Below are 576,716 nucleotides of genomic sequence, written 5' to 3'. Positions count from 1 at the left end.
GATCACATTGATGCACATACTCTACACGCATAGCATATTGTGTGTACTCATTATAATAAAGTAATTGTATTTTCATGAGTACTAGTGATAGCAAAATGTCTCACTAATATTACAACAGCCATTATACCTTCTGTTATACTTGTGGTGAGTATAGGCTTCAATCCCAAAGACAGAAGATGACTCCTCTTACTAAGGTCCAGCCTTTTATTAATTCGACTATGTTTCTTGGATTTACTGAGTATGCCCGCAAGAAAACAAATCTCCGGGTTGCTTTTGATGATGCATATGTACTTTGATAATAAATTTACGTTGAACCTTGAATTTGTTCTGTATTTCATTTAAATACTTAATTTTTACTTATTTAAATGATTGTTTGTCTTTTTTATACCTTTTTAACTATTTCCATGAAACTTCGATTAATTGGGGCAGCTGTTTAATTGGACAAACATGTGCTGATCCTAATGTGTCCCAATTAACTGGAATCCAGTATATATGTTAAAAATGTTTGCATGCTCTTACTAAATTCGAGCTTGTGGCTGAAGGGATAGCATGTTCCACAAAATGTGTTATTTGTGAAGAGACTATCTGGAATTCTTATATTAGGCCTCTGCCAATGCCAATCAATAACAATTATAGGCTATTAAAGAACCATACTAATAAATCAGTTCAATTTACTTTGAGTCCACTTGCCACTTTGGGTAGATAATATAAAAAAGGCCAGAGCTCTCACTAATAATGGGCATTAAAGGAGTAATGCCCTGCTCAATCCCAGAGCAAAATGAACCAAGATCACATCTGAAAATGCAAATATTAATAATGCACAAACTAGTAATTCTTCGCAAAATATCATACTAATATTCAAGTCTGCCAATTTCCCACAACATTTATAACAATAATGATGTGTAATGGTGTTGATTATGAGCACTGGATTCAAATTTGGCTTGGCCGTAGACAATGGAAGGGTGTTATTTTGACTAGTGTTCTGGGAGAATCAGTGCTGGGACCTCCTAGTTTGTAATACATGAACAGCTTGGCCAAAAATAAGCTGATCAGGAAGTTTGCAGACAACACAAAAATTGATAGAGTTGTGGATTGTGAGGAAGATTGTCAAAAGACTAATCAGGGTATAGACCAGTTGGAAATGTGGGCATAGAAATGGAGATTGAGTTTAATACAGGTAAGTGTGAAGTGTTGCATTCTGGGAGGTCAAGTCAAGAGGAAAGTACACAGTAAACTGCAGGACACTTAAGAGCATTGCTGTACAAGAGGTCTTGGATTGCAAGTCCATAGATCCCTGAAAGTGGCAACACAAGTAAATAAGCTGGTTGAGAAGGGACACAGCATACTTACCTTCATCATTTGGGATGTTAAGTATAAAAGTAGGGAAGTCATATTGTACTTGAATAAACATTTGGCTGGCCTAGACTTGGAGTATCACATGCAGTTCTGGTTGCCACATTACAGGACTGATTTGAAGGCTCTGGAGAAGGTGCAGAAAAGGTTTGCCAAGATATTGCCTGGATTAGAAAGTATGAGCTGTCAAGAGAGGCAGAACAAATCTGGATTGTTTTTTCCGGAACAGCCGAAGTTGAAGAACAATCTGATAGAAGTATATATAATGATGGGAGGCAGAGGCAGAGACACAGCAAATAGTCATATTCTTTTTTTTCAGAGGGAAAATGTCAAAACTAGAGGGCATAGTTTTAAGCTGAAAAGGGGGAAGTTTAAAGGATATTTACAAAGCAAGTTTTTTTACACAGGAAGTAATAGATGCCTGGAACATGCTATCAGGGGAAGCACTGGAAGCAGATACCATTGTAAGATTTAAGAGGCATTAAAATGCTTGAGTGTAGACAGATGCACAAGCAGCCAGAGAATAGAGGGATATGGACCTGGTGCAGGCTGATAGGATTAGTTAAACTGACATGGTTGGCAAAGACATTATGGTTCAAGAGACCTGTTGCTATGTTTTTACTGTTTTATGTTCCGTGTTCTAATTACTTAGGTTAATAAATTCTGATTTGAAAGGGAAATCACAGCATGGTATTTAAATGATCAAACTCATAATCTGGAGCCCTAGGTCAGTGTACCAACAGCGCGGGTTCATTTCTCCCTGTGACAGTGAGAGAATTTAAATCCAATGAATTAAATAATAAGGACTTCTTAAAATATTTACTGTAAATGTTTTTGCACATATTAAGTGGATAAGAAGCTACTATTCTGTGAAGAATGCTGATAGATTGCACTTGCAAAATGAATGGATGGTCTTCTGCGCCTTCACAATTATGCCTACATTTAGTTCTCTGCAGGTTTGGGAGAAGTGACTGAAGATTCAGTGGGAACTAATGCAAGGGCAGACTGTCCACAATTTTGATAAATGAAGCTGCGACGTAATACAGCTGCGGGCTTTGCACTTGCCCTCCCCCTTCAGCTGGGCCTGTCATGCAGGCCTTCCTGTCAGCAGGCCTAATTAAATACGCAGGCAAATTTCTGGTTCATAAAGGTACTGGTCCTGGCAAAGGATAAAAGGGAAAATTGCTTGCTCGCAGCTGTCAAAAGAGCAGCATGCATAATTGAAGGACACTCTTTAAAGATGAGAATCTAAAGATTGGAACAAAAGTCATGTCATAATTTAAAGAGGTTAAATGGATTATTTCTGCCTTGCATTTTCATATGCATTTCTATACATTTATGAAACTTAATAGCCAATGCAGTAAATGCAGATTATTCAATCTTAAATTCAGCAGAAAAGACTTAAAATGTTAATGCAGCGTTTCTTACAATTTCAGCACATATTTTGTTCAATGTAATAAATGCAGAAGCAGGAGATAGCTTCTGTAGAACACTAAGGGTACCAGAGTGGTGCAGTGACAGAATTACTAAATGCAGCTGCCTAACTTGCTCAGGAAAGGGTTTTCGTGATTGCCATTTACAACATGCTCCAGGGTGTACAACATCATAACTTGAATGCCAGAAGGGTATCACTGAGGACAGACGTATCTGGCAGTGGGTCACAGGCAGTAACACCTATCCCGTGCCACCTTACTGACCTGCGTCTCCAGGACTATCTTCCCATGTTCATTTCCAGCAGGTTGTGGGATAATGTTGGGCAGTATATTTCTAGAACCTACGTCCCACACCAATATTTAATTGAAGCTGCAACTCGCAGTTACTACATTAGGTTCCAAAGTGGTCGCTTTAGCCCAAGTGGGCATAGGTTTGGGAGCATGTGAAGTGACTAGAGTACTGCCAAGCATCTTAGGGACGGGAGACTTGGGAATTTCAATAACATATTCACTAGTTCAGAACAATGCCAGTACTTGAAGCTTTAAGTGAAGGGCCCTGAATTTTCTGAGCATGATGAAAATCAGTGACATGAAGGTGAATGCACAATGGTCGCGGGGAGCAAGTTTTGTAATGTCTGTAGCTGGTAATGCCTGGGTTGATTCTTGGATAAGAGAAGTCCAAACTGTTTCATAGGTTTATAATTTTGTAAAGATTGCTGCTTACTTTCAATCCTTTGGATCAGTTACTCATTGCTGCTCTTTTCAGCTCCTTCTCATTATATTGTGATGTGTACTGGGCATACTTCAATACTGTGGAACACCTGGTCAGCACTGGTAATCTCCCAGAGCCTCAAGAGCAGCAACAGGTGCTCCTCACTTTTCTGCAACTACTCAGGTCAAAGGGATGTATGGATGCTACTCAGTGTCTCTTATTTCCATCTAAGAGTGATGCAGAAGAAGGATTAACCTTTCATGTTCTGATGCCAAGTTTTCAAGAGTAGGCAACCATGTTAGCAAACACACAAGATTCCGCAGATGCTGGAAATCCCAAGTCACAGACAAAATGCTAGAGGAGATTTGCAATCAGTCAGCATTTATGGAGGGGAAAAACAGTGTTAATCAGACCAGTGAAAATCACTGGAGGCTTGTACTTGTGACTCTGCCTGTCGTTTTCTGCAAACAGGCTGTGACTCACTGCACAAGTGTTTCTCTGAAGACCCTCCATATCACTCAAGAATCATAGAGTCATAGACAGCATGGTGTATAGTCTAATGTAACAAGATTCCAAAAAGGTATGAGCTTGGATTGCTGGATTCAAAGTCCGGACACTTTATATTCATTCATCATAAATGTTTTCTATCAATCAGCTTTCAGGGGGTTTGGGGGGGTGGGCTTTGATGCTATTGGCACCATTTTTTGTGAGGGAGGGGTTTGAGGTTTGATGCTATTTTCATTTTTTATGAGGGAGGGGTGGGGGTGTTGGGTTTGGTGCTCCAGCTGCCATTTTCCATTTGTTACGTACCCCGTAACTGGGTGTCTAACCAACAGAGAAAGAAGAATCCAGTGTGGAATAGGTCTTCACAGACTCCTTTCACAGGAGTTATCTTATCACCAATGTTTTCCAAACTAAGTCCATTTGCTGAACTTCCACACAATTCGTTAATTTTAAGCAAGTCATTAATTTTATCTTCAGGATCTTTCATTCTATTTGTTTTCAGTTTAACAGTGGCAGATGATCCCTCTTGGTCAAAGCAACATTTCAAGTTCTACCTCTCCAAATCACATCCTTGAACAACATCACCAAGTTGTTTATCCTTAAATTTCCAAACAAACTGTAATTGATTCACAGGCACCTTGTTAACAAGCCATTGTTCAGTTAACGGTCCCTTCCCTTTCGTCAATCCTTCTAAAACCAATTCAGACTTTAAATTTTCTTTATTCAATTTAGGAACAACACCTTTTCCTTCTCCTTCAATAATATTCACACCACCAGCTTTCATCTCATTATTAACTTTTAACACACCTTCTAACACAAACAACTGAGAATTCTCACTTTCCACTGGTACCAAGGTTAACCCTTTCTTCACTGAACCAAGTCCATCTGACCCAAAAGAACTGAATTCCTTTTCAACTAAATCAGATACCTCAGACTTTTCCTGAGTTTCAATAATAGGTTCAGTACCCTGTGACTCCACATCCTTCACACCCTGAACACATGCAAATGGGACATCTACCTCTTCCAGGCTTTCAATACCAGTCCCCTTTTCAAATTCTAAGTTCCCCTGATCCTCCCAGTTACTCTCTGGGCAACTCCCATCCGGAGTAAACTCAACCAGGATTTCTCTCTGTATATCCACCTTTCTCATTGACAGTTTCACCTCTGGGAGCTCTAATCGTTTCGCAACATTCACCAATTCAGCCTTCCTGGCAACCTCTAATGCCCCCGCAGTCGTGTCTTTTAAAAATTTGACAATGTCCATGTCTGCTGGTTTCCCATCTGGTTAATCTCACAACCAGATCAGATAAGGGACTTTTATCCCGATTCACTGGCCCCCTAATTTGGTAATCAAATCCCAGATGAGCCCCCCAATTTGTTACGTACCCCATAACTGGGAGTCTAAACAGCAGAGAAAGAAGAATCCATTGGAGTCTGGTGGTACCATACTAAAGGTGTTTATTAATAAAAATAAGCAAAACCATATCAATAATGCAAATATACATATAAAACAAGTTAGCAGTAATAAACCTAAAAGTGTAGGAATAATAATAATCAATAATAAACAAGCTCTATCGATGTCTAGGGGTAAATAAATTGTCATAGAAAAGTATAAAGTTCAGTTCAGTTCATGAGTGCTGATGTAGTTATGGTTCTTGTATTGTAATCATTGGAGGGAGAGAGAGAGAACGAGCGAGCGAGATGTAACAGCTACTGCAGCCAAACTTTCCTTTGCTTTCTTAATCCGTCGTATCTTTGTGGTCATTCAGTTATGACCCCTCTGTCCTTCTGCTAGACCGTTCTTCTGAGGTGGACTCATTACTCTGGCATGAGTGGACAAACACACAAGTCCCCACCAGCCCTGCTTTAACACTGTGAGCTTTACTGACCGATCTCCTGGTTCAGTCTCCAAAGCCCCCACCTTTCTTGTGGGTTCCAACACTCAATCAGTGTCCACTGGTGAGTCTGGAGGGTGTCTCTCCAGACCTGTCTTTTATCCCTACTCACGGGGACTCAGCTATCCATCACTCCCGAATGACTGTGTCCATCAAATAAGGCCACTCCTTCAGTCCACTGAGGAATGTTTATGAGCAAAATAATAGAAGATAAATAACCCTTGCAGAAGTCATAATACAGTAACATCAACAGTCTCTCTCCCCTCTCTTACCTGTAGCAAATGTTCTTGCCTGTTTTTTGTCTCTCTCTTATGGTCAGCATAGCAACAGTAATAGTTTGTGGTTCTCGGAGGGGGATGGTTAACTCTTCACCCCATTGTCCATCAGGTCTGTTCATCAATCATAACACATGTAGTTGATCTGTTAGCTTTTGCGAGGGAATGGTGGGGGTTTGGGGTTTCTGAATTTTGTTTCTTTTCCCTTTTCATGCAGGGAGGGGGTGGGTGTCTTATTTCTCTTTTTTGTATTTCATGGCTATCTGGAGAAGACGAATATCAGACTTGTACATGCATACTTTGATAATAAAATTAACTTTTTCAACTGATTATTAGGGATATGCAAGATTACTGAGGAGCAGTTGTGATTTCCTCCTCCTCAACCTCTTTACACCTCAATGTAGACATAAAAGATGGCTACTTCAGAAACCACAGACATATATTTTACTCTGGCCAGTGAGCACTGTGAGGACCCCAAGTCAGGAGTTCCAGGAGAAGAACAGTGAAAGCACAATAAATCACAGCGAGCAGTACATCTGCATGCAGAAGTTGTGCTTCAAATAACTCTAATGACTGGAGGCTCTTTTCAACATGCCAAGTAATAGTCTCCCGAACTGTGATTGTCTGCTGCACTTTCAGCTGCATTCTGCTAGCACTGGGGTTTGGAGACACAAACTTAAGAAGGAGAGAAAGAGGAAGAAGAAAATGCAGGCACTGCCTTGTGAGTAAAATCATCTGGCTACCCACATTGCTGTGAGCTTCATCTGACATTAAAATGGCATCCCTCTTTTATGCCCTCTTCTGCCAACACAAACTGGATACAACTAGGTTGTGCTTGGTTGACCTACCTACTTTAGGTTTATGCCAATCTGTGTGAATTTGCCTTCTTCCATATTAAACAGCCATGTACTGGTTCCCCAGTGGCTAATAATCAGAAACTAATCCTGGTACTAGCAGATTACATCTGAAAGAAGCTACAAACCAAGACTATATAAAAAATCTTGTGGATACCTCCGTGCAAAGAACAACTTTCCGGAACGCTGTGCTGCAGTTGCAATGCCACCAACAAACACAATGACAAGCTGCTTGAATCCCTGCTCTAATAGCTGAGGTGTTTGTTTATGGAGCCAAATTAGGTCATTTGACCCACTGAGTCTGCTTTACCATTCTATCATGGCTGACTTATTATTCCTCTCGGCCCCTCTCCTGACTTCTCTCCATAACCTTTGATGCCCTTTCTAATCAAAAACCTATCGACCTCCGCTTTAAACGACTTGGCCTCCACAACCATCTGTGGCAATGAATTCCATAGATTCATCACCCTCTGGCCAAAGAAATTCCTCCTCATTTCTGTTCTATCCTTCCATTTTGAGGCTTTGTCCTCTGGTCCTAGAATCCCCCCATTGTAGAAAAACATCGTCTACATGTCCACATCCTCTACACATCCACTTGCTCTAGGCCTTTCCCATTGCTTGTTCATGACTAAGGTAGAGCTTCAGTGTGCCACTGAGGAGATCTTGGAGCAACCTGCACTCACATGCTCTCCATTGATGTCCTTGTCACCGTTGTCTGTTCCTTCACCTTGGTCATGTTCCAGAAAACAGATGAAACTTATTCACCTCTCTTATCAGACCCACTAGACACTGAATATTTGAAATGATGCTTAGTCTGCTTAAGACTGAAGACCATGTCGCCAAAGAATCAGTAACTTCCTTTGATGAGGAGTGACTACTACCATCCTGGTGCAGTTCTGGTTAGGCAGAACATAGGACAGTACAAAACAAAAACAGGGCCTTCAGCCTAAGACGTTGCAGTATACTGATTAAACTAGTTACTAAATGCAAAACTAAACAAACCTGCTATACCTACACATTATCTATATTTCTTTGGATGAACGTAAATTGGAACTTTCATACCGCACATGATCATACATCAGCCATTCTCAAGTTCCTGTTCAAATGAACAAAGTTGCATTGTGGCTGGAAGAGAAAGAAAGCAAAGTTGCTGTGTTGTTGAAACAGCTCTTCTACAGACAGTGTGGTAAGGTATTTGAAAGTTTAAAGTTCAAAGTAAATTTATTATCAAAGCATGTATATCACTCTGTTCTTGCAGGCTTTCACAGTAGAACAAGCAAATACAATAGATTCAATGAAAAACTGCTCACACAAAGACTGACAAGTAACCAATGTGCGAAAGAAAACAAAATATAAAAACAAAAAATATAATAATATTATTATTAATAATAATAATAATAAATACATCAATACATAATAGTGACAAGATGAATTGTAAGGTCATTGAATAGTGAGTTCATAGGTTTGGGAATCAATTCAGTGTTGAGGTGAGTAAAGTTATCTATGCTGGTTCAGGAGTCAGCATGGATAACTCCGCTCACCTCATTACTAAATTGATGAAAGGTCTTGGCCCAAAATGTTGACTCTTTATTCTTTTCCATAGATGCTGCCTGGCCTGCTGAGTTCATCCAGCGTTTTGTGTGTGTTGGTTGAGGATCCTAATTGTTGAGTATTAATAACTGTTCCTGAAGATGGTGGTGTGGGACTAGGGCTCTTATACCCCTTTCCTAACAACAGCAGTGAGAAGAGAGCAGGGCCTGGATGGCGGGAGGTCCTTGATGATGGATGCTGTTTTCTGTGACAGTGCTCCTTGTATGGAGAGGAAGGTTTTTCCTGTGATGGACTGTGATCACAACTAATCCCATCTGCCTAGAAAATGCCTATATCACTGGGGATGATGGTAAAGCTCTGTAGGGAATCAATAAACATGAATGAGAATTCTCATACTGCACATGATCTTCAACCTGCTGCCTTTGGTTGCTCCTCTCTCATCCTTTTTCCTGAAAGGGGGACAATAATCGATGACTGAAAACATCGAATTGATGTGAAAGAGAGAGAGGATTGCAGAGAGATGGAAAACAAGGGGGATGGAGAATGGACCCGATGACACCTTCTTTATTATAAAACTGCAGTGTGGATGACAGCATAAGAAATAGGAGCTGGTGTAGGCCAACTGGCCCCTTGAGCCTGCTCCACCATTCAATAAGATCATAGCTGATCTGGCCATGCACTGATCACCACCTACCTGACCTGTTTCCATAACTCTCAATTCCCCTACCATGCAAAACTCCATCCAGCCTTGCCTTAAGTATATTTACTGAGGTAGCTTCCACTGCTTCATTAGGCAGAGAACTCCACAGATTCACCACTCTCTGGGAAAAGCAGTTCCACCTCATCTCTGTGCTAAATCGACTCCCCCGAAGCTTGAAGTTATCTCCCTTAGTTCTAGTCTCACCTACCAGCGGAAACAACTTTTCTGCCTCTATCTTATCTTTCCCTTTCATAATTTTATATGTTTCTATAAGATCTCCTCTCATCCAGCAAGTACAGTCCCAGGCAGCTCAGTCTCTCCTTATAGTCTAACCCCCTCATCTCTGGAATCAACCTGGTGAGCCTTCCCTGCATCGCCTCCAAAGCTAGTATATCCTTCCTCAAGTAAGGCCACCAGAATTGCATGCAGTACTCCAGGCACTACCTCACCAGTACCCTATACAGTTGCAGCATTACCTCCCTTGCTCTTAAAATCAATTCCTCTAGCAATGAAGGCTAACATCCCATTTCCCTTCTTGATAGCCTGCTGCACCTGCAAACCAACCTTTTGTGATTCATGCATAAGCACTCCCAAGTCCTTCTGCAAAGCAGCATGCTGCAATTTTTTACCATTTACAAACATTTGTAAATATTAATCTGATCTTCCATTTTCCCTTCCACAGTGGATGACCTTGTATTTACCAACATTGTACTCCATCTGCCAGACCCTTGTCTATTCACTTAACCTATCAAAATCTCTCTGCAGATTCTCTGTATCTTCTGCACAATTTGCTTTCCACTTAATTTAGTATCATCAGCAAATTTATAACCATTTAGTGAGCAGTAAAGAAAGGGAAGCTAGATTATGAAAATAAACTAGCACAAAATACAAAAACATAGAGTAAAAGCTTTTATAATTATATAATGTAGAAAATGGGTGGCTAAAGTGAATGTAGGTCCCTGGGAGGACAAGAAGGGGGAATCCAAGTAAATAACATACATCTTTTCCCTCTATCCACTGTGCTCATTATATCCTCAAAGAATTCCAGTAACTTTGTCTAACAGGAATTGCCTTTGCGGAATCCATGCTGCGTCTGCCTAACGAATCCCTTTCTTTGCTACTCGCTGAGTGGTTCTTTGTTGGTTTTTAAAGTTTTCCCAATCTTCCAGTTTCCCACTGCACTTGACAACTTTAAATGCACGAGCTTTTAGTTTGATGCCACCTTTTATTTCCTTATTTATCCAAGGTTGGCTCTCCTCACCCTGACTGTTCTTGCTTTTAACTGGAATATACTTTTGTTGAGCACTGTGAAAAATCTCTTTGAAAGTCTTCCACTGTTCCTCACCTGTCCCACCACATAGGCTATGTTCCCAGTCTACACTAGCCAAATCCTCCATCACCCATTTTAGTCTCCATTGTTAAGGCATAACATGGTTTTCGTTTGAACTATTGAACTATTGACTATAAATTCAATCATACTGTGATCACTCTTTCCAAGAGGATCCCTAACTACAAGATCGCTAACTTTACCTGTCTCACTGCACAGGACCAGATCTAAGATAGCACATTCCCTTGTAGGTTCAGTAACATGCTGTTCAAGAAAGCCACCATGGATGCATTCTATGATGTCCTCCTCTTGACTGCCTTGACCAACTTGATTCACCCAATCTATGTGCAAGTTGAAGTCCCCGTGATAACTGCTGTTCCATTCTTACATACCTCAGATATTTCTCTATTTATTGCCTGTGCCACTGTAACGTTATTATTCAGTGGCTGATAGTCAACTCCCACCAGCAACTTTTTCCCTTTGCTATTCCTAATCTCTACCCATATGGATTCAACACTCTGCTTCTTAGATTTTATATTGTCTCTCACTATCGCCCTGATCTCATCCTTAATTAAGAGTGTTACCCCACCTCCCTTACCTTCCTGCCTATTGTTCCTTATTACCCTCTATCCTCGGATATTTAATTCCCAATCCTTGCCACCCTGCAACCACGTTTCTGTAATGGCCACTAAATTTAAGTTTTGCAACAAGTTCACTGACCTTATTTCAAATACTACCAGCACTCACATAAAGTGCCCTTACACTCATTGCGCTTTTATAATCTTGTAATCTTTTTTCTCTTTTGCACTTAATTTTTCTTTACTCCACTCTTACGTTTCTTCTTTTTTACCTTTGCTTTTTCTTTATCTTTATTGACACTTTTCTCTTTTACTTTATCATCCTTCTCGAATCTGTTGAACCCCCCCACCCCCCTTGCTATTTAGTTTAAAGTCCTATCCACAGCTGTAGTTATGGGATTCGCTAGGATCCAGGTCCCATCACAGTTCGGGGGAGCCTATCCCATTGGTACAAGATGGTCCCAAGCCTGGCTGTGAAAGGAGGAGGGCTGGGCGTGGGGGCTAGCAACCCCATTCCATAGAAACGCAGAGCTACAGAAATGCCAACAGAAGCTCCAATGACCTCATCCCTGGGAGAGGAAGGATCTTCACCGGAAGTGAAAGATTGGCCCAGGACAGAGGTTTCTGGCGAGCTGCTGTTGGTGGCCTCTGCCCCTGTAGGGGTGATGGGCTTAAGTAAGTATGGTGTAAGAAATAAGTAATAGTACATGGAAAGGGGTAGGAGTATATTGGTTAAAAAGCAAAGAATATGAACTCTGAATAAAATTGATGAAGACACTGTCCAAATTGGAATTGAACTCTGTGCACTGGGAAGATTACAGATTTCAATCTATGCAGGTTGAATTGAACTAAGGTCAAGAAAACAATCAGTGTCAGCACCACGGCCATGGTAAGTGAACTAGTCAATATTCTAACTTTTGACTGTTCTCAGAATCAGAATCAGGTTTTAATCACCGGCATGTGACTTGAAATTTGTTAACTTAGCGGCAGCAGTTCAGTGTAATACATAATCTAGCAGAGAGGGAAAAATAATAAATAAACTAAAACATAATAATAAATAAACAAGTAAATGTATATTGAATAGATTTTTTAAAATGTGCAAAAACAGAAATACTGTATATTAAAAAAAGTGAGGTAGTGTCCAAAGCTTCATGTCCATTTAGGAATCGGATGGCAGAGGGGAAGAAGCTGTTCCTGAATCACTGAGTGTGTGCCTTCAGGCTTCTGTACCTCCTACAGTGAGAAAAGGGCTGAGTGCTGGAGGTCCTTAATAATGGATGCTGCCTTTCTGAGACACCGCTCCCTAAAGATGTCCTGTGTACTTTGTAGGCTAGTGCCCAAGATGGAGCTGACTAGACTTACAACCTTCTGCAGCTTCTTTCAGTCCTGTGCAGTAGCCCCCTTCATACCAAACAGTGATGCAGCCTGTCAGAATGCTCTCCACAGTACAATTATAGAAGTTTTTGAGTGATTCATTCTGGAAAATGCCAGGACTTGGTTTGTTAGATGCCAAAAGGAACAGATTCTATGATACACTCCCCATTAACAACTGAACTGGTTGGCAACTTATTCATGAGGAATGATCACCTATATAATGTACTGGGGTGCATCTAGCAATTGTAGATCTTAGCCCAGCTGTGGCTGTTGCCTTCAGGCAAATATCACATTAGAAGAAAAAGAGAATAAACAATCTTTGCACTGTAAGTTAGTAACTGTACATTTATTTACAGTATAGTGTAATTTGCAATATTGCAGATTTTTTTTTGATCTATAGAACAGATCAGGTTTGGTTTTGCTATTTTTATCATGATGCTTATTTCCATTTAGAACTATGAAATACCTTTCTGCAAAGCCAGTTGTCACACTCTCACCAAATCATCTTTTTGGCAGAGAGAAACTGTATAACACAGTCAGAGGCAGAGCCTGATTCCTCTGGGGGACCATCAATTCATTTCCTGCTTGCTCTGGTTTCCATGCCACTTGTCCAGGCTTATGTGTTTGACAGCTGTTCTGGTATATGTTTCTTCCAGCTTTAACCTAGCCACAGCCGCGCTTCCAATTACAGTCAGCGGCAATTACTGTCAGCTTTTTCGTAGTTGCTTCAAAGGAGAGAGGAGTAACTGCATAATGCAACACAGCAATATGGAAATTGTAACCCACGGCTACAAATAAGCTATAAAAACATTGTTCAGAAGTAAAAGATGTTCAAATTAACCACTGGGTGAGCAAAGGAAAAAGCAAAAAAAAAAGTAATAATTTGCAGAATGCAACTGAAGCTCAATTGGAATATGTCAGCAGAAGGTCCGAGTGTAATGCGCGTGTTATCCTGCTATTCCTGGGGCTTTTTTACCATTTGATACATTTCCATATTATACATTTATCTTGCACTTAAAACAAGAATGAATTTCAATCAATGGTCACTTAGAGTTTTGTTTTTCATTTCAGTTCATTGCCGTGTATTGTCAGCATATGTTTCTGGTTGAACAAAATCTGTTACCTAAGTCTAAGAGATATATTTAAATTTAAACATTTAGGTAATTTGTTTATTTTGACTTTGAAAACTAATGTATCCTATATTATGCAGCCACAGTGTTTGGGATTCTTTGCTTTATTTATATAAGTTTTAATAAATGCATATAACACATCTAGGGTTGGTTGAAGAGCTGAATTTTCACATAATCTTGATGTTCCTGTTAATTATGGCAGCTAAGAAGAACTTTCATTGTTATATTTGGTGAATGATGTTTGTTCAGTCTTTTTATCTTGAAGTACAATTCTTCCACCTTTCATTCTGATTGATGCTGCCATCTTTAAATTTATGTGAGGAGAGCAGCCATTTTGTTTTTGGTGGGGTTTTTCAGTCAGACTGTGTTGTCCTTCTTTTGTTTGAGCCGTCGTAAATAATCGCTTGTTGGTGTTGGTCCAGCTCATAAAGGAGAACGCTATCTGAACAATTTTTTATGTTAATATTACATTAAAGTTTTTCCCTGATCATCTGTATAGTGTTTGACTAGCCATGGTAATTTAATGAATGCTTACATGGCATTCATGGCATTACATGAAGTTTTGGTTACCCATTTTGTGTATTATACTTGGATATTTTACATGTAAATACAGCTCCGTATATTTCCAACTTCTTATGAATGTGCAATGTAATTGTCCTACGTTTGCTGCATTAAATACTTATGGTAAATTTCTGGTGCATTCTCAGTTTTACTCTGACTTAATTTTATGTGCGCACGCTGCCCGAATAAAGTAGCTGGAGCTTGGACGCTATATCATGACTTCCGTGTTCAGTTGAATAGTTTGGCTTCCTGCTGCTTGTGTACTTCCTACTTCACACACAAGGAGAGCAGTACAGTAGAAAGACAATAATGCAGCTGGCCAGACAGCGTGTGAACAGCTGACAGAAATGAATAACAAGCATTATGGATACAAGGTACTCAAAACGCACAACACCACAGAAAGACGAAGCTCACCAGACAGAGTGTCTGACAGCAGTTCGTTGGGATCATGCAGATCATCAGTTGGTGTTGCAGCAGCACGAGCCAGCATGAAAGCAAAGGCTCACGTGCTACGTTTGCAGAGGGGGAGATTGCCATTGAAACAGACCAAGCTTAGCGGGAAGCTAATTTGGAAGCCCTGCATCTTCGTAAAGAGGCTGCAGCTGCTATCGCCCAGGCAGAGGTATTGGAGGCATCAGCACAGCAAGAGGGTGGGGAGCTGTAAAGCAGAAAAAAACACCCGACAATAGTACAGACAGACATGAAAGTGTGAGTGACTATGCCAGGGGCCAAGCCAAACATCTTAGCCAGCTGTCCAAGTCTGCCTGTTACACGACACAGGATATCGATCATAACAGACCATTCAACTTACCTCCCACATGTCATTTAACCACACTGTAGCCAATAATCAGTCCTCCCCCAACTCCCCCAGGAAGTTGCTTAGAAATACTTAATCTTTCACATATGTTATGCAACTCAAACTTACCTATCCAGCACCAAACAAGGAATTTCCCTTCAGCTAAAACCGAGGAGACAATGCCAAGATTTGACAATAACAATCCTCATCGACAGACAAGGCTTAACATGTTGAAAAGCTGCCACAATTTTTGCAAGAGAAATAGATTTCCCAAGGCTCAAAGTATAATGATGAGAATGGAGTCACATTACCTCTCCCCTTGCCTTTTCTTTCTTCACTGATTTCATCAGCTGTTAAGCTAAAATAAGAAATGAGCCCAGCTTCACTCTTCCCAGCCACAGCTCATCCTGGAGTGAGAAGTCTTCTCTGAAGCCCACAAACATTAAGACTCTAGTATGTGTCCATAAGACCAATGTCTCTTAACGTACAGCTCAGAATAAATCAGTAGAGATGACCCAGCAAAACATTGCCACATCCACAATAAATCTTACCCATTGTGAAAGTGCCTTGGCTTTTAGGTTAAAAACTATTGAGGAACAAAAGTCTTATCTGAAAGAAAAAGGTATTTGCTTCAGATGTTGTTCTTCAACATCACATCTCGCACGTGAATGCAAGGCCACGTTAAAGTGTGATGAATGCAATGTCCACAGTCATGTTACAGCCCTGCATCCTGGTCTTCCTCCATGGTCCTCCAAGGTTTCAGATCATGCTTCAGAGCACGGCTGGGAGGAAGAGGAAGAAGCTGTGAACACTTCTTGCACAGAGCCACTAAATCCTTTTTCAAGATACGCTCCATTAATGTGTATCGCAAAGGGCAACAAGAGAATGCTTTCAAGATGTGCAATATTCTTGATGACTAGAACAACCGGTTCTTAGCCTGATTGGATTTCTTTGATCTGCTGGGCACCCATGGTGATTCATCATCCTACACATTGAAGAGGTGGTGTTAATGTAGTCAGGTCAAAGAGCAACACGTTTTCAGATTGAAGCATAGAGGGGTGGGTTTACTCCTATACTTCCAACACTAATTGAGTGTAATGACATATCAGACAATCACGAGGACATGCCAGCTTCTCAGGCGCTCTCCATCACACCCAGCTCTAGTGCTTGCTGAACAGATACCACCTCTAGACAGTAAAGCACAAATCCTATTTCTGCTTGGGAGAGATATCCTAACAACAAATAAGGTCAGGAGACAAATCAACGGTTCTGGTATTGCACCCTTTGCACAGAAGCTAAACCTAGGATGGGTCCTGGTTGGTGGTACACCCTATCCTTGTTATATGCGTCTTCAGACTATGCAGATTCACAGTTATGTGAGGAACTTATTTCTACCGACGTCTCCTTATATGAGTCCAAAACTCACAGTTATGTAAGGACCCTGTCATGGTCCAGTCCGTGAAATCCACATTCCGGTTCATGGTCGGGTCCATGTTCTGTATTCCAGGTTTTCTGGTTTTCCCCATTTCTGTTGAGGCAACTGATTCTCGTTTGGGCTGGCTTTATAAATAGCTTCAGGATTTAGCCTCTGGCTGCTGGATTGTTCCTGTCCAAACCCCCTGTCTGTATCCCTTCCCTTCACCTTCCTCCTGGAGCCTTGCCTCGCCTGGAGCCGAGCCTTGCCTCGCCTTGGCTCACCTGGAGCCTTGCCTTCACTGCTGTCAAGTTCAACCACCGGAGCAAGATAAGGAACTGTCTTTTGTTGTTTTGAACTGTCTCTGTGTCCATGCCTTCGTTAGGTAAGTCCGGCCATTTGCCGCTACCTAGTGTTGGGAACTGTCTATGTCCACACCTTCGCTCGGTAGGTCTGGCCGTCTGCCGCTACCTTGTGTTTGGAACCGTCTCGTCGTATTCTGCATTCTTTGTATGACTCCCGTCCCTATGTCCTGTACCCAAGGAGGGGTCCCGGCTCTGTGTTCCATGTTCCTGTCTCTTCCTTGGCCAAGTCTAGGTTTCGGGGTCTTGTCTAGTCCTAGCCACGTCCAAGAACCTTGTCCTGTCCCAGTCACAGCTTTGTGTTCTCATCTTATCTATGTGCCTCACCCAGCCCGGGAGTACCTTACCCAGCCCAGTGCTGGGATTCCCTCGTCCTGTGCACGGGTTCCCTTGTCCTGTCCAGGAGTCTCACGTCCAGTCCTGTTGCCTCTCCTCGTCCTGTAGCCACGTCTTGTCCTCGCCTGGTTCTGGAGTCCGAACCCGAGTCAAGACCTAGATTCTGGGTCCTTGCCCGGTCTCTGGCTCGGAGTCCAAGCCCAGGCTCCTAGTTCCCAGTTCCATGTCCTGGTTCCGCTATCCTAGTCAAGTCCTAGCCCAGGCCCGGACTCCTTTTCTCATCCAGGGCCTGTGTCATGTCCACTGTCCTTTCTTCCCCACTTTCCTTGCTTCCTTCTCATGCCTAGTCCTGTTCCTGGTAGTTCAGTGTCTGTGTCTTGCATTGGAGTCTGCTCTTGCACCCCCCATCCCCTATATGACAGACCCCTGCTTTCCCGCCAATACAAGTCAGGTGCATGCGCCTCACAGTCTCACTCCCGCCAGTCTCACATTGGTCTTGGCAAGGTGTGGATATGCGATCTTGCACTCTTAAACTTTTGTTGGTTTTACCTATGGTGCAGTGATTTTGTGCTTGAAATATTTAACTGTGCCTCCTAAGCGTCCAATGTCATGTCCTGGGCCATCAGCCAAGCGGCAGAGAACTGCTTTAACATTTGAAAAAGAGTTGGAAATTATAAACAGCGGCATCAAGTAAAGGTAACACAGCTCTGGGACACTACTGCTGGGAACAGAATCTTGCCTTTAAAGTTCTTTTGTTGCTTGACAATGCGCCAGCCCATCCTGAACATTTGGACAGCATTCATCCTAACATAACAGTGCATTTCCTGCCGCCTAACACAACATCGCTCATTCAGCCACTTGACCAAGGTGTGATCCACATTCAAGGCATATTTTTTATGACGAACTATCTCTCAGATGCCGCAAGCAGCAGACGATTTTGAAAATCCCGGGAGGTTACCAACGGTGAGGGAATGGTGGAAGTCAGAACACTTGGCACAAATGGCGATGGACATGGACCCAAGTTTAGAACGGAGTCAGCATTTTCGTCATTCCCTGCCGTCAACCCTTCTTCCCTACAAGCAAATTTATGGTGAAAAACAAACTGTTGCCAAGCAAACAACCCTCACCACTTTCCTCAAACCAGTGTCATCTCCTGCTGCCGACAGTTCTGAGAGTTCTGTGAGTCTTCCTTCACCCCTTAGTGTGCTTGATATGATCCTGACGACCCACAACCATCCACCTTATCCATGTAAAGCTGCCCGACACCACAACAACCACTCATCTCCCAGAGCGAACACACCTGCCACTGTCGGTGAGCACTGTACACCCTAGTATGTTAACTTTCTATGATTTATTACATTGAATATTACCTTAAATTGATTAAATATAATACGAATGTTGCCTTGTGGTACTGCTTTTGTGTCGTATTGGTATGAAAATGTGAATAAATTACAGATAAAACATATTCAGGAAGCCCTCTGGAACGCATCCCTATTTTCTTCATTTAAAATTTATTCACATTATGTGTTTTCATATTATGCGCTGACTACGAGGAACATATAACGAGGATAGGTGTATGTGTTTAGGGAAATGTACACAGGCCTACTGTTCACAGCCTTAAAACAAATATTCCGGAAAATGGGAGGCCTTCGGTGTTCAGTCAGTTAAGGTTAACCATGTTAACCTTAAAGAAAAGGTAAACTCCAGTTCAGTCTCAACATGGTCTCTCACAAAGCATCAGTATCAACAGCATGTCCCAGGAAAACCTGCTTCCTGATGTAGATGTGGCGGACAATGGACTTAGGAAGAGAAAAGAATTAGCTACTGTAAATGCAGTTTCTCAAGCCAACATTCCATTGACAGGCAAAACCACAGGGCAAATCCAGGGTATGGTGAGAAATCTTGATAGACTAATGGAATTGGTCCCAGAAATGACATCAGGGCAGCCATCAGGATGCAAAAGGCATTTTGAGGAACAACTGTGATCAGATAACAGTGAGTGGAGGGAGTGTCAGCATAGTGTATTGTGTAGAGCTCATGGTTAGACCATAAGATATAGAAGCAGATTTAGGCCATTTGGCCCACCGAGTCTGCTCCACCATTTCATCATGGCCGATCCAATTTTCCTCTCAGCCCCAATTTCCTGCCTTCTCCCCATATCCCTTCATTCCCTGACCGATCAAGAGTTTATCAACCTCTGCCTTTAATATACATAAAGACTTGGCCTCCACAGCTGCCTGTGGTAAATAATTCCACAGATTTACCACTCTCCGGTAAATAACCCAGCAGCTATGTGAAATGCAGTGAAGGGCTCTCAGGATCAGAGGTGTATCAACAGCCAAGCCTGCTATTGGCCACACTCCTCACATATAGGCGACGCATGGGAGCACGTGATTGGAGTGCCAAAGAAAGTCTTTGCATCTATAACTGTTGAAGGCAGGATTTTCCTGCTTGAATCACAGGAGAAGAAATGGTAATTAGCAACTCAAGTCCACTGGTTCCAGTCTCTGTAGGTGCAGACTCACCTTTGATTCTTACTCCTGCAATGCTTCTCACATAGAATCAGTGCATCAGACCCAACTGGGAACATTACAGAAAAGGACGTCTATTAACAGCAATGGTATTAAGTGTAGAATTTAGCTGATCAATTCTGGAGGCAGTAGAGAAAACAATATCAGCAGACACTGCAAGTTTGCCACAAACAGCGAGAGTCATGCTTTAACATTGAAAAAGGTGATATGCTTCTGAAGAACAGCAGAGTCGCCTGAAATGACTGGCCCATGACATTAGTAACACACACCTTTCCAAGTGAAAATGGGGGAGTTCGCAAGCTACAGTTCAAGGTGCAGAGCAAGGGTCAAGCAAGAAGTTCTTCAGGACTGTATCTGAGATTATTCTCTTCCTGAAACAGTAGCACTGATTTTAAAACCTGTTCTATTGTCTGTGACATCTTTATAGATAAAAGGCAGGAAGTGTTCAGGCTTTTACTTTGAAATATTGTAATCTCCCCGTATACTTTTATTCTGATTGCACTGCTGACTTTAAGTCTGATGGCGCTGCCACTTTTAAATTTGAAAGAGAATGTGAGGAGAGGCACCATTTTATTTCAGTGGGGTTTTTTAGTCAGACTAAAGCACATTTACACAATCCTGTGTTGTCTTTCCTTTGTTCGTGCCATATCCTGACTCGCGTGTTCAGCTGACTGAGTTTAGGCTAACTGCTGAATTGTCTACTTCCTACTTCAAGCACAAGTAGTGCAGTATAATGCTTTTTTTTTGTTGTATAATTGCAAGAGGAAAAACTGAAATTGCTATTTTCAGATGCATGTTTGATTTCTGATAAGGTATTCTTGGCACTAAGGGAGATGACAAGATAATTCTTTAGAAGTAACTGTGTAGAAAAAAAATGCATACATACAAAATGATAATGCCAAGATAATTATTTTGTTTTTAAAGTTATGAACACAAATCAAAAATCAACTCATAGCATAAAATCAGTTCCTTTTCAATACTCTGTCATCATATTATTATCTTCTCTATACACTTACATGAAAGATTTAGTAGTTTGGTTGCCTAACAGTTCATTTTTACATGCTGTGTTATGCTATCTATCCCTGGAGTTCTAATGTCCTGACGAAGGTCTCAGGTTGAAACTTAACCTCTCCTCACCAAAAATGGAGCATTCTCAGAGAATCTACAGGCAATTCTGCTATAATAGAGACACGAGGCGTATGTGGCAGGGAATTACAGACTACAGGTGTACCCTGCATGCCAGTGACCAGGATGCCTCACTCCCCGACAGGCTGAAAGTCTTCTAGACCGGTGGTGAGGAATGCACTCCCCCCCCCACCCCCCCAGGGGAGCAGACACTCCATCTGGCTGAAGCTGAGGTGAGGAGGTTTCAAGGCTGATGCACCATCAATAACTCACTCTGAGACGTAAAGGCGAGATATCGGCTTTTATTGACTGGAAGAAGGAACAAGCAGTGGTTGACCACCATACTACATCCTGGAGACAGAGAGGCCGGGCTCAGGCCTCAATCGCCTTTATACCGGGGTCTGTGGGAGGAGCCACAGGAGCAGTCAGCAGGGGTCTGTGGGAGGAGCCACAGGAGCAGTCAGCAGGGGTCTGTGGGAGGAGCCACAGGAGCAGTCAGCGGGGGTCTGTGGGAGGAGCCACAGGAGCTGTCAGCATGGGTCTGTGGGAGGAGCCACAGGAGCAGTCAGCAGGGGTCTATGGGAGGAGCCACAGGAGCAGTCAGCAGGGGTCTATGGGAGGAGCCACAGGAGCAGTCAGCAGGGGTCTATGGGAGGAGCCACAGGAGCAGTCAGCAGGGGTCTGTGGGAGGAGCCACAGGAGCAGTTAACAGGGGTGTGTCCAGACAGGTATATGTAGTTCACCACAAAGGCAACAACTGTCATTCCAGTGCCAAAGAAGTTGACAGTAGCCTGCCTATATGACTATCATCCAGTGGCATTAACATTGACTATTATGAAATGCTTTGAGCAGTCATGAAGCACGTTAAATCTTTTCTCCTGGCTACACTGGACACTTTACAGTTTGCTTACTGCTCGAATTGATCCATTGATTATGCAATAGCCTCTGCTCTTCATTCTGTCCTATCTCACGTGGAAAACGAGTTCTCATACAGCAGGCTGCTGTTTATAGACCAGTTCAATGTTTAACACCATCATACCCCAGAAACTGGAGGGAAACTCTCCTCACTGGGTCTCAATACCTCCCTCTGCAAATGGATCCTGGACTTCTTAACAGAAAGGCCACAGTCAACCCGCTTGGTCAGCAACATGTCTCGCCCAATTACACTGCTGTTCACACCGCTGATGCATGACTGCGTCGCAGGATCCTGATCAAACTGTGTCCTCAAATTTGCGGATCGCACAACAACGTCATCAACAACAGTGATGAGTCGGAGAGCAGAGAGGAAGTGAGCGGCTGGTGTGAAAAGAACAACCTAATTCTGAACATGGAGACAGCCAGGGAAATCATTGTGGACTGTATAGAAAAACCATCCACCTCTCCGAATGCATGGCTTCTCCATAGAAAAAAATTAAGTGCACAGGGTTCCTGGGAGTTCACATCACAGATGACCTCACTCGGTCTCTTAGTATCAACTCCCTGATCAAGAAGGCACAGCAGTGCCTCCACTCCCTACAGAGATTCGGGCAAGCGAGGCTCCCTCCCCATGTTAACTGAATTTTATAGGAGTACTGTTGAGGGGGTCCTGACAAGCTGCACCTCCGTCTGGTATGGGAGCACCGAGCATTGGACCGGGAGTCCCTACAAAGGACTGTGAAAAACATTGAGAGGATCATAAGGGTCTCCCTACCATTCATTGCAGACATACGTAGGGCTCTTAGTATTATTAAGAATCCCACCCATCCATCAAGCATCCTTTTTGACTTTCTACCATCAGGCAGGAGACTCCAATGCATAAAAACAAGATCGGTCAGGATGGGAAACAGTTTCTTCCATCAGGCCATTAAGCTTCTAAACTTTCTGCCACATTCCATTTGAAGTGTCATTGGTTAATCTGTTCTGTACTTTAATTTATGCACTTTACTTTGTTTATCTATGTGTAATTCATTTGTAGATTTTATTCTTACTTTCCTAGTTATTGTACTGCATGTGTGTTATGTGTACCAGTGTGCTTTACGCCCTGGTTCAGAGAAATGTCTCTTTTGATGGCATCCTTGTATTTCATTAATTGACAATAAACTTGACTTGACTTGATTCTCTAATCCTCTCCATAGATGCTGCCTGACCTGCTGAGTTCCTCCAGCATTTTGTTTGTGCTTGCGTTTCTGAGGAGAGTGTTTTGAAAAGAGAAGTAAATTAATCATACGTGTTATAGCTATATGTTGAAAAGTTTCTGCTTATGAAAGAATTTGGTTGCCAGAACTTATGACTCTATTTATATACACAAACTTTATTTTAATTAAAAAATATCAGAGGTCACAATAAAGGTAGAGGAGTTGGTAACTCTTGGGCGCAGGAATGTCTAGGTTATGTCTTTGTATTTTGGAAACTGGCCTCGAAACATAATCATGTCTATGGATCAGTAATGTTTTGGTCCGTTATACTTCAAATACATTGGTCTCCAAGGCAGATGGGAAATCAATGTTGAACCCATTTGGAATGAATGGAACAGCAAAAATGGAATAATAATTGAACAGACGTTTCACCTGACATAATTCACTTTGACTTCATCTTGTTTTGTTTTCTTTGTGTAGCCTGTATACAATAATGAATATCATGTGATCAAACTCTCAATTGGGAATCAGCAAGTTAGCTATTCTGCAATATGTATTTGTGTATTAAAATAGTGTTACTTCTGATCATTATTCACCATATTCTAAGATCATTGAAAATATATGATTAATATTTATGGTGAAAATTTAATCTTTGAAAGTGGGATTAAGATTCACCATTATTCAGAATCAGGGTTATTATCACCGGCAAGTGTCGTGAAATTTGTTAACTTAGCAGCAGCAGTTCAATGCAATACATAATATAGAAGAAGAAAAGAAGAAATAAATAAATAAATTACAGTATATTGAAAAGATTATAAATTGTGCAAAAACAGAAATAATATATATTTAAAAAGTGAGGTAGTGTTCACGGGTTCAATGTCCATTTAGGAATTGGATGACAGACACTGCTTTTAAAATGTTTTTTTAAATGTCAAAGTTCAAAGTAAATTTCAAGTAAAACATTATCAGAGTGCATACGTGTTAGCACATAGAACCCTGAGATTCTTTTTCTATAGAACAGTAACTGTAAACAGGGCCTATACACTGTAAACAAACTGTAAACATCAGGAACTGTAAACAATCTGTGTAAAAGCAGATGTAAATAATTAGCAAGAGATAACAAACATGAAATAATGAGATAAATGAGTCCTTAATTGAGTGTAGTTCTCACATTTTGTTCAAGGGCATGATGGTTGAGGGGTAGTAACTGTTCTTAAACCTGAGTCCTGAAACACTTGTACCTATCTGATGGCAGCAATGAGAAAAGAGCATGGCCTGGGTGGTGAGGATCTTTGATAATGGATGCTGCTTTCCTACTGCAATGTTTCATGTAGATGTGCTTAATGGCCGTGAGGGCTTTTCCTGTGATATGCTGGGCCGAATCCACTACCTTTTGTTGAATGTTCTGCTCAAAGGCATTGGTGTTCGCATATCAGTCCATAACGCAGCCAGACAGCACACTTTCCACCACACATCTATAGAAGTTTGCCAAGGTTTTGAATGACATGCTGAACCTCTGCAGACTCCTGAGGCGCTGTTGTGCTTTCTTTGCAATAATATTTATCTGTGGGTCCAGGACAGGTCCTCTGAGATAATGATACCCAGGAATTTAAAGTCACTGACCCTCTCCATCTTTCATCTTCTGATGAGTACTGGCTCATGCACCTCTGTTTTCCTTCTCCTGAAGTCTACAGCCAGTCCCTTGGTCTTATTGACATTGAGTGAGAGGTTGTTATCATAGCACCACTCAGCTAAATTTTCAATCTCCCTCCAGTATGCTGAATCCCCCTTTGATCCAGTCATGGGAACTTGTGAGAGGATACATCATTAAGCAGATCACAACATAAGAAAATCAAAGCTGCATTTGTTTTTAAGGTTTACATTTGTCAGCAGATCAAAGCAATACAACATTCACTCTAGTTTAATGAAGCCTGTGTATTTAAGATAACTCAAGGTTTTGAATTGTGAAACTACTCAATGATACTCAATAGAGAATATTCAATTGCACAACACTCCTCAAAAATTCTTGGTATAATATATTATAACATGCATCATTTCTCTAATTAATTGATACCGATAAAAATACTGAGAACTAAAAACATTGCAAGAACTGATAATGTATTTCAGGAAGTGTACAGCACCAATTGTCGTTGCAATATTGGTATCCTTGTTTTTGTTGTAAGATCAATATTTCTTTCAAGTATCTATCAAAGAGAAGTACAGAGGTAACTATTGTAATGTATAGGTCTATTTTTTTTAGAGTAATGACCCCCCTCCCCCAGCACTACATATCGATCTGTGGTCTGGGCGTGCTGTTGTCTACACATGCGCATTGTTCTCTCCCTCTCTCATTGCAATATGCCTACACCTGTTAAAGCCATTCCCACGCCCATGCTTTTATTTAATTGATGTGTAGTTATGCACACACAGCAAATTAGTGACAAGTACAAACCAGGATGTCAGAGAATATCACGAACTGCACCGACATTTACAGCACGATTACGGGATGAAACAGCTAGAGTGAAACAGCAACAGAAGGCTAGCAAACACTAACAGACACTAGCAAACTCCTGAGTACAGTGCATAGTACACAGTGAAAGATTCGCTGAATTTAAAGTGAAAATAACATGGCGAGGCTTCATTCATGAAAGTTGATTAAGTTGATAGCACTAATGAAGGCTGGGAGTCGTATATTGAGACAATTGAACTGTATTGTATCGGAAACAACATGGAGGAGCAAAAGGAAGTTCCTGCACTTCCTAGCTTAATGGACCCAAGAACGTGCAGCTTCTTACACAACTTGGTAACCCCTGAGAAGCCAACAAGCAAGACGTTTGATGAAATTATTACAATTTTGCAAAATCACTTGAGCCCTAAACCACTGAATGTAGCTGAGGGATTTATATTTTATGAAAGGAACCAGTCAAAAGATGACAGCCTTTCTGAATACATAGCTGCAAAACCGTATAAACTTTCCCAGTACTGTGATTTGAGAGATGGACTTTCTGATGCATTAAAGGACATGACATGCATAGTCAAAGCACTCAGACGAGGCTATTACCTGAAAGAGACCTAACCTTAGAATGGGCATTGACCATTGCAATATTGTTAGAGTCTGCAGCAAAGGATGCAGCAGAACTACAGAAAAGAAGGTTAGAACGTGAAATGCACAAAGTGTCCCTGAACGGCGCAAAAAGCCAAATATGTTATGAATTTTCCAAATCCTCCCATGATGCAAATGGCCGTTGGTTCAAAGAAAAAGTTTGCAGTAAGTGTCACAGTCAGGGTCACATCCAGAGAGTGTGCAAGTCAGATAAAAAGCTCAACCGAGTGAAAAGTCTCAAACACAAAACTAAGCAAATGTAGAGCAGAATCAGCCAACAAAGGTGAACCGTCATGCCTAGAACCGCAATGTATTACTGAAGCAGATTGCAATACAATGTGGATCACAATGGATGTGTCTGGTGGAAGACTGAAAATGGAGCTGGGTACAGGGTCAGCTTTATTTATAATTCCAGAGGCTGACTACAATGGACTTTTTTCTAAGATACCATTAGAGAAGACCTCAGCGATGTTAAAGACCTGCACAGGCTATAAAATGTCTCCCAAAGGCAAACTGAAGGTAACATATGTAGGCCAAACACAGCAGTTAGAGCTTTTTTGTTTTGATGTGAATAGTGAAGAAAAGTCCAACTAGGCAGGCACTCAATCAAAGTTCTTAGTGTGGCATCAATAGGCAACTGCAGCCCAAATGGTAGCACTGACCAGAAACTGGCGCAGCTGCTTAATGCTAATCAGAAGGTGCTTGAGAAGAGAATAGACAAACAGAGAGAAGACTTGGCCGAAAACTGTTCAGGATGCCAAAAAGTTCAAAGTGCACCCCCACAGACACCGTTACACCCGTGGGAGTGGTCGTCATTACCATGGAAAAGAGTACATATTGACTTTGCTGGGCCATTCATGAACTGCATGTTGCTGATTGCTGTGGATACTCATTTGAAGTGGCCGGAGGTTATACCAACGAAGTCAACCACCTCAGCGAAAACCATCTCCACTCTGAGGACTATCAAACACCTGTAATGCTGTTCATGAGCAGGATTATGATACCTTGCATAGACATTCTGAAACCAGATCTATGGAGGAAAGTGGAGAATGAACAGTTCAGCCAATTGCCAAGTAAAGCAGGATGGAGCTTCGAGATTGGACAGGAAGTCCTAGCAAGTGATCACAGAGAAGATAAGTGGAGACCCAATAGGATAGCTACAAGAACTGGAACACTGATGTACACAGTGGATGTTGGAGATCAGACATGAAGACATCATGTGGACCAGATACTGGATGCTCTGCTGAAGGACACAGCTGGGTCGACTACATCCAACAAGATGGACACATTACAGTCACCAGGCTTACCTCTCAGTGATGATGTAACTAACAACAATGTGACACTGGAAACTGAGAATATGTCTTAGACAAGACACCTACCAAACCTAATGCCACTCTACATGTCCAGAGGCGCTATCCTGAAAGAAGCAGAGTGCTGCCCAAAAGACCAAATCTTTAGTATAGTGAAATTAGTTACAGACTTATTGTGAAAGTACTTTTATTTGGAATACAGGTTTATGAAAGGGAAATTTAATGTTTTATTTATATATATATATATATATATATATATACAGCTTATGTTAGATTAACCTAAAAGTGGAGGTAGTGTAATGTATGGATCTACTTCTTTCTGAGCAATGACACCCCCACCTTAGCACTATGTATTGATCTGCTGTCTGTGCATGTACACTGTTCTACTCTCTCTATCTTGCTACAATGTGAATACACCAGTGAAAGCCATCTCCTGTGTGCGTGCTTTTATTTTATCAATATGCAGATGTGCACTGACACAACTATTATCAATCATGAGAAGAATCTGAGTCAATTATACCCAACCATGCTCCTTATCTAATTGCAATACTTCACCTTCTTTGTATTGTTATGATATACTGTAATAGTACAGAGGATTACACTGAATACTAAACTCTACATAATTAATGAAACTAGCATTAGTCACTCTCCCTACACCATCGCAGCTGCACAAAGGGGGGCTGAGAGAGGACCATAACTGCAAGCTTTGTGGTCAGCAGGGTTCACTGGCACACATATTGTCAGGATGCAAAACATCTTTAACACAAGGACGGTATAGGTGATGCCACGACAAGGTCCTGCTGTCCCTTGGTTACACACTGGAGCGGAAGAGGTGTACAAAGAGACCGGCTGACAGAGAGGCAAACAGGGCAGTAATTTCATTAAGGAGAGGGCCACACCAGTCGTATCAAAGAGGCCTAACTCCAATCTGCAGCAAGCTGCCAGATCATGGGGGGTGTGGGTTGATGTGGGGAGGAGCTGAAGTTCCTGGAGGTGGTGAAAACCACATTTTGACCAGACATCGTATTGTCCACCAAAGACAACAAAATCATCCTGGTGGAGCTCACAGTAACATGGGAGGATGCGAGGAGGCTCACAAGAGGAAGGCCCTGAAGTACCTGTCCTTAGTCCAGGAGTGCAGGGACAAAGGATGGCAGACATGACTAATCCCAGTGGAGATCGGCTGTAGAAGGTTTAAAGCAAGGTCAGCATGGAGGTTGCTGTCTGCATTAGGCCTTGATGAAAAGAGCAAGAACTAAGCAGCTCACAAGATGGGGTAGGAAGTAGAAAGAGCCTCTTGCTGGATATGGAGCAGGCGAGAGGAGTTGAGCTGGAAGTCAGGAGCAGATGGACAGTGGCTTGGCCACAACTGCAGAATAACCAATTGGAGAGTGTGGTGGTTTAGTGTCGAAACACTCTGTGAAGGTTGGGCACCACCTGTCGACATCTGCTCCTGGCCAAAGACTACAGAGACCTCATCAGGAAAATGAAGAGAGCACCCTGGTGTTTGATGCAATGGAACGAACATTAGTCATTGGGAAATGATATGCTTCAATTAGTTTTCATTGAATATAAACTCTGGACCGATGGATATAATTTAATGCTTTCTTGTTATTAAGTCTGTTTTAAAGAAACCAATAATTTAGCTTATTGACAAAATCAACATTAAACTTGTTCTGGATTTTATATGGCTGTTCTCCATAATCTATTCAATCATCATCATCATAAATTCAATCTATTTTAAAAACCTGTAAAATTTTACATCAGGATAAATATGATTTATTTCATTAACTTTCTTTTAATATGATTAATTATTGGGCAGTCTTCAGAAAGAAAAAAAATCATTAAAATCATTGTATTCCAGAAATCATTTCACAACTTTTACCCTTTACAGCTTTTCTCTCACACTAGGAAGCCCAGTCTGTCTTATTTTAACAGGAGTCATTGCTCCTGTTCCCAGAGGATCCATCGTGCTTTCCTTCTCCTGCTCCAGGACAATCATTCATCTGTTTCCATGCATTTCTTCTGATACCACTGCAGACAGGCAAAAGCTGCCAAAGTGATTTTCTTCCGGTGGACTGGCAGTAAACTAATAATGCTTCACTGATTGAGATGGACTATATATTCTTCAGGAGTACATCAGAAATAATTATAAACCTTTAAATATTGTATTAGAACTACTTTGTAGTCTGTCACCAAGCTGAAACTCTAGAAAATTAGAGGGTAACCTAAGGATTCAGATTTAAATGTGTAAGTTTAATTTTTTAATGCTTCTTATAGTTAATATTGAAATGAGCTATTGTGGACATTTTAAAACATAAGTCATTGGTTGATGCATGCTTTGCTTCATATAGAAACTGTAAGGTGTCAAAAAAAAAGAATCTTCAATGAACTCGTCCACTTGTACTCTTGTAATGTTTCTAAGGCTTCACACGTATGTTGCTGCTACACAGAAAAGAAAGGTCTTGAATGTATGAAATCTCATTCCTGGCCTGAGAACATTTCAGAGTTCTTTACAGCCAGTGTGTAGTATTTTTGGATGTTTAGTTACTGGTGTGATAAAGGAAAGCTGCAATCAACATCTGTACAATAAGTTCTCACAAACAACATCATGATACTGGCCAGATAAGACCTTGTTTTGGATCTTTATTAAGGGATAAATGTTGGCCAGAATATGAAGTGCTTCACTTATTTTAGATAGATAGATAGATAGATAGATAGATAGATAGATAGATAGATAGATACTTTATTCATCCCCATGGGGAAATTCAACTTTTTTTCCAATGTCCCATACACTTGTTGTAGCAAAACTAATTACATACAATACTTAACTCAGTAAAAGATATGATATGCATCTAAATCACTATCTCAAAAAGCATTAATAATAGCTTTTAAAAAGTTCTTAAATCCTGGCGGTTGAATTGTAAAGCCTAATGGCATTGGGGAGTATTGACCTCTTCATCCTGTCTGAGGAGCATTGCATTGATAGTAACCTGTCGCTGAAACTGCTTCTCTGTCTCTGGATGGTGCTATGTAGAGGATGTTCAGAGTTTTCCATAATTGACCGTAGCCTACTCAGCGCCCTTCGCTCAGCTACCGATGTTAAACTCTCCAGTACTTTGCCCACGACAGAGCCCGCCTTCCTTACCAGCTTATTAAGACGTGAGGCGTCCCTCTTCTTAATGCTTCCTCCCCAACACGCCACCACAAAGAAGAGGGCGCTCTCCACAACTGACCTATAGAACATCTTCAGCATCTCACTACAGACATTGAATGACGCCAACCTTCTAAGGAAGTACAGTCGACTCTGTGCCTTCCTGCACAAGGCATCTGTGTTGGCAGTCCAGTCTAGCTTCTCGTCTAACTGTACTCCCAGATACTTGTAGGTCTTAACCTGCTCCACACATTCTCCATTAATGATCACTGGCTCCATATGAGGCCTAGATCTCCTATTTTTTGACTATTGCCTTCCACCTTGAGTTGGTATCTATGGAGATTTCAATTTTGGTCTTTTAGCTGCAAAAACAGTGCAGCTGTAGGAAGGCTCCTACCTTTCCAACTATGTGGATTGTTTAATATCTGTGAGTATCTTTGACTCAGTGGTAGGAGTCAGCATTCCTGCTTTTGAATGTTATTAATTAATCTGTCTTGAAAACTGAACTGTGTTTGTCAAAGAGTTATTAGACCAAACTTACTTTGTGATGATTAATCACCTGGTTATACTCATTTTTACTATATTCATGATGAACAGCTACTTGGACAAATCTCTAGATCTGTGAAGTTTTCACAATTTGTAGTAGACAAGTTAAGTTTAAAAACTTAGCACACATCCTTAGGAATGGGGAAAATTTTGGATCTGGTGATTTAGAAGATCCAATATGTAACTCAGTTATAAGAATTTTCAGACTATACACACAAGCAGTAAGTGTTTATATACAAATACAAAGTGGTTTCCAGCTACCAAGGTATTTCAGAGTCATAGGTTTATACAGTACAGATTCAAGCTGTTCAGCCCAATTGGTCCAGACTAACCTTCCTAAGTCAGTCCCATTTGTCTCTAGACCTCTCCTACCTGGACTTCTCCAAATATCTTTTAAAAGTTGAACCTGTACCTGCCTCTGCCACATCCTCTGGCAGCTCATCCCATAGACCCATCATCCTCTGTGTGGAGGAAATTGCCTCTTAGGTTCTATTAAATTTTGCCTTGTTACCTTAAACATGCTTCTCATAATCTTAGACTCCCCTAAGGCAATGATTGTTCCATTTTATTTATGCTCCTAATCTAACAGATTTCTTATAAAGTCACCCAACAGCCTTCTTTGCTCCAGGAAAGCAGTTCCAGCCTATCTATTCTTTCTTTATAACTCAAGGCCAGTATCAGCAACATATCTGTGAACTAGTTTTGCATTCAAAGCAAAGCATTCTCAGTGACATGATGTTGCATAGTGTATTGGCTATTTTTTTGGCACATAGCTAAATCACTTGTATTACTCAAGATACCACCCAAGCCCCAACTGTGGTTGCCAGGTCAAAGATCAATGAAGAGTGGGATCAGCTGCCAGGCATTCAATTGGCTACCAGCTGCTTGGTGGAGAACATCTGCTGATTTCCAGTTCCATTTTTAGCTATTGCCATGAGGGGGTCCTTGTTGCTATGTAATTTAATGAGTAGGATACTCCTACAGAAATATTGTTGAAGCAATCATTAATGAACAAACCAAACCGAACAGATGCTGGTGTATCAAATAGGTAGAAATCCGTTGTAATACTTCTCTCCCCATTTTAACAACAAATGAAAATATTATACTTTATTTTTACATAATATGTTTCTGCATATTGAAAATAACTTGAGAGGAAACATATAGCAATGTTATTACATCATTATGCTATTATTTAAGGTAAAAGGTTGACTTTATTTGAACATTTTTATAGCTTTATTTAAATAAAGGCAGAATGAGGTCCTTTTTTTGACAGCCTTTCAAAGTGACAAGTAAAATAGGTTTTGACAGCTTCATTAAGTTCCCATTGAGATATGTCTGCAACATGACGTTTTCCTGATGTTGATAGTGATTGGCATTATATTCTTTCTATTATCTTTTCTGTCATACTTCGCAAATTACAGTATAACAGGAGGGTTTTGCAAATATCCCGATGGTCCAGAGGGCAGTGAGAATGAGGAGAAGGAAATTTTTCTCTGACATCATCAGCTTTAAGGCTTGGAAAGGAGGTAATAGCTCCTTAAGTTCATGTAGAGTAACTTTGTGATGAATGAACTTTCAAGAGGATAAAATTATTAAGTTGTCAGACCTATCGTTCATAATATTGTAAAACACTTTTATTAAAAATTATGTGAATTATAATTCAATATATTTATATCACAAACAAAACTGGGACTATTTGATATCCTTTAATTGCATGAGATATTTTAGTATATGTCAAATTGTTAAGTTAATTGTATTAACTTTTGATTCATTGTTCATAATTCTATGTGAAATTCTCCCATCGAGCACTGTTTTGCCTTTTGAGAGAATTATTATACTGTGAAAGTATGTCTATTCATTGATTATGGAACAAAGCTGTTAGCAGATGTAGATGAATCAGTTTTGTGGTTTATTTTGGGACCTAGTCTATTTCAGGAGCTCAGACAAAAGTAGGGTCACCGACACAATTAAAGTCAGAGTCTAGGTTTGGAGAAAGACTCAATTCAAGGCCACATATGAAATCAGGGGTACACGTTAGCCACATTCTGGCTGAAGGCAGCAGGATGGGTGTTGGCCTTGGCTTAGTGGTTGCAAAATCACTGCTGTGTTAGCGGTTTATGATTTCCCCTCAGAAGCTTTAACACAGAATCTAGGATGGAAATAATTGAGGGAAATGCTGCATCATTGAAGGTGCCTTCTATTGGATTGAGTGAAGTTAAAATGTGACTCCAACTAATTTAATGTTGGACATAAATAACCCATTAGCAGTATTCAGTGAAGGTCGGGGCATTTTCCCTGGATTTCAGGGCAATATATATCTCAAATAACACCTAAACTGCCAAATATAATCACCTCCTTCTTTGTATGCACATCAGTTTGCTGAATGTGATTGGCTACCTGGTTTACTCATTACATCAATGGCCACATTTAATCTGTTTAATTGTCTGTAAACAACTTTGAGATAAACTGTGCCTCTGAAAGATACTATATAAATGCAGCCTTTATTTTTTTAATGAGTATTTCTTCTGGCAATTTATCCTGATATATTAAAACTAATTGCAGAAAATGAGGCAGATTTGCAAAAGTTAATATCAATATATGATTGTAAGATATTACCCAACAGTTAAAATTACTAGATGGTAAATTGTGTTAAGGCTCTAATAGATGCAATTGGTTGCTAATGGACCAAACTGTACAGTGAAATGTTTGTCTTAATTTATACTTGGGGTGGAGGAGAATTCATCAAATCAATCATTATTTGCAGTTACTTGATTTGTACAAGTGGTATTTGATTTTTGAGTGTAGAGGATAAAAGTTTGAAGCTGGATAACCTGAAATATAACTTGACTTGTTTGTTTTTCTTTGGAAATAGATAAATTGAACATGTGATCAATATAATTACACAATTTATGTTGGCTAACAATAGAGATTGATAAATACCTGGTTCTGAGGTGATTGTTAGTCATAGAATTTAACATATTTATTATGAGTTAGTTATTCAATTATACAATATGGTCATGGTTCTGTGTAGTTGAATTTTACACAACTGTATTTATGGAGGTATCCTGTTTGATAGATTTTGGTTTTTAAGGAGGAGTACAGTTTATTTCCTTCTCAGAAAATTCCATGTAGTTACTGGATTTATCTTTGTTGGGATATTGAATGGATTGGGAAAATCTAATGTTGGTACAAATCAAACAAGGACTTTTAGATGAAGCACCAAATAGTTTTTCTTTCTGGTACTAACTTTTCCTAATGTTCCTATTTTTATGCTTGGCTGAATTTTTACCAAAAATTTCATTTTAAACATTCCACTTTTTGCAAATCATGTCTTATGATGTAATTAAAAGCATGACATTTTTCTACTTTATTTTTCAATATTTGGTTTGTATTTGCAAGTAAAAGTAACAATAGGTTTTGATCACTGATGAGGATAGTGGTGGATTGATAAAGACAGTATCAATCTGTATCATAAACACAGAAATACAATACGAGAACAGCAGATACATGTGCACAAGGAGCAAGTTGAAAGAATATAATAGTATCCATGTGGACTCACCAAGGTGTAAACTGGTTTAATGTCAAGGAAAAATACTAAGACTGCATGACCAATTTACAATTGTATATTTGATAATTTTCTTATACGTTGGATATAGTTCTAATTGTACCTGCTGGGTATATTTTACTGATCTGAAATACTTCATTATATAAACATTTACTTCTGTGAACTTTCTAAGGTTTAGCAAAAAGCTAGCATAATTATTTTTTTCTTAAATGGTACCTTGACAATATTACTTACATAGAAGAAATGTGCTTTTCTATAGCAGAAAAAATTGTGAAGTATAAAATAACAGAATGAAATTGTTTCAGATATCAAGTTATTGTATCGCTGTCTTCAGAGTTGATAACAGGTGAAGCAGCAATGCTTAGAGAAATAATGCTGACAGAAAAAAATACCTAAGTAAAAGATATGAAACCAACTGACAATAATTTTGCTACGGAAAACTATTCATGATTATTTCAAAATATTAAAAATGTAAAGTTTTAACTTCCAAAATCAGCTTATCAAATACACTAGCTTATTTATAATTATGATGTGAACATTTAGTTTGGTTCCACTGAAATTAACAAAACTGAAGACAATTGAGTCAACCTGCATTGGAATTTAGATGTGCAGAAAACTGAAGTTTATGACTTGTAATTCAATCAAACGAATACATGTTTATTCAAAGCTTTCATTAACAGAAAATATTTCCGAAATAAATGCTCAGTCATTTCTGATAAGAAACATTTTTAAAAGAAGTCTTTTCAAAACCTTTATGCCTTTGCAGGATTTCACATTCAAGGAAAACAATTTCATTCATCAGATGAAAAATACTCCAAAGATCAAGCAAGATGTTTGCATGATCAATACATTATAGAGAGTATTGAGGAGAGTTTTCAATGACTCTTTTCTCCTTTTTTCGATTTTTTAAAAATGAAAGTGGAGTTATTTATTATGAATCTATTATGATAGAATATTTCCATAACCCACATTGCCTTTGAGAAGCTGTGGTTTATTAAACTAATAGCACTGGCTGCCAGTTACCAGTGGAGTTCCACAGGGGTTGGTGTTGGGACCGCTGCTTTTTATGATCAATGTCAATGATTTGGACTTTGGGATTAATGGATTTGTGGCTAAATTTGCTGATGATACAAAGATAGGTGGAGGAGCAGGTAGTGTTGAGGAAACAGCGAGCCTGCAGTGAGACTTATATAGTTTAGGGAAATGGGCAAAGAAGTGGTAAAAGAAATACAATGTTGGAAAATATATGGTCATGCACTTTGGTGGAAGAAGTAAACGGACAGACTATTATTTAGATGGGGAGAGAATTCAAAATGTAGAGGTGCAAAGGGAATTGGGAGTCCTTGTGCAGGATACCCTAAAGGTTAACCTCCAAGTTGAGTGGGTGGTGAAGAAGGTGAATGCAATGTTGGCATTCATTTCTAGAGGTGTTGAATATGAGAGCAGGGATGTGATGTTGAGGCTCTATAAGGTATGAGACCACACTTGGAATATTGTGTGCAGTTTTGGGCTCTTTATTTTAGAAAGGATATACTGACATTAGAGAGGGTTCAGATAAGATTCACAAGAATGATTCCAGGAATGGAAGGGTTACCGTATGAGGAACATCTGGCAGCTCTTGGGCTGTCGTCCCTGGAGTTCAGGAGAATGAGGGGGATTCTCATAGAAACATTCCGAATGTTAAAAGGCCTGAAGAGATTAGATATAGTAAAGTTATTTCCCATGGTAGGGGAGTCTAGGACAAGAGGGCATGACTTTAGGATTGAAGGACATCCATTTAGAACAGAGATACGGAGAAATTACTTTAATCAGAGGGTGGCCAATCTGTGGGATTTGTTGCCATGAGTGTCTGTGGAGGCCAAGTTATTGGATGTATTTAAGGCAAAGATAGATAGTTTCTGGATTAGCCAGGGAATCAAAGAGTATGGGGAGAATGCAGGAACGTGGGGATGACTGGAAGAATTGGATCAGCCCTGATTGAATGGCGGAGCAGACTCAATGGACTGAATGGCCTATATCTTATGGTCTCATGGTCTTAACTTTGATTTAAAGCAGCACATTTATATATCACAATCTTTGTGTATTATCATAGTTAACGTGATCATTGTTCATGGGGAAGATTCCAGGATTTAGATTCAGTGATAATGAAGGAAGGGCTATAAATTTCCAGTCCATTTCCAGAGAGCAGGTCATTTATCAGACGAAACTTAGCCTCTTATAGGCACAATATTCAGCTGCTGGTTTGTGGAGTTCTGGTCAATGTTGACCCACATGATGCTGGCGATGGAGTTATTGATGTTGGCAGGCAATGCCATTATATGCCAAGGGTAGGTTATTAGAATCCACTATCTTTAAAATGTTCACTGGTTGGCACTGATGTGAATGCTAATTGCTGCTTATAGCCCATGCCTGAATGTTAACTCAGTTTTATTTTATTTAGGTATAGGCAGCTTCATTTGTTATAGAGGTATTAATGAACAAACATTCTGCAGTTATTCCCAGTTCGGATCCAACTATGAAAGGAAGGTCATTGATGAAGCACCTTAAAATGATTGAGCCTTCTCCATTTTCCTGATGAACTGCAATGATGTCTTGGTGTGAGATGATTGACCTCTAGCGATCATAGCCATTCTCCTTGAGGTTTGTTTTAATTAGGTTCCTTGATGTCATACTTATCAAGTGTCGCTTTGATGTGAATTATTGGTGTTAGTCATTCTAAGGGATTGACCTGTCTTGGCACATTCCAATCTAAGGAAGAATCAGCAGGGTACAATTGAGTAAGTCACTTGACAGCACAGTGATATCACCAAGCACCACTGTGGTGATGATTGAGACTAGGTCAATTTGACAAATGGCAGCAGAGTGATGCAGCTAGGAGTGTTGTTTCGGAGCTGAAACCAGGGGTCACTCATGACTTCAGGTGTGGAGTTTGCATGATCTTCCTGTGATGGCATGGAGTTTCTCCAGGTGCTCTGGTCTCCTCCCAAAAACATGCAGGTTAATTGGCCATGCTGAATTGCAGAAGTGGAAGACTGTCAGAAGTCATGCATCATGGACATGGGCCCTTAGTCCTACCAAGTTCATGCTAATCCTTGTCCGCCCATGCACAGTATCCCAACATTAATCCAATTTGTTTTTATTCTCCCCCCATTCTCATCAAGTTCTACCACACAGCACACTCCACACAGAAACATTCAAAGTCCAGATTGAACCTATGTCTTCAGCACTGTAAGTCTGCAGTTTGAAGAGCACCTTGGAGCAGATGATGAGAAAGTGGGAGAATGAAACATGGGATCAACATAGGATTGGAATAAATGAGTGATTAATGGTGTGACATGAATAGTGGACGTAGTGCCTGTTTCTGTGTTGCAGAAAAGGAGTAACTGGATTTGTTTTGTTCTGTTTTTTAATGAGCAAGACTTGTCTGAGTACATTTTCAGTGACCATGTGACTGACACTGTTCTAACTTCACTGGAATAGTTTGGCTAGAAGTGCATCTAGTTCTCGAGTGCAGGCTTCAGCGCTGGAGGTGAGATATAGAAGTCAGAATTATACTACATGGAAACAGGTCCATCAGCCCAACTGGTTTATGCTGACCAAGAGTCCCATCTAAGCTAGTCCCATTAGCCCATATCCTTCTAAACCAGTGGTTCCAAGGTGGACAATATTGCCCCTCCACCCAGCGGGTGGTGAGAATTTCTAATGGAGCAATAAAGAAAAACAGGGTGGTGCGTGGTGCTTGGTTGCAAGGGGGGAGGCAGCTAAGGGATTGCAGGCTTAATTTAAGAAATACTTATTATAAGCATTTGATCTTCAGTGCCTCATAATTGATTACAATGATTACATAATCACCTCATCTCTTGCAAACCCACTGCTCTCTTAGACTTTGTTCAGCTGTGTTATAGTTGCTGAAAAGCAGGGTGGCACTTCGATATTTGGCATATCATGAAAAATCTGGAGTGAAGAAATTCTGTTATTTCAGGGCCCAACCTGCGCATTATTGCCATTCACTACTGTAGTACAGTGCTACCTCGTTCAATTCCCAAACTAATTACGTAATGACACAATTCCTGTGAATTACGGTATGGTATTCAATAAAGTTCAGAATCTGCCCTTTTAAATGGTCTTGACCACATTTCTCTAGCCCAAAACTGAGATATGATAATGCCATAACTTCCCCCTTTATTGGTTGTAACAGCTGAGATTGAAGTTAAACAATAGGCAACTGCCCGTGGCTGTTAATCCTTTATGAAGCAGATCAAATGAAAAAGAAGCATATACAATATAGTGTGGAGTTTCTGAATTATGGATTTATATTAGCACCAAGCAACCAACAGCAGCCAATGTGTCTGTTGTGTGAAAATGGGTTTTATATGAGGCATTGAAACTGTCTAGGCTCCTTGAACATTTGAAAAGAGTGCACTCTGATAAAGCAAATGAGAACTTAGCTAATTTTTATTCACTTCACGAAAACTTTCAGAAATAGAAAACACTTCAAAATATGCTTGCCAGCACTTCACTACTAAACAGTAATGATTTGCATGCTGCATGCAACCTTTCAATGCTCATTGCTTAATCGGAAAAGCCTAATACAAATGGAGTAGAACAGATTCTGCCAACAGTAAAGGAAGTTCTGAGTATGGTTTTGCAAAAGTCATCAGACCAAATAATTAAAGTGATTCCGCTCAGCGACAACTCTGTTCAAAGACAAATAGATAAAATATCTGAGAATGCGGAAGGCACGTTGTGCAACATACTTAGGACAACAGAATTTGCTCTGCAGTTGGATGAATCAACTTTGCCAGACAACAAATCTTTGGATCTTGGTTTTATTCACTTCATAAAAGATAAAAGCATGGTTCAAGAATTGTTATTTGCAAGGAGACTAGAAACAGATACAGTACAAATGGGGAATCATTATTTTGAATTGCTGAGCACATTTTTAAACAGAAGAACATTCCACTTAGCAACATTCTTTGTCTAACAGATGGAGAACTATCAAATACAGGATGCCATCGTGTAGTTATAATTTTCTTGAAAAAAGCGGTACGTAACATATTCACCATTCACTGTGAAGTTCACAGACACTGTTTTGTCACAGAAAGCTTAACTGACCAAGTGCACAAATCATTCAATGCTGTTATCACGGCAGTAAATAAAATCAATTCTCGGCCATTTTGAGAGCTTTGTATTAAGAATGATGAACAGTTTGAATGCTTGCTGTTGCACACAGAAGTCAGGTGGCTCTCAAAAAGAAACTGCCTAAGATGCTTTTATGTGCTTTTTGAAACTGACAAAATTATTTGAAGACTTGAATGCTTCGTTCAGTAATCAACTGAATAACATTTGGCATGACATTGCTTATTTGTCAGAATTATTTTCAAAATTTAACAAGATCTGTCTTCAATTGCAAGGAAATGATGTGAATGTTATCAAAGTCAAATCAGTCAGCTCCACATTTCTGTCCAAGTTAGTCCTATTGAAGTGCAACATTGGTTGTCACGACATTTTCTAGTTTCTGAGCCTCTCTGAGTTGGAAGAGAAAGAAAGAATACTAGATGATGATCTTCAGGTACACTGTGCCCATTTGGGTGAGCTACATAAAGACATATCAGAGAGATTTCAAGATCTTCCCTTTGATCCAAATTCCAAATTCAGTAATAAATCCATTCCTGAACACTTCTAATGAGGAATTAACAGGAAGAATGGAAGAAGAACTAATCTTGCTACAAAATGACTTTAAGATTCAAAAAAATCCTCTTAAGTCTTTTGGTTGCAGAAGGAAATCTCTGAATGCTATCCTGCAGCGTGGACAAAGATCAAGATGTTATTTATTGCTTTTCCAACACTATATTTAGTGGAACACTGCTTCAGTGCAATTATCCTACTTCTATCAAAGCAATGAAACACACTGCAATTAAGTGAGCACCTGAGCCTGATATTGAGAAGCTGATATCATTGCAAAGCCCATCCATCTCATTGAAAGGTGAGAAAGCAATGAAGTAACGAATTGTTGGACTACTAATGTACACTCCAAAATTGTTGATGAAAATTGTTTTTACTGTAATTAAATAATTTTATTTGTAGCTTTAAACAGATTTGAATATTTTTTTGCCATTATTTGTCACTGCTTTCAATTTGCAGTTCCTATTTTCTTTGGTTGTGCATCATAAATCAAAATGCTTTATACTTTTTAATTAATGACTAGAAAGGGAAAGGGGACACTGGAGATATGGTCTGGGAACCAAGGGGGCAGAAAAATAATGGGAACCACTGTCTAAACTTTTCCTAGCTATGTACCTCTCCAAGTTCCTTTATATGTTGTTAATCTAGAGTAACTGTCTCAAGCACGTCCTCTGGCAGCTCATTCTGACCAGCCTCTGGGTGAAAAAGTTACACTTCAGGTTCTCATTATATCTACCCCACTCATCCTCAACCTATGTTCTCTAAGACTTGATTTCCACAAACCGGTGAAAAAAATTTGTATACATTCACCCTATGATTCCCTCATGATTTCGTACACTATAAGATCACCCTTTACTCTCTTACACTCCAATGATCAACCTTTCTCCAAACCCCAGTCCTTCAAGTTCGGGCAGCATCTTCACATATCACCTCTACATACTTTCCAGCTTAATGCATCTTTCCTCTAGCAGGGCGACCAGAACTGAACATACTGTGTAATTGCATATGTGGCCTCAGCGTTGTCTGGTACAACTAATCCTTCAATGATCTGCATTTCAGTCAAATGTTGAAAAATCTATAAGTAGTAAGAATTCTACATAAAACGCTGTAGCTATTTCAATAACCTATGACAATGATAGAAAGACTATCATTGGTGATTCAGAGATATTATAGGTTAAACTAGATACCTTTAAGAGGGTACACTGACATCCTTTCCAACCATTGCTGTGTCATAAGAATAGCATATTGCCTGGTTCTGTGGGCTTTTCTGCATTCAGGACTCTCAAATTGTTTGCAATGTGATCCATTTAACCTGTTCTTGTCAATGCTTTGCAAGATATCATGAGAATTACTGCACCAAAGGTGGTGTTGGCCTTGGCTCCTTAGGGGTTATTCACCATTGACTGAGCAGCCCATGTTGGGGACAGCATCCAGCTGGCTTTGGAGTGCAGTCAAGGGTAAAAGGATCATCCGATATCTGGTTTTTGAAAGATGCCAACGTTTTTAATGAATAGTATTAACAAAAGTTATAAAAGGGACAACAAGCATTTTCAAATGTAATTTCATCAGGCTATTATAAAATTCACTGCTTTTAAAAAGTTTCAGTTACAGTATTGAGTTAAAAAAAAGTTTCTTTTAAAATGCATTTCAGGCAATTGCATTGGTTCAGCTTACTTTATTTGCAAAGTTTCTCACCTGACCTTACAGAACAAACTTTATTTAAAAGGGATATTGTTGTCAGATTTCGATTCATTCTTGTTGGTTCTGTGCTGAGTTTGCTCTGATTCGTTGGTTTCATTATTTGAAATAGTCAGCGATGTGTATAGTGAAAATCATGATGGACTATTATAGGATACATTATGTGATTTTTAAGGCAATGGATTATAAGCAATATTTTTTTAGTCTGATGCAATTAGAACAAATATCACCTTCAGTGCAAATTCAAGATATTTTTTCTAATATCTTGGTGTTGCAATTTTCTTTTCCCTTACCACTTACATTTTTGTTTTATTTATTTCTTAAAGAATAATATCACTGACAACTTTAGATGATATCCTGCACAGAATGACAAATGTTATGGTTATTTAACTCACACGATTGCTATTATAGTCGTATTGGAACATTTCTAAAAAGAGAAAATCTGCTGATGCTGAAAATCCAAGCAACACACCCAAAATGCTGGAGGAACTCAGCAGGCCAGGCAGCATCTAAGGAAAAGAGTACAGCTGACGTTTTAGGCCAAGACCCTTCATCAGGCCTGTACTCTTTGTCGACTGTACTCTTTTCCATAGATACTGCCCGGCCTGCTGAGTTGCTCCAACATTTTGTGTCTGGTGCTTGGAACAATGCCTATTCTCTTCACTTAAGCTTCTATAAAGTTACTTTCTGTGTTAGTGTTTCTGTTATTGGTTTCCATGTAAAATGAACCTTCAGTTGAGATATATTTATTCATTAGAATTTTGATGTTGGATAATGTATGGATTATGTACGGTCTGGAACTCCATCTTTAATATCAGGTGATGTACTCTGACATGTATACTACTCGATTGTGGCAATTCCATTTCCCAAACCATATCCCTCTCATCTCTCCAAGTGATATGACCTAATCCAGCTCATTCACCAACAGTTATATGTTGTAGGATTCATATTTCTTTAGAAATTGATTGAGATTAATGGATAATATATCAATGTCAATTTATTATCAAACTACATTTATGTCATCACATACAACCCTGAGATTCATTTTCTTGTGGGTGTTCATAGTAGATACAAAGAAACATTATAAAATCAATGAAAAACTGCTCACAAGATGGATAAACAAATTATGTGCAAAAACATCAAACTGTGTAAATATAATAATAATAATAAAGCAATAAACATTGAGAACATGAGATGAAGAGTCCTTGAAAGTGGAGTCCATTGGTTGTGGGAACATATTAGTGTAGTCATGAGTAGCAGCTGGAATAATTTGTGGTTGTGCTGTCTCAGGTCCTCAATGATCCTTCGGGCCCTTTTTACACACCTGTCTTTGTAAATGTCCTGAATAGTGGGAAGTTCACATCTACAGACACACTGGGCTGTCCGCACCACTCTCTGCAGAGTCCTGCGATTCAGGGAAGTACAATTCCCAGACCAGGCAGCGATGCAGCCAGTCAGGATGCTCTCAATTGTGAGAGTTAAGAAAGTTATAGAAAGTTCTCAGGATTCAAGGGTATTGGTGTTTCCCTACTAAGCTGTGATGCAACCAGTCAGTATACTCTTCAGTGTACATCTATAGAAGTTTGTCAAAGTTTTAGATGTCATGCTGAATTTTTGCAAACTTTTAAGAGATATCACTTTCTCTGTGATGGCACTCATGCACTGGGCCCAGGACAGATCCTCTGAAATGATAACACTGAGAGGTTGTTGTTGTGAAACCACTTAGCCATATCTTCAAACTCCACCCTGCATGCTGATTTGTCATCACCTTTGATTCAGCCAATGACAGTGGTGTCATCAGCAAATGTAATTATGGCATTGGAGCTGCACTTAGCCTCACAGTCATAAGCGTAAAGTGAGTAGAGAGGGGGCAGCTCCTGGGGGCAGCAGGGCAGCCTTGTGGTGCAACTGTGCTGATGGTGACTTTGGAGAAGATGTTGTTGCCAATCCGAACTAAATGGGATCTGCAAGTGAGGAAATCAGGGACCCATTTGTACAGGGAGGTATTGAGGCCAGGGTCTTGGTGCTTGTTTATTAGTTTTGAAGGGATGGTAGTATTGAACACTGAGCAGTAGTCAATGAAGGACATCCTGACGTGCGCATCTTTGCTGTCCACATGCTCGAGGGTTGAGCGAAGAGCCAATGAAATAGCAGTTCACCTGTTGTGATGGTCAGCAATCTGCAGCATGTCAAAGTTGCCCCTGAGGTAGGAGTTAGTATGCTTATACACCAACCTTTCAAAGAACTTCATCACAGTGGATGTAAGTGCTACTGGGTGATAGTCTTTGAGGAGCATTTCCATTCTTTTTGGGAACTGGTATAATTGAAGCCTCCTTGAAGCAGGTGGGTGCCTTAGACTGCCAAATCAAGGTTAAAGATATCAGTGATCTCAATGCCACTAACTTGATCCTCAGCAGATTGCGGATCTCTTGGTTTCTCCAGAGCCTCTCATTAGGGAAGATTAAACTACTTTGGGGGTACAAACTGATCCACAACTGACTTTATAGTCTATGACAACCATGGTGAATTCATTCAGATCCTGTGACGAGTCCTTGAACATGGACCAGTCCACTGACTCAAAGCAGTCCCATAGCCACTCAGCTGCCTCCTGTGACCAGTTCTTCATTGTACTTAATTCTGGATTCTTGCTCTTTAGCTTCTTCCTGATGCAGATAGGAGGAGGACAGCCAGATTGAAAAGTGTCAGGGTAGACTATTCCTTGTTAGTGTATCATTGTACTCCATACATAGAATGCCTGTTTAACATTGACTTTAGGTGGTATGTATACTGTGGTCAGGATTACGGAGGAGAACTCTCTTGGTAAGTAGAATGGTCAGCACTTAATCATTAGATATTCCAGGTTGGGGCAACAAGAGTGCAAGAGGACTGGTACATCAATGGACCACAAAGAGTTTATCATGAAATACAAACCCCCATCTTTTGCCTTCTTCAAATCAGCAGTACAAGCCATCTGGTGTATCGAGAAGCCCTCGGGCCTTACTGATGTATCTGGCATGTCTGAGGTCAGACACGTCTCCGTGAAACAGATAACGCAGCAATCATTGATTTCCGTCCAATACAGCAATCTTTTTCCTTAGGTCCTCAGTCTTGTTCTCCAGGCACTGTACATTTGCTAACAAGATACTGGATAGAGGAACATTCACACCCTGACATTTTACTCTGGATTTGAGTCCTCCACTCCTCCCTCTCTTCTGGTCAACATGATGTGCTTAAGGATGCCGTTTCAGCATCCCTGTGAGTCAAGTCTACTGAGTCCTTCACAGATCATAAAATCATTATTTTGCGAGGCCAGTTTAAAAGTGCATTATTTAAAAGAAAAATACAGGCTTCAGTTTGCAGCGCAGAAGAGATAAAGTTTGTAGTTCAGAAGAGATACAGCTAGAAGTTTTGTGTGCAGCGCACAGAACATCACCATGTGTCACCAGTGCCATCTTGGTGGTTGGGTTCATTCAGAATTTCCAACAGTAGAGTGAGGAATTTGAATTTCCTCTGTGTAGTAAGGAAGTCTAGTATTTGAAATAGCTGATCTTACCACGGATTTGTGTCCTGTAGTATAACTTCCAGGATTTTTTGAGTAATATTTGTTTATTTGTTGAGATACAGTGTGGAATCGGCCCTTCCAGCCCTCTGAGCCGCACCACCCAGCTAACTCCCATTTTAACTCTAGCCTAATCACAGGACAATTTACAATTACCAATTAACCTACCAACTGGTATGTCTTTGGACTGTAGGAGGAAATCGGAGTGCCCCGAAGAAACCTATGTAGCCACAGGGAGAATGTACAATTTCCTTACAGGCAGCGGCGGGAATTGAACCTGGGACTGTAAATCATTGTGCTAACCACCATGCCACTATGCTACCCTAACGTATAGGTTATCGTTTGTCTGGAATTAAATATTGTATATTTTTAGTAATTAAAAAAATCAATGCATATTTACAGTATATTCCTTATTATTTCTGAACAAAGAATTAATTCATAGTTTATATTACTAAACTATTCTTTTATATTTTTAATATGTCAGAAGCATTTGTACAAAGCATGCAGATACAATATCATGCACTCCATCATTGAAGCATGACTCTGACTAAATTTGGATGATTCAGAACTTCGTATATATTTGATTGACTGAGATCCAGTTTTAGTTGAAAGAAAATTATGTCTAATAATGCACTAATAATATTAAGATTACCTGCATTTGTATAAATGTAGAATTATAAAAAAATATTTATCAACACGGAGCAGCACAAAGAAGTCCTTGGTGTGAAAATTCAAAATATTTGCAATTTTGGAAGTGCAATATTTTGTTAAATGTTGTTTTTATATTTAGAGTGCATGTATTATTGGTTGTTCAGAAATAACTTGTTCTGTTCTGTGGCTTCTTTGTGGCTTGTAACTAATTGCATTCAGAGTAGCAAATCTTTTGGAAAGAGAGTCAGTGAGGAACCATTAAATAGGTCATTCCTTGTTTTGATTTGCCGTGCTGAATGTAGTTGTAAGCACACTCAACTAAAAGGCTTTGTTGGATGTTAACAATTTGCAGAAAATATACTTTGCACAGTACTTGTGTGACAAACACGAGAAATCTGCAGATGTTGGAAATCCAAGCAACGCACACAAAGTGGTGGAGGAACTGAGCAGGTCAGGCAGCATCTATGGAAAAGAGTAAACTGTTGACGTTTTGGGCCAAGACCCTTCATTGGGACTGGAAAAAAAGATAAGAAGTCAGAATAAGGAAATAGGGGGAGGGCAGTTGTGACAAGATATTTTTTTTGAAGTGTGATTTCAAATGCCGAGGTTTTTCTTTAATACAATCAAACAACAATCTCAGAGTTTATGACATACTTCCTCAGAATATAATATATTTTGTTGTGCCTAAAATTACTATTGTCATTTGTGCTTCTTTCATAGAATTCTTTACAAACTGAAATAATCAAATTTCATTTGTGTCAAAATAAAACACGGGTGTAGATTTTGTAAAGTGCAAGGAATTTTAACAAATGATTTAATAGAGTGTGAGCCACTCGCTGCTTGTTGGCAGTTACAGCAGCAATGAATGTTCAGTGGGCAGATTTACTGCCACATTTTTCTTTTTATATCTGTGTTTTACACCCGGAGTGCCCTTTTTTTCTTATTTAGTGAACTTGCAACCAGTTCAGTGGCTGAATATCATTGAAAAAGCAAAATGCAAACAATCACTTGCACTTCTTCTTCTCAAGTGCCAAAACGAAACTCATATGAAGCTTCAAAGTCAAAAATAAAAAAAAAGAAAGGATTTGTAGCCGTTGACACTAGAGAATTAGGCTAGGGCAGATGTCACACAAGAAACATGTAATTTAGCAGCACTATTAGAGTTCTTTGAAATGTTAATATAAGATGACAGACATGGTTAAAAATTAATGTACCTGACAGAATGAACTAATTTCATTCCTTGCATAACCACATATTTTATCCAACCTAAAGGAAATAGAGGGCAAATGTAACAAAGAATGCTGCTGATTATGTTTGTAAGTATTTGTTTTTCCCTACAACTGATTTTTTAATCTAGATTATTAGGTGATGAAATGACAGAGTTACATTTTCCTTTTGAAAAAATTGTCCAGCTCCCTGCTATGGTCTCTAAAGAGGTTGTGAATATGTTTTGAAGAGCTTTTGTTCACTGTAGCGGTAGATTCAGATAAATTAACACACACAAAATGTTGGAGGGACTCAGCAGGCCAGGCAGCATCTATGGAAAAGAGTACAATCACAGATTCAGGCTGAGACCCTTCAGAGTTCTGCTGAAGGGTCTCGACCTTTAATGTCAACTGTGCTCTTTTCCATAGATGCTGCCTGGCCTGCTGAGTTCCTCCAGCATTTTGTGTGTATTGCTTGGATTTCCAGCATTTGCAGATGTTCTCTTAATTGTGATTCAGATAAATTAGTTTGAATTAAATGTTTTCATTTAAATAAAACCTTTTGAGTGATTAGTTGGCTTAGTAAAACCAGTTAACCTATAGATAGAATGGATTATATCTATTCCAAACCATGTATACTTTTTGAATTTCTAAACAAAAACACTCCTTTCCCTAAAAGGCTAGATCTGATTGTTAGAAATCAATGGGTGACTGGAAAAGATTTGTAGCTCGGGTTGAGGACGTTGGTGAGTGGCTCGCCGAGCTGGCTTGTGAGCTTGCAGCCGTTTCGTTACCCAGCTAGGCAACATCATCAAAACAACTTTGAATGAAATATTGATGACCTACATTGTTCAACTTTTATGTGTCCTTTGATTAATCCGTTGGTATATGTGCCACTTCTATTGGTTACCGATTATGTAAACCGCGATTGGCTCTTTAAAATCAGCATTCCCTTATATCTATACATTGTGACAGCAAGTCACATCAATTCGACTGGACCAATGTCACAACCCTAGGCCAAGCCGGAGAATTCTTAGGGGCTCTGTTCTCCACACAGAATTCTATCAACAAGCACGTTGAAATAAACCCAGTTTACATCCCGCTTCAGTCGTCAGTCCAGAGCCAAGAGCCAATTCACAACTGATTACACACATCGATCAATGAGGTTGACTAACACAGTCTATACCCCCTCCATCCCCCAACACACACACACACACACACACACACACACACACACACACACACACACACACACACACACACACACACACACACACACACACACACACACACACACACACACACACACACACACACACACACACACACACACACACACACACACCTCGAACAATGTGGATCACCCACATTTCATTTGAAGTTGGAATGAAGATGTTGCCTAGCTGGGTAACGAAACATCTGCAAGCTAACAAGCCAGCTCGGCGAGCCACTCAACAACAATAAATGGATGACTTTGTGGTTGGTGAGCTGTCTCTGCTTAGATGCTTTTACTCAACACTGCTAGGTACCGGCTTTATACAATCCGTTAATTGTCAATCGATTATAAAACAATGGAACTCACTGGTGACTTGAAACAAAGTTCCCAGCAGAAACCTATGAATCTCTGTGGTGAAAATTTCCTCTTTTCTAATGTCCTACTTCTAGACATCAATCCCTAGGACCACACAAATTGAATACCTATGATGCCACCAACTTTGCTGATTAACCAAAAAAAGGATTTCTTACATGGAACATTCAGAAATAAAAAATACTGCCCAGTAACTTTTGAACATTTACCAGACGGGGTGCTGATTGTGATGCTAAACCAAGATGCTCGGTTTTATTGACAGTGTGCGCCAGTCTCATTTCACCAGATTAAATTCAAGTGAGATTCTGTGAATCTCGCACCCTGCACTAGAGGCAGTGATAGAAAAGATAATGAGTCAGAGAGAAATTGTGAATTCTGAAGAGTGTGAGCAAAAAGTCACAGAGACCAACCAAGATGCACTGGTGAAGGACACTCCATGCCTCAGATGTAGATAAAGTGGACAGCCAGCACCTCTTCCCCAGGGCACCACTGCTCAGTACAAGAGGACATGGCTTTAAGGTAAGGGGTGGGAAGTTCAAGGGGGATATTAGAGGAAGGTTTTTTACTCAGAGAGTGGTTGGTGCATGGAATGCATTGCCTGAGTCTGTGGTGGAGGCAGATACAATTTAAGGTGAGAAGTTATATGGGAGGCAGGGTTTAAGGGTCAGCACAAAGGCCTGTACTGTGCAGTACTATTCTATGTTCTATTCTGTTGTGAAGGTTGGCTGGAACAGATGTAGGAACTTGGGGAAACTCACAGTCTCACTGGCAGGAGGTGCACCCAGGTACTGGGTCAAGCTATTGGAGCTGAAGTTGAATGTATTTAGGACCATCCAGGTGGCTGAAAACCTCATCAATGAGGCTTTAGCCGAGGTGGTCTCACTTAAGGTACAGGCTTCAGATAGATGGGTGACAACCAGGATAAATGATGGGAGTAATCAGTGTTCCCCTGTCATCATTCCCCTCTTCATCTAGTATCTTTTGGGTACTGCTGGTGGTGGGGGGGGTGTGGAATGACCTGTCAGGAAACAACAGCAGCCAGGTCAGTGCCACTGTGGCTGTCTCTGAGGCTCAGCAGGGATGGGTAAAATCAGGCAGAGCAGTAGTGATAGGAGACTCAATAGCTAAGGGGACAGACAGGAGATTCTCTGGCTGTGAAAGAGATGCCAGGATGGTGTATTGTCTTGTGGGTGCTAGGATCAAGGATGTCTCAGAGGGGCTGCAGAACATCCTCGAGGGAGAGGGTAGCAGCCAGAGATCATGGATGTATATTTGACACCAATGACAAAGGTAGAACGGGGGAAGAGGTCCTGCGTAGTGAGTACAGGGAGCTAGGAAAGAGGTTGAAAATCAGGACCTTGAAGGCAGGTAATTTCTGCATTACTCCCAGTGCTACACGTCAGTCAGGACAGGGATAAAAAGTTCAGAAAGTGGAGGGACTGGGAGGAAGGTAGATGTCATGAAAAATACGAACAGTCATAAACAAGGTAATAGACATAATGGGAGAGATGGATGGAAGTGTGTGCATTTTAATGCCAGGAGTATTATGGATAAGGGTCATCAACCTAGAATCCTGGAACTATGGCCAGAAACAGAATCTTGGTTGACAGAGGATCAGGAAAGGGTGATTAATGTTCTAGGGTTTCTATTTTTTAGAAAAGATGGAGAAGGAGATAAAAGGAGTGGAGCTGAGGGGGGAGTTGTGCTATTAATCAGGAAAAACATCAGAGCTGCGCTTGGAGGGAACACAATGGAGGGTTCAAGCACTGAGAACTCAAAAGTAAGAAAGGTTGAGTTACTCTGAATGGATTTTACTACAACCTCTAATAGCCATTGAACATGAAGGGTCAGATGTGCAGTCGAATTAGGGAAAGTTGAGGAAACAACCGTAGGTGACTTCAATTTTGTGCAAAATTGTGCAAAATACAGAAAAAATATATATTAACGAACTGATGTAGTGTTCAAGGATTCAGTGTTCATTTAGGAATCGGATGGCAGAGGGGAAGAAGCTGTTCCTGAATGGCTGAGTGTGTGCCTTCAGGCTTCTGTACCTCCTACCTGATGGTAACAGTGAGAAAAGGGCATGCCCTGGGTGCTGGGGGTCCTTAATAATGGATGCTGCCTTTCTGAGACACCCCTCCCCAAAGATGTCCTGGGTACTTTATAGGCTAGTGTCCAAGATGGAACCGACTAACTTTACAACGCCCTCAACTTCTTTAGGTCCTGTGTAGTAGCCCCACCCACCCCATACCAGACAGTGATGCAGCCTGTCAGAATGCTCTCCACGGCACATCTATAGAAGTTTTTGAGTGTGTTTGTTGACAGACCAAATCTCTTCAAACTCCCAATGAAGTATTGTCACTGTCTTGCCTTCTTTATAACTGCATCAATATGTTGGGGCCAGGTTAGATCTTCAGAGATCTTGACACCCAGGAACTTGAAACTGCTCACTCTCTCCACTTCTCATTCCTCTATGAGCTTAGTCAGGTCAAAATTTATTAGATGCATCCAGAAGGGTTTTTTAAATCAATGTGTAGATAATTCAACAGATTCTGGATAATTAACGTGTCCAGGTGATTGACCTTTCAGTGGCAGATCAGTTAGAAGTCTGTGATGATAACTATTTAAGATAGGCATAGATAAAGTAAGTATGGAACTTGTGAGAGAATAATAAATAGGAGCAGGGTAAATTATGAGAGTATTAAGCAGGAATTAGGGAGAGTTAATTTGGAAGCCCTGTATTTGGGCAAGTCTACATCTGACATGTGGGGGGTGTTTTAAGAGAGCAGGACAGGATGTACCAGTAAGAAGGAAAGCTGGGTCAGGGAACCTTGCATGTTAAGAGATGTGGTGAATTTAGTCAACAAGAAAAACAAAATGCATGTAAGTTTTAGGAAGCTAAGGTCAAACAGAGCCCTTGAAGTTTGTAAAGAAACCAGAAATGGACTCAAATTAGGAAAGTCAGGAAAAGCCATGAAGCATCCTTGACAAGTAAGATCAAAAAAGAAACCCATGGCATTCTATACACACTTAAAGAACAAATGGATAACTAGGGAACAAGTCGGATCACTGAAAATTATAGGAAGGATCAAGTGCTTGCAGGTGGAGGATGTGGATTAAGCTCTAAGTGAGAAGCTTTCATCTTTATTTACCAAGAAGAAGCAGAGGGAAGATGGGGAGCTCATTGTGGAGTGTACTAATTTCAAGATTAAGAAGGCGGTAGTGCAGGGTCTCTTAAAGAACATTAATGTGAACATGTTCCCAGGACCTGATGGGATATGACCCAGGTTATTGAGCGAGGCCAGAGATGAGATTGCTAGGGCCTTGACCAATCTTTTTGTGTCCTGTCTAGCCACAGGTGAGGTCCTGGAGGGCTGATGAATAGCTAATGTTCCATTATTCCAAAAGGCACACAGGGATAATCCTGGAAGCTACAGACTGTTGAGTGACATCCAAGGCCATGTTAGTTCAAGTATGAGTGAGTAAATTAACCACAAACAGCTAAAACAGAAAGGAACTGCTTAAGTTGTCTGCACTCTTCCTTCTAGTTCTGCTCCTGTATGTTGCACTAATATCAATAGTTATTTATTCATGATGGTGCAATTGTGAACAGCATGTAGATTAGACTACCTTGAGTGATAAATGAGTAATCCCCATATTCTGAAGCTATTGCCTCTGGTTCTAGATTTCCAGATGAGGGGAGACATCCCCTTAGTATCTGCTTAGTCAATCCCCCTCAGAAAACTATTTGTTCCAATAAAATTAACCTTCATTTTTCTAAACTCCACGGATGATAAGGTCAGTCTACTCAATTGTTACTGTTGTGTATTTAATATTTCAGTAACACTTGTGTGATACTGTAAATATATTGTTTGATTAAACATTCTTTTTATTTACATAATTCATTATAGTTACAGTAAAAGTATGTGAATGATATACATCATTACCCCACCACATCATATGTGCGCACCTCACTGAAGTAACACAAAGTAGATTTGCTCATCCTGGCTCCCTTGTTATACTTCCAATTAGTTTTACCTCTTGGAGTTGTGCAACAGTGGCAATGAGTAGGTTTTAAAACAAATCTGAGATGGCCCCAAGCACAGTAAGATGTTTGAGTTTAAAAAAAAAGTGCTGTATGTTTTTTTTCTTCAGAAGGGGAGAAAGAGATGTTCAAATTTTTTAAAAAGAGCATGTTTTTTTTTCTTCAGAAGGGGGAGAGAAAGACAGTAGAGTTAAAACAAAATGGCTGAAAATGGTCAAAATTCATAAAGAATGAGTACCGGGTAATAATAATAGTAAATTTTTAAAAAGAGCAGATATGGCTGACTACATTAGAAAATTAGACACGTCTGAAAGCACAACAGATACAAAATAGCCAATGAGAAGTTTGTGCAACTGGTGGAAAAGCATACTTCTTAGAGTTTAACTGCTCCAACCAAACCAGCTGAAATAAACTTTGCTGATATGATAAAAATAATGCAGGAACATTTAGAATTGAAACAACCGATTAGAAAATCCTTTAGGTTTAATAAGCAGAACCAAAAGGAAGGGGAGTCCATTTCAGAGTACATGGCTGAATTGAAGAGATTGTCTGAACATTGGCATTGGACTGGGTGGCCTTGAGATTTAGATTGTGAAAACTGACAAGAGACAAACAAGATGTCTCAAAACCAGAAGTAAATGGTAAATTAGTTCGAATGGATTTGGACACTGGTTCAGCTGTTTAAGTCATTCCACAAAATGAGTTTGAAAGGTATTTCAAAGATACTAACCTGAAGCCTGCAGCTATCTAACTAAGAACTTATACTGGAAAAAAGATAATTCCTGGGGGAATGACATTAGTAACAGTGAAATACAAGAACCGGCAAGCAACATTGGGTTTGAATGTGGTAAAAAGAAGGAAGGCTAGCATTTTGGGGTTGTGATTAGCTTAGACAACTGCAGTTTGATTGGAGCTTTTTGAGGAGGAGGTGTGGGATGGAGGAGGAGGATTCTGGGCCTAGGCCTATAGACAATTCTGATAAGGTTAATGATGAAGAATTACAATCTTCTGAGTCATTTCACTGCACTAGTGCATCAATGGACACAAGATGTTGGTCTTTTTTACACAACAAGTACACAAAGTACAAACATTAAGTATTTATAAGAAAGTGAATAAATTCAAATGAAAGTATGATTAGTACTGTCTATAAAACAGTCAATTCCCTGGGAGGCCCACTGCTGCTGGAAATCACCCACTGTACCCATTGTGACCGTGTTCTCCCTCTCCGAGGACGGCTGGGTACGAACGTAGTCTCGGAAGAGGGAAAGGTAGTCAGCCCCGGCAGAGCCCTCGACTTTCTACCGTCTCGATCCATGAATGGCCGTCTTGGCCAGGACCAGGAGGTCCTCCTCACCACCTGCCCCCTTCCGTGCTGGGTGCCCGTATATGAGGAGTGCGGGGCTGAAGTGCGACCAGAACCCGAGCAGCAGCCCCTTCAGATACTCAAAACGGGGACTGCAACCTCTCACACTCCATGTCAGCGTGGTACACTGACTCCTCTCAGCCACAGAGTGGACAGGCGGATGGGGCCTCAGTGAATCTGCTTAAAGTCCTGTTGCACGGTACTGCCCTATGAAACAGCTTCCACACCAGGTCCCCAGCGTACAAGGGAAGGACCTCTGCATAAAGAGATTTCCACTGGGGACCTCCTCCGCTGCCAGACGGTAAAACAGACTGCCAAGGCGAGTCTGGTCGGCAGATGAAAGCAAGGAAGTGAAAGGTATGCATGAGCAGCCTGTACAGGAAACACTTTGAAGTGTCACGGTGGGCATCTCTGTGAGACGGCTCACGTTGTGTGGGACCTTCCCCCATTTGGTCTCCTGAGGCCCGTGGCCAACAAGCACTTCTGGCCCATCAGGTGGTTTTGTAGCTGGAACCCCTCCACTTCCCTGAGACCCCTCGACACCTATCGTGAAAGGATGGGGACCAGACCCCTTACAGTTACAGCATTGCCCCCTCACCACTGGTGCAGGAGCACCCTCTCTAGATGAGACTAGACCCCATACCCTCAATAACTCTCAGTGAATGCAAGAGGCAGTTCCCACAAAATGGCATGGCTGATGCTGACTGCTGGAGGGCGGGTGCCCTCCTGCAGGTGGTGTATCGTTAACACGTGCCATCTCAGAGGGTGATCGTTATATAGGTTTTTGTACAGTGTCCTGAGTTGGAGAGCTGCCAGCTGGGTATGCACACAGACCAATGACTGACCGCCCTCCATGATTAGAAGACTCAAGACAGCAGCCAAGACCCAATGCCTCCTATTGCCCCAGAAGAAGTTTACCAGCCTCTTTTGGGTCCTGGAGACAAAAGTAGTGGGTGGGACTAAAGTAATTAGCTGGTAACATATCTTTACAATGAAGGCTACTTATCGAGGGGTTTTACATGGACTGGTGAGCAAAGTTGTCCTATTCCATTGTGCCATTGTGCCAACTTACAAATGCAGCAATGGCTCCAACAAAATTGAAAGGCCACTTAACGACAAATCATTGCCATATAACATGTAAAAGTTCTGATTATTTCACATGACTATTGGAATCTCAAAACAAACAGATTAAAGTTTTTGAAAGTAAAGTCACAGTCAGTAAAAAATTTCAGGAGGTAAATTATTTAGTAGCTTTAAGACCGGTTCACTTGAGAACATTTCAAAAACTGTGTGAAAACCTGAACGATCACCTGCTGCACACAGAAATCTGGTGGCTTAGCAGAGGAAGAATTCTGAACAGGATGTTTGAGCTGAAAGCTGAATTGCAGGAATACTTTCAAGAAAATAGTATTTTAGATTCTGCTAGGTGCTTTGAAGAAGGAGAATGGCTATAGAAACTAGCTTACTTAGCAAACATTTTCAACTTATAAACCAGTTGAACAAGTCTCTGCAAGGCCCTGAAGAAAATGTTTTGACTTCAAGTGACAAGATTCTTGGATTTAAAAGTAAACTGAGTCTCTGAAAAAAAACACGCTGCAAAAGGAAATCTTGGAATGTTTCCATTGCTGCTTGGGCTTGAGAGTGAGGAAGGATTTCACAAAGTCTCAAGTCTTTCTGAAAACCGCCCGGAAGAACTGCAGGAAGCCCCTGGGCTTTACCCCACCATATGGTCCCTACATCCAATGGTGGTTGTCACCCACGTGGTGATTACCAATGTCTTATGGACACTACCACCACTGATTGTTACCCAGTTCCACACATTCAGGACTTTTCGGCATGTTTAGCCAGAAATTATTTTTCTATTTAGGGGCTACCATCAAGTGCTTGTGTGCTCAGAGGATATTCCCAAAATAGCTGTGATAACCCCATTTGGCCTCTTCTAGTTTCTGTACATGCCATTTGGGCTGAAAAATGCAGCAGTGACTTTTCACCAACTGATGGACTCTATTAAAAGACTTAGATTTTCCTTTTTGATTACCCGGATGACATACTTGTTGCCAGCAAAATCAAATTTGAACAAGTAACTCATTTCCACAGACTTCCTGAGCACTTTAGCCAACATGGGTTGATTACTAACCCTGCTAAATGCCATCTTGGGTTGTCAACCATTGACCTACTCAGCCAATGCATCTCCACTGAAGGTGCAAAACCCCTCCCATCAAACGTAGCCGCTATTTCGGATTTCCCACTGCCCCGCACTACTGAGAAACTGCAGGGGCTTTAGGCATGACGAATTTCTATCACCACTTCATTCTGCAAGCTACTGACCATGCTTCCTCCGTATAGCGTGCTTAAAGACAATACCCCTAATTAAATGCTTGACTGGTCAGTGGACTTGACCAGGACGTTTGATGATACCAAATATGCTTTCTCCAATATGACCCTACTGGTACCCCTGCTCCCCAGTGGACCTATAGCCATTACTACTGACTCTCCTAACCATGCTGTGGGTGCTGTGCATGAACAGTTGGTCGGAGGCATGTGGTAGTCATTCACCTTCTTCAGCCGGCAGCTCAGCCCCCTTGAAAGAAGTACAGCACGTTGAGGCCAGACTCATAGAGATTGTCTCTGCCAGCATGGCAGCCGAATAAGCTACTGACCCAGAGGTGCAGGCTTACCAAACAGCCTGTGGTTGGCTGACATTAATTTCAGGGAAGCTGGGGTTTCTCTCCTGTGCGATGTCTCAACTGGTCACCCTCACCCCATAGTGCCCGCAAACTGGAGGCGTACTGTTCTTAATTCCATTCACAGCCTCTCGCATCCAGGCCGGAAGGCCTCACAGAAACTGCTTGCACCAAAGTTTGTGTGGCACAGCCTTAGAAAGGATGTGCATGATTGGAGTGCAGCCTGTGTGGTGTGCTAGCGGGCAAAAATTAACCATCAAGTCCAGGTGCCATTGGCACCTTTTGAGGTCCCTGGGTGACGATTTGACCATGTCAATGTGGGCCTTGTTGGCCTTCTTCTCCCCTCCCTCCTTATCATGGTGGACTGTACTATCATGTGACCAGAGGTCATCCCTCCACAATCGACAATGGCTGCAAATGTGGCTCAGGCATTCATCAGCACCTGGATTGCTTGGTTTGGCACCCTATACGATGTTTCCTCTGACCACGGTCCCAAATTCATATCAGACCTCAGGGCTGCGATGACCCAGAATCTCAACATTAGGCTACATCACACCACGGTATATCACCCACAGTCCAGTGGCCTATGCGAGTGGTTTCACTGCTCCTTAAAGGCTGCTCTGAGGGCTTCCCTGACTGATGAATGTTGGCATGGTCGTCTCCCATGAGTCTGGTTGGGGCACAGAACAGTTGTGCATGGTTGAGTTGCTATACGGACAGCCATTAAGAGTGTCAGGTGATTTCCATAAGACCATAAGACAAAGGAGCAGAAGTCGGCCATTTGACCCATCGAGTCTGCTCTGCCATTTCATCATGAGCTGATCCAAGCTCCTCTCATACTAGATTCCCCCAATTTTCATTCCTGACGCCACGACTGCCTGGTTGGCCTTTCAACAGCGTTCCACCCTCCTCAGTAAATTCAATTCTTTTTTTCTCCTATTCCTACCTCCCATCACACACACACACACACACACACACACACACACACACACACACACACACACACACACACACACACACACACACACACACACACACACACACACACACACAAAGAGCCATTGCCCTGGGGCAGTTCCACTCTCTCAACCTCGGAGGTCCAATTCCATTGGTATGAACAAGCTTGACAAACTGGAGGCTTCCTTGGTTGCAGTAGATGACCATGACATCTTTTGTGGCTTGTCATGCCTCTTGCTCTCCACGGTGCAGTACCACCTTCCTGGCTGTTGGATCTCACTATGGTTCTCGTCTGCCCAGTCCGCTGGAGCTGAGATAGGTACGTCACATATCTCACTGGAGTGTGAGGCAGCCAGCTACTCTCACCTGGCTTAGACTCTGCCTGTTGAAGTGGTGCACTGGGATGTGGTGACTGTTGGATGCAAACGGCTAATTTGAACCACAGGTGAGAGCTAAGTGTCCAATGGAGACCAAAGATGAGTGAGCGCGTCCCCAGACTGGACATGATAAGCCCATTCTCCAGAGGTTCTAAGCCTCTCTGGATATCCCATACACTATATATATATATATATATATATATATATATATATATATATATATTAGATAGATAGATAGATAGATAGATACTTTATTCATCCCCATGGGGAAATTCAACTTTTTTTCCAATGTCCCATACACTTGTTGTAGCAAAACTAATTACATACAATACTTAACTCAGTAAAAAAATATGATATGCATCTAAATCACTATCTCAAAAAGCATTAATAATAGCTTTTAAAAAGTTCTTAAGTCCTGGCGGTTGAATTGTAAAGCCTAATGGCATTGGGGAGTATTGACCTCTTCATCCTGTCTGAGGAGCATTGCATCGATAGTAACCTGTCGCTGAAACTGCTTCTCTGTCTCTGGATGGTGCTATGTAGAGGATGTTCAGAGTTTTCCATAATTGACCGTAGCCTACTCAGCGCCCTTCACTCAGCTACCGATGTTAAACTCTCCAGTACTTTGCCCACGACAGTGCCCGCCTTCCTTACCAGCTTATTAAGACGTGAGGCGTCCCTCTTCTTAATGCTTCCTCCCCAACACGCCACCACGAAGAAGAGGGCGCTCTCCACAACTGACCTATAGAACATCTTCAGCATCTCACTACAGATTGTGTGTGTGTGTGTGTGTGTGTGTGTGTGTGTGTGTGTGTGTGTGTGTGTGTGTGTGTGTGTGTGTGTGTGTGTGTGTGTGTGTGTGTGTGTGTGTGTGTGTGTGTGTGCTAGAGGAACTCTGCAAGTCAGGCAGCATAAACAGAGGGGAATAAACAGTCAACATTTCGGGTGAGCCTTGTGTGTTAAGGAATCCCTTAATTCTTGTGATAACTGCTCTACCCCTTGAAAACTCCCTGTGAATGGAGAAGGTCAGTGATATTCCCTGGCCTGCATGTGAGACGTTGATAGTATTTCCAGCTCTAGCCGGGAAGGAATCCAGCATTTATATATGTATAGGCGCATTTTAACTTCTCAGCAACACGGTTCTTGTCCTGCGATGAAGCTGAAATTGTGGCTGGAGTTCCATTTAGTACCAGAGAAATGTATACAATATATTGTACATCCTGAAATTCTTTTTCCTTCGCAGACATCCACTTAAGCAGAAGTGCCCCGAGGAATGAATGACAGTTAAAACATTAGAACCCCAAAGCTGCCCCTAACTCCCCCCTCCCAGGCACAGGCAGCAGCAAAGCAATGACACTCCCCACCCCCCCACCCACCCACAAAAATGCCTCAGCACTCTCCACCCGCCAAGCAAGCAATTGCAAAGCCCCCAGTTAAGACCATGATCTGTGGTACAAGAGAAGTAGTCGGTCACCCGACAATTCGACATACCATAAGAGATAGAGAAAGATAGAAATAGATAGAGAGGAGAGAGGGGGAGAGGGGGAGAGGGGAAGAGGGAGGGAGAGAGAGAGATGGGGGGAGAGGGAGAGAGGGGGGAGAGGGGGAGAGGGGGAGGGAAAGAGGGAGAGAGGGAGAGAGGGAGGGAGAGAGAGGGGGGAGAGAGGGAGGGGGAGGGAGAGAGGGAGGGAGAGGGAGAGAGAGAGAGCGAGAAAGAAAATGAATGAGAATGAATCTCTCACACATGCTGTTCCTTGTGTGGCACCATCAAATCATTCTTGCACATGGACTAATATCACACTATGTCTGCCCTGCACATTTCCCGGGTGGATATTAGGTAACATTAGGTAACAAGATAGCATTTTTGCTAAGCTGATGGCTGGCCCAATATACATGACAAATTTGTACTGTCATATTTTTTTAAATAGAGTTTCTGTACTGCTGGAGGTCTGGCAAATTCTGTTTATAATAACAGAATACAGGATCTTCAAACACCAAGTGCTAGGAGCTTACTACATGTGCATGTGATTATGTTACTATGTCTTCTGATCACAAGATTTATTTAAATAATGCATCACATTTTTATCCAGGATCAGCATTTGGAATCAGTCGTTGATACTGAAATAATGGGCACGATGTCTTTAAAACCTGTGCCTGCTAGGAGTTATAAATCTTTTGTAAAAGCAAGATGGCCAGAAACCATTCAGAGACAGTCAATGAATCTAAACCAGCCAACAGTAAAACCATTTGTGTGGTGACAGGCACAATCTGTTAAACTACAAAAATATCAACGAGTCTCTCAAGTGTCTGATTCAAGTGACTCACCCATGGTCCAGGTTGTGGAGAACTGGAAGTCTTGTAAACAGAGCCATCTTGTTGAGACATACATCACAATTAATAGTCTATCAAAGGTGTTCATCAATTGTGAATGCAATAGACCCTACCTATGTTCTGCTGACAGCGTGGTGATCAGTATTGATTATTTCTTTCAGTGAGGTGGACTTGATATCTACTGTCATTTATTAGAGTTTATAGCTAACTCATTCCTAAATGACAAATCCATTTGCTAAACAGTCAAACTGTTTTACTTTGGCAAGGACTTCCATCAAACAATCAATATAAATAAGGAGGAACCATTTCCATTTGGAGAATGCATATAAATCTGTATATCTCCTGTCCTTATACACAGCCCACAGAAATACCTACCGAACAAACTCAAAGTGGAACAATTTGAAAAACATAAGAGTATCAGAATGATTATGAATTTTGATAAAATAGATCAAGTAACATAAATGTTCCAATGCTCTGATTCAGATACATTCAGAAATTTAGAGACAACACTGATTCATAAATCAATTCTTTATGAAATATTGATAACAATCATGAAAAACACTTCCCTTTAGAATGTGCAATTGAGTTCGGGTGGAATATTATTTTGTTTATATCCCACATAATATTTTTAAATATTTGACAGTTAGTTTAACTTTTCATATTTTAATTATATTTTCAACAGCTGGAAACATTGAAAATAAAACTTGAGCACTTTGACAGAAGACAAAGGTGTGGGTGAGTCAGAACTCTTCAGGGGAGTTTCATGGAGAGGGCTCACTCTGGCATGCCCATGTGATTCATTTACACAGAAAAGTTCCTGAGATCTTTGGGTAGGGTCTTGTTGCTTAACTTCAGGGCAGAATGAGCCAAAAAATGTACCTTCCCAGAAGCAGAGCACTATAGACATATAGATTATGGACTCTGATTCAGGAGTCTGGTTGGTGGGACCCAGTGAGGAAATCTAGACCTTTGATATCCAAGAGCTTTTGAGGGATAATAATGACATAGAGTCAAAGTTATATAACATGGAAGCATATCCTTAAGCTTAACTCAGCCATGATGAACAATGGGCAGAATAAAGATATAAATATCTTTTATATTTTCTCTCTTTTATATCTTTATAGGAGATACCTAGCATATAAAATAATGTAAATGGACAATGGAGGGAGGATGAAATCTGAAGTAAAAGGAGAAAATTCTGGAACTACACAGCATTTCAGAGAACAGTAGTGGAAAGAGACAATGTTGAAGCTTTGCTTCAGTTCTGTTCCACCTGTTCTATATTTCCAGCATATTTTGCTGTTAACTTCAACAGTCTAGGAAACACCCCGGGATATTTCATCATCTGCTGTGTGAATTAGCACACTTGTATTTCACTGGGAATTGTTAACAGTCCCAATACATAGTAACTGTCTAATCCCACCACGAGTACCTTCCGGATCTTTCTGCATGCATTCACAATTGTAGATATGCCAAGCTTGTTTTCAGGTGTTTGCCAGGGTTTTCTGGCCTATGCTCTTTCACAATTAGAGTTTTTACTGAAAACAATAACAGAAAATACTAGAAACACTCAGTAAGTCAGGCGCTAACTGTGGGAAGAGAAATCGAGTTAATGTTTAAGGTTAAAGGCCCTTTGTCAGGGCGGAACTAAAGGATTATTTGGTAAAGTTGTGGCTTTTCATTGTTTTCCCACCACCGGTCTCACAAAATGAGCCTGAAGTCACATGCAGCCCTCCCATGCTCCAGGACTTTACTGTTGAAGTTTTGGTTGATTTTGTCTGGCAATATGAGTTATGAATGATGTTGTTCCAACCCTAGTCAGATATTAGCAGCGACTGCTGCTGGTTTCTCCTGACTGCAAAATCCCACCCACAGTCTCACTCCCTGCAGAACCTAAAACAAAAGAATACCAAGGGAATCATTTTTATTCTTTTTATTATTCTTATTGAATTTGTTATTATTTTCTTGCCATTTTACACTATTTTCTACCTTGTCACATACTGCAAGTCTGTTGTGTGTTCATTGATTCTCCAGCTGAAGGCTTAAAATGAATTTGATCGATACCTGTAAATTTTTTAATGGATTGCACAACTGGATGTAGAGAAAATATAGATACTTTTATGGGAATCCAAAAGTAGGGGTTATAAATATAGAAGTAAATAATAGATCGAAAGGGAAATAATGACAGTGTGCTTACTCAGGGCAGATGGTGAAAATGTCCCATGACAATGGTTGGGGTAAATACCTCACGTTTTCCAATGGAAACTCGAGGAGTACTCAAGAGAAAGGGGAATAGAAGGGTGTGCTGATGAGATAGATTAAGCTGGAAGAAAATATACTGAGCACCTGCATCAACCAATTGAACCCATTGGAGTATGTCTAACAAGTAGAGTATGTTCTGTATAATGCTTTTCCTAGTATTCAGAGCTGCTCAAAATCCTGTTAAAATCAGTCAAACCTTAAAAATCATTTTTATATATTAAGGTACAAATAGATAAATTGTATAGCTCTGCAATTGGCAAATTGATAGGAAGTAGCTTTCAGCAGTTTTGGATACATGGAACAGCATTTACATGAGGAAGTACTTACTATTCTCAACTCAACTGCATCATTTTCCCATAAAATCCTACCAAGAAGGTGAGATTTTGCAAAGCGCTTGTGTTCATAAGTCTTTGAGCGTGGGCAGACCAAACTGGCGAGGGTAACAGGAGATATTCTCTGCTCTTCATCAGGTAGTCTACTCACTCTCATGCATTCCAATCACCGGCCACGTGTTCCAATGATGCTTCTAATTCATAGGAAACTGTTGAGTTTAACAGTTCATCTGAAAGACTGACCTTTTGAACAATCAAACTGTATGTCGTAAATTTGTGATGTTTCGAAACTTGTATTTCAATGATGTGATTAGCATCTAAAATGTACTTTGTGCAAGTGGTTAATGACTTACAGTTTAATGCTGATGCAGGTAACATACATGCAGATTTCCTCTGGGTGCTCCAGTTTCCTCCCACAGTCCGAAGTTATACTGGTTGGTAGGTTAATTGGTCATTGCAAATGGTCCTGATTAGGCTAGGATTAAATTGGGGAATGCTGGGCGACATGATTCTAAGGGCCATAGGGCCTGTTCCATGCTGTATCTCAATAAATAAACAGACAAACAAACAAATAAATAGATAGATATCAGTTCTTGGTCTCTTAGATTTGAGTGGAGCATTTGATACTATACATCACAGCATTCTCATAAACTGCCTTAGTCAATGGGTAGGTCTTTCTGGTACTGCCCTAAGCTGGTTTCAATTTTATATAACAGGAACATTCTTTGTTAGCTGTGGTGATTGTGCATCCAAAATCCATGATATTGTGCTTGGTGGGCCACAGGATCAATTCTTGACCCATGTTGTTCTCACTACATATGCTTCTATTAGGTCAGATTATTTCAAACTACAAGAAGAATTACCACAGCTAAGCAGATGACACAGTATTACACCAGATAACCCTGAGGTTCTAACCTCTCTGGTCCAGTGTCTTACTTGCATTATAGAACGGATGAGTTCAAATTTTCTTAAACTAAATAAGGGAACACCAGAAATTTCTGTTATTGGTAGCAATAAAGGTAAATTGTGATTCTTAGGAATAAACTTGATCATCTGACCTTACAAATCAGGCCAGAGATAACGAATTTAGATGCTATTATTGATTTATCAAATCATATATTACCTATATTACTAAGACTGCATTCTTTCATTTAAGGAACACTACAAGACTTCGATTTCTTATAATATCCCAAAATGCAGAAAAATTGATATACACTTTCGTTTTTACCCAATTAGACTACTGTAATGCACTCTTTTCAGGGCTGCCTAAGAAAGATATAAATTGTCTGCAGCTTGTTCAAAGTGCAGCAGCAAGAATCTTGACCAGAAAAGGAAAATTTGTGCATATTCCACCGGTTTTGGCATCATAATCGCAATCTTAGATCCATACTGGTTCCTAGAGCCAAGCCATTTTGCTTTTATGCATCAAAAACCTGAATACTCTACTGAGTGAGATATGCCAGGACAGTACTGTGGAACAGTTCAAAATCTTTCCGAAAACCTTATTTTTAATTTAGCTTACTTACAGGATTACTCAATGCCTGGCAATGTTCATTATATTCATATAATTTGGTATATTCAATTACATTTTATTCTATATGTTTGCCTTTACTTATGATTTTTGATTTTGTCTCATTTTTATGACTATATTGATTTATTTTTACAATCTACAGTGGCATGCAAAAGTTTGGGCACCCCTGGTCAAAATTTCTGTTACTGTGAATAGCTAAGCAAGTAAAAGATGACCTGATTTCCGAAAGGCATAAAGTTGAAGATGACACATTTCTTTAATATTTTAAGCAAGATTAGTTTTTATATTTCCATCTTTTACAGTTTCAAAAAGACAAAAAAGGAAAAGGGCCCAAAGCAAAGGTTTGGGCACCCTGCATGTTCAGTACTTAGTAACACCCCCTTTGGCAAGTATCACAGCTTGTAAACATTTTCTGTAGCCAGCTAAGAGTCTTTCAATTCTTGTTTGGGGGATTTTTTTACCCATTCTTCCTTGCAAAAGGCTTCTAGTTCTGTGAGATTCTTGGGCCGTCTTGCATTCACTGCTCTTTTAAGGTCTATCCACATATTCTCGATGATGTTTAGGTCATGGGACTGTGAGGGCCATGGCAAAACCTTCAGCTTGTACCTCTTGAGGTAGTCCATTGTGGATTTTGAGGTTTATTTAGGATCATTATCCTGTTGTAGAAGTTTTTCATCTTCAGCTTTTTTTTTTTACAGATGGTGTGATGTTTGCCTCCAGAATTTGCTGGTATTTAATTGAATTCATTCTCCCCTCTACCAGTGAAACATTCCCTGTGCCACTGGCTGCAACACAAGCCCAAAGCATGATCAATCCACCCCCGTGCTTAACAGTTGGAGAGGTGTTCTTTTCATGAAATTCTGCACCCTTTTTTCTCCAAACATACCTTTGCTCATTGGAACCAAAAAGTTCTATTTTAACTTCATCAGTTCACAGGACTTGTTTCCAAAACGCATCAGGCTTGTTTAGATGTTCCTTTGCAGACTTCTGAGGCTGAATTTTGTGGTGAGGATGCAAGAAATATTTTCTTCTGATGACTCTTCTATGAAGGTCATATTTGTGCAGATGTCGCTGCCCAGTAGAACAGTGCACCACCACTGCAGAATCTGCTAAATCGTCCTGAAGGTCTTTTACAGTCAAACAGGGTTTTGATTTGCCTTTCTAGTAATTCTATGAGCAGTTCTCTCGGAAAGTTTTCTTGGTCTTCCAGACCTCAACTTGACCTCCACTGTTCCTGTTAACTGCCATTTCTTAATTACATTACAAACTGAGGAAACGTCTACCTGAAAACACTTTGCTCTCTTCTCCTGCTTTGTGGGCATCATTTATTTTAATTTTCAGAGTGCTAGGCAGCTGCTTAGAGGAGCCCATGGCTGCTGATTGTTGGGACAAGGTTTAAAGAGTCAGGGTATTTATAAACCTTTGAAATTTGCATCATCTGGCCTTTCCTAATGATGACCGTGAACAAGCCATAGCCCTAACAAGCTAATTAAGGTCTGAGACTTTGGTAAAAGTTATCTGAGAGCTCAAATCTCTTGGGGTGCCCAAACTTTTGTATGGTGCTCCTTTCCTTTTTTTCACTCTAAAATTGTACAAAACAAAAATGATACACTAATCTTGCTTAAAACGTTGAAAAGAACATTTCATCTTTAACTTTATGACTTTTGGAGATCAGTTCATCTTCTACTCACTTAACTATTCACAGTAACAGAAACTTTGACCAGGGATGCCCAAACTTTGCATGCCACTGTATGTATAGCACTTTGATCCTGTACCTTAATGTATGAAAGGTTGTATAAATAAATTTATTATTATCCAAATTACTGTCTGAAAATATTTTAAAATTGCAGGGTGAATTTTTGTAAGGTTGTTTAGATTTGTATGCCTTTATAGGCAGTCCATTTACATCAAATTATTTTTCTGTCAGTTGACAAAACATGCATGTTTTAAAATGGGAGAGGGAATAAAAATAACAAATTTTAAATAACTGGTTAAATTAACCAAATCACATTTCTTCTGTAATTCTTAAACACAAAAATACAATACACAATCTCACCTGCGGAACAAGAAATAGCCAATAAAAATAATTAAATAGGATAATTTGAAATACAAATTTTAGCAAAGCAAGCATAATGTGTGTGACAATGGTTTGGAAGAATGCATGAAGAATTTCTGCGAATTTTATTTGAAAATCTCACAAGTTAAGAAATGCTATTTCACAAAGAATGAAGACCCCAAAAAAATTTAGTTGAGACATTGAAAACAGATTTAGAATAGTGGTATTAAGATATAATTTATAAATCCCGCCAAAAAAATGTTAATCATAGAGCAGAAAGGTCACTTATGGTTGATGTGTGTTTTAGTAATAAATTTGATTCCCATTAATCACAGCTGCCTCACTAATTGTAGACTATTAAATATTAAAAACTCAGCCAGCACGTCTCAATCAGATTTATGAACCTAAACATTTTAGCCAGCAATCATACCCATGTACAGTTTACCCCTTTCAGTACAAAATTTGTGCAAGTTTATAATGCAGAAGTTGTGAAATATATCGAGGAATGAAATGTTCTGTCAGTCCATACATGTTTTGAATTAACATTAAAATGTTTAGTTTGTTCCATGTATTATTTTGGTGATTGCTATTCATACTATTATTTTAATTTTTTTTTAAATTGATATAATTGTAGCCCATCATTATGACAGTAGTTAACTGCTTTTGTCCCAAATACCTTTCTCCTATTACATTAATTAAACTGACAGGAATTTTTGTTTTACTGAGGAATTACAAAATTCATAAATAGAGGGATTAAATGGTTTGGAAAATATATAACATTAAAGCCCTTGAGATAAATTTTAGTTGAAACAAATTGTCAACATTTTCTTATTTATATTTTAGAATGTTCCTCATTTCTTTGTAGGGTTAAAATTACCTTTTCTTAGAAAATTGGAAAATTAGTTCAACCCAAATTCTGCTAAGCAGCAGTTTCCCCATTTGAAATCAAAGTTATTTGCACAACAGAAGTACTTTCCAAGATTAATTGTTTTTGGATGTCCTTCCGTGAGACATGTGATAATGTTAAATTTCTCTGGTTGACTTCTGCTGGCCTCCTCCTATGCGTGCTGCATGTGGAAAATAATTCAAGGGTGGTGATGTGTACCCTTCATGAATTATGCATCTTAAACAAACTTACATGATCGGAAGCAGTCAGCTGTAAGCCTTTTAGCTAGACCTACACCACTGGAGACCTTAGCTGTGGGTTATGAGCTTTGGTTTAAAATAGCTGAAAGTGGTCTGCCCACTCTCTCTCACCAAGGCCCATGGACACACGCACAATCCATTATGCTTCATTTGCTTGCTACAGTTCCACTGAGGCTTTTATTCTCAGTGGGAGTTGATTTTACAGCTTTTCTTTGGTGGTTAGATGTGCAGATGGCTTCAGATTAAAGTTTCTTTTCACTGTTAAATCCTACCAAGGTCAGACTCAGACTTTTCATTAATTACAGTCCAAGGGCCTTGCAGTCAACTCGTTGACAGTTTCAGAAAGGATTTTCTTGAAGGATGAAAAACTTGGCATTCATTTTTAATGTTTAAGCTCAGTGAATATAATTTTAATCCTTCACAATTTAGCCTGAGAACAAGAACCTACATAGTATAGAAAAATAAGGTAATACTCATTGCTTGAGTTTTTCCAGCTGTTGTTATAACAAGGGTTGCACCTGTTTTGACCACGTGAGCTTTGGGTGTACCAGACTAAATATTGCAAAGAAACAACTGAAACCAACATTCTAATTTTAAGAAAACTGAGCCGTACTGTTTATGAATTTTACTTTTGGTGTGGATATCACACTAATTAGTTAATGGAAGATGCCCCTTCTACAGCTGTCTTTGCAATCTAATGCCTTTGCATATCGATTGAGGGAAAACGTCTAATAAGGAAACACAGACAGGAGGCAGAGCACCTGGAAGGAACCCACAGTCATGGGAAGAACGTACAAGTTGCTTACAGACATTGGCGGAATTAAACCTGGTGCTGTAATGGCATCACAATAACCACTACACTGCTGTGCCATCCAGTTTCAAATGATGGACACATTGAAAACAAGATTTGTTCTGTTTCTGCTGAGCAGTCTGCCTGCATTGCGGTTCCTTTTTAATTACAACACTTTATACTGCATTCTGGTATTGCATTGATGTGATGAAATTATCTGTAGCCTTGACATGGAAAACAGACTTTTTCATTGTATTTCTGTACATGAAACAATAATAAACTGACTGACCAAATATAGTAGTCGAAGTTCAATAACCAAGTTGATGTGGTAATGGCTGGAAAATATTGTATATCTTCAAATGCTGTATGCTACCACATACATCTGCACCCCATCAAAGGTTCATTTATTTTCAAAGTGTGCAACTCTGAAATTCCTCAATTCTCTGGGTAGCTATGAAGCCAAGAAAGAAAATGAAAAAGAAAAGAAAGGCAGCACGATCATCAGCCCCCCAAATCCCACTTCCCCGCAAAAAAAAGAACGAAAACATCACAGTAATATTTCCTCCTACACAAAAAAAGTAAACAAAATAGATTAGGCACATCAACCCCCAAATCCTTCTCCCCACACCCCCCCCTCCCACCATGTAAAAAAAAAACTGAGAAGATCAGGCGAAACAACACAGAACATAAAAATTGTAAACTCTATAGCCCAAAGTCCAAATCCAAAATGCAGTAAAGCCTGGACAATACTCTTCAGGCCCGGATGCAGCAGTGGGCCTTTCTCTCTCCGGTACAGAACAACTGATTAAAAGACGGGTAGTCAGTGTTCACCCTCTGCGCTCACATCGATGCCTTAATCGCCCTCAATGCTTTAGTCTGCGAACAATGGGAGCTTTAATCAGCAAAGAAATCCTCTCAGAGACTGCAGAGCGCTGGAACACCAAAACAATCTCCAAACTTCTGCACTGGCCTTGATGTTTCAATCGCTCATGTTTAACTGGCGAACCATAGAAGTTAATATCAGCAAAATGGGATGAAACGTTGGGTCACGACCCATCCTGCAGCCTTCTCGCCATGAGGCTCGCTCATGCTGCCTCGGCCTCCTGGAATTTCGGAGACTGCAGAACGCTGAAACAGCCATACAGCAAAACACAGGCTCTGGCAGTGCTAGAGTCACATTCAAGATGAGAAAATAACATAAAAGAAGAGAAAAAATGGTTTCATGATCTATCCAGAAGTTGTCGAGCAAAGGTGCGTTGTACACAGGTGCCATCTTGACAGGAACTTTGGTCAGAATCAATCAGAATGGGTACAAGAGCTGCTCACAGCACACAACAATGGCTAAGACCAAAAGACAATTGATGAAACCTGACATTCCTTTTCATATTTCTACCTATGGAAAGAATTCCGCCAGCCTATCTGATCTATGCCTCTTATAATTAAAAAAAGATCTATCATGTCTCCACTGCTCTTGGGAGAACAACCCAATTTTGTCCAACTTTTCCTTATAGCTCATGCCCTCTAATGCAGTCAGCTTCCTGGCTCTGCACCTTCTCCATTGTCTCCACATCCTTCCAAAAATGGGGCAACCAGAACTGCATGCAATACTCCTCGTGCAGTCTGACTTAGGTGTTATATAGCTGCAGTATGTCTTCCTTACTCTTGTACTTGATAACCCTACCAATGAAGGTAAGCATGCCACACTCATTTTTACCACTTTGCCCACTTGCCTGGCCACTTACAGTGAGCTATCCCTCAGTACCTCAGTGCTATTAAGGGTCTACCATTAACTCTTTTTGTTTGACCTCCTAACGTGCACTTTGAATACACCTACCAATACACCAGTGTTCATGTAGACAACATCTGCTGCCTTACCGTTATCAAACTCCTTAGTCACCTCCTCAAAAAACTGTCACAGGCTGCCTTGTACAAATCCATGCTGACTGCTGATTGTCTGTAAGCAGACCAGGCCTTTCCAAATGTGCATAAATCCTGTCCTCTGGTGTCCTCTCCAATAACGTGGGCTAACTGGCATATAATTACCTGGACTGTACCTATTTCTTTTCTTGATCAAGATTTGCTCCTCTTCATTTCTCTGGGGTCCCTCTTGTTGCCAGAGAGAGCGCACAAAAATCTTTGTCAGAGCCTCAGCAAACTCTTTCAAGCAGCAGGCCTGCGCCCCAGGGCCCTGTGGCTTGATGCAGGAAAAGAGGCATTCAAGTGGATCTGAAAGTCCTGTGGCATGACGAAGGTCACTGGTGTTAGTACATCCAGGCAGCTAAACAATAAACAAAACCCAGAGAGCCTTCGAAGCCAGCAACATCTCTAGATGCTGCAGAAGCAACGGTTTAGCTCAAAACTGGATCCCGTAATGTCATATTTTTGTACACGGTGTAATATCATTCAGCTAAAAAATACTAACAACTGTATGCGCTCCAAGGTCTTCATGCTTCACCAAACCATACATCATTCCCTAGTAATGATGATCGTGCCTTCAGCTATCTGGGCTCTAGAACATGACATTTCCATTTACTTCACTTTCTTTCACTCTTCTCAGAAAGTCCTCAGAAAATCAATGCAGATGCAACCAGACCTTGTTATTGTCAGTTCAAAATATCTTATGAATTATGGATACAGAGAAACTTACACCGCAGAAACTGGTCCTATGGCTCACCTTTTCCACGCTGATTACGATGGCTCTCTACCCTAATTCCGTTTGCCTGCATTAGGCACACAATCATATCGGATTATTTGTCCAAATGCCTTTTAAATACCACAGTAACATCTATTTGCACTGATTCCTCTAGCAGCTTGTAAAATTATCCACCACCCTCTGAAAGAAAAACTCTTCCCCCTCATGTTAAGCTGTGACCTCTAGTTCGACACTCCACTAATCTAGGGGAAAAGTAAGATCATGAATATCCTATCTATGTGCCTCATAATTTTGTAAACCTCTATACAATTACTCCCTCAGCCACTTATACTTCAGTGAGAATAAACCCAGCCTATACAATTTCCTTACAACTACAAGCAACCTCCTGTGGGATCTTTTCTGTTGTTACGTACCCCGTAACTGGGTGTCTTACCAGCAAAGCTAGAAGTAACCGTTGGAGTCTGGTACTATTTTCAAAACAGTGTTTATTAGTAAAATATACAAATCAATATCAACAATGCAAATATACAGATAATACACGTTAGCAATACTAAACCTGAAAGTGTGGGTATAATAATAATCAATAATAAACAAGCTCTATCGATGTCCAGGGGATAATGAATTGTCATATGTGAATATAAAGTTCAGTTCAGTTCATACAGGCTGAGGTAGTTGTTGGTCGATGTGTTGTAATTGTTGGAGAGAGAGAGAGAGAGAGAGAGAGAGAGAGAGCAAACAGTGACAGCCAGTCAAACCTTCCTTTACGTTCTTGATCCGTCGATGTGTTGTTGTGGCCATTCAGGTATGACCCCTCTGTCCTTTAGCTAGACCGTTCTTCTATGGCAGACTCGTCACCCAGGCAAGGGTGGACACACACACAAGCCACCACCGGCCTCGCTGTAAACACTGTGAGTTAAAATTGACCGATCCTTCGTTTCGTCTCCGATGCCCCCACACCTTCTCGTGGGTTCCAACACTTAAGCAATGCTCACTAGTGTGTCTCCTGGTGCATCTCTTGGTGTGTCTCCTGGTGTGTCTGAGGGGTGTCTCCCTAGACCTCACTTTTATCCCTACTCACGGGGTCTCAGGTGTCAATCAGTTTTGAATGGCTTAGCCCGTCAAACCAGCCCACTCCGGTTGTCCACCGAGGAATTTTAATGAACAAAATGATACCGTAAACAATCCTTATCCGAAGCCATTAGTCTTTCAGGAATCATAATATGGTGGAACAACAAGTCTCTCTTTCCCGGTGTTACCTCTCCCTTATCTGAAGCAAATGTTCCAGTCCCAGTATGTTTTTCCTTTTGACTCTCTTTCTCTCTCATTAGCAGCGTGGCAACAGTAACGGTTTGTAATTCTCCCAGGGGAGGGGACATGGGCACCCTTCTGCCCATCAGAGCTGTTCATCCTTCGTAACACTGTACTCTTTCTAGTGCTGCCACATCCATCCTGAACTGCCCTTACTGCCCTAACTGCAATCAAACCAATGCTTTGTACAACTGCAATTTGAAATCTAAAATTTTATGTTCAAAGCCTTGGCCAATGAAGTCAAACGTACCAAATGGCATTTTCACTAACTTACCTCCCAGTGTTGCTTCTTTCAGAGAGCTCCAGACTTGCCCCACTACCAACCCCTGCAAATTCTCTCAATATATTAATGTGCAAACGGTCTTTGGAATTAACTCTATATGTCCTACCAGAATCTGTCCTTCTTTTACTTCATATATAACTGGCATCATTTCTGTCCGGCTTTCCAGCTGCTCTACGTATGTTCCTTTGACCAACTTTCTTCATTGTCTATGACTTTAGAAAGAACTAGTCAATGCCTTTGATGATGCTGCATCAGTGTTTGTTCATCTGTCATTTATCAATTAGTCTCCATGACAAACATAAGCAAATGAGAAAATGCATAAATATGACTTATTTAAATTAGTACTCCGATTAAGAAAATTACTTAATTATAAATTTAACATGCAGTTTATTTGAAATTTTGCAGTAACTCTCCTTGGAAGTGTCCTATCAAAATACCTTCAGCTCCATACTTGAACTATATGGATGAAATATCATGTGGTTTCATCCATGTTTCAAAATTCATATTGTCAGAATGGGTTGTTTCTAATGATTGAACAATCCTATTTGCAATTCCTCAGGTAATTCCACAATCAGGAAGAACTGGGCAGCATACAGGTGTGGCTGAATAAGTGACAATCGTGTCAATGAAAATAGACCACATTGTAAACGCTCAGCAATCAGGCAGCATCTGTGGAAAGAAGTGCAGAGTTAGCATTTTATGTTGAGGACTCTTCAACCCACCGACGTTTCCTGATCTGCTCCTCCAGTCCACAGACGTCTGCAATTTCTCGCATTTCCTGTTTTTATTTCAGATTTCCAGTACCTGTAGTTTTTCTCTTTGTTCTTGTTTTCAATAACATCAGTAAGGCTGACAAGGGTCTGGACTGGGAGGATGGTGAGAGTGTGGAATGAGGTGCCAGCAGAAGTGATGGATGAAAGGTCGATTTCAGCATTTAAAAGAAGTTTAGATGGGAGGGGTATGGAAGGCTGCGGTGCACATGCATGTTCATGGGACTAGGCAGAATAATAGTTCAGCATGGACTAGATGGGCCGAAGAGCCTATTTTTGTGCTGTACTGCTCTATGTCTCTAAGGATCATCTTCAACAAGAAAGAATCATAGCTTCTCCTCTTAATAATAGCCACATTACCATGAAAATCCTTAACCTTAACATTCAGGGGGTCAGCACTTCCCAGAAGCTTAGCTAATCCAGCTATAGGCATATGTTACTGACATGAACTGACAAGTGACCAGGAGCATTTGTCAGGCATATTGAAATTCCACCACTTGCAAATAATATTTGCTGGTTCAAACCAGCAGCAATTCAAGAGGGTAACTTACAATTACTCTGTCGTGGTAATTTGGGATAGTGTTGGATTTGGCATTGCTAATAATTCATGGAGAGAAACATGTTATGGGGATCTTATCTGATAGATTCATATTTATGATTTCCTTCATGACAGATAATAGGGATTTCACTTTTTAAAAAATTTATTTCAGACCCATTGAATGTGAAAGGATATTACTTGTAGACCATAGTCAGAAGTTACATTATTTTATTAACCTTATGGTTTAAGAAACTCCACAACTTTTTGATTCCTTTCTGTCTTTGATTGCTTTCTGAAGCAGCACTCTAACAACAAGATGGATGATATATCTCTGATCTCTGCTCCTCAATGCTGTTTATTGATTGAATTAACAGTATCTCAGTGAAATCGATGTCAGATTTTCAGTCTTAGAGGAGACATGCAAATGAGGAAATGAAAAATTAAAGCTATGATGAAAGACTTCCTTCCTACTGGGCTGAAGTAACAGACTTTTCAGGCTGGAACGGCTTGAGATTAAGAGTCAGTTGCCTTCAGAGGCTTTCCAAATAAAAGGAATTGTTCTTCCAATAAATGCTTCTTACTGAGTTTCATTGTTTTTTTTATCAAATCTTTCAATCTTATTAAATTAATGGCAAAGTATTTGAGACTTTAGTGATAGCCAGTTGTTAATTCCTTTATAACAATTTTTTATACTTTCCGCAGCTAAACGATATCATATATTTGTTACAATGAAATAGTTGATGGTTAACAGTCCAAAACTTGGTTTGATAAAAACTATGACAGCACCAGAAATAACCATTAGAACAACAATAAGAATTTTATTAATTTCCTTTTCATATGATGATTCTGTTGTAAAAACAGAGATAACACACTGTATGATATTTATTGTATTGACACACTGAGTCATGATATTTATAGAGATACCAGATATCCATTAATAGTAAATTTATAAAAGGGTCTCAAAACATTTATTGTCTATGTGTATTAGTCTTATAAATAACTGTTACAGTGCAAAATTTATAATTATTCATTTTGGATCTATTAGGGTAAACAAGAAAAAATGTAAATTTTTACTAAACATAACAACATAAATAAATAGTCTTTGTAAGAAAATCATGTTAATTTAGTCATTTTAATATATTTCTTCTGTTTATCCTGCAATTATTTAATATTACCTTATTTTAATAGAAGAAATGGAATTTATATAACTTTTCAGTTGTCCCAAATAGATCACCTTTTCAGTTCTCTGCATTGAAGTAAAAACAAGCCATATTTGTGCAACCTGTGCAGATAATTTAATGTTCTCATTCTGGTAAAACTGCATTGTATGCCTCAAAAGATACAATAGCTTTCTTGAGGAAAATTCCTGAATGTTGACTCCATTGGAAATTATTGAAGAAGTTTATACCAATGAGGAACAGCGTACTGTATTTCCTTTTGTATCCTTTCTCTCTTGAGGTAAAAGTCCATCCCATTAGATTTTATAGGTGCATTTGTGCCTGCCTCCTATCTTTCAAAGATTAAGAGCGTAGAACATTATAACACAGTATAGGCACTTTGACTCAATATGTTGTGGTGACCTTTGAACTTACTCTAAGATCAATCTAACCCTTCCCACCTACATAGCCCTTCATTTTTCTAACATCTATGTGCCTAAGAATTTCTTAGATGCCACTAATGCATCTGCCTCTACCACCATCCCTGGCAGATTGTTCCACAGACCGACCACTCTCTGCATAAAAATGTCTACCTTTGGTATCCCCCCCTTGTTTTCTCTCACTCACATTGAAATTATGTCCCCTGGTATTAGCTATTTCTGTCCTAGAAAAATGTCTCTGTTAATCCACTTGATCTATGCCCCTTATCATCTTGTACACCTCTATCAAGTCACCTCTAATCCTTCTTCACTCTAAAAAGAAAAGCCCTAGCCCGCTCAAACTACCTTTATAACATGTGCTCTCTAATCTGGACAGCAACCTGTAAATTTCTTCTGCACCCTCTCTAATGCTTCTACTTCATTCTTATAATGAGGCAGCTAGAGCTAAAAGCAATACTCAAATGCGGTCTTCTTCTTCTTGGGCCCTTAGCTTTCAGTGGACCGTAATGCATCGATGACCTCTGTTTAACACCATTCCAACCACAGACATTAAGGATATACCTCTGTCTTTTTTTACAGTTTCATAGGTCACCTTTCTTTGGAGGCTTGATTATGTGACTTCCCTTCCACTCTTGTGACATCTTTTCTTTGTCCCAGATGTTGCAGAACAAAGTATGTATAGGATATCTGCTGAAAATTTAGGGCCTGCCTTCAGCACCTCTGATCGTACGCTGTTTTTTTCTTGACTTTAGCTTCTTGATTGCCTGCATGATCTCTCTTTTTAACAGCTTGGCACAGTTGACATCCAAGTCTGATGGTGCTTCTGGAATTAAAGGAGAATCCAGAGAAGATGGTCTGTTCAAAACCTTGTTTAAATATTGTGCCCTATGTTGGAGCTGTTTTTCTTTAGTTAGGACATTTCCATTTTTATTCTTCACTTGGGTGTTGACCTGGTTGAATTTGCCAATTAGTTTCTTGATGGTATTGCATAGTTCTTTCATATTCCCATTTGTCAAGGCTTCTTCTTCTTGGGAGACAAGGGTGTTGATGTACAAGAGTACATCCTGTCCCTCTTGATGCTTCTCTTTACTTCCTTGTGCTCTCTGTTATATTCCCTCTGTGCCTCCGCTTTCTCATTCCTAGTTCTGCTTCTATTGCATTTTTCTTGTTGATTGTTCCCATTGTTCCTGGTGTAATCCACTCCTTACACTCAAATGTCCTTTCCCCAGCACTTCCTCCCAAGTTTCATTCATTGCTTCTTTGACAGCGGTCCATTCGTCTTTGATATCAAGGCCCTCAAGTGCTTGGAGCCTGTTTGAAAGTGTGAGGGCAAATCTCCAAGCTGGTTTTTTTTTCTCTCACGTTGTACTTCAGTTACTGATCAGGTGGTGTGTAGTTCCTTTTTCGCTTCATCTGTACTTTGGCAATCAGAAGATGGTGGTCTGATCCTGCATCTGCACCATGTTTTTCTCTTACATCATGGAGTGATCTTCAAAATTTCTTTGAGATGCATATGTGGTTGATCTGGCTCTCTGTTAACTATTTGGTGACATCCATGTTGCCTTGAGTATTTACATGTGTGGGGATAAGCTTTCTCCAATAACTAGCCTGAGGTTAGCACAAGTTTCAACAAATTGTTCCCCAATTTTGTTCATTTCTCTGAGACTGTTTCCCCATCTTCTGTTCTTGTCCTTCTTATTTTAGCATTAAAATCTTCCCTTCCCCCAGCTGACGACTCCACCAAGTGTGTTGTAGAACTTGTCTTTATCTTCTTCTTTAGCAGAATTTCTTGGTGCCTCACAATGGATAACTCGAGCTGTTATCTTCTGCTTGGTTTTAAAGCTAATAGTGATGATTTTAGAACTAATGGCATCCAATGCAAGCATGGCTCTATGAGCTTCTGGTGTCATCATGAATGCTATGACCTCTATATGTGGTGCATTACGGCTCTGATGGCCTGAGGAGATGTTACCTATCCCGTCTGTCAGTCATCTCTCCAGATCACGTCCATCTTGTCTCATTCAGTCCGAGAACTGACAGTTTGTACCTTTTCATTTCATTTCTCTGCTGTACAGGATCCTGATGACATTTCCTGCACTGTGTGTTGTGCTCACTCAATGATGAACCTCTTTTCACAAAGTCGATGGTAGGGCTGGAGTTCATCAATGCTTCTGTAATCTATTGTATCCACCGTGGAGAGAATTGAGAGGTTTCACTAGAGCTCTGTTGGCTAGGCTTACCCATTTCCACCTCTCACTTGTCCACCTTTCAATTAGTTTTCATGTTTTGAGTTACAAAACTTAACAATGGTGATGAGTAAGTTTTTAACAAATGTGAGACGACTACCTACCTAATGAAGCACAGCAAGACATTCAAGTTAAAAAAAATTGCAACATGCGTTCTTCAAAAAGGAAGACACAATTGAGTAAAAAAAGGCAGAAAATGGGCAAATTCACGGATTCATAAACAGTGATAATATTCATAATTTTTTTTAAACCGTAGAAATAGCTGGCTATATCAGAATGATAGATCCATTCAATTGTATGAGAGATAACTGGATATTGAGCAGTTGCAGCAGAATTCCAAAGCAAATGGAATAGCTGATGAGAAACGATTGCAGTGTGCATGCAGATTGCTTAGAAGTTCGACTGCTCCAAACAAACCAGCCAAGATGAGTTTGCTGATATTATGAAAGTAATGTGGGAACATTTAGAACCCAAACCATTTTTTATTGCAAAAAGCTTTAGATTACATAAGCAGAATCAAAGAAATGGGCAGTCAATTTCAGCCCGAATGGCTGAATTGAAGAGATTGTCTGAACATTGTCAGTTCAGTAATGGGCTTAATGATGCACTGAGAGATCATTTAGGTTGTGGAACCCTACAGGAAAGCATTCAAAAATTGCTCCTAATTGAAGCACAATATACATTTAAATGAGCAGCTGAAATTGCTGTATCAATGGAAACCGCGGACGGGGATGCAATTAGGTTGCAGAGAGGAATAAAAGGGAGTGTGAACAAAATTGCAATGTCTAAACGGAAACCAGCCAGAGTGAGCAAATTGTGTTATCATTGTGGCAGGCGCTCACATACACAAGACCAATGTAGATTTAAAGGTGAAACATACAGAAAATGCAACAAAGTAAGACACATACAAAAAGTATGTCAGGCAGACAAAAATAAATGGACTGTAGAAGAGAAGAAGATAAAATGTCAGGATCTGTGGTGATTTTAAGGTCACCATCAACCAGTACCGAAAGTAGATCAATATCCTCTGCCCAGGATAAAGGATATCTTTGCAAACCTTTCTGGAGGAAAACACTTTAGCAAAGTGTGCTTAGCTGAGGCTTACTTACGGATGGAGATGGAAGAGGAGACCAAAATGTTTCTCACATTAAACACTCACAAAAGGGCTTTATCGCTATAATAGGATTATTTTTGGAATATCGTTGGGATCTGCACTCTGGCAGAAAGCTATGGACTGGGTGCTGCAAGGGTCTACAGGGACTCAATGTTACCATTGGCATCATTGTTACCAGTAAGTATGACAAGGAACATCTTCAAAATCTGAAGACAGTGTTAAAAAGATTAGAAGATCATGGGCTCCAAACATGATACAACAAATGTAAATTCTTTAAACAAAGCATCACTTGCTGTGGTCACACTATTGATGCAGAAAGATTCCAGAAGTGTGCTGAGAAAATTCAAGCAGTGGTGGATGTCCCAAGGTCAAAGGACATATCATGTTTGTGGTCCTTTTTAGGATTTGTCAATTACTATAACAGGTTCCTGCCAAACCTGACTACTGTGCTCCACCCCTTGAACTGATTACTAAAGATCAGAAAGAAGTGGCAATGGGCAAAGCAGGGTGAAGTATCTTCCCAAAACGTAAAGGAAATGGTGATGTCAGACACTGTACTCACACGTTATGATCTACTTCATCTGGTAAAGCTTGCCATGCACGATTCGGGATGTCAACAAATCCAGAAGTAAGGGATCCAGAGCTGTCAGAACCACTTCATGCAGTCCCAGAGTCAATTCCTGCAACCACCAAGGAAGAGGCCTGAGATTGTTTCACAGACCAAGACTTTCCTGCCAAGCAGAGTGATCCCTCTAGTCTGGAAAGACATTATCCCACAAGAGTAAGAAATCCTCCACAGTAATTAAATCTTTAGGCTTGAGTGGGACAATTTAAAATGTACTATGCTGTGGATGCTTGTATAGGAGCATTATTTGGTATACTCTATATATACAGTAAATTGAGTTGCATTCTGTATTGAGATGGAGTTTATTGCTAAGCAAAGAGGTGTGCTACATATGAAGTATTTCAGTAATATTGTAAATATATTGTTTGAATGAGCATTCTTTATTTGGTTAAATAAATAGTCTTGACACTACCACATGATACACGCGAGCCTCGCTTAAAGTAAGAATGAACATACACAAAGTATCTCCCAGCTCCTTTCTTTTCCTTTCAATTAGTTTTTATGTTTTGGAGTTACAAAACATAACATTCAGCTTTATTACATTATCCTGAAAATTGTGTAAGTTATTTACATTAGCTTCTAACTTGTTTTACTTCATAATTTTGTTCTTTTTGGTTGTGCTAACAATTCTGTTTTTGCTCTTTACGTACATATATTGATCAGTATTAAATTAAACACTTTGATATATTACAGCTTTTTATTAGCATTTCTGCCCAATTTAAGACTTTCAGTTCATGCTATACTTTAAACTTCCTACTTAAGCTTAAAACTGTCTGTTTTCTCTCCTACATAGAATTATCAAACTTCACTTGAAACGCTGCGTCAACTTACTGCATGGCAATGACTTCTTATCACTTTATTACCACGTAAAAACTAGAATAATGAACCATATTTTGCAATAAGAATATCTATTGATCTCAATTTTAAGAAGAGTTAAATATACTATATCCCATACACATACAGATTTTATTTTAATTTTGTGTGACAAGATGCTAAATAATTAAAAACTTAAAGGATGAGACTAAACTTTGTAAGAATTAATTGTTAGGGCCAGAACATTAACTGACAGTAACTGCCACTTTTTACATTGTTAAACAGATACTTTAGGCTGATCTTTTGCAACTGTATTTGCTTTGGAGGCAGACACAGAATCTACAGATTCAAAGCAATGCAGCAGCAAAGTCATGGACCCTATACAGATTACAGAGGTGGAAGAAGAGGAATTTGCTGTCTTGATGCAAATTGGAGTGGATAAATCCCCAGGGCCTGACAAGGTGTTCCCTCTGACCCTGTGGGAGGCTAATGAAGAAATTATGGCGATATTTAAAATATCCTCAGGCACGGGTGAGGTGCAAGAGGATTGGGGCATATCAGGACATTTTAGGCTGGTGAGTCTGACATTAGTAGTGGGAAAGTTATTGGATGGTATTCGAAGCCACCAGATAATTAAGTATTTGATTCGAGAGGGAGTTTTTTGAGGAAGTTACCAGGGAAGCTGATGAAGGCAAGGTAGTGGATGTTGTCTACATGGACTTTAGTAAGGCCTTTGACAAGGTCCCACATGGGAGGTTGGTTAAGAAGTTTTGGTCGCTTGGCATTCAAGATGAGGTAGTAAATTGGCTCAGACATTGGCTTTGTGGAAAAAGCCAGAGAGTGGTTGTAGATGGTTGTCTCTCTGACTGGAGACCTGTGGCTTGTGGTGTGTTACAGGGCCTAGTGCTGGGTCTGTGGCCATCTGTATCGTTGATCTGGATGTTGAAGTGGTAAAATGGATCAGCAGATTTGTGGATGACACCAAGACTGGACAGCAAGGAAAGCCACAAAAAGCTTGCATTGGGATCTGGACCAGCTGGAAAAATGGGCTGAAAAATGGTAGATAAAACTTAGTTCAGGCAAGTATGATGTGTACACTTGGAGGATAACCCAGGGTGAGTGACAGGACACTGAGGAATGTGGCAGAAGACAGGGATCTGGGAATACAGATCCATAATTCCTTGAAGTTAGCATCACAGGTAGAAAGTTTTTGGCACATTGGCCTTCATAAAGCAATGTATTGAGTACATGAGTGGAGATGTTATATTGAAATTGTATAAGGCATTGGTGAGATGTTATTTGGGGTATTGTGTGCAGTTCTGGTCACTCACCTACAGGAAAAATTAAAAAGTGCAGAAAAAATTTACAAGTATTTTGATGAGACTAGAGGACCTGAGTTATAGGGAAAGGTTGAATAGGTTAAGACTTTATTCCCTCAAATGTAGAAGATTGAGGAGAGATCTGATAGAGATATACAAAATTATGAGAGGTACAGATAGAGTAAATGCAAACACGCTTTTTCTACTGAGGTTGGCTGAGACTACAAATAGAGGTCATAGGTTGAGGGTGAAAGTTGAAATGTTTAGGGGGAATATGAAGGGGGTGCTTCTTCACTCAGAGGGTGAGAGTGTACAATGAGCTGCCAGCACAAGTGGTGGATTCAACATTTAAGAGAAATTTAGTTAAGCACACGGATGAGAGGTGTATGGTTCAGGTGCAGGCCGATGGGACTAGACAGATTAATGATTAAGCACAGACTAGATGGGCTGAATAGTCTGTTTCTGTACTGAAGTGTTCTATGACTCTATGATGCAACAAGCCCTCATTTTCTGTGTTGAGCTTAACTTATGCCTATCAAATGCTGCAAATTTTCAGCTGTCGGTGCATTCCAATTGAAATCCATTTGGATGGTCTGCTCCTTTACATGAAGTTAACTCAGCAAATTCTTGAGCTTGAGTTTAAACAATTAGCTGCTCCTTAATTAAAATTGTTTTATCATTTGGCTCCATTAACCTCAGCATTATTTTTTAAAATATATATGTATATTATCCCTAGCATAGGCAGATTGTAGGCAAATCAGAGGGAGGTGCTGAACATTAATGAAAATATAGGTTACGGGGATGCAAATGGAGGAATGAGATTGATGTAATTGCTTTGAAAGCTTGATAGGCTGAAAGGCTTCTTTCTATACATCTGAAAGTAAGAAATGAAGTATACTGGGACAAGCTAAAGTGGCAGACTAGTAGAACCCATAACAAATTCAGTGCCTGCTGTGATATGTCAGAAAGTTGTCATAACTTTCATGTTCTCTTCTAATATAGGAGGAGGCTATTTGGGCTTTTGTGTCTATTTTGGCCCTTGTAGCAATCTCCTCAATGCCATTCCTCCCATCAACTTCCCTGCAGTCCATTTTTGCTCCCACATGCTAACTAACTCCTTCCCCAACTCTCCATGGCCAACTAAGAAGAATTTACTGTCATCAATAAACCTACCAAACAGCAGACCTTTAAGATATGGAGGAAATTAGAACATTCAAGGGAAACTAACTCAGTTCCAGGGAGAATGTGAAAACTGCTCAGGGTTCCTCCATGCTTGACACTGAACCCTTCTGAAGAGCAATAAATTTGGATTTATCAAACTCAAACATACTTTGTTTCAGCTCTTTACATCTTCAAAATCTTTTTCTTACGATTTGTTTTTTCCAAAACCCATAGTTGCTAATCTTAGGATTTACTCAATACTTCCTTACTATAAAGGTTTCTTGTTTAATGGTCAACAATTAATAACTGGACTACTTCATAAGAACATAAGAAATAGAAGCAAGAGTAGGCCATCTAGCTCATTAAGCCTGCTCTGGTATTCAATAAAATCATGGCTGATCTGGCCATGGACTCATCTCCACCTACCTGCCTTTTCCCTATAACCCTTAATTCTCCTACTATGCAAAAATCTATCCACCCGTGTCTTAAATATGTTTACTGTTTCATTGGGCAGAGAATTCCACAGATTCACTATTATCTGGGAAAAGCATTTCCTCCTCATCTTGCTCCTAAATCTATTGCCCTGAATCTTGAGGTGATGTCCCCCAGTTCTAGTCTCAACTACCAGTGGAAACAACTTTCCTGCCTCCATCTTATCTTTCCCTTTCATAATGTTATATGTTTCTATAAGATCTCCTCTCATTTTTCTGAATTCTAGTGAGTACAGTCCCAGGCGACTCAATCTCTCCTCATATTCTAACCCCCCTCATCTCTGGAATCAACCTGGTGAACCTTCTCTGCACCGCCTCCAAAGCCAATATATCCTTCCTCAAGTAAGGAGACCAGAATTGCATGCAGTACTCCAGGTGCAGACTCACCAGTACCCTGTACAGTTGCAGCATAACCTCTCTGCTCTTAAATTCAATTGTCTAGCAATAAAGGCCAACATTCCATTTGCTTTCTTGATAAGCTGCTGCACCTGCAAACCAACCTTTAGTAATTCATGTGCAATCACTCCCAAGTCTCTCTGCACAGCAGCAGGCCGCAATTTTCTTACCATTTAAGTAATAATCTGCTCTTTCATTTTTCCTTCCAAATTGGGTGACCTCACATTTACCAACTACATCTATACATCTACCAGACCCTTGGCCACTCACTTAACCTATCTATATCTCTCTGCAGACTCACTGTATCTTCTGCACAATTTGCTTTCCCACTCAATTTAGTACCATCAGCAAACTTAGATACATTACACTCGGTCCGTTCTTCCAGATCGTTAAAGTATGTCGTGAACAGTTGTGGGTCCACCAATCCTTGTGGCATACCACTCACCACTGATTGACAACCAGAGTAGCACCCATGCATCCCAACTCTCTGCTTTCTATTAGCGAACCAATCCTCTATCCATGTTAATACATCACCCCCAACTCTATGCATCCTTATCTTATGAATAAGTCTTTTAAGTGGCAGCTTATCGAATGCCTTCTGGAAATCCAAGTAAATAACATCCATCTGTTCCCCTCTATCCACTGCGCTCATTATATCCTCAAAGAACTCCAGTAAGTTTGTCAAACAGGACCAGCCTTTGCTGAATCCATGCTGCATCTGACTGATGGATCCATTTCTTTTCAGATGCCTCGCTATTTCTTCTTTAATGACAGCTTCAAGCATTTTCCCAACTACAGATGTTAAACTAACTGGCCTATGGTTACCTGCCTTTTGCCTACAACCTCTTTTGAACAGTGGTGTGACATCCATTGTCTTCCAATCCACTGGGACCTGTCCAGAATCCAGAGAATTCTGGTAAATCATCACCCAAAGCCTCAACTATAATTTCTGCCATTTCTTTCAGTACCCTGGGATGCATTCCATCAGGACCAAGAGGCTTATCTATTTTCAGTCCCACAAGTTTGCTCAGCACCACCTCTTTAGTGATTGCTATTGTATCGAAGTGCTCACCTCCCATTGCATTCATAACATCTCTGTTTGGCATATTAGATGAGTCCTCCACCATGAGGACCAACACAAAATAGTCATTCAAAGCCTCTACCATTCCCTCACTACCCAATATCAATTCCCCCTTCGCGTCCTCCAAGGGAGCTACGTTCACTTTAGCCACCCTTTTTTCTGCTTTATATAAATTATAAAAACTTTCACTATCTGTTTTTATATTTTGTGCTAGTTTATTTTCATAATCTAGCTTCCTTTTCTTTATTGCTCACTTAGTGGTACTTTGTTGCTTTTTAAAGTTTTCCCAATCTTCCAGTTTCCCACAACTCTTGGCAACTTTGTATGCACAAGCTTTTAGTTTGATGCCTTCCTTTATTTCCTTAGTTATCCAACGCTGGCTCTCCCCACCCTTACTGTCCTTGCTTTTAACTGGAATATACTTTTGTTGAGCACGGTGAAAAATCTCTTTGAAAGTCTTCTACTGTTCCCCAACTGTTCCACCATATAGTCTGTGTTCCCATTCTACACTAGCCAAAACCTCCCCCATCCCATCGTAGTCTCCATTGTTTAGGCATAATACACTAGTTTTAGATTGAACTATTGCACCCACCATTTGTGTGACAAATTCAATCATACTGTGATCACTCTTTCCAAGAGGATCCCTAACTACAAGATCACTAACTTTACCTGTCTCACTGCACAGGACCAGATCTAAGATAACATGTTCCCTTGTAGGTTCAGTAACATGCTGTTGAAGAAAGCAATGAGAGATGCATTTTATGAAGTCCTGACTGCCTCAATCAACTTGATTCACCCAATCTATGTGTAAGTTAAAGCGCCCACGATAACTGCTGTTCAATTTTTACATGCCTCTGATATTTCTCTGTTTATTGGCTGTGCCACTGTAATGTTATTATTCAGTGGCTGATAGACAATTGGCACCAGTGATATTTCTCTTTACTATTCCTAATCTCTACCCAGATGGAATCTACATTCTGCTCCTTAGATCTTATAATGTCTCTCGCTATCGCCCTGATCTCATCTTTAATTAAGAGTCCTACCCCACCTCCCTTACCTTCCTGCCTATCCTTCTGTATCACCTGATACCCTTGGATATTTAATTCCCAATCCTCTCCACCCTGCAACCACGTCTCTGAAATGGCCACTAAATTATACCTCTCTGTATAGATTTGAGCCACAAGTTCACTGACCTTGTTTCAAACACTAAGGGCATTCAAGTTAAGTGCCCTTACACTCATTGTGCTTTTAAAGTCTTGTAATCTTTTAATCTTTTGCACCTGCCTTTACTTCATACCACTCTTAATTTTCTCTTTTTAAATTTTTTTTAAATCTTTATCCGCACTTTTCTTTTTTACTTCATTTATATTTCTCCAACCTGTTGAACCCACCCCCCTACTACTTAGTTTAAAGGCCTATCCACAGCCCTAGTTATGCCATTCGCTAGGATCCAGGTCCCGTCATGGTTCAGGTGGAGCCCGCCCCATTGATACAGCTCCCTCTACCCTAATACTGGTGCCAATTTCCCATGAAGTCAAACCCCTTTCTCCCCCACCAATCCTTGAGCCATGCAATTAATTCTCTAATCTTCTTGACCCAATACCAATTTGCATGTGGCTCAGGTAGTAGTCCAGAGATTACTGCATTTTTGGTTCTGCTTTTTAATTTACTCCTTATCTACTCAAATTCCTTCAGCAGAACCTCTTTCTTCATTCTACCTATGTCGTTGGTACACATATGGACCATGACAACTGGATATTTTTCGTCCCACTGCAAATTCCTCTGCAGGTCAGATAAGACATCCTGACCCCGAGCACCAGACAGACAACACAGCCTTCGGGATACTCTATCCTCGCAACAGAGAACTCTGCCTATTCCCATGACTATACTATCCCTGATTACTACTATATTTCTCTTCTTTTCCCCCTCTCAAATGGCTCCCTGAACTACTGTGCCACAATTAAGTTGCTCATCCTCCCTATACAGCCGCCACAGCCACCCACACAGGGAGCAAAAATCTCAGATCCATTGAACAAGTTCAAGGGCTTCAGCACTATCTCTTGGATCCCACTACCCTCCTCACTCGCAGTCACACCTTCTTGTCCCTGTCCACAGACCGAATTTGAGGCAGCTAATCTAATGGGTGTGACTACCTCCTGAAACAGAGAATCCAGGTAATTCTCTCCCTCCCTGATGTGCTGCGGTGTTTGAGGCTCAGATTCCAGGTCATCAACTTTGAGCCTGAGTTCCTCGAGCAGCCAACACTTGCCGCAGATGTGGTCACCAGGAACCACAGTGGGGTCCACCAGCTCCCACATCATGCAGCTGCAGCACATCACCTGATCCTGCATCATCCTTTTATTTAATTAGCTGTAATTTAGTGACTTTTTATTCAAACACTACAAAAGTGTACTTGCTGCTTTCCTGTGCCTTCTCGCGAAAGCCTTGAGTTCCCATTCCTACACTGGTCCCCTCACACAATAGCCGCTCTGATTTGACCCTGCTTTAGTTTTATTTGCTCCTGCTAATGAATCGCGAATCAATTGGTCCATCGCTAATGCGCCGAGTCCAGCGAAAAGCTCCTGTTTTAAACTTTTCTCCCCGACCTGTCTAAAGTTTGCTCTCTCTGTGAAATGATCGGTCCATCACTAACGTGCCGAGCCCCATGAAATGCTCCTGTTCGAAACTTTTCTCCCCGACCTGTCCAAAGTTCGCTCTCTCTGTGAAATGATTGGTCCATCACTAATGTGCCGAGCCCCATGAAATGCTCCTTCTATAAACTCTTCTTCCCGACGTGTGTGAAGCTCTCGCTCTCCTCGAATCAATTGATCTGCTGCTAATGCCAGTTTCTCTATTTCTACATACTTCAGCTTGAAAGAATCTTCATGCCAGCAGACATATTTTCTATATTACAACCTGATTATATTTCAAAGTACTTCATTGATAGTTCTGTGTTCTGTGCTGTCATGAAAGTCATACATTCTGTATATTCCTCTACTTTTCTGTGGGCCCCTGCCAAATATTTCAACTCAGTTTCAGTCCAGTGGCTGCGTAATGGCTGATGGAGGCCCACTAAACTTCATTAGAGGAGATTACAGTAATCCTTGGAGGATGAACTCAAGCCGTTCTGGGCTCAGAGATCTGGCTCAGAATCAAACCATCTTCTGCAGAGAGTAGTTGTCTTGGCTGACTGGCTGCCATGGGCAGGAAGGTGCAGGTTTGGGAAGGAGGATCTTGCTTCCTGAAAGAGGATAATACTCCATGGGCTGGCTGCACTCCTCCATTGCAGTCTCAGCCATCCTAATTTTCAAACCCATGGCTGGACTGCTTTGATACCCAGGAAATATCTCTGAAGACCAATGCATAAATTTGATGGCAACAACCTCAGCTAGCATGGCAGCTTCTGAATTTGTACTTCAGCATCTAGACATCGGTTACCTGTTGCTTGAGTAGAAAATGGGATATTGGCCTTCAGACCATACTTTATGCTTTATGTATAGGCCCAAGAATGTATTCTGGGATTGACCACCAGTTCTGAAAAGGAAAAGCTGAAAGCTTCGAAGAAAACATTGTGACAAGTAAGAGCTAGACTCATCTGCGCTCCTTAACATCAAATGAAACCTTTCAGCCATGCACCAACAATTTTGTCATAAACAGCCCTCACAATACTATCAAAATCTTAAACTGAATTTTTGGGTTATCCCAGACCTGCAAAACTCACTTACGCCCTTACGCATGCACAAAGTTCAAAGTTCAAAGTAAATTTATGCTCAAAGTACATATATGTCACCAAAATGGACCCTGAGATTCATTTTCTTGCAGGCAACCACAGTAAATACCAGAAACACAGTGGAATCAATGAACGACCACACCCAACAGAACAGACAACAACCTATGTGCAAAAGACAATAAACTGTGCAAATACAAAAATAAATAAATAAATAAATAAATAATCACCATCATATTAATAATAAATAAATAAATAAGCAATAACTATCGAGAACATGAGATGAAGAGCTCTTGAAAGTGAGTCCTTCTGATTTAGAAATAACTTAGTGATGGAGCTAGTGAAGTTGAGTGAAGTTATCCTCTTGGGTTCAAAAGCCTAATGGTTGAGGGGTAATAACTTTTCCTGAACTTGGTAGTGTGCGTCCTGAAGTTCCTGTCCCTTCTTCCTGATGGCAGCAGTGAGAAGTGAGTATGGCCCGGATGGAGGGGGTCCTTAATGATGTATGTTGCTTTCTTGCAACAGTACTCTATGTAGATAGATGTGGGGAGGGCATAATCCATCCTATCTGATTAAAAAGTACATGTCTTACTTTTTCTCCTAAGGTGTTTTTCCTTTATAGCCACACTTGTTTATTTTATCCCCACAATGGCCTAATAACTAGTAATAAACAGTCGACATTTTGGGCTAAGACATTTCATCAGGACTGGTGAAGTGTCTCGGCCTGAAACATTGACTGTTTATTCCTTTCTGTAAATGCTGCCTGAGCAGCTGAACTCCTCCAGTATTTTGTATGTTTTACTCTGGATTTCCTGCATCTGCAGAATCCATTGTGTTAATCCTTTGACGTTTCTTCCCTGACCTCCAACGTCTGCAGAATTAATAAATAGGTGAATATTTATCCGAATTACAAATATGATCTGCTCTGAACAGACCCAGTCATGCCTATGCCCATTTTATTCCCTCTGTGTTTGATCATTATTTCAGGAATGAAACAGACTAATTGTGTTAAATATCATTGATGACCCAAGGGGAAGTCTGCAGAAATATAATGTGAAAACAGACACTTCGGTCAACTGCACTAATCATCAAGAACCCATTTATACTAATTTTATATTATTGTCTCCATACTTTTTCATCAGCTTATCTAGATGTTACCATCCATCTATATTCTAGGGACAAATTACAGTGTCTAATTAACCTACCAGTCTGCATGTTTTTGGGATGTTGGAGGAAACTGTGGTACCCAAAGGAAACCAGTTAGTAAAATACTTTCTTATCTTTCTTCTAATTTGCAATCTGCTGAAGGTATAATCAAGCTACTCTTAACTGTCTCACCTACCTCTTAACAGCTTGGCTTTGGTATCTTTCATCCTTCAGATACACAAGAAATTTTTAAAAATGGACCTAACAATATTTAATTATAAGCAAGGGTAAACAGGACACATCTTCAATGACTTAACACCAGCCTTCTGGTCAAGTAGTGTCTACAATCGTTAACAGCATCTGATGGCTGATATCTCGGAGTGGACGCAAGTAGAAGATTCCTAATGTATTTTCAAAAGACACTAAAGAAGATGGCACACAGAGCAATGAGGCATAAAATAATATTAATATTAAAGGGCAGAAAATGGAGAAGAGAAATAAATGCATAATTTTCAGGTTGGTACTGTCAAAACGTGTGGTTATGGCCCAAGTGCAGAGAGAGAGAGACACTGAAGTGGGTCAACAGTTCACTGACATTAATGGAAATTGTTGCAGCATTTAAAGGAAAAGAAAAACAATAAATACAAGGTGAACAGGGCCATGAACTAAAACTCACAAACTGAAAGTTAAATAGCAACACTGAGGCTGGAAGCATAACCACACCCTAAAAGGATACCGCTCCTTTTACAGCATCTGTCGAAACGGTACTCCTTTTTCCTGGACAAGAACAAGGGTAAGCAGGGAGTGTAAATGTTGCTGTGCTTTTGGTCAAGTCTTGACAAGACTAGAACATAAAAAAGGGAGTTAAATACCACCATAATGAGACAGTAATTAGATGGAACGTGCATACTGACGAGTGCAACTGCTGAACCTGTTTGTCAGCCCGCCTGCGTGGGCACGTAGACACCGCAGTAGAATCTGTGGTTATGACAGGTACAATGTTACTAATTAGGTGTCACAAGGATCAGCATGGGCTTACAGCTATTTAAAGACAGAAAGGTGAGTGTACACATGGTAAGATAAATACTACGAGTTTTCAAAAGGACTGGAACATATTAAGTGGGTGACAGATATGGTACAGTGGCCTGAAATACATAATCTGGAAGCTAGTAGCTCAGAAGGGACACACAAGTGAGGTGTTCCTTATGGATTAATATGTTTCATACATCCACACTTGTGAAATACAGTCCTGAAAATACCCATGAAACTTGCTGCTGGTCAGACTGCCCCTCGTCTCCATGGCAGGACCAGATCATCTGGAGATGAAGACTTGGTACCTGGCCTCTCAACCTTCCAGCTTTACAACATTTATACCCTGGCATATCCAGAACAGTCTCATTTATTTGAAAAACGTTACTTATTTGAGTGTAAAAAGTAGTTCAAGTGAGTTGGCTTTATTCACACTGCATAAAATTAATGTGTTTTTAATCAAATGTATGTATCCATTTTTAAATAAAAAATGTAAGGGAATAGATTTTAAATGTGTCTGACTACCAAAGACATTTGAAAAGAATTAAAAAGGTCTTTGACAGCACAATATCAAAGGGTCATTTGGGTAATCTAGGAATAGGAACTCAGGATCAGGCCCAGCTAGTATTGCCAAACTAGAACAGCCACAATAGTGATGTCTTGAGGGTTTTGAAAGCAGCATGACCCAAAGGATTAGTGTAACAGCAGGAACAGCACAGGGGATGTACTTGAGACACTGACCACATCAAGGGGTGTATTCCTCCACAAACAAGGAAGAAATAAAGATATTCACTAAGATAGGAAAAATAGAAAGTCCAGATGAGGGATCTCAACACAAAATGTTATCTGTCATTTCTTACCACAGATGCCACCTGACTGGCTGAGTTGCTCCAGCGGTTTGTTTTGTGCTCCATAGAGAAGTAAGCATTGGTTTATGGAAGAATTTGCTGATAAGCACAGTCAGGAAAGCATGGTGTGTAATTAGGAAGGATGGTCCAAGTTTCCAGCCAACCTGTTTGCCTAACAGAGCATTTCCCGTCAATCAGTGCAATAGTTCAGCTTAAACAGGTAAGACAAATAAAGCTGATTTGAGTTTACCATCAGATAGTTCTGGTTTACTGGAGTCTCCCATGTTTTTACATTCAATCAGGAAAGCTGAATTCTGTTTGACACTTTGGAATTTCCTATCATCCAAACAGAGCATCACCTTTACAAAGGTCTGTGATTGATGAAATAGTGCAGAACTAACATTCTAAAAGAAAGGCTTCTGAAGTCTTTGGATTGGATGTACTTAATTATTTTATCACTCTTACTTTATCTCACTCTTTCAGTAGTTATTCTATGAGTAAGCATGACTAATACTTGTAGGCTGAGATCATTGGTGAGATTGGAATGCAAATTTATAGCTTTCAAACACATCCGGAGCACTTGATAAAGATTTTACAACTCCATTAAGGTTTAAATGTCAGCTATCCTGCTCACTGGGATTAACAAAGATACATTTTTCAGTTCAATTATCAGCTAATGGAAAACACTTATTGTATTAGCAAAAGACATTTGCTGTGAGTGTCTCAACTCCAACATGTATCAGCACCCTTTGGTATTCTTTGTATTTCTTCTTTTTCCCTATTGATCTTTGGTTGATCTTGAATGAATATTTTAGCTAACTATGTATGAAAGGATAACTACACAGTATCCAGAATCTTTCCTTTAGCTGTCTTTTGGCTTTAGTCCCACATTGAAATCTGAATAAGATGTAAATTTAATATACTGTAAACCAATGGTGATTTATTCACTTTTTTGGGGACTAATGAGGTAAGCAATGTTAGTTGTTCTCTGTCATCATAAATGGCCTTTCTTAAAGTGTTTCTCCTTCCATTAAAACTTCATTAAACTGTTTCTTAGGCTTATTGATTTTTGTCAGGGGCCAAAGTAAGATCCCTGAAAGATGTTCATTAGCTTTCCCCATGCTCAAATAAATCAAGAAGTTTTTTCATCTTTCAAAAAGTAACTCAAAGAGTAAGCATTACAGCATCAACTCTTAACTTTATTGATTTCATTTTCATAAACTCTTTTAGTGCTTTTCAGCATATTGTCCTATATTTCTACTCCTATTAGGGAAAGTCAGAGTGCAACCATTGAAAGACAATTTTAACAAATTCACTATTTTTCTTATTCCTTTTACTCTGTTATTTTACAATAATTCACACTATGAATTTCTTAGGAGTTTTAACACAAGAATCTCTAAAAATATATATCTTGGGGATGAAAATGGTAGTATGAATTACATTACATGAAGGCCCTTTTGTTATGACTGCCACCAAGTTACTGGAGAAACAAGAGAATTTGATGGATATGAAAGGCTTTTATTTATCACAACAAACAGACATTCTCTTGGAGACCAATTAATAGAGTGCCCTGAACTCAAAGTACATCACATTCATAAATAGTCAAAGGTACTGCGGGTGATTCAATAGAATTTTCATAGTTACAATTATATTGCTTACTTTGATCTTCTGTATCTCACAAATGGTACTTTTGAGATACATACATATTAACAGTGGAAGCACATTGTTATTGGTAAGACACCTCTGAGCATTCAAACACATTTGCTGGGACAAACTAATTCACGCAGATGGTCTAAAAGCTTCTGAGGAGAGAGAGCCATATCCATAACAAAAGATTTTACAGATTTTTTCTATAACTGATGTTTTGCTACCTCCCCTAGCTGTTCTATTTTCCCATTATTTATTTGAATAGTTGGGTTATATTTGTTATCTTCTAATCTGTGGTGACTGTTCTAGTATCTAAGAGATGAGATTTAATGTATCTGCTGATGCTTGCTCATAGGTCAATAGGTTTAGTGGATGTACTAGATTTTATTACAGTTAATGTGTCCAATGTCGTTTCTTTACTAATATTAACTTTATTAAATTTAGAAGTTTCACTAAACTCTTGGTTCCACAGTATTTCTAGGACTTATATTTATTTACCCATTGAGATACAGCGTAGAATAGGCCCGTCCAGCCCTTTGATCCGTGCCGCCCAACAACCCCCAATTTAATCTGAATCTAATCACGGGACAATTTAAAGCGACCAATTACCCTGCCAACAAGTATGTCTTTGGATTGTGGGAGGAAACCGGAGCACCTGGAGGATACACATGTATTCACAGTTTGAACGCATAAATTCATTACAGGCAATGGTGGGAAATGAAACCCGGTCACCTGTCCTGTAAAGTTCGTGATAACCACTGCACTACCATACTACTATCTTAACATGAAAGAAGATATGAAGTGTAAGTATGTTTGATGTCTTTTATATTTTCTTTAATTCTAATTTCCTTTAGTGTCTCTCTGAAAACAATTCATAATTTTTAACCATTCCCTTTCTTTTTGCATATTATAGAAGAATTTACAAGTTTTTAAAATATCTTTTGCTAATATATTCCAAAATTCTATTTTTCTTTCTCTTCATCAGTTTATTCTGTCAATCATTGGCAAATTTTAAAAACATCCCAAACCATATACTATTATGATGATTACTCTCCTAACTATATTTCTTTTTTCCAATCCCATTGTTAACTTTTAATCTTGGCCTATTTGACATTGTTCTCTTTGTTTTGTGTTTCTTTAGTTTCTTCAAGGAAGTAGGTTGAGTGAACTTGGCCTTTTCTGCTTGGAGCGACGGAGGATGAGAGATGACCTGATAGGGGTGTATAAGATAATGAGAGGCATTGATCATGTGGATAGTCAGAGGCTTTTTCCCAGGGCTGAAATGGCTAGCACAAGAGGGCAAAGTTTTAAGGTACTTGGAAGTAGGTACAGAGGAGAAGTCAGGGGTAAGTCTTTTACACAGAGAGTGGTGAGTGCGTGGAATGGGCTGCCGGCTGCAGTGGTGGAAGTGGAAACAATAGGATCTTTTAAGAGAGCCCTGGAGAGGTACATGGAGCTTAGAAAAATAGAGGGCTATGGGTAAGCCTAGGTAATTCTAAGGTAAGGACATGTTCAGCACAGCTTTGTGGGCCGAAGGGCCTGTATTGTGCTGTAGGTTTTCTATGCTTTCTATGAAATGTATTTCCATTTCAAATAATTAATGCCCTTTCTGTGTACTATCTTTGAATCTACTTTTCTCTAACTACTCACCTTAATGCTCGTCCCTATGTAGTTTGCTTTACTCGCACCACCTCTCGCTCACGGACATGTAAGACACAGTCTCTTTCTGTCCATGTTTAATCTCTCCATTTTCCGACTTAAAGTTTGAAATTTCAACTTTATTCAGTTGGTTCTTAGAGCAACAGTTATAATTATGGCTACTTTAAGAAGCACCAAACGGAACCCGGACCCAGGCAACAGAAAGTCTAAAAGAGCTGATGAGTTCTCGGAGGAACCCCCTTGGGTGAAGAGATTAGAGTCTCAAATCAGCAGTTTTGTCACTGAAATAACTCAACTAAAAGAGAAATTTGAAGAAAAAATTGGCTCTTTGAGCCTCGATCTTAAAGAAGTTAGTCGAAATGCGGCTGACCTTTCTTCTCGTTTGGAAAAGGCTCAACAACAAATCGTGGATCTGGAAGCTCGGTCGCATCGGAATAATATCCAAATTGTTGGATTAAAAGAGAAATCAGAATCTGCCGACACACTGGGTTATTTTGCTAAAATGTTTCAGTCTTTATTTCCGGAGGTTTTTTCACAACCCCCGGAGATTGAAATGGCTCACAGAACTGGTGCTTTAAAACTTTTGGATCAAGGTAAAAACAGGTGTACTGATGTGCGTTTTCTCCATTTTAGAGACAAAGACCGCATTATTAAGCTTGCAAGAAAAAATAAAGGTTGTTTCAATTTCAGAGTTCGGAGATTCGCTTTTTTTGAAGATTTTCCACGTGAAATTGTTAAGAAGCATTTTGGATTTGCTTTGGCTATGAGATTAGCATATGAATAAAAGCTTTTCCCATCATTACAATATCCAGCTAAATTAAGGCTTTTTGTCAAAAATTCTGGGGCTCGTATTTTTGATGACCCAGCCGAAGCATTGCGTTTTATTAAATCATTGTCTGACGAGTCTGATGATGAGTCTGAAGCCTGAAGTTTGAATGATCTACAACAGTTTGATTGTCTCGTGGCCTAAAGAGTGATGAAATTGGAACATTTGATGGTTATAGAAAGTCTTTACCCTAAAATGTATTTTTTATCTCTGAAAAGGACTAGTTTGGATGGTTTTAACCTCAGGAAACATAACAGGAGAACTGTTGAAAGACTGTTGATAATTTTGAACCATCTAGGATTTTTTATCTGCAGCATTTAAATGAACTAACTGTTTTTTTTGTTCCATATGCTTTTGTAAAGATCTTTTAAGTAATTATTTGAATTTCTTTACGTTTTAAAGATAGATTGGATAATTTAAAGATGGCGATTGTTTTTCTTTTGTGCAAATATTTCAAGAATTGTTTTGGTTGTGTTTTTCTTCCCTTATCTAATATTATGAAGGTTACTTTCAAAATTGAAGGTCATTTTGTTTTTACAAATAAAAACACTGTTCCTTCCAATTTAATTATATTGAGATACATGTTGACTGTAACAAGTTTTATGTTTGGTAGAGGGAGACAGAGATTACATTTTTCATTTTTTTTATTTAGGTAGGTGGAGTTTATAATCGCTTCTATGCTTTCCTTGGGGCTTGTGTTGATTGATATTGACTTATTTCTGGGCTTTGTAGTTTGGGTGTTTTTTTTCTTTTTTTAATCCCCATTATGGAATCCCGGAGCAAATGCAAATTATTATTATTGTTGTTCATCTCCGCCATTTTCGACTATGTTATCCTGACATGCGTCTAACTACTCTTTTTAGATACAAAGTCTCATGATGATATCTAAACAGTTAAATGTTTTAAGTTGGAATGTCCGTGGTTGGAATCATCCTATTAAGCGTAAGAAAACATTTAAAATTATTAGCCGATTCCAACCTGATATAATCTTTGCTCAAGAGATGCATATCGGGTTATGTGATAAAAATCGATTTTTTACATCTTGGAAGGATCCTCAGTTTCATGCAAACTCTTAGAGTAAAATTAGAGGTATTTCTATTTCTATTGATTCCAATATCCCTTTTAATCAGGAGGATATTATAGCCGATATTAATGGTAGATTTTTGATTGGTAAAGGATGAAGTTATAATAGGAAAATGGTTTTGGTTAATATTTATGGACCAAATGTAGATGATCCTTCTTTTTTTAAAGCTGTCTTTGCTCTATTACCTGATTTAAATGAATATATGTCATTAATGGGTGGTGATTTTAATACTTGTTTAAATCCTTTAATGGATAAGTCATCACCAAAACATCAACTCCCTAATTGTTCTGCATCACTTATTAATTCCTTTTTAATTGATTATGGTCTAATTGAAATATGGAGGCATATGCATCCTAGTGATAGAGAATACACTTTTATTCTCACATGTTCATAATATATATTCGAGAATCGACTATTTTATAGTTGACATTCAACTTCTATTTAATGTTCAGAAATGTGAGTATGATGCAATTGTTATCTCTGATCATGCTCCTTTAAACCTAATATTTGAACTGAAAGATGTTGCTTCTACCAGACCATTTTGGCGTTTTCCAGACCACTTGTTACAAAGTTCAGAATTTGTTGAGTTTATTGAAACTCAGATAAAAGAGTTTTTTTTCTCTTTAGTAATACAGGAAACATCTCAAAGTTAGTAATTTGGGATACATTAAAAGCCTATTTACGTGGTCAGATTATTTCATATATAGCTAAACTGAAGAAACAAACAAGAATAGAACTAGATAAAATCTCTAAACAAATTAAAGAATTAGATAACATCAATGCAATCTCTCCAAATGTTGTTTCATTTAAAAGAAGAGTAGAATTACAATCACAATGTAATTTATTATTAACATATCCTATTGAAGTATATTTGCTTAAATTGAAAAGTCAATTTTATATTTTCAGGGATAAAAATAATAAGCTCTTAGCTTCTCAATTAAGAGCAGCTAGAGCTAAAAGACAAATTTTAAAGATTCATAAAAATAATGGAAATATAGCAAGTAACCATGAAGACATTAATAATATTTTTCAAGCTTTTTATTCTGATCTTTATAGATCTCAATTTCCTGCAGATTCCTCCAAAATGAAGGCTTTTTTACATAAGATTAAATTTCCTCAAATTTCTGCTGAAGATCAACAGATGCTTGATGCTCCAATTACCGAGCATGAAATTCAGAAAGCTATTTTATTAATGCAATCAAGTAAAGCTCCTGGACTTGATGGTTATTCAGTAGGATTTTACAAAAAATTTGAAAGATTACTTTCTCCGTATCTTTTGGAAATATTTCATGAATCCTTTAAGAAGGGTAGTTTACCTTCTTCCTTTTATGAAGCATCTATTTCCTTAATACTTAAGATAAAGATCCTACTGAATGTTCAACATATAGACCTATTTCACTATTAAATGTGGATGCAAAAATTCTAAGATAATGGCTAACCGCTTGGAAAATGTTTTAACTAAAATCATCTCTATGGATCAAACGGGCTTTATTAATTCTTTCTCTAGTGTTCGGAGATTGATGAACATTATATATTCACCAATATCTAAGCAACCTCAATGTGTTATCTCTCTCGATGCAGAAAAGACATTTGACAGAGTTGAGTGGCCATATTTGTTTAAAGTATTAGAAGAATTTGGTTTGGGTAATAATTTTAATAGGTGGATTCAAATGATTTATAAGAATCCTATTGCTACGGTTATTACTAATAATTTCAGGTCCGCTCTTTTTCACTTTCTCGTGGTACTAGACAGGGATGTCCATTAAGTCCTTTATTATTTAATCTTGTATTGGAGCCTTTGGCAATAACACTATGTGAAGCTAAAAATATTCATGGTATCTCTATGAATGGAACCATGCATAAGATTTCTCTTTATGCAGATGATCTTTTGGTGTTTATTTCGAATCCTGAGGAATCAATTCCTAATCTTTTGGAAACACTAAAAGATGTTGGTAAATTTTCAGGATATAAACTTAACTTGAATAAAAGTGAATTGTTCCCATTAACTGCCCCTGTTTTTATTTATAATGATATCCCTTTTAGAATTGTTAATACTTTTAAATATTTAGGTATTATAATTACTAAAAAATATAAAGATCTTTATAAAGCTAATATATTTCCTTTAATGGACTCCACGAAACAATTATTTTCTAGATGGAATCCACTTACTCTCTCTTTAATAATTCGTATTGTCGTGGTTTCTTGTGCCCCACAAATGACCAAGAGACGCAGAAGATTCTTCAAGAAAGGTTAAACTTTAATTTGCAAATCAAAGCTGAGACAGTCATTGAGCTAGTCGCTGATTGCCCCTTGATCCCCGGACCCAGCATTTTTTATAGCAATCTCCTGGTCCAGTTGCATTAGCATATGTAATCGATCTATAGTTGCGTATTACACGTACCACACGTACATCATGTCCCTATTGTTTCTACCCATTGACTTAATCATGTTCTAATCTACATCTCTTAGCTACCTTTCATTAACACATTAACACACCATTGTCTTCTACATTTTTAGGATTTCAGTCTCCTACTAAATTGGGTACATGCATAGCAAATAATAGTCCTAGGATTATGTGACTTAATTATGTTCTAATCTACATCTCTTAGCTACCTCTCATTAACACACCATTGTCTTCTACATTTTTAGGATACATGCATAGCAAATAGCAAACTCAGAACTGACCAATGTTCTAATCTACATTTCTTTAGCTACCTCTCATTAACACACCATTGTCTTCTACATTTTTAGGATACATGCATAGCAAATAGCAAGTTTCAAAACTGACTTCATAGTTTTGGTAAATTTATACTTTTATACTCCAATATATCCCCCCTTTGAGACCCAGAGGGTCTCACACAGAGAAAGAAGACCAAGAGTCCATGCACAAAAGCCCCAATAAACTCAAGCACTTATTCCCAAATCTCGGGTTAAACTATAATTTTCTGCGCCAAGACCTCAAAGTATTCTCTCCCTGTTACCCTGGGCCGCTGAGCCAAAAACCTGTCCCTCTGTATCTGAGACAGGGAAAAAGACTCAGCAGCCCTTACAATCTACTCCCACACTGTCGTTTTGCTCTTGTTCATCCTGCAGGTGTTGTAGGCTGTAACGATACATTTTCGGTGTTTCTTTCTCCACTAAGCTTGCTTCAGTAATTGCCACGAGCATTGGAAATTGTTTGGTTGCAGCACGCACTACAAGAGATTTGAGACAAGGAAGAAAACAGCACAGCACAAACGCACAGCTCAACAATATAATACTGACAGTTATTGCTATTTTAGTCAGCCATGCTCCCCATCCTCCGAGTCTACTTTCTAACCAATCAAAGAACTGATGTCCGAACCCTGCGTTCTGCTTGACCTCTGTCCGCAGATTCTTTAACTTATTCATTGCTCTGGTGAAAGACCCTTCTGGGCTAGTATTGTTCGGTATGAAAGTGCAGCATTGTTCTCTAAACATTACACACACACCCCCTTTTTCTGCCAAAAGCCAATCCAGTACCAATCTGTTTTGCCACGTCACCCTGCTAGTTGCATCTAGCTGTTGCCCTAAGGCCTCCAGTGTCTCATTGGTGTAGTTGATGAACCTCTGTTGATTGTAGTATATATAGTTTATCCATTCAACATTTTTGCTTACCCCTATCACAGGTATGATAGCTTCCCAGCCTGCAGCAATCTCATTTCGTGCCTTGAATTCGTTAGGTATACCTCTCGGCTGCCCTATACTGTCAAGCCGGATTGTCGGGTCCGGGTCATATTTTCTCTTCTGCCATAGCAGAGTCCGCTGCTCAGGGAAGTTAGCATTGGACTGTACTTCAGGGGACATTATAACTTCCTGAAGCAGCATGACACGCGTACATGTTCCTGCCCACCTGAGGGGGAGCGTAGATCTCAGACCTCCTTCCTGTCCACACAGCCACCAAGTGTCTGCTAATGGGATAGTCTGAGAGTCCATTGCACCCTCAGGAGGAGGGGAACCCGCCAAGTGTCTTTTACCTGGGGTTACATCCCATATCTGAGTGCAGTTGCCTCGGAAATGGCCAACCGGGTGAGTGCCCACCCGCATGAAACATTCATAATTCAGATGGTCCTGCATTATAAGCTGTTGCAGTGTAGGTGTCTGGCTTCTTTTATTTATAGCCCATGGTCTGCTGTAATTGCATGCAGAGGCAAGCTTGCTTTGATCAAACTGCGAGGAAGCCTGATATAACATACACCAATAGGGGCACATTGGTGCATTGTTCATACAGTTTTGATAACAGGAATCTGCTTTAACGCAAATCCTCATGAAACAAGCCCTAACCGGACCTGGACACTGTAGTTCGCATCGCTCCCTGTGCTCTCTTCGCCACCGCGTGCAGGTGGAGGAGTTATAAGGCATGGGAACTACATGATGAGTGGGGCTTTCCTTTGAGCACAGGTAACAATTATGTCTCTTCATCATTCCTGCCGTGTAAGTTGCCCATTGATACCACTGATTAGTACGTGTCTTTAACCATGGCGAGGAGGTAAGTGTTGTGCTCCTCTTACTTCTTTTCTGCAGGTTACCAGTCCCATTCCATATCTGCCACACTAATGGTTTCCAAGTCTGCACAGGAGTATGTGGGTGCTTTGTTCCCAGGGGCACAACTGGTCGTTCCCAGCTCATCCCCATTATCTGATGAAGCCTTACTATCCACCACCACATCCTGAGGGTCTTGAGGCCCGTCCTCAGAATCAAAAATTTCCCTTACTAATTGATCAAACTCCTGTGGTGCAGTGTCAGCTTCTTGTTCCCCGTCTGTCTCCTGCTAACTACTCATCCGCATCACTTACCTTGGACACTTCACCTGATTGCCCTTGCAGGACTGCCCTCGTGCAATGGTTCAGGTGGTACCAGGTGGAGCGTCCTTCTACCTGAACTGCGGTGGGTGATGCCTTAGTCACCGTAAAGGGTCCCTCCCTTCTTGGCTCATTCCACTTTCTCCGAAAAACTCGCAGGTAAACCTGGTCTCCTGGTTTAATCGGTCCTTCCCCTTGTACGGTCTCTGGCTCTTTCTGTTTTTCCTGGGCATAAATAGACCTATGTATCATAGTTAGCTGCTGCATGTATTGTTTCAATTCTATTTCCAATTGTTCCAAGCTAGGTCCCTTATACGGCCCTCTCCACTGGGGCACTGGCATGGGCCTCCCAGTGAGCATCTCATGCGGTGTCAGGCATGTTATTCGATTAGTTTGCATGGGGTAACTCATCAATGCTAACGGTAAAGCATCGACCCAATTAAGTTTAGTGTCTGCACAAATTTTGTTTAGTTTGGCTTTCAGGGTTCCATTAATTCTCTCTACCATGCCCTGCGACTGAAGGTGGTATACACATCCAAATCTTTGCTTTATCCTCAGCGCCTGTAGTACCAGTTTGACCACTTTCTGGATAAAAGCTGAACCATTGTCTGAGCTAACTTCTGTAGGTATTCCAAACCTTGGGATCACTTCATTTGTCAGAAATTTTACCACTGTCTTTGCCCCTTGATCTCTTGAAGGTACCGCCTCCACCCATCTGCTAAATCGATCAATTACTACCAGCATGTATCTTTTCCCTCTCACTGTCTTTATCATGTCTACGTAATCGATCACTAGATGTTTAAATGGTCCTTCAGGCACAGGAATGTGACCTATTGGGGTTGTAATTCCCTTCCGAACATTATTTTGTGTGCATACCTCGCACAGTGACAAGACAAAGACCACTGAAGCCTGTAAATAAGGTGACCAAAAACCATCCTTCTTTATTTTCCTTATCACTTCCCCCCTTGCACAATGGTCCATCCCATGCGCTTCTGAAATCAGAAACGTCAGTAGAGGGGTGGGTGCTACTAATAAACCGTCTTCCATGCTCCACAAGCCTTCCGGGTTCTGCTTGGCCCCCCCTTTTCTCCACATTGTCTGTTCTGCCAAAGTTGCCTTACCTTGTATTTCAATTATGTCCTCTATGTCAGGTTCTGGAGTTAGGCTTACCTGGGGGGCAATGACAGCTGATGTACACCCAGACGCTTTTCTGGCTGCCTCGTCCGCAGCTTGATTTCCCTTTGTTATTACATCATTTCCCTTTTTGTGTGCCTGGCATTTTACTATAGTCAATGCTTTAGGTTTCATTATGGCTTTTATTAAGTCTAGAATTTGCTGACAATGTTGTATGGGATCTCCATTACCTTTTTTAAAACCTCTCTGCTTCCACACTGCCCCGAACAAATGGCATACTCCATGAGCATATGCCGAATCAGTATAGATATCTACTTTCTCACCTTCCATCATTTCACACGCAGCTGTCAGGGCTTTGATTTCTGCTAGTTGGGCGGAACACAGTTGGGGACAGGACTCCATCCTAATAATCTTATAGCTCGACTGATCCTGCTGCACCACTGAGAACCCTGTGTGATTTCCATCATAATCCCTATAACAAGAGCCATCTACGAACAGAACCTTTTTATCTGTATTCTCTAGTGGTTCTGACCGTAAATCTGCTCTCAATTTGGCAAATGCCATCGTCTTCCGTACACAATCATGAGGTTCTCCTTCATAGTCTAAAGGGACAAAATCGGCTATATTACTGGTAGTGCATCTCTGTATAGTTATATCTGGAAACGTCAATAGCATCTGATACGCTGCTATCCTGGCTGGCGTCAGCACAAATTTCCCTCTTTCCAGCAATTCTGCTACTTTGTGGTGTGTGTACAGAGTCACAGGATAGCCCAGGGTTACAGATGATGCCTTTTCATATGCATAGTACAGCGCCGCCAATCCCTGATAACAGGGTGGGTATCCCTGAGCCACCTCATCTAGTCTCATACTGTAGTATGCTATCGGCTGCTTTGCTTTTCCTGTGCCTGCCTCTTGTGTTAAAACCGCTGTGATATAACCCTCCTGTCGGTTGGATACATACAAATGAAAAACCTTCTCGTAGTCAGGCAAAGCTAATGCTGGTGCTGACTGCAATTCCTGCTTAATAGTATTGAAAGCTATCTCCGCCTCTCCATTCCACTGTAAGCCATTCTTCAAATTTGTATGTCCTGCTTCTTTCATTATCTTTCTCAAAGGTGCCACAATCTCAGCATATTCTCCTATCCAATCTGAGCTGTACCCTGCCATTCCCAAAAACGTCATCATCTGCCCTACAGTCTGGGGTTTGGGGGCCTTAGTTATTGCCTCAATCTGATCTGGTGCTATCGCCTTCACTCCCTTGGATATTACCCTGCCTAAGTATTCCACTTGCTGTGTGCAAAATTGCAGTTTCTTTTTGGATACTTTATGTCCTCCGCGCGCTAGCTTCTCTAACAGAGTTATAGTGTCCTGCTTACACTGTTCCTCGCTGTGGGAGCAAATCAACAGGTCATCCACATACTGTAACAATGTACTTTCCAATGACATGCCTTCTAGGTCTGCCTTCAATACCTGATTAAAAATGTGTGGTGAATGTTTAAATCCTTGCGGCATACTGGTATAGGTATACTGAGCACCTCTGTAAGTAAATGCAAACAAATACTGACACTGATCGGCTAGAGGAATGCTGAAGAAAGCCGAACACAAATCAATCACTGAAAAGTAACTTGCTTCTGGTGGAACATTAGTCAAAAGCGTGTGTGGATTGGGGACTACCTCTGGCCAGTCCTCTACCACATCATTTACCGCTCGCAAATCATGCACCAATCTCCACTTAGATTTATCTGCTTTTAAGACCGGCAGCAACGGGGTATTGTATGGACTGTTTGTTCTTTTAAGCACTCCTATTTCAAGCAACCCCTGCACTGTCGACGCTATTCCCTCTTCTGCTTCTGGTCTTAGAGGGTATTGTGGTCTCCTGGGTGGAATTGCTCCCCTTTTTAGCCTTATTTCCACCAAACTAGCTGTTTTTATTTTCCCTACGTCCATGTCATGCTGTGACCACAGAATAGACGGCAACTCATCTAACCTTTTATCTTTCTGCTGGCCTCTTTCCTTTCCCAGCAAGGGCAAGTGTGGTTGGGGAGTTATTTCGACCTCTCTCACTGTCCCTACCATATCTACACTTACCATTATTTTAATACAATTGTTGTCTTCTGATATCCACACCTCTGGCGTGATTTTCCTCCACACTGTTACAGTTTCAGCACTCTTAACTAAAGGTCCTAAGTCTTTAGACTGATATCCCTTATTTACCAATAACGTTACGTGGGGCGCAGCCTCCGGTATCCTGTACTATTTTTCTAAAAAGGTGTTCCACTTAACGTAAAGCTGCCCCTTGCTTTCCAATTATCACAGCCTCCCCTTCCAGGTGCTGTTGGGTACATACCTCCAGGTGCCATTTCTCCTCTAACTCCCTGTTCTGAGTTTCGTGAAAAATCACTGTACAATGTAGCTCAGATTTGGGCATTACAGCCCTGGGTAATATAGCCTGCACGCCCTTTTTCCATTTTTCCCAGGTTTCCTGAATCTGATCTGCGATGTCTCCTATCCAAAAGACATTAGCCTTCTTGTCTTCTCGCACTATCAATTGAGCCCCTGCTCTTTTCACACTCAGCCCATTTCTGGTGCATTCTAATTTTAATTCCAGTTTCAATAAGGCATCTCTGCCTAACAAATTAATCGGAGTTCCTTTAAATACTAGCACCGGCAAAACAATTTCTTTATTTCCCATTCTCAACTGCACTGGAGCCGTGCACTGTGTCAACTGTGTTTTCCCCGAGAACCCTACCGTCTTAATAAACTTTCCTGACATGGGAAGGTGAAGGGCATACTGTGGCTGTACACAAGTGTACGTGGCTCCAGTATCTATCATCATTGGTGTCAGTTGCCCTCCTAACATAACCTGAACAATGGGTTCCTCATCTGCCTCCCTTGTTATCATTGGGTAATGTCCCTTCTCACTCAAGTTCTCGGGGCACCCCTAATACCTCGCATAGGGGTTCACAGGTCCGCTTGGGCCTGTGGGGGCTGGTCCTTGGCTAAACTTTAGATCCCTTCTTATCGGTTCCTGCTGGTGTGTGACAGGCCATAGTATGAACGGACAATCTCTTCTCATGTGACCTGGCTGATTACATTCCCAGCACAATCTCTCTACCTCTCTTTCCCACTGTTTCCTCACTGGTCCCCTTTGCCCATAGCTCCTCTGTCCCCCTCCTTGGTACTTCCAGTCCTGTCTGGGCTGTTTGTATTTAGTCTGTTCCTGATAGGGCATTTGTGGGAATGCTCCCTCAAAGACAATTATTGGCATGGGGTTTTCCAGCCCTTGTCTTACAGTATGATCGGTCCCTCCATATAGCAGTGCTTTGTCCAGTTCGATGGCTGTACTCGAACCGGTGGTTGCTGGCAGCATCTTTTTGTTTTTCTCTTTTTCCTTCTTTTTGAGTTCTTCGAGCTGCATTTGTATTAACTTTCTTTGCACCTCTTCCTGCTGCTCAGCCAAGCTTCGTTTGTCTTTCAGGTATTTCTCAACCGCATGGACTATGTGGTCTCTAAATTCTTGTGGGGTCATTGACATCAGCCCAACCACTTCCTCCAGTTTGGATTTTACTTGTGGTGGCATTGCATCCAAAATGCTATGTCGGAACAGTGAGGTCATAAATAAGCTATTTTCCACCTCTTGCTCAGTCTCCAGTCTCCACCTTTTCAACTGGTTTTCTACGTAGGCTGCTGGGTTTTCAGTGTCCCCCAGTGGATCCCCTTTTAAGGCTTTGGGGTCCACTTTGGGTGGATAAAGCTTTCTGAGGGCCTGCCATACCCTCTGCTTCACTCTGTCAAACCCATCTCCATCAGTTCTTGGGTCGTTCGAGTTTACTATGCCAGCCATTTCCATTAGTTCGTTAAATTTGGAGGTTACCATCAACCTTATCAACAGTGCCTTCAAATCTCCCATAGCCAATAATCGTCCCGCTGTTTCTTCTTCAAAAGCTCTAATCCATTTCCCTGCTCCTTCATGTAAATTGGGCAGAGTGTTTTTCAGCCCTTCTAGGTCCTGGGATCCCCAAGGGATATACTGCACTTGTCCTGATCCTTTAACAAACAACGACATCATTCTTCCTCCTTCTTCCCACCTGCCCTGGCTCTTCTCCTCACCTGACTCCCCATCTGTCTCAGGGTATGTCTTTACTGCCTCCCACACAAATGTCTCCGGGGTCTTCTTCTTCCCTTGGTCTCCCTGTGGAGTCCTTTCTTTTTGTCTTGATTCAATACTTGGTTGGCCCCTAGAGTATTTTTCGCATCTCTCCTGGCAATCCCCTCTCAGTAACTTATCTAGCTCTCTCTCTACTTCCGCAAGTCACTCCCCTACTGCCTCCTTCTCCTCTTCTAGGTTTCTGCCTCCTACCTCTTCCCCACAAATTCTCTTATCCTCTCTCTTTCCACTTAACTCTTGCTCCTCCAATGAGTCACCTTCTCTTTCTTCCTGTCCTGATGAGCCACTTTCTTTTCTAGTCTGTTTATTTCTATAGTATAACCGATACTCCTCATACTCCTTTACCTCTCTCAAGTATTTCATCCGTTCAATCTCTTCTCCCATTTCTCTCTGTACCTGTTCTATCTTTATCCTTTCTGTCTGTATCTCCTTCCATATCGCCGCTTTTTCCTTCTCATATTGTTTTTTTTCCTCCTCATTATCCCAAATCTGTACTTCTCCCTGCATGTTTACTGTTCCCGTCAGCAGGGGGCACTGCTTAGGGGTTCCTTCCTCATTATAGGGAGGGGGTTTTTCTGTTTCTTTCGCATCCGGGTACGGAGCCGAAGCCAGCTTCTCACCGTACCCTTCTCTCTCTCTAACAGGCTGCTTCTCCAGCACCTTAGTGTCTTCCTCGCTTGTAATCAATATTCTACCTGTCCTCCTCAGCCTTTCCCCCTCCGTTCTGAAGAGTTTTAGCACTTCCATTTCTCGTTCTCTTTTTTGCCCTCTTTTCTTAGATTTATCTTTTGGTTTGTAATTTTTAATTAGTCCCTCCATTTCTTCGCACAAACTTACATCAGACGTTCCTTCTCTTGGCCACTTTGTGACCAGGTTTTTGGTTCTTTTTTCCCATTTTTCTGAAGTTTTTGTGATCTCATTTTTAATTAACGGGAATTTTTTGCTCAGAATCTCTACTGCCGTTCCTTTACCTGTCATGTTATTCTCTCTTTTTAAGGTATTTCAGAGATTCACAGTTTGTTTACTGGATAATATTATTTACTCTAATTCAACGCCTAGTCCTAGTCTAAAACTACGTGGACTTTTTCTTCCTAGTCTAACACCACGTGGACTTTTTCTTAACTAAATTTACTCTAATTCTACGCCTAGTCTATTTTCCTTTCCCTGCCCGTTCAGCCCTTCGTTTCATACGAAGCGGTATCCACAGGGACTTACCAACACCACGTGGACTTTTTCTTAACGTCTTATTAACTTATTTGTACTTACCCTCACTGCAGTGTTCTTGATCAATCCTCTGAGCCTCCTCTGTTAACCCCCAATTCTGCCAGATTCTTTGGACCGGAGAGACCCTTCGGCAGTGGTTCCACACTTCTGAGACTCCAAGACCTCCCCAAAGCCAACAGAATTCTTAGTCCAAATTGTCGCAAAAAGCGCTTACCTTTTGTTTGGGTGCACCCTTAATTCTGTTAGCCTTGTGGGGGTCCCTAGAGGACCGGGAAGCGTCCCCAATCTGCCGTTTCCTTTCCGCGGGTCTCTTTCCGGTCCTGCCGCGGTCACCAATTTTGTCGTGGTTTCTCGTGCCCCACAAATGACCAAGAGACGCAGAAGATTCTTCAAGAAGGGTTAAACTTTAATTTGCAAATCAAGCTGAGACAGTCATTGAGCTAGTCGCTGATTGCCCCTTGATCCCCGGACCCAGCATTTTTTATAGCAATCTCCTGGTCCAGTTGCATTAGCATATGTAATCGAGCTATAGTTGCGTATTACACGTACCACACGTACATCATGTCCCTATTGTTTCTACCCATTGACTTAATCATGTTCTAATCTACATCTCTTAGCTACCTTTCATTGACACATTAACACACCATTGTCTTCTACATTTTTAGGATTTCAGTCTCCTACTAAATTGGGTACATGCATAGCAAGTAATAGTCCTAGGATTATGTGACTTAATTATGTTCTAATCTACATCTCTTAGCTACCTCTCATTAACACACCATTGTCTTCTACATTTTTAGGATACATGCATAGCAAATAGCAAGTTTCAAAACTGACTTGATAGTTTTGGTAAATTTATACTTTTATACTCCAATAGTATCCATGCTGTGAACATGATGATTTTACCTAGATTTTTATATATTTTCCAAAATATACCTATTTTTTTAACTAAAATTTTTTTTGATCAAACTGACTCTCTTATTTCTTCCTTTATTTGGAACAATAAAATACCAAGAATTAATAAGTATCATTTACAAAAATCTAAAAAAAGTTGGTGGACTTGCACTTCCTAATTTAAGACTGTATTTAAGGCTAATTTAAGACTAATTTAAGGCTGTTAATATCAGACAATTATGTTTTTGGCTATATTGGCTCGACAAGAGCCAAAAATCACTATGGGTTGATTTGGAATTAAAAGCTGATAAACAATTTCATTTAACTTCAATATTAGGAGCTCTATTACCTCTACAATTCTCTAAAATTCCAAATTTAAATCTTTACCCTGTTATTAAACAGTCCTTACGGATTTGGTTTCAGTTTCATAACTTTTTCAATTTTAAACAATTTAAGTTGTCTAGTTTTTTATATTGAAACTTTTTATTTAAACCTTCAATAACCAATCCCATTTTTCTCCTATGGAGAAATAAAGGGATCCATTCTTTTACAGATTTATTTTGTGATGGTCAATTGATGACTCTTGAACAGTTAATTAACAAATATTCTCTCGCTCGTACACATTTTCTGCAATATCTTCAGGTTAGACATTTTTTACAACAATATTTATCTATGTTTCCATATTTGCAAGAATCTGATTTGTTGGATACCATTTTGAAGTTGAATCCTTTAGTGAGATGTTCCATTAGCAAAATTTATAATTTACTTTTGTTACATAAAGAGAACCTCTCACTAAAGATTAAACAAGATTGGGAGAGAGAACTTAATATGACCTTTGTTAATGAAGATTGGTTGCAAGTTTTGAAAAACGTAAATTCTTCTTCTATATGTGCCAATCACTGTTTAATTCTGTTTAAAACTGTTCACTGTTATTACTTAACAAAGGAGAGACTATCTAAAATATTTCCTAGTATAGACAACCACTGTGATAGGTGTAAAACTGAAGTAGCTACTTTGTCACATATGTTCTGGTCATGTTCTGCATTAAAACCGTTTTGGAAATCTTTATTTTCTACAATTTCTAAAGCTCTGAAAATTAATTTACAACCTAACAGATTGACTGCTCTATTTGGAATAGTTCCGCATCATATTTAGGGTATTTCATCTTCAGATCAACATATAGAACATAGAACATAGAACATAGAATAGTACAGCACATTACAGGCCCTTCGGCCCACAATATTGTGCCGACCATCAAACCCTGCCTCCCATATAACCCCCCACCTTAAATTCCTCCATATACCTGTCTAGTAGTCTCTTAAACTTCACTAGTGTATCTGCCTCCACCACTGACTCAGGCAGTGCATTCCACACACCAACCACTCTCTGAGTAAAAAACCTTCCTCTAATATCCCCCTTGAACTTCTCTCCCTTTACCTTAAAGCCACGTCCTCTTGTACTGAGCAGTGGTGCCCTGGGGAAGAGGTGCTAGCTATCCACTCTATCTATTCCTCTTAATATCTTGTACACCTCTATCATGTCTCCTCTCATCCTCCTTCTCTCCAAAGAGTAAAGCCCTAGCTCCCTTAATCTCTGATCATAATCCATACTCTCTAAACCAGGCAGCATCCTGGTAAATCTCCTCTGTACCCTTTCTAATGCTTCCCATCCTTCCTATAGTGAGGCAACCAGAACTGGACACAGTACTCCAAGTGTGGCCTAACTAGAGTTTTATAGAGCTGCATCATTACATCGCGACTCTTAAACTCTATCCCTCAACTTATGAAAGTTAACACCTCATAAGCTTTCTTAACTAGCCTATCTACCTGTGAGGCAACTTTCAGGGATCTGTGGACATGTACCCCCAGATCCCTCTGCTCCTCCACACTACCAAGTATCCTGCCATTTACTTTGTACTCTGCCTTGGAGTTTGTCCTTCCAAAGTGTACCACCTCACACTTTTCCGTGTTGAACTCCATCTGCCACTGCTCAGCCCACTTCTGCATTCTATCAATGTCTCTCTGCAATCTTTGACAATCCTCAACACTATCTACAACACCACCAACCTTTGTGTCATTTGCAAACATGCCAACCCAGCCTTCTACCCCCACATCCAGGTTGTTACTAAAAATCACGCAAAGTAGAGGTCCCAGAACAGATCCTTGTGGGACACCACTAGTCACAACCCTCCAATCTGAATGTACTCCCTCCACCACGACCTTCTGCCTTCTGCAGGTAAGCCAATTCTGAATCCACCTGGCCAAATTTCCCTGGATCCCATGCCTTCTGACTTTCTGAATAAGCCTACTGTGGAACCTTGTCAAATGCCTTACTAAAATCCATGTAGATCACATCCACTGCACTACCCTCATCTATATGCCTGGTCACCTCCTCAAAGAACTCTATCAGGCTTGTTAGACGTGATCTGCCCTTCAAAAGCCATGCCGACTGTCCCTGATCAGACCATGATTCTCTAAATGCCCATAGATCCTATCTCTAAGAATCTTTTCCAACAGCTTTCCCACCACAGACTTAAAGCTCACTGGTCTATAATTACACGGACTATCCCTACTACCTTTTTTGAACAAGGGGACAACATTTGCCTCCCTCCAATCCTCCGGTACCATTCCAGTGGACAACGAGGACATAAAGATCCTAGCCAGATGCTCAGAAATCTCTTCCCTTGCCTCGTGGAGCAGCCTGGGGAATGTTCCTTCAGGCCCCAGGGACTTATCCATCCTAATGTATTTTAACAACTTCAACACCTCCTCTCCCTTAACTACAACATGCTCCAGAACATCAACCTCACTCATATTGTCCTCATCATCATCAAGTTCTCTCTCATTGGTGAATACCGAAGAGAAGTATTCACTGAGGACCTCGCTCACTTCCACAGCCTCCAGGCACATCTTCCCACTTTTATCTCTAATCGTTCCTACCTTCACTCCTGTCATCCTTTTGTTCTTCACATAATTGAAGAATGCCTTGGGGTTTTCCTTTACCCTACTCGCCAAGGCCTTCTCATGCCCCTTTCTTGCTCTTCTCAGCCCCTTCTTAAGCTGCTTTCTTGCTACCCTATATTCCTCAATAGACCCATCTGATCCTTGCTTCCTAAACCTCATGTATGCTGCCTTCTTCCACCTGACTAGATTTTCCACCTCACTTGTCACCCATGGTTCCTTCACCCTACCATTCTTTATCTTCCTCACTGGGACGAATTTATCCCTAACATCCTGCAAGAGATCCTTACATGATGACCACATGTCCATAGTACATTTCCCTGCAAAAATATCATCCCAATTCACACCCGCAAGTTCTAGTGTTATAGCCTCATAATTTGACCTTCCCCAATTAAAAAATTTCCTGTCCTCTCTGATTCTATCCTTTTCCATGATAATGCTAAAGGCCAGGGAGCGGTGGTCACTGTCCTCCAGATGCTCACCCACTGAGAGATCTGTGACCTGGCCCGGTTTGTTACCTAATACTAGATCCAGTATGGCATTCCCCCTAGTCGGCCTGTCAACATACTGTGACAGAAATCCATCCTGGACACACTTAACAAACTCTGCCCCATCCAAATCCTTGGAACTAATCAAGTGCCAATCAATATTAGAGAAGTTAAAGTCATCCATGATAACAACCCTGTTATTTTTGCACCTTTCCAAAATCTGCCTCCCAATCTGCTCCTCGGTATCTCTGCTGCTACCAGGGGGCCTATAGAATACCCCCAATAGAGTAACTGCTCCCTTCCTGTTCCTGACTTCCACCCATACTGACTCAGAAGAGGATCCTGCTACATTACCCACCCTTTCTGTAGCTGTAATAGTATCCCTGACCAGTAATGCCACCCCTCCTCCCCTTTGTCCCCCCCTCTATCCCTTTTAAAGCTCTGAAATCCAGGAATATTGAGAATCCACTCCTGCTCTGGTGCCAGCCAGGTCTCCGTAATGGCCACTACATCATAATTCCATGTATGTGTACAAGCTCTCAGTTCATCACCTTTGTTCCTGATGCTTCTTGCATTGAAGTACACACACTTTAGCCCTTCTACCTTACTACCTTTACACCCTTTATTGTGCTTCTCTATCCTCAAAGCCTCTCTATATGTTAGATCTGGCTTTACTCCATGCACTTCTTTCACTGCTCTATCGCTCCAGGTCCCATGCCCCTTGCAAATTAGTTTAAACCCTCCCAGGGTTAGGGTAATTGCATTTGTTATTTTATTGGCAAGATGGGCTATTTTATTAAAATGGAAAGATACCTCTGTCCCTAAATTAATTGAATGTTTTTCTCAAGTAATGTTATGTCTCAGTTTGGAAAAATTAGAAGTAGAACTTTTGATCCCCGATTCGATTTTGAGAGAAGATGGGGCTCTTTTGCCAAATATTATCATTTAATTTGAATTATTTTATATGGTTTCCTTCTAACCTTATTCTATATAAATATGAATTGGTGGTTGATGATTCTTTTTCTTATATATAGAGGATGGTAAGACGTATTGCTCCGGGGGTTGATTCCTAATGGGTTTTTTTCCCCTTTTTTTTGTAGTCAGTGGTTTTTTTTAGTTAGATGGGGTTCTTTTTTTTCCTTACATATATATTTTTTTCATTTTTATAAATTACAATCAGTTTTTATTTTCTTCAGCTTTATTAATTGTATATATATATTAATTTGTTGAAGTTTTGTATTATCTTATAGCTGTTGAAGATTATGTACCAATAAAAAGATTCTAAAAATGAAAATGTAGTTTGCTTTACTCAAAATAATGATCTTTATTTCTCATATTTAACAGAACTATTTCTAGATGCACAGTTCCATATAATAATTATGTTCAACAGGGCATCCTGTGAAAGGTCTGGCAAACGGATTAAATTTCTAAGAGGTATCATTATATTGCTTCATCTACAGTATATTGCTATTACTTCTGACTTGCTGTAATCTGTATAATGACAATTACCCTGAAATGTTTTTGTTTTTGAACTATTACTGAATCACCAACCCTAATTCATACTTGCTTTTGGGTTCATGGAAATCATTGCTACTCTTGTCAATAATTATTTTTTGTTTATTTGCAGTTGAATTTGGTTAAGAATGATGAGGGGAGATGGGTCTTCTGATCATTTTTGCAAATAACAAATAACCTTTTTCCTCAGGGATTCTTCCCTTCCTGGCAAGATGTTCAATCATAATTCTGAAAAGCACAATAGAAAATGAGTGGACAGATAGCAGAGAGGAAAATCTGAATGCTACTCAGTCATGTCAGAGGTGACAGTTAATGTTCTAAGTGTTTCACAATTACACCAGGGTATATAATAGATATTTGTGGGGTTGGGAATACTAGGTGAAAACCTAATTCAAATCAAAATGTAATTTTAGATATAAAATTTTAGATTTTAGATTTATTTCAAAACATCAGCCCTTTCTATCACTTTTGCTTTCTTGAAAGTTAAGCTTGATTATTAAATAGCCATTACTTTTTCTTCAAATTCTCAAGATATGTCTTTTGATTGAATATAGTTGAAAGCATACTATTGTATTACCAGATGCAATACTTTGTACACTGTACTTCCAGTTATTATCAATTAATTCAGCAAACTCTATCTGATTAAAACTTAGGTGGGAATTGGGTTGAAATTTCAGCCAAAAATAAGAATTATCTATAAAATTCTGTTTGTATGATTTTTGGCTATAGTGCACCTTCTGAGGCTGTAAACCAATGTGTAGTGTTTTTACATTGTTGTTCATTTTCCTGTGAGAAGATGTGAAGGGCTTGAAATATCTTGTTTATTTTGGATAGATATGCACAAATTCCCTTAGCACTTTATCCTTCTACAATTCAGCAAAACCCAAATTGTGAGCAGTCTCTTATGAGAGGTCGAATCTGTCATGTAGAATTGTTGCACATGACCGTTATAATTTGTTTTCAAATTGCTTGCTTGAATCACCTTCGGCATCATCTATGAGGAGTACATAATGCTCCAGTCACACTTTCAAGGATTATAATGCATTTGTAATGAAAGGGCTATGACTGAGGTCATTTGACTCCATTTCATTTGCTTTGTTGATGTGGCATCCAAGAAAATGTCTTCAAACTCAAACAGAATGGTATGACTACATGAATGATCATGGAAGATACTAGACTCCTAAAATATATTCTCTGAGGTGTTAGATGTTGATAGACTGGAACGCTCTTGACAAAATATTGTTCACAATTTTCTATTCATCAGAAAGAAAACTCTCCTGACTTTCCTAGTCAAAACATATCCTACAAAAAGAGAAATATGATTAACAGTGATACCCATATCTCAATTTTATTGTAGCATATTATCCATTCCAAGGTAACTTGCTCACCTTTGGTCCCCACCAGACATGCAACTCTCACCTGTGCTTTCAAGTAGGTGTTTGCATCTGACAGTACACCGTTTCAACAAGTGGGCTAAACAAGGTGAAGGCACCCAGCGGCTTTATTCCACGGTGGTACAAGGCCGTGACTGTCCAAGCATGCAAAGTCATCACTGGCTGATTGGGGGGATAAGATCTACAGTGAGATCCAATGGCCAGGAAGGTGGCTCTGCAATGCACTGTGGAGAGTGAAAGGCCTGACAAGGCATAAAAGAAGCCTTGGTCATCCACTGCAACCAAGGAAGATCCTAGCTATGACGCTTGTTCATACCAGTGGATCTGGACCTCCGAGGTTGAGAGAGTGGAGCTGCCCCAGTGTAATAGGTTTTCCACTTTAAAAACTCTCCCGCACAGGTTTCCTGCCATTGTCGGACCCAACAGACATTGTCTCTTAAATTCCTGTGTTTAAATGTTGATGAAAATATAGACATTTATTTCAAGTAATGAAATGTTGCACTTCTGAAGTTTTGTGAAGACACATTCAGGTACAGAGGCAAGATGTCTAGCACCAATTTCTGTGTTTTAGCACATTGTGTTGTTTATGTATTACAAAGCATCTAAAGCACATGAATAGGCCAATTAGCTCAAATTTTCCATGATGATGATGCGTCTGCTCATAAACACTTACTCTGATTCCGTAACTTCCAAACCTATAAATATTTACGTGTGTGTGTGTGTGTGTGTGTGTGTGTGTGTGTGTGTGTGTGTGTGTGTGTGTGTGTGAGTTGATGCTCTATCAAGCAATTGAGATAATAGGGTTAATAATTTTTGTTTTAGTAGCTTATGCTTTTGTATAGTTTTTTAAAAATTATATATTTTCACTATTCTGGTACGCCTTCAGTGACCGTACATCAGGGTCATCCCTCAAGCCGACTGTATTGTAGTCCATATTACACCTTATTGGCCTTGTTGGAAAGATCACATTAAAACCTAATTCCCAAAACAGATGCTTGATTCTATGCCCTGTTGCAGGAAGAGATTATCAGGTAGACGGAGAAAAAAATAACACGGATGTTCTCGAAGTCTTCTTGAAAAATGCATCATTCCAGCTGACACCTAGGAATGTCTGACATACCATCACTCAGCAGGGAGAAGGAGCATGAGAAGGCATTGAGAAACACAAGGCTATGCACTGGGCCCACACTGAGACCCAGCATAAGCAGTGGGCCACCTCGCAAACTACCCACCCACATGTCACATCAGCCAGTGTCTGGCCCATTTGATGGAAGAGTCTATGGTTACCATATTGACTTCATCAGCCACATAGACCCATTAAACAAGAATGGTTAAAGACATCCCAAAGAACTGTCAAATAAGAAAATAAATTATCTTTAATATTCCTCTTGCATTTTATGATTTTTCAATAAGATTATTTCTTGAATAATCTTTTTTTTCTTGAAATAGAAAGGACCTGAGCCTTTAGAAGAGATGACTTGCAAACTGAATGGACAATAAACAGGCTATTGAAGGAATTCAATGGGTCAATACATTGAGGAAAAAATTGTGAGCATTTCATGTGGTGATACTGTACTGGGACTCGTGAGCTTCTTAATTTGCTGAGTTCTTCCATTATTTTGCTTATTGCTGGACATTAAGTCAAGTCAAGTCAAGTCAAGTCAACTTTTATTGTCATTTTGACCATAACTGCTGGTACGGTGCATAGTAAAAATGAGAACGTTTTTCAGGACCATGGTGTTACATGACGCAGTACAAAAATTTAGACTGAACAACGTAATAAAAAAAACAACACAGAGAAAGCTACACTAGACTACAGACCTACACTGGACTGCATAAAGTGCACAAAAACAGTGCAGGCATTACAATAAATAATAAACAGGACAGTAGGGCAAGGTGTCAGTCCAGGCTTTGGGTATCGAGGAATCTGATAGCTTGGGGGAAGAAACTGTTACATAGTCTGGTCCTGAGAGCCCGAATGCTTTGGAGCCTTTTTCCAGATGGCAAGAGGGAGAAGAGATTGTATGAGGGGTGCATGGGATCCTTCATAATGCTGTTTCCTTTGTGGATGCGGCGTGTAGTGTAAGTGTCTGTGATGGCAGGAAGAGAGACCCGATGATCTTCTCAGCTGACCTCACTATCCGCTGCAGGATCTTGCGATCTGAGGCAGTGCAATTTCTGAACCAGGCAGTGATGCAGCTGCTCAGGATGCTCTCAATACAACCCCTGTAGAATGTGATGAGGATGGGGGGTGGGAGATGGACTTTCCTCAGCCTTCGCAGAAAGTAGAGACGCTGCTAGGCTTTCTTTGCTATGGAGCTGGTGTTGAGGGACCAGGTGAAATTCTCCGTCAGGCGAACACCAAGAAATTTGATGCTCTTTACGATCTCTACCGAGGAACCGTCGATGTTCAGCAGGGAGTGGTTGCTCCGTGCCCTCCTGAAATGAACAACCATCTCTTTTGTTTATCTTTGAAGGTTTAATGCATTGTGAAATTCATTTAGGAATTACACCCAATACATCAATTAAACAAAAGAGCTAAAATGTGGGTTAAATGAATATTATGTTCCCTAATGTATTTCTAGCCCTCAATCTTTAAACTGTTTTTCAAAGCCAATTCAAATTATAACTGGAATTGTTTTTTTTATTGTCACGTTTACTGAAGGAAAGTGAAAAGCTTGTCTTGTTGACACAGATCATTTCATTACACAGTGCACTGAGGTAGTACAAGGTAAAACAGTAATAAAGCAGAGTAAAGTACAAAGCTACAGAGAAACTGCAGAGTAGGTAGGCAATAATGTGGTAGATTGGCAATAAGGCAATATGAGGTAGATTGTGAGGTCAAGAGTCTATCTTATCATACTAGGGAAACATTTAATAATCTTATAACAGCCGATAGAAACTATCGTTAAACCTCATGGTGCATGCATTCAGGTATTTGTATCTTCCACCCGATGGGGAGGAGAGAAGAGAGAATTTCTGGCGTGGGTAGGGTCATTGATTGTGCTGGCTGCTTTACTGAGGCAGCAAGAAGAATATTCAGAGTCCATGGAGGGAAGGGTGGTTTCCATGATGTGCTGAGCTGCGTCCACAACTTTCTGCAGTTTCTTTCAGTCACAGACAGAGCAACTACCATACCAAGGTGCGATGGACCGCAATAGGATGCTTTTTATTGTGCATTGATAAAATTGGTAAGGGGTGATGGGAAAATGCCAAATCTCTTTAGCCCCCTGGAATTAGAGGTGCTCGTGGACTTTCCTAGTCATGGTATCTACATGGTTGGACCAGGACAGGCTATCGGTGATGTTCACTCCCAGGAACATGAAGCTCTCAACCCTCTCAACCTCAGCACTGTTGATGAAAGCAGGAACATGTACACTGCCCTCTTTCCTGACATCAACGACCAGCTCTTTTGTTTTGTTGACATTGAGAAAAAGGTTGTTTTCACGACATCATGTTACTATGCTCTCTATCTACTGCCTGGACTACAACTCATCATTATTTGAGTGGTAACAGCTGTAAACTTATAGATGGAGTTAGAGCAGAATTTGGCCACATAGTCTTGAGAGTGCAGGGAATGGAGTAAGGGATTGAGGGCACAACCTTGTGGAGCCCAGTACTGAGAACAATTGAGGTAGAGATGTTGCTGCCTATCCTTACTGATTACGGTCTATTGGTCAGGAGGTTGAGGATCCAGCTGCAGAGGGTGATGTACCCAGGTCTGAGAGTCTGGTGATGAGTTTCCTTGGAATTACAGTATTGAAGACCGAGCTGTATTCAATAAACAATAGCCTAAAGTCCAAGTGCTCCAGAGATGAGTTAATGGGCAGGGAGATGGCATTTACCGTCAATTGTTTTATTTTGTTGAAAATCCTTCAAATTTTTCTCTGCTTGCTGTGTACTTATTGAAAATTCCCTGAATTATGCCAGATTCATAACTCCATTTATGTTAGATTTATGTGTGATTTTTTTCATAACTAAAAGCCAAATATTTTGCATATCATCTATTTATACCAGCTAGTAAAAGGTACTAGTTCAGTAATTTTATTGTAGTTTTATTTGATAATTACCAATGACAAATGAATATTAAAGAGTGCTAGTCCAATCGTAATTTTAACCAAAATAATGACCATTTTCAATAAAGCAGACAAATCTGATTATAATAATTCCAGAGGGTTTTCCTGCTGTCTGCCACATTGCTAGGGTCCCCCTCAACCAACTCTCCCCATTGACTGTGAGACACCACTCTGAACCACAGTGTATATTACATCCTTCTACATGTATAATGAGCACGATCTTCACCACTTCTGAAATTGGCAGGAAATTCTCTATGCCTCACAAAAGCCATGGATTTTATGAAATGTGAGGATAGATGGAGCATCCCTTTTAAATCTGGCTACCAACAGAGGTTTGACCATTTTTACATCTACGACATCATGTCATTCAAATTGTAATCTTAACCAATGGTTCCACAACAGACCCAACCACACTGTGCTCAGGTGTCAAGCAACAATGTATCTTTCCCACTGCTTTCCTTGTTGCAATGAAACTTTCAGAAAGCTTCCTGCTGGAATTGAACTAATCTATATGACAAATGGAAACTGTTGATCAATGGTCTGCCATCTCTTCTTCGGAACCTAAGTTCAGGTAACAACCTGCAGCTTCAGAGTCAGAATCAGAATCAGGTTTGATATCAATGGCATATGCTGTGAAATTTGTTAACTTAGCGGCAGCAGTACATAATAACATAGAAAGAAAAGTAAATTAACTACAGTAATCATATGTATGAATATTAAATAGTTAAATTAAAAATAGTGCAAAAACAGAAATAATAAAAAGGTGCAGTAGTGTTTATGGGTTCAATATGCAGTTAGGAATCAGATGACAGAGTGGAAGAAGCTGTTCCTGATTTGCTGAGTGTGTGCCTTCAGGCTTGTGTACCTCTTTCCTGGCGGTATCAATGAGAATAGAGCATTTCCTGGGTGATGGGGGTCCTTAATAATGGACACTGCCTTTCTGAGGCACTGCTCCTGGAAGATGTCTTGAATACTACCGAGGCCAACACGCAATATGGAGCTGACTAATTTTACAACTGTAGCTTTGTTGATCCTGTGCACCTCCTCATCCCCCCTCCCCCATACCAGACAGTGATGCAGCATGTCAGAATGCTTTCCACGGTACATTTGTAAGTTTTCAAGTGTTTTAGGTGACAAACCAAATTCCTCAACCTCCTAAAGAACTGTAGCCACTGCATAACCTTCTTTATGGCTGCATCGATACGTTGGGGCCAGGTTAGATCTGCAGAGATCTCGACACCCAGGAGAGTGAAATTGCTCACTGTCTGCGTTTCTGATCGGTTTGTGTTTCCTCGTCCTATCCTTTCTGAAGTCCACAATTAGTTCTTTGGTCTTACTGACGGTGAGTGTAAAGTTGTTGCTGTGACACCACTCTACTAGCTGGTATATCTTGCTCCTGATGCCCTCGCCTTTCCATCTGAGATTCTGCCAACAATGTTTGTATCATCAGAAAATTTATAGATGTCATTTGAGCAAAGCCTAGCCACACAGTCAAGTGTATAGAGTATAGCAGTGGGCTATATAGCTATTATAGCTAGTGGGAGATATTATTACCAATCCACACAGATTGTGGTCTTCCAGTTAGGAAGTCGAGGATCCAATTGCAGAAGGACGTATAGAGGCCCAGGTTCTGTAGCTTATCAATCAGGACTGTGGGAATGGTGGTGTTAAACACTGAGCTATAGTCAAAGAACAGCATCCTGACACAGATGTTTGTGTTGTCCAGGGGATCTAAGGCCATGTGAAGAGCTTGCAGATAATGTTCACTGAAGTAAGTATATGAGAGCAATCAGTGTACATCTAACACCCACAAAAGAAAATTCCTCCATAAACCAGTCATTGCTGAACAAAACACTGACAATAAATATGCACAGACGACCCTGGGAAACTTGCTTGACTTGCCATATTCAGGAAGCTACCCCTCAATGGAGAGAGATATAGATGTTGGCAGTCATCATTGACTTCAGGTTGTGGCTGCCAAAGGCAAGGAGTGAAGATGAACTCCTCAATCCTGGCAGAACAGGTCACAAAGCACTGAGCGACAGATTCCCCTATTTTCCTACACTCTCTCATTCAGCACCTCAAAATACTAGAGTGAAACAACCAAAGATTGATCAGCAAAATGCGCCAGAATCACTGGGAAGTTAAATAAGTCAATGCCATGGTCCTTTCCCAGGCTAACATTCTCTGTGTCTCAGAATTTTATCCATCTCAATGAAACCTCTCTTCTGTTCCAAGGAAAACAATTTCAGGCTTCTACATACTTCATTCTACCTAAAAATCTTCCCAGTGTGAACCCAGTTAACCTCTATCCTTCATATTGCACTCAATCCCAGGGATTAGGGTTGTAGAAGTGAATATGAAACCTCATTCTCTTCGGCTGTCAAATGCATTTAAGTGTTTCCAGATTTCAGCAGTTGGTATACGGTTGTTTAGTCAGCAGTCAGTGAGAATAAGGGAAGCAGTGCTACAAGAAACAGCAGTCGCTGGAGAAGAATCAGCTCTTGCAAATCTCAATCAATCATTTCTGCTTTGAGTAGATGTTTGAAAATCCTGGTGCAGCAACAGTCTCCTCCAACTGTGGATGAATATGTGAAAAAAATGGGCTCCTACAGGAGACTGAGAAATTGATAGGTAAGAGCTACAAGGAGGTGGTCATCCCTAGGGTGCAGGGGGCAGGTGCTTGGGTAACTGTCAGGAGAAGGAAGGGGGGCAGCCAAAGAACCCCTGTGGCTGTTCCCCTCAATAATAATTATACCACTTCGGATACAGGTGAGGGGGCCGGGTCTTTGGTACTGAGGAGAAGAGGACTGCAGTGTTGATAGGGGATTCCAAAGTCAGAGGAATACAAACGAGATTCTGCAGACATGATAGGGACACTGGGATGGTGCAGTATATTGCCTCCTAGGTGCCAGGGTCAGAGATATCTTGGATTGTGCCCACAACATTCTAAAGGGAGAAGGAGAACAGCCAGCAGTTCTGGTACATAATGGCAACACTTATATAGGTAGGAAATGGGAGGAGGTCCTGAAGAGAGATTTTAGGAATCTATGTAGAAAGTTAAAAAACTGGACCTCCAGGGTAGTAATCCTTGGATTGCTGCCTGTGCCGCGGACCAGTGAGGGCAAGAAAAGAATGATTTGGCAGACACTGAGGAATGGGATGTCTTGTGGGGAAGGTACAACCTGTACACCTGAACCCCAGAGGGACCAATGACATTGCGGGCAGGTTTGCTAGAGCTGTTTGGGAGGGCTTGGTGGGGTATGGGAACTGGAGTGAGAGTGCTGAGGATGAGGTAATTGGTTTACAAAAGGAAGTAGTATGTAGCGAGACTGCTAGCAAGGACAGGCTGATGATAGGGTGAAATTGTAGTCAATGTGATGAGTTGCAATGTAAAAGGTGGACAAAATCAAGAAGGGTGAATACAGACTGAAGGTATTACATTTGAATGCGTGCAGTATGTGGAATAAGGTGGATAAACTTGCAGTACAGTTACAGACTGGCATGTATGATGTTGTGAGCGTCACTGAATCATGGCTGAAAGAAGATTATAGCTGGGAGCTTAATGTATTGAAAGGACTGGCAGGTAGGCAGAGGGATTGGGATGACTCTGTTGGTGAAAAATGAAATCAAATCATTGGAAGGAGGTGACATAGGATCAGAAACTGTAGAATCATTGTGGATAGAACTAAGAAACTGCAATGGTAAAAATACCCTGACTGGAGTTATATACAAACAACTCCAAACAGTAGTAAAGATTAAAATGGGAGACAGAAAACACATGTCAAAAGGGCAATGTTATGATAGTCATAGTCATGGGAAAATCAGGCTTGTACTGCATCCCAAGAGGAGGGATTTGTAAAACCCTTTTAAATACCAACAGGAGGCAACTAAAAATGTCATAAAGAAGGAAAACATGGAAGACGAATGTTAGCTAGCCAATAACATTAAAGAGGATACCAAAAGTTTCTTCAGACATATAAAGTGTAAAAGAGAGGTGAGAGTGGATATCAGTCCACTGGAAATGATGCTGGAGAGGTAGTAATGGGGGCAATGGAGAAGGGATGAACTGAGTAAGTATTTTGCATCAGTCTTCACTGTGGAAGACACCAGTAGTACGTCAGAAGTTCAAAAATGTTGGGGGCAGAAGAGTGTGAAGTTGCCATTACTAGGGAATCTAGGTTGCTGGGAATCTGTCTGCAGGTAGTTAGGTCGCCTGAAACAGATAGTTCACACCCCAGGGCTCTGAAGTGATAGCTGAAGAGATTGAAGAGGCTTTAGTTACGATGCTGCACACATGAGGCTGCTTAGCAAGTTAAGAGCCCATGGTATTACAGGAAAGATACTAACGTGGATACAGCATTGTCTGATTGGCAGGAGGCAACAAGTGGGAATAAAGGGAACCATTTCTGATTGGCTGCTGGTGACCAGTGATGTTCCACAGGGTTCTGTGTTGAGACCGCTTCTTTTTACTTCACATGTCAATGATTTGGATGACGGGATTGATAGTTTTGTGGCGAAGTTTGCGGAAGACACAAAGATAGGTAGAGGATCAGGTAGTTTTGAGCAAGCAGAGAGGCTACAGATTAGGAGAATGGGCGAAGAAGTGGCTGATGGAATACAGTGTCATGAAGTATATGGTCATGCACTTTGGTAGAAGATATAAAAGCGTAGACTACTTCCTAAATAGAAAATTCAAATATCTGAGGTGCAAAGGGACTCAGAGTCCTTGCTCAGGATTCCCTAAAGGTTAATTTGTAGGTTGAGTTGGTGGTGAGGAAGGCAAATGCGATGTTAGCATTTATTTTGAGAGGACTAGAATATAAAAGCAAGAATGTAATGTTGAGGCTTTATAAAGCACTGGTGAGGCCTCACTTGGAGTATTGTGAGCAGCTTTGGGTTCTTTATCTAAGAACAGATGTGCTGACATTGGAGAGGGATCAAAAGAGGTTCACAAAAATGATTCTGGGATTGAAAGGCTTGTCATATAAGGAGCATTTATTGGTTCTGGGCCTGTACTTACTGCAGTTCAGAAGCATGGGGGAGTGGACCTTATTGAAATATATCAAATGTTGAAAGGCCTTTACAGTGGATGTGGTGATGATGTTTCCTATAGTGGGGGAGTCTAAGACCAGGGGATACAACCTCAAAATAGAAGCATATCCATTTAGAAAGGAGATGAGGAGCATTTGTTTTTTTTAGCCAGAGAATAGTGAATCTGTGTAATTCGTTGTCACAGGTGAATGTGGAGGCCAAGACACTGAGTATATTTACAGCAGAGGTTAATTGATTCTTGGTTAGACAGGACATGAAGGGATATGGGGAGAAGGCAGAGATTAGGGCTGAGAGGGAAATGGATCAGCCATGATGAAATGGCAGAGCAGACTTAATGGGCCAAATGGCCTAATTCTGCTCCCATATCTTATAGTCTTATGGTTTCAATTGCCTGTACTAGAGCAAGAAGCCATGAAGCCATTTGCCGGCACTTACCATGAAGAGATTCCTGCACCTGAGCCAAACATTCTTTCCTTAACGTAAGCAATAGTTAGCAATGGAAACCAATCTTTGGCGAAAAGTTCTGTGATCAATGGTAACATTAATAACTTCTATATGTGACCAAGTAACTCAGCAGAGTCCACGATCAAAGGGCAGACTTGCTTGATCTGGCTGTGTTACACACTGGGCAACGTTCTTAGCCCATGGTCTACTGGGACAGTACAGCCTTGACTTTTTTTAATCAAAACAAAATGTCAACAGTATGTTGGCTGGCACTCTATCTTTCCAAATTAAACCTCAAACAATTCAAATGCTGCTGTACTATTTTCCAATCTTCTAGCTGTCACTGTCTCATCTATTCTGTGAATTCAAGATCAACATGCAGTGATTTCTGTTTATACAGACACTCCAGGTAAGACCTTCAGTAAATTGCTGGCCAGAGTGAAATTCAAATGGCTGTGATTAGAAAAGAAAATGATTATGGTGAAATAATTACCAAACTTCAGTTGGCGATAAAGTAATTTGAATTTGTTACAGATTGAACTACAGATCTATAAAAACTCTGGGGAGAGTGATGCTGCAATTTCAAACTTCACAATGGAATCAAAATGAAATTGTAAACCTGGTGAGTCACAGAGATATATCTGAAAGGGTTTTAGATGGATGACTCCGGAATTAGTTGTGACTCACTAAACAAATGATATCTTTATTCCACATTACATACAATGATTTTGTGCTAAAAAGGTGAGCTGCTTCTTGGCAAGTTGCGTCCCGATAAAAATCTACAAACCCTAACTTAAGGAAAGCATTCTCATTTCAACATTAGACAACATGCAGATAATTTACACATTTTCCTACTTGGTAATGTTAAGGTAAAACTATACATGAGTATAAAAGACTGTAATGTTGATAGTAGCTCTAATGGATTAGCATCTATGGTCAAGACCTGCTTTAACTGTAGCTTAATGAAAATTTGCAAAAAATGTGAATAGCTTATTTAATCTCATTACTGTCTTGTTAAAGGTTATTAATCATGAACCACAATTCTACAGCTCAATAGCCTGAAACTAGACTATTTTCATTTCAGGGTGGATGTGCTGCTATGAAGTATCATGAACAGGAGGGTTTTGAGGCATGGAAAAGACAGAAGTGAGAATTGAACGAAAAACATATAAAGAGGAATATAAAATGGGTTCCTATAATTTTGGTTCCATTTATACTACAAAGTGCAAAATCATTAATCTTCCAAATGTTTTTGTCTTTTATATGCAATGAAATTCTAAGTGTCCATCCGGCACAGGCTTCAGTATTAATATCTGATTGTTAGGGCTGAATGTAATTAGTGATTACTGACTCTTAAAAAGTCTCTCTGGCAAAGACTGAACCTTACAACTCTTTGTTTTCAAACCATACTACTGTTCTTCCTGTGTTGGTTTTCCCTCAGGGAACTGTCTGATATCTCAGTATTCCTCCATTTATAAACTTGTGATCTACTCAGATTATCATCACGCCATTTGCAATGATGTCTTCAGCTGCTAAGGTTTTAAGCTCTGAAATTTCCTTGTAAGCATCTTCACCTTTCTTCATAGATTTACGTTTCCACGTGCTCCAAGCCAATTTCTGTCATCCTCCACTTCTCTTAGAATTCTCTGAAATATGTCTAAACCTCTGATTCTTGGCCCATGCCCATCCCCAGATTTAATTACTTTGCCATCGCTGAAGGAACTAATTAACATCAGCACGTCGGTTACTTTGTGAAGGCCATACACATTGGCTTATGGATTTTTGTAAAGTATACCTGGAATACTGTTCTTAAAGATTTCTCTAAGCCTGAAACACTTCTCCAACATTCTAATCGCCAATCAAATAATTGTGTAAAATGCTGCAGCTGTTGTTGGAAATGCAGAAGTCAGATTGTGCTGATCAAGTGTCTCAAACTACATTATTAAGGCATATATGTTAGACAGAACACTGCAGTGACTTTCTCAGTTTTCTATGACTTAGTAAATTTGCCCCATCACAAAATGTGCAGGCGTTACTATGGATAAACATCCAAAGCCCAACCTACAATAGCATTGTACTCACGTGGCCCCACATTGGAGCATCAGTCGAGGGTTTTTTGCATTCAAATTTCCAGAATCACACTTAAACCCACCCTGAGGTAAAATGGCTGCCTATTGAAGGTGATAGAGTTACTACAATCACAAGCCTGTGTGTCCTGGCTTTACCTTTCAGACAAAATCTTTCATCAGGACAAAATACTGATATACTAGAGAACAATTTCCTATGTATCACCAAAAATCACACCATCATCTAATTACCAAATACCACCTAGATTCATACTGTTTTGATGGCTGAAACAATCTCTCTTTCAGGTGCTGATCAACCCTCTTGTTTCTGCTTGTGATTTTCATCATTCGCATTTGTTTTTCTTTATCTTGTCTTTTTTGTCTCCTACAGTTGTCCCCAAATCACGCACTGTTTTCAATTTTTCTATGCAATTGGAAACAAATCAATTTAAATGCTTTTCAGAAGACTGTGAAACCAGAAACACACAATTCATTAATAAGTTGGGAGGAAATGTTTTGGGGCCTGTAACACCATGAAGTTAAAGTCATTGGAAATGCACATAAATAAAATATTTCATTATATTTGTTTATTGTTCTAAGCCCAAGTGTTCTACTAGAATATAAATCTTTTGACTGAGGATGACCAATCTATAGCTAGCAAACATTAAAATACTCCGGAAAACATGTCAATGCTGTTACCTGCACTAGTATTTCCAGTTTCAGACAAATACCCCAAGGTACAACTGTTCAATTTTACAAGAATCCTATTTGTTGAGTAATGCATTTCATGCTGTTGCATAGCAACATCACAAGTATAACTTAGCCTTCTGAACACATCTTGATATTTGGAGAAGGATATTCTTCATGATTATAAAATGCCTATTGATAAAGATCATACAAAATTTAATTTCACTCTTTTATATATTATTTTTATTCAATATTTGTAGAATGTAGGTTAATTTTGTATTTTCTATCTAAGAAGGCTACGATTTCTGGTTACTCTTAAAACTGAAAGCAGCCATGTAGTGATGATTTGCTTTTATTTTACATTTTTTGTTCATTTGTTATATCCAATTCCACTTGACATTTTTTTCTGAACGTATTTCTGAGACAATTATCTGAACATAATTTGTATAACTTTTGTCTCTACATACTTCTTCCCATTTGTCTCCTATTATAAAAGATTTAAGAACATATAAAACATGAAATACGCTATTAAAAATCAGTTAAGATGCTTTTTGAGACATGTTGGAGTCTTCTCTTGTTACCAAGAACACAGACAAACGTATTTCATTTCACCACCAATTTTACTCTGCATTGTTGCTGCGTTGTGTATGTTTTGTATCTCCATGAATATCTTTTGCAGAGTATAGCTAGGAGATTGAGAAGGCAAATAAAATTGTATGTGATGGTACTATGTTGCTAAGCTATGTAATAAACCTGAATGATCATTGAAGAATGTAAGAATCCTAAGAATGTTAAGATCTTGGTAAACAATAAGTAGGAATGGAAATCTGTGTAGTTAGTTCTGAATGTCAACAGCTTAAGGATAGGATGTAAGTGAAGAATAAAAAGACCGCTGAAATGTATTTATGCACTTAAGGAGAAGCTTACTAGAACAGGTTGTGGTGATATCACGTACAATGATGTGCCAGTACGTGATTGGGCAGAGCACTGAGCATGTGCAGGATTGTTAAAGTGTTCCAGCACGTGGCTGGGTTAAGACGTGTTTGTTTATTACTGTAAATAAAAGTTCTCTAATTCTTCCAGAATATGATTCTTCATTGTTAATCCACGGTACGTTTAAACAGAAGTAACATAGCATGTTGTCAGGAAGTAAAATACAGGAGAATCGAAGATAATCGGGAAAAAAAGAAGAACAAAATTCGAACTGTAAATGGTAAAATGGAAGGTTTGCAACCCCCATCAAAACTTCAGCTGACTGGCAATGTAGCTGAGAATTGGAGGATATTCAAGCAACAGTTTGAACTGTACTTATCGGCGATCGATTATGAAGAAAAATTGGAAAAAACCAAAGCTGTGCTTCTGCTCCATGTATTCGGGAATGACACAGTAGAGGTACAGTATATAATAATTTTGTTTTTGAAGATGGAGATAATGTCAATTTAAAGTCAATAATGGACAGATTTGAAATATTTTGTATACCTAAGTGTAATTTAATGTATGAGCGATATAAGTTATAAGACACATATAAGACATGTGCGCAGAGAGCTGCTGAAACAATAGATCAGTATGTTACTGAGTTAAGAAAGCATACTAGAACATGCGAGTTTAGATTGCTCACAGACTCTCTCATTAAAGATAGACTTGTTTGTGGCATTTGAGATAATGCACTAAGAGAAAGGCTGTTGAGAGAGCAAGATTTAAATGTTGAAAGATCTTTGGTTCTTTGCAAAGCTTCTGAGACCATGACGTTGCAGGCTGAAGAGCTTTTTGTCGAAAACTGCAATGTAAACACTGTAAAAAAGAGTGAATACATCAAGAAGTATAATAATATGTCGACGAAACTGACTGAGAGCAAGACGGCATTGGAAAGAAAAAAGTCATGTGATCGCTGTGCACGGGAACATCGTCCAAATCAGTGTCCTGCATATGGCAAAATTTGCAATGGCTGTGGTAAGATTAATCATTTTTCATGCTGTGTGCTAGAAGATGAACATGAGGAATTTTATATAGATGTGCGTTGTGAAAATACACAAAGTATGAATGACTGGACTATTCTGTTGCAAGTGAATCAAAACAATATTCTGTTTAACCATATAACCATATAACCATATAACAATCACAGCACGGAAACAGGCCATTCCGGCCCTCCTAGTCCGTGCCGAACTATTAATCTCACCTAGTCCCACCTACCCGCACTCAGCCCATAACCCTCCACTCCTTTCCTGTCCATATACCTATCCAATTTTATCTTAAATGACCCAACTATTCTGTCTAAACTTGATACTGGAGTGCAAGTAAATGTTCTTGCAGAATCTGAGTTTAATACTATAAAGCCAAGACCAAAGTTACATCAGACGAATATAAAAGTGACTGGGTATTCAGATGCAGACATTCCAGTTAAAGGAACATGCGTGGCAAAGATATCACACAAAAATATTGTGCATGAGCTTTCATTTGTGGTTGTGCCAAAAAATGTACAGTCAATTCTGGGTTTATCTGCCTGTGAAAGACTTAATTTGGTGAAAAGAACTTTAGACTTGGATAGCGACACAGAGTCAGAATACAGTGACTTGATGAAAGAGTATGAAGACTTGTTTAAAGGGCTTGGTTGTCCTCCAGGAGAGCAAGCGATTAAAATTGACAATACAGAGCAACCCGTTATACATCCATGCAGAAAAGTACCTTTTGCATTACGTCATCAACTGAAAACAGAGCTAGACAGAATGGAAAGCCTAGGAGTCATAAAAAATGTTGATGAACCAACTGAATGAGTTAATTCGCTTGTCATTGTTGATAAGAAAAATGGAAAACTGAGGATTTGATTAAATCCAAGAGACTTGAATCCGGCCATTAAAAGAGAGCATTTCAAATTGCCCACTCGTGAAGAAGTTATGTCACAGTTTGCTAATGCAAAGTACTTTAATAAATTGGATGCATCCTCCAGATTCTGGCCAACTCAGATTAGATGAACCAAGTTCAAACTTGTGTATCTTTAACACTCCTTTTGCCAGATACTGTTTTCTTAGGCTTCCGTTTGGAATTGCATCAGCTCCTGAAGTGCACCATAAAACCATTCACATGTTATATGAGCACATTGAGGGCGTAGATACATCCATGGATGATATTATATTTGGGGATCAACTAAACAAGAGCATGATACCGGACACAGACAAGTCTTTGAGGCAACACACAAGGCAAACCTAAAGTTGAATAAAGACAAATGTCAGCTAGGAGTGACTGAACTTACCTCTGTGGGTGGTATCATCAGCAAAGAGGGTGTGCGTCCTGCTCCTTTGAAGGTTTCTGCTATTGAGAACATGCCAAGACCGCAATGTAGAAAAGATGTTCAGAGGTTTATGGGAATGGTTAACTATATGCGGAAATTTATACCCAATCTCTCAGAACAGCTTGCTTCATTGAGGCAGCTAACAGAAAAGAGAAATGAATGGAGCTGGAACCATGAACAGGAGAAGGCATGGCAAAATCTCAAGAAAATACTCACAAAAGAACCTGTGTTGAAATTTTATGATGCTGAGAGACACATCAAAATCTCATGTGATGCATCTCAAGTGGGCTTAGGAACAGTATTACTCCAAAAACATGATCAGGAATGGCTACCAGTGGCATAAGCATCTCGTTCATTATCCGATCCAGAAACAAGGTATGTCCAAACTGAAAAAGAATTGCTCAGTATTATGTTTGCTTGTGAGAGATTTCATCAGTTTGTGTCAGGGCAATATGTTGATGTTGAAACCAATCATAAGCCATTGATTGCATTGTTTAACAAACCTTTTAAGCGACTGTCCTTTGCAAATTCAGCGAATGATGATCAAATTGCAAAGATATGCATTAAATGTGTCATACACACCTGGGAAATTCATGTACGTGGCTGACACAGTTTCCAGATCTGTGGATCCAACAACAGAAGACAGTCACAGGAACATTATTGATGTTCAGGTATTCATTGATATGGTCATAGAAACTGTACCTGTTGCTCCCAAAAAGTTGGAACTGCTGCATCTTGAGACAGAGAAGGACAAAATTCTCAAACAGGTAATACAAGTGGTGGTGGATGGATGGCCAGATAATAGGCATGACTGTACCTCTACAAGATTATTGGAACCACAGATCAGAACTGTCTGGTGTGGATGGGATATTGTACAAAGATAGTACAATTGTTATAACTAAAAGTCTCCATAAAGAAATGCTTGATAAAATTCATAAAGGCCACCTCGGTATTGAAAAATGTAAGAGAAGGGCATGGGAAGTGATGATTTGGCCCAGGATGAATCAAGAGATTGCAGAATTGGTGTCTTATTGTCAAATATGCCTTAAATACCAACCTAGCAACCCTAAGGAGCCACTGCATCCACATCCAAATCCTCATAGATTTTATCAGAAGGTAGGCATTGATCTTTTTATAACTAACAACAAAGACTATCTATTAATAACAGATTACTACTCATTGTATCCTGAAGTGTGCTGTCAGGGCAGAACGACTGCAGAAAATGACATTACATGCATGAAATCAGTTTTTTCAAGACATGGTGTACCCGATGAAGTTTTTACAGACCACAATTCAGTAGTGAATGCATGAAACATTTTGCTCGTGAATGGGGCTTTGTTCATACAACATCTAGTCCGTTTCCCCCCCAGTCTAATGGATTAGTTGAGAAATCGGTAGGAATTGTCAAGAAACTGATGCACAAAGCAAAAGATAGTGGAAGTGATTTTTATAAAGCCTCGTTAGCCTACCAAAGTACCCCACCTGAATGTGGACTTTCGCCTGCTCAGCTCTTGATGGGACGATGTTTGAGATCTAATCTGCCAATGGATGAGAGCCTTGTGAGAACAGAGGAAAGAGATCAAGTGAAAAGGTGGAAAGATGAACACAAAGCAAAGCAGAAAATATACTTTGATAGACATTCTCGTCCATTACCTGAACTGCACCAGGGAGATGAAGTAAGAATGCATGACAAAATGAACACATGGACACAGAAAGCTACAGTACTTGAAGAAGTACAACCCAGATCATACATGGTCCAAACAGAGGAAGGAGCAGTGGTAAGAAGAAAACACAAAGACCTCAAGAAAGAGCCTACTTCAGGGATTCAGTTAATGGATGAAGACGAGACAAAGCACGTAAATAATAATAAGGAAACACAAGAACTGTGTGAACCACATAGAAGGTCTACTCATGTTCGTAAACTCACAGAGAGACTGATAGAGACTTGTTGAACTATGTGTTTGCTTTGATTAATGTTGTTAATTACTTTTCTTTTAAGGAAAGGAAGATGTGGTGATATCACATGCAATGATGTGCCAGTATGTGATTCGACAGAGCACTGAGCGTGCGCAGGATTGCTAAAGTATTCCAGCACGTGGTTGGGTTAAGACATGTTTGTTTATTACTATAAATAAAAGTTCTCTAATTCTTCCAGAATATGATTCTTCATTGTTAACCCACGGTATGTTTAAACAGAAGTAACGTAACACAGGTCAAAGATACATTTGCCATCATCATAAAAATGAATAAGGACAAAGACTGGAGACAAGAGTGAAGAAAGGGATACCTATCAGAGAATAAACATTTCCATATCCTTTCGCAAAGTGTGGAAGAGCTGCGGGAAGCACCTCCTCAGATAAAATGCTGTATTTGGCATTGAGGTAAAAACTGTCTTGAGGTCTCACAATGTGTAAGAACTTCGCTTTATTAAATCATTTTTAAAGGCTTTTGGATGCATGCAAATTGATGCAATTGTTACTGTTAATTGTCATTAACTTTATCACTACAATAACTTGCTATAAAATTGAAAGATTATGGAAAGCTTCAAAAATGATGAACTGAAAATGAAGTCAACGGATTTGTTTCTAACCAACGATTTAAAATATTATCTTTTGAATACTTCAGTGAACTCTAGAGATTTTGAAATTGAATCATACACACCAGTAAAGAAAAAGTTTATTCAATGTAGCTTTATTAATACAGATGCAACTTATTTATTTATAGATCTCTGTTTCAGAAACTAATGACTGCAGCAGTTTAACAATTTCACAGTCCTAGTGTATTCAGGCTTTTATCCTTAAGGATTTTGATATGATTGACAAGAGAATGGCATATAGAGCAGGACGGGAATAATGGCAAAAATTATTTCAGTACAAACAAAAATAATTTGAACCATTCTACTGCTATTAATGATATATTCACCTTACTGAACCCAGTTTATATCAGCATATTGCATTATATGAATTGGTGAGGTAGCTTGTTTGCATTTTTATGTTTGCCATGTACTATTTGTCAACATAATAAGTCCCTTAGGAAGTGTCAAAAGTACACATAATTGCAGTAGAACCCTTTTATATTGCATGGTATGAAAAACGCAATTAATATTGTAACCTAGTTAACACATGGTACATTTGGCATTATTAGCTTTAATTAAAGAACTTATGGCAGTGAATGTAGGCAGACTATTTTACATAGACATTTTAAAACAGATTAAAACAATTTGTCACTAGAGTTTGAAAATATAGAAATATGGGACTAATTTGCATTAGCTGTTCATATTAAAATTCTGCCCTCTAATCTGACAAGGTGGTATCATTCTTCTGGAACTTAACTGATATGTTTGCAAATATATAATTTGTATTTTAAGTGTAAAAATTGAAAATTTAGTTGGTGTTTTACAGATAACATTTTGGATGTGCAAACTTAAGTCATTTCCAGGTGAATGCATCTGTGATTTTATTAAGTGTGGTATTATTGAGCAGTACAAAGTATTTGAACTCCAAGCAATCCGTGACCAATTACTCATAAAGTGAAATTGGAGGAACAAATTGAGGTGTTCGATGACGGTGTTAATGATTGCAGCAGCCATCCTGGGACTTGCTATATATCCTGGAACATCCCCAGGACACCAGACAATAATGAGTTAATTGATCTCAGCTGACAACAACAGGGATAAGTAATTTGTTCCTGTGTGCCTAAACTGTTGAGCAGAGAAAATTCGGAGATGATTCTTAATGGATAGACACTACTTTATTCATGAAATCATTAGAAGTACATCTAAACACTACTGTGATAAATGGTTACATAGAGTATAACTGAGCAGAAAAGGTGTTTGTTATTTACCAATAAGTTTGCCACAATGAGGCTCAGGGTGAAAATGGATTAGCTTTACTGCAGCTATTTAGTTTCACAGTGTTTTCTCCAAATTTTCTTCTCTTTGTCTTCATCACGCCAGCCCTTCCTGAGTGGTAACTTCTGCAGTTGTTCATGAGAGAGAATCTAATTCCCTGGATTCCCATTCAAGTTTTCACAGCAATGTTAAATGGTGTAGTGTGTTGCTGGACTGGAGAGGGCAAAAATAAACCTTTAATGGCAAAACAAATAAATACCGGACACTTTAAACATTGTCTTATTAGTTAATTTCCCTCTTTTTAAATAAAATCTGTTAAACTTAATACCAAAATTGTAAGTGTACTACCTCCAAGCAGCATATTAATAAAATGACTTTGAATACGACAATATTGACGCAAGGGAGGTATTGTGCCACAGCTTGTGAAGTAGCAGCTAATATATTGCTCCATTAAAAATGCATCAGCAGGGAGTAAAGAAACCTATCTTGCTAGAAGGATTGCGATGAGTAAATAAGTGTATTAAATTAATTGCCAACATTCACCATTGCTTTCATTGCACCAACACAGCATTTTACTGTCTGAGGGGAAAATATATGTTTGAAGATTAAGATCTCAAACCCAGCACATAGCTGAAGGGCATCTGGGCCGCAGTGAGACTTTCCCTTTCGTGTGCATCTGAGAAATGGATTACCTGCAGTAGGGACTTCAAAGAATTGGAATGCCCTCTCCACAAAACCCTCCAAATGCACCAGGAGGATAAGCGAATCGAAATCAGCGCTTCCTCCCAGACCAAAACCCCAGCACCGAGGTACCGCCTCAATGAGTGGCCACATTGTTTAAAATCATGAAACAGACACTGGTGTCTGTCACAGCAGAGAGATTGCCAAGTGGAAGGAGAAAATGATTGCAGAACATACTTAAAGGTTCCTTGACAGTGCTAACAACTTCACCCATGAGTGCTCAGAATGAAAGAAGGAGCATTTGACCCTGAGTCCAACTGACAGGAGAAACGGATGCCCGGCAGAAACTGCGCACACATCCCATACACTATGGGCATGGCAGTCCTAAAAGGAACTGGGTGGGTATTTTCCTCTGGATAGTTTCATTGCTTGCAAAGGGAGGCAAGATTGTGTCTATCCACATTACGATCGAGACTGCCAATTCTAGACCAACCAACAACCTGCTGGAAAAACTCAGCACGTGAAAGGTCAAAGTTCAGAAGTAAATATTTTATTGAAGTACACATATGTCACCATTTTCTACCCTAAGATTCATTTCTTCAGGCATTCACAGTAGAACAAAAGAATATTGCTGAATCAATGAAAAAATAGAAAGAAAAATACTAATACAAGCAACCATTATGCAAAAAAAGGCAAGTTGTGCATAAATACTATAAATAAACACATAAATAGTACTGAGAACATGAGTTTTAGTGTCCTTAAAAGTTGAGTCCCTAAGTTGTGTTCAGCAATGCTAATGGGAAAAGTAAGTAGATAGTAATTGTCGGCATTTGGGTTGAAACCTTGGGAAAGAAATCCACATTGCTATCATTGTATACTTCTGGAACATTGTTCAATTGTCACTGGAGGATCATAGAGAACTTTATAACTTCAATTAGCTGATGGATTTGTGCCTGTTTTCCTTGCTGCGCCATAAAGTTTCATGTGAGTGAGATGGAATTTCATGGAGTGCTCTTATGCTGGTTTTTGTCTTAGAGTCATGTAAAAGTACAGCACAGAAACAGACTCTTTGGCCCATCTAGTCTATGCTGAACCATTTGAAGTCCCTACTGCTATTGACTTGCACCAGGACCATAGCTCTCCATACTCCTACCAACCATGTACCTATCCAAACTTCTCTTGAAATTGAGCTTGAATGCACCACTTGTGCTGGCAGCTCATTCCATGGTCTCACAACCCTCTGAGTAAGAAGTTTCCTCTCATGTTCTCCTTAAACTTTTCACTTTCACTTTTAACCCATGACCTCTGGTTGTAGTCCCACCCAACCTCAGTGGAAAGAGACTGCTTGCATTTGCCCTATCTATATCCCTCATAATTTTGTAAACCTCTCTCAAATCTCCTCTCAATCTTCTACGTTCCAAGGACTAAAGTCATAACCTGTTCAACCTTTCCGTATAACTCAGGTCTTCCAGACCTGGCAGCATCACCATCTTAATTTTGATTTAGGAACATGCACAACTTTCCCTGACCAGTCTAGCAATGTATTATCCCAGTCAGAATTGCTTTTAAGATCTCAGGGATTTGAATCCTTTCTCTTGGATAGCTGGAGGAATTACAGAAGGGAAGATGGGAGATGAGCCAAGGAATAGCGATTTTTGTGCTAAATGTAAATATTCCAGGTATCCCCAACAACAATTAGGAAATCCTTCCTTAAAGTCTAAAATATCCTTATTAGAATCATTATTATTCATATTAATGTTGGGAAATAGTACATGCTCATCATTTAGATGGGAACTACAGATTTTTTTTACATAAGAAACAAACAACTGAGTGAAGCTACATAATTATGCTTTAATGTATCTCATAATAAAAAGAAACATATTCCTGATTTGACCAGCCAGTAATGAACTAGAATACATGGAAATATAACTATAGTAATGACCAATGCAATGGTATCAAACATAGGATTATATCACATTGGTGTATCTTCATAACAAATCCAGACATAAAATATGTATATTAGGCATTATGTTCAGTGTGAAGCAGTTGATGTACAGTATTTTAAACTCCCTTTTTATTATTTTACCCTGTCATATTACTCATTCAGATGATATTTTCTATACCTGACATTATTCATTTCCAGTCTCTGTAGGATATGTATAGATGCAGATGCCAGTGCTTCTGATTTAGGAAGAAAGAAGCCAAATGCAGGTAATGAGGTAAGGATTAAAGGTCTTTCTAAAAACAGTATGAGCAAATCATTAGAATATTACAATGAATCATATTGCTGTCGAAATTGGCAAACGTGCAGTTTCTCCTCATACTTGCAAGGAATATGTTGTGTGTCACTGTCAGTAGTATAACCTGGGAATTGCAGAGGAGGCTGCTACATGCTGAGACAATTTAAAGGGAAATTAAATCACCAACTTAAACGCCTTTTTTTTTATTTGTTGCAGGCTATTTTTACAGCTTGTTTTTTTAATGAGGTCTTTTCTGTAGTTTGGGGCCAAATGCTTTGTCAAACGTATTTTGGGTGTTGCAACTGTAATTTGGATCATGCCAATGATGATCATGGACAAATCACATCTCATCATCTTTCGATTTTAATATGTGGCTGAGGAACCTGAACTGTGATATACCAGTGGGACGGGCCAATTTTACCGGGGAGACAGTGACAAATCTGGTTTATGAAGAAGGATTGGGGGTGGAGTAGTTGGGTGGTGAAAGAGCCTCTTGAAACGTTAAGCCAGAGTGCCATCAGATGGGAGGCAGTTGTCAGGGGGGCAGGGGATTACTTTTGGCACATGTTCAAGGGAATTAAATATGCACATCGAGTCACAGTGGAGCATAAAGTGGGTGGGTTTGGGTAATAGAGTTGGAGACAGTGAGGGGCTTGGGCTGTGAACTGGGGGAAGAAGTTGAGTGGACCAATGCCAGTGCTTCGGAAGAGTTGGAAACAGAGCAATAGGAATGAAGGTGAATGTTTCATTCACTGGCCACCTCTAATTGTCAAGAATGAGTTGAGCCTCAAGGAAAGTTTATCTCTGTGTATAAGAATGACTCTGATTTATAGACTTGATGCAATCAGCTCTGTGTTTCCAAGGTGGGTGTGTGAACCTGGGATGTGATGATTCTGCTGATCATGCTTTTTCCACTCTATATGGTTGCTTTCCGATATGTTGAGATTATTATTTGAGCCTCACTTTATCCAGCGGTGCCCTGAGCGATATCCCCTATGATCTCATGTCAAATGTTATGTTGCATTTGGTGAAAGAAGATCTTTGAAATGCTTCATTGGGTTTCTTGAGGGTGTCCTTAGAGAAATTTGTTTGCTTTGGTGATCACTAGGACAGCATTATAAACATTTGCAGCACAAAAGGGAGATATTTGGCCCATTTTTTTCTCATGCTGGCCTACTATAGATTTCAAGTTATTACCATTTTCCAAATTTTTGTCCATAGTCCTCTAGCTATTGCTCTTTAAGTGTTCACTTATGAACTTTTAAAATAGGATGAGGATTTCTCTCTTTACCATCTTTCCAAACAATGAATCTCAGAGCCCCACCATCCAGGAAAAGGATATTTTCTCAGTTCTCTTCTGTTTCTACTCATCAATGTAATCAGTGCCCCCCTCCCGTGTTTATGAATTCTCTATTAAGTGAATTATAACTCTGTTTCTTTTGTTCAATGAAAACATCCCTCATGAACACCGTCTGTTCTTATAATTTACAGCTCTCCAGTCCTGGCAATAGCCTATAAAGATCCTTCGTACCTCCTACAGTGCTATTACATTTTTCCAGTACTTTGGTGATCAGGACCATGCACATTTCTGATGAAAAGTAATGTTAACTCTGCTTCTTACTTCACAGATGTTTCCTACCTGCTGAATTTTTCTATCATTGTGTTTTTTATCCATGCTACATGATTGCCAATAATCTAGTTAATGCTAACGCAGTTCAACAACGGCCTCCCTGCTCTTGTAATAGAAGCCTCCTATAATAGATATAAGTAACTCTATTGCCTTCTTAACCAGCTTATCTACTGTACATATCCAAAACACGAGAGATTCTGCAAATGCTGGAAATCCAGAACACCTCACATAAAATGCTGAAGGAACTCAGCAGGTCAGGCAGTGCCCATGGAAATAAATAAACAGTCAACGTAGCGGGCCAAGACCCTTCATCGGGACAATAAACCCAGAATAAGAAGGTGGGTGTAGGGGAAGGAGCACAAGCTAGAAGGTGATAGGTGCAGTCAGGGGTGTGAGGGAGGGAGTGAAGTAAGAATCTGCGAAGTGATAGGTGGAAAGGTAAAGGGCTGGAGAAGAAGGAGTCTGATAGGAAAGGAGAGTGGACCATGCAAGAAAGGGAAGGAGGAGGGCACCAGGGCTAGGAGGTGGGCAGGTGAGGAGAAAAGAAGAGGTAAGAGGGTGGCCAGAGTGGGGAATTGAAGAAGAGGGAAGGGGGAGGGGGATCATTTTTCAGAAGCTGGAAAAAACAATGTTCATGCTATCAGATTGGAGGCTACTCAGATGGAATCTAAGGTTTTGCACCTCCAACTGAAACTGGCCTCGGCATTGCAATAGAGGAGGCCATGGACCGACACGTCAGATTAGGAATGTGGATCAGAATTAAAATGTTTGGCCTCTGGGAAATCTGCTTTTTGAGGATGGAGCAAAGGTGCTCACCAAAGCGATTCCCTAATCTATATCGGCGTCTTGCTAATGGAGAGGAGGCTGCTTCCGGAGCTCCAGATACAGTAGACAACCACAACAGATCTGCAGGCAAAGTGCTGCCTCACCTGAAAGGACTGTCTTGGGCTCTGAATGGAGGAGAGTGAGGAGGTGAATGGGCAGATGTAGCACTTCTTCAGCTTGTAGAGATAAGGAGATTAGTGAGAGGGACGAATGGACAAATGGACAGAAGGAGCAATTCCTTTGGCAAGCGGAGAGGGGCGGAAGGTAAAGACATATTCCTGTTGGAGGAGGAATAAATTGCGGAAAATTAAGTGCTGGATGTGGAGGCTGATGGAGTGGTAGATGAGACCTAAAGGAACTTTACTCCTTTTTAAGTTGGCAGGAAGATCATGGAGATGGAGGAGATGCTTGTGAGGACTGCATCAATGGTGGAAGAAAGGAAGACCTGTTTCTGGAAGGAGGAGGAATTCTCTGATGTCCTGAAAAGGCAAGCTGCATCCTGGGAACAGAAGCGGCAAAGACGAAGGAATTGAGAAAAGGGAATGTCATTTTTACAGGAGACAGGGTGGGAAGAGGTATCGTCAAGATAATATCTACAAGATTATCTACATATCCTGAACCTGTGTGGGATCTGTAGACACGCAGTTCACCACAATCTTTCTTTTCCTGTACTATTCTTAGTATCCCAACATTTCTCCTGTATTCCTTCTCTTGTTTGCTTTCCCCAAATACATTGCACTTTTCAAAACTGAGCCCCATTTGTCAGTTTTACATCCACTAGTTTGTTCATTAATTTCTACCTTGACCTTTCTTCCTAACTATCAATCACACTGCCAGTTTTGGTACCATGACAAATTACTTTATTGTACCCTTTGCTTTTTAGTCCAAGTCATTGATATATTTCATGAAGGCAAGGGGACTGGAACTGTGGAAAATTGTCCATCCACAAAATTTCTGCATTTTCTCCCTGTTCATTTTCAACTATAGTGCAAGGAAATGTTGTTGAGTTAAATGATCAGCCATGATCTTTCTGAATAGTCAAACAGGTGCATGCAAATAGAAGGCTGACTTCTGAGTTAACTTCTTATGTTATTTATGAAGTAGAGAATGGGCCAGAATTTGTACTTAAACATAAGGTGAAACTGATCATGAAATTTGCATTTGCTCTTGGATTTTCCATGGGATTGTGCATTGGAACACTCAGAGACTGGAAGTTCAATTTGCAGTACCTTCATGGTTTGGAAACAAAATGAACAGGACAAGTAACTGTATATTACTTTAGCAATTTCTTACTATATTCTCAATTAGGCTGATCAAAGTCTGAATCAAGGAATATTAGATTCAATGCTAAATAAATAAAAGAAACTAACATTAGAAGAGGAATAGTGGAATAATGAGTGAGAGATAAGCAAATTTAATAAGGTAAAAGTTATTTTTTAACTTTCATTTGAACCTAAAAATTAGGTTCATTTCTTAATTCTCAAGGGAATTGTTTGCAGATATTAGACCTTTCACATAACTAAGATTCAAACATTTAAAGTACATTTATGTTTAAAGTATGTATGTAGTATACAAACTTGAAATTTGTTTTCCCACAGATAGCCACGGAACAAACAAACATCATGAAACCCATTCAAAGAAAAGACCCAATGGGCAAGAAAAAGAATAAATCAGGAAAACAGCAAAAAAAAAGACAAGTAAAAAGCACACAGAATATCAAACATTAAACCGAGTCCTTGAAACAGCCTAGGAATGTTTAGTTTAGTTCAGTTCAGCTCAGTTTAGTGCTGTGCCATTTGTTGTCTGCAGGCCACAGAGGTAGTCTTCAAAATTTACTTTCACTGAAGTTGATGTTTCAAAATAAGTTAGCTAGCATCTATCACGTACACAGAACAACAGCGCACATTCCTTGTGCTTCAATAGCAGATCTCTCATCAAGTTACAAGCGGAGCACAGAATTTGTAGGAATTGGGGAACCTGGGGAGTGACTTTGTGATTTCTGCATCTACACTGTAATAACGGTGGGATTTAGTTATCTCACCTTTAAAATATGCACTAAATATAGTCTATTAGGAGATCCCTCAGTGTAAAATTGCAAGCTAAGTTTCTTTTTGAGGTGAAGCTCATACTGAACTACATAGTTCAAACCACAGACATCCCACCTCTCCTGGAAGTTCTGGGAGTCTCCCGCATATTGATAGCGGCTCCCTGACGCCCGCAAATTATATACAATTTCCCCAGAAATCGTTTTTTTTTTAGAGCAAACGAGCAAGAGGGAGGGAGGGAGAGAGAGAGAGAGAGAGGGAGAGAGAGGGAAAGAGGGAGAGGGAGGGGGTGGGTGGAGAGAGAGAGAGAGAGAGAGAGAGAGAGAGAGAGAGAGAGAGAGAGAGAGAGAGAGAGAGAGAGAGAGAATGAATCCTGATTGGTCTCTCTTTGTGCTAAGTAGACCTATCAGTTTTCTCTGTGGGCGGGCTTTACAGTTGTCCTCTCTCTCTCTCTCTCTCTCGTTCATTGTCCATTAGTTCAGTTTAGTGTCCTGCAGCATCATGGCAGAGAGTTCCAAAAACAGAAAATATAAAATGTACTTCACCCCAGACTACACTAAAGTGTACCCCTGCCTAATAGGGGTCAAAAATAGTGACAGTGTTGCTCGCTGCACTGTTTGCATCAGTAACTTTTCTATTGCCCATGGGGGGTTAAACTGTAAAAGACACATTGAGGTGAGTTTAACAGGATTCATTCGTTCATTAGCATAGCTAACATTATTTCAACTAGCTGGCTAGCTGCTAAGGAGCTACTCTATTGATTAGAGTATAATTAGAACTCTACTCTACTCAAATTCTAATTGTGATATAGAAAGGGCATTCAGCATGGTGTGTCACATTAAGGCTACATCCACACTAGACCGGATAATTTTGAAAATGCCGATTTCATGTAAAAACGATAGGCGTCCACACTATGCGTTTTTAAAAATATCTCTGCCCACATTGAAACGGATATTTCGGTGAATCTCCTCCTACTGCGCATGTGCAGGTCACATCTACCAAAAACAAGCAACATGTTTGGGGTTGAATCTCGCTGTGAAACTGCGCTTTTGTGCAGTTACAGACTAGAAAAACTTAAACGACGGACAGCTGTTGGCTGTCGCGCAGGAGAACTTAAAAGTAAAAGAAACAAATACTGGAGCATACGGAGGCAATTGACAGGGAGTTCATGGACAGTATGACCTAGCTGACAACGAACATTGAAAAACTGACTAACTCTGTTGCATTAAAAAGCACCTTGTTAAATGTATAAAACATGTCTGCATCAGTGTTATCTTGTATTTCCATACAACGTTACAGTAGGCTGTTACACATCTATTGTCAGAGAAGTACTTGCATAAATAGGTAAACCACCTTCATACGAGCAAGGACAGAAAACACGGCAAAGTGAGTATACTTATTTATTCAGTAAGTTATTGGTCAAAGTATTTGGTGAGTATATTTCTAACTCTTCTGGCTTCAGTCTCGTTGCCGTCTGTTCTGAAATTGTTAGGTTGTGTTCAAGAAAACAGTGAAATGGCGCGCTGCCGTCTGACAGCATTTTCAGATTTCTCCAGTTACCCCATCCACACTGATCTGCCGAATCAGCATTTTCAAAAATAGACACTTTGGAGAACGTATCTGAAAAGCTCCGGTTTCAAGGGATGAAAACGCCGTTTCAGTGTGGACAGAGGGTAAAAACGAAGAGAAAAAACTTCAGTTACGGATTTATCTGGTGTAGTGTGGATGTAGCCTAAGACAGAATTCAGAAGTCAGCTGTCTCACTAAACACTTGTGAATCTGATGACTTGCAAAATTAACAAATTCATTGACACAGACTGCTATGAGGTTGAGACTTCCGGCAAAATGCTCAAATCTGCCAAGCAAGCCACATCACAGTACAAGAAAATTTGCAAAAGAAATAGAAAAGCTACCTGTATTAGCATTTAGTTATTAGCATTGAGACTGCCAACAAAATACTGAACAAGGAATGTGTGTGTGTGTGTGTGTGTGTGTGTGTGTGTGTGTGTGTGTGTGTGTGTGTGTGTGTATGTGTGTGTGTGTGTGTGTGTGTGTGTGTGTGTGTGTGTGTGTGTGTGTGTGTGTGTGTGTGTGTGTGTGTGTAAATTGTTTCAATATGTGATCAAATAAATTGTTGTGTTCTTTCATAATCAAACGTCCTGTATACATACACCCTTGGAGGTCGACCGGGGGGTGAGGGGATATGGGGTTGCGGGGGACAGGGGTGGTGGTACTACCTCCCTGAAATGAGATTTGCAGGGTGGGATGTCTGAAACCATGAACCTACTTCCCCATGTTATACTTAGCTTTGACTTTTAATAGCTGAGTTGAACTTCCCCGGATTAAAACTTACATCAATTTCCCCTCACTGCACCATCATACTAATGTGAAGCCCCGCTATCTACAATATTTCCTTCTTCTCCAGAAATTATCTGAAGTCTTAGTTCTGGATCTCTTATTTATAATTACTCTATAATCGAAGTCATAATTGCTTGACACATGCTAATGTGCTTTATTAGCTTCTACAGATTTTTCAGGTGACATTAAGAGTAATGCTGAATTGACTGGACTGGTTATGCATTGTAATCAAGCGGTTAATTTATTGGAGCTTCATTTTGTTTCTTCTTGTATCATCAGTTCTAAGATTACCAAGCTATACAGTGCTGAAACTCGCATTATGGAAAGGATGTGCTGTCTTTGGAGGGATTATAATACAATTCACCAGTTTTGATACTGACATTTAGAGATTTAAAATATGAACACGAAAGGGCATTGAGTAATTTGCTTCCTTGTTCTTGCCCTGCCATTCAATAATATCATGGTTTACTTTTTGCCTCATTGATACTTGCCTAGAGTAACCCTGCAAACTTTGAATTCCTTTATCCACAAGAGCAGGGTGCACAAGGATTTGTTGTATTCGCTTCAGTTTTGGTCATTAAGTGGTGATCCAGTTAATAAGGTTAATTTGTTCAAAGGGTTCCAAGCAGATACTGAGAAGTTATCTCCTCTAGTGTGGGATTCCAGAACAAGGGGTCTTAATCACTTGACTGACTAATGGCATGTTCCTCTTAGTTCCCAGTTTTATTGATAAGCCTGAGATGTTTGTATGATCTCATCCAAGACCGTCTACAATGAGAACTACCGCTCTACAAACTTACCATAAACGTAAAAATAAATGGTAACTAATCTTGAATTTGAAATAAGGCTAAATTCACAACTGAACGCTGGTAAATGTGAGTCTTGAACTGATGCTACAATGTAGTTGTTATAGCTGTAATGAATTTTGTCAGTTCTCAAATTGTTCGATGAAGTCCTCTGCAAGCATTCTGTCTCAAGGGAGTGAGGATAGAGATGGCCATCTCACCCGATTACCAACAAGCTTTCTGCTGACTAACAGTGGAATGTTATTGGCAGGTGTTTGTAGCTCATCTGTATTAGCTTGATAATAAGCAATGGTGTTGAAAAACAATTGACCTTAAAGTTGACAGGAGTCCATTTTGAGATTGCTAAACTAACTCTAAATGTTTATCACGTTACAAAGATTTTTTATGGAAAGTGAACAAAGTCTCTGAGAGTTCTGAGGAACAGCCTGAAGCATGTGTATAGCAAATTCATAAGAAACATTGGGCTTTCAGATGAAATAGTAATTCAAAAGCAGAATCCTGAGGATGTGATAAATTTGAAAGCTTCCCCGAGGATTGTCACCTTGTGATGATAGAGAGGCTAGTAGCGTTCTGCAGGGGTCCGTGTTGTGTCCGCTACTTCTCACTGAGGTTTTGGGGTACTTGGATGCCTAAGATAAAATAGGCCAAAGTCAGCATTCCTGACATATCTGTTGGACTTCTTTGAGGAAATAATAGGCAGTATAAACAGTGGATGCTGTTTGCTAGAATTTTTAGAAGGCCTTTGACAAGGTGCTGCACATTAGGCTACTAAACAAGATAAGAACCCATGGTATTGCAGGAATAATACAAGCATGGGCAGAAGTTTGCTTTACTGGCAGAAGGCAAAGAGTTGAAATAAAGGGGACCTTTATTTGGTTGGCTGCCGGTATCCAGTAGTGTTCTGCAGGGGTCCGTGTTGTGTCCGCTACTTGTCACATTATATGTTAATGATCTGGATCACAGAATTGATGGCTTTGTGGCTGATACAAAGATAAGTGGAGGGGCTGATAGTTTTGAGGAAGCAGGGAGTCTGCAGATGGACTTGGACAGATTAGGAGAATGGGTAAAGAAGTAGCAGATGGAATACTGTGTTGGGAAATATATGGTTACGCACTTTGGTAGAAGGAATAAAGACACATTATTTTCTAAGTGTGACTAGATTCAGAAATCTGAAGTGTAAAGAGACTTGGATGTCCTGTGCAGGATTCACTAAAGGTTAACTTGTAGGTTGGGTAGGTAGTAAGGAAGGCAAATGCAATGTTAGCATCCATTTTGAGAGGGCTAGAATATAATTGAGGCCACCTGGTAATGTAGTGCTTAGCAAACAATTTACAGTATAGGTAACCTGGGTTCAATTCCTGTTGCTGCCTGTAAGGAGTTTATACATTCTCCCTGTGATCACATGGGTATTCCTCTAGGTGCTCCGGTTTCCTCCCACAGTCCGAATATATACCTGTTGGCAAGTTAAAAACACAAAATGCTGGCAGAACTCAGCAGGCCAGACAGCATCTATGGGAGGAGATTGTGATGACGTTTGAAAACGTTGTCACTATCTCCTCCCATAGGTGCTGTCTGGCCTGCTGAGTTCTGCCAGCATTTTGTGTTTTTATTTATTTCCAGCATCTGCAGATTCACTCGTGTTGCCTGTTGGTAAGTTAATTGGTCATTGTAAATTGTCCCATGATTAGGCTAGCATTAAACTGGTGGGTTGCTGGGACGTGTGACTCGAAGGGAGGGAAGGGCACTGTAAATCAATAATAAATAGAAGATGTAATGCTGAAGCTTTATAACCCTTTGGTCAGGCAAACTTTGGAGAATCTTGAGCAGTTTTGGACCCCTTATCTCAGAAGAGATGAGTTGGCATTGGAGAGGGTCCAGAGGACCCTAGGAATGAAAGGGTTAATGTATGAGGAGCATTTGTAGGCTCTGAACGTGTACTTGCTGGAGTTTAGGAGAATGGAGGCAAGATCTTATTGAAACCTATTGAATATTGAAAGGCCTAGATATTGTGGACATGGAGAAAAGGCTTCCAATAGTGGGAGAATCTAGGACCAGAGAACACAGCCTCAGAATAGAATGATGTCCCTTTAGAACAGAGATGAGCAGGGACTGCGGATCCTGGGAAGTGGGCCAAAAGACAAATTACAGGAGGATGAAGCAGCATATGTGGAAGCCAAAGGGATATTTACATTTTGGCTTGAAACTCTGCATCAGAGATAATTGGCCATTGAAATCCCCTCACCTGAATATGGACAGTGTCTAACTTGGCCCTCACATCACTAAAGTTCAGCAATCTGAGATGTGACCATTTGTTCTCTGCAGTCTGAATTCATACAGTAACAAATTTAAATTATCAAAATCTTGCAAATAACTACCAAATGTAATGTGGGCTTTAATATGGGTCTTCACCCAAAGGCAGAACAGCAATATTATTGGACTTTGGAACAGCACAGTAACATAATGGTTAGCACACCGTTTTGCAGTATCAGTGACCAGGGTTTAATTCCCACCTTTGCCTGTAAAAAGTTTGTACTTTCTCCCTGTATCTGCATGGGTTTCCTCTGCGTGCTCCAGTTTCCTCCCACAGTCCAAAGATGTAGCACTTGGCAAGTCAATTGGTCATTGTAAATTGTCCCATGATTAGCCTGGGGTTAAATTGAGGGTTGCTAGGCAGCATGATTGAAGGGCTGGAAGGGCCTACTCTGCACTGTATCTCAGTAAAAAAAATAAATGTTTTATTTTTCATTTCGATTATCCCTTGCTTGTTTTATTGCTGGATTAATTACACTCCAAAAAGTGGCATGTCTTTTGAGTTATTTTATTACTGATTACCCTTTAACTTTCACAATGTTACACGGTCAGGATAGCCGAACTGCTGTGTATGACTGCTCCTGCCGTGAGGGAAATTGAATGGCTCCCGTCACTTGCCTTGAGGGCAGATCCTGATTAAATGATTAAATGCACATTTGAAGCTCAACACTTTCGACTTTACTCTCTGAAGACCAGGCACTTACATATCCCCTCCGGGGAAGAAAGACTTTCCTAAAGTCAAACATGAGGCAAACGACCTCTGCTCACTGTAACTGTTAGAGGGCACATTTCTGCTCTGTTTATGGACCACAAAGAACTCTAATACTTTTTTTTGCAGCTGTGATTGTTATTGTTCATATCTTTTCTCTCTCAGAAGGCTTTTTTGCGGTGAACCATTTGTTCTTGGTAGATTTTGTGGGAGGAATGGGAAGGTTAACAAAACAAAATCGGGCAATTTCAGACGCTTGTTTAATAAAATTAACTCATACAAACCATCAACCCATACAAGTATCAAAACTAGCAATGCCTTTAACCATGTCCACAGGGCTTCTTGGAACATAGTAAAGTATAGTACATGAAAAGTCCTTTAGCCCAAGGTGCCTGTGCCAACCAGGATTCAAAATGAATTTAGTCCCATCTGCCTGCAAATGACACATACTCCTCCATCCCTGGCCTGCTCATGTACCTGCTTAAATGTCTCTTAAATGTTGCTAATGTATCTGCTTCAACCACCTGCCCTGGCAGCATGTACCAGGTAGCTATCACTCTCTGTGTATAAAAAACTAGCCTGGTAAATCTGCTTTAAACTTTCCCCAACTCACCTAACTCTATCCCTCGTGTATTTGACATTTCCACCCTGGGAAAAAGACTCTGACTATCTGCCCTATGTGTCTCATAATTTTATAAACTATCTGCCATTGAGGCTCCAGAGCAGACAATCCAAGTTTGCCCAACATGCTCTTCAGAACTAGACAGTCATATAATCCAAATGATAATGCTAATGACTAGTGTGCAGAAATAGGCCCCTGCAGTTCTGGAATCTCTCCAGTTCATGCACATATAAACGCTGACATTTGGATCATAATTGAAATATTGCTCTGTTTAGTGAGAGGGGTGGAACAACAAGCTGATCAAGAGGAAAGATTTCAATGCCGAAGAATTTTTCTCCATTGTACACCTGGTGATAGTATCAAGTACTTTGAGTTCAGATGCCATATCAAATACTATTTATGCCTTGCAACCATGGGCCTGATCCCCTATTGCATTTCTGGATATTGAAGTTATACCAGCCACTCTTTTGACCATTCAAAGTGAGAATGCCAATATAATTCCAAATGGGATGCAACTTGTAATATACAAAGGAAATGAGACTGGTTTCAACAGACTCATAACACAAGATCTTTTATAGCTATCCAACCAGAAAATTTTTTATTCCATCACTTTGAATATTTTTTGAAGCTCAATCACAGTGATGAAACCAATAAAATTCTGATATACACTAAGCTCCTGTTGCATGGAAACTCTCAGAATTTGGTATAAGGACAAACTGATAAACTTTATTTCTACTACAAAGAGAGTTTGAAGTTTGTATTAAATGTCTCAGATTTTTTAAAGTTCAAAGCTCAAAGCAAACTTATTTTGAAAGTACATGTTAATCACCATATACAACCCTGAGATTAATTTTCTTGTGGGCAAACTCAATAAATCAATGATAGAATAATAACCATAATAGAATCAAAGAATGACCACACCAGCCTGGGCTTTCAACCAGTGTGCAAAAGACAACAAACTGTGCAAATACAAAACAAAGTAAATAATAATAATAAATAAGTAAGCAATAAATTTCGAGAATGTGAGATGTAGACTCCTTGAAAGTGAGTCCATAGGCTAGGGAACATTTCAATGATGGGGCAAGTGAAGTTGAGTGAAGTTATTCTCTTTGTTTCAAGAGCCTGATGGTTAAAGAGTAATATCTGTTCCTGAACTTGGTGGTGTGAGTCCTGAGTCTCCTGTACCTTCTTCCTGATGGCAGCAGTGAGAAGAGAGCATGTCTTGAATGGTGGGGATCCCTGATGATGGATGCTGCTTCTTGCAGCATCACTTTGTGTAGATGTCCTCAGAGAGCTTTACCTGTAATTGACTGGGCCATATTCATTACTTTTTGTAGGATGTTCCATTCAATGGCATAAGTGTTTCCATAACAGGATGTCATACTTTCCACTACACATCTATAGAAGTCTGTCAGAGTTTTAGGTGCCATGCTGAATCTTTGAGAACTCCAGAGGAAGTTGAAGTGCTGCTGTGCCTTATTTGTAATTGTACTTAAGTGCTGAGCACAGGACAGGCCCTCCGAAATAATAACACCAAGAACTTAAAGTAGCTGACTCCATCTCAGACACTCCAATGACGACTGGCTCGTGGACCTCTGGTTTCCTCCTCCTGAAGTCAACAATCAGCTCCTTGGTTTTGCTGACATTGAGTGAGAGGTTGTTGTTGTGGCACCACTCAGGCAGTTTTGAATCTCCCTCCTTCATCACCACCTTTGATTCGGCTTATGGCACTGGTGTTATCAGCAAACTTGAATATGGCATTGGAACTGTGCTTAGCCACACAGTCATAAGTGTAAAGCAAGTGAAGCACGGGGCTAAGCATGCAGTCTTTTGGTGCCCCTGAACTTCTAGCTAATTAAGACATAAAGTCCACTTCTGTGATTCTGTAAAGCATACAAGGTGAGAGACATTCATCATGGTTATGAATGCATAGATCAACACACACAAAATGCTGGAGGAACTCAATGGATTAGGTAGCAACCATAGAGAAAAATGAACAGTTAATGTTTTGGGCCAAGACCCTGATAAGGGGTCTCAGCCCGAAATGTCAACTATTTACTTTTCCTCCATAGGATCAGCTAGATGCTCTGAGTTTCTCCTCCAGCATTTGTGTGTGTTGATACAGGTTTCCAGTAGCTTTATTCTCTCTTGTGTCTCCTGGAATGCATAGACTACTTCTTTACGTATTTCAGTTATTTTTTGAATTCAGCTCAAGTATATATTCCTTCTTTAAAAAGTAAATGTTATTTTCCAGTATCATTCTAACAGAACCCAGGTTATCAAGTGAGAAAGGTGGCTCAAACTTAATCACCGCAATAGGTACAAAATGCTGGAGGAACTCTGCAGGTCAGGCAGCACTGGGTTAAGACCGACTGCTTATTTTCCTCCATAGAGGCTGCCTGAACTGCTGAGATCCTCCAGCATTTTGTGCGTGTTGCTTTGGATTACCAGCATCTGCAGAATCTCCTGTGTTTATAGATAATTTGCTTGCATCAGATCAGCTGGTTGTTGTGAATGGTAATCTCTAACTTTTGACATTCTCTCTGTGCAGTCAGTCAAATTATGGCTACCTCAGATGAATTCTATTAAGCATACTATGCACTGAAATCCTACAAAGATTTAGTAACATATGTCACCTTGAATTAATGCAAATAGAATTCCTCTGTAATTGTCCCGTTGGAGACTTCATTTTTGTACTGGCATGAGGAAATATCAGATGGCAACAACTGTTTGTGAACAAATAGAACAACGTTGTTAGCTTATGTACACATGAAATGTATCAAAGGTGATCAACAGGAATTACACAATGACTTAAATGAAACAGCGTTTAATTTCAAAGACTCATCTCACCTCCTCACACTGGATAGTTGCCACATCCAATTCAAATTGTCCTCACAGTTCCAAATAATTATTTTTCCATCATCTTATACAGTAATGAGTAAAGATAAAGTATGGAGCCACAAAATATGTCTCTAAAATATCATCTTGCTTTTAGTGTTCATGTGGTATAATTAGACATAGCCAATAACTGAGAAATGCAATGTTCAATAGCTAGAGTGAAGAAAATTACAAGAATCACATGACAAAGTGAAGAAAAGGGCTAACCTCATAAGTTAATTATAAAGAGCAAGTTGGAACAGCATGGGATGTTATTCAATTTGAACTGCGCTCCTTACATTTAATGAGATTTAAAAATAAAACGGCAATCTTTCTTAAGGCACTGAATATAGAATCTCTTTCTCCATTCCTTCCCGGTTTAAATGAGTAGATGAATTATTTTCTTCATTGGACTTTAACTCTTACTCAGTTAAGTGGTTGGTTTCCACCAGCAACCCTGGGCAGCTTATGTACTTCATTTTTTAACTGAGATAGATCATACCTAATTGGGTCTTTATTGTGGCACAGTTATGCAGTCTCCTTAGGGAAATATACCCATACTCACATTTAATTTATCTTTTTTGTATATATTTCTAATTGGGAGACAAGGTGTTTAGTAAGAAATGCTTCTACAATTCAAGTCAAGCATAACACAATAAAATTATATGTTAGTAACTTTTAAACCTCCTGCTCTGGTAACCCTGTTGTAAGAAACTAGTTGACCAGTTTATTCCAAAATGTTTACCAACACCAGTGTTTTACTCAGTGGATATTTTTAAATAAAATGATGATACTATTCAATAGTGTGGGGCTCCACAATCAAACCAATACCTATCTTCACCCAGTGACCAGGCACATTTCCAAACAACAACTTAGCTTTAAACATGGAGATCAATGGATAAATATAGAATATGGAAAAAATGTATTCATGGGAGCATCTGGTGGAAGATGGGGATTAGCTAAAGAGATAATGGCGCAGAAATTGATTTTAACTAACATCTCCTTATCGCTGACAATCAACGCTGACACACTTCAAGGATGTGTGCTTAGTCCAGTAGTCTAACCTCTCTACACTCACAACTGTACACTCACCTTCTCATACGCCATCTATAAATTTGCCGATGACACAACAATTGTTGGCAAAATTTCTCTCTCTCTCTCTCACTATTCTACATCACTATTACTTCTCTTTTTTCCTCTCTTTTTGCATGAGTTATTTACTTATACTGCTACTGCAAAACAACAAATTTCATGACATATGCCAGTGATGCTAAACATGATTCTGATTCTGAGATTGATTCTAAAGCATAATATTTATATGTGCTATGAGATTCAATTTCAATAAATTATAACTATAAAGGAGAACCATGGGCATTTCACAAAAATCTTGAGCTTGGGTCCTCACTAGTCAGTTGTTGACCACTAACCCAGGTCTAAACCTAGTTTGGATGCCATTCCCATTGTTATTAGTCAATATTTCTTTGGGCTGTGCACAGCAGGTGTGTGTGGAACTGGGAGGGGAAGGTGGTGGCGTGAGTTTCCAGAAAGCTTTCAAAACTCTTAAGGAGGTGTCATTACTGGTTAAAGAAGAGCACCATGAGTAGGTCACTCCTTAATGGACTTTAAGTAAAGCATTTGCCCATTATAAACTAAGTGGCACTAAGAATATCAAGAAGGACATGGTTAACCATGTCTATTGTCCATCAGTCCAAACCCATACCTGGTAACTGATAAAACTAATTGTGAGTCCTAGTCTACCACAGTGACCCTAACCAGCCTCAACATTTCGTTTACTTTATCCATGCATTGGCCCTTTCTCCTTTCCAAGTCACTCTCCTGGATGACACAGCACACTCCTTTCTCCTTGATAATGCAGATGTCTGACTTCTCTGAAAATTTTCCACACTCTGTAATGGCAGTATGAAGGAAAAAAATATTATGGAAAATGCAAGCCTTGTTCTCTAATATGCAAGGCAGCTTGGATTTTGTTGCCACAGGATTTTGTGGTGATAGGTCCCCAAGTGCTTGTTGACTTACTGCACATTTTGTCTTTAAATCACAATTCTAAGCACCATACAGTTCCTAGGCATGTGTATAATCCTATGTAGAAAAGGGGGAAACTTTTCCATTTAATTTTTTTCTGATGAATATGACTCTTTTCTAAGTTATTCTGCTTTATTTTAACTTTGTGTCAATATTTTTCTTTCTCGCGGGTTTCCTTTCTGCATTTTTAAGATCTTGAAGCGTTACTTGTTTTCAACCAATTATATAGAATCATTGGCAAACTCTCACTGAGAAGTTGGAAGATTAGCCAATTTGGAATACTTTGAAAATTCTATAGTTCCTTGGACAAGTTCAGTAACACTGAAGAAACTCTAGATGCTCCAGGAAAAAACAATCACTTGATTAACACCTGATCTGCCATGCTTGATGTTTGTGGCAATAATTTATAAGAATTGAGCTGATTTGATTAAAGAATTGTCTGGGCCAGGTTGGTTAATGAATTGCCTGAGTTGAGTTGGTTGACAGGTTGTCTGGGATGGGTCGGTTAGTGAATTGTTCAAGGGGAGTTTGTTAACAAATTGTCTCACCTCTTCACCACTGCCAGCCATTACCCAAGGGATCAAACATAACAAGCGCATAGGAGCACCATCAACCGTGCATACTTCTCCAAGTGTTAAATTTTCCTGACTTAGAATTATATTGTTATTTCTTCTGGTATAAATCTTGGAATTCCTTACCCAATTGCGTACTGAAAGCATCTTGACCAAAAACATCAAAGCAGTTCAAAAAGGCAACTCACCACCAACTTCTTGGTAACAGAACTGGGGAATGAATGCTGGTCTTGCCAGAAAGGTCCACGCCCCAAAACATACAAAATATATTTGCACTGCAGGAGCTGGCTTCTCCTTCAATCCACAGCGCCAACGGAGTCTGAATCAGGTTCATTATTACTCTTTTATATGACATGAAATGTATTGTTTTGTGGCAGCTGTAGAGTCCAAACAAGTAAAATTAATATAAAATACAAAATAAATAGTGCAAAATAAAAGGAATTGGGAGGTAGAGCACGTGTTCATGGACTGTTCAGAAATCTGATGCCAGCGTTCCCCTCTGGAAGCTGGGTCCTGAGTCACTGAGGACAGGTTTTCAAAATCCTGTACCTCATCCCTGATGGTAGTAGTGAGAAGAGGGCATGCTGTGGATGGTAAGGGTCCTTAATAATGGATGTTGTCTTTTTAAGATACCATCTCTTGAAAATGTCGTATGCTTTTGCCTGCACTTTTGGAGAAATGATGGCTGCTTGCTCCTTCTGTTCCACATGCACTTTTGAAAAATGCGGTGGAGAACCATGAAATGCAAACTTCTCTGCCTCTGGCCATAGTTAAGCAGCCACAGTGTCTGCCAGGACTGGGTGGGTGAGGTTACTGGTCCACAGGAGATCGGCGTAAAACTCGCTTGCATTCTCCCTGAACTGTCCTGATTTAGAAATGTATCTACAAGGAAATGATTCACTCTGAATCTTAAAATCAGTAAGTCACTCTTTGTTTCTTTGGTACTTACCTGCCTCCTTTAAGGATTTTCATTTGCAGCATGGGAAGTTTCCTCTCTGACAGCCACAGTCCCCTTGTGGGAGCAGAGGTTACGGTGGAGCCAATCCCTTGGTTGGCAATGATTCGTATTTAGGAATAATGGATTGAAGTCTCAGTGATGAAAAGAAACTGGATAAAGTCTCGCCTTATCTCTTTCCCCTTTTGCAGGATGAGGAAAAGCCTCACCTTTTTCATACGGAAACCATAAAATGCTGGATAAACCCAGCAGGTGAGGCAGCATCTGTCGATAAAGAATATTTACTGTTCCAGGGTTTGGACCATTCATCAGAACACAGATCTAAAATGATAACTGTTTCTCTTTCCACATACACTACCTAACCTGCTGAACGTTCCTAACAATTTCTATATTTATTTCACTTTCAGCACTTGCATGTTTTCTCATTGTCTGAACGTCATGAACCTTTGGTCTGCTACTGAACACTCAATAAAACATAAATCATGAAAAAAATTACTTGAACCTTTGAGACAGAGCCTGTGATTGACTGTTTCTTCTGCTTTACTGGTGCCTGCCTTGGTTGAATTTACATGATCCTGACGAGACTTCCATGTTTGAGCATTAACACTGACAGATATTTCTTTGATACCACACCATTGTCATTGTCCAGAAGAATTCAAAGAGATTTAAAGAAAATAAACCTGTTCATGTGGTGATTTATAAAAAGCAGACTGGTATGCATTCTGCTCTTAAAATAATGAATATTTCTCTGTAAAATCCATATCTTTCACTAGTGACAACTACCACTAAGTGTCAACTGTTACTGAATATGGATCACCCTAATGTACCAATTGTGCATATTATTTCTGCTTTGCATGCTATTTATTTTCATGGTAGCTAAAGATTTAAAATGCAACTTGTATTGTACACCAGCATGAGGCTTAAATACATCAAATAAGTAATATAGTATCTGACATCCATAATCCAATAAAGTGGCATCCAAACTGTTCAGTAGAATTTCCAATGAGACAAAGTCTACTAAAATCAAATGTCTCCCATCCAACAACAATCAACATCGCAATTCAAGAATGCTTAATCTCAAGATTGTCCTTTCTTTCATCCTATAGAGTGAATACTTGGAGAAACACAAGAGATTCTTAAGATGTTGGAAATATTGAAGAGCACACCAAAGAGCTGGAGGAACTCAGCAAGTCAGACATCATCTTTGAAGGGGAATAAACAGTCAATATTTCAGCTGAAACTCTTCACCAGGTCTTGGCCTAGAATGGCAACTGTTTATTCCCCCTTATACAGTAGGTGCTGCCTGTCTTGCTGAGTTATTCCAGCATTTTTTATGTGCTGCTCAAACATTCAGAACTTTTGATTATCTCCCAAAAATATCAAACATCTCTTCTTATAAGAGATTACCTTCTTCTTTAAACTTCTCCTTTTACAACTGATTATTGATAAATTATTTCAGATAATCAGAATGTGCAAATTGTGGAAATGTAATATCATAACTCATTGGGTTATCATTACTGAAAGACATGCATTGGAGCCTGTAATTCCCCACAAAGTAGGCATGCTAACTCTGTCACATTACTGAGAAGAAATAGGGGTTCTTCCTATATTGGTCACAGTATCAGTATTTTTCAGTCTATACTGACTGTAAATTACAGTAGAAATAGCAGATAAATTATTAGCCCACCTGCCTGCTCATTCAGCTGCAGAAAGACATATAACCCAGGGGAGCTAACACAGAGAACAAAACTATTCCTTCAGCTTTATAAATAAGTGCTTATGGTTTTGCAGTTACACAAAGAGCTCAATTTGTAATTAAACTAATTAATTTATGTAAATGACAGCTCATTCTTTTAATTCAATGACTTCATTACTAATACATAAAGATAAGATTTGTAATTTTTTGAGTTGTGGAGCTAATTTACATATTTCATTTTGACCACATTTGCATAAACTATTAACATGATATCACTAACAGCATAACAAATATGCCCACTGAGAATTGGAACGATAGACATGATTGTCCTTTTGTGTAATTCATAGGAGATGGTCTATCTTTCAAGTTAGTAGTTATGGGATAGTTGTTTGAAGTGGGAAGTTTGAGGGCTCACCACCATTTATTCCAGTTTCCACTTGGGATTGTGATTCTTGGTACAGTTGTGTAGGATGTACTAAATTTCCACCACATTCCTCAAGTGGCTACTTTTTATGGAGAGATGTTATGACAATGACCGCTGAACTAAATTCAGAATCGTCAATGAATAATAGTCACAAGCAGGCATTCTGACCTTTTTCCCTGTATTGAGTCCAGGTGCATTGAAGCCAATTGCATTGCCGCAGTAACTGGAAGTGACAGGGATCAAACCTGGGAACTTTTCATCTCTACAGTCAGACAGCACTGGAAGTCAGCCATAATCTCTTGAGTACTGCACAATTCAAGCTCAATTAAGAAAAAAAAATCAGCAGTAGAGGGAAAATCCTGAACATACTGCAAGTTCAACAAAGTCTGCTGTATTACTGGGATCTCCATGTGCCTTCAGAAATGAATCATGATATTCAAGAGGCTGCTAGACTTTGGGCTACATCTGCAAGGATTGTGGATAGACTGGTGAATATTTTAATCTGATTTCCCTTTCATAAACCCATGTTGGCTTTGTCTAAAGCCCATTCATTATTCCCAAGTGTTCTGCTATCACATCTCCACTAGCTGAACTACTATGCTGCTCCGTGATTTAGTCTTCATTTGCTGAATTTTTAAAATGCTTACTTGTTGCCCTGGCTCTCTCAACCACCCCACTCTACCAATCTCTAGACTATTTGTACTCCTGTCCTTCACTTTCGTGATCTCCAGCCTGAGGTTTCTCCCAACTCTTCTTATGCCATCACTTTCATTTCCACTAATCAGCCACCAAAGCAATATTTCACTGATCTCTGGACTGAAACTCATTGCTGCCCATAAATAAATACCTCATACTCACTTCCCCAATAACACTACCTCCTCTTCAGCTCTTGGTGTCAGTCTCTATCCAGCTCTCTGCAAGTCCAAACTTCTACTTGAAGTAATGATGACCAGCTTTCCCAGTTAACAGCAGTTTATGTTAAAGTGCAGGGTAATTAACAATTCAGTTTAACACATTTGAGCGGATAAATAAAGGACTGATATAAACTAATCAATATGAAAAGTTAACTCTTTTTCATCTGATGTGTATCCACAGCATTCCCAGCATTTTCTGCATTCATACTTTTTTATGACAGAGGAGACTTACTGTAGTTTATACTGTCTTGCAAAGCAATGCCATTTCCCCTGTTTTTCCAATATTTCCTCCCTCAATATACCATTAGAGTATCCATAGGCCTACTTTGTTATTATATTATCTCCAGCAATATGAAAGTTATATAAAAAAAGTGATAGCTTTGTGTAATCTGAATAGGGAAGAATCCTGAATGAGATAAAGAAGAACTACCGGTATTTTAAGTTATACACAAACAAGAGAAAATCAGCAGATGCTGGAAATCCAAGTAATATCCACAAAGTGCTGGAGAAAATCAGCGGCATCTATGGAAAAGAGTAAACAGTCAATGTTTTCAGGCCGAGACCCAGCAGCTGAACATAGAAATTAGGAAGAGCAAGTGACTATTTAGTTCTTTTGGACTGCACCTTACCTTAACTTTATCCATTTGGCCTGTTTCATCAATCCTTAGTTATCTTCACAAAGAAAAATTAGTGGGCTGATTAGTGGTGGAGGGGTGTGGGCAACTGAGGGAAGAGATCCAGATTCCAGTCATGCTTTATATGAAGAAGTACTTTCTGATCTCATTCCTCAATGGACTCAGTTCTCAATACAGTGTTTGCCCCCTTGTCTGAGCGCTATCTATCAGACACAGATTCTTTCGAATTCTACAATCACTCTGAACAAGTTAGTAATATAAACACATGATTTTCAGGGATCGAGAGTATATTGGTTCCTGTAATTTAAGCCACTTAAGCCCAAAAATAATGTTGGTAACCTGTTCATAGGCTTAATGTAGCACACAGATGGAATCCTTGCTCATTCTTTAGATCGCTCAGTTTTTGGGAATCAGTAATTTGAGAGATGTTCAGCAGCTTTTCTGAGTTTTTCTGAGCTAAGGAGAAGGAAGTCAGCACTCCTCATAACAAGAACAAATTGGGAATCTGGCACTTAAGATTCCAGGGTGCCAGCATAGGTCATTTTGCAAGGCTTGTCCTGATGTCTCCAGGCAAGAGGGCAGCTTCACTTATTTCATATCACAATTAATGCCTGATATAGTTAACATGGAATTCCACTCGTGCGTTTAATCTAGCTTTCTTTAGTTTATTCATGAGGCTGTTGTTAATTCGGTCAACATTTATTACCTAACTCATATTTGCCCTTGAGAAAGTGATGGCTATCCACTGCCTTAAATAGATCTGCTCCTTTTGCTGGAGGTATTGTGCCAATGCTGTTAGGAAGTAGTTTCAGCATTAAGACCCAGTGATGGTGAAGGACATATTTCCATCTCAGTTACATATATCATCAACAGGTACAGACTAAAATGTTAACTAAATCTTCCTCTTTAAGTTAGGCTTGCCACCCCATTCAACCTGGTGGCTCGTCAGCCTTGGCTGCTTCGGCTTTCTGCGTTCCAGAGCCACTGCTCGGTTTGGTGGTGAATCAAATGGCAAAAATGAAAGTTAGACATACTGAAAAATGACTATAAGAACTATTGTGCTACAGTGCACAAGCCCAAGTGGAAGACATGTTGAGCAGGGAATAACAGGTGGATGGCAGTTCTGCACAGAATTGTCGCCCACAATGAAGCACAGTCTGAGCTGATATATTTTTTACCCTTCTGAAATCAGTTATCTCCTGAGACTTCCCCCTCCACCTAAGGCCAGATTTTGTAAAAGTACTAATAATTGAATGGTAAGATATTTGGTGCTTTCCAGGATTGTATACCCAGAAGGTGAAAAGTTTAAGGGATAGTTTAATTGAAGTATTCATTAGACTCTGAGATATTAGTGGATATGGAGAAAAGGTATGCATGTGGATTGAATTCGCAGGTTCAAGGTGCTAATTGGCTTATTCCAATTATGGTAGGAAAGCAATACCAATGAGTGGCTTGCTTATTAAGCTATAACATGTTGAGTGACCTTCTTTGGTTTATGATTTCATATACTACATTGCAAAACAATAATGTAGTATGTTGTAGGAAAAGCAGCAACTTCTCCTGTAGCATACAGTGAAGGATTGGCCTGTATCCATTACTTTTTGTAGGCTTTTCTATTCAAGGGCATTGGTGTTTCCACACCAGGCCATGATGCAACCAGTCAGTATATTCTCCACTGCACATCCATAGAAGTTTACCAAGATTTCAGATGACATGCCAAATCTTCACAAACTTCTATAACAAAGTAGAGGCACTGCTGTCTTTTCTTTGTAATGACACCTACATGCTGGACCCAGGACAGATCCTCTGAAATGATAACGCTAAGGAATTTAAAGTTATTGAACTTTTTAATTTCTGATCCCTTAGTAAGGACTGGTTCATGGAACTTCAGTTTCCTCCTCCCGAAATCAACATTCAGCTCCTTGGTTTTGCTGACATTGAGTGAGAGGTTGTTGTCATGGCAACATTCAGAGAGATTTTCATTCTCCTTCCTATTTGCTGGTTTATCACCTCCTTTGATCTGGCCGTTGGTAGTGGTGTTGCCAACGAACCTAAACATGGCATTAGAGCTGTGCTCAGTCACACAACCGTAAGTGTAAAGTGGGAAGAGCAGGGGGCTAAGCACACAACTTTGAAGTACAGCTGTGCTGATGGTGATGTGGAGGAGATGTTGTTGCCAGTCTGAACTGGCTGGATCCACAAGTGAGGAAATCGAGGAAACTGTTGCACAAGGAGGTATCGAGGCCTAAGACGTGGAGCTTATTGTTCAGTTTTGAGTGGATGATATTATTAAATGCAGAGCTGTAGTCAATGAAGAGCATCCTAATTATGTATCTTCACTGTCCGGATGTTTCAGAGTTGAGTGAAGAGCCTATGAAATGGCATCTGCTGATCTGTTGTGACAAATCAGAGCAGAATATATATACGAGATTACTCAAGTAGTACTGAAGCATCAAATCCACAGCATGCAGCACCACGGTACCAACACACTGCTATACTACCATCAGGAATGCCTACCATTTGATCCCTAGACCATATTTCAGGACATCTGACCATCTGGCTGTCCTGCATGCAGGCAGAGGCTGAAGAACAAGGCTTCAGAAGTAAGGACAATGCTGTGGGAGGCAGAGGAGCGGTTATGGGACTGCCTCGAGTCGCTGGACAGGGCCATGTTATCAGGGGACGCCACGGTTGTCATGGACTTTATAAAGTCAGACACATAATGGAATTATAGTTAGGAATGAAAGTATGAACAAAATTGCAGCGTCTAAACAGAAATCAGCCTGGCCAAACAAATTCTGTTACTGTTGTGGCAGGGTAACACATACACTAGATAAATGCAGATTTATCAGTGAATCTTGCAGAAAATACAGCGAAGTAGGAGACATACAAAGAGCATGTCGGGCAGACAAAAATAAATGGTCTGCACAGGGAAGAGATAAAGCTAAAAGTTCAAATTGTGGTTTCAAAAAGAGCACCAATCAGATGAAAAATCTGATAATGATGAGAGAGACGCAGGACTGTATAGTCTTGAAATTTACAGTGTGAAAATTAGCAATAGATAAGCAATATGGCTTACACCATAATTGTACGGCAAATTAAAATGGAATTGTACACTGTTTCAGCTGTTCCATTCATTCCACAAAATGAATTTGAATGACATTTCAAAGATACTAAACTGAAGCCTGTAGATATCCAGCTAAGAACTTACACCTGAGGAAAGATAAGTGGTGTGGGAATGGCATCCATGACAATGAGATAAAACAGCCAACAAGCCTCTTTGAGCTTGTATGTGGCAAAAACAGAAGGACCAGCATTGTTAGGTGTGATTGGCTGAGCCAACTACAACTTGATGGAGGTCCATCCACCATTTGCATGTCACATCCCCTGCAATGAAGCCATCTGAAAGCAAATTCACGAAGGTACTGGATGATGCCACAACTCTCTCTATGCCAAACACCATGAACTGTTACCCAACAAAGGTCAAACAGATGCTGGTGCCAACCTCTGTGCCTCAGGTTGAAAAGCATATTGGACCAAGGAAGGACCATGCTGCTCAGAGAAAGCATGAGACTGACGAAAGCAGTGGTCCGACTGAAACAGTTTTCATAGGCAACCTATCTGGGAAAGCTTCAGATATGTTAATCAAGCAGCTACTTGCGAATTGTGGCCTGGTTTTAAGCTGGAAGAGAATTCAAGAAGCTTCAGGAAAGTTGCAAGCATTCAGCTTTTGTCTATCTAGAATCTACTCTGAATGCATTAAGATTATTGCATGAACTTCAAGTGAGAGACAAAAATCTGCTTGTAAAAGTAGATGCAAAGACCAAAGCCCAGCTGGAGGAATGGAAGGTGAAAACGAAAGGAGTCAATGGAGATACAAAAACAGAGCATTCGTCAGATGATTCTGTGGATGAGGAAACCAAGAGGAGAGATCTGACTGTAAAGGGAGCAATAGAAGGATTATTAACAGAATACTCCTGTGAACTAAAATGCACCTTCCTAAGATTAAGGTGCACGCACTAGCAGAAAAGGAGGGAAAAGATGGAGAGAAAGAATGTGAATGAGAACGTGAAAAGTATGAAAGAGAGGAAGAACGTGAGAAAGAAAGAGAAAGGGATCAAAATAGATCCAGTGAGACAAAAAGAGAAATGAGGTGTCCAGGGTTGTCAGAACCATTCCCTGCAATCTCAACCTACCACCACCAGGCAGAGGCCCCAGAACCTGAGATTGTTTCACAGCCACAAGTCTCACCCGCTAAGCTAAGTGATACCCCTTGTCAGGAAAGATGTTATCCCACAAGAGTAAGAAATACTCCATAGAAATTAAATCTTTAAGTCTAAATGGGACAATTTAAAATTTACTATGCTATGGATGTCGGCATATAGTAGTTGTATTATATAGTATACTGTGTATTAATTATGGGTTATATGTAAAAATACATGTTAGCACGCTACCACGCGATATCTGCACATCTCGCTTGAAGTAAAAGACAAAGTTAAACCCGTATTTTCGGACTCCCTGCATCTTCTTTTGAATTAGATTAATGTTTTGAAGTTACAAAACATAATACTGAAGTTGAAAAGTTGATGATAATTCAGTTGAGATTTCTTCAAGCAAGCCTGACTGAAGTCCCAGGTAATGATTTGAAAGGTGTCGAGGTAGGCTGTTTCTTGCTTACAGGTACATATCACTGCACTTAATACCTTGAATGCATGCTTAACATTTGCCTTTGGCAGTATATAGAATTAACTATGTACAGCTTTAATGAACAATGGCAATAAAAGTATTACCACAGCAAATGCAATCTTAACATTCTCACTTGTTCTGCCTTGCATTTCTCAGTTCTTTGTAGGTCAGAGCTTGGGCAATAATTAGTATGCATGTTCCCAGTTTAACATTGAACTTCCAGCTGCAAAAAGTTTAGCTGTTTTATTTTTTTGTATCTACACTTCAGGTGACATTTTCAGAGGGAAAATCAAATTTAGCTTGAGTATTCAAAGCAACATAAGTGCTTGACAGTAATTGATATCACATTATGACATATCTGCATCTAAAGTTATTTAAGCATTTTAAAGAGAAGAACATTAAAGTTATTGGATTACATTTAATATAACATGCCCTTATAAAATATAGTTACTAATTTTATGAGAAGGCAGATAATGAAAGATGGAAAAAATGCAAATCAATTATATTGCTTAAGTTACCATTGACTGCAGGAGTAATCCACTGCTGGTAAAAAAAAAGTATACATGCACTTCAATGAATTTCTGAATTTTTTTCAGTCTCTGCATTTTCCTTGCTTGTATTGATATCTGATTAGGAAATGTCAGTGGATCTCACACAGCATTGCCTTTTCATTTGTTTAATTTTCTTATTTTCTGATTAGAATCATCATAAGATTTTATAGTACTAGAGAGTTTTCATCCCTTCTTGTCTGATTCAGGTTTGTTCAAATTACTACCTCATATTGTTTGCTGAGCGACTGAACCTTCTTGAACAACCTCCCATGCAGGACCTTGTCAAATGCTTTGTTAAAGTCCACGTAGACAACATCCACTACCTTACCTTCATCAACTTTCCTGGTAACTTCCTCGAAAAACTCCATAAGATTGGTTAGGTATGATCTACCATACGAGAAGCCATGCTGACTATCCTTAATCAGTTCATGTCTATCCAAATACTGATATATGCAGTCCCTTAGAATGCCTTCCAATAACTTTCCCACTATCGATGTCAGGCTCACCAGCTTATAATTTCCTGGTTTATCTTTAGAACCTTTCTTAAACAGTGGAACAATATTGGCTATCCTCCAATTCTTTGGCACCTCACCTTTTGGTAAGAATGATTTAATGTCCCAGCAATTTCTGCACATACATCCTGCAGGGTCCAAGGGAACACCTTGTCAGGCCCTGGGGATTTATCCACCCTAATTTGCTTCAAGATAACAAATACCCCCTCCTCTGTAATCTGTGTAGAGTCCATGAATTTCATGTTGTTTTTCCTTACTTCTATAGACTCTATGTCTGTCTCAGATGCAAAAAAATGCATTTTAAATCTCCTCCATTTCTTTTGCCTCCGCGCATGGATTACCATTCTGATCTTTCAGAGGACCAATTTTGTCCCTTGAAATCCTTTTGTTCTTTGCTCTTAACATATCTGTAGAATCCCTTAAGAATCTACTTCAACTTGTCTGCTAGGGCAACCACATACCTTCTTGTAACCCTCTTGATTTCTTTCTTAAGTGTTCTCTTGCATTTCTTATACTCCACAAGCACCCCATTTGGTCCTACCTGCTTATACCTGCAATGCACCTCCTTTTCTGTTTCTTAACCAGGGCCTCAATATCTCTTGAAAACAAAGGTTCCCTACACCTATTATCTTTACTTTTTATTCTGACAAACTTGTACAAACTTAGTACTCTCAAAATGTTACCTTTGATAGCCTCCCACTTACCAGAAAACAGCCTGTCCCAATCCAAACTTGCCAGATCCTTCATGATACCATCAAAATTGGCCATTGTCCAATTTAGAATCTTAACCCATGGACCAAACATACATTTTGTGCATATTTACTTTGAAACCAATGAGATTGTAATTACTAGATGTAAAGTGTTCTCCTACACAAACTTCTGTCACCTGCTCTGTCTCATTCCCTAATCGCAAATCAAGCATTAGGCACACTTTCATTGGGACTTCGATGTACTGATTAAGAAACCTTTCTAGAACACATTTTAAAAAACTCTTTTCCATCCAGCCCTTTTACAGTATGGGAGTCCCAGTCAATATGGGGAAAGTTAAAATCACCTAATATAACAACCTTATGTTTAATGCAACAGTCTGCGATCTCTCTACAAATCTGATCCTCTAAATCTCTAGGACTGTCAGGTGGCTGGTAGCCCCATTTATGTGGTCATAACTTTCTTATTACACAGCTCCACCAATAACGCTTTACCTTAACAGTGTACTGTTTCCTTGCATTTGCCCTAACAAGATGCAACACCTCACATTTATCTGGTTTAAACTCCATCTGCCATTTCTCTGCCCATATCTGCTACTAATCTATATCACGCTGTATTTTTTTTTTACCAGTCTTCTACACTATGCACAACTCCAGCAATCTTGGTATCATCTTCAAACTTACTAACCCACCCATCTATATTTTCATCCAAGTTATTTACATACATCACAAACAGCAGAGGTCCCAGCACAACCCCTTGCAGAACACCACTAATTACACCCCTCCAGCTCAAATAAGTCCCTTCAACCACTACCTTCTGCCTTATGTGCAAGCCAGTTCTGAATCTAAACAGCCAATTTGCATGGGCCTCATGCATCTTAATCTTCTGGATTAGCCTCCCCTTAGGGACTTTGGCAAATGGTTTACTAAAATTCATGTAGACAACATCCACTGCCCTACCCTCATCAATCTCTCTCATCACCTTGTCAAAAAACTCAATCGAGTTGTTAAGGCACAACATACCATGTACAAAGCCATGTTGGCTCTCACTAAGTAGGCCATGGGTTTCCAAATGTTCACATATTCTATCCCTAAGAATTTTTTCCAGCAATTTCACTACAACTGACGAAAGATTCACCAGCCTATAGTTACTTGGATTTTCCCCTGTTCTTTCTTAAACAAAAGTACAATATTAGCCACTCACCAGTCCTCTGGGACCTCACCTGTGGCTAGAGAGGACACGAAGATACTGATCAAGGGCTCAGCAGTCTCATCTCTTGCCCTTTTCAATAACCTGAGGTAAATCCCATCAGGCCCTGGGGGCTTACCCACCTTAATACTCATTAGGAGGTTCAACATTTCCTCCTCCTTGACCTCTAAACACCCTAATGTCCGAATATATTGTACCGAGCATTCAGTCCATAATGACAGACACGAAGAGCTTATTTATCTCAGCTGACATTTTTATCGCGACAAGCACAATAGCAGAGTGCCAGCGCTCAGTGAGAATGAACTCGGTCACGTACAGATGGGGGAGGTGAATATTGCACACCCCAGTTACAAGCAGGGTGACCCACAAATACACCAGCGAACACTTGTATAACCCAAGCTAACATGTAGCAATAAATAAAATTGAACATCTCATCATAATTCCACGATTGCATTATAAAACAGAATGAGTAGCACTGGTCACTAGGAATGCTGGGGGTGAGCTGTCAACCACCCCCTGAGAATGCCACAATATTTATACACACAGTACTGATTTCCTGGTCCTCCATATCCTTTTGCTTTGTAAATACTGAAGCAATATACACATTATGTACCTCACTTACATTCCCACATCTAAGCAAATGGTTCATCCTTTTTCCTTGGGTGTTCCCACCCTCTCCCTAGTTATCCTTTTGCTTGTGATGTATGTATAGAATGTGTTAGGATTCATCTTAATCCTACTTGCCAAGTGCTTTTCATGGCCGCTCTGGCTTTCCTAATTCCCTTCTTTAGTTCTTTTCTGATTTCTTTATACACTTCCTTAATCTGATTATATATCTGTTCCTTAATGTCCCGACGGCTATCAGGGGGTCTGTAGTACAATCCCATCAGTGTGATAGCATCCTTCCTTTTCCTGAGTTCAAACCAAATGGACTCATCGTCTGACCCCTCAATTACGTCTCCCCAGAGTGCAGTTGTGATTTTGTCCCTGATTTGTATTGCATCTCCCCCCCACCCCCTTTATGCCCTCCTCTATCTTTTCTAAAACTTTGAAAACCCTGGTACATTAATCACCCATTCCTGCCCCTCTGTCAAGCAAGTTTCAGTAATGACTACATCGTAGTTCCATGTACTGATGCATGCTCTAAATTCATCACCCTTAACCATAATACTCCTAGCAATAAAACTATGCCTTGCTACAGGAAGGATGTGGAAACTATAGAAAGGGTGCAGAGGAGAGTTACAAGGATGTTGCCTGGATTGGGGAGCGTGCTCTATGAGAACAGGTTGAGTGAACTTGGCCTTTTCTTCTTGGAGCGACGGAGGATGAGAGGTGACCTGTTAGAGGTGTATAAGATGATGAGAGGCATTGATCATGTTTATAGTCAGAGGCTTTTTTCCCAGGGCTGAAATGGCTAACGCTCAAGGGCACAGTTTTAAGGTGCTTGGAAGTAGGTACAGAGAAGATGTCAGGGGTGAGTTTTTTTATGCAGAGGGTGGTGAGTGTGTGGAATGGGCTGCCGGTGATGGTGGTGGAGGCGGATACAATAGAGTCTTTTAAGAGACTACTGAATAGGTACAAGGAGCTTAGAAAAATAGAGGGCTATGGGTAATCCTAGGTAATTTCTAAAGTAAGTACATGTTCGACACAGCATCGTGGACCGTGGGGCCGGTATTGTGCTGTAGGTTTTCTATATTTCTGTGTTTCTATCCAATCCATCACAACTGTTATTTTGATTTTGCCTTTCAGTACTTTCCATGACATCTACCTTCTTGGCCATTTCTTTCTTTACTGACCTGTGGCTCTGGTTCTCAGCCCCCCGCAAGTGGATCCCAACACCCTACTCCTCTTTGATTTCCTTCAATTGAAAACCTGTAGTAAAGACGAAAGTGTACTTCATCTGGACATTTTAGTCAGCTCCTTATGAAATAGAATACAATTAATTGATCACTGCATGTAACAAAACTCAAAAATGAACTTCGACTTTACTAATGCTGAGTTGTGCTAACATTCACCAGGAAGTCTTGCTCTACAGCAACAGTCATGCATCAAATCATTTTCATGAGGGAACAAGTGCTGCTGTGGTGCAGCTAGGAGAACAACTGTCTCACAACACCAGAGGTATAGGTTCAATCCAGACCTCAGGTTCTATCTGCACTTTCTTCCTGTGGTCATACATGTTTCTCCAAGTACTCAGGTTTCTTCTCACAGACCACGGACATTAGGATTGGTAGATTGATTGACCTCTATATATTGTCCCTAAGTATGTAGGTATGTTGTAGAAAGTCAAGGAAGTTGGTTAGAATGAAAAGAAAAGAAAAATTGGGATTGCCATTGGATTGGTGTAAATAGATAGTTGATGATTTGAACAGACGGTGGGCTGAAGTTTCTATTTTAGTGCTGTCTCTCTCAATGTATCTCTGTCTCTAATAAACCATTTGCACTTGCATACAGTAAAAGTGTTTTTTTAAACCAGATTAGTTTCCCAACTTTATTTGGAAAAAATATCATTATTGGACATTTGTGGAGATTCTGCAGAATTACTTAAGTATATATTTTCAACCTTTTTTTATATATTTTGCTGTTTCAATTTAATTATATTTTTATAATGCAGTAAATTCTGTTAGTGTTAATGAACCAGTCTGGAAAGAGTTACACATCTCAAAAAATTATTCTCATAAACTGCAATTGGTGCCAACGTACCGGGTTAGGAAAGAGTTAATACGGAATGGTTGCTGCCTGTAAAATCAGAACAGGAGGGCAATTGAAATGGGGGGAAATGTAGAACAGGCGATTAAATATTCTCAGTTCCTGATAAATGAATGTACTCTAACCAAGGATGAGTGGTTACATTACATTCAGTACTTCTAACATTTGAAAATGAAGTTTTCTCCCTTTATTACACCATGCAATTTCCTTTCAGCTCAGTAACAATACATTTCATTATAATCTATAGACTTGCCTGTATTCTTCTTTTGAATTTTATGAATAAATTTTATTGACAAAAAATGCTTCTGTTGTTCACCTCCACTAATTAGCACGGTTTCACAGGAACTGCTGGATAGGAACAATACTTTTTATACCTTACATTGATTATTATTTTAAAAAAAGGAATGCATCTATTTAGTTTATACCCTCTCTGTGCATGATCAGTGTATTACATTTCTAAAATTCTGCCAAGGTATCTCAATTCAACTAAAAGTGCTGAATTTGTCAAGTTATGGAGACAGCTTCAGCTGAAGTGTACAATATATTAAAGGAATACAAAGGCTTGTGAATTTCCGATCTTTTGATGATGTTTTCCAAGTTTGCCAAAAAACGTTAAGCCTATTAACTATTTTCATAGAGTAACCGAGGAGAGGGATCAGCCAAATTTTACTTAGAAAACTCTTATAAACAGCAGTCTGATAATAATCTGAGATTTGTTTTTAGCCACACTGAGTCAGCGGCAAGCATTGGCCAGCACACTGGGGGTAGCTTCCTGCTCTTCATCAAGGCGATATCATAGGACCGATGAGTCCTTCGGAGAGAACAGATGGGGCTTTGGTTGTCTCATCTGAAAGAAAACATCTCCAGCATTCTCGCAGTTTCACAACACTGAAGGAGCGTCTTGGCCCAAAACATCATCTGTTTATTTATTTCCACAGATGCTGCCTGCCCTGCTGAGTTCCGCCAGTGTTTTGTGCGTGTTGTTCTCACAGTTTGTTGCTCAAGTTGCGGGAATTACTGAAATTCAGAAACTTCTGATTCAGAAGAGGTGCCAACTGAGTCAAAATCATATATTGCTATAGATAACATTAATCTGTCTTTTCTCTTTACATGTTCTAATACTTCACATCAACCAATCTCACATTAATTCCTTTCAGCTTACGTTGGGGGATTTGTTCTTTGTTGCCGCCTTTTTGCTGAGCTGATATGATTCTTCTAACCCTCTTGATGTCTTTTGTTAAAGTTGCCATTACCAACACCCCAGCAGCACAGTGATTTGAAAAAAAAAGTATTGTGTGAGTTGAAGATAGGAAAGATTCTAAAAAATGTCTTTGAAGGGAAAAAACATACACTTTTGGTGTCAGCAACTTTGGTGTAAAGTATTTCAGACATTCCAATCAGGCAAGATTTTAAGCAGCAGCAAAAATATCTTTTCATGTGATTGACGGTAACTAAACTGATCGTGTATACAATGTCAGTCAGGTCAAGAAGGCTTTAGAGGCAATGTAAGAGGACTATTTGGAGATGACAAGACATTGTAAATCTAGATCAGACATACCTGATTGTGAAGGGAAGTTCAAACAAGTGTCAGAATCACCTTCTTCTATGTTGCAGCTGGAAGAGCATTTCATCAGATTTATAACTTCACTTTCTAATCAATTTAAAAACCGAACAGTTGCAATGTGGTATTGTGTAGCTTTGCATTTATAATAAAACTAAATGTCTGAGATTTAAGGGATTTAATAGGTTAGAGACTGTTCCACTAAAACACTTGAGTAGCTGGTCTTAGCTCTGCTGATACAAATAGAGGCTCTGTCCAGGTTCACTGGCTTAATAATATCCTTCAGCTACTACTCCTTACATACTGCAGGTATATTGACATCTTAAAGAGAAAACATGGGCATACTGTGTATTTGCATAGTTGCAAACCCATTGTAATATTTAAATGTTTTACTATCAGATGTGTGTTATGTGCAAATTCTTTCCTATATTTCAAATTTCAAAAGTACATTATTTATCAAAGTATACAAACTAGAGGTACGCCTTCTTGCAGGGAGCTGCAAAACAATGAAACACCATAGAAACCGTTAAAAAAAGACAAACAAGACCAACAAGTGTGCAAAGAAAAGAACAAATCACACAAACAACAAACAGCAAACAAATAACACACAGAACATGAAACATGAAACCACAGAGTCCCCTAAAGTGATTCCAGAGCCACAAACCGCCAAGGCAATTGAAGGCAGCCCAGGAAGCAATGGCCACCTCCACACCATCAAGTCAATCTACTCAGTACGATGTCGATGGCTGCAGGCCACAGCTGCAGATCCAGTTTTGTGCCAACCGCTTTGATCAAATTGCGCAAATAGTAAAGCGTGTTCAGTGCTGTGACTTTAAACATCAAACCCCAACTGAAAGTGAGTGCACAGCCATGAGCCACCATAATGGTTGAACCTTGCAGTGTGACACCCAAGACTTCTGCGCTTTCCACCGGCAGCAGTGAGAGGGAGACTGCTCAAACACAGGCAGACGGCGCTGAACACTCGTCTGTTTCTCGCTCTCGTCCTCGTCAATTATAATTTTGCACGATGCTTTAATCAGTAATGGAGCTGGCCATGTGGGTTGGTGTCCCACCATTGGAAATCGACACATGGTACACCCTCAGCGATGGCCATAGCTGCACTGCATGCCAAATCGCCCAAGAGATCACAGAAGTACCTTCAGTTCGCCCAGAAGTACATTCTTAAAAGGGAAATGACAGGCTGCAATCAATCACAGTTCAGAAAAAGAAAAAGTATATTGAGAAGGAGAAGAGTTCCAGGTTGTTTAGTTACTTGTTCTCAGCAAGAATACTACTATGGATGACAGACAAGAAAATAACATCCACTTCCTACATACAACCTAGATGGTTTTGTAAGGAGTCTGCTAGATGTCACTGTTGGTCACTGGTGCCATCTTGCCAGAAGCTATCAGGCAGGAACTTGGAAGGATAAATTGGGAACAGATGTTCTCAGGGAAATGTACGGCAGAAATGTGGCAAATGTTCAGGTAATATTTCCATGGTGTTTTGCATAGGTTGTTCCAATTAGACAGTGAAAGATGGTAGGGTTCAGGAACCGTGGTGTACAAAGGCAGTTGAAAATCTAGTCAAGAAGAAAAGAAGAGCTTATGAAAGGTTCAAGAGATCTAGAAAATTATAAGGCTAGCAGGAAGGAGCTTAAGAATGAAATTAGGAGAGCCAGAAGGGGCCATGAGAAGGCCTTAGCGAGCAGGATTTAGGAAAACCCCAAGGCATTCTACAGTATGTGAAGAGCTCTTCACAAGATATGGGAGAATAGGACCAATCAAATGCGACAGTGGAAAAGTGTGCATGGAACTGCAGGAGGTAGAGGAGGTAGCTGTGAAGATCCCTGCTGCACCTAATGAACCTGTGATCCCCATCTCAGAGGCCGATGTTACGCTGTCTTTAAAGAGAGTGAATTGTTGCAAGGCAGAAGGTTCCAATGGAGTACCTGGTAAGGTTCTGAAAACCTGTGCTAACCAACTAGCGGGAGTACTCAAGGACATTTTTAACCTCTCATTGCTATGGGCGGAAGTTCCCACTTGCTTCAAAAAGGCAACAATTACCGGTATACTTGTGCCTAAGAAGAATTAGTTTTAGACCACCTGAACAACACAAACACCTACATCAGGATGCTGTTCATCAACTATAGCTCAGCATTTAACACCATCATTCCCACAATCCTGTTTGAGAACTTGAAGAACCTGGGCCTCTGTACCTCCCTCTGCAATTGGATCTTAGACTTTCTAACATTCCTATGTACCATTTCTTGGTCAATCATACTGAACACAAAGGGCAACAAACACAGAGTTAAGGTAATAATAAACACAAGAGATTCTACAGAATTAATGCACAGATTTAATGTAATTGTTTTGGGTTGCAAGAAAATCACTAAACTCGAGATACAATATTTAAAATAAAATGAACAATGAGCTAGAAAGTTTAAAGCCAATGAAAACACAACTTATGAAGGAGCTATGCAATGGTTGCTTCCAGGACCATGGAGAAATAGTTTTCTAATGCATGTGGTGTAGAAGGTGGAATAAGTTAGCATGAGGAAATACCACATCTTCACCACCTGCACAGTAACTACACTGTGTTTCATTAGTCAAGTGAGTGTCAGATATTTAGCTGTGCCAATAGGAGCTTTTTAAAGCTACGGTTTTCAACAGGAACTCCAGCCTCAAGTAAATGAGGGGAAGTAGATGAATCTTATTATCTAAGTGAGATTAGATGCTTAGAAAATGGAGGGCTATACAGAAGGGAAGTGTTAGATTGATCTTGGATTAAGTTAAAAGGTTGGTACAGCAGTGTGGACCGATTCCCCTACACTGTGCTTTACTGTTCTATGTTCTCTTTGCAGAATAGACACAAAAGTAAGGATCCAACAGCTGCAATGGATAATCACACTTGCCTGCAAGTGACAGCTTTAGCAAGTGTCACGATGAATCACTTGAATCACTTCAGCATAGAGGGTTATCAAGAGGGTTATGAGGTTAATATAGAAGTGTGCCCACTGGTCAGCATGGACAAGTTGGACTGAACAGCCTGCTTACAATCTGTATGATTCTACAGTATATGGAATTGGAGGTGAAAAGATAGAGGAGGCATTGGATCGGTGCCTCCCTCCCTCCAAATAAATCAGAAAATCTTCTCTGGAAAGATTTGAGGCTGTTTGCATTAGCTTAAGAACAGCAGCTTTATCTCAGGATTCAGCAAGCGTTTACCCTCCAGTCAGGATCTTTCTTCTCCCCATATAATGCTTCAGAATTACACCTGCAAAGACAAATATGCTTTACGTATTGATTTACAGTACTGAAACACATAAATAATGTCCACATACGGGCAGACTAAATAGAAACCCACTTTCACATTCTTCATGGCATTTGCATGCAAATATTCTGATCAAAATTACACTTGCAATCAATTGTATTGTGCATTAAAAAAACACTTTCTGTGTCACTGAATTCCTGACCTGCCTCTTATATTGATTCCTTTGTAATTTTTCCCTTTTATTCCTGGTACCAGGGAATCTTCCAATTGTTGCAAATATATTTTTGACTCAGCAGATCACTCACCTCAACTCTGAATTGATTCCACAACCTATGAACTCACTTTCACGAACTCTACAACTCATGTTAGTCTTATTTATGTATTTATTTATTTACTTGTTCTTCTGGTTGTTTATTTATTTGTATTTGCACAGTATCAGGTCATAAGACTGATAAATTCCTGCTGATACAATTGTATTTCTATATAACATTGACTGCTGTACATACTATTTATTATAAATTATTATAATTTGCACATTGTACACTTAGATGGAGACATAGCGTAAAGATTTTTACTCCTCATGTATATGGATGTAAGTAATAAAGTTAACTCAATTCAGTTTATCTTCTTTTGCACATTTGTTGATTGTCATTCTTTTTGCATAGTTTTTCATTGAATCTATTGTACTTCTTTGTTCTACTGTGAATGCCTGCAAGAAAATGTATCTCAGGGTTGTATATGGTGACATATATGCACTTTGATAATAAATTTACTTTGAACTTTGAAATAACAATTTGAAGCAAAGTTATTACCTTACCTGTTGTTCAGAAAACTGAGTAAGTGCTGTTATTTTTCTGATAGGATATATCTGCCAAGATGCTATCAAACATTTCCTATGTTCTGGCAAGGGTCTGCCAATTCCCTGGGTCAGCAGAAAAGTGCATGTGGAGCCATGCCACCTTCTGCACCTGCTGTTGGCATGTGGAAGAATGCTGCCTTGGCAAAGAGCAGTAATCATTAGTCAAAGGCTGAAATTTGGCAGGTATCCTGGAATTGTTGGTCATGTTGTTAAATGACAGATGTGGCAAATCTTTCTCATCATTATCTCAGGTAGTATCACCTTTCTCGTACTCCTGATTGAAAAAAACATCATTTCATCCTGGCTTCTATTTAACACCTTCTGTTTCCCCTCTCCTTTTTAACTCTCTGTACCCTTGGCCTTCGCTAAACTTGAGTGTCCTGCCTCCGGAGTTCTTCTACACCTGTGCCTAAAATAGCGTTATTTAACTCTCAGTGGTAAATATAATACACGGCCGCACCATCAGGAGCAGATAAAGAAACAGCCCTGGATTCCTAGGTAGAGCAGGCAAAACTATAAGCTCACCATTAAGAACAGATGCAGTGGTAGGAGTAAATGGAAAAAAAAACTTGCTCTAAAAAGATCCAATCTATAGATAAGAAAAGATTATCTGAGGACCACAATGCAACATACTTATTCAAAAAAGAGATGAGGCAAACCTAGTAAACTCTACTCCTATTAGCCTAATTTGCACTGTTGGAATTCATTATTAGAATCGATTATTAAGGAAGTAACAGCAGCACAGTTGGAAAACTGTGACCTAATCAAGTATGGCTCAGCTTCATCAAGGTAATATCATATCTGACAAATTTAATCACTTTTCCGAGTAAGTTGTGACCAGAGTAGATACAAGCGAACCAGAAGATGTTTTATATGTATGGGCTTCTAAATGGGATTGACAAGGAGCCTCTCTAAGTATTATCTCAGAAGTTAAGAAACTATCAACCAGACTTGCAACTGAAAAAGCCATTAGTGTGTTGACTATGCTTCAGGTGTTGAGACAGGAATGGTAGGCTCAGAGAATAGGGTATGAATGGAAGCACTTTTCTGATTCTCTACTTCTGATGGCTTTTACAGTGTACACACACATGGTGAACATTAAGTGTATAAGTGACCTGATGAAGGATTTTGGCCCAAAATGCCGACTGTTTACTCTTTTCTATAGATGCAGCCTGGCCTGCTGAGTTCCTCCAGCATTTTGTGTGTGTTATTCTAAAGTTATTGGCTTGATTGTATCAGACAGGGTGCAGCTCTGTCCAGGCCAGGCCTGAGATATAATGTCGCTTCTGCACAATCTGGGCTTCTTCCAATTTGTCTACAAATATTTGCAGTTTGGCCGTGATTATCCAATACAGTGCACATCCTTTACCGCTGCTCTAGAATTTTCCTATTTGTTGATGGTCCCCATCAAGGATGCCTGCCCAGCACCAGCTGAGCAGAACCTGGAGTCTCTTCGATCCTTTGAGTCCAACCCAGACTCGGCACTGCTGTCCTGATTTTTACTTACTTGCAGCTTGTGCCACAGTATAGTAGAAATCCCAGCCATAAACTTCATCAGCTCCTTGGGATTTTGAGCAAAGGAGCTTCCAAAACCCTGCCGATTCCAGAATGGTTCCACAGCTTGGCAAGTAGCAAATGTAACCTCATTATTTAAGTGACAAGAGAGAGGGAGAATCAGGAACTATAAAACAGTAAATCCGACAGCAGTAGGGAAATTGCTATTATTATTATTAGACCATTGCTTAAGATGTTGAAGCAGAATTATGCCATTCAGCCCATTGAGACTTTCGGGAAAATGGCAGCATGTTTGGATACAGCAGCTCTTTGAGGCCAACCAAAGGTGTTGTTGTCTTTTTTAAACATCTTTATTTACGCTTGCAAGACAATGCTGAACATTAAGAACTTCAAGTACTGCAGGTATACCCCAACAGTGAGCTGCTATTTGGCAGAGGGGCTGGAGGAGCTGAACGGTGCAGATTGTGTCACTGCCTGCTACAGAAAGGCATCAGAGTGGGTGCACAAAGGTGGTGTGCAGTCTAATAGCGAGTGATTAGCTTGGACTATCATGGTCCCTTCCGGCAATCCCCCACCTGGCTATTTACCTCAGGAATTGGGCCTCAGTCCCCTTGTTTAGTTTCTAATCATTCCCAGGTTCCACTACACACACCTGCTTTCCATCAGCAAATACAGTATAAAAACCCTGTGATTACAACTAGGAGCTGTCAGTTTGTTGGTTGACTCTGGTATGAGTAACCTTGTTTCGTGGTTCTTAGGACTGTCAGTTCTAAGTCTAGCATTGCTCCTGGATACTGATTCCACGCTTGCTACTTCAAGAACGCCTCCTGACTCTGCCTCCGCGCCTGTATTTTGCACTTGGGTTCGTCCGCTGCCTTGCTCGTGTAACATGGACATTTCTCTTACGATCGCAAGACCCTGTTAGACATTGGTAATGTAAAACACAGCAAGTTCATTTTCCTTCTTTATTGGCAAGACAGATGGAAAGGGAGCAGTGTGTCCTTGGTTGTACTGAGCACAAGGCTTAAAACTGTGGGTTTGCCTGTTGTAGCAGTCCAGCAGATGAGACACTGGAGGCAGTGTGGTGTGAAATCTATGCTGGTTTGGGAGCTGGCCTCTCCTGTTGGTGCTGCTCTCCAGTGTTTGCTTGGTGGAAGTCAAGCTGGAATATTAACACACACCATCAACTCACAGGACATGTCACTCAGGGGCTTGGGCTATATATGTTTTACCTCTACAGTGCACTTGCTATTGTATATGTGCTATATGTACCTTGTGCTGTGTATGAGTGTTGGTGCAGTGTTTTGCACTTTGGCCCTGGAAGAATGCTGTTTCATTTGCTTGTATTCATGTATAGTTGAATGACTATTAAACTTGAAACTTAAGTCTGCTCCTTCATTTGATCATGACTCATTTATTTCCCCACTGAAACCATCTTCCTTCTCCCCATAACGTTTGACACTCTTACTAAGCAAGAACCTATCAAGCACTGATTCAAAAATACTCAATGACTGGGCCTCCACAGCAGTCTGTGGCAAAGATTTCCACAAATTCACCATCTTCTGGTTAGAAGTTTCACCTCACTTCTGTGTCCAATCTATCTAGACCTTTCTATATTTGATAAGCTTCAATAAGAACCACCCTTGTCCTTACAAGTGCCAGCAAGAACTTGTCTGGAACCATCAAATGCTCCTCATACATGAAACCTTTTATTGTGGGATCATACTCAAAAAATTTTGACAGTATTAATATTATTGTTAGGCATTCCCTCTGAATAAAATATGATTTGGTTCCTTTCCAATTGTGAGGTGGCTAATGAAGACAATAAAGGAACAGAAGATCCTCCACACATTGGGCAGATGTCTGCATTTACACAAATGTGCTCTTGGTGCTCCGCCCCATCCGGAGTATTTGCTCTCTTTGAGCAGTCACGGACCAGAATTTCTAGGAGAGAGTTGGGATGTTGCAATTTTGAAAAAAGACTTTGAACACATTCGTGAATCTGTTCCTCTGTCTACTTGGTAAGGTTTTCCTATGAGAGAGATTGAACTAGAGTGTCTGTTTTGAAAGTCTGGTGTCAGGCATGAGAATAATTTGATCTGACTAATGTTGGTTTTATATATTTGCTGATGATACAAAGCTTGTTAGCTATTTGGGTGGTGAGGAGGCTGCAGAGAAGCTTTGAGGGGTGTAGAAGCTGGGTAAATGGGTGACAATGTGGCAGATAGAATATACTTTATTTTGTTTGTATTTATTTAATGATACAGCGCGGCCCTTCAAGCTGCACTGCCCCAGCAACCCCTGACAAACCCGGTTAATCACGTGACAATTTACAATGATAAATTAACCTATTCACATCTTTGGAGTGTGGAGGAAACTGGAGGACCCAGAGAAAACCCGCATATTCCACGGGGATGGCGTACAGAACGGAACGGTACTGGAATTGAACTGCAGACTCTGGAACACCCCGAGCTGTAGTAGTGTTGTGCTACATTACTGTGGTGCTAATGTAAGTTCATCTGCTTCTGTAGACAAAATTTTAAAAAAGCAAAAAAAAAGTTTCTTTTTGCCAGTGGTGAGAAATTGAAATGTGGTTAAAGGTAAAGCTAAGGTGCAGGAATGCAAACAATCAAGAGGGTAAGTGTATAGTCGCCTATTGGTACAGGATTAACACTGTCTTTCTGAAATATTATGGACTGCATCTGATCTTCCTCCCAAAGGAATGAAATTTATGCAAGAAAAGGATTGTAACAATGATTCACTACATTGAATTCTGGGAGGGGGAAGGAAAGGATCTCTTGAACTTTAAAATCAGAGAAATTATCATATTGAGAGCAATAGGACTTAGACCATAGAACATAAGACATAGGAGCACAATTAGGCCATCTGACCCATCGAGTCTGCTCTGCCATTCAATCATGGCTGATCCTTTTTTCTTCTCAAACCCAGTTCCTGGCCTTCTCCCCATAACCTTTAAAGCTACGTCCAATCAAGAACCTAATGATCTCTGCCTTATAATGACCTGACCTCCACAGCTGCATGTAGCAACAAGTTCCACAAATTCCGAGGCAGTGCCCTCTTGTCCTAGACTCTCTCACCATGGGAAACATCCTTTCCACATCTACTCTGTCTAGGCCTTTCAACATTCAAAAGGTTTCAATGTGATCCCCCTTCATCCTTTTGAATTCCAGCGAGTACAGATCCAGAGCCATCAAATGTTCCTCATTTGATAACCCTTTCATTCCTGGAATCATCCTTATGAACGTCCTCTGGACCTTCTTAAATGCCAGCACATCTCTTCTAAGATGTGGAGCCTAAAACTGTACACAATTCTCAAGGTGAGGCCTCACCAGTGCCTTATAAAGCCGCAGCATCACAGCCTTACTTTTATATCCTAGACCTCTGGAAATGAATGCTAACATCGCATTTGCCTTCCTCACCATTGACTCAACCTGCAAGTTAACCTTCAGGGTGTTATGCACAATGATTCCCAAGTCACTTTGGATCTGAGAGTTTTGGATTTTCTCCCCATTTAGAAAATAGTCCACACATTTATTCCTACTACCAAAGTTCCAGACCTTGCATTTTCCAACATTGTATTACATTGCCACTTTCTTGCCCATTCTCCTAATCTGTCTAAGTCCTTCTGCATCCTATCTGTTTCCTCAACACTACCTGCCCCTCCACCAATCTTCATATCATCTGAAAATTTGACAACAAAGCCATCTATTCCATCATCTAAATCAATTATATACAGCATAAAAAGAAGTGGTCTCAACATCAACCCCTGTGGAACACCACTAGTCACTGGCAGCCAACCAGAAAAGGATCCTTTTATTCTCACTTGCTGCTTCCTACCAATCAGTCAGTGCTCTAACCATGTTAGTAACTTTCCTGTAATGCCATGGGCTCTTAACTTAGTTAGCAGCCTCATGGGTGGCACCTCATCAAAGGCTTTCTGGAAGTCCAAATATACAACATCTACTACACCCCCTTTATCTATCCTACTTGTAATCTCCTCAAAAAATACCAGCAGTTTCGTCAGGCAGGATTTTCCCTGAAGGAAATCATGCTGACTTTGTAGTATTTTGTCCTGTGTCACCAAGTACTCCATCACTTCAGCCTTAACAATTGACTTTAACATCTTCCCAGCCACTGAGATCAGGCAAACTGGTCTATAATTTCCTTTCTGCTGCCTTCCTCCTTTCTCAAAGAGTGGAGTGACATTTGCAATTTTCTAGTCCTCTGGCACTATGCTGGAGTCCGATGATTTTTTGAAAGATCATTTTTAATGCCACCAAAATTTCTAACACTATCTCTTTCAAAACTTAGGGTGCAGTTCATCTGGTCCAGGTGTCTTCTGTACCTTTTAGATCTTTCAGCTTTTTGAGCACCTTCTCTCTTGCATTAGTAACTGCACCCCTTGCTTCACACAGTATGGATACAGGGATGCTGTTTCCTCCAACCCATATGTCTGGAAAAAGGGATCATGATCTGAATGTAAGGGGGTCAACTATTAGGGGTAGAGTCGTGAAGAAATTTGTTCACTCACAGGCTTATGAATCTGTGGATATTTTCCCCCTCCCAAGAAGGCTGTGGATACACTGAATACATACAATGCAGAGACAGGAAGGTATTTAGATATTATGTGAATCAAGCAATAAGAGGTATGTGCAAGTAAGTGACACTGAAAGAAAAGATTAAGCATAATCTCTCAGAGTGCCAAGGAGAACCCAAAGGGTTGATGAATCTAGTCTGCTTTTTCTTATTTTGTGCTTGTGTACATGGACACTTTAAGAGTTCACCTTCACAGTGAATGACAGTCTCACCACTACCCCCCCCAAGAATTTAAGTAAATCCTGCTCTATCTTGTGTATGTTCTGTGTGAGAGATTAAAGACATAAATTAGAACTGCCAAGATGAGAAGGATTGAAATAATCATTATGCATATGATTATATTTCACTCGCCCCAGACATCAAGTCATAATTACAGAGTGATCTATGCCATATCAATATCAGGTATGTAATTCTGCTAGTAGGAGATACTTGCGTATGCTGGCCAAGCAAGCCAAGACTTGGCTGGTGTCCAGGGTCTCCCTTTCCACTGGTGTGAGCAGCAGGACATCCAGAGGAGACACCTTCAGGATTCAGTCTGCAAGCAGACGAAGGGTGATGGGTCAGATTGGGGCACATATCGAGAGGATGGACAGTAGCTATGAGGGAAGAGGCAGAGCTGTCCATGAAGATGTAGTTGATTGTCTGTCGTACGTGGTATTTATTAAATAGTCAAGTTAAAATAAGTAGTCCAAAAATAGAAATAAAACAAAAGTAGTGAGGTAGTGTTCATGGGTCCAGTGTGCATTCAGGAATTGGATAGTAGAGGGGAAGAAGCTGTTCCTGAATCACTGAGGGTGTGCCTTCAGGTTTATGTACTTCCTTCCTGAAGGCAACAGTGAGAAAAGGGCATGTGCTGGGTGGTAGGGGTCCTTGATGATGGATGCTTTGGATTGTAGTATCCGTGATGGACACAATCAATTTTACAAGTTTCTGCAGCTTACTTCAATCCTGTGCAGTTGCCTCCCCACCCCCACCCCCAATACCAGCCATTCAGAAGGCTCTCCATGATATCTGTGAAGTTTTGAGTGTTTCAATTGATAAACCATATCTCCTCAAATTCCTAATGAAATATAGCCGCTATCTTGCCTTCTTTATAGCAGCATCAATATGTTGTAGCCAGGTTAGGCCCTCAGAGATACTGACACCCAGGAATTTCAAATTACTCACTCTCCCCACTTCTGATCCTCCTGTGAGGATCAGTTTGTATCCTTTCAACTTGCTCTTTCTGAAGCCCACTATCAGCTCTTTAGTCTTACTAACACTGAGTGCACGGCTGTTGCTGCAACAGCATTCAACTACCCGATATATCACTACTGTGTGCCCTCTCATGGCAACCTGAAATTCTGCCATCAATGGTCGTATCATCAGCAAACTTACAGATGGCTCTTGAGCTGTGCCTAGCCACACAGTCATGGGTGTAGAGTAAGTACAGCACACATCCCTGAGGTGTGCCAGTGTGGATTGTCAGCGGGGTGGAAATGTTATTACCAATCCACACAGATTGTGGTCTTCTAGTTAGGAAGTCAAAGATCCAATTGCAGAGGGAGGTACAGAGACACAGGTTCTGTAGCATCCTGGCACAAATATTTGTATTGTCCGGGAGATCCACGGCCACATGGGGGCCATTTAGATCATGTCCCCTGTAGACCTATTGTGGCAATAGGCAAATTGCAGTGGGTCCAGGTCTTTGCTGAGGTAGATGTTGATTCTGACCATGACCAACCTCTTGAAGCATTTCATCACCTTTAAGGCAGCTCACACTGCCCTTCTTGGGCATTGGTATAGAAACATAGAAAACCTAAAATTGTCGCCCTTCTGAAGCCGCTGGGAGCTTCTGATGGTAGCAGTGAGAGAATGCTGTTTGAGTGTTGCTCATTTTCAGGAGAACCACTGTTGGAAAATCCAATTATTCTGTGAATAAATAAGACTTTTTCTCAGACATTGAGGTTGGAAGCCTGAAGTCAAATGAATTTTACATGTTTCACGATTCATTTGGAGGAGTTTCATACAAGGATCAAGAAGATTTGGCATTGGAAAGGAACAGCTAAGTTATCAGGAGCTGAATTGCCATCCAGAAATACGAAACCTAGAATCATTCACAAAATTCCTCTACTGCAGATTAAGCCAACTTTCAGTTACTCAACAGCAATTTTTTTCTGGACTGCAAACTCTTCCACAGTCACCAGCTCATACTCTTCTCCAGAAATTAAAACCAACTGTTCCCAGACTAGGTGCTGTATTTGACAGTGATGAGCACCAGATGAAGCAAACACTTTAATTGCCGAGAGGTTGTGGCAACACTCAACAAATGCACGGATGAGGATTTCCTTTAATCACGTCATCTTTGCTGTTGGTTTTCACAATTCTACATATCACTGTAAACTTGGTCAGTTAAATACTGCCGCTACATCTGAATATACATGACCCCATTCAGCATTATATAGAACAGTACAACACAGGATCAGGCCCTTCAGCCCACAATATTGGGCTGAATCAGTTAAATTACTAATCAAATAGCTAACTAAACTAACCTCTACTGCCTACACAGTACCCAATCCTTCCCTCCGTTTTCCTCACATTCATGTGCCTATTTAAATATCTCTTGGAAGTCCCTCTGCCACCACCCCAGGCAGTGCATTCTAGGTAGCTGTGTTTTTTTAAAAAATGGTCCCTCTTGTCTCTTTGGAAATTATCCCCCCCTCACCTTAAATGCATGCCCTCTGATATTAGATATCTCAATCCTGGGGAAGTAACACAATGTCTGTCTACTCTATCAATGTCTTTCATAATTTAATAAATCTCTATCAGATCGCCCCGCAGACACTACCACTCCAGAGAACACAACACAGGTCTGTTCAACCACATACCCCTAATTCAGGCAACATCCTGGTAAATCTCATCCCCACCCTTTCCAAAGGCTTGACATCATCTTTATCATGGGGCGACCAGGCTATCTGCAATACTCCAGATGTGGCCTAATGAGAGATTTATAAAACTGCAATATAGCTTCCTGACTTTTGAACTCAATGCTTTGACTAATAAATGCAAGCATGCCCTATGCCTTCTTAAACACCCTATTAACCTGTCTAGACTTTGAGGGAGATATGAACTTGGACCCTACGATCCCTCTGCTCATTAACACTGTTAAGAGTCTTGCCTTTATCTATGTACTGTTTCTTTACATTTGTCCTACCAAGGTGCAACACCTCATATTTGGTGGGGTTAAACTCCATCTGCCATTTCTCTGCCCATATCTGCAACTGATCTGTATCTCACTGCATTTTATGCCAATCTTTGTATCATCTACAAACTTATCAAACCACCCATCTACAGTTTTTAAATCAGATTATATATATACACACACACATCACAAACAGCAGATGTCCCAGTGTACCTCCCTGTAGATCACCACTGATAACAGTCCTCCAGTTAGAATAAGTCCCTTTGACCACTGCCCACCAAACTCTATCTTCTATGGGCAAGCCAGTACTGAATCCCAATGGCCTATTAACCATCAATTCCATGCATCTTAATCTTCACAATGAGCTACCATGAGGGAACTTGTCAAAAGTCTTCCTGAAATCCATGTAGCCAACATCCACAACTACACCTCCATCAATCATCCATCACCTCATCAACAAAACTCAATCAAAGCAGTAGAACTTGCTGTAACAGGGTTGGTTGCCAGGCTGGGTTTGAACCAGGGTTGTTATGGTGAAGCTCTGTATCTTTAACTAGTTACCTCCAGGAGAGATTTAGACCAGGTAAACTCAAGTGCAGAGGAGGCCGGAGACAAGGGTGAAATTGAACAAAAGATCTTCACCTGTGGACTGGTTTGTAGAGAAACCATGTTAGGACTCAAGAATCACCATATGCAGTTAGGTCAGCTCAAGAATGAGCAAAGATGACTTCTTTTTCTACTAGTAATGTTTAATGGAGGTTGGCAGACCAACATAAGGTGCATTACTGCCACCTACTGAGCATCATCCAAACTCACTGGATACTTTCCTTCCAGAAGAGATGGTTCCTTTCCCACATCATCCCTCTCACACCTGTACCACTACAATCCCACAAAGAACTATGAGCATTAAAATCCTATGATCATTAGCTAACAAACTCCTAGCATTTCAACAAAAGAGGAAAAGAGAGAAAACAACATTAACAACCCTTTGAAATCTGAATGTTACTTACCCCTCCTTGTAAAGCACCATTCATAACTTCTAGAGTTAAGTCTTTTATCTCTAGAAGTTTACTCTGCAGCTTTTAATGTAATTTTTTTGTATTGTACAACGTATGACATCTGCTATGAAAGTAAAAAATTAGTTTAACAGCAAATACTTTGAAATAAGATCATGCACTTTACATGCTGACTTTAATCTATCGTACTTTCTGAAGAGCTTCTGCATATGATATGTCTATTTCTACCCACACACCCTGTATCTCCACAGCTTTCTTATATATAGGACATATTCCATAAGTAGAGCTATGTTCCCCTCCACAACTGCTACATTTTGGCCTAATGCCTTCTCCATGTTTACCATAATCATATTCTCCGTCGCATCTATAATATTACTTTTTATCCTGACACACAACTGCTACATAACTAAACCTCTGGCATTGAAAACATCTCAGAGGGTGTGGCACATAGACTTGAATCATGTAACTCATATAGCCTAAATTAACCCTGTCTAGCAACTTTTTTCCATCAAATTTAATTAACACCAATACACTATCTGTTCTTACTCCACCACAAAACACTTCAAACATTTAGCATCTACAACTCCCCCGCCCCCCCCCCCCCCACCCCCCCACTGGACTAAATTATTTTTCACTTGGTCCATGGATGCATCCACAGGCACTCCAGTAATTACTCCACAAAGCCACTGTCATTCAATAAAATTCCTTGGTGTTACTTTCCAGGGATGAGAGACCAAGGGTGAGAATGGTTAGGACCCATATGCTGGAGTATCCAAGACTAAAAATGAGACACGATACGAGACTGAAATAAAGACTGGGTTCTAAACCAGACACTAGAAAAGAATCCAAAGTAGAGCTGACGACTGAGCACCAGACCTCTGTTCAGGTGCACTCTAAATATTAAACTTCTGGTGCCAAAACAAGGCTGCCAATTAGCAGGGCAGCCAAAGTCTTTAATGGGGTCATGCCAGCTATCTATATTCTGGGGAGTCAGAGCATCTAAGCCCCAGAAGCTAGCAGTCTGTGTGTAATGCAACAAAATCCCCTCCCCTACAGCCAACTCCTGATGGCTCTGAATGTTCGGAGAGACAATGTTGGTAGTCATGGATGAGAGCTGGATGTTCCTTACAGGAATCCAGCACCGTTCCTTAGGTTCAAATCCTTCCCAGTCGACGAGGAACTGACAAACAACCCAAACAGTTCATTAATCCAGAATTCTTTTTGTGAAAACCTATTCCACATCAACAAACCAGGGAGCCAGTGGCTGATGGTGATGGAGCTAATAAACTGATACTTACAGGTTTCAATATGGAAATGTGGAAAATGGGATTGACCTTGAAGGTCTTGTGGATCTGCAAGGTGTAAGCCATCAAATTTACTTTCTTGAGCATCTTGAAGGGTCCAATGAACTTAAGCACCAGTTTCCCGAACTGCAACCTGAGCAGACAGCCAGACACCTTGTCCAGGCTGCAAAGCTGGTCACTGTCTTTTCCTGTGGTTGGCATTTAATTCAGCCTTACAGGTAGAGGTCAACAAAATCTCCCTCGCACTAGTCCATTTCTCTCTGCAGCATTGGACAAGATTTTCAGTCGTAGGGACCATAACCTCAGCCTCCTGCTCAGGGAAGAGTAGCGGAGAATACCGAAATTGGCATTCAAACGGGATATCTCATGTGCAGAATGCTATAGAGCTTTGTCGGCGACCTCTACCTACATGAAATGGTCACACAACTCATCTGGTCTTTCTGGGGCCAGGCATCTTAGGGTTTGTTCCATATCCTGGTTCACATGCTCCGTCGGGCCACTGGACTGTGGGTGAAACCCAAAGAAAAAGTTTGCTGTGGCCCCAATCAATGTACAGAATGCCTTCCAAAAACATGACATGAATTGAGGACCGCAATGTGACACAAGGTCACTGGATATCTGTGGATCCCGAAAACTCGATGCAGGACCATCTCTGCCGCTGACTGTAATTTATCCAATGCAGTGAATTTGCAGGCTTTCGAAAAACAATCCACAATTAGCATGATGACAGTCTTTCCCTTGGGAGGTGGAAGACTTGTGACAATGTCCATGGAGATGTGCACCCATGGTCTGTTAGGAACAGGAAGAGGCTGAACGAGCCCTTGAGGCTGGGTGCAGAGCTCCTTGTTCCAAGTGCATTCCTCGCACGCTTACTTGTATTATCTGACTTCTTTAGACATTCCAGGCCACCAGTATCTTCTCTTAATGAAACTTATTCTAGCTAACTCAGGATGAGCTGTCATTCTAGATATGTGTCCCCATTGAAGTACCTTAGATCTGACAGAACTTGGAACGAACAGACCACCTGGAGGAACGTAACTGGGAATCTCCTCTTGCACCTGGGCCTTGAGAACAAGCATATTGATCCCTCAATGAATGAGCGGAATCACCTTAGCTTGGGTGAAAATGGTGGTAGGCTGCTCCTCTCTTTCGGGTTCATCAAACTGATGAGACAAGGCATCCGGATTTTGATTCTTTGACCCCAGTTGATAGGTCAGAATAAATTTGAACCAGTTAAAGAAAAGAGACCACCTGGCCTGCCTGGAATTCAGTCTTTTGGCCTCCTGAATGTACGTCAGGTTTTTGTGGACTGTCCTTACAATAAAAGGGTTTTTGTCCCCCTCAAGCCAATGACACCATTCCTCCAATGCCAACTTGACTGTGAGCAGCTCTCTATATTCAATATCATAGTTCACCTCTGCCAGGCAGTGTCAGCTGGAGAAGAAAGCACATGGGTGAAGTTTATTGTCCATTGAGACAACTCTGCACACATTCCGATGTCCACCGCCATGAAGAAGGGAAGGCCTGGGTTAGTTGAAACCAAAATGGAAGCTGTCATGAATTGCCCATTCCCCTAAACTATCTCCCTGCAAGCTTTCTGTTTCCTCAACACTACTCGCTCCTCCACCTATCCTTGTATCATCGGCAAATTTAACCACAAATCCATTAATACCATAGTCCATATCATTGGCATGTATCATAAAAAGCAGCGGTCCCAACACCGACCCCTGTGGAACTCCACTGGGAACCAGCAGTCAGCCAGAAAAGGATCCCTTTATTCCTCCTCGGTTTTCTGCCGATCAGCCAATGCTCCACACATAGTAACTTCCCTGTAATTCCATGGGCTCTTATCTCACTGAACAGGCTCATATGTGGCACCTTGTCAAAGGCCTTCCAAAAATCCAAGTACACCACATCATCTGCATCTCCTTTGTCTACCCTGAATGTATTTTCCTCAAAAAATTGCAGTAGGTTAGTAAGGCAGGATTTTCCTTTCAGGAAACCATGCTGGCTTTGGCCTATTGTCATGTGCCTCCAGGTATTCTGTAATTTCATCCCTAACAATCAATTCCAACAACTTCCCAACCACTAATGTCAGGCTAACAGGTCTATAGTTTCCTTTCTGCTGCCTTCCACCCTTCTTAAATAGCGGAGTAACATTTGCAATTTTCCAGTCATCCAGTACAATGCTAGAATCTATCGATTCTTGAAAGATCATTGTTAATACCTCTGCCATCTCTCCAGCTACTTCCTTCAGAACCCAAGGATGCATTCCATCAGGACCAGGCGATTTTTCTACCCTTAGACCATCAAGCTTCCTGAGCATCTTCTCAGTCATAATTTTCACTGCACAAACTTCACTTCCCTGACACTCTTGAATGTCCAGCATATACAGATGTCTTCTACTGTGAAGACTGATGCAAAATACGCATTCAGTTCCTCTGCCATCTCTGCGTCTCTCATTACAATATCTCTAGCGACATTTTGTATTGGTCCTATATCTACTCTCAACTCTCTTTTACCCTTTATATACTTAAAAATGCTTTTAGTATCTTCTTTGATATTAGTTGCCAGCTTCCTTTCATAATTCATCTTTTCCTTCCTAATTACCTTCTTAGTTTCCTTCTGCAAGTTTTTAAAAGCTTCCCAATCCTCTATCTTCCTACTAGCTCTGGCTTCCCAAAAGCTGACAAATCCAGGGATCATTAGACTTGTTTCACATCAAATGGTGATGGCCAATCTCTGACTGCCTGTGTCTTAGTAGAATTGCCATTAGAGATGATAAAACCCAAAAATGAAATGGTGGTTACATGAAATACACTTCTCCAGCCTGACATAAAGTCCATGATCAAGAACAACACGTACTTGAAATGAGAAGTCAACGGATGCTGCCCGACCTACTGAGTTCATCCAGCTTTTGTACATGTTGATTTGACCACAGCATCTGCAGTGTACTTTGTGTTTACCATGATCAAGAAGCTTCTTTAGAATATCTCTGAGGCGAGCAATGTGCTCCTCCATGGACTTGGAGTAAATTAGGATGTCATCTAAGTAAACAAAGGTGTACTTATAGAGAACATCCTGGAGCATATCATCTATAAATGCCTGGAAAACTGCTGCTATGTTAGCAAAGCCAAAGGGCAAGACCAGGTGTCCTGTCGGTGTGTTGAATGCAGTCTTCCAATCGTCACCCTCCTCTATTCGGACCAGATTGTACGCACACCGCCAGTCTAGTTTTGAGAGTATTCTCGCCCTTTGGAAGTGGGTAACGATTCTTGGCCATTCAGCGATTCAGCCCTCTATAATCAATGCATGGCCACAGGCTCCTGTCCTTTATCTGTACAAAGAAGCTTGTCCCAGATGGTGAGGTGGAAGGCCAAGTAAATCCCATGGAAAGAGCCTCTTTTACGTACTCCTCCATAGCACTTCTCCTCAGACCTGAGGGAGCATATAATCGACCCTGCAGAGGACAAGTACCAGGCATAGATCTATAATACTGTCATAGGATTGGTACTGAGGTACAGTTGAGGCCTTTCCCTTGCTGAAGATTTTTGCCAAATCCTTATAGACAGAAGGGATTTTGCCAGGCTTAGGTGTTGCAGCAATCCCTGATCATCCCTCCGAGGACGACTGCTGTGGCTTCTTTGGGGGGGGGGGGGGGGTGATTCGACAGACCACATAGTCTCTTCCATAGGTTCACTAGAGTCTTGTTGAAGCAGAGTCCAAATCAGAGTTCATATCCAACTCTAGAGAGTTGACCAAGTTAGTGTCCAAACCTTCATCCATATCCTCTGACGAAGGCAACAAGGCATTACAAATGGTCTTTGTCCTCCTGGGACTAGGCTCCGAGGTCTAAGTTTTGGGGCCTTTCCTTTAGATGGGACCTGGCAACTGGTTCCCTTATGCTTGGCTGCTGGGGCTCCAGAGTTCTTGGGCACTTCCTTGCTAGACTTCTTAGTTTGTACCTGAACTAGAGACTCTCTCTCTCCAGATCCAGTGTACCCCTGACCAGACAGGATTGGGACCCGTATAGTCCTGTTGATGGGAGCCAGTTTGTATGCCCTTGGAGGCAGGACTGGGTCTCTCTTCTGCTTAACCCCAGCAAAATCTGCCTCTTTGTTGGCTGCTGGTCTCAGGGGAGTCTAGAGTTTGGAACATCAAACCAAAAGTATTCCCTCTTGCAAAGACTTGACCATGCACTGATTCCCCCTTCCTCTCAGTTCACGGAAGGGATATGCTTAGACAGCCAAGGGTGCCTGATGATCAGGGGTATGTGAGGAGAAACAATGAAATAGAAACAAATGTCCCCTGCATGTTCCCCTGTCCTCATTCACAAAACTGATGTCGGCTACAGGTTTTGCTCGTACCCTAGAGGGTGACTGTCCAGGGCAGTTCAGTCATCTGCTGGCTCAGTTCTTACAGAGATATGTTGAGCTGACAGGTTGTCCCCAACTCCAGGAAGTTACTAGTTGCCCTGAGTCCATAAAGGCATTCATCTCTCACTGGTTATTTTCCCAGGCCATCTCCAACTTCAGCATGATCCCAGAATCAATAGGGTTTGGAGTAATGGATGCTACTGTCACAGACCTCCCAACACTGGACAGTCTTAGCAGTTTTCCCAAATGCTGCAGCTTTGGATATTCAGCCCACAGGTGACCTGCTTCCCCATGGTAATAGCAGCTGCCTCAGCTCTGACACTGGGACCTCTCATTGGCAGAGAGTCTTGTGAAGCCGATTTGCTTTGGCTCAACAGGATATGATACAAGAGACAGCCCGGTCACTGTCCAAGGTCGGGAAGTGGAACTGTGATGCGTAGAGGCTGGGCTTGGGCTAACCCTTTTCAACCTCCGGAGATAGTCACAACTTACGCTTCACTAGGAGATTGTCAAGGGAGATGGACTGATCGATCAGAGCCTCAAAGTCCTCCACTGGCTCTCCCAAGGCAAGGACATCCTTTAACTCACCTCGGAGACCATGGAGTCTGAGTGTCCAAGGCCCCCTGTCCCAGCCATATTCCTCAGCCAAAGCCTGAAACTCAACAGGGTAGTAGGCTGCTGACTGGCGATCCTGTCGGACCTTCATCAGATGGTCCAAGGCTCTGTTTGCTCCAGTAGGATGATGGAACACCCTCTTCATGGTGTTTATAAATTCTTCCGAATCAGAAAAGATCTCTGACTTCCATTCCCAATGCACGGTGGCCCAGGCGAGTGCTCTCCCGGTCATGAAAGTGATCATGCAGGCCACCTTTCTGTGCTCTGTAGGGAACTGGGGTGGCTGGAGTTTAACCACCAACTATCACTGAGTGAAGAAACTGTGGCAAGAAACCGCCAGATCTCTCCAGGGTCAGAAAATGGACTGACTCTACAAAGCGACCAACAGACTCCCTTGAGCAATTCTGGCTTTATCCTAGTATCAGAAGGCACATAGCAGCTTGGAGGTTTTGTATCTCCGGGCTCGGTCTTGTAATTTTCTCGCTGTGGCTGCCCATAGCTGATGAGAGACTCCGATACTACAACACTTCCATGTTAGGCTCAATCGTACCGTGATGAGACCTAGGCAAGGATGGTTAGGACCCAAGTGCTGCAGTATCCAAGACTAGATTCCAGACATGATATGAGACTGAAACAAAGACAGGGCTCTAAAGTAGACACCAGACGAGGACCCAAAGTAGAGCTGACAATTGAGCACTGAACGCCAGTTATTAAAATATTAATATCCAAATATTAAAATCCTGGCGCCAAAACATGGCCACCAAGGCATGCCTGGTCTTTAAAGAGGCTGCGCCATCTGTCCATATTCCGGAGAGCGGAGCATCTAAACCCGGAAGCTGGCACATTCAGAAGCCTATCATAACAATTTCCTTCCTCCCACAGCTTTTAGCCTCAAAGCTTTCTGACACTATTTACTATCTTTATAAAACACTACAAGCACCCGATCTCTTTAAGGTGTTACACCCACAATATCTCTTAACACTTTTTTCAAATCCTTTGTTAATCTAATCAGATTGATAGCAGAAACCAGTCCAAATTCAAAACTCAGCTATACCTTAAATGTTTCCTTCCTTCCTTTATTTAAATCCTGTCTATTGCCTTCATTACTGGATGATAAATCGCTGCAATCCTCAATTCACCATTTATTTTTCCATTCCATTTTCTAGAAATCTACCGATCACCTTCCTTCTTACAACTTCTTACAACTCCTATCACTCCATCTTCTTTATGATTTCTTGACATCGTTACCCCACAATCCTCAACTCACTGTTGTTGCCTTAAAAAAGAATCTTCACCTATAGCTACACCATTCCTCACCCATTCAGACACCACCAATCAAAGACAAACGAAACAGAGGGAACATACAAAGAGAAATACAAGCAGATGTTCTGATAACTAAAACAAGACACAGGTAAAAATAATCAATTAATAATCAGGGAAGGAGCAGCATCAGAGCCTGGAAGGACATGGGCACACCTTAGTGATCAGACTGAAGCATAACACTTGCCCCACACGAAGCCACGCTGGCTTTCACTAATTAGGTCACGGTTTTCCAAATGCTCATAAATCCTAAACCCATGAATACTCTCCTGTAACTGCCCTACCACTGATGTGAGACTCACCAGTCAATAGTTTGCAGGGTTATTCCTGGTTCTCTTCTTGAATAATAGAATAACAGTAGCAATTCATCAAACCTCCCTAGAACTTGCCTATGGCTAGAGAGAACAAGAAGGTGTTGGTCAAGGCCACAAAAATCTCTATCTCTTGCCTCACTCAATAAACTTAATGCTCTTTAAGAGACACAATGCTAGTTCCTCCATTACTTTGAAATGCCCTAGCTTATCAATATGTTTGGCACAGATCACCCTATCCTCCACATCCTTCTCCTTAGTAAATGCTGATGTAAAGTTCTCATTAAGGACCTCACACACATCCTCTCCTATATATGAGCAACATCTCAGTCTTAACCCTTACGTACTGCTCGGGTCAAATTTGACCTGTTCTGACATTTGGGACCGAAAAGAAAAAAAAAACCCTAGTCAAGAGGAAGGTTATGAAAGTACTCGATAAAAGGTCCCCAGACCTTATGGAACTTTAGATCCGAATTGAGAACTGAATAATGAATTTTTTTGAGGTCCAAGCAGGCCATAATGTCGTTAAGCCATTGAGCATGAGTGGGCGGGGCAACATCTCTCCATCTAAGGAGGATCAAGCGTCTAGCCAGGAGAGAGGCAAAGGATAGTATTCGGCATTTGGTCGGACCCAGACATAAATCTGTCTCGCCCCAAAAACCGAACAGAGCAATTAAGGGGTTTGGTTCTAGGTGCTGATTCAGAATACACGATAACGTAGTGAAGACATTTTTCCAGAATTTCTCCAAGCTAGGACAGAACCAGTACGTATGGATGAGAGAGGCCACGCCCCTCTTGCATTTATCACAGAGCGGACTAATGCTAGGGTAGAATCGAGATAGTTTAGATTTAGACATATGGGCTCTATGAACAATCTTAAACTGTAAAAGGCAATGGCGAGCACAAAGAGAGGTTGAGTTAACCGATTTGAGAACTGAATCCCAGCTCTCCTCAGATAAGGAGATATTTAAATCCTGCTCCCAGGCCATTTTGATTTTATCCACAGGGGCCCGTCGTAAGGCTGCTAGTTTATCTCGGATAATTGATATTAAACCTTTACCTAGTGGATTAATGGAAAGAAATAGGTCCATAGCATTTTTCGCAGGCATTTCAGGAAAGTTAGGAATTATAGGAGCATTAAAGTGTCGGATTTGGAGATACCTGAAAAAATGAGCGTTAGGCAGATTGAACTTAACAGAGAGCTTATGAAAAGAAGCGAAGCGATTATCAATGAAAAGATCTTCAAAATGTCTAATGCCCTTCCTATACCAAACATGGAATGCTGAATCGTACATAGTAGGTAAAAAAAGGTGATTATGTGCGACAGGGCTAGAAACGGAAAACCCCTGGAAACCATAGCATTTCCTGAACTGAGCCCATATACGCAAAGTGTGTCTAACAAGAGGATTAGCTATTGATCTGGGCAGACTACTAGGGAGTGCAGAGCCAAAAAGTGCAGAGATAGATAGTTCTTTAGTGGAGCTCAACTCCATTGCCACCCAGTTAGGGCACTCGGGTTGGCCGTGGAAGAAAGACCAAAAGGTAGCACAACGTATATTAGCTGCCCAATAATATAAATGAAAGTTAGGTAAAGCCATGCCACCCTCTTTTTTAGATTTTTGGAGATGGATTTTATTAATTCTAAAGCGCTTATTCTGCCACAGATATGACAAAATAATAGAGTCTAAGGAATCAAAAAAAGATTTAGGAATAAAAATTGGGATAGATTGAAATAAGTATAAAAATTTGGGGAGAACATACATTTTAACAACATTAATACGACCTACCAAAGACATAGATAGAGGTGACCATTGTACCAGACTCTGTTTTATAGCATATGAAAGATTGGCAAAGTTTTCACGAAAGAGATCTTTAAACTTCCTTGTGACTGTAATTCCAAGATAAGTAAATTGATTATGGAATACTTTAAAAAGGAGATCACGAAATGTTAGTTCTTGTGCTTCTTTATTAATTGGGAAAAGTTCACTCTTATGTAAATTAAGTTTATAGCCAGAGATCTGGCTAAACTGGTCAAGAAGTGAAAACATTAGAGGTAAGGACGTAGACGGATTTGAGAGAAAGAGTAATAAGTCATCAGCATAGAGAGAAACTTTATGCACAACACCCCCTCTCCAAATCCCGGTCAATTCAGGACAGTTTCGAAATGCTATCGCCAGAGGTTCTATAGCCAAATCAAAGAGAAAGGGACTTAAGGGGCATCCCAGACGGGTGCCACGTTTGAGATTAAGTACTTGGGATTTCTGAAAATTAGTTAAAACAGAAGCAGTAGGACACAGGTACAGCAATTGGATCCAAGAGATGAAACTTTGGCTGAGATCAAATTTTTCTAAGACTGCAAAAAGGTAGTTCCACTCTATATGATCAAATGCTTTCTCCGCATTGAGGGAAATAACACATTCAGGAATCCCAGTTGGAGGTGAGTATAAGATATTAAATAAACGCCGAATGTTAAAAAAAGGGAGACGGTTTTTAATAAAGCCTGTTTGGTCATCAGAGATAATGGAGGGAATAACGGTTTCTAATCTATGAGCCAAAACTTTAGCTAAGATCTTTACATCAACATTGAGCAGAGAGATCGGCCTATACGAGGAACACTCTGTTGGGTCTTTGCCCTTTTTTAAAAGAAGAATAATAAATGCCTCATTGAAAGAGGGTGGCAACTTGCCGTAATTAAACGAGTCAGATAATACTGAAAGTAACTGAGGAGAAAGAAGTGAAGAGAATGATTTATAAAATTCTACAGGGAACCCATCAGGTCCAGGAGATTTCCCTGAGGACAGTGCAGAAATTGCAAAAGATATTTCTTCTGATGATATAGGTGCATTGAGTTTGGCTTTGAAATCAGATGAAAGTGAGGGGATATTCAGATTCTGTAAAAATTGATCAACAGAGATATTGTCATTCAGAGATTCAGAGGAATAAAGCCGAGAATAAAAATTTTTAAACGCGTCATTAATTTCTAAATGATCCGATGTAAAGTCTCCGTTCTCCTTCTGGATCTTTGTAATATGTTGTTTGGTTTTGGAACGCCTCAGCTGATTGGCTAGGAATTTACCAGACTTATCCCCATGAATGTAAAAGCAACTCTTGCTTTCAAGAAGTTGGCGTTCGACAGGTTGAGTGGACAGAAGGTTAAATTTAGTTTGGAGTTCAACGCGCTTCTTGTATAATTCAGGGTTCTTAGTTTGGGCATATATTTGATCCAATTCTTTAATCTGGTTAATGAGGTCTAATCGATCTGCATGGGATCTTCTGTTGAGATTTGCTGTGTAAGAGATTATTTGACCCCTCAGATATGCTTTCATGGCATCCCAGACAATCTGGGATGGCACTTCAGGTGATGTATTAGTGTTAAAATAAAAGGCTATCTGATCCTTAATATATTTTTAAAAATCATCATCCGATAATAAAGTTGAATCAAACCGCCAGTGTTTATTCCTCTGAGGGAGACCAGGAAAGTTCAGAGAGAGAGTAATTGGGGCATGGTCAGAAATCAGTATACTCTGATAGTCACAAGAGTGGGCAAATGGAATAAGTTGGTTATCGAGTAAGAAATAGTCAATTCTAGTGAAGGTATGGTGAACATGTGAGAAAAAATAATAATCTCTCTCCATAGGATGAAGGAAACGCCATATATCAGAGATACCAAAATTAGAGAGAAACGATTGGATAGCTAAGGCAGATTTAGTAGGTGATCTGGTAACAGAGGACGATCGATCCAGATTAGGATCCAACCAACAGTTGAAGTCACCACCCAGTATAAGAGAGTATGAGTTTAAGTCTGGTAGTGAGGAAAAAACCATTCAAAAAAGTTAACATTATCAAAGTTGGGGGCATACAGGTTTGCTAGTGCAACTTCAGTGTTTTATAGTTTACCAGAAACAATAATAAAACGGCCATTTGTATCGGATATTTTATTATGGAGTTCAAAAGGAATATTTGAGTTAATAAGAATGGAGACTCCCCTAGCTTTAGCGGCAAAGGATGAATGAAAATGCTGACCCGCCCACCTTGACAGAAGCCGGGAGTTATCAAAACAACGAATATGAGTTTCTTGAAGGAAAGCAATGTCAGCTTTGAGTTGTTTAATATGTGAGAATACCTTCCTCCTTTTAACAGGGTGATTCAATCCCTTTACATTCCAGCTCACGAATTTAAGTGCACTAGCCATTATCAATTACTAATGCATAAAAGGCAGCAGGCATATAAAAAGTCAAGCAGTACAATAACAGTCTGGGAGCAGAGATGTAAACATAGATTCGTAAAATCAAAACATATACATGTCCTGAGCAATAAAGAGAAACAATAAATACAGTGAGTGATGTTGGAACTGGAAAACTCACCCCATCCACACAACCCAAAACTAGACAGCTACCAAAACAAGTAGCTAGCTCTACCAAAAAAATTAACCCAAATACAACTTCCAGATCTGTGTCATTGACAACAGATCCGTATAAATACTATAGCAAATAGTAACTAGTTTATGCAATAGAAAACATAACTACAGATTAGAACACCTTCTGCAGGAATATAAAACTTAATACAGAGAAAATCGGAAGAAAACCAAAACTAACCTACCCGCGAAAAATTATAGAAGAATAAAGTAAGAGAAAGGGGAAAAAAAAGGTTAAAAAAAAGGAGAGGAAGGGGAAAATTATAAATTCAAGATGAGTATTTACAGAGAGGAGAGAAAAGAATTCAGAGATTAGAAAAAAGGGGCGAAGAAAATAAATAAATAAATAAACAAACAAATAAATAAATAAATAAATAAATAAATAAATATTACAAAAAGGAAAAATAAATCAGCAATTAAACTGTGAACCAACAAACAGGGAGGCCTTCACTAAAGACTTCAAACCTCCAAAACAAGTTAGAGTCAGTTGTAGAACTCTGTAGATAAAGTTATACAAGAATAAAAATAGATTACACACACACCAAATCCAGGGAGAGATTGTCAACAGCCCTTAGAGTTTCAATGAATAATGTCTGAGTGATTCAAGTAAAGTCTGAGTCCAGAAAAAGTAATTTTACTACGAGAAGTACTTATCCACCATTTTAGGAGGTCCGATCAGATTCCGAAGATGACTGGATAGCCGGAAAAGTTGCCACAAATGCTTCAGCTTCCTTCACTGATTTGAACCACTTGTATTTTCCAGTGTTAAGCTTGATTCATAGATCGGCAGGAGTACGAAGAGAGGGTTTAAAACCACGATCAAAAAGCACTTTCATTGCACCTTTAAACCTTTAAGGTCTGGGATGCAAAATCTTCCACAAAGCGAATGGTTGTATCCTGGAAAGTAAAAAAACCTCTGCGACGTGCCTCCACAATCAGACTGTGTTTTACCTGGTATTGATGGAAGCACAAGATTACTGGTCGCGGGTGGGAGCCCAGAATTCCGGGGGGAACGTAGACCCTGAGTGCCCGTTCTAGCTCAGGCGGGTTCGGAAGCAAATCTTTCCCGAATATCTCACAGAGAAACTCGGTGAAAAACTTCACTGTTAATCCCTGTTCGGTGGCCTCTGGCAATCCAAGAATTCTAAGATTGCAGCGTCTGCTGCGATTTTCGAGATCCACCATTTTGGAAAGGAGTTTGTTACACTTTCCCTCTAAGCTGGAACAGAGAGTCTCCAAGTATCGAACACGACTTTCTAAATCTTCAGAAGTCGAATCGATGCGAGATAAGTGTTCAGCATGCTTGTCCACTTTATCGTTGATCCGATCCAGTTTGTCTTCCAACTGTTTGAAAGCGGTTTTGAATTCCTTTAAAATTTCGTCTCGGAGCTGTCCGAGCGCAGCCAGGGTCTCGTCTGAGAGAGCCGTAGCTTCCTTTCTCCCGGATTTAGAACTCTTGCTAGACATTGTAAATTAGATGTGTTCACAGGCAGGTAAGAGATACTGAAAAAGTTCCCAACTAAGGTTTAAAAAATGGAGACATTTAGTGCAAAGATAGCGACAGTAATGGAACAAAAGTTCGGAGCAGCTAAGCAATCGCCATCTTACCGGAAGTCCCCAAATGCCATTTTTTTTAACCGAAATTTGATGACATTTCCTAAAGTGACCCAAAATGTGCAAAACTGAAAATATTTAAAAATTTTATACTTTTGTACAGGTGCTACAAATTTTTGTACATTGAGGGTGCTCTGGGTCAAATTTGACCTGTATCCATTGAAATGGATTTTAGATCTCTGAAACATTAATTAAGGATTAATCACCCATTTATTAATGTCAGATAGGCTACTTATACATTCTAAATAGATCTGTGGTTCAAAATTTGGTATAGACACTTGCTATGAGGGGATTCTTGGGCCAGGTCAAAATTGACACGGACCATACTGTGAAGGTATAGAATATGATCAGTGTGTAAGGGTTAGGATTCTCACACTTCTTTTCAAATCCCTTTATCATTTCAGTATCATGTTGCTTTTGCATTTCTTCCCAATACCTCTATCATTACTCCTGTGCAACACTGTTTCAAACCTACTTCTTTGATGAAAATTTTTGTCAACTGTAATGCTGGTCAATTTTGTTCAATAATATTGCCATGCTTTACTACATTAGCATTCTTATAAAGGATTGTTGTTTTTGTAATTTTCAGATCTTTTCCTCTCATGATTCTGTTTAAACTTAAATTGCCCTACTCCATAGAGAAATCATCCACTTACAAATATCTTACATAGATTAATGATTAAGGCACCAAACCTCACCATTCAGTCCAACTGTTGTTTATGCTCCACTTGAGCCTCCTTCTCTCATTCCTCATCTAAATCTATTGATATAACCCTTTTTCCCTTCTCGATTATATGCTCTCCTCTTAAATGTATCTGTGCTAATTGCCTCAATAACTTCTGCGGCAGCCTGTTCCATATTCTCAGTGGTCTCTGCATAAAGAAGCTTCTGCTGAAGTCCCTAATGTATCTCTTGTTGACTATCACATATTGATAGCCTCTGGTTGTGCTATGCTCCACAAATGGAAATACTCTCTTTATCTGCACAATCATTTCTTAAAGATCTCCATAATCACTCACAAAAATACAACTGCAGATGCTATGGATCAAAGAATATGTACACAATGCTGGAAGAACTCAGCAGGTCAGGCAGCATCCGTGAGAAAAGAGTAGCCAACGTTTTGGGCCGAGACCCTTCATCAGGAATGGGGGGAAGAGAGGGCCGAAGCCCAGTAAAAGAGATAGGGGAGGGGGTAGGGCCTAGAGGTGCCAGGTGGAAAACCAAACAGAGGAAAGATAAAGGGGGGGGAGGGGAGGGGATAAGCATGAAAGAACTGTAGAGATAAAGAAGCAGAAAGTTGAAAGGGGAGAGAGGCAGATAGGGACCTGGGATAGGGGAAGGGGGAGGGGGGAGGGATTTACCAGAAATTGGAGAATTCAATGTTCATACCACCCGGCTGGAGGCTACCCAGACGGTAGATGAGGTGTTGCTCCTCCAACCGAGTTTGGCCTCATCCTGGCAATAAAGGAGGCCATGTATGGACATATCTAGATGGGAATGAGAGGCAGAGTTGAAGTGGGTGGCAACCGTGAGGTCCTGTCTATTGTGACGGATGGAGCGGAGGTGCTCAACGAAGCGGTTCCCCGATCTGCATCAGGTCTCGCCGATGTAGAGGAGGCTGCACCGGGAGCACCGGATGCAATAGACAACTCCAGCAGACTCGCAGGTGAAGTGTTGCCTCACCTGGAAGGACTGTCTGGGGCCCAGAATGGTGGTAAGGGGGGAGGTGTGGGGACAGGTGTAGCACTTACGCTTGCAGGGATAAGTACCAGGTGGGAGTTCTGTGGGGAGGGACGTGTGGACCAGGTAGTCGCGGAGGGAATGATCCCTGCGAAAAGCTGAGAGGGGTAGGGAGGGAAAGATGTGCTTGGTGGTGAGGTCCTGTTGAAGGTGGCGGAAGTTGCGGAGGATAATGTGTTGGATCCGGAGGCTGGTGGGGTGGTAGGTGAGGACAAGTGGAACCCTGTCCCTGTTGTGGTGACGGGAGGATGGGTTAAGGGCTGAAGTGCGGGAAGTGGAGGAGATGCGGGTGAGGGCATCTTTGATGACGCCAGAAGGGAAACCATGATCCTGAAAGAAAGAGGACATTTGAGAAGTCCTGGAATGGAAAGCCTCATCCTGGGAGCAGATGTGGCAGAGACGGAGGAACTGGGAATAGGGAATGGCATTTTTGCATTGGGCAGGGTGGGAAGAGGTATAGTCAAGATAGTTATGGGAGTCAGTGGGTTTGTAGAAGATGTCAGTGGATAGTCTGTCTCCAGAGATGGAGACCGAGAGATCAAGAAAGGGGAGAGAAGTGTCCGAGATGGACCAAGTGAATTTAAGGGCTGGGTGAAAGTTAGAAGCAAAATTGATGAAATTGACAACCTCAGCATGGGTGCAGGAAGCCACACCAATGTAGTCGTCAATGTAGCAGAGGAAAAGTTGAGGAGTGGTGCCAGTATAGATTTAGAGCATAGACTGTTCCACATAACCCACAAAGAGGCAGGCATAGCTGGGGCTCATGCGAGTGCCCATGGCTACACCCTTGATCTGGAGAAAGTGGGAAGAACCAAAGGAGAAGTTATTGAGAGTTAGAACAAGCTCCGCCAACTGGAGGAGTGTGGTGGTTCTGGGGAACTGGTGGGGTCTGTTATCCAAAAAGCAGCGGAGGGCTTTCAGGCCTTCTTGATGGGGGATGGAGGTGTATAAGGATTGAACATCCATGGTAAAAATGAAGCAGTCGGGGCCGGGGAATTGGAAGTTATTGAAGAGGTGAAGGGCATGGGATGTATCCTGGATGTAGGTGGGGAGAGACTGAACTATGGGGGATAAAATGGAGTCTAGGTAGGCAGACACAAGTTCGGTGGGGCAGGAGCAGGCTGAAACTATGGGTCTGCTGGGACAGTCAGGCTTGTGGATCTTGGGGAGGAGGTAAAACTGAGCTGTGCAGGGTGTGGGAATTATGAGTTATTTGGCTGAGGGAGGAAGGTGTCCGGAGTTGATGAGGATGGAGATGGTGCGGGAGACGGTGGATTGATGTTTTTTGGTGGGGTCCTGTGGCAGGGGTAAGTACGAGGTGGTGTCGGAGAGCTGCCGTTTGGCCTCAGTGAGGTAGAGGTCCGTCCACCAGACTACTACAGCACCACCTTTGTCTGCAGGTTTGATGGTGAGGTTGGGGTTAGTGCGGAGAGAGTGGAGGGCAGTGCGTTTACTGCCATGATGAGGCCAAACTCAGGTTGGAGGAGCAACACCTCATCTAACGTCTGGGTAGCCTCCAGCCTGGTGGTATGAACATTGAATTCTCCAATTTCTGGTAATCCCCTCCCCCTCCCCCTTCCTCTATCCCAGGTCCCTATCTGCCTCTCTCCCCTTTCAACTTTCTGCTTCTTTATCTCTACAGTTCTTTCATGCTTATCCCCTCCCCTCCCCCCCCCTTTATCTTTCCTCTGTTTGGTTTTCCACCTGGCACCTCTAGGCCCTACCCCCTCCCCTATCTCTATTACTGGGCTTAGGCCCTATCTTCCCCCCCATTCCTGATGAAGGGTCTCGGCCCGAAACGTTGGCTACTCTTTTCTCACGGATGTTGCCTGACCTGCTGAGTTCTTCCAGCGTTGTGTACGTATTCCATAATCACTCGCTACTTATTGTTTCTCAAAACAAAAAAAAAAACTGTTCATCCAATCCTCCTTTTTCTGGCTTCAACATAGCAGTGAGATTGGATATATATAATTTGGAATAACTTTCATCCTTCCAGAAACGAAAACTAGAACTTGATTTGTTTTGGACCTACCAGCCTTAGGAGCAACTTTCAGTGTTAAGTATACTTTAGTACTGATTTTTTTTTTAAAACTCTGACCCTTTAGTTACACCACCTACAGACAGCCATACCTTCCAAGGAATGGGTGAGTTTCCTATTTTTCAATTGCCAATCAGTTCCCATTCTATATTCATCAATGTCTTCTGTAACTTGTCACAGTCTTATTCAGTACTGACTGTCACTGTAGGAGGAGAATTAGGCTATTTGTCTCATCAAGTCTACTCTGCCATTCCATCATGGCTGATTTATTATCCCTCTAAATCCAATTCTGCTACCTTCTCCCTATAATATTTGATGCCGACTAATCAAAAATATATCAACCTCCGTCCTAAATGTACACAATGACTTGGCCTCCACAGCTATCTCTGGTAATGAATTCCACAGATTCACTACTTTCTGGTTCAAGAAGTTCCTCCTCATCTTTGTTTTAAATAGACATCCCTCTATTCTGAGGCTGTACCCTCTAATTCTAGACTCGCCCACTATAGAAAACCCCCTCTCCACATCCACTCTATCTCGTCCTTTCAATATTTGATAGTTTCAGTGAGGTACCCCTCATTCTTCTAAACTCCAGTGAGTACAGGCCCAGAGCCATCAAATTCCCACAATCATTCTTGTGAACCTCCTCTGGATCCTTTCCAATGCCAGCAAAACTTTTCTTAGATAAGGGGCCCAAAATTGCTCACAATACTCCAAGTGCAGCCGGAACAAAGCCTTGAGGCCTCAGAATTATATCCTTGCTTCTATATTCTGGTCCTCCTGAAATGAATGCTAAAATTTAATTCGTCTTCCTTACCACTGAGTCAGCCTGCAAGTTAACCTTTATGGAATCCTGCACAAGGATCCCCAAGTCCCTTTGCACCTCTGATTTCTGAATTTTCTTCCTGTTTAAAAAATAGTCGAAGTTCGAAGTAAAATTTATGATCAGAGTACCTACATGTCACCAAATACAACCCTGAGATTCTTTTTCTGCGGGCATGCTTGGCAAATCTGTAGAACAGTAACTGTAAACTGTAAACATCAGGAACTATAAATTGTAATCAAACTGTGCAAATGCAGATGTAATAAGTAGACATAAATAACGAGTATGAGATAACAACATAACAGTCCTTAAATGAGTGTAGTTATCTCCATTTGTTCAAGAGCCTGATGGTTGAGGGGTAGTAACTGTTCTTGAAGCTAGTGGTGTGAGCACTGAGTCACCTGTACCTTCTATCTGATGGCAGCAGTGAGAATAGAGCATGGCTTGGGTGATGAGGATCTTTGATGATAGACACTGCGCTCTATGGCAATGTTTCATGTGGGTGTGCTCAATGGTTGGGAGGATTTTATCCACGATGAACTGGGCCAAATCCACTACCTTTTGTAGGATTTTCCACTCAATGGTATTGGCGTTCCCATAGCAGGCCGTAATACAGCCAGTCAGCCCACTTTCCACCACACATCTATAGAAGTTTGCCAAGGTTTTCGATGACGTGCTGAATCTCTGTAGACTCCTGAGGAAGTAGAGGTACTGTCATGCTTTCTTTGCAATTATATTTATATGATAGGTCCAGGACAGGTGTTCTGAGATAGTGACACCCAGGAGTTTAAAGTTACTGACCCTCTCTACCTCTGATCTTCCGATTAATACTGGCTCATGGACCTCTGGTTCCCCAAAGACATAAGCAAAGGGGCTGATGAATCAGCATACAGGAGGGAGATTGAAAACTTGGCTGAGTAGGGTAAGAACAACAACCTCTCACTCAATGTCAATAACACCAAAGAACTGATTGTAGACCTCAGGTTTCTATGCTTTTATTCCTTCTATCCAAGTGCATGACCATACACTTCCTTACACTACATTCCTTTAGCCACACCTTTGTACATTCTCCCAATCTGTTTAAGTCCTTCGGCAGACTACCCTGCTTTCTCAACACTAACTGCTTCTCCACTTTTCTTCATATCACCTGCAAACTTGGCCTCAAAACCATCAATTCTGTCATCTAAATCATTCACATATAAAGTGAAAAGAAATGGTCACAATGCTGACTAACTTGTCAAAGGCCTTCTGAAAATCCGAGTGTACCACACCTACTGATACTCCATTGTCTATCCTGCTTATTATTTCTTAAAGAATTCCAACAGATTTGCAAAGCAAGATTTCCCCTGAAGGAAACAATACTGATTTGGCCCATTTTATCATATGCCTTCAAATACCACAAAACCTCACCCTTAATAATGGACTCAACATCTTCGCAACTACTGAAGTCAGTCTAACTGGCCTATCATTTCCTCTCTCCTGCCTCCTTCCCTTTTTAAAGAGTGGTGTGACATTTGCAATATTCCAGTCTTCCGGAACCATTCTAGAATCTAATGATTCTTGAAATATCATAAATAATGCTTCAACAATCTCTTTTGCTGCCTTTTTCAGAACCCTGGGGTGTAGTCCATCTGGCCCAGATTACTCATCTACCTTTAGACATTTCAGCTTCCCAAGCACCTTCTCCTTAGCAATAACAACTACACTGACTTCATCCTCCTGACACACTTGAATTTCTGTAAATACTGGCACAAAATACTAAATAAGTTAATCTGCCATGTCTTTGTCTCCAATTACTACCTCTACAGGGTCATTTTCCAGTGGTCCAGTATTCACGCTCACCTCTGTTTTACTGTTTATATATCTGAGAAAACTTTGAGTATCCTCATTTATATTATCAGCTAGCTAACCATCACATTTTATATTTTCTCTCCTTATGGGTTTTTTGTTGCATTTTGTTGGCTTTTAAAAGTTTCTCAATCCTCTAACATCCTATTAATTTTTGCTATACTTTGTGCCCTCTCTTTTGCTTTTGTGATGTCTTTGACTTCACTTGTCAAGCGCTCTTATATCATCCTCCCTCTAGAATACTTCTTCATCTTTCGGATATACTATCCTGCACCTTCTGAATTGCCCCCAGAAACTCCAGGCACTGCTGATTTGCCACCATCTTTGCTAGTGTCCCCTTTCAATCAACATTGGCCAGCTCCTCTCTCATGCCTCTATAATTCCCTTTACTCCACTGTAATGCCATAGAACATAGAAGAGTACAGCACAGGAACAGGCCATTCAGCCCACAGTGTTGTGCTGAACCAGCTAAAAAGCAAATCAAAAACACCCAACACTAATCCTACCCCCTCTTACCTTCAATGCATGCCCCCTGGTATTAGAGATTTCAACCTTGTGAAACAGATACTCTCTATCCACTCTATCTATGCCTCTTATGAACTTGTAAACCTCTGTCAGATATCCCCCTCATCCTCTGGTGCTCTAGAGAAAACAGCCCAAGTTTATTAAGCCTGTCCTGATAGCACATGCCCTCTAAACCAGGCAGTGTCCAGGTAAACCTCCTCTGCACCCTCTCCAAAACCTCACTATCCATCCTATAGTGGGGCAGCCAGAAATATATGCAATATGTCAGATATGGCCGAGCCAGAGATAGATCTGATTTTAGCATCTTGCTCTCAAACTGCAGGGTGAATTATCTCATATTATAATCATTACTTCCTAAGGGTTCATTTACCTTAAGCTCCCTAATAAAGTCTGTTTCATTACACAACACACAATCCGCACTTGCCTCTCCCCCAGTGAGCCCAAACAAAAGCTGCTCCAAAAAGCCATCTCATAGGCATTCTACAAATTCTGTCTCTTGAGATCCAGCACCTACCTGATTTTCCCAATCTACTTGCACATTGAAATTCCCATGACTATCATAACGTTGCCCTATTTAGATGCCTTGTCTATCTCCCATTGTAATTTTTTACCCCACAACCTGGCTACTATTTAGAGGCCTGTATATAACTCCAATCAGATTCTTCTTACCCTTGCAGTTTCTTAACTCTGCCCACAAGGATTCTATATCTTACAATCCTATGCCACCTCTTTATAAGGAATTGATTTTAATTTGATATAATCTGCACATTCAGAAATGGTGGATTTGATTTCGAAGGCTAAATTGTTAATATTAATTTGGCAAATATTTATTGACAGAGTTTAGAATGATAACGTGCTGAAATTTAACAAGCATTACTGTTAAAGAACTAATCATAAAAGTAATAAGATAATCTAGTGCTCCATTCTAGTTAGTGGCATTAAAAAGTAATACAGTACCATTTTCTATTTGGACTGATGTATTACAGTGAACATTTGGTCCAGGATGACAAACAAGAAAAGCTCATTTATCTCAAGTGGCATCTTTATTGCATCAAGCACAAAAACAGACAGAGTGCTATGACCCAGGGAGAGAACCAACTCAAGCACATACAGACAGGGATGGTGATTATTACACACCCCAGTTACAGTCAGGAGTGCCACAAACACACAAGCAAATAACTGTAAAACCCAAGCCAAATTGTAGCAATAAATGAATCTGAACACCCCACCATAATCCCTTGAAAGCATTTTAAACCAATAAATGGAATACCAATAGGAATACTGGGCTGTCAACCATGCCCTCCACCCCCACGGAATGCCACAACGTAAGTAATAGTAATCAAAAATACAGAAAGTTTTTGATGATTTTTGTGTCCATGGGCTCTAGGAAATATGCTTTAATTTTGGATCCTCCTTAAAAGCCTGTAAGAGTACAAATTATGCTGCTGTAGATTTCCAGCAGTGCTGTGCCCAAAGTTTCTGGATGAAGATACTTTTTTTTAATATGTTGGATGATGTTTGGACAAATGAAGCTGAGGGGAAGCATCACAGCAAACAGTGAGTCCAGGACTAATAAATGGATTGTGGCATAGCAGTGCATATGAAAACAACACTGTATGGGAACTTCAAATTTTATTCAAGAAAGCAGACTTACACAGTAATCTGTAGTAACTACTTAGAACTTCAGGTGTGGCCAGCAAGCTATGAACTTTATCCTGTGTTATATCCTTCCAGGGTGGGAGAGTTCTAAGCTTAATAAATATATATATATAATTAAGTTAAAATAAGTAGTACAAAATCAGAAATAAACTTAAAAACATAGTGAGGGAGTGTTCATGGGTTCAATGCTCGTTTAGAAATGGGATGGCAGAGTAGAAGAAGCTTTTCCTGAATCGCTGAGTGTGTGCCTTCAGGCTTCTGTACCTCTTTCCCAATGGTAACAGTGAGAAAGATAGTTGCTCTTTATAAGATAGGGATTAAAACACCTCTTTAATTTCTTATTTGTGTTTTAAAACAAATGATCACTCATATTACCATGTGTTCAAAGAAGCATTAGCAGTATATTAATCTCAGAATGTTTGCTGATCAGTAAGATGATTCTGAAAATGCATTCTCTTTGGAGATGGAATGGTTCACCAGAATGGTGTGGGAATGTATAGACTGTGAAGTTGGAGAGGCGTGGGATTGAGGGAGAAGATTTAAGGTGGATTTTTACATCGTACAGACCTTGCTTTAAATTAAACTGCAATTAATGGGGTGTTCTATTCCTTCCCAAAAGAGCAATAAGCAGCCAACATGGATTGAGCTTCATAAAATGAATACAGATTCCACCTAATAGTACTCACTGCAAAAGATTACATACAATTAGATACAAATATATTTTCCTTGTTTTCATAAACAAGGGTTAAATGATTGCTACTTATTTCACACACACAGTGGCCACTTTATTAGGTACAGAAGGTATTTAATGAAGTGGCCACTGGGTATATTTTATGAATCATGAGATGAGGTAGTGGTTACCAATGGTGCTCAAGCTTTCTCCATATCAGCAAAGATTTCTAAAAGAAGTTAAAAGAAACAAAGAACAATCAAACTTTTAGCAAAGAACTTCAATCAGGTTATTTCTTAAATGGAGTTGAAACAAATACCAAGGTGGATCTCTAGTGGCTGAAAATTGACACTGCACAAGCAGATGGAAGTTTTCACTTAACAACTGTCATTTAAGTTCAACTGTGACTCAGGAAAGTATGAATACCATCTGGATAATCGTCTGACAGATGGAAAAGTATTAATTGATTTTGTGCTAACATATTTACATTTCAGCTTCTTTTACTTCTCCTGATTAGTTTTCAAAGACTTTGTGCTTTCAGATGGAAGTGAATATCACCTTTCCCTGTATAGAATGTTCAGTTAGACTTAGAACAAGCACACTGATTTAGTTTTCTCTTGAATCCTTTTTTACTGGAGTGGTTCTTAATATTAATTTAGAACTTGGAGGTATAAAGAACTGAAAGAGGCCCTTCAGCCCATACTTGGCCATGCTAACCAAGATATACAGTATATTCAAACCAACCCCATTTCCTAACACTTATGCTCATATCTCTAAGCTCCCACCTTCATGTACCAGTTCACATAGTTTTTAAATGTACCTAACATACCTACCTCAACCACTTCCTCTGGCAGTTGGTCCCACACATACATCTAAAACCCACTCTGTAAATGAAGTTCCCTCTCATGTTCTTATAAAACTTTTCACCTCTAAGCTTAAAACTATGTACTATTACTTTTCAATTCCCCTCCCTAATATACTCTTATGGTTTTATATACTTCTGTGAAATCACCCCTCACTCTCCTATGCTCCAAGGACTAAAGGTCCAGCCTGCCAAAATTCTCCTTGTAGATCAGTCCTAAGTCCTGGCCAGTTACTTGTAAATAGTTTTTTGCAGTTTTCAGTTTACTCATATCCTTCCTATAACAGGGTGGCCAAAACTGGACACAATACTCCAGTGTGGCCTCACCACTAACTTGCACCATTGCAACATAGTCTCCTAACTTCAAAACAAGAATCAGGCTTATTTACAGTGATGTACAGTCAGTGGTCACTTTATTAGGTACACCTGTGACGTTGACTGTGGAATGATTGTTGGTGCCAGATGCGGTGGTTTGAGTATCTCAGAAACTTTTGATCACCTGGGATTTCCACACACAACAGTCTCTAGAGTTTACAGAGAATGGTGCAAAAAACAAACAAACAAAAGAGATCCAGTGAGCAGCAGTTCTGTGGTTGAAAACGCCTTGTTAAACAGAAGACATTGGAGAGGAATGGGCAGACTGGTTCAAGCTGACAGGAAAGTGACAGCTGTCCTGAACTTTGTTGTTTAGTGGCAGCACTGCAGTGCAACATATTAAAATTATGTCTGGCTAAAAAAATTCCTCCTTACTTCTGTTCTAAATTGTTGCCCCTCAATTCTGAGGCTGTGCCCTCTAGTTCTGGGTACCTCCTCCCCCCATAGGAAACATCCTCTCCACATCCACCTTATCTAGTCCTTTCAACATTCGGTAGGTTTCAATGAGATCCACATACATTCTTCTAAATTCCAGTGAGTACAAGCCGAAAGCTGCCAAACACTCCTCGGACGTTAACCCCTTCATTCCTAGAATTATCCTCGTGAACCTCCTCTGGACTCTTTCCAATGACAATACATCCTTTCTGAGATAAGGGGCCCAAAATTGTTGACAATACTCCAAGTGTGGCCTGTCTAGTGTCTTACAAAGTTTCAGCATTATCTCCTTGTTGTTATATTCTATTCCTCTTGAAATAAATGCCAACATTGCATTTGCCTTCTTTACCACAGACTCAACCTGTGAATTAACCTTCTGGGAGTCTTGCACAAGGACTCCTAAGTCCCTCTGCACCTCTGATGTTTGAATTTTCTCCCCATTTAGATAATAGTCTGTACTATTGTTTCTTTTACAAAAATGCATTTTAATACATTTCCCACATTGTATTCCATCTGCCACTTTTTTGCCCATTCTTCCAATTTGTCTAATTCCTGCTGCAATCACATTGCTTCCTTAGCACCAACTACCCCTCCACCTATCTTCAGATCATCTGAAAACTTTGCCACAAAGCCATCAATTCCATTACCTAAATCACTGACAAACAATGTGAAAAGTAGTGGTCCCAATACTGACCCCTGAAAAACACCACTAGTCACTGGCAGCCAACCAGAAAAGGCCCACTTTAATCTCACTCGCTGCCTCTTGCATGTTAGCCATTCCTCTATCCATGCCAGTATCTTTCTTGTAATGCCATAGGATTTTACCTTGTTAAGCAGCCTCATGTGGGGTACCCTATCAAATGCCTTCTGAAAATCCAAGCAAATGACACCCACTGCCTGTACTTAGTCCATCTTGCTTGTTACTTCCTCAAAGAACTCTAACAGATTTGTCAGGCAAGATTTCCATCTACAGAAACCATGCTGACTTTGACTTATTTTATCGTTAGTCTCCAAGTACCCTGAAACCTTATTCTTAATAATAGATCCAACACTTTCCCAACCACTGAGGTTAGGCTAACTGGCCTATAATTTCCTTTATTTTGCCCTCCTCCCTTCTTAAAGACATTTGCAATCCTCTAGTCCTCCTGGACCATGCTAGAATCAAGTGATTCTTGAAAGATCATGACCAATCCATCTGTTAACTCTTCAGCAACCTCTTTCAGGACTCTGGGATGCAGTTCATCTGGTTCAGATGACTTATACACCTTAAGACCTTTCAGATTGCCTAGCATTTTTTTTTCTTTGTACAGTTGGCCCCCCTTATCAGTGGGTTCCACATGCACGGATTCAACCAACCGTGGATCAGGAAAACCCAGAAGTTCTCTCTCCAGCACTTGTTGTTTGAGCATGTACAGACTTTTTTTTCTTGTCATTATTCCCTAAACAATACAGTATAACAACTACTTACATAGCATTTACATTGTATTAGGTATTATAAGTAAGTTGGAACAGGTACATCTGGTACTATTAGTCAGTTAGTCAAATGTTTGTCTTAGTGTATAGTATATATTTTACCTTTCTATGCATATAAAATACTTAATAAACGTATTTATTGCAATAATTAAACTATTGCATTGCTTAGTAATAATTGTATCTTTCATCAGGGCAGGGCCTTTCACATGCTCCATTATTCTCAATTTATCCTTTAAAATTGTTCCGATCATTGACTGCCTGTAGTCAAACGCTTTTCCAATGACCAATGGCGCTTCACTTCTTTCCAATCGCTTTACTTTTTCCACTTTATTTTCAATCATGATCGTTTCTGTCAACGGAACAGAAACACAGCAAATTCAGCAGCAGCCGCAGGTGGCGGGTCCTGAGCTCCCCCGAGTCCTAAAGTCCACCACACTGAGACAGATTAAATAAGGGACTAGAGCATCCGCATTTTTTGGTATCCATGGGGGGTCCCGGAACCAATCCCCCATGGATAAGGAGGGCCGACTGTAATAGCAATGACACTCACTCCTGCTCCCTAACATTCATGGACCTCTGACATACAGCTGGTGTCTTCCACAGTAAAAACTAAAGCAAAGTACTTATTAAGTTTATCTGCCATTTCTTTGTCCCCAATTACTATCTCAACAGCATAATTTTCCAGTGGTCCAATATGAACTCTCACCTCCCTTTTATTCTTTAAAAACTGAAAAAACTTTTAGTACCCTGCTTTATATTATCAGCTATTTTGCACTCATATTTAATCTTTTCCCTTCTTTAGCTTTTTTAGTTGCCTATTGTTGGATTTTAAAAGCTTCTCAATCATCCAACTTCCCACTCACTTTTGCTATCTTATATGCCCTTTCCTTGGCTTTTATTCAGTCCTTAACTGCCCTTATCAGCCATGGTTGCCTAGCCTTGCCATTTGAGAGCAACTTCTACTGTGGGACATATCTATCCTGCACCTTTTGAACTATTCCTAGAAACTTCAGCCACCTCTGTTCTGCCATCATCCCCTCCAGTATCCTCCTCCAGTCTACCTGGGCAAGCTCCTCTCTCATGCCTCTGTAATTCCCTTTATTCCATTGTAATATTGATACATGTGACTTGTGCTTCTCTTCTCAAATTACACTCTTCTATCATCACTGTCTTTTTCCTACCATCAAATCAATTTTACTTCTAGCTTGGTAGCCCCTCTGGAATGCCATGCAATCTAATCTTCCTGAGCGTTCTACTAGATGAAACTCTATCAAAAGCCTTACCATATACCATATATACTACATCAACCATTCTCCCTCATTAACGTTCCTTGTCACTTCATCAAAAAAAAACACAGTCAAATTTGTAAGATATTATCTCCCATGGATGAAGCCTTGATGGCTACTCCAAATCAATCCCTGCCTTTCCAAATGTAAGCATATCTTATTCCTCAGAATATTTTCTGGCATCTTACCGACCATGAATGTTAGGCTAACAGGTCTGGATACTAGGCCTATCCAACAGCTTTACTTAAAGCAAGGCATAATATTTGTTATTGACCCTGACAGAGCACAGCGATGTTGCGAGTATCTCAGTGAGGACTCTTGCAGTTCCCAAGACTTTACTTCATTCTCCATGGTAAAATCAGAGGAGCGATAATAATTAAGAACTGCTCATCTCCAACAGCTCCACACAGATTTCTTGCTTGAAAGGCTGCATTTCTTCTTTGTCAATCTTTTTCTAATTTAATTGACATCTATGTACATGTCCATTAACTTCTTAATAACTAAATTCCTGGGTACATTTGTTCAGACTTTGCATTAAATGTAATGAAAGTAAACAAATGATAATACCATTAGCACTCAGAAATATTAAGCAATTAATCAGGAAAATGACCAGAGATTGCTCCATATCATTTTATCATCATTATAACAGTGTTGTGAAGTGTCCTAATGTTGTTTGTGACAGTAGCAATAAAGGGTGAGAAATTCATTTGGGAGATTCACAGTACTTTATGGTTTCCTTAACAAAGTAGGTTCCAGCACAACGTTCCCTACTGATGTGTCATGAGTTCTCCTGGTTATTAGCATATTGGCCAATAGGTGGATTGCCTGTAAGCAGACCCTTAAAGGCACATAGTATAATATAAGTACCACTCTTACACTATGGGGGAGTGTTTCTGCTAAGTGAATATGTGCTGCAAGACTGGGAAATGCTTTTTGGGAGGACAGGGACAGTGAGACACATGTTGTGCAAGTACTTCAGAGGGCAGAAGTAATGTGGTCAGCCTGCAAGATTCATTCTTTCTGGAGGTAGGCCATGAACGAGATCTTGCTGAGAAGTTGTCAGTGAGCCCAAAAGCGATCCTGTGGCTGTGAAACTGAAAATCACTGTGACCTTTACCTCCGCAGGCTAAGTAGTTACATGCATGTGGCTGTGAAAATGGTGTCACAGCAGGTATGGTGAGGAAGTTGATGTTTGGCGCTCTTCCCTCATCAGTTAGCATATCGAATGTAGGAAATAGATGTCATGCTACAGCTGTACAAGTTATTGCTAAGGCAGTGCAGTGTATAGTTCTGATTGCCCCGCTCTTGGAAGGCTGTCATTAAATTGCTCAGGGCAGGAGAGTCCAAAACTGGAGCGCATAGATATAAGATAGAGGGGAAAGATTGGGAGGGGAGGGGGCAATTTTTGACACAGAGGGTTATGCTTGTGTGGAATGAATGGCCAGAGGAAGTGTGAGAGGCAGATACAATGTGTAGAGGGGTCTCGGTCTAAACATGTGCACATGAGATTAGATCTATTTAGGCAATTTAGTCAGCATGGGCAAGTTAGACCAAAGAGCTCTCAGTGCTTTATGGCTGTATGACTCTATATCATGAGCACAAAGCATCTTTAATTTGCCACCCACTGCAAATTATGACTATGGATTTTACAGTCCCCATGGCTATGGAGAAACCAAGGATGATATGTGCGGATTGGAGCTAGCCTGATTAATCTTCTGCCACCTTCTGCCATTCCCTATGCATCTACCCATTTAAGTTAATAGTAGGGCTCCAATCTTTTAACTCAAGACATGAAAGCACTTCCAAAAAACTTCACGTCATGTTTTATTGAATCTAATCATGCATTGTCTTGTTTTTATATAAGGAATAGATGCAGTGCTGGAAATCTGAAACTAAAGCAGAAAAAAAGTAGAAAATACTCAACTGGTCAGGCACTGAGTGACTTTCAAATTTACAAATTCATTATTAGAATTGGGAATACAGTGGTGAGGGGATACACATTACCTGAAAAGGAACAGAGCAAAAATGAAAAAAAGGAATATATTATATGTTTTCAATATTTCTGTTGTTTCTCAGCTTCCTTGCCACCCTGTTGCAAAGTTGGAATACTTTTCCCCCTTTCAGTGAAAAAAGAATGGGGGGGGGAATGTAACATAATTCATACCTTCAGCGACCTTGTATATCAAAGTAAGAAAGCAACAAAAAGAACAGAGAGGGGGAAAAAACATCAGAAATTGCAAGGGACAGATAAAGCAAATTTGAATAAGTATAGGAAATTAAGATTGAAATTTGAAAAGTATTTAAGAGAATGGAAAGAAATCACAAAAGATACATAAAGAATTGAAAATACTGGTATTGATTTCCACAAGAGTTGGTTAGAATTTCCTTCTGTGCTTCTGCTTTTCCCTATTTCTTCTCTTTTGCAATAGGTATCCTTTGCAAAATGGAATGGGTTAAATATGAACAGGCCCTCAATCGATGAATTCTGTCATCAGTCACTAAGAGGTGTGATCCATGAAAATTGATCCATAGTAATAGCTGGGCTTTTTTACTTCTTTCTATGTACAATAGGCCAGTATACTATTTACTTTGGCAGCAGCAAGTGAGGTTAGAATTGATATGTGGTCAATTAAGGGCATTGACCTTCATCGCATTATTGGGTACTTGGTGTTCAACTGCCACCTTGGGGAATTAAGTATAATTGTCAGTTAGTTAGTTAAGCTCATCACCCATACTGGGGCATTGGCCGCCCAGGTCAGAGGTCATAGAGTCCTCTGACCTGGGCCAGTCATTCAAGTTATCCCCAGATATAGCCTATCTTCTTGGTGTCAGCTTCAACGTCATATTGCCAGATGTTCTTTAGCGGGCCTCTCTTCCACATTCCAGGCGATTTTGATATTTGGCTTGTGCATTGCCTACCCACTTCATCTTCTTTTCTTTAGTTCTTCTTCCGCTGCTAGCTGGTGTGTTTTCTGCCATAGATCAGAGTTGCTGGTGATTTCTGTCCAGCAGATCAGGAGAACGTTTCTCAGACACCCATCAATAAAAATTCTGCACTCTCCTATTGATAGTCTTTGGTGCCCTCCAAGTCTCTGCCCCTGATAGCAGAACTGACTTCACACTGGAGTTGGACAGCCTGATCTTAGTGCACCGTGACAGCTCCTTGGAGCACCAGAAGTTCTTGAGCTGGATGAAGGCTGAACTAGCTTTGAGAGGTTGGTCATGGTTAGAATCAACATCCGTCTCAGGAATGACCTGGACCCACTGAATTTGCCAATCAACACGATAGGTCTACAGCAGATGCGATCTCAATGGTTCTCCACATGGCCTTAGATCACCTGGTCAATGAAAATACCTAAGTCAGGATGCTGTTTATTGATGATAGCTGAGCATTTACCACTATAATTCCTACAGTCCTGATTGAAAAGCTACAGAACATAGGCCTTTGTAACTCTCTCTGTAACTGGATCCTCAACTTCTTAACCAGAAGACAACTGCCAAGCAATACTGGTGCACCACAGGGATATGTGCTTAGCCCATTTCTCTACCTTCTCTACACTCATGACTGCGTGGCTAGGCAGAGCTATCTTGAAATGTGCTGATGATTCAACTATTGTTGGCAGAATTTTAGATGGTGATGAAAGGGTGTACAGGAGCGAGATACACCAACTAGTTGAGTGGTGTCGCAGCAACATCCTTGCATTCAATGTCAGCAAGACAAAAGAGCTGATTGTGGACTTCAAGAAGGGTAAGATGAAGGAACACATGCCAATCCTCATAGAGGGACCAGAAGTGGGGAGAGTGTGCCATTGCAAGTTCCTGGGTGTCATTATCTCTAAGGACCTAACCTTGATGCAACATATTGATGCAGCTATAAAGAAGGCAAGACAGCGGCTATATTTCATTAGGCATTTAAGGAGATTTGGTTTGTCAACTAAGCACTCAAAAACTTCTATAAATGTACTGTGCAGAACATTCTGATTGGCTGCATCACTGTCTGGTATGGGGGGGGGGCACTGCACAAGATCGAAGTAAGATGCAGACGCTTGTAAAATTGGTCAGCCCCATCATGCTTACCACCTTCCGTAGTATCCAAGACATCTTAAATGAGTGGTGCCTTATGATGGCAGTGTCCATCATTCAGGATCCACCCCTCCTCTGCCCAGGACATGCCCTCTTCTCACTGTTACCATCAGGAAGGAGGTACAGAAGCTTGAAGTGATTCGGAAACAGCTTCTTCCTGTTTGCCATCAATTTCTAAGTGGACATTGAAGCCATGAACACTAACTCAGTACTTCTTTATTTCTGTTTTTTTGCACTACTTTATTTTAACTTAATTATTTAATAGACATATCTATACTTACCGTAATTCATTTTTTCTCTCAATATTTATTTATCATGTTGTACTGCTGCTGTAAAGTAAAAAAAATTCATGACATATGCTGCTGATATTAAACTTGATTCTGATTCTTTGCTGATTCTGTCTTGACATTCACATTGGTGCTGCCCTGTCTGTCGATGACACTACAACGGCAGGTGAAGGCTTTTACCTCTTCAAGTGGACTTCCCTCAACTGGATCAACACAGGTTGAGTTGATCTTGGGGACTTTAGTTTTTCTTTGTGGATATTAGGGCCCTCATGCACTAATGGGGTTGCCCAATCTGCCATCTCCTGCATCTGCTTGTGGATATGGGACAGGAGAGCTATATCATCAGTGAAATCCTGGTCATCCAGTTGATTCTGTAGGGTCTACTGGATCCCATTTCTTTTCTCTGCTGTAGATGCCTTCATAATTCAGTCTCTGACCAAAAGGATCAGGGAGGAGGATATCAGGAATCTTGTCTGACTCCTACCTTCACTTGAAAGCTGTCCACCATAGTTGTGTCTGCAGGACATTTCCTTGTACGAATTCTTGATCAGTCTGACCATCTTGCCTGGTACTCCACACTGCTACAGAATTCTGTAAAGGATCTCTCTGTCGAAGGCTTTTTCATAATTGACGAAGTTGATGTACAGAGATTAATTCCACCTAAGTGATTGCTCAATTATGATGCCTAGTGTGGCCATTTTGACAATAGATGATCTGTTCTTGTGGAAGCCTGCTTGTTCATCTCTTGGTTTAGTATCTACAGCATCCATCATTTTCTTCAGTACTATCCTGTAGAAGACTTTTGATGGACTGACAAGAGTGTGATGCCTCTGTAGTTGAAGCAGTTTTTAAGGTTTCACTTCTTTGGAATCTTGACAAGGTAGCCCCCTTTCCAGTCTGTTTGTACTTGTTCTTCCTCCCAGATTGTTTGAAAGAGAGATTACACCATCTCTACTGTAGTGTCCAGTCTGCCAAAAAGGCTTCTCCAGGAAGGTCATCTGGACCAGCTGCTCTACCATTCTTTAGCAGCTTTATTGTTTTCCTGATCTCCTCTCTAGAAGGCTTGTCACAGTTTATAGGCAGGTCAGTACTGGCTGGAGGGATGTCAGGTAGATTTCAAGGTGCAGGTCTGTTCAGCGGATCTTAAAATTATCTTGCTCACCTGTTCAGCTGCTCCTCTGTTCCCTCTCTGGTCTTTCCATCCCTGTCCTTGACTGGCCTCTCAGGGTTATTGTGCTTGCCAGCCAGTTTCTTGGTGGTGTCGTACAGCTTCCTCATGTTGCCGCAACCTGCTGCTTGTTCAGCTTCTACTACCGGGGCCACCTATATCACTGCTTGTCTGCTTTAGTGCTCTTCTTATCTGCTCTGTAAGCTTCTGCATGCTCTTCCTGTGCTTTCACCATTCCCAGTCTAGTCCAGCTGTTATTCATGACTGCCTTCTTTTGACTCTTCAACTCAATCTTGCGTAACGTATCAGCTAAGATCCATTCATCCTGTTGATTCTTTTTGGCACCTAAACCTCTTGACATGTCGAGACTAGCATCTCCTTAACCTTCTGCCGCTTGTTGAAGATCTTCTTCCTCATGCAATTCTTGTAGCACTTGAAACTTGTTGCTGAGAACCAATTTGAATGTTTCTTGGGTTTGAATGTCTCTCTAATCTCTGTCTCTGCCTCTCTGCATTGAATCTCTGCCTCATTGATGCTACTTCCATCCAATTTTTCTTTAGTTTGAGTTTTAGCTTTGCAACTAAAAGGCAATGGTCAGATGCGACACCTGTTCCTCTCCTCATTCTGACATCTTGAAATGATCTCCTGTATCTCTTGGATATACAGATATGGTCTATTTGGTTCTCTGTTATGTGGTCAGGAGACACCCAGATGTGCTTGTGAATTCTTTTGGGGGAAAGGTACTTTCTCCAAACACAATATTATTTAATGTGCACATGTCGGCAAAGTGCTCTCCATTCTCACTCATCAAACCCAGTCCATGTAGTCCCATCATGTCTTTGTAGCCAATGTTATCCAATCCTATTTTTGCTTTGAAGTCTTCCCTGAGAATGTTAATATCTCTCTCAGGATTCGCTTCTAGGATGTTCTGGAGTCTGTTGTAGAAAGCGCCTTTGGTTTCTTCATCACTGCCATTAGCTAAGACTTAACCCTTTATGACGTTCATCTCTATCTTTTTCTTCTTTGGTGTAAAGGATGGCGAGATGATGTGGAGACCATGGACTTCCCATCCTATCAATGCCCTCTGAGCTACTTTTGATAACACAAATGCCATTCATTCTGTGTGCATGGTGTCATCTTCCTCATGCCCTCAATAAAGCAATTGTTTCCCTGTCCTCAGCCTCCTCTGCCCACACTATATCCATTTTGTTTCACTGGAGCCGAACAGGCTCAGATTGTTGTTTTTCATTTCAGCCGCCTCTTGCGCTGTCTTTCCACCTTCATACATGGTCTTTACATTCCATGTTCTATTTGTGGTGGTCCTGCATGATAGAAGGATGATTGTTCACAAGGCATGTGGCTTTCGTCACATTAACTCATACATTTTCTAGGAGAAGTTCTTCCTCTCCCAGGGATGAATTCTTTGGAGTTTCTGTTAGCATTTCTGTAGCTCTGGAGTTTTACAAGATGGGGTTGCTAGCCCCACACCCAACCTCCTCCTTTCACAGCTGAGCAAGTGACCATCCATGGTGGAGCTGTGTATAATTGTGAATGATATTTGTGAAGTTCAGGGGAAAACTAAGGTTGACTTTTCTGTGTCTGACTTCTGTGTACAACAATGATTTAAGCCCATTCTGCTGAGCTGCTGTCTCAGTTTTGGAGTGTCGTGGAGGTAGCTACTTCTTTTTCTCACAGGGAAAAAAACTGAACCATGCTGGAATTTGTTGGAGAAAGGTTTTAAGCACTCGGGAGAATGGCACACTTAGCAAATTAAGATATGGAGTAGCCACTCCCCAGGTGAATAATGGAACAGGCCAGTGAGGCTGAATGACCCACTAATGTCATTATGTCCCTATCCTAGTGTTCCAAAAACTGCTTTCCTTTTACTGGAAAACTAATGTGTGAACGAATGACCGATTATAAGAGATCCAGGAGAATAATTCAGAAAAGAGGAAAATGGTACAATATTAGGTTATGCATCCGAGCAGTCATAATTTAAGTGAACTGCTTTCCTTAATTATCATAGTTGTTAAAAATTATTGTGAGTTCACAAAGGAAGATGTGTTGGTGGTGTCGGTCTGGTTTTCAAAGTTATCTCCATTGTTTCATTTAACATTGCCTAAACTGTTACTAAATCTAACAATTCACTCTTTAGACCATATAATAGATGAAGCATGAACCTTAATGGACCCACTAATTTTTAATGTCTTGAACATTTGTTATTAACAATGCAATCTTTTTCCAGCTAATTGCTTACATAGAATATGCAGAAAGCAGGTACAAAGCAGGTACAAATGTTATCACATATGGAATAGATTTTTAATTATCACATAATTCTTGCTCAGTTATTCTTATTAAGGTTCCCTATTCATAGCTGTTTCTCTATACCATGGAGGAGATCAAATAAAATTTCTTCTAAATGCAATGGAAGTGATACTACTTGCCTTGACTATGAATTATCTTTAAAGAGGGACACAGGCAACATCAAAGTGCTGTAAGAAAATGGACTGCTCTGTATTTCACAGTAATTCTGCCATTGCATCAGTGTATCCACAACCCCCTTATTAGAGCTCTGAGCTGAAGTCAGACTCAGCTGTTGGGAGCAGGCATGTGCCTATATGACATATTGAAGTAATAAAGCTCTATTCCAAAGGGAAGCTGCAGCAGCTCCAATTAAATACCACTGGCGCAACCATAAAGTGGATGCCAGTTGCAGAAGTATATCTTATTGGCCTATGTCAAAGTACTGTTCTTTTCCCCATAGGAAGACGTAGCAAGGTCATTAACAGAGAAAGTGCTATTGCCTCATCTTTAAAAATTAGCTTTGGTGACTGGTTGCCCAATGACATCTGCTACTTGGTTCGAGTGTTGGACATGCATTTGTACAAACATTTCACAAAAAAAGAGTGCATAAATAACCCTGATCAGATTTCTATTAATAGGAATTGAATAATAACTAGCATGCAAGAAAAGGGATTACTAGGGTGGAGTTACACCAAGAAGGTAAAATTCAGCAGACAACATCTGTTGAAATAAAGGGATGAATGAATTATTTGCTGAAATGTAAGGTCAAAATACACATAATTTTGCCACAGATGTCAACGATGTTAATAGTATTAATTGTGTTAATTGTATCATTTAAAATAAATATAGCTCTGCACCATTTTATCATTATTTTGAAAGAATAATATTATTATATAATTACCTTATTTGTGATTAAAATATTGCTGCTGGAAACTTGTCTAGGAAGATTAAATATTCTATCTCTATCACTGCACTAAGGAATTTAACTGTAGCCGTGGTTAAATAGAACAGTTGGCCTTCAATTTGTAAAGGAAATGTCAATTAAATGTGTAGATATCATATTAATGTTCTTTGGATAATCATACACAAGTCATATTCAAAGTGAAGTCTGGGGAAAGACTTTAAAATGATACTCTGAATATTCAGAGATACATACAAGAAGAATTCAATTCAACTGATATTTTCATTAGAAGACCACTCCAATTATATAATTATTTCAGGGCACTTATCACAACTTTACAGTAGATGAGCACATCAGCCTTTCAATTAATGCAATCTCTATTCCTACCACATTATAGTTCCACAATCAGTTCTGTTGTAATTCAGACTTCATTAAGCACAACACTTTCTTAGCAGAATTGAACAAACTTCAGTTTTGAGTCATTAAAAATTGTATAGAATTCAAATAAAATGATCATATTTGGTTAAAATGCCCATAAGAAGTATTTACCCCCTTGGAGGTTTTCATGTTATAATGTTTTGCAACATTGAATCACAGTGGATTTAACTTGGCTTTTTTGACACTGATCAACAGAAAAAGACTTTGGTGTCAAAGTGAAAACACATTTGTTTTCACTTTAACACAAAAGAGTCTTTTTCCTGTTGATCAGTGTCAAAAAGCCAAATCACAGTGGTGTGATTCAATGGTGTAAAACATTAAAACACAAAAATGTCCAAGGAGGGGTGAATACTTTTTATAGGCACTGTACGTTTATCATGATTTCATTATACTTGTGTCACAGCTCCTTCTGATCATTGTTCATCTGTATTTCAGAATAGTCATTTTCAAATTTGCAGCTTAACTATGCCATTATACAAAAGTATAAAATAACTTCCAATAATAATAATGCTAACACTACTGAGAATGTAAAAATGATAGCTCTCCATCTCAGCGATGAGGCAGCACTGGGAGCACCAGATACAATAGATGACCCCCCCCCCCAACAGATTTGTAGGTGAAGTGTCCACCACAAAAGGGAGGATCTCCCATTTTCCTCCCCATTTCCAATCTGAAATGTCTGTCTGTGGCCTCCTCTACTGCCATCATGAGGCCAAAATCAGGCTGGAGGAGCAACACTCAGGCAGGACCAAAACATATGAATTAATGAGGCTTCTCCATTATTGCATCTGTCACAGTAGGGAGATATATCTGAATAAAAACAAGATAGCTTATCCTTAGTCATGTGAGCTCTATGTACCACCTTATATTGTATGAGGGAATGACGAGAATATAGCGATGAAGTATTAACCAGTTTGAAGTATTAACCTGCCCGAATCTTGAAAAATATTGGAAGGAAGTTTTTCAAACTTTTTCATTACTTTTTAAAGTCAATTTTAAGCCTAACCCTCAGACAGCCCTTTCTGGTATTGTTGCAGGACAAGATATTAAGTTGAAGGCATCTGATCTACATATTTTGACCTTTAGCTCTCTTATAGCTAGGAGGATGCTTTTGTTTAAATGGAAAGATGTTTTTTCCTCCTACTCATGCTCAATGGTTATGTGACGTTATGTCATGTTTAGAGTTAGAGAAGATTCGTTGTTCAATTTCTGATTCTCGTCAAGACTTTCAAACATTGTGGGGACCTTTTCTGAATTATTTTCAAAACCTTCAATCCATTATTTAAACTCAGATGTTGGTTATTATTAATTTTTATTGTATAAGAAGATACTTAACTTCTTTTCTCCGTAATGAACAGCTTCGGTCTTGGTAGGGTTAGAATTTTTTTTCTTTTGTAATAAATTAGTATAGTTTAATATAACTATTGATTAACTTATATGAATATGGGGTAATGTAATTGTTATTATGAACAGATATAATGTAACTGGTCTTTTTAAAAATCTTTTCTGACCTCTTATATACACTTCCTTGTACTCTGTATTCCTCTATGTAGAAACTAATAAAAAGATTGGAAAGAGGAGGAGCAACACTCATATTCCATCAGGGTAGCCTCCAACCCAATGGCATGATTGTCAATTTCTCTAATATCCAGTAATCTTTCTCCCCTCCCTTCTTTCTTTTTCTATTCCACATTCTGGTTACCTGTTACCTCTCCTCTTCTTTCTGGTTCCCCTCCTCCTCTTCCTTGGGTGGTATTCAGTCCTTTCCTATCAGATTCCTCCTTCTTCAACCCTTTATCTCTTCAACTTACCTGCTCCCAACTTCTTACATCATCTCCGCCTCCCTCACCCCCCCCCACCTTCCCCCCTCACTCAGACTCAGCTACCTCCTGCCAGTTTGCACTCTTTTTCCTCCCCCAGCCCCTTGTTATTCTGGTCTCTGCCTCGACATTCCTAATCTGGATGAAGGGTTTCAGCCTGATACATTGTCTGTTTATTCCCCTCCATAAATTCTACCTGACTTGCTGAGCTCCTCCAGCAGCCTGTGTGTGTTGTGGAGAACATTGTGACTGATTGCCTGACACGCGAGCAGGCTTGTCTACTGAGCTAATATGATTGGAAAAGAGAAATAAAAAAAGGGATAACCACGTTAATGGGACTATATTTTAGACCTCCCAATCATCAGTGGGATTTAGAGGAGCAAACAAGTAGAGAGATAGTGGACAGCTGCAAGAAATATAAGGTTGTAAAAGTAGGTGATTTCAACCTTCCACACATTGACATCGTAGTGTGCTTATGGAGCCCCAGTGCACAGGAGCAGAAGAGGCTGCAGATAATTGTAGATTCAACTAGCTCCATTGTGGGCAGACAATGGAGTTAGCTCAGCATATACATCACCGAGGATCTCATGTAGTCTGTACATACCGGCTGTGTGGTGAAAGAAGGACAACAGCGCCTTTTTCACCTCAGATGGTTGAAGAAGTTTGGTAAAGGTCCTCAAATCTTCAGGACGTTCTACAAGGGCACAATTGAGAGCATCCTAATTGGCTGCATCACTGCCTGGTATGGGAACTGTTCTTTTCTCAATTGCAGGGCTCTGCAGAGAGTGCTGCAGACAGTCCAGCGCATCTGTAGATGTGAACTTCCCACTATTCAGGACAATTACAAGGGTGTAAAAAAGGCCTGAAGGATCATTGGGGACCTGAGTCACCCCAATCACAAACTGTTCCAGCTGCTACCATCCAGGAAACGGTACCACAGCATTAAAGCCAGGATCAACAGTCTCTGGGTGTGGTGAACTACATATACCTGTCTGGACATGCCCCCTGATGACTGCTCCTGTGGCTCCTCCCACAGACCCCTGTATAAAGGTGATGGAGGTCTGAGCCCGGCCTCTCAGTCTCCAGGATGTAGTATGGTGGTCACTCACTGCTTGTTCCTTCTTCCAGTCAATAAAAGCCGATACCTCGCTTTTACGTCTCAGAGTGAGTTATTGATGGTGCATCACTGGGACAGCTTCTTCCACCAGGCCATCAGACTGCTTAATTCCTGCTGATGCAATTGTATTTCTATGTTATATTGACTGTCCTGTTGTACATACTATTACAAATTACTATTAATTGCACATTCAGACAGAGACATAACGTAAAGATTTTTACTCCTTATGTATGAGAAGGATGTAAGAAATAAAGTGAATTCAATTCAACTCTCCTCATCATCAAAACATCTTCAAGCGGCAGTGTGTTAAGAAGGCGGCATCCATCATTACAGGCCCTCACCACATCAGGCATGGCCTATTTTCGTTACTACCATCACGGAGGTGGTTCAGGAGTCTGAAAACCCATATGCAGATACTTAGAATCAGCCTCTGCCATCAGATTTCTGAAGGTCCATGAATGCATGAACACTACTTCATTATACCTTTTTGCTGCCCTATTTATTTATTTCATAATTTGTTGTAATATTCATGTCTTGGTTTGTACTGCATATCAACTCATTTCATATGAATGATAACAAATCCAATACTGATTCTGATTCCCTTTCCAACTCCTGACTTTTAAATGTTCACAAGAGTCTAAATTATCAGAATTCACATTAAAGTTTCCTTGTCCGAGTACAGCACTGACATCAGACTTGTCACAGTCCAAAGATTTATGTACAAGTTGAAAATAATTCTGGTCCCTTAAAAATCTCCTTGGTTGGCTCACTGACCATTGAGTGCTTGCTGATAATGCAGTCTCAGTCAATTGGCTGATCAGAGGCCCAGCTTTGATCCCAACATGTCAGACCGCGCAGAGAAGTTAAGAGCTTGCTTTCCCTGGTGATGTAGTTGAACAGTTCAAAGTAAATCAGTCTTGAGGAGATAAACAAGAGAATGTTCATGTAAAATGCATTTTCATACAGTCCCAATTACACTTCCACCAGAAAAACATAGTGTAACAAACAGCAGATCACAATTAACAACACTATGTTGCAAATCTCAGAAGGAATGACAATGGAATATGCACAGAGTGCTGGAGGAACTCAGCAGGTCATGCAGCATCAATGGAAAAGAGTAAACAGTCAATGTTTTGGGCTGAGACTCTTCTTCAGGACTGAAAGAGAAGGGGGAGGATGCCTGTATTAAAGAGCGGGGGGATGGGTAAGAGGCTAGCTGGAAAGTGATAGGTGAAGTCAGGTGGGTGAGCAAGGTCAAGGGCTGGAGAAAAAAGGAATCTGATCGGAGAGGAGAATGGACAGCAGAAGAAAGGGAAAGAGGAGGGGACAAAGGGGAAAGTAATAGGCAGGTGGAAGAAGTAAAATAACAGAGTGGGGAATGGGGGGTGGGATTTTGTTCACCAGAAGGAGATATAGGAAGCATTTCTCAGAGTTATTGTATACACAAACTTTTAAACTGTATCCAATTCAAACTTAACAAAACGACTGATTCTTATTATTTTTTGATCATGGAGTTTCTATCTTAAATTGTAAAAAAAAAGCTACAGCAATCAAGTTGAAGAATCAATAGAAGTAAACCAAGTTTTTGCATCTATTAATTACGCATTTATTAGCGTGCTTGTTAGTGCAAAGTGAAGAAGGTGACACATTGTTTCATGAAGTGATAGGCAGTACAACTGGAGACCAGATTTGCCAACTTAAACCTGTTTCATACTACGAATGCTTTTCATTAAACAGCTGACTATAAAATACTTGTAAATGGTAAACATCATAAGTGGGTCTGAAAGCCTTTCTGCATCACTCCACCTGCTTAGCATGATTACTGGCAAGAACGGTGCATTTCGGATAATGGTTTCAGGTAGCAGACACAGCTGCAGAAGCAGTCTGTGGGCAGAACACTTTATTAGTGCAAGGGGCAAGAAAACTGCACAAACTAAAAATATCCAAGTTCACGAGTAAGATTACATTATCCAGATTACAATTAGATTTACTGTAGCGTTCCCTACCTGCTCCTTTGAAGGACTGAATACCTTCTTTAAGTCATCAGCTGTTAAATTGTCTTATCAGAGCATAATATTGCCCCCAGGGGACTCTAGTGAAAATGATTAACCCATTTTGAGTTTTAGCTGACTCCACATCTTCCGGCAATGATGATATTGTTGAATGACCAAGAGGAAGTGTTTGGTTGTGGGTTTATTTGTTTGTTTGTTTGTTTTTATTTATTTATTCATTAGTTGGTTCATTCATTCATCTATTTGTTTATTTATTTATTTAAAAGGACCAAATTCCAGAATGTCCCTTACTGTAATAGGGCCATGCTAACCTATAGGTGTCCTGGTTTGATGACATTTCATTGGAACTGAATGATTGTTACTTTCTAGCTGTTCTTATCAGCCCAAGGGGGAATGTTTAGCAGGCCCTTCTGCATGCAGATGTAAACGGACCTACTCTATTTACTCCTCACTACCTTTTTGGAGATCAATGGGATGGCAGGCAGGTGCCTTTCATAGTATAATTACATGGGAATCTCACATTAGGTTTGGAAAAAAATTGTCCCCTCAATGGATGATTATACAGTATATCTGGTTCTTGGCCAGCTGTGAAACCAATTCTCAAGTGAATCATTACATATTTTACTGTTTCTACAAGCTGCTCATTTTAGAGTTTGTAGTGTTACGTATCCCGTAACTGGATCATTTACCAGCAAAGATAGAGAGGTCCATTGAAGTCTGATGGTACCATTTTTAAACGTTTTTATTTATAAAGGGGCACAAAAGGAAGGTTAATACAAACATTTTGATAACATACGTCGTCAATACTCAATCTAAAGCGCAGGTATAGTAATAATCAATCAGAAATGAGCTCTATCGTTGTCTAGGGGATAATATATTGTCCATTTGGAAATATAACAGTCATTCAAAAGTCGGCAGGCTTCAACCTTTTGGGAACCGCTGGGTTTCCCGTGTTGGAGAGAGAGAGAGAGAGATTGGTGAGAAAAGGAACACTTGCCTGGGTCCTTACGAAGCAAAGCTGTGGAATCAGGGGAGCAGGCTTCCCTGTTGTTAGTTAAAAGCGGTTTTCCGTGATTCCAGCCACAGACTCCCGATTCAGAATCTAACGCATGTGGCTTCCTTCAAAATGGCTTCCCGCTACGACGGGATCGCTATCGTGTCTCCTTGGTGCATCTAAAGGGGTCCCCCCCCAGACCCTCCTTTATACTTCCTCACGGGATCACAGGTGTCAATCTCTCTCTCAACCAGCCCACTTTGCTCGAGGGCTTTACACGTGGTCTTCATGAGACAATAGTCAAGGTCGCCTTATTCTGCATCCCGGTGGAACGCGGTATTCAGCACGTCTCTCTCTTCTCTTGGGTCATTGACCCCCCCCCTTCCCTAGAGCTCTTGCGATTCTCACAAAGGAGCGGGCTGGTATCATAACACCTCCCCTCTTAAACGTTTTTTACCAGCGGTTAACAACAGTGGTATAGAGTCTTACAGGATTTTTGAATCTACCACAATACACAAGCTTTTCTTTTCACAGAGTACTACTATTATACATTCAAGTCAGTATCTAAACAGTTAACGATTACAGTGTCCCTTTCTTTAATATCTTAACATCGCGTACCGTACTAAAAATCTTGTAGCATCAGACTTCAATTCAATAACCACCTATTTATTTATTGTTTTTTCTTCAGCAACGAAACTAAGGAGGTGTGATCTTAGCTTAGGTGCATCTACAAAAGTTTATGCGAATACTAATCGTTTCGGTCGTTTCACTTCACCGGCAGGTCTCCAAAGGGGCTGTCTTTATTATTCACAAGCTTTGGCGCAACCCCGTACAACTTGCTTTGCTGTTTAAAAATGGCATCCCCATTAACTGTCACCTCTTTTTCAGTGAGTCCCCCCGTGGGGAACTTGAGTAATTTGGCGTGGTGAACTCCCGCCCGTCTTGTTCATCGGGGTCATCTTATCAACACCACTTAGACCATTTCCACCCAATTCTGTAATTTTACCCAGGTGGCTAGCCCTTTTGTCAGGACCATGCAGGCTGATGGGTTTCAGTTCGAACCTTTCCCTCAGGCTGCATTTAAATTTCGGCTTTTTCACAGCGCTCTCTTGAATAACAACAGCGTGTGGGGCACCTTTACATTCCAAATCAACCTGTAATCGATGTGCAGGCATCGCGTTACCAAGCCCTCGTTTCTGTAGCTTGGTTGCTTCTTCTGACACCAATCTAAACTTTAAATTTTCTTCATTCGATTTGGGAACTACAAACTTCCCGTTCCCTTCAATAATAATGTTTATTACCCCTTGGTCGAGTTCCACTTTAAGGTTCACCACCCCTTCGTGTACCAACACCTGGGAACCCTCCCTTCCCCCAATTACCAGGGTTAACCCTGTCTTCACTGAACCCAGTCCATCTGACCCACAGGGACTGCATTCCTTCTCAACTGACTCAAATACCTCAGACTTTTTCTGAGCTCCCTTACTAGGTTCAGTACCACGTGCATCCACATCTTGGACACACTCAAACGGGACATCTGCCTCTTCCAGGCTTTCAATACCCGTACCCTTTTCAAATTCTAAATTCCCCTGATCCTCCCAGTTCCTCTCTGGGCAACTCCCTTCCGGAGTAAACTCAACCCCGCGAGCTGAAACAACCTCGTCTGCCAACCCAGCAGACCTCTCCAAGGTAATGGCATCCTTTTCATCTAGGACTGCCTTCATCTCATTATCGGGAACACCTTGATAACTCTCAACTTCTTCAAACAGGGCTGCCACCCCCGACAGATCATCCATGTCCAACTCTGGACCTTTTAACAGCTTTTTCCGTTTCTCATCTTTATTTCCTACCTCTAGGACCTTTCTCTTTGCTAAGGGAAGATCTCGCTCCTCTCCCTTAACCCCTTTCACTTTACTACTCTTCGGTTTACCACCCTCAGAACCCTTGTGGTACAGGGTCGGTAGGACCGTCTCGGCCAAATCCATACTGGCCAGATTTAAACTGCTCGCTTTCTCAGCTGCCTTTCTCGACAGGCTGCAAATTGCTCGCGCCTGTGGTACAGACTGGAGATGCGAGGGGTGGGGCTGCAATCCTCACAGGCTGTTTGGGCCATGTCATCCTTGTCCAAACCTGCCCCTCGGCTAAATCATTTCCGAGGAGGACGTCACCGTCAGTTCTCGGGAATTCTGATGGCACCCCTATTTCGACTGGTCCAGATACCAGCTCACAATCCATAATTACCTGATGTAGGGGCACCATTTCTATTCTTGTACCTATCCCCTTCACGGCGACCATTCCCCTTCTCCGACCGAAATCTAGTATCTCACGGCAGATCAACGACAGTTCCGCCCCGGTGTCTCGCCAGATTCGGACGGGAATGGGTGGGTCTCCCCCCTTCACGGACATGGTTCCAGGTGACAGCCAAGTCTCTGACCCTTCTCGTACTCTGTTTACCCGGGGCTCTTTCGTCGATTTACTGATTACCACGGCACACCCGATAGGGACCGCTGCTCTCCCTTTTTCTGGCTCCTTTCTCGGAGCAAAGCACCTAGAGGCAATATGTCCTCCCTTCCCACAATTAAAACAGGTCAAGCCCGGAAATCTCGGGCCACCTGGCCTTTCCCCCTCAACCTTACCACTAGCTCCCGGCGGGACCTCTGCCTCAGCTGGCGGACTTTCCCTACCGTTCCGACGGTCTCTCGGGTAACCTTTTGGCGAGGAAAACTTTATCCTGTGGGTTAGGGCATATTCATCTGTGAACCTAGCAACTTCTGAGATGGACTTATTCGCCTTCTCATTCAAATACATCCGGATCTCCTCCGGAACACACCCTTTTAATTCCTCAATCAGAAATAACTCCCTGATACGCCCATAATCCCCGTCCACCTGTTCCGCGGTGCACCAACGGTCCAAGAGCACACCCTTTTCATAGGCTAGCTCGGTATACGTTTGATTCCACCCTTTCCGTAAATTTCTGAACCTTTGTCTATAAGCTTCAGGTACTAGCTCGTAACTCCGGAGAATGGCCTCTTTTACTTTGGCATAATTCTCCGCTTTCCCTTCCTCGACAGCCAAGGCCGCATATGCTCGTTGTGCCTTCCCCTTTAACACACTTTGTAACAACGCCACCCACTGCTCTTTGGGCCACTTTTGATTTACTGCCACCTTTTCAAAAAGCAAGAAATAACTATCAACATCCGACTCTTCGAATGGAGGTACTACCCTCAACTCCCGACTAACATTAAACCTCTCCTCTCGATCTAACCCTAGATCTCTTCGCTCTTTCTTTAACTTCTCCATCTCCAAGTCATGTTCCCTCTGTTCTCGTCTCTCCTCATACTCTCTTTGCTTTTCGGCTCGTTCTCTCTCGTTCTCGGCTCGTTCCCTCTCGTTCTCGGCTCGTTCCCTCTCGTTCTCGGCTACTTCTAGCTCTTTTAGCTGAATTTCATGCTGTCTTTGCTTTTCAGCTTGGTCCTGCTCTTTTCCCACCTCCAACCCCTTTAGTTGGAGCTCCTGCTCCCGTTCTTTCTCTCTCTCAGCCGCTTCCAGCTGCTTCATTTTAAATTCATGTTCCAACCTTAATTTCTCCAACTCTAGCTGATCCATCCCACTCACTGGTACTTTTTCAGGGATATTTTCCAAGACCTCAGCTTCGAACACTTTCTTCCCAATGTAATACCAAGTTATGGCCCCTCGCACCTCCCGCTTTTTCATGGACGACCTCACTTCTGCGAGGTCCAATCCCTTCGCCAAATTTAACAAGTCTGGTTTGGTGGCCGCCTCTAGCGCCTCCACAGTTGGGTTTTTCATAAATTCATCCACGTCCATCTTTGCTGGTTTCCCGTCAGGCTGCCCACGTACCAGATCCAAATTTTTTTTTTGACTTACAAACCCAATTCACTGTCTTCCCAATTTGGTTTCAAATCTCGAGACGAGGCCCCCACGTTGTTACGTATCCCGTAACTGGATCACTTACCAGCAAAGATAGAGAGGTCCACTGAAGTCTGATGGTACCATTTTTAAACGTTTTTATTTATAAAGGGGCACAAAAGGAAAGTTAATACAAACATTTTGATAACATATGTCGTCAATACTCAATCTAAAGCGCAGGTATAGTAATAATCAATCAGAAATAAGCTCTATCGTTGTCTAGGGGATAATATATTGTCCATTTGGAAATATAACAGTCATTCAAAAGTCGGCAGGCTTCAGCCTTTTGGGAACCACTGGGTTTCCCATGTTGGAGAGAGAGAGAGAGAGAGAGAGAGAGAGAGAGAGAGAGATTGGTGAGAAAAGGAACACTTGCCTGGGTCCTTACGAAGCAAAGCCGTGGAATCAGGAGAGCAGGCTTCCCTGTTGTTAGTTAAAAGCGGTTTTCCGTGATTCCAGCCACAGACTCCCGATTTGGAATCTAACGCACGTGGCTTCCTTCAAAATGGCTTCCTGCTACGACGGGATCGCTATCGTGTCTCCTTGGTGCGTCTGAAGGGGTCGTCCCCCCCCAGACCCTCCTTTATACTTCCTCACGGGATCACAGGTGTCAATCTCTCTCTCAACCAGCCCACTTTGCTCGAGGGCTTTACACGTGGTCTTCATGAGACAATAGTCAAGGTTGCCTTATTCTGCATCCCGGTGGAACGCGGTATTCAGCACGTCTCTCTCTTCTCTTGGGTCATTGACCCCCCCCCCCCTTCCCTAGAGCTCTTGCGATTCTCACAAAGGAGGGGGCTGGTATCATAACAGTAGTTTGCGACTCATTCTCATGCTCTTCTATTCATATATGTTGCTTTATATATTTATGTTCTTTGCACCATTAAACTGCTTAAGATTGGTAATAATGTTGCAAGGAGGTACACTGATGTTTATTTAGAAAACTAATTTTGAGCTATTTATTGAAATATTACAAATGTAAATATTGATAAAGAGCATATTTTTGTCATCAGAATTTACTACAGTTTAATTGTGTGAACATTTTGTATCCTGTACATTAATAGAGACAGAAAATGGTGAAAATACTCAGCCTTCTTTGGATTAGACATTGGCTTTGCAGAAGAAGCCAGAGAGTGGTTGAAGAAGTTTCCCTCTCTGACTGGAGTGGTGTACCGCAGGGACCGGTGCTGGGTCTTTTGTTGTTTGTCATCTATATCGACATTGTGGTAAACTGGATCAGCACATTGGGGGTGTAGTGGACAGCGAGGAAGGCCCTCAGAGCTTCCAGCAGGATCTGGACCAGCTGGAAAAGTGGGCTGAAACATTCTGAGGCCTTCGCTGGTCAGGGTTGACCACTGACGTTGCATCCAGGCTGTCTAGATATGCAAAGCCAGAGCAATACAATATGGAGAGCAAGCTGCTGCCCAAGTAGAAAGCTCGCCCTCTCCATACATCTGGTGAAGCCAAAGGAATGGCAGAGACTGACAAATGTTGACACCAGCAGAATTACAGGAGTTGCCAGTCAGCATTGAACTCAATGTAGGACTACCTTAGGGACTCCAGCTCCGGATTTTTCCCTTGGGATTTACTACCAAAGCTTTCTCCATCAGTAGGTATAGCTACAAGGCAGCAGAGGTAAGCGATCCAAGTCTTCATTCTCCTAGCTGAGCTGCCAACCATGGCTTACAAGTCCCATCTGCCCGAAGCAACTGATTTTAAGGCACCAGTAACCCACCTTTGCCCCCTCACCTGTCAGTAGAAACTGTTCTGCCAGGCTTAGTAGCTAGCTATACATGAAGACCAGGAGCTGGACTTGGTTGTCAGAGGCAATTTGAAGCGCATGTCATTGGGGGTATTTAATAGGTAGTGGGGGCTTGTCCCCATCCCCAACCAAAACAACTTAATGGCTGAAAAATGGCAGATGAAATTTAATGCAGACAAGTGTGAAGTGTTGCACTTTTGGAGGACCAACCAGGATAGGTCTTAAAAGTGAACATCAGGGCACTGAGGAGTGTGGTAGAACAGAGGGATCTGGGAAAATAGATCCATTATTCATTGAAAGTGACATCACAGGTAGATAGGGTCATAAAGAAAGCTTTAGGCACATTGGTCTTCATTAATCAATGTATCAAGTACAAGAGTTGGGATGTTATGTTGAAATTGTATAAGATATTAGTAGACATAATTTGGAGTATTGTCTACAGTTTTGGTCACCTACCTACAGGAAAGATGTACCGTAGATTCCGGATTTTAAGCCGCTACTTTTTTCCCACATTTTGAACAGCTTTGAACTCTGCGGCCTTTAATCCAGAGCGGCTAATGCATGATTTTTTTTCATGCCGCCTCGTAAACACTTTGCCTCGTAACAGTAGACCAATAAAATTGATGAGTAGTTCACAGAGGTCCAATGAAATTGTACGATAAATCAAGCGCACTTTCACAATTAAATTATTGTAAATCAGTCATTTGTACTCACCCTCATCAACATGGAAAACACTTGAAGAAAAGCATTGTGTTGCCTTTATGGCAGGTATTTAGTTTATAATATTTTCGCTTAGTAATTCATTTTCTAGTTAAAGTTAGAAGAGTTTTAACTATATTTGTTTTCTGTACTACATCGCGGGATGCTATGACGTCACACCCGGTTTCGCCGCGTCTTGTGGGATACCAGTTTGCGATAAACAGGACGGCGGGGGTCGAGCGGCGGAGCGAAAACGCTGCTTTTAAGTTAAAGGCGATCAATAACTTTTCCTGGTAAGCTGCAGTATATATATTTTTTACCAGTCGTTAGGAGATATTGGAATGTTGTTCAGTAAAGAAGTATACGCAACGTATATTTAAAAGTAGCCGCGTTACGGGCACGGTTCGAAAAAAAGCATTTGCAATATGTATTTGTTTTTGTTACCATATGGATTTAATTAAAAGTTAAAAAATCCTCACGTGTAATATCTTTCTGTGTAAATATCTCATATTACAACGTGGGACACCTGCGGCCGAAAATCCGGTACGGCCTAAAATCCGGTGCGGCCTAAAATCCGGTGCGGCCTTTACAAGTAAAAAATTGATTTTATTTCTAAAATTAGAGCCAGCGGCTTTTAATCAGGTGCGCTCTGTAGTCCGGAATCTACGGTAAATAGGATTGAAAGAGTGCAGGGAAAACTTGTAAGGATGTTGTCGACATTTGAGGAATTGAGTTATTGGGAATGGTTGAATAGGTTAGGACTTCATTCCCTAGAACGAAGAAGAATGAGAGGAGATTTATCAGAGATATACAAAATGATAGGGGTATAGAAAGGGTATATGTGAGCAGGTTTTTTTCCACTGACGTTGAGTGAGACTACAACTAGAGGTCATAAGTTGAGGGTGAAAGGTGAAATGTTTAAGGGGAACATGAGGGGGAGCTCCTTCACTCAAAGCATGGTGAAAGTGTGGAACAAGCTGCTGTAAGTAACGGATGCTGGGTCGATTTCAACATTTAAGAGAAATTTGTATAGGTAGATAGATGAGAATTGTATGGAGGACTATGGTTCAGGTGAAGGTTAATGGGATAAAGCAGATTAATGGTGTGGCACAGGATAAATGGGCTGAAGAGCCTGTTTATGTACTATTGTGTTCTATGACTCAATGAGTTTTGTCTTTATTACCTTGTACATTTGCAGCAAGGCTAGTTTACTGTTTAAGTTGAACTGAAGAGACCTGACCTGGGATGATTGACTGTTCTTAGGTATTTATTTAGAAGGTTTTAAATGTAATTTGGTATAAATTTCATGTAATATTAATAGAATAAATTTCAGCAACTGGAAGTACTTCCTTGACAACAGATAATTACTGCATGCATCTAATTACTGTCTGTTCATATTAAGAATGACTGTAGAGCCCTTTTATCATATTGAATAATGCTTCATTTATAGATTCATGTGCATCGCAGCAAGGTATTTCCTCACACTGTGATGTTCCTTTCTATAATACACATATCTTGTAAAACTCCAACTGAGGGAAGTCTATTTAATTTGCTGAACAGAGGTATAATTTCTAACATTTTTAATTGAGTATGCATTTCATAATCCTCATGGATTATATCAGCCTGATGCCAGAGTAAATTTATCTAAAATTCTAGATTCATTTATTATCAAAAAAAAGTATAAATTATACAACCTTGAGATTTGCTTGTTCGCAGGTAACCACAAAGCAAGAAATCCAAAAGATCCCAATTATAAAGAAGACCAACACTCAATGCACAAGAGAAAGAGCAATAAATAAAAATCATACAAACAATTGAAGTGAACAACAACATTCCACACCAAAAATTAGTTATCAGATCCAAACCCCAGAGCAGCCCAGGATAGGCCCAAAGCCTCATTTATCAGTTCACCATATTTGCAACAGTCTTCGTAACCTCAGCACCATGGATCTGATCATCGCGGAGAATGAGCAAAATCAGCTCTCGCCACAAATCCCTTCATGCTGCCTTTTCAGACTATCTGGGCTGGTGTTTAAATTGACCCAATAATGGAACAGTGAACAGCTCTGGCAACCCAGAGAGAGGAGTGAAGATCGTTGAGAGAGAGCAAAATTGGCTCACCTACGATTTCAACAGCTATCGTACCTCACATTAGGACCCGACTGCAGTGAAAGGCTTTGGGCCTAGATCACATCACCCAAATTCGAAGCCACCCTTAGGCTTTTAAAACAGCTCGGCACACAGAATGATCCAACTTCACTCCCAGACCAATTGTACAAACACTACACCTCCTCTGCCCATACCCCAAATATCCTGACAGATATAAATGTTGGGTGTCATTTTACCCTTTTCTTGGCTTGCAGATCATACAGAGAGCTAGGAAGCAATATCCATGGTCGGTCCCAACCAACAGAGGGCCTCAATAGCATTTTATCCTTCTTAAAGAGCATAACAGATCCTGCCTTGAATATTGCTTTTATTAACAGTTGCCTATGTATTGTTTCACATGTTGTTTCCAAACTATTGTATATAAATACCCTTCACTACATTATCATGCTTTATTGACATTGTACTTGGATGCATGTTTTATTGATGCATCTTTAAAGTAATCTTGACATAGATTCCTGGCTAAATTTACGTTTGTAATTGTCCCTCAATGTTGAAACTCCTATGGTAGAATTTTATGCATATGAGTGAGTATCTGCCATTTACTAACTCATTCAAGGAGTTCCACTGATGTATTAAAATTTATTTTTTAGTCATCAAAGCTTCTCTACTGAACTTTTCTACTTAAAGTGCCTATTATTCCACCAGAATATTAAAACAGCCTCACTTGATGAAACATGTTCATTAGACCATTAGATCAAACTAATTAGTGCAAGGAAAGAAAATTATGGTAATTTGCCTTTATTTCGGTCCTAGTGAGTGAAATCTGAGAATGAAGTTTATTAAGACTGCATGCAGTGAGAGTCTCTCTGACTGAGATTCAATTACAAGTAACTAGTGCAACAGATTCACATAATTATTACCCCACTCAATCATTTTGGGGACAATAGAATGTCCAAAGAACAATTAGACTAATTAAGCATTGAGAGTTATGTTGAAAACACTATTAGCTTTGTTATTTACTTATGAAAGCCACCAGACTGTTGTAGCCACAACAAACTCTTTAGATTACTAGAAACCGAAACAGCCAGGTGATCCAAGACAAAATTGAAACACCTCCGGCACAAATATTTCCTTGTGGACTCATGCTCATTAATGCCATCATCTGCCCTGCAATAGGTCCAATTGAATTCATCTCCCCTTTTATTCTCAGCTAGATTTCTCCACCCTGACCTATCTTCCAGTTTAATAAAATAAGCCTGGTTTATGTACCAAGAACTGCTTTTGAGATCTCTGTGGCATACATTTCATTACATAGAGAGTATAGCAAGGTAATACTGATTTTTCACTTCAATATGTACCAACCCTGTAATGGCAGGTTATCAACTATCCATATATAGGACCACAGATTAAACCATGTTTCCATTAAATGCAATATGTGGAACATACACAATACAAACCGATGACTTTGATGCTCTTGTGTTTACACATTGAATCCATACACTTTTAAAATATAACAGCCTACAAATTCCATAGCTCTAACATTTAGTGCTACACAGTTGGAAATGAGCTTAAGCTGGATTTGACCAACATCGTACTTACAGTATTTCATAGCTGCTATTGTGAAATTCATTTCCTGACTTGTAGGAGGGATTTTCTTTTGCCACAGCATTTCTTGACTAAAATTTTCCCGAATGCTATTAACAGTCATGCGACATACAAAATTTATTTCCAGTCGAAATTTGAACCTCCTTGGGTTTATCATGTCTCAAAACAACCACTTGCTGCGAGGCAGCACATACAGACTGCTGGAGGAATTCAGCAAGTCAAGCCACGTCTATGGAAGTTGATAAACAGTTGACATTTCAGGCCAAAACGCTTCCTCGTGTCTGGAAAGGAAAGGGTAAAAAACACCAGAATAAAGAAGGGTGGGTGGGGGGGGAGGGGAAGGAGGATAGCTAGAAGGTGATATCAATTTACATCAGGTCCCACCAATAAAGAGGAGGCTGCATTGGGACCACTGAACACAATAGACAGCCCCAGCAGATTTACTGGTAGATGATGCCAGTTTGGGGTCCTGAATGGGGGTGAGGGAGGAGAGAAATGGGCAGGTAGAACTTTGGCTGCTTGTAAGGATAAGTACCTGGAGAGAGATTAGTTGGCAGGGATGAATGGATAAGGGAGAGATCCTGATGGAAAGCAGAGGGAGGGGTGGGAAGGTCAAGATATGTTAGGCGTTACTAGGCTTATTTTACCTGCAGCCTTCCAAGATAAAAGGCCAAGAATCAAATTACACTCTTTGTCTTTACTGGAAATAACAAGGAAACCAATGAATAATCAGAATAGATTTCGAAATGTTTCTCCACCAACTTCATTGAATTGTTTGAAAAGTAACAGATCGAGTAAAGGATAGCAATGCAGAAGTTACAGTTTATCTCAACTTCCAGATGGCTTTACACAAGTCACCCTATAATATTCTAATGGGAAGTTACAGAATGCAGACTCTTGGACATATATTGAAATGCATTGCCAGCTGCTTTTTGGATAGAGAGCATATTCTGGGAATGAAGTGTAAGAAGGGACGTTGTGATATATTCTAAGTGTTGGTGTTGGGACTACACTTATTTAAGATGTAGACTTCAGCATGAAGGACCCGATTTCTACTTTTACAGGTGATGTCAAGTTGGTGTATGAGGGAAGAGATCATCAATGTGATTAAGCCCAATTGTTCTAGCTGGGTTATGACATGTTTTACTGCAATTAATGTAGTAGGATAAAGAGTTATTTTTTATATTTTTGTATAAAGAAATGCTGCATGTCCCCATCAACTCTTACCAATTTTTATCAAAGTACCATAGAAAACATTCTGAATGGTTGCAAAATGGCCTGGTCTTGCAACTGCTCTGTACATACTGGAAGAAACTGCGGAGAGTTGTGGGCACATCTCAGCATATCACAGAAGCCATCCTCCCTTCTATGGACGCTATCTACACTTCTGGCTCCCTTAGTAAAAGAGCCAGCACAATCATGCCGGACATGCGTTCTTCTTTCCTCTCCCGTTGGGTGGAAGATACAAAAGCCTGAAACCACTGGGTGCAAGGACAGCCTGTATCCCACTGTTACTAGACTCTTACACAAGCCTCTTTACAATAAGATAGACTCTTGGCCTCACAGTGGTATAAGTACTATGCCAGACAAGTTCTTCACTGTATCTTGGTGCATGTGACTGTAATAAACTAATACCAAAGTTCAAAGTAAATTTATTATTAAAGTACATATATATCATCATATACAACTCCGAGATTCATTTTCTTATGGACATACTCAATAAATTCAGACTAGAGTAACAATCATAAGAGAAACAATGCAAAACCACATCAACTGGGCATTCAACCAGTGTGCAAACGACAGCAAACTGTGCAAATGTAAAAAGAAAGAACACAGAAATCTACAGCACATTACAGGCTCTTTGGCCAACCAGGTAACCTACTCCAGAAACTGCCTAGAACTTCCTTACAGTATAGCCCTCTATTTTAAATAATAATAATAAATAAGTAATAAATATCAAGAACATGAGATGAAGAATCCTTGAAAGTGAGTCCATATGTTGTAGGAACATTTCAGTGATGGGACGAGTGAAGTTATCCCCGTTGTTTCAAGAGTCTGATGGCTGAGGGGTAATAACTGTTTTTGAACCTGGTGGTGTGAGTTCTGAGGCTCCTGTACCTGAGCAAGAAGAGAACATGACCTGAGTGGTAGGGGTCCCTGATGCTGCTTTCTTCGTGCAGATGTGCTCAGTGCTGTGGAGAACTTTACCCATGATGGACTGGGCCGTATCCATTACTTTTTGTTGGATGTTCCGTTGGCATAGGTACATCCATACCAAGCAGTGATGCAGCCAGTAAATATTGGTATCAATACCAAACACCAATGCCAATATTTAGCATTCCATGGTAGTGTAGTGGTTAATGTGATGCTATTACAGCTCAGGATTTAGAGTCCACTTCCAGTGCCTTCTGTAAGAAGTTTGTATATTCTCCCCATGACCACATAGATTTTTCCCTAGTGCTCTGATTTCTTCCCACAGTCCAAAGACTGTTGGTAGGTTAATTGGTCATCGTAAATTGCCTTGTGATAAGGTGGGTTGCTGTACGGCAGAGTTCATTGGGCCGAAAACGCCCATTACAACACTGTTATCTCTAAATAAATAAATAACTTAGTGTTAAGCTTGAACTACAATTGCAAGGAGGAATTTGAATATGGACAATTGATATAATAAAAAAGAATCATAGATTGCCATTAGGTGCCTGCAATACAGTTGATAATATTTTACATTATTAATGCAGAGTAAATTAGGAAAGTTGAAAACTTTTCACTGATTTTAAACCAGTGACAATTGGTTTTCAATGTGAAAGTACTCTTTTTTTCCCAGTTTGACAAGTGCAGCTGTCCTGTGCAGTTGTTTTATTGAGAAAGACCATGGCTTATCAGCAGCCATAAATACACTTAACGGACTTAACATAACTTTGTTGCATGGACGTGGCTGTGGGTCGAATCCAAGTGCTGAACACAGGCGTGGAGACTGCGGAGGGTGACGCTGTCATCGGAGCAAGCATGGGAAGGGTTTCAAGGGGGGGGGGGTTCATCGGATTCTTGGTCTCAGTAGATAATTCAGGAACAAGGCTGTGCTTAATCATTCTAAACACCATGGAGCAAGGTACTCATCTATGAGTTGACCAACGAACTGGCACCTTCTAGTGGTGGTCTCAGGACTCTTATACTACTCTGTTCAATGGCATGCAGGTATTCGTAATTCTTGGAACCTGGGAATAGATTGGGCACTAACGAGGTGTTAATGGCCCAGTTCTCCAGAGTAAGACAGCCAGGTGCCAGAAGGGGCTATGACAAACTTAGTATACTTAACAGTATTTATTTGCTGCTTTGACTTGACATCTCTAAAAATCACAGTTCAAACTTAAAGCAAAATTCAAAGTTCAAGCTAAATTTCCTATCAAAGATTGTATATGTCACGTTGTACTGCCTTGAGATTCATTTCCTTGTGGGCATCCACAATAAAACAAAGAAATACAACAGGATCAGTCAAAAATTACAGACAAAAACTGACAAGCAACTGATGTGCAAAAGCAGGCAAACTCTGCAAATAGAAGAAAAAGCAATCAATCGATGAATAAATAAACAATACTAAGAACATGAGTTGTAGAGTCCTTGAAAGTGAGTCCGTAGATTGTGTTCAATGTTGTGGTGAGTGAAGTTACCCATACTAGTTCAGGAGCCTGTTAACTGAAGGGTAATAACTGTTCCCACACCTAGTGGTATGGGACCTAAGACTCCTGTATCTCCTTCCCAATGGTAGAAACAAGAATAGAGCATGGCCTGGATGATGGAAGTCCTTGATGGTGGAATCTATTTCCTTATGGCATCACTCTTGTTGATGTGCTCAAAAGCAAGGGTTAAAAGAAAACTTCCCAAATTACTTGATCAGTATTATTTAGACAAGAAACTTATGAACATACTTTGTGCATCTAAGCAGTAATGAATAGCGTTACATGCTAATAAAATGACTGGGAATAATTTTATGAGCCTTGTGCACCAAGTAAAAACAACTACATTGCTAGAACAAAAACACAAAATGCTGGCAGAACTCAGCAGGCCAGACAGCATCTATGGGAGGAGGTAGTGACGAAGTTTCGGGCCGAAACCCTTCGTCAGGAGTTTCGGCCCGAAATGTCGGGATTTGGCCCGCAATGTCGTCACTACCTCCTCCCATAGATGCTGTCTGGCCTGCTGAGTTCTGCCAGCATTTTGTGTTTTTGTTTATTTCCAGCATCTGCAGATTCACTCATGTTTACATTGATAGAACAAAAGGTATTCTCCAATTACAAACACCGCAGGAAGTGTTAAAATATGAAGGCATTCCCCTTCTGTTACCGACCAGAGAACTCCTGCCTTATTTTAAATTTTGTAGTAATATGTAGGCCTCCGTTAGTCTCGATAGATCATGGATTTGCACCTTGGAAAGTTTCCAGGGCACAAGCCTGGGCAAGGTTTTTTTTATGGAAGACCGGCAGCTGCAAGTCTCTCCTCTCCACGCCACCGATGTTGTCCAAGGGAAGGGCATTAGATTTTAAATATTATACAGGTATATGCTGGAATAGTCAGGGGCTAGTTTCAGGGTTACTGTGGCCACCAACAGGATAGTCCAGGCTTGGCTCGGGTTCCACCTACAGCGGTTGATGGATCTTGACGGCTGCTTGTTTTGAAAATCTTAATCTCCTATAAATTGCTCCTCAGATATGCAGAGACAATTCCAGAGCTTTCTTGAGAAAGAGGCTTTCCTTGCAAAAGTCATTTTCACTTTCTTCTCTAACAAGGAAGGCCTAGGTCTTAGAGCCACCATTCCTGCTCCTTGTTATACTGGTTGACCAAGGGGGGCCCCTACTAAACTATCCAATTGCCATATAAGTACAACACAAGTGAATCTGCAGATGCTGGAAATAAATAAAAAACACAAAATGCTGGCAGAACTCAGCAGGCCAGACAGCCTAAACCCGGCCCAAAACGTCGTTATTACCTCCTCCCATGGATGCTGTCTGGCCTGCTGAGTTCTGCCAGCATTTTGTGTTTTTTATGCCATATAAATACAGCAGTTTACAGCGCACTGTGAGAAAAATCTGACATTAACAGTTCAGAAGAGCAGTAGTGAAGAACAGTACTTTGAATAAATCCTCTACAAAAGCTCTAATTAAAGTCCCTTTAAATGGTATAGGTGCAGAGTTTCCTCATGCTGTTCATACCTAATTTCCAGTCAGTAGTCCAGTGTGCATATTCTACAAAGATGTGGCCCACTCGGTCAGGGTACAAACAGAATTTCATAGAAATCGATGTATTCTGTGTGCTTTGAGGGTACATACACCCCAAGCCCCATACCAAGCAGTTCAATTATACAACATGTGAGAGCTGTAAGGAGAAAATAAGCTTCTGTAAAAACTTAGGGCAAAGAAATTCATACACCACCAATCAAATGCTACTTCACTCAATAGGTATCTATCACTTTATTGTTTCTGGGAATTTGCTGAAATAAATGTTGGAAAAATAACTAGGTTAACTGGACTGGGCAGATGAGATAACATAGAACGTAGAATAGTACAGCACAGTACAGGCCCTTCGCAAGTCATAGAAGTCATAGTTGTTCACTGCAATCAAGGAAGACCTTTGTTGTGCAAATACTTGTACCACTGGGTCGGACTTCTGAGTTTAAGAGAGTGAACCACTACAGCGGCTTTTCCACTTTAAAATCTCTCCCTCACAGTTCCCCACATCCTCTTGTTTTTTTTCCTTCCTGGTAAGTAAATCCAAATAAGGATATTTGCAGAAGGTTCCTTGTGACACAAATCACAATTCCACCTGTGAAATGGCAACTAAATGTGACACAAATTATAAAATTTAGCTGGACAAAATAAAAATTATGAATAATTGCTTAGTTCACTGCATTCCCATGGGCTGCACAAATCCAACTGGTTATCTTCAGTCCTTCTTATTATACTAAGTATTCACCTGCTATTATTAGTCAATCACACACAATATGAAAGAATAATTAGGTATTAAATTGCAGTTATTGAACATTTTATCACACGTCTCCCAATTTTCCATTCCATTTTGTATTGTTTTCTCATTGCAAATGTGCCCTGCTGTATTGAATTAAATCCACATTCATCTAATTCAGATCAAAGAGCCATGATGTATAAAGAAACATAAAATGAATTCATTTTGGTGTCTCTGATGAAGCAAACACATTCAAAATCATTCAACTGAATACAATAACATTTCTTTTATTATGAAATAGATTTCTTCTAAAATGCAATAAATTAAGAAAATATGAACATTATTGGTCATTGCATAAACTGAACTCAAACTTCAAATGTTTAGTTTAAGTGAGAACGAAACAACATCAGCACCATTTTACAAGATTGAAAACTGAACTAAGTGTAACCATCTTCACTGTTAACTATTTTTCAGGTAATTTTGGAACTCTTTAGGCCATTGAAGTACATTAAAGCTTTTACAGAATGATGGGTCATTATATACCATTGAATAGGCCCCTTGACCTATCATGTCTATGCTAACCTTTTTGCCCATCCACATTAACTCCATTTATCCACATTACCTTTTATGCCTTGCCTATCTAACTGCCTTTCTTATTTCCCCTTAAGTGCAGTGATAATATTTGATTTCACTACCACCTCTGGCAGTGAATTCTAGATTAGTTTCTGTGAAAAAAGAAAATACCCCTCAAATCCCTTTAAAACTCCTTCCTCTCACCTGTACCCTATTTTGATACCCCAACATTGTAAAAGGACTCTGATTATCAATCTTATATTTGCCTCTTACAACTTTACATACTCTTATCGGATCACCCTTTAGCCACCTTTGCCCTACAAAAGATAAACCAGCTTATGCAGTCTTTCCCCATGATTCAAATCCAGGCAACATCATGATGAATCTCCTTTTCACTCTCTCTAATGCAACCACATATAAATACACAATTCTATAAATATTGTATTGATGGAACTTCCATTTAAGTTATTGACATTTGAAAAGTTGATAATCTCATATTGTAGCTAGTCTATTCATCTAATCAAATTTCTCTTTTGGTTAAATAAATCAAAAGAAGCATATCATTGTGCTTAATGAAGCTTAAGTGCAGCACATTTCTGCCATATTTCACTTATGGGATCTCCCTCCTGTCAATAAGTAGGCAATACTTCAATCATGATTCTAGACAGTAATATTTCTTTTGCATTTGATATTTTAGGATGAGTAGTTTCTCTGCTTGGTTGGTACGCCCCATATTATCTATAAAAAAAAAGAGGTAACATTCAAAATTTCTAACAGTGAAACAGTTTAACTCCTCCATTATATTCAATGGATAGTGTAATTTTGCAAAAACACTACTACTCATCTTCTGGAAAGTGGACTAACAAACATGCTTGTAAATCAAGGCAGTTGGTAACAAGTGCCTTGGTACATTTAACATATATCATACAACAAAATGCAATTTCATTGGAATATAAATTAATCCTCATTGGTTCCTCATTATGCTACACAACTACCTTGTTTAACATTCAAAATGTATTCCCAATGGAATTAGCTCAAAAAAGGATTGTGCCCAATTATACATAAATTATGATCTGTTTTGCTTCCCTTGTGCCCATATGACCATATAACATCAGTTTCTTAATGTCTCAGCCTACCTTATCATGGTCCTTGCAGCTTAATGCACTGCGCCTTCTCTGAAGCTGCATTCTGCGTCCTGTTATTATTTCTCCTTTTTGCATGTCCTTGATGTGCTGATGCTTGAAGTGGTCTGTCTGGAAGGGCTGTAAAGCTTCTCACTGTATCTTGGAACATGTGACCACAATAACCAATGACCAGCTACAAGGTTGCTGGATCCCAATGATTTTGCAATCAATAAGTTCTTCAGAAGTCAAGAATGTGGCACAAAGCTTCTCGCTAACTGTTTTATTAAGTGTTACATGAACAAAGTAAGACAAAAGTAAAAAGTAGTCATGATCGCCTCACACTCATACCAAAAAATTCCAGTGATAACCATTAACGATAAAGTAGATTCAAGTGGTGTGACACTTGATACAGAAAACTAGGAATTTTTTAAAGAAAAATATAGAAACCACTGTACAGTGATCACCAGAAAATTACTAAACAATTACATGTATATGCATAGGTGATTATATAAGATTTCAAGCAAGCATAGGAATGTAAGAACTACTAGAGAGAGAGAAAAAAACAAACCAACAGTTTTGAAGTACTGATGAGGCACAACTGACTGAAAGCAGCAGAGGCTAAACCTTTCTTTGGAAGGGAAAACCACCACATGAGAACTCCAATAATGGCATTGATTTTGCCATCAAAAGCAAAATCCTCAATCAGTTGTTGGAAGTACCAACTGAGAGTAATGGTCTGTCACTGCTGACATTATCCATCAGAGTTTGAACATTCCAGACTGCAAAGTTGACCTATTGTTCTTGATTGTGGTTTTGGTGTGATTCTACTGAAGGCATTGTCCTAGACAGAGAGAGAGAGAGAAAAAAAAGACAAACTATGTTTCAGGCATTTGCTCTGACCTCAAGAGTCTTAGCAGTCTATGCTGGTTATGAATATATGTGCTCCAACTCTTGACTTCGGAGAAGAATAAGAAGAGCAGTTTTACACCAGTCTCAATTAAATCCTCGTTGCCATCATTAAAATATTTGTAGGGACATAGAGGCAGCAGGAGAGGCTAATTCCTACAGTACCCTCTTCAAAACTGGTAACCATCAGCAATGTGATAAATCCAAAACCACAGGGGAACAGCTTGATTTGAAAAGCCTGCCAACAAAAGTGATTGAGGCATGGTGAGGAGCATGGTCCTGATTTCTAAACACATGCGCACACTCCTCAGAAGAACAAAGCAACATGCCTGAAAGCATTTGGCATAAGAGAAATTGAGGTTACATGCAATAATATTGATTGCTGGCAGGGCCATACTATTACTTGGGCTTGTAAGAATCAAAACAAAACTGCAAACCTCAAAAATGTGGAAGAAAAACAGCAAACGTTGAAAACTCTCTACAGCCCAAGCAGTAACTCGTTCTTCAGGATGCCTACAGTGAGGCGTTATCTCTGGGGTAGGATTAGCATTGATTTGGGAGGGGCAGATCATGCCTCATGAAGTGACGAAACAAATTAAGGTAGAGCAGTGGATGTGATGTATATGGATTTTAATAACACATTTGACAAAGTACCCCATGGTAGCTTCATTTAGAAAGTCAGGGAGCCTAGGATCTATAGATACTTGGCTGTCTGGATTCAGAATTGGCTTGCCCACAGAATGCAGATGGAGGAGAATGACATGGGGACCTGCTCCTTGTGATTTTTATAAATTACTTGGATAAGGAAGTTGAATGATGGATTAGTAAGTTTTCAGATAACACAAAGGTTGATAGTGCTGTTGATAGTGTAGAATAGGGATCCATGGGCCCCTCAGTTAATTGTAGGCATCCATGGCATAAAAAAGGTTATGATCCCCTGCTGTTGAAAGTCGTCATAGGTTACAATGAGGCATTGATAGGATTCAGATGTCAGCTGGAAAGTTAGCAGATGGAGTTCAATCTAGAAAAGTATGAAGTGATACATTTTGGAAGATTGAACTTTGGCAGAGTACAAGGGTAATGGCAGGGTTCTTAGCAGTGTGGAGGAACAGTTCTACGTCCATAGATTCCTGGAAGTTGCCACACAAGTGTAAAGGATGGTTAAGAAGGCATTTGGTGAATTGGCCTTCAGTAGTCAGGGAAATGAGCTCAGGAGCATGAGGTAGTCATAGTTCTATAAAACCCTGTTTAGAACGTACTTTCAGTTTTGTCTGCAGTTCAGGTCGCCTCCTTCCAGGAAAGATTTGGAAGCATTCAAGAGAGTTCAAAGGAGATTTACCAGGGTGTTCTCTAGATCAGAGAGAATGTTTTATGAGGAAAGTTTGAGTGAGTTAGTGCTTTTATCTTTGGAGCAAAGGAAGATCAAAGGTGACTTGAAAGTGGACAATTATATGACAAGAGGCATTGATAGAGCAGACATCCAACGCCCTTTCCCCAGCTAATATGAGAGAACATAATTTGAAGTGATTGGATGAAAGTATAGAAAGAATGTCAGAAGTATTTTCTTTTACACGGAGAGTAGTGGGTACGTGTGGCAGGAAGGTTTGTGTTTGTGGTGGAGCCAGCTGTGTCTACAATCCTCTGCAGCCTCTCCCTATCTTTCACATTTGAGCCTCCTTACTAGGCAGTGATGCTCCCACCACACATCAGTAGGTATTTGCAAGAATCTTTGCTGACATGCCAAATTTGAATAAAGGAAACCCACTGCCATGCCTTCCTCATGATTGCATCAATGTTTTCGGTGCAAGATAGGTCGATTGTGATGATAATGCTCAGGAATTTAAAGGTAACACCCTTTCCACAGTGAAGATTGGTGTGTGTCCTTCCTACCTCCCCTTCCTGCTTCAATGCAATGAGTAAAACCAGGACTGATCTGCTAAACCAAACCAGCGTACTGTTGAGCTTTAGATTTTATGTTAGTGTAACTGGTGACTAGTATAGAAACAAAATGCAATTTGAAAGTTAAGTGCGACACAATCCTGCAATAATAAAGTTTTCAGATTATAAGATCTTAGATATGTAAACCGGTGGAGAAAGAAAAATTGTCACATAAACTACTCAAACTAACATCAATGTTGGTCATGGATATTGCATCTGAGCTCTCTAAATACACAAGCCAGGGTGGTACAACATGGAGAGCAAGCTGTTGCCCATGTAACAAGCTCCCCCTCTCGATGCACCCAATGAACCCAAAGGAATAGCAGAGGCTGAAATAGTTTGGCACCAGCAGCATAGCAGGAGTTGCCAATCAGCGTTAAACTAACGTAGGACTGCCTTAGGGAGTCCAGCTCCAATTTTTCCCTTGGTGTTTACTCCCAAAGCCTTCTCCATGAGCGGGTATATCTGCAAGGCAGTGGAGATTTGAGATCAGAGTTTCTCTTCACCTAGATGAGTGCCAACCATGGCTGTTGAGCCCCATCTGCCCAAAGTGACTGGTTTTAAGGAACCTGTAACTAGCCTTTTCCCCTTCTTGTTCTGCCTGTCTTCGTAGCTAAGCCACAAGTGAAGGCGAAGAGCTAGACTTTGTTGTCAGAGACTATTTGAGACGTACGCTATCAGGAGTATTCAATAGGTAGTGGGAGCTTATCCCCATTACCACCAGTGCTCTAACAACCTAAAACAAAACCATTAATATCAATAAACAGTAGAAACACAGAGAAAACAAACAGATTTGAGCATTAGGAAGCATTGGTATCACTGAACCATTTTATACGAAGAGCCCGCAGCAAATCCTTAACCTGGCAGCTGGCTTTAGTACATTTGACACCTTTGGCCCAAGAGCTGTAGCTGAAAACTAATTAGAATTATCCAAATAATGGTTCTGATTTTTCTATGGAACAATTAACTCTGTATCTAAGAGTGAATAATCGAGTCTTGGTGTTATATGCTCTTTGATCTAAAAGTCATTTAAGGCTTGATTTTCCGAATTAAAACTTATTACTGCTTCAACTAATATGTTCACAGGGTTTGTGTTGGGCATGTATTATTTAGAAAACAATTTCACCCAGCCTATGCACAGAGGAACATTTCCCATTATTTAGATTTTAGATATTGCTGGCTCTTGCTCTCCATAACTTCCTCGTCTGCCAGGCATTTAATATCCCAGTGCACCAGTTTATCTCAGAGGAGTGTATCTTTGTAATGCATAAAATAATCTATGTGATTTCTGTTGAATTCATTGAAGTCCTGTACTGAATGCAGGGATGATCTTATCTCCAAAGAATACTCCAGCAATTTAGAGCAACTTTTGACAGTTCTGACAAATGTTTTGGTAGTGGAAAAAAAAAGGTCAGCACACAGATTTTCAAACAACATTACACACATCATGCCACTTCACATCCAAAAAAATAATCGTATGCATCATTTAATTTTGGGCTTAGGCACTCTGGTGATCAAAGAAAACAGTAAAGAAATGGAAATCTGAAGGAGCACTGGATTTTGGATCTGATCCACTGAACACCTACATCTACCTCTGTTAAGTCATGCAGTTGTATCAGAAACAAAATCGGATTTATTATCCTTCACATATGTTAAAACTTCTGTTGTTTTGCAGCAGCATTACAGTGTGGGACATAAATATTACAGAAGTTACAAAAAATAAAGAAATGGTGCAAAAGAGGAACAATGGGACAGCGTTCGTGAAGCATCAGAAATCTGGTGATTGTGGTGAACTACATATACCTGTCTGGACTGCTCCTGTGGCTCCTCCCACAGACCCCTGCTGACTGCTTCTGTGGCTCCTCCCACAGACCCCTGTATAAAGGCGATTGAGGCCTGATACCCGGCCTCATTCTACAGGATGTAGTGTTGTTCATTCTTCCAGTCAATAAAAGCCGATACCTCACTTCTTATGTCTCAGAGTGAGTTATTGATGGTGCATCAGTGATGAAGGGAAAAACTGTTCCTAAAATGTCAAGTGTGTGTATTCAGGCTTCTATACATCCTCCTGATGGAAGCAACGAGAAAAGGGCAGGTCCTGGATGGCAAGTGTCTTTAATGATGGATTAACACACACAAAATACTGGAGGAACTCAACGGGGAAGGCAGCATATATGGAAATTAATAAAGAGTTGATGTTTCAGGTCAAGACCTTCTTCAGGTCTGGAAAGGAAGAGGGAAGAAGCCAGAATAAAAAGGGAGGAGGAGGAGGCGGACTAATTAGAAGGTGATAGGTGAAGCCAAGTGAGTGGGAAAGGTTAAGGGATGAAGAGGAAGGAATCTACTAGGAGAGGTGTATGCATCAAGAGAGAGGGAAGAAGGAGGTTCACAAGCCATGTAGCTAATAGACAGGTGAGGAGAAGAGGTATGATACTAGAGTGGGGAATAGAAGAAGGAAGGGGGGAGGGAAAAAATTACTGGAAGGAGAAATCAATATTCATGCCATCAGGATGAAGGCTACCTAGACGGAATATGAGGTGTTGCTCTACCACCTTGAGAGTGGATTCGTCATGGCAAGTGAGGAGGTCATGGACTGACTTGTTGGAACATGAACAGGGATAGGAATTAAAATGGTTGTCCATCAGGAATTCCCGCTTTTGGCTGATGGAGGCGATGTACTTGACAAAGCAGTCCGGTCATGGACTGACTTGTCGGAACATGAACAGGGATAGGAATGAAAATGGTTGTCCACCAGGAATTTCCGCATTTGGCTGATGGAGCCGATGTACTTGACAAAGTAGTCCCCAATATAGAGGAGGCCACATCAGGAGCTCCAGATATAATAGATGACCCCAACAGATTCTCAGGTGAAACGTTGCCTTACATGGAAAGATTGTTTGGGGCCTTGAATAAAGGGAAGGGATGAGGTGAATGTGCATGCATAGCATATCTGTTGCTTGGAAGAATATGTGTCAGGAGAGAGATTAGTGGGAGGGGGAACAAATAGACAAGGGAATCAAGTAGGGAATGATCCTTGCAGAAAGCGGAGAGTGAGAAGGAGTTAAAGATGTGTTTGGTGGTAGGATCCCATTGAACATGATGGAAGTTGTGGAGAATAATGTATTGGGTGCAGAGGTGTATTAGCTGTAGGTGAGAACAAGAGAAATTCTATCCCTATTAAGGAGGCGGCAAGATGGGGTGAGTGCAGATGTTCTGGAAATGGAGGCGATGTGGATGAGGACAGCACCAATGGTGGAGGAAGAGAATCCCATTCTTTGAAGTCCTGGAAAAGAAAGCCTCATCTTGGGGACAGATGCAGCAGAGACAAAGGAACTGAGAAAAAAGGAATAGCATTTTTACAAGAGACGGAGTGAAAATCAATAAGTTTATGAATGAGGTCAGTTGACAATTTGTCTCCAGAGATGAAAACAGAGATCGAGAAAAGTTAGAGAGGTGTCAGAAATTGACCAAGTGAATTTAAGAGCAGGGTGGAAGTTGGAGGCAAAGTTGATGAACAACACAATTGCCAATGTAGTGCAGGAAGAGCTGGGAAGCTTTACCAGGGAAGGCTTAGAACATTGACTGTTCTATGTAGACAATATTTTGTTTAGCATGTCGCACCAGACAGTCAGCCATTCTTGTCTGGCGCCTGGTGTCATGATTGGTCTCCTTTCAGATTAACTGGGTCATGATATGAATGTTCCTGACTTGATCCTTTTTTTTTGACAAGGCCGAGTGGCTAGCTGGACACTCAGCCCGGCATGGATGGAAAGCGTGCTCGGGGGGTGGCCCAACTCGGAGCTCCGGAGTCCTGCGCTGATGCCATTGCACCACCAGACAGCCATGTAGCCAATGAAAAGGTAGGCACAGCTGGGACCTATGGAAAGTAGGGACTGGTACACCTTTTTCATGGTTCTCTGTGTGTGCTGATTCCAGAGTAGATCCTCTGAGATGTTGACCCCCTGGAATTTAAAGCTACTCGCTACTTCCACCGCAGATTCTTCAATGAAGACTGGTGTGCATTCGTCTGTAATCCCCTTCCTAAATTCCATAATCTGTTCTTTAGTTTTGCTGACATTGAAAACAAGGATGGCAAGAAGTGTGATAATTCCTCAACTTTGAATTGCAGATTGCAGAATTGTTTCATATTTGCATCTTCAGATGTAAAGGCTACCCCAAGTTGCATCATGAAATGCCAATAGTATAGTCAGCTAAATTCTCTCCTGACTCAGGTGTATTAGCTACATTGTCTCCAGAGACTGTGGGCCTATTGATTGGAAAGTAAAATAAATTCATTCCTTCAATTTCCATTCAATTTTTTTCTCCTCCTTTATTTTCCTTGGGCTATGAGTTGGCCACATAGAACAGTCCGTTTGGTCAATTTTTGACACCACTCTCCCCTTTCTCAATCTCTCTGCCTTCATCTCCAAAGACAAACTTTCTACCAGCAACTTTTATAAACCTACCAATTCCCGCAACTATCTTGATTATTCCTCTTCCTACCCTGTCTCCAGGAAAAATGCTATTCACTTTTCTCAGTGCCTTCAGCTTCCACCACATCTGTTCTCAGGATGAGGCTTTCCTTTTCATGATATCTGAGATATTCTCCTTTATCAAAAAAATTAGGTTTCTCCTCCACTATTGATGGTGCCCCCATCTGTACCTCCTCCATTTCTCAGACATCCATGTTCACCCCATCTTCCCGCCAACTTAATAGAGATAGAGTTCCTCTTGTCCTCAACTACCACCCCATGAACCTACACATCCAACAAATTATTGTCCTCAACTTCTGCCATCTCCAATAGGATCCTGCCAATAAGCACATCGTTATCCCCCCTCCCCTTGCTTTCCTCTTTCCACAGGGATCAGCTCCTCTGTGATTCCCTTGTTCAGTTGTCCCTCCCCATTAATCTCTCCCCTGGCACATATCACTGCATGCGACAGAAATTCTACATCAGTCCATTCACCTCCTTCCTTACCTCCATTTAGGGTCACAAACAGTCCTTTCTGGTTGAGGCAACACTTCACCTGTGAATTTTTTTGGGGTCACCTATTGTATCTGGTCCTCCCAATGTATCCTCCTTTTTATTGGTGAGAACTGTTGTAAATTGGGGGACCGTTTCGTTTTGCACCTCTGCTCCATCTGACAAATGCAGAATATCCCAGCTGCCAACTATTTTAATACTGTTACGTTCCCAGTAACCGGGTAACTTACCAGCAAAGATAGAGAGGTCCGTTGAAGTCTGATGGTACTATTTTCAAACATTTTTTTATTTATAAAGGGGCACAAACGTATGGTTAATACAAAACATTCAGATCATATACATCATCAAAACTCAATCTAAAACACAGGTATAGTAATAATCAATCAGAAATAAGCTCTATCGTTGTCTAGGGGATAATACTGAGTCCAATGGAATATAACAGTCACTCTTAAATCTGCAGGCTTTTCCGTTTGGGAACCACTGGCATTTCACGTGTTGAAGAGAGAGGATTGGTGAGAAAAAGGAACACTTGCCCGTCGTCTTTGCGAAGCAAATCCCGGTTGTTAGTTAAAATGGTTTTCCTTTGGTTTCAGCCACAGACTCCTGATCCGGAATCTAATGCACGTGGCTTCCTTCAAAATGGCTTCCTGCTCCGATGGGAAGCGCTATCGTGTCTTCTTCGTGTGTCTCCTTGGTGCGTCTGAGGGGCCGCCTCGGCAGCCCACCTTTTTATCGGGACTTGCAGGGTTGTAGCTGTCAATCAGGGTGGGGTGTGGCAATCTTTCCCCATCACCCAGCCCACGTTGCCCTGAGGGTTTGCATGTAGTCCAGTCCCCATTTCACAAAGGTGTCTCCAAGAGACAATGGCTATGTCCATGGCTTTTGTCTGACTGAGAGGCCAGACCACATTCCAAACCTTAAGGCTTCTCTCTCTCTCTTGCGATTCTCACAAAGGAGGGGGCTGGGGTCATAACACCTCCCCTCTTAAAAGTTTTTTTACCAGCGGTTAAAAACAAGTTGGTACAGAGTCGTACAGGATTTTTGGAATCTAACACACTACACAAGCTTTCCTTTTCACAGAGTACGACCGTTATACATTCAAGTCAGTATCTAAACAGGTAACAATTACAGTGTCCCTTTCTTTAATATCTTAACATCGCGTACCGTACTAAAGTCTTGTAGCATCAAACTTCAGCAACAAAACTAAGGAGGTGTGATCTTAGCTTAGGTGCATCTACAAAAGTTTATACAAATACTAATCGTTTCGGTCGTTTTACTTCACTGGCAGGTCTCCAAAGGGGTTGTCTTTATTATTCACAGGCTTTGGCGCAAACCCGTACAACTGGCATTGCTGTTTAAAAATGGCAGTTCTATTAACCATCGCCTTTCTTCCGGGGAGTCCCCCCGTGGGGAACTTGAGTAATTTGGCGAGGTACTCTCCCGCCTTTCCTTTCCACAAGGGTTATTCTCTTAACTCCGTGTCCCCAACCTAGTCCATCATGGGAATTTCCACCCAATTCTTTAATGCTACACAGGTAGTTAACCCTTTTGTCAAGACCATGCAGGCTGATGTGTTTCAGTTCGAACCTTTTTCTCCGGCCGCATTTAAATTTCGGCTTCCTCACAGTGCTTTCTTGAATAACAATAGCGTGTGAGGCACCCTTACATTCCAAATCAACCTGTAATCGATGCGCAGGCATCAATCTAGACTTTAACTTTTTTTCATTCGATTTGGGAACTACAGATTTACCGTTCTCCTCCACAACAACAGTTATCTCCCCATTCGTAAACTCCACATTAACTCTGAACACCCCCTTCAGCACAACCATCGGGGAACTCACACTTCCCAAGGTTAACCCTTTCTTCCCCGAACCAAGTCTATCTGATCCAAAAGGACGGCCGTCTCGTCCAGCTGAGTCAAATACCTCAGACTTTTTCTGAACTCCATGACTAGGTTCAGGACCACGTGCATCCCCATCTTGGACACACTCAAACGGGGCATTGGCCGCTTCCAGGCTTTCAATACCCGTACCCTTTTCAAATTCTAAATTCCCCTGATCCTCCCAGTTACTCTCTGGGCAACTCGCTTCCGGAGTAAGCTGAACCCCGCGGGCTGAAACAACCTCATCTGCCAACCCAGCAGACTTCTTCAAGGTAATGGCATCCTTTTCATCTAGGACTGCCCTCATTTTATTATCAGGAACCCCTTTAGAATTTTCAACTTCTTCAAACAGTTCTGCCAAACCAGACAGATCATCCATGTCCAACCCTGGACCTTTTAACAGCTTTATCTGTTTCTCATCTTTATTTCCTACCTCTAGGACCGTTTTCTTCGCTAAGGGAAGATCTACCTTCTCTCCCTTACCCCCTTTTACGTTACTATTCCTCGTTTTACCACCCTCGAAACCCTCGTGGCACAGGGTCGGTAAAGACGTCTGGGCCAAATCAAAACTGGCCAATTTTAAACTGCTCCCGTTCTCAGCTGCCGCTCTCGACAAGCTGCGAGTGACTGCGCATGCGGGATAGATTTTTGGATCTGAGGGAGAGTTCTCAACTCTCACGGGCTGGGTTGTCAGCTTCACGGCTGCACCCATCTTCCCACCCGCTAGGTCGTTACCCAGAAGGATGTCCACGCCTTCCCCCGGCAACTTCGGCAGGACCCCCAGTTCCACTGGTCCCGACACCAACTCACAATCTAGAAGGACCCTATGCAAAGGCACTACCTTGGTCCGGTTTCCTATGCCTCTCAGGACTATCTCTCCCGTCCGAGGTCCGAATTGTAATACGTTACGGCTAATTAATGATAGCTCCGCCCCCCGTGTCTCTCCAAATCCATACGAGAATTGGCGGGTCCCCCTTCCTCACTGACACGGTTCCGTGTGACAGATAAATCTCTGACCCCTCGCGCTCTCTGCTTACCTGGGACCCTCTTGCCGATTTTCTGATTACCACTGCACACCCAATAGGGACCGCTGCCTTCCCTCTCTCTGGCTCCTTTCTCGGAGCAAAGCACTTAGATGCAATATGACCCACCTTTCCACAACTAAAACAGGTCAAGCCAGGACCTCTCCTGCCGTCTTGCCTCTCCTCCTCAATTTTACCACTAGCTCCCAGCGGGATCTCCGCCTCAGCCGGCGGGCTTTTTCTACCGTTCCCATGGTCTCTCTGGTAACTTTTTGGCGAGGAAAACTTTGTCTTGTGGGTTAGGGCATATTCATCTGCGAACCTAGCAATTTCTGAGATGGACTGATTCGTCCTCTCATTCAAATACATCCAGATCTCTTCCGGAACACAACCTTTAAATTCCTCAATCAAAAATAACTCCCTGAGATGCCCATAATTCTCGGCCACCTTTTCCGCGGTGCACCAACGGTCCAAGAGCACACCCTTCTCATGGGCTAGCTCGGTATACGTTTGATTCCACCCTTTCCTTAAATTTCTGAACCTTTGTCTATACGCTTCAGGTACTAACTCGTAACCCCAGAGAATGGCCTCCTTTACTTGGTCATAATTCCCTTCCCCTTCCGGAGGCAACGCTGCATATGCCCGCTGTGCTTTCCCTCGTAACACACTTTGTAACAACGCCACCCACTGCTCTCTGGGCCACTTCTGATTCACTGCCACCTTTTCAAAAAGCAAGAAATAACTATCAACATCCGTCTCCTCGAACGGGGGGACCAACCTCAACGCCCGACTAACATCAAACCCCTCCTCTCTCTCTACCCCTTGAGCTCTTCGCTCTTGCCTTCGCCTGTCCAGCTCCAATTCATGGCTCCTTTGTTTCTCTTTCTCCTCATACTCTCTTTGCTTTTCCTTCTCTTTCTCAGCCCGTTCCTTTTCCTTCTCTTTCTCAGCTGCTTCCAGCTGCTTTAGCTGGAGCTCATGACCCTGTATCACCTCTAATTCCTTTAGTTTGAACGCCTGCTCCCTTTCCTTTTCCTTTTCTTTCTCAGCTGCTTCTAGCTGCTTTACTTTAAATTCATGTTCCAACCTTACTTTCTCCAACTCTAACTGATCTGTCCCACCCGCTAATCTCTTTTCGGGGATATTTTCCAAATCCTCAGCTGCAAACACCTTCTTCCCAATGTAATACTGAGTTATGACCCTTCGCACTTCCTGCTTTTTCATTGATGACCTCACCTCTGTCAGGTCTAACTCCTTTGCCAGATTTACCAAGTCTAATTTGGTAGCCGCCCCTAGCGCCCCCGGAGTCGGGTTTCTCATAAATTCATCCACGTCCATCTTTGCTGGTTTTCTGTCTGGCTACCTGCGTACCCAGATTCAAGTTTGGACTTACAACCCGATTCACTGACCCTCCCCTTTGGTTTCAAATCCCGAGACGAGTACCCCACTTGTTACGTTCCCAGTAACCGGGTGACTTACCAGCAAAGATAGAGAGGTCCGCTGAAGTCTGATGGTACTATTTTCAAACGTTTTTATTTATAAAGGGGCACAAACGTATGGTTAATACAAAACATTCAGATCATATACGTCGTCAAAACTCAATCTAAAACACAGGTATAGTAATAATCAATCAGAAATCAGCTCTATCATTGTCTAGGGGATAATACTGAGTCCAATGGAATATAACAGTCACTCATAAATCTGCAGGCTTTTCCGTTTGGGAACCGCTGGCATTTCACGTGTTGGAGAGAGAGGATTGGTGAGAAAAAGGAACACTTGCCCGTCGTCTTTGCGAAGCAAATCCCGGTTGTTAGTTAAAACGGTTTTCCTTTGGTTTCAGCCACAGACTCCCGATCCGGATTCTAACGCACGTGGCTTCCTTCAAAATGGCTTCCCGCTCCAACGGGAAGCGCTATCGTGTCTTCTTCGTGTGTCTCCTTGGTGCGTCTGAGGGGCCGCCTCGGCAGCCCACCTTTTTATCGGGACTTGCAGGGTTGTAGCTGTCAATCAGGGTGGGGTGTGGCAATCTTTCCCCATCACCCAGCCCACGTTGCCCTGAGGGTTTGCACGTAGTCCAGTCCCCATTTCACAAAGGTGTCTCCAAGAGACAATGGCTATGTCCATGGCTTTTGTCTGGCTGAGAGGCCAGACCACATTCCAAACCTTAAGGCTTCTCTCTCTCTCTTGCGATTCTCACAAAGGAGGGGGCTGGGGTCATAACAATACCTATCCCAATTCCCATTCCAACATGTCGGTCCATGGCCTCTTCTTTTACCATGAAGAGGTCACTCTCAGAGTGGAGGAGCAACACCTCATATTCTGTCTAGGTAGCTCCAACCAGATGGAATCAACATCAGTTTCTCCTTCTGTTATTTTTTTTCCCTTACCATTCCCTCTTCTTCTATTCCCCACATTGCCCTCTTACCACTTCACTTACCTGCGTATCCCCTCCCTCTGGTATCCTTCCTTCTTCCCTTTCTCCCATGGTCTACTCTCCTCTCTTTTCAGATTCCTTCTTCTCCAACCCTTTACCTTTCCCATACACCTGGCTTCAACCTATCACCTTATAGCTGGTCCTCTTTCCCTTTCCTCTACCATTTTATTCTGGACTCTTCTTCCTTCTTTTCCAGTCCTAAAAAAGGATCTTGGCCCAAATTGTCAACTGCTTATTCATTTCCATAGATGCTACCTGATCTGTTGAGTTCCTCCAGACCTTTATGTGTGTTGTTCTAGATTTCCAGAATCTGCAGAATCTCTCCTGTTAATGAAGCATGATGCCTCTTGTAGATATTGTCAGCAGTGGGGAGTATAGTGCACGTGACAGAGCTGGCTGAGACTATGGTCTCTGCGACCTCTTTCGTCCCTGCACATTGGAGCCATCGCGTCAGTTTGAGATGCAACCAGTCAGAATGTTCTCCACCGTATATCTATAGAAATTTGAATGAATCTTTAGTGACATAGCCAATCTTCTTAAACTCCCAAAGTAGATCCTCTAATGTGCCTTCCTCATGTTGGGCCCAAGATAGATCCTCTGATATGTTGATGCCAATGAGTTTGAAGCATCTTAGCCTTTCCACCATAACTCCTTAATGAGGACTGCAGTGTGTCCTCCCAAGCACCCTTTCCTAAATTCTACAATCAGTCTTTTGGTCTTGATGTTTAGTGTGAGGTTGTTCTTATGACACCACTTAAGCAGCCATCTATCACCTTCGCATTTTGATGAAGAAATGGTGTTTCATTTTCAATACCCACATAATTTGCAGAAAGATTACTGGAATAAAGTGATCAAACAGCATGAAAGTTTCCTGAAACAAAGATGTAATTGAAACCCATGTTTTTAAACAATTACATCCATTGCAATATCTCATTACAAATAGATAAAAGCCTTTTCATATATTGATGGCTGCAATATTAATTGTTCCTCATAACTCATACCCTATCTATCAATAAAGGAGGATAGTAAGGTTGAATGGAAATTAAAGAAAACAATTTTCTTTTACTTTCCAGTCAATAGATCCACAGTCTCTGGAGGCAATGTAGCTAATATACCGGCGTCGGGAGAGAATTTACCTGATTATACTGTTGGTATTTCCTGATACAATTAGGGGTAGCCTATACATCTGAAGAATAATGCAAAAATGAAACAATTCTGCCATCTGTAATTCAATGTCAAGAAATTATTTTGCACTCCTTGCCACCCATGTTCTCAATGTCAGCAAAACCAAGGACAAGATTGCGGTATTTAGGAAGGGGAGTACAGATGAATGCATACCAGTTCTCATTGAAGGATATGTGGTGGAAATAGTGAATTCTAGGGTGTCTGAGGATTTATCCTGAACTCAGCATACATGTGGAACCATGAAGAAAGTCATTAATTTCCTAACATTTTAAGGGGATTCAACATGTCATTGAAGACTGTGACAAACTTTTCAGATGTAGAACGGAAAGCATTCTGACTGCTTGGATGGCATCCCGGCATGGAAGCTTCAATTCACAAGAATGCAGGATGCTACCGAGGAACGACGGACTCAGCCAGTTCTATTCACAGGTACAGGTCTTCCCACCTTCGAGGAGATCTACAAAAGGTGATGCCTCAGGAAGGTGAGATCCATCATTAAGGACCCTATCATCCAGATCATTCCCTCTTCTCTATATTGCCATCAAGCAGCAGGGAAAGAAACAGATAACCCATTTCTTCAGGCTCAGCAACAGTTTCTTCCCCACAGCCATCAAGTTCCTGAATTGACATGGAAAAGCCTAACTCTGCCCCAGAACTCTCTCTCAGCCTGCACTAACATTTATGTTTATTTGGTTGATGGAGCTAAATATATTTATGTTAATATAAGTTTATGTTTATTTATGTTTTTCATGCTTGCAATGTTGAAAGTTAATTTTCATGACATCCATGTATGTATGTCCACAACAATGTAAGCTATGCTTACAAAGTGTGTACACTTAACAGCTATTTTAATAACATTTTATTAATAATTTATCACATGCTTGAAGAAACTGAACTCAGAAGTTGTTTACCTCATGGAGTGTATGTTGAGTGAGATGTCTGCTTGTGGTGATGTTCTAACCTGTTTTGCACTGAAAACCACAACTGAACCCTCAGCACCACTTGTTTCCTCAGATACCTGGTGATAGTTGAGGCAAGAAACTTGAGCAGGACAGCCGTCAATGAGGTACAAGCTAAAGAGCTCACAGAGAAGTGTAGCCCTCGAGCCAGTCAGCCAGTTACTGAAACAGCATGTGGTAGTTAGAAGAATTCATCGAGGAGCCTTTTGCTTATTCTCTGTTGCAGCTGGGGCTAGGAAGAACTGCCTTCCAGATGATGAGATGCTCCTTTTATAGTGCTTTACCAAGGAACATTACAGCAGTTAGATTATTATGTTTAACTGCATGTGTATAATGATAGGAAGTTTCCATCTGGTGTGCCTATAAATGAAGGTGAACAGATTTATTCACAACTTTTCCTTCCACAGGGAAATCCAGTACTTGAATATTCATATTGAAATTGCATGTGAAATAACTTGTCAATACTTTATGTGACAATGCAGCATAAAAATGTATCTTACTGATATTTAATGTTGTTGGAGACTTTTGGAATCATTAATGCTGTGAACTATCTGATATCAGTATGCAATTCATCCACCAATTTCATAATCACAGCAAGCAGGATTATATTTGGGTAGTGCTGGTCTGTGAGTAAACAACACTACATTTAGAGCAATGCTCTTTTGTTCACCATCTTATCGCTAAGCTGTAGATATTTTGCTTGGTTAGTGCAGTACCCCTATTTACGTCCCTCACTGTCATCAAAGACTCAAAGGGCAAAGCTAGACAGGGAGGACTTCAGTTCTATTCCATCTGCAGAATGCACATTATTTTAATTTGTAAAATAATCATCCAAGCAGCTTGGGTCTCAAAATACCTGAAGCTGTGAAATAAATGAACTGTGCTCCACAGAGATCTACAGTAGAAGCATACATACTCAAAGACTAGTTCAAGTTCTGATTTTTGAAAATATTACATTTTGGCTTGTGTGGCAATTTATTATGTTCCCTGATTGCTATGATGTTGTCTTACAGAATAAATGCCCAAAGGGCTAGATTAGAATGATATAACCCCCCCCTCCCCATCTATTATAAATATTAGAAAATAATTTTGATCAGCATAGTTATGGATTAAAATAAAACAAATCACCTTCATTTATAGAGGTGATTAGACAGAAATTTGAAAAGCGATAGAGTGAAAAGTACAGCCAAACAGAATTAGGGTATGACAATCTTCTTTTGAATTAGAATTAACCTAATCAGCTAAATAGCCCCTCACAGGATTTGATAACTTTCTTATAGAATAGCAGCCATGTGATGATGGCATGGGTGTGTGTGTGTGTGTGTGTGTGTGTGTGTGTGTGTGTGTGTGTGTGTGTGTGTGTGTGTGTGTGTGTGTGTGTGTGTGTGTGTGTGTGTGTGTGTGTGTGTGTGTGTGTGTGTGTGTGTGTGTGTGTGTGTGATCTAAGAAAACTATTTGATAAAGATTTTATCACTTTCAATGTACCAACACAGTCTTTGATCAATTGTGAAAGTTTTATTGAAGACTAAGAAGAACACTATCGCAGATGAGAAGTTGCTGCTAGTAATGTAAATGATGGCTCAACTACACAGGATATGACAAATCTGACTATATACAGTCCTGTCCACTGCTGCACAAGAGGCGTTAGATCCTCATGAAATGTTACTGTGGCAGATGCAAAAGGCATAAGAACTAGCAATTCTTAATTGTTAAAGTTTTGAAACAAATAAATGTAAGTTCTCTATCTACTTTCCGATAAAAGAGAATGCAAACTTTTTGAAGTTGACTTCCATCAGTTGTGACATTTTATTTTCTGAACCATATGAATTATATGGATATTTCTCTTTGATTTTAAAATCAAGTTTATTAAAATATAAATAGGACATATGACTTTGTATATCCATCCCAACATTAAAGAAATATCTTAAATGTAGGTGGGAATCTGTTCAGATTCAGTGCCAATTAATTTATCTCACTTCCTGCTAAGCAGGCAATTAGTCGGAATTGTTCCCAAATACTAAGCATGAAGAATGATTCCTCTCTGAGAAACCTTCGCATTGTGAGAATGAATCGAGATCAGTTAATTAAGCCTCTCCATGTGGAACAAGCAATATTTCCCTTGAAGTGATTATTTAAATTTGATAGAAGACAGTGGATTCACAACCAAGCAAGTTCTGTCTTAGCAAGAAAAGTCTTTTTCTTCATTTTCAGACTTTTTATTTTTGTGTTGTGATAAATTAGAGGGTCTAACCTGGAGCAGGGCCCAAGAACTCCTGAGGTGGATGATGGATGGAGGGATGGCTGAAGATGCAGACAGCTGAATGCAAGGAGGGTGATGAGCAGGAATACGAGGCTGCCAATGCTGCAATCTGATATGACAGATGAGAGCCATAGGGAAGAGCTAAAGGGTAGATGTCAGCAGATCCAGGTTTGGAGTGGGGAGGGGGGGCAGTAGAGCTGAAATCCCCTGGGTGAAATGTGGGGGTTAGTGGGTGGCTGGAACCAGGGGAGGAAGGGGTATGATGAGCATGGGTAAATGGGATCTGAAGGACAATATGAGAAAAAGGTTAAAGATGGGAGGAGAAGGAATGGGGAGAAAATTCATTGGAGGTAAAGGATTACCTGAACCTGAAACTGAATATTCAGACCACTGGGTGGTAGACTATGAAAATTAAACTGTGTATATGACAAAATGTGTTGGTGCGTGGCCTAGTGGATAAGGCATCGGTCTAGTGATCTGAAGGTCACTGGTTCGAGCCTTAGCTAAGGCAGCGTGTTGTGTCCTTGAGCAAGGCACTTAACCACACATTGCTCTGCGATGACCCCGGTGCCAAGCTGCTTGGGTCCTAGAGCCCTTCCCTTGGACAACATCAGTGGCGTGGAGAAGGGAAGGCTTGCAGCTTGGGCAACTGCCGGTCTCCCATATAACCCTACCTAGGCTGTGCCCTGGAAACCTTCCAAAGGGCAAATCCATGGTCTCATGAGACTAACAGATGCCAATATATGACAAAATATGTTATTATATTTAGGAAATTGATAAAGGCAAGGTGTTTTGTTGAAAACAATTAAAGTTCTTAAAATTAATTTAATTTTTAAAACCATTTTCTTCACAGTCATTCAGAAATAACTTTTGATACTGAAGAGTTGCTACTTCTGATTTTAGAATTTGAATATTTTAGAATTTTATAAAACAAGATTCAGATGATAATTATTGCCTTCTGTGAATTCTTCTGCTGAAGTTGTAGAATTGCTATAGCAGCTTAAAGGACCAATTCTTACTGCCTTCCCTAAATGATTACTAAAAATATTTTCCCATCTTTGATGAGCCTAGCTTTCTACAACATATTTATTTATGAAATACTGCTTATTCTAGTTATGAAGATTGGAACATACAGTAGTTGTTTATTTCCTTTTGGATTTACTACATGAGGAAGCAATCAAGAAAGGCAACAAGGAGTTGTCCAAACAATGGGCCATTTATTGAAACTAGTGCACACAAAGAAACTAGTCAAAGAATCTACCTGCACATGACTTCAGGACAGCCTTATAAACTTCTCCTCTGCATACACGATTACATAAAAAAGTTAATCAGCCAAGTTTTGATTAATAAGTTTCTCTGATTACACAGATTTAATTAACAGTAAATCTAGCATTTGGCTACATAATAAAACATTTAATTATCTCTAAGTCTATGCTAACAGTGAATCTAAGTTTTGGCCACATCAGTCATGGCGTATTATAACATAATCTTCAAGTTTGTGCATATTCCTGAGGTGACAGCTATATCCCATCTTTCTTTTGCTGAACCTTGCCAGTGACTCTCTGTTACCACAACCGCTCAAACTATATCCTATTCTACTAGTTATTAACCCACTTTGTTCCTGCTTCTACAATACTCTGGTTCATAGTTTATTTGTACAATTTCAGACATGGAATTGATTTCAGTAACATTTGAAATATTGTATCTCAGATTCATGTGAGAAGATAATGGAATAATAACTTTAATTCTCCTTCCAGTTCCAACACAGACATGTTTGTCCTCAGCGTCCTCTCTTGCCAAGTTAAGGCTAAATGTAAATTTGAAGAATAGCATCTCATATTCTGTCCGGGTAATCTATGACCTGGCAACTAAAATCTCCAACTTCCATTATCCCTCTGGCAGGTGATGTCATGAATCAAGATTCTTCATCCATTTGCTGAGTTCCACCAGCATCTTGTTTGTTGCTCCAGATCCCAGTATCTGTGTCTCTATGGTTTATAAACTTTCTGATTACTGTGGGCTTGGGTGAGTGAAGCCTCTGTCTGTAAGCGTTGACTATGGATGTTGCACCTTACCTGCCTAGATGCGCCAGCTTGGGCAGTACAATATAGAGTGCAAGCTGTTGCCCATGTGGCAAGTTCCCCCTCTCCATCCATCTGATGAATGGCAGAGACCGATACAGTTGTTACTAGCAGCATCACAGGAGTTGCCAGTCAGTATTGAACTCCACATAGGACTGCCTTAGGGCTCCAGCTCCAGATTTTTCCATTGGGTTTACTCCTGAAGCCACAATGCAGCAGAGGTTTGAGATGAGATTTTCGACTTCCTGTGAGCCTACTCACATAGCCAGTGTGGTATGTCTATGGTTGGTCTCTCTTCCAGAAGTAAGTTTTTCTATACAGCAAACATCTTTTTTTGTATGATTAGTCTACCTTCAATTAAATATAGAAACATAGAAACCTACAGCTCATACAGGCCCACAATGTTGTGCTGACTATGTAACCTACTCTATTGCCCTATAAAGGGAAAACAGGTCATTATCACATTCCAAGCTGACACTATTTTATTTTAGAAACACCCATTTTGGGTTAAATATATTAGCAAGTACCAAGGATGAATCAATTTTCACTCTTTCCTTGCAGCATTTGGCACTTCTGCCTTCATCAATGAGAATATTGAGTGCGGGAGTTTGGATGTAATGTTACAACAGTACAAGATGGTAATAGGACCACATTTGAAGTACTGCATATAGTTCCAGTCACCCTGCTATAGAATCTGAATTAAAATCAGAATCAGGATTAATATCACTGGCATTGTCATGAAATTTGTTTGTTATGTGGCAGCAGGACATTGCAATACATAATAATAAAAATCTATAAATTTCAATAACAAATATTTACATAAAAATTAGATAAGTGGAGCAAAAAGAGAGTAAAGAAAGAAAAAACAGTGAGGTAGTGTGCATAGGTACGCAGTCCATTCAGAAATCTGATGGCAGAGAGGAAGAAGCTATTCCTGAAACATTTAGTGTCTGTCTCCAGGCTCCTGTGCCTCCTCCTTGATGATAGCAATGAGAAGAGGGCATGTCCTGGGTGATGGGGGTCCTTAATGATGGATGCTGTCTTTTTGAGGCATCACCTTCTGAAAGTGTCCTGGATGCTGGAGAGGCTAGTGCCCATATTGGAGCTGGATGAGTTTACAACTTTCTGCAGCTTTTTCCTGTCCTGTGCAGTGGCCCCTCCATACCAGAGAGTTAGAAAGCTCTCCATGGTGCATCAGTAGAAAGTTATGAGAGTCTTTAGTGACATGTCACACCTCCTCGAACTCCTGATGAAATATAGCCATTGTCATACCTTCTAGTATTTGGATCAATATGCTGGGCCCATGATAGACCTTCAGAGATGTTGACTCCAAGGAACCTAAAGCTGCTCACCCTTTCCACTTCCAATCCTTCATGAGGACTGGTGCATGTTCACTCAACTTCCCGCTACTGAAGTCCACCATCAATTCCTTGGTCTTACTGATGTTGAATGCAAGGTTGATTTAGCAGCCGCACTTAATCAGCTGTTCAATCTCACTCTTGTACACCTCCTCATCACCATCTAAAGTTCTGCCATCAATAGTTGTGACAACAGGAAATTTATAGGTGTTGTTTGAGCTGTGCCTAGTTATGGGTGTAGAGAAAGTAGAACAGAGAGGTAAGCATATATCCCTGAGCTTTACAGGTGTTATTGTCAGTGAAGAGATATTATGCCTGATGCACACTGGCTGTGGTCTCCTGATGAGAAAGCCATGTATCCGGTTTCAGAGGGAGCTACAGATGCCCAGGTTTAGAAGCTTGTTGATTAGACTGAGGGTATGACTGTATTGAAGATTGAGCTGTAATCACTAAACAGCAGCCTGACTTGGGCATTTCTATTGTCCAGGTTATCCAAGGCCAAGTGGAGAGCCAGGAAAATTGCACCTGCTGTAGAACTATGTTGGTAATAAATTAATTGCAGTGTGTTCAGGTCCTTACTTAGACAGGAGGTGATGCTGGCCATGACCAACCTCCAAAAGCACTTCATCACAGTAGATGTGAGTGCAACTGGGTGATAGTTGTTGAAGCACATCACCCTGCTCTTCTTGTCTCCCTTCTGAAACAGGAGGGGAATTCCAACTGCAGCAGTAAGAAATTGAATGTTCCAGCCAGTTCTTTGGCATAGGTTTTCAGTGCCCTAGCAGGTATGCCATCATGTCCTGACACCTTGTGAGGGTGCAGCCTTTTGAAAGATGTTCTGAAATCAGCCACTGAGACAGAAGTCACTAGATGCAACAGGGATGTAACATGCTGTAAGGTTTTACTGCTAAGGCTAATGTAATGGCTTCTATGTAATGATCCACTGTTAAGCTAATGGTTTCTCTGTAGCAGTGATGTTTGGGTTATGACCAGAGGTAACGGGACTTTGGAATTCAGTGGCTGTCCAGTGGGAGAAACATTGTTCTTTCTTGTGTGTCTGGGAGCCGGGTTTTCACGTTTTTTGTCGAGGAGGGATGAAGAGGGAAGATGCGTGTGGAGGTAGCTACTAGACCACCAGACAGAGTGGACTGGGATCTGAGGGTCCGAAGGTCAGTGACATTCGGAGGAAACCAATGGTGAAAGAATGACTACTGAGTGAGCTCCAACGTAATTTTGACTTTGACGGGCCCTTTTTTTTGTTTTGTTTATTTTCATTACTAACCCTATGTTCAGATTAATTCATAAAGTCTATCATTTAATTGCATATGGTGTACTGTCTGATATTTTGTGTTGTGGGTTTGTAACTGGGGTTACGTTACACATCATCCACACAAATGTGATTACCCAGTTTGGCGGGGCCAAAGGCTGATTTCCCTAAGATGAACACGAGCTGGGTTACACACAGATGCAGCTTCCATCTTCTTTTCAAAACAGGCATAAAAGGTGTTGAGCTAATCTGGGAGTGAAGTATCATAGCCATTCATGATGTTAGGATTCACCTTGAAGGAAGAAATGGCTTACAAACCATGCCAGAACTTACCTGAATCTAATTCTGTTTCTACCTTCAATCAGAATTGTTTTCTCGTTCCTAAAATAGCCTTCTATAGTACCTGGACTTCTTGCGTAGCTCTGGATCACTGTGAATGCCACAGATCTAGCCTTCAGCAAACTACAAATCACCTGGTTTATCCATGCCTTTTGTGTATGTCCAGTATGTTCTCAAAGGCACACATTCATCCACACAGACCTTGATGAAGTCGGTGACAACTTTATGAAGGATCACATTGAATTGGAAATGGTAGAAAAAGGATTTATGAGGATGATACTAGTGCAGGACAGCACGGGTTATGAAGGGAGGCTGAACGGCTTAGGATTTTTTTCATTAGAATATAAGAGGCTGAGGAGTGATTTTAAAGTGGCTTAGGTCTTTAGGGTGAGGGCATGGGTTTAATGTGAGAGAAAAAAGATTTAAGTAGGACCTAGGGGGCATTTTTTTTGCAAAGGATGGTAAGTAATGGGATGAGTGGTCAGATGAAAGGGTAGAGGTGGGTACAATTTCAACATTTAATGGATATTTGAACCATTACTTGGACAGGGAAAGTTTAAAGGGCTATGGGCCAAATGCAAATAAATAAGACCAGCTTAGTTGGGCAACTTGTTTAGCACAGATGAATTGGGTCGAAGGCCCTGTTTCCATATTGTACAGGTCTATTACTCCATGACCCTATGCACCCTAGAAATTTGTTTTGAAGCATGTATATTAATGTTCATTATTATTCAGGGTTAGTGAATATAAAATAATTCTAATATTGCTCAGTAATTTTATAGCTGTTTTACAGTTTTCTGGAGAAATGGCTCAAAACACTCATCTTAATTGAATTCATGAATTCCTACATAATGTTGGCTGTCTACTGATTACCTAGAATGTACACAATTGGTCCAATCATTCAGCTAATCATACACAAACACTCCTCTTTGTCCTTCAAATTAATATGAAACCTGAAGTAAAAAATAAATTTAATTAATACATAATAACATAGAATTTTTTAAAATTAGAGCAAAATAGGTAGCTATTTAAGTTTGTCCATAAACAAATTTTACAAAACTTACCAGTGATTTATCCGAATGCTTAAGTTTTATGTACTTTCCAGTTCTCTGTTGGAAGCACGCCACACAGAACCATTATATGGATCTATTCCCTTTTAGCTGGCATCATAGCACTGGGTTAGATACAAGCATAAGGTAGAAAGTGTGATGTGGGGAGGCTATTGTCTGCTTATGGGAGATTTAAATACATATCAGGACTACTCTGTGAACTGGGAAGTTCTGAGTATTTCCACCTTATGGAATGTTCTAAAAATGTAATCCATAATTTATGTACCATTGGAGTTGGATATATACCTTACTTTTAATTTGCTGGAAAAAATATGCTTGCTCCATGCAAAACAAATGTCATTGGTAAGACTGAAACCATTAGTTCATTATTAGAACTGGTGGTGAGCCCTCTTCGTGACTTGCTCCACTGTATGTAGGATTCCCCATATCGATTCTAAGACTCTGACTTGGCCATAATGAAGGAACAAATTATAGTGTGTGATTTGGAAGGGAACTTGAAAGTGCTGATTTCCTACTAGCCCACTGACCCTGTCCTCCAGGACTGCAAGTCTGGGACATCCTACATAGGGTTTTCTGTTTCTGCTATACACCAGTGAATGTGTATGGTCTGGATTAGGAGTTATTCCAGGACTGCTCTGTCCTGGGTTGTGCTGAGCCTTTATAGAGTTGCTTTAGGTAAAAACGGAGAGAACTTCCTCTCACTTTGCAGATTTTGCTTGATTTTACTTTAGCTGATCTATTATTTATCACAGAATTCCAAGAAAATTCCAAGTTTCTGAGATGCTCTTAATGTCCCAGTATTTATTTGTTTCCCAGAATTTCTGTTCAGAAGTGATTTTTGCTTCCCCTTCCCAGATGTCATTAATGGAGAATAAACATTATTAAAGCTATTAAACCTCAAACTGTCAAAATTAACATTAAGGGAGAAAATAAGACTCAAATTGATATTTGGTTTGGCTCCTAGAGTGTAGAAAATGATGTCTGTACTGTGCACAATTTTTGAGCGAATTTTTAATGTAGTTTGCATCACATGTGAAAGACAGAAACAAATTATTTGGGAATTCCTATTTGACTTCTTGGCTTCTATTTAATATCACCTCACGTATTACTTTCTCAAATATGCCATTACTTTAAGTAATATTTGCAATTCCAGATCCTATCCAGCTCTACACCTTTCAGCTATGTATTTTCCAAGCAAAGTGATTTCCTTACTGTAAATATTCACACTTTTCTATGACAAAATTAATTTATTAATTATGAATCTATGCTGCAAGTTATTAATTGTTGGAATTCCCTGAAGCAGTAATTAAGACCTCACCTACCTTATAATTTGTCACGCAAATTTAGAAATTGTTCAATTGAATCTAAAGTCCACCTCATTAAATCAAAATGATTAAACATTTCCTAGTTAACTCTTCAAGTTTTTTTTAAAAACTTATTACAGGGAATCTTGTTTGAAGATTCCATAATCAAGTAAGTACACATTGCTCTATGCTCTTTCAGCTGATTTTCAATATGAACCAGAGTGCCATTCAATTGTAATTTGCATTAGATACCGTTTGGCACACCGTTCCAAATAACTGGCACTGGGTCCTGCCTCTGAAAGCAGTTAGCCCACCCCCATAAACATCAACCTCTTCCTTAGATCTATTATAATGAATTGAAGATACAGTCAGCCCCCTGTAGCTTTCTACTGAGCTGTATTGACGGGCTCTTGGGGTCCACCCTCAATGAAGAAGCACTGAGTGGCTAAATATATCCGCAAGCTAACCAAAGCCCTTTCACAACATAAAATGTAAACGCTGCTCAGGATGTCACGCCTATGTACACCACTAATTGTCACTGCACTCACTTAAGTTAAAATAATCTTTCATTATTCCATCATACAGATAATAAATTAGTGCAAATGTCTCAGTGTGTCTGGTTTATGTGCTCCTTGGATCAGTGAGAAGAAAATATGAGGAATAGCTCATTGTAGTCCTACCCTAACCTCCACTCAAGATCATTCCTTTCATCTATCCTGAATTGAAATATTCACTCTTCTTTCAGGCTTTAATTAAAACTCAGTGTATTTTCAATTTACTTCCTAACCTGCTAAAGGCAAGTTAAACATGTTTTTTCTTATCTCTTGCTATAGTGATGTATATCAAAATACTAATATATCTTAATGCTTCATTAACCATAAGAACACCTCCAATAAGAATAACATAATAAAATTGCCATTTATATGTGTTGTTGAAAATTAAATTAATTCATTTTATCTGCTGCATTGAACGATCTGAGAGGAGATGTACAGATCAAGCTGGTGATATTAGCATCTTGGATTAGTAGGTAGCTACTGTTTATTAAATTTCCTTTTCAGTTTAATCTCAGTTTCAGATGAGTTAAGTCATCTCTCTGCATTAACAACCTGTTACGAAATCAACTCTAGCCAATTGTTCTAAGTCCATGTTTAATTATGATCACCTTTCCCAAAATAAATGGAAGCTGCATGTAGTTTATTAGTGGTTTTAATTTTAAACGAAATGAAATAATAGTCCATGTTCAATAAATGTGTATATTCATAAATTAGTGAAATATTTTATCTCATAATTCAGAGAAGCAATTAAAATGTGTTTAATTATCTTTCTATTAGATTTTTACTATGTACACATGCTGATCACCTTGTAATATTTTGTTTAAATATCCGTTGGTAATGTGTAACCTTGGGAAATTCTTAGGATTTATGAATTAATAAATAATGTATCACATATTCATCATTTTATCAATTCTTTTACAGAATGATGTGGTGTAAGACCAGCATTAATAGTGTGACCTTAGTTGTCTTTCATTTGTTGGCCAACAGCCGTTTTCCTCAACTGGCGAATTGATGTGGTGAAGTCCGCTATTTGTATTATCAGAATTTGGCTTAGTTACATAAAATATTGTTATACTTTCAGATGAGGACATTGCGTGACCTGGAGTGAAGGCTGTTGTTTACACAGATTTCAGCAAGGCATTTGGTAAAATCCTTCATGGGAGGCTAATCCAGAAGATTAAGATGCATAGTGTCCACAGCCACTTGACTGTTTAGATTCAGAACTGGCTTGCGCATGGAAGACAGAGGGTAATGGTTGAAGAAGACTTCTTCAAGCTGGTAGTCTGTCATTAATGGTGTGCCTGGACTGCTGCTCTTTTTGATGTATGTAAATGGCCTGGTTGAAAATGTGGATGGGTGGATTAATAAGTTTGCTGATGATACCAAGATTGCTGGGGTTGTGGTTAGTGTAGAAGAGTCGTAAGGAATACAGCATGATAAAGATCAGTTGCAGATATAGGCAGAGAAATGGCAGATGGAGTTTAACCCAGATAAATGTGAGGTATTACGCTTCGGTAGAGCAAGGAGACAGTACACTGTTAAGGGCAAGATCCTTAATAGTGTTGCTGAGCAGAGAGATCTTGGGTCCAAGTTCATAGATCCTTGAAAGTATCTACACAGGCCCATAAAGTGGTTAAGAAGGCTCATGGAATGCTTGCTTTTATTAGTCAAGATATTGAGATCAAAAGTCTGGAGGTTATGTTGCAACTTAAGGCTGCTGGTTAGGCCACATCTGGAGTATTGCATGCAGTTCTGGTTGCCTCACAATAGGAAGGATGTTGATGCTTTGGGGAGGGTGCAGAAGCAGTTTACCAGGATGGGGTCTGGTTTAGAGGGCATTTGCTATCACGGGAGGCTGGATAAACCTGGGTTGCTTTCTCTGGAGCGTCAGAGGCTGAGGGAAGGTCTGATAGAGGTTTACAAGACTACGAGCGGCAAAGAAAGTGGACAGAGAGAATCTGTTTCCTAGGGTTGAAATGTCTGGTACCAGAGGGCGTGCATTGAAGGGGAGAGGGGTAAATTCAGAGGATGTGACGGATAAAAGTTTTTTACTTAGAGAATCATGGGTGCCTGGAAAGCACTGCCTTGTATGGTGTTAGAGGCTTCTTATGAGATGTTTAGATAGGCACATGGATGTCAGGCAGATGGAGGAATATGGACATGGTGTAGGTAGGAGGGTTTAGTATTTGGGTGCTTTTGCTGGTTCAGCACAATATTGTGGGCCAAATGGCCTGTTCCAATGCTCTACTGTTCTATGTTCTGTGTACATGTGCTAATCTCCCTGTCCTCCTTGAGATTTGAGATATGCTGTCAAAGAAGCCTGCTGAGATTTCTGCACACAGAGGACAGATAGCACAGGGAGAGAAAGTGGAAGATGCCAAATTAGAACAAAAGGTAAAGCAGCTGTTTTGTCTCAGGTGCTCACGAGTGTTGCTGAACTGTACACATTTAGACAGGTGGAGAGAATACCTGACTTACTTGCAGCTGGATGAAATGCTTTAAAGAGTTGGATGCTAAGTTGTTGTCACAAAATAGCCAGCTTTTGGCCTGCTCTCTTAGCTGTTAATCTTATCAATTGTGGCCAACAATATTGACAGAAAAAAAAATTAGACAATTGTAACACCAGCGAGAATGTCAAGGTAAGATGGGCAAGAATCTTTGCTTCGTATTTGTGATACATGAACATCAAATGCTACTTAATAAATAAACTTGGCATTTTGCTTAGGTATTACTGCAATTGCATGTAATTATGTTGAAAAGCTCCCCAATCAGAATATGCTTCTACCCACAGAAAAATATACTGTACATTCATAAATTATTACCGCATTATTTATCTTAACTTAGGCCATCAGAGGATATTTGACTTGGGAAAGGATGCTGACAGTAGTTCACCTATGCCACTGAAGACTTGGAGATGTTGCAGAGGTAATGCTGATAGTAACAGAATGGAAATTTAAGATGATTGCTACAGGTAGACCATGTCATTGGGATCGTCCTGCTTGACAAACCATGGGCATCCTGTTGGGTTTGAGGTCTTGAGCTTCATATACTCGTTTTTTTGAGAAGTTAGGATGAGTGGTGAATTTCATCAGTACTCTTGGCCTTCATTAAGGGGTGGCACCTAGATATAGGAATTGCTTGACATTTCCAAGGAGTCATCATGGACCCTTATTGTTATTGGGAGTAGGTGCAGTAAAGTCAGGCTGGTAGACGATCTTTGCTTTACAGAGATAAAAAGCATAGGGGAGGCAAGGTGACTGAGTTTTTAAGCAGCTGGTGTATGTTTATAGAGTGAACGCTCTGATTCATGGCTATGTAAGTCAATGCATTCTAAAAGGTAACTGAGTCATAACTAAAAACAGCTTTGAAAATTGAAATCTTCAATCAGGAGCTCATTGAAATAGTTAAACCTGGAGATGACAAAGTCATGGATGATAATTCTGACACCAGATGCCCTGTGACCACTGTACAGATATTAAGGCAACGCTGGCTTAGATATAAAACTCACTGAATTACTTCAAGGCCTAAAGGGGATGTGAAATTGATGGGAAATAGCATGTTAAACCTGGAAGTTGTTAAATCTCTTTTATTTTTGGATCCTTGGCACCAAGAGTAAATGTAAGTTTTTTCTTTCTGATGGTTTAAGTGACAACGTGCTGTTTTGTGTTCTATTGAGTTACCTTCTCAGGGTTTACCTGTGGGTATGCGTTGAAGATGGATTGCACAGGGAAGCAGCAGATGTGACTGATTTTTCCTTTCTCTACCCTTGCCTTTGAATACTTAATTTTCAGTGAAATTTCTAGAGCCTTGATGGTAGTAATCAAAGAACAACTTGACACAGTGGCACGTCTGATAAAGCTGCCCACTCGCAATGTAAGAGATTAAAGTTCAATACTGACCTCACGTGCTGTCTGCGTGGAGCTTGCACGTTCTCCCAGTGACCGTTGAGTTCCTCCTGTGCTGGAGGAAACCAGAACACATTCGAAAGTTAAGTATCTCTATAGGTTAATTGTCCACTGTAAATGATTCATGATGTGCAGGTGAGCAGTAGAGTCTGGGGGGAATCTCCTGAGAATGGTGGGAGAATAAAACGTGGGATCAATGTAGGATTAGTGGAAATGGGTGGCTGAAAATTGGTGTGAACTTGATGGGCTGAAAGGGCTTATATCTATTTATGAGTCTGTTAATTGTAAGACCTACATCCAAATCAGTTAGACTTTGACAATATCTAGGGCTGGAATGACATTCAACATTTGCACCACAGAAATGCCAATCAAATGCCCACCAAGAGAAAATCCAGCTGTCACTCACTGACAGTCCACCTATCAATATTAACAGAAACTGAATGAAGGGCACATATACACAGGAGCAGGTCAGAGGATATAAATCCTGTGCTGAGTAACTCACTCCTATCTCCCCAAAGCTTGTCCTCCATCCTCCAGGCTCAAGTCAGGAATGTGATGGAATACGCTCCACTCGCCTAGACATGCGTGGCTTCAACAATGTTCAAGTAGCTCTTCAATATATGGGGCATAACAACTTGTTTGACAGCCACCCCCATCCACAACTAATGCACAGTTGCAGGAGTTTGTAGCATCCATTAGAATGCACAGCTGCAGCTCACTGAGAGACAGCACCTTCCAAACCCACCACCACTACCAGCAAGAAGGACAAGAGCAGCAAGTTCATGGGAACACCACTATCTGGATGTAACCTTCCCAGTCTTACACCGTCCTGACTTGGAAAATACATTGCTGTTCCACCAGGTCCAACTCCCGTAACAAACTTCCTAACAGTACACCCACACCCCAAGCACTGCCCAGCTCAAGAAGGCAGCTCACCGCCACCTTCTCAGGGCCAGTTAGAGGTGGGTAATTAAATGTTGACTCAGCCTGCTTATCCCACATCTCTTCAATGATATTAATATGATGGAGAAGAATTTCTGCAGGCAGCCGAATTTGAAAGGGATGATCCATAGTTCTTTTCAGAGTCGGGCCAAAGACTTGTGATGCAAAAAACAAAGCTATATACTGTAGATGTTACTCTCTGGAGTTAACACAAGGTGAAGGTAATCTCTGTTATACCTCTAGGTATTTGATATCCTCATACTGCTTCAGAAAATGTCTCTTTGACCTCTAAAGCAAGGGGGAAAGCTTCTGGCAATGACTTTCCCTGTGGCAGACAGCATGGAGGCTCTGCTCTAGTTCTTGTAATCAGTTTGGATTCCTATTTGAAGACTATCACAATTATGGGATGTCCTCAAGCAGTGGTCCTCCTCCCGGGTACTGAAGATGAGGTTCTTTGTCTGGGGCATTGATATATGGTGAAAAGGGCAAGATTTAAAAGGGACTTGAGGTGCAACTTTTTCATGCAGAGAGTGGTGAGTACATGGAGCGACCTGCCAGAAGAAGTGGTTGAGTCAGGCAGAATAGTATTGGGGGCAGGGGTCAGAAGAATATGAGCCAAATGCAGGAAATTGAGTCCAGATGGGTAGCCATCATGGTTGGCATGGACTCATTGGATCAAAGTACCGATATCCATGCTATATTGCTCTGTGAGCCCAGTTGTCAGCAAAGCAATATTATTAAGTAAAAGCGATATATTTAGACTTTTATTTATTGCTCACTGGTGCACTATACTCAGCGTAATGATTACACATTGTACCATTTATACAAAAAGACAACAGGTCTGAATAATAAACAGTTCGTTTAACAAAGACTTAGTCAGGGAGTCTAATCAGCAAGTCGGATTCTGAAAAAAATGAAAAATATAATATCATCTAAGCTGCATATGCTCTGCATCTATATATATATATTAGAAGAAAGGTGCAGACATGGAGAGGATTCTAGAGAGACCACAGAATGACATGTCATGTTGGTATCTAAGCACTGTATCAACCCCAGATTTTACAAAACCCATATCTGCAGCATAACAACAACAAAACGGCATCTGGAAAAACCCAGACTTTTACTTGGGGTAGTCAGAGACTCAAACACCAGAAACACCGAGTGTTGTTAGTGGTAATCACAAGAAAGTACAGCCTGAATTCCAAAGTCAAGATTAACTGTTGGACAATATTCTTTGGTAAATGTTACATCCCAAACTGTGACCATATTTATTTATTGAGTATGGAGTAGGCCCTTCTGGCCCTTCCAGCCATGTTGCATGGGAACCCACCAATTTAACTTTAGTTTAATCATGGGACGATTTACAATGACCAATTAACCTACCAATTGATACGTCTTTAGACTGTACGAGGAAACCAGAGCACCCGGAGGAAACCCACGTGGTCACGTGGAGAACATACAAGCTCCTTACAGGCAGCGTTGGAAATTGAATCTGGGTCACCTGTCCTGTGAAGTGTTGTGCTAACCACTATGCTACTGTGCCACCCCATTTTCTTTTCATTTTCTGCCCTCTCGTCTCAGAATATTGCTTCGCTATCTCTGCTCCCTTGGATCCTCAATTCACCATCAATCTATTGACACTAGCCTAAATAATGCTGGTAGAATGTTAGCATGCTAGGTAAAGACAATTACTGCTCCCTGCCGGCACACGCAACTGAGCTTAGCCTACCTTTACCTCAGGGGAGGGTAGCTCGTAAGAGTGACCAGTATTTACTGAAGTCAGATGGTTTCTCCCTTCTTTATGGACATCAGGCAGCACATCAGTGTCCCACAACAAGACACAGCACTTTAGTCTTCACTGAGTCATTGATGACATTACCAGAATCACCAAGAATGGCTCTAGCAAAAAAAATGGTAATTTAACAATAAAGCTACTCAACTGAGCAATAAGGAATTAATCCTGGCTCTGGTTACAAATGATAGATTTGGTGAGTCTGAAGTTGTGCAAATGACAGATTGGTTAAGGCCAAAAGAGTTATTTTCCTAAGGACCATTAATACATTAATTTTTTGATAATAAGTTAATAATTCCCTTTCTTGTTAAATAATAGCAAATAGTTTTTAACTTTGGAGGGATTTGAATTACGGATTATTAATCTGAATTTCTCTGCTACTAGGCCAGTAAAAGGATGAGTATGCTGTTATATCAGTGATTTTGCTTTATTGTGCTTTGCACAATGATATCTGATTACCAGTATCTGTGTCATCAGAAACTGTTCAGTATTAAACAGTGTACTGTACAATCATGTCATTAGATACAAGACAGCAGAGTGATGTCACATTTCTATACTTCAAGCACACAACATGACTGACCCTTAAGTATCTTCTGTGAGCTCACAAGTTGCCCAGCTGAAGTGAATTTGTCATGCAAGGAGTTAAAGTGAGACAGTAGTTGTGCAATCACTTGAGTCGAGTATGATGTTCTCCTAAGGGGTTGTTGGGTCTTTGGTAGGCTGTAGATCCATGTACATAGAGACCGCCCGTGCGTGACTTTGGTTAACGTGGGGAGGCCACCACATGGACTTGACTGATTGGGGTCTGAGCCCAGTGGCATGGAATGCAAGACAACTGGGGATGTTTCATTGCTGCAGTCTTCCACCATCTTCATCATCTTCTGCCATTTGAGGTCAGGATAGACATCCCTTTATCTGGAACCTCCCCTTTGGCCTTACTGCCATGACCATACCCTACCAGGAGCTAAGGACCAGATCACTAAACTCCAAGCGGCATCGCTCTCAGCATCTCCACAGCGACAAGGTGATGAACCTTGGAGAAGGAAAGCAAGAAACAATGATGGATTGAAACCAAATTTCTCATTCTGATGTCTTGGTTAGAGGTTTTGCACAACAGGAGCGCAATGAGTTGAGGTTATGAAGATGGGATGTGAGTTGGGGGATGGTGGGAAGGAGTCCTTCCCCATTGAATGTCTTTATGTGTTTTGACTCCAATCTATAATTATGTGTTTTGACTCCAATCTATAATTGGAGTCAATTGGGATTTGACTCCAATCTATAATAATAGGTTACATTATTTATCTTCACAGTTTCAGTTTAGTTTTCAAATAATGCCTCCACTCCTTTCTGTGCTCTGGGACACTATTAGATCTTTTGATGATCACAACAAAGGTTACTCAGACTCAGTTTATTGTCATTTAGAAACCACAAATGCAATGCAGTTAAAAAATGCGACAACGTTCCTCCAGAATGATATCACAAAAGCACATGACAAAACAGACTACACCAGAAAATTCACATAACGTTTGGCAATCCCCAATCCAAAGTCCGGAGAGGCTGCTGCGTATTAATATCGCACTACCGTCTTAGCGCATCCCCGGAAAGGAGCTCCAAAACCACCAGACAAAACAAGACCAAAAACTAAAGATACAAGACCTGCACCAAACCACATAGTTACAACATATGCAACACGAGTGGATCTGCAGATGCTGGAAATAAATAAAAAACACAAAATGCTGGCAGAACTCAGCAGGCCAGACAGCATCTATGGGAGGAGGTAATAACGACGTTTTGGGCCAAAACCCTTCATCAGGAGTGAAGTAACATGGGATGGTCGAGGGGGGATAAGAAGTGGGGGGAGGGGTGAAGTAGAGAGCTGGGAAGTGATAGGCTGGAGGGAAATGGGCTGGGGGAAGGTGGAGAATTATGGGAAATAAAAGAGAAAGAAAGGTAGGGCTGGGGGGAGAGATTATAGTGAGGGGGGAAAATGAGAGAGAAAGAGAACCAGACTAAAATAATAGATAGGGATGGGGGTAAGGGGGGGGGGGGCAGGAGTATCAACGGAGGTCAGTGAGTTGGATGTTCACACCGGCAGGAAGGAGGCTACCTAGGCGGGAGATAAGGTATTTCTCCATCGACCTGCGTGTGGCCTCATCTTGATGGTAGAGGAAGCCATGGACAGACATGTCGGAGTGGGAGTGGTCTGTGGAATTGAAGTGTGTGGCCACAGGGAGATCCCACCACTGCTGGAGGACCGAGTGCCGGTGTTCAGCGAAATGGTCTCCCAGTCTGCGCTGGGTCTCCCCAATGTATAAACGGCCACATCGGGAGCACCGGATACAGTATATCACCCCAGTTGACTTGCAGGTGAAGTGGTGCCTCACCTGAAAGGACTGTCTGGGGCATGGGATGGTGGTAAGGGAAGAAGTGTGGGGGCAGGTGTAGCACTTCTTCCATTTGCAGGGATGAGTGCCCGGAGGGAGGTCCGTGGGGAGAGATAGGGGGGATGAATGGACAAAGGAGCGTCTATTTCCGACACCTCCCTCCCCTTTCTAGATCTTTCTGTTTCTGTCTCTGGAGACAGCCTATCCACTGACGTCTACTACAAACCTACTAACATCCACAGCTACCTAGACTATTCCTCCTCCCACCCTGTCTCCTGCAAAAATGCTATCCCTTTCTCTCAGTTCCTCCGCCTCCGCCGCATCTGCTCTCAGGATGAGGCCTTTCATTCTAGGACAAAGGAGATGCCTTCCTTTTTTAAAGAAAGGGGCTTCCCTTCATCCACTATCAACTCTGCCCTCCATCGCGTCTTCCGTATTTCACGCACCTCTGCCCTCACCCCATCCCCCTGCCAGCCCACCAGGGATAGAGTCCCCCTGGTCCTCACCTATCACTCTACCAGCCTACAGATCCAACGCATAATCCTCTGTAACTTCCGCCACCACCTACGTGATCCCACCACCAACCACATCTTCCCCTCCCTCCCACTCTTGGCTTTCCGCAGGGATCGCTCCCTACACGACTCCCTTGTCCATTCATCCCCCCCATCCCTCCCCACGGACCTCCCTCTGGGCACTCATCCCTGCAAACGGAAGAAGTGCTACACCTGCCCCCACACTTCTTCCCTCACCAACATCCCAGGCCCCTGACAGTCCTTTCAGGTGAGGCACCATTTCACCTGTGAGTCAACTGGGGTGATATACCGTAGCCGGTGGTCCCGATGTGGCCATTTATACATTGGGGAGACCCGCCGGAGACTGGGAGACCGTTTCGCCGAACACTGGTGCTCAGTCCTCCAGCAGTGGCAAGATCTCCCTGTGGCCACACACTTCAATTCCACAGACCACTCCCACTCCGATATGTCTGTCCATGGCCTCCTCTACTGTCAAGATGAGGCCACACGCAGGTCGATGGAGCAATACCTTATCTCCCGCCTAGGTAGCCTCCTTCCTGCCGGCATGAACATCCAACTCACTGACCTCCGTTGATACCCCTGCCCCCCACCCTTACCCCCATCCCTATCTATTATTTTAGTCTGTTTCTCTTTCTCTCTCTTTTCCCCCTCACTATAATTTCTCCCCCCAGCCCTACCTTTCTTTCTCTTTTATTTCCCATAATTCTCCACCTTCCCCCTAGCCCATTTCCCTCCAGCCTATTACTTCCCAGCTCTCTACTTTATCCCTCCCCCCACTTCTTATCCCCCCTCGACCATCCCATGTTACTTCACTCCTGATGAAGGGTTTTGGCCCGAAACGTCATCACTACCTCCTCCCATAGATGCTGTCTGGCCTGCTGAGTTCTGCCAGCATTTTGTGTTTTTTAGTTACAACATATAGTTACAACAGTGCAGACAATACCATAATTGATTAAAAAAAAGACCATGGGCACGGTAAAAATAGTCCAAAAGACTATAAGTTCAAAAGAAACCACCACACAGTTCCAACAAGTCCTCAGGGTCCCGACAGACTCGCCATCCCACGCCGGTGGCAGAAGGGAATACCCCTGCTATTAACTTCCACGGCGCTGCCCGACTCAGCCTCGCAGACGCAGCACACAATGAAAGCTCCGTTGAACCCAGCCTCGCAGACACAGCACACAATGAAAGCTCCGTTGAACCCAGCCTCGCAGACATAGCACACACTGAAAGCGAGCGGACCGCAGCGGACTCCGAGTCTGACGAACCTCCGAGCCCCCAAACATCCCCTCCGGCACAGTTTCTCTGAGCACCATCCTCTGCCGAGTGTATTAAGACGCCCCCGCCAACGGCCACTGACAACGCGACCCTGAGGACTGGGGGTCTGTTCTTCTCACCAGAGACCCGGACCTCACAGCAGCAGCAGCAATGAAGAGGGCCTTCCTGGAGATTTCCAGATGGTGCTCCGTGCTCCCACGTCCGTTTTTCATCAGATTAGGATTGCGCACGGCACCCCCGCTTAACAAATAACATATCAGCTCCAGAGTGGCCGCTGCAAGCTGCGTCGCGCCTCCATCTTGATTTGTTTGTGAAGCAGAAGCTGTGGAAAACTTGCTCCTTTTAAATGTGGCCTAACTATGGCGACAGGATACAAGTTGATACTTCCCTTAATTTTCTCTTTTTTCTCTGTCCAACATCCCCATCCTCTTCCACAACTGCTTCCAGTTACTAATTATAAATCCAGTCAGACAAAATATAAAATACTATCTACCTCACAACTAATGGATTCATGTTTGATCGTACAAACACTGTTAAAATGACTATTCCCTTCATGTATATAACAGCTGTTTAAAAACAGTAACCACTTAATTTATTTGGAGCAAAAGTGACTAAGGATTAGACTAATTAGTTTATAGATAACAGCAAGGGCTCTTAATTGTGTTAGTGTGTATCACAGTTCTGCCACTGCACCATCTGGTGTTTGGAACAACCAGCTTGCCAGCAAGTATCTCTGGAGCACAGTCTATGCAAACCACTGTGACGGGCATTCTTTACTTTCTCTCAAGCTTTTCCAAAAATTTCAGCTCACCAGTTGTTCAGTTTTCTTTAGTAATTTGGAATCCTATATAAATATTATAACACATTTTTGGGACCTTAGCTGCTTATTCTCTCAGGTAAGTTATCCACACACACCCTTTCCCAGAAACCCATACCCGACAATATTATCTCCAAGCTTTGGAGAAAGACAGAAGGTGGGAGGGAATGGAAAAGTGAGAAGGAGTAGTTCTCTACTTTTCTATTGTCCATTCTGGTTACTCTTTCACCCGTTCTCATCTGCTCATCACCTCCTTCCTTCTGGTTTCCATCCTCCTCTTCTGTGGTCCACTGTCCTCTCCTATCAGATTCCTCCTTCTTTAGCCCTTTACCACTTCCACCTATCCCCTCCAAGCTTTTTACTTCATCCACCCTCCCCCTCCCACTCATGTTCCCCCTTGCCTGGCCTTACCTATCACCTGCCAGCTTGTACTCCCTCCCCTCCCCCTCCTTCTTTGTCTCACTTTTGCCCAATCCTATCCAGTCTTGATGAATAGTGTTGTCCCATATGATGATTGTTTATTCCACTCTATAGATGCTATCTGATTTGCTGAGTTCCTCTGGCATATTCTGTGTGTTTCAGTGAAAGAGTTTGTAAAGGAAGTTTGTACTGGAACTCTACAGGTTCTACCAGTTATTGGCAGTCCCAATAAAGAGGATCCCCTTCCCACCCACAGCACTATCACAAGCTCAATTGCATCCCTGGAGCCACCTACAGAGAATCTATCCACAAGGTGCTCCAACCTCCCTTCCAGCAGACTGCCTGTATCTACGGTTTCTCCTTTCTCCTACCTGGACAATGATCACCTAACACAGCATAACTCTGGAAATCAGTTTGGTTCACTCAGGACCTTTGTTGAATGCTCTCTTATGCTTGAACACCAGATTTAGTATAGAATGTATGAACATGATTTCTCACTATTTTAATATGGCTGTTACGCTGTTTGATTGTCAGATTGGCTCAGTCAGGGCATTCTCACCACCCAGTATCTAGAAGGCTGTCAGTACATAATATTAATATAAATGCAAATTTAATTTCAAACATACAGAAGTTTCCCCAGTGCTTGAGGTAGATATCCCACAGTCAGTGTGAAGTTAGAATGGCCTCTTACCTGCTACCAATTCTGTAACTCAATAACCACAGTCAATAAGTGAACAACCACTGAGCAATGGAAACCTTGCAAAAGCAACGTGTCTATTGTCAATCGTGCAAATCAAGGGGCGTCTCTTCTGTAGTGACACAGTCAACTGAAAAGTCAGCTTGAGCAAATACTTACAGAGGCCAAACCAAAAAATTGCGCAAACGAGGAATTAATGTGAATTCTTATTATAATTCAACGTTGACTAGGAGGCAAGAGGCAAGGAAGGACATGTATCTTGTTCATTCTATTCTCTTTCAAGTTATTCTGTGCGTGTGGGTACACGTTATACCTCAAACATTGACACACACACTGCAATGAACAAAATCAAAGTTTGCTTCACTGCAGAGCTGGAGTCAACACAAAATGAGTGTCAAACCTATAAATGAACTTTGGTCGTGTTTCTGTCTTGCAGACCTTCTGTTCAGTATATTAATGTGAAATGGAAAATACCGATGAGTATGAATTCATCATTAACATGCTAATGTTCAGTAATTTATTATGCCGGATATATGTTTTCAAACTTAACTTACAGTTTAAATGACACCATCTAGTTTCAATGATAGTTTCACTAACAGTGTCATTGATTGGATCCTAGCTATAGTCACTACATGTTTGCCACCTCCATGTGTAATTCAGTGGAAAGAAAGAGTCAACATGATCTGGAAGCTCAGATGTGCCTATTTGTTGAGGGTACATGCTACCTGAACATCAAGTATGCACAGCATTTAAAATCAGCCTCTGGGCTTTGTGGACATTGTCCTGAGGGATTTTAGATTCACAGGTAGTTCACCAACAGCAGGCTTGAAGACAAGCTTTACTTCCAACTATTCAGATGCATTTTAAAACTGTTAAATTCTGCAAATACTTAAAATAAAATGTCTTAAATGTTTAAAAATAAAATTAATTAAAGCAATATAAATAATTCATAATAAATTCAAACAAATACTAATAATGAAAGAAAAATCTTTTTTCTCAATTTCAGGCCTCAAGTGAATGGTGATTTTAAACCTTTGGCAGGTCTTACTGGATTAAGACTACATTGATGGATTCCTTCATGAAATATTAAGGAGCCTTAATGAGACCAGGCACTACTGTTGAACTTCAGATGGAGCAACTTACAGGTGTTGGTAGAGGGCAAAGGTGTATTTGTCCCTCAACACGTTCAGGTCATACAGAGGGTCTGTGCAAATCTGGTTTCACTTAATGCAGAGGATCTAAAAGGTTAAGTTTCTATCAGATTTTTCAACCACAATTAGCACAATCTAACTGATAAGTACTGAAGTTTTTATTCCTTGTATTTCCCTCAGTAGCCAACATCCTATCTCACACTTAATGCTGTGCTGTTATTGAGCGACTCTATTAGAGGCCTTGACTTGTCCTGGAGTAAACCTAAAATATTAATAATATAGTTGCATTTCATGCTTTCTCAACAACCTTGTTACCTAGCTCTATGTTTCCGTAAAGACCACTTCTCCTTTCTAACAAAATTGAAGATTTAAATTCCTTTGACACAAGTGTTCATTCACTCTTTGCTGGATTTTAATAAAGATCTTATTGAATTATGAATACAGCCTGCAACTAATTCAGTTAAAATGATTCTATGGAATTGGGTTAACTAATGAACCATTAAATATTGAGCATATAAAATGACATATGATAAAGTTAATGTTCCTTGTCTGACAGCTTTTAAATTTATTAGTAAGTGCTGCAAATTGCATTACTGAACACCAACCATGAAATGCACTATTGTTACATGCAGTTGTTTTTTCTGTGATTCACAGCTTGGCAATGTGCAGGATCGTGATTAGAATGTGGAGAAAAGTTATGCTGCTTAGATACAGGGCTTAAAAGCTCCCAAAGCAAAATCTTGTAATGCAGTTAATAATGTCATATGAAACTAAGCTTCACATTTTAAAAAAGCAAGGAAAAGAAAATTAGTAGTAATTCAACATTTCAATATTTTTACTTTATGATAGCAAACATTGCAATTGATGGTTGCTCAAAAATATTACTGGCAAAAACCCCAAAAAGTGGTAGACCCACTGGTGTGCTGATTATCTATTAGTTCTGAGAGTCTGCAAATTAGCATTCAAAGGCTAAAAATCTGCCGGTTCGACAAATGATCAGTGTGGTGAACTACATATACCTTTCTAGACACGCCCCCCTGCTGACTGCTCCTGTGGCTCCTCCCACAGACCCCTGTATAAAGGCTATTGGAGGCACTGCTCCTCCCTCAGTCTCCAGGATGTTGTGTGATGGTCTCTTGCTGCTGACAGTGCTTTCTTCCAGCCAATAAAAGCCTATCTCTCGCCTCACGTCTCCGAGAGTTATTGATGGTGCATCACTCAGAAAGGGACAAGTGCTGCTTATGTCTCAGAAGTGTAGCATTCTCCATTCACATCATTTTCTGTGGAGGAGTCTATGGTGGATGGAAGAGTTGAATACATAGAACATGGAGCATAAATGAGCACAGCACAGACATAGGCATTTTGGCCTACAATATTGTGCAGAACCAGTCAAATTAATGATCAAATGGCCAACTAAACTAATCTCTTCTGCCTACACAATGTCCATATCCATCTGTTTTCCTCACATTCATGTGCCTATCTAAATGTCTTTTAAAAGTCCCTAATATAGATGCCTCTACCACCACTGAAGTCTCGGTTACCAGACCAGGCTCATTACCCAACACCCTCCTTGACGGATCCAACAAATTCTGCCCCATCGAAGCCTCTTGCACGCAGAAGATCCAAGTTTACTTTAGGGAAGATGAAGACGTGACCAAAAGCCTATTGTTTTTACTCCATTCCTTAATCTGCCAGCATAGCTGTTCCTTGTCCTTTTGGAGGGTCTGTAGTAGAGTCCCATCAGAGTGATTTGCACCCTTCCTATTTTTGAGTTCTACCCATATAGACTCAGTCAGTGAGCCCTCACCTATGAGTACAGCTGTGATATTGTCCCTGATTAGTACTGCAACTACCCTCCCCCAACCTCTTTTACTTTTCTCGCTATTTTTTCTAGAACATTGAAACCCAGGGACATTAAGCACCCATTCCCATTCCTCTCTCAACCAAATCTCAGTAAGGGCCACAACATCATAGTTCCATGTATTGAACCAGGCTCTAAGTTCCATTTCCTTGCCCATTATACTCCTAGCATTAAAGTACACACACTGCAAGCTATTAACCCATTGTAGCTATTGCTTTGTCCCTGTCTGTATTGACTGGCCCTGACATCTACCTTCCTCCCTATCTCTCCACTTTCTGACCTTGTGCTCTGGTTCCCATCCACATGCCAAACTTGTTTAAAACCGCCCAAGGAGCACTAGCAAAACTCTCAGCCAGGATAATGGTTCCCTTCCAGGTTAAGTGCAATCTCTGCCCCAGAAGAGATGCCAATGATCCAAGAACCTGCCTCCCTGCCCTCTGCACCAGTTCTTCAGCCACTCATTCACCTGTACTATCAATGCATTCCTCCCCTGACTAGCATGTGGCACTGAGAGTAATCCACAGATTACTATCTTGGAGGTTCTGCTCTTCAGCCATCTTTCCTAACTCCCTATACTCACAGTGCAGAACCTCTTACCCCTTTCTACCTATGTCATTGGTGCCAATGTGCACCACAACCTCTGGCTGCTCAACTGCCCCCTTGAGAATATTCTGCAGCTGCTCTGAGACACCCTGGACACTACCACCTGAGAAGCAACACACCGTCCTGGCGTCTCTTTCGCATCTACCGAATCTGCTGTCTGTCCCCCAGGAAACAATTCCGGTGCTCCAAATATTCTGAAGCCTATTACTCCGCCTTTGGGGGGTGAAGCTGCTTTTGAAAATCACTGCATTTTTCCACAGTGTTTTACTATTTATTGATCATTTAACTGGATTCAATAAAGTGCCTGAAAAATGTGAAATAAGTGCTGTCATATTCAGCAAACTAATCTCAGTTTATTTGAAATCAAAACATGAGGCAATGAAGTATAAATATGCTTTAATCTCTCAATAGATTGCCTGTCTTCTGGTGCAATAGTGAGGATTCAGAACACTAGCATTTCTGAGCATATGTGCATAATATCTGAAAATCCATTTTTTAACATAGCCATAGTTTTTATATGTAATCATTATCATAATTGCACCTTAATATTCAAACTTCGGATATGCTGAGACGATGTTTCAATTATTTAAATATGCAGCCTTATTATACAGTATCTAGGAACTTATTCCAATGACTGTACAAAGACGTGGATTCAAATGAAGTTAAAAGGAATGAGACCTTCAGTTTAGTAACATTGGTACAGAAATAGAACTACAATGTAATTGGGCATTAGTGTTCGAAAAATATTTAGGATTGCGTTACACATGATTCCCTGGTTGAATTGGTAGACCATCTGTCAACAGTGATATGTGAGCAGCCACTTGGAGTATTGTGTGTAATTTTGAGCTCCTTATTTTAGAAAGAATATACTGACATTGGAAAAGGTTCAGACAAGATTCATGAGAATGATTTGAGGGATGAAAGGGTTACCGTATGAGGAACGTCTGGCAGCTCTTGGGCTGTATTCCCTGGAGTTCAGGAGAATGAGGGGGGATCTCATAAAAACATTCCAAATGTTAAAAGGCCTGAACAGATTAGATATGGCAAAGTTATTTCCCATGGTAGGGGAGTCTAGGACAAGAGGGCACGACTTCAGGTTTGTAGGATGTCCATTTAGAACAGAGATGTGGTGAAATTATTTTAGTCAGAGGGTGGTAAATCTGTGGAATTTGTTCCACAAGTGGCTGTGGAGTCAAGTCATTAACCATATAACAATTACAGCACGGAAACAGGCCATATCGGCCCTTCTAGTCCATGCCAAACACTTACTCTCACCTAGTCCCACCTATCTGCACTCAGCCCATAACCCTCCATTCCTTTCCTGTCCATATACCTATCCAATTTTACTTTAAATGACAATATCAAACCTGCCTCTACCATTTCTACTGGAAGCTCGTTCCACACAGCTACCACTCTCTGAGTAAAGAAATTCCCCTCGTGTTACCCTTAAACTTTTGCCCCCTAACTCTCAACTCATGTCCTCTTGTTTGAATCTCCCCACTCTCAATGGAAAAAGCCTATCCACGTCAACTCTATCTATCCCCCTCATAATTTTAAATACCTCTATCAAGTCCCCCCTCAACCTTCTATGCTCTAAAGAATAAAGACCTAACTTGTTCAACCTTTCTCTGTAACTTAGGTGCTGAAACCCAGGTAACATTCTAATAAATCTTCTCTGTACTCTCTCTATTTTGTTGACATCTTTCCTATAATTCGGTGACCAGAACTGTACACAATTCTCCAAATTCGGCCTTACCAATGCCTTGTACAATTTTAACATTACATCCCAACTCCTATACCCAATGCTCTGATTTATAAAGGGCAGCATACCAAAAGCTTTCTTCACCACCCTATCCACATGAGATTCCACCTTCAGGGGACTATGCACCATTATTCCTAGATCACTCTGTTCTACTGCATTCTCTAATGCACTATCAGTTACCATATATGTCCTATTTGGATTATTCCTACAAAAATGTAGCACCTCACACTTATCAGCATTAAACTCCATCTGCCATCGTTCAGCCCACTCTTCTAACTGGCCTAAATCTCTCTGTAAGCTTTGAAAACCTACTTCATTTCCACAATGCCACCTACCTTAGTATCATCTGCATACTTACTAATCCAATTTACCATCCCATCATCCAGATCATTAATGTATATGACAAACAACATTGGACCTACTACAGATCCCTGAGGCACACCACTAGTCACCAGCCTCCAAACTGACAAACAGTTATCCACCACTACTCTCTGGCATTTCCCATCCAGCCACTGTTGAATCCATTTTACTACTTCAATATTAATACCTAATGATTGAACCTTCCTAACTAACCTTTCATGCGGAACCTTGTCAAAGGCCTTACTGAAGTCCATATAGACAACATCCACTGCTTTACCCTTGTCAACTTTCCTCGTAACCTCTTCAAAAAATTCAATAAGATTTGTCAAACATGACCTTCCACGCACAAATCCATGTTGACTGTTCCTAATCAGATCCTGTCTATCCAGATAATTATATATACTATCTCTAAGAATACTTTCCATTAATTTACCCACCACTGATGTCAAACTGACAAGCCTATAATTGCTAGGTTTACTCTTAAAACCCTTTTTAAACAACGGAACTACATGAGCAATACGCCAATCATCCGGCACCATCCCCGTTTCTAATGACATTTGAAATATTTCTGTCAGAGACCCTGCTATTTCCACACTAACTTCCCTCAAGGTCCTAGGGAATATCCTATCAGGATACGGAGACTTATCCACTTTCAAATTCCTTAAAAGCGCCAGTACTTCCTCCTCTTTAATCATCATAGATTCCATAACTTCCCTACTTGTTTCCCTTACCTTACACGATTCAATATCCTTCTCCTTAGTGAATACCGAAGAAAAGAAATTGTTCAAAATCTCCCCCATCTCATTCAGCTCCACACATAGCTGTCCACTCTGATTCTCTAAGGGACTAATTTTATCCCTCACTATCCTTTTGCTATTAATATAACTGTAGAAATCCTTCAGATTTATTTTCACCTTATTTGCCAAAGCAACCTCATATCTTCTTTTAGCTTTTCTAATTTCTTTCTTAAGACTTTTCTTACATTCTTTATATTCCTCGAGCACCTCATTTACTCCATGTTGCCTATATTTATTGTAGGTATCTCTCTTTTTCCTAACCAAGTTTCCGATATCCCTTGAAGACCATGGCTCTCTCAAACTTTTAACCTTTCCTTACAACCTAACAGAAACATAATGATTCTGTACCCTCAAAATTTCACCTTTAAATGATGTCCATTTCTCTATCACATCCTTCCCAAAAAATAAATTGTCCCAATCGACTCCTTCCAAATCCTTTCACATCTCCTCAAAGTTAGCCTTTCTCCAATCAAAAATCTCAACCCTGGGTCCAGTCCTATCCTTCTCCATAATTATATTGAAACTAATGGCATTGTGATCACTGGACCCAAAGTGCTCCCCAACACATACCTCCGTCACCTGACCTATTTCATTCTCTAACAGAAGATCCAACACTGCCCCTTCTGTAGTCGGTACCTAAAAACTATCCTGCACACATTTTACAAACTCCAAACCATCCATCCCTTTTACAGTATGGGCTTCCCAGTCTATGTGTTGAAAATTAAGATCTCCCACGATCACAACCCTGTGCTTACTACAAATATCTGCTATCCCCTTGCAAATTTGCTCCTCTAATTCTCACTCCCCATTAGGTGGTCTATAATACACGCCTATAAGTGTTACTACACATTTTCCGTTCCTCAATTCCATCCAAATAGCCTCCCTAGATGACCCCTCTAATCTATCCTGCCAGAGGACCGCTGTAATATTTTCTCTGACAAGCAATGCAACACCTTCCCCTCTTGTCCCTCCGATTCTATCACACCTGAAGCGACGAAATCCGGGAATATTTAGTTGCCAATCACACCCCTCCTGCAACCATGTTTCACTAATAGCTATAACATCATATTTCCATGTATCAATCCATGCTCTAAGCTCATCCACCTTTCTTACAATGCTCCTAGCATTAAAATAAATGCATTTAAGAAATTCTCCACCTCCTCCTCTCTGTTTATCTCTAACAGTACAAAGAACTTTACAGTCTTCTTTTTCTTCCTTTTCCCATACATCTGTTCCTACACCCTGGTTCCCCTTCCCCCTCGTATCTAGTTTAAATCCACTGGAGCCTCTCTAGCAAACCTACCTGCAAGAATATTTGTCCTCTTCCAGTTCAGAGGTAAACCATCCTGCTGGAATAGGTCCTACCTTCCCTGGAAAACTGCCCAATTATCTATAAATCTGAAGCCCTCCATCCTGCATCATGTCTTCAGCCACGTGTTGATCTGCACTATCTTACTATTTCTAAACCCACCTGCACGTGACACTGGTAGCAATCCTGAGATTGCTTTCCTGGAGGTCCTATCCTTTAACTTGGCACCTTGCTCCCTAAACTCACCTTTCAGGACCTCCTCACTCTTCCTACACACGTCATTGGTCCCTACATGGACCACGACATCCGGCTGCTCACCCTCTCTCTTGAGAATACTGAGAACTCGATCCGAAATATCACGGACCCTGGCACCAGGGAGGAAACAGAGCATCCAGGATTCTCGATCTCTTCCACAGAACCTCCTATCTGTCCCCCTAACTATCGAATCCCCTATCACTACTGCTCTCCTCTTTTCCCTCCTTCCCTTCTGAGCTGAGGGTCCAGTCTCGGTGCCAGAAACGCAACCACTGCAACTTGTCCCTGGTAGGTCGTCCCCATCAACTTATTGTTGATGGGAATGGCCACAGGGGTGCTCTGCTCTTCCTGTCTATTCCCCTTCTCTCCCCTGACAGTCACCCAACTACCTGTCTCCTGACTCCTCGGGGTGACTATCTCCCTGAAACTCCTGTCTATTTCTGCTTCTGCCTCCTGAATGATCCGAAGTTCATCCAGCTCCAGCTCCAGTTCCCTAACACGGTTTGTCAGGAGCTGCAGCTGGATGCACCTTTTGCAGGTGTAGTCATCAGGGACAGCTGTGCTCGCCCTGACTTCCCACATACCGCAAACGGAGCACTCAACTGCCCTAACTGCTGCCTCCATTACCTACTCCTATGCTAATTAGATTAATTAAAGGAGTTTACCTGGCCTTATCTCACCTGGAGTGAAGCTTGTACTCAGCCTCTGCTCGGTTTTTAACTTCCCCCGTTGATCTCAGAGGCTGACTTTCACGCGCTTGCGCAATCGTGCCCCGTTCAACCTTGCCTCTGCTCGTTCTTGCCGAAGCCTGATTGAGCCAAAGCCATCCCACTCTGCCTCAGTCCACTCCGACGGTGGCCGCTGTATATGGTGGTCTTTCTTTTTAAACCTTTGGCGCGCTACGTCACGTGCCTGCACAGTCTAGCCTCTTTGCCCCGAAGAGTTTAAAAAAGAAGCTTCTCTCCGAGCTTCTTTTACCTCTTCCCTCTCTACCTTTTGCTGTGATTTAAGGCAGAGGTAGATAGTTTCTTGATTAACTAGGGCATCAAAGGGTATGGGGAGAAGGCAGGGGAGTGGGGATGACTGGAAAAATTGGATCAGCCCATGATTGAATGGTGGAGCAGACTTGATGGGCCAAATGGCCTTCTTCTGCTCCTATATCCTATGGTCTTATGATTGGGGTCAGCACCAAAGTTGAGTTACCAGACCTCGTGCCAGAGAGCTGAGTGTTCCCAGTGTAGAGTGACAATGAAAATAGGAAAACAGGTTATAACCATAAAGAACTCTGTTTTTAATGCTGTGTAAGGATTCCAAGCTCTCCTGGAGGATGTGGGAATCTAGTTCGGGACTGCAGGTGTCCTTACCCAAATGTTATCATTTAAAGGAAGGAAGACGTGATGCTGCCAACCTCCTTCTGATTTTGAATGACTCAGAGCCAAAATCTACATCCATCTTCAATCTATCTGTTCCCAAAAGAGATCTGAAAAAATTTATTTTAGAGAAGGCCCCTGAGCCTTCTCTACAATAAATAATCTCAGGCTCTTGCTTTTCTTCTGATTATTTAGTTGCTTTCGGTATGTGCCTGTCTTTTCTGTACTCCTTACAGAGCACAGCTATTATTTTTATGCATCGCAATTACACATAGTATTGTACTCCCTACCAGTCACTGATGTACATTTTTGTTTTAATGTGTGTATGTGTTGAGCACTGCTTGGCAATATGCTATCAATGATTACTTCTGAGGATTTTTGCCTTCTTTGACCAAACAACCCGAGTTTGGTTAGCTTCTATGCTACTGCTACTTTTATTGTGCTTGGGTTTATTGGTTCCACCCGAATTGCAAGAATTGCGAATACTGTACCTCTTTGTTTAGTGTCCTACATTCTTGAGCCATAGTTACATTTTCATGATTCTCCTGAAATTGTTTTCTATTTATCAACATTAAATGCAATTTTTTTATTCATAAGCCCACTTTGCTAAACTAATTGAAAGCTCTCTTCTGTCAGAAATAAATCGCAGTTAGGATGCGGTAATGTTATAATTCCAGTGAACAAGTTCAGCAAGCGTCTTCACTGTACATGACAGGATCTTAGACCAGCACAGAACTAGGCTCTTTGACCCATAAGGTCTACACCAACCATGAAGCCAAATTTAATCAATACCATCCACCTGGATTTGGCCTATATCCCTGCATTCCCTGCACGCTCATCTGCCTGTCTAAATGCCCCTTAGCTCCACCATTGTGTCTGCTACCACTACTGTCCCTGGCTGTGCATTCCAGACCTAACACTCTTTACGTAAAAAAAGCTTGTCTTGCATATCTCCTTTAAACATTCCTCCTTGCACCTTAAAGCTATGTCCAACTGTATTTTATTTTTTAATGGGTAAAACGTCCTGACTAGCTATCTACCTATGACTCTCATAATTTTATAAATTTCTATCCATTTACCCCTCAGACTCTTATACTACAGAGAAAACAATCCATGATTGTCCAATCTGTCCTTATAATCCAACCTGGCAGCATCCTTGTGAATCTCTTCTGCAATCTCTCCAAGGCTTCCACATCCTTCCTGTAATAGGTGACCAGACCTGCATAGATAACTTCAAAACCAGTCCAACCAAAGTTTTAATGTAATTACAACATGCTTCCTGTCTCTTGTACTCAATGCCCTAAGTGATGAAGGCAAACATGTAATATGCCTTTTATTTAATTCAAGTTTAGTTGTCATTCATCCATTCGTTTCCACCCTATCCACTTGTGTTTCTATTTTCAAGGAGCTAAGGGTTTGAACCCCAAGATCCCGATGTATGTCAATGGTTAAGAGTCCTACCAAGTTCTGTATATTTTCCCCTTATATTTGACCTCCCAAGCAGCCCAGTGCACAGAGATTTTGGATTAAACTCTGCAGCTGATCTGTTCGCGGTAGGTCCTAACTGACTAATTTGACTACATCAACAATACTGCCCTTATCAAGTGTATTGATGTGGGCAAGGCAGTAAATGGACCAGTAAGGTCTTTGTAAAGCTTCTGGTTGGCATACTAGTCTAACAATTTAAATAGGAATGCAGGAAACATAATTAATAAGTCTTCAAAGTGACCTGGAAATTGGTGATATTGTTGCTCATCAGGAAGATAATCATAGGCTACAGAACAATATTCATCAGTTGATGAGCTGGAACAACAACAATAAATGGAATTTAATCCGGATAAGTGCAAGGTAATGCACTTTGAACGGACTAATAGGGCAGGACATGCACAATGAATCAGAGGGCCCAAGAGAGTATTAAGAAACAGGGGGAAATTGGCATACAAGTCCAAGGATCCCTGAAGGTGGCAGGAAAGGCTGATGTGCTGAGAACACATATTCTATATTCTAATTAATGAAGACAAGAACAGAGAGGTCATGGTACAACTTATCAAACATTGGGTAGGCCACAAATGGATTATTACGTATGTGTCGTTCCAGTTGCCACACTGAAGAGAGGGTGCAATTGCACTAGAGTGCGTGCTGAGGAGATTTACCAGGATGTTGTCTGTAGTGGAGCATTTTAATTCGTGGACTGGCTGGATAGACTGGATGTGTTTTCATTGGAATCCAGGAGGCGAAGGATGGAATTTATAGAACTGTATATGGGATGTGAATAGGGTAGACAGAAGGAATTTTCTTGCTCAGCAGAGGTATCCAAAGCCAGAAGACAGAGGTTTATGGGAAATTTTGTGGGACGTTTAGAGGGCATTAGAGGAGGAACTCTTTCACCCAGAGGGTTGTTCGAAGCTGCCCGACTGGATGGCACAGATTTAGAACATAGAACATAGAAAACCTACAGCACAACACAAGCCCTTCGGCCCACAAAGCTGTGCCGAACATGTCCTTACCTTAGAAATTACCTTGGGTTACCCATTGCCCTCTATTTTTCTGAGCTCCATGTACCTGTCCAGGAGTCTCGTATAAGACCTTATCATTGTGGATCATTAATCATTAATGGCCAGTGATCATTAATGGAGAATGTGTGGAGCAGGTTAAGACCTACAAGTATCTGGGAGTACAGTTAGACGAGAAGCTAGACTGGACTGCCAACACAGATGCCTTGTGCAGGAAGGCACAGAGTCGACTGTACTTCCTTAGAAGGTTGGCGTCATTCAATGTCTGTAGTGAGATGCTGAAGATGTTCTATAGGTCAGTTGTGGAGAGCGCCCTCTTCTTTGTGGTGGCGTGTTGGGGAGGAAGCATTAAGAAGAGGGACGCCTCACGTCTTAATAAGCTGGTAAGGAAGGCGGGCTCTGTCGTGGGCAAAGTACTGGAGAGTTTAACATCGGTAGCTGAGCGAAGGGCACTGAGTAGGCTACGGTCAATTATGGAAAACTCTGAACATCCTCTACATAGCACCATCCAGAGACAGAGAAGCAGTTTCAGCGACAGGTTACTATCGATGCAATGCTCCTCAGACAGGATGAAGAGGTCAATACTCCCCAATGCCATTAGGCTTTACAATTCAACCGCCAGGACTTAAGAACTTTTTAAAAGCTATTATTAATGCTTTTTGAGATAGTGATTTAGATGCATATCTTATTTTTTACTGAGTTAAGTATTGTATGTAATTAGTTTTGCTACAACAAGTGTATGGGACATTGGAAAAAAAAGTTGAATTTCCCCATGGGGATGAATAAAGTATCTATCTATCTATCTATCTATCTATCTATTTCCACCTCCACCACTGTTGCTGGCAGCCCATTCCACACATTCACCACTCTCTGCGTAAAAACCTTACCCCTGACATCTCCTCTGTACCTATTTCCAAGCACCTTAAAACTGTGCCATCTCGTGCTAGCCCTGGGAAAAAGCCTTTGACTATCCACACGTTCAATGCCTCTCATCATCTTATACACCTCTATCGGGTCACCTCTCATTCTCCGTCGCTCCAAGGAGAAAAGGCCGAGTTCACCCGGCCTGTTTTCATAAGGCATGCTCCCCAATCCAGGCAACATCCTTGTAAATCTCCTCTGCACCCTTTCTATGGTTTCCACATCCTTCCTGTAGTGAGGTGACCAGAACTGAGCACAGTACTCCAAGTGGGGTCTGACCAGGGTCCTATATAGCTGCAACATTACCTCTCAGCTCCTAAACTTAATCCCACGATTGATGGAGGCCAATGCACCGTATGCTTTGTTAACCACAGAATCAACCTGCGCAGGAGCTTTGAGCGTCCTATGGACTCAGACCCAAGATCCCTCTGATCCTCCACACTGCCAACATTGATACTATATTCTGTCATCATATTTGACCTACAAAAATGAAACACCTCACACTTATCTGGGTTGAACTCCATCTGCCACTTTTCAGCCCAGTTTTGCATCTTATCAATGCCCCGCTGTAACCTCTGGCAGTCCTCCACACTATCCACAACATCTCCAACCTTTGTGTCATCAGCAAATTTACTAACCCATCCCTTCACTTCTTCATCCAGGTCATTTATAAAAATCCAAAGAGAAGGGGTCCCAGAACAGATCCCTGAGGCACACCACTGGTCACCAACCTCCATGCAAAATATGACCCGTCTACAACCACTCTTTGTCTTCTGTGGGCAAGCCAGTTCTGGATCCACAAAGCAAGGTCCCCTTGGATCCCATGCCTCCTTACTTTCTCAATAAGCCTTGCTGAAATCCATATACACTACATCAACTGTTCTAGGTGTCAAGCTCTAAAACTTGTAATTTTACAACAGTAAAGAATTTTCCAAATGAGCTCTTGAATTGCCAGGGTATGAAAGACCATTGACTGAGTGCTGATAAATGGGATTACCTATAACTGAGTATGATAATTGGCAAGATCATAGTGAGCTGAAGGCATATTTTCAATCAGTATGGGTCTATCATTCTATGGCCTTTTCCTGTTCTTTTCACTGAGCAACCAATCCTCCCTTAATCTGCCGTTATATTTGCTTAGTGGCTCTCTTCCATTTGCAGGGGAAAGTGCAGAAAGACATGGAGTGTGTGTGCAGAAGGAAGCATAGAGCAAGCATTCAGGGATTGAGTGCTCCTGTGAAATGCAAGAAAGGGAAGAGAGGGCAAGGTGACAGTGACAGTGGGATCATTTTGGAATAATGAGTAATCCTTCCATCAACCAATGACCCACAGTCATTTCAGGTAAAGCCACGATACACTTATACTCCCAGTTCTGTAAGCTTAATTTAGCAGGGTGTGGGTGGGGTGGGGTGTTGGGACATTACCAGAAGTTTGAGAAATCAATGTTCATGCCATCAGGTTGGAGGCTACCCAAATGGAATACGAGGTGTTGGATGTTCATGCCATCAGGTTGGCCTGGCCCGCTGAGTTCCTCCCGCATTTTGTGTGTATTGCTTAGACTTCCAGCATCTGCAAATTTTCTCTTGTAATGTGTAAGCCAGATTTTCATTGGATTAGTGCATGGAGTAACGATATTATGGTTTCTACAGAAAATTTGGAGAAGAATGTTACGAACCCAGTAACTGGGTATCTTACCAGCAAAGATAGGAGTATCCATTGAAGTCTGATGATACTATTTTTAACAGTATTTATTAGTAAAAATACACAAAAATAATATCAATGCAAATATACAGAAAATATACGTCATCAATACTAAACCTAAAAGTGCGGGTATAATAATAATCAATAAGAAATAAGCTCTATCGTTGTCTAGGGGATAATGAATTGTCCGATGGAAATATAAAGTTCAGTTCAGTTCATACAGGCTGCAGTAGTTGTTGTTCAATGTGTTGCAATTGTTGGAGAGAGAGAGAGAGAGAGAGAGAGAGAGAGAGAGAGAGAGAGAGAGAGAGAGAGAGAGAGAGAGAGAGAGAGAGAGAGAGAGAGAGAGAGAGAGAGAGAGAGAGTAACTTGCCGACTTTCCTTTTATGATCTTGATCCGTATCCGTCCTTTAGCTAGACCGTTCCATGGCGGACTCATCACCCAGGCAAGGGTGGACACACACACAAGCCCCCACCGGTCTCGTAGCGTCTCTCCTGGTGCATCTGAGGGGTGTTCCCCAGACCCTACTTTTATCCCCACTCATGGGGTCTCAGGTGTCAATCAGGTTGGGATGATGCAATCCCTCAACCAGACCACTCTAGCTGCCTCCGAGGGGTTTCAATGAATAGAACAGTGTTCAATACACGATTCCTTCTCCAAGAGACAATAGCAGTAATCTCTCTCTTTGTCAATAGGAGACATTCCAACCTGTGCTGTGCCCCTCTCTCATAAATTTGTATGAGCTGTTTATCTCTCTAATTTCCTTTGATAACAGCATCGGAATAGTAGTGATTTGCGATTCTCCAAAAAGGGGGGGGGGGGCATTGGCGATTCTGTACCCTTCTGCCCATCAGAGTTGCTCCTCATTCATAACAAGAGAAAGACAGGACTGGTAGTTCAACCATCCAGGGTTCAGATGCTTCAGATGTGATAGAGAGAGAAGTGAAGGTGGTTGGGAGTTGTATTATCAGATCCTTCATAGTTAGAGACTTCTTTTTAAACTTGCGTTGAGTCACCAGTTCAGTTGATCGTCTTCCTCTGTGTGCTGTATGTTTTAAATTTCTGCATACGTTCCTTAATATGATCTAATTGATGAGATAGGTTACATTTACAATTGATATAAGTGGAAATGAATTGAAGTCTCCAATATAATGTGGACTTAATAGGGGTTAATAATAGGTTACTTTGGGATTCATGGATAATAAAAATGAACAGTGTACATATGACTTTACTGTCTCAGAATATGAAGTTGAGATCTTGTACAGCAAAGAAGCTGATGAGAAAAAATCCTCTTAATCAAATGAGCAGACATTTAAACAATGAAATTACACTGGAAAGATGACAGTTCCTGAATAAAATTACTTCAGAAGCTGGCACAACTGAAGCGAGGAAGGCACTCTTTCCATTAACAATCAAAGGTGGAAACAGACTCTTTAATAGGATAATATCCAACTTTCCAGTCAGCCCAGTACCTACAGAGAAAAGAGCCAGATATATAATTTTAATAGATAAATGTATTAAGGAACTTGACAAAAAAAAATGCCAAATGGAGTTGAAATGTGAAGTCATGGCCTGAAAGAACTTTGGGAAATGCTTGAATGACTGAATTGTCTTTTCTTTCTCCTAAGAATGCGTAGATAACCTCCAAATCACTTGTCATCCTGATCTAGACATATTTCGCCATTCTTCATAATCACTAACTCTAGATCCTGGGACACTCTACCAGACAGCACTCCACGTATCTTCAGAAGGACTGCAGCAGTGCCAGAAAGGGGTCACCTTTACAATCTCAAGGTATTTAGGGATCGGCAATAAATGGTGATCTTGCCAACAATGGCCAGATCCAAAAAGTGAATATAAAAGACAGCAAAGCCTTAAAGGAAAGAATTTCAATAGACTCCAATCGCAATGAATGAAGGATCATAATGAATAAAACTGACCACACAGATTAAGTATATCTTGTTGTTCTGATCGTGAATCCTATTGGTAATATAAGGAATTGTAATGAGTCCAACACACATATAAGCCCAAGTTTGTTAGATTATTTTCTATCCAGAAATGAAAAGCTATGTGATACTGTAGATATTTTCTGGCTCTACTTGCACTTAGAACTTATTGAAGAAAGCCTGAAACTAATTAAAATATGATTTAAGGGTGTTACCATTACAAAAGTCTGAACTTTGGCATTGCAACAGTTCCAATGATTTTTTTTTAGGTAACAGCAGAGATATTTTAGCTGGCCTCCAAGGTCTCAGTTTTGGATGATGTTCTAGCAACTAGCTGATTGAAGGATCAACATTTAACATAATCTTAAAATAGTTTAAAATTTTACATGAATATGCTGTCATTGAAATAAACCTGAATCTTTTCTGTTTCAGATTTCTTTGGAGGATTTCCTTTCATTAATAACAGGCATGGTATTATCAAATTTGTATTTAACCATACAAGCAGCACATTCAACCAATTAATCTCTCCCCTGCTCCAATCTGATCTGGAAGGGTTACTGTAATTTCTGAATCTAATCAATTATTTCTGGAACTGCAACCCAAAATACAAAGTGTGTTGAATATCCCTGTCGAATAGACTCTTGCTGTAGAATATGCAATGGGAATTGTTGAAGGGCTGTTATTGGAGTTTTAAACAAGAAGACAGGGTGGTTATAAGAGAGGCTACAACTCTAATTTGCTTCTGGTTATCGGTTGATGTGTTTCAAGCAGAAGCAAGAACTGTGACTTCTCACCCAGATCCTAACAAATCCAAACAATAAATAGCATTATCCTACGCCTCAGAAATCCATTATTCATAGATCAAATATGAGGCATTTGCAATTATGTTTGGAATGAAGTAATTTCACAAATACACAGATATATCATTTTGGCCTATATATTGATCATAAGGTTTCAGCTTTCACACTGTCCGAAAAATGATGAAAGCCTCATTTAAGTTCAATAAAAATTCTAAGACTGAGTTAGTGTCTTATAGGCCTGACATTAAATTTCAACCATTACATCCGAAGACAGTTTCTTCCCAAAGCCTATTACTCTTTCCTGTCCTAAGTGAACCCAAACTTAACACTTACCAATCGTCCCTCGCAGTTTCCTTCTGCGGAACAAGCTCACAGTGGAAGTGGTGGATGCAGGTTCAATTTCAATAGCTAAGAGAAGTTTGGATAACTACATGGATGGGAGGGATATGGAAAGCTATGTTCCAGGTAGATGGGCAAAATAATAGTTTGGCACAGACTAGATGGGCCAAAGGGCCTTTTTCTGTACTGTAGTGCTCTATGACTCCAGGAGCTCAGCATTCATCAAAGATGCTACTATGAGATGAGTGAAAAACACCTGCACCTCACCAGTTGGATTTAAATAAGCCAAAGCCCTGGTTTTGCATTAGGATAACCCTATAAATAAATACAATTTTATTGTCTCTGAATCCCCCCATTTTACTTTTGTCTGTTCTCCTGAAAAACAAAGCAACACTTTCCAGAGTATCATTCATGCTCTTAATTCTTGTGGACATTCGCTGGACAGATTCCAAAGAAGGTGTGAAGCTAACAGCATTAAACTTGAGGCTGAGAAAATACCACCCACCGCTTTATCCCCACTGTCAAAACTAATTGAAGAGAAATTCAGAGGCAAAAGAAATTAAAGATAGTTAAGAGTGATTTAACTTACTCTGTTGAATTCCTTTAAGATGCCAGCCAGACAGCTTCATGAATATAATTATTACCAGCTCATCAGTTACAGGGATGGATTGAGGAGAAATTGATATGCATTCAGTTTTCATTTGTAACTTGACACCAGTTGGGAGCAAGCATTATATTGTACACTCCATTGATTCTTATTGCACTGTTTTATTTAATATCAATAGGGGATTGTTCTAAACAGTTTGAATCAATAGCAAACATAATATTGACCAAATATTGCCAGACCTGAATGCATATTTATTCATATAAACACAACTCTTCACATTCTCCTCTGGTCATCTCCAAGTTCAGATTAAGACAAAAATTCCTCTCCGTGAGCTGTAAAAATAAAAAAAAAGGTAAGATTTTCTTTGAAATATTAATTAGTAGGGTAAGTCTTTTTTTAAACTTATTCATTGTTTTGAGTTGTGGGATTTGCTGGTGAGGGCAATGATGATGGCAGACTCAGTGATGAAAATCAAACATGGGTTGTAAGAAGCTTACTTGACGCATCTCGCTGCTTCTGTGAAGCAGATTTCGACTGCTGCTTATCAGCTCAGCATGAATATTAGATAGGTCCTTCTGTAGATGTCTACATTTGCTGTGAAGTTCCAAACAGAATTGAATAAAGGTGTATCATTGGAACATATCTCTATTTCTGATCTTCTGATGGAAGCGAGTTCATTTATCAAGCAACAAAAGATGTTTGGGTTTGTGCTAATGCCCCTGCATTGGGATAGGTATTCCGCAATAATCATCCTCCTTTGTGCAAGATATAACTCTGTCCATTAAAATGTGTTCCACTTGATGTTATTGACTTCAGTTTTACAAGACACCTTGATATCACACAGTCCTGCCATCTTGATGATCATTGTGGCCACATTCCCTACACCATCTGCAGATCAGCTCTTTGAAAATTAAGACCTGTTAAAGTGCTTTATCCAAGTACACCAAACGATATCATGATCCTATTACCCTGGACATAGGACAACGGAAAATGCAACTACACTGTTACAGAGCTGAGTAAGTTATTGTACGGAGTGGAGAATTCCAATAGAACGACATACAATCAAAACAAAAGAACAACAGAACCAGTGTGGGTTGCAGAGATCATGTACATTCCATTCTCTGTAAGGATGTTCGTCTACAATGCAGCAAAACAAAGCAGTATTAATTAATGAATTAATGGAGCAATGTACTCTACACCATTAAATTCAGAGAACTGGAGACACCAGGCAGTTAATAAACCAAAAGAAAAATGGCTGCTGGTCAATTAATAAATTTAAAAAGTGTTGCATATATTCATGAATAAAAAAGTAAATTTAGAAGAGCTCAATTAATAAATTCATACCCCAGTGGACATATGCCATTAAGTTAATGGTGAAGCAGGCACCAGTGAATTTACAAATAAAAGGAGCCACTGGAATGACAACAAATGAATAAGTGGAACAACAGACACCAATCAATTACTGGAACAACAATGAGCCAATGCCGGAGAGGAGTGGGTGCACAGACAAACCAGTAACTATTGCAGCATCTGACATAATACTAAAATTAAAAGTGAAAGGTATAACAGGCACACATCAATAAACTGATGGATGAAGTAGGTTGAGTGGCTTTCATGGGGTGGGGGAATTACCATCATATATTACACTCCTTCTCTTTATAGTGGCTCTCTTCCCACTCTCCACTCAGTCTGGATGTAAGGTTTCTCCAGAACATTGAAAGTTCCTTTCCTCCCACAGATACTGATCAACCTGCTGAGTTTCTCCAGCAGTTTTCCATTTTGCTCCAGATCTAATATCTGCAATCCCTTGTGTTTCTCCCTCGACTCTCTTCCCTTTCCACTCTCAGTCCTGATGCAGAGTCTTGGCGTGAAACGTTGACAGTCCCTCTACCCACCCAGCAGATGCTGCTTAGTCCATTGAGTTCCTCGCGTACTTTATTGATTTTTTTATACAAGAATATGGAAATGCCAGGATTTTGATATGCTTCGTGGTGGGAGAATCTGACAAATATTCAGGGGCATACTGAATGTCTTATTTATCACTTTCCAGTGCACTCCAAAGGGATCTTCTGCTTGGTCATCACCTCGTGAATGTTCTTTAAAAAGGCAGTTTTTTGGGCATAGCCCTTGCTCATAACATTGTTGTAGATAGATTATGAACAGGAGAAGGAAATAGATAATTAAGGCAGGCAATGACACTAACAGACCCTTTCTGCCACCGATGCATGATTAACTCTCCTTCACCTCCCCATCCCCTTTGATTCACAGGAAGAACTGCCCCCAGCACACAAAGGCTTGGACTAAAAAAGACAGCTGATGAAGCCTGACATTTCTCTTGATATTCAGTGACATTATAATCTCCATATCGCTTAGCATCTATATATCCCGGGGATGCGCATTGGCGTGACCTTGATCAAGAACCTTTAATGTTGATATTTCATCAACAAACTACTGAACTCCTGATTTTATAAAGCTTTTCTTGCCTCCCTAAAAGGCAAAAGAGATTCTGCTGACCACCATTAACACAGTGTAATCACTCTACAAAATAAAAGATGCCAATTTCCTTGATCATTTTAGAAAAGCCACTATCTTTATCACATAGAACGCTGCCAAAAATTGGCTGGGTAATCTACCACCTGTAAAGTAGCCTCCAAGTAACACATTTTCCTGACTTCATCCATGGCTATTTTAGACTTATTTATAGAATAGCTCAAGTAACAGCCCCACAGACAGCTCTTCACCCAAGCACTACAATGAGCCAAAAATGTAGTTTTCCATCAATACTCAAAAGCATTTGGGAAGGTCCCTTAAGTGTTATCCTCCTAGCATTTTGAACATCTCATGAGTGAATAAGGGAAAAAATAATTTAAATCTTCATACAAACAGTTTTCATTTCATTATTCTGCTGTTGCTGATTCTTTGAATACAAGAACAAGCCATCTCTGTGTGTCCAATATATTTATGCATCCAATTCATGTCAGAACTATACAGTTGTTGCCGATCGCCTTTGTGCAAACCCCCAGTGCCCATCCAGTTCCTTCTTAGCCCATAAGCCCATAAGACTTATGAGCAGAATAGGCCATTCAGCCCATTGAGACTGCTCTGCCATTCCATCATGGCTGATCCCAGATCCCACTCAACCTCATACACTTGTCTTCTCGCCATATCCTTTGATGCCCTGACCAATCAGAAAACTATCAACTTCTGCCTTAAATATACCCACAGATTTGGCCTTCAGTGCGGTCTGTGGCAGAGCATTCCACAGATTCCCTACTATCTGGCTAAAAAATCTCTTTCTTACCTCTGTTCTAAAAGGCTGTCCTCAATTTTGAGGCTGTGCCCCCTAGTTCTGGATACCCTCACCACAGGAAACATCCTCTCCACATTAACTCTATCTAGTCTTTCAACATTGTAGATTTCAACGAGATCCGCCTGCATTATTCTAAATTCCAGTAAGTAGAGGTCCAAAACTGCCAAACACTTCTCATATGCTAACCACTTCATGTCCAGAATCAACCTCATGAACCCTCCTCTAGACTCTCTCCAATGACAACACATCCTTTCTGAGATATAGAGCACAAACCTATTGATAATATTCCAAGTGTAGCCTGACTAGTGTCTTGCAAAGCCTCAGCATTATCTCTTTGCTTTTATGTTCTGTTCCCCTTGAAACAAATGCCAACATTGCATTTGCCTTCTTTATCACAGACTCAGTCTGTAAATTAACCTTCTGGAAGTCTTGCGCATGGTCTCCTCTGCACCTCTGATATTTGAATTTTCTCCTCATTTAGATAATAGTCCACGCAATTGTTCCTTTTACCAAAATGCATTTTCCAACACTGTATTCTATCTGCCACCTTTTTGCCCATTCTTCCAAATTGTCTAAGGCCTGCTACAATCGCATTGCTTCCTCAGCACTACCTACCCCTCTACCTATCTTCGTATCATATCATCCGCAAACTTTGCCTCAAAGCCATGAACTACATTATCTAAATCATTGCCAAACAGTGTGAAAATTTGCAGTTCTGATACTGACCCCTGAGGAACACCACCAGTAATTGACAACCAACAAGAAAAGGCCCCCTTTACTCCCACTCACTGCCTCCAGCCTGTCAGCCATTCCTCTACCCATGCCAGTACCTTTCCTGTAACACCATAGGATTTTATTTTGTCAAACAGCCTTATGTGTGGTACCTCATCAAACGGCTTCTGAAAATCCAAGTAAATGAATCCACTGCCTCTCCTTTGTCCGCCCTACATGTTACTTCCTCAAAGAACTCTAACAGATTTGTCAGGCAAGATTTCCCTTTACAGAAACCATGCAGACTTTGGCTTATTTTAATAGCAGTCTCCAAGTACACTGAAACCTCTTCCTTAGTATGAGATTCCAACACTTTCCCAACCACTGAGGTTGGGCTAACTGCCCTATAATGTCCTTTCTTTTGCCTTCCTCCCTTCTTAAAGAGTGGAGTGACATTTGTAATCTTCCAGTCCTGTGGAACCATGCCAGAATCAAGTGATTCTTGAAAGATCATGACCAGTGCATCCATTATCTCTTCAGCAACCTCTCTCAGGACTCTGGAATGTAGTCCATCTGGTCCAAGTGACTTATCCACCTTAAGACTTTTCAGTTTGCCTAGCACTTTCTCCTTTGTAATAGCAATGGCACTCACTCCTGCTCCCTGACACTCACAGACCTCTGGCACACCGCTAGTGTCTTCCACAGTGAAGACTGATGCGAAGTATCCATTAAGTTCATCTGCCATTACTACCTCACCAGCATCATTTTCCAGTGGTCCAATATCAACTCCCACCTCCCTTTTACTCTTCATATAACTGGGAAAAAAATTAGTATCCTGCTTCATATTTTCCCTTCCCCTGTTCTTTCTTCAACAAAATCCTGTCCTGAATTTATTGAGGCAGCTTTCTTTGTTCATCCACATTTCATCTTATCCTTTGGTCTCTGGCACACGAGCTCCCTTCCCCTGCTGACCCAGTCTATATTTTGCTCTTCCTGATGACACATCACATGCAGACCCTCTTTCCAATGTCAAAGAATTTCAACATCCAAGCTGGTAGTTGCAAGTGTCATATAGGTACAGTGGATGTCATCTTCCAGTTTTTCCTGCTAAGCAGCAACAACTTACGCAGCAGAAAATTATCTATAAGTGGAAAGTGACAAAGATAAACTTATAGACCAAGGAGGAAGCAACTAAGAGATGCATGCTTAAATTATCCACAAATTTAAAATGAAGAAATTGTGGGATGAGGAAGAAGGAAGTATAAGGAGGATTACAAATGAGTTTATTTTCATCCTCAGTTATCTTTGTCCCTAGAAAGACATTCTAGTAATGCATTGCATCTTGCTAATATGGGCTTAAATACTAAACAGTACAATCATACTAGCTGAATGCTGCAGCTCTGTTAGTGAGGGTCATGCACACATTTCAGTTGCAAACGCCATGAGTCTGGAGCAGATCACTCATCCATCACAGCTCCAACACACATTTTCCTGCAAGATCAAACTTGCAGATAATTGTACTTCTTTGATTCTAATTGAATGGAAGTCTCAGATGAGAAACGTAATAATGTATGTTGAAGAATGGTTTTGGTATTTGGTTGAGGGAAAATGTGACAAAGTAAATAGATTATTGCCCTATTACAAAGAGCGTTTGTGTAGTAATCCCAGAGTGTTTCAATTAATGACAGTTGTCAAAAAAAAACATAAGGTCTGAGATTAGAAACAAAAATTCCTTGAACAATTTCCAGCTATGTGAAATTGAAAGATTTGGACAATTGGGATTAATCTATTTATAATTCTGATGCAATTATTTTTACTTCAGTAAATTCCTACAATCTGACAAACCCTACTGGCAAACAGGTGAGTCATTAACTTTTTTTTTAAAGGATGATGCTTTCCATTTTTGTATTGTAGGTCAGAAAGGCACCCAGAGCCAGGAGGCATATTGGCTGCTTATCTGCATATTAGGTGTCATGATGTCAATGCTAACACGGGCACTAATTCTGCAGAGAAGCAATGGAGAGGAGCTGCTGCTGGAATTTTAATGGATAATTTAACTGAAAGCTTAAAACTATTGAATTTAATCTTTGAAGGAATTGGGTAACCAACCACTTACATTTTTATTTTTTTGGGTTTAGTCTTCAGTCTTCTAACTGAACATCATCAGCCAGCCAATGCTGGCAGTTCGTGTTTGAGAGAGAGACAGGCAGACAGACAGACAGACAAAGAGACAGGAGAGCATGTGGGGCTGGGTGAGTGGAAATGGGTGAATCTCCTGGATGCTCAGTTGAATAAATGAGAGATGTGCCAATAACAATGAAGCCACAGTAATTAATACAATCTTATATCTACATCATTACTGATTTCTTAACCATCCACCCAGAGTTCCTCAAACAAAACAGATCCCCTCAAGAGGCATATATCCAATATTGTACCAGGTTTGCTGAAACTCATACAAATGGGAGGAATTTGCCAGCATTTCATGTTTCTATAATAACTTGGTTATGATTTATGGTTACAGTGCATGCATTTCAGTGTATAGACACTGTATATTTCATTTGTTATTCATCATCATCCGTTCATTACGTGCCATGTCGTATGACATAGGTGATCATGGTCATTCCATGACCATGAATTGAATTGAAATGACTTTATTACTTACATCCTTCACATAAAATCTTTACGTTACATCTCCATTCGAATGTGCAATGTGCAATTATAGTAATTTATAATAAATATTACGTATAACAGGATAGACAATACAACATAGAAATACAGTTGCATCAGCATGAATTAATCAGTCTGATGGCTTGGTGGAAGAAGCTGTCCCGGAGCCTGTAGGTCCTGGCTTTTATGCTGCGGTACCATTTCCCCGTTGATAGCTGCTGGTGTAGTTTGTGGTTGGGGTGACTCAGGTCTCCAACGATCCTTCGGGCCCTTTTTACACACCTGCCTTTGGAAATGTCCTGAATAGTGGGAAGTTTACATCTACAGATGTGCTGGGCTGTCCACATCACTCTCTGCAGGGTCCTGCGATTGAGGGAAGTACAATTCCCATACCAGGCAGTGATGCAGCCAGTCAGGATGCTCTCAATCGTGCCCCTGTAGAAAGTGTTTAGAATTTGGGGGGGCCATACCAAACTTGATTGTTCTTGGCAAATTTTTCTACAGAAGTGGTTTGCCCTTGCCTTCTACTGGGTGGTGTCTTTACAAGACGGGTGACCCCAACCATTATCAATAACCTTCAGAGATTGTCTGCCTGGTCTCAGTGGTCACATAACCAGGACTTGTGATATGCACCGGCTGCTCATACGATCATCCACCACCTGCTCCCAGGGCTTTTTGTGATCCTGATCAGGGGGCTAAGCCGGTGCTACACCTTGCCCAAGAGTGACCTGTAGGCTAGTGGAGGGATGAAGTACCTTACACCTCCTTTGGTAGAGATGTATCTCCACCCACCACCTAGTTATTCATCATAAACATTTTATAATTGTTCCATTAAAGGTAAATTCCTTCAGCTAAACCCAATATGGGTTTCATCTCACTGAATTTATCTTGTTAAAGTGTATGGTGTTCGTCAAAGAAACTAAAAATTGATGTTTGCATTTACTAAGGATTACCTTTGCTGGATCAAGTTAAAACACTTTTCAGATATTCTTTAAAATAATTCTCATATTAATTTACTGCTTTACATTTTTTGACCATTATCTAGCTCAAGGTCCACATCTTCAGTTTTGTTTGTCCATTAGTGATTTGCACCTATACCTGAAAGGCAGATAATCCCAGTCATCTTTACTGTATAACTAAATGACAACATTGATGGACTTACAGGAAAAGAGGTCAAACTGGCCAACCTAGTCAGCCATCTTGACAGAGCCTCCACAAAGTTTGGAATGGAAATAAGTGCTGAGAAAACCAAACTCATGGCAAATGCCAGTGGTGCCGTCACAACAGACATCTCAGTCCATGGTCAGAAACTTGAGACAGTGCAGCAGTTCAAATACCTGGGGGCAATCGTCAGTGATAAGAGATCAAGACCAGAAGTCCTGGCAAGAACCATACAGACAATGACTGTACTATCCAAACTCAAGACAATATGGAGGGACAGCAACATCACCATGAAGTACAAGATCAGACTCCTGCGTGCATTGGTATTCTCCATCTTCCTGTACGCATGTGAGACATGGACTCTCACATCAGAGCTACAGAGGAAGATACAGGCATTGGAAATGAGATGCCATCGCAACATCTTGGGCATCTCATACTTGGACCACATCACAAACGAGCAGGTCCGCAAGACCATTCAGCACCACATTGGCCCCCATGGAGACCTTCTCACAATGATGAAGAAAAGAAAGCTGAGATGGTACGGCCACGTAACAAGATCCGGTGGCCTTGCAAAGATCGTTGAACTAGGAACTGCGGAGGGGAAAGGGGAGGCAGACAAAGGAAAAGATGGATGGACAACATTAAAGAATGGACAGGGAAAACATTTGTGGTGACCCAGGCTCTGGCACACAACCACGACAGATGGAACAGACTGGTGTAAAGCTTGTCGTGAAGGTGCCCCGACGACTCCACCAGGAGTTAAGGGAACAAGGCAAGGCAAGGCAAATGACTTAGAATGTCTCTTGTGTCAAAGGGACCACTGAGATATAACATCTTATTGACTGGAGTAGGAAGTGCTGGTTACATATAGATATCAAGAAAAATTATGTGCACAAGCTTCATTTCTAATAAAATACAAGCTAAAGGTCCCATCATTCTACTTAACTAGCTGGACGACAGTTTTATATTCAATTCAAACTCTTTGAACATAAGACCCTAAGACCATAAGATCGTAAGATATAGGAACAGAAGAAGGCCATTTGGCCCATCAAGTCTACTCTGCCATTCAATCACGGGCTGATCCAATTCTTCCAGTTATCCCCACTCCCCTGCCTTCTCCCCATACCCTTTGATGCCCTGGCTAATCAAGAAACTACCTAACTCTGCCTTAAATGTACTCAATGACTTGGCCTTCACAGCCACTCATGGCAACAAATTCCACAGATTTACCACCCTCTGACTAAAGTAAACATGAGCTTTTATTTTCCACATAATTGCATCTTATTTCGAAATACAGCATAGAATAGACCCGTCCGGCCCTTCAAGCTGTGATGCCAGCATCCACCGATTTAACCCCAGCCTAATCACAGGACAGTTTTCAATGACGAATTAACCTACTAGCCGATTTGTCTTTGGACTGTCTGAGGAAACTGGAGCACCCGGAGGAAACCCACATATTCCATGGTGAGGACATACAAACTCCTTACAGAGGATGCTGGGATTGAACTCCAAGCTCCAACATCCTGAGCTGCAATACAGTCACAGTAGCCACTAGGGCCACATGGCGCTCAGTCTTAGTTTACAGCTTTTGATTCTCAAGAGATTGAGGAGTAAGTGGGATGAGGGCAAAGTAAGTAGATATGAGCATTTCAATACATTCAATGGTCTTTGTATCATATGGCTGTGGATTCTAATGGGACTGTTTTAATAATGGACAGTATTTATCCTTTAGGCTCAGCCCAAGGTGAGCTGTTGGATCCAGGCTGCTGCTGGCTGAGATTATGTGTCTCCTTCTCATAAAAAAGAGAGGTAGTGTCTCTCTGAGTGTGTTTTACTTCAGCTAGTTGATCAACCTACCTTTCACGTAATTTTTAGTGTGTGTAAACTCTGAAACATTAAAGTAACTCAGAACAATGATAATTGAGTGGTTCTTAGTTGAGTTATGCTGGATAGGAATCATGGTTAATGGGGCTGTTGTTAATCAAATTATGGTTAACATGCTACGTGGAGTAGCACATAAGATAAATAATGAGACTGTTAACATCAGTTAATTGGGGCTTTATTGACCTTAATGTGTGTGTGTGATCATTAGCTTGTGTCCATATTCCTGGAGATTCACTCCTCTCTAAACAATTTCCTCCTAGATTTTTTTCATTTACAGAATATAAGCATCACTGGCAAGACAAGCACTTATTAGTCAATTCTGGTTGCCTGTGAAAGGTGGTAATGATTGTTTCATGAACCTTTGCGCTACAAGAAGTGAAGGTGTTCCCAGAGTACTGTTTGGGGGGTATTTCCAGTCTATAGATCCAATGCCAATAAAGAAACATTGGTTCATATCCAAATTAAGATAATTTTCAATTTAAATGAGAACTTGCAGTGCTAGAGTTGCAAATTGCTTACTGGCCTTGTTATCTTTAGAAATAGAGGTTATGGAACTGTTATCAAGAAGTTTTAGTATTTTGCCACATAACTTATGGGTGAAAGATAAATGGTTAAAAACCTCAGTCTGAACAGGCCACCAATCCCTAAATTAACCTTAATGTGGCAATGCAATTGGTTCATGTTGCGACACAGTGACATCATACTGACCATCCAAGTCGATGAAAATGCAAATTTTTTAGCTGTTAATCACTCTATTAGATAAGAATGCAAAGATCTCCAAGAGGCGTGGACCAACATCTTCCTCTGCGACATAGCATTCAACTTTGTCTGCAGAGTTCAAATTTTCTAAATCAATTAAAAGTACTTTGTATTTTCAAAACAAATGGAACTTTTACAGCAAATAAATCAACTCTCTGAAGAATAATCTTCTTTTGAGGATGATGTAAAATTCCTTGAAGTAACAGAAATTGTTAACTGTATTTGGTTAACACTCTATTAATCTTTGTGTGATTTTCAGAACAAATTTAGCAAAGGAATCTTCCTCTGTCTTTTTTCCACTATTATGCTGAGGTAATAGTGGACATCTTGCCAAAATAAAGAACCTAGTGAGGATCTCAGATAAACCCAACTAAATCCAGGTATATTTTATGCTTTTTGTTTAGGGGAAAGACCAAATTTACTTGTGAATTACCTCCTTTATACAGCAAAGTAATAAAAGAATCAAAGGGGAATTGATGGGCATGATAGAGAAAATAGGTTATAGGAAAACAGGGAAATAAGGAAAGAATTTAATTAGCGAGACAGCTCTGCAATGGACTGGATGGGTTGAATTTTTTTTCCATTTGTAAAGAAGAATATAGGTCATATCAAAATACCAGTAGAACTAAGAATATAGGGGGATGAGAATAACAAACACAGGAGGCCTTTTGTCCTGTTGCATGTGAACATACAGTGCCCTCGAATGCTTTATCATTATAGCTGCTCAACAAAGTCTATTGGACAGAAGCTGGGGCCTTCCTAGCAAATGCAAAAATAAGTATTTTATACTTTCATAAAATTAGTATTTTAATTATTATGGTTTATTGCTCCTTTTGTGGTCCGTAAGATGCAGGAATGCTCCTCCAGGCTCAGCTAAAGAGCAGTTGGATTAAAGTTCAAAGTTCAAAGTACATTTATTGTCAAAGTATGCGCACAGTATATAACCTTGAATTTCATCTTCTTGTAGGCAGCCACAAAACAAAGAACTACCAAAGAACCTGTTTAAAGAAAACCCCCACACAACAGGACCATGAGACCTGTGGTTAAAAAAAAAACAAATCTTGCAAAAAGCAAACAAATAACACTCAAAACACTAAACATCAAGCCACTGCCATGAGCCACAAGCTGCTGAGGGAACTGAACCTTGCAGCATGGGATCTCACCTTCCGCTGTGAGAGGGAGGTCAGTCAAAAGCAGGCAGATGGCACTGAGCACCTGTTCATTTTCTGCTCTCTTCCTCGTCGATTTTAATCTTGCTTGGCGCTTTAATTGGTGCAGAGTTATGGAACCAACCATGGATTCTTATTCTGCCATTAGAAATCAACGCATGGTACACTCCCAGTGACAGCTGTAGTTGCACTCCATGCTGAAGCCCCCCCAGGCGATCATTCAGTCAACCCAAAAATACATTCTTAAAAGGGAAATTACAGTCTGCAATTGATCCCAGTTCAGAAGGAGAAGAGTATCCAGTAGTTTTGTAAGCTGTCTGCAAGATGTCACCATTGGTCACTGGTCATTACGTTTGTACGTTACATTCAAAGCACCTTCTGGAGTAGTTGCAGAGTAGATTTACACTGCAGCTTGATTCTACATTCTGAGGGAATCCATAAAGCAACAGCTTGCTTTTCCTACATTAAGACTTTGTTTAAAGAGTATTTTCTTTCATTTCAAATGGCCATTTGTTTTAGGTTCTGCCTTAATATACTTTGCTGAATAAGGACCATAAACTTATACTTCACACATAAGCTGAGAAACCAAATATATTGTGCATATCTTGATTTCAAAACTATTAAATTTTAACTTACTACTCAACAGTAAGTCTACTTTGGTGAAATACTCCTTTTCGTTAATGATATGAGCCCTGTTTATTTTCATTACTGTTTAAAAATTTACTACTATATATATGAGAAGCATCTCAAACCACAAACCAGGCCATTATAGAAAATCACCTTGCTGCTTGAATGTTGATTTGTGCTTATTATCTAGTTAAATGGATCCATACTTACCAATCAAGGGTGTGTGAACAACAATCACACTCTTAGGTAATGGTTAAATGAGAACTTATAACAGATTTAAATAATAGTGTGAATGGAAGGCAAGGAAGATCACAAAAATGTACATAGGTGGCTCAGTAGTATAGTGGTTAGCAGCGCGCTTTAGAATACAGGAGATGCGGGTTCAATTCATGGGTTCTTCTCAAGACTGTGTGGGTTTCCTCCAGGTGCTCCAGTTTCCTCCCATCGTCCAAAGCCATACTGGTTGGTAGGTTAATTGGTCATTGTAAGTTTCCCCATGATTAGGCAAGGGTTAAATTGGGTGATTGCTGGGCGGTGCAACTTAAAGAGTGTGGTGGTGGGCCACAAGAATCAGTACAGAGAACTTAGACATTCTTAAAATATAATAATAATTTGGATGTAAGTGTGAATGGTTTGATCAGTAAGCTTGCAGCTAATATGGAAATTAGTCTAGTTGTAGATAGGAGGAAGGTTGTCAAATGATACAGCAGAATATACGGATCAGCTAGAAACCTGGGCAGAGGAAAGATAAGTGGAGTTCAGTTCATACAAGTATGGGCTGTTGCACTTTGGGGGTGCAACATCCATCTTCTTCTTCTTAAGGTCATCACCCCTACTGGGGTGTAGGCCTCTAACAGCTCACCAGTGTCCTCTATCCCCAGCCTTTCAAATTGTCCCCAGATGTAGCCCATCTTCTAAGATCCTTCCTCCCCCAAGGACGAGGCCTTTGGAGCCTCTGTTGGTGTTTCTGTGGCACTGGGTTTTTACAGAAGCCTCATGCCCAACCCTCCTCCTTTCACAGCCGGGCTTGGGACTATCCAGGGCAGAGGTGCAGCTTCCGTAATTCCCTGAAAGTGGCAATACAAGTGGACAGGTGGTAAGAAAGGTGCACAGCATGCTTGCCTTTATTGGTTGGAGCATTGAGTGTGGAAGGCACAAAGTCACGTTGGAACTACCTGAGACATTAGTTAGTCCACAATTGGAGTAACTGTGTGCATTTCTGATCGATGGATGACTCCGGAGACAGTGCAAAAGCACTTTGCCAGGATGTTACCTAGAGTGGCATGCATTAGCTATGAGGCGAAGTTGGACACAAGAGGATTGTTTTCTGTGGAGCACCAGAGGCTGAGGGGCAACTTGACTAAAGAGGCACAGATAGGGTAGATGCTCGGAATCTACCCCCCCACCCCCACCCCTGCCAGCACCGAGTGGAAATGTAAAATATTAGAGGGCATAGATTTATGTTGAGAGGGATAACGTTTGAAGGAGATGTGTTTTTAAAGTTTCATTTTTAATGTACAGAGTGTGTTAGAGGCCTAGTGCAGTCTCATCATTTGTAACCAAACATTCCAACTCCTGTACTCAATAGCTTGACCAATTAAGGCAAGTATGCCAAATGCCTTCTCTACCACCCTTCCTACCCATGTTGCCACTTACAGGGAACTGTAAACTTGTACTCCGAGGTCTCCCTATCCAAGTCCTGCCCTGGTTTAACTTAGAAAAAATTCAACACCTTATACTTGCCTGAGAAAAAAATATGCCTGCCGTTCTTTGGGACATTTCCTCAGACACAGAACACAGAATATAGAACAGTGTGGCACAGTAACAGAGCCACAATGTCATGCCAAACTAATTAAATTAATCTCATGTGGCTAATCAAACTAATTTCTTCTGCTGACACAATGCCCATATCCTTCCATTTTCTTCACATTCACGTGCCCATCCAGATTTCTCTGTAATATATCTGCCACCACCACAGGCAGCGCATTCTAAGCAGTCAAAACGCTCTGTGTAAAAATCTTCCCCTCACATCTCTTTTAAAATTACTCGCTCTCACCTTAAATGTATGCCCTCTGGTATTAGACATTTCAACCCAGGGAAAAAAGAGATACTGCGTGCATACTTTATCTGTGCACCTCATAATCTTATAAACATTGAGCTGGTCTCCCCTCGTCCTCTACTGCTCCAGAGAAAACAACCGCAGTTTGACCAAACTTGCATTATAGCACGTGCCCTCTAATGCAGGCCTCATTCAGTAAACCTCTCCTGCACCCTCTCCAATACCTTGGCATCCTTCCTATAAATGGGTGACCAGAACTATATGAGATACTCCAGATTCAGCCTAACTAAAGTTTTATAAAGCTGCAAAATAGCTTCCTAACTTTTGAACTCAATACCGTGACTGAAAAAGACAGGTATGTCATATGGCTTCTTAACCACTGTATTAACTCATGTAACCAGTTCCAGGGAGCTACGAACTTGGAACCCAAGATCCCTCTGCTCATCAGCATTGTTCAGGATCCTGCCCTTAGCAGTGTATTGTCTCTGTGCATTTCAGAATCAGAATCAGGTTTATTATCACTGGCATATGACGTGAAATTTGTTAACTTAGCAGCAGCAGCAGTTCAATACAATACATAATCTAGCAGAGAGAACAAAATTAAATTAAATAATATTAATAAATAAGTAAATCAATTACTGTATACATATATTGAATAGATTAAAAACAGACAAAAACAGAAATACTGTATATTAAAATGAAGTGAGGTAGTATCCAAAGATTCAATGTCCAGATGGGAGAGGGAAAGAAGCTGTTCCTGAATTGCTGAGTGTGTGCCTTCAGGCTTCTGTACCTCCTACCTGATAGTAACAGTGAGAAAAGGGCATGCTCTGGGTGCTGGAGGTCCTTAATAATGGAAGCTGCCTTTCTGAAACACCGCTCCCTGAAGATGTCCTGGGTACTTTGGAAGCTAGTGCCCAAGATGGAGCTGACTAGATTTACATCCTTCTGCAGCTTCTTTCAGTTCTGTGCAGTAGCCCCTCCATACCAGACAGTGATGCAGCCTGTTGGAATGCTCTCCACGGTACTATAGAAGTTCTTGAGTGTATTTGTTGACATGCCAAATCTCTTCAAATTCCTAATAAAGTATAACTACTGTCTTCTTTAAAACTACATTGATATGTTGGGACCAGGTTAGATCTCAGAGATCTTGACACCCAGGAACTTGGAACTGCTCACTCTCTCCACTTCTGATCCCTCTATGAGGATTGGTATGTGTTCCTTTGTCTTACCCTTCCTGGAGGCCACAATCAGCTCTTTCGTCTTACTGATGTTGAGTGCCAGGTTGTTGCTGCGGCACCACTCCGCTAGTTGGCATCTCACTCCTGTACGCCCTCTCGTCACCACCTGAGATTCTACCAACAATGGTTGTATCGTCAGCAAATTTATAGATGGTATTTGAGCTATGCCTAGCCACATAGTCATGTGTATATACAGAGTAGAGCAGGGGGCTAAGCACACACCCTTGAGGTGCACCAGGTGCAACATTTCACATTTAATCGGGTTAAGCTCCATCTGCTATTTCTCCACCAATATCTGCAACTGGTCTATATCACACTGTATTCTTTGCTAGTTTTCTATGCTATCTGCAACATCACCAATCTCCGTATCATCTGCAAACTTACTAACCCACCTATCTATATTTTAATCTACGTTATTTATGTAAATCACAAACAGCAGAGGTCCCAGTACAGATCCCTGCGTAACACCACTGATCACAGTCCTCCAGTTAGAATAAATCCCTTTGACCAGTATTCTCTGTCGTCTATGGGCCAATGCATCTCAATCTGCTGGATGAGCCTCCCATGTGATACCTTGCCACACACCTTACCCGATCCATGTAGACATCATCCACAGCTCTACATCATCACCTCATCAAAAACACATTCAAGTTAGTGAGACATAACTTGCCTGCATAAATCCATTCTGGCTTTCCCTAATTATGCCATAGTTTTCCAAATGTTCATAAATCCTATCCCTAAAAATTCCCTCCAGTAATCTCCCTGCTACTGACAAAAAAACTCAACAGTCTAAAGTTTCCAAGATTATCCCTGGTTCCCTTCTTGAATACTAGAAAAACATTAGATACTCACCAGTCCTCTGGAACCTTGCATGTGGCTAGAGAGGGCATAAAGATATTAGTCAAGACCCCAGCAATTTCTTCTTTTGACTCTCTTAATTATCTAGAGTATATCCCTCAGACCTTGCGGATATATCCACCTTAATGCTCATTAAGGGACACAAAACTACCTCCTCCTTTATTTTGAAATGCTCTAGCCTATCAATATGCTCAGCACTGATCTGCCTATCCTCCATGTCCTCCTTGGTAAATACTGATTTAAATTACTCATTAAGGACCTCACCCACATTCAAGTAAATGTTCCTCAACTCTGACACCTAGAAGGCAACCCACCACTTTGGCTACAGAATCTATCCCCCTAAGTATCAAATTTCATTACACCACAACTCTCATCTCCACCATTCCCTGCTGTGGATCCAAGCCAATCATTGATATGGTTGCTGCTGCCGTTGGTCTCCTCTGAAAGGCCATCTCCCCCAGTGGAACTCATAATTAGATACCTGCTAGTGATGAGAATGCCATAGAGGAATCCTGTACTCTCAGCCTACTCCCTCTGCCTTCCTGGTGGTCACCCAACTACCTGCATCTTAGGTGTGACTACATCACCAATAATGGATGCTTCTGCAAGTTCAGCTGTACAAAGTGGTCAGTCAGGAGCTGCAACTGGACACACCACCCACAGGGTATAGTCACCAGCGATGCTTATGATTTCCCTGATTTCCCATATATTACAAAAGGAGCATGTGATTGCCATCTCTAAATATTAAAACTACACAGAAATGTAAAAGGCCGTACCTTTATCGGTGTAGCCAACTTGCTGAATCCTCTTGAGCCAAAGCCTCAGCACTTCCATCTCAACAACAGCCACTCTCACAATGGCTATTTCAAAATGGCAGCTTGGCTAAACCCCTGTTCCAGGATTCACCCAATATACCTGTCAGGACCAAACGAAGTTTGGCCTTGACTTGTTCAGCTACTTTCAAATAACGACTCTATGGTCCAACTGCTATGCCTATTGGAACCAAAATAGCAGTTAGTCCCACATTGCAATCTCTATCATCTTTTTTTTTGAGACTATTAATTTCTGAATAGTTACATTTTAACTGCAGGAATGAAATAGAGTCACGGGGTAAAGACTACACAGAAATGGGCCATTTGGCTTACTAAGTCTGCACTATCATGTACAGTCCCAGTTACTTCCCGAAGTTGCCACAAATGATAGGGAATAATCGTATCTTCTTAATTCTGCTTGGCTGCAGTGTTAACAATATGTGAAACTTTCTTGTATCTTGTTCCCAAATCACATGAGAGCCTTGAACTCGATTTCTACACTGTTACAAAAATTTAATTATCCATTCACGTGTGCACCAAATAACTCTGTACTCGTCCACTCGTCCCTCCTCACTGATCTCCCACCTGGCATTTACCCCTGCAAACAAGACAAGTGCTACACCTGCTTTTACACCTCTTCCCTCATAACCATACAAAGCCCAAAACAGTCCTTCCAGGTGAGGTGACAATTCACCTGTGAGTCTGTTGGGATCATTTACTGTATCTGGTGCTCCCAGAGTGGTAAGACCTGACATAGATTGGGAGACTGCTTCATTGAGCACCTTCGCTCTATGTGTTACAACAGGCAGGTTTTTCCAATGGCTACCCATTTTATTTCTACTTCCCATTCCCATTCTGATATGTTAATCCATGGTCTCAACTACTGCCATGATGAGGCCGCTCTTAGGTTGGAGGAACAATGCCACATATTCCATCTGGGTAGCCTCCAACCTCATGGCATGAACATCGATTTCTCCAACTTCTGCTAATTTTTCCACCTCTCCCTCTTCGCCTTTTCCTTTCCACATTCTGGTTCCCCTCTTGACATAACTGTTGGGAGTATCTGAGGCAGTAATGAATCAGCAATACAGGAGGGCGATTGAAAATTTAGCTGAATGATGTAATAACAACAACCTCTTACTCAATGTCAATAAAACCAAGGAACTGACTGTAGACTTCAGGAGAGGGAAACCAGAGGTCTACAATTCAGTAACCATTGAAAGATTAGAGGTGGAGAATGTCAGTAAATCCCTATGTGTCACTATCTCAGAGGACCTGTCCTGGGCTTATTATATAAATATAATTGTGAAGAAAGCACAACAGCACCTCTATTTCCTCAAGTGTCTGCAGAGATTTGGTACGTCATCAAAAACCTTAGCAAATTTCTATAGATGTGTGGTGGAAAGTGTGCTGTCTGGCTGCATTATGGCCTGGTATGAGAACATCAATGCCTTTGAGCAGAAAATCCTACAAAAGGTAATGGATTCGGCCTAGTACATCATGGGTAAAGCCCTCTCAACCATTGAACTTGTCTATGTGAGTCATTGCCATAGAAGCGCAGCATCCATCGTTCAAGATTCTCACCACCTAGGCCATGCCTTTTTCTTGCTGCTGCCATCAGGTAGAAGGTAAAAGTGCCTCAGGACTCACACCACCAGGTTCAAGACCCCTCAACCAGGCTCTTGAACAAAAGGGGATATCTATACTCAATCTATTTCTGGTGTCTCACTTTCAGAATTCTTCATCTTGTTATTTCATGCTCTCACTATTTACTGCTATTTATTTATTTTTGCATTTGCACAGTTTGTTGATCCTGTTTACAGATACTGTTCTATAGATTTGTTAAGTATGCCTGCGGAAAAAGAATTTCGGCGTTGTATGTAGTGATATGTCTGTACTCTGATAATAAATTTTACTCTGACCTTTGAACGTTGAACCACTTCTTTTCTCCTCACCTGTCCATTAATTCCTCCTCTGTCCCACCTTTCTCCCAGAGTCCAATTTCCACTCCTGTCAGATTCCTTCTTCTACAGCCCTTTACCTCTTTCAGCTGTGACCTCCCAGCTTCACATTTCAGCAACCCCCTCCACCTACTCACCATTCCCCCATACCTTGTTTTACCTGCCAGCTGTACTCTAGCCCCTCCCTTATCTTCTTATTCTAGCCTCTGCCCTCTTCATTTCCAGTCCTGCTAAAGGGTCTCGACCCAAAATGATGACCACTTCTTCCACTCCATAGATGCTGCCTGACCTGCTGTGTTTCTCCAGCACTGTGCTTGTCTGTTGCTCTGGATTTCCAGAAACTGCAGAATCTGTTGTGTTATGTGATGCTATGTGCCTGCCATACTGCTGCATGTAAACTTTTTGTTGCGCCTGTGAAAATGATAATAAACTACTTTGACTTTGAATGACAAAGTAAATTATGGATACAGTGGATGCGTAACAAGTACTTTAACACATCTAATCTGGCTGTTTCATTTATCTCACCAGGAGCATCTTGGCGAGGGATGAATAATATGTACAATGCTCCTGCTTTCTGCTGCTTATGCCATTGACCCTGCATCTTCCAGAAGAAGATAGTAGGCAGAGGGAGCTAGATATTCCTGAATCACCAGCACGCACATAGAAAGCTCTTTCTCACAGGGAGAAAACACAGCATTGGAGACAAGTAAACACAAGAAATTCTGACAAATCCAGAGCAACACACAAAATGCTGGAGGAACTCAGCAGGTCAGGCAGCATCTATGGAAGTTAATATGCAGTCGATGTTTTGGGCTGAGACCCAAAAGAAGGACTGGAAAGGAATGAGGAAGACACCAAAATAAGAAGGTGGGGTGAGGGAAGGAATTCAAGATCGAATGTGATAGCTTAAGGGGGGGGGGGGGATGAAGTAAGAAATGAGATGATAATAGGTGGAAATGGTAAAGTGCTGGGCAAGAAAGAATCTGATGGGAGAAGAGAGTTGTCCATGGGAGAAAGGGAAGGAGGAGGGGCACCTTAGAGAGATGATCTGCAGCTGAGGAGAAGAGGAGAGGTAAGAGGGGAACCAGAATGGAGAATGGAAGAAGAGGGAAGGGGAAGGGAGAGAAGAGAGTGGAGGTGGTGACACATCTCTTTCCGCAGGTCCCAAAATCAGGGATCAATCTTAGGTCACATCTGCTTCATTTGTATATATCTAGCAAAAGCTTTCTCATTGTGATTAGGATCCAGGCACCTGTCTACCTCGTATGAAGGAAGGTGGATTGGGCATTGCAGCACAGTTTGAGTAACCAGCGGAGATCTCATTATGACCCTCTTCCTACATATCAGGTCAGCAATACACGTCATTACTGCACAAATAACATCTAGGATTTACAGCCATAAAAAAGGCAGACTTTATGCTTTTTATGTGAATATCAGCCATTTGCTTTAATAAAATGTTCAATTTCCAGTCTGAATTTCTCCCATTAATCAGAAACTTTTCATTCCATCAGGTCCATATTAAGCAAATTATTTGTAAAGTTCATTTCAATCAATGAACTTTAGTTGGTTTATTCTCGGTAAAGCTGTACAAACATGAAATGGTTATGTCTTACTGCCACTTATGGTCAAAAACTTGTGAAAGCTTTATCAAAACTACAGTAGACTTGTGAATATGTCATTTATGAAGCTGAGTGAATACATTCGTGTTGTAGTAGCATTTCCGTATATAGCTTTTAAAATGAAATTAGTTGAAACACATATGCTTGGCAGGTATGTAAAGTTTAGTAGTGAATGACTTAATTTCAGTGTCTCTTGTATGACAAATGCAGCTATGATGCCTGTGAAGTATTTGTTGGTCTAAAAGGTCAGAAGAAATTGAAGCAGCTAAACTAAGCTCTCTCACCTCTGAAAAATTAATCCCAGCAAGGAAGTCATTTACTAGTTACCTTGCACGTCAGATGGATTTATTTGAACCTTCAAGGACAAAATGAAGTCTCTTCAGTGCCAGTCCCTCGGGGTCGAGGATGCCTTACTTGCAGGGTCACAAGGCTTTCCTCAAGGGAGAACTGCTGAGATACCAAGTCATTCACCACTACAGCAAAGCTCTTCCTGTTTGCCCCTACCCACAACCTTGTCAGCTAAACTAGCAATTTCCTGCCTGTTGTGACTCACTCGGTGTGGCAATGTTGATGTCAAAGCGGCTGAGCTCCTAAGCTGTGAGACAGGTTGTCAACATTACAGCTTTTCATGAGGCTCTGGCTTCATACTAACCACTCCAATACTCGAGGCCCAGCTCCTCATATTCATCAGTCAATGCTAGAACCCATTTCTGCCCCCCACCCCCGTGAGTGACTGAATCCCTGGTCACTAGTTCCAGTCACACACATAACTACCACCCTATCCCCCAACATACCAATGCATGCTGTTTGCTTGGCCCTGTTATAAGCTGAACTACACTGGAGAACAACTCTGGTTACAAACGAACCACACTGGAGAACAGTTCTAGTAGCAGCCCTAACCACCACGCCAGTACAGATACACATGCATGTATGGACACAGATACACATGGAAATTCAACAGCACTCGAACAAAGCCTATGATTATGATAGAGTGCAGACAGCTAGCAGAAGTTTCTGGTCCCATTGTGTTATCATAGCTTTAATAAGCATTGGATGGCATCTGTTAGTCCCGCGAGACCATGGATCTGCGCCTGGAAAGTCTTGCGAATGTCCTCTCCTGGGCAAGGTTGTATGGAAGACCAGCAGTTGCCCAAGCAGCAAGTCTCCCCTCTCCATGCCACCAATGTTGTCCAAGGTAAGGGCAAGGGCTGATACAGCTTGGCACCAGTGACGTCGCAGGAGTTGCCAGAACGAGGTTGAAGGCAACGAGCCTTAGGGACTCCAGCTCCAGATTTGTCCTCTGGGTTTACTCCCGAAGCCTTTCCCATAAGTGGGTATTTCCACAAGGCAGCGGAGGTTTGAAATCAGAGTTTTCCCTCTCATAGATGGACTGCCTTCCCAGGCTGACGAGCTCCATCTACCTGAAGCACTGGTTTTAAGGCACTAGGACCTGCCTTCACCCCTCTCCTGTCAGTAGAAATAGTTCCGCTGGGCTTAGAGGCTAAGCCACACGAGAAGGCCAGGAGTTGGACTTGGTTGTCAGAGGCTATTTGAGGCGCATGCCATGAGGAGCACTTTTAGATAGTGGGAGCTCGTCCCCACTAACATCCCTCGGCTTGATAACCTTGGAACCCAATAAGCATTATTCATGTTATTTATTGATTTAATTCACATCAGACATGTCTAATTTTCTGAATACATAAGACCAATTCAAACTATGCAGCGTGGGTTAAAGTCAATATGCAAGCCTTTAAATTCTCTGCATTTGATTGTGTAAGTTGATCCACAGACCTTTAATAGTTTGATTAAGGATATTGTAGACCACAGGAAAGTGTGATTACCAGATTCTCTGCAGTCACACTGTACACATTGGGACAAAGGGTGAGAAAAGGCGAGAGGTCTTCTGTCTGCTGATATTGGGGTTTTTCTCTAGACACGCCATGACAGTGAGAAGAGGTCACTATCAAGGGAAATGCCAGGAATATTGATATTCCAAGGATGTGGATGCAGTTCTGCAAATATTTGTATTATTGTATGTTCATGAAATATCAAAAAGCATTCCAACAATGTCTGTCACTCATATCTTCTGGCATTTGTCAACCAGAAAACACACACCCAATGACAATCTAATAACCTTGCACCGATCTTAAAGTTTCCACACATTAATTGTTCAAACTTGACAAACATGTTGTATAGATATTGTAAGATATCTATACATTTTTGACTCCCACTGGTAGTTTAGTAGTAGTAAGCCCAGGTCTATCGACAGACTAACCTGGAGAATATGATGGATGTTCGCTTCCTGGGCCAGGGGTTCTAATATATTGCCAAGCTGACTTTCTAAACACAGAAGCTGCCATTTGCAAGATCAAAAGGTTGTAAGTAAATTTCCAACTAACATTGTTTAGCTTCTGGTTGTAAACAGAAGCCAATCTTCAGTTCTTAAAATGTAAGTGTAAAGCAGTGATCAGTTTGAAGTTAAAAACAAGCATTCTATAGAACAGCTTTGCAAACAATCTCTGTCTATGGAACAAATCATATGGAACAAAACACAAGAGATTCTAAAGATGCTGAAAATCCAGAGCAACGCATACAAAATGCTGGAGAAACTCAGCAGGTCATACAGCATCTATGGAAATGAATGAACAGTTGATGGGCCTAGACCATTCTTCAGGATTGGAAAGAAAGGGGGACGATGTCTGACTAAAAGAGGTGGGGGTTGGGGAAAGAAGGATGAGGCAGAAAGTGATGCCAGATGGTAAAGGGATGGAGAGAAAGAAATCTGATAGGTGAGGAGAGAGGACCATAGGAGAAAGGGAAGAAGGCGGTGATAGGCAGGTGAGAAGAGGTAAAAGGCCAGAGTGGGGAATAGGTAAAGAGGGAAGGGGGAAGGGAAAACTTTTGGAAGGAGATAGCAATGTTGAAGGCTACCCAGATGGAATATAATGTGGTGCTCCTCCAACCTGAATGTAGTCATATTGCAGCAGTAGAGGAGGCCGTGGACTGACACGTTGGAATAGGAATGGGAAGTGGAATTAAAATGGGTGGCCACCGGGAGATCCTGTTTCTTCTGGCAGATGGACCATTGGTGCTTAGTGAAGTGGTCTCCCAATTGACATTGGGTCTCACTGATATACAGGAGGCCACCACTGGGAGCACTGGATACAGTAGATGACCCCAACAGACTCTCAAGTGAAGTGTCACCTCACCTGGAAGGACTGTTTGGGACCCTGAATGGTAGTGAGGGAGGAGTAGGGACAGAGGTAGCACTTGTTATAGTTGCATGGATAAGTGCCAGGAGAGGGAACTGTGGGGAGGGATGAATGGACAAAGGAGTTGCATAGGGGGCAATCCCTGTGAAAAGCAGAAAGGAGAGAGGGGGAAATGTGCTTGGTGATCGGATCCCATGGGAGATGCTGTAAGTTATGGAGAATTGTGTGCTGAACGCGAAGGTTGGTGGGGTGGTAGATGAGGTCAAGAGGAATCCTATTGCTGGTGTGGTAGTGGGAGAAAGGGGTGAGGGCAGATGTGTGCAAAATGGTAGAGATGAGGTTGAAGACAGCATTGTTGGTGGAGGAAGGAAAGCCCGTTTCTTTGAAGAAGGAGGACATCTCCTTTGTGCTGTAATGAAAAGCCTCATCCTAGGAGCAGATTCAGATTCAGATTCAGTTTATTGTCATTTTAGAAACCACAAATGCAATGCAGTTAAAAAATGAGACAACGTTCCTCCAGAATGATATCACAAAAGCGTATGACAAAACAGACTACACTAGAAAATCCACATAACGTTTGGCAATCCCCAATCCAGTGTCCGGAGAGGCTGCTGCGTATTAATATCACACTACCGTCTTAGCGCATTCCCCGGAAAGGAGCTCCAAATCCACCAGACAAAACAAGACCAAAAACTAAAGCTTCAAGACCTGCACAAAACCACATAGTTACAACATACAGTTACAACAGTGCAAACAATAGCATAATTGATTTTTAAAAAAACAGACTATGGGCACAGTAAAAATAGTCCAAAGATGTTAAAGGACTATAAGTTCAAAAGAAATCACCACACAGTTTCCACAAGTCCCCAGGGTCCCGACAGACTCGCCATCCCACGCCGGCAGCAGAAGGGAATACCCCCGCTATGGACTTCCACGGTGCCGCCCGACTCAGCCTCACAGACGCAGCACACAATGAAAGCTCCGTCGAACCCAGCCTCGCAGACACAGCACACAGTGAAAGCGACCTGACCGCAGCGGACTCCGAGTCCGTCGAACCTCCAAGCCGACGACCATCCCCTCTGGCACAGATTCTCCGAGCACCATCCTCTGCCGAGCGTATTAAGACGGCCCCACCAACGGCCATCAGCAACGAGACCCCGAGGACTGGGGGCCTGTTCTTCCCAGCAGAGTCCCGGACCTCACAGCAGCAGCAGCAATGAAGATGGTCTTTCTGGAGATTTCCCGATGTTCCTCCATGCTCCCACGTCTGTTTTCAATCGATTATGATTGCGCACGGCACCCCGCTTCACAAATAACAGATAATCAGCTCCTGAGTGGCAGCTGCAAGCTGTGTCGCGCTGCCATCTTGGAATTAATGCAGGGCAGACAGAGGAATTGAAAGAAGGGGATGGCATTTTTACAAGCAAACGGGTGGGAAGAGGTATAGTCCAGGTAGCTGTGAGTGTCAGAGGGTTTATAAAAGACATCAATAGATAAGTTGTCTCCAGAGATAGAGATGGAGAGATCGTGAAAGGGGAGGAAGGTGTCAAAAATGGACCAGGTAAATAGGTGGAATACAGCACTCCATTTCAGCTGCAATCATGCGGCATGGTGAAGTGAAGGAATCAAGAGATTAAGGAGGCCTACAAAATTGGTCTACTCTAAAGGTAAAATAGGCTACGCTGTCCCTGAAGTACAAATATCAGGAAACAAACTGCCAATTGTGAAAATAGGAGTATATAAGCATGTTACACCTTATTTTTAACGTACAATGTCCACCTAAATACACCACTAATTGCTAACTCAAGCCAACTATCAACTACACCCGATACAACTCTGCTCAAGGAATTGAGAAGGTTTATGGGAATTCAACAGAAAGCAAAAGAATCTGACAAGACAGTTTGGAGACACAAAAACAGATTGTGTCCAAGAAAAGAAATTCTACAAAATAATTCTGAGCCTAGTTTTCATCCTAGATGGAAACCTCCTTGTCTCGTTCCCCAGGTTATCGCTAGGACTGTGGTAATCAAGACCCAGAGAGGAAACAAGACTGTAAAACAGCATCTCCTGAGGTAACATCAAATCTGTCCCAGCAAGATTTATCCCCCCAGAGTGAGTGAAACCCTTATATTAGACTGGTACATGAATCCACCACAGAACCCCTACACCACTACGGGAAGGTGAGGTGGGATGTTTTGAAAAGATAGAACACATATTTAGATCCGAAAAGAAACAAAAAAAAATTCCTGTCCACTTGGGGAAGATCTCATAGATACATTACCCAAAAGTTGAAAGTTCAAATTTCCAAGTAAAATTTATTATCAGAGTCACCACATACAGCCCTGCGGGCATACTTCGCAAATCTATAGAACAATAACTGTAAACATGATCAATGAACAACAAACTGTGCAAATGCAAATATAAATAAATAGCAATAAATATCGAGAACATGAAATAACAAGATAAAGAGTCCTTAAAGGGAGACCAACGACTGTGGGAACACCAGAAATAGAATGAGTGTAATTTTGTTCAAGAGCCTGATGATTGAGGGGTAGTAACCGGTCTTGAACCTGGTGGTGCAAGTCCTGAGGCTCTTGCAGCAGTAAGAAAAGAGCCTGGCCTGGGTGGTGGGGATCTTCTCAGGTAGCAACATTTCAGGTAGGTGTATAATACATCCAGAATGCATTGTTGTTCTCAGAGTAAGACAGGCTCATACTTCAGGAAGAAATTGTTGCACTTGCTGTATTTTACTTTTAATATTTATGTTTAAAATAATATTGTTCAAATTTGCCTTACTTACCATTTGCTTCATTGCAGACAAAGTCACATTTACAATGGAAATTGCCTCACCTAGTTCGAATACCCCTAAGACAATGACTCAGAGAATATTAGATTAAGGGGATCTGCAAGCAATGATGATTCTAATTTATATATCACTAAATGACCATTCTGTCTTGGTCATATGTGAACTAATACACGGGAACCCTTGGTCCTTGCTCTGGTGAAGTGACTTTTCACATCCACTTAAACATTCAGTCTGACTGCATTACACATGAAATGAACACAGGTACATGAGAGGCAATGAGAGATTAATAATAATCTAACAAAACTGAAAGATTCCAGCTGAGATATTGAAGGTAAACTAATAGAGAAATCCCTTGACATTGGATCCTTCTACATTATTATGTCATTGACTGGTCCTACTCATGAGAATATGACATTGACATCATTAAACAAGAACATTATTTTTAATGAAAACTAATACATTAGACAGACATCTTATTGCACTTCCCCATTAATGTACTGTACTTGCTATAAAGATTTTAGACATTTTCACTTCTCCAATTATGGCCACTATTCCTAACTCCATTGTTCAACTTCAAGGTAACATGGTAATTTTCTGTATTTTTGGTTATTTTCTAAATGGTTCAGTGAAGCCCTATATCCCATTTTTTTGCATGGGAAAATAAGATGGAAAGATGTACTGAAGCAGTAGTTAAGATAAAGCCAAAATCTATTTTTCCCTGGTTAACTGAAACTGATAAACCCAATAAGCTTTTTAAGAGATTTAATCCCATAGATTATTGCCTGTCCTCTGATTGCCTGTTTGCTCTTTGTCAAATAGTTTGTGCTGTGGTGTGAATAATACCTTATAACAAAGATTAGTTCAGAATTATTGTTGCCCTTATGAATTCAATTATATTTCAGATAGACTTTGACTACAAATTTGAAAATGGGGAGACAAGCCTATAACAAATTTTACTGTTGGAGACCAATTGATAATGCTAATTTTCTGGGTTACACAGATAACATTACTTCCCCAATAGGCAATGTTACATACACAAACAAGCCTTCAGTTATTGCTGTATATTATCATCAGCAGGCAGAGAAAAAATGGTTCAACTTTAAACAAAATTCATGATTTTTCTAACAAAATTAAGAGTATAAGTGCCTGTACAGCCATGCCTTGAGATGATCACTCTTACCATAGCACTGATGTGACTCTTCAGTTCACTCGGAAAAGTTCTAATAACAAAAGTTGTTCAGACATACCACTTTTTAAGGAAACAACTCCTGGAGTAATTTGATGATTTAATCTATGTGGCATAGCTCAAGAAAGAAACAAAAATCCAGTTTTAAGGAACAATTTATGATGGATGCAACAATGAATATTCTAGAAGGACTTGATATTTGTCAACAATGGCAAGAAGAAACTCAGTCAAATTAAAAGAATATTTCTCTATACATTACTAGAGAAACTGAACTGACATAATCAGACCAGCGAGGCACCTCCTTTTACAAGTTTCCTTTTCAGATACCAAGTATCTGACTGGCTTAATACTCTAGTTGAAACTATAGCTAAGACCTTTCCAGCTGTTGCAAATTTAGCTTCAGCAGCTGTGAATACAGTTCACGGGTGGATTGGAACTACTTCAAACTGGGTTACAGAATTTTTTGCAGTTTTTCAGTGGGCGCTTCCACTAGCCATTGGAATTACTGTTTCTGTAGTGTTCTTTCTGTTGAGACATTGAAGCCTGCAAAAGCTGAAGTTTGGTGACTTCTGCATTTTATATAACACTCCAGTCCTAAGACTCTGTTAACTCGCATACCTAACCTGCACTTTACATGCGTAAAGTAGAGATCAAATTAAATCATAGAATCTGCATGAGGTGTGCAAGTCCCAGCTCACTGAGGTACAAAGTCACAGGCATGTTCTTCTCTAAATGATGACATAAGGACTTTGATAAACAACCTATGGATGAAGACTGAAGAGTCGGCAGAAGTATTAGTCCAATTGCAAGATCTCTAGACCCAAATATTACCATTGAATACTTCACTCTCCTGCAAAGGTCAGAGCTGTTGTTTCTGCTTGGAATTCTGCACCAGTTAGTGCAGCCTAGCATCTGAATTGATACTTCTATCATATCAGCTCTGGGTACCATTATATAAAAGAACTTTGAGAATGTCGATTATCCAGTCAATTATTTGTTTCACCAGGTCTTGTGCCCTAGAGGAATGACGGGACTTCCCTGAAATTGAATCAGATGTCTCAAGGTGATAGAACATTACTGACATTACTGACACTAGACATTATTTCTGCCCATCTTTTCTAGTTTTGATCCCCTATTCTGCCAGTGCAGAAGGTACTTCCACAGTAGTTTTGGGTAGGGAGTTCTGGGTCCATAATTCATTAAAAGAGGTGTCACAGGTTGTTAGGGCCATAAAGAAATCTTTTGTCACATTGGCCTTCATAAATCAAAGTATTGAGTACAGGAGACGGGATGTTATGCTGAAGTTGTTTAAGACATTAGTAAGGCTTAATTTGGAGTACTGTGTGCCATTTTGGTTAACTACCTACAGATAATAGGGTTGAAAGAATAAAGAGAAAATTTACAAAGATGTTGCCAGGACTGGAGGATGCAAGTTATAAGGAAAGCTTGACTAGGTCAGGACTTTATTCCTTGGAACATGAAAGATTGAGGGGAGACTTAATACAGGTAAACAAAATTATGAGGGGTATAAGTAGAGTAAATGCAAGCAGGCTTTTTTCCATTAAGGTTGGGTGGGATAACAGCTAGAGGTCATGGATTAAAGGTGAAAGGTGAAAAGTTTAAGGGGAACATAAGGGGAAACTTTTTCACTCAGAGGCTTGTGAAACTGTGGAATAAGCTGTCGGCGCAAGTGGTGCACACAAGTTCAATTTTAACATTTAAGAGAAGTTTAGATATGTACATGGATGGTAGGAATATGGAGGGCTATGCTTCTGATGCAGGTGATTGGAGTAGGCAGTTTAAATGATTCAACAGAGACTAGATGAACTGAAGAATATCTTCCGTGTTGTACTTTTTTATGACTCTATACAGTATGATGATGAAACTTTATGTCATGGTGTGACACTTTGATATGAACTTGAAGCTGATAATTCAGATGTGTATCTTTCTCTCTTCTCCTTGCTAGTAGAGGTCATGGTTTTACTGAAGTTATTAAAGAGATCTTGATGAATTGTAGCAATCCAATTTGTAGATGGTAATGTTGAAAATGCCATGCATCAGTGTGAAGAGAGGAGAGACGGGGAGCTGAACAAGTGCATTGTTTTTTCAAAGTTCAAAGTTCAAATTAATTTTATTATCAAAGTACATTTATGTCACCATATACAACCCTGAGATTCATTTTCTTGTGGGCATATTCAATAATCCATTATAGAATAATAACCAAAAAGGAATCAATGTAAGACTGCACAACTTTGGGCATTCAACCAGTGTGCAAAAGACACAAACTGTGCAAATGCAAAAAGAAAGAAATAATAATAATAAATAAACAATAAATATTGAGACCATAAGATGAAGAGTCCTTGAAAATGAATCCATAGGTTGAAGGAACATTTCAATGATGAAGTGGAATTGAGTGAAGTTATCCCTTTTGGTTCAAGAGCTTGATGTTTGGGCAGTAATAATTGTTCCTGAACCTGTGTGGGGCCTGAGGCTCCTGCACCTTCTTCCTGATGGCAGCAGTGAGAAGAGAGCATATCCTGGATGGTGGGGGTTCCTGGTGATAAATGCTGCTTTCCTGCGACAACATTTTTTGTAGATGTGCTCAGTGGTGGTAAGAGCTTTAACCATGATGAACTGGGTTGTATCCACTACCTTTTGTAGAATTTTCCTTTCAAGGACATTGGTGTTTCCATACCAGGCTGTGCTGCAATCAGTCAATACACTCTCCACTACACAACTATGGAAGTTTGTCAACACTTTAGATGTCACAACAAACCTTCAGAAACTCCTAAGAAAGTAGAAGTGCTGCTATGCTTTCTTCACAATTGTACGTACATGCTAGGCCCAAGACAGGTACTCCAAAATAATAACACCAAGAAATTTGAAGTTGCTGACCCTCTCCACCCCAGATCCTCTGGTGAAAATTAGTTTCCTTCTCCTCAAGTCAAAAGTCAGCTCCTTGGTCTTGCTTACATTGAGTAAGAGGTTGTTATGGCACCACTCAGCCAGATTGTCTATCTCCATCCTGTGTGCTGATTCATCAGCATCTTTGATTCTGCCAACAACAGTGGTGTCATCAGCAAACTTTAACATGGCATTAGAGTTGTGCTTAGCCCTACAGTCATAAGTGTAAAGCAAATGGAGATGGGGCTAACCACACGGTCTTGTGTTGATGGTGACTGTGGAGGAGACGTTGTTGCCAATCCAAACTGACAGGGGTCTGTAAGTTAGGAACTTGAGGATCTAATTCCACTTGTAAGTATTGAGGCCAAGGTCTAGGAGCTTGTTGATTAGCTTTGAGGGGATGAAGGTATTGAATGCTGAGCTGTATTTGATAAAGAGCATCCAGATGTAGGTGTCTTTGCTGTCCAGATGTTTCAGGGTTGAGTGAAGAGCCAATGAGATGGCATCTGCCATGGACCTCTTTCTCCAGTAGGGGAATTGGAACGGATCTAAGTCACTTCTCAGGCAGCAGTTAACATGTTCTATCACCAACATCTCAAACTCTTCATCACTGAGTGATGAACACTTCATCATTTTGAGTATTCTTGGAGCTGCACTCATCCAGAGAGGCTCTGTGATCTCCTGACCTGCCTTGTTGATGTTGAAAAGGCCTTGGAAATCAGTTACTGATTCACAGGCCTCATAATATCCTGCCTCTTGCCTATCTTTGCAGCCAGAGCAGTCATATAGCCACTATTTAAATTTCTGACCACTGCTGAGTCAATGACTTTCTGAAAAACATCATCAATGTGAAGTGATTTGGTGAAGGTTAAAATTCTAGATAATTGGATCGCCTGCAGTTTTCAGAAAAGTTAATTTTTAAAACACAATTACCCTTTCCTCCTCATCCAGAATAATTTGTGTATCAGAATGATTTTTTCCATTGAGAATACTTCGCTTATTAAATAGTTTTGGACTTCATTCTAAGCTACTGCTGTCATGGCTTAACATTTCAAAATCCTTTAATCATAACGGCTCTTCTGAAAGCTCTTCAGCACAGCAGTGTCCTTTTGAAGCTACAGTTAGTAAAACTTTATATCATGTTTCAAATATAATCTCATTAGTCATAGCAATAGCTAATGCATGGGAAGAACATTTTGCTCACCTTTCCCTCAAGTCCTTTGATGCATACCCTCAACTGAATGTATGATTAGAATCATCAATAATAGCATTACATGTGCACTGATGCAATTTAATAATAATTTCTCCTATGTACGTAGCACTTCTAATAGTGCCTACTTGTGTTAAAGTAAGTTTACTGGTATTTCAATCACTCTACTTTTTTTTTGCTAAATTCCACAGAGCTCTTTCACCTTCTATATCAAGAGCAATTAAAAAGCAGTCTTCTTCAAATCTTAAGTCTAAATATCCTTAATCTTTTTCTTGCTTTATAAGTAACTTTTTTGTATTTTATTGAAGATATATTTAATTTGAGATTGCACATACAGAGCAGTGACATTGAAAGATATACATAAAGTCACCAAACACAATGCCAATAATCTTCAATTTTTAAAAATCTTTAATTCCTATGATACTGCCTGTTTAAAACTTTCATCTCCTAGTATAAAACTGTGTTTTACAATGAACTAGAAACCTGCTCTCCAAAACAAAAATTTAAATAAGGATCCTTTAATAACCAGTTGAAAATAAAAGATTTAAACACAAAGCTGCCACAAGGAGAAATGTTTATTGCACCTTAATTGGTAATTTCTAGAATGTTGGGGATAAAAAAAAACTTGTTGTTACAAAATAACCACACATAATTGGACTGGAGAAATCAGTTTGTAAAATAATCAAGCCAAGAGCCAATAACCAAGGTTATCATAAAGAATGAAGACTTGATTCTTTATGAAAACATGGAAGTGATGGTCTAAGGAACATGCTAAAATATGTATGTGCCATCAAGCTTTAATTTGCTTCAAACAACCTTGGTGGCAAAATTTGTTAACAAATAGAACCTGCTGTAGTTTTAAGTCAATAGCACAAGCTCAAATTAAACTTTCCAAAAAAATTAATTTCAGTAATGAAATAAGAAGGTCACCAGTATTTTCATTGTCATATAATAGGGTTTAAATAAAAATTGCTAGTTTCCATAATTATTTGTAGACAATTAACTCATAGTGGTTCAATGGAGATTCCCTGCCTAGGCTCCTTGAAAGCACCTCCATATTCTTCCCAATCAGCAAGAAATGTTTTTTTTCTTTACTTCATGTCCTACGATGAAGGTATTTAGAATATTTACAATCACCTGTCCTCAATCAATATCATTAAATCAGACAATCATCAAATTGCTGCTTGTCAGATCTAATGATTTGTATATAAATAATAATAACCTCACAAGTAAAATATTTTAGTGTGTATGGGAATATCATGTGTGCATGGGAACAATCCGAGGTTGTGAAAAGCATTTTATAAATCCAAGTTTTTCTTCCATTAATTAGTTAAGTAATTAATGCAGCTTAATGTGAAAAAGACTAAGGAGCTGGTGGTGGACCTGAGGAGGGCTAAGGCACCGGTGGCCCCTGTTTCCATCCAAGGGGTCAGTGTGGACATGGTGGAGGATTACAAATACCTGGGGATACGGATTGATGATAAACTGGACTGGTCAAAGAACACTGAGGCTGTCTACAAGAAGGGTCAGAGCCGTCTCTATTTCCTGAGGAGACTGAGGTCCTTTAACATCTGCCAGACAATGCTGAGTATGTTCTACGAGGCTGTGGTGGCCAGTGCTATCATGTTTGCTGTTGTGTGCTGGGGCAGCAGGCTGAGGGTAGCAGACACCAACAGAATCAACAAACTCATTCGTAAGGCCAGTGATGTTGTGGAGGTGGAACGGGACTCTCTGACGGTGGTGTCTGAAAGTTGCATGCTATCTTGGACAATGACTCCCATCCACTCCATAATGTACTGTTTAGGCACAGGATGTAACACTGAGCAGCATAGGAAGTCATTCCTACCTGTGGCCATCAAACTTTACAACTCCCTCGGAGTGTCAGACACCCTGAGCCAATAGGCTGGTCCTGGACTTATTTCCACTTGGCATGATTAACTTATTATTATTTAATTATTTATGGTTTTATATTGCTATATTTCTTCACTATTCTTGGTGCAGCTGTAATGAAACCCAATTTCCCTCGGGATCAATAAAGTATGTCTGTCTGTCTGTAATTCTTTTAACATCTCTAGCACTACTCAGCTCTGGAATTGATGTTTAATAATTTCACGAGTTTCATTGTTGCTTACTGAATTAGAATAATTTATTTCAATTTCCAAATTGTTGCCCTAATCTAAAAATACAGAGTGTGACTCTTTCTCAGAACTAGTGTTGTTATGATGAGGCTATGTATCAGAACACAGGAACTGGGAGCATGGGTAGACCATAAAGCTGGGTCTGTACAAACCTCGCAAAGACAATCCCTGAGGTTAGGATGCAACCTGGGTACCTGGAACTGTGAGACAACAGCACTAATTGCTGCATTGCAGTGCTACCCATACAAGTAGACAAAACATAGAAAGGTTAAGTCATAGATTAGATAAAGGCTGCGAAAAACTAAATAACTCATTAGAAAAATAAATAGACTATAAATAAGACTATCTTTGAGACAGAATGGTCAATTAAAATAAATGCACATATTAATATCATAATGCAAATATATGGAACTAGGGCAACCAAATTACAAAACTGTAAAAGTGTTTTTAACATATTTTTGAGTAACATCTGAAACTTTCACTGCTATGTTCATAATCTGCAAGTTCAACATATTGTACAGAACTAATTTATCTCAGTCAGGAGCTAAATGTGCAGTTTATCTGGGTATGTATATTGTTATTCCAAAATTAATTTCCATTTCAAAGTCAATTGAGTGAATTTTCAGAAACAGAACATAGGAATTGCTTGCAAATGACATGCTTGTCCACTCGAGCTAGTTGTGAGTGATCAGAGATTCGATGCTTAGAATGTTAGCTTAGCAAAGGATGTAGATATCCACCTATTCTGCCAATCAGTATGGAGGATTTTGCAATGAACACTGGAAGAATTCCTCAAGCAGTTTAAGATGCTTCTTGTAGGTTGACCTTGATTGTGAAGTTTATAGGAGGCCAGAGATATTTGCTACATGGTAAACAACAAGCAAGATCTACTGGACCAAATCAGCACATTGGAGAGCATCTGTGGAGGGAAATATTGACAATTTTGGTCTCTTGCTTCAACAGTACCATCAAATATTTTCCCTAACACAGATGATAAGCTCATTGACTGTCATTCCCTCCTTTCTAACTCCATCTTGTTTTGAGTATGAGCGTTACATTTGCTATTTTCCAGTTTCATAGGATCTTCTTTGAATTGAGAGAATTTTAAAAATCAATGAAGCCTAAAGCATCATCTATCACACTATCTGCAACTTGAAGTTCATCAGGATCCCAAGTCTTGTCAGTGCACAGCTCAAATAAGTTGTTTAGCACTAATGACTTTACTATACACCAAACTGTTGAAGTTGACTGATGATATTACAGCAAGGAAGGCCACTGGGAGGAAAGCTCTTGAAACAAGGACTATATATCGAACTCCGTCATGGGAAAAGATCAAATATTTGCTTCAGTTGTTTCTTTTGAAAAAATGAGTTATGTGGTCCCTGGCTGCTCAAAACAAAGGAGAGGGAATCTGAAAAGCAGCAAGCACTTAGAACTTCAATGATGGGAGTATAACAATACCCCCAAAAAACGTATTTTATACACAGGGAGCTTAAGATCATGCAGGTTAGGAAGAACTTGGCAAGGACCTATATTTTAAAAAAGTTAGGTTTAGGTGGATCAGCTGTTGTAAGAGTAGCCATTGTGTGAGTGGGCCAGAGTTAGAGTATGAAGCTGAGGTTTTTGCTCAAAAGGCTTTGGCGAGAGAGGCAGAAGCTAAGGTAAATTTTTTCCTTTATTTCTTTCTTGATGCATAGTTAGAGCAATGGGAATGACAGTTAGGACAGTGCAGTGCTCACTTGCAGGATGTGGGAAGACAGAGAGACATCCAATATCCCTAATGACTACACCTTCAATAAACGCATCCATATGCAGCTTCTTACAGACCCTGTCAGGAAAATGGAGCTGGAGCCGGATGACTTTCAGATCATTTGGGAAATGAAAATTTGATTGACAGGAGATACAGGGCGGTAGTTACACCTAAGTTGCAGGACACGGATAACTGGGAGTGTCAGGAGTGGGAAAGGGGATTGGCAGCAAGTACAGCATACTACTGTGGCCATTCCCCTCAATAACAAATATATTGTTTTGCATTCTTTGGGGGTAGATAATCTAGCAGAGGAACGCCACGGCTGTCAGATCTTTGGCACTAAGTCTAGCTCTGTGACTCAGAAAGGAAGCGAATAGTAAGAGGCAAGTAGAAGTGGCATTGGTTAGGGGGACAGATGGGATACTCTTTAGACTAGATTCCCTGATTATATGTTTTCTTCCAGGAGCCGGAGTGAGGGACATCTTGAGTTGAGTCCAAGCACTCTTAAGGGGGGGGTGAGCAGCCGGAGGTCTTGGTCCACGATGGTACCAATGACATAGGTAGGAAGGGTAACAAAGTTCTGAAATGTGAGTTCAAAGAGCTAGATGCTAAGTTAAAAGACGGGACCTCTAATGTGGTGATCTCAGGATTGCTACCTGTGCCACATACTAGTGAGGCTAGAAATAAGAAAATAATAGATTTCAAAATGTGGCTAAGGAGATGCTGCAGGAGGATAGGCTTCAGATTTTTGGATCATTGGACTCTCTTGCAGGGAGTTGGGACCAGTACAAATGGGATGGTTTGCACTTGAACTGTAGGAGGACCAATAACCTTGTTGAACATTTGCTAGTGCTGCTCTGGGAGTTTTAAACTAGAGTTGTAGGGAATGAGAACTATAGCTACAGGACAAATAGTGGAGTGGTTTTTGGGAAAGCAGATGTTAAGCCTACATACAAAGACAGGAGCCAAAAGCTTGAGCAAGGTGAGCATGAAACTGGATCTCCTTTTAGTGAACAAGATAGGGCAGGTGACAAAGGTGTATTTAGCAGAGCACTTTGGATCTAGTGATCATAAACCCTTTAGTCTCAGAATAATAATTGAGAAGGATAGGACTAGTCCTCGGGTCGGGATTCTAATTTGGAGAAAGGGCATTTGTGATGACAGATGTGGATGTGGGCAGGAGATCTTGGTAAGTGGGAAGCCTTCAAAAGTGAAATACTGAGATAACAGAATTTGTATGTTCCTGCTAGAAAAAAAGGCAGGGATAACTGGTTTAGGGAACCTTGGTTTTCAAGGGATAATACTGCCCTGGTTAAGAAGAATGAGATGCATAGCAGGTATAGGCTGAAAAGGAATAACAAATGTACTTGACGAGTATAAGAAAGGCAAGAGAACACACAAAAGGGAAATAAAGAGGGTTAAAAGAAGGCATGCTGCTGCCCTGGTAGTCAAGGTGAAGGAGAATCCCAAGGGCTTCAACAAATATATTAAGAGCAAAAGGATAGCAAGAGATGAAATAGGTCCTCTTGAAGAATAGCATGGTTATCTGTGCATATTCAAGAAAGTCTCTAAGAATAAGTCAGAAAATTATAGACCATTGAGTCTGACATTAGTTATGGGTAAATTATTGGAAGGTATTCCAAGGGTCCGGATATATTAGCTTTTGGGTAGATAGTGCCTGATTAGGTAGGCAACATGACTTAGTGTATGTAGGTTGTCTCTAACCAATCTTATAGAGTTTTCAAGGAAGTTACCAGAACAGTAGATGAGGAAAAGGTAGTGGATATTGTCTGCATGGAATTTAGAAAGGCCTATGACAAAGTCCAGCATAGGAGGCTGGTCAAAAATGTTCAATCGCTTGGCAATCAGGATGAAGTACTGTGGTAAATTGGATTCAATTTTGGCTTAGCAGAAAAAATGCAGAGAGTGGTAATAGATGGTTGTCTGAAGGCCTGTTACTAGTGTTGTGCCGCAAGGATCAATGCTGGGTCTGTTGTTGTTTGCATCACTATTAATGATTTGGATGGTAATGTGGTAAATTGGAATAGCAAATTTGTGGATGACACCAAGACTGGAGGTGAAGTGGACAGAAAGGAAAACTATCAAAGTGTGAGGCGCGATCTGGACCAGCTGAAAAAATGGGTTGAAAAATAGCAGATGTAATTTAATTCAGACATGTAAGGTGTTGTAATTTGGAAGGACAGACTAGAGTAGCTAGAGCAGGACTTGTACAGTAGGACGACGAGGAGTGCAGTAAAACAAAGAGATCTGGAAATACATATCCATAATTCCTTGCAAATTTCGTCACAGATAGGTAGGTTATAAAGAGAGTTTTTTGGCATATGGGCTTTTGTAAATCAAAGTATTAAGTACCAGAGTTAGGATATTATGTTGAAGTTCTATAAGAAATTTGTGAAGACTAATTTAGAGCATTATGTTCATTCCTGGTAACGTAACTACAAGAGAGATATCAGTAAGATTGAAAGAGTACAAAGACATTTTATAAGGATGTTGCTGGGACTTGAGGACCTGAATTATAAGGAAAGGAGGAAAGGTTGAATAGATTAGGATGTTATTCACTGGAGCAGAGGAGAACAAGGGGAAACTTGGTAGAGTTATTCAAAATTATGGGGGGGGGGAATGGGGTGTACATGCAAGCAGGCTTTTTCCTCTAAGGTTGGGTGAGACTTGAAATAGGGGTCAGAGGTTAAGGATGCATGGTGAAATGTTTAAGGAAAACCTTACAGGAAACGTCTTCACTCAGAGGGAAGAGTGAGTGTGGAACAAGCTGTTGGCAGAAATGGTAGATACGGGTTTGATTGCAGCATTTAAGAAAAGTTTAGATGAGAGCATGGATGCAAGGGGTATAGAGGGTTATGGTTGAGGTGTGGGTTGATGGGACAAGGCAGAGTAACAGTTTAGCATAGACTGGGTGGGCTGAAGAACCTGCTTCTGTGCAGTAGTGTTCTGTGACTTTATAACCTTTTAAACATCACCTGCTTCACCTGTGACATGTATCACAGATCTCACATTGGACTCATCAGCCATATCAAAATCCACAGAACTGAACTGAAAACAAGTCAGGTAGCCCACAGCCCATGAGTTCTCCTCCCACCACACTCACCCAAATCCATCTACCCATCTGATTCCTCCTATGATCTATCAGCTTCTAATTCATTCCCACCCCATGCATGCTATATGCTAGCAATTTGTCCTCTTCTTTTTGAGTCCTGACTTGAAATGTCATCCTATGCAGATGCTGCTCGATCAGGTACATCCAGTCTTCTGGTTCTTGTTCCAGATTCTGGCTTCTGCATTTGTTGGAAGCAAGACACCCTGATGTTTGCCTAGGAAGGAAGAGAGGCTGTAACATCTCGCTGTAGAAAGAGCGAGATCAGTCTCTCCCTTGTTAGTGAGAGAGAGAGCCTGAGAGATGTTGAAATGTTGGAGTGAACAGTTAGTTTTTGATGCACTGTAGACTACGGACTCTCTTTGGGGGCTTTACCATTGCTTGCGTGGTGGATGGTGTGAATGCTGATGCATTATGGGGGGAGTGCTTGGGAGTGGGCTTAGGGGGGTTCTTACATTTTTTTCTGTCATTCGTTCTTTGGGGTTTTTCCTTCTGTTTTGAGGAAGTCTGAGGAGAGTGAGAGTTTCAGGTTGTATACTATATACACTCTCTGATATTAAATGGAAACATTGAACCATTGAGACTAAACTGTATAGCTGCTACCCACTACTTTATTGAGCATTTAAGAGATGTGATTGAGGATGAATCTCCTGGTGTTTTTTATTCTTAGAAACTGCTAAATCAAGCTTTCACCAAATGAATTCAATTTAGTTGATTAAGTTCCATAATTTATAATAAATACAGCTACACAAACAGGACATTTAATTTCGTATGAAGGCTAGATACATGGGTAATGTTGGTTTTAGATAAAATGGATGCAATGGCCCAAAAGGACTATAAGCTTAGATGATTCATGTTGGATACATAGTTATCCTATTTGAATTAATGAATCAATTAGGCATTTGCTATTGCCCGTGTTAAATCTGCTCCAAGTCCTCTGTGCTCCAGTGGAAATAATCTCTGTTTCTTGATCCTCTCATTCACTTTGATTTCCCCAGCAGAGGTTTACATTCCCCACTGGTGACATGATTAATATCAAGTGTCTGTACGATGAAGTGAGGAAAGATTTATGGGGCATACCACAGGAGAATGTGGCTGTCATTATTTATTACAAATTAAATCAATAACCTACATTAACTATGCAAGATAAAAGATAAGCTCTGACCTTGACTACAAAATTATCACTGTTACCAAACATTTCTTTTCTATTTCATCTTGTATTACAGTATATTGCAGAAAAACTACCATCGCATGCATTTCAAAGAGTCATTGCTCTTGAACACCATATATCCAAAGGCAAAATTTTGCAGAAGCTGGAAATCTGAAATAAAGCAGAAATTGCTGAAAATAGCATTTGTGGAAAAAGGAAAAAAAAATCATTTCAGGTAGATAAATTTTCATCAGATCCATTCATTAATGGGAAACTCAGTTTCTTTTTTTCCATAGACGCTGCTTAACCTTTTTGAGTATTTTCTATGTTGTGATGTAGATCAGAATATGATAAAGACCATTGTATCTTCACCACTGAAGTAATAATCTGGTTTTATTTCTAAATATAAAAGTAGAGAATAAATTTTTCCAGGCAACAAATAGCACTTTTTAATTAACTAATGTTCTTTAACCCCAGTTATAGAAATGGTTCTTATATAATATCCTGACATGCTTAAGGTTTAATTACAAGTTGGTTTGTCCCATTTGTTTTCACGACTCATTAGGACTACTGCAGATTCACGAATCATATGGTAGTGTTTCAAGAAAATAGTAAATCTGTTTCCCTGGAGCTGCAGATCACCTTTCAATGTTGTATCAAAAGGGAAGATGTCATGCAAAAAAAGAAATTGGGGAACTTGGGAAATGATCTAGTTAAAAAGATGTCAGGGTGGTTTACACTTGAATCACTTTGGTAAACTTCACCCTTATTCCTCCCACTGGTAGCTGCCTACTCAGTTGGTATTGCAATACCAGTTGATGGAAAGAGAATCAGCTCTCTGTGACAGTATTAAATGTTCTTAGGGGGTGAGGGAAAATGGTGGGTGTAGAGTTTTTGCAGTTGGGTGTGAGGGAAATGAGAAGATTGTGACAAAGCTCTCTCTTGTGTGGCTGGGCATTTCCCACATTGCTAAATCCACCCCTACCCCTTGTGAGTCACAGGTTCCTTAAGGGACCTGTGGCTGCAACGTCATGCTCTGAAGCGCAGATATGCTATTGTGCTCTCTATTAGTGATTCATTTTGACAAAATTGTAGTTCAGTAAACTGAGTCCAGCAGAGGTTCTGGGCAGAATACTGACAGTTCAGTGAGGACTAACTTATATTACTTCTCTGGTTTGCTGTTAGGCTCACTCCCTGTTTCAAATGCAGTAACAGCTACTCCTTTCTGGTTAACATCATGCTCCTGGTGCTAGGCAAACTTCAGATATGCACAGTGAATCACATCTGGAGAGATCTGGGCCTCATTCCCAATGTTAGCTCATCGACCTGAAAAGAATTGCAAGTATAATCTAACGTGCATTAACTGACATTTTTTCCCTTGCGTGTTGACAATAAAAATATGTACTCATCGGTCCAATTTGTTGCCAAAAGTGATTCCCTACTTATTATGTTCTACCAACCTAAACCTGGCGTAAAGTACAGTAAGTATGCTAGTCTATAATGATATTTTTCTTCAGCTAATCTCCAGTATTTTCCCTTTCACAGTTCCTTTAACACAGGCATCCTGTTCATATTCTATACCTTCACAATATGGTCCAGGTCAATTTTGACCCCCCACCCCCCAAGAATCCCCTCATAACAAGTGTCTATACCAAATTTTGAAACACAAATCTATTTAGAATGTATAAATAGCCTATCTGACATTAATAAATGGGTGATTAATCCTTAATCAATGTTTCAGAGATCTAAAATCCATTTCAATAGATACAGGTCAAATTTGACCTGGAACAGCCTCAATGTATAAAAATTTGTAGCACCTGTACAAAAGTATAAAGTTTTAAAAATTTTTCATTTTTGCACATTTTGGGTCACGTTAGGAAAAGTCATCAAATTTTGGCTAAAAAAATGGCATTTAGGGTGTTTTTGCTGCTGTGGTACTTAGGGCTACCATTTGCATGAATATGCCAGTTCATTGTATTTGTTCAAAAATAAATTACTGCCCAGCACACATTAGTGTTCTATGCAGAAACATTTAAGTAAATTGCCAAACTGTCTTCTCCTTACCCTTTAAATAACAATGTTTTACACTGCAATTCTATATTTTAAAACTGATCAGTAATAATGTAAAGTCCAGCAAAAATAAATCAGATGAATGACTCTGACATTTGTATAAATGAATAACTGTACCTACCATCACATGGTGTCACATCTTCAAAGAGGATCTTGCTGCTAATCAGCTTACAATTACACTGATCTCATGTAACACAACTAAAAATATCTTTTCACATTTATTTTGCATAACACTTGAAATAAAATTCACTGCTTGAGCATTTTATAAAATTAACTAAATATTTTTAGAAATACTTCCCACTTTTGGTTGAGAATTTTGGTTGTGTAAATACCGGATAAATGAGAAATTTAGGAATATTGAGCATGGAGTCAGCCCGAATACTTAGATTACTTCTCTACCTCCTCCATTACTCTGAAATTATTTTTCCTATGTTTAATACCTTCATTAAAATCTCTGATTCCTCCAGCAGAACCTCGTCAGCAAATTTGGAACTTGCAGATTAGCATAACCATATTTAAGCTGGGTGATTCTGAGCAATTTGTCGTGGTAGTAAAGAGAGTTGATTTTATTGGCCTTGAGGAGATAGGCTGATTCAGTAGGAGTCGACCTATCACATTAAACCCTTGTGGGTTCCATTTCAACATTAAGAGAAATTTTGATAAGTACGTGGATGGAAAGGGTTTGGACAATTTAAACTCAACCTGTTATGTAGCGACAGGACAGTATTAGGCCTCGTAGCAGAGTGCTTCATTCACTGCCCTGTCCTCACTTTGACCTCTGACACCAGTATTTTGCCAGTGACCAAGGATACACTGACAGCTGATTCAGAAAGGTATCTAATTAAGACTTAGCAAACTGGGATTTGGTGATCTATAGTAAACAAACACTAACTTGTTAAAAACCCCTTAATTTATTGTGTTGGAAGGTGTAGAAGCTTACCGATAATACTAAACAGTCCCATTAGAGGCTGTTCATTAGATAACTACCAAATCTTTTTTCAGAGAATCAAGAATAAGATGGTTTTGGACATCTTACCTAAGAAAGGATGTGCATTGGAGAGGGTCCAAAGTATGTTCATGACAATGATGCTGGGAATGAAAGAGTTAATGTATGATGAGCGTTTGATGGCTCTGGGCCTATGCTCGCTGAAGTTTAGAAGAATGAGGAGAGAGCTCATTGAAACCTATCAAATATCAAAAGGCATAGATAGAGTGGACAAGGAGAGGATATATCCTATAGAGGGTGAGTCTAGAACCGTGGAGAATGAGACCAGAGAGCACAGCCTCAGAATAGAAGGGAGTATCTGAAGGATGTAGGTGAGAAGGAATTTCATTACCCAGAGAGTGATGAATCTGTGAAATCCATTGCCATTGATAGCTGTAAAGGCCAAGTCATCGGGTATATTTAAAGCAGAGGTTGATAGATTCTTGATTAGTCAGTGTGTTAAAGTTTACAGAGAGAAAACAGGAGAATGTGGTTGAGAAGGATGATAAATCAGCCATTATGGAATGGCAGAGTTCTCAATGGGCCAGATGGCCTAATACTGCTCCAATGTCTTATGATCTTGTGTTCTACCTGGGTTTATAAAATGAATCAGGGCTAGTGCTAGACCAGGTCTTCCTCCTTTCCCATGGGCCCTGACTATCTTCTGGCACATGTCAGAAAGCCTGTCCTTATTCCTAATCAGTTCCATTCCTTTTACAATCTTACATACCTGAAAAAGGCATTTGGAGTTCCTCATATTAATTGCTGTTCTCTTCTCATATTCTTGCTTTGTTCATTTTATTTTCCTTTCTACTTGCCCTGCACATTTACTATATTGCCTGTTTCTCACTGCAATAAAAATCATAAAATTCTAACAAATTTCACTTTAAAAAATCGTTATGAGCGGCAATGGTGATGGTATACAGATTAGTTGATATTGTGTGCACAGATTTTAGCTTCAAAACTGGTTAAGGCAACATTACAGCATTTTAATATTGACATTCTCCACTGAATGTTCTTAGAGACCCCATTAAGATTCCATGCTGTGGCATGTTGTCTGCTACAGTGAGCATCCAACTAAGGTGTTGTTACATTCACCCGTGTTTAGTCCTTAAGTAGAGAGCAGGGCTTTGATTGAACATTAGTGTTTAGCAGAAGACTTCCTGTAAAGGCAGTCCTGGGGAGAGAATCACTAGTTCATCCTAGAACACATCAGATTCTCATCTGTTAAAATGCTAATCTATACCTTCAAAAAACAGTAAGCAATGGCATAAGTTGTGTTAAAACATTAGGCACTTATTGATATTGTATGCAGAAACGTCTAGAATTGACAATTATAGTGCTGTGCCCTAAAGAAATCAAGACAAAACATATGGACATATGTTAATTTCTCAATACTTATACCTAACTCATCACAAATATTATTTGTCCAATTTAATAGGTCATATAATGAGTATATAAGCCTCAAAATATTTACTTCTTACTCATAATAGTGTAAGTGTTCAACCCTCCAGAAAGCACTCTCCCAGATTTGGAAAGCAGATCGACTATGTATTATGTATTTTGTTTACCCCAAACATCAACACCTAGCAATTGGCTATTCCTATTATGTTATAAAGCAATTGACTGTCATCTATTTATGTTTATTGACAGTCTGAAAGCAAAGGTGAAATAATGGACATTCTTCAAACAGGGCTTCCACCAAAAACCTCTATTCTTGAAAAGCTTTTCGATGGATGTTTTCTCTGATGGATATAACATCTCAGTTTTTGAGTTTCTTTGTTTTACAATAGAAAACTCTGATCTCAAACCTCCATTGCTTTGCAGCTATACCCACTCATGGGGAAGGCTTTGGGAGTAATACTGAGGGGAAAATCCAGAGCTGGGCTCCCTAAGACAGTCCTGCATTGAGTTCAACACTGACTGGCAACTCCTGCAATGCAGCTGGTGCCAAATGGTATCGATCTCTGCCATTCTTCTGGGTTTATCAGTTATGTGGAGAGAGGGAGCTTGCTATATGGGCATCAGCTTGCTCTCCATATGGTACTGCCCTGGCTTGCATGTCTAGACAGCTGGACACTACATCCATGGCCAGCCCTGATCAATGGAGGAATTTGTCATTTTATAAAACATAGAAAGATTCAAAGGTTAATCATCAGAATATCAAGTATAAATTTAGTGGTGGTTTGTGCTATGTAATTATGCCAAGAAATAAATAATAGCACATTTTACAAGTTTATTCCATAATGCACCTTTACATAACAACTTATGGCATACCTCCTACTTTTTCCATTCATGGAGATGTAACTCCTAATTTGAAATTATCAATCAGTAATTTCAATGCAATGCCCAACAGTAAACACACTGGGTAATGTAATATTAAACCCAAGGGCTTCAATTCTTGATTTGAGCCATATTGGTTCATCTCTACTATAAAGTTTCAAAGCCTCCTTGGGGGAAAAAAATGCAACATTCCCACTTCCTCTTGGCAATCCGTGCTCCATGACCACTCAAAGTGAAGTAGCACTGAAATACTCGGGAACCTTGCCGACGCATTGGGAGCACGAGAAAGCTCTGTGTAGAGTTCCCTTGCAAGTTACCCACCAAGCGTCCTTTTCCCCATTAGTGAAAGATTCTGTGGTTACCATGTGGCCTCATTATTTCCCTCAGAAGCCACTGAATAAGAATGGAGCAAGTCCTGGACAATCATACGGGGTAGCCTAAGAAGAATCCTTGCCATGCTATAAGTTAGAGAACATAATCATATCTCGGAAAAGTCCGGCAGTGATCCATTCCACAAGATGCATATATAGATATTGTGTAATAATAGTTCCCCAAGGATGCTGGTAATTCGTGCTTATGGGTAACATGAGCTGATGGACTGGCATCCAGGCAGATATGTACAAGAATCACAAATTATAGGGCAGATGAGAAAGGTCTGCACAATTTATAAAGACTGTACACAGTTTTGATATTTCACTAGCAAAACTGAAGATGAAGCAACTTTATAGAGAATTCTTCTAAAACGTAAACTCAAAAATGTTTAATAAATCTTTTTTTTTTGAAAACTAAACTTACATCATTATTATTAACAAATACTACTGGTTAGCTTGGTCTCAAAGATAAAATGGGAGTCCAATTTTAGCAGGAGTGTTATTTTTTTTATTGCTTGCCAAGTACAATTCCCCTGATGTTTAGCAGAACTCTGACAGCCAATTTGGTAGCTATGATTGTGTCAGCATCCCAGAAAGCCTTCTGAGATATTATTAGAAGTCAATCCATATTCCAGTAAGAATTACAGGGTCTTTTGTGAAAATGTTGGTAATTTTACCATGAATTACTGTCAAGGTGAAAATGGCATAGAACAATAAAGCCCATTTTGCTATTTATAATGGTGTGCATATCATCTGATATGAAAGGAAGTTCAATGATGAAAGGAGATACAGTGTTAGGGGTCAGCCCAGCTAGCTAATAAATCTGCCACTTTCGAATACTCGAAGTGCAGAGTGGGCCTGACAATATAAGTAACAGTTGAAGGAGATTTTGTTGCACTTGCTAACTTGTTTAATCGACTGAAAGAAGTTACTATGTAATACACATAGTTGTTAAGTAATGCATTTTTTATAATCTAAAGCAATGATTGAAAAGCTTTCTGAGTTATTTGGAATGAAGTTGTATGGCTGTTTGTTAAAAGGTTTAACATAATCTTTTACACAAAGTTCTCACTTTTTATTAACAGCTTTACAGATTTTGCTAATTTATTAGCAACAATCTGCTGGAGGAACTCAGCAAGGTAGGGAGCATCTGTGAGGTGGTAGGAAGAAATTGTCTATATTTTTGGTTGAAATCCTATGTTTTTGACCAGATTCCAGCATCTGCATTCTGTGTCTCTTGATGATTTATCAGTTATGTAGACCAGACCTCGTGTTTACAGTTTACATTTCACATCTCCTATATTCTTTTGACTGTTCCTATCTATAAATTGATCAGAAAATGTAGTTTACAGTTTATCCCCAAGGTTACATTAGTTATACCTGAACAGAAACGTCCCATCACCCTCCCTCCAATTTGACAACTATAGGAGGGGTGATTGATAAGTTTGTGGCCTACGATTGAAAGAGTCAATTTTAGAAAACCTAGCACATTTATTTCTCAACATAGTCCCCTCCTACACTTACACACTTAGTCCAGTGGTCGTGGAGCATACGGATCTTAGACCTCCAGAAAGTGTCCACAGCAGGGGTGATTGATAAGTTTGTGGCCTAAGGTAGAAGGAGATGAGTTATACAGCTCTCGTTACATGCACATGCAGTTCAACACTTTGAGTGATTATGCAGAAAGTTTGAAGTTAATAACTCATCAGTGGTGATTGATAAGTTCGTGGTATAAGGTAGAAGGAGATAAGTTATTCCTTGTCACAAAAAAGATGGGGGTCTATGTCCCTACCTTGAACTCAACAAAATCAACATTAAGAACTGCAAACCCTCTCCCCCTTGACATTTGAGACACTCATGGAGCTCAGTTCTTCACCAAACTGGATCTATAGAGCACGCAGAAGCTGATCCACATCCACCGGGAGGATGAATGAAAGACTGCGTTCATAACGCCCACTGGCCACTATGAATACCTGTAGTCCTTTCACACTTTCCAGCAGTCCAGCCATTTTCCAAGCCTTCATTCACGAGTTCCCTCAAGATGTGCTAGTCAGATATGTTTTTATCTACCTTGACAATGATCTCATCATCTTCAGGAACTCACAAAGGTTCGGCCAGGTCCATTCACACCTTCAGCGCCTCCTCAAAAACCAAATGTCTTGCAAATTAGAGAAATGCTAGTTCTACACCCAAGTCATTTCCTTCCTCGGTTATGTCCTTTCACCCCAAGGCATAACCATGGACCCAGGGAAAGTGTGTGCCATCATTGAATGGCCTCAACTGTGTTCTGTCGTACAGCTACAGTGCTTTTTGGGCTTCTCCAACTTCTACTGTTGTCTCATCAGGGACTACAGCTAAATTGCCGCTTCTCTCATCTCCTTCACCTCATGGATAACCTAGGCTGTTGCCACAGACCATGCTTTCAAGGAGCTCAAGAGATACTTCATCACTCCCAGCCTTTGCCATCCAACCCCTCCGGACCTTTTATGATAGAGGTGGACACATTGGAGGACTGGATGAGAAGACACACCCTTGTGCCTTCTTCTGATGCAAGTTCATCTCTATATAATGCTGTTATGAAGTAGGAGACAGGGAGCTACTCGCCATTAAATGGGCCTTTGAGGAATGGAAGCAATGCCTGATTGGAAAACGCCCATCATGCCTTCATAGCTAGGCACCTCCATTGTTTCCCACGGAGGAGCCAATGGCAGAGGTCCTGTCCACCAGGGCCCTGGTTTGCCAATGCTGGAATGCTTGGAAGATGGCAAAGAGAGCTATGTTATCTGCTAACTGTGCCTCCTGCTGCCAGGCTAGCTAACCACTGGTGCTGCCAAACCGGACTACTCCCACCTGGGGACCATGCCTGGCTGACTGTCCACCCAAGATCTGCCCCTATGCACTGACTCTTTCAAACTTTTGCCCCCATTCATTGGTCCCTTCAAGATTACACATCACATCAATCCAGTCATTTAACATCTCCAGCTGGCACTGTAACTCATGATCACACCTACCTTCCACGTGTCCTGCCTCAAGCCCATTTTCCATGGACCACTCAACACACCTGAGCCTGCACCTCCAGAACCTAGGATGGTGGAAAGTGGTCCAGTATACACGGTTTGCTGATGGATGGACCCACATCATTGTGGACAGTATGTGCAGTACCTGATCAACTGCAGAGATATGACCCGGAGGAAAGATCTTGGACGCTGTCCAGTTTTATCTTGGATTTATTGCTCATTGAGAAGTTCCTTTAGACCCATCCAGATTGTCCTGGACCATTGGATGCTAAGTGTGGCAGGTGGGGTGTTCCATCAGTCCAGCATAGGTAGGCACATCCCAGTCTCCACCCAGCTAACAGGAGTCACCTGCCAATTACTTCGAACACATCACCTGTAGCTTACTTAAACCCATTTCTCATCCACATTTACTCATCGAACTAGCCAGTCTCAACCAGTTGCTCTTAGCCTTCAGTTACCTTGTTGGCAGTGGTGTTTAGTATCAGTTCTCTCTCATTTGAGGCCCCTTGTGGCTTGTTATTTTTGCAGTCTATTATTAAAGGGATCATTCACCTTTGAATCATCTCTGCTGCTCTGCTTTTGGGTCAAGCCCCCTCTACATTTCCTTACTCAGGGGAGGGAGGAAATAATGTAAGGAAAGTCTGTTAAGAGGCAGGCAAAGAAGATAAAAGACATTGAACAGTACAGCATGGCAGATGGTGGTAGAGGCTGATACAATAGGGACATTTAAAAGACTCTTAGAGAGGCACACGGCTATGAGAAAAGTGGAGGCTTATGGGTTGTGTTGGAGGGAAGGGGTAGATTGCCTTTGGAGTAGGTTTATATATTTGGAACAACATTGTAGGCTGAAGATCCTTGGCACCTACCACGCTCTGTAAAAAGGAAAAACACCTTTGACGTCTCCACTATACTTCCCTCCATTTACTCTGGTATTGGCCACTGCTGTCCAGGGGGAAGGATGTGGACCCTTCACTCTATCAATGCCTCCCATAATCTTATTCACTTTATTGTCACCTCTTGTTCTCTGTCACTCCTAAAAGAAAAGCCGAGCTCACTCAACTTTTCCTCATTTGCAGGTAATGCTAAGAAACAAAAACCCTACCTGAAGGACATAGTAATGGAAACAACAGAATCACTATCAACAACTCCTATCCAAGCAAAAGGGAGTGTTGTTAATATTTTCAATTGTTGAATTTAATTTTAAATGTGGAAGTCTGCAAGGTACTTATTTGAGCTGAGATGGTATTCCCTGAGTTTTAACTGAACTTCATTAGAACTATTCGGATGACCAAGGATAGAGAGATTTAAGGTAGAAAATTAAAGGAGCGCCCTTTTAAAACTAATAAGCATACCATCATAACCTCAGTGCCAAATTATGAAGCAAAATTGAATTGAATAGAATTGACTTTATTTCTTACATCCTTCACATACATGAGTAAAAATCTTTACATTACGTCTCCATCTAAATGTGCAATCATAGTAATTTATAATAATTTGTAATAAATAGAACAGTCAACATAACATAGAAATACACTCAGATCAGCATGAGGTAATCAGTCTGATGTCCTGGTGGAAGAAGCTGTCCCAGAGCCTGTTGGTCCTGGCTTTTATGCTGCGGTACCGTTTCCCAGATTATAGCAGCTAGAATAGATTATGGTTGGGGTGACTTGGGTCCCCAATGATCCTTTGGGCGGTTTTCTCACACCTGTCGTTGTAAATGTCCTGAATCATAAAAAGTCCACAACTATAGATGTGCTGGGCTGTCCACATCACTCTCTGCAGAGTCCTGCGATTAAGGGAGGTACAGTTCCCATACCAGGCAGTGATGTAGCCAGTCAGCCCACCCTCAAAGTGATATTCAGTCTAAGCTTTCCAATAGTACCATAGGACATTACAGAATGAAATTAGTACACTAATTAAAAGATACAAGTAAATTGCAGTTTCACAAGGAAAGCATTTGAGCCCTAAGATGGTAAAAGGGTCATTATTACATTTATTTTGCTTGCATCAAAAGCTGATGCGATGAGGAACAGAAGAATAGAGAAACTGTATTTGGCTTCATCAGAGCAACTGGGAAGGGAAATTGTATTTGATGGTGTCTGAAATGAAGATATATTGTGAAGTCGTGTATATTGAAAGGTAAGGAAATAACCCTACAGTAGTTCTGGCAGAGAGGGACGAGGGGAAGGGGTGTGAAAGTAGTAAAGAAAATAAAAGGGAAATGGCTGATTCTTTCATCCGTGATGGAGCAAAATCCCCAATGAAAGAAATGGGAAAACACATCGAAAGTATTAGAATGGAAGATGACATGACAAGAAATGTGCAATAGGGAATGAGAAACTGAAGAACTTGTTGGATTGGAATAATTGCAGGCAAGGTAGCTGTAGGAATCAGCACTATTAATGGGGATAGAATAGGAAATGATTCTGATACACCCAGCAATATCAGAAAAAGGTTAAGGCTTGGGTCAAAAAAGGTTAGATAATTACATCAATGTATATCTGAACATATGAATCTTTGAATCATTGAAGAAAACTGACCTTTTGAACAGAACACAAATTCCACTACCTCAAGCTAGTGATGATTCTTCTGTGTTAATTGTCTTTTTATTGCATTATGTCACTATTAAACTTTTCTTAAATGTCAACTTCTGTTAAAGTCTGGTCTTTTCTAATAAAAGGACACAACTCAGAAGTAACAGAGTCTTAATGCTGGTCAAAATGACAAAGCAAAAGAAAAGACTTCATATGCTAGGTTCTCAACATAATCATTCCCTCCTATCTCTGAAATAGATAAATTCAGGTAAGGCTTCTTGATTGGCAGGGAGTTTTGATGTAACCTGGCACTACAAGCCTAAATGGAAACAAAATATGTTGTCAGTGAAACAAGTTTCATTGTAATTCTAATCTCTGATCTACATAATTGACAAGCACCAAATGGATCATTGAGAGTTATGTTTTAAGAGTTAATCTGTTCTTAATATCCATAAAACATTGGGGTAGAATTAGGCCATCTGTTCTGCTTTTCCATCATGGTCGATTTATTATCGCTCGCAACCCCATTCTCCTGCCCTTTTCCCATAACCTTTGACCCCTTAATAATGAAGAATCTATCAACCTCTGCATTAAATATACAATAACTTGACCTCTACAGCTGACTGTGGTAATGAATTCCACAGGTTCACCATCCTCTGGTTAAAGAAATTCCTCACCATTTTTTTTTGCTCTATTCTGAATCTGTGCCTTCTGGAAACATCCTCTCCACATCCACTCTGTCTAGGCCATTCTTCATTCAATAGGTTTCAATCAGATCCCCCCTCATTCTTCTAACTCCAGTGAGTCGAGGTCCAGAGCCAACAAGCACTCCTTATACAGTGCCCTTTTCATTCCTAGAATTATTCTTGTGAACCTCCTCTGGAACTTCTCCAATGCTAGCCCATCTTTTCTATGATAAGGGGCTCAAAACTGCTCACCATACTCCAATTGTGGCTTGACCAATGTCTTATAAAGCTTCAGCATTACATTCTTGCTTTTATATTCGAGTCCTCTTGAAATTAATGCCAAGATTGCATTAGCCTTCCTTACCTAAAGACACACACTCAACAGTTCAGGAACTGTTTTATCTCCTCTGCCATCAGATTTCTGAATAGACAATGAAGCCATGAACACTACCAGACCAATTTCATATTTTTACTTTTGCCCTGCTTATTTAAGTTAACTACACACACACACATATATATGTATTACTGTAATTCATATTTTTCTATGTTATGTATTGTATTGTACTACTGCTACAAAGACAACAAATATCATGATATATACCAGTGATATTAAACCAGATTCTGATTCTGAACCTGCATTATATCATTCCACATTGTGCTAAATTATGGAATTTGCATTAGGGTTGATAAAGTCACATTCTCTGCTCACTGTAAAGAATTCTGTCTACAAGGATCTAGCAGTCTCTAAAATAAGGATTTCACTTTCTCTGCCAATAATTATAATCATCCCCTTTTATGAAAATTCTCTGGTGTCCAAAAGGGAAGTCATCAGGCATGTTGCTCAGCCAATTTTACTGAAGAACACTCAGGTAGCAATTTAAGTAAAACAAGTAAAAAATAATTACCCTTCCAACATTTTGTAGAAGGTGAAATCGAGATTGCAATATACAAATTATTAAGTGGAAACAGAAGTATCAGTTCATAAGAGATTACTTTTTATCGTCAGCAGGAATGCAATTTTGGCTTATTCACTTTCCAACCTGATTCATATATACAGGAGCTCCCCAGATTACCAATGACCTGTTAACAGAAATCCAACATTACACAATTTTGCCTGCACATTTTCAAAGCATTTTTAAAGATGATAATGGTACAATAATAAAATGCTTTGTGGATACTGTATATATCTTATTAGTTTAACTAAAGGTAGTGTTATGACTAATATTCACTGAAATGGCAAGATCTTAGCAGGTGTATGTAGAGATATTCAGTATGAGCATCTATAGAAAAAGAATATTTCTGACATGGAGAGTTCTCAGGAATGGAACGCTGGGAACTGAACCTCCTGACCATATCTACATAGTTTTATGAATTTAGTTGCTGCCACACGATTGGCTGATTAGATATTTGCATTCATGTGCAGGTGAACAGGTGTGTATAATAATGTGGCCACTGAGTGTATATAAAATATCACACCATTTTCAGCTGTATTTTTACACACAGTAGATTTTTATAAATGCAAACACGAGAAAACCTATAGATGCTGGAAATTCAAGCAACACACGCAAAATGGTGGTGGAACGCAGCAGGCCAGACAAGCATCTATAGGAAGAAGTACAGTCGACGTTTTTTCATATGTTTTCATATGTTCACTGATTTGTGTAGCAAGTGCTGGAGAAGACTAATAAAAAGGCTGTGATGGTGTGGCAAATCATTGATAGCAACTTCTGATTTTCAGAACATTTTGTACGCCACATCTTATTTAATAAACCAGAAAGGTATGAAAAGAGCTAGTGTAAAATAGTGTAAGGGATGTCCTTGAATTTCAGTAAGGCATTGATTAGAGTCAAAAAATCCACTTCTAACAGCATGAATGCAAACTGTAGATTTTATCATCAAGTTTTTCTCTTACAATGTAAGTTATTGTTATTGCAAAGTCCAGGGTATTTTACTACAAACTGTCTCTGGGTTGCAAACTCTCATCTTATGGACACCCATGGAGCTCCCATAATAACATGAATTTCTAAAGTCCTACATGCATACAAGTGTTCATTCAAGTAACCCAGCGAATTTCCATGCTCTCCCCACTTTCAGTAATTGTTTTTGCTCATGTCTTTTGTTTTTAATGCCATTTGTTACAAAACTGTGGAGGAATGGTTAATATAGAGTGATTTTTTGTGTATTTTCCAATGTATGGACAATATGGACAAGGAAGTTTAGTAAAAACAGAATCCATCTGTTACCCAGATTCTGTTTGGTCAGTCATCTCTTGAACAGATTTGTAAGTTCATTTGCACCTTTTGTGTGCTTTTGCTGTTAATTTGACCTTTACTGGAATCGAGACCACAATGAACTTCAAAAACATCTCCTACACCACTCGAAGCCCTTTCTCTTTTCTTACTATGCAGAATGTTACAATGTTATGAAGATCATGAAACCAGATCACATCCAAATTTATGAAACTTGTTGTCACTCTAAGAGCCACCTAAATTTTGTTGCATCAAGTATAGTCAATTGTAAGTGATTAAAGTTTTTCCATTGTACATATTCTGCTGCTAACACTGATGTATGTGTCAGATGAAATGTTTGTTCAGCTTCCAAATACACTGGATTCTGGCTAATTGGGACACATCTGCCCAATTAGCCAAACTTTCATGGAAATCGTTAAAAATGTATAGAAAGCGACAAATTACCATTTAACTGAGTAACAAATTATGTATTTGAATGAAATACAGAACATATTAGAATAACAATACTAGTGTAGTACTATAAAACTATGGTTCCTAATAGTTATCAATGGAGGAATTCATCTACAGTGCCTTCTGCTGCCTCCTTTTGGTTGACTGAACGTACCAGCACAGACCCTAGTGCAGATAATGGATTGACTACATACAATGCATTCGACGATTGCATCCTCCAAATCCCCATTTTCATTCTACCATTCAAGGTGATTGTTGAAACCTAATTCTTTGCAGTTCCTAACTTGTGAAATTGTCTCATTTTCACACCCAGCCATTTCTGGCATCTCCAAACATGAAGGCTAGAAACCACAGTGAGCAAAACGGTTTTGAATTGACTTGCTGTTTATTTCTTGCCAACTACCAGTGATCAAAATCACTGCTTTTTGAACACAAACACACACAGCTGACATTATTTTAAAACTATTCACTCTAAGCACAGTTTATGTGTTTAGCGACCACACAAGTGCACGTGACTGACACTATTTAGAAACTTCGGCAAATGTCCCGGTCCAATTAAGCGGCATAGTGCCCGAAATAAACAAAGGGAAACCCAGCAATTTCCTCAATTCATTTTTGGTCTTTAAGAATTGTCTCAAATATGTGGCTGTTCGAATTAATAGATGGCCCAATTAACCAGAATCTGCTGTATACAATTAGCTCCACAGTAAATGAACAAGGGCTGGATTTCTCTAAACTGGTTTATTAGAAAATCAATAAAATTTTCATTCAATAGATAGGTTTATTTCACAGGAAATTCTTGGCCCAAATAAATTATTTTTTGAAATTTTAATCATGTATCTACCTCCTAATATAGGTGAAAATAGAACTTCCTTCATATTTATACAAAACTGAATCTATATAGTTTAGTTCTAAATAAAAACCTAACACATGCCATTTTTAATAATCCTGATTATGCTAACCTTTACTGGAAGGACTATTTCAAAGAAAGAAATACAATGACTACAGGAATACAAGAAATAACAAGGAAATGCTACACCATTGCTTGAATTTAGATAAAGACAAAGTAACATCAGAAGCAGCTTCATACTACTTTTCATGCACATGGTAAATGAAGTAGTTTCAGTGGACACATTTACCTACACTTCCTTTCTGGTCAGGATGACACCTGGGTACAATGCTCCTTCAGTTGTCATCCTCTAGATGGATCATGAAACTATATATTTCAGTTCTTTTATGTCTTTTACATTTGATTTTCATCTCTAATATGATTCTAGAACCGTCGGAGCCTGTGATTTCCTGCCTGAGAGGGTTCAGGGAGGCACAGGCAGTGTGAGCAAATGACATGGCGGGCAAGCAGCAGGACCGGGTGGCAGCTGATGTCTGACTCCATTTTGCAATTAAAGCAAAGAGGGAAATTGAAGCGTCAAGGTAAGTGTGGGGGGTGAGTGCTGGCTGCCTGTCTTTTGATCACTCTGTATAGGTGGTAGGGTGTGGGAGAGAGCTTGCCGCTATGCCCAGAGAGTGTTGCTCAGGATTTCTGCATTTTGGATGTGGACTTGGGACTATAGAATTTTTTTTCAGTCTTATAGTTTTATTCATATTCTGTGTTTTCACCCAATCTTTCTCATTTTCTTTCGTGTGGGAAGAGGATTTGGGGGGGGATGGTGTTCAATGTGCCTGTTCCATTTTGTTCATTTTTTTTGCATGGGGAGGTGGGATTTGGGATTGATGATTGTGCTGTCTTTCTTTTCTTTCTTGGTTTCATGGCTATACTGAGAAAAAGAATTTCAGAGCTGTATACTTTGATAATAAATGTACCTTTGAACCTTTGAAGTACACTTAAGCAAATCGCAAAGAAAACAAATGCCTGCAAATGACCTCAATTGCCATAAAACATCTTGTAGGCAATGGAGTACTTTAAATATTCTCCACTCTCTATTAAAAGTAGCAGCTAATTTGCACATATCAAAGTCCTAATTCGAGAAAATTTGTCATGTTTCTTTTGAGGAATATTGCCCATGATGCAAGAGAAAATACTGCAGTTCTAAAGAGTCAAGTTCCTACAAATACAGCTGAAACAATAAACATTTCCGTTAATGTCTCATTTGAAAAAAGACACTTCCAACAGAACTATACCATCCTCCTCAATTTTGTTCTTAACTCATGGAGTTAAGAAAAATGGTGGGGGGGGGCATATCTCATTGAAACCTACTAAATATCAAAAGGCCTAGATATGGTGGACTTGGAGATGATGTTTCCAATAATGAAAGAGTCTAGGACCAGTGAACACAGCCTCAGAATAGAAGGACATCCCTTTAAAACAGAGATGATGAGGAATTTCTTTAGCCAAAGGATGGCAAATCTGTAGAATTCATTTCCAAGATGGTTGTGGAGGCCAACTTATGGGGCATATTTAAAGTCCAGGTTGATAAGCTCTTGATTAGTAAGGTCATCAAAGTTTATGGGGAGAAGGCAGGAGAGGGGGTTTGAGAAGGAAAAATAAATCAGTCATGATCAAATGGTGCAGGAAATTTGAAGGGCCAACTGGTCAAATTCCACTGCTTTTGATCTTTGAAGTGCAGTGAAAGAAGATGGGACTTGCATCAACTTAGTTGCTTCTTCAGGGTGCAAAATATCATTAACAGTACACCTGCAACTTTTCTTGTACTCTAGTAATCAGCACCCTACAAGAACATTGCTCACCTTGCTTGCAGGTACAAGAAAATGCTTTGGCAAGATGCCTTGTGCTTTGAGGCCATGAATCTTTGCATAGCATACAACAAAATGCAAAAAGAGCTCCTCATATAGTGGATGTGCTGTTAACAGCTGCTTCTGGCTCTATCAAAATAACTTTGAAGTTAGGTAAATGAATATACCAATGTGCTAAGTAGTTTAGGGTTGAGAACAAGAGAGCAAATAAAACAGTCTGGCACAAAAGCTCTAGCACCAGTATTTTAAACATTTTTACAGGCTTCTAAAAGAATTCAGTTTACAGCTAGCCCTGATGATTCAAGTAAAAACAGGCACTCATCACCAGCAAATTGTTGCTTATACATATTACTATTTTGAACACGCAAACAAAATGCACCAAATGTAGAATACTGCACTTGATTGTTAAAATTCTTGAAGGACGAAATCATTTGAGTCTTAGAGGGAAACATTCTTTTTGGCCCATTGAAATCATCCTAACCATCCACCACCCATTCACATTAAAACTACATTAAACCCACAATCTTTATCTTCCTACATTCTCATAAACCTCCCTCAAATTCTACCACTTATCTACACAAAGGCAATTTTGCAGTGGCCAATTAACCTACCAACCAACAAACCACCTTTAAAATCTTGTAGCACACTGGCCTTCATCAATCAGGGCACTGTGTAAGAGTTGGGACAGTACTTTGCAGTAGTACAAGTCATTGGTGTGACCACACATGGGGTACCATGTAGAGTTTTGGTCACACTGTTATAGGAAAAGATAAACTGTAAAGCTGGGTCTTTATCCCTCGGAAAGCAGGACTGGGGGCCAATCATATAGAATTGTTTAAAATTATGATAGATGGATGTTATCACAAGAATATTCCATACACCTCCTCTACCCAACTTTGTTTATTGTATGTGAATCTATGCCCTACCTGGTCCCTATGTATAGGGCAGGTATCATACCTTCTACACTTTCAGGGTAAATGTACCTAGGGCGGAGGGAGAAGAGGGGAATTATGGTGAAATATGGAGTGATCCCTGCAGAAAGCAGCAAGGGTGAGGACGGAAAGACAAAACTGAAGGTGTGATTGTGTTGTTTCAGATTCCAGAATCAGCAGTCTCTTGTGTCAAACACATTATTGATATACACACTAAACTCCATTTTTGATATTTTTAATTTATACAATATCCATTTTTTATTACTATGGCAGACAAAAGATCTGAAGTAGTTAAGGAATAAAAAATGACTGCATACAGAATTGTATTTTAAAACAAGACAAACTTCATCCTTTAATCTGTTTATTTCAAGAATATAGTCTCATTTCATTACAAGTCACAGTACTTTAAACTACAGTACATGTATCAAGTAAATCAGCTTATCCTGTCTGAACACCAATTCCAAAGCATCCAAATCATGTGCAAGTACAGCTAGATGCCAATTTACATCTCAGAATTCAAGTCATAAACCTGAACAGACATTTCAAGTCACAAAAGTGTTTAACTATAGCTAAATCTTTGCACACAATGGAATGAGTAGCTTTGACAACTGAACAAAAACTACTACAGGGCAAATTTCTAAGTCCAACAGGTGTTTTACAAAAATGCAGTATTCAACTTCACAAAATCAGAAATCAGCTTTGTAATTTTACAACGCAAGCTAGATAGGTTGAATATCATATGGTGCAATACGCATCACTTACTGAACCAATTTTAGTTAACTGCAGGTTAATTTAATTCTCTTCCCCCCCACCCCCAATGTTGATATCCTCTATAAATAAAGATTGTCCTAAACAGCAGCAATATTCTTTTTAATTTAGAACAAGTTTCTGAAAATTAAATATTTCACTGTATAGTTTCTTACACTTAATGCAAAACTACCTGGAAAGGTGCTTTAAAAAGTTTGCAGTTACCAAGTTGTACAGTGGTTAGAATACACAAGATTCAAGCTAAGCAACCCGATAATGAAAATTTTATGAATCAAAGGAAATAAGAAGTTTGAAATCTCGGGATTTCTGTGGTACTGTGCATTTTCAGAGTTGTGGTCAGCTTCATCTACAACTTATGTACACAATGTTATACATAGAATGGTGTTACCAACAATCATTTTTCCTGGACCTTCATTATTGCTATTAACCTAATGTTATATGTAGCACTAAGTTTACCTAATGCTGAATGTGGGGAATATACTAAGTATTGACATTTTAATTTCAAAATGTAGCTGCCATTTTTATATTTCTGTCCAAAGAAGCAATTCATATTTCCTTTTTTAAGATGTGGTTTAATTAAAAATACAGACAGGACTACAATTTTAAGAGCTTCCAATAACTGAAGCCCTAGAGTAGAAACTGATAGCAGTATTCAGAAATTGTGTAACTTGAAAAATGTAACTATCAACTACAAGGTATTATTCCCTTTTAAGATGCATAACCAAAAATATTATCTTGGTGGTCCATGTAGTCACTTACACCATGTCAGTTTGGAATAGCTTTTGAGACTAATCAGGGGCTAGTTTACTAAAAGTATGAATGCTTCATGTCCAACTGTCTGACATTTGACACCACTTGTGCACAGTCAAACATTGTATAAACCACTCAAATGCAAGAATAAATCTAACTTTGTCATAGCTCTGGAATTCACAGTTAATACCAAGATAATAAAAATTGAATGTATTCCTGCCAACACAAAACAAATTCAAAATTTCACTGATGAAATATTAATCCCACTTTGGAAAATTTTGTATCATATATACTTAACTTCAAATTTTCCATTTAAGCTGGAGCTGTTCCCATGACCACTGTACCTCTAAGGATGGAATCTATCACACCTGCAACTTGATTTCATGCTGCATACTTTTAGCTTAAAAAGGAAGTCCACACTGTATATCAGATTTCAAGTATCTACCCAAGAGTGTGCACATTATCTAAAATGAAATTATATTCAGACATCTTATTCCGTAAACAACTGGCAAAAACAGGTCAACTGCTCAGAAATTTTCAGTTTAATTGCAAGTGATTGCGTTTTTCAAACTAAACTGCAGAGGATGCCTTCTGGTCAATTGGGTGGAAGATATAATTGGATGGAAGAGATAACTGGATTTCATTTCCTGATACATGTAATTGTTTTTATTAGATTGTGTTGAGTTATCTGGTGTTCTCATTATTTTAGGTGATTTTGCCTTTGCACTTCAGCCATGAAGAATTTACCATTAACTGAATTTAAAGATACTTGAAAGCTTAGATGCTACAAGTTGGCAAATTGAGATTCCTGTACACTAGAACTTTCTGCCCAAAATATCCAGTCCATTAGAAATCAATCATTTATGGCAAATGCGATATGCAAAATCTCTACCAAGAAAGTTCAGAACAGTGTGGCTTCCCTGAATTTGAAAGCCCAGGAGTTAAGTACCTTTTTGAAATAAATTTGAGACTGAAGAGCAAGGGTAGAATTTGGAACCATTAGGCAGTGGTTCCAGTTGTGCAGTTCTTGCAACTCCAACATGCTTCCTTGGAAGATATGAGTGGCATTTATTAGGTGCAGTCTATTTGTAAACTACATACACACTTTTCCATTGAGTTTTAAAGATTTTGCATGTTTTGTGAAGTACAAAAAACATTGTTACAGATGCATTGACCTCCACTTCAGACTGTACAAATTGGTTATAGTGATTCAAACAGATGAAGGAAAGAGTTTTCATAATTTACTTGTAAGCACAGTTTGTTAGAAATCACCTGTTTTTTGAAGGAATAATTTTGAAGCAGGCAAGATTTAAAACTGAACATCTAAGAATGAATAAAATAGTGCAAGTGACATCTAAAGGTGGTTGACATTTCTAGACTCAATTCCATAAGAAACAGTTCAACCAAATTCACATTTCACTCCTTCAGTAATTGAAAGATTAGGAAAGGATTATTCCCCCCCCCCCACCCCATAGTGTCTACTGGTTTTTAGATTAAATAGTCATAGTCTTACTACGTTTCTAAAAAATACAAATTGGGTTCTGCCTAGAATTAAGTTCTAAACTGCATATTGGGCCACTTACCTCCCAATACATGCATCTGCTTTCCCTAAATGCCCAGTGACATGCAGATTCAAGGGACATCACTAGATAAATTTAATTTCAAAGAACTAAGTTAGAACCAATTTAAGTCTTTTAGAAAATGTTTAGAAAAATGGGAAGGCTACCTTGTTACTTGCATCCATTAAATAGAAAAATGTGTTATACGTATACTTGTATTGATGAGCAGAATGCAGATGGAATTAAGAGGAAGGTAAACTATTAAGACAAAATAATCAATATGAAATCAGATCAAGGGAGGAATGATTTATGCATGAGCCAGTTCATTGAAATTAGGTGGCATAGTTCACAAAAAACTTCAAGTGAACCAGACAGGAAAAAGATGCACTGCAAGCACAATATATGAAAAAATACACTGCTCTGTGAGGTTTTTTTTTTAAAGATTCTGCAGTAGCCAAAGTGGATTGAATAGTTTGGGGAACAAAGAAAAAAACTATTTTATTCTATCTTACTTTATTCCAGCTAACAAATAAACCATATTGAATGCCTTGGCATAAATCTAATTGCTGCAGTTCCATTCTGCTACACCAAATATGATCCCAACACACAGAAACCATTTAAACCTGAAATATATTTGATGGTCCTTTTTCAAAACGATCTTCACCTTCCTACTCTCCTAGAACTACTTACTGTTACGACAAATGGTAACTGCTCAAAGTAGTTATTTTCATTTCAAAAGTAGCTAGGAATCGTCTCTTGTTAACTGAACACTTTTAGTTTTCAAAGTGTCAAGATATGAAAATTTCATTTCTTAGACTATGAAGGGGCAGGATGAGAAGAAACATGATCACTATTCTCTGCATGGATGCAGACTTCAAGGTTTGACCCCAATAGCTGTAAAGGTTTTTCTACTGATGCAGAAACCATTCCTTCCCATTAAGACCCAGCCAAACTATCTTCACTTTCATGTCAAGTAACTAAATGCAAAGCACTCAATTCACAAATACAGATACAAAATTAATAGCATCTGTATATCTTTAAATTTATACCCGTATCTTAAAGGCTTTAGTTTTTCCATACCATTGGGCAAAGCAAATTCTTACTGACAAGCTGAATTTTGCCTGTTAGTCTGCATAGTTTTAAGATTGCCAGACAATGGACAACTGCTATACAATAAGAAATGCCATTGAAAAAGCCAGATTTAAAAAAAAAATCCAAGTAATTGCACTTTTATATTCCCCAGCACCAGTGAAGTTAGTAAAATTGATTAGAAAACTAAACTTTTGAACCAGTTCAAAAAACACTGCTACTTTCAAAAGCACCCATCCGGTTTCATCAGTGCTTTTAAAACAGCCATTTTCCTTACACATTATTTCATGCAAACGCCAAAAGTAAATCAAAAAACTTTCTGAAGACATTGTGGATAAAGTTTGGCAACAACACATTCAAAATGGCGGCCAAGGTCCCACAGTTTATCAGGTGACTCGTACACCTTCTTCCACTGATCAGATTCTTCATCATACTGGTACAAAGAGTTCTTGCGACTTGTACGGAAAACATGCTCCTCCACCACGACTTGTGTTGCTCGCACAAAGAGATGCGGTTTGTTAAGGAGCAAGAACAGTTTAATGTAGGGATTGGTGGACTGATCTAATGGGAGATCCTTCTTCCGTATCCATTTATTAAGTTGGATGTCATAAGCTTCTACTGTAAGCATCCGCTGATGTGCTTTACAAATTCCTGCTACATAGTAGATTAAATCATTGCAGACAGCTGATAATCCTGCAGATCTAGGCACACTCATTGGTGTCAGGCAACCCCAGTAGTCTTTGTGAGGGTCGTAACACAGAAAAAATTCCCCTAAAACAAAACAAATTAAATTATTTAGACTTCATGCCCAATTCATGTTTCTGACAAAAATGAAGGTAAATATTCAGTTGAATGAGACTGTCTCGACTCTTAGTGCATTACCCTCCATCAGAAACTATAAGACAGTATCAATCAGCCTAATACACGAATAAAGAAATTTAACTACAAACTACACTACTGTGGTGATAGCAAAAAATGTTCAATCCCAAACTCCTGAATTCAATGGTGCTGTGGAACTAGTGTGATGTGAACTCTACATTCTGGGCATTTATTTCCTAGCGTCTAATTTCAAAGATGTGGGAGACAGTCACTTACCTGGCAGCAGCTCATTAAGTTTCAGTTGGGTGATGGAGGACATTGAGGGTGGGGTGTGGTAGCAGGGTAAGAGAAGCCATCCATTGTGAACTATGTTTAGGTTTCTAAATATGCAACATACCAATTCATAAAAATCCTATCCCAAAGCTCTAATAACAACTAGCACCCAATCTGTCAGTCCAGCACCACAAGAAATATTCACATCACCATGTTAGTCAATTTAATAAGCAAATTTTTTGCAGAGAAAATACGAGGGTAAGGTTTTTCCAACTAAATATATGGCACAAAGATGAGCTACAGATGACCATAAAAGATCAACGCCTCCAATAAGTGACCTTTTGGCATCAGGTTATTCAGTAAAATACTATATGATGGTCAAAAATCCTGCATCACATTAAAAGTTTGCAGAATATTGCTGGTTCAGTTGTCTGCTTCATTAGCTAATTTACATCACAGCCTATTGGTAAAATAAGTGTGCCCTCACCAGTCACATTTTTGTGCTTTTATTTTTAAAATTTTACTGAGTTTCAATTTCTATTATCTGCAGAAGTTGAAATGCAAAAAGTCAAATGATAAAAATTAGCCTTTAACAAGAGTGGGAAATGGAATGAAACAAATTAATAGTCATAAGTGATCCAAATTTTTGCAGGAAATCAAAGTAATATATGTAATTATGAATTAAGCTTTTAAAGCTATCCACTAAAATTTACTAGAAAACAAACAAGAGACTTTCTGTATTAAATCAAAGCAGTAAATGGGAATAGAAAGAAAATCTCATTCATTCAGGTTACATCAGGAAATTGAGAAAATAGGGTACCATTAAACACAAAGGTAGCATACACAAATGATTTCAAAGTAACACTCTCCTATCTTCCAAGTCCCACAAAATTGCTAATTATGTAATTAGTAGCTCACTGATGCTTCAGATGAGAAAGATAATTAAGAATTCTGTTATAAGCACTGATATTCTTAGTGTGGCTACAGAGGTATCCAGAGATAATATAAGTATGTGTCAATAATGGTATTGACTGAGGTGTCAGTCACCAATGAATAAAGACTCATGAAATTATGATATTGTAGCCATTAGTGAGACTTGGTTACAGGAGGGGCAGGACTGGCAGCCCAGTGTTCCAAAGTTTTGCTGTTTTAGATCCAACAGAGCAGGAGGAATTGAAGGGAGTGGAATGGTGTTACTAGTCAGGGAAAATGTCACGGCGGTGCTCAGGACAGACTGAAGAACTTGTCTAGTGAGGCTTTATAGGTGGACTTGAGGAGTAAGAAAAGTATGATCATGTTCATTGGGCTATAATATAAACCATTTAGAGGAACAAATTTGTAGACACTGCAAACTTTCGAAAGAAACACAAGGTTGCCATAGTAGGTGATTTTAACTTTCTACCTATTGACTGGGACTCCCAAACTGCAAAAGGACTGGATGGGACAGAGTTGGTCAAATATATTCAGGGAAGTTTCCTTAATCAGTAAAAAGAAGTCTCAATGAAAGAGTGTGTGACACTTGATCTGCTATTAGGGAATGAGGCAGAGCAGTTGATGGAAATTTGTGTAAGGGAATACTTTACATCTAGCAACCACAATGTCATTAGTTTCAAAGTAATTAATGGAAAAGGTAGGTCTGGTCCGTGGGTTGAGATTCTAAATTGAAGAAAGGCCAATTTGATGGTGTCAGAAAGGATTTGCAAAGAGCGGATTGCAACAGGCCATTTTCTGGCAAAGGTGTACTTAGTACCTTGGAAGCCTTCAAAAGTGAAACTTTGAGTACAAAGCTTGTATGTACCTCAGAACAAAAGATATGATAACAGGTTTAGGGAACCTTAGTTTTCAAGAGATATTGAGGGTGATTAAGAAAAAAGTGCACAGCAGCTATAAGCAGATAGAAGCAAATGAGATACTTAGAGAGAATGCAAGAAAACACTTTAGTAAAGGGAGGGCTAAAAGAAGGCATGAGGTTGCCCTAGCAGACAAGGTGAAGGAGAACCACAAGGGATTCTACAGATACGTTAGAGGCAAAGGATTGCAGGGGGAAAAAATTAATCCACTGGAAGATCAGAATGGTAATCTACATGTGGAGCCAAGAGATGAAGGAGATCTTAAATTGATTTTTTGCATCTGTAATTTCTCAGGAGACAGTCTATAGGAGTGAGGCAAAACAGCAAAAAGGTCATGGACTCCATACAGATTACAGAGAAGGTGTTTGCTGTCTTGAGGCAAATTACGGGGGATAAATCCCCAGGATATGACAAGGTGCTCCCTTGGATCCTGTGGGAGGCAAGTGCAGAGATTGCAGGAGCCCTAGCAGAGATACTTAAATCATCCTTAGTGACAAGTAAGGTGTAGGAGGATAGCTAATGTTTTTCCACTGTTTAATAAAGGCTCTAAAAAGAAACCAAGAATTCAAGAAACCAAGAACCTGACACAAGTAATTGAAAAGTTACTGTAAGGTCATCTGAGGGACTGGATATGAGCATTTGCATAAACATGGACTAAATAAGCATAGTCAGCATGGCTTTGGTGCAGCAAGTCATGTCCAATCAATCTTAAGAGTTTGAGGAAGTTACCAGGAAAGTTGATGAACGCAAGGCAGGGGATGCTGTCAACAGACAGCAAGGCATTTGACAAGATCCTGCATGGAAGGTTGGTCAAGAAGGTTTGATCACATGGCATTCCAGATGAGGTAGTAAATTAGACATTGCCTTTGTGGGAGAAGCCAGAGTGTGGTAGTAGAAGCCTAGAGTTCATAGCAGGATCTGGACTAGCTGGAAAAATGGGCTGAAAGTTGGCCGATGGACTTTAACGTAGGCAAGTGCAAGGTGTTGCACTTTGGTAGGACCAACCAGGGAAGGTCTTATACAGTAGGGCTCCATACAGGGCACTGAGGAGTGCAGTACAACAAAGGGATCTGGTCATACAGGTGCATAATTCATTGGGAGTGGCATCACAAGTAGATAAGATGTAAAGAAAGATTTTGGCACACTGGCCTTCATAAATCAAAAGTATGGGATGATACAAGAGATGGGATGTTATGTTGAAGTTACACGAGACGTTGGTGAGGCCTAATTCGGAGTACCTTGTGTAGTTCATCTACCTACAGGAAAGATGCAAATAAGGTTGAAAGCACAGAGAAAATTTACAAGGACATTGCCAGGACTGGAGGGCCTGAGTTATAAGGAAATATTAAACAGGTTAGAACTTTATTCCTTAGTTCATAGAAGTTTAAGGGGAGATTTGATAGAGGTAGACTTGGGTGGGACAACTAGAGGTCATGGATTAAGGGCAGAAGGCGAAAAGTTTAATGGGAACACGAGAGAAAACTTCTACACTCAAAGGGTAGCGAGTGTGAAATAAGCTGTCAAAACAAGCTCAAGTTCAGTGTTTAAGAGGGGTTTGGATAAGCACATGGACAGAGGGGGTATGGAAGGCTGCAAGTCCAGTTGTAGGTCAATGGGAATTGTCAGTTTAAAGATTGGCAGAGATAGACTGTTTCTGTGCTGCATTTTTCTATGACTGACTCTCATTGACAAGCAAGAACAGCTTTAACAGTCATGTTGATATAGTGCAGCACCACAGCACTGAGTTGGCTTGGAAAATTTAATTTACCTTAGAAGATATACACTCAATAGCCACTTTGTTAGATACAGAAGTGAATCTGGTGAGGTCTTCTGCTGTTGCTGCCATCCACTTCAAGGCTTGATGTGTTGTGTGTTCAGAGATGCTCTTATGCACATCACTGTGGTTATTTAACTTGCTGTTGCCTTCAAGTCAGCTTGAACCAGTCAAGCCATTCTTTTCTGACTTTTCATTAACAAGGCATTTTGTCCACAAAACTGCTGCTCACTGGATTTTTTTTTTGTACCATTGTCGATAAATTCTAGAGCCAGGGTTCCCAACCTTCTTTATGCCATGGACCAATACCATTCAGCAAGGGGTCTGTGGATCCCAGGTTGGGGAACCCCGCTCTAGAGACCGTTGTGCGTGAAAATCCTTCCCAGGTACTCAAACCACCCTGACTAACACCAACAATGATTCCATGGTCAAAGTCAGTTTGATTACTTTTCTTCCCTATTCTGATGTTTGATTCGAACAACAACTAAACCTGTTGACCATGTCTGTATGGATTTTATGCAGAGTTGCTACCGTATGATTGGTTGATTAGATATTTGCATTAATGAGGTACACAACTGCGCCTAATAAAATGGCCTTTGAATGCATTTCCACCAGTTGGCAAAAAGTAAATGCAAATTAAAACAACCCACCGCAGTAATCAATTATTGGAATATAGTACACTACATATTGAATGGTGACATTAACACAAGAGCACAATAAACAAAACACTCAACCTTACCTTGTAATACATAGATATTATCCTGATGTGCCACAGCAGTGTGAAATTCCATAGCAAAAGGCATTGGACAGACAGCCGTCCAGCAATTGTCTCTGCTATCATAGCACTCCACTGATTTTAATGCATTCCGTCCATCACCTTCATACACCCGACCTCCAATTGCATATATTTTATTACAACAATAAACTAACTTGCACCCTATTCGCGCCCTTAGCAATGAAGCTCTCGGAAGCCATCTATTTGCTGCATGGTCATGCATCCAGAAATCACTTTCTGCTTTATGATCTATAGAAACATCACTGTTACTTGGTCTGTAACCTCCTGCTATGTAAATGTCATTATCAGGCGATACCAGGATTCCCACCTCCCTCAAGTCATTGGGAGGTTTGCATAATTTGAAGACTTCTCCTGTGACAATATCTAAACAAGGCACAGTTTGTTTCTTTCCTGAGTGTTTGTTGGCAGCTTCAAAGCAGATAATCATCTGTGAAGCAGTCATACCAAGTCTTGGCCTACAGCCATCAGCCCCTTCGCTATTTCCATCTTCTGGGGAGTTTCTAGCCATAGCCTGTGCAAAAGTGCAAGGGATTTTCTTTAAAAAATTCTCATCCATCAGAGGTACACGTATACATTTGGCAAAAATGTCTGCAAGATCTGGCTCTCTTTTGTTCCTATTATGATTGAGCCACAGAATTATGCTTTCAAAAACATGCTCTTCCTTTTCTACATTTAAGTCATCACTGTTTAGGATGCTCGTGAGCTGGTCTTTAGTCAAATGGAGGAATTCTTGCTCTTTGGCAACACACAAAATTTTCTTTCTAATGTAATCTTGGGATTTCTCTTTTAACTCCTTGTGTCCATAAGCATCAGCAAACATAAAAACCCCAATAGAATTCTGCGGATCCAGTCGGCTGATCATGTACTGAGCACACTGGTCCTGCAAAGATGGAATCTGGAAGAGACTAGCAGCTGTGAAAAGAGCTTGTACATTGATCTCTGTTAATAATATTCGGGAAGTATAGGCATAGTCCAACACAAGCCTCATTGCATCCTCTTCCACTCCCACAATTCGCACTCTTTTCTGTGTGCTCTCTGTAAGGCCACTTGTGAACATAGACCTATAAAATTGAAGGTCAAACAAATTGAACTCATTTTAAAACAAGTTTTATCTACATGATATTAAGCATTATAAAGTCATATTTTCATACAATAACTAGCAATTAGGTAATTTGTGGAAAATCATAGCAAGAAACCATAGGTAGCAAAGATCTGATCAATGTTATTTATTACTTGGGCACTGAGAAGGATTTAAGATGCCCAATATGTTTAGATCTTTTGAACTATTTGAAAAGTGGGAAACTGAAATTAGATCTGAAAGAGTTTCAGTGTTACACTGGGATAGCTTAACATAGGTAATTATGTGCCAGTGACACTCCTTAATTACTAAATATTAACCAATTATAATAAAAATTGACAGCTCAAATTCCAAATCTTAACCATCTTACTCAGAAACTTCATGAAAGCACCCAGAATTAAATAGAACCAACATGATCAATGATAACTGTAAGCAAAGAATTAATTTTCAAACTTCTAATTTTGATCAACAAGTTGAAAGTTCCAATGAAGCAAATTAAACTTTTCCATTGATTACAGCATAGCATGATTATAATATAGCAAGACTAATGAATCTTTGTAACTATGCTGCAGTTTAGCTCCTTATAATATTTAACTTGGAAACTCGAACAACTTGTTCATTCATTTGCATATCACTGGAACACATTCTCTAAAATTACTTTTAATTAAAACTTAAACTGTTCACAACTTAGCTCTGATTGAATAAAGTTTCACTACTCTTTTGCCACTGCTTTGATACGCCATAAGCTGATGTGCAATATTAGTATGCAACTAGCTACCAAAACAGCAAAAGCGTACCTAAAGTAAGGACTAATTGCAGCGAGAACATTTCGGTGACAGGAAAACGGTTTTCCATGATCTACCTCCACCACAATGTCTGTCAGCTGCTGTTCATCGTACATACGTTTAAGCTGCTGCAGTATGCAACATGCATGAGAAGGGTCCATCCCGACATTCTGGCTTGGACTTGAAATTCCATTGTGTCCCAATAAAAACTTGTTCAATTCTGTAAAAAGATACACATACTCATTGCTTATCAGAAAAAGTTTTAAAAACAATCACCCTCAGATTTTAACCCCTAAAAATATTTAAATATTAAACAATCTACAGCATACCCAAAATATTAACCTTTTATAAAATTCTGACAAAGATAAATATGCATTTCAGCTGCTCTTGTTTAATCCCAGAACACAGGCAGAAAGAATGTTACAATACATTTTCCTCAAGCCTCAGCACAAAATCAAAACCCAGCTGTAGCCAAGCCAATACTCAATAGCAAAAAAGGTAGAAAATGCTCAAAAGTTTAATTAGTCTTAACCTCATTCTTAGAAGCTGCTGTACATTAGAGATCACCAGAATAAAACACACTTCCATGAATTAGCCTTGTAAGAAATGCCAAGGTAAAAGGTCTTTACTGTGCTGCAGCAACAGCTATGTGACAACCAAGTATTTCAGTGCAATTTAATTCAAGGCATACACTATTCAGATGCAAAGTAAAGAAGCATGATTTGCAAATACTTTATAGGGAGCCACATTTAAATGTTGAGTTTACTTTAAAATAAGACAAAAAATCATAATATTGCATATTTAGGGCCCATCTTCACTCAGGAAAGGAATGTTGCATTGATTGAATTAATACTGAAAAGAGTTGATGAAGTAGCATAAATAATTTTGGGATTATTGCTTTGCAATTCAGAAGTAATTCAAAAAGAATCACAGAAGGGATGAGATTTTACTACTGAATTAATCAAATGCTGAATTCAAAACTAGAAATGGAACAGATTGCACACAGTTCAACCTCAAAACATTGCTAAAGATCAATACTTTTAAATGAAGATATACATAGCAACAATTTTGCCTATACCCAAGCATCACAATTCAATAAGTCATGACCAGATGTAGTTTTGTTTTGACATGGTTGAACTAGAAATGCTGACAACATTAAGGAAGTTTCTTTGTATATGGACTAACCCTCTTTGTGGAACAAAACCTAATCATTTAACAAATGTCACATACTGTACCAGTCATACAGAATCATGCGCCAGAGATATGAAACTGCAATGACTGAAGTAGCAAACCAAAGGCTAATATCTTACAAAGGCCTGCTTCAAATACAAATATGCCCAAGAATCAAGATCGATGTTCATTATTCTGGTCAAAGACAAGTGAACAGTCTGTTGATCAACAACTTCAATGCTTATGTCCCATCTTTCAAGAACATACAGTATTTCCAGATTCTACTTGGAGGAAAAAGACAAGTTTCAGACCTTGAACATCAAATTCATTAACCTTGCACCAGTCTCCCTTATTCATGCCACAAATTATTTCCAAATCTGACACAAAGACATCCATTTTTTTTTACCGTGCTTCCATTTAAACAAGATATTGAACAGTCAGACAAAAGATGTCTAAATTTCATGACAAATTATGAAAGACTCAATTTTATTTAAAGATGACTATTTCAGCCTTTAATGTTAAAGCAAATAGTTGCAGGACATATATAAAAGTCCAATTCATATTGCTTAAGCATCCAAATCCATTACCCAGAAAGCAGGTAAACGGTAAATAAGAGTACAATTTGGATTTGGAAATCAGAATAAGTTAATACAGAACTGGAAAGGGAGGCTAATGGAATACAAGACGTGAATACCCAATAGTGCTAGAAACAGAAGCCGCAACAAATCACTTCCCATCAACTTTTGAAAATATTGCCATCACTGTGCTTTTTCTTTTCTGTTGGTAGAATCAAGTTGTAAGAACATAAAAGCATGAATAAGGATAGCAATTCAGTGAGACGGTGACAGATGCTGCATCTACTCTACTGCTCAATTCCATTTAGTATCCGAAAATCTGCTAGTGGAAATAAATTTTTGGATGCTTAAGGAGTGTCAATACATTAAAGATGACTATACAGCTGCACAGGTGGTGTTTCTAACACCAAGGACAATGACTGTGTACCCTCAATGTTGCACCGGAGGAATTTCTGCTCTTCCAATACTTGCCATCAAACAATGTAAAAGAATGGAAAGATCAAGACAGTAATAAAATGGAACCAAGCACTGTTTGTGTACTAGTCCAAACTAAGTTTTGTCTCAAATCGTCATGAAGGAGCAGAATGCAGATGAGAAATACAAGCACCAAATACAAATCTTTTGAGGAGACCAAAAGTTATAATGAAATAAAATTTAATACAGGTTAAGATACCCAAGTTTGAATCTGGTCCTGTGTTGAGATTATAGTAGGAGTTATGCAAGGTTAATAAACATTTTGTCTGGTTTTCTAAAGTGAACACTTAGAGGTATGATCAAATGAATGCAGAACCATGTAATAGAAAATACTGAGTTATGAAATAAAGTACTTAAAAATACAAGTACCTGTGACAGAAAATCAAGATCAAACAGAAAGAATGCATAAAATTTGAGAAAAGTGCTTTGTTATAACTAGTCTTATGAAAGGATAAGAAATTCAGACCTGGAGCTAACTGAAAGAATCTTTCAATATTTAAGAAATGATTAGATCAATGGTTGAAGCTGATAAGGAAATACACTAATGTCAACCTAATTTTTCAACCAGAGTTGAATGCTACAATCCTTACAAATGAACTGACCAAAATAAAGTCTTTAAAGATATAGTACGCTCCATTAACTACAATTCTTTCTATAATGTCTCAAACATTCTCAAGACAACTGCTAACAATATCCAAACCAAATGAATCTCAATTAATATGGAGTCAGTTATTACCCATCTCGTAAACATTGATCTTGGAGCTGCAGTACACGTTCTTGAATTAACACGGAGCTCATCAAATTAAAGATGAATTACAATTTACATCTTCCGCAGAGATATAACCTGCTGCTCACACTGACATCCTTCTGATCATTTTCAAATTACTTGATTATTTGGGAAGTTATCGGGTTAATTTTAATTGTTAAACTTCACATTTTAAAATCAGAGTGAAGGAACTAACACTCGCTAGCAAAGGAGCTAAAGAAGTTTAAAGTTGGTCACTGTTTAGTGTAATACAAAAGAAACCTTGAACAAGACACGTTAATTCTCGAAGCAAAGGAACAAACAAAAGGTGGAAGACTCCACAAAAACAAGGGCAGCGTCAGTGAAGTGAATGAGTAATGAAAGGCAGAAGTCCCCAGGACGTCTCATCTGGAGCCCAGAACCCGGACCCCTGGCATGGGGCCTGCAAACCCTCACCCTAGCCCCTCACTGACCCCACCTCTGTTTCCAAGCTTGCCCCCGCCTCTCCCACATAGACACCGCGATCGCGCTTCGGCACCGGCTCCCAACACGGAGAACGACGACACCCAGTCCCCCCCGGCGTCCGCCGCACAGCCTCCTGCTCCCATAACACAAGAAACAGCAGCAACACCACAACACTAACCCGCTGCTGCAGCCATTCTACCAGCTCGAATAACGGCAGCAGCCGCCCCTTAACCTTTTGTGGCGACCCAGCCGCAGCCAATCACTTGCCGCCGGCGCCGCGCGTGCCCCGGTGCGTGCACGCCCCTTCCTCGTGCGCGCGCCCCCACCCAGCCACCCTGCGGTGCACGCCGGGAGCGTACCCTGGCTCATCGAGGCCGGGTGCCGGACACGGACGGCAGGGTTGTCCGGGGTCTTCGCAGCTCAGCTTCCTCTCCGAGTACAGCCAGAAATTAAACTTAATTGCCGTGAAAAGAAAATCGGGGCTAATTATTAAATATCCTTGATCCAAGATCTTGAGGATTGAATGTGTAAGTGTTGAATGTGAAAAGATTGCATTGCTGGGGAGAGGGACCAGGGATATTCTTTCGGCGACTTGTACAGAGTTGCGAAAGAATATTCTGACTATTGGCCTTTGACTTAAGATTTCAGCTCTCTTTGCTGATGAGGGAAAAAACTGAGTCTATGGTGCTGTGGAGAGAAGAGGAGAAAGCATACCGGAGAAGATCCAATCAAAAAACAGGCTGAAAATCCGAACAAAACACAGAAAATGCTGGAGTAACTCAGTAGGCCCGAAACGTGCTCTTTTCCATAGATACTGCCTGGCTGTTGAGTTCCTCCAGCCTGTTGTCTATGAAGCTTTTGTGATAAGGAGGTTCCATAACTGCAGTGGAGTGTAGTCTGTCATATCTTTTGCCACAGAGTGATTCCAGGATATATTCAAGTTGTGTCCATGGTGCTTGAGTCATTCGTATCACTGATAAGACGCAGAACATTCTGACAAGAAAGATAAAACAACATGGTGTATTTTGCCACCAGAGTTAAGGACTGAAAAAGATGAATTTCTTAAAAAATTTTAGAAGCTGAGAAAGAGAATAAGAAGCAAACTATAGAAGTTCTCTTGCAAAATTATTAAAGGGTTTGACTGGTTAGATGTGGGTAAAATGTTTCTCTTTGCAGAGTGATGAACGACCAGGCGCACAATTTCAAAATGAACATTAGGCAATGTGAGATACGTGTATGTATAAAATTACCAAGAAGTTACTGAATCTTTGGAATCAAAGAGACACCCAGAGACATCTGGCTCAGTCGATATCTTCATTCAAAACAGAAAAGTTCTGAACTTTCAGGAGTTTGAAGGATATGGGTACTTTGCATGAAAATACAAAACTTTGCAGACTTTTATGAATACAAAACAGACGTGAAGAGCTGGAGATCTGGCTCATGTTCATCTTATATGTATAGAACAAAGTCAAGTTGTTATTGTCACCATATACTGTCTTGAGATTCATTTTTTGCAGCCATTCCCAGGAAAACAATACAATAAAGTAGAATCAATTACACATAAAAACAATGACTGTCAAACAACGAATGTGCAAAGGAAGACAAACTCTGCAAATAAAATTTAAAAAAAACAAATGATCTGGGGCAGAATTAGCCCATTCAGCCCTTTGAGTCAACTCTTGTCATTCCATCATGGCTGATTTATTATCCTTCTCAACCTCATTTGCCTGCATTCTCCCCATAACCTTGAACCCAATAACTTGGCCTCCACAGCTGTCTGTGGTGATGACTTCCACACATTCACTATCTGGCTAAAGAAATCCCTTCCATCTCTGTTCTAAATGGACATCCCCCTGGTCTGAGGCTGTTCCCACTACTCTGACACTCCCCCCACTATATGGAAACATCCACTGTCTAGGCCTTTCAATATTCGAAAGGTTTCAATGAGATCCCCCTTCATTCTACTAAACATCAGCAAGTACAGGCCCAGAGCCATCAAATGCTCATCATACATTAACTCTTTCGTTCCTGGAATCATTTTCGTGAATCTGGACCTTCCCCAATAATTACACATCTTAAATAAGGGGACTAAAATGCTCAGCATAGTACAAGAGCAGTCTGACCAATGTGTTATAAATACTCAGCATTACATCCTTGCTTTTATATTCTTGTCCTCTTGAAATGAATGCTAATATTGCATTTGCCTTCCTTGCCACCAACTCAACTGGCAAGTTAACCTTTAGGAATCTTGCATGAGGACTCCCAAATCCCTTTGCAATTCAGATTTTTTTTTTTAAATTTCCCCCCACTCAGAAGATAGTCTATGCCTTTATTCCTTCTACCAAAGTGCATGACCGTACACTTCCCTACACTGCATTCCATCTGCCACTTTACCCATTCTTCTGATCTATCTAAGTCCCTCTGCAGACTTCCTGCCTCCAGAACACTATCTACCCCTCCACCTATCTTTGTATTACCCACAAACTTAGCCACAAATCCATCAATTTAATCATTCAAATCATTGACATGTGAAAAGAAGTCCCAACACTGACCCTTGTGGAACACCATTAGTCACCAGCATCCAATCAGAAAAGGCTCCCTTTATTCCCGCTCTTTGCCTTCTGCCAGTCAGCCAATCTTCTATCCATGTTCGTCTTTTTCCTGTAATTCCATGGGCTGTATGGTGTTGAGTAGCCTCGTGTGCCATTTTGTCAAATGCCTTCTGAAAAGCCAAGTAAACATTATCCACTGACTAGCTTTTTCTATCATACCTTTATTTCCCGGAAGAATTCCAACAAATTTGTCAAACAAGATTTCCCTTTAAGGAAACCATACTGACTTTAACCTATTTTATCATGTGCCTCCAAATAACCTGAAATCTCACCTTCCGATGGACTCCAATGTCTTCCCAATCACTGAAGTCAGGCTAACTGGCCAATAATTTTCTTTTCTTTCTTCCCTTCTTAAAGAGTGGAGTGATATTTGCAATTTTCCAGTCCCTTGCAACTATTCCAGAATCTAGTGATTCTTGAAAGATCATTACCAGTGCCTCCACAATCTCTTCAGCCACCTCTTTCAGAACCCTGGAATGTGGTCTATCTGGTCCAGGTAACTTATCTACCTTTCATCTTCCCAAGCACCTTCTCCTTAGTATTAACAACTACACTTACTTCTTCCACCTGACACACCTGAATTTTTAGCATACTGCTAGTGTCTTCCACAATGAAGACTTACACAAAACACTTATTAACTTCTTCGGCCATTTCTTTGCTATCATTACTACTACTCCAGTGTCATTTTCCAGTGGACCTATGTCCACTCTCACCTCTCTTTTACTCTGAAAGAAATTATTTGGCATTCTCTTTTACATTATTGGCTAACTTACCTTCATATTTAATTTATTTTCTTATGTTTTTTAGTTGCCTTCTGTTGTTTTTTAATAAGCTGCTCAATCCTCAATGAGTGGAACTGAGAAATAAGAAAGGTATGATCATGTTAATGGGGCTATATTACAGACCATCCAACAGTCCGAGGGATTTAGAGGAACGCATTTGAGGAGAGATTGCAGATTGTTGAAAGGAACATAAAGTTCTTATAGTTCGGTGACTTTAACTTCCCACATATTGACTGGGACTTCCATACTGTGAAAGGACTAGATGAGCTAGAGTTTGTCAAATGTGTTCAGGAAAGTTTCCTTAATCAATACAAAGAAGTCCCAACGAGAATGCAGGCAATTCTTGATCTGCTGTTAGAGAATGAGACAGGACAGGTGACAGAAATTTGTGTCAGGGAACACTTTGCATCTAGTGATCATGATGCCATTAGTTTCAAAGTAAATATGGAAAAAGATAGATCTGGTCCACAGGTTGAGAATCTAAATTGGAGAAAGGATAATTTTGATGGTATGAGAAAGGATCTGGCAAATGTGGATTGGGACAGGAGGTTTTCTGGGAAAGGTGTATTTGATAATGGGAGGCCTTCAAAAGTGAAATTTTGAGAGTACAAAGCTTGTATGTGCCTGTCAGAATAAAAGGTAAAGATGACAGGTGTAGGAAACTTTGTTTTTGAAGAGATCTTGCGGCCCTGATTAAGAAACAAAAAGGTGTAGGCAGATAGGAACAAATGAGGTACTTATGGAGTATAAGAAACACAAGAGAACATTTAAGAAAGAAAACAGGAAAAGAAGTCATGAAGTTGCCCTAGCAGACATGGTAAAGGAGAATCCTAAGGGATTCTATAGATATGTTAAGAGAAAAAGAAGTGCAAGAGACAAAATTGGTCCACTGGAAGATCAAAATGGTAATTCATGTGTTGAGCAAAAAGAGATGAGGGAGATCTTAAATGAGTTTTTTGCATCTTTATTTACCTGGGAAAGGACACAAATTTTATAGAAAAGAGGCAAAGCTGCATCAACTTCATGAACCAAGTAGAGATTACAAAGGAGGTATTTGCTGCCCTGAGGCAAGTTAAGGTCGATAAATCCCCAGGGCCTGACAAGGTGTTCTCTCAGAACCTTTGAGAGGCAAGTGCAGAACTTGCAGGGGCCCTTGCAGAGCTATTTAAATCATTCTTAGCGACAGATGAGGTACCAGAGGTTTAGAGGATAGCCAAAGTTGTTCCACTGTTGAAGAAAGGCTCTACAAATAAACTAGGAAATAATAGGCCAGTGAGTCTGACATCAGTATTGGGAAAGTATATTCTGTGGGACTGGATATGTAAGTATTTGGACAGACATGGACTGATTTATGGATAATCAGCATGTCTTTGTGTGTGGTAAGTCATGTCTAAATGATCTTATAGAGTTTTTGAGGAGTTTATCAGGAAATTTGAAGGCAAGGCAGTTGGATATTGTCAACATGGATTTTAGCAAGGCTTTTGACAAGGTCCCACATGGGAGGTTGGTCAAGAAGGTTCAGTTGCTTGGCATCGAGATGAGGTAGCAAATTAGATTAGACATTGGCTTTGTGGGAGAAGCCAGAGAGTGGTAGTAGATAGCTGCCTCTCTCTCTGGAGGCCTGTGACTAGTGGAGTGCCGCAGGGATCAGAGCTGGGTCCATTGTTGTTTATCATCCATGTCATTGATCTGGATGATAATGTGGTTAACTGGATCAGCAAATTTGCAGATGACATCAAGTTTGGGGGTGTAGTGGACAGCAAGAAAGGCTATCATGGCTTGCAGTGGGATCTGAACCAGCTGGAAAAATAGACTGAAAAATGGCAACTTAATATAGACAACTGCGAGGTGTTGTACTTTGGTAGGATCAGCCAGGGTAGATCTTACATAGTGAATAGTAGGGCACTGAGTGGTGCAGCAAAACAAAGGGATCTGTAAATCTGGAAGTTCATAATCCATTGAAATTTGTGTTACAGGTAGACAAGTCATAAAGAAAGATTCTGGCAGATTGGCCTTCAGAAATCAAAGAATTGAATATGGGAGATGGGATGTTATGTTGAAGTTGTCTAAGATATCGGTGAGACCTAACGTGAAGTTTTTTGTGCAGTTTTGGTCACCTACCTATGGGAAAGATGTAAATGAAGTTGAAAGAGTACAGAGAAACTTTACAAGGACATTACCAGGTCTGGAGAACCTGAGGTTATAAGAAAATATTGAACAGTTTAGGACTTTATTCCTTGGACCGTAGAAGATTGAAAAGAGATTTGATAAAGGTATACAAAATTATGAGAAGTATAGACAGGGTAAATGCAATTAGACTTTTTCCACTGAGATTCTGTAGGACAATAACCAGAAGTTATGGGTTAATGATGAAAAGTGAAACATTTAAAGGTAACCTGAGGGGAAACTTCTTCAATTCAGAGGGTCCTAAAAGTGTGGAATGAGCTGCCAGCAGAAGTGCTGCATGAGAGCTCAATTTCAACATTTAAGAGAAGTTTGGATAAGTGCATGGATTGTAGGGGTATGGAGGACTATGGTCCTGGTGCAGGTTGATGGGAGATAGCAGCTTAAATAGTTTGGCATGGAATAGATGGGCTGTAGGGTCTGTTCCTGTGCTATACTTTTGTATGACTGAGACTCTATGACTAACTTCCCACTAATTTTTGCTGTATTATATACCCTCTCCTTTGCTTTTATGCCTTGTTTAACTTCCTTTGTCAGCCATGGTTGCATCACACTCCCTTTAGAGTACTTCTTCTTTGGGATGCATCTATTCTGCACCTTCCGAATTGCTCCCAGAAACTCCAGCCATTGCTGTTCTGCTGTCATCCCTGCTAGTGTGCCTTTCCAATCTACTTTGGCCAGCTCCTCTCTCATACCTCTGTAATTCCCTTTACTCCACTGTAATACTGATACACATGACTTTAACTTCTCCCTCTCAAACTGCAGTATGTATCCATCAAATTATGATCACTGCCTCCCAAGGGTTCCTTTAAACTCCTTCATCAAATCTGTTACATTACACAACACCCAATCCAGAATAGCCTTTTGCTTAGTGTGCTCAACTATAAGCTGCTCTAAAAAGCCATCCGTTAGGTATTCACAGTATAATAACATAATACTGAGCACATGAGTTGTAGAATCCTTGAAAGTGAGTCCATTGGTTATGGAAATGGCTCAAAGTTGAACTGAGTGAAGTTGCCCAATGTTGGTTCAGAAGTCTCATCGTTGTAGGGTAATAATTGTTCCTGAATCTGGTGCTGTGGAAACTAAGGCTCCTGTATCTCTTTCCCGACAGTAGCAGCATAAAGAGAGCAAGGCTGGATGCTGTGGGTCGTTGAAGATGGCTGATGATGTTGGATGGTGTGGAGGATTACACGGCTGATGTGGGCGACTGAGTTATAGATGATCATTTGGCTGCATGATTGGTATATGAAGATCTGAGGCACTGGAACTAGTTCTGGATTTGCAGAAGCACAAAGGATTTCAATTCATAGGTGCTCTGTCATTGAATGTGTCAGGATAAATTGAGAAATTATTTAATAAACACATTTAAGATCTTGGGCTTTATAAACAGTGGGACAGAAAGTAAAAACTACTGTTATACTGACTCAGCTATAACTAGATTATTAAGTCCTTAAATACTACAGTAGGAAGAAGTGACATCTTTAAGAAGGTACAGAAAAGACATACTAATGTGGTTCCAGGGTTGACCCATTCATCAGTAGTGGAGAAATTCCTGGGATATGCAGTATAACTAATATATTCCATCATTAATTATTTTGCTATGTGTATATATTTCTGAAAACTTACTACATCAATACTAAATGTAAAATTATACTCTCGCACCTTTGCTCTTTCTGCAGTATCTCAGCAGGAGAGAAACATTGGCTATAGAATTTTAGGATTACCTACAGAATTTCAATAATGCATTTTGACACACAAATTTGAAATGAAGAAATCTGAAATGGTCAATGTGTGTTAGAGAAGAACAGAAGTCTAGACTCAATAAAGAAGTTTCTGCCAATATTGCAATAACTGAGGAGAAAGAAAATGTGGATAGAGTAAAAACAGGTAAAGCAAGAATCTTAGATTGAAGGAAGTATTTAGCCCCTCAGGATTGTGTCAGTCTTTTGAAAGAACAGATGAATTTATCATTACTTGACAGCATAACCGTGTAGGGTGGTCCTCTTTTGGATACTTTGATGGAATGTGCTACACAAGAAGCTGCTAAACAAGATAAGAACCCATGGTATTACAAGAAAGATACTAGCATGGATAGAAGATTGGCTGACAGGCAGGAGGCAAAGAGTGAAATAATGCGGGCCTTTTGTGGTTAACTGCCGGTGATTAGTGTGTTCCGCAGGAGTTAGGTTTTTTTTTCATGTCATATGGAATTGATGGCTTTGTAGCCAAATTCGCAGACGATTCAAAGATAGGTGGAGGACAGTTAATGCTGAGGAAGCAGGGAGTCTGGAGAAGGACTTAAACAGATTAGGATGATGGGCAAAAAACGTGGCAGATGGAGTACAATGTAGGGAAGTATATGGTCAGGCACTTCAGTAGAATGAATAAAGTTGTGGGCTATTTTCTAAAAATGCAAAAAATCAGAGGTATAATGGGACTTCGGAGTCCTTGTGGAAGATTCCCTGAAGAACAGCTTGCTAGTTGAGTCTGTGGTAAGGAAGGCAACTGCAAAGTTAACTTTCATTTCGCGAGGACTAGAATATAAAAGCAAGAATGTAATACTGAAGCTTTCTATCTAAGGTATTGGTCAGACTGCAGTTGGAATTGAGCAGTTTTGTTCCCCTTATCTAAGAAAGGATATGCTGACATTGGAGAGGAGGAGGTTCATGAAAATGATCCTGGGAATTAAAGGGTTAATGACTGAGGAGCATTTGATGGCTCTGGGCCTGTATCTGCTGTTGTTTAGAATAATAAAGGGTGATCTTATTGAAAACTATCGAATATTGAAAGGCCTAAGACAGAGTGGATGTGGGAGAGTCTAGTATCGAAGGGCGCTGCCTCAGAATGGAAGGATGTCATTTTACAATAGAGATGTGGAGGAATTTATTTAGCCAGAGGGTGGTAAACCTGTGGAATTCTTTGCCACAGACTTCTGTGAAGGCCAGATCATTAGGTATATTTAAAGCAGAGATTTATAGGTTTTTGATTAATCAGGTCATCAAAGGATATGCAAAGAAGGCAGGAGAATGTGGTTGAGGGAGATAATAAATCAGCCATGATGGAATTATGGAACAGACGCAGTGTGCTGACTGGCCTAATTCTGCTCCAATGTCTCATGGTCTTATGGTTTCACAGTCCTTTCAATTTGTGCAGATTTGGTATTGATAGCTGACTGGATCAGATAAATGCTTTCTCTTTTTCCCCACTTTCAGTAGTTATTTAAAATCCATTAACAATGATTACTGATCCACTTGCCTCTCTCTTTATTAATTCACATCACTATAGTGAATACCTTTATTTAGATTACTCTTAACCACCTCTGCTGCAAGAAAACAATGGAGTATTCCACATAATTCTTTTGTGCTTGTTTTAATCCCAGTAAATTAACTCTATACCCATTCCAAGGTCTTGACATTTTGGTAAACAATGGCCAGAATCACACTTAGTACTCCAACTATGTTTTAACCAGAGCTGTTGAAGGATTGGCACGTATGTCTTGTTTTTCAATCCAATGCTTCTGTTCACAAAGGCAAGTAATGTCTTCACAGTAAGCTTTGAAAAGATTGTGACATAGTTACCACAAGACCCTGTATTCCTGCAATTTCACTTTTAGAAACAACAATTTTTAGGTTTCCCAAATTGATTCAATCAATGTGCATCATTTATCTGCATTACATTGCACCTATCTATTTCATCTGCCTCTGTCAACATGAAGTTTACTCACTAGACATGCTTGGGTGATTAAAATGTATTGTTAAACTTTCTAGCTCCTCAAATTAAAAAAAAACAAGTGAATCAGTAAAAAAAATCACAATAAGAAGGAACTTTATATAATTTTGGAACTCATATAAAAAATCTCTTAAAAGCTAAGACATTTGCTTGTGTACTAGATTACTGATTTTTTTTTGCCAAAAACAGTGTAAGGGAGTTAAGCAACGATTAGGTAGTTTCATCATTTAACACCATCAAGTAGACAAATTAGTTGCATAAAAATCAGTAGGATATCAGATGTAAATTAATAGTGTTATAGCTGGTTTCTAATGGATAAATTTAATATGTTAATTATTTAAATGGCTATTCATTCGTTCATTTGGAATTGAGTATCCCTTGAGAGTTCTAGCTGTGCTCCACAGCATTGTCTATATTTGAATAACGGAAAGTGATAGCCAGTCTGTGTACTTAGAGGTTTTTTATAATACCTCTAAATATATTTTGTTTTAAGTATCATTCATTTACATATTCTTCATTATATAAATAGTCAATTAGTTTAAAACAAGACTACTGTGGTGACAAAATGTATATTCAGTTTCAGTAATAAAACTGATCATATCTGACAGTAATTTGGTTCCTAAAGGTCAATTTGCTTTTTTGACTCTGGGCCTGTTATTGTTTAGGTTCATGAAAAAGTCAATCAAACTGTATGGAATGTGAAATACATTAATAAAATAGTAATATATTTATTGCAAAACCTCCAATTTAGAAGAATGGTCAGTCTACTAAAATCATAATTATATGAAGACAATTTTCCTCTCATCATTTATTACTTAATTGTCATAAAATCATTTTATTAATTTCATACTTCCATTCCTCCTCCACAGAAATTTAGAACTTTTGTGCGTAATGGTCGAGTAGCGTAGTGGTTAGCATGATGTTATTACAGCTAGGGGTGTTCTGGTGTTTGGAGTTAAATTCCAACACATTCTGTAAGGAGCTTGTATCTTTCCTCCATGTGCTCCAGTTTTCTCCCACAGTCTAAAGATGTCCTGGTCTGCAGGTTAATTAGTCACTATAAATAAATAGGTGGGTTGTTGGGTGGTGCATCTCATTGAGACTAGAAGGGCCAGTCCACGCTGTATCTCTAAATAAAATAAACACCAGCAAAAGCATTAATAATTTTTTCTTTATTGAAAACTGTAATGGGTTTCTGTTTCTATTTGATACCCTGCTCTTTCTAAGCAGTTTCCACCAAAATATCATGTATGGAATAATTATCAAATCCACAATTGACATTAAGAATTTTTGAGATTAGGCCAGCTGATTCAGTTATCATAAAACTTATTTATAAATTCTCCTACATACAGAGCAGGGAACTTAACAAGTTCTCACTCTGAATAATTTCTCCTTCAGTTCCATTCAGTTTCTTTCAACACACAGTAGTGTAGTGATTAGCACAATGCTTTACAACACCAGTGATCTGGGTTTAATTCCTGCCACTGCCTGTAAGGAGTTTGTATGTTCTTGCCATGACCATGTAGGTTTCCTCCAGGTGTTCTGATTTCCTCCCACAGCCGAACAACTTTCTGGTTAGTATGGCAAAGGTAATGTCGCAGTAGTTATGGGGGATTTCAACATGCAGGTGAACTGGGAGAATCAGGTTGGTGCTGCACCACTGGATAGGGAGTTTGTAGATGTAACCTACGGGATGCATTCTTGGAACAGCTTGTACGAGAGCCGACCAGGGGCAAGACTATTCTGGATCTAGTGTTATGTAATGAACAGGATTTGATAAGCGATCTTGCAGTAAAGGAGCCATTAGGAGGTAGTGATCATAATATGATAAGCTTTTATCTGCAATTTGAGAAGGATAAGGGCAGATCGGAGGTGTCAGTGTTGCAGATGAACAGGGGAAACTATGAAGCCATGAGGGAGGAGCTGGCCAAAGTTGACTGGACGGATAGCCTAGCAGAAAAGACAGTGGAACAGCAATGGCAGGTATTCTTGGGAATAATGCACAAGGTGCAAAATCAGTTCATCCCCCAGAGAAGGAAGGATTCAAAGGGGGGAAAGGGGCCACAGTGGTTGACAAAGGAAGTCAGAGATTGCATAGCATTAAAAAAAAGGAAATATGACAGAGCTAAGGTGAGTGGGAGGACAGATGATTGGGAAGTTTTTAAGGAACAACAGAACTTAACTAAAAAGACAATACGGGGAGAAAAAATGAGGTACGAATGCAAGCTAGCCAGGAATATAAAGGAAGATAGCAAAAGCTTTTTTAGATATGTGAAGAGAAAGAAGATAGTTAAGAACAATGTTGGGCCCTTGAAGAATGAATTGGGTGAAATTGTTATGGGAAACAGAGAAATGGCAGAAGAATTTAATGAGTACTTTAGATCTGTTTTCACTAAGGAAGACACAAGCAATCTCCCAGATGTATGGATGGGCCAAGGACATAGGGTAACAGAGGAAATGAAACAGATTGACATTCAGAAGGAAACGGTGATGAGAAGACTGATGGGACTGAAGGCTGACAAATCCCCAGGTCCAGATGGTCTGCACCCTAGGGTACTAAAGGAGGTGGCCCTGGAAATTGCGGATGCATTGGTAATCATTTTCCAATGTTCCTTAGATTCAGGATCAGTTCCTGAGGATTGGAGAATGGCTAATGTTATCCCACTTTTTAAGAAAGGAGGGAGGGAGAAAACAGAGAACTATCCACCTGTCAGCCTGACATCGGTGGTGGGAAAGATGCTAGAGTCCATTATTAAGGACGAAATAGTGGCATATCTAGATAGCAGTGATAGGATTGGGCCGAGCCAGCATGGATTTACCAAGGGTAAATCATGCTTGACTAATCTGTTGGAGTTTTTCGAGGATGTAACCAGGAAGTTAGATGGGGGAGATCCAGTGGATGTAGTGTACCTCGATTTTCAGAAGGCATTTGATAAGGTCCCACATAGAAGATTGGTGGGTAAAATCAAAGCTCAGGGCATCGGGGGGAAGACATTGACATGGATAGAAAACTGGTTGGCAGATAGAAAGCAAAGAGTAACGGTGAATGGGTGTTTCTCGGAATGGCAGGTGGTGACTAGTGGGGTGCCACAGGGCGCGGTGTTGGGACCACAGCTGTTTACCATTTACGTTAACGATTTGGATGAAGGCATAGAAAATAACATCAGCAAATTTGCTGATGATACTAAGCTGGGTGGCAGTGTGACATGTGATGAGGATGTTAGGAGAATTCAGGGTGACTTGGATAGGCTGGGTGAGTGGGCAGATACTTGGCAGATGGCGTTTAATGTGAATAAGTGTGAGGTTATCCACTTTGGGAGTAAGAACAGGAAGGCAGATTATTATCTGAACGGTGTAGAGTTGGGTAAGGGAGAAATACAAAGAGATCTCGGAGTCCTTGTTCATCAGTCACTGAAGGTGAATGAGCAAGTGCAGCAGGCAGTGAAGAAGGCTAATGGAATGTTGGCCTTTATTACAAAGGGAATTGAGTACAAGAGCAAAGAAATCCTTTTGCATTTGTACAGAGCCCTGGTGAGACCACACCTGGAGTATTGTGTACAGTTTTGGTCTCCAGGGTTAAGGAAGGACATCCTGGCTGTAGAGGAAGTGCAGCGTAGATTCATGAGGTTAATTCTTGGGATGTCTGGACTGTCTTACGCAGAGAGGTTAGAGAGACTGGGCTTGTACATGCTGGAATTAAGGAGATTGAGAGGGGATCTGATTGAAACATATAAGGTTATTAAGGGATTGGACAAGATAGAGGCAGGAAATATGTTCCAGATGCTGGGAGAGTCCAGTACCAGAGGGCATGGTTTGAGAATAAGGGGTAGGTCATTTAGGACAGAGTTAAGGAAAAACTTCTTCTCCCAGAGAGTTGTGGGGGTCTGGAATGCACTGCCTCGGAAGGTAGTGGAGGCCAATTCTCTGGATGCATGTCAAATACAATAAACGTCCGATTAAGATTAGTGCAATACAATTTTTTACATCAACTATATATTACACCACAAAAAATAAATAAATTAAACTCAAATTTATCTGATCAGTGTTTCCGATGTAACCAAGAAATTGGTACTTTTTTACATTCTACTTGGTCTTGTTCTAAAATTCAACCTTTTTGGACAAATTTAAGAGCTTTATTGGAACAAATTATTGGAATACAACTTCCACATAATCCAATATTACCTTTACTAGGTGATATTGAAGGGATAAAACCGATATCCAAATTGAATAAATATCAGAAAGAATTTATAAAAATTGCATTGGCAGTAGCCAAAAAAGCTATTGCAGTTACTTGGAAATTGGATACATATTTAAGTATAGATCGTTGGAAGAAAGAAATTTATGGCTGTATTCCACTTGAAAAAATTACTTATAATTTAAGAAATAAATATGAAACATTTTTTAAAAACTTTTTTTATTGTTTTCAAATAGTTACAGAATAAATGTGCATGAAAAAAAAAGTGTTACCCAGCCCCCCTCCCCTTAACCCCTCCCCCCTAACATCCCTATTAAAAAAATAAGAAAGAAAAAAAAAGGGAATGCCTGGATGTTGGAAGATCCCCACATGCTCCACGGAGTTCTCATTTTTTTAAATATATGTTAAAATTCTTTTTCTTTTTACTGGCCCATTAAGCCCATTAACATTAAAACTTAAAAAATTTAGTAGATTAGTCATTTTTTTATTATATTACTCCAATCTATAATAATACCTAATCTTTCCACTTTCGTGGTATCCTGGGAAATCTTTATAAAAATCTCCATGTTGCTATGTGTGTCCCCACCAATCATCCAGGCAAAAAGATAGAAAAAAATTAAAATATAAAGGAAAAAAAAATACCCCCCTACTAATGTTGTGGAAAAAAGACACAACATTACCCCCCTCTGCTGTACGGGTCATGGCAACCGCCATGATTACACACGTGAATCCCACAGTAACCGATCCACAGCCTCCCAGCCCCCCCCCCCCTGCCCCCGCAACATAAAAAAGTATATGTATAAGAAGAGGAAAAAAAAATACTATTCTCATTTAGTATTTCTAAAATTTTGCTTTTCTCTTCTATAATATCCATAAATGTCCATCACTTCTGTTCCTTGGGTCTATCTTCATCTTTAATCCATTACGTTTGGAAGCCTCTATGTGTAATTAGCGAATAAATGGAAGTTCTTGTACAAACTCCTCCGCTTTTCAATAATCGGAAAAAAAAAATTTTCCCTCCTCCAAAAAAATTATCAGTGTTGCTGGATGACGCATTGTAAATTTATAACCCTTTTCCCATAAGGCTTTTTTCGCTGGGTTAAATTCCTTCTTTCTCTTCAACAGGTTGTAACTTATATCAGGATAAAAAAGTATTGGTTTCCCTGCTATCATCAGTGGCCCGTTTCTATTTTTGGCACTTTGGGCAGCGGCCTTCAGGATCTTTTCTTTGTCTTGGTATCGTAAGCATTTTATCAAAATTGATCATGGGTTTTGATCAGCTCGAGGTCTTGACCTTAAAGATCTATGCACCCTTTCAATCTCAATTGGAGTTTCTCTTTCCATTTCCAATTTTTCAGGAATCCATTTTTGAAAAAAATTTATTGGATCTTCTCCTTCTATATCTTCTTTAAGTCCAACAATTTTAATATTATTTCGTCTACTGAGATTTTCAAGCTTATCAATTTTTTCCATAAATTGTTTTCTTTCTGATGTCCAAGCAGTATTTTCCTTTTCCATTTTGTCCATTCTTTCAACCATGTCTTCCGTTGTAGTTTCCAAGTCCGTAATTCTTTTTTCCATTTTTTCCTGTCTCTTTGTCATTTTATCAAGCATAATCTCCATATTGGTCATTTTTTTTGGAGTATTTTTTGATTATTTTTAATTATTTTTAATGTGTCTAATTTACGCATTATTTGCCTCAAAGTCTTTTCTATATTTCTAGAAGGACTTTTACCTCTTTCTTCATCTGATCATTCCGAGAGATTTGACTCTCCCTCCGATTCGCTATCACTTTCAGTTGCAGTGGTAGCTGGGCTTTGTAGTTCTTGTTGCTCCCGTTTGCGCATGCTCCATCCTTCGCGTTTGCGCAGTTCACGGTGGTTTTTTCCTTTGGAAGTGGCCAGTGTTGCCACAATCTCCTGTTCCGTATCGCCGGTGATATAATGTACCTGAGACCGCGGTTCCTCGATAGACATGGGCCTTGTTCTTGTTCCAACTTGCGTAGTCTTCCCGGTATTAGTTTTCTTCATTTTCCTTCCTTGAGGCATAGCTTGACACAGTCCAGAGTCGTTTATAAGTAACTTTTAGAAAGTATTGACTAACTTTTCTTCATTTAAACATTAATTTATTAACTTTTTACGGGAGAGCTGGGTCCCTGCGTCTCGATCCTACGTCATCACGTGATGTCCCCCCATATGAAACATTTTTGAAAATTTGGCGCCCTTATTTACAAAAGATAGGATTAAATATATAGGTGCTCCGAAGATGAAATAATTGGTTACTTGGGGAAAGAAATAAATATATATACTAAAGTTATTACGAACTCCATGGAGCATGTGGGGATCTTCCAATATCCAGGCATTCCTTTTTTTTCTTTCTTTCTTCTTTTTTTCAATAGGGATGTTAGGGGGGAGGGGTTAAGGGGAGGGGGGATGGGTAACACATATTTTCTTTTTCACACACTTTTATTCTGTGACTATTTGAAAACACAATTAAAAAAAAGTTTTTTTTTAAAAAAGGAGCTAGATAGGTATCTTATGGATAGGGGAATCAAGGGATATGGGGACAAGGCAGGAACCGGGTATTGATAGTAGTTGATCAGCCATGATCTCAAAATGGCGGTGCAGGCTCGAAGGGCCGAATGGTCTACTTCTGCACCTATTGTCTATTGTCTAATTGGTCTTTATAAATTGTTCTGTGATTAGGCTAGGATTAAACTGGGAGATTGCTGGGTGGTGCAGCTAGAAGGGCCAGACGAGGCTATTCTGCGATGAATATGAATAAATAAATAAAGTCATTGTGCAAGAATGCCCATTGTTTCAGTCTACCCACTGAACTTGTTTCTATATCTTTTTGCTAGACCAGTTTCTTCCCACTTGTTTATGTGACGTTTCTGATGCCTTTGCTATTTTGACAGTTTCCATTTCTCAAGTCATAACCTATTCATATGTATTATGGCCTTATAATTCCTCTACACATCCAACCCACTCTGGGATGAACTAAAAATCTTCCTTGAACAAAGCCTTAAATAATTCTCTGTAACCAACACGCTCATTCCCTGGTTAGTCTCATTCTAAATTAAATAACTTTTCCTTTAATGCCGCTCAGTTCGGAGAAGGACTTCTGAGAATCGCAGCAAGAGTGAGGCGGAAGCCATTTTGAATTTTACCGGTTTTCATCGGAGTTGAGAGAGGCGGGACTGCGCAGGCGTGTGACGTCGGGCAGTGAAGTGCGGGAGATTTAAAAGGAACACAGCCCGATACAGCGGGCAGCGTCGTTGCGGGCAGTGGAGTGAGCCGGGAGTAGAGTGGAGGCCTAAGGGCTTTGGCTCAACGGGCTTCGGCGGAACCGGGCGAGGCGAGGAAGACCAGAGCTGCAGAGCTCTCACAGCTAGTTGCTTGGTAAGTAGTCCTGCTTCCTTTTACACTTATAACTTTAAAAGTATTGTTAAATAGTGTGATAGTTAGCTGTATTGGGGCAAAGGGTTCTTGCATAACTAATACTAGTACATTAAATTAACTATATAGCATGGAGCAGGTGATGTGTTACTGCTGCGAGATGTGGGAACCGGTAGACCCCATTGAGGGACACGGCGACTACATTTGCAGCAAGTGTTTGTTGCTCGAGGAACTCCAGCTTCATATTGATGAGCTGCAGTCCGAGCTTCAGACACTGCGACACATCAGGGAGGGGGAGAGTTACCTGGACTCTGTGTACCAGGAGATAGCCACACCTAATAGATTAACTAATGTAGATTGCAGTCAAGCACAGGATGGTGTGGCTATGAGTGAGGCAAGTAGGGGAATCCAGGAGGTAGGGCTGGAGGAGATGCAGGCCTTGCTCTTGTCCAACAGATTCGAGGCTTTAACTCCCTGTGAGGGCAGGGGCAGGGACTGTGGGGAGGATGAGCAACCTGCCCATAGTACCGTTGAGTGGGGGGCCATTCCAGAGGGGGGAGTCAATAGAAATGTTGTAGTAATAGGGGAGAGTATCGTCAGGGGGATAGATAGGGTTCTCTGCAACCGAGAGCGAGAGTCCCGAAGGCTATGTTGCCTGCCTGGTGCCAGGGTTAAGGACATCTCTTCTGGGCTGGAGAGAAACTTGCAGTGGGAGGGGGAGGATCCAGTTGTCTTAGTACACGTCGGTACTAATGACATAGATAGGACAAGGAAGAAGGTTCTGTTACAGGAATATGAGCAGCTAGGGGTCAAATTAAAAAACAGAACCTCAAGGGTAATAATCTCTGGATTATTACCTGAGCCACGAGCAAATTTGGCTAGGTTAAATAAAATTAGGGAGTTAAACGCGTGGCTCAAAGACTGGTGTGGGAGAAGTGGGTTTTGCTTCTTGGGACACTGGCACCAGTACTGGGACAGGAGAGAACTGTTCCGGAGGGATGGGCTTCACCTGAACCGGGCTGGGGTTAGTGTCCTGGTGAATCATATAACTAGGGCTGCAGAGAGGTCTTTAAACTAACTAGTGGGGGGGAGGATTCTAGAGAGCAAATAATTAAAAAGACAATGGAGAAGGTAATGGATGTAGGTAAAAGTGGAGGAATAAAAAGACAGAGTGTGTCAGGAGGGGAAAGAATGTACGGAGATAAGCGTAAAGTTGTACAAAAGAAAAAGGTAGGAAATAAGTGTCAAACATATTTGAAAGTCCTTTATTTGAATGCACGTAGTATTAGGAATAAAATTGATGAGTTGACGGTACAAATAATTACGTATGGTTATGATATTGTGGCAATTATGGAAACATGGCTGCAGGGTGACCAGGACTGGGAATTAAACATACAAGGGTATTCGACAATTAGGAGAGACAGGCAAGAAGGAAAAGGAGGTGGGGTGGCTATGTTAATAAAGCAAGAAATCACTGCAATAAAGCGAAATGATATTGGCTCAAAGGATCAGGATAACGAAACAATTTGGGTAGAAATAAGAAATAGTAAAGGGAAAAAAGCAGTGGTGGGAGTAGTCTATAGGCCTCCAAACAGCTGTAACTCAGTTGGTCGGAGCATAAATCAGGAAATAGTTGGGGCTTGTAATAAGGGAACAGCTATAATTATGGGGGATTTTAACTTTCATATTGACTGGACTAATCAAGTCGGACACGGCAGCCATAAAGAAGAGTTTATTGAGTGTATTCGGGATGGGTTCCTTGAACAATACATTACTGAGCCAACAAGGGGGCAAGCAGTCTTAGATCTGGTCCTGTGTAATGAGACAGGACTAATAAAAAATGTCCTAGTAAAGGATCCCCTTGGAATGAGTGACCATAACATGGTCGAATTCCATATTCAATTAGAGGATGAAAGGGTTGGATCTCAAACAAGCGTACTGAGCTTAAATAAAGAAGACTATGATGGTATGAGAGCGGAATTGCTTAAGATGGATTGGGAAAATAGATTAAAGGGTAGATCGGTACTTGATCAGTGGTGTATATTTAAGGAGTTATTTTACAACTATCAAGAAAAATATATTCCACTGAAGAAAAAAGGGTGTAAAAGAAAAAATAGTTATCCGTGGCTAAGTAAAGAAATAAAGCAAAGTATACGACTAAAAAGAAAGTTATATAAGGTAGCTAAATCTAGCGGGAAGATTGAAGATCGAGAAGCTTTTAAAGATCAGCAGCAAATAACAAAAAGATTGATTAAGAAAGGGAAGATAGATTATGAAAGTAAATTGGCGAAAAACATAAAAGCAGATAGTAAGAGTTTTTATAGTTACATAAAAAGAAAAAGGGTGGCTAAAGTAAATGTTGGTCCCCTAGAAGATGAGACCGAGAAATTAATGGTAGGGGACATGGAGATGGCGGAAACGCTGAACAAATATTTTGTATCAGTTTTTACAGTAGAGGACACTCAAAATTTCCCAACACTGGATAAACAGGGGGCTCTAGGGGGAGAGAAGCTAACTACGATTCAAATCACCAAGGAAATGGTACTTGATAAATTAATGGGACTGAAGGTGGATAAATCCCCTGGACCGGATGACTTGCATCCTAGGGTCTTAAGGGAAGTGGCGGTCGGGATTGTGGATGCATTAGTGATAATTTTTCAAAACTCGCTGGACTCGGCAATGGTCCCGGCAGATTGGAAAAATGCTAATGTAACTCCTTTATTTAAAAAGGGCAATAGACAGAAGGCTGGGAATTATAGGCCAGTTAGCCTAACATCTGTGGTTGGCAAAATGTTGGAATCGATAATTAAGGCAACAGTAACAGGGCATTTGGATAAACATAGCTTAATAGGACAAAGTCAGCATGGCTTTACAAAAGGGAAGTCATGTTTGACAAATTTGTTGGAGTTCTTTGAGGACATAACATATAGGTAGATAAAGGGGAACCAGTGGATGTGGTGTATTTGGACTTCCAAAAGGCATTTGACAAGGTGCCACACCAAAGATTATTACTTAAAGTAAAAAATCATGGGATTGGGGATAATATTCTGGCATGGGTGGAGGATTGGCTTTCTAACAGAAAACAGAGAGTTGGGATAAATGGTTTATTCTCAGACTGGCAGTTGGTGACTAGTGGTGTTCCGCAGGGGTCGGTGTTGGGACCCCAACTCTTTACAATCTATATTAATGATTTAGAGAAAGGGACTAAGTGCAACGTATCGAAGTTTGCTGATGACACAAAGATGGGAGGGAGTGTAATGAGTGCGGAGGACATTAAAACCCTGCAGGGGGACATAGATAGGCTGAATGATTGGGCAGACATTTGGCAGATGAAATATAATACTGACAAATGTGAGGTCTTGCACTTTGGCAGGAAAAATAATAGAGCAAGTTATTATCTAAATGGAGAGAAACTGGAAAGTGCTTCTGTGCAAAGGGATCTGGGGGTCCTGGTGCAGGAAACACAAAAAGTTAGTATGCAAGTGCAGCAGGTGGTCAAGAAGGCCAATGGAATGCTGGCTTTTATTGCTAGGGGGATGGAGTATAAGTACAGGGAGGTCTTACTGCAGTTGTACCGGGTATTGGTGAGACCACACCTGGAGTACTGCGTGCAGTTCTGGTGTCCATATTTAAGAAAGGACATACTGGCTCTCAAGGCAGTGCAGAGAAGGTTCACTAGGTTAATTCTGGGGATGGGTGGGTTGAGGTATGATGAGAGGTTGAGTAGATTGGGACTCTACTCATTGGAGTTCCGAAGAATGAAAGGCGATCTTATTGAAACATATAAGATTGTGAAGGGGCTTGATCGGGTGGATGCGGGGAGAATGTTCCCACTGATGGGTGAAACTAGGACTAGGGGGCATAATCTTAAAATAAGGGGATGCCGTTCCAGGACTGAGATGCGGAGAAATTTCTTCACTCAGAGGGTAGTGGGGCTGTGGAATTTACTGCCCCAGAGAGCTGTGGAAGCTACTACACTCAATAAATTCAAAATGGAGATAGACATTTTCCTGGATAAAAATGGCATTAGGGGATACGGTGAGCGAGCAGGTAAGTGGACATGAGGCTAGGTTTAGATCAGCCATGTGATCTCCTGGACCAGTTTTCGATAGCCTGGATGGGTCGGAGAGGAATTTTCCAGATTTTTTCTACTCAATTGGCAACTCGGTTTTTTCCCCCCGGGTGATCACATGGGTTTGGGCGGGATAAATAATAAAATAAAATGGGCGGCATGGTGCCCTGTTGGTTGGCACTGTTGCCTTGTGGGATTCGGTGAAAACTACAGTTAAGATTGGATCAGCCATGATCTTGTTGAATGGCGGAGCAGCCTTGAGGGGCCGATTAGCCTACTCCTGCTCCTATCTCTTATGTTCTTATGTTCCTCCAGGTCAATGATGCAGCTGTGAGCTAAGCAACGCTTCATAGTGGGAATTAGTTACAAACAAGAGAAAATCTGCAGGTGCTGGAAATCCAAGCAACACCCACAAAGTGGAGGAACTCAGCAGGCCAGGCAGCATCTGTGGAAAATAGTACAGCTAACGAAATGTCGACTGTACTTTTTTCCATAATTGCTGCCTGGCCTACTGAGTTCCTTCAGCACCTTGTGTGTGTTACTCACATTACAGTGGGATATGTTAAGCATTGTTTAATTCTGATTCAGAGTCTCATCCCGCAATTCTTATTTTGGTTCATTGTTGGCTATATTGGTGTTGCTGTTTCCTGTACTCACACAAAACTTGAAAATGTCTTTACTGAACATTTCCACCCTGCTTACACTTTCACATTACCTTTCCCTGCCTGGATTGCTCTGTCTTCATACCACGAAGGTGTTAGCAACAAATATCTGTTACAACCCCACTCTGTTTGCTCCCTATGTATCCCTGGCAGAACATCTATCAAATTCCCTGGTTCTCACTTTCCATCACATCATTCTTTACAATTTCCAACTTTTTCCCTTTCCACCACCAGACACCACCCCCCCCCACCCCCAACCCACTTCCATCTATTTCAGGGACTGTTCCCTTCCATTTCAATGTAATCCCAGGAGTGCAGCACCCATCCATTTAATTCTTCCCTTCTCACCAAGGGAGAAAGTAAAACTTCACTTTCACCTCTTATGATAATGCTCACAATTAGAATTCTTCTACATTAGATAAACTGAACACAAATCGGGTATCCATAACCTGAGCACTTCCATTCAATCTGCAGGTATGATCCTGAGCTTCCAATTGCCTGGCACTTTAATTCTTCATCCACCTACCACTGTAATGTATGTCAGTGGTGTTCTGCACTGTTATAATGAGATCTGAACTTGAGGAACAGCATCTCATCCAGCCACAGTGCAGCCTTCTAGACTCCACAATGGAGTTAACAATTTTAGCTAACTCGCTTTCATGGCAATTTTTTAAAAATCAGGTCTGCTGTAATATTGACTTATCAGTTTGTAGTATTGGATCAGTTTTTATGTCTCCACTCGCATAACCTTTACTTGCTGAGCATGTCCTGCAGTTTTCTTTTTATGATCCTCTGCTGGCATTCTCTCTCTCTCTCTAAGTAATCACATTAGCCTATCAACCTGATAACATGATCAATAGTTTCTCACCATAGAAATCCTGGACACACTCTTATGGTGTTATTCCCTTTATCTGATTCATTCCTTCCAAAACCTTCTGCATTTAAAACTAACTATTTTTCTTTCAGAGTTCTGGCAAAGGGCCTTTTGCAAAAATGTTATCTGGCCTACTGAGTGTTTCTAGCATTTTCTGTTTTCATTTCAAAAATTACAAATCATCATCTCACTTCATGGCCAACAAACTTCCCCGAGCTCTGAGCTCATTTAAACAGTGCACAACGCTGCCAACAAATATGACAGAATGATAGATGGAGAATTAAAGTGCCAAGCAATTGGAAGCTAATTGTAAGATTTTTTTAAATTATGTGTTTTGTACATACATTTTGTAAGTTAAAAGTTTTTTTACTGTTTTCTGTGTATTTCCATTGCTTTCATTGAATGAGTTTCACTTATTTGCAGAAAAACAGAGCAGAAGCAGTTTATCTTGGTTTTGGCTATAAAACTCTCTATAATTTTCCTCAAAATGCAATCAGTAAACTGCAATAAAACCCACTTACATCACAACTCTTAAGTTTCTAGAAAATTATTCAGATTGAACTAAGAACATTACGGGGAAACCACTGTTAAAACCAGCCAAATTAGGTGGAATTGAATAGATTGACAATGAAGAGAATGGAGAATTTCACCAGGATTTTCTGCAGCTGGGAAGCAACTTTGTTTGATCTTTATACAGCAGACTATCAGTACTGACTTGCTGTTGTATTATTCTCTAACCTGTTTCCTTAACATAAGATATTAAGAATTTAAAACTTGAAATGTTAGAGAAGAGGAGAACAACATGAGTCAGAGAGGATTGAGATTTATAGAATGGAGTCCTGGATAAGCTGAAAGCATCATAATAATTGAGTTTGAAAATGATTGGAAGGGCCGGTTAAGGTTTTGGCAGTGGTTCGCTGAGCAAGGTCCAAGATGGACAATGGTGTTGCATCTTCCACTCTCTGTAGACTTCAACTCTTCCTCTGTTACATTTCTCCTCATTCATACCAGTGAATTTTGTGGCTCATATACACACACAGTGGATTCCATTTAACTGTTCTGTTTTTCAGTGGCCAAATTGAATTATAATTCATTAGCAAGGGCCAACAAAAATAAGGTAGGGATAAGCCATTGTTGGAGTGGACCAGTGTTAGGGTGGGAAGGCTTTGGCTCAACAGGCCTGGGTGAGTTAAGTTTCTGGTAGGTTTCTTCTTCATTCTTCATTAGTTAGTACAGAGCAAATGGCTGTAGGGGCTGTGTTGTGTTCCTTGAGTGAGATGTGGGCATTCTGGGGAACTTCCACCCTCCTCGGGAACCACATCTACACCAGGTATACCAAGATGGAGCTCCTCAGAGAATGCGTTAAGGATCTGGAGCTGCAGCTTGGTAACCTTCGGCTCATACAGAAAAATAATCAGATGATTGATAGGAAGTACAGGGAGGTAGTCACTCCTAAATTGCAGAAGGCAGGTACCTCAGTGACTGTCAGGAGAGGGAAAGGAAATTAGTAGCCGTTCCCCTCAATAATAAAACCGATAGAATACTTTTGGGGTGGGAGTGACCTACAGGTGGGGGGAGCACAGTGACTGGATCTCTGGCACTGAGTCTGATGCTGTGGCTCAGAACAGAGACAGCAAAAGAAGACTGCAGTAGTGATAGGGGATTCCGTAGTTAGCAGAGTAGACACGAGATTCTGTGGATGTGAAAGAGGCACCCTGATGGTATGTTGCCTCCCAAGGGCCAGGGTCAGGGTTATCTAGGATTGGGTCCATGGGATTCCAGAGGGGAAAGGTGACAGAATTCTTGGTACATATTGGTATCAATGACATAGGTAGGAAAAGGGATGAGGTCTTGAAGAGAGAATATAGGGAGTTAGGTAGAAAGCTGAAAAGTGATACCTCTAGTGTAGTAACCTCTAGATTGCTGCCTGAACAATGGGCCAGTGTGGGTAAGAATAGGATGATTTGGCAGTTGAATGAGGAACTGGGTCATCAGGAAGGGTTTCAGATTTCTGGATTGTTGGGATCTCCTTTAGGGAAGATAAGACCTGTACAAAAGGATCTGGTTACAACTGAACATGAAGGGCATGAGTATCCTTGTGGGCAGGTTTTCTAGAGCTGGTTGGGAGGGTCTAAACAAATTCAGCAGGGAGATGAGAATCAGAGTGATATGGCTGAGGATGAGCAGTGGGTATACCAGCAGATGCTGTGTGTAGTGAGACTGGGAGGAAGGACAGGCAGATGATAGGGCAAAATTGCTGCCAACAGGATGAGTTGCACTGGTCAAAATAGTTAACACTGATGAATACAGGACTGAAAGTATTATATTTGAATGCTCGCAGAATACAGAATAAGGTAGATGATGTTGTAGCACAGTTAGAGTTTGGCAGCTATGATGCGTGCATTGCTGAGTTGTAGCTGAAAGAAGATTATAGTTGGCAACTTAACATTCAAGGATATGCAGTGTTTCGAAATGACAGGCAGGTAGACAGAGGAGGTGGAGCAGCTCTGTTGGTAAAAAATTGAATCAAATCATTGGAAAGAGGTGACAGAGGATTGGAAGATGTAGAATCCTTATGAGTAGAGTTAAGAAACTGCAAGAGTAAAAAGACCCAGATGGTAATTATATACAAGCCTCCAAACAGTAGTCAGGAGGTGGGCTACAAATTACAACAGGAGATAGGAAAGGCATCTCAAAAACGACAGTGTTACAGTAGTGTCGGGGGATTTCAATATGCTGGTTGATTGGGAAAATCAGGTTAGTGCTGGATCCCAAAAGAGTGATTTGTAGTGCACTTCTGAGGCTTTTTAGAGCAGCTTGTGGTTGACATGACTAAGGGAAAGGCTATTCTGGATTGGGTGTTATGCAATGAAACGGAATTGATTAGAGAGCTTAAGGTAAAGGAACCCTTGGGACGGGTGATCATAATATGATAGAATTCACCCTGTATTTGAGAGGGAGAAGCTAAAGTCAAGGTTATCAGTAATACAGTGGAGTAAGGAGAATTACAGAGGCATGAGTGAGAAGCTGGCCAAAATTGATTGGAAGGGGTCACTAGTAGAGATGACAACAGAAGAGCAATAGCTGGAATTTCCAGGAGCAATTCAGAAGGCGCAAAATAGATGCAACTGAAAGAAGAAAATTTTAAAGGCAAGGTGACACAACAGTGGCTGACAAGGGAAGTCAAAGTCAACATAAAAACGAAAGAAGGGGTATATAATAAAGCAAAAGTTGGTGTGAAGTTTAAGGTTTGGAAAAAGATGCAATAAGCTGGTAGGCTAGCCAATAATATCAAAGTGGATACCAAAAGTTTTTTCCAGACATATAAATACAGGCTATATAAATATATTTTGCATCAGTCTTCACTGTGGAAGACCCAAGCAGTATGCCAGAAGTTCGAGAGAGTCAGGAGGCAAATGTGAGTACAGTTGCTATTACTCAGGAGAAGGTGCTTGGGAAGTTGAAAGGTCTAAAGGTAGGTAAGTCACCTGGCCCTGTTGGACTACACCTCAAAGTTCTGAAAGAGGTAGCTGAAGAGATTGTTGGGGCATTAGTAATGATCTTTCAAGAATTACTATATTCTGGCATGGCTGGAAAATTGCAAATGCCTCTTCACTCTTCAAGAAGGCAGGAAGTCAGAAGAAGGGCAATTATAGGTCAGTTAGCCAGACCTCAGTGGATGGGAAGATGTTGGAGTCAATTGTTAAGATGAAGTCTCAGAGTACTTGGAACCACATGATAAAATAGGACAAAGTCAACATGGTTTCCTTAAAGGAAAAACTTGCTTGAAAAACCTGTTGGAACTCTTTGAGGAAATAACAAGCAGGATAGCAAAGGATAATTGATGGATGTTGTGTAATTAGATTTTCAGAAGGCCTTTGACAAGGAGCCACACATGAGGCTGCTTAACAAGATAAGAGTCCATGGTATTACAGGAAAGACTCTAGCATGGATAGAGGATTGGCTAATTGGCTGGAGTCAAAGAGTGGTAATCAAAGGTGTCTTTTCTGGTTGGCTGTCAGTGACTAGTGGTGTTCCACAGGAGTTGATATTGGGACTACTTCTTTAAATCTTTCAATGATTTGGATGATGGAATCAATGGCTTTGTGGCCAAGTTTGCGGATGATACAAAGATTGGTGGAGGGCCAGGTAGTGTTGAAGAAACAGGGAGGCTGCAGAAGGCTTTAGATATTAGGTGAATGGGCAAAGAAATGGCAGATGGAGTACAGTGCTGGGAAATATATAGACATGCCTTTGTAAAGGGAATAAAAGTGTTTTCTAATTGGGAAGAAAGTTAAAAACTACAAGGTACAAATGGACTTGGGGATCTCACTGAAAAATATTAAGTGTTGAAAGGCCTAGATAGGGTGGATGTGGAGAGGATGTTTCCTATTGTAGGGGAGTCTAGGACAGCGGGTACAGACTCAGACTAGAGCAATGCCCATTTGGAATGTAGATGATGAAGAATTTCGTTAACCAGAAGGTGGTGAATCTGTGGAATTTGTTGCCACAGGCAACTGTGGAGGCCAGGACATTGGACATATTTAAGGCGAATGTTGATAGGTTCTTGCTAAGTCAGGGCATGGGGAGAAGACAGGAGAATGGGGTTCGGAGGGATAATGTATCAGCCATTATAATATGGCAGAACAGAGACAATGGGTCAAATGGTTTAATTCTGCTCTTGTGTCTTATGGTTTTTATGGTCTAATTGGTCCATTGGTTAATTGGGACAGCTGCTTATTTGGGGCACCTTTTAAATAACAAAAACTAATCGAGAAAATAGCCAGGATTCCCTTCATTTATTTGGGACAATATGCCTAAAACACACAAACTTCTATAGATGTACCATGGAGAGTATTCTGACAGGCTGCATCACTGTATGGTATGAGGGTGCTAGTGTACCAGACCAAAAAAAGCTACAGAAAGTTGTAAAATTAATCAGCTCCATCTTGGGTACTAGTCTCTATAGTATCCAAGACATCTTCATGGAGTGGTGCCTGAGAAAGGTGGCATCCAGTATTAAGTCCTTCATTACCCAGGACATGCCATCTTTTCATTGTTACTGTCAGGAAGGAGGTACAGAAGCCTGCAGGCACACACTCAACGATTTAGAAACAACTTCTTCACCTCTGCCATCTGATTCTTAAAGGGACACTAAACCCTGAACACTATCTCATTATTTTTAATATTTTTTCTGTTTTGCACTATTTGTATCTAACTATTTAATTACACATATGTATACTTACTATAATTGATTTACTTATTTATTTTTTTCTCCGTTATCATGTATTGCATTGTACTGTTGCTGTTAAGTTAATGAATTTCATGACAATTGCTGGTGATAATAAACCTGATTCAGATTCTGTTTAATTGGGACAGGAGACTTTTACCAAACAATTTCTAACAATGGTAACTAACTTGTATGACTATTAGATGCCATACTATGCTTAAACAGCGTCAGTTGCATGTGTTTCTGTTCATAAAGCAGTGATCCAGAACTGTTTTGCTCACTGCCGTATCAAGCAATCAGGCTTGGAGATGGGAGAAATGGCTGAGAGTGAAAATTAAATGATTTCACTACTTCGACAAGTTAGGAACCATGAAGAATTTAAAGGTATCGACAATTATCTTGAACGTTACAATGAAAAATGAAGTTTTGGAGAGTGCACTCATCAAAAACATTCTATGAAGTCAGTCCATTATCTGCACTGGGTGCCTTCATTGATTTTGTTCATTTGCAGACAATCCAAAGAACAAGGGCAGCAACACAATGTGAATTTACCTGTGGTTATCTATTAGTAACTAATACACAGCTTTATAGTTCTGTAGTAGTATTCATAGTTTTATAATTCGTTTTGTACTTTATTTAAGTATATAATTTGTTACTCAGTTAAAATTACTTTGACTCTTTTTTACCTTTTTAACTACATGAAACTTCAGCTAATTGGTACAGCTGCATAACTGAGCCAAAATGTACTGGCCGTGATGTGTCTCAATTAACCAGAATCCACTGTGTGCATATATAATGAGGGCTATAGACAATGTATACTGCAGTATTTTCCACCTGCAGACAAAACAATTGGGCATAGATTAAGAAAAAAGAGATTCACAGGGGATATGTGGGGCAATCACCCAAAAAGTAGCGAGTTCCTGGAACACACTGCCTGAGAAAATGATTGAAGCAGGGTTGCTGACCACATTTAAGGATTGTCTAGATGAGCACTGGACTCACTTAAGCATTGAAGAGTATGGGCCATGTGCCATGAGTTGGATTAGTGTGGATGGATTCTCATTGGTCAACATGAATGTGGTGGGCCGAACAGTCTGTTTCCATGCTGTACATTTCTATAACTGTATAACTCCATTTACTGTTTGCTGTTTGTTGTTGAATGACAATGCGGACATGATATAATTATTCAACGTTAGCCAAACCTGTGAGACTGAAAGTGTTCCTTATTTATACTCAGACTCGTGTGGTGAACTTGCCTTTGTGATGCCTGTATGAACCACCCATACATATTGAGCAGAAATTATCGTGGAAACTTCAAACAGCACAGAAGGATCCCAGTCAGTCTTGTGTGCATTTAGTCATACTATTAATTTCTGTAATTACATCAAAACAAAAAAAAAATGCACAAACATCCCAGAGTGAAGCTACTTTTCAATAGCATGATTTAAAACATTCTACAAGCACTGAAATACATTTTTGAAGAGTAGTTAATATTCTACTGTTGGAAACACAGCCGCAGTTTTCATACTGGAAGAAAGAAAAGTGATACTGATCAAATTTTAAGTATTATTACTTGAAGAATAATTGTAGCTCAAGATGTCAAAATGTTACCCCCTCCCCAGTCTTTGTAAATAACACCATAGGGTCACCTCATCTGTTTAAGTATCACCATTCAGCTAAAACTTGAGTTGGTGCTGCATTTAAAATCTCTGCCAGTTCAGTGCATCTCCATGGGTAAAGTACATTCTCAGAACAGCAATGATCTTTCAGCATAGACTGTAACAGATCTTATGAGTGAGACTTGATAAATAATGCTTAAACAATTTCTCTGAGATTCACCAGTTGAATTTATGGCACAGGATCTGAAGAAACTTCACAAAAATTCTACTTGCTCCTCTAAATTCACATTTAGACAGGAGCAGGATACCTGTCATATTGTTTTGCCGATGCCACATGCCAATTCTAACAATATGAAAAGATTCTGCTCCCTGAACATCCAGCTGCTGCGTGTTCACGGGTGGAACTGCTGTAGGACAAGGCCTGGCATTGTGACAGCTGTCATAATGGTCTCACTTTGGCACAGTGTACAGCACCTCAATAGTTTATCTTCTAAAATAAGCCCAGGGCTGCTCATTGACCATGATGGTTGTCCATTGAAATGTGGCTACTGACATTGGTGCAATACCACGGCCCATGCACGTATATAAAACCCAGTATGAGATGAGACACGGAAAACAACTGATATGATAGAGGGACCATTTCCTGGCCATCTGGAGAAACCCCAGAGAATGCTTCAAAGCAAATGATAATATTCCAATGCACAATTCCAAAGTTTGTGTACGGCCTTCAGCAGCAGTTCTACAGCAGATAATGAGAGAACTAATGGAGAAATATCTTGAGAGGGAGGCCAGAAAGTTGGGATAAGGAACTGAAGAACAATCTCAACCAGTCCTTTTGGGCCAGTTACTCTGTGAACTACATATCCACTATAATTTCATTAGGGTAATCCCTAATTGCCCACTCGCTAGCATTCTTCTGTCTGTTACTGATCATCCTGGAGATCACTTGGTTTCAATGCCAAAAATATAAGCTAACACAATTGAACATATCACACCTAGAGTATAAATCAAGAAGTACCATTATACCCACCCCACTGGACAGAAGCAGGCCAAACTTCTGTCCAAACTGCTCTGTACATTTCTTGTTGGAATCCCCCACATACTTCAATGTTGCCTGCGGCTCATTTCATGCAATGCATCAAATATATCACCATGGTAACCCCTTAGTGTTCTGCAACCGGGCCAGTTAAAGAATTCATGTGAGCCCAAGACAAAGCAAAATGGCAGAAGACTATGACTCCCCTGATTTATTAACACAGCATTCAAGGCCTTGCAGAATCAGACCATGGAATCAAGAAGGATCTCCAGGTGCCCTAGCAAATTATTGACATGTAGTTGTAGTAGTCAGTGTTGATATAGAAACATAGAAAACCTACAGCACAGTACAGGCCCTTCGGCCCACAAAGCTGTGCCAAACATGTCCTTACCTTAGAACTACCTAGGCTTACCCATAGCCCTCTATTTTCCTAAGCTCCATATACCTATCCACGTGCCCATTCCACACACTCACCACTCTCTGCGTAAAAAACTTAACCCGACATCTCCTCTGTACCTACTTCCAAGCACCTTAAAACTGTGCCCTCTGGTGCTAGCCATTTAACCCTAGGAAAAAACCTCTGACTATCCACACAATCATTACCTCTAATTATCTCGTACACCTCTATCAGGTCACCTCTTATCCTCCATCACTCCAAGGAGAAAAGGCCGAGTTCACTCAACCTATTCTCATAAGGCATGCTCCCCAATCCAGGCAACATCCTTGTAAATCCCCTCTGCACGCTTACTATGGTTTCCACGTATGTCCGAGTTGTTGGGAGTCACCTTGTCCTAAATGAGATGCATCAGTTAATGTTGTGCGATTAGTTTCAGCAATGTCTCTGTAAGGTTGAAAAGTCAGAAGATGAGAATATGAGATTTGCCATATCTGCAAGGACTGAGCTTGTATGTTAGCTATGACTTATAATTATGAGAGATATGCAAATGATGCAGGCACAGTGATGAAAGAATTGGAGGAGCTAATTATACATTTGGAATATTGCTCTTCAAGATGCATTCTCATCAGCAGAGACTCAACTGGACTGAATAGCTGCTTGTGCAATTGCATCCTCGATTTTTCTCTCTCACCTGCAAACCCCAGTCAGCTTGGATTGGGAACAACACCTCCTCCACTATCTCTATCAGCGCAGGTGTGCCAAAATGCTGTGTGCTTAGCCCCTGCACTATTTGCTTTACACTTACGACTGTGGCTAAGCACTGCTCCAAAGCCATTTTCAGGTTTGCTGATGACACCACTGTCTTAGGCCGAATCAAAAGTCGCAATGAAACAGCATATAGGAGGGAGAGTGAAAATCTGGCTGAAGGGTGCCATAACAACAACCTCTTACTCAATGTCAGCAAGTTGATTATTGTCTTCAGGAGAAGGAAACCAGAGGTCCATGAGCCTGTTCGCATTGGAGGATCAGATGTGGAGAGGGTCAGCAGTTTTAAATTCCTCTATGTTATTAATTTGGAGGACTTGTCTTGGGCCCAGCATGTAAGTGCAATTACAAAGAAACCACAGCAGCACCCCTACTTCCATAGAAGATGGCAAAGATTCAGCAAAACATCTAAAACTTTGACCAACTTCCATAGATGTGTGGTGGAGACCATATTGACAGGCTGCATCACAGCCTGGTATGGAAGCACCAATGCCCTTGAATGGAAAATCCTACAAAAATTAGTGGGTATGGCCCAGTCCATCATGGCTAAAGTCCTCCCAACCATTAAGCACATCTACATGAAATGCTGTCGCAGGAAAGCAGCATTCATTATCCTCACTACGCAGGACATACACTCTCCTCGCTGCTGCCATCAGGAAGAACATACAAGAGCCTCAGTTCTCACACCATCAGGCCAGTAACAGTTACTACTTCTAAACCATCAGGCTCTTGAACTGAAGGGGACAATTCCACTCAACTTCACTTGCCCCATCAATGAAATGTTTCCGCAACTAATGGACTCATTTTCAAGGATTCATCATCTCATGTTCTCGATATTTATTGTTTATTTATTGATTATTATTGCTTTCTTTTTGTACTTACACAGCTTGTTGTCTTCTGTACTCTGATTGGGCAGTCCCAAGTTGTGTGGTCCTATTTGATTCTATTATTGTTATTGGTCTATAGATTTATTCGGCATACCCACAGGAAAATGTATCTCAAAGTTGTATATGCTGACATATATGTAATTTGATAATAAATTTACTTTGAACTTTGCATTCTTATTAAGATCATTATTTCTGTCTGTTTAACACTGTCTTGGTATTTCTGGGGTCCCATCCTGCCCCCTTGTGGGGAAATCACTTACCACTCATACTTGCATCTTCTCATCCCTTTACTGCGGATGTTTCACCTCAGAATATTTCCACAATCACTTTCAGACCTGCTTCAGCTACATCTCCCTTTTAAGAAGTCCAGGCTGGCATCAAAAATTGCAAGGAGGCTCTAATTGCAAATAACTTGTGTGGTTCTGTTTAACTGCAACTTGTTAGCTACATTTTTGTACCCCCACTGCATTTGCTTCCTGCGGCTGTCATCACCGCTGGCATCACGAAATTCATGTGCTGTCCACATCAGAAACAGACTAACCAAATTAACCCCTGAAATCTCCTGATATCAATCTGCATAAAAGTTAACTATCTGATCTGTCCACCTCTCTTTACTCTCTTTATGATGGTCTGAGCCTTGTTATTCTTAGCTGCTGACATATCACCAGAGAAAACTGTCCTCTATTTACCATCTAGATCTAGATACCATCTAGGTACCATATAATCTCAAGCACATCAATCAGATTATCGCCTAATCTTCAACTTCTCCATTTCACCATTTTAAAAAATATATTTTTATTAAAATCAGGAGCAGAATTGGGCCTTCCAGTCCTTTAAGCTGAGCTGCCCAGGTCACTGCTACTGGAAAGCTACTGTGCCACCATATGAGGTCATTTCTATAATGTTACATAAAAGCTAGTGTCTTTCATTTTTGGTGTTATCTACTACACTGTCTACATCATTCCATCATTCCTAAACCTTGTAATAAATAAACCAAACCTCAATTTTAATTTCTGGTGTTGGTAAGCAGGTTTGTAACAGCTTGCTTTGGAAATGGTTGCTGTGAAGGTATGCAGCCGTCGATCTGAGGGGATCATGGATTTATGCCTCTGGTGGACTGTGTCCTCCAGGGCACAAGCCTGGGTGGGAAGATTTGAAGAAGTGGCTGTTCCCATGCAGCGGGTTCCCCCTCTCCACATCACTGATGTAGGGCAAGTGCCGATACAGCTTGGCATCAGTGTCGTCGCAGAGGTTGCCAGAGTGAAGTTGTAAATAACATCAAACTGCCTTAGGGACCCCGGCTCCAAACTTCTTCCTCGGGGTTTACTCCCAAAGCCTTTCCCGAGGGTGGGTATAGCAGCAAGGCAGCGAAGGTTTAAAGTCAGAGCTTTCCTTCTTCTATGTTGGCTGTCGTCCAAGGCTGACGAGCCCCACTGGCCCGAAGCAACTGGTTTTTAGGTGCCAGCGGTCTGCCTTTGCCCCCTCTCTTGTCAGTAGAAACAGTTTCACCAGGCCTAGTAGCTAAGCCACAAGTGAAGGCCAAGAGTTGGACTAGGTTGTCAGAGGCTATTAGAGTCACACGCCATTTGGAGCACTTTATAGATAGTGGAAGCTTATCCCTACTACCACCCCCGGCTATGACAACCTTAGGAACCTTTGCAGCCAAGACTTCTCATTTAATCACTTTTGCTCTACGCTCAACTCCTTCACTAGAGCGGAACAAGTTGGTAAAGATTTCTAAAAGGCATGTGGGAATATTGCTGCAATTTTGAACACCAGGCATTAGGTTGGCAGTCAAGGAATTAGAGCAGGTGCTGTGCACAAACACTGGACTTATACAGCAGAGAAGGATTTTGATCATGTAGATTGCCTGAAATGTTGCCAAGGGGAGGAAAATTGATGTATTAAAAATGTAAGAAATAAGAGTACGTCTAGCTCAGATATTTATCAATCAATGTGCTTGATTGAACTAAGTAAACTGCACTTCCAATAGGTTAGAGGCTTTCCCTCCTTCCAGTCTAAAATGCCCTATCCTGTATTCTGAATCTGTTACTGCTGTTTCCAGACTCATGGCAACATTCTCCCTACATCCTGTCTATAAGTCTCAATGAGCTCTTCTCTTGTTCTTCTAGATGTTAGAAAATAGTTAATTCAAGTTCATAAATGGCTAGCTTCCCATGCATTGAAACCAGTCCAATGAAACTATGCCAAGTATACCCTTTACTTAAGCCAAGGAGACTAAACCATACTCATCACTCCAAGTGCATTCTTGTCAAGACTCCATATAATTGCAGCAAGATGTCTTTGCTCCTGTACCCAAATCCTCCTCTTAATGCACTCTGCCATTTTAATTTCTGGGAGCGCATGAACATTGGCTTTCAGAATCAGGTTTATTATCACTGACATATGTAGTGAATTTTATTGTTTTCTGGTAGCAGTTCAGTGCAAGACATAAAAGATTTCTTTAAGTTATAATAATACATAGACGGAATGAGTACCCAGGTCCCTTTGAACATTAATATTACCCAAATTCTTGCTATTTAAAAGGTACTCTGCTTTCCTAATATGTGCATCAAAGTGGAGGACTATATATTTTTCCACTTAATATTGATCCTACCAAGTCTTGCCCATACTTTCAACATTGCCTATATCTTCTTGAAGGTTCTCTACATCTTCCTCCATTTGTGCAACATCATCTAAGTCTGTATCATCAGCAGACTTAGACATATGACATTTAGACTGAGCCTGAAAGCCATTTTATCAATCCATGTAGTAAAATTCCACAAATTCCATGTACCTCAACTCTGTTGATTAGCAATTTGAGTGGAGATTTAACACAAACCTCTGAAAAAATAAATATTTCCTCTTTATCTCTCTGTCTAGTCCACCCTCAAACCCTTCTTGTTTAGCCTTAATTATACCATATGACTTTCTACCATATACCCAGTCTCTCTTGCCTTAATTTCAATATTTCTTTTGGTTACCTCACTCAGTGTTTAAATTCAAGAACAAACTGTTTCTAGCTAAGGTATTAATTTCAGAAGTTTACATAGAGCCAAACAAAAACAGGTTGTTGAGCTTTGATTTGAAGGTCTTGGGACTAAAACTTGGCAAAGGCTGCCCCCTGCTGACAATATTTCCTCAAAGAACACAACTAGAGATTCTGCTGACCATCTGAAACAATTACAGACTTGCATTTATATAAGACTTTTCACATCACTTTCAGCTTGTCCCAAAGGAATTTGTAGTCAATGGAATACCTTTGAAGTGAAGTGACTCTTGTCATTCGTGGATATTGCAGACAATTTTGTGCATAGTATTTCCCTCAAAGATCAAAATGATAATGATCTGACAGACAGGGCTTTTTACAGCATTGACTAAGAGATAAACTTTGATCAGAACACCAGGGATAACCATGATGAACTCCTTCCTGATGTTGCCAGTAGTCTTTACAGCTTCTGAAGTGAACAGGTGATGGTTTGCTTTTCCATGCTGTCCTCTTTGAATTGGCTTTAAGATCTACTTCAAGGTGGCAACTTCCAACTGTTCAGTTCTCCCTCAACATTGCACTAGCGAAATAGCTTTAATTTTTGCACTCAACTCTTTGATAAAGAATACACGTGAGTTTTTTTTATCCTATATCTGGTCATAGAATCACGAAGTCATAGAGATCAACATGGAAACAGGGCATTTGGCTCAACTTGTCCATGCCTACAAAGATGTCTATTTGAGCTAGTCCTGCATTTAGACCATGAGAATTAATCCATTCCATCCATTGAGTGTGCTTTGCCATTCCAGTATGATTATCCCTCTCAACCCCCTTCTCCTACCTTCTCCCTGTAACCTTTAACATCCTGACTAATTAAGAACCTATCAACCTTCACTTTAGATATACTCAATGACATGGCTTCCACAGCTATTTGTGGCAATGAATTCCACAGATTCACCACCATCTGACTGAAGAAATTCCTCTTCATGTCTGCACTAAATGGCTGTGCCCTCTGGTCCTCGACTCACCTCCTATAGGAAACATCCTTTCTACCTGCGCTCTATCTAGCTAGGCCTTTCAACATTTGATAGGTTTCAATGAGATCCCCCCCTTTCATTCTTCTAAATTTCGGTGAGTACAGGTCCAGAACCATCAAACGCTCCTCACGAGTTAACCCTTTCATACTCCGAATCATTCTCATGAACCTCCTTTGGCCCCTCTCCAAAGCCAGCACATCTTTTCTTAGATAAGGGTCCGAAGTCCCTTGGTAAGCATGCTAAACTCCATCACCACCTTGTCTGCCTGTACCACTTTATTTCCAGCTTTGCAGCATCTCGTGTACAGGATATTACCAAAGCATACATTGTTACGTTGACAACCTTTTTGCTACTTTCATGTTTTTAAACACATCCTAGTGTAAATTAATGATCCAGGGTTCTTCTAGTTGTAGCCAACCTTGGATAAGCACAGCTGCGACTCCTGATTCTGGTGTAAAAATAACAGTTGTAATGAGGCAGCACATTGTGAAGGCAGGAAACTTTCCATCGTGGTGTGCTGGCTCAGTACTTGAAAGGAAATACTTAGTTGGGGGGTGGTTAGCAGGAGAGAGACTAGCTGGATCACTCTAGAGTACATCCAGCATGGGTTCATGAACCGAATGCCTCCTCCTGCTGCTGGAGCTATTTTGTGATTGTGGTTCTGTGAACTCGCAACTCAGGGATAAGGAATTCAGAGAGCAAGGTGACTACTCTGTATCTGGTGGGATCCAATGCCTACAGTATATATTGGCAAGGAGAATCCACAATTGGAAAAGGGCATGCAAGGAAGTGGCTGGAAATTTGAGATGTTGCCATGGCGGACAAGAAGCAGGGATATAGTTATAATAAGACTTTGAACTGGTAGTGTGTATAGGAGATCAGAGAGAAGACTGGGGTTAGGACGAGGCTTTTTTAAAAGACGGAGGTGTAAAATTAGGGAAAAAATTATTTGGAGTCAGTCAGAATGATGAGCCAATTACAGGAAGTCTAGGAGTTCTGGCATTAAAGAAAAGTGTTTAGTGGGAAGGAAAGGAAGGTCAAGGAAAAGACTAGGATACAGAGTATAAAAAGCAGGCATTAAAATGATCATTGAACATAATTGTCCTTAATGTCACCAGTCTTTCTGGATTCATCCTATGATTCTCAACGCCAAAGCCAATGAGTTTAAAATTTTCTGGTGATAACTTAATAAATTTTCATGTTCGGAATTGCTTGTTGTTTATAACCTTTTGAGAAACAATGCTAAATCTTCCTAACATTTTAACTATTTTTACATTCTAAAAATGTGAACAACCATTGCTGTAAACCATAAAAATAAAAGGGTTTTCTCTTTCTAAAGCCTTTCTGTGTAAAATTCATCAAATATCCTGAAACATGTTCACCCTCTAAATAAAAAGAACAATCAACGGTAAATGTTGAATGGGAAACACGTATCAGATTTGCACATTTCTCAGATCATGGTCTAGTTTAGAATAGTGAGAGTGGTCGGCTTCAAAATAAGTGCCACCTTTAAATTAAAATAAGAGCTTTTCCTTCAAACTCGGGCACCATGGTAGCATAGCAGTTAGAGTAATAGTATTACAGCTTAGGGTGTTCTGGAGTTCAGAGTTCAATCATGGGTGGTCCCCCCCGTGGACTGCTTGAGTTTTCCCTGGGTACTCCAGTTTCCTCTCACAGTCCAGAGATGTACCCAGTATGTTAATTGATCATGGTAAATTGTCCCGTGATTAGATTAGGTTTACTCAGGTTTGCTGGGGGTTCCTGGGTGACATGACTCGAAGAGTCTGAAAGGCCTACACCACGTTGTATCACAAAATAGGTAAATAGACCGATATCTTCTATATTATTTGTACGTTAGCTTTGCAAATCTTCTGAGAAAATTGCAGCTGTAGGAAGTGCAGATTAAAATGCTTTGTTTTGTTGAGTTCAAAATTATGTTTAATTTATTACACAAGGGTAAATAAAGTAATTAGCACTGTTGAAGCTCCACTTCATATTGAATAATAACTGTTTGACAAGGGCCCTGCTCCATTATTCATGTACATTAGGTTTTGTGGTTCTTAATAAAACATGTCTATGTTATCATATGCTTTTCTCCGCCTTTTGTGCACTGTGTCCTTAGAAATACTGTCCAAGTTGATAAGTCGGTATGCATGCCTTGCACAGTGTGAAGAAATTGCTGCTATGTGGAGCCAGATCTCTGAAAGGCAGATTGCATTTGAACATAACTTTAGTTCAGAATAACATGTAAGTAGAGAATAAAGAACTGAGTTTTTATCTGTATTATTCACAGCTCTTAAGCAACACAATGCCCTTTAAGTTTTTTTTACTGCCTGCAAATTGAGATAGAGACAGAATGATGGAAATACTAGGCAAGGAAAGACTTCATCAGACACTTAACTCTTTTAAATTACAGCTGTTTTTTCTATCTACATAACTTATTTTATTGTTGATCTGCATTTTTGTCAAACTTGGTTTAACTAACTCAATGATCTAAGTTTAACTCTCTCTTTTTTTAAGTTACTTCAGAAGAAGTTCATGTTGATTGTCCCAGGAAACAGATTGCATTAATCATTTTCACATTTAAAAATAATCTACTTTGAGTGAAAAAGGACAACATTTTACAGTATATCTAACTTACTGTTTATATTCACTATCCTCTGCCTTACATTAAGTTCTATATTCAGTCATTTTAAATTTCATTGGTCTATAGCCAGTAATTCTGCAAATGAAGTTGGTAATTTAAACTCATTAACCATTCAGGCAGCCATTTATATTCAGTACTATTAATCAGTAAATCTATGGAATTATAATGGAAACTGTTTTATTTTTCACACCTCCCATGGCTTGATGATTTGCACAGCAGAATTTGCAGGGAAACAGCTGTTAATAGGCTAAAAGGGGATCATGGTGGAATTCAGAAACTGGATGCATTGCTTTTTTTACAGAGAGTACAATTGCTGAACCAAAAATGATTTTCCCATGCTCTTCTCAAAGTATAGCTGGAAAGCAGAGATGCAACTTAGTAATTCAACCGAGGAGTTTGGCTTACATCTTGAAACATGAGGGGCTGGCTGAATTTCTATTTGCATCTTTCTGTCCTGCAACCAAAAACGTGGCCTAAAAGATGACTTTAAAGATTATTTTTTGAGAGAAAGATGTAAAGCTTCAGGAATTCTGGGGATTTGGCAGCTGTAGGACCCAGAGATGAGACAATTGATGAGCAAACAAAAAGATGGGGTTCAAAGAGTGACCACAGTATTGTTTTGATTATGGTGCTAACCTAAAGAATGGAGAAGCAGCAGTAGACCACCTAGCCCCCAAATGTTTGTTGCATGATTCCATATAATCCTAGCTGATCTTCCATCTCGGTGCCATTTTCCCACACTATCTCTGAGTGAAGAAATTTCTTCTTAATTTAGCTCTAAACGATTTGCCTCACAGTCATAATTGTAAAGTGAGTAGAAAAGTTAAAGTCTTCCCGAGCCTTATAGGTTCATCGGGCCGGTGCTTATGCTGGTTTCCGTGGCGTGAAGCGACTGAGAGTACGAGACTCCCCCCCCGGACAGGACGCCAGTCTATCGCGAGGTTAGCCCCCAGCATTGTGCCGGTACCCATTTTCAGCTGGGTGGACTGGAGCAGTGTGTGGCTAAGTGCCTTGCTCAAGGACACAACACACTGCCTTGGCTGGAGCTTGAACTCAGGATCTTCAGATCGCTAGTCTATTGCCTTAACCACTTGGCCACACGCCACACAAAGTGAGTAGAGCAGGGGACTAAGTATACAGCTTTGTGGTGCACCTGTGCTGATGTAGATTGTGGAGGGGATGCTGTTGCCAAGCCAAACTGACTGGAGGCTGCTATTGAGGAAATTGAGGATCTAATTGCACAAGGTGTATTGAGACCAAGATCTTGAAGCATATTGATTCATTTTGAAGGATGATGGTAGGTATTGAAAGCCAATGAATGTGTTGTGTACACTTGTTACACATCTACCTGACAGACATATCCTCAAAAAACTTAAACAGAACCAAGATAATTTCCCTTCCATAAATGTCTTAGTTCAATCATACTATTACTTTCTGAGCAACTTGGTATCACATCCTTTAACATAGGTGCCAACATCTTCCTGACCACCAATGAAAAATAACAGATGAGTGATTTTGTGTTTTTTCCTCCATTCTTAAATACTGGGTTCACATTTGCTACCTTCTAATTTGCCAGTAACAACCAGGGCATTCATCATCTCCACAGTCACCTCGTTCAAAACTCTAGGATTGAGATCATCAGGTCTTTGGAGTTTTCAGGCTTCTTATTGTCTTCAATAGTTTATTTTAACTTATGTTAATTTCTTTTAGTTTCTTATTTACACTGTATCTTGGGATAACGTACTACAGGCAAAGTCACAGAGAACAATAATTTGTAACCAACTGAGGGACATTATGGTGATGTGAGAAGTATGGGAGCAGGACTGAAGAGATGAAATGGGGTAGTACTAATAAATTCTGAAATTTAGAATTGGAGCTGGAGTTGGCCAAAGTTCAAATACTGAGAGTGAGGTTTTCTTGAGCTTTTTCTTTCTCTAACACCCTGAAATCATGTTTCTGGACAAACCTATGAAACATTTAACTGAACATTTTCTTCCAGTTAATGTAGCTTTAGATTTTATGAAGCTAATTATTTTACAATGTTAGTACATATCCCACTCTAGGGGGAACATGATTTTAATGTACTTAATAGACTTTGAATTGAACAGATCAATATTTTTACAAGCAATTATAGACACCTAGCAGACATGGGCAGTAACATGGACATGGTAGAGATTTTAGTTCTTACAATCTGTCTTAAAGGGAATATCTTTTATTCACTCTGTCATGAAACATATTCCTCCTTTGAACTTAATTTAGAACAGAGATCTTATCAATTCATTTTACAGGATTTGACATCTCCTGTTACTCTTTTGGGTCACGCTGTGAAGGATATCCGATTCTTTCCACTGGTAAGAAATAATAAAATTGTATCAATGGAAATTTAATAACTCTCCATTAGAGGAAAAATTGATCTTAATTGAGAGATAAATAACGATCTTCATGGCAACCAATAAAAGGATAGTAGATTCATCAGCCATTTCTGCAAAACCTTAAGGATAGTTTTATTAAATGTTACGCTTCAGCACAGAAGGCATTGAATATTCAGAAAACTGAATTAGAAAAATAATCAGGATTCTTAAGGAGAAGGAATTAGATTTGAGAAATTCAACCAAAGGCTAATCTTAAAATAATGTTTACCATGTATGTGTATTATTGTGTTTGTATTTTGCAGCCGAGTGTGTCATTTTATAAAAGGACAAAAACAAATAGTTTTCTTATACATCAAATTTAACAGAAAATTCCAAATGTTATTCCATAGGTGAAAGGGAGAAGTAACTTCCTGTGGGACAAGCGAGATGAGAGCAGATGCAAGTGAAGTATTATCGTAAAAATATTAGGAAGAAATATTAAATACTGTATAGTTAACTGTGATTTTACATAGTGGCATGTTGTGAGATCAGGTGAAAGAAGGTCCTCAATGCTAAATAGAATGGAAATATATTTACAGATGAATAGTTTTAAAGTTTCCATGAAAATAAGGATATGGCCTAATTGCTACATCTGTCCATACACCTCCTCCCTCGCCTCCATTCAGGACCCCAGGCAGTCATTCATTCCAGGTGAGGCAGCACTTCACCCACAAATATGCTGGGGCTGTCTATTGTGTCTGGTGCTCCCCATGCAGCTCTCTCTATATTGTGAGACCCATCATAAATTGGGGTACCGCTTCATTGAGCACCTTCGCACCATCCACCACAAGCAGGTCTTCCCGGCAGCCAAACATCTTAATTCCAATTTCCACTCCTGTTCCAGTGTGTCGGTCCAAGACCTCCTCTTGTGCTACAATGAGGCCACACTCAGGGTGGAGGAGCAATATCTTATATTCTGACTGGGTAGCCTCCAACCTGGTGGCATGAATATTGATTTCCCCTTCCGATAAACAAATTCCCCCCCCCCCCACCTCCTTCCTCTATTCCCCACTTGACTTTTTAACCTCTTCTTACCTGCCTATTATTTCCTCGGGGTCTCCTCCTCCTTCCCTTTCTCCGATGCTCTGCTCTCCTCTCCTATCAGATTCCTTCTTCTCCAGGCTGTGACCTTTCCCACCCACCTGACTTCATCTATCACTTTCCAGCTAGCCTCTCCCCCCCCCCCCCCACTTTTAATTCTGGCATCATCCCCCTTCCTTCTCAGTCCTGAAGAAGGGTCTCAGCCTGATACATCGACTGTTTATTCATTTTCATAGATGCTGCCTGACCTGCTGAGCGCCTCCAGCATCTTGTGTGTGCTGCTTGGTGATAGAACAGCTTATATATTGAGCACAGTAATTCCCCCAATTAAAAAAGCATTCATTAAATTTCTATGAATATTTCAAACCCTAGGGCCACACAGCTTGTATAATTTTGAAAAGTTCTCCAAATCATGAAGGGAAGGTTAAGTGTGCTGTCCCCATCACAGTTAACCTGTATTCAGGACGATGGCAGGCAGCATTGGCATTTAGCATCATGCCCCAAGGGACAAAGCCACTGCTCATGGTGAGGTTCTGTCACAGAGGCATATGGGTTGTCTCATTTGTAATGCAATACGGCTTCCACATTGGAAGCAACATTATAATATAAATAGAGAGTGAGAGTAAACTGTTAACATTACAGACAAGTAAATCTGTCAGATCCCAGCAAGTGCTTCATCTTGTAGTGTGATATCGAGTTCAAGACTCTTGATAAACAGTCAATGAGATGAAGAAGATGGGAAATTGATCTGCAGCACTGATATTTCCAGGGAGGAGCAGCGCTGTATTTTACCACGCAACGGTGCTGGATGTGTTGATAGTGCTGTTGCCCTCATTTCCTCGCAAAAAAAATATTTTTTATTATGAATTCAGCTTTCTGTTGAATTACTAAACGGTAGAAAATATGGCACTGAAGGACCTTGTTTGCAGTCAATTTGCATCTGCCTGCACAGCATATCAGAGGCTTAACTGTCTCAGGTCTGTTTCGTGAGTTTTTATTGATCATTTGATAAAATAACAATCATAGTTTAAGTTCAGCATTGTTTTAAGGAGAGAGCCAAAAAAATTACTCCAATGAATAAACTATTTTAACTATTATGAAAAGATTCTGTTAGCAAGGAATCAGATTATAATAGCTGTGTAGGGATTACTTACTTGGAACATGATCCATTACACATTATAGTAAGATTCACATTTTGAGCAGTGGCACTTGCACTATAACTTAACTTAATTCAATTCAGTTATGCACAGAGTAACGAAGATATTAGAAATCATTACATCTAACTCAATGTTTCTCCTGCAATTCATTCACTGGAGAAAATCAAAAGAAAATAATATTGCTTCTACACTCTATATGAAGTTTGAAAGAGGATTTCTTCCAGTTACTTTGTTTTTATTTGCATTGCAAAGATGTACTTATAGGTAGATTATTTGCCATAGTGAAGGTGACACAGGAGAATCAGTGGTATTATGATGATCACATGGCCGGGACAAGGTGACAGGGAAATAGATTTGGGGATGGGTTGATGGGATTTCTCAGAGAGAGGTATTGACTCTATAACCTATATGAAAAACTATACACCATATTGCAGGTTGTGGGGTGGGGGGGGGGGGGGCATGTTTCATGGTAGTGGTTAGCACCTCACTTTACAATACCAGTGATCCAGGTTCATTTCCTGCCAATGTCTGTAAGGAGTTGGCACATTCTCCCTGTGACAGCGTGGGTTTCCTCAAGTCATGGGAAGGGCCTATTTCGCACTGTACCTCAATAAATAAAAAGAGTATCGTCTCACCAAGGCCCTGTCTAATTGCACAAAAACATCCTTTCTACTTTCTCAAAAACATTTGAAATGAAGGTTAACATTCTATTTGCCTTCTTAACTGTTTGCTTCACCTTCATGGTTGCATTCAATAAATATTGTGCAAGAACATCCAGAATTCTTTGTAAGTCAATAATTCCTAATTTAATACTATTTAAATAATATATGGCTTCTGATTTTTTTTAACCAAGTTGCATTCTTTCAAATTTATTCACAATATACTGCATCTGGAATGCATTTGGCCTCTCTCTCAAATTGCCTATATTGACTAGAAACCTTACTACTCATGATTCCACCTGACTCATTAGCAAACTTGGAAATATAACATTAATATTCCTTCATCTAACATAAAGAATTTTTGCATATTTCCTCATACTGATGCTAAATTAATGGACTAGTACTTTCCTATTTGTTCTCTCTCTCTGTTTTTTTAAAAATAACATGGCAAAATTATATTGCCACAGTCTAATTTGTAGAACTATTCCATAAACTACAGATCATGTAAGATGACATCCAACAGTCACTGCTTCTGTGTCTGTTTTCGTCATTAATCAGGTATGCAGATTGTCAGGCTCAGTGGGTTTATTGGACTTCAGTCCCATTAATTTTTTCAGAACTATTTCTTTTAATTAAACTATTTTTTTTGCTTCCACCTTTTCATTCCTGAAATACTGTTTGTTGTGCAAAAAGGTATTTATGTCGCGCCAGTAAATGGTAAATAGCAATTTGATTTATTATTGTCACATATGCCGAGACACAGTGAGAAATCTTTATTGTGCATGCCATTCATATAATTCATTTCAATACAACAGTGCATTGAGGGAATACAAGGGAAAGCAATAACAGAACACAAAACAAAGTTACAGACAAAGTACCATGTAGGCAGAAAATAAAATGCAAGGCCCTCTCAGAGTCATGGAATTTATATTTAAAAGAGTAGATAAATGTATTAGCAAATCTGTAGAAAGTAGCTTGCAACCAGTCACCATGCGCCTGCGCCAATTAAAGTTATAGAAACAAACTGCTTGCCACCGTATTGCTGCTTTACGTGCAGTAGCCGTGGTGACGTAAAGCTGAGGTGTCAGATAAGAAATGTATCCAACTCTCAACTCAGATCACTACTGGAGTCCCCGGACTCAAGACTTCATCAGCTAGCTATCAGCACAATTTGTCTATTATCTGCAGCATTTATCAATCATTGACCGAAGTGCATTATTCCCTCTAATTCTCACAGCTAGATCACTCGTTATGTTTTGACACTTTAATCATAGTTCGCTGACATATGCTCTCTGTCCCTACTGTATTTGCGTCTCCGTTCTCTTTCATTCCAAGGCCCGCTCCCATCAGGAGCAGTCGGATATGAAGTAGTAGATAGCAGCTTAACTATTTAAAAGTAACTTCATTTAAGCGGCTGCTAGTGGTGCAGCAACATTTGAGGGTGGGGTGTCAGTGATGCTGCTTGCAAAGCTGCCAGTTTTACAGCTCTAGTAAACTGAGTCAATCCTGTGTTCTGTGTGAAGTTGGCATGCTGTGCCTGTGACTGCCTGGTTTACCTCTCATATTGATAGGACATTAATAAGTTGCAGAACTGGTCCAAGAAGTGGCGGATGGAGTTCAACCAGGAAAGAAAGGTCAAACTTGAAGGTAGAGTACAGTACTGAGAGTGGTTCCTTAAGGTTGTGATAGCCGGGGTGGTAGTGGGGATAAGCTCCCACTACCTATTAAATGCTCCCAATGGCATGCATCTCAAATAGCCTTCAACAACCAAGTTCAGCTCCTGATCTTCACGTGTGGCTTAGCTACTAAGCCCGGTGGAGCCGTTTCTACTGGCAGGAGAAGGGGTAGAGGTGAGTAACTGGCTGGTGCCTTAAAACCAGTTGCTTCAGGCAGATAGGGATGGTCAGCCGTGGTAGGCAGCTCAACTAGGGGAAGGAAAATGCTGATCTCGAACTTCTGCTGCTTTGCGGCTATACCCATTCATGGGAAAAGCTTCAGGGGTAAACCCAAGGAAAAATCCAGAGCTAGCATCCCTAAGGCTGTTCTATGCTGAGCTCAATGATGGTTGTCAAATCCTGCAATGCCACTGGTGCCAAACTGTATTGGTCTCTGCCATTCTTTTGGAATCATCAGCTGCATGGAGAAGGGGAGCCTGCTACATGGGCTCTCCATATCGTACTGCCCTAGCTTGCGCATCACATAGACAGCTGGGACGCAACATCCACAGTCAACGCCCGACCAATAGAGGGCCTCAAGAGGAATAGAGGGATCTTGGAGTCACATTGTGGATTTCTCAAAGAAGCCGCACAAGTTGATAGGGTGGTTAAGAAAGTATACAGTGTGTTACCTGCCTTCATTAGTAGGGGGCTGAGTTCAAGAGCTGTGAGATTATGTTGCAAATCTATAAAATTAGGTCAGGCCACACTTGGAGTATTGTGTTCAGTTCTGGTCTCCTCATTATAAGATTTAAAGACCATGCAGTTGAGATGTACCAGGATGCTGCCTGGATTAGACAGTGTATCTTTAGAGGAAAGGTTGAGAGAGCTGGGCTTTTCTCTTTGGAGTGAGGGAGGATACGTGGTAACTTGATAGTACAAGATAGTAAGAGGAATAGATAGATTGATCAACCATCAACTTTTTCCCCAAAGCAGAAATGGTTAATATGAAAGGGCATAATTTTAATGTGACTGGAGCGAAGTATAAGGGGATGGCACAAGTAGAGAGTATACACAGAGACTGGTGGGTGCGTAAAACACTCTGCCAGGGATGGTGGTAGAGGCAGATGCAACAGGGACATTGAAGGACTCTTAGATAGGCATGTATATGAGAGTAAAATGGAGGGCTTTGTGGGAGGGAAGGGTTAGGTTAATCTGAGAACAGGTTAAAAGTTTGGCACAACATTGTGGGTATACTGTTCTGTACTGTTTAATGTTCTATCTCAAAGGCATGTAGATTGGTAGGTTAATTAATTGATACTGGGGTGACTAATAGGAAAGTGGGAAAAATAGAAATGGGAGTAATATCGGATTGGTGTCAATGGGTGCTTGATAGGTCTGCAGATTCAGTTTGTCAGAGGGTCTGTTTCTGTGCTTTGCCTCCGACTCCTCTCATCACTGGTGTGGTTATACAGAATTTAAGGTTGGAATTTGTTCATTGCATACATCTTTCCAGCCCATAGTTTGTTTAAATTAACATATAATTTGTTACTGTTTGCTTCTTTGTTCTTCAGATAACGTTTCAAATAATTGATTTTTTTTTTGCTGTTCCTCTGGAGAAAATATCAATGGAACAATTGGTATCATGCTCAAATGGCCTTTATCAAAACTCAGATTTTGACAGTGAATGATAGACTATTTAACTGTAGGAACAGCATTGCTCAGCTTAATGTCTTTCTGTAAGTCTTGCCAGCAGGTTTCTTTGAATATTAACCAGAAATGCTAAGAGAAGTTTCTTGTTCCCTGTAGGGGCAATTAAATCAGTTATTTTACTTCTTTAAAGAGACTATCCAACACACAACAACAATTAAGCAGGATCCTAGCTATCTGTTGTAACAGCTGGTATGTATTCAAGGTTTTGATCAAAATGTATTGCCGTTTAAGATCATCTACACCAGGGGTCCTCAACCTGGGGTCCTCTGTTAATGATAGGGGCCTATAGCATATAAAAGGTGGGGACCTCTGATCTACACTCCTCTCATTTCTAATAAAAGCAATTCAAGTAGAAAATGTTAATTCTCTTCTTGTCTTCATAGATGCTGCCTGATCACTGATTATTTCCAGAAGTTTCTGTTTTCACTGCAGATCTCCACCATTTACAGTTTTGATTTTTGATCAGCTGAACACAATGCTGAGTTATTCTTCTCTTTACAGTGTGCATGATTTTGCTGATTATGAATTTGTGCTTGGTGATATACTATCCATTAATCAACTTGAGGTCATGAGTTAAGCTCAATGAAGCTACTATTTTGTAAACGATCACCAAAAATCTATTCAATAAATCCACTGGATTCTTATATGAATCAGATACTGGAATATACAGGTTTTTGAGAGAACCAAACCAGTCATTCATATTTTACACTAAAAGTTTATCCCTGGTGGATTTTTCATGGTCTCTGAAGTAACCAAACACTTGGTTCTGCAGAGTGATCCTTTAATATTTTCCCAAGGTCTACACCAACACCCCAACAACAAATACAATAAAATGCCTGCCTTGTGTAACTATAAAAACAATAGTGGGTTTATTTAATAAAAATAAGTGGCCATTAGGTGTTTCAGATGTCTTAAAGATAGAGGTAAACAAAACGGTACATATAGCAAGTGATACAAAAATTGCCTTGATATTGGATTGCATCTATGTTTGGTGTGCTAAAAGACTGCTTCTTGTGCTAATTCCAAACAGGATCTCTTACAAAGTAATCACAGAATTGCCCAAAATTCAGGATGACACAGACTGAAAGTGGTGTACACCCAGAAACAAATGCCAAATCAGGGCTTAAGTGATTTCCCGTGGAACCTCATTCAGTTTAGTTCAACTCCCAACACCTTACAGTACAGCATTCAAAGAAGATGTACACTCTGCACGATAGCTCCACACTAGCAAGACACATTATGACTTCATATAATCGTGTGTGATAATCAAAGCAAGATATGAAGGATTTTTATACATCACTGGGTGTGGTAAACTATGTATACCTGTCTAGACATGCCCCTCTGCTGACTGCTCCTGTGGCTCCTCCCACAGACCCCTGTATAAAGGTGATTGGGGCACTGCTCCTCCCTCAATCTTCGAGATGTTGTGCTCCTTTTTTGCTGTTAATAAAAGCCTATCGTTCACTTCCAGTCTCCTAGAGTTATTGATGGTGCATCACTGGGATTTTGGACTAATTATTAGTGTTTCATGTTGTCTATAACGATTGGAGTTCAAAGTGAGTCACTTGGCTTGTATTCAAGGCCATGATTTTGCAGATTGTATAGCAGCACCTCTCTTATCAGAGACCCCTATTACCCCATGCTTGCAATGCTTGGTTCCTCTTTCTCCTCTGAGCTTGGGGATGATAGTGGATACTGAGCAGGGATTACCCCTGCTAGCTACTTCATTGTCCTTTCCTCGTTACTGTTGCTGCTCTTCAGACTCCACCTCTTGGCCCTCTGACCCTGAGTTTCCCCATTAATCTTGCGCTAGTCCTGGCCAGCAACTTCAGTTTGCCAGATTGTGTACCGTGTACCATGCAATGATGGAAATCTCTTCTGCCTCATGTCCTGTAAAGGACGTCCCCTTTCAAAGCAGGCAGCCACATCCCACCTGGAGGAGACCAGCAGTGTTTCTGACCACAGCCTCAGTACTAGCCTGGCTCCAGCAGTTCATACACTAAACTGCTGTCGCTGGACATTGCAATCCTAAAGGCTGTTCAGCTCCAGAAATGCCATCCTCTCATGTGTCATATTCTCCCATGTCAAAGGACAGATGCTTCTACACACTCTCATTCTCCCAAAACTTCTGAACTGCTTACGTCTTTCAGCCCTCTCTTCTTACATCAATAAGCTTTCAAATTCTTTATCTTTGCTTTTATAGAGAGATGACTTAGTACCTTCCCTGATTCGAGGAGCCAATTTACAAACTAATGCACATATCACTAAAATCAAAACCAATCAAATGCCTGCTTACTAATATTGCTTGGATGACAGCAGAGCAAGTTGCTCTCAACAAATCTATTAATTACATCTATTAGAATTGTTCTGCCTTTTTTTCTACCTAATTGTACTTATGTTTAGAAGTTATCTATACAGATTGCATGTAAAACAAAATATTTCACTGTATCTCAGTATATGTGACAATACTAATCTAATTAAACAAATTATTAAATTAACTAATACAGGAATTAAGATGCAGCCTTCGTGTGTATCTGAATATGCTAATTTAGCTAAGTAGCCTCCTGTACCATTCAATTTGAAATGACCTGAGAGATTTTAAGGATTTTTCTTCATAATGCAAGTAGAATGTAGCTTTACAATTTAATGAAGGCTGGCAGATTTTTAAAACCATAACAGGTTACAAAGTAAATGTTAGGCAACAATAATTACAATGTGTGTGATAACTTATTATTACACATAAGTAAGAATAAGTTGTTGCATTCAAATTCTGGATGGTGAATCAGGATATTTAGATAAACATTCCATACTTCTACAAAGACAAACAATAATTAATTAAGACTTTTATCTTACTTATTATCTTTTATCTTATTTCAATTGTGTCTAATTACTTACTTATCCAGAGGAAAAATAAAGTCAAGCTGACACAGTCACGTTCCTTCCAATCTCTATCCAGCTAACAGGGGTCACCTGCCAGTCATTTCCAACTCATGATCTGCAGCCTATTAAAACCCAGCTCTCAGCCACAGTCCTTGTCAACCCAAAGAATCAGTCTGCCTCAACCAGTTGTTCTTAGCCTTGTCATGTTAAATATCTTTTCTCTCTTGTTTTGTGACTCCATGTGACATGATTTTTGCAGTTTATTATTAAAGTTATCGCTCACCACAAAATCATCTCTGTTGCTTTGTGTTTGGTTCAAGCTCCCTTATGTCTCCTGACAGGATGGGTGAACTAGCGATTGGCCCAGCAGAGTTTGCTCACCTAAAGGAAGTTGTGCGCCTTAACGAGTACATGATTCTGAAGCAGCAGGAAATAATCGCCACTCTCAACCAGCTCTGTCTTATTACAGCAACCTCATGCCAGTCAACCTCCTCCCTTGGAGCCCAGATTCCAGTGCCTGAACACTTCAGATCCTTAACCCAATGTTGCACTTTCCTGTCCCAGTCCTTCTTTCACATTGAGCTGCAACCCTCAGTATTCTGCAGCTCAAGTCAAAATTGCCTGTCATCTCTCTCTTGACTGTGGCAACTCTGACCTGGGCCACCACTAACTGGGACAATAAATCACAATCTGCAATAAATTTGAGGAGTTCACCACCAAGATGTGTCAGGTTTTGACCATCTACAAGCGGAAGGGAGGCGACATATTTTGCCAGCATCGAGGTGCACACTTGGTGCTGATTACAGAAACTTAGGACCCTTGCAGTGGAGTGCAGCAGAAATGCAGAAGCACAGCTGGAACATTATCATCATGGCCTCTCAGGGTGGTTAAACATGTAGTTCATCCCCATGGTTTTCCACAGGACATTGTGTTGGACCAGGGGCCACAATTTATCTCTCGCTTCTGGTGAGCCTTCTGCTCCTTCCTCTACAACCTAGTGAGTTTGTCCTCTGACTATCAGTCGGTCAGTCGGAAAGAGCCAATCAGCAAGTAGAAACGTTTCAGCAATGATTTGCTGCATCTAACCATTCCACACGGAAGAAGCATCTGCTCTGAGCTGAGCTGTCCCACTATCTACACACGTCGTCTGCCACTGGTATGTCACACTTGCTCTCACTGGAGAAACCAAGGTTGTTGTCCAAGATGGCCCTGGTTCATTGCTGCCAGAATGTTTTGGAAGAGGATGTGGAGGGCTAACCTAGCTGCCAACCACATCTATTGCTGCCAGGCCAACTGTAGGCAGCCCCCAGCCAGACTACTCTGGCCTGAGGACTGTGTCTGATTGTCAACCCGCGATCTGCCCCTGAGCACCAAATCCTATAAGCTCTCATCCTGGTTCATTGATCCCTTTAAGATTACCCATTGCATCAATCCAGTCATTTACCATCTCCAGCTGCCACCGTCCTTTAGAATCACACTTAGCTTCCATATGAGCCTGCACCGCCTGATGCACCATCAATAACTCTCAGAGACGGGAGGCGAACGATAGGCTTTTATTAGCAGCAAAAGTGACCACAACATCTTGGAGACTGAGGGAGGAGCAGTGCCTCCAATCGGCTTTATACAGGGGTCTGTGGGAGGAGCCACAGGAGCAGTCAGCAGAGGGGCGTGTCCAGACAGGTATACACATAGTTTACCACACCGCCAGAACCTAGGATGATGGAAGCTGGTCCAGTGTACACGGTTCACTAGCTGACGGATTCACATCACCGTGGATGGGATGTGCAGTACCTGGTCGACTGGGAAGCAGATGGCCTGGAGGAGAGGTCTGGATGCCATCCAGTTTCACCTTGGATCCATTGCTGATCAAGGACTTTCACTGGATTGGTTTAGACCATTGGGTGCAGCCAATGGGGGGAGGGGGAGCTGGTGGGTTGGCTCCTGACAGGAATCCACCTCCCCAGGCTGTTTGCGTAAAGCCTTCTCTACATTTCCTGACATTCCTGATACTATTTCTAACACCAAACTGTACTGGGAAAGGGATGATTAAAACCAAATACAACTTCACAAATTATTTAAATAGTTTTTTGAATCTCTATTTGCATTCCACAAAATAAAGTGAAGAAAGTTAGTTAGTTAGTTTAAATTCTGTATGGTTTTTTTGTACGATATAATGGAACTTTTAAAAGCTCTGATTAAATTTCTGGAGTTCTTTCAGGGAGAACTGACCTGCTGAAATTAAAACTATTGATCCAGTGTGCTTGGGATTTTGCAGATGCTGAATTATTGGATGTTATTTTATTAATGCTCCAATACAATTTAATTCAGGCTTTGTTAAGATGCTACACAGTAATATTCGAATGAATCTGGAAAGAGAGCCATGGATATTTCAAGGAAGCTTGGCCAAAAGAACTTTGTGAATGTGAAGAGAGCTGAGCTGCAGCAAACCAGGCCCCAGTGAGTGGAAAGTGAGCACAGGAACAAAGGGCCCAATGATTGGATAGAGAACCTGAGAACCCAGGTGAGTAGGAAATGTGGCAAACATCACCAACTGAGCTAGATGCCAAACCACTGGGACTTCCGCATGATCGGATAATGGATTACTGGAGAACAACTATATTCCACGAATATTTAAAAACTTCAATATTAAACATGAGATCGGAGCATAGCATTTTGCATTGCAGCATTCTACTGCAGGAGATACACCCAGGGTACAATGTTGAATTCTGAATCAAATGGCCAAAAAGATGTTGTTCATTGACCTCAGCTGATTGGGCTGTTTATGAAACTGCTGTGTTGGCCGGTAGCTTGATATATGATTGAGATTCCACTTGAACATTATAACCTCATCAAAAAGCTGAATATAATTCATCTCTATGAGACAAGCAGGGACTAGCTGACTTTACAAGATCATTGTCAAGATGCAGATTGGTTTGATCTCTTCTCCTGCTAAGGTTAAATGGGAAAGAGACCCTAGCAATTAGAATATTGACATCAGCAAGAAATGGATCAATAAAATGTTGCATTTATATTAGTTCGGCTAAAAGCCACAGAAAGCAAACTAGTTTTAAAATCTGTGGAAATACAGGCCCTATATATTTACTTTACTAACTCCAGGGATTATATTCAGTTCAAATAATTATATCCACCATTTCTCTTTTTCCCTTCCCAAATTAAATGTCAACCCCTTTCCCCCAGGCATATATTTAATTGGTGTTTAGACTGCATTCATATCTTAAAAGTTACTAAACTCAATTTCCTAGCAACTGTGACACAAGAAAATCTGCAGGTGCTGCTAATCCAAGGCAACACACACAAAATGCTGGAGAAACCTATTTCAATTCTCTTCCCATTCCCATTGCGACATGTCAGTCCATGGCCTCCTTTACTGCCGCAGTTAGGCCACACTCAGATTGGAGGAGCAACACCTTATATTCCAACTGGGTAGCCTCCAATCTAATGGCATTAACATTGATTTCTCAAACTTCTGGCAATTGCAAACCCCCTCTCCCATTCACCTGTCCCATTCCTGTTTCCATCTCTCAACTTTTTCCTTGCCAGTCCCTCACCCCCCTCCGGTGCTCCTCCTCCTTCCCTTTTTTCCTTGGTCTTCTACCCTCTCCTATCAGATTCCCCCTCCTTCAGCCCTTTATCTCTTTCTCCAATCAACTTCCCTGCTCTTTATTTCACTCTTACCCCTCCCAGTTTCACTATCACTTACCACCTTGAACTTCTTCCTCCCCTCCCCCCCCCCCAATCTTCTTACTCAGGCTACTGATCTTCTTCTTCCAGTCCTGATGAAGGGTCTGTCACGTACCCCGTGACCGGGTTACCAAACCAGCAGAAATGGAGCATACGTTGAAGTCTGGTATTACTGTAACTAATAGTGTTTATTAGTAAACTAAGTAATATATATATAAAACACGTTAGCAATGATATATACAGAAGTGTGGAAATAGGAATCAAAACCAAGCTCTTTCAAAGTCTAGGGGTAAATGAATAGTCTTACGATGATGCAGAGTTTAGTTCAGTTGAGGTAGCTGCTGGAGTACCGTTGGGGGGGGGGTGGAGAGAGAGAGAGAGAGAGAGAGAGGTGATGCCGTTGCCGTCAACCTTCGCTTGTCTTCCTGTCCTGTTATGGTCACTGACTATGACCCCGTACCAGGCACGACCGTTCTTCAGTGGTAAGCCTGTCACCCAGGCAAGGGTGGACACACAAACAAGCCCCCACCGGTCGCACCTTCACACACTATGAGCCTCTGATCGATTCTCCGAATCGATCCTCCAAACCCCCACCTTCAGCGTGGGTGCACAACGCTCCATGGCATGTCTGCTTGTGTCTTACCAGACCCGCTTTTTATCATCACTTGCTGGACACCGGCTGTCCATCAAACCAGCTCCACCTTGCTGTCTCTGCAGGAATCTTAACTAGCAGGCAAAGAAAGTGTCCTTGGGGCAAAGGTAAACAATCAGCTAAGGAGCCATAATATTAAATCATGTCTCTCTCTCTCTCTCTCTCTCTCTCTCTCTCTCTCATCTGCAGCAGGATGCCTCCCCCCTTCTTCTTCTCTCTTTCTCATTAGCAGCATAGTTCACAGGGGGGGGGGGGTCAACTCTAGACCCCATCTTAGCTTGGTTTGCACATCACAGGTCTTGGCCTGATATGTCGACTGTTTATTCTTTTCCTTTCATTTTTCATTTTTCAATCTTTTTATTGATTTTCAAATAAAGAATATACAAATCAGAGGAGGAGTTTAGCAAACAGATAATATAAAAGACATATAAACAGCAATAATAAAAACAGGAAGTATACAATGTCAAAATCAAATAGGTAAAATATTATGCTGTTATATATACAGTGGTTAAAAAAAACTACGACTCCTCATAGCAATCATAAAAAAAGATTGGAAATTTTATTTAATAAGGGAAAAGAAAACCCCACTAACTAAACTGAAACAAAAAAAAGAGAAAGAAAAAAGAAAGAAAAAGTAAAATTGAGCAATCCAATTGAGGATAAAAAAAAATTTAAAAGAGAGAGAAAAAACATCCTTCCAGTCATCTCCGAACCTTCATGGATAAGGATTTTCCCCAAAGAGAATAAAGAAAAATAAATAAAATCATCTGAAAATATTGAATAAAGGGTCACCAGACTTGTTCAAAATTAAAGGATGTATCAAATGTCCAGCTTCTAATTTTCTCCAAGCTTAGACATGACATAATGGAGGAGAGCCAATAAAAAACAGTAGGTGGATTAGATTCTTTCCAGTGTAGCAAAATAGCTCTCCTAGCCAGTAAAGTTGAAAAAGCTATCACATGTTGAGCAGAAGCGGACACTTTGCTTGCTTCCTTTCTATAGCCTGCCTGACCTGCTGAGTTCCTCCAGCATTTTGTATGTATTTCCTAGGAATAGTAGTCAAGTTTAATTTCCAGTTTAAACTTCCCAGAAATCAGTAACAGTCATTTCAAACAAGTCTATGCAAATCTGTTTCAATCTGAAAGAGACAGAAATTTATAGATCAGTTCCCTGAAATTAAATTCTCCCCATCTTAAATTCTTCTTATGCCCTCATGAGATAAACAAAAGTAATATATATAATTTTTATACTTTTTATATATACATATTTCCATGTTTTAATTTTTCAGGTGTAGCCTTCAGAATAACTTCAGGATCAGATTTTCTGACGTAGACAAGACCATGTCAGAAAAACACAGACAGAAAATACTTGAATATTTCAGCAGAGGAGCCAAAAGAATTTTAAATGGCTGCTGTTCACTGGATATTGTTTGTTTTTCTCACCATTCTCTGTAAACCCTAGAGCAGGGGTTCCCAATCTCTTTATGCCATGAACCAATACCATTAAACAAGGGGCCCATGGACACCAGGTTGGGAATCCCTGCTCTAGAAAATGTTGTGCTTGAAAACTCCAGGAGATCAGTAGCTTCTTGTATATTCAAACTACCCTTTCAGACACCAACAATCAGTCCATGGTCAAAGTTACTTAGATCACATTTTTTTTCCTATTCTAATGCTTGGTCTGACCAATGGAACCGCTTGACCATCTCTGTTTGCTTTATGCATTGAGTTCCTGCCACATGACTGGTTGATTAGTTATTTGCATTAATGAGCAAGTGTACAGGTATACCTAATAATTAGGCCACTAAGTGTAAGATGGAAATGATATCTTACATTTTACTGAAACAATGGTGTCATCCGAATGCCACACACTGATACAACTCTTTAGCCGTTAAGAGATACTCCATAAGTAGTCACCATAATTTACTGAACAATTTGCATTGCTCTACTCTAAGTTATAGCCTTTGGTCTTTTTTGAAATTCAGATCAATCTGTTGCATTTCTAGAAATTTGGTTCTGGATTTTCAATATTGAGAAAGACATTTTGCAATGATTAACCAAATAAGACCATAAGACATAAGAGCAGAATTAGAAATCTCAGCCCATTGAGTCTGTTCCACCATTCTTTCATAACTAATTATCCCTCTCAACTCCATTCTCCTGCCTTCTCCCTGTAACCTTTGCTGTTATGACTAACAACGAACTTATCAACCTCTGCTTTAAATACACTCAACGCTGCTCACAATACTCCAAGTGCAGTCGGATCAATGCCTTATAAAGCCTCAACATTATATCTTTGCGTTTATATTCTAGTCCCTCTCGAAATGAATGCTAACATTGCATTTGTCTTCCTTACCACCGACTCGACCTTCAAGTTAACGTATAAGGAATCCTGCATGAGGGCTTCCAGGTCCTTTTTCACCTCTGATTTTTGTATTTTCTGCCTGTTTAGAAAAAGTCTGCACATTAATCTCTCCTACCAAAGTGAAGTGCAGGATGATAGACTTCCCTACACTATATTCCATCTGCCACTTCTTTGCTCATTTTCCCAAAATCTGTGTAGCTTCTACTTTAGAAAAAGACCACTCAACAACTTGATGGCCAAAAGAGCATCTTTATCTGGGACGGCAAATGTATTTACAATACAGAGGCTTCCAGGTACTTGGTGCAGCCTGGGTGGAGGAACTATATACAATACATACCAGAAGTAAAAAAGAGCGGAAGTAAAGACCCCACCAACCCCGGATCCCGCCCCTTGCTACCAAAAAGCTTCCCGATTAGTATTAACTTACTTTTAATAATACTCACATTACAACACTTCTCCCCCTTTAAAATCCAACATTCCCCAAATATAGAAGAAGCTGGGAAATAAAACCAGTGATATCATTAGCAACAGGTTACCAATACAAAAACACCTAAAAAAAAATGGCAAATTCAACATTCAATCTAACAACAAAAGAAACTATCCAATCAAAGATTCAATCTGTCCGGAGGTTTGCGAGGGCGCTGCGATCTACGCACTACCCCCGGTGACCCAGCAGGCACCGCTGGTGAGGACGTTTTGGGTGGATCTAGTGTTGGGGACACAAGTGGGGTCTGTGTGTCCGCATGAGAATGTCCATCCTCTTCAGGGGACTCTGCCCCCTCTGTCAGTGTGTCTCCCTCTAGCAAAGTCACTGGTGGACATGCCTCCCCAGTAGTCCGTCTCACCATGGAAACTCCATGGAACTGTCTACCTCTGGGCCGGAATCATGACGCAGGCGCACATGGTCCTGATGTCTGCGGAAAACACGCCCATCAGTCAGCTTAACAACGTAGGAGACTGGACAACTCTGCTTAAGAATAACACCAGGTAGCCATTGCTGATTGTTTCTCACATAGACATTGTCATCTGGTTCTAACTGTCTGTCTCGCGCACGTTGATCATGTCCCTCCTTCTGCTTTTCCTGCTTTCTCTCCACTTCTGCCTTCGTGTCCGGGCGCAGCAGGTCCAATCTTGACTTAGGCCTACACCACATCAGCATCTCTGCTGGAGTGCGTGCAGTCATAGTCTGTGGAGTGAAGCGGTATTTAAACAGGAAACATGAAAGCCGGGCAATAAGAGAGTCTCCTGTCATCCGCTTCAGGCCTTCCTTCACTGTCTGAACAGCCCGCTCAGCCAAACCATTTGAGGCTGGGTGGAAAGGGACCATCTGAATGTGACAAATGCCATTCTGCGGCATGAACTCACCGAACAGCTCACTGGTGAACGTCGGGCCATTATCAGTGACCAGAGTGTCAGGCAACCCGTGGACTGCAAACACTTGCCTGAGTTTGTCTGTGGTTGAGGGGCCTGTGATGTTGCTCATGAAGTGAGCTTCAATCCATTTGGAATGCGCATCTACCATTACAAGAAACATCTGTCCCATAAAGGGGCCAGCCAAGTCCAAATGTAGCCTAGACCAGGGGTAGACTGGCCACTCCCATGGGTGCAAAGGAGCTGGTGGTGGCATGTTCTGATTGTTCTGATATTGCGTGTATGATTTTACCTTGTTCTCCAGATCCTGATCCATTCTTGGCCACCAGATGTAGGATCTTGCAAGGCTTTTCATTCGAGACACCCCTGGGTGAGTCTCATGAATTTCCTCCTGTGAACGGTCAGGGGGAGGCACGATGACTCTTGTCCCCCAGAAAATGCAACCATCCTGCAGACTCAGTTCGGTCTTGCATTTGGCATAAGGCCTCAGTTCCTCTGCTTCCATGACTCTGGGTCAACCTTGTAAAGGAAAAGTCTTGACTGGAGACAGGACTGGCTCCCTCTCTGTCCATTGCTTGACCCGGGTCGCGTTTACAGGTGTCGCGGACAGCCTCTCCAATGAAAACACAGTCTCTGGAGGCACATATGTAGTAACAGGTGTCTCAGGTAAAGGGAGTCGACTCAGCGCATCGGCGTTTGCATTATCCCCACCCGCTCTGTACATGATAGTATACTGGTAGGCTGACAATGTGAGAGCCCAATGCTGTATCCTGGCTGAGGCTAGCGGTGGGATGCATCTGGTCTCCCTAAAAAGGCTCATTAGTGGTTTGTGATCCGTATAAATTGTGAATGCACGTCCATAGAGGTACTGATGAAAACGTTTGACTGCAAAAACAATGGCCAGACCTTCTTTGTCTAGCTGTGAATATCCCTTCTCAGCAGCCGTCAGGGTACATGAAGCAAAACCAATAGGCTTCTCTGAACGGTCCTCCAAAACGTGTGAGAGAACTGCCCCATCTCCAAAGGGCGAAGCGTCACATGAAAGGGTGATCTCCTTGTCTGGGTCATAGTGAACGAGCAGCTTCGCTGAGTGCAGGAGTTCTTTCACTTTCTTGAAAGCTTCCTCCTGCTCTTCACCCACTGCTACTTAATGTCATTGTGAAGCAGCTTATACAGTGGGGCCAAAACCTTTGAGAGGTCCGGAAGAAACTTGCCATAATAATTCACCATACCCAAAAATGATCTGAGTTCAGTGACGCTCTTGGGGCTTGGGGCCTCCTTGATAGCTCTCACTTTTTCCTCCACTGGGCAAAGCCCCTCAGCTGTAATACTGTGTCCTGGGCAGGTCACACTCGGAGCCAGGAATACACATTTTCCACGTTTCAATCACAGCCCTGCGTCTGAAAGTCTCTTCAGCACCTGTTCTAAATTAGCCAGGTGCTCCCCCTCCGTGGCCCCCGTGATCAAAATATCATCAAGATACACTGTTACGTGCAGAATCCCCTACAGCAAAGAGTCCATTGTCCTTTGGAAAACGGCGGGGCTAGACACCACTCTAAACACCAGGCGATTGTATTTAAATAATCCCTTGTGTGTATTGATGGTGACGTACTCCTTTGAATCCTTGTCGAGCAGCAGCTGTTGGTAGGCATGGCTCATGTCCAGCTTTGTGAACAGCTTACCCCCTGACAGGGTCACAAACAGGTCATCCACCCGTGGCAATGGGTACTCCTCCAGCTTAGAGACCTGATTCACCGTAAGCTTGTAGTCCCCACATATCCTCATCGTTTTATCCTCCTTCAAAACTGGAACAATAGGAGCCGCCCATCTTGAAAACTGGACGGGCTCAATGATGCCCAGCCCCTGTAAACGTACCAGCTCCACCTCGATTTTGCCTTTCATGGCATAGGGCACTGACCTGGGCTTAAAAAAACATGGTGAGGCCTCAAGGTCGACATGGAGTTTCACTGTCACACCCTTCAGTTTGCCCAGCTCATCCCTGAAAACGTCACTATACCGCTGCAGAACGTCTTCCATCATGTGTGCATACTTAATTTCATGCCAGTTGAGCCGGGTTTTGCAAAGCCAATTGCGGCCCAAAAGACTGGGCCCACTGCCCTTAGCTATCACCAGCCTGGCTTCTGCCTTCTGGCCCTCGGCCAAAATATCAACATATAACACCCCTAAATGAGGTATAGGCTGCCCCGTATAGCTCCTGAGATGGAGCTTTGATGGTCTGATGGGAGGCAGGTTGGACCCCCATGTCCTCCTGTAGGTCTCTTCACTAATGACCGATGCAGTAGCCCCTGAATCAATCTCGAACTTAATGTCCTTTCCCTCAACAGTGACTGCAGCATAATATGGTTCAGGTGGTCCCTCATCTGTTTCCACCCCAAACATGTTGTAGGCACACGCTGCCTCTTCGTCTGCTTCTCCTAGCTAGTGTGTGGCTGCCTGAGTCTGTTGAGCTATCCCCTGCCCAGGCTTAACCTTACCCTTTATGCTCCTGCACTTTTTAACTACATGTCCATTCTTGCTACAAGCATGGCAGACAGTATCTTTGAATTTGCAAATATTTGCATAGTGTGTTCCTCCACACCAAAAACATTCGACCAACTTTTCCTGTCTACCAGTCTCCCTTCTGACTTGGAGCACTGCCACCGACTGCGACCCCCCATATCCTTTCTGTATATCCTTGGGATTATCAGCAGCCAACTCCATGCCCTGAGCAGTCTCTAGGGCTGTCTTGAAAGTCAACGGTGGGGTTTCTCCCAACAAGTGGCATTGTACGGCGTCATTATTAATGCCGCATACTGATCTATCACGGAGCATGTCATCCAACACGGCTCCGAAATCGCAATGCCCCGACAGCTGCCGAAGCTCGGCCACAAAATCACCCACAGACTGACCTGGCTTCTGGACATGGCCGTGAAACTTGAACCATTAGACTATCACCAAAGGCTTCAGATTGCGCTGGATCCCCATGAGCTTGACCAATTTGTCATATGGAATTTCTCCCGGTTTCCGTGGTGTAGCTAAGTTCCGTATCAGCTTGTACATCTTTGCCCCACACACACTCAGGAGAATAGAGCGCTTCTTAGCCTCCTCAGTAATTCTATTAGCACAGAAAAAGTGGCACAACCTTTCCTCGTACTCCAGCCACTCCCCGATTTGCTCGTTGAACACACCGACCGTTCTGAACGTAGCCATCCGAACACGAGGCTCCTCACCCGCTCACAGCCCCTGATCGAAAACGGGGCCGACCCGTCCACAAATCCAGTTTACCTCGTCGCCAAAAATATGTGGTTACTTCTACTTTACAAAAAGACCACTCGACAACTGGGATGGCAAATGATATTTACACTACAGAGGCTTCCAGGTACCTCGTGCGACATGGGTGGAGGAACCATATACAATGCATACTGGGAGTAAAAAGAGCGGAAGTAAAGACCCCACCAACCCCGGATCCCGCCTCTTGCTACCAACAGCTCCCCAATTAGTATTAACTTACTTTTAATAATACTCACATTACAACACAATCTATCTTTTTCCTTCAGCCTCCTGCTTCCTCAACACTACCTGCCCCTCCACCTATCTTTGTATAGCCTGCAAACTGGCCACAAAGCCATCAATTCCATCATCCAAATCATTGACATATAATGTGAAAAGAAGCAATCCCATTACTGACTCCTGTGGAACACCACTTGTCACCGGCAGCCAACCAGAATAGGCCCCTTCGTTCTGACTATTTGCCTGCTGCCAGTCGGCCAATCTTCTATCCATTCTTGTATTGTTCCTGTAATATTATGAGCTCTTATCCTGTTAAGCACCTCCTGAAATTTCATTACATTTCATCTTTTCTCTCCTTATGGAATTTTTAATGCCCTTCTGCTGATTTTTAGAAGTTTCTAAATATTCTAACTTCCCAATATTTTTTGCTATATTATATGCCCTCTGGTTTGCTTTTATGTTTTCTTTGACTTCCTTTGTCATTCCTCAGCTGCTTCATCCTCCCTTTAGAATCCTAAGTCCTGATGAAGGGTCTCGATCCGAAACATTGATTGTTTTACTCTTTTCCATAAGTGTTGCCTGGCCTGCTGAGTTACTCCACCATTTTGTGTGTGTTGCTCCCTTTAGAATATTTCTTCATCTTTGGGATTTGTCTATTCTGCACCTTCTGAATTGCTCCCAGAAACTCCTTCCATTGCTGTTCTGCCATCACCACTTCCAATCAACTTTCGCCAGCTCCTCTCTCATGCCTCTGTAATACCCTTTAATCCACTGTAATACTGATACATCTGATTTCATCTTCTCCCTCTCAAACTGCATAGAGAGTTCATTCATATTATGATCAATGCATCCCAAAGGTTCCATTACCTCAAGCTCCCTAATCAAATCTGGTTCATTACATAACACCCAGTCTAGAATTGCCTTTCCCCTAATGAACTCAACCACAAGCTGCTCTACAAACCCATCTTGTAGACATTGTCCAAATTCCCACTCGAGATCCAGCAACAACCTGATTTTCCCAATCTACCCGTAAACTGAAACCTCCCATCGCTATCATAACATTGCCTTTATTACATGCCTTTTCTATTTCCCATTGAAATTTACATCCCAAATCCTGGCTACCATTTTGGGGGCTGCATATAACTCCCATTGAGGTCTATTTAACTTTGCAGTTTGTTAACTCTACCCACAAGGATTCCACATTTTCCATGTAATACTATGTCGCTTCTTTTTCATTTTTTACTAACACAGCCACCCCACCCCTTCTGCCTACCTGCCTGTCCTTCTGTTAAAATGTGTATCCTTGGACGTTAAGTTGCTAACTATGATCTTCTTTTAGCCACGACTCAGAGATGTCCACAACGTCATACCTGCCAATCTCAGACTGCACTGCAAGATCATCTACCTTATTTTGTATTCTGCAAGCATTCAAATATAACACCTACAGCCCTGTATTCATCATCCTTCTCTATTTTGACCCCATGTTACATGCAACTCATCCTGTTGACTCCAATTTTCCCCTATCACCTGCCTGTCCTTCTTCCCAGTCTCACTATACACTGCATCCGCTTGTATACCAACTGCTCGTCCTCAGCCACCCCATCACTCTGGTTTCCATTCCCCTGCCAACGTAGTTTATATCCTCCCCAACAGCTCTAGAAACTTGCCCACAAGGATATTGGTCTCCCTTAGGTTCAGGTGTAACCTATCCATTTTTTTACAGGTCATACCTTCCCCAGAAGAGATCCCAATGATCCAAAAATCTGAAACCCTGCCTCCTGCACTATCTCCTCAGTCACTTATTCCTCTTTACTATCATCCTATTCCTGCCCTTACCAGCACATGGCACTGAGAATAATCCAGAGTTAGAGGTCCTGTTCTTCAGTCTTTTTCTTAACTCACTATACTCCCTACACAGGGGCTCTTCCCCCTTTCTACCTATGTCATCGGTGCCAATGTGAACCACATCCTCTGGTTGCTCAACCTCCCTCTGGAGACTATTTTGCAGCCACTCTGAGACATCCTGGACCCTAGCACATGGAGGCAACACATCATCCTGGCTTCTCCTTCCCAGCCGCAGAAGCTCCTGTTCATCCCCCTATCGAGACTCCTATTCCTACCGCTCTGCCTGACTTTACCCTTCTCTCCAATAAATGGATTTTATTTTCTTATTATCTTCTGCAGACTTTGGTAAATGCCAATATCCAATATGTCTCACAGGAATCAACACTAAAATCTTAATTGGCAGGACAATGTGGAGTGGGTGGCAATTGTTTGGTGTAAGACCAATAGAACTAAGTACAAAGGAATATGAGTCAACAATGGTAGAAATGCATGTGATTGATGAAAACAATAAGCAAGGATTTACAGGCCTGATAGTTTCTATTATCAGTACAGTACAGGCTATCCACAGATATAATCCTGAAAAATGCAGAGATGATAGGACCTATGATGAAAGAAGTGTAAAAGAAATAGGATTGCACTCAGGCAAATCAATTCCACATTTTTCATTTGGCTGTTCTCTGTTTGTATTGGCTGTGAAATTGACCACAGATGTCTGAAATGAAAACGAAGGGAAAATACCCACAGGGACCGCACTGTGGCATGAAAAACAAATGACACCCCGGCAAATTTTATTTCTTAGAGCCTTTGCAGTTACTTGCTGCTTTATAACTTCAACATGTCATTTCACAGAGCGGAAAGTGCATTTTCTGTTTAACTTGGTGTAATATCTTGACCATTGACGTTACTAGCACTTTTTAACGAGTAATAACCTCTTGCTTTAAAGACCAATCTGGTTGCTGGTCCTGGTTCTGTGAGATACAGTCAGAAGGCTGAACCAAGATGTGAGTGAAGTAAGAAAAATACTAAAAATGTCATCTGTCAGGAATTGTGAAATTTCTATATCATTGAGGATTACCTTGTACATATTTTAGTTTAGATTCATGACTTCTCCAAATCCTTAGGGATTATATGATATTAGTTCTCACTCGCTCTCAGTAATTGCTTTGACATCAACTTTGTTTGATGGAAAATTCGAAATTCAGTAAAAGTGAAGAGGTGTGACTCTATTAATAGCTTGTGGCATACAAATAACTTATTGTCCATGTGCCATGATTGAAATAATCCAGGAGATAATGATGCAGTACAGTAGAGCAAACAGACATTGGCTTGTTCAACTCTTACCTCTTAGTCATAGTCAGAGAGTTCCACAAAGGATTCTCATTCAGATCATAGAACCCCCTCCAGGCATTTTCCTTGGCTTTCTTTTATTCCCTCTATGCCCTTCCTGATAGCCTTATCCCAAGGTATGACACAAGGTTCAATGAACACCAATAATACCCATCTCTCCCTCCTCCCAGATCCCCTTGACCTCTCCATACCTGCTAATTATGCTCAATTTTCTCCAACTGTAGCCTCTTTCCCCTTTCCTTTGCCAAATACATCCCTCTTCTTGGTTAATGGCTCAGCCTATTTACAACCTTAGCAATATATTTAACCAATCCCATATGCTCACCATTTAAGTAGCATCTCTTGTTTCAACATAGCTCATCTGTTGCTAGGACCATGAATATGATTTCAGAATAGGATGTTGCCTTTTCAGTACCGGTGTTAAGCATGCCAGTGAAGAAATGTAGAACATTCTGAAAATGTGGTCTACATCAACATCATAGTCGTATGTAAAAATTAGAACAATATGCTGCAGATCTGAGGTTGCTGTAACATGACCTTGAAGGCAGCAATCTAAGTGTCAACTTTTTAGGTACATCTGTACACCTGCTTGTTAGTGCAAATATCTAATCAGTCCATCATGTGGCAGCAATTCTATGCATAAAAGTATTCAGACGTGGTGAAGAGGTTCAGTTGTTGTTCAGACCAAACATCAAATGTGATCTAAGTGACTTTGACTATGGCATGATTTTTGGTGCCAGACAGGGTGGTTTGAGTATTTTGGAATCCGTTCAACTCCTTGGATTTTCACACACAACACTCTCTGGAGTTTACAGAGGATGGTGAGAAGAGCAAGAAGCATCCAGTGAGCGGCAGTTCTGTAGATGAAAATGCCTTGCTAATGAGAGAGGTCAGAGAAGAATGGCCCGACTGTTTCAAGCTGACAAGAAGGCAACAGTAACTCAAACAACCACGTGTTACAAGAATGATATGTAGAAGAGCATCTCTAAATGCTCAACATGTCAGTCCTTGAAGTGGATGTGCAATAGCAGCAGAAGACCATGAGCATACACTCAGTGGCCACTTTGTTAAGTACAGGAGGTATCTAATAAAGTGGCTACTGAGTGTAACTCCTGATTGCATAAATTAGTGAGTAAAGAAATTGAAGTAGTGTGTGGCTAACGCAGCAGGCAAAGAAACCTTGGGGAAGGCTTTGGGATAAAAGGTGCATGGATTATAATCTAACAGAGCTGGGGCCATTAATCCACACAGCTCTGTTGGCACAAGTTTACATCAGCTTGGCAAATGCTTGAGAATCGATATGGGTGGAAAAAATACTCAATTGGAAACCAGGGATTAGTAAATTGAGTTAGGAATGAAGAGGGAATGAAGTCTAAAAAATAAACCGCAAACTCTGCAGATCATAATGAAGCATAACAAGCAAGACAGACAGCCGTGTCCATAGATAATTATCTGGAAATATGATAATTACTGTCACCAAAAAAAACAGTTTAAAAAAGACAGGAATGACAGCACAAAATTAGGAGATATGGGGATAAATATTGGAATATTAATTTAAGAAAAAAAATAATTTGTTACTTTTTTTGGGGTTTGTCATTGCTAATAGACCAGCACTTCTTATCAATCTCTGAGAAGGCAATAGCAAGTCACCTTCTTGAACTGCTGCAATTCTGATGGAGAAGCCCCAAGGTGCTGTTGGGGAAGGGAAGGTGGTCTACCTTTTAGACCGAGTGAAGATGAAGGAATGAAACAAAATGAGACAGAAAATGCTGGTAACACTCAGTAACTCAGCTTTGGAAAGAGAAATACTGGTCTTTGGATCGAAGACTGAAAAGGGAGAAGCAAGTTAGTTTCAAGCTGCAACAAAGGCAAGGGAGAGATGGATGAGATGAAGGGATTATTTCTGAGAAGTGCGGGCAGGGTTGCTATAAAGATGAGGTGTTAAAGGGGAGTTGCAGGGTGACACAGGAGTGTGATATGTTGCAAATTGCAGGTAAGGATGTGTCATTGGAGAGAAAAAAGGTGGAACCAATATTGTTAAATTGGTTTATTATTGCCAAACGTAACCATGTGCAGTGAAAAACTTGCCTTGCACCCCATTCATACAGATCAATATATTACAATAATGCATGAAGTAGTACAAGTAAAACAACAAAAGAGTGGAGGATAAAGTGTTATAATTACAGAGGAAGAGTAGTGCAGGTATATAATGAGCTACTGAGTCATAATAAGGGAGACTGAGATCAAGAGTCTACCTCATCATACCAGGAAACCATTCGGTATTCTTAGAACAGTGGTGTAAAAGCTGTCCTTGAGCTTGCTTTCTTTTGTGCAGTCTTTTGTATCTTCTGCCCAATGGGAGGTGGGAGAAGATAAACTGTCCAGGATGGGTGCATCTCTGATTATGCAGGCTGCTTTACCGACGGAGTGTACAGACTGAGTCCTTGAAGGGGAGTCTGGTTTCTCTGATGTACTGAACTGCTTCTACAGCTCCCTGCAGTTTCTTGAAGTCACAGACAGACCAGTTGCCATACAGAACTGGCTAGTTCATTTATAGAAAGAAGATGAGAGTTACCAGGAATTGGAAAATACAAGATTTTGTGCGAAGCGTTGCAATCTTCCCTTACAGAAAACCAGGTTTTAGTTCTCAAATTTCAATGATAAAAATTAAGAAACATCAGTGGGAGAATATGCTGATGATTGTGATCAAAATTCAGTTAAAAAAATTAGCATGTCCATGCCACCTCCTTGTTTCCCCAATTCTGTTTCTATTTTACACACAATATTTAACACCGAATATCATTTTCAAGGCTTTCTGCAGCACTGAGCTTCTAGCATCTCACACCGTTTCTATTTCTGCTTTTAGTTCTATCTTGCTGTATAGGAGGGTGCGAAATATCATTGGCAAATTAAAGCAAGAAGAGAAACCAGAAGTTGTTTTATAAATACAAAAAAACCCAGGAGGAACACAGAAATTATAACTAACATGTGCAGATGTAAGACAAAGGTTTGGTTTTGAATGAACTTTTAGTCTGTCCTCACACAAGTTGTGTTGTGGCTTGATTCAGGAGCAAGTGCCCCAGATGTGCTTACGAAGAAAAGGGTGTGAAATATTTGATGAGATAAATTTTGAGACAGCGGAAAAGTTAAGGAGGAGCATTTTGAAAGTAGATACATGATCAAGCAGGACTTCAAAGCTTAGGTTTGATCTATTGATTGTGAGATCATTTAGCTTCGTTCACAGCACACTGCTTTGATTAATTAGCATGCAATTTTGCGATGGATTGTAGCTGTATACCCTTTGTAGAAACGCCGATGTCAAAGGAGCATTTGACAGAATGTACCATCAAGGAGCCTTTGGTAATTTGATACCAATGAGAAACAACAATAAAACTCACCATGGCTGGAGTTATGACTAATAAGAAATGTTTGGTATTGTTGAAAGTCATTCATCTCAATCTAGGAAATCTCTGCATGTGTTCATCAGGACTATGATAGCTTGAAATAGCTGCTTTTCTTCATCATATCATCAGATATGGGGATATTTAAAGTGCCCATATCCAACTGTGCTTTGCACACATGTGGGTAAACCCTGAAAATGCATTTGTGGACCCGATGGCTTTTTCATCACACTCCAGTAGCTCCAAGGTTACTGTTACTAAAAATAGATTTGACTTCAGATTAATTTGTTAAAAAAGTTAAGCCATTCAAGTATTGGGGAAAAGTACTTGTAGCCTTCAGAAACTCACAGCTGCACAGCAGGATTGACATATTATGCAGTCATTTGCAACAGGATCTTGGCCTGAAACGTCGACTGTACTCTCTTCCATTGATGCTGCCTGGACTGCCGAGTTCCTCCAGCATTTTGGGTGTGTTACTTGGATCTCTAGCATCTGCAGATTTTCTCTTGTTTGTGACAGGGACATCCATGGGTCATTCAATATAAGTCACAGTTTATCTTAATTATGCCTAGTTTTGAGAAAACTTCAATCCATTATTCAACTTAGCAAGGAGAATGTCTAATGATAACAGCTGAAGAAGGATTTTACTTGGGATAAATAGAAGACTAAAAATCAATTTTAATTATACACAGAAACATTGAAATTGCAGCATCTTCCCGAGCAGGCTCTAAATGATGATAAAATTACTGTTTACATTTATCCCTCTATCTAAATGTGAAAATTTGATCTGTGTATTTTTTACATTTCTCTATAAATGAAACTATGAATATGATGAAAGAGACACATGATTCAAATAGCCTTTCATTGATTCATTGCCTGATTACTTGCACACATTGTAAATGAAACTCCTCTTTTCATTGCACCAAATAGAATCCTCTGTGTGATTCAATTCCGTTCTCTTGCCAGAATTTGCTAATAGCAGAGCTGTGTGCAATTGATAAGTTATATTCAAAGCAAGCAGACACTCCCCGGCCCAATTATGTGATCTGTTAAGTAGGCTTATTTACTATAACTGTTCTTTCCCCTTTTCCTTGCATTTCTAACAAATTATGAATCACTGTGAGGCTATAATGAGAATTGTGCAAGAAACAGAAGAATGTTCACATTGACAAATTGATTACCCATGGTCTACCCCGATAGAGAGAAGTCTGGCTCACAGAGCTTGGAAAGATACAAATTAAAGAGACATTAGTTACTTCCAGGGCCAGAATCACAAAGGAATTATTTTTTAAAAATTCTACCTGGTTTCTTTCGTATAAATCAGTCTTTTCATAAATATGGATGTACATTTCATTTAAGAGAATTGGATGCTCAGTATAAACAGAAAACTTTTTCTATGGAGACAGAAGTTTTCAGATTTGTTTTTACATGAGAACATACTTTTTAAAAATAATACAAGCATGTTCATTAATAGATTGTCATTTTAAAAAAGGTTTATAGTTTGATCCTATAATAAAAAATTGTTAAGAATATTAAAACTTTTCACTTTTCCTACACTATAATAAAAAGACATTGGTATTCAAAGTGTTCCACAGTTTAAATTTTCCATTGATGGGAACAATCACTACAATTCAAGAGTATCAAAGTAAATTAAAACCAGGAAAATCTATTCTTTTTCCATTTCCAAAACCTGCATGGTGTCCTAATCATCTCTTGTGTGTATATTTGAGTACAGTACAAAATATCCAGACAGTCTCGGTAATTTAAATAATGCTTGAACAAATATTTTTTGTCTAATGCATGAACATTTAAGACAAAGAGAATGACAAAGAGAATTGCAATACCGACTTTAAGTATTACAAAAGCTTTTGGGAGCATGTACCTTTCTAAATAGGAAAATATACGAAGAGGCAGAGAATAAAATTAAATATTGGACTACCTGTTGCTGATCTTCATACTTCGAAGAAAATGGCTGCATAATATGTCAATCCAGCTGTGCAGCTGTGAGTTTCTGAAAGCTGCAAGTATTTTTCCCCAGTACTTGAATGGCTTAACTTCTTTGATCTTGCAGGTGTTTCATTTTAATGAATCTCTCTGATTTAACTCTTACTGTTCCAACACAAGACTTTTTAGCTTAAATCCACTCTGTCCCTTCAGAGATAATAGAGAAAGATCAATCAATAATCAATGTATCCCTTAAATGGAAATTTATGTTTCAAATATAGTCACAACCATCCCTTAACTAATGCACACTGCCAGTCTCCTGAACTCTGAGCATGATTTTATCAGCTAAATTCGATTCACAGTTTGAAGAATGGCCTTGCCTCTTATATTAGACCCATTTGCTCCCTGCAACATCAATTGCCAATGACAGGTTGAAAGTTCAGCAGACGGGATTTTCAGTATAATATTGGGTGCAGTCAGTAAAATAGTCATAGTTTCTGACCAGCCTCCTGTATTTTCTTTCATTGTGTACCAGTTCAATGAAAGAAGTTCTGAATGGGATATTTTAAAAGCATCATACATTATTAGCTGTACTTTGTGTTGGCAGCCTATGTGAAATCTATGGTTTGTAGTAAAGGATGTAGAGGAAAGCTTTACTGTAATCATTTCTCTCATGTCCCTTTTTGTGCTCTCTGCTTTCTGATGAGTACTTGTAAATGCTTTCATTGTAACTGAAATGGGCTGACAATATCTGGCGTAAAGATTTCTTGAAAGATAACAAAAAGCAATGTGGAAGAAAGCCACTGAAATAATGCAGATAAAAAATATCACACAACATAAGCTGTACTACTCTTGGAGCTCCAGTGCGTTGAATCTCCTGTTCCATTGTCCTTAGTCGAAGAAGCAGCGGGTACAACATGAGTACCATTCAAGGGGTAATTTAAATAGATCAGAGGTGTGAATTATAAAGGTATTCATTAATCTGACCCAGGTTTAAATGTTAAACATTGCTGGAAGCACTGACAAGGAACAGCACTTATTTTTAATCAGGGTGTTTCATTGATCTCTTTTAGTATTCTGCAGTTTTCTCTCTCTTTCTTTAGCCTATAGCTGAATTTGTTCTGATTATCTTTTCAGATGGTTTCTATTCATTATGTCGTCACATACTTTTATTGCCATCCCTGTCTGCCAGATATAAATGTTCACACACTTCAGTTCTTCTTATTCAGCTGTGTTTCAGTTGTAGCGTCTTTGCTTTAAAGTCAGAAGATTGTGGGTGCAAGTCCTACTTCAAGACTTGAGAGTAAGAATCTGGGTTGACTCTCCAGTACAGCACTGACATCTTCAGAAAAAAAGATTTAAAATTGAAACTCTGTCAAGTCACCATAAATGAATTCTAAGATGAGCAGCAATCTTATCCTCAGTGTGCCTGCCAATGTTTATTCTCAGTTATGTCACTAAAGCAAATGATCTGTCCATTAACATGAGAAAATCCGCAGATGCTGCAAATCCAAAGCAAAGCACACAGAGAAATTCTGGAGTCCCTTCGGCATTTTGTGCTATCTGGCCATTGCCATATTGCCTTCTTTGTGGAATTCTGTTGCATGAAATTGACTGCAGTATTTCCTACACCGCAGAATTGCAACAGCTAAAATAAAAGTAGTTCTTTGCCTGCAAGAAATGCACTATCATCTTGAGATGATAAACGGCAAAATAAAACGTATTTTTTCCATGTATGTTCCTTATTTGCTCTTTAATCACTTTCTTTCACTCATCTCCCAAATACACAGTCATGGTGACCCTTTGCTAAATGCTTAAAGACATTACCTGTAATTATTTTTTACAATTCTCTTGTAACATTGTATTTCCCAGTTTTATTTAATACATTATTATGAAGTTGACTACTTCAATGCGATAGTATGCATTTAGCAATCTGGTTCTAATACTAAATTTCATATTTATGGAATGAAGAAATATCAAATTCTGTTGAAAGTCCTGGATAATCTTTTGTTCCTCTAGAGCTATCCTCAGTTTTATTTTGTGATGGAAGCTTAACTGTCAAGCCCAGTAGTTAACCCCTTACAGGTTGTCTTTGAGAAGGTGACACTTTTGCTACCGTTTGAGCTGCAGTAATCTGTGTGATAAAAGTGTTCCACCAGGGCCATCAGGTAGGAGCTTGGTGATATAGTGACAGTGATAGCGATGGAGTAATGATGTCGGTGAAACAAATTGATTAGCCCCTTACCCTCTCTAGATCTAATAATTTCAAACTGCTGACACAGAATTGATCATGTTAATCTTTTACTCCCCTTATGCACTTTGACCTTCGCCCTTCTGAACTTGTGGTACTCTATTCACTAATGACCAACCTCTTTATCATCATCAGATTCACTGACAAGAGTGGTGCTGTTGTGGTCTGGTGAATTGACATCAATCCTGCAGAGGCCAAACGTGACACATCTCTGACACCTCCTCATAGCTCCCTCCGACCATAACTCCACACTCAGCATCTGGCATTACATAGTCATTGTTGGCCAGAAAAAAACTACAGTCTAAAAATCAGTGAATTCAAATGAATCAAGGACAGTGGAAGCATACAAATCAATCGTCTTTTCTCTTGCCATGTTCTTGAAGGCGATGGAGACTGCCATTTTGAGAAGCTGCTCTGCATCATCCATTTTGTGAAATGGTTTTGTTCAGCTGGATCAGTGTTTTCAAATAGATCCGATGATGCTCCAGGTAATTTGCTAGATGAGAGATTATTTCTAAATAAGAAGTTATTTGTGAAGTGTTCTTTGATATAATATAACATGCAGGTTTGTGAATGGTGTGGTCTGTGTCTGCCCTGAGTGGTTCAAGCTGGTTACTAGTTTGGTAACTGATTTAGAATAATTTAGAATAAATTACTAGTTGTCACCTATGAAGGATGGACAATAAATGGATGCTGGCTTGGACTAGAGTGAATAACAAGGTATTGACGGTCAGTCAGATGACCCATAGCCAATAAACACTGAAATGCAATATTTGAATTGTTAAGACTGAATATAAAAACAGATATTTTAAATGCAGTGGCAGTGATAACTCTCTCCAGAGACTCACCATCATGGATGTGGAGGTCCCCACAGACACATAAAGGTCAGAGGACCACATGGCCAGCATAGACTCCTTTTATTGGTATTACCCTCTCTACTCTTTGGCTGTTCATGAAGGGTCAATAAAACTTAGTAGGTGTGCACACAGGTATTCAGTTGTGTAAATTCACATGTTCTTCTGTTGAGACAATAAAAGTACTGGTCAGTAATTTCAGATTCTCTCTGTGTCACTCTGATCATTATTACTAAGAGGTAGATCCTTGTTACAGGCTATGTATTGGAGCGTTGGAGAGCACTGTGAGTCCGTCCAGTTCCTCCTGATCAGCACACCCTACACTCACCTCATCCTGCATTACTCCTGGCTCTCCGCTAGGATCCTCACTTTACCTGGTTATTAGGTACACTGCTGAGTTGGGGATGCACCTGTTGGACCACCTACCTGCAACCTCAGTTGACTTCACCCCGTGTATCTGCCGAGATGAAGGAAATCCTTGTCCTCACCAAGCCTCCAGAGGAATATCATGACTTTTCCTTCACCTTCTGTAAAAGCGAAGCCAGGGCCCTGCTGCCTCACAGACCACACTACTACACAATTGACATCTGTCTGGGTACCAACTCTACGTTAAGCCGCCCATTCTCTCTCTCTCCTCCTAAGACCCAAGTCTTCAGGGAAGCACAATAGCATGGCTTTGTTTGCCCATCTCAGTCCCCGACAGGTGCAGGATTCATCTTTGTCAAAAAGAAAGATGGGGGGGGAGGGTGGGTCTTCATCCCTGCATATATGACTCAACAAAATCACCATTAAGTACCGCTACCCTCCCCTCTTGATGGATAGGGCACTCAAAACACTCTGCAGGGCCCAGATCTTTACCTAACTGAATCTACGGCGTGCATACAACCTCATCCGCATCCTCCTCACAATACCTGCTGGCCACCATGATGCCTTCAGACTTTCCAACAGTCCAGCCGTTTTCCAAGCCTGTGTTAACGGGATCCTCTGAGACATGCTGTACAGGTATATGTTTGTCTGCCATTTAGTCCTTCAGAGCCTTCTGAAAAAGCAACTGTACTGCAAGTTAGAGAAATGCCAGTTCCACACCAGAGTTATTTCCTCCCTGGGTTTTGTCCTTTCACCCCAAGGCAGGACCACGAACCCAGGAAAAGTGTGCACCACCATTGAAAGTTCCCGGCTGCACAGCTGCAGAGCTTCTTGGGACTCAACCAGTTGTTCCTAGCCATCACTCTCCCTGCCTAAAGTTACCTTAATGTCTTCTCTATGCAGTTTCTGTTCTCTCTTGTTTTGTGGCCCCTCATGGCTTGTTATTTTGCAGTCTATTATTAATCATTTACCACTAAATTGGCTCTACTGTTCTGCTTTTGGATCAAGCCTACACTACCTTTCCTGACAATTTCTCCCATCTTGACTCCATTCATTCTCCTCTCATCTAAATCCTTCCCTCTTCTTTCAGTGACTCTGCACGTGCCTTTCACCATTTTGACCATTTCTACGTCCCTGCTTCCAAACTTTAGATCTGCACCGTGGTATAAAAATCTGTCTACATCTCCATCTGATGCCGAGATAAATTAAAAATCCTCCACTTAGACCAAAATAGTTAGGCCATTCAGCCGTCAAGTCTGCCCTGACATGACTGATTTGTTATTCCTCTCAACCCCACTTTTCTGCCTTTTCCCTGTAACTTTTGATGCCCTGACTAATCAAGAATCTATCCATTATATCTAACCTCATACATTCATCCTTTTATTCCTGGAATTATTCTCATGAATCTCCTCTGGACCCTCTCCAATTCCAGTACACCTTTTATTAGATAAGGGGCCCAAAACTGCTCACAGTACTCCAAGTGTAGTCTGACCAATGCCTTCTAAAGCCTCAGCATCACATTCTTGCTGTTACGTTCTAGTCCTCTTGAAATAAATGCTAACATTGGAATTGCCTTCCTTTTCACTGACTCAACCTGTTAGTTGACCTTTAGGGAATTCTGTACAAGGACTTACAAATCCCTTTGCACCTCTGAGTTTTGAATATTCTTCCCATTTATAAAAAAAGTCCACAACTTTATTCCTTCTACCAAAGTGCAAGACCAAATACTTCCCTACATTACATTCCATCTGCCACTTCTTTGCCTATTCTCCCAATCTGTCTAAGACCTCTGCCTCCTCAACGCTACTTGTCCTTCCATCTATCTTCGTATTGTTTACAAATTTGGCCACAAAACCATCAATTCTGTCATCCAGATCATTAATATATAATGTGAAAAGAAGCACATTACGCTGTGCTTCTGACACTGTGGAGCACCACCTGTCACCTGCAGCCAAACAGAAAAGTCTACTTTTATTCCCACTCTTGGCCTCTTGCCAGCCAGCCAATCTTCTATCCATGCTAGTATCTTTCCAGTAATACCATGGGCTCTTAACTTGTTAAGCAGCCTCATGTGCGGCACTTTTTCAGTGCCTTCTGAAAATACAAGTAAACAATTTCTTCCCTGAACAGAGGCTTATTGATTTCGCTTTTGCCACCACACTAATTTTGGAATAACAGGTTCTTACATGAGATAACTTTTTCTTCCACTCCACTCTTTTTCTCCAGATCAATAACAATATACAATATCTGTGGGAACTGACATTGTCCCAAAGTATGTCTATCTTTTGTAGGATATGTGGAGCAGTCCTTGTTTCAGTCCTGCTTGGCCCACTCCGTCACCTGTTGTCCAGTACATGGACGACTGTATTGGTACATTAACACAAATAATTCATCAGCTTTGCAGCCAATCTTCACCATAGGAATAGGAATGTTACACCACTTCTGCAGCAAAGAATTCCAGATATCTTCCTTCCCAGCTGTACTTCATACTAATCTATAATTACCATTTCAAAACTTTGTTTTTTTTTGTAGATTTCCACTTAGTATAATGCAGACTTGGTACCCATTTTCCTTACTACAATCCTATTCTATCTCCTGCACTATTCAGTCACTTACGACAACTTAATTTTGCATAATCAAAGAATGGGTTAATACTTATGTGTAACTTCATCAATCTGGACCTAATGGAAAAACTTAATCTCAGGGTAGTTTATGGTGAAATATACCATACATATTCTGATAATAAATTTACTTTGAACTTTGTGAACTAAATTCCATTACTCCTTTATCTGATAGGTAGGATTCCACATTGTTTCATTATGAGTATATCTCGATTTTCAGAAATTTAATAATATGTTGGATATTGCTGTATTAAGGGTACAGCCTGTCTTCTGAAGGAAGATGAGATTTGACCGAGAAGTGGATGGATCTTCTTACATTTTAATATTGGTTAACATTTAACCAAAATACCAACCAATAAACAAACTGAAGTGAAGAAGTCACCCCATCCAAGATAGCTTGTACATTCACATCGAAAGAAACAGACTCACTGTTCTATATTTGAAAACAATGAACAGCTCAAATGTGAAAACTCATGATTATTCTTCCTATATACATTATAGTTTCCATGAAATATCTCAATTTTTCTGATGCTTCACATATATTTAGTGCACCAGTTTGATATTTAACACATAAGATTGCAGAATGAAAAAGAAAATTGCCGCAGCTCAAACAAATTTGACCCAGTAGGGAATCTAGTTAAAAATAAGTGGAAGTGAGATTTTCTCCATGTGTTTGATTAAATAGTACAACAAGCAATTTTACTATCACAAAACCAAAGTAAGAATAGATACAATAACTTCTTGAAAAGAACAATGTGCCATAGTAGAATATCTGAACATTTAAATGACCCATATACTCATTCGATAATTGGTTTGGTTAAAATGGCAGTCTGAGAGATTCCAGTTTGAAATAAGCATTGGCCTTTAGGGACTACATTATCACAAAGCATTTAAAAAGGCAATTTTTTTGTTCAGTGAGCACATTTTAAAAAGAATCCTCAGACTTTGAATGAGTTATGCAGAGGCTCACAGAAATTGGAAGATCCTGTTCTACATTCCACTGATCAAATATGTTGTCTCAGAATATAAATGTTTCCGGCACCTAGAAAAAAAAGGCAAGAGTAATTGAAACACCTTGTTGGTCAGAAATGCAGGTTCTCAGCTCTGTGACCACAGGTGCTGTGAAGCAATTGTAATAACTGCCGTGCTACCATCTCGCCCCAAGAAGTGATGCTGGTCTGACTGTGGCGAACAGAATGCCACCAGCAGCTGGTCACATGACAACCTGAGCACAGAAATGAACACATTGGATGTTGATTATTTAATATCAATAGTTTTGACAACTATTGTATCAAACTGCGGAACCATTTCCAAGAAACAAGGCATAGTGCTAATCAACGACCTGAGAGTGAGGAAAGAATAGATGTATAGAGCTAGAAATTACAGGATACATTAAATTGTCCTTTCTGGAAGCCTTGTGTCATGGTTGGCTGTGGTAGGTGGTGGGTATACTTGGTTAGGATTAGAAGTGATGATGATAAAGTTGTTTAGAGAGGTAAACAGCATCCTCAGACAAGCTTAAGGATGAAATAAGCATAATCGCATAACCTAGCTGGATGGTAATGAATGACTTATGAGTAGCCTTTGCCAATCACAGGCCTCATAGGTAAGGAATGTTAAAAAGTGTGTTGTACATTACTTTACATCACTATACATACCAAATGTCACCAAAGGGTTATGTGTCATGGACCAAATCTGCCATATTGTAATATCTGAACGCAAAATACATCAGCTTTACTTGAACTTACCTGAGGATGTGCTTAAAATTTTGTGATGAGTCTTCAACTAATTCAGATTGCCGCTGCTTGAGTTTTTACTAAAACTAGGATGAGGGTGTATATCACTCCTATCCTAACTACTCTGCATCGGCTTCCTGTACCTATTAGAATTAATTTTAGAGTTCCCTTACTTGTTTGTAAAACTCTGAATGGTCTGGGACGTCACTGAATTGCTTCAGTTTTATAACCCTTCTCGAGCTCTCAGGTCTTATCCTGCCGGTCTCTTAAACAAACTCCCTCAAAAGAAAATTGGCAAGTCAGCTTTTTTTAACTACGCTCCTAAACTATGAAACTGAGTATCTGAAACTATAAGGGATGCAGATTCAGGTGACACTTTTTGACTCAGCTCAAAACCAGTTTATTTAACTTCGTTTTTCTGCTATCTTCATTTTTCTTGTCTTTTATTTTCATGTTTACACTTTATCCCATTGTAAAGTACTTTGAGCTACGTCACTTGTATGAAAAGTGCTCTTCTAAATACTTTTGTTGTCGTTGCTGACATGCAGGAGAATTTCTTGGCCCTGATCTTTGGAAGGGAGGTTGGTAAAAGAAGGAAATTAATTCACAGACAAACATGCAGCAATAAATGGCGTAGGAGAGAAGGATCAAGAATATTATTGGATTACTGGGAATTAAGTCCAAGAAATATGTATTGAAACTTTGAGACAAAAAGTGAGAGGTTTGTTCACGCTGAGCTTATTTGGATGTCCAGTGTGGTTAAGGAACAACCAAATAATACTGCAGGAGACTGAAGAACATATCTGGATTTTTACATAACACAGCACTTTTTCATTTCATTTAAATTCTGGATGGAGTTTGACTGAAGAAATATGTTACACCAAAAGAAAAGAACAATGCAGTCAGCTATGATGGATATTGAATTGAATTGACTTTATTTCTTACATCCTTCACTTACATGAGGAGTAAAAATCATCGTTATGTCTCTGCCTAAATGTGCAATCATAGTAATTTATAATAATATATAATAAATGGAACTGTCAATGTCACGTAAAAATACTCTCAAATCAGCGTGAGTTAATCAGTCTGATGGCCTGGTGGAAGAAGCTGTCCCAGAGCCTGTTGGTCCTGGCTTTTATGCCTCGGTACCACTTCCCGGATGGTAGCAGCTGGAATAGATTGTGGTTTGGGTGACCAGATCCCCAATAGTCCTGTAAGCCCTTTTCTCACACCTGTCTTTGTAAATGTCCGAATCATGGGAAGTTCACAACTACAGATGCACTGGGCTGCCCGCACCACACTCTGCAGAATCCTGTGATTAAGGGAGGTACATTTACCCCAGGCAGTGATGCAGCCAGTCAGGATGCTCTCAATTGTGCCCCTGTAGAACGTTCTTAGCATTTAGGAGCCCATACCAAACTTTCTCAACCATTTGAGGTGAAAGAGGTGCTGTTGTACCTTTTTCACCACACAGCTGGTGTGTACAGACCACATGAGATCCTCGGTGATGTGGATGCCGAGGAACTTAAAGCTGTTTACCCTCTCAACTCCAGATCCATTGATGTCCATAGGGGTTAGCCTGTCTCCATTCCTCCTGTAATCCACAACCAGCACCTTGTGTTTGCAACATTGAGGGAGAGGTTGTTTTCTTGACACCACTGTGTCGGAGAGATGACTTCTTCCCCGTAGGCCACCTCATTATTGCTTGAGATTAGACCAATCAATGTGGTGTCATCAGCTAATTTAGTTAGCAGATTAGAACTGTGGGTGGTGACACACTCATGGATATACAGGGAGTAAAGGAGGGGACTTAATACACAGCCCTGAAGGGCTCCTGTGTTGAGAGTCAGAGGGATGGAGGTGAGGGAGCCCACTCTTACCATCCTCTGGTGATCTGACAGGAAGTCCAGGATTCAGCTACACAAGGCAGGGCCAAGGTTGAGGTTTCTGAGCTTCTCGTCAAGCCTGGATGGAACTATGGTGTTGAATGCTGAACTGTAGTCCAAGAACAGCATTCTCACATAAGCATCCTTCTTCTCCAGATGCATAAGGACAGTACGTAGAGCGGTGGTCATTGCGTCATCTGTCGATCAGTTGTGTCGCTAGGCGAGTTATAGGGGATCCAGTTGGGGTGGTAGCATATAGTTTATAGCTTATCCAATATCTATCCCCAATGCCATCAGATTTTTCTATGCAGCTAAATGTATAACTACTTAAGCCATTGCCTTCATTTTGCATGGGTACAGTAGTTATATTGATTATTTGATTATTAAGTTTCATAAATAAATTATTGTCTGACAAAACAGAAAACCAAAAATTCCATTGGTAAATTAACTAATAATCCACAAATATATTGCTTTTGAATATTTATAATTTTAAATATGTTAAATTCATTTGGCAATTGAAAATCACAAAATCAATAAAACTTGATGATAAAGAAATTTACTTTCGCATTCATTACCTAATACAAATTGAAGAGATCAATATTTGTGGTGTTTACTGTAATGTTTCAGCATGTTTTATGCAGTGTTATATAATATTTCATGATAAAATTATGAAAATGAACAGCGTTGGGGGAGTTTAAAACAAATTTTGTTGATGAACTAGCCACTTATATTATGAGGCTGTGTTACAAATGTACTTGGTGTATCTAATGGAGAAAATTATCAAGGATAACAGAACACATAGCAGCTAATAATAAGAATAATTATTAATATTATTTTTAATAATATTAATAATTATTAATTATTAATATTATTAATAATAATAAGAGAAGAAAGCAGCATTTCAATAAAAAAAACTTCTACCCAAGCCTAGGTGACTCATTTTCTTTGAATGCCTCAATGGTAAATATTTATTGTAACAAGCCCCATTTCGTTATGGTAAGGATGAATTGGGAAATTAAGGCCATCTAATACAGCCTGCTGTAACTATCACCATTTAATACTGACATTTTTTCCAGGCTTTTAACTACACATTACTTGGTCAGTTTGCTTGCAGCTTCTTTGCAGTGGGGAAGAGCAGCTGCTTAAGTGGAGACTGAATCATAAGCTGCTTCATGATATAACTCCAGCTGTGAAGGAATTATTTCTAATAGTAAGTTTGGCTTGTGCTGTCCAGGTTTTATCATTTTTTTTGTTCTGCTCTCTTGGATTAGCAATACTATTGTGTGAACACTGACTAATTCTATACATTAATTTAGAAACAATGATCCAGGACCAGGCTGTATATGCTAGCCTCACATTTTCTCTAGAAGCCCTGTGCTTCATTTCAAAAGATGAAAATAATCTGTTTATGAATATTAAGAAAAAAATTATCATAATCTACTTATGGCCGTCTGCACAGATGTAACATTTTATTTAAGCTCAGGAGACTGGTGTCTGTAAGCAACGTTAGTCAAGGAGATAGAAAGAGTAGCCTTTAGAGATCATGAAATTCAGGTTTAATGGTTTGCCTTTCAGAGAGAAAGCTTGGTCTGAATTTATTTAACCATTATTCTGGGATTTTTTTTAACTTCTCATTACCATAAGTATGAGTTTCAAATCAGGGGTAAAATACACAGATAAAACAAAGCACGAAGATGGGTATGCTAAATGTAAAGTTAATCTTTTTTTGCGCTTTATTTTAACTGAGCATGCCATTTCAAAGAGAGAAAAACAAATTCTTTTCTAAGCCGTAGGGGCATCCTAATAGGCCCAAATGTTGTTTGCCTAGGAAAATGGTAATTCTCAGTGGGCAATGGAAGGTCACTTCATACAATACAAAGTAAAAACAGCTTTAATTAACATTATCCTGAGGCTGCATGGAAGCTATTTCTATCTAATATATGCAACTAGTTTAATACACACAATACCCAACAAACCAGACATTTAAGCACATTGCAGAGGCACACAAGATTCTGCAGATGCTGGAATTCTTGCATAACGTACCACCAAATGCTGGAGGATCTCAGCAGATCAGGACTCAGAAAGCCTCAGCCCAAATTGTCCACTGTTCATCTCCCTCCATAAATGTTGCCTGACCTGCTGAGTTCCTCCAGCATTTTGGGTGTGTTGCTTGAACTTCAACCTTATGCTCCTAAAGGCACTTGCAGTTGGTTCTTAGGGCACATAGAGAATGACACCTGTCAACTCATTTTTAGCGTTTGTAGTCTCTGCTTTAGAAACGCAGGAGAACAGATCCATATAGTGCTATTTAAATTGGCAGAAGAGAGCCAGCATGCTTTTCCCCAGAATTGCCATCTTGATGGCTGCCTGGGTAGTGACCACAAGATGCTTCAGGGGCATGGTGGGAGATTTTTCCAATTATTGTCTCCGAGATTCTTCTGTGATGCTGTGTTTTTTTGCACAGGCTAGACTCAGAAAACAGATGTTAGAGATAGGGTACTCATTATAACACAGACCATTCAGGCGATTGGGTTAGTGCAAGTTTCTGGCAGAGAAATCCTAGCAGTACCACTCCTTATTTTCCTGTCTCCTGCAACCCATTCTCTCCCATATGCCCCTCAACACTCTTTCAATTTCTTTTGCCTCTAGGCCATACTAAGGGGTAATTTGCAGTGCCCAATTTAGCAGCCAGCAAGACTTTCAGTTACAGCAATCACAGGGAAAACATATAATACCTGAACTCAGGATCAAATACAGGTCTTAATGACATTGAGACTGTGGCTCTAAGCGTCGTTCTGCAAGAGGTGACAGAATAACTCTTTAATACCTGCTATAAACTAGCATCCTGTGGGTAGAAGGGAAGATTCATTTTGGAACAACTTATTCTGCATCAGTATGCAGGGATCTGTGCTCTGGTATCCAGCTCTCTGCAGGGCAACATGCCCAAGGGCTAATAGATGTTTAAGTGATTGTTAACAATATCTGTCACCCTTTACAGCCACGTGCCTGCAGACTACTCCGTCTGAAGAGACCTAGCTCACTGATTCATTTAGCTTTGTTGCCTGTGGTCATTCCAGGCAGTGGTGGCTGATCTACACCACATATCGCAGGTTGTAGCAATAGGGAGGCCACTGGCACTGCGACTTAAAGTAACACACACACACACACATGCTGGAGGAACTCAGTAGGTCAGGCAGCATCGATGGAAAGGAATAAAGAGTCAATCCTTCATCAGGACTGGAAAGAAGGGGGGAGAAGCCAGACTAAGGTGGTGGGGGCAAGGGGAATGAGTACAAGATATAAAGTCACAGGTGAGGGGAGAAAGCAGGTAGATACCACCCCCCCATCTTTTTCCATTCCCTATTCTAACTTCTCTCTTAGCTCTTCTCTTCATCTCACCTGCCTATCACCTCTCTTTGGTACTGCGCCTCCTTCCCTTTCTTCCTTGAGCTACTCTCCACTCCTATCAAATGTCTTCATCTTCAGCCCTTTACACTCTCCACCTATCACCTCCCAGCTTCTCAATTCATGCCCCCTCCTTCACCCAACTTCCCCCTTACCTGGCTTCACCTATCACCTCCCAGACTCTACTCCTTCTCCTCCCCCCCACCTTCTTACTCTGTTTATTTTCCCCTTTCTTTCCAGTCCTGATGAAGGCTTGTGGCTTGAGACATTGACTCTTTATTCCTTTCCATAGGGAGATAACTCCAGCATTTTTTTTGTGTGTTGCTCAAGTTAACTGGCATCTGCAAAATCTCTTGTGACTTCTTTCTAACATCTGTTAGGTGACTGATATCAGGCACAAATGATACAAGTCCCTCCTCCCTTTCCTCCTCTTTCTTGCTCGCGGCCTGAGTGGGGTTAGTCTCTACAATGATAAAGCAAGATTCAGGATGGTTTATTGTCATTCTTCAGTTCATGAGTATAAAGGGGAACAAAATGATTGAGCCATGTAAATGATGAAGGGCATTGTGCATTTAGGAGGAAAATTCAGGAGACCATCACTCATTGCCATGAGGGAAGAGTAATAAAAAAAACCCGTATAGAAATCTGCCAACCTTCATTTGTGATATGCACGGTTCCAGTCTGAGTTGATCTCATCCTCATAAAGATTCAGACTCTTATGGGAAACTCCAGACTACTGAGGGGCTCTTTCTCATTGCTGTGAGGACTGGTAGTTTCTTACAAATTATACTTGGTCACCATATCTGCAATATGTCAATATTGGAACAAAAGTGTGTGTGTGTGTGTGTGTGTGTGTGTGTGTGTGTGTGTGTGTGTGTGTGTGTGTGTGTGTGTGTGTGTGTGTGTGTGTGTGTGTGTGTGTGTGTGTGTGTGTGTGTGTGTGTGTGTACACGTGGATGTAGGAAGGGTGTGGGTGTTGATGGTCAACTACACGAGTTACAAAGTAGTTCTGAGGGTGAAGAGATTGCATGAGGGCAATTGAAAACATGCTTTCAAAGTGAATGAGCTATGCATAGCTTTATACGTATTTGTTTCTCTATGTATGTGTTTTTGCCTGTGTCTGTTTCTGTCTAAATCTGTATGCATGTGCATGCACATGCAGGTGGGAGCCTATATACCTGTGAATTGGGCTGTAAATGTTGCTGTTGTGTGGACAGTGTGCATGCTGCAAGGCTGCATTTTTCTGCTTAAACTAAAGTGATCTGAACACAGAACTTGTCAAAGCGAGTAAACTCATTTCCATCTTCTGGCATTGCTCCAGGTGCTTGGTCATTGCACTAATTTCTTTGGACTTCTCACTACTACTATTTCTTCTCCTCTCTGGGATGTTAGAACTCATTACATGCTGGGATTGCCAGAGATGTTTGGACCTCTGGCATCACTCGTCTGAGCTCTACACATGTTTTCCAGGAATAGCTGAGCTTGCAAGAAAACGGAAACTCCTAGATAAAATCCCAGGTTTAAGGTTATAAAGTTGCTGCAAAAATAGTAGTAGAGGCTGCAGTTAGAAAGGGAACTTAAAAAGCCACATCTAGTCACTACCAAACTGACTTCTCACTGATAAAAATACATATGAGTTGCAGATTCATTCCAGTTAATTAATAACTGCTGTTATTAATTTTATTTGTAATTGGAGAATACAGTTTATGTGACTTTACTATGCATGATTTTAGGTAATTAGGGTTCACTGAATGCACAAAGGTGCAATCAGATATTTGTAATGCTTTATTGATAATTTTTTGCTGATTTTAAATGAAGCAAACATTCAAAAATCTTCCGTCCGCATTCCAAAAATTTTGTCTTGAGTCTCCTGTTTCATAGGTCAAACCTCTAAAGGCAGTTGGACGAGGTGAAGGATAATGTCAACACATCTATGGACTAGTGGTGCTTAACGAGGGACTTGGAATAGTAAATGGAAACAAATGGTGGATGAGTTTGTTCAAAACTATGCAGCAGTCAAGTTAGCTCCCTGGCAGATGTGCATCTGTCTCATTAAAGAAGGGATGAACTTTTTCATGCTCAACATGTTGGCTGGGAATAATAAAAGCTGTCCAGTTGTTAATTCATGAAGTTTTAAAGGAATCTTTTTCCAGTTATCTTTGTCTTGAGTTCTTTGTTCCTCTGGTCAATATTCTCTGAGCTTTTGGACAAAATAGAGGGGTGATTAATTTTGCACATCTTACAAGGACTCCACTGACATCACTGGCAAACAGCACATTCCTAAATCTCTCCACAAGAATGTTAAGCCGAAGTATCAGAATGTTGAAGAGCAGTAAGGTTCAAGTATGAACCCAGGGAGGGGAAATCAATGGCATCACCACATCTGCTTGACCTAAGCCAGTGCCAAAAGAACTGCTCCTGGAGCAGATCGTGTGGGATTCTTCAGGCATGGAAATATCCTTGACTTCATCTTTTACACAGTGCTCCAAGGCACCATTACTGCGATAAACGGGATAGATACTCACAGCTGAAATCTAGCCTGAAGGCCAAGAGCAACATTAAAATCGAATTTGTTAATGTGTAAACTCAAGACCCAAAATATTCCCCAGACAATCATTATTGTTAACAAACAGTCCACCGGAGGATTTCAGTGGGACGATCAGCATCTGTGAGTGGAAAGGAAATGTTGATGCTTTGAGTCGAAACCCTACATCAGGACTGAGGACCTTCAGCAGTTAATTTTTGCTGCTCAATATTCCAGCATCTGTAGTCTTTTGTGTCGCTGTAATTATTGTTTCAGGGGAACAGCCATAGTTTAATGAAGAACAGAAGATTATCTCAGAATTACCAGGACTACATGTTATCTCGTTGGAAAAGGCTGCATGCTATAACTAGAGTTTGCATTGCCAGCTACATGCAACTGAGTTACCACTCTTCATACATTGTGAAAGTGAGCATTTCTGGTCACCTTTGTCTCCCTCCTGGAACATATCCCTACAAGCAATAGCAAATGTTTCACCTGCTATTCACCTCCTCCCTCATCTCCATTCAGGGCTCCAAACAGTCCTTCCAGGTGAGGCAATGCTTCTGTTGGGGACATCTATGTGTCTGGTGCTTCTGATGTCGCCTCTGCTTACATTAGTAAGCCCTGACGTGTTAGGATACTGCTTTGCAGAGCAACTCCGCTCCAACCACCAGAAGCAGAATTTCCTGGTGGTCATCCATTTTAATTCCTATCTCCATTCCCATTCCAACATGTCGGTCTATGGCTTCCTCTTCAGCCACAATGAGGTAACTCTCAGGATGGAGAAACAATACCTCATATTCTAAGTAGCCTCCAACCTGTTGGCATGAACATCAATTTCTTCTTCCGGTAACCTTTTTTCTTCTTTTTCCCCTTCCCCTTTCCTCTACTTCCATTCCCCACTCTGGCCTCATACATCTTATCCTTAGCCCGGTGCCCTTCCTTCTTCCCTTTCACCCATAGACTACTGTCTTCTCCTAAAAGATTCCTTCTTCTCCAGCCCTTTACCTTTCACACACACCAGGCTTCATCTATCACATTCCAACTTGTCCTCCTTCTCCTCCCCCTGCCTTTTATTCTGGTGTCTTCCCCCTTTGGAATGGTAATTTTTTTTTCATTTTCTTGGATTGATAAGTATCATTTGAGTATTAATCACCTCCACTGAGAGAAATTAACCATTATACTGATGGTTATTAGTATCAGGATTGTTGAAATCATTATCTACTGCTATCCATAAGGCCCAGACATGTGATTCAATATTCACCATACTTGAATGAGAGCACTGCCAAATATATTCAGGAAGCTCATTACCAGCCAAGTCAAAGTATTCTACTTAAATATTGTTCCGCCTGTCACTTCAAATGTTAATTCCTTCCATCGATATTGCTTAACAGAAAGCTTGTCATTAATATAACCTGCAGTAGTTGAGCAAAGCTTCTTTGACAATATGTCCAATACCTGACACATCAGTCAAGAAGGGGAGTTATCACCATTTTAGTTTCCAGTTCATACTCTATGCTTACTTGAAAATATTGTCTGTTGCAGTTCCTTCATCGTCACTGGAACTCCCTACTGTACACTCCTATGGGACTATCCTTTGAAGCACTGACTGCAGCTGTTCAAGTTTGCAGTCCACTATAAATGTCTCAAGAGTAGTTAAGGATGGATAATAAACGATAATCTTGCCAGCAATGCTCATGTTCCATTAATGAATAATAAGAAAATGCAATGTATACACTTGTTTTTTAACTACATTTTGAGCATTACTACAGATTTCCACCCTTGAACAGCATAGAGAACCAAAAGGGTTTTGCAGGCTACCATTATAGCAATTAGTTTTAGTTTAATTTATTTAATTGTCTTTGTGAATCTGGATTCTTATCTTGGAAAGATAGTGAGTATGCTTGTGTTTTAGTTCCACTAGTAAAAGGTTGTTTTGAAAATTAAAATTAGGTCAACATGATAGGCTTTTGCAAAGGGGAATCATTAATCAATGAATAAATGGGGTAGGATTGTCATGATCCATCAGATATTGAAGAATATACAATAATCAAGACCATACCAGGAAATTAAAATCGCTGTAGATCATTAATGAACACCAGTGATGGAAAAGGGCTGCAACTGGGGGTTGCATTCCAATATGCTGGTGGAATTTAGAGTCTCTTAAGCTGAATTTTGTTTTAGTTTCTGCCTTTGCAAACTATAATTAGTAATAATAAAGGCAGCAATAAATATAAACCAGCCTACATTCTGATTAAAATAGCAGAGAGGAACAGCTTTCCTGTAAATTTTATGTGCTTTTATGCTGCTGCTGTCTTTGGTATAATTTCAAGACTGACAACTTGAACTTAGCTGGAAGCTACACAGGACAGGTCAGAGTGATTTACCCCCTCACATATGTAAAGTTCCATCATAGCAAATACAGTTTAACTTTGTTTAATTTCCTTTTCTCCACATCCCTGACCGCTCCTGGTTAACCAAAGGAAGTCAATCTTGGATCCATTAAAAGCAATTAACCCAGCATTGAATATCATGTAGAAAAGAGTTCCAACCATTGAGTATTGAGGTACATCCTAAATTCATTCCTCAAGGAGTCACTTCTACTAATGCAGTGGAAAAGGGAAAGCAGTGGATATAAAATATTTTGACTTCAGGAGTACAGGAGTTAAAGTGTATCGGTCTTTGTATTTAGTGAAGTTTTTAATTTATTGCAAGCAGTTCAGAGAAGGCTTATTTGACCTCAGCCTGGAAGAGTCAGGTTATTTTATGAGGAAAAATTGGGCAAAATGGCAGAATCAGGAGCTTATAGGAATAAGTGGAATATTGATTGAAACAAAAGATTCAAAGAGGACTTGATAGGGTGGATGTGCAGAGGGTATTTCCTCATGTGCGATTATACAGAAGTAAGGGTCCCCATTAAAAATTGAGTGATTACTCATTTATGACTGAGGTGAGGCAAAATATTTCCAGATTTCTAGTATTTGCAATTCTTTTGTTTCTCAATTAATGATATTCTAGACTTTCAGTATGAACAGACCACAATGTAAAAAAACGTAAACATTATGTTACAGCTTTCTAACCCTGGTTGGGTTATCTTTGAGAGAAATGTGAGCTTTGAAAATCTCTTCCTCAAAATACAGTGGAAGTTATTTACATTCTTAAGCAGAGAATTTTTTTGATAAGGAAGGGTTAACATGGGAATATGGGAACTTGGAGATGAGGTTTAAGTCAGATCAGCAATGATTTCATTGAATGGCACAGCTAAGTTAAAGTGATAAATGACCACTCCTTCACCTAATTTGTGTGCTTGCATGGACAAAATCCCTCGTTGCAGAGAAAAAGAAGTATCTTCTCTCTCCCTGTACTGTCTGGTCTCTTAATATTTTGAAAGATTTGACCAAATCACAATTTAACCTATAAATTTATGTATATATACTGTACTCTGTATAATCTACTACTCTAAATGAATTTTGAAGCCTAAAGGGTAGAAATTTAGGGTATTGTGGCGACCCAATTACTAGCACACTCGAACCGGCTGACAATTAGCCAACGTGCAGGCACAAAGGAGAAAGCCTGAGGGGGTTTCAGTACGTGCCAGTAGAGGCATCCTGTGGTTGAGCGAGTCTTTAAAGCAAGACTGTGAAGTTGGAATAAACTTTATCTCTGACTGCAGTTTACTGACTCCGTGTCGTTATTTTAGCGCTGCGTGTAGCACACCGCTACAATTGGTGACCCCGACGGTCCAAACGTTTTTGGACCGGAGATGACCAACGCCGCTTCTGTTAATGCGGTTTCCTTGAATCTGCCAAGCTTCTGGACGCTACAACCTCACCTATGGTTTCAGCAAGCAGAAGCCCAATTCCACGTTCGGCAGGTAACCTCAGAGGACACCCGTTACTACTACGTGGTGAGCTCCCTCGACCAGGACACAGCGGCCCAGGTCGCGGAGTTCGTACAGTCTCCCCCGGCAGATGGCAAATACACGGAATTCAAAGCCCTGCTCATAGGGACTTTTGGGCACTCCTGCCACGAGTGAGCTGCCCGTTTACTGCACCTGGATGGCTTGGGAGACGGGCCTCCATCAGCTTTAATGAATGAGATGTTGTCTCTGGCCGACGGACACACACCCTGCCTCATGTTTGAGCAGGCATTCCTGGAGCAGCTGCCCGAGGACATACGCCTGCTGCTGTCCGACGCGGACTTCAGCGACCCCCGGAAGGTGGCAGCCCGGGCGGACTTGCTGTGGAACGCCAAGAAGGTGAGTGGGGCGCCCATCTCACTGATCACCCGGCCACGCTCCCAGCAGCAAACCAGTCCAGGCCCGGCCGCAGAGCCCGCTAAACCCAGAGGCCAGGGTGTGGAGCCCAACGAGCAATGGTGTTTTCTACCACCAGCGGTGGGGCGCAGAAGCCCGCCATTGTCGCCCGCCCTGCCAGTTCCCGGGAAGCGCCAGGGCCAGCCGTCGCTGATGGCTACGGCGGCTGGCCATCGGGATAGCCTCCTGTATGTGTGGGACAGTAGGTCGGGACGCCAGTTTTTGGTCGACACCGGTGCCGAGATCAGCGTCTTACCTCCGACGAGTTACGACACCCGCAGCAGGGCGCCGGGTCCCCCCCTGCGGGCCGCGAACGGCAGCACAATAAGGACTTATGGCACCCGTCCGGTGCAGCTACGGTTCGGCTCCTGCCAGTTCACGTGGGACTTCACACTGGCCGCCGTAGCCCAACCGCTTCTGGGTGCGGATTTCTTGCGGGCTCACAGCCTACTGGTCGACCTGCCCAGGAAGAGACTGGTTCACGCCGAGACCTTTCAGACGTTCTGCCTGGGTGTAGCCCAGTTGCCAGCCCCTCACCTCAGCTCCATCACGCTGTCCGACAACGACTTCACCAGGGTCCTGGCAGATTTCCCATCGGTTCTGGCACTGCAGTTCACGGCAGCCATGCCCCGACACGGCATACAGCACCACATCCCGACCCAGGGACCACCCCTCCATGCCCGTGCTCGGCGGCTTCCCCCGGACAAGCTCCGACTGGCGAAGGAGGAGTTCAAGAGGATGGAGGAATTGGGGATCATCCGGTGGTCCGACAGCCCATGGGCCTCCCCCCTGCACATGGTGCCCAAAGCGACAGGGGGATGGAGACCGTGCGGCGACTACCGCAGGCTGAACGAGGCTACAACACCGGACCGCTACCTTGTGCCGCACATTCAGGACTTTGCAGCGAACCTGCACGGCGCACGGATTTTCTCCAAGGTAGACCTCATCCGCGGATACCATCAAATCCCGATGCATCCGGACGACGTCCCCAAAACGGCTCTCATCACCCCGTTCGGTCCTTTTGAGTTCCTCCTCATGGCGTTCGGCCTGAAGAATGCCGCACAGACGTTCCAGCGGTTGATGGATGTGGTGGGACGCGACCTGGACTTCGCATTCATCTATTTGGACGACATCCTCATAGCCAGCAGCAGTCGTCAGGAGCATCTGTCCCACCTCCGAAAACTCTATGCCCGCCTGAGTGACTACGGCCTAACAATCAACCTGGCCAAATGCCAGTTCGGGCTCGACACCATTGACTTCCTGGGCCACAGGATTACTAGAGACGGGGCAACCCCTCTGCCTGCTAAGGTAGATGCGGTCCGCCATTTCCCCCGACCCACCACGATCAAAGGCCTTCAGGAAATCGTAGGTATGGTCAATTTCTACCACCGCTTCCTCCCTTCAGCTGCCCGGATCATGCGCCCCCTGTTCGCCTTGCTGTCCGGTCCGGGCAAGGACATTACCTGGGATGAGGTGTCCGCCGCTGCTTTCATTCAAACGAAGGATGCCTTGGTGAACACCGCGATGCTAGTGCACCCCAGAATGGACGTCCCTACCGCCCTCACAGTGGACGCATCTAATACGGCAGTCGGTGGGGTACTGGAGCAGCTCATCGCGGGCCGCTGGCAACCCCTGGCGTTTTTCAGCAAACACCTGCGGCCACCCGAGCTCAAATACAGTGCTTTCGACCGGGAACTGTTGGCGCTATACCTGGCAATCCGGCATTTCAGGTACTTCTTAGAAGGTAGGCCCTTCATCGCGTTCACGGACCACAAACCGCTTACCTTTACATTCACAAAGGTGTCCAATCCCTGGTCGTCCCGCCAGCAGCGCCATCTGTCCTACATCTCTGAATATACGACGGACGTCTGGCACGTCTCGGGTAAGGACAATGTCGTGGCGGATGCGCTCTCTCGCCCTAACATTCTCGCCCTTTCCCAAGGGGTAGACTTTGAGGCGCTGGCAGAGGCACAGTAGGCAGATAAGGAGATCCCGAGTTACAGGACCACAGTCTCCGGTTTGCAGCTCCAGGACCTCCCCGTAGGCCCAGGTGAGAGGACCCTACTCTGTGACGTCGCCACCGGCCAACCCCGTCCCGTCGTCCCGGCACCTTGGCGACGACGCGTTTTCGACTCCATTCATAACTTGGCGCACCCCTCCATCCGCACTACCGTCCGGATGGTCTCCAGCAGGTTCGTTTGGCACGGACTCTGCAAGCAGGTCCGTGAATGGGCCAGAACGTGCATGCACTGCCAGACAGCCAAGGTGCAGCGACACACCAAAGCTCTGCCGCAGCAGTTCCACCCCACCCACCGGCGTTTCGACCACATTCATGTGGATATCGTGGGCCCCCTGCCAGTGTCACGCGGAGCGCGGCACCTCCTGACTATTGTGGACCGGTTCACAAGATGGCCAGAGGCAGTCCCACTCACCGACACCACCTCTGAATCTTGCGCCCAGGCACTGATCGCCACCTGGGTGTCCCGCTTTGATGTACCGACCCACATTACCTCCGACAGAGGTGCCCAGTTCACCTCCAGCCTGTGGTCAGCGATGGCCAGCCTGTTGGGGACTCAGCTGCACCACACCACTGCCTACCACCCACAGTCGAACGGCCTGGTGGAGCGTTTCCACCGTCACCTGAAGTCGGCCCTCATGGCCCGCCTGCGAGGAGCTAACTGGGCGGACGAGCTTCCCTGGGTCCTACTCGGCATCCGCACGGCGCCCAAAGACGATCTGCACGCTTCGTCGGCCGAGTTGGTGTATGGCGCACCCCTGGTCGTTCCCGGGGAGTTCATACCAGCCCCAATGGGGCGAGAGGAAGAACCCATGGCAGTCCTGGGCAGACTACACGAGAGGCTCGGTGCCCTGGCCCCCATACCCACTTCGCAGCATGGGCAGCACCCGACCTGCGTACTCAAAGACCTGCAGAACTGTAAGTTTGTGTTTGTACGACGGGGCGGGCATCGGCCACCGCTGGAACGGCCCTACGAGGGGCCGTTCACGGTGCTCAGGAACAACGGGTCCACGTTCGTGCTGGACGTTGGGGGGAGAGAGGAGGTTTTCACGGTGGACCGACTCAAACCGGCCCATGTGGACTTGGCGCAACCGGTCGAGTTTCCGGCACCACGGTGCAGAGGCCGCCCTCCCAAACAGGGCCCGGCCCAGACTGTGGACATTGGGGGGGTGTATCGCCGGTTCTGGGGGGGGGGGGGTTATGTGGCGACCCAATTACTAGCACACTCGAACCGGCTGACAATTAGCCAACGTGCAGGCACAAAGGAGAAAGCCTGAGGGGGTTTCAGTACGTGCCAGTAGAGGCATCCTGTGGTTGAGCGAGTCTTTAAAGCAAGACTGTGAAGTTGGAATAAACTTTATCTCTGACTGCAGTTTACCGACTCCGTGTCGTTATTTTAGCGCTGCGTGTAGCACACCGCTACAGTATTTTATATATGCTAAATGCATAAAGTGAACAAGTACAACCTTGCTTCTGAAATTCAGCTCTATAAACATAATGGAACCAAATTTCAGAATCATAATTCAACATCCATTAATCTACAGATCCTTGCCACCAAACCTTCACTACAGCACCTAGAATACTCAGCGTTGTTCTAGTTATAATCCAGCCATTGCTGTATAACCTTTGATTTAAAAAAAAATATATTATAATCTATTTGTACTGAAATGTAAGAGTATCACAATTGAGAAACTAAAAATTGCAATTGCTGGAAATCTGAAATAAAAACTCTACTGATGAAGGACCTTTGATCTTAAAAGTCTCTATTTCCCTTTCTAGAAATGCTGCCTGACCTGATGAGTGTTTTCAATATCTTCTGTTTTGATCCCAACATAGCATTAACCTTCCTAACTTTCTTCTGTATTTGTCAGTGACATTTAATGCGTTTCCTTGAATTGCTGCTATTTCTAGCTTTTCACCATTTGGAACACAAACAATAGGAATAAAAAATGAATATTCAAATCCTTATTTGGTTCATTGCCTTCATGTACTCATGGCTTCCTCTTTATATCTGAGGCATAGCATTAGTGATGAATAGAATGGCAGAAGATGAATGCCATTTGGTGCATTCGAAATCCATATTGGCAGAAGCAAATGCCGGTATCTGTTAACAATACAGTGTTTTTTTAAAAAAAAATTAAACATGTAATACTTCAAAATCATCCTCAAAAGAATATTTTAATTATTAAACTTTATATGATTTGTTTCTGAATTATTTCAAGATGTTCAAATATTTGTATATTATTAGTAATTTCTGGAAAATTATTTAACACTTTTCCTCAGCTTGTATTTTCGTTTCACTGGTGTTGTGGATATGGGTACCTGTGACAGCTTTATGCAAAGCCAGGTCAAATTCTGTACAATGATAACCCTTGTAGCATAGAATGGTACTAAATCCCATTACAAATCTGTTTTCAAGGTCAAAGAAAGTAGTTTTTTAGGTGGCCAGGGAAAAATATGAATACTAAGTTCAAAGAGGATCTTAGGGGATTTTTGTGAAATGGGGAGATAAGATGTCTTCTTCATTGTATGTCTGAAATGGTTAAAGGTATGGCTGCTATTGGTGGGGTGAGAGGAAGAGGGGATGCACAGGAGTCTGGAGTCAGAGAGAGAGACAGGTCATTCAAGTTGTGGGACAGAATGAGAAAAGTAGATATGTTTAGAATGTTGTCTGGTGTAACAACAAATAAGCTGTTATTGATTTTTATTTTTGAACAATTGTAGGAATGTAATCATAGGAACATAGAAAACCTACAGCACAATACAGGCTCTTCAGCCCACAAAGCTGTGCCAAACATATCCTCACCTTAGAACAACCTAGGCTTTACCCACAGCCCTCTATTTTTCTAAGATCCATGTATCCATCCAGGAGTCTCTTAAAAGACCCTATCATTTCCGCCTCCACCACCACTGCCAGCAGCCCATTCCACACACTCACCACACTCTGCAGAAACAACTTACCCCTGACATCTCCTCTGTACCTACTTCCACGCACCTTAAAACTATGCCCTCTCATGCTAGCCATTTCAGCCCTGGGAAAAAGCCTCTGACTATCCACACGATCAATGCTTCTCATTATCTTGAATACCTCTATCAGGTTACCTCTCATCCTCCGTCGCTCCAAGGAGAAAAGGCCAAGTTCACTCAACCTATTCTCATATGGCATGTTCTCCAATCCAGGCAACATCCTTGTAAATCTCCTCTGCACCCTTCCTATGGTTTCCACATCCTTCCTGTAGTGAGGTGACCAGAACTGAGCACAGTACTCCAAGTGGGGTCTGACCAGGGTCCTATATAGCTGCAATATTACCTCTCGCTCTTAAACTCAATCCCATGATTGTTGAAGGCCAATGCACCATATGCCTTCTTAACCACAGAGTCAACCTGTGTAGTAGCTATGAGTGTCCTATGGACTCAGAGCCCAAGATCCCTCTGATCCTTCACACTGCCAAGAGTCTTGCCATTAATGCTATATTCTGCCATCATAATTGACCTACCAAAATAATCACCTCACACTTATCTGGGTTGAACTCCATCTGCCACTTCTCAGCCCAGTTTTGCATCCTATTAATGTCCCGCTGTAACCTCTGACAGCCTTCCACACTATCTACATCTCCAATCTTTGTGTCATCAGCATCATGTGACAGCACTAGCATCAGCATCAGCAATCATAGGGCAACATGTGGACCCTGGCTGAGAAATCTAAAGGTTAAAGAACTGGGAAGCTAATACATACACCATACATGTATCATTGTTTCCATTAAATATGATATGAATTGTGGATTTGTAATTTCCCAAGGATATGCTGCAGACCCTGATTGTTATTAGAAATAATGTGAACAAAGATAACTCTGACCAAACATGTATGGTCATTAAGACCAAGGGATAAGAGTAAAAGCATATTATATAAGGTGATGTGAATAATTGTTTATGAGATTGGTGGACTGCAAGAAGAACAGAGTGGGGTCCGGTATGTGTGAGTTATGAGTGAGATGTGATTCTATACAATAGTGACCAGGGTTGAAGAAAAGGGGTTTTCAGTGGCTCTGGCATTTTGGACAATTAGAGTCAATGAAAAATGTGGATTCCTTTAAAGAAAATGCATGAACACTCCTGCCACAGCTGTGTAAGATTTTTGGGTTTTCACATTTGTCCTCTAGTCACTTAGAACTCACAAAGTTCTTGACATCCTTGACACCAAGGGACTGCTCAGAAGCTGAAGGTATGAGTATTGATTGAGTGAGTGTCTGAAGATTAATGCATAAAACCAAGCATTTTGAAGGATTCCCACAGGCCAGGGGACCACAGCAAAGTCAGGAATGGAGAAAGTGCCACCTGAGTCCAAGTCAGAGGCGCTTCTCCTCCAGTCTCAGATCCTTATTCTAGGGAGTGCTAGATGCATATGGCTATACCTACAAACCCTGTGCAGGTAAGTGCTGGAAATACCTTGCAATGTTTAATATTCTATGGTTGTTAGTATCTTAATGTCATTAATTAATTCTATTTCTTATAGTTTAATTATATAATTCAGTTAAATTAGTTAGATCTGTTTGATTGGAGTTTAATATTTCTGAATATCAGAAAAAGACACAAACTGTCCAAAAGCCAGTTTGGGGCTCATTCAGCTTTATGGGTTGTTTCTGGAATGGAGGTCTATTCACTCAGCTTTACACATCAGAAAATAAAGCAGTGAAATGGGAGGCATTATGTCCAAGCAACTCATAATGATCAGATAGCCTGAAGAAGAGATGTTGACCTGAAGAATTAACTCTGTGTCTCTCTCCACAGATGTTACGACCTGCTGAACGTTTACAGGATATTCTGCTTTTATTTTTGATATTCAGGATTTGTAGTTTGTTGATTTTTGACATTAGATATTTTCATCTTTAAGCCTCAACTCAATTGACGTTATTCATTAAGTTTTGGAATAATTTGGCACTTTCTTTCTCTGACCATTCAGAGTCAAACTACCGTTCAACTAATAATGGACTTTTTGAAGTTCACTACTACAATGTTAGAAGCATTGAATCCAGATTGCCATTTTTACATTTAACCAAAATTAGAATGATCTGTAACCACAGTTTGCAGGATATAACACAAAAATTAAATTATCTCCTTTACAAAACTAGATTAGGAAAATTATCTTTATAATTACTTGCTTCCAAAGATTGACAATAACTTGACTTGCAATCATACTTCATCATCTTGAAAAAATATGTTTTCCTAATATTTGACATGAGCTTCTGCAGATGCTGGAAATCTTGAGCAACACACAAAAATGCTGGAAGAACTCAGAACTCAGAAAGTGTCTATGGGGAGGAGAATAAAAGTTGGTATAGCAGGCCGAGACCCTTCATCAGGACTGGAAAGAAAGGGGGCAGAAGCCAGAATAAAAACGTGGGGGAATTGTACCAGACATAGCTCGCGTCGCATAAGTGGTAGATGCTTGGGCCCATCTCACAAGCTGCTCTTTGTGCTATTACAAGGCCTTTTCCATTGTTATGAAATTACCCCAACAATCAGAAATATTTGAAGAATGGCAAACAATGTTTAAGCAATATTAAAACATTTAAACAATTAAGAAATATTAATAACCATAATTCATTCACTTAAATCCAAATTAAACATTTTGTAAATTAATTTAAAACATTATAATTAATTAAAGTTTAAAAAAACATACCACTTACCTCCACCTATCATTTTTATGAAGATGATGTCTCCCATACAAATGGATAAGATGGCATTAGTTGTACTAGGTGTGACTGATGTGAGAAATGGGGAACGGATAGAAAGTGTATTTGATCCCTCTGCTGCACGCAGAACAGGGGTCAGTTATACCACTGTTTGACCAGTAGAGTATTTATTACATCTGCATTGTTTTCTTTGGAATTGTTTATTAACTAAATAGTTTAATGGGGACATATGGCAGCAGGTAATACAATGCCATTAACTTTGCTTTGCATCAAGCTGTCTACAAAAATGCTCCCATATTACTTATTTATTTATGCTTTCTTTTTGTCCCCATCCCTCGTCTATAGGATTAACACTAATTCACTCTCCCAAATAACACTCAATATAGAGGCACATGCTACATCCTCCACACATACTGATTAGTCCGATGCCCTCACATCAATCACCTCACCCAAAGCCCCAGACCTGAACTCCAGCCACCCCCCTGATTGTGAGTCTTTGACTTACCACGTCTCAACTCTTACCTCAACCTGATCCACAGCCACCCCAGCTCCCACGATCCTCTCTCATTGGTAACCTGACCCAGCCCAGACTTAATCTGGTTTTCTTTCTCTCTACACTGGTGCAGTGTGTAAGGCTGCCTCACTATCAGCAGCAACAAGTCCATATCTCTCTCTCTCTCTCTCTCTCACACACACACACACACACACACACACACACACACACACACACACACACACACACACACACACACACACACACACACACACACACACACACACACACACACACAATAACAAGGCACTGTGGATATCACTAATTTCCGAGGTTATTCAGTTATAGTGTATTTTTGCAATAGCCACTAAGCCATTTGTTCCTCATTCTCCAGGAAAAGACTATACAATCAATGTCAAAATCAACATGAACATAAACAGAACATGGTTAGTCAGTGTTGTATCCTTCTTACAGGCAAATAAAGTGGACCATTTCTAAGAACAAGAACATTTGCCTTAAATCTCATTTATTGCCTCCTTGTATAAAAAGCCTGCAAAGGGAATATAAGTAGTAAAATATTCACCAGAGTAAGCCAGCACTGTCAGCACAGAAAGACAAATATAGCCAGAATATGTAGTAACATGTTCTGACAGGAATTTTAAACTAGATCTCTTTAGAAATTCTTGACTTATTCATGATTTACCATGAGGCCCTATTAAACAGGGCACAGAATTAGCTTGGGATTTCATTTGCTGGCCTTCTGGTGCCCATCATATATCAGATCCATCTGCCTGGAAGTGGAATTGTGCCTTGAAAGCTGTAGAAATCTTTTCAAGGATGTGTCAAAGTAACCTTTCAGTGGGAACAACTGTGCAGAGCAACTGCTAATCTCTCTAAACTGAAGGGAAACATTTCAAACCAAGGCAAGGCACATTCCACTGAACTGAATTATTCAGGCTGAGGATCTTTTCAGGCTGCTGCTTGTAGCCATGTTCATAGGTTCAAGTCCTCAAGGATTGGTACTTAATTCATCAGAACTATCTACTGAAAATAATGACATGAATCTCCAGTGTGGTTACTCTGAATTGTTACGGTTTTCCATATGTTTTGAATAGCAAAAGAACTTCAAGGTTTATGACCCTTTTTTTATTCACATTTGACAGTCTGTGTTATGTAAAACCTCTGTATATAGCATACTGTATATCCCATATATCCAAAGGCAATTAAATGATTGACTTTTGATAGAACATATAATTCAAAGGGTTAATGTTTACAGTTTTTTCCTGATACAATTCAATACTTCTCTATTTTTTAAATTAAGTTCCCAGATCAATTAAGTACTTTATCTAGAATTTTTTCTGAAATGGATTTTCGAAGCTGCTCAGTAACTTGGATGTAATGTTTATGAAATAACATCATTAGAGGGAATTTCAACACAGGGATTCCTGAGAAGAAATGGTATCTTGCATTCTTCAATACACTCTCATTAGTATTTTATGACAGTTGTAATAATGAAACAGATCTCCCTGCTCATGCATCTCGGCATGATGCATCTTCTGGGTGCTTCCATTGAGGAACATCAAGGCTAGATCACAATTCCATGAGGAAATCTGCCTGAAATTAAAATGGTGTTAAAATGGTGAGCAGAAGTCATCTCACAGTTTCCTGGAAATACTGTGAACCTTCCTTGGTTTTCTTCTATGCATGGTTTCCAAATGATACAATATAGCCAACTTTATGCTCGAAGAAAGCTGGTTGCCTTCCTGATATTTGGTTAAACTAACTTCAATTGATCAATATGTCAAGTGCAGAGCGCTACTCATCCCCATCGGCATAACACCTGTTTAGCATGTCAGCAAACACAAATTTCAGTGCTTAGAGCATGAGGCAAATTTGTGATTTCAGTTCTGCCACCATAAGGATCTATCTACTGAAATCCCATCTCCCTGCCCATTTTTTTGCTGAATCCCTTGATATTCCTCCTTTTACAATGACTAGTTCCATTTAAAATGGAATTACAAAAAAGTCCCAATTGTTTCCGGAGACAGGGGTCAAACTAAGATTTAGGCATTCTCCTCTGTGCTTTCATAAGCATTGGGCTATATTAACATGCAGGCTGTAGTTGAGTTTCAAGCCTCGATTTTGCTTCAATAATATTTCATTGATGACAGATCAGGCAAGAACTGCAGGAGATTATGGCAGAGGACCAATGGGAATGGTTAGTCGTGGTCAGCCGAATGTTAGGAGGAGGCTCGAGCCATGAGACAGATTGTACTGCTTATTCACAGCTCAACCAACGCAGGTTCAATCCTCCCCTAGGATGCTGACTGTGTGGACTTCCCATGTTCTCCCTGGACGAGTTTCCTTTGGGTGCTCTGGTTTCCTCCCACATCTGAAAACGATTGTTGGTGGGTTAATAGGTGATAGGAATTGTCAGTTTAGGTAAATGGTAAAAGAACTGGGGGGAGTTGATGAGTATTGGAGGAAAGTTAGATTATGAAGAAATAAGTGATGGCTCTAAACATCATTGACTCAGTGGGTTGAATGGCCTCCCTCAGGGTTATAATGAAATCCTACATTTGAGTCAGGCACTTAGAACAGAGGATGTTCCTTCCATTCCTGTTTTATGTGGGTAAATGAGGCAGATGCGGGCGCTGCAGACTCTTCTACAGATGAGACAGGAAGGTGAGTGTATGGGTAGTTGAGGCATAACCTGCCTCTTACTCTTCTGAGTGTTCCTAATACACAGAGCTGAGGTTCTTAGTACTATCCCGAATAAATCTTTTCGACCTTGTCATGGACCAGAGGTTTCCAGGAGTCAAGGAGCTGCTACATTTCTTCTAGGAAGAATTAAGTACATCCTTGAATTCTATTTTTTTCTAAGTCTAATATGCTCCCATAATAGAGTTCCAAATGAGTCATCGAGTCATCATATTAGAGTCTGGTGTCAGACATCTAAATGACATGAGTTGCCCGATGTTCCTGACTGAGAGTATCTGGAGCACCAGTGAGGGTATGAAAGAGGACAGTGGCACACTTCCTGTGAATTTGGAAGGATTTTGTGAAGAAAACTTTGTAGCACTTTTCCATTGCTATGAGCTGACTTCTGCAGGTAGTTTGGGTCTCAGTAGCATATAAGAGGTGAAGGGTCTCTTTCACAGCTTGCGAGTAGCCAGAATTGGAATGACATCACTGACACAAGATTTAATGAGAATCTCATCCTCCTGGCATGTTACCTTGCTGAATGCACCAGCTAAAATAACATCGTCTGCAGAAAGACACAAGTGATTATTACAGTGACTTTTCCTCACTGATGATATTTTCCCCCCACAAAATGCAGCATTTGACATTTTTCAGCATTTTCTACCAACTTGTACACTTTAATGACCTATATCCTTCCACAATATTTTGCATTCTTCCTCCAATGTTAAATTGACTTCTATCTTGTGTGTCATTACCAATGTTTTATTTCATTCATCCTGTGCCCATGGCTAAGACAAAGCTGCAGCAATACAGATCCGGGAAGCATACCACCATTGTCTGCTAATAACATACATGCCTGTCAATCTCCAACAAATCAGTTCACCCCCTCCTCTTTGCTCTCTATCCTGCCATTGTATTATTTGGTGTATTAAACTGAGATGTTTAATTTTGCCTTCTTATTTAAAATGGTACAGAAGGTGGCCTTTGGGCCCATAGGCTCCATGCTAACTCATTGGGAATCAATTCCAGCTATCTCTTTCCTCCTTTCCTTAAGACCATAAGATATTGGAGTAGAAATAAGCCATTCAGCCCATCAATTCTCCTCCACCATTCAATCACGGCTAACTAATTAATCTCTTTCCCCTGTTTCTCTCTCTAACTTTTGACATTCTTATTAATCAAGGACCTATCAAACTCCACTTTAAATATACCCAATGGCATGGTCTCCACAGCTGTTTGCGGTAATAAAGTCCACAGATTCACCACCCTCTGGCTAAAGAAATTCCTCCTCATCTCTGTACTAATGGAACATCTGTGCAATCTGAGGCTGTGCTCTCTGCTCTTAGACTCTCCAACTATTGGAATCATCTTCTCCACACCAACTCTATCCACGCTTTTCAATATTCCATAGGTTTCAATGAGATCTCCTTTCATCATTCTAAACTCCAGTGAGTACAGCCCCAGAGCCATCAAATGCTCCTCATACATTAACATTTTCTTTCCTGGGGTCATTCCTATAAATCTCCTGCCAACACATTCTTTCTTAAATATGGAGTCTTAGAAAGCCACAGCATTACATCCTTGCTTTTCCTCTGTGACTCTATACAAGGTGTGATTGATAAGTTCATGGCCTAAGGTAGAAGGAATCAATTTTAGAAAACCTAGCACATTTATTTTTCCTACATTTACACACTTAGTCCAGCGGTCGTGGAGCATACGGATCCCTTCTTTGTAGAAGTCGGCGTCTTGGACCTCCAGAAGTGGTCCACAGCATGGGGTGATTGATAAGTTCATGTCCTAAAGTAGAAGGAGATAAGTTATTAAAACTTTTTTGCATTTTCACTCAAAGAGTTGAACTGCACGTGCATGTAACGAGAGCTGTATAACTCATTTCCTTCCACCTTAGGCCACGAACTTATCAATCACCCTTGCTGTGGACCACCTGGAGGTCCAAGACGCTCTCGTTACATGCACATGCAGTTCAACTCTTTGAGTGATAATGCAGAAAGATTGAAGTTAGTAACTCATCTCCTTCTACCTTAGGTCACAAACATCAATCACCCCTGCTGTGGACCACTTCTACAAAGAACGGATCCGTATGCTCCACAACCGCTGGACTAAGTGTGTACATGTAGGAGGAGACTATGTTGAAAAATAAATGTGCTAGGTTTTCTAAGATTGACTCCTTCTACCGTAGGCCACAAACTTATCAATCACCCCTCGTATTTTGTCTCTCATATCCCATTATTTCAATGCTAAATTTTTGGTCCGGCATCTTTTTCAAACTCCTCCAGAAAATCATACTAACTTCAAATTAATGAAGAATTTGAGCACAACACAAGAGATCCTGCAGATGCTGGAAATTCGGAGCAATGCTAGCGGAACTCAAAATGTCAGGCAGCATCTGGATGGAAATAAACAATCGACATTTTTGGCCGAGACCCTCCATCAGGACTGGAAAGGAAGAGGAAAGATCCCAGAATAAGAAGGTGGGGGGTGGGTGAGGGGGTAGAAGGACAAGCTAGAAGGTGATAGGTAAGCTGTGGGTGGAGATAAGATATAATGTAAGAGGCTAGGAGCTGATAAGTGTAAAAGGAAAAAGGCTGGAGAAGAAGTAATCTGATAGGAGGGGAGAGTGGATAATGGGAGAAATGGAAGGGGGGGGGTACCATGCAGGGGTGACAGGCAGATGAGGAGAAGAAGCAAGATGCCAGAGTGGGGAAATGAAGAAGAGGAAAGGGGGAGGGGAAAAACACCACAGTTTGGAGAAATGGAAGTTGGAAGTTGGAAGCTGGAGAAAAGGATAACTATGTTTAGTTTTACTGATTAGAGTATAAATAGAAAAAAACTCCAGTTTATGAGCTCCAGGAATGTAACCAGAGCCACATTAAAGGAGGATAAATGAGCCTATTATATCCTTATTTATTCTGGTCTACTGTCTTAAAAAGAACACTAATATTTATAAACCTTTGATCCTTTATTGCATAGCCTATTTCTGAACATTTTTTAAAAATACATTGTTTTTAATCATCCACACTATCATGCCACTTTAGGTCAATAGTTTGGAATGTATAACATCTGGCCTAGTGAATTTTTTCTGTTAAGCTCCATTAATTTTTAATCAAGTTTCCTTTTGTATATATCTACATTTCATCTAATGGCTCTTTTATATACACTTCAGAAATCTCCAGTAACCAATTTCACATTCTACAGTAGTGATTGAACTAAAGTACCAGTTGAGTATCTTTGATGTGACACCCTTTTCACCTCATAAACCATTTTCTATTGTGTTTGTTTCTTACATTCTTATTTTCTTTTCTGTGTCTGCTCCATAATTCTCAGATTCTTTTATAATATCTCAGTACATTTTATATTATTCCTCTATCCACTTTGTTTTTGGGAGTCTAGCTTTTCATGAATTCTCTTTTACATCTAATCAAAATGCATTGACCTGCACTAAATTCTGAGTCAGAAGACCATGGACCAAAAAATGTTCTGGGTCTCGAGAGGATGTAGCTTGGCAATTATGTCCTTTCAGGTTTGACGGTTTCAGACCAGAACATTGGTCTGAATTAAACATCAGCAACAATCTGTTGTAAACATTACTTTGATACATCCCACACAGGCAGCCCTATGCATATGTAAATTTAAGTACTGTCCTGTTCTATAGATGTACAGTGGAGAGTATCCTGACTGGATGCACCACAGGTTTGTATGGAAACACCAATGCCTAATAATGGAAAAGCCTACAAAAAAGTGGTGTATAAAGCTATTAATCACAGGAAAATGCCTCACCATCATTGAGCATCTACAAAGAGCACTGCCACAAGAAAGCAGCATGCATCATCAAAGATCCCCACCATCCACGCCATGCTCTCTTTTCACTGTCGCCACACCACAGGGTTCAGGAACAGTTAGTTCCCTTCAACCATCAGGCTCCTGAACCAGCCTAAGTAACTTCACTTAGCTCAAAACTGAACTGATTCTACAACTCATTTTCTCAGTATTATATATTTACTTATTATTATTTGTTTTTTTTTGTACTTGCCCAGTTTGCCTTCTTTTGAATATAGTTAGTTGGTTAGTCTTTATTTGTAGTTTTTCTTGATTCTACTGTATTTTCGTTGTACTGCAACTGCCTGTAAGAAAATGAATCTCAGGGTAGTACATGGTGACATATACATACTTAGATAATAAATTTACTTTGAACTTTGTACTTCGTAATATTTAACCTTCCCTCCTGCCCATGAGATGGTGCTTCACATCAATCTGTTGAAATCTGTTGAGATGAAATTTGGAGGAATCTCAAATTAAATTGAATTAACAAGGAATTGCTGGAATCAGTTGGCAGAAACTGTGGGCAGAGATGCAGGATCAACATCTTAGGTTAACAAGCCTTCATCAGAAACTGAGAAAAAAAATGGCCTTACTTTACAATGATGGGCAGGAGGAGAATGATTGGAAAGTCTGTTGAAAGGGTGTAAACCAAAGGTAACCGTTAGTTTAAATGCTCGCAGTTGGAGACAGAAAAGAGGAAAAGAAATCATTTGAAACTAGCTTTTAAAAATTGTTGCATTCAATATTAAATTCTGAGGGCTTCTGTGTTCCCATATGGAAGATCAGATACTGTTACTTAAGCTTGTGTTGGATATCAATGGACACATTCTATCTCACTCTTCCAGTTACAATGAAGAGTTTTTGACCTTAAATGTTTCCTCCATTTCTCTCCCTGCAGTTTCCGCTTGATCTGCTGACTGCATCCATCGTTTTCCATTTTTGCTTCGGGTTTCCAGTATACGCAATATCTTTCTCCAATCAAATTTAAGTCCTGGTTTAAAGAGACACTGCGTAGCTGAGAAGCACATTGTGGCATTTGTCATACATCAGGATGTACTCATTTACTAGATACTTCATTCCTCATCACTATTAATTTTATGTAGACTCTTCTTACATTCTTCAGTAGCTTGAGGAAGCTATCTGTCTTCAAGTCTATTAACAAAGGTGATATCTTTTGGATTTCTAATCCTACTTATAAAAGAAAGAGCAGCCGGAATTTGTGAAGGAGCCAGGGATAAGCCAACACCAGAGTAGGATCATCAGTGATTGGTCGGCAATGCTGCTATAGAGATGGATTGGGATGCAAAGTGCAGCACTTCAGCAATATAGTGAACCCTCCAAAGGCCAAGTCAGTAGTGCTGAAAGAACACATCAAAACATTGACCCAGCAATTATTTTCTGGTTTATAGATTGTTTCATGCAAAACATGGTGATGTTTCGTTTAATAACCCAACAGCAGCCATCTAGTACATTATGATTAAGCAGTGCACATCTGAATTTTTAACCTGTTTTTTTTCTATACAAATGAACTACATGTGTAAGGAAGCTACAGGACAGAGTCCCAAATATCATGAAGCCTGCCTTACCCTGCTTACACTATAGTTAGGCATGGGAGCTGCATACCTCAGAGTAGCCAGACTGCAGCCTCAGTTCCACACTGCCAAGTACACTCTGAGTGGGAGTGAGAAGATTGCAGCAAAGCAAATGGAAGGAAGAAATGTGGGGACATGATGAGGTAGGGCAATGGAAGTATAATAGTTAAGTCACTAACTAGTACTTGAACTAGTGAATCAGAGACACGTTGAAATCTCACTCGAGGATGGATATTGTTTATATTTTTCAATTCAGTCATTCTCTCTGGTAGTCATTTCCACATTCACACTACTCTTTGAACTCTCCATTAAGTTTTTTTTTTGGTGATGAGGCCACACTCAGGGTGGAAGAACAACATCTCACATTCCGTCTGGGTAGCCTCCAACCTAATGGCATGAACATCGATTTCTCAAATTTCCAGAAATGCCCCCTTCCCACCCCTTAACCATTCCCCATCCCCTTTACCCTCTCTCACTTTATCTCTTTGCCCGCCCATCGCCTCCCTCTGCTGTTCCTCCTCCCTTTTCTGCCATGGCCTTCCATCCTCTCCTATTAGATTCCTCCTTCTCCAGCTCTGTATCCCTTTCACCAATCAACTTCCCAGCTCTTTACTCCCCCCCTCCCCGTTTCACCTACCACCTTGTATTTCTCCCTCCCCTCCTCCCACCTTTTAAATCTACTCCTCATTTTTTTTCTCCTGTCCTGCTGAAGGTTCTCAACCCGAGTGTTGACTGTTTGCTTTTTTCCATAGACACGGCCTGCCTGCTGAGTTCCTCCAGCATATTGCCTGTGAAGTTAGCAATCCATTCTTGTTTCCTAACACTGATATTCTGTCCTTATTCTGTTAAGGACTTTTGAATAGCTTTATAAGTAACACCTATTACTTCACCATGGTCTGGATTCTATTGCCTCCTCAAAAATGTCATTTACTTCATCAAGCAAGGATTTCCCTTTTGAAAACCAGATGGACTATTAATAATACACTTCTGGTTCTATTTGCTTCTTGAATAAGTATACCACAGTTATTCCTTTTCCCAGTAATAAACTGACTAGTTACTAATTCCTAGGCCACGTTCTTAAATGTAGGTGTTACCATGGCTTTTGTTATTATACTGGAACTATGCCTTTTTTAGTGAGTTATTTAAGATTGGGAACAATGCTTCTTCTATCACTTCCTTAGATTTTTAAAAATACATGAATGTAATCTATCTGGACCAGGATTTGAATTATTTTTTAATCATTTAATCACCTTATTTATTAGATGCACAATTTGTATTTAAATGCACTCACTTCAATGTCATGCCTACCTACTTTACCATCTTGATAAATACTGAAGTTAAATTATAATTTAATATTTCTGCCTGTTACCTGTTGCATTGTCCCTTCTGTTTCATATTGACTATACTCCCTTTCTTAACTTCCTGCTTTTTATTGATCAATGGAAACTGTTTCCGATTTCTTGTTTTAATTTCAAGTTCCCCTTTGCCTACTGAATCATTTTAATGACTTCACTCCTGAAATCTTCATACTCTTTCCTATCATACAGGCTTCAGTGTATGTATGGCCCTTTCCTTGTGAATAAAATGATGTTGTGATATGCCTTTTGGTCAGGAGGTGTCGTTGTCAAGGGTGATTTTTGAGCAAGGCCCTTTAAGATGAAATACTAACTTATTGCTCAGAAGCCAATGAAACCAACAACAACAACTTTCATTTTTATAATACTTTATATAAGATGTAGTAGTAATATGGATTCTGTGCCAAACTTCTAATTGCCCTTTAATAATAGAAGGAATAACATACAGGCACTGAGAAATTAAAGATATAGAGTGGTTTTAAAACATCTAAAGTTAAAATTGATCAATAACAAGCTGCCAGTGTAGGTCAGCAAATACAGTAAACAGCACTGATGAGAAAATAAGCTTACTTCAGGTACAATTTAGGAAGACAGTCTGAGAGCATTAGATAACTGCAGAAATGATGTGAGGGGAAAGAACTTGAGATTAAACAGTCAACCAGCTTCAAATGAGAAGAAGAAAATCCTGGTCGGCAAGTTCATTGATTTCTCAGGATATAGACAGCATTAACCCTAAAGTAGTTTACTCAGACATTTGGAAAGCTTCTGACAAAGTTCCACTTGAATAGTTTTCAATTAAATCAGAAGTTATAGGAATCTGGGTAGACCACTGGAATGAATAGGTCAAATGATAGGGGAGGGATGGTGACAGCTTTAAAATCAGACTATGAAAAGGGATTGATTGAAATTCCATAAGATTATGAATCAGATCTCCTTAATGTCAAAATTACTGCTAAAATAATTAGAACAGGAGAGACAGAAGATGCAATTATACATTTGAGCAAACATACAATGTATTAACTTTAATGCAAATTAAGTAATGCACATCATTTGAAAAATTGTGACTCACCAAGATTCAGATCTGATTTGATTGCAAGAGTGCATGCAACACTTTTAATTCAGATAACATAGCACGTAATTTTATATACTAACGAAGTGCTATACCAACTAGCCAAAAATATTGATTAAAATTCTGCCTGGGTTATTTTGAAAACTTCAAAGTGTATTGCTAGTGTTTTGCTAAATAAGTGCAGTTTGTCTGGGCAGATTTCCCATCACTTGATGGGGAATTACTCCAACATTGTGACCACTTCTTAGTGTCAGAGTAGACAGGTCATGGAAAATTCAGAACTTGCACATTCAGGTGGAAGTTACAAAGGTGATGGAAGTTATCTGGGAAAATGTCAGCAATTACATATGTATTGCTAACGCTTTCCACAAAACCAGGTTCATTGTGTTTAAGTAAAGCAAGGCATAATGGAATGTTTTAAAATATTAACAATATCTTCAACAAATGGATATATCAATTTCAACAACTAATTGCACAAACAATTTATTTATAAGCATTAATAACCTTGAATAGTGTCAGTTTTTCAGATTTACAATATGACCAAAGGCTCACCAATTGTATTTGCTATGGGTAATATGGCCTCTTGTTTATGCCAAATATATAATGTTGTGCATCCCATAAATGGCCCTGACATAGTACTACATAAAGGTTATTAAAACTAGTATTTCAAGGAAACTCGTCTATTTTCAACTAAGGTTTAGCTACCTCAACTACATCATCCACTGTTAAATTGTGATTCACAGTAACAACAAAGTTGAAAGTTGAAAATTCAAAGTAAATTTATTCTGTATATGTTACCATATACCATCTTGAGATTCATATTTTTGCAAACATTTCCAGGAAAACAGAAATGTAATAGAATTTTAAGAAAATCTATACTTAACAGGCAAAGACTGACAAACAACTGATGTGCAGAAGAAGACAAGCAGTGCAAATAAAAATAACATTGAGAACATGAGTTGTAAAGAGCCTGTAGGTCGTAGAATCGAATCAGACTGGTGAATAAAGATAGCCACACTGATTTAAGAGCCAGATTGTTTTAGGGCAGGGTTTTCCAACCTGGGGTCCACGGACCCCTTGGTTAATAGTAGGAGTCCTTGGCATAATAAAGGTTGGGAATCGCTGTTGTAGGGTAATATTATGATTCCAAGATGGCGGTGCAACGCAGCTTGCAGCAGCCACTCCGGAGCTGATTATCTGGTATTTGTGAAGTGGGGTGCCGTGCACAATCATAATCGATTGAAAACGGACGTGGGAGCACGGAGGAACATCGGGAAATTCCAGGAAGACCTTCTTCATTGCTGCTGCTGCTGTGAGGTCCAGGACTCTGCTGGGAAGAACAGGCCCCCAGTCCCCGGGGTCGCGTTGCTGATGGCCGTTGGCGGGGCCGTCTTAATACACTCGGCAGAGGATGGTGCTCGGAGAAGCTGTGCCGGAGGGGATGGTCGTCGGCTCGGAGGTTTGACGGACTCGGAGTCCGCTGCGGTCAGGTCGCTTTTGGTGTGTGCTGCATCTGCGAGGCTGGTTTCGACAGAGCTTTCATTGTGTACTGCGTCTGCAAGGCTGAGTCAGTCGGTGCCGTGGAAGTCTATAGCAGGGGTATTCCCTTCTGCCGCCGGCGTGGGATGGCGATTCTGTTGAGACCCTAGGGACTTGTGAAAACTGTGTGGTGATTTCTTTTGAACTTATAGTCCTTTAACATCTTTGGACTATTTTTACTGTGCCCATGGTCTGTTTTTTATCAATTATGCTATTGTTTGCACTGTTGTAACTATGTGTTTTTGAGCAGGTCTTGTAGCTTTAGTTTTTGGTCTTGTTTGTCTGGTGGATTTGGAGCTCCTTTCCGGGAAACGCGCTAAGACGGTAGCGCGATATTAATACACAGCAGCCTCTCCAGACTCTGGATTGGGGATTGCCAAACGTTATGTGGATTTTCTGGTGTAGTCTGTTTTGTCATACGCTTTTGTGATATCATTCTGGAGGAACATTGTCTCATTTTTTAACTGCATTGCATTTGTGGTTTCTAAAATGACAATAAACTGAATCTGAAACTGAATCTGAATCTGAATAACTCTTTCTGAACCAGCATCTGGTTCTTCTGTCTGATGGCAGTAGCAAGAACAGGCCGTGGCCTGGATGGTGGAGTTTCTTTGATGATAGATACTGCTTTCTTGTGGCAATGCACCAAGTAAATATATTCTGTGGTGGACTGTGATTGTTTATAATGGACTGGGCTGTGCCCATCACTTTCTATGACTGGGCAAAACTAAAGCATCAACTATGATAAGAAAAAGGAATGCAGTAAAGCTAGAAGGTGTAGCATTTGATTTCAAATTCTCCTCCTAGATCCAGTCAATATACCAATGTCAGAAATGTTTTGAACATGGTCAAGCTGGCATCACCATACAATGCTTCCTTGGACAAAATCCTCCAGATAGTCCACAAAACTGCTTATTTCACTTCTTTTACATCTGCTTTTCATCTTAAATGTGTTTGTGGACTGTTAGAGCCTGTGATTTACCATCTGGAGATTCATTCAGTGATCTAGTGTTTGCTGTCTCTGAGAAGATTCCAGGAAACGAGCATGAGGTTGAGCGACATTGAGGCGAAAAAACTTAAAGCTGATGATCAACTCCATTTTGCTGATTAAAGCATTGCGGAAAATTGAAACGTTGAGGTGAATGCAGAAGGTGAGCAAGAGATCAGCGCCGACGACCTACCTTTTAATCGCTGCTGGGATGGATCTTTCTGTTGCCCTGGAGAAGGAGTCTGTGTGGCGGCCTATTGCCAGAGGGTAGGCCTCTGCATTCAAGTGGTATCACTCTCTCTTGATGCAGTCAGAGGATGTTACCAAAGTTCTGTGTTTATGGATTGTACTTTGGACTTTTTCAGTCTTGTGCTTTGTATAATCTGTGTTTTCGCCCATTTTTCTCTGCCATGTGGTGTGATTTGTTAGTTTTTTTGTGTGAGGGGAGGGAGTTTGGGGGTTAATGTTCTTGTTGCCACAGTGCATTTTGGTAGGTTCTTTGCGTGGGGTTTGGGGGTTGACAATCATGCTGCCATTCTTTTTTGTGGGGGTAGTGTTTTGATGTTTTTCTTTGAACGACTTCCATGGGTTTCTTTGTTTCATGACTGTCTGGAGAAGGCGAATCTCAGAGTTGTATACTGCATGCATTGACAATAAATGAACCTTTGAACAACATTGCTAATTACTTGTAAATATTTGGCTGGATACCACAGTCATCATTGTTATTCATGTTCAATATGAATGGCTTGCGGGTAGCACAGGTCACTCATATAGAAATTGGATAACAATACAACTTAACACTGTTTTGTCAGAACAGACGGGGGACCTGCTTGAGTAACCAGCAGCATCTGGGATCCAACCCAGATTTCAGCTTCGGTTAGACACATCTTGTAAAAGCTCTCCCCCTCCAAATATACCCCACCAAACCCAAACCCCATCGATGATCAGAATCTTTACATATCCAACCCAGTCACAACTCGGCTCAATCAGTCATCCTAAACAGCTCAAGATTAAGCCCAAGTCCAGCAAACCCAGAACTGATTGCAACTTCTGCCATGATGCCCTAACCCAGTGTTCTCATCCACTGCAGTCCCCTCCCCTTGGCCCTCTTTCACGCACAGTCTCCACATCCCCCTCTTCTCCTCATGTGCAAGTGGAACATCGCATACCATTCATATAATGCCTCTTTTCAGCTGCCAAGAAATTTCTAAATAAAGTTGTTGTTTAGTTAACTTAATTAAAAACTCATTCTACTAATTGTTACATTGGGTACTAAACCAAGAATAATAGTAGGCTCTGGACAAATTGAATAAATTTTGTAAGCAATTTCTTTTAAATGGATCCTATTGTGTTAGTTAGCTATCCTGAGCACCAAAGTGGTCCAATATTAGATAAGTAGCCTCTTGGGAGCTTTTGGTTCATAGGTTAAATCTAAAACCAGTCTATTTGACTTCTAAGTAAATTACATCAGATTTCAATCACATGAGGAAAATAATATTAGCATTATTAATTATACCTATTGCGTTATTTGTATATCCATGAATGCACTGAAACTGTTGCGACAGTATTTTAAGCAGTTAGTCTCATATATACATACTATAAGCCAGATAAAATTACATGCACCAATTACTATGATAGCATTCAATATCAGTTTATTTCTCTGTATATAATTTAACTTACCAAACATAATGTAATGGTTTATTTCACTTTAGTAGACCAATTATTAATAACAAATGAAAACAGTCAAAAATGAATCCAGCAAATGCAAAAGGAAATTACTTCCATATGTCTGTTATTATGTTTTCATGAATCATATATTCTCCCTTTTATTAAAGGCCAGAATTTCAAAGGCTATTTACTCAAAAAGTATATTCCCCGTATATGAATACTGATGCCATGAGGTGCTTTGGATAGGAAGCAGTACTGCAACAAAATTACCAAAAAACTGGTAATTTATATAAGAGCTAATTAATGCTTAACAATAATACTTGTATTCACATGAACATGGTGATAATGCAGCTGCCATTTCTTTTGCATCTGGAATTTATTTAAAGAACTAGAACCTAACTCTGTACTCATTCATGTACTATAACAGAGAGCAGCTGGCTAAATGTTCACATTTTTCTGTCCAGCAGAAATTAATTACTATGGTGATATTAAACTAGACTGATACCACTCAGCCTTGAATTCATACTACCTTCAGTTACATTGAATTGATCCTGTTAGTGTCCAAGAGATCCTTCTTCCACTGCCTACTGTGGACATAGAATATAAAACATCAAACAGTTCAGCAAAGTACAGGCACTTTGGCTCATAATGTTATACCAACCTTTTAAGATACTCCCAAGATCAATCTACTGCTCCTTTCCTGCATTGCTCTCTGCTTTTCTTTCATCTATGTGCCTTTCTAAGAGTCTGTTAAATGTTTCTAATGTATTTGCCTCTACCAGTACCCCGGCAGCATGTTCCAGTCACCCACCATTCATGTTTTAAAAAAACTACCTCTAGTATCCACCCCGTGCTTTCTTCCAATCACCTTAAAATTACGTCCTCTCATATTAGCCATTTCTACCCTGGGAAAAGGGATGTCCACTCAGTCAATACCACTTATCATCTATATGCCTCTATCAAGTCACCTTCCATCTCCCTTAACTCCAAAGAGGAAAGTCGCAGCTTGCTCAACCTTTCCTCATAAGATATGCTCTCATCCAGGCAGCATCCTGGTAAATCTCCTCTCTAAAGCTTCCACATCCTTCCTGTAATGAGTTACCAGAATGGGATACAATATCCCAAGCGTGGTCAGCAAGAGTTGATGACAATCCACAATGGAATGCCTGGATAGCAAAGGGAAATGGCGTTTTGTGGGGGAACAGAGGGTGTGGTTCTGATATAGCTGTGAGGCTTCTGGTATTCAGGAAGCCAGGAATATTTGGATGATGAGGTGAGGAAGGCAGCACTGTAGTGCACCAGCTTTAGGAACTTAGAAATTTATGGTGCTGGATGGGGAAAGGATAAAAGCTGGCAATTTAGTGCTGGCTGGATTTATACATTTGATGGAGAAGTCCATTTACGAATGAAAAATCGCAATTCAGCGGTGTGTTTAGAAAACCAGATTAATCCAGGATTGCCCAACAATAAATTGTCCAGTGACAATGTAATCTCAGATCCTCTCTTTGTGCTCCCAAAGAAGCATTGTGCCAACATTACATCATTGTATACACCTTTATGCAATTACCACATCAAGAAGGAAAAGGTAACTTCTGCCCAGAAGTGTCTGGTCACATCTCTGGATGGATAAGGATTGAGTTCAGAAAAAAGTCATTGTAGTATTTCACTGAAAATAATCTATTTTTTATTGTCTGATGTTGAAACAGACAGCTAGGAATTAAGGATTAGGTAATATGCAGTAAGTGAATAAAATGGGGTAAAAAAAATGGGATATAATTACCAGTACATTGAAAAGCCATTATGGAAGAACTAGTACTGTATACGAAACACTTTACAGAACGCTTTTTCCAGATTTTTTCTAATATATTATATATCCCTAAGCAGCAAACATGACAGTTACTCCATTCAGACAAAGTGCAGTGGATTAAATGCATTTTTTATTGATGGTCATAATACTTATGGATTACTTCTATTAGCCAGTACAGTTGATACCTAGCAGCTTCTGTCAGTTTAAAATGGCTTTTTACATAAGACCATAAGACATAGGAGCAGAGTTAGACCATTTGGTCCATCGAGGCTGCTCTGCTATTCAATCATATCCCTCTCAACCCCATACCCCCCTCTCATAACCTTTGATAATTAGATTAATCTGGAACCTATCAACCTCCGCTTTAAATATACACAGTGAAATGGCCTCCACATCCGCCTGTGGCAATTAATTCCAAAGATTCACTACCCTCTGGCTAAAGAAATTTCTCCTAATCTCTGTTCTAAAGGGACATCCTTGTATTCAGAGGCTGACACCTCTGGATCTAGACTACACCACGATAGGAAGCATCCTCTCCAAATCCACTCTATCTGGGCCTTTCAAAATCCAATAGGTTTCATTGAGTTCCCTCCTCATTCTTATAAACTCAAAAGAATACAGGCCCAGGGCCATCAAATCCTCCTCACACATTAACCATTTCATTCCGGGAACCTCTTCTGGATCCTATCCAATGCCAACACATCTTTTCTTAGATAAGGGGCCTAAAACTGCTTACAATACGCCAAGTGTGGTCTAACCAATGCCTTATAAAGCATCAGCATTACGTCCTTGATTTTATATTCTCGTTCTCTGGAAATGAGTGCTAACGTTGTATTCATCTTGCTTACCACTGACTCAACCTGCAAGTTAACTTTAGAGAATCCTGCACGAGAACTTTCAAGTCCCTTTGCCCCTCTGACTTTTGAATTTTCTTCCCATTTAGAAAATAGTCTACACATTTATTCCTTCTACCCAAGAGAATGACCATACACTTCACTACACTGCATTCCACCTGACAATTCTTTGCCCATTATCCCAATCTGTCGAAGTTCTTCTGCACACTTCCAGCTTCTTCAACACTACCTGCCTTCCACCTACCTTTGTATTGTCTGCAAACCTGGCTACAAAGCCATCAATTCCATCATCCAAATCACTGACACAAATAGCACATACGTCAGATGTCAGAAAACATATGGTCACAAAGAAAAAATAAAATAAAAATAATATCACTTAAATAAATCCCTTAGAGGCATGACTGTTGTCTCGTTCTAGCTTGTTATTCCACTGAATGAACACTGGAGGGCAGCACCTCTGGAAGGAGAGGCAATGCAGATCCTCTGCCATTAGTTTCAACAATGAACCAGTGAACTGGACTTGCATTATACTACATTAACAATGTCTAACAGGGTTTTGCAATCCTAATAAAAACATCCAAGACAATCAATTGCACCACGCGCTGTCACAGCACAACAATACACCACGGTTCTGGGTGACAACACAACAACAGTATACAATAAGTGTAGTCCAGCTCCATCGCTATGGAGAAACACGCTGATGGGATACAGTAGCATTTGATGTTCTTAGTCTCCAGCAGTCACTCGTGATCATAAAGAAGATGCACAGGACAAAAAGAATACACCCTTGATTGGTCCCGGGGCCACTGTGTCTGAATATACTGCAGTAGAGAGCATCCTAACATGCTATATCACTGCATGGTATGGAAACAGCACTGCATGGTATAGAAACATCACTGCAAGGTATAGAAACAGCACTGCATGGTATAGAAACACCACTGCAGTGGACAGGAAGGCTCTACAATGAGTAGTTAAAACCACCCAATGCTTCACCAGCACCAGATTACCTACCATTGAGGACGTATATACAGAAAGGTTCTGGAAAAAGGCCACCAACATCATAAAGGACCTCACCCACCCTGCTCATGGACTGCTTGTCCCAGGTCCACCAGGGAAAAGGCTACGTAGCGTCCACACGAAGACTACCAACTCAAAAAGTTTCTTTACCCAAGCAGTATGACTGATCACCCACTTACCCAACCCACCACCACTACTTTATCATTTCCTGTCAGAGTCATCTGAGGTACAGACAGACACTCCTGTGCCTTGCATCACTTTATGGACATAAATCAATCTTTGTATATAAGCTGTTTTATGGATTTACATTTATATTGTTTTGTCATTATTGTGTTCTTTATCTTGTGTTTTTTTTTGTGCTGCATTAATCCAGAGTAATAATTATTTTGTTCTCTTTACACTTGTGTAGAGGAAATTACAATAAACAATCTTGAATATTGAATCTTGAACCTTGGATCTTGAAGAATGGGGTGGGAACTGCCCACAAGTAACGCCACACATTCTGGTCCAAAATGTTCAGCAGAACAACACAAGCATGAACAACAACAACAACAAAACAACAAGAGCAGAACAAAAGCAACACACACAAAATGCTGGAGGAACTCAGCAAGATCCACAGCATTTATGGAGGGGAATAAACAGTCGACATCTGGGCTGAGACCCTTTTTCAAGATGGGAAAGGAAGGGACAGAAGCCAGAATAAAGTAGGGGCAGGGGAAGGAGTACATGCTGGTAGGTGATAGGTGAGACCAGGTGAGAGGGAAGGAGCATGATGGGTGGGGAGGGGGACTCAAGTAAGAAGCGGCGAGGTGAGTGGTGGAAGAGTTAAAGGACTGAAGAAGACAAAATCTGATAGGGAAGGATAGTGGAACATAGAAGAAAGGGTATGAGGAGGGCAACCAGAGGGAGGTGATGGGCAGGTGAGGAGAAGAGGGAGAGTGAGAGGGGAACCAGAGCGTGGAATCAAAAAAGAGAAAAGGTGGAGGGGGGAGAAATTATGTCATTGCCATCAGGTTGGAGGCTACCCAGATGGAATACGAGGTGTTACGCCTCCAACCTGAGTGTACTCTCATTGTGGCTCAAGAGATGGCCATGGACAGACATTTTGGAATGGGAATGGGAATGGAAATTCAAATTGAAATGCGTGGCCTCCTGAAGTTCCTGCCTTTTAAGGGAAATGGAACTGAGTAGGCTACGGTCAATTATGGAAAACCCTGAACATCCTCTACATAGCACCATCCAGAGACAGAGAAGCAGTTTCAGCGACAGGTTACTGTCGATGCAATGCTCCTCAGACAGGATGAAGAGGTCAATACTCCCCAATGCCATTAGGCTTTACAATTCAACTGCCAGGACTTAAGAACTTTTTTAAAGCTTTTATTAATGCTTTTTGAGTTAGTGATTTAGATGCATATCATATTATTACTGAGTTAAGTATTGTATGTAATGAGTTTTTGCTACAACAAGTGTATGGGACATTGGAAAAAATGTTGAATTTCCCCATGGGGATGAATAAAGTATCTATCTATCTATCTATCTATCTATCAAAAGTGCATGACAAAGCAGACCCCAATCTTCGTTGGGTCTCACTGATATAGACATAACCACTCTGAGAACAACTGATACAATAGTTGACCCCAACAGGCTTGCAAGTAATGTGTTGCCTCACCTGAAAAAAAACTGCTTGGAGACCAGTATGGTGGTAAGGGGGAAGACTTAGGGGCAGAGATCCTCACCAGGAGGGAGACCATGGGGAAGAACATGTGGACAAGAGAGTCATGTAGAGAAGAAACAAAACAAGACCTTTTCCTCTCTCTCATTCCTCAACACACATAGAGATTCTAACTACAGGACGAGCTGCATTTGGACCTCCAACATCCAGGTCTCTGGCCCAGATTCACAAACTCACAGACATCAGGCTTCAACTTCCTGACCCCCTCCTACCCCGGACTTCGACTTTTAGACTCACCAAATTCAGACTTTGCCTTCCAGTATTGACCCCAAGACTCACCCAAGCACTGGACATTGAACTACGGGCCTCAAATCCCAAACTCGCGTGGGTTGCCAACCTCAGGATTTACCAAGCTCATTCCAGGCCTGAACATAGACCTGCAGACATCGGGCCTCCAACTTATGGACACATCGTCAACTTCCAGACTTGCCAACTCCGCCTTCAACCTTTATTCTTCGGCTACAGAACCCACCAATCATGGGAGTCACTGACCTTTATGAGTCATCAGCATGACCTTCAGGACCCTGACAGTTATAAGGTAGTAACCGTTCCTGAACCTGGTGGTGTGGAACTAAGGGCTTCTGTACCAATGGTAGTAGCAAGAGCATGGTGAGATTTCTGGATGATGGATACTGATTTCTTTGGCAGTACTCCATGTAAATGTAGTCATTGGTGTGGTGGGTTTTGCCTGTACTGTGATAGGCTGGGTTGTATCCAACACTTTCTGAAGCCTTTTCCATTCCACACCAGACCATGATGTTCTCCACTGGGTTAGGATACCCTTCACTGTGTGTCTATAGAAGGTCTGCTTGCACTTATCAAGCAAGAAAATTTTCACCAGTTTAATGCTGTTCTGGTAAGCACATTCAGGGCTGCTACATATTAAGTCTAAACAAATTTGATTTAGATGAAGAAAATCTGTTAACTCATTGATCTTCTTCAACTGAAATTCCAGCCTGTTGCATTTCCATTACAACACCCACCTGTTTGTTAAATGAGTCATGTCCTTGATTCAGCAAACTGTTCCAGCTGCTGGTTTCTCTGTGGGGAGAAATAATTTATTTTGTCTGTCCTAAACATGTTATTCATTTTCTTACTCTATTTTAATTGGTTTATGTTTAATAAAGGGCTATGTTGTTTTAATCTGCACACAATTTTGTTTTTGCATAACCTTTTTCAGTTGTATAGAAATACAGTATACTTCGATTGTTTCTTTTTTCCTATTTGCTTCCCACTTCTTCTTCTGACAATGTCAGATCTACAGTCCAAGGGAAATCTGTGTCAGGTACACTCTGACACTTCATCCATCAACCTATCCTTCAAGAAAACCAGCAGGTGTTTGTATCTGACTTGGGGAGCCATGTAGCAGAACACTGATTTTCTGCTTTCCATTTGACAAGCATCGCTAAATAATAAAAAACATTGTTAATATTTCCTCTCCTGAGTTCAACCACCCACACAAGTTAGATTACCTGAAACATTTCCCTGGCTAAAACAGTTATGTAATTTCCAGAAAGATTCAAACAAAAACCCTCTCAGCAGTAGACCAGCTACTCTAATATCCACCCACCAAATGGAACCAATTATTTGCAGTAAGGTTTTTTTTTTGCTGTGTTCTTCTGAGCTATAATACCATTGAGATATTTCTAATAATACTTTGAGATCACCAAACATTTATATTAACTGTGGACACAGGAGACTACAATTGGTGGAGCCTGAAGCCAAGCTGAACTGCCGAAGGAACTCAGCAGGACAGTCTACATCTGTGGAAAGAAAGTGACAGATGGTGTTACAGGTCTACATGATACTGAAAGACATTTAGTTTTTTCCCGTGATGAAAGATCTTCAAACAGAGTGTGGTGAACCTGTAGAATTCTGTACTGTCGAAGACCGTGGAGTAGGTAAATTGATTGTTAAACATAAAATAAAAGGCACCATTGGATTTGGGGAGAGAGTAAGAGGGCCAGACATGATTCCATTGAATGACATGGACTTAGGGAAGGGACCTGAACAGCTCTGTTCCGAAGAGTGATCATTGCTGCTTTAAATCAACATCCATACATACCCTCCATTGAGCATCTCATCCATAAAATGGTAGCACAGATATTGCAGCATTCCACTGGGGTCTCAGCTTAGATTATGCAGTTAAATCTTAGGCAGGGCTTGAAACTACAGCCTGTTGACTGAAAAGCTCCCAACAGAGTTAGGCTCAGTTTTAAAATTGTGAAGATTAACTCAAGCTATTAATTCCAGTCCAAAAATCAAATTAGTAAGACAGTGGATCCCAACTTCAGTGCGAAAGAGTTGGTATCGGCACTGGTTTATTATTGTAATATGTACCAAGATACAGTGAAAAGCTTGCTTACTATTGATGCAGATCAAATCATTACACAGTGCATTGAGCTAGAATGAGGTAAAACAATAACAATGCAGAATAAAACATCAAACCTATCAAAAAAGTGCAGTGCAGGTAAACAATAAAGGCAAGATCATAATGAGATAGATTGTGATGTCAAGAATCCACCGTATAGTACAAGAGATCCATTTAAGAGTCCGATAACAATGGGATAAAACCTGCCTTGAGCCTGGTGGTATGTGCTTTCAGGCTTCTGTATCTTCTGTCTGATGGGAGAGTGGAGAAGAGAGGATGTCTAAGAAGGATGGGGAATTTTGATTATGCTGGCTGATTTACTGAGGCAGCAAGAAGTATAGACAGAGTCCACAGAAGGGAAGCTGGTTCCTGTGATGTGTTGTGTTGTGTCCACAATCCTCTGCAGTTTCTTGCAGTTACATGCAGAGCAGTTGCCATACCAGGCTGTTATGGATCGAGACAAAATGCTTTCTATGGTGCATCAATAAAATTGGTAAGAGGCAATAGGGATGGAATACAAACAAAAATGTAATTCATTTTATCTAAAATAGATATTCTATTGTTAATGAATTTTCATTGGAATATAATCTTGCAAGCTTGGTGAAGAGTTAACAAATAGTTATGTGTGATTACTGCTTTCTTTTCATGCCCATTTGTACTGTTCACTTTGATTAGGATTTAACCTTCTTTGTATTGAATCTCCATGATTTTATAGAATATTAACTCTGATTAAGCAAAAAGTTAGCAACATTTACAAAAATCTCCTATATTAAGAGCATTGACACAGGAGCAACCTTTTCTAAAGCGGCATTCATTGCAAACTGTTTGTAAAATTAGATTCAAAATCCTTACTGAAAATCAAAGACAGTAAACAATATTCTATAATGCACTTGCATGCAAAATTATTATTTTATGTGTATTTGCAATGTTTATTGTGATAAAAATGACCAAAATTACTATGGAAAAATGATGTGTAACTATACAATTCTGAGCGTGATATGTAATGGTGCACCTAGAATTTAGTATACATATTTTTAAAGTTAGTCATCTGCCAACAGTAATGTAAGATGTACATGAAAAGCTTTGCATTTTGAAGTATATGGAATAACAGCAAACAATAACAATGGGTGTGCAGAATGTTGTCTGGATAGCAAGAGATGAGAAAAGAATGAAAGAAAATGGGAATAACTAAAGCTCTCTTTTTATCCTGCTGGAAGGAATGGGGGATGGCTAGATACAAGAGAGTGATCTGCCTTATTTGTGAAAGATGTGGAAGAAGGATGCAAACTGAAAATCTCTCCATAACAAAGAAGAAAAATGGAAAGATTTAGCAAGCTTAAAATAAACAGGATCTGAAAATGTCAATTCTGAGGGTCACTAGAGACGTTCAACCAGATTGCAAATCCCTTGCTGCTATTTCCCAAGGCGCTCAGAAATTCTAGAGTTCAATAGATATTTTACTGGGAGCATTGGAAGGATAACAGGATAGATCAATAATCCTATCCTACCCTGATTATTATAATCCCATGACTGAGTTGAAAATATGCCACCAGTGAACCAGCTAACAGAGCCTCCGTGCAACACTATTAGCAATGGCTCAGTGACAGTTTATGATAAAGGCATCTGTGTGTTCAAGGTATTTTTCTCTGCATACCTGGAACATTAAGACAAACTAAGATGCTTCAGAAGTCACTAAAGATCTCCTGCCCTTGTAGAACTATGCTTTTTGGTGAATGAATTCTGAGCTGGAATTTTGAAAGAGTCTCCCCTTTATTCCAACTTCTCTGTTTCATCGCTGTATGATTGATAGTCACTTCTTGGGTTGTTTTTTGCCACTGCAGTCTAATGGGCCAGCCCAATCTCATTGCGAAGTTCCATATCTAAAGAATGGATGTTTTGGAAAGGCATCAGAAAGCTACCAGCTACCCAGCCACAACTACACTCCACAAAAACCTCGACTGCTAAGACAAAACATCCTTTGGAGGACAGAGGAGAATGCTGGAAACAGTGGGACATAATGTCCAATCAAACTTTAAAAGAACTTTGCAGAAGCATGTTATAATTAGTATTACAAGGCACACATTTCCAAGTAGGTATACTCAGATTAATGCATATAAGGAACCTATTTTAATAAAATATAAATTTTAGTGAGGTGGGAATTATTTATTCAGATGAAATGACATGAATTCTAATCTAGTAATGCAAATAGATTCAAAGCAGGTAGATAATTAAGACTAGATAAGCCATCAACTAATTACATGGTGGAAAAGACTTGATGGCTGAAGTCCTTGTCTCTATTTCAATGTAAGTAATGGAACTGAAGAATTATTTGGTAGAGGTTACAGAGATGATGAAAAACTGCTTTGACAAGGCAAGTGGGATTATTTAGCAAGATTATGGAATTTTTTTTACTTAATTTAATTGAATTTTTATGAGTGCATTCATTATAGACAATGCTAGTGAAGAATCAATTTTCAGCTTTGCTCTTCTCTATGAAAATCAAGGGAAAGGATCTGAAGAAGCCAGCGTGATATCTATCCATCAATACTCGATGGGCTGAGAGTTGGTACAAATTTGCTAAAAGCCTTTAGAACTACAACGTGTGGTCATTACAGACATGGCTGTCATAAGGACAGAAATAGCTGATGGATATTCCAAGGTTTAGTTGTTTCATAAGGGAAGTAAAGAGGTGGGGGAGTGGCACTGATAATGTGGGTGGTATTTTTGATTAGACTACTGGAGATCTGACCGCTGGAAGTGGAACATTGGAAGTGGAAAATTTTACAAAGTCCTGCCTTAGAAGTCAGTATGGGGATGGATCCAGACAGGAAGTCAGTATGGGGACAGATCCAAGGGATAGCATTTTCGGGTGCTCTAGCAGAGCTTCACCTGCCAAATTGGATTCTGTGATTTCTAAGTAAAGCAAAATGAAGCAAAATTTGCCAAGTTTTTCTTCATTGACTTTCATCTTACAAATAAGACAGAAAGAGGAGATTTAGGGAAAAAGTGACTGAGGTTTCAAATATCTGCTTCTTCATTTCACAATAGCAGCTGTATATAAATAAACCTATAAATAAGTGTGAAAGTTCTCAAAATGTCTAGTGAATTGATGTCGTCGTTTTCCAATACAAATAACACTGTTACATTTTCTTCTCTCAAATTACAAGTAGTCATTTGTTCGGTTATTCTTGTTGAAGTGATAAATTCTCTGGCCAAAAATCACTAAGATTAATTTATTGTGTAAGCTCAAATTGCAAAGTACATCTATTATCAAAATATGAATACAATATACAACCTTGAGATTTGTGTCCTTACAAGCAGCCACAAAACAAAGAGGCCCAATAGAACCGGTTAAAAAAGACCATCAAACACCCAATGTGCAAATCATGCAAACAATAAAAGTAAGCAAATAAGATTCAGGAACGAAGTTCACAAAAGTGAGTCCACAGCCACAAAGCCAGTTGCGGCCAATCCAGCAGCACGTTGGTTCTAGGCCCCAGCCTCAGTTCAGCGCAGAGACTTGTGAGAAGCGAGCTGAACACCGGCCCATTCCTCTCTTCTGGCACCAACATGCTGACCTTTTCAATCTGGTTCAGAACTTAAATCGCTCCTCGCTCTCAGATCAGGGCCCTGCCGCCTCGACTCTGCCTCGTCACACCTCAGATTTGCTGCTTTGAATCAGCTCCACGTTCATTCCAGCAAAGACCAAACATTGGCTTGTTCCCCGGTCTCAGGCCCAAGCCACCCTGCCTTGATTCTGCCCATGCGCGCTATGCCACAACCACCCTGCACCTTCAACAATGCGAAGGCAATGGTCTCTCGAGCTGGTGCTGCTTTGAATGCACTGATTTTGGACTTTTCATGTCAAATGAAATGACTTTTTAAAATGTTGTTGTGGCATTTACTTTGGAGTTGATATTTAAAGTGCTAATTAATTTCAACATCTTAAATTTCCAATTAAGAGCATGGTGTCCCGGATGGAAAAGTGTTATATACACATTGATATCTGAGCTGTCTACGTTTGCTTTATTATTCTGAATTTTTAGCCCACAAGCATGCACTGGAGACAAAGGTAGGAAAGTGTCACCAAAAAAAAAGCAATCCGGTTGGATAAAAAGAGAAAAAGTCTGGCAGGTGCTTCATAGAATGATTGAATATTTAAGCTTCACACCGTACATGATTGTATGCTGCTTTTCCTGACCAAGGACCATTTAATTAATTTCTTATCATTGAATTACAGAATGTGCAGACCTCAAGTACATCAATGCTATACAGAGTAAACAACTTAACTCCTCATCCTCCTTCCTTTTCCCACACTGATCTGTCTGCCACCTGCCTACTCAGCTACCGAGTGCAAACTAGAAGAATAACACCGTTCCATCTGTGTGTCCATAACATGGGTGGCATGGACATCGAACTCTCCAGTTTCAGATAACCTGCTCCTCTTCTGTCTTCTTCTCTCTCCTTATCTAACCATGTCCTCTCTCAGATTTTCTTCTGTCCAGCCCCTGTCATTCAATTTCCTTTCCCTCCCACACATTCCAACTGCTCATCACCCTCACATTCCTCCCACTGTTCCCTTCTGCTCACCTTCTCTCCCTCGTTTGTTTCTGCCACTTTCCTTTCTTATCAATTTCCACAATGTGCAGCATTTTGTCTCCACTTTTCACTTCCCACCCTTTTGGGCTTTCTCTTCCCTACCCTTTCCCACGACTCCATCTACCAACCAATCCCTCCTCATCTGGATTCACATCAATTGGCAACTCTTGCCCCGCTCTACAACTCACCCATTTACACTGGTCACCCCTGACCCTCTACTCTGTCAATCCAGATGTATGGTCTCAGTCTGTCGACAGTCCATTTCCATCCGTGGCTGCTGCCTGAGCTGCTGTGTTCCTTCAGAAGGTTATATTCTTGCTCCAGATTCCTGAATCTGCAGTTTTGTGTGTCTCCATACTTTACAACTTGCTGCTGATCTGTTTAAAGGCGTTCAGGCACCTGCTTCTACCATTCTTCAGACAGCAAGTTCTAGATCTCTACCAGCCTCCAAATGAGGATACTTTTCCTCATCTCCCTGCTAGCCATCCTTCCAATTACTTTAACTCCAAAAGCCTTTGAGTTAATCAAATCACAAACGAGAGAGAATCAACAGATGCTAGAAATCCAAGCAACACACACAAAATGCTGGTGGATCTCAGCAAGCCAGGTGGCATCTATGGAAAAGGGTACAGTTGAGGTTTTGGACCAAGACCCTTCAGCAGGACTGCTTTTTAAAATGAAAATAATGTAGTAGTGGATCTGTGTAAGCATGTGGTCGAAGAGTCGGAGAGCAGCAGGGATCACAGAGGGGGAGCAGTGAGAGAGGATTTCACTGAACTGTCGAAGGGAAGATTTAAATTTCTTCAGAGTAGGCATCCCTGGAAGAGACTTTGCTGTGTAGTAATCAAATCAATAACAAGAGAGACAACACACACACAACTTCTGGAGAAACTCAGCAGGCCAGGCAGCATCTATGGCCCAAAATGTTGATTGTATTTTTTTCCATAGATGCTACCAGGCCTGCAGAGTTCCTCCAGCACTTGGTGTGTGTTGCCTTGGAGTTAAAGTACTTTTGACCACTTTACCAAGAGAACTAGTTCCAGATGAAAGGTCTTGACCTGAAATGTCAACTGCTCATTTCCCTCCACAGCTGCTGCCAGACCTATGGTGTCTCCAGTTCCTCTGGTGTTTTGTTGGTCCCTCCAGAGTCCAGCATCTACGGACTTGTGAGTCTCCAGAATTACTTTCTTCCCATTTATTTTTTTTTGGCCCCAATATCTTTATACACCTCAATCAAATCTTACAGCCTTTTCTTTTCCACAGAAATCAACACCAGATTATCTGTCTTTCCTCATACTTAGAATATACAGCCCTGGCATGAAATTCATAAATCTCTGCACTCCCTCTGGTTCAACCAAACTTCATTGTAGTGACAACTCATGTCTTAGACCATAAGACATTGGAGCAAAATTAGGCTACTCAGCTCATTGAGTCTGCTCTACCATTTCATCATGACTGATTTACTATCCATCTCAACTCCATTTTCTTTCCTTCTCCCCGTAACCTTTGATGCCCTTACTAATCAAGAATCTATCATCCTCCGCTTTAAATATACCCAATGACTTGGTCTTGACAATGTTGAAATATTTTGTCAGCATTGGGAGCTTGTAGAGCTGGGAAGGTTGCAGATATTTTTTATGGATGAGATTAATTCTGTCTAGATCATTACTCCATTTGAGGACTGGGGCCTCATGAGTAAACATCAGTCCTGTCTGTTGCACTGGTATCAGTAAGTTCAAGAAAATACATGTACTCTAGCTGGCTGCATTGGGAATGGTCTGAGCCAATGAGCTAGATATTAATAGTAAATGATAGTATAGAACTGCCAGCAGCTTCTTAACATCACCTTCCAGTCAATATTTTAAAGACAGCAGGATTCCATGGTCTGCAGAAAGCAAACCTTTTAAAAGTTTCTCCATCTAATATAATGATCCACTGAACTCCAAACATTTTTTGAATTATTTTACTAAATTTTTAATATTGATCAACAAGTCTGAGCCCATTGTTTCTATCAGAAATATCATGCTCATCAGAGTAATTCTTCTTTCAGTATCGCTTGGGAATTAACCAGAGTCGTAAGTTTAATTTTGAGACCTACGCCATAGGGAGCATTTAATCTGCCCAATCCAGCTCCAGGCCTGGGCTACTAAGCCCCGCAGAAGTGTTTCTACTGACAGGAAAGGGTGCAAAAACAGGTTACTGGTGCTATAAAACCATTCACTTTGGGCAGATAGAGCTTGTCAGCCATGGTTAGCAGCTCATCTAAGAGAAGGAAATCTCTGATCTCAAACCTCTGCCTTGTGTCTATACCTTCCCATGGGGAAGGCTTCGGGAGTAAACTCCGAGGAAAAATCCAGAGCTGGATTCCCTAATGGCAGTCCTACATTGAGTTCAACGCTGACTGGCAGCTCCTGTGACACTGATCTATTGTGTAGATATCTGCTGGTCCTTTGGATTCATCAGCTGCATGGAGTTGGACGCCTGCTACATGGGCAACATACAATCAACCAATATGAAAGATTGACTCTAAAATTTATATTCAGAGCTGCAAGTATCAGTAACTGAGTCAAGCTGATTACAATACTGTTTTGGAAGTGAGATTAAATGGCTATGTTGGTCTTCCAGCTAAGTGCATTGAACATGTTTCCATGTGCCCAATCATCTGATCTTAATCTACACAACTCTGATGCTCAATGCCAATATTCATGTAGAGACAGAATATAGAACAGAGCAGGTAAGGAACTTCCCCAAGAGAATTAATCATATGATAGGTGTTATGAGACGCTCCCAACTGCGCTTGCTTCCGGGATTTAGATGCTCAAATTCCCTAGTGTGTGGACAGCTGGCACAGCCCCTTTAAGGGTTCAGGAGAGTCCGACTAACTGGCAATCATGTTTCGAGCACCGAGAATTGAGTATTTAAGGAAAACCTGAACTGTGGTTCGATGCTCAAACATACACCTATTCATGATATCATCTAGTGTTGGTTTTGAGCTCATATCCAGTGTAATACCATGTCTCAAGCCTTACTTCAGGTTCTCCAGAATTTGGGTCCAATTCATCCTCATCAAGGACTCTCATCACAGTATGATTAAGCCAGCAAGTGGTGCATGCCAGCTCGTTTTCAATGATTCGGAGAAGTTTAGATAGGTTCATGGATGGTAGGTGTATGGAGGTCTATAGTTCTGTTGGAGGACAATGGGAGAAGGCTGTTTAAATGGTTTAGTATGGACTAGATGGGTTGAAGGGCCTGGTTCTGTGTAGTGCTTTTCTCTGACTCTTTGACCCTATAGCTCAGTTGAGAGAGTGTAGGTTGGAGGTCTGCAGATCTCTTGCTAGTGGTGGCAATGGTAACATAACGGCTGCATAATACCGTTGCAGTGCCTCTGTAAGAAATTTGTATGTTCTCCCCACGACTGGGTGGGTTTCATCCAGTGCTCCATTTCCCCCCACATTCCTAAGATGAACAGGTTAGTAGGTTCATAGGTCACATGGGTGTTACTGGCTGGCGTGGGCTTGTTGGGCCAGAAGGGTCTATTACTGTGTTGTATCAATAAATTTTAAAAAATACTCCCTTTCCATTTTGGGAAGATATAACATGAAATTTATTATATCCATCAAATTAATACCAGTAGATAGAATTAGCATGCTGACAGACTCCTACTTTGCCACTGCATTGACCTCCTTTTATGATTGCTTTCTTTGTTATGGCTATGTCTGGTCTCAGATTTACTGCTTCTCTTCTGCACAGTTATTACCCCAGGTAGTTACAGGCACTGAATGAATCGTCAATTTTGTGTGGAGTTTCATTAGTTGGTTTGCTCTGGCATTTCTGTGTGCCTTTTGTTTAATCCCCAGTGATGAAATGAAAAAAAGTCCACTTTAAAGAAGGACTCTTTATTTAGAGCTACAGTAAATATTTAGTTAACTATTGTTTTAACTACGTCAAGTTCTCTTATGTCAGTTTGCCAAGAGGAGATTGCTTTTAATAATCTTGCATACTTCCTTCTACTGATTAGTAAATGAAATGTAAGGTGACCTGATGTGCTTCATTCCATGTTAAATAACAGTTAAACACAACATTTTTACAGTAATATTTTAATTACATTTTATTTCATTCATTTGGGTATATACTTGTGCATTCATTGTAAAATCTTTCACGTCATGATAACTTTAGCAATTATTCCATAATAAATAGATAATGTACATAAAATTAATTCAAATTGAAACAGCATTTAAAATTCAATGGACATTCTAATCATTCTGCAAAATCAAAATAGACAAATAAGTGTTTTGGAAAATTCTGATTAAAGTGTTCAAATCACTTTCAGTGATCAATTAGTTCATCTAGAATTTGGCTGCTTGCATTGAAAATGTGAACATTAATTAATATTTCATCTACATGAAAATCAAACAAAAGCAACAAATATTTCAGACTATATTTTGCAATTATCAAATAGAACTTTAATTAGGATGGTTCAATTAATCATATAAGTTCTTGTCAGATGTTCAATCAAGTAAATCGGTTAACCTGTTTTATTAAGAATCCCTAAGCACAATTAATGAAACAAAGCTACAAAAATAGCCAAAGAACAAATTGAAGCAGGCATTCACAATGGGGTGGGATATTTTTTCCTGCATTGCTCTAATCATCTTCATGGATTATGTAATTAGGGGTTTAAGTGAAGGACAGTGCTCTAATGCCATCTGCTGTCTTCTGCATCAATAGTGAAAACCGTTACTGGATTTCCTAATGAGTCTTCAATAGATCAAGCCAAAAATAGGTAACTTATAATGTAATAATTCTTATAAATCAATCAGATGGATTATGAGCATTCTCTTTATGCTTCTATGTGAGATAGATTAATGAAGGAAAAACAATTTTTGAAAATTTTATCAAATTTTCTGAGATTCTGATGAGAGTATTCCTAATTATAGTTTTCTTGCATTTATTAAACTTGCTTCCTCTCATGTTGACAGATCTATGATTACACTGATTACGCTAACATTCTGATCACTGCTGATAGTGATACACCTTGAGTTAATATACAATCTATAATAACATCAGTTCCCATTGTGATGATCAAACCATTTCACATTTTTATTGATGTGAAGAAAATATTCTGGTTATACCAAATTTTCATTTTAGACAGCCATTGTGATCAACTATAGCTTGCTTCTATTTCTATCTTGATGGATTTTAGATGCTGAGATCCACTAGGGGAAGTCAATTCTGGATTGAGTGTTGTGTAATGAACCAGATTTGATTAGGGAGCTTAAGGTAAAGGAACCCTTGGGAGACAGTAATCACAATATGGTAGAATTGACCCTGCAGTTTGAGAGAGAGAAGATAAATTCAGATGTATCAGTATTACAGTGGAGTAAAGTGACTTTCAGAGGCATGAGAGAGGAGCTGGCCAAAGTTGAAATATGAAGGTAAACTGTTTTTTTCAGATATATAAAGAGTAAAAGAGAGTGGATATCGGACCACTGGAAAATGATGCTGGAGAGGTAGTAATGGGGGACAAGGAAATGATGGACGAATTGAGTAAATATTTTGTGTCTGTCTCATTTTAGAAAGCACTAGCAGTATTCCAGAAATTCAGGAGTGTTAGGGGACATAGGATAGGTACCTTATTGATCCCAAAGGAAATTACAGTGTCACAGTAGCATTACAAGTGCACAGATATACAAATAGAAGAGTAGTAAGAAAGAATAAAAATTAAGTAACCTCAAATAGTCTAACAGAAGGGGATCATCACTTTACCAGCTATAGGTTGATTCATTATAGAGCCTAATGGCCAAGAGTAAGAATGACCTCATCTAGCGCTCTTTGGAGCAGCACAGTTGTCATAGTCTATTAATAAAAATGCTCCTCTGTTCAGCCAAGGTGACATGCAGAGGGTGAGAAACGTTGTCCAGAATTGCCAGGATTTTCAGTAAGGTCCTTTGTTCTACCACAGTGTGTCCAGTTTGATTCCTATAATATAGCCTGCCTTTCTAATCAGTTTATTGAGCTTGTTAGCATCACCCGTGTTGATGTCATTGCCCCAGCACACCACCGCATAGAAGATTGTACTGGCAACAACAGACTGGTAGAATGTGTGAAGGAAAGGCCTGAGTACTCCAAAGGACCTCAGTCTCTTCAGGAAGTAAAGGTGACTTTGGCCCTTCTTGTACACAGCTTCTGTGTTGGTGCTCCACTTGTCTGTCATCCCGGTGCATCCCCAGGTACTTATAGGTCCTCACCAAATCCACATGCTCACCATCAATAGTAGCAAGGAGCAGTGCAGGATTAGTCTTCCTAAAGTCCATCACCATCTCCTTACTGATGTTGAGCTGCAGGTGATTCAGCTTGCACCATTTGACAAAGTCCTCCACAGGGACCCTGTATTCATCCTCCCTTTATACACCCACTGTTGCGGAGTCAGAGAGTTTCTGCAGACATGACTCAATGTTGTATCTAAAGTTTGACATATACAGGGTAAACAGAAAGGGAGCCAGTACTGTCACCTGTGGGGCCCCAGTGCTGCTTATAGCTTTGTCAGTGCAGTTGAAGATGCTTAGGAAGCTGAAAGGTCTGAAGGTAGATAAACCACCTGGACCAGATGGACTACACCTCATGGTTCTGAAAGACATAGCTGAAGAGACTGTGGAGAAATTAGTAATGATCTTTCAAGAATGGTTCCAGAAAAGAGCAAAGTTGCAAGTGTCACTCCACTCTTTACGAGGGAGTGAAGCAGAAGAAAGGAAATTATAGGCCAGTTAGCCTGACTTTGGTGGTCGGGAAGTTGTCGAAGTCCTGTTAAGATTAAGGTTTTAGGGTACTTGTGACGCATGAGAGAATGGAGCATGTTTCCTCAAGAGGAAATCAGGCCTAACAAATTTGTTGGAAGTCTTTGAGGACATAATAGGCAGAATAGACAAAGGAGAGTCAGTGAATATTGTTTTATTGAATTTTAAAAAGGCCATTGATAAGGTGCCACATGTAAGCCTGCTTAATGAAACAAGAGCCCATGATATTACAGGAAAGATATCAGCATGGATAGAAGACTGGCTGACTGGCAGAAGGCAAAGATTCAGAATCAGGGGGCTTTTTCTGGTTTGCTGCTGGTGACAAGGGGTCAATATTGGAACTATTCCTTTTCACATTATATGTCAATAATTTGGATGACGGAGTTGATGGCTTTGAAGTCAAGTTTGCAAATGATACAAAGGTAGGCGGAAGGGCAGGTAGTGTTGAGGAGACGGGTAGTCTGCAGAAGGACTTGGACAGATTGGGAGAATGGGCAATTAAGTGTCGGGAAGTGTACGGTCATGTACATTGGGAGAAGGAATAAAAGCATAGATTGTTTTCAAAATGTGGAGAAAATGTAAAAATCAGAGGTGCAAAGAGACTTGGGATTCCTTGAGCAGGATTCCCTAAAGGTTAATTTGCTGATTGAGTCAATGATAAAAAGTAGGCAAATGTGATGTTAGCATTGAATTAGAGAAGACTAGAGTATAGTCCTAGGATGAAATAATAAATAACAGAATAAGTCAAATGAAAGGGTTAATGTATGAGGAGTGTTTGATGGTTTTGGACCTATATTCACTAGGGTTTAGAAGAATGAGAGGGGATCTCATTGAACCTATTGAATATTCAAAGACCTAGACAGAGTGGATTTGGAGAGAATGTTTCCTATGTTGGAGGAGTCTAGGACAAAAGCCTCAAAATAGAGTGGCATACAATTAGAACAGAGATGAGGAAACATTCCTTGAACTAGAAGATGATGAATCTGTTCAAATCATTACTCCTGGGGCCTCGTTTGAAGTTCTGTTGGTAAGTAACCTTTGAGACTCCTTGCCATTCAGAACTGGTGGTAAGGTTGCTCTGGGATGAGGTTAAGGTACATCAAGGGAGAATTCTGGCTGAGGAGGCTCTGAAGAGTTCCTTTCACTGGGCAATCTTTTCTTCTCCTGTGTTAGATGAGGTCTCTCTTTTTTCCTCAACTTTTAGTGGAGTTGGGCTTTAAATGTTTCAGCCATGGATGATATTGACAGCACTGAATAATAATCCACCTGCATCACATCTATCAGTGAGTTGTTGAGCCAGTTTCCCTCAGACCATCCAACCTCAATTCTTTAGATGGTGGCTCTGTCCTCAGGTAACAATGAATCTGTTTCTTTTTCTGTGAAAAATGGTGGATCTTTGAATCCAGGAAGCTCTTACCTTTGTGATTCAGTAGTTCCTCAGTTTCTTTATCATTCAAATCAGTTCTGGCACTATTTGGCAGAGAAGCAGAGTGTCTTCTCACCAGATGCTAATTATGGTGGAACTTTAAGGCATCCAATAATTCACAGATTATGTAACACTGGGTTGACGGCGTGCTTGCACTCAAATTGCTTCAGAATTGGCCTCACAATGTCAAAGATTTCTGTGAACAAAACCCCAGGAATTTCTTTTCCTACATTGTGCCATTCAGTTTGTATTGCTTCTTATTCTCCCTTGTCATCGTTCTCCTTTCATTGCCATCCATGCACTCAGGACATTGAGTAAATAGTTGTGGAAATTATAAAAGAAAAGTGATTTCCCCAGTTGGTTTGATGCTGTTAATTTTGAGTGTCTCTGAATCTATTCATCCCTTACAATTGTGCTGAGCAGAAATCAGTGAAAGATGAACTATTGTGCTTATTTCATTATCTGTATCACATCTTTGTAAAATATTTGTTTTTAATGTTAAAGCTTGAAAATTAATTCCAAGATGAAGTGAAACTATAAGGGAGAAATTTGATGCTGTTTTACAGGTTAATAAAATCACTTCTTTCTGTGGTGCTCTCAAAGGTTTCTTACTGTTGTAAACCTTCTCTCTTCTACTTCATTTTAGTTCCAAATAAAGAGAGTGTACTTACTTCCACTTTCTATTCCAGCTCCAATTCTGAGCAAATATTTAAAGCAGATTCATAGCCAATTTCAGGAACCTTTTCAAAAGAGGTTATGCTTATATACCAGCCCCATTCCTTAGAAACATGGAGCTATAGAAACGTACTGTATGCAAGCGGGACCATTGGACCAAATTGTCCATGCCAATTAAGTGGCATCAATGAGCTGGTCCTATTTGCCTGAAATTGACCAATTTGACAATTATGTAATTGCCTAAATGCCTTTTAAGTGTCATACGTACTCACTTTTACCACTTATTCTGGCAGCATGTTCCATTTTTCTTCTTTAAATTAAATCCATGCCTCTGATTTAGGATGCCCCTACCCAGGGAAAAGACTTTGGCTACTCAATTTCTCTCTGCCTCTCGTTATTTTATACATCCATTTAAGGTCACCCCTCAGCTTCCAGTTCTCCAATTCTCCAGGGAAAGGTGCAGGAACCTATCTGGTTGGTTGTCCTTCATATTCAACAATGACCGGAGACCTGTGGGGGAGAGATTCTAAAGTGGAAAAGCCATTGCACCTAGGTAGCTCCATTCTCTCACGCTCAGAAGTCGGGGTCCAGTGTTAGGAGTAGTCGTCAACACACTGGTGTCATCCTTAGTTGCAATAGATGACCATGACTTCTTCTGTGTCTTGTTATGCCCTTCACTCTCCATGAAGCATTGAAGAACTGCCCTCCTGGCCAATGGATCTCACTATTGATCTCATTCGACCAGTCCACTGAAACTGAATTCAAATGCTAGGACAGGCATGCCCCTATTTCACCAGGGTTGAGGCTCACCAGTGACCCCAGCTAGCCTCTTCTTATTACCCAAGCCCTCCAGTTCAGGTAACATAATCAGAAATCAATCTTGCACTTTCTCCAGTTTAATGACAAGACATCCTGAACTGTATGCAGCATTCCATATCTGGTCTTATCAACATTTTACACAGCTTCTGTATTCAATTCTGACCAATTAAGCCAACCAAGCCAAATGCCTTTTTCATTACACTCCCTACCTCTGTTGCTACTATGTACCTGAACATCTTGGTCTCTCTGTTCTATAGTTGCGCAAGTCCTGTACTGTTTTATCTTACAAACTACAATATCTGCCATTTCTAGCCCATTATTTCTGATCAAGGTCCTGTTGCAATCTTGTATAACCTTCACTATCCACGCTATCATCAGTTTTAGGATCAGTCTGCAAACCTACTAACCATGCCTTGCCACCAGGTAGCACGTTTTAACTGATGATTTTAGTTCAAAAGTACAACATTATTTTTAACGCCGACACAAAATAAACCACATCTTACTCAACAGAAAAGCTTACGTGCTTCTTTTCCTGTTGGTGATCAGATTGATTTTGTCATTGATTTGATCTACTAGGAAACTAGTAGATCCACACAGAACACACATGTAAAGACTTAGAAAAGTAGTAGCTCAGCAGTCTGCTACTAACTACAAATGCACATTTATCAGTCAGTGCACAATCAGCCAAGTGCTGCCTTGGCCGGGATCTCTGTTTGGAATGTAGTTAAGCCAACAGATCAAGGATTAGCTGGTACAGAATCTGCCTTACAAAAGCAAAGAAGGTTTTTTTTTACACATGCTGCACCAGTTCAAAGCATTTGAATTAAAACAGGAATCTATTGTGTTTCGGCTGAATATGCCTCCATAACCCCATGTAGAAAGAAGGTCAGGAGAAGCATTAGCTATGAGTAATCAGTGGCAGGTGAATATGTGAATGCTAGCTGGAGCAGATGGGTGTGTAAATTGATAAGACAGTTAGAAGCCTTTTTTGCACTGAGGACCCCGGGTGTGGAATTATAGAAACATAGAAAACCTACAGCACAATGCAGGCCGTTCGGCCCAAAAAGTTGTGCCTAACATGTTCCTACCTTAGAAATTACTAGACTTGCCTATAGCCCTCTATTTTACTAAGCTCTATGTACCTATCCAAAACTCTCTTAAAAGACCCTATTGTATCCGCCTCCACCACCATTGCCGGCAACCCATTCCATGCACTCACCACTCTCTGAGTAAAGAACTCACCCCTGACATCTCCTCTGTACCTACTCACCACCACCTTAAACCTGTGTCCTCTTGTGACAATCATTTCAACCCTGGGAAAAAGCCTCCGACTATCCACATGGTCAATGCCTCTCATCATCTTATACACCTCTATCAGGTCACCTCTCATCCTCCGTCGCTCCAAGCAGAAAAGGCCGAGTTCACTCAATCCATTCTCATAAGGCACGCTCCCCAATCCAGGCAACATCTTTGTAAATCTCCTCTGCACCCTTTCCATGGCTTCGACATCCTTCCTGTAATGAGGTGACCAGAACTGAGCACAGTATTCCAAGTGGGGTCTGACCAGGGTCCTATATAGCTGCAACATTACCTCTCGGCTCCTAAATTCAAATCCATGATTGATGAAGGCCAATACACCGTACACCTTCTTAATCACAGAGTCAACCTACATAGCTGCTTTGAGCATCCTACGGACTCGGACCCCAAGATCCCTCTGATCCTCCACACTGCCAAGAATCTTACCATCAATACTATATTCTGCCATTATATTTGACCTGCCAAAATGAACCACCTCACACTTATCTGGGTTGAACTCCAGCTGCCACTTCTCAGCCCAGTTTTGCATTCTATCAATGTCCCACTGTAACCTCTGACAGCCCTCCTTACTATCCACATCCCCAACCTTTGTGTCATCAGCAAACTTACTAACCCATCCTTCCACTTCCTCATCCAGGTCATTTATAAAAATCATGAAGAGTAAGGATCCCAGAGCAGATCCCTGAGGCACACCACTGGTGACCAACCTCCATGCAGAATATGACCCGCCTACAACCACTCTTTGCCTTCTGTGGGCAAACCAATTCTGGATCCTCAAAGCAATGTCCCCTTGGATCCTATGCCTCCTTACTTTCTCAATAAGCCGTGCATGGGGTACCTTATCTGGCTGTGGGGTTTACTGGATGAGAGGCTGGGATGACTGGTTTCAAGATTGGGGTGGTCTATGCCACCCAAATATCTATATGGATTTTTGTTGTGTGATGATTGGATCTGTCGGGAATAGAGAGGAGGCAAAAACTGACAAAAACAGACCCCTTATGGAAGGAAAGGAGGCATACCTATGACAGATTCTCAGAATTGGTCTAAGACCTGCATAGGAAGAACCCATTAAATTTTTCAGCTCAGAGCAAATGACACTTCAGAATATAAAGCCTAACTTCTACCAGCAACATTCAAAACATATTGCACTTTGAACTAATTTCCCCTTCAAACAAGGGAATTGCTGATCAATTTTGTGGCATCATGAGACTTAAATTTGTGAACCATCATCACTCTTCCACTCTAGCAAAACACAGATTCATCTACATGCAGCAACGGTTATGCAGAATGCTTCTTCCACAAACCAAGCTGTCATCCCCAAGAACACAAAGACTTAAATACATCCTGAAGAAACTTCAGTGGGCAAAATTTGTGATTTCTTGGAAGTGCAATTATTATGGGAGAGAAAAAAAATTTTACATAAAGCAATGTTTTCGAACTATTAGCCAGGCATACTTCAAGTCCTGCCTAAATGACTACCGTCCCGTTGCACTTAAATCCGTCATCATGAAGTGTTTCGAGAGGCTCGTCATGAGGCATATCAAGACCCTGCTGCCCCCCTCACTGGACCCCCTGCAGTTTGTGTACCGTCCCAACTGCTCAACAGATGACGCCATTGCCACCACCCTCCACCTGGCCCAAACCCACCTGGACAAAAAAGACACATACGTTCAGATGCTGTTCATAGACTTCAGTTCAGCATTCAACACAATCATCCCTCAGAAACTGATTGGAAAGCTGAGCCTACTGGGCCTGATCACCTCCCTCTGCAACTGGATCCTAGACTTCCCGACTGGGAGACCTCAGTCAGTCCAGATCGCAGGCAGCATCTCCAACACCATCACACTGAGCACGGGGGCTCCCCAGGGTTGCGTGCTCAGTCCACTGCTGTTCACTCTGCTGACCCACGACTGTGCTGCAACACACAGCTCGAACCATATCATCAAGTTCGCCGATGACACGACCGTGGTGGGTCTCATCAGCAAGAACAACGAGTCAGCTTACAGAGAGGAGGTGTAGCGGCTAACGGACTGGTGCAGAGCCAACAACCTGTCTCTGAATGTGAACAAAACAAAAGAGATGGTTGTTGACTTCAGGAGGGCACAGAGCGACCACTCCCTGCTGAACATCGACAGCTCCTCGGTAGAGATCGTAAAGAGCACCAAATTTCTTGGTGTTCACCTGACGGAGAATCTCACCTGGTCCCTCAACATCAGCTCCATAGCAAAGAAAGCCCAGCAGCGTCTCTACTTTTTGCGAAGGCTGAGGAAAGTCCATCTCCCACCCCCCATCCTCATCGCATTCTACAGGGGTTGTATTGAGAGCATCCTGAGCAGCTGCATCACTGCCTGGTTCGGAACTTGCACCATCTCGGATCGCAAGACCCTGCAGCAGATAATGAGGTCAGCTGAGAAGATCATTGGGGTCTCTCTTCACGCCATCACAGACATTTACACCACACGCTGCATCCGCAAAGGAAACAGCATTATGAAGGACCCCATGCACCCCTCATACAATCTCTTCTCCCTCCTGCCATCTGGGAAAAGGCTCGAAAGCATTCAGGCTCTCACGACCAGACTATGTAACAGTTTCTTCCCCCAAGCTATCAGACTCCTCAATACCCGAAGCCTGGACTGACACCTTGCCCTACTGTCCTGTTTATTATTTATTGTAATGCCTGCACTGTTTTTGTGCACTTTATGCAGTCCAGCGTAGGTCTGTAGTCTAGTATAGCTTTCTCTGTGTTGTTTTTTTTATTACGTAGTTCAGTCTAGTTTTTTATACTGTGTCATGTAACACCATGGTCCTGAAAAACGTTGTCTCATTTTTACTATGCACTGTACCAGCAGTTATGGTCGAAATGACAATAAAAGTTGACTTGACATATCTATTAAACTAGTACGGTCAACCCCTTCTTATATTGTTAAAGTATTGTATGCTAATATCTTGGTTACTATTATCTATTTAAAATAGAAACCAAATGCCTTTGCAACTACAGGCTTAGGAAAGGTGATTGTTGCTGACAGTTGTCAAGACACTATAATTGCATTTCATTCCTCTGTACATACAATGCAGCAAAATATTACCTGAAATAATTTCTCAACTGAAATGGTCCCGCAACGTAAGTGTAGCAGATTTATAAAATTAATTAATTTAGTCCATTTGAACATGAGACTTAGGAGCAGAATTAGGCCATTTGGCCCATTGAGTTTGCTCCGCCAAATGATCATAGCTGATCCTTTTTTTTCCCTTCCTTAGCCCCACTCCCTGGCCTTCTCCCCATAACCAAGAACTTATCAATCTACACCTTAAATACACCCAATGACTTGGCCTCTATAGCTGCCGGTAGTAACAAATTCCGCAAATTCACCACTCCAAGGCTAAGAAATTTCTCCTCATCTCTGTTTTAAATGGACGTTCCTCTATCCTGAGGCTCTGCTCTCCGCTGAACCCTCTCCAATACCAGCACATTTTTTCTAAGAGGAGGAGCCCAAAACTGTTCACAATACTCAAGGTGAGACCTCCCAATACTCTTATAAAGCCTCAGCATCACATCCCTGCTCGTACATTTTGGACTTCTTGAAATGAATGCTAACATTGCATTTGCCTTCCTAACCATTGACTCAACCTGCAAGATAACCTTTAGAGAGTTCTGCACAATGACTCTCAAGTCCCTATGCATCTCAGATTTTAAGATTTTCTCCCCATTTTGAAAATAGTCTGCTCATTTACTTCTTCTACCAAAGTGCATGACCGTGCATTTTCCAACACTGCATTTCATTTGCCACTTTCTTTCCCATTCTCCTAATCTGTTTAGGTCCTTCTGCACCTTGCCTGTTTTCTCAGCATTGCCTGCTCCTCCATCAATTTTCATATCATCTGCAAACTTGGCAACAAAGCCATCTTTCCATCATCTAAATCATTGATATAATAAAATGAAGCGGTTCCAACATCGACGCCTGCAGAGCACCAGTAGTCACTGGCAGCCAACCAGAAAAGGATACTTTTATTCCCACTCACTGCCTCCTACCAATCAGCCAATGCTCCAAACATGCTAGTAACTTTCCTGTAATACCATAGGCTCTTAACTTAGTATGCAGCTTCATGTGTGGCACCTTGTCAAAGGCTTTCTGAAAATCCAAATATACAACATCCACTGCATCCCCTTTATCTATCCTACTTGTAATCTCATCAAAGAATTCCAACAGGTTTATCAGGCAGGATTTTATCTTAAGGAAACCATGCTGAATTTGTCCTATCTTGTCTTGTGTCACCAAATACTCCATAACCTCATCCTTAACAATTGACTCCAACATTTTCCCACTCCAACAACCACTGAGGCTAGGCTAACTGGTCTATAATTTCCTTTTTGCTGCCTCCCTCCTTTCTTAAAGAGTTGAGTGACATTTTCAATTTTCCAGTCCTCCAGACCCATGCCAGAGTCCACTGATCCTTGCCTCCACAATCACTACCACTACCTCTTTCAGAACCCTAGGGCACAGTTCATCTGGTCTGGGTGACTTATGTACCAATAGGTCTTTCAGCTTTTTGAGCACCTTCTCCCTTGTAATAGTAATTTTTTTTAGCGTGTTGCAACAGACAGTCAGCCATTCTTGTGTCAGGATTGGTCTCCTTTTGGATTCACGATATGAACGTTCCTGACTCGACCCTTGTATTTTTTTTAATGAGGCCGAGTGGCTAGCTCGACACTCATCCCAGCACGGATGGAAAGTGTGCTCGGGGTTGGCCCGACTTGGATTCGAACTCGGGAGTCTTCGCTCCGGAGTCCGGCACTGATGCCACTACGCCACCAGTAACTGCACTCACTTCTCTTCCCTCACACCCTTCAACACCTGGCACGCTGCTAGAGTCTTTCACAGTGTCTTCCTTTAAATCAGGAAAATTATTCTGAAACCAATAAACAATTTCTGAAATTAAAATATATTGCAACTTCATTAAATTATTATAATACTAATGTAAATAAATACAGTAGTTCCTTTTGTAAGGTACCATAAATTTACATATTAATAATAAATTTCAGAGATGATCATTTGCATTTTTAAAAGAAAACTGAGACCCAGTAGTTGTAACAGAGGATGAAATCAGACCAACAAGGATGACCAATTCTTCTTGAAACCGTTGATTTAATTCTTTCATTCCTTCACTTGCTGCAGCACCTTTTTTAAGCCTGAAGTGTAACTGTGATTGTTAAATGATGGACAGAATGTGGAGTGAATATTTTATACATTGTTCAAACATATCCTGAGTACCAGCATTTTGTTTTGAGATAAGAGTTTTATCTTGAGCACTGATGATAAAGGATGGTGAGGCAATTTTCAAACTATTCATTCTTGTTTAATCTGGTGTGAGAGATAACACACTTATCTTGCCATGAAATGCCAGACCCTAGCATATAAATCTATTATAAATCCTGAATTCTAAATTAATTTCCCTTCTGAACATCCCAATGCACTTTTCATGGAAAAAAAAACATCACAATACTGTTTAATGTTTCAATTCATTTGAGTGCTCTGTAAAGTCAAAGGATCAGTTGCTTACTTGGTCCCCTTTATTATTCTTGTTTCAGGCAGTTTTGAATAATTGGTTACTATTAACTTAGAGTGATATCCATGCTCATGATACTGCCTTTTCATTCAACTACCATTAATTTTTAAGTCGTGTACTCATAGATGAATGTTAATGTATTGCCTTAAATAGACTAGGAGGATATACACTCAAAATTAGAGCTGCGACTCTGAGAATTAATATCAGGAAGCTGGATTTCACATAAAGCTTGTGTATATCTAGGGCTTTTATCCCAATGAACATATTAACATTGAGTCAATAGAAAACATCCAAACTGAGTTTTGTGTTTTTAGATAGAATTAAAAGAATAAAATTCCAAGTGTTCCAAGACATTTAGTTGGAGATCTAGATGCAAATCAACCATAATCCAGTTGAATCAGTGAACTTCCTTGGATATCTAAAAAAGATAACTCATTCCTATGTTCAGAAATCTACCAAGAATTACATTTCCTACTCTTAATATGTAAGATACCAATTGATAGACTTTTTAAAGAAGATTTTGATGTCTCTCTACCTTACAGAAAAGATAACAGATTTTTAGATAGTGATTAATACAGGAAAGTGGTGTTGAGATAAGTGAATACCCACAAGAAGTGGGAACAGAGGCCCTAATCTTAACCTGCATCTGCTTCTGTTTTTTATTGTCTCATTGAGTTTAGAGTTAAGCAGAATTAACTATAATAACTGTACATAATGTTGTGTTGGATAATGATAATCACATGTTAGGAGAGTGATTGGAAGTAGATAAGCATATAGTTCACATAATACACTCATACTTGAATCTATAAAATTAAGGAAGGTGTGTAAAGACACATTGGAAAAGCTTGGAAGTCGTTCAGTGCCTGGATAGCACACTGTTAGAAATCTAATGTGTGGAAATCTAATGTTTATTTTCACAAAGGCCCACTAGTGCAGAATTCAAGAAAGGACAAGGCCCAGGGAATTGTGTACTATAGAATAGTCCTTATACAGTTAGTTCAATCACTGTCAGATTTGCTGAAGAGGTGTTCTTGTCTCAGATGCTCTAGTTTTCCTTATTGGTGTTGTCTTGGATAACTAATCTCTCATTTCAATGATAGGGCAAGTGAAGTTATCCCCTTTCATTGAGGGATAATTACTGTTCCTGAACTCAGTGGTGTGAGTCCCAAGGCTCCTGTACCTTCTTCCTGATGGCTGCAGTGAGAAGAGAGCATGACATGGGTGGTGGGGGTCCCTGATGCTTTTCTGTGACAACACTTCATGTAGATGTGCTCAATGGTGAGGAGGACATTGTGCATAGATTTTCATGGTGTTTCTTTAGTTTCTTGTGAACACCTGCAAGAAAATGAACCTTAATGTAGTGTATGATGACATATACGTACTTTGATAATAAATTTATTTTGAACTTTGAAGGGTTAACTGTAACCTTTGAAACTCACTGAGGACCATGCTGAAAGAACTGTAAAAAGACGAAGAATGCAGTTAATTTTATCTATGTGGATGATTTTCAACAAGATTTATGGGAAAAACACATTATTAACAACCATGGCTCCAACAGAATTGTTTCTGACTTGGCAGACTTTGAAAGTGGTGAACGTTGAAATTGCCACAAGAATGTGAGAGTTCTCTTCTCTGGTTTGTACTGTAGGCACTTTTCTAGTATTTTTAGATTAACTTTTCTGTTCCCTTTTGGGATTCTGCTTTTTATTAATTTTTGAAATTATTTAGTAGATGTTTAGGTGTTCGATTTCTTTTTTTTTAACGGAGTTACATTTGCTCTCTTTTTTACATTTTAAGATGTTGTCCTGCTTTGTTCTTTCCATAAGACCTTCTTTTGCTGCTGCATCATTTTCAATTGTTTATGTGTGAAACTAATCAACAACATGAACTGGTGCTTGCTTTCTCCTTTTTCTGAAATATTAGTATCTTAGTACTCTGTTTCATGATTTAAATCTTTTCTAAAAGAAAAATAGCTGTAGTTTTTTTTCTTGTTTTTTTTTCCAGAGTCGGTTGATTCGACAGTCCAATTTCTCAGGCAAGGCCGAATGCAAGCAGGCAGCAAAATGTTGCTGTCAACACATACAAACAAGCTGGATGAACTCAGCAGGTCGGGCAGCATCCATTGAAATGAGCAGTCAACGTTTCGGGCTGAGACCCTTCGGCAGGACTTTTGGTCTCAGCCCGAAACGTTGACTGCTCATTTCAACGGATGCTGCCTAACCTACTGAGTTCATCCAGCTTGTTTGTACATGTTGATTTGACCACAGCATCTGCAGTGTACTTTGTGTTTACAAAATGTTGCTGTGCTGGATTCAAGTCTCGACAAGCACTACAACAAAAAGAATTGAGTTAAGTACTAACACAATGGAGTAAGAATTAGCTGACACGTGCATATTCACGAGTGCATTTGCCATATCTGCTGTGCTGCCGAATCGAATCCGTGGTCATGATACCTGTAGGTTAATCAGTCATTGTAAATTATCCAGAGATTAGGCTAGGATTAAGTATGTGGGCTGCTGGGTAGTTCAGCTCAATAGGCTGGTTCCAGACTGCATCTCTAAATAAATAAATAAAATAAAGCATTATTTTATTTGCACAGTCTTCTTTTGCACATTGGTGGTTGTCAGTCTTCGTCTGTTCATGTATTGCTTTTCATAAAATCCCATTGTATTTCTTTTTTGTCCTGTAAATGCCTGCAAGAACATGAATCTAAAGTAGCAAATGGGAACATGCTGAATATGTACTTTGATAATAAATTTACTTTGAACTTTGAACTAACTAAAGCATACTTAGCAACTTGCAAGAGCTGTTGAGCAAAACTAATCTCCTGTACATTAGTAACACACCTGAATGTGTTGTGTTCAAAATCATTTAGAATTTATAGAGAGTACTTTTAATGTTAAAGAGTGGCTTGCAAAGAAATGCATACAGACAATGCCTGTACAGATTGGGTTGGATTCCTTTGAGTGATTGCTGGAGTAGTTTACTTTCGAAGTTAGTGAGAAGCATATGAAAAGGACTCGCAGTTCGCAGTAAAAAATAAAACTGTGTTAAGCGGTTAAAAACAGAGGTTTATATAAGTATACATTTTTTAATTTTTATTTTATTTTCATTGAAATACAGTGCAGAATAGGCCCTTCCAGCCCTTCGCGCTGTTGCGCCCAGCAGACCCAATTTAACTTTTACATAATCATGGGACTGTGGTGACCCACTTCCTAGCGCACTCGAACCGGCTCACAAATAGCCAGCGCGCCGGCACAAAGGCCAGGTCTGCTTCACCAACAAAGGGAAAAGCCTGCGGGGGTTTGTGAGTACGTGCCCCTTACAGCATCCGCGCCCGGGGAGGGCAGGATGAGGGAGGCTTTAAAGCAAAGCTGTGAAGTTCGAATAAAATCTTCTTCTTTAATTGCAGTTTACTGACTCCGTGTTGTTATTTTAGCGCTGCGTGTAGCACACCGCTACAGGACAATTTACAATGACCAATTAACATGCCAACTGTTATGTCTTTGGACTGTGGGAGGAAACCGTTGCACCCAGAGGAAACCTACGTGTCACAGACTGAACGTGGGTTGCTGGTACTGTAAAGTGCTGTGCTAACCACAATGCTACCATGCGTTATATGATGTTAAATATTGTGTGGTATTTAACATTATATAATCTTTATCATGTGTAGCATTTATATTTTATTGGTGTGTTTATATAATACGCTCTTGAAAATATTTCAGCATGTGCTGCTCAGTCATTCTTGGCTATTTTGAGCCAATCTGCACAGGTCAACACCAACTCCAGAGTGCTCAAAGTACTCTGCTTTCCCTCTTCTGATGTTGTTATTTCATTTGAGCATAAGTAGCCGTCAGTACTATTTGCTTCACCCTTTTTAAGATAGCAAATTAGGAATCATGCAATTATTATGTAAAATGCTGATGCATAAGTTGTCACTAATAGGAAACTTAATTCTTTTAAACTTGGAGTATGCTGTTCAGTGAATAGATACAGTATGACATCATTATCCTTTCCACTTTTGTCATTTAAAACAGGAATTATAGATGATAATAGTGATTTAGACTTATAACTCCTGCTTTATATATTTAACAAAGCTGTCTCCATAAAAATGAATCATGTCACAAGATTAGTATTTATCTCTCATCCCTCGTTGCCCTTGAGAAGGTGGTGATGAGAGACCTTTTGAACTGCTGTAGTTAGGCAGATTTTACTATTTGATTGATGCTATTATTTAGTAATAAATAATTATTTGGATTTCATCTAACCTCTATCTAGAATATATACGGCTGAAAATTGATTCAAATATAAATCCACATGTCAAAATTAGATTATCTTGTTGGAAATGATAGATGCGAAGGTAGATTTCCATGCACGGCATGTAATGCATTGGCCACCTGCTAACATTCCATATTTACCCTCAGTGACCATGACAATCAAAGCCAGAAATGATGTTTCATTCAAATGGAGAAATGAGAAAATGATGGCCTTTCATGACATCGTCTTTTGATGACCTGCCACAAAAATTATATTAAAGTGATTTACACCAAACATCTGCATAAATAATTGCATTCCTGCATGTCATAAAACAGAGAGATTAAATAGTTAATCTTTGACCATAATTCCTTGAATGCGGTGTCATAGGTAGGTAAAATGTAAAGAATTCTTTTGGCACATTGGCCTACATAAATCAAAGCATTGAGTACTGGAGTTGGGATATTATGTTGAAGTTGTATAAGGTGTTGGTGAAGCCTAATTTGGAGCAGTATGTGTAGTTTTGGTCACTTACCTATAGAAAAAAATTGTCAACAAGAATGCAGAGAAAATTTACCAGAATGTTGCCAGGACCTGAGGACCTGAGTTACAGGGAAAGGTTGAATAGGTTAGGAGTTTATTCTCTAGAGCACAGAAGAATTTGATAGAAGTATACAAAATTATGGGGGGTACAGGTGGTGGAAAAAACCTACTTGCATTTACTCTGAGGTTGGGCGAGACTGAGACTGGAGGTCATGGGTTAAGGGTGAAAGGTGAAACATTTAAGTGGAACTTGAGGGGGAGGTTTTTCACTCAAAGGGTGGTGAGAGTGTGGAACGATCTGCCATCGCAAGTAGTGGATGCAGGCTTGATGTCAGCATTTAAGAAAAACTTGGATAGGTACTGTACGTGGATGGGAAGGGTATGGAGGGCTGTGGTCTGTGTGCAGGTCAATGAAGCTAGACAGATTAATAGTTCGGCATGGACTAGATGTGTAGAGGTTCCTGTTTCTATGTTGCATTATTCTATGACTCCAGTGCCTCATTAGTAAATGGACGGGGGAAATCTGGTGTTCATCATTGAAAAGCGTGGTTCACATTTAAAGGTTCCTCAATGCCTGAACTCAAGGAAACGAGAAATATTTAGTCATTGTACAAAACATTAACCATTGCAAAAACAATGGAAAAAGATATCTGTGGAGGGTGGAATTTATACATTCTGTGAAGGCTCTTGGGAATAAGAAGACTGTTGAGGGAAATTACAGAACTGTATTGAATACCAGAGACATTTGCAAAGTTTGGGGGAAGTATTAGAATGTCATGAGAAAGTTGATGAAGAATGTAGCCTGTTTTTTTTATTGCAGTAAGTGGCCAGCAATATCTGACTGACAACTCCAACAAAGCTAAAGTCTAAACTGACTGTTATCTAGAACCAGGTTGGTTTCATCACTTCTTCAATGTTAAGCAGTGGATGATCACAATTCTCCAGCTTTCCTCGCTGGAGCATGCAGCCTGCACTCATCACTCAGTAGTCCTACATTCACGTGGTTCAGTTTCATGAGATTGGACCTGCTAGCCAACAACATCTGAACCTAACTGGTGAAACCCTACAGATATAACTAAATCACATGGGAAGACTAGAATATCTTTTGTATTCAGAAGCATTCATGGGTTATTATATTAATTTTTTGAATACAAAAATATTAAAATGTAAAAATTTTAAAAATTAAAATGTAAAATCACCAAAAGGACTTAAAAATAATTTAAAATATTACAAATAACTAGTAAAGTTGTGAAACTTGTTATTCTTCACAACTTTATGAAACTAATGGACCTTTGCATCTTGCCGCTTGTCTAACCTGATGCAAAATTTGTGAGCAGGTTCCCCTGTGCAAGGACGAGGGAATTTTGGCAAACGCCGCCCTCTGCAGTTGCAGTGACACACCCATTGGCAGAACCAGTCCCCGTTCCACATTACAATGCACTTCTAGCACAGCTTGAATTATAAACAGAAAATGCAGATAACACTCGCCAGGTCAGGCAGCATCTGTGGAAGGGTTTCCAGTATTTTATGTTAGATTGCTAACATCTGCAATTTACTTGATTTGCTAAGTTCTAAATTCTAAACCATTGATGGAAAAGGAGGGGAAAAAAGGATGAAAGGGAGAGTAAGCATGATGTTGAACAGTCCTTCATCTATGAGTAATTTTTAAATTATTGAAAATTATTTAAATCAAAATGTTACTAGGTGCTTCATAGTTGAATTAGCAAGTACAAGTAAATTTATTTAGAAATAGAACTCTGCTCAGTTTTCCACCGATTTCCAGTCAATGGAATCACATCAAGAAATGAAGGGAGTTATGTGAGTAGAGTCTAAATGCATCATAAACTAGTTTACAGATTGCTGAATATGTAACTATGCATTTTGTGTTTAAAACCTAATGCTTAAAATTCAACCTATTCCACAAGGATTCCAGAAATAATTAGTAGATGCTAACAGAAATGCAACCATCCATCAAAATTTAGGGTTTTTACAAAAGCTTAAACTGATGCATTCAATCCAAAACTTTAATGGAGTCTTTAAAAGACATGTAGACAATTCAATGGATGAATTGATTTGCAATATTTAAAATGTTGCTTAATCTCTTAAAGTGGATGTAAAAATTTTATTTCATTTAGAGTTTGGAGAGATTTGGTATGTCACCTAAAACACTCAAAAACTTCTATAGATGTACAGTGGAGAGCATTCCGACAGACTGCATCACTCTCTGGTATGGAGGGGGTGGCTATTGCACAGGGCCAAAAGAAGCTACAGAAAGTTGTAAAATTAGTCAGCTCCATCTCGTATCCAAGTCATCTTCGAGGAGTGGTCCGTCAGAAAGGCAACATCTATTATTAAGGACCCTCATCACCCAGGACATGCCCTCTTCTCATTGCTGCCATCAGGAAAGAGATACAGAAGCCCAAAGGCACACACTCAGCGATTCGGGAACAGCTTCTTCCCCTCTGCCATCTGATTCCTAAATGGATATTGAACCGACAAACACTACCTCACTTTTATTTTAATATAAGTTACTTCTGTTTGTGTACTATTTTTCATCTATTTAATATACACATATATATACCGACAATAATTGGTTTACTTATTTATTACTTTTTTTCTTTCTATATTATCATGTATTGCATTGTACTGCTGCTGTGAAGTTAACAAATTTCAGAACACATGCCAGTGATAATAAACCAAATCTGATTCTGATTTTAAATACAGTGGATTCTGGTTAACTGAGACTCAACGAGACCAATACATTTAGGCCCAATTAAGTGGCTGCCCCAATTATCTGAATGATCATGGAAAAAGGTATAAAAAAGACAAACTACTGTTTAACTGTATAAAACTTATGTATTTAAATGAAATACAAAACAGATTAGAACACTACCTATACTACTACAATATTATAAAACTATGTCTTAGTTCCTAGTAGTTATCAATGGAGGAATTCATCCAGTGTATATTGTTGTGTCAATACATTCAAAATCTTCATAGCTTCTAACTTGTTGAAGCAGTGAAATTGTTTCATTTTCACTGCTTGCCTTGTCTGGCATCTCCAAGCCTGAATGCTTGAAACCGCGGCGAGCAAAACAGTTATGAATTGCCTTACTCTTTATTTCTTGCCAACATCTGTTATGTTTTGTAACTTCAGGACATTAAACTAATTAAAGGAAGATACAGGAAGTCTGGGAATATGGGTGTAACTACTTCATTACTTTTAAGCAAGTCACGCACTTATCATGTGGTAGTGTGATGTCATATGCAGTTAGTGTATTTATACATATAACCCATAATAAATTATTTCAACACACAGAAATAGTTAATCAACCAATATACAAATATTATTAAAATATTAAATACACAACACTCTCAGTGATAAAGATCTCTGCTTTTTGAACACTAACACATGCAGATGATGCTATTTAAACATTGTTCACTCTAAGCATGGTATACTGTCTAATGACCATACAAGTGGATGTGACTGACACTAGTTAGAAACTGTTCAGCAACATCCTCCAGTCTCAATTAAGCAGCAAAGTGTCCCAGCTAAATGAAAGGAATGCTAGCTGTTTTCTCAATTAGTTATTGCTCTTTATGATTTGTCCCAAATTCTTAACCGATGGCCAAATTGACAGAAATCCACAGTAATGAAAAAGAGCTTGGAAACAAACGTAATCGGATGAAGATGATTTGAAATTCTTCTCGTTATAATGTGCATAGAGCTGCAGATGTAGGAGTTAATTGTGTTAGTACAGAGAAATGAATAAAGAATATCTGCTGGTCAGTGAGTTATATCATTATTTTGCAAACTAACAATTAGTTATCAGCATAAAAGAACAAAGGCAGACATCTGGCAGTTATGGAATATTGAATTAACATGAATTCAAAACAATAACTTTATTTATGTAACATGTTTATTTTGCTAAATGTCCCAAGAAGATGCATGGCAGTGTTGTTAAGTAAAGTTTGGCATTGCACCACATAGACAATACCAGAGCAGATAACTAACACTAACTAAGAGCTTTATGAACTAAGTAAGCTTTAAAGAATGTCTAAAAGAAGAAAGACGGCAGCCACTGAGAAAACATTCTGTGCAAATATAATGAAGAGAAAGACTGATAGGAGACGTTAAGGGTACACACAAGGAGGATAAATAGCTTCGATGTTTGTTTGGAAATATAAATATTATTTGATATGCTGACTTGTTTGGATCTCGTATTTATGATTTATCCTTAAGCAGACAAAGACATGGTAGTCTGGAAATTGATAATCAGGGATTTGAGTTTCTCTTTTTTTCCTTGCAATCACCTCATCAAAAGTGTGAAATACTAGGAAGTCAGCAGGGATTCATTATCCCCGTAGTCATGTTATTTACACTGCTCTTCAAGGAGGAACTTCTCAGTCCTCAAGCCGACGTGGCTTTTGCCACAGCTGGAAGTCTTGGATAAGAGTGTGTTTTTGAGGAACACTTGACAAGTTGGCAATAGCTATGTTGTATTGTGATGTTAATGGATGGTGCACTGTAGTGGATGTTTGATAAACGATGCAGCAGCCTGAATGAATTAAAGCTCCTACAATGGCTTTGGAACTGAGCTCCAGAGCCATGTGGAGAATATTCCTCTGAAAACTTGATTTGTTTCTTCAAGAATAATGAATCAAAAGTTCTATGTTCAAAGTGCATTTATTTTCAAAATATGTATGCATTATGCAACCTTGAAATTCATCTCCTTACAGGCAGCCACAGAACATAGAAACTTCAAAGGAACCCATTATAAGTAAGACTGTCAAACAACCAATGTACAGAGAGAGAAGACAATCAAACTGTGTAGACATTAAATGTAAGCAAATAGCATTCAGAAGCGGACTTTTATAAAAGACACAAAGGCAGACATCACTGCAGCTGGAGCAGACAACAGCCGCAGTTCATCGCAAAGCCAAGTAAATATTGCAAGACAAGATCACAGCCAGGAATCACTTCAGCCAGCACTGAAGTTCAGCGTAGAGCTGAGTAAACATTGCAGAGCAGCAAGCAGAACCAGCTAGAACCAGCCCTCACCTCCCCTCCGGTCCCAACACCTTGACCTTTTCAACCTTGCCCAGCACTTAAATCATCCAAACATTGGATCGGTCCTAGTTCTTGATGCACCATCAATAACTCACTCTGAGACGTAGGAAGCGAGGTATCGGCTTTTATTGACTGGAAGAATGAACAACACTACATCCTGGGGAATGAGGCTGGGCAACAGGCCTCAGTCGCGTTTATACAGGGGTCTGTGGGAGGAGCCACAGGAGCAGTCCAGACAGGTATATGTAGTTCACCACAGTTCTCGGACCACTCTGGGGCCTGGACCCCACCACCACGATTCAGCCCATACCCAACCTTTCCAATTCAGCCTGGCGCTCAAATCAATAAGACATCAGGTCATTTTTCACTCTCAGGGACTCTCCCTTGACTCTGCTTCGATCCCTACTCCGCTTGCCACAACCATGCCCCACCTGCACCTCCACTCTTCTACTGCTCACATCCGCTTGCCTCAACCACCCTTCGCTTGCCCCTCCACTGTTAGCATTGATCATTATTAATAAGGTATATAGTAGTTTCGGTTGTTTTGTTCTTTGCTGCCATTAAGTAGTCACTGGCCAACTTAAACCGGAACAGTGGACAATGTACTCTTGCAGTCACTAATCAAGTGGACTATCCAGGTCCGTCACTGGTTGATGACAGTCCCTGGAATATAGCTGTTGGTAGAATGGGCAATGCACAGGAGTTAGACGCCTTTTTGTACACTTTCATTGACAGGAGTGTGTTAGGCAGATTTTTTCAGCAGAGACCACTCTCTGTTTAGGTAAGGAAAGAACCATTATTGCATTGCATGAGCTGTTTATGTGCTGCTGACAGAAGCATTGCTTTCTCCTCAGATAGAAAGCCTTTGTTTTTGTATATACGCAGAGGGGATGGAGATGATAAAGATTCTCTGCTGCTGCCTAGGCAACAGGAGGAGCTCAGCAGACATGAACTGGAGCTGTGCCTGTAGCAGGTGACAGATGTGAATCATCATACCAACAATGACTAGACAAATATTCAGCAATATATGCTTCTCAGGTAAACAGAGCCAGGAATGTTTCTCCTGGAAGAATATGGAGAAGAAGCCCTCCTGACCAAAGCTCTACCCTTCTCTGGCGTCACCTCATGTTGCCTCCATTACTCCTGTTTACACTGGAGGCTTGGTGGGACTACCACTAAAATACTAACATTGATCTAAACATCAGAACGACCTTCACCCCGGAAGTTAGAAAAGATAAACTGTAAGATTTAAGATTCAAGATTTTTTAATATCATTTTCTGCACACATTTTACGGAGAATAAAATGATTGTTACTCCAGGTCCGATGCAGCACAAAACAAAACACAAAATATAAAGAACACAATAACAATGTTAATAATAATAATAATATCACAATCTGAGCAGACTAGATGTCGACACGAATGCATCGAATGCCTGGCTCAGAGTTAAAGACCTCTTCCCAGACACAGAAGGGTTTCTTGTGACAATACAGGATGAGGTGGTTAACAGAAAAAACATCAAAAACATGTAATAAAAGATTAAAATAATTCAGACAATAAATGCAGAAAATGCCAAGTGAAATCAGAAGCAACCCAGCACATGACAAGATCCTGCAGCAGGTTATCTCAATCTGATTACTTACACAGGCACAATCAAATGGCAAACATCACTCACTAAGATTTTCCTTTAAAAGACAAACGCATAGAAGACCCCATATCTTATTATAGGTACAATCCTGATCCAGCTTTAGGGTCAGAGTTCTACAAATCATATTATGACTCATCCATTGTTACAGCAGAACAATCCATAAAAACTGTCCAGATATAATACTACAGGATAAACAAGCGAGAACAACTTGATATAGACATCCTAAACACACTTAACGTACAGAAATCAACATGTGAAAAATACCAGAAATATGCTGAGTTAAAAGAGGAATGTTGAACAACTATGGAACATGAAGAGGGTATACTGTAAACTCTACTCTCACCCGTATCTCCTCCATTTCCCATACATCCGTGCTCATCCTTTCTTCTTGCTGCCTTAATAGTGGTAGTTCCTCTTTTCCTTGCCCACAAACACATTGTTGGAAAAAGAGAAAGAGAGATACCGCTTCTACCTCTTCCAATGATTCTGAGTGAGGCACAGAGAGATCTGTATTTACTGACAATTACCTTTATTGTTCAAACTAACAAATACGTGAATTCATACACTAAATACCTTGTGCGCACACCTGCTAAGTATCCCTGACTCTCCTGGATAGTCAAAGAATAGCAAAGGTATTATCCGGGCGGAGGAATTTACACTAGCCAGGCGCTCCTTGTTCCTCATGGTCCCGATTCACTCTCCACGTGCTTCACGCAGGGTTCTTCTCACTTGTATCTGCGCTGGTTATTCTTCGAAGTTACTGCTACCGGCACACACAAAACAGCCACTTTTATATCCACTGCTTATCAATTCAAATGTGTTATTCCTGTGTCATTGGCCGCAGGTCATGTGTCTGGCCTTTAACACCTGGTCATTGGCTCTGGTCCAAGCCAGCATCCATCTATTATCCTCTTCCCATCAAGGGACAGTTGCTGACTCATGGCTCTTTGTTCTCAGTGATGCACCATCAATAACTCTGAGACGTGGGTTAAGGTAGGCTTTTATTGACTGGAAGAAAGAACAAGCAGCAAGTGACCACCACACTACATCCTGGAGACTGAGGCCGGGGCTGTGTCTCCAATCGTCTTTATACCGGGGTCCGTGGGAGGAGCCACAGTCTGTGGGAGGAGCCACAGGAGCAGTCAGCAGGGGGGTGTGTCCAGACAGGTATATGTAGTTCACCACATTCACCCCCCCCCCTTTGTTTTAAAAGAGAGTCCCCATGGGGCGAAGTTTCTTACAAGTATATTTACAGGTTAAGTCTATCAGGTGGTCGAATCTGTCACTGCGATCTACGTAGCACCGGCTGTGATTGCACAGGTGCCGGTGGTGATTGCACCGGAGATGGTGGTTGTGCTGGTTCCGGCCTGACTGGAGGTGTCAGCCTAGGCATCAGTGATCCCTCATGCGTGTGCGAGGTGCCTGGTATATGCGTGTACGAGACGCCCGGTATAGGAGTGTCATGAGGAGTCTGTATAGGGCTCAGTGTGTGCGGTGTCACCTCGGGTACAGGGTTCATAGTTACCGTGGAGTGTTCGGGGTAGTGGTCTGCTGCTCCTGCGGGCGCCAGGTCACGGACGGAGACCGTCTCCTCCCGCCCATCAGGTAAGACCACGTAGGCATACTGGGGGTTCGCATGTAGTAGGTGAACCCTCTCGACCAGCGGGGAGTATTTATTGCTCCTCGCATGTATCCGGAGCAGCACTGGCCCTGGGGATGTCAGCCAAGCCGGTAGGGTGGTCCCAGCGGCAGACTTCCTGGGAAAAGAGAATAGGCGCTCATGAGGGGTGGCATTGGTGGACGTACATAACAGGGAGCGGATAGAGTGGAGTGCCTCAGGGAGGACCTCCTGCCATCGAGAGACCGGCAACCCTTTTGACTTAAGGGCTAAAAATGTGGCCTTCCACACTGTGGCATTCTCCCTCTCCACCTGTCCATTTCCCCAGGGATTATAGCTCGTGGTCCTACTAGTAGCAATGCCCCTAGCCAGCAGGTACTGGCGCAGCTCGTCACTCATAAAGGAGGACCCTCTATCACTGTGGATATAGCAGGGATATCCGAACAGAGTGAAGAGCTGGCGCAGGGCTTTTATGACGGACGTGGCAGTGGTGTCGGGGCAGGGGATGGCAAAGGGGAACCACGAGTACTCGTCGATAATGTTGAGAAAGTAGACATTGCGGTCGGTGGAGGGAAGGGGGCCCTTAAAGTCAACACTCAGTCGCTCAAAGGGACGGGTGGCCTTGATAAGTTGCGCCTTTTCAGGACGGTAGAAGTGCGGTTTGAACTCAGCGCAGACTTGGCAGTCCCTGGTCATTGTCCTGATGTCCTCAAGGGAGTACGGCAGGTTCCGGGCTTTCACGAAATGGTAAAATCGAGTGACCCCCGGATGGCAAAGATCTGCATGGAGGGCGTATAGCTGGTCGAGCTGTGCGCTGGCACATGCTCCCATGGATATGGCATCAGGGGGCTCATTGAGCCTTCCAGGCCGGTACAGGATATCATAATTGTAGGTTGAGAGTTCTATTCTCCACCGCAAAATTTTATCATTTTTGATTTTGCCCCGCTGTTGGTTGCTGAACATGAACGCAACCGAGCGCTGGTCAGTCAGCAAGGTGAACCGTTTGCCGGCGAGATAGTGCCTCCAGTGCCTAATAGCTTCCACTATGGCCTGGGCTTCTTTCTCCACCGCGGAGTGCTGAATTTCAGGGCCTTGAAGGGTACGAGAAAAGAATGCTACTGGCCTGCCTTCCTGATTGAGGGTAGCAGCAAGCGCAAAATCGGAGGCGTCACTCTCTACTTGGAAGGGAATGGTCTCGTCCACCGCATGCATCGTTGCTTTGGCAATGTCCCCTTTAATGTGGCTGAAGGCCGCGCAGGCCTCGGCAGAGAGGGGAAAAGTGGTAGACTTGACCGGGGGCGGGCCTTGTCTGCGTAATGGGGGATCCATTGGGCATAATAGGAAAAGAAGTCCAGGCACCGTCTGAGGGCTTTGAGAGTGGTGGGAAGAGGGAGTTCTAACAGGGGGAGCATACGGTCGGGATCAGGGCCAATGACCCCGTTCTCCACGACATACCCAAGGATAGCGAGTCGGGTGGTTCCGAACACACACTTGTCCCTGTTATAAGTAAGGCTCAGGGCTTTGGCCACTTGGAAAAATCGTTGGAGATTGGCGTTGTGATCCGGCCAGTCGTGACCACAGATGGTGATATTATCCAGATAGGGAAATGTGGCCTTCAGTTGGCACTGGTCAACCATCCGGTCCATTTCCCTCTGGAAGACAGAGACACCATTTGCGACACCGAAGGGGACGCGCAGGAAGTGGTAGAGCCTGCCACCCGCCTCGAAGGCGGTGTAGGGGCGGTCCTCTGGGCAGATGGGGAGCTGGTGATAAGCGGATTTCAGATCTATTGTCGAGTACACCTTGTACTGAGCTATCTGGTTGACCATATCCAGGATGCTGAGTAGGGGGTACGCGTCAAGCTGCGTGAACCTATTGATGGTCTGGCTATAGTCCACGACCATCCTATTTTTCTACCCGGTCCGAACAACAACCACCTGGGCCCTCCAAGGACTTGTGCTTGGCTCAATGATCCCCTCCCTGAGCAGCCGCTGCACCTCCGACTGAATGAAGGCCCTGTCCCCCACGCTGTACCACCTGCTTTTAGTTGCCACAGGTTTACAGTCGGGGGTCAGGTTGGTGAACAGCGGTGGGGGAGGGATCTTGAGGGTGGAGAGACTGCAAGTGGTGTCAGTAGTGCAGCTGTCGGCATGGTGCTGGGTGGGATGTGTGGGTCGGTGTGTGTGTGTGGTCAGTAGCAGGGTATATGATGAAGTCCCACAAAACTGAGGATTCTTGACAGTGAGTGGTGGGAGGGGCCCGTCATATGCCATAGTCACACTTTCGAGGTGGCTCTGGAAGTCCAGCCCCAATAGCACAGGTGCGCACAGTTGAGGCATGACCAGTAGTGCAAAGTCCCGATATTCTGTGCCCTGCACCACCAATGTCGCTACACAACCCACCCGGATGTCGCTACACAACCCACCCGGATGTCTGTGGAATGCGACCCAGAAGCCATGGTGACCCTCTGGCTTACCGACCGTGTCACGAGTCCACAGCGTTGCACCATGTCCGGGTGAATAAAACTCTCAGTGCTGCCCGTGTCAAACAGGCAGCTAGTCCTGTGCCCCTCCACCAGGATGTCCATCATTGACCTTGCAAGCTGGTGTGGGGCGCTTTGGTCAAGGGTTACGGAGGCCAGAGTTGAACCGCCGTCTTGGTGCCCGGTAAGCACCGGTGGGTTGGGGGCGGGTTGAGGTGGCGTTGACAAAGATGGCCACCCCGATGTCTCGCACGAGGTGGGCAGGCAAGATGGCGGCCCCCATGCCTCACACGCAGCGCTGCTCGACCCCGCTTGTGGTTCAGACTTACAGACCTCGGCGAAATGGCCCTTCTTCCCACAGCTGGAGCAGGTAGCTTCTCGGGCCGGGCAGCGTTTTCGGAGGTGCTTTTCGAGTCCGCAGAAGTAACACTGCGCGGACTTGTGACTGGCAGCAGCTGTGGTCGGTTTCGGGGAGTTCGTGGACTCGCGAGTGGCAGCAGTGGTGGTGGATTCGCTCGCGGGTGGCAGGGTCTGCAGCATCCATGGAACCGGCGGGGGATCGCGCGGCTGGAGAGTGTCAGCGTTGTGCAGAGCAGCCTCCAGCGTGTCAGCCGTCTCAATCGCCGAGCGTAAGGTAAGATGGGCATTTTCCAGCAGCCGCTGGCGCACATACACTGACCTGATCCCTGTAACGTAGGTGTCTCTTACTAGCAGCTCCGAATGTTGTTCTGCCGTCAGTCCCTTGCAGCCGCAGGCCTGCACGAGTGTCTGTAGGGCTCGGAGAAACAGCCCGCTCGACTCGCCGGTTCACTGCCGCCGCGTCGCTAAGCAATGTCTTGTGTAGACGGTGTTCACCGGCCGCAGGTACTGTCTTTTGAGGGCGTCCAGTGCCCCTTGGTAGGTCGGCAGGTCCCTGATAAGGGAGTAAACTTTCGGGGTGACCCTCGAAAGGAGGATTCTGTGCATAATAGTGGTCTCAGTCACGGGAATCTGTTCCAAGTATGATTGGAAGCATGCAAGCCAGAGTTCAAAGGCAAGAGCTGCTTCTGAGTCTTGAGGATCAATGTCCAATTTTTCCGGACGTAAAATGCTTTCCATGTTTTAAAACTTCCAGCCAATAAAATTGATGCACCATCATTAACTCTGAGACGTGGGTTAAGGTAGGCTTTTATTGGCTGGAAGAAAGAACAAGCAGCAAGTGGCCACCACACTACATCCTGGAGACTGAGGCCGGGACTGTGTCTCCAATCGTCTTTATACCGGGGTCCATGGGAGGAGCCACGGTCAGTGGGAGGAGCTACAGGAGCAGTCAGCAGGGGGGCGTGTCCAGACCGGTATATGTAGTTCACCACACTCAGTCAGCAATGAGCTTGAATCGCCTCAAGCATTCACAATCCTACATGTTATAGCCAACCAAAGAACACCTCACAAATAACTCCTTATTTGGAAATGACCACCAGTCCAGCAGATAACCTGAAGAGTCTTTGTGCCTTCTTTAAAACACTAATCAAGTCCAGCATGTCAAGCTCACAAAATGGAGAATTGAGTGTCTTCACAAAATGGCAGCCTCCATCCCCCAAGCACACGGCAAGAACAAAGATTGCTTCCACTGTCCTTGATTCATTTGAATTCACTGATCTGAAGATTGTCATTCTTTCTGGCCAACAACATTACCCTTCACAACTTCTGGCATCTCCAAACATACCCAACCACAAAACATATCTTTACCTTCCCCTCTTTCTGCTTTTTGCAGGGATTGCTTTCTCTAGGATTTCCTTGTTTATTTGTTCCTCCCCACTAACCTCCCTCCCAGCACTTATCCCTGCAAACAGCCTAAGTGGTACTCGTGCCCATATATGTCCTCCCTCACCTCTATTCAGGGATCCATGCAGACCTTCCATATGAGGCAATGTTTCACCTGAAAATCTGCTGGGGTCATCTATTGTGTCTGGTGCTCTTGAAGTGGTCTCTCCTACAATGGTAAGACCCATCATGAATTGGGACACCACTTTGCCAAGTACCTCTGCTCCATCTACCTCAAGCGGGACTTCTCAAACATTTTAATTTTAATTCCCATTCTCGTTCTGACGTGTCAGTCTATGGCCTCCTCTTGTGTCAAGATGAAGCCACCCTGGGGTTAAAGGAACAACATCTTATATTCCGTCTGGGTAGCCTTCAACCTGATGGCTTGAATATCAAATTCTCCTTCCGGTAAACAAATGTGCTCCTCCCCCATCCTCTGTTTCTCACTTTGACCTTTTACTTCTTCACACTTGTCTGTTACTTCCCCCTGGATCGCCTCCTCCTTCCCTTTCTCCTATAGTCCACTCTCCTTTCCTATCAGATTCCTTCTTCTCCAGTCCTTGACCTTTCCCAAACACCCATCTTCACCTCATACCTTCTAGCTGGTCTCTTTCCTCTCCCCCCACCTTTTTTTTCTGGTATCCACCTCCTTCCTTCTCAGTCCTGAAGAAGGGTCTCAGCCTGAAATGTCGACTGTTTATTTCTTTCCATAGATGCTGACAGACCTGCTGAGTTCCTCCAGCATTTTGTGGGTGTTGCTTAAAGTATATACTGTACTCTCACAATAATGTTATCTACAACTGGTATCATCCCAAAGTCACAACACAATGACACTAAACAATTAGGTGTTACGCAGCGCATCTGCAGATGCTGGAAATCAAAGCAACGCACACAAAATGCTGACAGAACTCAGCAGGCCAGGCAGCATCTATGGAAAAAAGTGAAGTTGACTTTTCGGGCCGAGATCCAAAATGCCGACTGTACTTTTTTCCATTGATGCTGCCTGGCCTGCTGAGTTCCTCCAGCATTTTGTGTGTGAGGCCTACACAGCAATATTTTTATGTCAATCTTCAGAAAGCCACAATACAAAAAACACTACTAGGATAGCCTGAAAGTTCCTAGCAGTTGAGAAATGAACATGCATGGCTATGCTTGTACCTCAAGTTTCACCAGCACTCGCTGAGTAAAAATAAAAGTATAATAATAATATAGCCCCCTTGCAGGGTTTTCTGTCCCTAGGTGGTGGATTGGGGAATGCTCTGTAGATATGCAGGCAGGTGGAAGATAAAATACCACCCACGGACCAAAGCAGAAATAAATCCAGGCACTTACGTACACAGTCTGGGTAGTGCTCTGGTCAGTGTCTGTTCTCCATGTTATGGGCAGCTGAAACCAAAATATGGATGTAGGTATAAAAAGCAATAGACTTCCATTTTTGGAAATGGAGATATGTCTATGGAACAGAGTAATACTGCCTGGGGATCACTAGGGCACAACTGGACCTGGCATGGGACTTGACAATAAGACTCATGGTGTAAAGCTGAATAGATGGACAGGCAGCAGGAAACTCCAAAAAATACAGCCAGCATCCAGAGTAGCTACCAACACTACAGGCTGTGATCGCTGTAGGTATTTCACAAGGGAGCAGTCCACTTACAACTGAGAACACTCAAAAAGTTACGAGAAGAAAGTCACATATGAAATAGTCATTGGAAGCAAATACATCATAATGGAACTTGAGGCTGACATGACAGTATACAAGAACTAGGTGACATAGCCTCAAGGTTCGGGAGAGTAGATCTGGGATGGAGATGAAGAGGAACGGCTTTTCCCAGAGAGTAGTGAATCTATGGAATTCTCTGCCTAATGAAGCAGTGGAAGCTACCTCAGTAAATATGTTTCAGACAAGGCTGGATAGATTATTGCATAGTAAGAGGATTAACGGTTATGAGGAAAAGGCAGGTTGGTGGAGATGAGTCCATGGCCAAATCAGCCATGATCTTATTGAATGGCAAAGCATTTTCAATAGGTCAGATGACCTACTCCTACTTCTTATGTACTTATACAAGGACAAACTTCATCAACAGTTCACAGTATAATTCCTTCATGCAAGGAAATGCACAAAATCATCAGATCAACTTAGAGTGAGAGTAAAAAATAACTTCATCCTCACAGACATGTTAAGCAAATAAAATATGAAGTAGCACAAGAGGTAGAAAGAGGTAAAGACCACAGCAATACTATACAAGAAAATAATGAAGATCTCTTCCCCCCAGAGTGCTGATGAAAATAGAATTACTTCAGCAACTACTCCACAACCAGACAGTATTAGCAAAAACACAGTTTTAGAGCCTTCACAGTATGCTGATGACGAAGTTGAGACCATACACAACACATTTACTGAATCTAGATGAAAATAGGATAACAAATCAAAGACATTCAAATGAATTATACCTTGACACACCTTCTATACATGGATGATTTTAAATTACATGGTCCTTCATCAGTGAAGTCAAAGTAATTAATTCAAATAGAAGAACTATTTTCTAAAGATATAAACATGAACTTTGGTCTAGATAAGTGCAGAGTGTTAAACATAAAGAAAGGTACAACAGAGCTCATAGAATGTAAGACTGAGCAGTAAGATGCAATAAAACTGATGGATGTATATGAAACATATTCGCTTTTGGGATATCAATAAACAAAGAAAGTAGATCATAGTGTGATAAAAGGAAACTTTTCACAGAACTTACTTGAAGGCTTAAGAAAATCTACTAAACAGTGCTCAATAATAAAAATATAACAAAGGTGATAGACTATTTCACTTTACCATTATAAGCATATTCTTTTGCCATAATATCATGGTCCAAAACCAATCTGGAAAATATGCAAAGAGAAATAAGAACCAAGATGACAAATTTTAGAAAACATTATATACACTAAAATATACTTAGAGTTACACAACGCAGGACAGAAGGAGGAAGATGAAGAACAGACAAAAAAAAAATTACACAACAGTCAGGATAAAACTTATAAGGATATACTTCCATCAACAAAAACAGGATTCAGCACTCCATGTAAACATATACAATTCTGATAAGAAGGGCATTCCACTAAACTTAAAAGAAAGTATAACCCAGAAAAATTAAGAGATTATCACTATAGAAGAAAAGTTAACTGATGGGAAGAGCGTGACCCTCCATGAAGGATGTGCCCTCGATCCGAGCAAACGAGGAAGTGTCAAATGCCCGGCTCAGAGTAGGAGACCTGTTTCCAGAAAGAAAGATGTTCCTTGTGGCAATACAGAGCGAGGTGGTTTACACAAAAAATATGAAAAATACTGAATAAAAGACCAACAAACTCAAGATGATAAATGCAGAAAATGCCAAGAGAAATCAGAAATAATCTAACACATTACAGGATCCTGCAGCTGTCTAATTCAATTTGATCCCTGAAGACAGGCACAGTCAAGTGGTAAACATCACTCACCAAAATCTTGCTTTAAAATATAAACTCATTAGAGACACCATACCTCACTATAAATACAAGACTGATACACTTTTAGAGTTAGAGTCCTACAAATTATATCATGACTGATCCATTATTACAGATCGGACAATCTCCAGATGTTATATTATAGGAAAATGAGCAAGAACAATATAACATACAGAAATCAATAAGTAACAAACAACCAGACATATTCTGAATTAAAAAGGAAATTGAAAGACTATGGAACATGAACAGAGTATACATGGTCCTAATAGTAATATCTATAACTGGTATCTTCCCAACTACACAATAGCATTAAACAATTAGGCCTGCACAGCAATATTTATGAAAATCTCCAGAAAACCTCAATACTAAACACCAGAATATCAAAAGTTCCCAGTGATTAAGAAACAAATGGGCTTGGCTATGCCCGTCCCTCAGACTTTAAGCTGAGAAAAAAATATGAAAATAATACAACACTCACCAAATATAAATACATAAGATAGCTTATATACATAGATTAATTATATGTCCATAAAGTGATGCGAGGCTGTACATAAGATGACTTACAGGAAATAATGAAGCGGTGGGGGGGGGTGGTTAGTGGCTGGAGGTGTTGATAAGCTTTACTAATAATGGAAAAATAACTGTTTTTGAGTCTGGTGGTCCTGGCATGGATACTACGTAGCCTCCTCCCTGATGGGATTGGGATAAGCAGTTCATGAGAAGGGTGGGTAGAACCTTTCATGATGCTACCAGATCTTTTCTGGCATCTTTCTGGATATACGTTCTGGATGGCAAGTAGGCAGGTACCATCCTGCAGTACTCAGAGTTCAGTACCAATGGGAACAGCGAGTTTCCTTCAACCAAATCACCAAGAAATGTGCAGGCAAATGATGATCTCATCAAATGACACGGGTGTGGGAATTCTTCCTTTTGCTCAAACTTGGTTTCTTGAGTGTTGTCCAGAGCATGTTTGAGGTGGATACAAGCCCCAAAATGGCTGTGCAAGGAGTGTACATCTCTTCAGTGTACTCTGCCTCCATCTGGCATGTGCACACCATTTCATGCAACAATAAACCTCAACACCTCTATAAACTTCAGCACTACAATTTGCCTACTACATGTGGAAATATAAATTGTTTTCAGACTAGGATATATAAAACAATGAATGAAATGTCATCCCCTCCCTCCTTCTCCTTCCATACTCAGTGCTCAACTCAAACACGAGGAAATCTGCAGATGGCTTGATCGCCTGCTTTCTGAGAGTATTCTTCATATTTTGTTGCAAAGATAGAAACACTGCAAAACTTCTTGAATTTACAGTTAGGTTTTTGAAGGGTTGGGGGAGTAATGTTTTCTTGAGATTTACTTATGCGCCTACTGTAAGAATTATGGCTATCTTTAATAGTGGGATTTTAACTTTCATCAATTTGTCTCCGATGGACACTTCAAAAATTGATTGAATCACAGTTTTTCTAAATTACCTCAGACCTACGCAAGAAAGTAGAGGAGCTTAAACTTGTGGATAGATGAAGTGAATCCTTTTACTGGTCATGGTTACTTATGTTACCATATTAGAGAGGTGCTTTTAACATCTTTAATTATATCCAATATCTGCAACATCATACCGCAAATTGAAAATACAAGAAAATGTTGAAAATCTCCAACATGCCAGGCAGTAACAGAATGAACGACCTTCCATCTGAACTGGTAAAATGATATTAGCATGTTTAATTTCCCTTTATTATCACGAAGTGTTTTTTTCTACCATAAATACAAGAAATTCTGCAGATGTTGGAAATCCAAAGCAACACGTACAAAATGGTGAAAGAACTCAGCAGGTCAGGCAGCAGCAGCATATCTGGAAATGAATAAACACTTGCTCTATCAGGCCAAATCCCTTTTTCAGGACTGAATAAAAAGCTGGGGGATGGAGAAGGAGGATAGCTAGAAGACGATAGGTGAAATCAGGTGGGTAGGAAAGGTAAAGGGCTGGGGAGGAAGAATGTGATAGGAGCAGAGTGTGGACCATAGGAGAAAGAGAAGGAGGAGGGGATCCAAGGGGAGGTGATAGACAGGTGAGGAGAGGTAAGAAGCCAAAATGGGGAATAGAAGGAGAGGTGAGGGGTAGGGTAATTTTTTTTTTAACTGGAGGGAGAAATTGATGTTCATGCCATCAGGTTGGAAGCTACCCAGATGGAATATAATGTGTTACTCCTCCATCCTCATCGTGACACAGGGGGAGGCTACGGACCAACATGTCAGGACGGGAATTGGAATTGGAATTAAAAAGTTTCACCGCCAGGAAGTTCTGCTTCTGACAGATAAGCAGAGGTGCTCAGCGAAGCATCCGCTAATTTACGGTGGGTCTCGTCAATGTAGAGGAGGCTGCATCAGGAGTACTGGACACAGTAGACAACCCCTGTGGATTCGCACATGAAGTGTTGCTTCATCTGGAAGAACTGTTTGGGGCCCTGAATGGAGGTGAATTCTACCATAAATGTTAGATTTGTGGTTTGTAAATTCTAGTGTGGTTCATTATTTGTTATTCTTATATGTTTTACAGGTGTAAAATGTCTCAACTTATTTGAGATCTGTAAGTGAATGACTTGACATGCAGTTGCTTTGGAACAGAGACTTGCCCTTAAAACAGCTGGCATCAAAGAGCAAAGTTGCATGCTTTTGCTTTTTATGCCAGCTGACTCCCATTCCTGCTGACAGATGTTGCCTTATAAATGTTTTTAAATGTGAAGGCTTACATCAGAGCTGTAGTAATAGCCTTTTACGCCAATTTACCTTGTGAAATTTCAGTGAATTTTAACGGGATCCAAATATTATGAGTTCTAATAAAACTGTGGTGGTTGCACCATTGGTTTTTCACAATTCATTAGAGTTCAGCTGTGATTGTTCAATGACGCTCTGCTCTCTGGGTAGTTGCAGATAATTATTTCATTTTCAATACTCATTCAGCCATTCTTTGAGAGATATATAACATTTTAAAAATTGCTACTTTATTGGTCTTATCTAAATTACCCAGTATTTAAGGACAAAGACTTACATATTTCAGTATTTGAAAGTGTCAAAACATCCTTACACTCATTCTCAGCATTGTGTCGGGAATTTCAGTCTCCCTTTGCTCACCATTCTTATTTATTCTTTAAAAACCCCTAATTGAAACAGAACAGCTGTCCCTCAATTATACACTGTCATACACAATGCATGAAAATAATGAATGAAGTGCTTCGTGCAAGCAGAGCTTATATCGGCTTGTGTGTGAGTGTTTATCTGTAGTTATTGCAGATAATGTCATCTATTGTAAAATAACATTGGCTGATATGCAGAAACTGCATTCAATTAAGGTTAATTAACCTGCAGAACACACCTCAAAGAAACCTAAAATCCTATGGCCTATCTGGTTATGTATTCTAATTGAGAAATTCGCAATCCATTAGGTCAGCAAAACCCTTATTATATTGCATTTGGTTTTGCATAGTCCAGTGCTAATATTTTGCAGTTTTGGTTCCTTACAACTTGTTCAGCCTCAGTCTGCATCTGAAAATGAGCGAGATCTCTGGGTGAAGGGGAACAACTATTTTCCTGGATTTGCCAATAGCCAAAGAAACCTGACATTTGCCCAAGTGTAAGAAGTTCAAAATAATACCAGATGTCAGGATTTACTGTAAGATAGCCAGCTTGTCCTTCTTTTCCTTGATAAATTTCACCTACACTAGATCACATACCCAATATCACTAGAGTGTGAAATTGTTGTTTTGATTCTAGGGCTGAAAAAGGAATTTGAACTCAAAGAAAGAGCTGGAGCCAAGGGCAGTGTATGGACCTGATAACACAAGTTAAAGCAAGGAATTAAAAAATGGATTTTTTACACAGCTGGAGGACATTTAAGATAATTTTAAATGCACACATAGCCACTGAAAATCTACAGCTAACTGAAGTTACAACCAATTTTATGTTCAAATATTAAGAAATTTGAAATAAGGGCTTTTTTTGAAAAAAATCCATTGAGCTTATAAAGTTATTCATAATGAGTGAAATTCATTTTATTTTAAAGAGAATTACAACATCAGCATTAATCAACTTTTAATAGCTACAAGTTATTTGACACTCTTCAATTTTTTATTTCACTCAGCCACATGTACTTGTGGCAAGAACATGAAAAGCTTGACTCTTTTTCTTTTCCCTAATTTAAACTGGGCTTCAAAAGTTTGTGGCCTACTTATGCTCATGCTGATAAAACCCTCTCGTACTGGTAAAGTGAAAATTGCAATAAGTAATTGCAAAAATGTACAATCAGAAAATAGCTTGAAAGCACAAGAGGAACAAATTGGAAGTTATTCCCTTCAGTCCTGGTGTCTAATACTTGCAATAAGCACGGTCAGAATTTAGGTCAAAAGCAATAGATACATTAACTGCCGGAAATTTGTTGTGCCGTTATTGACCCAAAATTTTAACTCTGCTTTCCTCCCTTCGTGAAGCTGCCTGAGCTACTGAACGTTTCTAACACTTTGTTTTTATGTTCAAATGTAACACATCATGAGTCTGGCTCAGACATTATACCTGAAAGCTGAAAGAAAGAGCTGATATTTGTTTTACCACACCCATTATACATAAGCAAAGGCCCAAGAATCCATGATCCCTCACCTCTGTACCTATTGACTTCAAAGAGCGTAAAAGGATGAATGAAGTATTAGCAAAATACAGAAGAAGCTGGATATCTGAAATAAAAAGAAAGATAGCTGAGTTATTTCAGCTTAATGACCATATTTTAGCTCTGAAAGGCACTACCCTGAAATATTAACTACACTTCACACCACAAACCACATTCCACTACAAATTAATGAGACCCTTCACTGGTACCAGCAGTCTCCAGTGTCCCCTTGTGGTTCACCTGAGGTAGTTACCTACGGTAGCCAGCTCTCTTTGACTTTCTCCACTGCCAACTACTAAATACCTTAGCACATCCTTTTTATCAGTAATCATCCAGAGGTTTTATTCATCCACTTTGTTCAGGGAGCAATTCTCTTTCACTAACATGACCAAAGACCAGTGAGAGACAGCAGAACTGTAGTAAAAATGTCCTCACTGAAATGTTTCATTTGCTGCAGCAGCATCTGTCTCAGAAGCCTCAGAACAAAGCAAGGACAATACTTCCAGTGACTCTCAGATAAAGATGGCAATGTAATTTGTGCAGAGGGCTCCTTCAGGCTGGAGGCAAAGATATTTGCAACATCTTGCAATTTGCCAAGCACAGTTTTCCACAAAAGGTGAAGCATCCTTGCTGTGGGGGATGTCTATGTGGCTTAAATTATTAAATGTGTGAGTGTATAGGGTTTGAATGTTTGAATGAATAAATGTTCACTTTGCTCTCACATTCACATGGTCCATTTCTGATTCTTCCCTTCTCTGATATCCAAGGTCACAGAATCCAGTGGCTTTCTTGACCACGCTTCCTCAATCCTGAATCCTGCAAATCTCTAGTCCATTCTCCCAGTTTATCAGTCTCTGTCATATCCGCTCTGATGATGACACTTCCTGCTCTAGTGTTCCTTTTTTTCCTTGATCATGCCTTTGTGTCTTCCTTTCAATCACATTTTACTGCACTCGCCAACAAACCTTTTCTATTTACCCTCACTACCGTTCAGGGCCCCAAACAGTCCTTCCAGGTGAGTCAACACTTCACCTGTGGGTCTTTTGGGGTCATATACCGTGTCTGGTGCTCCCGGCATGGCCTCCTGTATATTGGCAAGACTGGACGTAGATTGGGAGACCGTTTCACTGAGCACCTATGCTCCATTCACCTGAAGAAGCGGGATCTCCCAATGGCCACCCATTTTAATTCTGCTTCCCATTCCCATTCCGATATGTCAATCCATGGGCTCCTCTACTGTCACAATGAGGCCACACTCAGGTTGGAGGAGCAATACCTTCCATTCTGTCTGGGTAGACTCCAATCTGATAGCATGAACATCAATTTCTCAAACTTCCAATAATGGCGCCGCTGCCCTCTCCTTCACCGGGCCCCATCCCCTTTCCTTCTCTCACTTTATCTCCTTGCCTGCTCATCGCCTCCCTCTGGTGCCCCTCTTCACTTTCCTTTCCTCCATGGCCTTCTGTTCTCTTCTATCAGACTCGCCCATATCCAGCCCTGTATCTCTTTCACCTATCAACTTCCCAGCTCTTTACTTCATCCCTCCCCCTCCCAGTTTCACGTATCACCTTGTGTTTCTCTCTCTCCCCTCCCACCCTCCACCTTTTAAATTTACCCCTCATTTTTTTTTCTCCAGTCCTGCCGAAGAGTCTCGGACCAAAGCATCAACTGTATTCTTTTCCAAAGATGCTGCCTGGCCTGTTGAGTTCCTCCAGCATTTTGTGTGTGTTTGCTTTTCCATTTACCATACTTCTGCTTTAGTGAGCAGCATTCCAAGATCATGATGTTGATTTCTCTACAGAGAAACCAAGTATGCGTTCACATCTGCATTGCAGCTCAAAGCAAGGACTCTTCAGCATCAGACCTTCCAGATGCCCGTGACTTTAATTCTCCATTCCCGTTCACACTCTGACCTATCTTTCCTCCGCTTACTTTTCCTGATCTGCAGAAAGGTTCCTGACCCAAAATGCTAACTCCGTTTCTCTCCCCACTGTTGCTGCTTGCAGTGTGAGTGCTTCTAGTAATTTCAGCTTTTGATTGAATGATATTTGATTAAGAGCAACTGTGCTTGATTGACAGTGACTGAGGTTCATTCGGCAATTGGTGAAATCACTTTTGGTACCTCACTGAATTAAAGTTCTCTGGTTTAATCTTTCTCCTTGCTTTCTGAAAATGTACTTGGAGAGATAACTGGGTCCTGCATAAGTACTACCCCTATCCTCCTTTCCTGCCTCTCTACTGAGTCCTCTGGAGGAATCTCCTTGAACAGTGGAGTCTGCATTTTTCAAAATTTCCCAGATCTTCTTTATTTATTGAAGAGCTACCAGCATCTCATCCGATAATGCACTCACTCACCACCACCCCCCCCCCCCACTCCAGAGGTGCAAGGTCACTCATACTGGCGAAATCCCCCATTCAATAGTCCCTCCAGCCACTGAATCTATTAAGTGAGACTCATTGACTAGTTGTGGAATATCTAAACAAGTACTCAAAGTACAACGGTGTAGTATTGATAAGTGTGAAACTTCTATCATTGGAAATTATTTTCTTTTTCTCAAATAATTTGAAGGGAGGGGGCCAACATTCAAAGAAATTGTGCAAAACATGCAAAGTTAGAAGTGAATTTGAGTTTAAAGTTTTTGCTTGTAAGCCACTTACTAACTTCAAGGCTTTTGCTACCACACTTGAGGAAGATTGCATTGTCAGTATTTGACATTTTCATGCATAATATCAACTATTCCTAAAAATGGAAATACAGCCTAGAAGAGATGTCACATTGTCCTTCACTGGTTGACTAAGTTCACAGTTGGTATTTCATTCTGAAATGTTAATGTTTGTGTGGATTGTCAGACTGCTCATGGAATACTAAATGTATCTACAGCTGGCATTTTAAGTTTCAAATTATGCACTAGCCAAGCAGCCCTGTCACGATGCAGGTGACATGTGAATTAAGCTCATATTGACATACTCATTTCAAAGTTATAGCACTGAATCTGATCAATCCACATCTTAATAAATTAAGGGGAAAGTTTAGAACATACAAAACACTGGGATTGGTTATGAACAATCACCAACCTGTTAACTAATCATATGCTGAAAGCATGTTTATTTCTTCATATTTTTGAAATCTGATTTAAATTGATAATTAGAGGACAATAGAAAATTCTGCATTTTGAATATCACCATTATAATTAAGCACTTCAAGGTTAAGGAGCGCGGTTAGTACTAATCTGCTAGTGAGCAGAGCCAATCACTGTAGACCTTTCTTGTCCTGACATATATTTAGTTATTTAAAATTGATTTGATGTATTATTAATGCAGACTTTCTATGAAATATAATCCTTGCTTTTTGAAGAGCTCTTTTGAATTTTATCACTATGAAAATGTCATTAACATTTGTCATTGGACATTGGACTTATCTTGGAAACAACCATTTACTGTGTGATATTCAATGTCTACTCCTGATAAGAGACAGCTCTAATAGAAAACAGTGGTGCTTCTTCCATTATAAAATGTAAGACGGCTAAAGTTCTAAAAGGAAAATGTTCATCGTAGAACTGGGCCTCGAGATCCTAGAATAATCCTTTTATTTCTATTTCCATTTTTTTCCCTCAGCTTTGCCTTGCTTTGCCTTGCCTTTCCTTTGCCTTGAGTACCTATCCAATTCCCTCCTGAAAGCTCTGATTCACGTTATTTTCACCCTTCCAACAGGCGGTGAGCTCCAGATTTGAACTCTTTTTAAAAGTTTTTCCTCACATCCTCTTGAAACTTTTGACCAAAATTTTTAACCTGCAGCACCAATCATTCAATTTAACCTTTTTAACTAAACAGGATCTCATACAGATATATTAATACATTTGTTTACCCCAAAAAGCAGAACTACAGTTTGTCCATTCTGCCCTTGAAGCAGAAATTCCTCATCCCCGAATTCATTAAAGCAATTTTTTTTGCATTCCTTCTTAAATGATCTTGTCCTTCTTGAAGTGAATTGGCCAAAGTTGTTGCCTAGCTATTTTTTAAAGATTCAGCATTAATTCTAAGCTTTTGTATTCAATCCTTCTATAAATTTGGAGACCATATATGCTTACCAGCCACCCTTATAGCATAATTGCCACTTACTAAGACATACAGAATGTATAAGACTTCTTATGGCACCCTTCATTATCACTCTTCCTGATATGCCAATTTTTAGCTATTGGATACTAAATACAAACATTTTAAACTCCATAAGGGTTGCTTAAAATTGCTTAAGAACTAAAAGTTAAACATCAGCAAAATATGCAGTAAAACTATTCACCATGAAGTTAGTAAAAACAATTGAGTTTCAACATCCATGAAAACTATTGCTAAAACATTGAAAGAATGCAACTGAATCAAAATTGTGCTTTCTAAGGTAAGGGGGGAATAAATTAGATTTGTGATAATGTGTGATTAACAGATGCCCAGCCAGCTGGGTACAGACAAGGCACAAGACACAAATTTAATCCTGCTTATTCATTAACATAATTGCAAAAACCAAGCAACATGTAACCAAAAGGTTCAGTTGATTAATACCTCAACAAGAGGGTCTATTCTTTTTGAGTTGCTAATACCTTCTGAGGTAGGAGCAGAATTAGGCCATTCAGCCCATCGAGTCTACTTCACTATTCCATCATGGCTGATCCTGGATCCCACTCAACCCCATACATCTGCCTTCTCACCATATCCTTTGATTCCCTGACTGATCAGGAAATCATCAGCTTCCCCCTCAAATACACACGGGCTTGGCCTCCACCACAGTCTGTGACAGAGCATTCCACAGATTTACGACTCTCTGGCTAAAACAATTCCACCTTACCTCTGTTCTAAAGGGTCGCCCTTCAGTTTTGAGGCTGTGCCCTCTAGTTCTGGATAACCCCACCATCCTCTCTACATCCACCCTATCTAGTCCTTTCAACATTTGGTAGCTTTCAATGGCATTCTCCCATATTCTTCTAAATTCCAGTGAATACAGGCCCAAAGCTGCCAAATACTCCTTATACGTTAACCCTTCATTCCCAGGATTATTCTCGTAAGCCTCCTCTTGACTCTCTCCAAAGACAACACATCCTTTCTGAGATATGGGCCCAAAACTGTTGACAATAAGGTGCGGCCTGACTATTTAATTCCTCTTGAAACAAATGGCAACACTGCATTTGCCTTCTTTACCACAGACTCAACCTGTAAATTAACCTTCTGGGAGTCCTGCACGAAGGTTCCAAAGTACCTCTGCACCTCTGATGTTTGCGCCTTCTCCCTATTTAGATAACAGTCTGCATAATTGTTCCTTTTACCAAATTGCATTATCGTACATTTCCCAACACTGTATTTCATCTGCCACTTTTTTGCCCATTCTTCCAATTTGTCTAATTCCTGTTGCAATCGCATTGCTTCTTCAGCACTACCTAACACTCCACCTATCTTCGTATCATCCCCAAACTTTGCCACAAAGCCATCAATTACGTTCTCGAAATCACTGACAAACAATGTAAAAAGAAGCTGTCCCAATACAGACGCCGAGGAACACCACTAGTCACCAGCAGCCAACCAGAAAAGGCCCCTTTTATTCCCACTCACTGTCTCCTGCTTGTCAGCCATTCTGCTAACCATGCCAGTATCTTTCCTGTAATGCCATTGGACTTTATCTTGTTCAGCAGCTTGTGTGGCATCTTATCAAATGCTTTCTGAAAATCCAAGTGAATGGCATCCACTGCCTTGCCTTTGTCCACCCTGCTTGTTTCTTCCTCAAAGAACTCTTAACAGATTTGTCAGGCAAGATTTTCCTTTACAGAAACCATGCTGACTTTGACTTACTTTATAAATAGTCTCCAAGTACCTCGAAACCTCATTCTTAATAATAGACTCCCAACACTTTTCCAGCCACTGAGGGTGGGCTAACTGGCCTGTAGTTTCTTTTCTTTTGCCTTCCTCCCTTCTTAAAGAGTGGAGTGACATTTATAATCTTCCACTCCTCCGGGACTATGCCAGAGTCAAAGTAACCTGCATTTCATAATGAGGAGATGCATTTTGGATTAAGCAAATGAAGAGGTTTAATGCAGTAGCAAATGCAACTTGGTGAAACAGTACAAAAAGGAGTGTTTGTATTTTTTTGATATGACGCTGGAAATCTTTAGCAAGAGGGGGTGCTGTGACATTCAGGCATGTATTACATAGGCAATGAGAAAAAATGAATATCAGGAGTTAATCAATTCTTTGGATGCATTATTGCAGGGATCAAAGATTGACTCCTGTGCCAGGATTTGTGAGTGGCCTTCAAAACCAGTTCCTGTAAATTCCACCTATCAAGTATCTCCATCAATTAACCCCTCATACTCATTCACATGCTCCACCAAACCACACGCATGATGGCTACAAGCATCATGTCATATTTCACAGTTTGTACCAACTACAAGCAGCTCAACCATGACAGGCACACCACTCAAACGCACTGCCTAGTTGTCAGTATTTCTCTAGTGAAGGGCACAGTGTGGCACAGTAGCAAGCAACAGCAACTAAGTGGGGAAAGGATAGATATTCTGCATTTCTTCTCCACTCTGGATAAGAAGTGATTCATGTAAATAGAGTTTTGGCGATGGACTTGGAACTGGTGAGGATGAAAGTATTCTCATGTCCAAGCCTGCTTCTCCCCTTCATCCAGAAACTGCTGCTGTAAACATCTGCTTTTACCACAATTTTTACCAAAATCTCTTCAAAGGTGAGTGCTAAGCCCCAGCCTGGGACAAACAAAACCTTTGCACCACCCCCTCCCTCTCTCCACTCAACTATCATCCAAAAAATATACACAACGTGAGATCATGGGTGTATCCACATGGTGGTCCAACCCATAACATGTACATCCATGTTTTCCTTTCTAATACTAGTGGGCTGCAAATTGGCCAGGCAGCAATGTACTGCACTGCAGGAAATGGTGATGAAGATTTAACGATTCTTCATTGCACAAGTCCTGGTAAAGAAGTTAACAAGACACACAAAATGCTGAAGGAACACAGCAGGTCAGGTCATTTGTGGGCTAAGACTTTTCTTTGGGACTGGAAAAGAAGGGAGAAGACCAGCTGAGTTCCTCCAGCATTTTGTGCGTGCTGCTTTGGAATTAAAGCTTCAGCAAACTCTTTTGTATTACAGTAGTTAATACTTTAGTTAAGAGACTAGATCTACAAATGGTAATCTCCAAACTTGTGTATTCTACAGACGGTGACAGAGGCAAGAGCACACCAGGTTCCAGTTCACGGAGACCCTCAAGGTCTATTGCAGAGCACTGAGATTACTTTATCCAGAGTGGAAGTAGTGGACAACTCCCATGGCACACTGCTTTAATCATATATAAAAAGCCTCTATTAATATGATGTTTTCCATTTCAAGCACTTAAATGTTCTCAGCTGTCAAGAGTTGGCAGAAATATTTGGCATTTGAAGATCTACTGCAAAGATGAATCTCAATGACAGGAGCATGGGGTTTTTATTTATTAATATTTCCAGAATCCTATTGCACCTATCAAAAGTCTGGAAGAGATCCAAAGAAGGGGAGGAATAACAGTGGGTAGTATTAGCATATGGATGGGAATTCTGATGGTGTTGACTGGTGCAATGGGACTGCCAATTTGACTGGAAAATGAGAACATGCCAAATCAGCTGCTACAGCTGTAGTCAATTCCCCTAACACCAGCACCTGCAGCTTCAAACTCACAACAATCAATTATCACTCACAAAAGACATCTTCAGAATGGAAAGTATCTAGGCATGAATTCTGCCATCACAAAAAAGTCTAAATTTCAATGTGACATTCTCATAAATCTTTTTCTGTTCTGTATGAACTTTAGCCACCTCTGCTTGGTTATAACTCAACCCTTACATATCAAACTGACAGTCGTCATATCTGGTTGTGCTCAAGAACTATGGTAAAGGATATCTTTAGTACATCACCCGTAATGCACTTTTCAATCCTCTTACATGGAAATAATTTGAGCAGATCATGTTGATCTCCTACAAGCCCTTAAAATATATCTGAAACTTCACTCTTTCATTTCCTCCCCAAAGAGATCCTTTTCCCCCAAATTTGACCAAAAGTTAATGCCCATCTTATTGTAATGCCTTCAGCTAGTGTATTGAGTCCAGTTCTTGGAGCCTATCCTGCAACTAAAGGCAGAGTTATTATTGGACCATACTCTGCATCCTTTGTAAGCTTGCAATGCCATTCAACATGTGATGTGGCACAATGTACTTTATTGGTACCTGGCCTTCTACCAGCAAATGTGTTGCCTACTTCCGAGCAAATGACATTCCATCTCTTTCCCAAAGTCCGGACAGTAAATAATGGCTTTGCCAGCAGCGGCCACAATCCATGGATGATTAAATGCAAGTCTTTACACACTATTCATGTTGCAAAATCAATTGGCTCAAGTGATTTCTTGTAACTAAGACCAGAGTTAAAAATGGGCTACCCTCTGCACTTTTTGGATGCCCTCAGTATCGATCTAGCGTCAGTATGTGATGCTAGATGTTACTGAGTGTCAGAGTTGGAAAGAACAACTCAGTGTTGCAGGGAAAGCAATTTCAGACTATTATCAATTGTCTAAAGCTCCACCTTCAATGTAATTCCAAACATTCCAAGTTCATCATCAAGCTTCAGATCCTGAAAGTCAATTCTTCCCTCTCCAACTGGATCCTTGACTTCTTGACCAACAGACCATAATCACTAATGGTAGGCAACAACGCCTCCGCCTCAATTATTCTAAACACTGGTGCTCCACAAGATTGCTTCCTCAGCTGCCTACTCTACTCACTGTCACTCATGACTGTGTGGCTGGATTCCACTCCAACTCCACCTACAAGTTTACAGATGATACCACGGAAGCAGGCCATATCCCAAATAACAATGAATCAGAGTTCAGGAAGGAGATACAGAGCTTAGAGTCATGACCTCAATGTCAACAAATTAAAAGAGCTGGTCATTGACTTCAGAAAGGTTAGGGAGCTTCAAGTACCTAGGTACGAACATCACCAATAGCTGGTCCTGGCCGAATCACATTGACATCACAACCAAAAAATGCTCACCAATGCCTCTACTCCTCAGGAAATTCAACAGGTCCCCACTGACTCTTACTGATTTTTATTGATACATCACTGAAAGCATTCTGACTGGATGCATAAGTTTTTTGTCAGGCGACTGTTCTGCATATGATTGCAAGAAACTACAGAGAGTTGTGGCTAAGCTCAGCACAACACAAGAACCAGACTCCATTTTATGGACTCTGTCTGCACTCCTTGCTACCTCAGTAAAGTTGGCATTATAATCAACGAGCCCACCCATCTCAGACATTCTCTCCCATCAGGGAGAAGATACAAATGCTTGAAAGCATGTAACACACATATCTATTGTTATCAGACTCTCAAATGGATTTTTCATATGATGAGATGGACTCTCTGCCTCACTATAATCTTGCACTTCATTGGTTACTGCACTGCACTTTTTTGGTAACCTTTGCACCTTATCCTGCATTGTTCTCATTTTACCTTGTGCTAGCCTTTATGCATGCTTCGAGTCACGCAACACAACGCCGGCCATGAAATCTACACCCCTCCCAAGTGAGCAGCCATTGTTTGCAACAGCAACGAATCAATTCCTATAAGGTAGCCGGGCCAGACAACATCCCAGGCTGAGTACTCACAGAGTATGCACACCAGCTCAATGATATCTCCATGGACATCTTCAACACTTCACTCATCCAGGCTGCTGTTCCCACATGCTTCAGATCAGCCACCATCATTCCTGTACCAAAGAACTCTACACCTTTAAAACTAAATGACTACTGTCTGGTGGCACTGATGCCATTACCATGAATGGCTGACAATGGCACATACTGTATCAAAAACTCCCTTCCTGTCACATCAGACACTCACCAATATGCTTAACGGCAGAACCACTCTACGACAGATGCCATAGTGTCTGTCCTGCACCTGGCCCTGACACCCGAAGAAAACAAGGACACTACTGTCAGAATGCTAATTCTGGATTTCAATTCGGCATTCAGCACGATTGTCCCACAGCCCTTGATGAACAAACTCCTAATCCTCAGTCAAAATACACCACTGCACAGGAGGTTGTTGGTGTTCCTAATGAAAGTCGGGATGCACAACCGCTCCTCCCTCCCCATCACCTTCAACACAGGTGCCCCCCAGAGTTGTGTGCTGAGCTAGACCACGCACATCCATACTCACAAATCTCGACAGATGTGCAGTAGATAGCATTCTAGCAAGCTACATCATTGCAATGTACAGAAACTGCACTGTGGGGGGAAGGAAGGCTCTACAACAGGTAGTCAAAACTGCTCAATGCTTCACTGGCACAAGCCTACCCACAATCGAGAATATATATACATGTATACAGAAGGGTGCCAGAAAAGGGCCAGTAACTTCATGAAGGATCCCACCTATCCCACTCTTGGACTGGTTGTTCCACTCCCATCAGGGAGGAGGCTATGTAGCAACCATGCCAGGACCACCAGACTCAAAAACAGTTACTTCCCCCAAGCAGTAAGACTGAGCAACACCGCCACCCACTAACCCACCCTCCACACTGCCAACCACCGCCATTTTATCATTTCCTGTCAGACACTTTATGCACAGGCATTCCTGTGCCTAGCATCACTTTACGGACATACAATCAAATTGTGTATATTAGTTGTATTATATACAGTATTTGTATTTATTGTGTTTTTTAATTGTTGTGTACTTTAAATTATTGTGGGTTTTTTTGTGCTGCATCAGATCCAGAGTAGCAATTATTTTGTTTTCTTTTACACTTGTGTATTGGAAATTATATTAAACAATCTTGAATCTAGTTCAATGCACTGTATAATGATTTAATCTAAATGATCAGTATACGAGTCATACTTTTCATGTAACAATAATAAACCAATACTCATAAATGTATGCTCAAACTTGAGGAAATCTGCAGATGCTGGAAATTCAAGCAACACACACAAAATGCTGGTGGAACACAGCAGGCCAGGCAGCATCTACAGGAAGAAACACTGTTGACGTTTTGGGCTGAGACCCTTCGTCCTGACGAAACGTCGACAGCACTTCTCCCTATAGATGCTGCCTGGCCTGCTGTGTTCCAACAGCATTTTGTGTGTGTTGCTCATAAATGTATGCTCCCTTGTTTTTGATATTCTGTTGGAAACAGATGTTCTCAGGGAAACATATGGAAGAAATGTAGCAAATGTACAGGGGATATTTGCGTGGGGTTCTGAGTAGGTACATTCCAATGAGACATTGAAAGGATGATAGGGTACAAGATCCGTGGTGCACAAAGGCTGTTGTAAATCTAGTCAAGAAGAAAAGAAGAGCTTACGAAAGGTTCAAAAATCTAGGTAATGATATGAATTTAGAAGATTATAAGGGCTAGAGGAAGGAGCTTAAGAATGAAATTAGGAGAGCCAGAAGGGGCCATGAGAAGGCCTTGGCGGACAGGATTAAGGAAAACCCCAAAGCATTCTACAAGTATGTGAAGAGCAAGAGGATAAAATGTGAGTGAATAGGACCAATAAAGTGTGACAATGGAAGAGTGTGCATGGAACCAAAGGAAATAGCAGAGGTACTTAATGAATACTTTGCTTCAGTATTCACTATGGAAAAGGATCTTGGCGATTGTAGGGATGACTTGCAGTGGATTGAAAAGCTTAAGAATGTAGATATTAAGGAAGAGGATGTGCTGGAGCTTTTGGAAAGCATCAAGTTAGATAAGTCACCTGGACTGGATGGGATGTACCCCAGGCTACTGTGGGAAGCAAGGGAAGAGATTGCTGAACCTCTGGCAATGATCTTTGCATCATCAACGAGGACAGGAAAGGTTCCAGAGGATTGAAGAGTTGTGAATGTTGTTCCTTTATTCAAGAAAGGGAGTAGGGATAGCCTAGGAAATTATAGACCAGTGAGTCTTACTTCAATGGTTGGTAAGTTGGTGGAGAAGATCCTGAGAGGCAGGATTTATGAACATTTGGAGAGGCATAATATGATTAGGAATAGTCAGCATGGCTTTGTCAAGGACAGGTTGTGCCTTACGAGCCTGATTGAATTTTTTGAGGATGTGACTAAGCACATTGATGAAGGTAGAGCCATAGATGTAGTGTATATGGATTTTAGCAAAGCATTTGATAAGGTACCCCATGCAAGGAAAAAGTAAGGAGGCATAGGATCCAAGGGGACATTGCTTTGTGGATCCAGAACTGGCTTGCCCACAGAAGGCAAAGAGTGGTTGTAGACAGGTCATATTCTGCATGGAGGCCGGTGAACAGTGATGTTCCTGAGGGATCTGTTCTGGGACCCCTACTCTTTGTGATTTTTATAAATGACCTGGATGAGGAAGTGGAGGGATGGGTTAGTAAATTTGCTGATGACACAAAGGTTAGGGGTGTTGTGGATAGTGTGGAGGGCTGTCAGAGATTACAGTGGGATATCGATAAGATGCAAAACTGGGCTAAGAAGTGGGAGATGGAGTTCAATCCAAATAAGTGTGAGGTGGTTCATTTTGCTAGGTCAAATATCATGGCAGAAAATAGCATTAATGGTAAGACTCTTGCCAGTGTGGAGGATAGGAGGGATCTTGGGGTCCGAGTCCATAGGACACTCAAAGCTGCTACATAGGTTGACTCTGTGGTCAAGAAGGCAAACGGTGCATTGGCCTTCATCAATTGTGGGGTTGAGTTTAAGAGCCAAGTGATGATGTTGCAGCTATGTAGGACCCTAGTCAGACCCCACTTGGAGTACTGTGCTCAATTCTGGTTGCCTCACTATAGGAAGGACTTGGAAACATAGAAAGGGTGCAGAGGAGATTTACAAGGATGTTGCCTGGATTGGGGAGCATGCCTTATGAGAATAGGTTGAGTGAACTCGGCCTTTTCTCCTTGGAGCGATGGAGGATGCTAGTTGACTTGATAGAGGTGTACAAGATAATGAGGGGCACTGATCATATGGATAGTCAGAGGCTTTTTCCCAGGGCTGAAGTGGCTAGCATGAGATGTCAGGGGTAAGTTTTTTACGCAGAGAGTGGTGAGTGCGCGGAATGGGCAGCCGGCGGTGGTACAACTCTTGTAGAATATAGAATATATTTCTATATATTCTATATAGAATACAACTCTTGTATTCTATGCACAGACCTATGAAGGAAAGTCTGCTAAATCCCTTCTTCAGCAGCCACATACTTTCAGAGAACTGTTGTATGGGCTTGAACCCCGAAGTTCCTCTGCTTATCAATGTTTCTTTCCATCTTGACATTAACTATATATATCCTACCCCTATTTAACTTCCCAAAATATATCACCTTGCATTTGATGGGATTAAATGCCAAGTGCCAATGCTCTGCCCAATTTTCTGATCTATATCCTTTTTAGCCTTAGACAACCTTCCTCACTATACGTAACTTCCAAGTTGCATGTCATCCACAAAGATCCTAATCATACCTCCTACATTCAAATCCAAGTTGTTAACACAAACTTGTTCCAGTAGTACACCATTGGTCACAGATTTCCAAACAGAAAATCATTCTTCCATCACTATCCTTTGCTTCCTACAAACTTCTCTGGACTAACTATCTTCCATGTCTTTCATCCTGATCAATGCAGATGAGAAGTATTCTTATGCAACCTCATACACATTGCTTGCTTCCACACATAGATGACCTCTTTGGTCGGTGGCAAGACATACATTTTCTCTGGCTACTCTCTTGCTCTTTATATACTTATAGAAGGTTTGCTTACTTAGAGATTGGGACTATTGGCTCTAGAGTTCAAAAGAATGAGGGAACGTCTCAGTGAAACAGACGACATTCCTAAAGGACTTGACAGGCTAGATGCAGGCTGGATATTTGCCCACTCTAAGGAATTTAAGATCAGAAACAGTCTCAGATTAAGAGTCAAGGATAAATCCCTTTACTCAAAGCAGGATGAACGTTTTGAATTCTCTGCTTCGGAGGGCTGTGCAAGTTCAGTCATTGTGTGACTGAGATACAAAACAGAGGTTGTCTGATCTTTGAAGATTAAGAGAATCCAGGGACTTGGAGATAGTGCTAGAATATGGTATAAAAATAAATTTTAAAAAGAAACAATAGACACAAAGTACCAGATGGTCTGCTTGAATTCCTCTTATGTTCTTATTACAAAAAAATACTCTAAGATGGAATTTGTTCTTTATGTACTTGTCGAATGAATCTATTAAACATTATGGTATAGAAATTGAATATTTGCAGAATCATACAAGCAACATTTATTAAGTATTTAAAATTAACAAAATGAGAACATATAGATTTCAAATAGTGGACATAATATTTAAAATGTGTTCAGAAAACAGAAAATTATTCATAGGTGTATACAGTACAGAGTTGTGTAAAAATTATACTGCCTCCTTAAGACCAATTTGTGCCTGCAATTGTAATGTGCAGTTTTTTCTTGCAGAGTGTCTGCTTCCTTGATTATTCATTTCTCAAAGGTTAAACCAATCATGAAGCTGATGTTCTGTGATTAAATAATCCCATGATAAACATGTTTTGCAATAGATGGTTTCATAACTGCACCAAACTAATTGAAAGATCATTTGTGTCTGGCAGGGGACTCAATTAAATTAAATGTCGTCATTCAGTGACTTTTAAGCAAACAAACAAAGATTTTGATGTGCAAGGACATGACCACTCCAATAATATGTTGCCCTTTGGCCTTAAGCAAGAAATTTCATTATTTAAATTTTTACCATGCAGGCAATCCTATTTCAAAATACGTCACTGTGAGTCTATAGTAAACTGATTCTTGTGCATTGACAGCAATGTTGCACTTTTATAATCTGGATAACTTGATTGTGCTGTAATGCATGCTGTAATTCTCCTTTTTCCAATCTTATGCATTCATCATAACCAGTTTAATTATGTCCAAAGCTACAAAAAATATTCCATTGCTAGCATTTTTTTTTGAATCCTTCACACAGAAGGGAATTTTCATTTTGCATTGTAGATTTGCATCCAGGGTTCATCACAGCTGCTGCCTTATTAATTGTAACGTTCTCGCTCGGGTGTGAAGTAACGCCGAGGTAAACGTCGAGATAAACCAGAATCAATGCAAACGAGACCGCAGTAAGATTAACCATTTACTGTTCACTCTTCACATTAACGCATGGTGAAAAAGCGTTGCTTTCACTGTGTCTTTGGTGCATAGAGAGACCCTAGTCAGCGTTATGGTCGCACATGTGAGTGACCCCCGCCCTTGCGTGAATCTCAAACCGGTAATTCCCCACAAGACGCGGCGAACCCGGATGTGACGTCATCGCAGCCGCGATGTATTACAGACAAATCAATTGATTTAAACAATCCTAACTTTAACTAAAAAATGCTAACAAATTACTACGCGAAAATATTATAAACTAAATAACTGCCATAAAGGCAGCACACTCCCCGCTTGGCCTTCGTAAGGTCACAATGAACGTAATACAAACTTCAGTCTCTAAATCAGTCGTTAGGTAGAAGTAAAATGACTTCTGTAACAGGCCTTTGGTAAATTTTCCCATCGCCTTGGTCGGTAGTTTTCAACTCGACTTCCCTGACATGTCCATCCCTACTAGGGAATGTGGCAGTGATTCTGGCCATTGGCCAGCAGTTGCCGGCGATTTGCTTGTCCTTGAGCAGGACTAAATCTCCAACTTGAAGGTCCCTTCTCCATTGCTTTGTGTACAGGTCCTTATCGGAGAAGTCCCCTGGTGGAGGGGCAGCTCCTGCCTTCGGCGTAAGGAGCATTGATGGCGACAGTATGAAGGGGTTTTCCGGGTCAGGAGACACGGGTAGGAGTGGTCGTGCATTCATAATGGCTGTGACCTCTGCCATTGGTGTGCCCAGTACCTCGTGGGTCGATCGGATGCTTTGCTGCATCTCAGGTCTCCTTTTCGTGGTTTTTTGCAAGGGCGTGAACCGCTTGACTGCCTGCTCTTTGTTGTTTGGCAAGCACTGGCGTGATTCTCTGAAAGGTAGTGGGGCGACCCCACTATTTGCTTTGTCTCTGAAGACCTTGGTGTCCTCCGTTTTTAAGATGGTGGCGTCTTGAGCCGATGGAGCGAGTTTATTATCATGCTCCTTTTGAGCAAAGACAGACTGACCGAGCGTCTCGTCAGTTACTTTGCGCTTGTTAAAGCCTTGTGGTGCTTCCTGGACGCACATGGAACTTGTGCGGGGTTGAAGAATCATATGGCGGCTATTCTCTAGCACATTGGTCTTGAGTGTGTTAGCCGTTGATTTGTGTTCGTTGCCAGGGCACACCTCTCCTATCACCACCCAGCCCAGATCCAGGCGTTGGGCGAAGGGGGCGTCGTGTGGTCCATTGACCTGCTGCCTAACCTTATGTACCCGGAGAACATCTCTTCCTAATAGCAGGAGTATTTCTGCTTCTGGATCCAGCTCTGGGATGTGTTTGGCGATGTGGTGGAGATGTGGTTGGTGTAGCACCGCACTTGGCGTCGGGATCTCAGTGCGGTTATTCAAGATTTTCTCGCACTCTACGAGTGGGGGGAGACAGATGAGGACTTTACCATCCAGGGACTCGATCTGGAAGCCTTCGGCCCTCCTTCCGTAAGTTTTCATGTTGCCTGAGCAAGTTCTAAGGTAGTATGGGAACTGCTCACTCTCAATGTTGAACAAGTTAAAGAACTTTGGACTGACTAGCGAGCGGTTGCTCTGATCGTCCAGAATTACGTAGGCTTTGATGGCCTTGTCTTTGGCTCCCTTAGGGTACACCTTAGTGAGACAGATCTTTGAACAAGAACGGCTTGCCTGCGCTTGACCGCAAACTTCCGTACAGCTCGAGCTGACAACAGTTGTCCTGGAGTGAGCTTCTCCCTCCCCGCCGTCCTGTTGTGGGGGTGAAGGAGCGTTGTCGGTTTGCGGTGACGGGCCAGGATGCATGGCCCAGTCGTGATTAGTGCTATCACATTCCAGGCACTTCACGGCGATCGTACACTCTCTCGCACAGTGAGAGGTCGAGGAACAGCATCTAAAGCATATTCCTTTCTCCTCGAGGAGGGCCTTCTTCTCTTCAAGGGGTTTTTCCCTAAACGTTCTGCATCTTTTGAGGGGGTGGGGTTTGTTATGCAATGGACAATTCTTGCTAGAGTCGTTGTTAGTTGTAAGGACTTCAGTCTTAAGCGCTGAGACTGGTTTAGTAATGTTGGAATTATTCGAAGTGGATTTATCTGGCTTGGTGTAAATTGTACTGCTTCCTGGACCTATGAGGCTAGGATCGTTTCGCTTCTTCGCCTCCTTGCACACGAACCTGGTGAAATACTCGAAGGGAGGGAATTGACCTTCGTGTTCTTCCTTGTAATCTGAGGCAACGGACAACCACCTGTCCTGCAGCCCAAATGGAAGTTTGTCCACGAGTTGTCTAATCCCGGTTGGAGTGTCTAGGTATACTAGACCAGCTGAGTGGCCATCTTCTTTGGCGCCTTGAATCTCCATGAGTAAATCTCCAAATTCTCTTAGCTTGGTGTGGTCCTTGGCTGACACCTTAGGAAAATTTCCCAAACGTTGGCATAGCGCCGCCTCAATAATTTCGGGGGCTCCGTAGCCCTCCTGAAGTCTCTCCCATGCTTTCTTCAATGCTAGCTCGGGTTTGTTGATGTACACTGAACGCATGCGTCTCACCTGTTCGCATGATTCTTTTCCCAGCCATTTTGCCATAAGATCCAACTCCTGGGTTGCTCTGAGCTGGAATCCGTTGATAGCGTTGGTGAAAGTGGAGTACCATGCACGGTAATTTTCGGGTTTATCGTCAAACCGGTATAGTCCTGAAGTGACGAGATCCCGTCGTGCGAAATACTGTGCTGCGGATTCGTCTGCAGGTGGCGTGCGGGCTGAGGGAACATGTCCACAGGTACATGACTGAGGGCGTACATCTGTTATGGGATTTGCTGGTCTGGACTCAGTCTTTGCCTCTCTTCTCCCCAAATCCGGTAAGTTCGGTGTCGAGAAGTACTTGTCGTGAGCCCTTGCATTCCTGGGTTCATCGCGGAGTTGCGAGGGTAAATTATCTTCCTCGGATGGACGTGATGCCGTCGGGCCTCTCCAAGACTCCTCGTGAAGTGGGACGTTATCGAATAAGTAAGGAGAGGAAGAAAGAGTCTTCCATTCCATTTGAGATTGGACATAGTCCCTTGTACGTTCCAATCCGATCTTTTCTGAGGTAGATTTTCCGTCCTTCGGATCATGCATTTCTTCGGCGTCTTCTATTAACTCTGCTTCCACCTCGGCAGCTGCTGCTTCTCGTTCTAGCTTCAGCGCTTCTAACCGTGCCTCTACCCTCTTCCTTTCCAATTCGTTTTCGGCTTCTCTGGCAGCCTTTTCCTTCTGGTTTTCGGCTTCTCTGGCAGCCGCTTCCTTCTGGTTTTCGGCTTCTCTGGCAGCCGCTTCCTTCTGGTTTTCGGCTTCTCTGGCAGCCGCTTTCATCTTTACTTCTAATTCTTCTTTGGCAAAGCGCGCTCGCACCTTGGCGGCTTCTGCTTTCGCTCTTGCTTGGGTGGCCTTACTTGATGCCCTACTGCCCCTATCGCAGGATGACGATGACTTTGACAACGACTTGATGCTGGATCGGGTTGACATGGCTGCACCTTAAACACCTGATAATGCCGCTTTTTCACTGTAACGTTCTCGCTCGGGTGTGAAGTAACGCCGAGGTAAACGTCGAGATAAACCAGAATCAATGCAAACGAGACCGCAGTAAGATTAACCATTTACTGTTCACTCTTCACATTAACGCATGGTGAAAAAGCGTTGCTTTCACTGTGTCTTTGGTGCATAGAGAGACCCTAGTCAGCGTTATGGTCGCACATGTGAGTGACCCCCGCCCTTGCGTGAATCTCAAACCGGTAATTCCCCACAAGACGCGGCGAACCCGGATGTGACGTCATCGCAGCCGCGATGTATTACAGACAAATCAATTGATTTAAACAATCCTAACTTTAACTAAAAAATGCTAACAAATTACTACGCGAAAATATTATAAACTAAATAACTGCCATAAAGGCAGCACATTAATCTTCACCTCAGTTTCTCAGAGACAAAGGAAGTTCAAATTTTACTGTCAGATTCCACCTTACAAAGAAATTTGGTCCCAGGAAACAGCTTAGCTGCAATATTTTTTTAAGTAAATCTTTCCTATGGTCTATATTTAGAAATATACTATAGGATATTAATGACAAAATTTGTACTTATTTGGTCCACTCTAATCTGTTATTACAGTGACATCCAAACACCACAGTTAGCTGTATCTACAAAAAGAATAGCAAATTAAGTCTGACCAATTATCATCCAGTCAATCCACTCTAAGGTTACAAGATGAGTCATAGAAAAAGTTGTTGACGATGCGATCAAGCACTTTCTCACTAATTACCTGCTCACTGATGTTCAATTTGGATTCCACCAGGACTATGCAAGTCCAGATCCTTTTACAGCATTGCTCTAAGCAAAGTCAGAAGAGCCAGATTAGAGAGTCGTCGATAGTGTAATCTCCCCTTGTCTTCAACATGTCATTTGAGGATAGTAGCATCAAAGAGCCTAAATAAAACTGAGGTTTCATATAACATACTAATTTCATTTTATAAAATATACTAATTTAGATGTTTTACACTGAAGTTGACGACAACTGTCAATATTATTTTGTTCAACAATACAAAATTGATTTAGAAAACAAAAAAGTTCAGCTGAAGGAAGATAAGATTTGTTCCAACAGCTCAAAGGATTTGTCTGACAAAAGATCGAGCTTTATTTTTAATATTCCATTGTGTTATTAGATTTTTCATGACACAACATTCCATTGCATTATTAGATTCTTTCCCTCACCTTGCCTCAAAATAGTTGGTTTTAGGAATTAAAATTTGCAGGAATTAAGTGGTTATAAATGCAATATCTGATGAGCAAACCATGTATTTTATGGAGATATAGACTCTAATATTTGGATTCATGCAATCTTCTTTTAGTTTCCATTTGAGACATATTGAGCATCATGTCTAACAAAATGTGGGATCGCTTCCAATAGATAACTGTACACCAACTGTAGTACTTTTTAAATTATTTGGCAGCCATAATGTTAGTAGATTTGTTCAGACATCAGAACACTGAGTGGATTTCAGTGCATGGATCTCTGGTGTGACATGGTAGATATCTGTACAAAAGCATCACATTCTATTCAGAGCAATGTCCTTTACCAGTGCCTTGAGAAATTTGACTCACAACAGGTTTATCAAAGACAAATACCTCATGTGTACCTGATATTATTGTTAACAGCATTATTGATACTAAGGCCTTTGATACCAAATGGAAATGTTGATCATTTCTGCTTAATTTGCCACTAAGTCTGGGATTCCTATGTGTGCACAAATCATTATTCTTTACCAATGATTTCCACTCTATGCTCAAGCATTGGAACATCACAGAAAATTAAGCAGCAAATCTAGAAACCTGTTCCTCCCACTTACATTGGTGACTTGCCTGCTGAATCTCTGCCACGTTAGATTGGCACATGAACTGCAAATCAATTTACTTGAATGGAAAGAAATGTCCATGAGTTTATATAGTTAAATATTAAGTAATTGACATTAATTTACATTTTAAATTACTTAAACTCACCTTTAAGAACTTCTGTTGTTGCTTATTTTTGAATAAATTAATCCTGAACTTTTTTAATGATATGATTGATTTTTAACCTCTTTTTTACTGTCTCAGATATTCAGAGACATTCAGAGTTTCTGATAAGGTTGGCAGTTGGCTCTGTCAGGGGATATGATATAGATAGCTGTCATTTTTATTTATTCTGTTTTGAATATAGTCATCGCCATTTTGGATTGGGAAATGCAAGATATTATTGATAGATCTGCAAAAGTACCTTACCAAATAGATGAATATTATGCACCTAGGCTCACTCCTGATGTTGAGTTTTGATTTGATAACTTCATTTGATACAGTATTTGATTCCATTTACGATAATTATTCACACACTGTTCTATATTCAATTAGTCTGAAAAAGTTTCCAAATACTATGCTCTATACTAAGTAATTTTCCTGGGAAATCTACACTAAAATCAGTATTATTATTGTTCTTCCTCTGAAACTGAAGTCAATCTAAAGGAAATGCTTATTTTATAAGTAATCTTCTATTTAGAAATTTCAGGAAGTTGTGCTGTAACATCATACCTTTATTCAGGTAGAAAACAAAGTTTCTTCAAGTTCTCAGTGTAGGTAAAGGTCACTCTAATGTCTCTAAAAATTGTCATTCCAGAACTTATAACAAATTTTGCAGTGATAATTTTGATCATATGGTATCAGTCTCAAATTCATACACCGCAAAATACATACAAAAGGCCAATTTTCCCCACAGCAAAATTGTCTCAAGATCATTGCTTAATATGCTATGGTCCTAGTGTAGTCGATGGAAGATTGCAATTTAAATGGTTCAGTATGGACTAGATGGGCCAAAGGTCCTGTTTCTGTGCTATACTTTCCTATGACTCGATGTCTATCTGCAAGATACAAATGCCTGCAAACAACCCTAATATTCTTTCAGAAAGCTGTTGTAAATTGGACTGCAAAACTGGATCCTTCTAACTGAAGGATCTCGGCCTGAAACGTCAATGGTACTCTTTTCCATAGATGCTGCCTGGACTGCAGAATTCCTCCAGCATTTTATATATGTTGCTTGGATTTCTGGCATCTGCAGATTCTCTCTTGCTTTTAATCATTTTCATTACGTGACACCCACTAAAACCAGTGAAGGAGAGGCAAGGCACAGGGTTTCAGATGTTGTCAAGGTTCGTGTGACTGTTCTCTTGATTTGTATTGGCAAGTAGTTGTTGTTTGTTTTTTAAAAAAAAGGAAGTCAGCAATAAAACAAAGCAGAAAAGCTGAGCTGTGCCACGGATTTCAGAATTCATCAGTGAATTGCTCTAGCAGCTTTACAAATGACGGCTGATGTAGTTATCAGACAGCTGCACCTAACTACCATGAACAGCATTTTGCTTTATGCTTCAGTTGTTGTGAACTGGACTGAAGAAGTACATTGATTCTGGTTGAAAAATTGTATATAAAACAATTCTCCTGGTAGGCATTTCTGACAAAACTAGATCTCTGCTGGAATACAATCAAAACAACCATCCACCTTTCGGATGTTTATAGGCTTTAGTGAGATAAATGAAAAAAAATAAAAAGCTGCAAACATTTTACAGTCAGAAATTAAAATGGGCTCATTAAACCACGTGCTTGGTCTGATAATACTGTGGCCATCTGCATATAATCTATGCCAATTATTCATCTACTCTCACAGGTCCAAATGGAATTATTAAGAATGTCTTAAAAGAGTTTTTGTAACCTATTAAATCAGATGGTTGTTTAGTAAAATCTTCTTCAGAAATCTTTGCTGCCACATGCACTGAATTTGACCCCGCCAGTTAAAAACAAACCAATGGAGAGCAAAATTAGTGACCACATACCTTGGACGCCCTTAAGGCAACACATCATCGTTAAGATATAGTTCCAGATACTTTTGTATATGTAAGTGGCAAAATAATTAGTAGAGTGTCCTCTTATTGGCTAGATTGAGGTGCAAGAGTTTTATGCTTTCCAGAACAAAATTTTGAGCAGATGTCATGAAAAACCATTTGGCACTTGTTATCGGAACCTCCAGCAAAGGCAAATAATTACAAATGTTTTGCACATAAGAGCATGATGCGCTTTCTATTGCTCAGGCCCCCTACAAGGAGAGGTCTTCTATTTCATATGTATCTCACTGTATCCAAATGATCATAATATTAAATTCTATTGAATACAGATTATTTTTCATGTCTATGATCAGTGTCAAAGCCAATTTAAACTGATGGAGTGCTAGTTTTAACTTGTGAAGGGCAGTAAAAATCCATAATGCAATGTTTTGGGATCATTTCAACCCAGTTTTGTAGCAGTTCAAAAACCTAGACCAAATTGCCTATAACTTAGTACAACTTGGCAGGATGACTTAGAGAGCATATCTGGGATATCAAAGTGAAATTACAGCTTTAGAACAATGGATACAAATTGTTTTGAATCATACCAAGTAAAGCATTGTTCTTACTCTCTGCCATGTGGGGCTGATAGCCAGTGCAAAGACTTTGTGAATACTTCCAAAATAAGCGTAGTTACTTTCTTTTTAGTTTTGAAAAACAATAATGTGAGGTAAAGTGAAATTAATCCTTCAACCTAAATTGGGATTATTGTGTCAATTACAAATTTACATCCCATATTTTGGATTTTAAAGAAATTACATAGTTCTTTTGTAATTGTTTTGTGAGCAGCCTATACTTGTTTTATATAAACTGTAGCTATACACTTTAACTGATATTTCCTTGGGTTCTCCACAGATAAATCCATGAAAATTAAATTTGATATTCAGCAAGACTTGAGATTCTGGCTATTCATCAAAATTAAGTGGAATCCACATGTATCCATTGCATAAAACACATAACAGGATAGACTCTCTCCTGAACTCATATTTCAGAGAAGTTTGCTTCAATTCCATTGTCAGACCACCTTTTGATATAGTCAAATAATAAAACAGAATTGATGTTTTATAAACGGTACTTTCCTCACATGGATGGAAACATTTACCCTTTCTATAATAGGCTTGATACGGGATATATATATATATAAGTATAAAGGAGACTTGTTTTCACCTGCTTGGACCTAAAGTAAACCTCGTTTGGTTTTCAAAAGCTATGCAAGTCCAACACTTCAGCTAAGCTATTTTTGCCTTATTCTGTACATAGCAGAGTGTAACAGTCAAATGAATTAATTTGTTCTCTGTAGCTATACTGGAAAATCATTTATTGGAAAGTAATCCAAAATATAATTATAAAGTATAAGTATAATAATTATTAGGATCCTGATTCAGAGGTTTTTTTCTCCATTATTACATTGAAACAACATTTTTATTGCCTAGGCTTATGTATAGGCTTAAGTGGATAGCAAAGGTACACTTAAACTTCATTTCACGCTAATTGACTAAGTGACCTCTTAGTTGTTTTAAGCTGACCTAGACAATGTTGGCACATATGTTTCTTATCCTACCAGAAGAAGCCACTGAAGCTATGGCCTGCTACTTTTAGGATTGTCATTATGCTATGTGGTTCAGAAGTGGTTCCATCACACAATACTCCTGCATGGGAACAGTCAGGTTCACATTGGTGGTCCCAGACTCCCATGCCAAATTTCAATCTTAAATATTCTTTTGTGTAAGGGTAAGTGTGAAGTACTCCAGCTGAAAGCAGAATATCCAATATGCTGGTGGCACTAAATTCAGTGGCATAGCAAGTACCATAAATGAGGAAACGAGCAGTGAGCGTGTCTGCAAATTGTGGCGTTCCAAACATGCCAGATATTTTCTAAATTGTGAGCAGTGAAAAACCGTGGAAGAGCAGCAAGATTGAAAGCAGATGAACTACAAACTAGTGGACAGGCACAACAAATAGCTATGATGTATTAGCTCCTCCCAAGAAGGGTGAAATTGGATATATGGTACAACTCCATAAATCTCTGGTTGTACTTCATCTGGGCCATAGCATTCATTTCTGAGCACAACACTTGAGGTAGGATATATTACACCATAAGACAGGAGCAGAATTAGGCCATTCTGTCCATCGAGTCTGCTCTGCCATTCCATCATGATTGATTTATTATCCCTCGCAACTCCATTCTCCTGCCTTCTCCATGTTTTAAAAATACCCAGTGACTTGGCCTCCACAGCCATCTGTGGCAATGAACTCCACAGATTCACCACACTCTGGCTAAAGAAATTTCTCTTCATCTCTGTTCTAGACTCTCCCACTACAGGAAACATCTTCTCTGCATCCACTCTATCTAGGCCTTTCAATATTCAATAGGTTTCATTGCAATCCCCCTCATTCTTCTTAACTCCAGCAAGTATGGGCCCAAAACCATCAAACGTTCTTCATACATCCCAGGATTATTCTAGTGAGTCTCCTTTGGACCCTCTCCAGTGCCAGCACATCCTTTCTTCAATAAGGGGCCTTGCAATGGATACAGCACCAGTGTACCACACAACTTAAACTGCATATATTTTTGCCAGTCCTGAATTCCTTTCAGCAAAGAGCATTAAACTCAATCTCATTGGAGAAGGTTAATATTGTAATGAGGTAAAATTAGAGAATCTATTTCCTCTAATGAGGGACTTTAGAACAAGGTGGCAACAAAGAAGCAGATTGATCAGAATCAAAGCCAAACAACTTCTTCAGACAATGTAGAAATGTGGAAGCATCTTTCTCAAAAAGCTTGTGAAGTTAGGTAAAATGAAAATTCAGAACAATTTTTCATTAGTTGAAAGTAATTTGTTAGATAAACATTATTAAGGAATATTGAACAACAGTTTATATGCAGATCATCTTGAATATTATTGACTGATAGACTTGAAGAACAACCTCCTCTTGCTCCTATCTCCCTCCCTGTGAAGAACAATATGTTAGCTTTTCAAAGTGGGAAATAATTGTTAAATGGATTGTAAAAGACGTTTTAATTTGCTTTCTCATCAAATAGTACAAAATATCATTCATTTGACTTAAATTAACTCAAGAAAAAAGTAGTTTTTAAGAATATAAATAATTTATTAATTTAGAAAGGTTGACCTCATAAAAGCTTACTCTTTCTTGGCCTAATGTTGTTAAATGTCAAAAATAGTGAAAAAAATTAAAATGAATCATAATTATTTTGAAACAGCTTATTTTTCATTGTATTTTCATTCCTGGTCAAATTGAAATCAATTACATTCATATATATTCCCTTAAATAATTTGCAAAGGAAACTTGTAAGAGACAAAACATTAATTCTCTAACTGCAACAACATTGATATATTATTGTATTTCACAAAAGCAAAAAGTGTCTGAAATGTTGTTGGTCACAATTTTTTGGATAATTTTTTATCAGAAAGCCTGAAGCATTTGACAGAAATGTCATGGGCATGCAGACTACAAGGAAGAATGCAATGGAGATGCAGCTCTTTATGCTCCCACTAGAAGGTGCTGAATCCACATGCATAACACATATAGAGGCTAAAGACCAGCTGAAGGGCAAAGAGTAAGGCACTGAGGGACAAGGGAGCAAATGTATTTTGTAAGAGAGGTTGGAAAAAATCAAGCTTCTGTTTCAAAATATGACTAAACCACTAATTTATCAGTTTTTTTCAAATAATTTACAAATGAGCTTTGACTTTTCATTCCAAGTTAATTGCAAAACAAATCCAAAGGTATTTTTAATAAATAGGGGACAAAGAAATACAGATAGTGCACAGTTAAACCCTAATGCATTAATGTTTGATTTGTAGAAGTCTAAGCCACAGGTTTTCTATTCCTCATTTCAAAGTAGGGATCAGATTAAACACAAATCAGAGGGCAGAACAACAAATGAAAGGATGCAGTCACCAGCTCTCAAATAAGGTAAAATTAAAGATAATAATCTAGGCCACCTACAAAATTTAAATCCAATACAAACCCACATACAAATATAAATCTAATTGCAAAGATTAACAGAACATGGAGAAGATGAGACAACGTACAGGAGACTGGAGTTTTAAAACGGAAAAGCTTGGCATGTCCATCAGCACCTTGTTTATCAGCCCAGAGAAGTTAGTTCTGTATTTCATTCTACATTGAGATAATTTTTCTCTCAAATTAACTAAGGCCAATTGATACTACTAATCGTGATTAGCAACACAGCTGCCTGATCCAGCTCACTTAGTTACGAGCCAGCACATTGTACAACTCTGTTTAAAGGCTGTTCAATGACATTCAAAAGCTTCTTAGAAGAGCCCACTGGAATGGTGGAAAGAATCTGCTAGTATAATGCATGGAAAAATATTTTAAGGTAACATATATAATGCAGTAAAATAAAAATACATAATTAAACAAAGATTAATGACATTCCAATGGCAAAAAGGTATCAGGCAAAAAATGCCAATGAGGGTTATCTCAGCATTGAATGTGATAACTTCTGTTCACAATATAAATGGCTTAGCATACTGCTCCATTAGATTTATTTGCAAGATGAACAAAATGTAACCAGATGCAATGAATTAAACCAAAGTTTGGAGTATCACAATCTTATAGTAGGAAAGCATTGCACAAGAGGCAACTTGCCCAGAAATACATATGTATTTGGAGAACTTTTATGAAATTTTCTAAAATTATCAACAAGGAATGTTTCTCAGAATTTGATGCTTTGCTGACACAGTTAAGATCACTGATATAGATAGATAGATAGATAGATAGATAGATAGATAGATAGATAGATAGATAGATAGATAGATAGATAGATAGATAGATAGATACTTTATTCATCCCCATGGGGAAATTCAACATTTTTTCCAATGTCCCATACACTTATTGTAGCAAAACTAATTACATACAATACTTAACTCAGTAAAAATATGATATGCATCTAAAATCACCCTCTCAAAAAGCATTAATAATAGCTTTTAAAAAGTTCTTAAGTAGTTTACTTAAATACATTGAGTCCTAACCCCGGCACTTTAACCTATCTTACTCCTGGCGGTTGAATTGTAAAGCCGAATGGCATTGGGGAGTATTGATCTCTTCATCCTGTCTGAGGAGCATTGCATCGATAGCAACCTGTCGCTGAAACTGCTTCTCTGTCTCTGGATGGTGCTATGTAGAGGATGTTCAGGGTTTTCCATAATTGACCGTAGCCTACTCAGTGCCCTTCGCTCTGCTACTGATGTTATACTCTCCAGTACTTTGCCCACGACAGAGCCCGCCTTCCTTACCAACTTATTAAGACGTGAGGCGTCCCTCTTCTTAATGCTGCCTCCCTATCATTAAGCATTTTGATTCTGTGAACAGATAGATTTCACAGGTGTCATCAACAGATCAATATCATTCAGTCCTGTTTGCATATGACACAAGAGCAATAGAAGAGAATAAAAATCTGTCGTGATGGATTACTTTAATTGCTTTTGAGGCTCATGCAAGTAGCAAAGGCATAGAGAATGTACTTGGGTGAGTGACTTCAATGCCTATCACTAAGAGTACCTTGTCAGCATCACCATTGACAGAGTTGGCTGACCTGAAAGATAAAACTAGCAGACTGAGTGTGGCAGATAGTGGCTGAACAATGTTAAGGATAAACCAGCCAGATTTCATCCTCGTGAACCTGCATACTACAGGTACATCTGTGCATGGTGAACATCAGTAGGAATGACCTCCAAACAGTTGTTGGGCGCAACAGTGGTGATTAACGAAATAGACTCAGAGCAAACCTGATAGCTCAAAATTGGGCATTCCGAAGCACTGTGGACGCTCTTTGCTGAAGAACTGCCAATGGATTGGAAAATGGTGTAGTTATCAGCAAATTTATCCACTTCTGACCTAATAATGGGAAATGCATTGAAACATGCAAATTTCAAATGGAGCTTGAGGGGATCATCGACAATGCTTCTCCCTATAGATGCTGCCTGGTCTGCTGTGTTCCACCAGCACTTTGTGTGTGTTGTTTGAATTTCCGGCATCTGCAGATGTCCTCGTGTTTGCTCTTTAAACTGAATCTTCCTTGTTTGCACATGATCCATATCCTTCCATTTCTTCCATATTCATGTGTCTCTATCACCCTCTTAAATGCCACTGTTCCATCTGCTTCCACCACTGCCCTGGCAACTTATTCCAGATACCCATTTTAACACTGGAGGATAAAACTCTGGTTGTCTATCCTATCTATACTTGTCATATTTTATAAACTTCTATCAGACCACCGCTCAGCCTCCAATCCTCCAAAGAAAACAATCCAAGACTGTCAAACTTCTCATCATATCTCATCCTCACTAATCCAGACATCATCTTGGTAAGTCTCTTCTGCATCGTTTCCAGATTTTCCATATCCTTCCTGTAATAGGGTGACCAGAACTGCACACAATATTGCATTTATGTCCTTGCACGTTTATTGCAACACCACAATGGTCAAGTCTCGTGGACTGGTACGTTGCTCAACTTACCACCACCATCAAGCCCAGTGCTTCAGTGGGCTTCAGTGAGAAGCATGAAAGAACACATCCAGGAGCACTGTCCAGCGTACCTAGCAGTTATTTCATTCTGGCAGAATTGCACCAGTGTGCTAAGAAGTAAAATTAGAAACCAATAGACAGATTTAAGTGATCTTGCAACCAATGGATCATGGATGGTGGAGAACAATGAAGTAGCTACTGGGGAGATGGGAGCAATGTCAGGAACAGACCAAGATTAATGACAGTAGGCACAAGTACTAAAGACAAGGCTGAAGCATTCACAACTTGGTTCAGCATAAGGTTCAAGTGGATAATCTGCTGTATCTCCTTCCCAGCATCGCCACTATCACAGGAATCTGCCTCCAGCCAATTCCATTCACTTTCACCTGATTTCAAAAGTATGCTAATGCTACTGGATACAGCAAAAGATTTGACACTAGAGAACACCCTAGCAATTGAGCTGAAGAATTACGCTCAAGAACTAGACATATCTCTGGCTAAACTGTTCTAGTAGAGTTTCACTTTTGGCATCTACCTGGCAATGTGGGAAATTGTCCAGAAAATCCCTATTCTTTAAAACCAGGACAAATAATTACTTCCCAGTCAGTCAACTCTCAATACAGTACTTTCAAGCAGCACCTAATCACCAGTATCAGAGCTCACTGATGCTCTGATATGGATTTTACCAGGTCCCACAGCTCATCACCGCCTTGGCCCGATCATATACAAAAGAGCAAGAGTGAATTTCCTGGGCATTCTGACATTTGACTGAGTGTTGGGCTTCAAGAAGGTCCGGTAAACTGTCAAAAGGCAACAAGGAAAAAAATACTCCCTTACTTAGAGTCACGTCTCACAGAAATGAAGATTGTTAGGGTTATTGAAGGTTAATCACACCAGCGTTTCATCGTAGGTCTTCCTTAGGGCAGTGTCATCAGCTCAGCCAGGTCTTCCTGCCATAAGGTAAGAAATGCTGATATTTGCTGATGATACCACATTCTTCAATTCCATTCACAATATTTCAGCAAATGTAGTCCATGCCTGCATGCTGGAAGTATCAGAAAACATACTGGCATAAAAATGGCAAGTAACATTTGCACAGTTAAAGTGTCAAGCAATGTAAATATCCAACCAAGGGAGAATCTAGCAACCTACTCTTCATATTGAATGATGTCACCATTAATAACACACACAAAATGCTGGAGGAACTCTGCAGGTCAGCAGCATCTTTGGAGAGGAATAAAAAGTCAACATTTCAGACCGAGGCCCTTCATCAGGGCTGATTAACAGCTATTTACCCTGATTATAATGATCAGGGATTACCTGGACTATTTTCCACATTGCCAGATAGATGCCAGTATTGAGATACTGGAACAGTCTGGCCAGAGGCATGTCTAGTTCTTGAGTGTAAGTCTTCATCATGAGCTCTAATGAAGGGCCTTGGTCCAAAATGTCAACTCGTTATCCCTCTCCACAGATGCTGACTGACCTGCTAAATCTTTGCAGCATTTTTTGCATGTTACTCTGGATTTCCAGTTTCTGCATCTGAAGAAACATATCATCTTCTGCCTGTGAAGTGACTTGGATAGAATAGAGTAGACTAGAACTTTATTATCTTTGCTCAAGGCAACGAGATTGCAGTGCTACTCCATTCCATGCAATACAGATATTTACCATGCGTGTGGTACAGCTTAATTTTTTAAAATCCCATATTTACATGCAACACGTGACTTTGATAGGCCATAACACTCACATACCACTGGCAAGCCAGGGTGTAGCATTAGTTAGCTGCATTACATCCCTCAAGAAGAAGCTGTTTTTCAGTCTTACTGTATTGGCTAAGGTGTTTCTGTATCTCCTACCAGATGGCAGGAGGTCAACTAGACAGTGCCCAGGTTTGGCTGAGTCTTTAATGATGTTACGAGCACGCCATATACATCGCGAGAGGTAGATTGTCTCCAGGTCCAGCAGTTGAGTCCTAATAATGTGCAGAGCTGTCCTAATTACCCGTTGGTGTGCTTTGTGATCTGTCTTGCTGCAGCTAGAGTAGCACACCGTCATTTCATGTGTCAGTATGTTCCCTATTGCACATCGCTATTGCCTGTGATTAGGCCAGTCACAGTTGTGTCATCTGCACGCTTGATGACTGAGTTTGTCACATGAGCAGGAGTGCAGTCATAGGTGAAGAGAGAGTAGAGAAGTGGGCTCAGTACACACCCCTGTGGACACTGGTGTTCTTGGTAAGGGGAAATGATTTGCACATGCCTAGTTTCACCATCAGGCTACGATCAGTGAGTGAGTCCAAGATCCAATTACAAGTTGATGTGCTGAGATCTGGACTGTGGAGCTTGACAGTTCGGCAGTATGGTGCTAAAGACTGAGCTGTAATCAATGAAAAGCACCTTTGTGCCCTAGTTGTTCCAAAACAGTATGAAGGGTGACAGATATGGCATCTTCAGTTGATCTATTCACCTTGTAGGCAAACTGGTGCAGGTCCAAGGTAGCTGGGATTATGTCCTTCATGTGAGACATGACCAATTTTTCCAAGCACTTGGCAACTATGGGAGTGAGTGCCACTGGTCTGTAGTCATTAAGACACA

The 576,716-nt window shown here is 40.6% G+C and overlaps 1 protein-coding gene and 1 long non-coding RNA gene across 3 annotated transcripts; one reads left to right on the top strand and one right to left on the bottom strand.

The window, feature by feature from the left end:
• Window positions 1-125,734: 125,734 nt before the first annotated feature.
• On the top strand, window positions 125,735-129,231 carry LOC140742110 (uncharacterized). The gene is made up of 3 exons (XR_012102218.1): window positions 125,735-125,802; window positions 125,928-126,015; window positions 126,478-129,231. It is a non-coding gene; the product is annotated as an uncharacterized lncRNA (long non-coding RNA).
• A 235,570-nt stretch (window positions 129,232-364,801) lies between these two features.
• Window positions 364,802-377,070, bottom strand: kbtbd8 (kelch repeat and BTB (POZ) domain containing 8). 2 transcript variants are annotated; one of them, XM_073072344.1, is made up of 4 exons: window positions 376,957-377,070; window positions 373,362-373,569; window positions 371,430-372,547; window positions 364,802-366,745 (listed from the first exon to the last, which is right to left on the bottom strand). In XM_073072344.1, the coding sequence occupies exons 1-4, from the start codon at window positions 376,970-376,972 to the stop codon at window positions 366,282-366,284; spliced, it is 1,806 nt and encodes a 601-aa protein (XP_072928445.1). In that variant the 5' UTR covers window positions 376,973-377,070; the 3' UTR covers window positions 364,802-366,281. The 2 variants fall into 2 exon arrangements, with proteins under 2 accessions (XP_072928445.1, XP_072928446.1); XM_073072345.1 differs by having other exon boundaries at window positions 373,468-373,569; window positions 376,957-376,986.
• Window positions 377,071-576,716: the final 199,646 nt, after the last annotated feature.

This window comes from Hemitrygon akajei, chromosome 19, assembly GCF_048418815.1.
Source record: "Hemitrygon akajei chromosome 19, sHemAka1.3, whole genome shotgun sequence".
In the NCBI taxonomy this organism is placed as follows: Eukaryota; Metazoa; Chordata; class Chondrichthyes; order Myliobatiformes; family Dasyatidae; genus Hemitrygon; species Hemitrygon akajei.
The sequence above is the reverse complement of the archived record's forward strand: the minus strand, read 5'-3'. Positions and strand labels throughout refer to the sequence as shown.

Bases quoted from the DNA above. Each gene is read 5' to 3' on its own strand.
- kbtbd8 (XM_073072344.1), bottom strand. The intron at 372,548-373,361 runs GTACGCTTTTGC...TCAATTTTATAG, and splicing joins GCAATTAGTCCTTACTTTAG to GTCTATGTTCACAAGTGGCC. The intron at 366,746-371,429 runs GTAAGGTTGAGT...GTTTTGTTTTAG, and splicing joins TAATATCTATGTATTACAAG to GGGAATTTTTTCTGTGTTAC.